This window comes from Canis lupus, chromosome 16 (genome assembly GCF_048164855.1).
Source record: "Canis lupus baileyi chromosome 16, mCanLup2.hap1, whole genome shotgun sequence".
Taxonomy (NCBI): domain Eukaryota; kingdom Metazoa; phylum Chordata; class Mammalia; order Carnivora; family Canidae; genus Canis; species Canis lupus.
In genome coordinates this window covers 50,436,885-50,905,292 of record NC_132853.1, presented here as the reverse complement: position 1 = coordinate 50,905,292, position 468,408 = coordinate 50,436,885, and the positions used below count along the sequence as shown (strand labels likewise).

The 468,408-nt window shown below is 39.7% G+C and overlaps 8 protein-coding genes, 3 long non-coding RNA genes and 2 pseudogenes across 38 annotated transcripts in view; 8 read left to right on the top strand and 5 right to left on the bottom strand.

The window, feature by feature from the left end:
• Positions 1–27,088: 27,088 nt before the first annotated feature.
• CDC27 (cell division cycle 27) lies at positions 27,089–97,538 on the bottom strand. Of its 13 annotated transcripts, none has more exons than XR_012009196.1 (19): positions 97,352–97,537; positions 80,378–80,453; positions 70,492–70,639; positions 68,807–68,932; positions 65,246–65,343; positions 64,349–64,503; positions 64,037–64,248; positions 62,957–63,071; positions 59,724–59,857; positions 52,281–52,380; positions 51,078–51,285; positions 50,705–50,877; positions 47,826–47,978; positions 45,854–46,062; positions 43,040–43,157; positions 38,362–38,490; positions 32,959–33,033; positions 31,985–32,160; positions 27,089–30,142 (listed from the first exon to the last, which is right to left on the bottom strand). XR_012009196.1 is itself a non-coding variant. In XM_072781270.1 (19 exons), the coding sequence occupies exons 1-18, from the start codon at positions 97,376–97,378 to the stop codon at positions 32,003–32,005; spliced, it is 2,331 nt and encodes a 776-aa protein (XP_072637371.1). In that variant the 5' UTR covers positions 97,379–97,538; the 3' UTR covers positions 27,089–30,142; positions 31,961–32,002. The 13 variants fall into 13 exon arrangements, 12 of the variants coding, with proteins under 12 accessions (XP_072637371.1, XP_072637365.1, XP_072637373.1 ...); XM_072781270.1 differs by having other exon boundaries at positions 31,961–32,077; positions 97,352–97,538; XM_072781264.1 differs by having other exon boundaries at positions 31,985–32,141; positions 50,705–50,874.
• Positions 97,539–97,699: 161 nt separating this feature from the next.
• Positions 97,700–125,013, top strand: MYL4 (myosin light chain 4). Of its 4 annotated transcripts, none has more exons than XM_072781278.1 (8): positions 97,700–97,851; positions 113,526–113,676; positions 116,539–116,566; positions 121,623–121,772; positions 123,060–123,233; positions 123,715–123,792; positions 124,346–124,390; positions 124,844–125,013. In XM_072781278.1, the coding sequence occupies exons 2-7, from the start codon at positions 113,560–113,562 to the stop codon at positions 124,372–124,374; spliced, it is 576 nt and encodes a 191-aa protein (XP_072637379.1). In that variant the 5' UTR covers positions 97,700–97,851; positions 113,526–113,559; the 3' UTR covers positions 124,375–124,390; positions 124,844–125,013. The 4 variants fall into 4 exon arrangements, with proteins under 4 accessions (XP_072637379.1, XP_072637378.1, XP_072637381.1 ...); XM_072781277.1 differs by lacking the exon at positions 97,700–97,851 and adding an exon at positions 110,447–110,462; XM_072781280.1 differs by lacking the exon at positions 97,700–97,851 and adding an exon at positions 112,828–112,863.
• Positions 123,478–129,182, bottom strand: LOC140607024 (uncharacterized). Of its 2 annotated transcripts, none has more exons than XR_012009197.1 (4): positions 129,049–129,182; positions 127,601–127,921; positions 126,048–126,595; positions 123,478–124,156 (listed from the first exon to the last, which is right to left on the bottom strand). It is a non-coding gene; the product is annotated as an uncharacterized lncRNA (long non-coding RNA). The 2 variants fall into 2 exon arrangements; XR_012009198.1 differs by having other exon boundaries at positions 123,480–124,156; positions 126,048–126,352.
• A 14,196-nt stretch (positions 129,183–143,378) lies between these two features.
• On the top strand, positions 143,379–208,300 carry ITGB3 (integrin subunit beta 3). Of its 4 annotated transcripts, none has more exons than XM_072781333.1 (15): positions 143,379–143,862; positions 159,715–159,800; positions 167,491–167,686; positions 169,061–169,313; positions 170,627–170,789; positions 171,424–171,585; positions 173,469–173,564; positions 173,985–174,074; positions 174,789–174,928; positions 176,290–176,714; positions 181,290–181,512; positions 182,424–182,524; positions 184,604–184,723; positions 185,788–185,853; positions 207,638–208,300. In XM_072781333.1, the coding sequence occupies exons 1-15, from the start codon at positions 143,388–143,390 to the stop codon at positions 207,655–207,657; spliced, it is 2,616 nt and encodes an 871-aa protein (XP_072637434.1). In that variant the 5' UTR covers positions 143,379–143,387; the 3' UTR covers positions 207,658–208,300. The 4 variants fall into 4 exon arrangements, with proteins under 4 accessions (XP_072637434.1, XP_072637433.1, XP_072637436.1 ...); XM_072781332.1 differs by lacking the exons at positions 185,788–185,853; positions 207,638–208,300 and adding exons at positions 190,182–190,348; positions 192,258–195,239; XM_072781335.1 differs by lacking the exon at positions 207,638–208,300 and adding an exon at positions 190,182–190,277.
• LOC140607049 (uncharacterized) lies at positions 194,266–202,117 on the bottom strand. Its single transcript, XR_012009209.1, has 3 exons — positions 201,961–202,117; positions 196,980–197,154; positions 194,266–196,337 (listed from the first exon to the last, which is right to left on the bottom strand). It is a non-coding gene; the product is annotated as an uncharacterized lncRNA (long non-coding RNA).
• A 3,699-nt stretch (positions 208,301–211,999) lies between the features above and the next one.
• Positions 212,000–282,977, top strand: EFCAB13 (EF-hand calcium binding domain 13). Its single transcript, XM_072782145.1, is given in 28 exon segments — positions 212,000–212,466; positions 219,380–219,425; positions 219,427–219,495; positions 221,955–222,082; positions 222,854–222,936; positions 224,844–224,987; positions 235,208–235,230; positions 235,232–235,343; positions 241,035–241,106; positions 242,831–242,832; positions 244,145–244,637; positions 246,878–246,967; positions 246,970–247,011; positions 248,358–248,429; positions 254,982–255,081; positions 255,360–255,403; positions 259,246–259,320; positions 261,809–261,909; positions 261,912–261,957; positions 264,353–264,399; positions 267,695–267,740; positions 267,807–267,950; positions 268,709–268,780; positions 271,870–272,019; positions 273,615–273,665; positions 278,574–278,717; positions 280,905–280,976; positions 281,532–282,977. Coding segments are annotated over 28 exon segments (2,793 nt in total). The 5' UTR covers positions 212,000–212,236; the 3' UTR covers positions 281,627–282,977.
• Positions 282,978–284,166: 1,189 nt separating this feature from the next.
• Positions 284,167–419,077, top strand: LOC140607042 (uncharacterized). 4 transcript variants are annotated; one of them, XM_072781354.1, is made up of 21 exons: positions 284,167–284,304; positions 296,495–296,620; positions 298,765–298,836; positions 308,880–308,933; positions 361,354–361,458; positions 362,081–362,139; positions 362,895–362,999; positions 365,481–365,543; positions 368,823–368,927; positions 373,168–373,271; positions 379,422–379,526; positions 380,034–380,087; positions 394,032–394,085; positions 399,794–399,898; positions 413,834–413,887; positions 414,849–414,902; positions 415,744–415,848; positions 416,378–416,431; positions 417,804–417,858; positions 417,940–418,082; positions 418,186–419,077. In XM_072781354.1, exons 10-21 carry the CDS (start codon positions 373,211–373,213, stop codon positions 418,323–418,325), a joined length of 984 nt encoding a protein of 327 aa, XP_072637455.1. In that variant the 5' UTR covers positions 284,167–284,304; positions 296,495–296,620; positions 298,765–298,836; positions 308,880–308,933; positions 361,354–361,458; positions 362,081–362,139; positions 362,895–362,999; positions 365,481–365,543; positions 368,823–368,927; positions 373,168–373,210; the 3' UTR covers positions 418,326–419,077. The 4 variants fall into 4 exon arrangements, with proteins under 4 accessions (XP_072637455.1, XP_072637458.1, XP_072637459.1 ...); XM_072781356.1 differs by lacking the exon at positions 284,167–284,304 and adding an exon at positions 286,813–286,943 and having other exon boundaries at positions 296,477–296,620; XM_072781357.1 differs by lacking the exon at positions 394,032–394,085.
• LOC140607380 (uncharacterized) lies at positions 313,183–317,581 on the bottom strand (annotated as a pseudogene).
• Positions 318,239–319,664, top strand: LOC140607020 (annexin A2). Its single transcript, XM_072781262.1, has one exon. It carries the CDS (start codon positions 318,297–318,299, stop codon positions 319,314–319,316), a length of 1,020 nt encoding a protein of 339 aa, XP_072637363.1. The 5' UTR covers positions 318,239–318,296; the 3' UTR covers positions 319,317–319,664.
• Positions 417,961–421,586, bottom strand: LOC140607048 (uncharacterized). The gene is made up of 2 exons (XR_012009208.1): positions 421,264–421,586; positions 417,961–420,311 (listed from the first exon to the last, which is right to left on the bottom strand). It is a non-coding gene; the product is annotated as an uncharacterized lncRNA (long non-coding RNA).
• A 111-nt stretch (positions 421,587–421,697) lies between these two features.
• Positions 421,698–426,690, top strand: LOC140607047 (lysozyme-like protein 6). Its single transcript, XM_072781366.1, has 4 exons — positions 421,698–421,806; positions 423,564–423,707; positions 424,617–424,684; positions 426,340–426,690. Exons 1-4 carry the CDS (start codon positions 421,719–421,721, stop codon positions 426,430–426,432), a joined length of 393 nt encoding a protein of 130 aa, XP_072637467.1. The 5' UTR covers positions 421,698–421,718; the 3' UTR covers positions 426,433–426,690.
• Positions 426,691–436,013: 9,323 nt separating this feature from the next.
• On the top strand, positions 436,014–440,012 carry LOC140607045 (GTP:AMP phosphotransferase AK3, mitochondrial pseudogene; annotated as a pseudogene).
• A 1,425-nt stretch (positions 440,013–441,437) lies between these two features.
• The window catches only part of LOC140607037 (uncharacterized), a 44,738-nt gene continuing 17,767 nt past the window's right edge, over positions 441,438–468,408 (top strand). For 4 of the 6 annotated variants that reach the window (XM_072781325.1, XM_072781323.1, XM_072781329.1 and 1 more), the window contains exons 1-7: positions 441,438–447,010; positions 449,780–449,851; positions 453,236–453,307; positions 457,914–457,985; positions 458,683–458,763; positions 465,707–465,778; positions 466,366–466,440. In XM_072781325.1, the coding sequence (XP_072637426.1) occupies positions 441,453–447,010; positions 449,780–449,851; positions 453,236–453,307; positions 457,914–457,985; positions 458,683–458,763; positions 465,707–465,778; positions 466,366–466,440 (6,002 nt within the window). In that variant the 5' untranslated portion in view covers positions 441,438–441,452. The remainder of the gene's footprint in view (positions 447,011–449,779; positions 449,852–453,235; positions 453,308–457,913; positions 457,986–458,682; positions 458,764–465,706; positions 465,779–466,365; positions 466,441–468,408) is intronic. The other 2 variants (XM_072781326.1, XM_072781327.1) reach the window with 2 other exon arrangements.

Genomic DNA, 468,408 nt, shown 5'->3' with positions numbered 1-468,408 from the left:
GCAGAATTTTAAGTGTGAGAATTACTGTACAAGATTATTCATAGCAGCATTATTCCTCAATGCCCCAAACTGGAAACATCTCAAATGTCTACAGAGGATAAAATGGGGGCCCCTGGGTGGTTCAGTTGGTGGAGCATCTGACTTTTGCTCAGGTCATGATCTCAGGGTCCTGGGATTAAGCCCCATGAGGGGCTCTCTGCTCAGTGGGGAGTCTGCTTCTCCCTCTCCCTTTGCCCCTCCCATTTGTGCGTGCTCTCCCTCTCCTCTCTCTCAGATAAATAAATAAAATATTTCTAAAAGCATAAAATGGTTAAAATGTGGTATATATGTACAATGAAAATTAATAAACTTTGGTTATATTCAACACCAATAATGAATTCTTACAAAGGTAATAATTGAACACACACAAAAGCAAGATACAAAATCTATATATAGTTTGATTCCATGTATATAAAGTTCAAAAACAGGGAAAACTAAACTATATTGTTGAGGGATGCATACGTAGGTGGTAAAATTCTAAGGTAAAGGAAGTGAATACAATAAAAGTCAGGATAGCCAGTAGGGGGCAGACAGAGTTTTGTTTGATTGGGAGTAGGGGTTGTTCTCAGGAGCTGGCAACTTTCTAGTTTTTGATAGGTACACAAGTGTTTGCTCTATACCTATTTGTTCAAATGTACCAAAAAAGTTTTATATATTCTTCTGTGTGTATGTTACATTTCACAATGAAAATATTTTTTTAAAACAGCATCTCTTTAGAAAAATGGACAAAAGGATGACAACTTTCACAAAGAAGAAAGTAGTCAAGGCTCTTAAACTAAAGATGCCCAACTTCTCTAAAAGACATGCATTTAAAGCTCATGATTTTCATCTAACAGGTCACGAAGATAAACAACATTTGCTAACACATTGTGTTGGCAGTGGAGGAAGAAATATCTATTTTCATATATCACTAGAGAAAATATAGGTTGTTCCAATATTTATGCAGGACAATTAGGCAATAGCCATCAAAATTATAAATGCAAATACCATTTAATTCAGCAATCCTATCTCTAGATATGTATTCACTTATTCCCCAAATAGTTATTGAGTACCTGCTATATAACAGGCACTATTTTATGCTCTAGAATTTAACCTACTGATATATTCTCTGAAAAGTCTGGAAACATGAGACTGTTTATTTCATTCTTATCATGGAGTGGTTTATGATGAAGAAGGCTTAAATCTCAACCTGAGAACATACTTATATCAGAGCAAATTATATAAAATGAAAACAGTGTAACAAATATTTTCCTTATTTTCAAAATTTTAAATAATCTGTATAAACATGGTTATCAGTTTGTTTTTAATTATTTATAATAACAAAAGATGAGGAAAATAAAAGTTAAGGGCACATCATTATAGAACTGGTTAAATAACTTATGAATTGAATCCTGCTCTGTCACCATGGCAGGCTTCATTGGCATGTCACCTGTGCAAGCACAAAAGGTCCCACACTCAGAATGACCACCCCCCCAACACACACACACACATACACACACACATACACACACACACACACACACTCTGCTGCTGCCATTTTGAAACTCTTAACAATTTTACTTTTGAACTTGGGTTTCGTCTGTGAAGTATGATGGGGCAATGAAGCAAATGCACGAGCAGAGGAGATAGGCACAATTAAGTGTCATGATTCCTTGCCATCCCATTCACAAATAGCATTGGTGATGCCCCACGAACACAGAATTCTGGCGGGCCCATGATGCATAGGAGCTCGACAAAACTCAGTGAGTGCAACATAAGTGTGTTATGGGGCACCTGGGTGGCTCAGTTGGTTAAGCGTCTGCCTTTAGTCCAAGTCATGATCCCAGGATCCTGGAATGGAGCCCCATATCAGGGATCCTTGCTCTGCAGCGGGGGACTTATCTTCTTCTCCCTCTGCAGCTCACCCTGCTGGTGCCCTCTGTCTATCAAATAAATAAATAAAATCTTGAAAAAAAGATAAGCGTGTTACATGTATGACTGAATAAGCCCTGAGAAGCCATGCTTTCCATTTAAACTAGAACGTGCTCCAAAGCCAGAATGAAGACATAGTCTAAGAAACATAGAAGACAAAGGACCCATATCATACCTTTTTTTACTGGTGTTACTGATATTACTTCTCTGTATGAGCCCATTGCTCATGCTAAAAATGATGATGCAGAAGGAAAAGGCAGACAAGTCAACCCCAAGTTCTTTACCCTTTAGTCCTTCCTTCCTCTTCAGTAAGTGGAAAGCAAGGTATTGGTAGAATGTGTGTGCATCAAGAAGAGAAATCAAAACATTTGAGTTAATTTTTCCAGAGTCCCCACTGTCCTGATAAGAACAAAATACATGTGCAAATACAAGCTACAAATTATATAACTTCTATGGTTCAACATAGAAGCTAAATGTCTTTTAAAATGGCATTGTACAATATAAAGATGGATGGTAAAATTCACACTAATGATTTAAATTTTTAATTGTTCCTTACTTACATGACATTGCAGATGAAAAACACCATGACAAGTGAAGACAGAGACCATGAAAGAAAAGACTTTATACATTTTAGTACCTTTAATGGTATCTCTTTTCTGCTTTTTGAATAAAGGGGTTCACATTTTTATTTTGCACTGAGTTCCTCAAATTAGATAGCTGGTCCTGTCCATTGCTTACGAATTTTGTGACATTGGGCAAGTTATTTAAATGCTAGGAGTCGGGCAGCCGGGGTGGCTCAGAGGTTTAGCGCCGGCTTCAGCCCAGGTCATGGTCCTGGAGACCCGGGATTGAGTCCCACGTCGGGCTCCCTGCATAGAGCCTGCTTCTCCCTCTGCCTGTGTCTCTGCCTCTCTCTCTCTCTGTATCTCTCATGAATAAATAAATGAAATTTTTTAAAAAGATGCTAGGAGTCTCAGGTATCATCTCTGCAAAATGGGATTTAATAATCATACCTATTTTACAGTATTGCTGAGAAGATTAAATATGCTGATTAAAGACGTTTAGAATAGTGTTTGGATACTACCTATTAAATGTTATCATTATTGCTATGGTTCTATTAACAAATATACAATGGAATAGTATCCAGCCATTAAAAAAAAAAAAAAAGAAGTCCTACCTACATGTCCTGCTAGAGAGTTACCTCTGAAATATGTTAAGTGAGAAAAAAAAAAGTATCAAACAATGTCTATGACATGATTCCATTTGCCGAAGGAGGGAGAGGAAAAAATGTCTCTACATATATACCTGTATATTCTTAAAACATGTTCCTGGAGGGATACACAATTAAATAGCACTGGTTGCTTCCAAAGAGAGGAAAACAAGCTGCTGGAAGATGAGGTAAGAGGAGAATTTTTCTCTCTTTAAGCTTATGAACCATGCCAAAGTGTCACTCATTCAAAACAAAATAAATTAAGTTAAACATTCTAAATGTCTTCTCTATTTTATTTTGCACAATGCACTGCCAGTGGCAGAAATATTTCTTAAAAATTTAAAAGGAATACACATAGGTACCTAATGTGGCATTCCAAAGTAAGAACAGGAGTTTAAATTCTAAACTACAGTATCTAAAGTAAATTTGGGCTTTTCATTCTTTTTTTTTTTTTTTTTTTAAGTTTCCATACACAGAAAGCTGTATGGTACTTTACAGAGCAACAAGAGAAAAATCTTTGTGAATAGGCAGAGCTGGCAAGGTTAAGGAGCCGGTGCTAATCCCAGATGAGTTTGTTTGGCACTGGATTGGGGTACCTAACCCCTGCTGGGTTCTGTGCTGGAGAAGCTGCAGCGAGCGGAAAAACCAAATTCCGTCCTGATCAAGTAATTACACCACTCTGTATTGAGAATTAGAGTGCTGGAGGTTCCGGGACCCATGGGTGCTTTTTTAGGGAGGCAAGCAAATTCTGTCCCCAAGTTTTATTACCCTACCAATTGCCTCTGGATCTTTTTTTTTTTTTTTTTTTTTTTTTAGGATTTTATTTATTCGTTTGACAGCGAGAGACACAAGCAGGGGGAGCTGGCAGGCAGAAGGAGAGGAAAAAGCAGGCTCCCCGCTGAGCAAGGAGCCTGCCGTGAAGCTTGGGCTGGATCCCAGGACCCGAAGATCATGACCCGAGCTGAAAGCAGACACTTAACAGACTGAGCCATCCAGGTACCCCGCCTCTAGATCTTAGTACATAATAATAATGGCTTGTGGTTTTTAGTCAAAGATGACACACCTGAACCATTATCAAAAAGATCTGTTCCTTAACTTTGTTGAATCCATTCACCTGCCTCTGTGGGGCTCACTGGGGTCAATTAGTCTGTGAACCTCAGGAGTAGGGGTGTGATTCAGGGCCATGTAACTCCTCAATCACAGTAAGTTCCAAAGCAGTGGTTTTACTGTGTAGGATCTGAGTCAATTTTTTAAAGTAATGTCTACACCCAACATGGAGCTCAGACCTACAACCCTGAGATCAAGAGACAAATGATCCACCGACTGAGCCAGCCAGGCACCCCTGAGGCAAATATTTAATGACTGCATGTGTCAGTTTCCTCAACACTGATATCTTGCTCCTAGGGCAGTTGTGGAGATTAACACAGGTCAAGTCTTGCACATAGTAGGTGTTCAATGTAGGCTGACTGATGCTGGTGTTGTTCAGGTCTTAGGACTCTGGCTGTCCGAACTAAAATATGAGAGATAAGATTCCGAGTTGCACACACTGGCCCTATGCCATTCATTTGTATTCATTTTCCTTTATATCACTTATGGTCATTTCCTTTTATTCCTCCTGTCATCAATCTAGTTAAGAGATCATTCGGCAATGATATTCAGTAGGGCTGGAATAAAATGCAAGTAGATTTAGTATATATCGACTCCTTTTATTCTTGAGTAATAGCATGGGTCACTGGGTTCTCCCTCATGAATCCCAGGAGCTGACTGCTGCCTGCTTTTAGCAATTAGACTTCTGTCCATCTCAACCTCAATAATCCTCACAAATATCGTTACTGAGCACCTGCTATGTGTCAGGCCCTGCCGAGGCCCTGCCATGCAATGGGAAGACAATGCCTTCAAAGTTTACACAAAGATGGGGAAGACGAGACTAGGCGAAGCCAGTAGAATGGGATAAGGGCTGAGATAAAGAGAACTGTGGGCCAGAGGAAGGGAAGAACTGGGGGAAGCATATGCAAAGCCCAGAGGATGAGAGACAGCAACTGCTTTCTGGAAATTGAGTGCTCAGTATGGCAGAAGCATCACATTCAAGAAAAGGAAACCACTTGAAGACATTAAGTTGGATGAGTGGTTCTCAAACTTGAATGTGCAGAAAAGCACCTTGTTCAAACAGCCTCCTGGGCTTCATCCCTACAGATTCTGATTTAGTAGGTTGGAGCGAGGGCTGTCCTCTGAGAAGCAGTGATCTAAATAAGAAGGGTAGGGGCAGCCTGCAGAGAGCTTGAGTATTAGGCACAGAGGGGTGTGCTTTCCCCCTCAGTCAGGGAGGGCGGGGGGGTCCCTGAGGAGGTCAAGCCTGTAGGACACTTGGTCGCAGTTACCTTCTAGGAAAATCACTCTGCACATAACGTTGAAAGAAAGCAAGACCGGGGTCAGGGAGAGGAGTTGGGGGCTGCTGCAGAACACTCGGCGGAGAAATCACAAGAACCTGAAACAAGACATTGTCCTCGGTTATCCCTTGACCTGGGTAGCAGCGGCTCATACATTTGTCCTTAAATGTTTTTGATGAATGTCACTTAGGGAGCAGCCTCCACTTCGGGAAAATTCTGAGTTAGGGGAAGTAAGCCCTTCGAGCCAGTCCTTCCTGGAGACACAAGACAGGTGAAAACCCAGAAACCACAGTTTTTTTAGAGGAAGGTCCATTCTGCTCCCTCCGGCACTGGAGCCCTGCAGAGGAACGCAGGCCGCGCCCTCTAGGCAGCAGCACTGAGCCCCGCAGCAGAATAGGAGACCACGAAATTCTCTTACCAAGATCCAGATGTTTCTTTCCTCCCTCCTTTCCGTAAAGATTTATTGATTTATTTTTTTAAGGTTTTATTTATTTATTCATGAGAGACACACAGAGAGAGGCAGAGACCCAGGCAGAGGGAGAAGCAGACTCCACGCAGGGAGCCCGATGTGGGACTCGATCCCGAGTCTCCAGGATCACACCCTGGGCGGAAGGCAGATGCTCTACCGCGGGCCACCCAGGCGTCCCTAATCGATTTACAGACAGAGAGAGCGCAGGTGCACGCCTGAGCTGGGGGAGGGAGGAGGGAAAGAACCTCCTGCGGACTGCGCTGAGCACGGAAACGGCCTCCCTCCCAGCAGCTCCATCCCACCACCCTGAAATCCTGACCTGAGCTGCGATCAGGAGTTGGAAGCTCAACGGCTGGCCTGGCCAGAGCCACCCAGGCGCCACCAGATGTTTCTTTCCCTTGACTGAGCCACTGGCCCGGCTGATTCGTCTTCAGTTCCAGGAAAGTGGATTCTGATCATTTTTTGCTTGTATTCACTGCTTTGGTCGAGGGACAGACTTTTGGGGTTTCCTACTCTGCCATTTGTACCAGGGTCCTCGATCATGTTTTGTAGTTTCCAGGGTACAAGTCTAGCACTTCTTTGGCTAGATTTTTTTTTTTTTAAGATTTTATTTATTTATTCACGAGAGATGGGGGTGGGGGGGAGAGAGCGAGAGAGAGCGAGAGAGGCAGAGACACAGGCAGAGGGAGAAGCAGGTTCCATGCAGGGAGCCGGATATGGGACTCGATCCCAGGACTCCAGGATCACGCCCTGGGCCTAAGGCAAGTGCTAAACCGCTGAGCCAGCCAGGGATCTCCGACTAGATTTATTTTTATCACTCACTGTTGTTGTCGTTGTTTGTTGCTATTTTAAGATAAATTGTTTTCTGCATTTCGTTTCCAGATTTTCTCATTGTTTGAGTGTGTAGAAATACACTTGATATTTATGTATTGATCCTACTACCTCACTAAACTCATCTGTTAGTTCCAACAGCTTTGGGATTTTTTTTTTTTCCTCAAAGAGAAGGCATGAGCAGGGGGAGGGAAAGAAGGAGAGGGAGAAGTAGACTCCCCACTGACTGCAGAGCCCAACTCAAGGCTGGATCCCAGGACACTGAGATCATGACTGTAGTGGAAGTCAAAAGCCCACCCGACTGAACCACCCAGGAGCCCTAGCATTGGGATTTCAACGTACATGATCATGTTGCCTGCAAATAAAAATAATTTGACTTCTTTCTCCACCTTGTATACGTTTTCTTTCTCTCTCATGCTGATGACCCTGACAGAAGCTGCACTACAACGTTGAATAGAAGCGGCGAGAGGGGGTAGCTTCATGTTGTTCCTGGTCTTGGGAGAAAAACTTTTGGTCTTTCACCTTAAGTATGCTGTCCATTGTGGGGTTTTCATAGATACCCTTTACTGAATGGAGGAAATTTCCTTCTAGCCCAAATCCATTGAGTGTATTTGCTTTTATTTTGTGCATTTAAAATGGTATTTGAAGAAGGGATTCAAAAGCCCTGTGAGATTGTCAAAATACTCCATGGCACAATTATCTTTGAGGGCCTCTGCTCTATGGCAATACCTTCTGGGGTTGAGTGGTGGCTATAGGCCAGGCCTGAGCTTCTCTAGTTTGTCACAGTCTCTACCATTCCCTATAATATCTTCAATACTCAGGTACTATGGACTGAATTGTGTCCCTTCAAAATTTGTATGTTGAAGCCCCTAACCCCCAATGTGACTGTATTTGAAAACAGAAGCTTTTTAGAAATAATTAAGGTTAAATGAGATCAGAGAAAGCTAAGGTCCTGATCTGATACGATTAGTGTTTTGATGAGGAAAGACAAGAGGGATCACTCTCTCTCCTGCCATGTGAGGACCCAATAGGAAGATGGCCATGTACAATCCCAAAAGAGAATCCTCACCAGAAAGCAAACCCTGCCCGAATCTTGATCTTGGATTTTCCAGGCTCCAGACCTGAGAGAAAATTAATTTCTGTCATGTAAGCCACCTAGTCTATGGTACTTTGTTATGGCAGTGGAGCTGACTAAGCCTTGGGTCTGCATCACTCAATATTTGGCGACATTCTAGTTTGTGACCACGCTCCTGGTATAAGTGATCGTGAAGCCAGGACTAATTAGGAAGGAAGAAAATCAAGATGGGTTTTCTTTTTGTTTTTTTTTGTTTTGTTTTGTTTTGTTTTGTTTTTAAGACTAATAGGAAGATGGAAGAACTAACTGAGGAAATCAGAGTAAGGAAGTAAGAAAGCTGGGAGAATGAAGGTTATGGGACAAAGAATTGAAGCCTGGGAACCAGAGTTTGATAGATGGAGCAGGTCCATGGGCAGGGAAGCCCTCTTGCATGATCATGGCTGGAAGTGCTATCAATTTGAAGATTATTAAGAGTTGAAGAGGCTGAGGGAAGATGAAGCAGGGAGGTTAATCCTAGCCAGGGTGATGGAAAGAAAGATACGAAGGTGCCCAATCATAAACTAGGGACCCAAACAGTAAAGTACCTTGAAGCCGTGGCTGGGAGGTTGGTGGATGAAGGAGTCAGGGTAGAGAACAGGGTCTCATAGCTAGATGACATGAGCCTCAAAAGGAAGAGACTGTACATGAGGGTGGAGGAGCAAAGACACTGGGCAGCTGTGAGGAGCTTACAGGAATCCTGCCCTCCTTTCTACAGGATTCTTTCCATGCACACAAACCACATAATCAAATAAGCTTCTTATTCTCTAGAGACAATGTCCCTTAAGGCAAAGACCATTCCTTGTTTTGCTCTTTTGTGTGTGTTTATACACATTTGCTGATCACAAAGTCCTAACCTAACTGTATGTTTCATCATTTCTTTTGTTGTTCTTTAATTTTCACAGAAGGGGAATGATACGAAGCAGGGAATAAAATGTGGCTTCTTAGCATTGTGACAATCAAATATCCCATTTTTTAAAACAGTCTATATGTTAGGTATCCAGTGCCTTGTTAAAAGCATGTATTATGGAATATATCCTGAAGATTCAGTTTGCATATATGTTATTTTTTTAAATAATATCTTTGGAGTGATCTACTAGGAGAGGCTACTATGTTTTTGAGATTTTGATTAGAAACTGGAGTTCACAAAGATCAATCTTTTATGTCTCCTTCATTCTAAAATTTCTATCACTGTTCATTCAGGGGCTAAGGGAGAGCCTAGGTCAATCTGAGAAACAGGAAAGCTTTTAGTATATTATGATTTTTTTCCTCCAGGATAAGAATTGTCTTAAAAAGAAACATCTATTTAAAATATAATACATATACAGAAAAGTGTTATATGTACAGATGAGCAAATATTGATAAAGCAAATACCTGTCTAACCAAAATCAATCAGTATTAGCACCATGAAAGGCTGTTGGATTGTCTTCTGGGTCACAATACTCTGCCTACTCCTGTAATTACTATTCTCTGACTTCTGTAATAAATATTTTTCTTGCTTTTTTTTTTTAATAGGTTCCACATCCAGCATGGAGCGCAACATGGGGCTTGAACTCACGACCCTGGGATCAAAAGACCTGAGTTGAAATCGAGTTGGACTCTTAACTCTTAACCACTCAGATGCCCCTTTTTCTTGCTTTTGAAAGACTTGTGTCAATATGTATGTACCCCTAAACATAGTTTAGTTTTTGTCTTATAATAGATTTCTAATGTATGATTTTAATATTTTATCTTGAAATACCAGAAAGTTGAAAATAATACAAAGATTTCCTATCTATTTTTTAAAGATTTATTTATTTATTTGAGAGGCAAGGGGAAGGGCAGAGGATGAGGGAGAGAGAGAATCTGCAAGCAGACTAGACTCTGTGCTGAGCATACAGTCCTATCTGGGGTTCAATCCCAGGACCATGAGATCACGACCTGAACTGAAATTTAATTGACTGAGCCACTCAGGTGCCCCATCCCATCTATTTTTATTAAGGTCCCTCGAATGTTAACATTTTACAAAGCTTGCTTCATAATTTTCTCTCTGTGCACACAGACACACCTAAAGATCTTTTTTCAGAACTATTCAAGAATAAATTGCAGACATAATGCTCCTTTACTCCTAAATACTTTTTCTAAATACTAAAAAACCCTAAATATTATTTTCTAAAGATAAGTCTGTTGTCTCGTATGATACTACCATTATCTAAATCAAGAAAATAACATCGACACTATTATTTAGTCTTTAGACCCTATTAAAATTTTGCTAATTGTCTTTATAGGAAAAGAACATTAGGGCAGCCTGGGTGGCTCAGTGGTTTAGTGTTGCCTTCAGCCCAGGGTGTGATTCTGGGGGCCCGAGATCGAGTCCCGCGTTGGGCTCCCTGCATGGAGACTGCCTCTCCCTCCGCCTGTTTCTCTGTCTCTCTTTCTCTCATGAATAGATAAATAAAATCTTTAAAAAATATGTATTAAAAAATTCTGGCCCAGGATCTGATCCAGTATCATGCATGGCATTTACTTGTCCCTTTAGTTTCCTTTAATCTGGAATGCTTTTTTAGTCCATCTTGGTCTTTCATAACTTTGATACTTTTGAAGATTACAGGTTTTTTATTATGTACAATGTCCCTCAATATGAATTTGTCTTGGGGCACCCGGCTGGATCACTTGGAATAGCATGCAACTCTTGATTTCAGGGCTAGGAGTTTGAGCCCCATGTTGGGTATAGAGATTACTTAAAACCAAAATCTTTTTTAAAACTGAGTTTGGGGCAGCCTGTGTGGCTCAGCGATTTAGCGCTGCCTTCAGCCCAGGGCGTAATCCTGGGGACCCGGGATCGAGTCCCACGTCGGGCTCCCTGCATGGAGCCTGCTTCTCCCTCGGCCTGTGTCTCTGCCTCTCTCCCCTGGTGTCTCTCATGAATAAATAAATAAAATCTTTAAAAAATAATAAAAAAATAAAAATGAGTTTGTCCCCTATTTCCTCATAATTGTCCCATTACAGAGATGAATTTTGATCATGTGGTTGAGGCAGTATTTGCCAAGATTCTCCACTATAAAAATATCCTTAAAAATATTAATTTAGGGGCACCTGGGTGGCTCAGTGTTGAACAACTGCCTTTAGCTCAGGTTGTGATCCCAGTCTGGGGATTGAGTCCCATATCGGGCTCCCTGCAGAGAGCCTGCCTCTCTCTCTGCCAATCTCTCTGTTGTCTCTCATGAATAAATAAATAAAATCGTAAAAATAAATAAATGAATAATATTAATTTAGGGGTGCCTGGGTGGCTCAGTTGGTTAAGTGTCTGTCCGCCTTTGGCCCAGGTCATGATCTCAGGGTGGTGAGGTACTTCAAGACTATGTGTACATTCAGTTTCTCAATCAATCTGCCTTTTAGTTTTAGTATTCATTGATCATTCTGGCTGCAAACAACTATTACTATGGTGGCTCCCAAATAGTGATGTATGTCATTTTCTTTTCTTTTTTTTTTTAAGATTTAATTTATTTATTTAGGAGAGAGAGAGAGCACGAGTGAGCAGGAAGAGAGGGAGAAGCACACTTCCCATCAAGTGGGGAGCCCAACATGGGGCTTGATCCCAGGATCCCGAGACTGAGAACTGAGCCAAAGGCAACTGCCCAACTGAGCCACCCAGGTGCACCTGTATTCTTTTTTGAATTCTTTTTAAAAAATTGCTTTTAATTTAGGTATAGCTGACACATAATTGTTGAAATATTACATTAGTTTCAGGTGTACAACATGGTGATTCAACAAGTTTATACATTATGCTGTGCTCACTACAAGTGTAGCAACCACCTGTTACTATTCGAGGCTATGACAGTATCATTGACTATATTCCTTATGTTGTGCCTTTCTTCCCTGTGACTTATTCATTTCTTACCTGGAAACCTGTATTTTGCACTCCTCTTCACCCATTTTGCCCATCCCCCTGCCTCCTGTATTATTTCGTTTCTTACTTTTCTTGTTTATAAGATTCATCTTTTTGTGCATAATTCTAGTTTATATCATTCTAATGTTTGAATTATACCACCATTTATTTATCACTTTATTGTCGATGAACATTTAGGGTGTTTATACCTTCAGTCAATTAAAAAAATTCTGTAATGGATATTTTATACATAGAACACAACTGCTTAGGGATCCCTGGGTGGCGCAGCGGTTTGGCGCCTGCCTTTGGCCCAGGGCGCGATCCTGGAGACCCGGGATCGAATCCCACATCGGGCTCCCGGTGCATGGAGCCTGCTTCTCCCTCTGCCTATGTCTCTGCCTCTCTCTCTCTCTCTCTCTCTCTCTCTCTCTCTCTGTGACTATCATAAATAAATAAAAATTAAAAAAAAAAAAGAACACAACTGCTTAGGGCTGAACTGTTAAGTATGGGAGGCTCTAGCTACATGTATCTATTGAGCATTTCGAATGTGGTTGGTCCAAACTGAAATGTGCTTTAAGTGTAAAATACACACTACACTTCAAAGACTTAATATGAAAAAAGTAAAATATTTCATTAATATTTAAATTGATTCTATGTTCCTTTAATATTTTGGATACATTGGGTTAAATAAAACATATAAAACTTCTTTGTTGAGAAGAAAGAGAATTGCTTCATTGAAGGTCACTTTTCCTTCTTGGGACACCTGCATCCAGTGGCCGCTCAACATGGTGGGCAGGGGATAGATATGAAGGCTTGTCTCCTTGCCCCAATTCAGGACAACTCTAAAGGCCCACCCAGTATGACAGTTATAAAGATTTTTAAAGTATGCCTTATTTCTGCCCCCTAAAAATGAACTCGTTTTGAGTTTTTTCCACCTCGCTTTGTCAAAGTATAAACATGGTTTTCTTAAAAAATGTCATAAGTGTAATTATGTAAAACTTGTTTTTGAATATATTTTTGAGAAAAGTTTCTAAAAGGTGGAGAATATGTTTTTACTTGGAAATTGAGTAAACAAGATGTTTGTATTTGTTAGAACGCTTATGGAATTACTCGGAAGGATCTATGGGAAGACTCCTGGCTACTGAAGCTCCACAGCTCCCCTAGTGAATGTTTCGTATAAATGTCTGACCTCAAGGGAGTCTGTAGTGAGCAGAACATCAGTCTCCCATTACCTCTCATGGAAGGTGTCAAATTGAATTGACAGATCAGATTGTTAGGTAGCTTCGATCTCCTTGTGCAGATTGGAGGAAGAAAATTATTTTTTTTAAAAAAAGATTTTATTTATTTACTCATGAAAGATACAGAGAGAGTGGCAGAGACACAGGCAGAGGGAGAAGCAGGCTCTATGCAGGGAGCTCAATGGAGGACTCGATCCCAGGACCTGGGATCACGCCCCGAGCCAAAGGCAGATGCTCACCACTGAGCAACCCATGTGACCCAGGAGGAAGAAAATTCGGCTCACAGAGGCTTCCATATTGGCTGGGAGTCTGCAGAAGCTGAGGTAGAGAAGGAAGTTTCCTCAGGTGAGATTACATATCTCTTTCACCCATGTGCTAACTTTCTCCCTGCTTAACTCATTGAAGGGAAAGAATGGAAATACTGCACTGAACAAATGTGAGGTCTTCAAGAACTTCTCTCATATTGCCTACGCTTTGACGTCCTGAATCTAAGGGTCCTGGATTCAACCTTGAGTTAATGCTCCTAGAAAATCCAGCTTCGGAACTGCCCAGAGTCAGCTGAGTCCTTCATCAAGACTTTACCATAGCTCTTCTCCCTTTGTTCAGTCTTGCTTCCTTTGCTTCTCTTCCATGGGTGTTGATCTCAAGAGCATTCTCTCTCTCTCTCTCTTTTTTTTAAAGACTATTTATTTATTCATGAGAGAGAGAGAGAGAGAGAAAGAGAGAGAATCAGAGACACAGGCAGAGGGAGAAGCAGGCTCCATGCAGGGAGCCCGACGTGGGACTCGATTCCAGGTCTCCAGGATCAGGCCCTGGGCTGAAGGCGGCGCTAAACCACTGAGCCACCCGGGCTGCCCCCCCCCCAGAGCATTCTCTAATTTAAAAAACTGCACCAAAATAAGGGTACAAATGAAGGATATGGAAGGTATTGGATTCAGGAAACAAGAGAACCATCACAAAGGAAGAGCAAAGGGAATCTCTAGGAGGATGGTAAAGGGAGATCTAATGGTGACAGCTACTGACAAACAGAATGTAACCAGTCCAGACAGAAGCAGCTCTGAAAGGTACTATAAGAAGTCGAAACTGATGGAATAACTGATAGAGTCAAACATTTTGAGAGGAGATTTAGACAAATGGTAGAGTTTGGAGTTGAATTAATGATAAATATTTAAAAGCTTAAGGGGTACCTGGGTGGTTCAGTCTATCTATTAAGCTGCCTTCGGCTCAGGTCATGATCCTGGGGTCCTGGGATCGAATCCTGAGGGAGCCTCTAGCTCCCTGCTCAGCGGGGAATCTGCTTCTCCCTCTCCCTCTGCCTGCCGCTTCCCCTGCCTGTGTTCTTTCCTCTCTCTCTCTCTCTTTCCCTCTCTCTGTCAAATAAATAATTTTTTTTAATCTTAAAAAAATTTTTTTAATGAGAAATGAGGCAAACAATTCTAGGGAAAACACACAATTTTTTTTTAAGGTTTTATTTATTTATTCATGACAGACACAGGCAGAGGGAGAAGCAGGCTCCATGCAGGGAGCCCGAAGTGGGACTCGATCCTGGGTCTCCAGAATCAAGTCCCGGGCTGAAGGCGGCGCTAAACCGCCGAGCCACCTGGGCTGCCCCTGAGCCACCTGGGCTGCCCCGAAAACACACAATTGTACAGGGAAGGAAATCATAGGTTGTCATATGGCAATTTTTAAAAAAATATTTTATTTATTTATTCATGAAGGACACAGAGGAGAGAGACAGAGGCAGAGGAAGAAGCAGGCTCCATGCAGGGAGCCCCACGTGGGACTTGATCCCGGGTCTCCAGGATCATGCCCTGGGCCGAAGGCAGATGTTAAAGCGCTGAGCCACCCAGGGATTCCCCATATGGCAATTTTTGAACAGCGTTTAAAAAGTTATGAAATTCTAAACTGTGAATATTATTCTAACCACAATTACAACTATATTGAAGGGAGAATGGGAAACTTGTGTGTTCAGGGAGAAATAAGGGAGGAAACAGAAATCTTTATTTTCCTTCATATGCAGTCCACAGATAACTCCCAACACTGTAAAATCAGATGTTGTCATTGGAGAATCAAGATAAATATTAAGAGAAACTGGCAAAAGTGGTGAAAGTGATTCCCTTTGAGGAAGAGACTGCTCTTTTTTTGCAATTTTGAATTTTCTCACTAAGTAAAAATATATTTTTTAAAAAGAAAACATAAATTTGGGCACCTGTGTGGCTCAGTCGGGTGAGCATCTTCTTGGGCTTGCGTCATGATCTCTGGGGAGGCGGGGGTTCCTGGGATGGGCCCTGACACGTCAGACTTCCTGATGAGTAGAGTCTGTTTCTCCCTCTCCCTACGCCCCTCTCCACTGCTGCTTGGGCTCTCTCCCTCTCTAAATAAATAAATAAAACTAAAAAAAAGAAAAAAGAAAACATAACTTGCTTTAGGAAGGTTTATTGCAAATATATAGGATAGTTCAACATGTAGCAATGTTATTTACCACAGACTAAAGAACAAAAAAAACATGATTTAACCCCCCCATTCTTTTTAAAATTTTTATTTATTTATTCATGAGAGACATACGAGAGAGAGAGAGGCAGAGACACAGGCAGAGGGAGAAGCAGGTTCCATGCAGGGATCCCGGTGTGGGACTCGATTCCGGGACCCCAGGATCATGCCCTGAGCTGAAGGCAGACGCTCAACCACAGAGCCACCCAGGTGTCCCTAAAACACCCCTTTTATCTGGAAATAATTTCAAGCTTCAAAAAGTTGCAAAAATACAAATAGTACAGGGGCTCTGGCTGGCCCTGTTGGTAGAGCATGTGTTTCTTGATCTCAGGGTGGGTGAGTTCAAGCCCCATGTTGGGCATGGAGCCTACTTAAAAATAAAGAAAAAAATATCTGGTACACATATATATAGTACAAAAAACATTCTTGGGCAGCTCAGGTGGCGCAACGGTTTAGCGCCGCCTGCAGCCTAGGGCGTGATCCTGGAGACCCAAGATTCAGTCCCACATCGGGCTCCCTGCATGGGGCCTGCTTCTCCCTCTGCCTGTGCCTCTGCCTCTCTCTCTGTCTCTATGAATAAAAAAAAAAAAATTATTTACCCAGATTCACCTATTGCTACTATATACTTATTTGCTCTCCTTTTCTCTTTCTCTGCACACACACACATACTTCCATATACGTGTCTATAGATTTAATTATATCTACCTATATACATAATTATATATATGTGTCTATGTATAGTATATTCCTTTTTCCGAGACTTTCATGGGTAAATTATAAATATCATGGCCCTTTAACACTTAAATACTTAAGTGTGTATTTCTTAAAAATAGGGATATTCTCTTACATAACAACAGTTCATAAATTTATAATACTTTATTATACTATACATATTCTGTTTTTAAAGTTTTATTTATTGAAGTAATCTCTACATCCAACATGGGGGTCAAACTCATGACCCTGAGATCAAGAGTTGCAGTCTTCCGACTGAGCCAGCCAGGCACCCTTACCATACATATTCTAAATTTGTCATTTGAGGGCAGCCTGGGTGGCTCAGAAGTTTATCGCCACCTTCAGTCCAGGGCCTGATCCTGGAAACCCGGGATTGAGTCCCACATGGAGCTCCCTGCATGGAGCCTACTTCTCCCTCTGCCTGTGTCTCTCCCTCTCATGAATAAATAAAATCTTTTAAAAAAATAAATAAATTTGTCATTTGATCTCATGATGTTCTTTAGAGTATTTTTTTCCCTCCAGGACAGGGTCTAGTCTAGGGTCAGTTATTGCATTTAGTTGGCATATGTCTTTTTTTTTTTTTTTTTTTAGTACCATTGACTATATTTTCTATCCTGTACCTTTTATCCTTGTGACCTATTCATTCCATGACAAGTGTGGACTTCCCACTTCTCTTCACCTGTTTTGTCCATTGCCCAGTCCGCCTCCCCTCTGGCAACCCCCAATCTGTTGTTCTCTGTATTTATGGACCTGTTTCTGCAGGTGTCGTGTCTTTAATCTCTTTTAATTTGAAACATTTCCACAGACATCTTTTATGACATGAACATTCTTTTTTTTAAAAAAAGATTTTTTTCAATTTATTTATTCGTGAAAGACATACACCCAGAGAGAGGGAGAGACACAGGGAGAGGGAGAAGCAGGCTCCACGCAGGGAGCCTGATGTGGGACTCAATCCCAGGACTCCAGGATCGTACCCTGGACCAAAGGCAAGCACTAAACTGCTGAGCCACCCAGAGATCCCTGACATTAACATTCTCGAAGAATATCTTTCCTTACCCCTGGTGCTTTATTCTGTTTTTTTTTGTTTGTTTGTTTGTTTTGTTTTGTTTTTGTTGCTGTTTTGTTTTGTAATCAACAACACAAAAAACAGCAGGTGTTGGCAAGGATGTGGAGAAAAGGAATCCTCCTTGCACTTTTGGTGGGAATGAAAACTAGTGCAGCCACTCTGGAAAACAGTATAGAATTCTTAAAAAAAAAAAAACGTTTTGCTTTTTAAAATAATATATTCTTGGGGCACCTGGGTGGCTCGGATAGTTAAGCGTCTGCCTTCGGCTCAGATCATGATCTTGGGGTCCTGGGATTAAGCCCCCCTCCCCTTCAGGCTCCCTGCTCAGTAGGAAGTCTGCTTCTCCCTCTCCCTTTGCTCCTCCTGGCCCTACCTCCACTTGTTCTCTCTCTCTCAAATAAATAAATAAAATCTTTTTTAAAAGTAGTATTTTCTTTATTTTGTATTTGTCCAAGGTTTCCTTTGTTTAAATTAAGATCATGCATTCTCTGCTGGAATACTGTATAGATGACATGGTGTCTCTTTCAGGATATTGTACCTGGAAGCACACATTATCTAGCTGTCCTTCATTGGATGTAATTTTTAGTATCCAGTTGAGGAACTATCCAATTTCTCCACTGCTGATTCTTCTTTCTCCTTTACAATGAATAAACCGTGTGGGGGAAACAATTTAAAACCATGCAAATATAGTGTTTGTCATCAAAATTCCTCTCTAACTTTATCACCCATTGATGATTCTTGCCTCATTCAATCATTAATGTCATTGTTACAGGATGAGTCTAGCACTCCCTCTACATTTACCAGGCAGCCTTTGGCTGTGGGGATGACACTACCACTAGAGGGTCTGGAAGGCAAGGCATTGAGCTGCAAGGATTATCCTCAAACTTTAATGTCTAAGGAAATTTGCCCCATTAGGTTTGGACTTGCTTGGGACCATTCATTCTTTTCTTTTTTTCCTATTTCTTCCTCTTGGAGTGAGTAGGTCTATCCTATGCTTGTCTTATTGCATTTTGGAAGCACATAACTTGTATGGTTTCATAGGTTCATAATTGGAGAGGAATTTGCTTCAGGATGAATTGTACCCTCCATATCTGATTAATTAATTAATTTATTTATTTAAAGATTTTATCTATTTACTCATGAGAGACAGAGAGAGAGAGAGGCAGAGACACAGGCAGAGAGAGAAGCAGGCCCCATGCCTGGAGCCCAACCAGGATCACGCCCCGGGCAGAAGGTGGCGCCAAACCACCGAGCTGCCACTCCATATCTGATTTAGGTAATATTTAATGAGACTTTGAATTTTAGACTTTTGAGTTGATATGGGAACAAGATAAGACTTTTGAGCTGTTAGGATGGATTTCATGTATTTTGCATATCAGCAGGGCATGTCTTTGGGAGGCCAGAGGAAAGATGTAATGGATTGAATGAATACGTCCTTCCCAAATTTATATGTTTTAGGAGATGGGGCCCTGGGAGGCAATTAGACCAGGAGAGTGGAGCCCTCATGAATGGGATTAGTGCCATTATAAAAGAGGTCACAGTGAGCTCCCTTACTCCTTTAGCCATGTGGGGATATAGCCAGATGACCATTGTCTCTGAACCAAGACACAAACCCTCATCAGAAACTGAATCTCCTGGCACTTTGATCTTGAACTTTATAGCCTCCAGAACTGTGAGAAGTCGTTTGAGCCATTTGGTCTATGGTGTTTCTATTATAGTAGCCTGAATACCCTCCTTTTCTTCTCTCCTTCACTTTTTCTTCCTTCTTTCTTCCCTTCCTTCCTTCCTTCCTCCCTCCCTCCCTCCCTCCCTCCCTCCCTCCCTCCCTCCCTCCCTCCCTCCCTTCCTTCCTTCCTTCCTTCCTTCCTTCCTTCCTTCCTTCCTTCCTTCGATTTATTTATCTATTTGGGTGCCTGGGTGGCTCAATTGGTTGAGTGTCCAACTCTTGTTTTCAGGAAAGATCATGATCTCAGGCTTGTGGGATTGAGCCTCAGATTGGGCTCTGTGCTCAGTGGGGTGCCCGTTTGAGATTCTTTCCCTCCCTTGCTCATGCTCTCTCTTTCTCAAATCAATCAATCTTAAAGAAAAAAAAAAGGTAAAAAAGAGATTCATTTATTTGAGAAAAATCACCCATGTGTGCACATAAGAGCAGTGGGAGGGGCAGAGGCAGAGGGATAGAGAATGAGAATCTCAAGCAGACTCTGCACTGTGCATGGAACCCAATGGTGGGGCTTGATCCCATGACCCTCAGATCATGACCTGAGCAGAAACCAAGAGTCGATTGCTTGACCAAATGAGCCATCCAAACGCCCTATATTTTCTTTCTTCCTCCCTCCTTCTTACCCTCCCTCCCTTCCTTTCCTCTTTCTTCTTTCTTTCTTTCTTTCTTTCTTTCTTTCTTTCTTTCTTTCTTTCTTTCTTTCTTTCTTTTCTTTCTTTCTTTCTTTCTTCTTTCTTCTTTCTTTCTTCTTTCTTTCTTTCTTTCTTTCTTTCTTTCTTTCTTTCTTCTTTCTTTCTTTCCTTTCTTTCTTTCTTCTTTATTTCTTCTTTCTTTTTCTTTCTTAATTATTAATATGGGCTCATGAATTCTTATTTTTCTCCAATGGCTTATAATTCATTATTATACTAATCTGGGAATTCTTATTTTTCTCCAATGGCTTATAATTCATTATTATACTAATCAGGTTTGGCCAGTGGGACCCCCTTCAGGTTGACTCCTGCATCCTTTTGATACAACTCCATCTTTTTTTTTTTTGTTTTATTTATTTTTTTTAGCTATTTCTTAATTTCTGGCAGAGCAAGCAAGATGTATACTTTCCTGTCCTAATCCTAGAATCAGCCATTTCTCTGAGCCCTGGTTCTTTTAGTGGGAAAAAGTATGAGACCAAGATTGGGGCACTAAGTGTGCTCATTGCTATTGGGATGTCTTTGCTTCTTGGAGCTTTCAGAGGAGAGAGTTGAAAATATACATGCATACCTACAAACACACATATAATACATAAATACATGTATACATAATGTGTATATATGCATATACACAGATATACACATATTTTAGAAATCATGAGCTCAAGGGACACCAGGGTAGTTCAGCGGTTAAGCCTCTGCCTTCGGCTCAGGGCGTGATCCTGGGGTCGTGGGATCTAGTCGCACGTCAGGCTCCCTGCATAGAGCTTGCTTCTCCCTCTGCCTATGTCTCTGCCTCTCTGTCTCTGTGTCTTTCATGAATAAATAAATAAAATCTTTAAAAAATCATGAGTTTAAAATAATTTCTTTCTTTTTTTTAAAGATTTACTTATTTGAGAGAGAGAGAGAGAGAGCACAGCAGGGGGAGCAGCAGAGGGAGAAGCAGACTCCCCACTGAGAGGTAACCCAACTCAGGGCTTGATCCCAGGACCCTGGGGTCATGACCCAAGCTGAAGGCAGATGCTTAACCAACTGAGCTACCCAGGCGTACCTCAAAACAGCTTCTATTCCAATTAATCCCCATAGGGTTGTTTCTTGCTTTTTTCCTCTCTGTATTTACACGTATCTTCTTCTGCAGCAAGAACACTGATCCCTAGTGATGTCAAGTGTTTATTTGTTCTACCCCAGAACATATTTAAAATAGCTTCCCAATCGCTTCCTCTGAACTACTAAACCACACCTACTAAAGAATTCATAATTTGTTTGTACTTTTACCCCATATTCCTGCCCTAACACACATCCTTCTCTGCCCAAGACTGAGGGTCTAAGTCAAATACTGTGTTCATAAGTTACTTTAATTCTTCTAGGTCCTTCTCTCTACTCCCCTTCCCAAAATGGTCATGGTATTCATTTGCAATATAGTTAGGTTCATTTATTTGTTTTATTTCAATTTTATTTCCCCCATTCCATTCTTGTTTTTTTTTGAATGTATTACTAATTAATATGCTCTCAAAAGTAAAAATATTTCAAAAAAATATATCAGAGCGGTGTCATTCTCTTTGAATCCCTTCTGCTACATTCCTCCTCACCCTTTATTGGTAATAACCACCTTCACTATTTTCTGGTGTGTCCTTCCAACTGTTTTCTTTTGTGAAGATAAGCAGATAGATGTATATTTTTATTTCCCCTTTTTTTCTTACATAAAAGTAACACAATCTTTTGCACTTTACTTTTCACTTATTAACATCTGGAAATCCTTCCATAACAGTTCATAGAGATCTTCCTCGTTTTTTTAAAAAAAAATCCTTTTAGTGCAATTAAACTAGATCTTTGTATTCATCTCTGATGATGTAGTAAGTTTATGGTTATAAAGCAGTTAAAAGAAAAAAAAAATAAAGCAGTTAAAAGGAGACTCCAAATGGCTCTGTTACATAGTTGCCTATGAAAATTCAAAAGCAGAGTGACGAACAAAGGTCTATGTACTGTCTACTCAAATACATGGCAGCATTGCTATAGGTGACCTCATTTTCCTGAACAGTGACCAGCTTCTTGGTAAAGTTTCAAACAAAACAAAGCAGTCTTCTCTCAATTTATGTGGCAGTTGCATTCCTGGAAAATTTGGTCACTGTGAAAACTCTGCAAGCTGCTGCTGCGACTTAGGGAGAGAGCCAGAAAGGCAGCTTACTCCATTATCCTTTACAGCTACATAGTATTCCACTGTGTGTGTATCGCAGTTTATCCAACTCATCTTCTATGCTTGGGCATGTAGATAGTTCCCAATATTTTGCAATTACAAAGAATTCTGTGATAAATAAAATTATACATATGTATTTTCATTCTTTTGAGGTGCATCTTCAAAGTAAATTCCTAGAAGTGGGATCGCTGGGTTGAAGAGTAGAAGCATATGAAGTTTTGTTCTATACTGCCAATTTCTTCTTCATGAGGGTTGTATCATTTTTTCCCGGTTACCAATGTAGGAGAGTACCTATCTTCCCACAGCTTTGCCAACTGAGTTTATATTCAAGTTCTGGATTTTGCCCATCTGTTGGGTGAGAAATTATATCTTTGTGTAGCTTTTAAATGGTTTTTGAGTATAGTTGATATACACAAGATTACATTATTTTCGGGTGTACAGCATAGTGACTTGACATCTCAGTGTAGTCATTCTTTTGTTTGTTTGTTTTAAAGTAAATTCTATGCTCAGCACGGGGCTTGAACTCACAACCTTGAGACTGAGTCTCATAGTTCTACCAACTGAGCCAACTAGGTGCCTCTCAATGTAGTTTTAATTTGCATTTCTCTTATTATTGAAGGTGAACAACGTTACATGGTTAAGAGTCATTTTAAAATCTTTCTGGAAATTGTTCAAGTCCTCTCTCAAAATTAAAATTTTAAAAATTATATTAGGAGTATTAGTCTTTTATGTGTGACATATTGGGCAAATATTTTTTCCCAGTTTGTCATTTGTATTTCTTGTCATGCAAAAAGTTTTAGCGTATTCACATTCACCATTTTTTGTTCATTTCTGTGTTTTTTTGTTTGTTTTTTTCTGATATAGGGTGGCTTTTCACTTTCTCAGATGCTTTTAAAAAGATATATCTTCAGGGGATCCCTGGGTGGCTCAGCGGTTTAGCGCCTGCCTTTAGCCCAGGGCGCGATCCTGGAGTCCCTGGATCGAGTCACACGTCCAGCTCCCGGCGTGGAGCCTGCTTCTCCCTCCTCCTGTGTCTCTGCCTCTCTCTCTCTCTCTATCATAAATAAATCTTTAAAAAAAAAAAGATATATCTTCTTTAGCTTTGTTGTTTGGGGAGACTTTTCACCAGCAGAAAGGCTTTAACTGACATTTTCTGAATTTTTGCAGGATGATGGCTGTTCTCTATTCCAAACAATTTCATGGACAGAATTGTTAGTTTCAGAGCCCTTATGTGTCAGTTTCACTCTTTCACGCAGCTTAAGGATTTTGCTGGCAGGGTGGGAAGGTTGATGTGCTTTGTTTCTTTTCTGTTCCTCTTACATTTCTCCTTTCTCTTTATCTGTTACCGATTTTCTCCCAGAAACAGCTTCTCTGAGGCTGCCACTCCTGGCCCTACACATTTTCAAATCATTTCCTAAACTCAAGACTGTGACCTAATGAATGCCAAATTGTCTTCAGTATTTTTTAATTTATTTTTTTTAAAGATTTTATTTATTTATTCATGAGAGACACAGAGAAGCAGAGACAGAGGCAGAGGGAGAAGCAGGCTCCATGCAGGGAGCCCGACGTGGGATTCAATCCCAGGTCCCCGGGATCACGCCCTGGGCCGAAGGCAGACGCTCAACCACTGAGTCACCCAGGTGCCCAGTATTTTGTTCCATTTTCCCCCGTAGATTCTGTCCATGCTTCCTGAGTCCACTCCTCTCTTCTGTTCTGTCCCATGGAGTCATTTAACCACTTTCCTCACTTTCTATACCCACAGGCGTATGGTGGTAGCAGGATCCCTACTGGATTTTTTCCCCCGCTTACAGGTGATTTGAAGTTAGTCTTGTAATGAAGTAACGAAGGCACAAACCCCATGTAGTTTTTGCTCTATTCGATTTGATAGTTTTGGCAGAGTCGGGGCAGATTTGTAATCAGGCTCCTCCCATTGTTTTCCAGCCCCCAACCACTCAACATGCTGAATAGATGGTGGGATCCCTGGGTGGCGCAGCGGTTTGGCGCCTGCCTTTGGCCCAGGGCACCGTCCTGGAGACCCCGGATCGAATCCCACATCGGGTTCCCAGTGCATGGAGCCTGCTTCTCCCTCTGCCTGTGTCTCTGCGCCTCTCTCTGTGACTATCATAAATAAATAAAAATTAAAAAAAAAAAAACATGCTGAACAGATGGGTACATTTCAGGAGGTATCCATAAGAACCATTGAGAACTAGCAACAGCAAGGTATCTTCATTGAGTATCTGTGTTTATGAATGGTAGTTGAAATGAGAGTTGAGTGTTAGGGTTGGCAGTGAGATTAGCAAAGGGGACATATTGCATAATAGTGGCTTGTCGATTTTATCGAGTTGAAAGTTTGAGAAAATTAAGCATTCTCTTTAAGATTGGGAGCCAGACAGTGAGTGCTTGCTATTATCATTACTACTGCTTAATATCATATTGGTGATTCTGGCCATAGCAGTTAAAAAGGAAAAAAGAAATGAGTATGTTATCAAAGGATTAAAGAGGAATAGACATCAGTATTTGAAGATAGTATAATCTTAAATAGAAACCCTACAAACTCTTAGGTTAGAAAGTTCACTAAATTAAATACCAAGATCAATTGCCAAAAGGCAGTGAATCCTTTACAGCAGTGTGGCAGGGGCTCTTGGCTATTGAACCAATAGCCATTCCCCTTCTTCGTTGATGAAATCTGTTTCTTTCTGTGCAAACCCAGAGATAAATCATGATTTATCTAAACCAGTCATAGCAAATGCATTCCGTTTTGCCAGATTCTAAATTTACCAGCATCCCCCTGCAGCTGGAGATGATTCTATGACCCAATCCTGGCCAATGATGTGGAGGAAAAGCCTGTCAAGTTGTTCCCAGGAGTTTCCACTTTTTGCAGATGTTCTGGTTTCTTTAAGCTTTAGTTTCCTCTTGTATCAAGCAGATAAAACATGCCTTACCCTTTAAGACTGTAAAGATGAATGAGAGGATTCTCATATCAAAGTGATCCATAAATGTGAAATAAAAAGCAAGTAAATGCTAGTGTTATTCAAGATATTCAAAAGATTATGGGCACAGATGTAGCCCTGATATAAATGCTAGAAACTGGCAGTAAGTTTAAGGAGTGCCATTATATACAAGGAAATCCCTTTACCTAATCAAGTCTTATTGTTAAAAAACTAAGAACTGATGAATTTTTCTTCTGTAGTACCCTGTCCAGTGATTTAACTCACAAAATATTGAGAAGAATCTAGCACCACAGAGAACATGTTCTTTGGGTGACTTGCAGATGGTTATGTCAATACAGCTGTTAAGTTCTAGATCAGGGGTTGCAAAATGTGAAATGTCAGATCATATGCACAGTATAATCTATACTACATGTATATATATTTAAAAATGTACACACAAATATACAGATAGTAAAATTGATGCTTCGTAGGCCATATAGTTTCTGTGCAACTATTCAACTGTCTGTCCCTGAAGTGAGAAAGCAGCCATGGACATGTAAACAAATGGGCATGGCTGTCGCAGTAAAATGAAACAAGCAATGGGCCAATTTGGCCATATGCCATAGGCTGTCCTGGAGTCAAAGTTTACTGCTCTACGGTGAACTTGTCTCATGGGATCATGTCTTGGAATAAGCCTAATCAATATTCCATAACATCATTTCCACTGTCTATTTATTTGTACAGTGCAACCAAAGCTCTTGCATGGTGATTTAAAACATTTGATCTTCAGTCCTTTGAGTCCTCTGATTTTCTTTGTATTGATCAGAAAAAGGTTTAAGTGAATTGTTTAAGGTCACAGACTTCCTGAAGGACAAAATCTATATTTCCTAGGAATCAGTTTAGTGCTTTTTCAAAGCACAAGATTAGAAACCTTAATTCTACTTCATTATTCTTCTTTACTTCTACTGTTACTCCTTTTCTTACTCAAATTCCTGTGAAGCATTATGCATTTTCAAGTACTTAACTTTATCCTCAAATATAGCTTTTAGCCTCAGATTGAAAATTCTATTTTGAGGGTATTGAATATAAACTATGCATATGACAGATTTGAATCTATGATTGATACTCAAGTTTGCTCTGTAAATCCCCAGTTTTATGATACTCTATAGCAGATAATTAAAAAATGCTAGAGAGGATACCTAACAGTCAACATGAGACATGATTTGAAACTTCCGGAGGAAGTGCAAAACTGAATTAAAAAAATTGAACATACACTAATGCCCAAGTGTCTAGCTCTATCATCTAATAGCTGAAGCCATTTTCTCTTCTGTAAAACGGAGTGACGTCTACCTTATAGGGTTGAAGACTGGAAATACTATGTACAATCAAGTAACTACTTATGGCAAAATTTCATTAAATGTGGCTATTTAACAAAGTTTGCACTTATAGGGAAAACTTATACTAAATCATTAATTAGCAGCTAAACAAGCCAAAGACTGCTGGTTTCTGTCTACACTTCTAGTTATCCCTGTCCAGCTGACAGTAAATGGCAGGTCCTAAATTATGAAGCCAGTCATTCCCACTGATCTGCCCAACTAATCCCACTTCACGTGTTTTCTCTATTGCTATCCCTTCAAGTCTGAACAAAACCATTCAGCTCCCCATATTTTTTATCCAAGAACAAAACCATTCAGCTCCCCATACTTCAACAAGATAACTAGACCAGAGTAAAATTTAGTTTCTATATTCTATTTCTCAGACTTTTCTTTCTTGACTTTTTATTTTTTTATTTTTTTTTTCTTTCTTGACTTTTAAAATAGATTCTAATTGGAACAGAACAGCTTTGTGGCCCTTTTAAATACATTTCAGAAATCATATGATTAAAGAATAAGCAGGTGACTTGCAAAGTAAGCAGCTGCTGGCAAGGGGCTTTTGTAGTTTGAAAAAAATATATATTCTAAAAATTACATTTTTGTCACAATATTTATTTTGAAATTCTAAATAATACTAAAAAAGGATGGGAGTTTTTAAAAAATGTATATATATATATGAATTAGAAGAGGGTGTAAGTTTACAAAAAAAAGAGAAACACTGCCTTAGACTTTTGTGAAATGTAAAACTGTTAATTTTTCACTATTTTGCTGTGCCTTACTATAAAAATACAGATGGCACAGCTGTTATATAGCTTCAACAACTTGATTATAAATTGCTTTCAAAAGTAATTTATTTGGATTTTCCGTATCCTTTAATGAATTGCAAATATATTAACAGAAAAGGCTTTCTCCCCCCGCCTCCGCCCCGGGCTGTACAATTTCTGAAATAAGTCAGGAAAAGCAAAAAAAGACACAAAATTACATTGTTTCAATGCAAATAGAACACACACATCACACCCACACTTGCATTTTCCCGGGTTTTCACAAAGAAAACGGGTCACCATATTTCTCAGTGAAGACCCCATACTATACTCTGGCTAATCAGAGACTTCCAAACTTTTTTCTTCAAAAAGAGCATTTTTAATAGACTAAATACTGGTTATCACTGAGTTTTTGTTTAAGGTACAACAGCAGCATGGTTCAAATGTAACTTGCAGTTCTTGGAAAAAAACAAAAATTTTAAAATAATGAAATACAGAAATAGTAGGGACCACCTTTCGTTATTTTGAGTACCATTGTTCACTTGAAAAAATATTTCCAACCTTCTAAAATTCCAGAGTTAAGAACCATTTCCAAGGGGGAAAATTATCCAATGCCACAACATAACTTCTGAGCAAAAGTGTGTGTGTGTACACATATATGTATGTGTGTGAAAAGCTTAAAGAGACTAAAAAGGATGTTAAAGTTCTTAGTATTTTAAATTTCCTTCAAAGTAACTACTGAAATTTCAAACATTTTTATGTCCTTTTCTGGTTGTTTGATCCTCATTCCAGGCAAAGAAAAAGAAAAAGAAAAAAGAAAAAAAAGCAAGCAAGCAAGCCAGAAACAGTTACTAGGTGGGAATAAGGCTTCAGATACCTAAAGGTTTTGAAAATAGGTGTGAGGAAAATGAAATCAGGCTGAGCTTTGGGCTGAGTGTCCCATAGCCAGCCATTGCCATGGTGTGCCTTCCAAAGCTATCCTTGTATCCTTGGTCTCAAAGTTAGTACCAGAAAGGCTCTCACCTGTGGCACAGGACATAAATTCCCACTACAAAAATATAATCACACATCAGCAAATTACATTCTGAGCTTAGCTTTCTCCAGGCTTTGTAACAGAGCTCAGGTTGAAGCTGTCTATGAAATCCCATATTTGATACTGTTATATAGCTGGCTTATGATTTGCCAATTAAAAAAATAAAAGAATATAAAATTAAATATTACAGGACTAATGAATAAAATGGAATATTTGTTAGAATCCAAGTGCTAGCCTTTGGGAATTTTTAATGATATTCATTTATTCCCAGCCTTTTCTTTTTCTTATAAATTATTTCTTTAAGCAGCACATATTACAGAGATTTAGGTAGGAAATTTTGTTAAATACCTTTCTGGCACCCAATACCTAATCTAAGATTCTGATGTGAATTAATTTATAATGGTATCTAATCCACATTCAAATGGGCAGATTAACAGAAACGATAGAAAGTTACTGAGTCTATAGGTTACAATTTTGTTCACATCTTCTGTAATCCACCTTATTTTCACAACTTGACTAACAAGTACAGGTAACCAGTAGATAAATTTGTCCTTCATCAAATAATCCAAAATAATAACCATAGGCCTGTCATTCATAAGAAACTATAATTTGTTATAATCTGACATTGGCACTTAAAAAAATGTTAACAACTAAAGTTTCTCTAAAAATTTCAATACATTACAATAAAGGAGATACACAATTTAAGACTTTAAATCTGTTATTGTGAAATTCCAATAATTCCCATTTTATTATGCATAATTAGATCTTTAAAATTGTGGCCATTCCCCAAAAACACCAACCTGTACTATGACAAATTCAGGAGAGAATTCATCTCCTTCATAAGAATGGGTTTTTTGTTTTTTTTGCATCTAAAAATTTCTAATATCCTAAACCCAATCACTCCTGGTAAACGTTTTGGTGACTCACACTACTGAAAATAATTTGAAGCAGAGAGCTGAAAAGAATGGAAATGACCTCAACCAGAGGTAACTACACATTCTTGCACCCTGCTTCAACACTTAGAAAAGTCAAAGGGATACTTTCTTGAACAAATATAGATTCAAGGTTATGGTACAATTCTGATTGTATTAAGGCTTTCGCTATCATGATCTCTTAAAGTCTCTCCACTTTAGTGTTCTCATTTTGATTCTTATGATGAACTTAGATGTTTATTAAGGGCCTTGTTTTGGCTTTTCAGTGGGCAAACACTCTATCATCTCTGAATGTTTAAAGGTGATCCCACAGAGCTCAAAGAGAAGAGGCAATATGGTAAAGGGACAACTTTAAAGTTTGCAATACCGAGACAATGATCAACACTTTGAAGCAAGATGAATAAATTAAAATTCTTGGTTAGACATTAAAGCATTCTTGCCAAGAATAAGTGTACACTGTATGGTGGGATATTTGATTCCTACACAGGAGTCCCAATGTGCCCATTACATTTGTTTATGGGAGACACTGCAAGTTTAAGGTAATTTACATTCCTTGGCAATCAAGTTACTCTGTTATAGGCAATGTCTTTTATTGTTCCATCTGGCACTTGCTAACACCATTCTTGAAGAACCTAGAAATGAAGGTCAGTCACTCTGTTAATCGGGAACAGAACCAAATAAAAACAAAGTTTTGGAAAAACGACCAAGAAATTCTGGTTCATCACTATTTTCCATATCTAATGGTTCCTTCAAGATAAAACATAACTCTTCCTTCCATGATAGCTTTCCAACAAAGGGAGATTAAAGGAAAAAAAAAAAAAAAAAGAAAAGAAAGTTCCCCATCCTACCCCCCTAAATTGTCATTCATACTGGTGAAAGAGCCAGTCTTGTTAGCAGCTAAATATTGCACTGCCTTTCATTCTGTGTACAGTCAGGGTCCAATGAAAGTGGCACACTCATGGTATAAGTGATGGATGATGACACTGCCGGCTCAAGAGTGAAGACTCAGTATATGGAGGGACAAGAAACATGTCAGCACTAGTCACACATCCAGTTGCAAAAGTCTGATTTCCAGAAGTTAAAATTCATCACTTTCAGCTGCATGAAGTTGTGTGTCGTCTGCATCTGTCATGCTGCTCTCCTGGGATTCATCTGTTCCCACTTTAAAAATAAAAGAAAAGTCTACAGTAAGGTGTCTGATAAATATTTCTTGTTGGTTCATGAAAACATATAAGGAAAACTATTCTGTGCAGAGAGAGGAGATCTTAAATCAAGGCCCTTAAAAATCTTGATATCCTTCAATAAAATGCAATTCAGGCTCCTTATTTTACAGCATGTCTGAGAAGATTAGTTTATTGCATTTAACCTTTAAGAGTTTTAACTTTTAAAGCTGCCTCTCCCTAGTGAATTCCTTATTCCTAACCCAGGAATTAAAACTAGTTCAAGACATTAAAAAAAAAGACTGACATACCCTATAACTGTTGACTCCACTTTAGCAATATAATAGTTCCTGCTAGTCCACAGAAATATAATCTTCAGTTTATTTTTTTAAATATTTATTTATTTATTCATAGAGATACATACAGAGAGAGAGAGAGAGAGAGAGAGAGGCAGAGACACAGAGAGAGGGAGAAGCAGGCTCCATGCAGGGAGCCTGACATGGGACTCGATCCAGGGTCTCCAGGATCATACCACAGGCTGCAGGCGGCGCTAAACCGCTGCGCCACCGGGGCCGCCCTAATCTTCAGTTTAAAAAGGGATATTGGGATTATAGGAGCTATGATTTTTTTTTTTTTTTTTTTTTTTAGGAGCTATGATTTTAATTTTAAGCCTTTCACCAAGTTTTCTGGAACAAAGGCATCATCAGAAGTTTCTTAATTCTCTTATTAGGAGCACCTGGGTGGTATAGTCAATTGAATGACAGACTCTTGGTTTTGGTTCAGATTGTGATCTCAGGGTCATAAGTGATCTCAGGGTCATAAGACAGAGCCCCGGTTGGGCTCTATGCTAGGTGTGGAGTCTGCCTAAGATTCTCTCTCCCTCTGCCCCTTGCTCTCTAAAAATAAATAAATCTTTAAAAAATATATTATGTTAGGACTTAGTTCTCACTATTTATTTTAAGAAATACATTCAAGTTAGAGGCGCCTGGGTGGCTCAGTCAGCTGAGCATTTGACTCTTGGTTTCAGCTCAGGTCATGATCTTATGGTTCCTGGGATCAAGCCCCATGTAGGGCTCCACACACCTCAGGGAGGCTCCTTCAAGATTCTCTCCCTCTGCCCCTCCCCTAAGTTATGGGCATTCTAATTTTTAAAAATCTTAATAAAAAAAGATATACAGTCAATTTAGATATAGAGTATTTACTACTGCCTTAAACTACTTTTTTGTTCCCTCCTCTTTTCTTGACCCTTCAGTTTATACATATTAGCCATATTTTTGGATTTTGAATTTGCCAGAGCTTTACAGAATTTGAATAGTAACTACTGCAGATCTATCAATACTTTAAAATGTGCACACATCATTCATTCACTTAGCACTTACAATGTCACATCCATCATCCCTCCCATCCCACCCTGCATTCTTATGAAGCAGTAAAGCAGACATTAGTTATATATTTTAACTTAAATTGAGGTCCAGGTAAAAACCTGCAACTGATTTGTCAAAGTCACATAGCAAATTATATCCAAAATGGAGACTAGTTACCGTTTATATATTGTTATATAATTGTTTATAACAATTATATATTGTTAATATATAATTTAATTTCTCTAAAATTCCATTTGGTAGTAAGAATACACCATCGTTAGAAAAAGAAAATTAAAATGCAGCCCACAAATCCTTATGCAAAAGGTAGATTTCTGAATATTCAATAATGGAGAAAATTTCCATGTTTATTCTGTATCATAAAGAAATATCTGTTCCCCTTTGCCTAACTCTGAGGTGATGTTTTATTAGCTCTCTGGTTAAATACACATACAAACCTGATTCTTACGGATGATACTCACTGATCTGTTCTTCTTGGGTTATTGGCTCCTCATCATCTGGAAGGTAGCGCTTATCAATTGCCTCTTTAATCTGGTTATTGGCTCCTTTAGGATCTAAATCCATAGCCCAAGAGAAATTCATCAGGGCGAGGTGCGTTTGACCTAACTTCTTGTAAACCTAAAAATAAACAGCAGCACTACATTTTTCATTAAGTTGTGAGCTTCAATTAAAAAATTCTAAACATTAATAATTTAAGTAGGCTTCTGATTTACATGCTGTAAACCCATTCTGATGATGAGTAGGGCATTTTCATTCTATAGAAAAACTCAGACTACCTTCTGAGTTCCTTTTAATATATTCAGATATTTTCAGAATTCCTTGCCTCTGTCTCTCTGATAGTGAGCATCCAATAAATCATACTCTGATTGGATCAACGACAATTGAAAGAAATGGACTATAAGCTGCCTGATTAGCATTTATATACACTGATTTTAAAGGCTGTTATATCAACTCTCAACCCCCGTCCACTGTTCTCAGCTACCCTAACCAGTTGGCACCTAGGGGCCAAGTCTGTAAAGTCCTGACTTGTCTGGCCTTGGAAATCTTGGAAGCCAGTTCTTCTAATTAAGATAACACAGAGCCACTAATTTTCTTTTGAGGGATGCCTACAAATTTTATTGATAATTGGAAACTAAGTGGTTTCAAAGATGTAGTCTCAGTTATGAATTCATGACTGCCATAGGCTGCAAGTGCTAATACACTTCCAAAACCATAGTATGTTTAGGATTATGGGGTGTGTGTTCTTGCTCTTTTATCAGGGTATCTTCTTCTTAAATGTTTTAACTAAATCCATTCTTTATTCCCAGAGCATTTAGTCTGGAGCTCTAGTTGAATTTGCTCAATAGATGTCGCACAATATGTTTTTATATTTCTTCTTCAGAAGTTAATATTCATTATGAAAGTCACAGTTTAGGACCATGGCCCCAATCTTTACCTTTCCTATTAAGAAGTAAACGAGGGATTCTTTGGGAACAATTTGTTTCAATTCTTCAAGTTCTTGTAAAGCAGACTGAAAAAAGCAAAGAAAAACAGAGTAGCAAAATTTTACAAAGTTCTAACTAAGCAAGTGTTATTTGATTTCCCGAATCATCTTAACTAAAGTTTACTACGTCTTAACCAATGCACTTCCTTATTGCGTTAATCCTGTAGATTAAGATAAAATGCATGAAAATACTTATGACAACAAACAAGAAATGGCAGGAATTCACCAGAGTACACTGAGAACACACACTTGTGGGTGACAATGCTTGCTTTGGTCACTACTGTATTTAAAATAACAAAGTGCTTTGAAAACTAAGTTGCAGAACAAAACAGTTCTAAAGTTTTGTTAATAAACCTCCCTGATGTAAGCCCTAAGCTTTGAATACCACCTGCCATTTTAACTAATGATTTAGAGTCTAAAATTTAAACCTCTGAATTAAATCAAAACTGTCTAGAAATCTTTTGACCATTGCTAACAGGTTGGGGAAATTGAGAGAAAAGATAGAGAAATAGATTTATATTTAAAAGGACATTATGATCGAAAATAAAACTGGCTCCCCAAATGAGATATTGTCCACTTTTCACCCAGCAAATGGACAAAAATAAAAATAGCTCGATGTTACATTAAGTTACCATAAGTGAATCAGATATTCCCACCACCGAAGGTGGAATTGTAAAGTGATATAATCTGTTTGTGAGAACAATTTAGCATTATCTATTAAGTTAAAAACTGCATGTAACCATTGATTCAGCAATTCCGCCGCTAGGCATTTGTCCCAGGGATATATTCAAAAAAGTTCACTAAATCATCTTTATAAGAATATTCAACCCAACATGTTTCTGCAAATCAATAGATGCAATCAAGTTGTGTCTAATCAAAGCCTAACTAAATAAATTATGGTCCATCCTCTATGGAATACTAGGTCTGTAGGCGCTCAACTGTATGTTTGGGGAAAAAAAAAAAAAAAAAGCAAAAGCAAGATGTAAAAGAGTGTGTGCAATAATACTATTTCTTTTGTAACAAAACATATATACCACACATATACAAATAGTTATGTGGGTATTCCCATAAGTATTTTATAAATACATTTATGTGAGCATATATAAATTTTTTTTTCTGGCAGAAATCAATAAATATATGCCTCACGTATACAACTTACTTTTGGGCAGGGGATGATTGAAGTAAAGGGGGAGGAAGGATGTTTTATCTTTTCCTTGGTAGCTTTCTCTATTTTTTGAATTTTCTAACATAAATATCATGCTTTATTTTTCTATAATGTTCACAGAGGTTATCTACTTTTCTTCTCTATATCTCTTTGTAGTAAAACAAAACTCAATGTAAAGTTTTTGAAAAAAGATAATTATCAAATATTTATCCACAAGTGTTAAAGTGAAAAAAACGCAAATTATAGAATAGCATGTGCAGCTGTATTGGTTTCCTATTCTGTCATAAAAAATTACCACAATTTTGATGGCTTGAAACAGACAAATTTTTTTTATCTTATAGTCTATGCATCAGAAGTCCAATATGAGTTTCACTGGACTAAAATCAAAGTGTTTTCCTTTCTGGAGGGTATCTGTTTCCCTGCCTTTCTTGGCATCTAGAGGATGCCCACATTTTTTGGCTTGTAGACTCCTTCCTCCATCTTGGAAGGCAACAAAGGTGGGTTGAGTCCTTCTCATGCTGGTTCTGACTAAAGCTGGGAAAGACCCCCCACTTTTAAGATTCATGTGATTAGACTGGGCCTACCTGAATAATGTAGGGCACTCTCCCCAACTCAAGGTCTATATCCTTAATGACATCTGCAAAGTGTCTTCTGTGTAAGGTAACATATTCATAAGTACTCAGGATTAGGGCATGAACATCTCTGAGGGGTCATTACCCTGCCTACCACAACAGTGTAGCCTACTTTGTTAGATACAATTAAAAATATATAAATAATGAGAAAAAGAGCTAGAGAAGTATGTTTTGAGTTGTTAACAATGCTCCTCCCTGGAGGGTCCCCTTATGCGGCACATTCAACTTTGTATTTTTTTTTATACTTTCATATTATTTGACTATTTCGTAACAAGCCTATTACTTTCACAAAAAACACCCACAAAGATATAATGAATAAAGCAGTGATCAAAGACTGTGGGCTAGTAAAGGTACCAGAGGATTGTAGCATTTAGGTAACAGAAAGGGATTTATTCATTGATTGGTATAAGACTAGTTTTATTTCTCTAAGAAGGGTTCTCTAAAGAATAAGGAACAAATCTTATTACACAGTCCTAAAAAAAGTTTAATACATTCCCACTGACCCTCCTTTGACCTAAGGTCAAATGTAATTTCTTGGCTTTTGAAAATTTTTTATTGGCATTATCTAAAATAACAGATTTACAAAAAATCTTTTTTGTGAGAAGTAGTGTGAAAGCAGCTGGGTAGTAGGTTCCATGGATTCATTATCACAGTATAATGACGTCTGAAATTTTCTATAATAAAAAAGAAGAGTAAAGGCAAGCACACACACACACACACACACACACACACACACAGTTTCTTGGATAGTGCATTTGTTTAAAATGCTGTGTTTTTACACAAATATGTAGGGGGCTCTGGTGCATGCTTAACACTTCATCATCTTCCTAATTGCTGGCAACCTAAGAGAAATAAATTCAAACCACTGCTGGGCTGAATGGGTCTGAGAATCACATCTGCTTGTCTGGGAATGGAAGATTTATAAATAATTCTACAAGGTAGACTGTACTCTTTTCCTTCCATACTATTAAGTATTGTAAAATATACATGGAATAAAGAATCAAGATAAAAGATCAGTGGTCCTGGATATTATTTACTTACGATCACTGTTAACAACTGTCACATATTACTGACAGGGACTGATGAAGACTGTATCACAATGAAGAAGCCCAAAACTAATTTTAACACTGCCAAGAAGCAATTTTCACACTTGTTGAGCTCCAGATCTCTTTACACTCTTAAAGCTTATTAAGGAACCCAAAGAGTTTTTGTTAATGTGGGTCATAGCTATCAATTCTTACCATAAAAAAACAAAAAAAACAAAACAAAAAAAAAAACCTTACCATATCAGAAATTAAAACTTGAAGTTTTAAAAAATTTATCCGTTAATCTAAGAAAAACAATAAACCCATTACATGTTAACATAGATAATATCTTTTTAATGAAAAATAGCCTTTTCAGAACAATAAGTCAGTAAGAATAGTGGCATTGCTTAGCATTTTTGCAAATCTCTGGTTAAAAGAAAACAGCTGGACTCTCTTATCTGCTTCTACATTCAATCTGTTATATCATGTAGCTTTTGGAAAATTCCACTGTACACTGAGAGAATAAGAGTGAGAGAATAAGAGTGAAAGAATAAGAGAATAAGAGTGAAAAAGGAAAATAACATCTAGATATTATGAAAATAGTTTTGACCTTGTGGACTCCTTGAAAGGATTTTTGGGGACTCTCAGAAGTTACCAGACCATTCTTTGAGAACCATTGCTTTAATCGGGACAAGCACCCCAATCCTTCTCTGCTCACCACACAGAGTTCAGAACTGATAGGTTTTCTTTCAATGACTTCCTGTTGTAATTGTTATAACAATTCATGCATCTTTCATACCTCTCCACCCTAATAATCTAATTAAAAGACTCATCGAGAAACAGTTTCTACCATAATATCAGAATTTTCATTTTTGCCTTAAAAAGACTTAAGACTTATGTGATATCAGTGCAGCACATTAAATAGGGTGATATTTAGCAATGCTTTTGCCACGGAGAGGTTGTCATTACTTGCTTTTGATTTTTCAAGCCAAGATATTTCAGAAGTAACCAGTAACTTTTCCTCATGCCCCTTTTTTATTTTAATAGAGGTATTTTGAATATACCCATGCATCAAAGTAGGCCTTATTATTTATTTAGCCAAACCTTAAGCTGGTACTCAAAAATGGCTGTGACCATTATAGCTTCAATGGTCGGTCAGATTAGAATTTGGGCTTCTTGAACCAAGTACAGGGCTGATTTATATGGCATACCTGATAGGCAAGTTGGTATTAAAATGGCTCTAAAAATAATAAATTGAATAAAATGCTTCAACTGAAGAATCTGACCACAAATCTAAAGACATACAATGAAGCAAAAACACGAAAACAAATGATGAAGCAAAAACATGAATACAAGTGATAAATTACAATGATAGTACCTTAAAGAACAAGTTAAAAGTTTAAAAGTGTTTATTAGATTTAAAAGTAGCTTTTACAGAAGAACAAAAACAGCAGGACTAGACATCCACTTCTTGATAAGGAAAAACAGAGTAAGATTAGGGGAATTACTGAATAAATGACAAAGAATAAATTAGATGGTTGATCCCTTATAAATCTTTATTAGGCTGGAAATATTAGGAGTTTATCATTGGTTTTGTATTTTTCAATTTCACCAAATGTCAATGTGTACTGGAAGAACCGACTTCTAGGGAGTCTACTGAAATGGATTATTTGGCCCAACATTTTCTGTGCACTTAAATTTTGGAGTTTTCTTATTTGGTAAGTTTTTACTCTTTTTAGAACAGCCTAAATTTATTATAAAAGAAACCTGAACTTTAAATGAAAACTTTGGATTCATGGTTTATGACTGAGTAAATGACAAAAATCCCATGTTACTTTATGCTTTTTTTCTTTCTCAATTTTCCTTATCTTCTTTCCTCAATTTTTTTTCATGCTACAGCTCCACAATTTGGAAAACAGAGTGATAGGTAAAGAGAGAAACACATCAGATGAGACCAAGTATCCTTGTTATAAGCTTTCATAATTCACTATACTTTTCCTTTATGTACTCCATATGGATTATTTTTGTGATTATTTGATTAACGTTTGTTGCTCCTCTAGAAGAGTACTAGATGGGAAGTTCTTCAAAGGCAGGAAATGTGATTGCTTTGCTTGCCACTATATTCTTAGTCCCTGATATGTAATAGTACTTGGTAAATATCTGAATAATGCACACACATTCACTTGCCATCCATTCAGATATTTTGATCCCAAGAGGATGGTTTAGGTCTTAGCTTTAAGAGAAATCCCTGATGGAAAAACTGCCTTTTATATACAGAGTCTTTATGCAGGATAACACATATTCCTTTTTTTTTTTTTTTGATAACACATATTCCTAAATACCCACACACTCCTCTTACCTGTCAGTATTTCATAAAGAAATAAAATCACAAAAGAAAATTTCTTACTGTATAACTTCTAAAAATGGGAAAAATGAACTATCAGAGATGAAAAAATATAACTTTTGGTCTATTAAAAGAAGGGGCAAAACTTAAACAATAAAATGTCAAAACCCATTAAAATATATATCTTACCTTATATTTTTCATTTGCAAATAAAACTGAGGCTCTGTGAAATTTGCATAGAGGGTTCTTGGGATCAATAACAATGGCTTTGTTTAGGGTATCCAAAGCCTTCTCTGATTTTTTCAGTGCATGCTGAACCTATAAGAAATAAAGATCATATTAATATTTCCTTTAGATATTTATGAAGAAAGGTGAGAACCAAATACTGTGACTCAAAACCAACATAAATAACACTATTATCTGGCTGGCTCAATTAGTAGAGGGTGCAGTGCAACTCTTGATCCTGGGGTCATGAGTTCAAGCCCCATGTTGGGCATACAGATTACTTAAAAAAAAAAGAAAGATAATAAAATGACTAAAGTTGTATGGTCTAAGTGGGTTTTCCACAGAGTTAAGTGGACTTAATACTTGATTACTGGACTATTAATAGATTATCTCTAAAATCTCTTCCAATAAAAAAATAAATAAATAAAATAAAATCTCTCCCAATTCTAGTTCACCTGCTTCACTTTTGAGATAAGAAAATTACAAGCCCAGAATGTGAAATACCTTGCTTTGAGATCAGAAGCTAGGTCCTGTGGCACCCAATCTACCATTATGTATTCATAATGATAGCTTTATCTTTATTTTTAAGATTTTATTTATTTATTCATGAAAGACCGAGAGAGGCAGAGACATAGGCAGAGGGGAAGCAGCCTCCCTGCAGGAAGCCAAATGTGGAACTCTATCCTAGGACCCTTGGATCATGACCTGAGCCAAAGGCAGATGCTCAACCACTGAGCCACCCAGGTGCCCCTGATTATTTTATCTTTAGAGCAGATATTTAGTACCTTTAAGTCTAAAAGACAAGAAAAACCATGGTTTTTCCCCTCACAAGAAAATCTGTACTATTTAGGTAGATAATACATTTCACTATGTTTATTATGGTCCTCTAAATATTAGGCTTTTCAAAACTATATTCAAAGGAACACTACAGGATTTGCCTCTAAAGCCTTACCAAGTCCTATTTCACTCAAAACAATTAGATTTCTACTTGTTTTAGGAATTTATTTTAAAAATAATCCTTCTGTTTTATATATTTGAAAACCATTGATCTGTATATAGGGAAGTAAATATTTTAAATAACTTAAAAAAAACCCACATAACCCCAAGCATCACTATTCATTTATGTGTCTAGCTAATGCCATGCTGTGTTCCTCCTCAAACTGTATGTTAAAAAGAAAGTATAGTGCATGGATGGGGCTGTGGAACTTGAACAAATACCACTCACTACAACACAAATGTGAGTAGGTACTGCCAAAATCTAGTTCCTAAATTCATCTATATGACAATCTTTGCAGAAGGTTATTACTACATGTGGCCAAATATTCTGCCCACTGGATTGAAATCCTAAACATTAGTTCTCTAACAGAGAAAAATATATTCTATTACTTGAAAAGTTCTTTAAATGAACCACACAACATTTTAACAATCTGTTCCATAATCACTTTAGAAGAAAGCCTACTTTAAAAGATGTCCAACTTCACTAAAAGGTATCAAGAGGTACTTGTTTGATTTGCTTAAGTGATGCAGAAAAAATTTTTGTTGATATATTTTGCATAGTACCTAACCATAAAAAGTTACCATGGCAACTTGAAAAAGTTATAAAGAACTACAATTCTTCTCCCAAAATGCATTGAAATTCCCAACTCACATAATCTCCTCACATTGTATGCCCATTCTCACAAAAGCCAAGCTTGCTGAGAAGAAGTGAAGGTGAGGGGGGAGAGGGAGGAGACTGGTAAGAGGCAAGAACAAGAACTTCCAGTACCATAAAATGTGATTTCAAAAAGCAAACATACTTTTTCTCCTACTGAAGTATGACTAATTATCTAACACTTAAAATAAACATAAAAACAGTGATCCAGGGATCCCTGGGTGGCGCAGCGGTTTGGCGCCTGCCTTTGGCCTGGGGCACGATCCTGGAGACCCGGGATCGAATCCCACGTCGGGCTCCCGGTGCCTGGAGCCTGCTTCTCCCTCTGCCTATGTCTCTGCCTCTCTCTCTCTCTCTGTGACTATCATAAATAAATAAAAATTAAAAAAAAAATTTAAAAAACAGTGATCCAAAAACTGACTCAATGGAATAATTAGAAAAATCATCTTAACAGCATGCATGGATTTGAATCATTTTTAATATCCTAGAAATATTCTACAAATCTTAAAATTAAAAACATTAAGTTTCTGCTCTAATTTTTAAAAGATGGCTTTTCATGACAATATTCATTATATTGACAGGTACATGTCAAGACTAGTATCCCCCCTCTCTTCGTGATTTTTATTTTGACCTTTTCTTGAAAAAAAAAAAAAGAAGGTAAAAGTCAGACTCCTTTAGGGCTTTGAAGTGTGTATTCTTTTTCTCTCTCTCCAAAAAAAAAAAAAAAAAAAAAGTGTGTGTGTGTAATGCCTGGGTGGCTCATCTGGTTAAGCATCTGCCTTTGGCTCAGATCATGATCCCAGAGTCCTGGGATGGAGCCCTGCATTCTTGGGTTCCCTGCTCATTGGGGAGTCTACTTCTCCCTCTTCCTCTGTCTCTCCCTATCCATTCATGCTCTCTCACTCTCAAGTAAATAAATAAAATCTTAAAAAAAGAAAAGAAAATGAGAGTGCAGTGAACATAATGTTAATCCTACAGTCAGGATGCAGTTGCTCCTTCCCAATCCACCATGTAACTACACCTTTCCATCAAGTGTCACCTGATGAGCCAAAACCTGGTATTTTTCGCCACATGCTATTCTATCTGCAGCACCAAAATAATCAGTAATGGAAGTTTTTTTTTATTTGAGAGAGAGAGAGAACACGCACAAGCGGGGGGAGGGGCAGAGAGAGAGGGAGAAACAGGCTCCCCACGGAGCAGGGAGACCAATTCGGGGCTAGATCCCAGGACACTGGGTTCATGACCTGAGCAGAAAGCAGACGTTTAACTGATTGAGCCACCCAGGCGCCCCAATGGAGTTTTTTAGATGACAGAGTTGCAACTCTTGATCTGCTACATTATGTAAAATCTGTGTTAAGTTCATCAAATTGGTAATCTTCTTTGTCTTCATCATTTTTCTAGTTATTTCACTGAGTTGGTTTTTGTGATTAGTGGTTCTCAGATCAAACAGATCATGCAGACAGACGATACAAGTATTTGGGGAATTTTGTCTCTTTTATTGCCAAAATGTTGGAAAAAATTTATTTCAATACCTTTCAGATTTCAAAAGTGCGGTATATATATAAAGCCTACTAAAAGACTAAAATACTGAAATTTTCCTTCAAGCAAAGTGTAAAAAGTATATTGAACCTGTAAATTGCTCGTGGCTAGACTTCATTGTCATCTTAATATATTCTCACAGGTACATATATACACACATGTGTATATACATGTGTGTGATTATGCAATCTATACTGTACAGATCATGGAACTGGGAGGCTTTGGAGTATATCCCCGTACTTTTTTAAAAAAAGATTTTATTTATTTATTTGACAGAGAGAGAGAGCACAAGCAGAGGGATCAGCAGAGAGAGGAAGAGGGAGGAGCAGGCTCCCCGCTGAGCAGGGAGCCCGACGTAGGGCTTGATCCCAGGACCCCAGGATCTATGACCTGAGCAGAAGGCAGACGCAGATGCCTAACCAACTGAAACACCCAGGCGTCCCTATCCGCCATACTTCTTTCTTCAGGAATAGTTGCAGTGTTTATACACCAGCATTTCTTCTCAGGCTTTTATTGGGTGCTGTTGCTTGTTATATATGAAGAGAAATGTGTCAAACAAGTTTAGAGTTTAGTGTGTTCTGAAGAAGGGTGTGAACAACAGTGTTCATGCACTCTGAGAATGCTTTCCACTTTCCAGCCTGGTAATTCAACTGTTCAGTATCTAAAAGCAAGTCAAATAATATGAACATTATCTCCTACTAGAAGCAATGTTTTTAAGTTTTCATGGCACATTATGATTATAAATGTCTCTCCATCTCATCAATAAGTCTATGGGAGTCCCAGGAAGATCCCTGAAATGTCTGGAGTAACTGTAACTATTAGTCACATTGAATAAGTGTAGTATGAACAAAATATTTTGTTGCACAGAGTTAACAAACAGTATATTCCCTGACAAAACTACTATTGTTTTATTACAACATTACCTCTTGTTTTTATAAAATGTATCAAGGTTTAAATTGATAACTTTATTTTACATGTAAAAAAACCAGTTTCTTTAAAAAGGAAAATGGTGATCCACACTGCCCTTTAAGAATTTCAATTAGTGCTGACATACCTGTATTACTCAGTGACTAAAACATAGGGAACCATTTGCCTTGAAATATTAATTACTGAATTTATGAGCCAAATACTAACATGGAAAAAAGTGTGTTCAAAACATGAAGTATCTCATGTGAGTCTTACAACAACCCTATGAGGTAGGCAAGGTGGTATTACTTGTCATTTATAAAAAAGAAGCTCAGAGAAATGGACTTGCCCAAGGAATAAGGGTACTCCAGTGATTTCTCTTTATGTAAAGGCAAAAGGTGGTATTTTTGGCTAAAAAATAATCCACGATATTGTTCCAAGAATATAAACAAACAAAAAGCCCTAATTTTCACCACAGCAATCGAGTCAATAACAAATGTATTTCAAAAGGGAGATTCACTGAAAAATATTTGGAAAGCTACTTACTACTCCAATGTGGCAAAGTAAAACTGAACTTTGAGGGTTGATATCAAGTGCTTTCTGGAAATGCATTTCTGCAAGGCTGAATTTTTCTTGTTTGTAATAAATCATTCCTAAACCATACCTGGAAATAGAAAATAAAGTATAATTTTAGGGATATAAACGTTTGGCTGCTAATTAGTTCAACTAATAAAAGGGTAGGTTATGGAATCTGGCATTTTAATAAACTAAAGAGAAACACTGGTGGTGTCAGAGAAGGCAAAAACTATCAATCATGATAAAAAAAATCGTCAAAGCATTTTAGACAAATCACTTTTATAAGTAAAAACAATATATCCAAATCAATCAATCAATCAATCAAACAGAACTTCAACAAAGGGGAAAAAGAAACTGTATCCTTAAATCCATCATTACAGTATAGATTTAGCAGCTCATCTTTACTTAGAGTGGCTAATTACGTGTGTGTCAATCACATTGTTAAATTCTTTATGTGAATTATCTCATTTAATCCTAGAAGGAAACAAGGAGATAGGTACTATTACCACTCATATTTCAAATAAGGAAACTGAGTTAAAAGTTAAATAAGTTGCCCGCAGTTATATAGCTAATAAGGATTCTGATCAGATCCTTCCTTTATGATTCTAAACCCTATATTCTTTTTTTTTTTTTTTTTAAGATTTTATTTATTTATTCATTCATGAGACACAGAGAGAGAGGCAGAGCCACAGACAGAGGGAGAAGCAGGCTCCATGCAGGGAGCTCGACGTGGGACTTGATCCCGGGTCTCCAGGATCATGCCCTGGGCTGAAGGCGGTGCTAAACCGCTGAGCCACTCGGGCTGCCCCAACCCTATATTCTTAACAATGCTATTTCCATATTCTTGGTGCAAATGGATGTATGTCATTATAATTACATATAATACGCATAGTGTCATATTCTGCTTCTCCTCTCCTCACCTACTGATCAAAAACATACTCCCATGTACTTAAAAATTATAAAATTTAAAGGCTATGTAACATCATATTAAGTTAATATACAGGTATTTCTTCTGAGTTTTCAAAACATCAAATGAATATAAAGTGACTGACTGGGATCCCTGGGTGGCGCAGCGGTTTGGCGCCTGCCTTTGGCCCAGGGCGCGATCCTGGAGACCCGGGATCGAATCCCACGTCGGGCTCCCGGTGCATGGAGCCTGCTTCTCTCTCTCTCTGCCTGTGTCTCTGCCTCTCTCTCTCTCTGTAACTATCATAAATAAATAAAAAAAATAAAAAATAAAAAAATAAAAAAAAAAAAATAAAGTGACTGACTTACATTAAGGAGACTTCTCTTGGCTATGACTAGATAATGATAATGAGGAATAAGCACCATATAAATGAATAAGAAAGCACAATACATCTTCTTATATTTGGGATGAAGAAATGGTATGAAAAGCTCTATGTTCATAATGGTGATGATGGAATAACAAAAGAAAGGCAATTTATTCTGGAGTTGGAATAATAAATTTACTTAATATTTAGTCAAATACTTAAAGTTACCTAAATACTGCAATTTAAATCTTTCCTGAAAAAGCTCACCATTCTATTTCTTTTTTTCTAATTGAAACAATTATTTTTATAACAATTTTTGATATGGTAAGGTTTTAAAATAATGCAACTATTAGGGATCCCTGGGTGGCGCAGCGGTTTGTCGCCTGCCTTTGACCCAGGGAGCGATCCTGGAGAACCGGGATCGAATCCCACGTCAGGCTCCCAGTGCATGGAGCCTGCTTCTCCCTCTGCCTATGTCTCTGCCTCTCTCTCTGTGTGACTATCATAAATAAATAAAAAATAAAAAAAAAAGAAAAAAAGAATGCAACTATTACAGTATAGGAGAGACCCAAATATTTAAAAAAACAACACAGGTCCTATTAAGAACTGAGTCTTTAAAATATTAGAGTACTTTATGTGAAGAGAAGGCAGTGTAAGCAAGCTTGACTATTTAATAGGTCTACAGAAGCTAGCACTTGTCAGGCCATCTTTCAGGTAATGTAACTACTCAGAAATGAGATATAATCTTTTAAAAAACATATACACATAAAAAATATGCTTTAGTAATCTAGTGATTCAGATTTGGTGACAGAATGAAAATTCAGCTGCTATAATGATTACCTCAAGATTAAAAAAATGTCTGACATAAAAACTGTAGCAGAGTTATGATATCAGAATCATACTTCTTGATATTTAAACTATTAATTCAATCAATAAAACTACAATAAAATGTTAGTAGATACAGTGTTGAGGCAGAAATAAACTTTTAATGCCTTCTTCATTTGTTAACTATACGAGCCAGGTAACTTCCTCAATAGACATTACTTAATAAACTGGAATACTGAGTTCTAAAGAAACCTAATGAACTAGACTGGTATTTAATAAACTAGACCACTGCAAAGAGCAACAATTAGTGTAGTTCTCAATGTTTATTTTCTCTTATCCAATAGGTCCTCTAGCCCTCTCCACTTTCCTAACCATGTTCTAATCTTTATCACTGTTTCAGTGTTCTAAGAAAAAGAAACAAATCAAATAACAAAATCGATTATTTTCAAAAGTTTGGTAGGAGAAAAGGTTGAAACTTTCTGGTATTCCATCATTAGTTAACTTAGAGTTGTGTTAAAGGTATATATTGTACATAAAAAACATTTTGGTTATAACTTATCAGCCAGTATATAGTATTCTTAAGTATTAGCAACCAAATTCACGACAATAAAGAGATACCTAACAAGAAAAATTACTGAGTATCAGTCTCATCATTAAGACATTGTCTTTACACTTCATTAGCACTTACCATGCATTATAATGTCTCGGATTGACTCTGATAGCATTTCGAAAACAAGCTAATGCTTTGTCTAATTCTTCAGTTAATACAAACTCATGCCCTAATAGAGTATAGGCATAAGCATAATTTGGATCAACCTGGATAGCTCTCTGGAAGAATTTAATCGCAATATCATGTTCCCGTTGCAAACTGAAACAGTTCCCTGCAGCACACCAGGCCTTAAAAAAAAAAAGGGAAAACCAAATGTATAGTTAAAATTTTGTTTCAATTTTTCTAACAAAACCAAATTTATGACTAAAATCAAGACTCAGCTCTCACTTAGAAAAACAATAACTAGAGTTATTTTTTTTTAACTTTTTTATTTGAGAGAAAGAGCATGTGCATGAGAACATGGGGGAGGAGCAGAGGGAAATACTCTCAAGCCGATTTGGCATTGAGCCCAGAGCCCAATGGAGGGCTCAGATCTCAGGACACTGAGGATCAGGACTTGAGCCTGAGCTGAAGCCAAGAGTCACACGCTTAACTGGTTGTGGCACCCAGGTGCCTCCTGAAGTTTTAATAGATATAGTCAATCCTCATTGTCACAATTTCATATTGGTGAATTTGTCTACTTGTAAAAATTTATAATATTTGTAAAACCAAAATCTACACTTGAGACTGCTTTAGTGGTAACCTACATACAAGCTGTCCAACAGGTACAGTTTCTTTTTTTTTTTTTTTTTTTTTTACAGTTTCAATTGAGGTAAAAAAAGGTGACTCTGTGTCTCCTTGTTTCATCTGTCATAGAGATGACCAGAGGATAGAGAGTGGAGGAAGCTGTGCAGTGCAGTGCAAGAAGCTCTGGCTCTGGGGCCAATCAGAAAGAGACTAAATCCTATATCTGGCACCTGTTGTAGGGTGGCTTCAGACAAATCACCTCAACACTTCTAAATTTCATATTCTCTTTTATAAAATAAGGATAATAAAATCTATTGGGATGGGTTGTTTTTAGGATTTAAGATTACAATCTGAGGTGTGTGTGTGTGTGTGTATATTTCCCCTAGGAGCAATGATCCAGTCTTTGCTGATTCAATGTTCACAGAAACTACTGAACATAATAACTACCAAGACTAACAAGAATTTACTATTTTTAATTCTAAGCTCAAATATGTGAAAAAAGTATCACTATTCTTGAGATGCAATTAAATACAATTCTTATAGGACTGGAGTATGTAAACGAATTGTGCCTATGTCTTTTTTTTTTTTTTTAATAAATCTTTATTTATTTGAGAGACAGGGAGCATGAGCAGGCAGGGTTGAGGTGAGGGGAGAAGCAGAAGGAGACTCCCCGCTGAACAGGGAGCCTGACTCAAGGGCTCGATCCCAGGACCTGGAGATCATAACCTGAGTCAAAGGCAGACGCTTAACTCACTAAGCCACGTAGGCACCCTGAATTGTGCCTATGTCTTAAAATGACAATAAAAACCACTATTTTATTTTAATTTAAAATTAGCACTTTTTCCAATCTACGTATTTTCTGCTTAATGAACACGATTCCTGCTGACAATGGCAATTTAGAAAAAGATTTATTTATTTATTTCAGTGAGAGAGCGCAAGTGCAGAGGGGAGAGGAAGAGGGAGAGAAAAACCCAAGTAGACTCAGCACTGAGCATGGAGCCCAACACTGGGCTTGATCTCATGACCCTGAGATCAGACTTAGGCTGAAACTAAGTTGGATGCTGAACTGACTGCACCACTCAGACACCCCAACAGCAATTTTAATACAGCCAAATCTTGATTAATCTTAAATAAAACATATGTTTGTGAATCTGCACCACATATTCTAGGACTTTGTCTTCTCTGAGTTCCTCTCTGCCTGTAGAGAAGGGTGCAAAAGTAAGTGTCTATGACGCTAAACGGTGTTTGAATTATTTGCTTCATCCTCACTTGGCAAGGGTAGTCAGAAGACAACTACATAAGCAAAGTGTTTCAGTTATCATACCTCTGGTGAATTTTTATCCATGTCTGTTAAGTCTTTTGAAAGAACTGAAAGAGCAACATCTTTTTGAAGATGCCAAAGTGTTGTAGAGTAGATCTCCATGCCTTCAACTCTATAATTCTCAATCCTTCTAACCTCTGAGAATATTCTTTCAGCCTAAAATAAAAAAAAAAAACAAAAACAAAAACTAGTTAATGGGAAAGTAATTTGATAAAATTTATGTATACAGGGAGAGCACTGGGCACTGTTCTCATAGGACCTAAATGCTGCCTTGTTTTACAGTGTTTACGTGAATTAGTAATAACACTAATTCCACAGTAGGTCAAACAATATTCCACAGTAGGTCAAATACTGATATAATCATATTCATATTTAGTTTAAGTATATGCAAGTTATGGTAAGAATGTAAACTGTGAAAAGAAAACCTGCATCTCCACCAAAACGACAGGAGAAATCTATACAAAGTTATAATTCATAAACAAGTCAATTATTTTATTCTAAAAAAACATATTTCCAAGTTTTAATAATGGCTTACAAAATAACTCAGGAAAAGTGAGAGAATAATGATTTCTATAACACAAAACCACTTTTGCATGGGCTTTTATTAAGAGGTTGAGTTAAAAACTTAAGGGGGAAAAAGAGGTTCTGTTGACCACCAATGCTATGACATGTGGAGCACTGAGCACACCCACCAATGTCATACCTGCTGGGAACTGTAGTCCCAATCTAGTAATTCCCTTTTCCTTTACAACACTAACCTGACTTTAGGTTCCCTCTTCAGCTACTTTTTTTCCTCCCCACATTCAAAGCTCCCAGAGTGGTTTCTCTCATCTTGAAGTTTGAGGCTTTGATTTATATAAAACCAATTTAGCAGTTCTCTAGTTTATTCATTCAAAAAAAAATTCTGAAAGTTTAGTTGAGAATAAAAAATATTTGGGGTGATCTTAATGAAATGAAGATGACAGAAAATAAAGAAATAGCATTTATAAAACTAAGAACTCCAAGAAATGGCCATATACTATCCTTAGCTTAATGATTTGTAACTTCCCTAAGTCCCTTAAAAGTTATATAGATAAGTTTTTCTTTTTTTTTTTTTTTAAGATTTATTTATTCATAAGAGACAGAGAGAGAGAGAGAGAGAGATTGAGAGAGAGAGAGAGAGGAGAGAGAAGACAGAGACACAGGTAGAGGAGATACATGGAAAAGCAGGCTCCATGCAGGGAGCCTGATGTGGGACTCCATCCTGGGACTCCAGGATCATGCCCTGGGCTGAAGGCAGGTGCCAAACCGCTGAGCCACCCAGGCATCCCTATGTAAGTTTTTCAAACAGACATTGGTTATATGAAGACAGACTTGACCAAGTCAAATACAGGTTTTGGAAATATTTTGGTTTCAATTTTTTCAGGATCTATAGTGTCCTCTGAAAAGTGATTGTGGCATAGACAAAAAGAAAAAAGGGGGAAAAAAAACCCCTCATGAAATTAAGTTGAAACAAAGGCTTCTGTTTAGTTAGTAACTGGGTCACTGTTCTATAATTAGAGGGAAACAATTAAAATTATGTATTTTAAAGTACCTCTGAAACATGAATAAGGCTATCTGTCTACAGCAATACTTCTTTCTTTTCCATACAAAAGTACATGAGTTAATATCTTCTGTATCTATTCTCTACCTGGAAGAACACTTCATTCTCAGATCTGCATGGCTCATGGAGGAAGGAGTCACCTCCTTTCTCTGAGCATGTTTTTTTAATATATAGCACCACATATTTATTATTGTCCTGCAATTCTCTTACCATGCTTCATTTTTTTCTTCCTATGACTTATTGCTACCTGTCCTTATACATTTATTGGCTTACAATCTCTTACTAGAATGCAAGCTCTAGAAAGCCAAGCAATTATTTGTCTAGCTGTATTACAGAGTCTAGAAGAGAATATTAATCTATAATATGCACTGAATAAATGAAAGTAAATAGGGAAATACTTAGGGGTGAAGTGGGTACAAAATTTAAATTAAAAATCAGAATTTTCTTTTCTTCTTTCCTGGTAAACAAGTAACTTAAGCAACAAACATAATTAAAAGGATAAAAGCCTTGCGAAGGACATTATGTCCTTGATTATATACAGTTTTCTTTATGGCACTTTTCAAATTTATAAAACATATTAAATGCCAGAAATTCATCCCAGTAGGAACTCTGCATATAGTAGAAAAAAATTTTGATTATAAATATCTATTACATGGTAATATATCTTTGGATCCAACTGAGCAGGGTACAAATGTCTGTATAAGAATATACGAATGTGGGTGCCTGGATGGCTCAGTTGGTTAAGCGTCCAACTCTTGATTTTTGGCTCAAGTCATGATCTCAGGGTTTTGAGATAGAGCCCTTGTAAGGCTCTGCACTCACATGGAATCTGCTTCAGATTCTTTCTCCCTCTCCCTCTGCCTCTCCCCTGACTTGAGCTCTAAAATAAATAAAATCTTAAAACCAAACATAACAAAACATATAGATGACTTGGATTCTCTAAAATAAGCAATTCCCTCAAATTTGAATTACCCCTTAACACAAGAAAAAATTGTCTATTTATAAATTAAAATGCTCAGAAAATATACATAAAGACATTACATAATAAATATTGGCCTTTTATTTTTTTTGTCTCGTTTTGTTAAATTTAAGCAGGCTGCACACCCAGTGTGGAACCCAATGCAGGACTTGAATGCATGACCCTGAGATCAAGACCCAAGCTAAAATCAAGAGTTGGATGCTTACCTGACTGAGCCACCCAGGTACCCCTAAATATTTACCTTTTAAATCTGTCTCGAGCATAGGCATTTTAATTAAATTCTCTCTAAAAAAGGCATGTATAATAGTTTTCTATACTTACTTGCATGTACTCTGAAAGTTCAAAATAGGCCCTTCCAATTTGGCACAGTACCCAACCAGTATTGTAGTGGTGAGAAGGTAGGTGGCTCAAGATATTTATAGCTTCTTTGCAGTTGTAAGAACACAAAGCTAAATAACCTTTCCCCATTTCACGAAGAAGGCTCATCAAACCTTCTAGGAGAAAACAATATAGTAAACAAAGGAGAAAAACACAATAAAACAGTTTGATTTTTTTAGAAAGGCTAACTACAAAATAATTTATTAAAAATTCCAATATCTATCTAGAAAAAACTGGAATGTACTTTAATGAACATAAAAAAACTTAAAGTGAATAAAATAAAATACAAAGAAGATATTAAGCATTTAAAACAGACCTGCTGCTGCTTTCTGTAGATTAAATGCCTGGATCTGAGGTGTGATTGTGGAGATTTTCCCTTCTGAAATGATGGAAGAGTCCAATTTGGTAATTTCCAGGCTATCATTTATGTTAGGTTGAGTTATTCCTCCTTTATTAGTTTTACTTTTAGTTTTTCTGTTTGGGATTTTAGGTGGAAACTTCATTTTTAACTTTTTGCTATTCTCCTGTAAAAAAGAGAAAAATTCCACATTTGTTAAACTCATGTATTTTAGACTTCCCAGTCCTTTCTCAAGTATCAGACACAAAATAAATATATAGTCTTGACTGGGCTATATTTTTCTCACAAAAAAATTACAGAAACAAAATTTTCAAAATCATTTAATTTTAAATGCAAAATAAATTGTATTCACGAATTAGTGTGTAATATAAATCAGCATTATGTGTTCGTTGCTCTTTTCTCAAAGTGTATCACTTTCATTTATTATTTAAAATAAGAAAATAAATGGATGTAATACTACCTAGTTGTCTCAGAGCATTGTAACTGGTAAGTCATAAAACTGTTGATTTGTTGATGTCAAAATTAAAAATTATCCATAATATTTGTCAATGGACCAAGAAAATTTACCAAGGGCATAATGAGGCCCTCCAACTGTACAAAGAAATATGCAAAGAAAACACAGAAAACTTCTATTTATCCTCCCTCTAATTTTCCCAGTGATACTATCTGATATAACCACAGGACATCAACAAATCCATGACCCTGGAATCAGTTCAGTACTGTCAACTAAATTAAGATCTTATTTGGATTTCATCAGTTTTGACATGTACTTATTTTTTGGTGTGACAGATCTATGAAATTTTATCACTTGTATGATTCGCATAATCAACCATTACAATAAGGATACAGGACTGTTCGACCACTACACAAAGAAACTCCTTTGTGCTATGCTCTAATAGTCACATCTTCCCCCCACAGTCTTAACTCCTAATAGCCACTAATTTGTTTCCCATCATAATAATTTTGTCTTTTGAACAATGTTTTATAATATTTATTTAAAAAGGACATTATTAAAGGACGGAGAAAATCTACAAATGTTATAGACAGCTTTACAAATTAAAAAAAATTAAAATAGTCTCTGTGTTTGAGATAAAGTCATCAATGAACAGAAATTTAAGAAGGCTAAGCATTAAGTATATATAACAGAAATCTTTAAATTACCTTGGTTGTAGAGCTGTCACTAGTAAAAAGTCGTGAACTTCTTCGAGGCAGTGCGTTTGGGGGAGATGTGATAGTGGGGCTCAATACCTGAGGTGTTGTACTAAAAAAAAAAAAAAGATAAAAGTGGACTTAAAAAAAAAAAACAGTTTATGACCATTACTTGTTTCAATTCAGATACATTTTAAAAAATGCATTCATCATGTTTGTACTCTAAAGTTCTTGAGTTTGGTTGGTCTATTTGTCATCCCTCTATGAAAACTCAGGATTTAAAAGTTATCTGTTACCATAAAATGATAAAAATTATAACATGGATATTCACTCTATATGAAATTGCTAATTTGAACTTAAAACAATCCACATAAAAATTCTGGATCAATAAATGATAAACATGTCTATAAACTAATACTCTCTAGCTCTCATTTGCAACCATAGCGAGTTAGAGAAAGATAGTTGGATACAGACAGTCTAAGTGTGGGATATTTGGCAACAAATAAATACCATTAAAACAATGGATACTTGGGAAATTATTTCCCTATAAATTCAAACAACCACATCAAGGTTTATTCTGTTTAGAAAAAAGGAATCTAATAACTGCCTGGGTATATTTTCTTTCTTTCTTTTTTTTTTCCTTTAAAGGGCAAACCCTAAGATATAAGGATTTCATTTAATTCTTAGAAAGTAAGCAAACTTAAAACATCAAGTTATCTGAGAGTGGGTAAGTCTATCGACTAAATGGTTTACAGTTTATGGGAAATTCCACTAGTTAACCTGAATTTGAGTCAAAGAGACTTCTGAGAATAAGAGACATTGACCAGTGAGTACAGAAAATCCAGGCTGTCCTTAACTCTCTCAAAAGACAGAATCTCAATGTAGAGATTACAGCCAGTGAGGTCATTTAGGGTAATGAATTAATTTTACGATACATCTAAAATTTTTGTTTTATTTTTTAAAAGATTTATTTATTTTAGAGAGACAGAGAGAGAGAGCAGGGGGAAAGGCAGAGGGAAGGAGGGTCTTAATTAAGCAGACTCTGCTCTCAGTGCAGAGCCTGATGTGGGACTTGATCTTATGACCCTGAGATCATGACCTGAACCAAAACCAAGTCAGATGCTTAACGAACTGTGCCACCCAGGTGCCCTGATACATTTTTTTTTTAATTAAGATTTCTTTTTAGAGCAGATTAGAGTTCATAGCAAAATTGAGGGGAAGGTACAGAGAGATCTGCCTTATACCCCTGCCCACCCCCCCCACACGCACAGCCTCCCTCATTATCAACATGCCCCATCAGAGTAGGATATTTGTTATAGGTGAGGAACCTACACTTACATATTGTAAAGTCCACAGTTTATGATAGAGTTCACCCTTGGTTTTGCTCATTCTATAGGTATATTGATCTTTTCATTGTTTCCACAGTTTTGTCCAGAAGCCGATTCATTTTTAAAAGCACAGTATCCTTTATTTGAACAACTATGTCATTTATATCATAAATGTGAAGTATATGTTATCAATAATATTACCTAATTATAGAAAAGAGTTTGCCTGAGAAGGGAGAGGTAATAATTTCATCCATGGAGTAGTTTATAGAGAGGACAGACCTGAGAAAAATTCTGAGATTTCTTAAAAGCCAAGAAAAGTTGCATAAGTGTAATATGACTCTTGTGGGGGTAGAAGCAAAAATAATAAGATGATTCTGGGACTAGGAGGATGAAGAAGAGAAACTCTTCCTATATTATAATTTTTGTTATGGTTCTATTAGTTTCAAAGGGCAATTTGACACAAGAAAAAATGTCCCAAGTCTGACAGCCATTAGGAAAATAAAGCAGGATTCTGAGTGAGTTTGAAACATTGGTCAAAGCACATGAAATATATTCATCTCTTTATAACTTGCATCTGTTTAACTAGGAGTTTGAGAATGAGAGGAATGTGCTCTAGAATCAGACTGTTGAGGTTTGAAATCAAGTTCTATCACTTATTACCTATGGGATTATGTGCCAGTTATATTAAACACTTTTTAAGAAAGTTTTCATAGGGGCACTTGGATGGCTTGGTCAGTTTAGTGTCTGCCTTTGGCTCAGGTTGTGATCTTGGGGTCCTGGGATGGAGCCCCACATTGGGCTCCCTGATCAGCAGGGAGTCTGCTTCTGCTTCTACCTCTGCCTCTCCCTTTCTGCCCCTGCTCATGCTTGCTCTCTGTTTCTCAAATAAATAAAATCTTTAAAAAAAATTAAAAGTTTTGTAAATAGTATCATTTCATGGCTTTGTAATAAAATATGATACTAGTTATAAGAAGATGCCTTGGAAAGAATATGAAAATGATTTCTAGAGGTTAATATATGTAGAGAAAATGATGACATACAAACTTTTTGGGAAGATTTAGCTAAGAGAACTACACTATTCTAATCATTGCTAAAAAAACAACTTTCCAAAAACAAGAACAGAATTCCATTGCCAATTATAATGGAGTAAAATGGACCAGATTTATTATCTCATCTTAAACAAATATCACACCGAAAAAAAATATATGAAACAATGCTTTTTAGACATTGGACAGCAAACATATATGCTGAGGAGAATTCTGAAGCCACAGTGTGTTCAGGTCTCACTTTTTACGTTCCGTTGGGTATGACAAGAGTTGAAACACAAATAGAACTTGTGGACTTCCTGCGTGGAGAGGAAAATGATGAGACTTCCAGGAAGTGAAGGCAGCTAGAAGATGCAGGTCAGAGTACTAAAAAGGGGAGAGTTACAAAGAAGGAAAGCTTCAAAGATTTACAAGAAGTTTTCCTAGAATCTTTAGTTGAAACTGAGTAGTGCAACTGTTTGAGTGTGTTATAATAAAGTTTTCATCTGGTCTCTGTCCTAAATTCTTGAGAAGCAGCTTCTAAAAGCTTAGAATTAAAAAAAAAAAAAAAAGCTTAGAATTTCTCAAGTGATAGTGTCTTTGTTCTTCATGGTGGGCCCCAGAGACCATGCTTGAGATTATGCTAATCAAACGACCTATAGTGGGACCTCAGATAGTTTCAGGATACTGGGCTGGCCATGTTGGAAAGATCAACCACTGATTAGAGGGTTGAAGCTCTGAGGTAGGTGTTAACAGCCTGACCTTCTCCAGAAGGGGAGGGTGGCTGGAGTTTGAGTTAAATCACATGGCCAGTGACATCTGTCATGCCTATGTAATGTAACTCCAATAAAAACTTTTGACTACCAAAACTCAGTTGAGCTTCCTGGTTGGTGAACACACTGATGTGCTAGTGAGGTGACACATCTCACCCAGGGAAAGGACACAGAAACTGTGTTCAGGACCTCCCAGACCTCATCCCAAGAGTCTCATTTGTCTGGTCCTGATTGGTATCCTCTATAATAAAACTATGTATAGAACTTTCCTAGATTCTGTGAATTTTTCTAGCATATTAAACCTGAGGGGGTAGCAAGAACCCTCAAACTCGTAGCTAGTTGGTCAGAAGTGAAGGCGGCCCAGAGAACTCCTAAATAGGCAGCTGACAAGTCAACAATTTTGATAAGTCTTCCTGGGACTATGATCTTAGCCTGCAGAGTCTATGCTAAGTCTGGGTAATTAGTACCAGTACTTATTACTGTATTACAGTGAAGAAAACTATCTGAATCTAGAGAAGAATTACTGGAAAGGAGCTGGCCAAGCTCACCCTGGGCTGGGAATAGCTCATATTTTCAATAGCCAAAATGAAGAAACGTCATACTCAACAGTTCACTGAGTAGAGTTCTCAAAAGATACTGCCTCAATAGTGCGACAAAATTAGTCGACTTAAGGCTATGCTTCTCCTACCTAACAAAACTTAAAAATCAAGAACTGGAAGGAATATATTGTTACAAGTGACTTAACTGCCTCCAAGATGAAACAGAAATACTTAGAAAATAGTCCAGTCTATTGTTTACTCAACAATGTAAAATTTCCAATAACTGGCATCAAAAGAGAAAAATACTAGGCCTATAGAGAAACTGGCAAATATAACCTATAATGAACAGGAAAAAAAAAACCCATAAAAAAAAACAGACCCAGAAATAACACAGTAAGACAGTAGACAAAATCATTAAGAGTTATTATATTTACATATATTTTTTAATTTTATTTATTTATTCATGAGAGACATGGAGAGAGAGGCAGAGACACAGGCAGAGGGAGAAGCTGGTTCGCTGTGGGGAGCCCAATATGGGACTCGATCCCAGGACCCCAGGATCACGCCCTGAGCCAAAGGCAGATGCTCAACAACTGAGCCACCCAGGTGCCCCCATTAGGAGTTATTATAGATATACTCCATATGCTCAAAAAGATAGAAGAAAGAATGAGCATGTTAAAGGAGAGAACCAAATCAAACCTCTAGAGATGAAAAATAGAACATCTGAGGGTAAAAATATCTATATATTTATATCCTGGGTAGGGTTAATAGCAGATTAGATACTGCAAAAGAAAAGATTAATTAATGTGAACATATAACCATAAACACTATCCAAAATGAAACAAAGGAAAAAGACTGAAAACAAAAATGAACACGGCTGATCTATGGGAGACAATCTCATGGTCTAATATACACGTATGTGGTGTCCCAAAGGAAAGAGGACATGACTAGCAAAAATACTTGAAGGAATTAGAAAAAATGAGCTAAATTTGATAAAAATATGAACTCACAGATCCAAGAAGCTCAACCAATCTGTAGTCTAAGGAAAAGGAAGACTAAATAAGAGCACATCATGATCAAAGAACTCAAAATCCAAGGTAAAAAGACAATTGTAAAACTGTCGGAAAAGAGATGGGTTACATACTGAGGAACAAAAATGAGAATGACAGACTTGTCAGAAACAATACAAGCTAAAGATAGCAGAACATCTTTTTTTTTTTTTTTTTAAGATTTTATTTATTTATTCATGAGAGACAGAGAGAGAGAGAGAGAGAGAGAGAGAGAGAGAGAGCCAGAGACACAGGCAGAGGGAGAAGCAGGCTCCATGCAAGGAGCCTGACGCGGGACTCGATCCCCGGCCTCCAGGATCAGGTCCTGGGCTGAAGGCGGCGCTAAACCGCTGAGCCACCGGGGTGCCCAAGACAGCAGAACATCTTTAAAGAAAAAACTACACACAAGAATTCTATATCCAGTGAAAATATTTCAAAAACAAAACCAAAGGTGAAATAAAAATCTCTTAGACATACAAAAAGTTGAAAAAATTCATCACCAGCAGACTTCAACTAGAAGAAATTTTAAGTCTTTCAAGATGAAGGAAAGAGGACACCAAATTGAAATATGAACCTATAGAAAGAAAGAGCACCAGAAATACTAAATATGTGGGTACATTTCTTTTTCCTATTAAAAAAACCCCCAAAACTCTCTATAAGATAACTATTTAAGGGAAAAGCTGTAACAATGCACTATGGGGTTTACACACATAGAAGTAAAATATATGGCAACAGCAGCATAAAGATGGGGAAAAGAGCATGAAAGTATACTGTTACAAGGTTTTATACTACATAATGATATGGTACATTACTTGAAGGCAGATTTGGTAAGTTAAAATGTATACTATAAACACTAAAAAATCCTCTAAAAAGACAAAATAGGGCAGCCCCGGTGGCTCAGCGGTTTAGCGCCGCCTTCAGCCCAGGGCATGATCTTGGAGACCCAGGATCAAGTCCCACGTCGGACTCCCTGCATGGAGCCTGCTTCTCCCTCTGCCTGTGTCTCTGCCTCTCTCTCTCTCTCTGTGTCTGTCATGAATAAATAAATAAAAATCTTAAAAAAAAAAAAAGACAAAATAAAGAGTAAAATTGTTAATAAGGTGATATTATGGTTGAACTGTGTTTCCCCAAAAAATATATTGAAGCCCTAACCCCCAGTACCTCTGAATGTGACTTCTTTGGATGCAGGGTCTTTGTAGATGTAATCAGGTTAAGATGAGGTCATTTAGGGTGAGCTCTGATTCAGTATGACTGGTGTCCTTATAAGAAGAGGGAAATTTGGATATAGAGACACACGGGGAAAGGGAAGATGGCCATGTGAAGACAGAGGCAGATACTGAGATATGCTCCCACAAACTAAGGAACGCCTGGGGCTACCAGAAACTAGAAGAGACAAGGAAGGATCTTCCCTTGGAGGCTTCAGAGGGAGTATGACTCTGTCAACACCTTGATTTTGGATTATACCTTTTTTTTTTTCTTAAGATTTTATTTATTTATTTGAGAGAGAGAGCTAGAGAGTACAAGCAGGGGGAGGGGAGTAGCAGAGGGAGAAGCAGTTCCCCACTGAGCAGGGAGCCCGATGTGGAGCTTGAACTCAGGACCCTGGGATCATGACCTAAATTGAAGACAGACTGAACCACCCAGGCACCCCTGGATTATAGTTTCTACAATTTTAAGTGAATAAACTTATGTTGTTTTAAGCCATTCAGTTTGCAGCACTTTGTTATGGCAGCTGTAGAAAACTAAGATAGGCAATAAAGGAGATAAAATGGAATCAGTAATAATATTAAAAACCCACAAAATTATCACTAAAGTTAATACATTTCTTTAGCTTTAAGTGAAACATATAATTCTGTATTTTATGTTTATATATATTCTTTAAGATTAGTATTTACTCAGCCTGTATGATGTTTTTCTGTAGGAGGCCTCAGGCTCCTCCTCATAACTGAGCCCTAGACAATCCTGGTCACCTGTCTGTGAGCTGGCACTCTTTTGAGACTTACCACCCTGGCATTTCAGAAATATTGAGACCTTTTAGATAGTCAAAGTATATATATGTGTGTGTCTATTTTAAGGGTTATGGTACACGTTCACTATTTTAGGAGACAGAGTTGTATCATTCTTTTCATACGTTAGCTATGGTTTGTTTTTGAGAGGTTGAACAGGAAAAGGAAACCCTATTTAACACCATTTCTGTGTGTCACTGGATTCATTATTTAAAGATTTATCAGAAGATTAATCTTATGATCTGTGTACAGAAGTGCATAATAGGGGAAGGGGAGAATGAAACCTAACTGTACTTGACTAATGAAAGTCATGTAAGGAGAAGAAAATTATTTTGGTGGAGTGTTCAGAATATCTAGTTTAAATAAATTCATGAGTCAATTAGAGTAAAATAAAAAGACATTTTGGTTACCTTTGTCTTGACTTGTATTAAAATACTCAACTAAAAATTACACTATTCTTTTCAGTAAGCTTGAAATTTCTTTAAGATTTTATTTTTAAGTAATCTCTGCACCCAACGTGGGACTCGAATTTACAACCCCAAGGTCAAGAGTCACACACACGCTCTATCAACTGAACCAGCCAGGTAGGTGCCCCTAGAAATTTCTAATTTGACATATTCAAAATTTATAATAGTCATTCTAGAATTCTTGCAAGAGTCAAAACCTGCCCAAAGTGAGTAATGTTTTATAGCAAGAAAAGCCAACAACATAAAATAATGAAACCATAATAAATACCTTGTTTGTGGGCCAGAACTTTGTGTTTGTGCAACAAGAATTGGAGTTACCTCTCGACTATTTCCACTCTGTGAGAAGACAGATTTTGTTCCAGTTTGGCCGATTCTGGCAACAGACTGTAAAACACAAAAAGTCTAAGGTTTGTGAATTATAAATTGCACTGAAAATGGTAAAAGACACCATGATGCTGCTATCTACTTTTCCTAATTCAAGATTTCATAATATATACTGTCATCTGAAAACACAAATTGTCATTATTATTTTTTTAAAGATTTTATTTATTTATGAGAGACACACAGAGAGAGAGAGAGAAAGAGAGAGAGAGGCAGAGACATAGGCAGAGGGAGAAGCTGGCTCCCTGTGGGAAGCCTGATGTGGGACTCAATCCTAGGACCCTGAGATCACGCCCTGAGCCAAAGGCAGATGCTCAACCACTGAGTCACCCAGGCACTCAATTATTGTCATTATTAATGTCAATTAATATATTAGGGTTAACATCAAGCTATTTCCTCATTTTAACCTCAGTATTTTTATCTTTATACTATCCTTTCATTTTTCACTTTAGTTTTTAAGGAAAAACTCAAACTTCCTGAAAAATTCCTAAAAAGCCAATTATTACACATTTTCCAGGGAGGCTAAGTGTTACAAGAATTTGTTGTTGTTGTTGTTAACAAGAATTTTAAGACAGCTGCTACTCTTAAGATTTATGATCTCAGGGCAGCCTGGGTGGCTCAGTGGTTTAGCACCTGCCTTCGGCCCAGCACGTGATCCTGGGGTCTTGGGATCGAGTCCCATGTCGGGCTCCCAGCGTGGAGCCTGCTTCTCCCTCTGCCTGTGTCTCTGCCTCTTTCTATCTCTCTCTCTGTCTCTTGTGGATAAACAAATAAAATCTAAAAAAAAAAAAAAAAAAAAAAAGATTTATGATCTCAGATTTATGATCTAATATAAAAAAATAATACACTAAGATTTTATATCCCTTCTTTGACACTTAGCAAGGATATTCTATAGTAGTTCAGAGGAATAAAATTAAAAAAATTACCTGATCATTTCTCACATCCTAAGCATATTGCTCCTAGAATGAACACTTCTTTCTAGTGCGTTGAATTTTTCATTAATTGGTCTCTGTTCACTTGGAGGAGAAAAAAGACTTTCCTGCCCCTCTGTCTTTTCTTTTCCTTTTTTTTTTTTTTTTTTTTAAGATTTTATTTATTTATTCATGAGAGATACAGAGAGAGAGCAGGGAGCCCAACATGGGACTCAATCCCGGGTCTCCTGGATCAGGCCCTGGGCTGAAGGCAGCACTAAACCACTAAGCCACCTGGGCTGCCCCTCTCTGTCTTTTTGTTTTCCCCCTCTGTCTTTTCTAATTTATCACCTGACTTCTATTCATTTTCATCACTTGGCTTGTTTATTTTTTAAAAAGATTTTATTTACTTGACACAGAGAGAAAGAGCACAAGCAAGGAGAGCAGCAGGCAGAGGGAGAGGGAAATGCAGGCTTCTTGCTGAGCAGGGAGCCCCATGTAGGGCAGGATCCCAGAACCCTGAGATCATAACCTGAGCCAAAGGCAGATGCTTAACCAACTGAGCTACCCAGGCGCCTCCTCTTGGCTTCTTTATAAAATAATCTGTGACTGTTACACAAATGGATATTTTTAATTTTTTTACTACCAGATAATTTTCTTCAAAATTATTCTCCAAAATCTATTTACTTTGATAGCCACTGTACATAATTCTCAAAATTTATATAATAACTTATAATAACTAAGTTTCTCACCAGATATGAAAGCCTTATTTTAGTCTTTCCTGTATTCAACGTCACTGATCATGCCCTCCTTTTTGAAACTGTGTATAACTTCCAAAATAGCATGGTATCTTGATTATTTGTCCTATCACTTCATTTGCAGGCCCTTTTTCCTTCCACTGTTTTAAATTAAATATGCTTTGTGTTCCTCCACTATTCTCTTTTCCTAAGAGAGGCTGCCTATTTCAACAGCTTTAATTATTATTTCTATCACCTATTTCTATCATATTCTTTCCTCAACGACTAACTATCCACTAATTATTTTCATCTAATTTAACACTACCTCAAAATTAAACTTTATAATCCTTCCTCCTCTTCATCTCCCAAATTGGGACCTGTATATTCACCTAAGGGACAATTCTGGCCCTTTCTTACTTAACAAAGATCTATGTACTGTACACAATATTCAGTTTGATATTTTTAATTGATACTACATGCAGACTACAAGTACAACTTTCCTGTGAATGTCTTGTACTAGGGTAAGAAGAGAACAGGGACAGAAGAGGATGAGACAGCAAGTGGCTTGAAATCACCTACCGATCACTGACTAACTTGTCCTTGATTGCTATGGCTTGCATGGTTTTGGCCCACTTCACCTACCACACTAATTACTATCCTACTATGTCTTCTTATAATTGTAATAAACCAATTTCAACAATTATACTTTCCATAGCTGCTCTTAAAAATGAGATTTAAGATAATTCACACATTAAGTACTTTGCAGCCCTTTTTTACTAGTCTTGGAGTTTCTATTATTACTATTATTTCTATTAAGGAGCTATTACAGAAACAAAAGTTCACAGATGCTAAGGAATTTTTGGAGTCAAAAAACCAAGAACATATATCTAGGAGGGTAAAGGCTTTATGTCAGTCATATACTAGTATGACTTATTTCGCTTCCATTTCTTAAACATCTATTAAGGATGGCAAAAGGCATTTTACAATACATAACCTAATTTCTCACAGAAACCCTGTACCACAGACCTGTTTCAAACAAATGGCACTTTGACCTCTAATGCCATGGACCTATATAAAAGAACAGTACTTAAAAAGTCTCAAAACTTGTTTTTCTTAATAATGGCAGGTATAATTTCTGTTATTTATATTCAAAGTGATAGAAACCATTTTAATTCTGTTTAAAAAAGGGGGGGGATCAAAAGTAAAAATCTGAGTGTTTATTTCGCTACATGCTGAAATAAAGTATACTTGTGAGTTACAATCTTACATGGCCAAAGAGCAACCAGCTTTGTGTCTCCTACTACAACTGGCAGCTTGTGACAATGATGATCTTCTTTTACATTTAGATCAACAACTCTAAGGTGACAATCCTTATATAAAGTCAGACTCTCTCTGAAATTGCTTTTAACAGGTTGGAATTTTAAATGAATTTCTTTCATCAACATCAAAATTGTATTTCACATGGAAAATACCTTTTTTGAAGGGGCTCCAGTAGATGGCACGTCAATTACAGAAGATGTATTAGTGTAGTTTTGTAAATAGGATCCATCTCCAGGACTTGGGGTTTCTAATGGCAAAATCCCAAAACTGAGAAGAGGTTGAAATCAAGGTGTCAAAAAGTCATCAAGGCATATATAAAGCAGCAGTATACTTAAATTAGAAGGTCTAAAAGGAAGAGAATGGCAAATCAGTCTTGGGGGCAGTGAGGATCTGAGGGGCAGATTTAAAATAAGCTGTGAATGTAGACTACTCCACCCACCATAACTAAATTAAAAAGAAAAAAAAATCAAACAAGGAACTAAATTGAGCAACAACTACTGATCTCAGGAGATTTATTGGAAATAAAGAAGAATGGCTTTGTAAAAGCAAAGATCCAAATGATCAAATTATTTCAAATTCTTGGGATTTATACACTGTTACAGACAGTCTCTAGAGACTACTGAATCCATTTGTGGATTCAGTGAGTTGTTGTAATCTCATGGTCATGGTATTTTAGTTAACTCTCTGGCCCCAGGATCCAATTCATAGCATTTATTCTAGCACAGAATTTTTTATTATGACATTTTTGGGTATGTATCCTCTGGGCTGGGTTCCTGTATTTATACATGCATATACTTCTAATAATTTTGACAAAATATTTCCTATTGATAGGTGTCAATTCTTCTGTGGTTTGGAAAACAGCACTTTAACAGTAACCACTGCTGTCACTGATTATATCATAAGCATTCCAACATTTCAAAGGTTCACTGCTATTCACTGATGCACAGCCAAAAAAGATAGTATCTTTTAACACACAGACTAGCTGAAGAAGACATATTGAGGAGTTTTACATTTTTCTCCAATATTTAGTATTAAATTTTTTATCACAGGTGGTGTATTTCTTTTACTTCATTTTCTGAAAACAGAATAGGTCCATTATTGACTTACTAAATGCTTCTATTTTCATGACGATTTATAAGTTGCTGTTCATATTAATTGATTTCTAATCATATGAATTATTACAGATCATTTAATATTATAGCACACTTTAAAGTATTTTTTGTTTGTCTTACCTTGGGGTTAATGGGCTAAGAGCAGCTGGTCCTCCTAATAAGCTTCGACCAGTTTTTGGTTTATTTTGAACCTGTTTAGATAATATGGAAGTTCCTGTTCCAAGAGGGACAGTATCTGGTGAAATTACAGCTGAATCAATGTAAGACACTGAGGAATCTGTATTCAAGGAGTACTTTGAATTGGACGATTCTAAATTCAGTCTGTTTAATTCCTGAAACAGAAAATTTCTACCATGTCATTTATGATACATTATTTAGTTTATTCTTTTCTGTTTTTCATAATAGTTGAATACTAGTATATGATACACTTACAATTGTGTCTTGAGGTGTTTCTGTAAGAACGGTCTCAGGCTGTCTGTGAGATAAACTATGATTAGATACTAGTGTTGTACATGAGCTGGGCAGACAGTTGCTAAAGTTCTGTAAAGATGTTAATTTAAATGTTTGGTCAGGATCTGGCTTTTCACCTGTGAAGCAGAAAAAAAAATATGCCTCTGAGGATATGAGGATTAATATTTTTTTTCAGATATGCATAAATCAGTGAAAATAAGGCCTTATAAAGTTTTAAAGTTCTCCTTTCTCAGCTAATCAAATTTACCTCCTAAAAGCCCATCTATCAATTTATTATAAAAATTTACCCCTCAGATAAAGCTATAAATTTAGAAATTAAACTGAACTATAATAACACTAATTTTTAATATAACAATTCATAAGAAAATGCAGATTTCTGTGTTTGTTTTAAAGCAGAAAGCAACCAGATCTCACCTGACTCAAGGTAAGGAGTGATGGTCAAGAATTGAAACCCAACAGACATTATAGTTTTAAGCACTTCCATGTACATATAACACAATGTTTTAAAATTATCCTTTTTGCATCCTAGAGCACATATACTAGGATACTCTTTCCCCATACTCTCCAGGTCTTATTTACCTAACAGTTTCTGCTCTGGGCAATCTATTATTTTCTTTCCTTACCTAAAAAGCTATTTTGGCTAGTGTTATACTCACAATTAAACTCATTCTAGAGGACACAAGGTCACATCATTTCTTAAACATGATTCTATTATCTTATTTCTTGTTCTCAATTTTAACAGCCTTTAGCTCTGAAAAATATTTTTCTTATGAATAATTTTATCACTCTCCAAAAATTAAGGAGGAGGAAAAAAGAATAAGTAGGGGAACCCTCCCCTAGCCACCTCTATAAACCTACCTATTTCACATAATGATTCAAAGGGGGACCAGAGGAAAGGATTTAAACTAAGGCTCTTTTGGTAACATTCTGATCCTTTGGCAAGCCGATCTGTCTTGCTGTAAAGACAAACAAATAGATTAGACAAGCTACACAACCCAAAACACTATGAAGAAATTTTTGATACAAAAATTAAGGTAACTCTTATATATGTATTTGTACAAACATATTTAAATTCTGAGAGTACTCTTCTTGATGCTTCCCTAAATTACCAGGTTCCCCTTCTTACCATTCTTCTATCTCTATTATTTAGGGCAGTTCAAATGAAAAGTCTGGTGAAAGCAAGCAGAACATGAATTGAATGAAATACTAGCCTAATAAACTGTTACTGCCTTCTTCAGGCAGAATTAAAATAGCTTTTGGTTTCCTGTCAGATGCTAGAATTACTGAAGGAGAGGTGGATAATACCCAAATATTTCAGCCTTATTCTTAATTTTTAATGTAATATCCCAGTGGTAATTTTGGAAGTAACTTAAATGCTTTAAACATAGCATATCTAAATGATCAGATTTTCTAATGAAGTAGAAAATGGCAAATGGCAAAATCCCAAAACTGAGAAGAGGTTGAAATCAAGGTGTCGCTTTTTTTTAGGTTTTATTTTTTTAAGTAATCTCTACTCTCAGTGTGGGGCTCAAACTTACAATTCTGAGATCAAGAGTAGCTCTTAATGAAAAAAGTTTCCCAAAGAATTGGGGTGAAAAAATTATTAAGATGGTACTGGTACCATCTAAGAACAAGACTTACTACTGGTTGTATCCTAAACATAGAAGTATTATGAGAAAAAAAAAAAGTCTCATGAGCTACTATAGACAAAAAGACCAGTAAAGAGACAAAAAGATATTCTAATAAGCTATAGCTACAAAACCACAACAGGTATGTATCTAGATTACTGGGTGCAGTTTTGGTCATAAAACAGGCACATGACAGCTGAAATGAAAAGCCATGTTTTTGGAGCAGAGTTTTCCCCCACTGGATATATAACCCTTTAATATTTATGATGAATTAAAGGGACCCTTCCTTTATTCTTTCAAAGAGAGGAGGGAAAAAAAACCCTCATGGTTAGGGCCTGATTCAACTGTATCTTCAAAACTTGTTAATAATCTTGTTTAAAAATAATTAGTAATACATATATTTTTAAACACTTTTTTGGCTTTATTAACCTTTATTTGAAATAATTTTAGACTCATATACAAGTTGCAAAAATAGAATTCCCAGGTACCCTACATCCAGCTCCCTCAATGACAAAAATCTGACATAACCACAGCACAGTTATCAAAACTGGGAAATTGACAATAGCATAATAACTGTAAACTAAACCACAGACTTTATTTGGATTTCAGCAGTTCTTACATGCACTCATTTGTTTATGAAAAGTTTTGTGAAATTTTATTGTGTAATCACCATCACAATCAGGATACAGAACTGTTCCAACAGCCCAGAGAAACTCCACAGCTGCCTCTGCACAGCCACACTTGCCTCAATTCTACTCTCTGATCTGACAACCACTAATCTGTCTCTATCATAATCCTATCATATCTATGTTTTATGATAAATTTTGTTGCTCCGCATCATCAGCACTTGGTATTGTCCAGTTATTTTAGCCATTCAAACAGGAGTGCAGTAGTTTCTAACAGTGTTTTTTACTTGTCTTTCCTTGAGAGCTAATGATTTGGTGTATCTTCTCATGTGCTTACTTACCATCCATATATCCTCTTTGGTAAAATGTTCACTCAAATATCTCACCCATATTCTAATTAATTTCCTAATTTCTAAATTTCTTATTATTGGGAATTCAAGAGACAAATCTGTTTCTACCAAGTCTTCCCTACTTAACATTTTACCCCTCCCTTCTTAATCAGGTAGAACTGATTATTCCCTCCTTCGGACAAAATACTGCTCAAATTTTAATCACAGCATTTTTATTGTGATGATAAAAACTTACAAACTTTTGTTTATTGCTTCTCCCCTATTATAAATCTCTGAGGGCAGGGACTGTGAGTTAATTATCTTTATATTCCCAGTGCCAAGTACTGTGTCTAGCCATAAATGGAGGATGGACCTCAAAATTTCTTGAATAAATGACAAGAATAATCATAGTCGCAGGAACTAAAATTCATTACTCCAAGTCCTTTTATTTATTTTATTTATTTATTTTTTAAAAGCCATGAGCCAAGGACCGAGCACAGCTTTTTTATTTTTTATTTTTTAAATTTTTATTTATTTATGATAGTCACACACAGAGAGAGAGAGGCAGAGACACAGGCAGAGGGAGAAGCAGGCTCCATGCACCGGGAGCCTGACGTGGGATTTGATCCTGGGTCTCCAGGATCACGCCCTGGGCCAAAGGCAGGCACTAAACCGCTGCGCCACCCAGGGATCCCCCTCCAAGTCCTTTTATTAAGATAAATGAAGACATTGATATTATATCTTTACTTACTCCTGTTCTCAAAAGAGTGGTGTCATCTGAAAATGAGGCCCAAAATTCAGCCAAAGAATTTATTCTGTTCAAAAAGGCATTTTCAAGGTTTTTAAAAAACTATTCAAACTAGCCTCACTTTTATCTTAAATAGACAAGCAATTCTCAACCATTTCTCCTATAATATGTAACAGGTGACATTTATACATGCAATACACTCCCATGGGTAGTTTGAACATTTCCTGTTACCTAACTATATCTCTACCCTCTACTCCCCAACTCAAACAGTATTTCAGAATAGAAATCATTGTGAACAATATTATAGTGATGACTTTGAATTCATTCTCACTTGCTTTCAAAAGACTAAATTTAAATAAATGTAAAGAAACTTTAAATACATTTAAAATTCTTTGCAAATTGCTATTATTTCAACTACCATTATAGGAAATTTCTTATGACATGCCTCAAAATTAGGATGGCAAACCAGATGGGAATTGCTATTTTATTTATTACTAAAACTTGCGTTCAGTCTTTGTTCTAAGGAGATGTAATATTTAATATAAAAGAGAAAACTTTACTCATTTCTTCTTTTTCCTCAGTGGATCACATGAAAATATTCTCCTCACCCAAGGTAAACCCATATGTACATTCAATTATTAGGTAGTGCTGCTGTAGCTACTATCATTAAGGCAAAGTGGATAGTCAAAAATGGGATCAACATCTCTACTACTTTATAGGTTTTTTTTTTTTTTTAAGATTTTACTTATTTATTCATGAGACACACACAGAGAGAGAGAGAGAGAGAGAGAGAGAGAGAGAGGCAGAAACATAGGCAGAAGGAGAAGCAGGCTCCATGCAGGGAGCCTGATGTGGGACTCGATCCTGGGACTCCAGGATCACGCCCTGGGCCGAAGGCAGGTGCCCAACTGCTGAGCTACCCAGGCAGCCTTACTACTTTATAGTTTTAACAAGGTCAAAGAACTAAAAGACTGGTGTACTCTTCAGCCAAGTGCTGTTTGATAAACATGGATAATATAAGTTTTTTTAAACCACAAAGACCTAGTACTAGAAACAATCTTCAGGTAATTTGATTCGTTCTTACTTACCAATATACATGTCCCAACAACGAAAGAGTAAAGCAAGCTGAATCACCAAACTCAGTAACAATATCATCATGGCTTTTCTGCTTATTAAACACTCCACCAGATAAGATCTGTTCCCCTTCTGCAAGCCTTTAAAACACAAATTTACAGATTAACAAATGTCAGTATAAAAAGTACTGTGTGTAAAGACATTCTTTATTATCAATGTACTTCCTAATATGGAAACAGATAAAGTAAAAAGTCCATGGCACCTTTAGAACAGCAACAACTATGTATTTAGAATAATTTGGAGACTGGAAATTTATGATCTTAAAATTCCAGTCTTGCCTTTAAAAACAGAACCAGATAAATTTAGTCTCTGTATGTACAAATGTAGTCTGAGCAACATACACGTATTACTCATATCCAAAGAAATGGAAGGCCATTATACAGGGGGAAAATGTGGATGGTTCTTCATTAACAGATGTGGTGGTCCTTTTTAGTTCTATAATTTCTTGAAATAGGAATTGGCAAGCAAATTAAACAAGACTAACAGATTTTAACTAAAAACTGCATACTTAATGGTCTCATTTTTAGGTTTATATTTGTCAATTATGTTTTCTTGATATAGAAAATCACAAGTGTTACCCAAGGCAAAAAAAAAAAAAAGACCTGACTTCTCTATATGTTTTTAGCATATCAGAGTTTGTAATGGTTTCTGTTCTAAAGTTTTTTTCAAACATCATGTGGAAAACCCTCATGTAAGTTTACACAGCATATCCTAAACACAAAAGGTGATATCTACAGTTCTTTTACTGTCAGTGGGACTTTTAAAAAACCATGACTACTTGTGAATAGGTAAGAATGTCTAAGGTTAAGAACTGACTTAAGAAACTAGCTAATTAAATAAAATTTTTAAGAATTTAACATTAGAACCTTTGGAGTAAAAATAATTCAGTAACAAATGTTTCAGAAATTTTATAAATATTTTAGCTAGCTTTAACTTAAAAAGTCATCAATTAGACAATAGACAAATACAATAGTTATTATTAGTCTGGGAAGACCTCATTAGGCTTATTTGTGTCCTCTCACTATAAAACTACAAACTAAATTCACTTACAGCCTTTTACAATTATTCCATCTCTTTCAGCACAGAAGAGTTTAATATAAGATAACTACCTACATCTATAGCTGCCTCCAGATTCAGAATAGGGACAGCTGACTTGATTTAACAGTAATGTTCAAAGTAAGTGTTCTCTTGAATCTGCCCCCTTGCTTCAAAGGGATAGGAGTAGTGGTTCCCAAATAGAATGATCTTGAAAGGCAAATAATTATACAGCTACTTAGACACAACGAAGTGTTAATCTCAGGTGAACAGGTAAAGAGGTTTTCAGGCTTATTCCATTTGAAAGCAAAGAAAGGAAATAATACTTCAGATAATTCTGGAAAATGCTAGTAATCAGTTATAACTTAAGTTTCTTCAGAGTTAAATTCTAATATTTATTACCATAACAATGAAATCGCTCCATAACAAAAATGATAATGCCATAGGCAACAGTATAAACATTTTAAGTTATTGAAACAGACAAATCTCTACTACCAAATAAGAGGGGAGAAAGGGAGTCAGAGTTTAATCTATCAAAAGGATTTTATCCAAAATTCTACAGTGTAAGTAAACAAAATTAGATAGAAAAGATTTAAAAACTTACTTGCTGAGATCAACACAACATTTTGCAAGCAGGTATTTACACTGCGGTGTAGTACAACTGTGTCCTTTCAAGAGTCTATATGCTTTATATGCCTTTCCTGAGCGGTAATAACAGGTTGCCAATAAAAACAAGGCTTCCTCTGAGTGTACTAAGAGCACATATGAAAAAAAATGGCTATTATTCAGTATGTTGAAAGGTAATCACTGTTTATCTGGTAATAAACAAGTTTAGCAACAAAAAATTAGTCATGTTATTTAATATAAAACAATCATTTATTAATCCAAATTTGAATTGAGAAATACTTTACTGATAGAAATCTTAGCTCCCCAAGTTCTGATTACCTTCTTACAAATAACCAAGGAAATAATACAATGAAGACAGTCATTGTATTTTCTATAAATCCTTAAGAAAAGCATGTGCTTCTGCACACACCTACACACCCACACCTACCTTTAAATAGAATACTACTAAACTGTCTTTCTTTTTGCTAATATTTTTCTAATAGACTCTTTGAGAGAAAAGAAGTTAAATTTCATGAGAGGAAAACTCAGGATTATAAAGCTAATTACCAATCTGAAATTATTTTCTAAATTAAAAAAGGACCAGATTTTTAAAAACACACACTTATTTCTAACACCAAATATACACTAAATTATATTCAAGATAATTTAAGACAAAAGAAAAATTCTAAATTGTGAATACCCACAACACTTAAACACTCAATTGACAAACTTAACACTTCTACAGTGACAATTATTACACTGGCCTGCAATGGCAAGAGCAGAATTATTCAATTTGTTCCCTAGGCTTCATTTAGGAAATTAATGAAATGTGGCATTTCCCCCCCTTATTTACTGTCTCCCAAACTGACCATCACCTCACTTCTATCATTGCAAGCTCCCAACCAATCTAGGTAAGAATCCTTAGAGGAAACAACAAAGGAGAAAGAAAGAAGACAAATCACAAATCTGTGCTTCTAAAAATGGGTTATATGATAATCTCAGTTGGGTTGAGGAATGTTCTAAACCAGTGGTTCTAAAGTGTGGTCCCTCTACTAGCATCAGCATGACTTGGGAGCTTGTTAGAAACAGAAACTCTTAGCTTCATGTTAGAGACACTAAGTCAATAATTCTGGGAATGGGTACTACCAATCTGTGTTGTAACAAACCCTTCAGGCAATTCTGATGCACACTGAAGTTTGAGAATCACTACTCTAGCGGACAAGATAAACTTGTCACATTTTCTTAAAAAGTTGACTTCACTCAAAGTTCAGGATAAAAAAAGGTAATTTGAAAGTTTACTCTTACAAAGGTTCTTTTGGGTCATATATACATGCAAGCAAAAACTAACAAAACCTTTCTTCTCTGGTCTTTTTCATGAAACCCTAGTACAAAAGAAATATGCAATGAATGATATGTAGTAAATGATAAGAAAATCTGGCAACATGTTAATGGAATGTACATAGTAGTAGGGCATCAGAAGCAAAAAAAAAATGAACAGGAAGCTCTATTGCAGTGAGAACAAATTCTTAATTTCACTGAACTCTAAGTGCTAATTCACATAAAATAGAAAGTGTGATTTCTTCTTGATTTTGCAAAGGCCTGGTTTGACTTATAAGTTTTTTTAAAATATTTTATTCATTTATTCATGAGAGACACACAGAGAGTCAGAGACATAGGCAGAGGGAGACTTGATGTGGGACTTGATCCCAGGACCCCAGGATCATGACCCAAGCCAAAGGCAGATGCTCAAGCACCGAGCCACCCAGGTGCCCCTCACTTATGAGTTTTTAAAAACTACTGATTACGCCAACAAAAATGGCTCCCCAAAACTAGTTTTACTTTTAACAATGCTTTATCAAATGTTTTATCAAATATTTTGCTTATAAATATTTGATTATGTTTAGGTCCATTTTCTTTTTTTTTTTTTAAGATTTTATTTATTCATGAGAGACATAGAGAGGCAGAGACATAGGCAGGAGGAGAAGCAGGCTCCCTATGGGGAGCCCAGTGCAGGACTCGATCCCAGGACCCCAGGATCACAACCTGAGCCGAAGGTAGACGCTCAACCACTGAGCCACCCCAGGCATCCCCGTTTAGGTCTATTTTCACTGCAGAAAAATTCCATATAACATAAAGATACCAAATATTCTGTCTGTGATTTTAGTGCCATACTGTAATTACCTTTTTGAAGTGTAATAACTTAAAATCTACCAGTTCAGATGGGAATATGGATTGGAAGTTTAAGCACACCTTAAGGTTAATGAAAGTGTAAGATATTGAAGTAAATCCAGAACCACTTGAAGGGCTATGAAAGACTTGGAGAGACCTGGGTGGTTTTTGAGGCTCCTCAGAAATAACTCAACAGTCCAAAACACTGAACCAGTTGTAGTGTGTTATAATAAAGCTAAAAAGCATACACTATTAACAAAGAGATTTCATCTGAACAGTAACTCCATTGATTGACAGTGGCTGCCTCAGGTGCTAAATTAAAAAAACTTCTAAGGCTGATCATGGCTTAGCTAGTTAAGTGTGCAGAGATCAAAGTAACAGGATGACCTAGAAATAGTTATAGATGTCTGCATGACATTTATTTACCATCCTTCACTTAGAGCCTTAAATTGAAATATGTGATTGGGAATTATATGGTCCATAATATATTTTATAACCAGAAATAAAGTCAACATGGACTCCACAGTCACTCTTGATGTAATACTGAGAAATCAATCATGTACTAGTTAAATTATGGTACATCCATATGATGGAACACTCTCGAGTTGTCAAAAGAAGAAAAAAAGTCACAGAAAGATTTCCAGAATGCATTGTTAAGTGAAAAAAGCAAAAACAAAAAAGAAGTTGTAGAACAGTACTGAAGCTCCTCTTCTTACAGATTAGGCTTCAAAAATTGAAAGGTCATTTTATAGAAGTCCAAAATAATTAAGGGGGTTTAGGCTTGCATCCTCCAGATACATTTCCATCAAATAGGAAGGTGAATTAGTCCCTCAGTGCTTTCAAAGCAGAGAAGACACCTCTTCTTCATGTTGACTTACAATGTAAATGAGCAGCCTTTTCCAAAACGGACTAGTTTTGGCAAGACTTAAAAGTCTGATGAATGAGGATTCTCTAGTCTTGATAAACTCTACAATTACTATACAGAACTGCTTAGAGGTTAGAGTACTCTGCTGTTGTCTTGTCATGAACTCTGACGTCGTGAGTATTCAAAGGGCATAGAATCTATGAAATCATCTATGATTTGTGACACACTTTTCACCTTAATTTTTTTTTTAAGATTTCACTTATTTATTTGAGAGAGAGAGCGCATGCGCACGAGAGCACACAAGCTGAGCAAGAGGCAGAGAGAGAAGCAGACTCCCTGCTGACCAAGAGGCCCGATGCAGGGCTACATACATCCCAGGATCCTGGGATCATGACCTGAGCTGAAGGCAGAGGCTTAACCAACTGAGCCACCCAGATGCCCCACTTTTCATCTTGATTATCTTTTTTAAGTTCTTAAATCAAGGATAGGCAGTACAACACATGTGTTAGAACTATGGACTCTAGACTGCTTGGGCTCAGATTCCAGCACCACCACTTATTAGCTTCATAACTTATGGCAAGTTAGTTTCTTAGTCTCTCAAGTTTTTCATCTGTAAAATAAGGACATAAGAGATACTGATTTTCTAAGGGTGCTACTAGGATTCAATGAATTAACATAAAGAGTACTGAGGATAGTACTTGACCCATAGTAAGAGCTGTATGTGCTATTATCAAATTATCTTCGGGTTTCTCCTTAATTGACAATACCTGAGTAGTCATTTGATAGTAATGTGGGTTATACGTACACGGCACTGAGCTACAAGCTCAAATACTTCCATTTCATCACTAACGTTTCTTTTGCTGAAGGATTTCAATTGTCTGGGTGCTGTGCTTTTCAGATGCCACATGATGCATTCCATCCTTTAGAGTCATTTCTATTGTTAAATACCTCATTTACATGTACAACATGAGTATTTTAATATTATTCCCACTTTTTTTCTCTGCAGTTGTTTACACCCTAAATTTCAGTACTAACTCGTTTTATATTTGTTGTATATGACAGGATTAATAACGGTTTAAAATACCTTGAGGCCAGGCATAGAGTAAATAGGTAAGAGGGGTGAAGGAAGGCTTAGAAAGGCTTTTAGTGTTGAAGCGGGGAAAGTGGGCATTTGTAAGGAGAAAGCAGATGGCCAGATTGTACAGGGCTTTGCAAGCTGTCTAAAGATTTAGGGATACATCCTTATAGCAATCAGATAGCTCTGAAGCATTTTAAGAAAGAAAGTAAGGAGAATGGGTTGATTTGGGAAGTGGAAAGAAGAGGCAGGGAAGGATAGATATGGGAAGACCAATTAGGAAGCTTTTCTAGTAAGAGATGTCTTAGATTAGTGTAGGAATGTTATGAATCCAACTTTGTATGCATTGAGGTTGGTGTGTGTGATGTTTGTATGAAACAGCTAAATTAATGCAATGAAACAGTTGAGTCTCAAGTTAAAAAATGTTTGTTGGGAAGACTTGAGTCTTAATCACTAACACATTATAAAAATGAAGACTATCACAATTAAGTAGGATCATCTTTTTCACTGGCAAGCATTTAACTATGCTGGTAAAGGTTAGCTAAGCCAATGGGCCAGATATCCTTTTGGAGGCTCCCCCTCTCCCAATATAACAAGCTGACAGAATTTTTAGACTAGATATATGTATTAAATTCTCCAATAATGACCTAAAAATGAAACCACATCATTAGCAGCATTCTGGATATTTCCACTTAATAATGACCTTAACATAAATTGGTAAATAATTTTTTATTAAATGTTGCCATTTGTAGTCACATATTTCTGTGAGTTTGGGCTCTCAATATCACAGCTAAGACAGAGAAGAGAAACAGATGCTGAACCTTTTACTCTGGTTCACTTCTCTTCAACTAAGCCCAATTTACTGAAATCAACATACCCAGTGCAATTTCTACATCTGGCCCATTAATCATTAAGACAGGTAGAGAACTATTTTATGATAACATAAAATGTATTTATACTTAAACATTTTGTAGTGTAGGATACAAAATCTACATTGAGAGAGAGAATACTAGATTTCAAGCAACTGTGAGCTTTGCACAAGGACCCTCAAGATAACTTAGGGAACACATGTTGACACAATTTCTTCAGCTACTTTTTTCCCTGCTTTTCACCAGTTACATAAAATTGCCAACCCCATATGTTCTCATAAATAGCAATTTTTCATCTTTTCCCAGAGGTCCTAGGCATATCCTTATAAGATAAAATGCACACAAACTTACATCTGGTTAGTTTTCTAAACAAAAATAAATCATCTCGCTCCAAGGACCTATCATATTAATTGTATTAATGTATTCTTTGCCCATATAGTCTAAGGCTGTTTCTGTTTGTTCCTAACCACCCATTTCTATTTATTCCCAACAGCTAAATATATATATATTACAATTAAAAACCTTAAAAAATTTTAGAGGTACTATATGCTATCTATTAGTGCAAGGGGAAAAGCTGAATCTATATTCTGTCCAGCAGTTAATCAATTAGCAATGGAGAAAAACCTAGGTCAAGGAGATCAGGTATTGGGAGTGGGAAGGAAAAATAGGTGCTTACAATGGCAGAAGGGGATATGAAGGGAAATGATAAGATTAGGACAGTTTTTCCAAACAGCAAGTCTCAATTCACTGTGGATTGTGAAATCAATTTAGTGGATATCAACCTGCATTAAAACAACAACAACATCAACAAACACTCAAATAGAAAATATCAGAGTGCATCATATACAAGTTAAAAAAAAAAATCTGACAAGCCACTGTATTAGAATATGCTAGCGGAGAGGAACTTGTAAAAGACTTCCTACGTGCCAGAAACTACAGCTGATTACTATAGTTAGTGCTGAAAACTATCTTGTTAAATAGATATTCTTCTTCCTAATTTAAAGATGAGGAACATTAGGCTCAGAATAACTTCTTACCTAAGAGCAAATGAACATGTGAGTTGACAGTCTCTCTTAGACCATTTTGTCTACACCACAGTCTAGGTAGGCTAACTATGCAACTCTTAGGAGAGAGACAGGAACTAGTGAAATTGAGAAATTATTTCAAGAATTTGGCTTTCAGAGGGTCCTGTCCATCTACTTCTTTAGCCTCATGCTGTATTGAGTGTCTTTTCTTAAAACATAGGAGCTACCACTAGTGGCATGGGAGGCCACTGAGCAAAAGGGCAAACAGGTTATATCTAATATACCAACTCTGATCAATTATTATTGTCAGCCAGCAACTGTGTCAACAAGAATTCCAAGGCTGGTTCAATGGGACTAAGTAGTATGATAGATTAGTGATGTCTATCATAAATCAGAATGACATGTATTTGCTGCCCTTTGTAATGAAAAAGATTTACCACTTACTGCCTGTGAACATTGGTCTCAGTTTCTTCATTTCTAAAATGGCAATAGCAATGTCTATAGTACTGAAAACTAAATAATTAATATTAAGTATGTAGAATACCTAGTACATAGTAAGAAACCAATAAATGGTAGAAGTTATGCTTGTCATTGTTATATTATTATAGTATCTGCTCCTGTTGCACTTAAATTCTAAAATCTTCCCTCACAGAAATTAGAGTTAAACAGTGATTAGGTTCTACAGTTACCTTCGAATAATGAGGGGGTTAGGGGCACCTATCCTGCAGTTAAAAATCTATAATTTTGACTCCCCAAAATTTCACTTCTGAAAGCCTACTGTTGACCACAAGGCTTACTAATAACACAAACAGTAGATTAACACATATTCTGTATGTTAATGTGTTCTATACTGTTATATACTGTATTCTTACAATGAAGTAAGCTAAAGATAAGAAAATGCCATGAAATAAAAACATAAGGGGGGCGGGGAGCACCTGGGTGGCCCAGTCAGTTAAGCACCTGACTCTTGAATTCAGCTCAGGTCATGATCTCAAGGTTGTGTGGTCGAGTCCCATGGTGAGCTCTGCACTGGGTATGGAGCCTGCTTTAGATTCTCTCTTTCCCTCTCCTCCCTCTGTTCCTCCCTGCCCCCTACCCTCTCTTGAAGAAAAAAGTCACAAGGAAGAGAAAATACATTTACAGTACTGTATTGAAAAAAATGTGCATACAAATAGCCCCACTCAGTTCGAATCCATGTTGTTCAAAGGTCAACTGTTTGAGAGAAACTGAACTTACTGAGCAACTTTCTAAGTGTCAAGTGCTGTATCAAAAACAGGCAGAAAGTGGACTGAACAGCTTTATGCAGATTCATCTGGAATCCTGCCCCAATTCTATGGGAAAAATCGAATCGTCTTAATTTGAAACCACTAATTCACAATCTTTTGGAGTCTAACTATAATAAACCAGAAACTGCCAATCCTTTAATAAACACATTCAAAAAAGAAAGTATAAAACAGCAAAAACATGAAGGTTGCATAGCTATCAATGAAAATCTATGTAAGTAGATTATGCATGATAAACCTTGATTTTATATAATCGAGCAGAATAGGGTAATCTATTGCATTATTTTCTTTCTAAGCCTGTCTTCTAAATCTTCTCATTGGGACCTCAGACTCCTGTTTCACAGATCTTCCTTACTTTTGTCTCTGAACTCTCATTCTCCCTTGAAGGACCTGACAGCACTCTCAAAGGTATGCTATTGCCCTCATATCCACTTACATCAGAGTTAAAGTAAGGCTTCCTCCTTGCTTTGCATCTCCTTTTTTTTTTTTTTTTTTTTTTAAAGATTTTATTTATTTATTTGAGAGAGAGTGAGCAGGAGTGGGGGATAGGGGGGCAGAAGCAGAGGGAGAGGGAGAAGCAGATTCCCTGATGAGTAGGGAGCCCAACAGGGGGCTCAATCCCAGGGCCCTGGAATCATGACCCTAGCCCAAGGCAGATACTTAACCAACTGAGCCACCCAGGCACCTCTCCTCTTTACATCTCAAAACTATTTCCAAGCATTACTCATTGTCATTTGTGAAATTCCCTACTCCTGGGTTCATACCTTTTCCTCATAACTCTCAGCTACTAAATTCAGGACATTCTGCTTCATTAATGAAAGAATTTTGCAACTGGTTGGTTCATGGTCTTCCGCTCCCATGTTATTCCCATATATCTTTCAATTCAACCTCATCTAGACCTCTGGCACTTCTCTATCTCTTACTTACCAATCACCTTCTGTGTTAACTTTACTATATGTTTACATTCCTGGTCCCACATCTTGTCTATATTGTTCTTAACCCTTGTCCTTTCTTGTGACATATGCTTGGTAAACCCCTAATACCTACCTTCTTATGCTTGCAGTTAGATTACTAAGCACTTACTACAAGAGCAAAATCATACAATTAACCATAAAGGTTACACTAGCAATTCATACAAGAACACGCAAAACATGAAAATAAAGCTCATCTATAACTACAAAAACTTTTCTTTCCAAGTAATTCAATGGAAAGGTCACAAAAAGTAGAAAAATTGAATTAAACAAACACCTGAGTAAAAAGAAGGCAGCACTGTTTCTGATTGGAAAGGCTATCTATAGTAAGATGTAAATAATTAATTTAGAGAATTATATGGCTATAGGTCAGCACTGATCAAAATCTCTGTAAAATTTCAAAGCAGTAATAAAATACACATAGAAAAATGAAGGATAAGAAAACATAAAGACTTCTTATCAAAAAGAATGAATTGGAAAGAAAAAAATGATGGAAGATAGGCCTTATGAAATATTAAAATACAATATAAAGTATTAACTAAAAATGGTATGATATCGGGTTAAAAATAGAAAATTAATGGAAGAGAGGAGAAATTCTGGAGACAGAACAAAACATTTTTAAAAATATAAAACCAAGTAAAATACCACATGGGGAAGGAAAAAAGCATTAAATAAATAATACTATCATAAATTTAAAACATTTTTAAACCACTAATAACCATATATTTATTGTAGTTGTACAAAGATGATAAATGACAAAGCTAATGAGTTCAACTACATAAACACTTTAAATATTGAAATAATAAAAACCAACAGAATTAAGATTAAACAGCAACAATCTGGGGCAAAGATACAATAAAGATACAGCTCAGAGAAATAGGAATAAATTTAAAACAAACACTTGAGAAAATACCTAGAATCCCTCTTAGTAATAAAAATGCAAGACAAAACATCTCATAATTCTCAATTAAGCATAAGTACATTAAATTGATCAAAACTGATACTGATAGGATTAAGAAGGAAGTCTTATGCTGTTGGTAACACCCCAAATTATTATACTTCTCTCTGCTAAGTAACATGCCCAAGGTATACAACTGCATTTAAATGACAGAATTAAGGGTTTATACCAAGACTATAGACTAAATTCATGCTCTTAGCCACAGAATATAGACTCTTCTAACAAAAAACCTGGAAAAAATATCTAAAGATTGGAAAATGACTAAGCAAGCCAAAGTGTAAAACCTGAAACAACTCTATAGTTAGTAAAAGTAGCATATAAGGGGACGCCTGGGTGGCTCAGCGGTTTGGCGCCTGTCTTCGACCCAGGGCATGATCCTAGAGTCCCGGGATCAAGTCCCACATCGGGCTTCCTGCATGGAGCCTGCGTCTCTCCCTCTCTCTCTCTCTGTTTCTCTCATGAATAAAAAAATAAAATCTTTAAAAAAAAAAAAAAAAGTAGCATATAAGGGAAGTAACAGATACAGGAAAAAGTTTTTATGAATTAGTGTCCATCATAAAGGAAAAACAAAAGTGATCCCCAGAATCTTGTTATATATGTCATAAGAAATGATAGAATTCCATATATTTTATTCATTTATGGTTCTATAGAAATGAAGAGATTACAAACCTTCTGCATACAGTCGTTCTGCAAGGAAAACTGCATCTCGGTAAGCATAGTGGTTTAGTGCTTGCCATATAGCAGCCTGAAAGTAGAGGAAAAAGAACATAAATACACAAACATAGAGTTTCAAATTAACTCCGAGCAGAGATTTGCATATAGTAAACAAATCAACAACCCTAGTGTGAGTAATAAAACCTCAGTGCCCATCATGCAAACTCCATAGTTTGCTACACAAGACTCTTCACAGTCTGGCTCCAAACATAACTAAATTTATTCACTCACACCTCCATGGACCGTTCGGCCTCTGTGCCTTGTACTTCCTTTTCCCCCATAGAGTAATGTAGGCTCCCTCACCTACCTCCTTTTAGAAACTGCTTATCTCTAAAGACCCAGCTTGATAAACATCTACTTCATGAAGGTTTCCTGGCTGATTCCTAGCCATTTTTTGGTAAGCATATCTCTTCCAGTTGAGCACTCATATTTTGTTATAGTTACTTGTTTATAGGTCTTCCCACTCCACTAAACTATACTACTCTAAACTTATAACAGTGGTTTAAATAATTTTTCACGATATACATGAAATGTATGTCATCCTCCACAAAAATGTCCCCATCTGTCAGCTGTAATGCTACCCTATTCTCATCCACACAAGGAAGCATATTAGGAGTAGAGATGAGTAGAGCTATTATAGGAATAACCTTTAATCTATGTGAATATATTTTTCTATTATTTTTATTTTAAAAAGGATTTTATTTTGGGAGAGAGAGAATATCAAGCAGACACCATGCTGAGTGTGGAGCCTGATGGGGGGCTATTTAATGACCTTGAGTTTCGACCCATAACCTGGGTCGAAATCAAGAGCTGGATGCTTAACCAACTGAGCTACCCAGGCACACCATATTTTTCCTTTTAGAGTTAAGAAACATATCTATAAAGTATTTATCAGGTAGAAGAGCATTTTAAGTAATTATAAATAAAAACATTTAGACCCATGTGCTCACTATCCAGCTCAAGAAATAATATATTACCTATATATTTGAAGCCCCTTCCCTACGTGCTCATCAGTCACAAAACCTCTTTCTGAAACCACCATCCTGAATTTTGTTAATCTTTAGGTTTTCCTCACAATTTTTATGGATTTATATGTTCATCTTTAAGCAATGCAACGTTTAGTTTTCCCGGTTTTTGAATTTTAAATAAATATAATCATATTTAAATATTCTACTATGATTTGCTTTTATAACCCAATATTGTATTTTAAAAACTCATTCTCAATCTGTGCAGTTGAAGTTCATTCATTTTGATTGCTGAATAAATATATTTCCATTGTATAAATACACTAAAATGTATTTTATCTATTTAAAGCATGTGAACATTGGGTTATTTCTGGTTGTATCTCCTTGCTACCCAGTTATAATAGTGCTGCAAAGAACATTCTTGTATTTGTCTCTTGGGGTTATCTGTTTAAGATCTCTCCAAATTAGGATATATATGTAAGAATGAAATTACGGGGTTGTTGAGTTCATGTTCATACACATGTACATCTTTACTAGGTTATGCAAATCATTTTCAAATTGTTGTTTAATTTATACTCCTACCAAAAATGTATGAGTTCCCATTATTCCATATCCTTATCTACATTACGTACTGTCAAAAATTTAAGTGTATTTATTTATTTATTTTTAGTAATCTCTATACCCAGTGTAGGGCTGGAACTCATGACCCTGGGATCAAGAGTTGCATGCTCTACGGACTGAGCCAATCAGGTACCCCCAAATTTTTAATTTTTACTAGTCTGATAGATGTAAAATGCTTATCTAGTGCCTTTAATTAGCACTTCTCTGAGTATTACAATGAGGCTGTGTTCATTTGTAATTTATTTCATGTTTATTGGTCTTCTGGCAAATGCCTCCTTATGTGTCCTACATTTTTTTGTTAGGTGACTTCTCTTTTCTTACTATTTCACCCAGCATTTTTAGCAGCACTAAACCAGACAGGTTTCTTTTAAGTTTCAGTGTGCCATGTAACACTAATTTTTAGTGTATCATATACATTATGTATATGTATATTGTGTTTACATATGTTTACGTTTCGCCTAGCATTTTTAGGAGCACTAAACCACCGGAGTTTCTTCTAACTTCTCCAGGTTTAACTTTAGTCTATCGCAAGATATAAAAGTCACCAATAAATTTAAAATTTTTTCATAAACTTGCATATTAAGATATCTTACAACTGATTGTGATACAACAGCATTTTTTATTTCTAGCATAAATACCAGCTCATAATTCATTGAATAATTTAATAGTTACAATAAAACCAGTAAGATGGGATTACCTAATGAAGACCACTAGCTAGCACCATAAGAGTAAAGCTAGACTACATTATAACAAGTAATTCATATGCCATGGATATAGTAAAAGCTCAAATATTTGAATGAAAAAGCAAATGTTTAGTAACATTTCTATGAGTATTATTAATTATAATTTTTTATATTAAAAGTCCTAGTAGTAGTTGATGACTTACTTAGCCCACAGGTCTATTTTTCTATTTCCTCAAGAAAAAAATTGATAATGAATTTCATTTGGGATTTCTAGAGCCTCTCGTTTAAGCTTTTTGTCTATACAGTCTAAATTTTTTAAGGTCTCAGAGATGTTTTTTTTTTTAATTTTTAATTTTTAATTTTTATTTATTTATGATAGTCACACACACAGAGAGAGAGAGGCAGAGACATAGGCAGAGGGAGAAGCAGGCTCCATGCACCGGGAGCCCGACGTGGGATTCGATCCCAGGTCTCCAGGATCACGCCCTGGGCCAAAGGCAGGCACCAAACCGCTGCGCCACCCAGGGATCCCTAAGGTCTCAGAGATGTTCTAATCTGACCATTTCTAGCCAGACACAAGGGAAAGGAAGAGGGCAGGAATTTAAATTTAATTTTGAATGAACTATACTAATCCAGACAACTATACTAATCCAGACAGCATTTTTTCCCTCTAATGTTAGTGTTCTTAATCTGGTCCTTTCCTACTACTTTAAGAATTGTCTAAAACTGCTATTCAAAATATGGTCCTTGGAGCAGCAACACTAGTATTTTCTGGTAGTTTTCTGGGAGTATGGAATCTCAGACCCCACCCCAGACCTACTAAATCAGAATCAGCATTTTAACAAGATCCCCAGGTGATTTATATGCATACTAAAGTTTGAAAAGGACTGATCTATAAAAGACTTACTCTGATTAAAAACAACTACTCAACAGAGTCCCCAAAGCCAAAGAGGTTGTCTCATCTAATGTCCATTTCAAGATGTTATGAATACAATAATTTCTAATCCTTCAGGCCATATCCCTTAGCTTTAAAAGAAAGGCTTGAATTATTCAAATTCCAAAGTCTCCTGTTTGTTACATCTTTATGATCTTCCTTGGCCCTAAGCCATTTCTTATACTTAATAAAATATCCTACATATTAATAGAAATGAATCACAAATACTATCTCCCTTCACAATCCACCCAAGTTAGTTGGGCTCTAAAGAAAATTTCCTTTGGTCTAAAATGTACATTTTGCTCTCCTCCACTATTTTCAGAAGTAGCTGGCATAACCTATAGGATGATTCCAACAGCATACATAAAATATGACTTACCTGCTTTTAAATAAGGCAAATCCTAGAATTTCCAGATACTTATAAACTTCATAATAAAGATAATTTGCTATCCCAAAGCCTGATTGTTCCCAACACCCCTACTCCTAATTTCCAGAAGATAAAGGGGTTCATACAATTGTAATTTTACCATACTTCAGTTCTCTGCTAGTTGCCATATATGCTTATTTCTGCCATATATGCTTATTTACTTCCACATGATTTAATCTCACAATGCCCCTCAATAGAAAGGAATACTGAAATATACTATGCTAAAAAAAACCTCATCAGTCATTGGAAGGTCTTCTATTACTTGGGAAGTAAAATAGATGGGAAGACAAAAAAGAGAAGGCCATAAATACCAATAGGACTGGTATTTAACATCCTAAGATGGACTGTTAGATCACTATAGGATTTTTCCCCAATTAGAACTGCTTAAATAAGAAAGGTACCAAAGACAAGCTGTGCTGAAACAGCGAGAATCCCCAATAAACTGTTCCATTTTGCTGCTAATAATTCTTCCACATACCATTAACTGAGGATGAGGCTCCTACTCCTCACCACTTCTTGACTTTTTTTTTTAAGATTCATTTATTTATTTGAGAGAGCACGAGTGAGAGGGGCAGAGGGAGAGGGAGAGAGAATCTCAAGTGGACTGTGCTGAACACAGAGCCTGACATGGAGGTGGATTTCATGACCTGAGATCATGACTTGAGCCAAAACCAAGAGCTGGACACTTAACCAATTGTGCCACTGAGGCACTCCTCCTTGACTTTATTTCCAATAACATTTGCCTGTGGTGGATATTTAGCTATTTAGAGTACAAAGGCATATTATTACTGTGTGAGGAAATTGTTTTACCGATTGCAGCATGACTGACCATGAATGAAAACCAGTGTGTGGGGGGTGGTGTTATCTTTTTTTTTTTTAAAGATTTTATTTATTTATTCATGAGAGACAGAGAGAGAGAGAGAGAGAGAGAGAGGCAGAGACACAGGCAGAGGGAGAAGCAGGCTCCATGCAGGGAGCCCGACGTGGGACTTGATCTCGGGTCTCCAGGATCAGGCCCTGGGCTGAAGGCGGCACTAAAGCACTGAGCCACCTGGGCTGCCCGGTGGTATCTTTTTTAACTTTTGTGAACTGAAGAGTTCTAGTAATCATTCATTCAATAAATATTTACCGAGTGTCTACTATGTGCCAGCCCTTTCTAGACTACAGTAATTAACAAATAGCTTCTGTTCTCATGAAGTACCTTTCAGTGTTACTCCTGTCTAGATCAGAAGTATCAAGTATCATTGCTTGACATTGCTCTACCTCAAATCCACTACATTACAATCCCTGGAAGCTGGGGCTGAGTTTAGATATCTTTATTTTTAAACCTTTTCACTGGTAAGCATTCAGAGCTCAGAATCATTCTTTTACTCTTCTAGACAAGTAGTTTTCCTTCCTTTTACAGGATACTCTTTTGCAAAAACTTGTAGAAGCTCTGGACCTCTTTTCCAGAAAAAAAAAAAAAAAACAACATGTGTATGTATGTATGTGTGTGTGTTTGTGTGTGTGTTTGTGTGTGTGTGTATGTAAAAATCTGGGGAGGTGGGTACGGTATATAGGGTAACTGGGTGATGGGCATTAAGGAGCGCACATGATATGATGAGCACTGGGTGTTATACTCTAAGTTAGCAAATTGAATTTAAATAAAAAAGAAAGGGATCCCTGGGTGGCGCAGCGGTTTAGCGCCTGCCTCTGGCCCAGGGCGTGATCCTGGAGACCCGGGATCGAATCCCACGTCAGGCTCCCGGTGCATGGAGCCTGCTTCTCCCTCTGCCTATGTCTCTGCCTCTCTCTCTCTCTCTCTCTCTCTGTGACTATCATAAATAAATAATAAAAAAAAAATTAAAAAAAATAAATAAAGAAAGAAAGAAAAAGAAAAATCTGTGTACAGTGTTAGGGATTCACGAATATCCTGGTTCATTAAGTATCACTGGTCTAGCTGATGGGAGACAGGATTAAAGCTTGATACATAACAGGTTTCAATAAATATTTATAGAATTGAATTTAGATACTTGAAAGAAAGGAGAAGAGACAAGTTCCTGACCTAGAAAGGTACTTTCTCTTTTGCACATAGGAAACTACAGTACTAGGGCCTAGAGGAACACTGCTGCTGCCAGGATAAGGAGAGGTGCCCTTTGTTTGAAACTCAAAAACATTTTTTACCACATAAGATCAGCGATGCTGGATTAAGAACATGAAATAATGAATGTATTGGTAAATCAATTTGGGTACATTATGGATTTAAATGGTTCAAAAGAGCTGGTTAGTGTCTAACAGTCACTTACAAAACTGCACCTAAAGAACAGTAGAGGGCGCCTCCTTTGGCTCAGGTCATGATTCCAGGTCCTGGGATGGAGCCCCACATCAGGCTCCCTGCTCAGCCGGGAGTTGGCTTCACCCTTGCCTGCTGCTCTCCATGTTTGTGCTCTCGCTCTCTCTCTCTCAGATAAATAAAATCTTAAAAAACAAACCAAAAAAAAAAAAAAAAAAAAGAATGGTATCTAGAATCCATCCTCCCTTTTCTACTCCCATTCCATAATAATCTCTTTAAACTCATAGAGTCAGGGAGCCTGGGTTGCTCAGTTGGTCCAGCCTCTTGTCGGCACCTTGCTCAGCAGGGGGTCTGCATCTCCCTCTGCCACTTCCCCTGCTTGTGCTATCTCGTTCTCTCAAATAAATAATTTTTTTAAAAAAAACTCCCAAAATAAATAAACTCTTAGCTTCCTGCTCTTCCTACCTATTAGCTGTAAGGTAATCTACCCTATCCCAGAATTACATTCCTTAAACATAAATATCATCACTGCTAAACAGAAGATGACAGTTGAAAGATGTGGGTTCAAATCCATGTTCCATGACTTACTAGTTCTGTGTCTTGGGCAAGTAACAATGTCTCAAGTCCTACTCTCTTCATTTAAAACATAAGAGTCCAGTAAAGTACATAATGGTTCTTATCACATACCTAATAATTACTCAATAAATTTTAGCTGTGCCATCATTATAATCATCATGTCTTCCTCCCTGATCAAAGCCTTCTAATGATTCCTCTTGGATAGCTCCACAGAGTTTAGAAAATATCTACACAATAAAGCACAAACTCCTTAGTAAACTATTCAAATCCCATCTCCACTTTTCAGCTGTTTTCACAACTCACCAAAGCTGCCCATGGTCTAGAACCAGTCCCTAAACATTCACTGTATTTTCATACTGCAGAGACTTTGCCTATTTGGGTTATACTTTGTCTTTAACTTCTATCTCCTGAAATTTTAGTTATCCTTTCTTCAAAATTCACCTTACATGTTCCTCTGTCTTTCCATGAAGCCTTTACTGATCTATCCCTTGCAATATTAATTACTCTGTCCTTTGAGGTCCTAGACAACTTTGTTTATACTTTTAAAAAATATCAGGCTGTGAAGGTCTGGGTGGCTCAGGTAAGCATCCAACTCTTGATTTTGGCTCAGGTCATGATCTCAATGCCGTGAGATCGAGCCCTACACTGAGCATGGAGCCTGCTTAAGATTCTTTCTCCCTCTCCTTGCCACCCCTGCCCCTGGCTCATGAGCACATGTCCTCTCTCTTTCAAAAAAAAAAAAAGAAAGAAAGAAAGAAATATCAGGCTGTTCATTAGATTTGGTTATATTACTAAGTTGCAACTTCTTGAGGAAAAAAAGCCAGATTCTATTTTTCTCTATAATTCCCTGGTTATACTACTTAACTAGTTATTTCTCTAGTTTTCCTAGATAACTGCCTTTAAATATAGTGCATGCTCCATAAATGTTTGTAGAATGAGTATTTGTTTTGGAGCCCTGAATCCATTTTCCACTTACTGAAATATAAATTTTTAGAAACCCAATCTGGAGATAAAACAAAAGGTAATGGGACACCTGGGTGGCTCAGGAGTTGAGCATCTGCCTTTGGCTGGGGGCATGATCCCCGGGGTCTCTGAAGGGAACCTGCTTCTCCCTCTGCCTATGTCTCTTCCTCTCTCTGTGTGTCTCTCATGAAAAAACAAAAACAAAAACAAAAAAAACACATAAGGTAAGACATTCTTAATATAATCAACTTTTACTAATATGAATAAAAGGTAACATTAATGTTGACAATATAAAATAGTACAAAATAACATCTAGCTGTTTCTTCCTTGACAGAAATAAGCTAAACATTAAAAAGCAAAGAAGCAAGAATCTGGTAAGGAGATACCAGTTAGTCTGACAAAGGGGTTGAAATAAATTAGGTTTCAGGGCAACAAAATTTCTTAATTATGTGACCTATTAATACCTGGAAGATATTCAGATTTTTCTGGTTAATAGCAACCTAGATCATGTTGCATACTTCCAAGTATACCATCAGATCATTTGCCTTATCATCTTTCTCAATATGCCTACCCCTTCTGGAGCATATTCTTTATCCATTCAGTAAACATTTAATGAACATCTATTTTGTTTGCTATATGATCCTGATGACAGTAAAAACATAAAAAACAAAACCCTGATAAAAAACACGGGGTTCCTCGGTGGTTCAGTCCATTAAGCATCCAACTCTTGATTTCATCTCAGGTCATGATCTCAGGGTCATGAGATGGAGCCCCTGTATCAGGCCAGGTGCTCAGCTGGGAGTCTGCTTGAGATTCTCTCCCTCTCCCACTCACCCCACCCCACACTCACTTGCTCACTCGCATACTCTCTCCCTCATAATCTTTAAAAATGAACGTGAGAGAATCAAGGTTTTCAGGGGAGCTGTACAAGGCCAATATATTGGATTTTCAAATTATGAACAAGCCAGGTATTATGCCATAGGCATCTATTTGGTCACTGTCATTGTGGCCACTGTGCTTTTAAGTTTATTTATTTAAGCAATCTCTACACCCAACATGGGTTTCAAACTCTCAGCCCTGAAATCAAGAGTCACATGCTCTACTGACTGAGCCAGCCAGGTACCCCTGTGCTTTTGTTTTTTTAATCAAACAATTGGAAAGATGAACTTTAGAACAAAAAATACATGGTGCTGGCAAGGAGTAAATGTAACTAGGTTGTAAATATACTAGAGAATCTCTGCTATCTGGCCTATATCTCCTCTGTACTATGACACAGAAAAGACATAGATAAAAGGTAACGTGATAAACAATGTTTTCCTTAGAGAACTTCAACATTTGCACTGAGAATAACGTGAAAGTCATTCAGAAAACAAAAGACTAATGGATATTCAAAATTTAATTTGACTCAACAATTTCTTGAATGTTTAATATAATCTCCAACTCCAACTCACAGCAAACGAACCCTAAACCTCATCCTAACCCTCTGACACTAATCCGATGACAAAGAGGTTCAGTTTTAATCATCAGTAAAATAAGATAAAAACACTACCTTTGAGATAAACCCAGCAAAGTACTTGGCTGAATTCTAAACCCCTGTAAGAACGTTATCTGTCCCTCTGCTGTTCTACCAGACATACATGACCTAGGGTTCTGGAACCACTCATAGAAGTATCTTTCAAAAGAATATTCATTTAAATTAGGCATCTATAATAATAATGAAAGGAAGAAAATAAATATTTACTTTCTAAGGCAGACCATTTTTTCCCCTGGATTAATTTGTGTCTTATTCGTCATCACTGAATTCTTTTCCACATTATGATCCATTCTCTCCCTCTGAGCTTTCCACAAATTGGATCTGATTATATTATTCCTTTGCTTGAGATCTTTCACTGTCTTCTCATTGTCCTTAACAATAAAAATCCAAAACACCAAACCAGGGCGGATGGTATATAGTCCATGCTTATCTCTCCAATTCACTTTGTATCATATTCTCTTATGCTCTCTGTGTTAGCACAATGACCTTCTTTCAACTCCTCAAACCTGCTATGTTACCTTTCTGCCACAGGTCCTTTAAACAAACACATAGTCACTTTACCTGGCACATTCCTCTCTTCCTCCAAATTATGCAAATTTGATTCATTCTTTGGACTTTTTTCTCAGGGAACACTTTTTTCGGGACATCTGATGAGGCCAGGTATCCTTATTATACACTCCAAAAGCATCAAGTACCTTTCCTTTGTAATACTTCTCACTGATGTAATTTTACTTTTATTCAGGAGACTATTTGAGTAATGTCTTCCTCACTATAATATAAACTCCAGAAAGGTAGGAACTACATCTGGTTTTGTTCATTTATTAGATTCCCAGCGTCTATTATGTACTTTTATAGCAAGTGCTTAACCAATGTAAACTGAATGAATAAAAATTGATCTTTGATTTCTGCCAGTTCTCCTACTCTTAGCATCTTAGGTTAGTCTTAAGTTTCTCTTTATTCTCATGCAATTCACCCTTGAACAACATGGGTTTGAACTACACAGGTTCACTTATATGTGGATCTTTTTCAATAAATACAGTACACTACCATAAAGGCATCTTCTCTTCCTTATGACTTTCTTAATAACGCTTTCTTTACTTTAGCTTACTTTATTATAAGAATGCAGTATATAATACATAATGTGTTAATCAACTGTTATTGGCAAAGCTTCTGGGCAAGAGCAGACTATTAAGAGTTAACTTTTTGAGGAGGCAAAAGTTATACTCAGATTTTCAACTACATGAGGGTCAGTGCCTCTAACTCCTGCATTGTTCAAGGGTCAACTCAAAGTCCAACGGTTAAGGATCTCTGCAAATCTCTATTGAAAGAACTCTGTAATATATAGAATTATTCTTTTGTAATGCAAATAACTACCACCTAATTACTCCTTTCTAAAATAATGGGGATTTCCTAAGAACCTACTTGTTAAATTTTGTTGTAAATGAAAGAATATAGTGAGTAGAAAGAATATACCCAGGATTTAATTTTGTAGGCATGTGTGCTAATTTGTGGGCCAGCACTTCCAAGAGTGTGATTTGGAGGGAATTATTTAACTTTTCTTTGCCTCAATTTTCTCATCTAGAGCTCTATTTCTTGGACTTGCATGGTTTAAATGACATGATACATAGATACTGCTCCTAGCAAATAGTAGACACTTAAAATCATCTTTTCCTGTCTCCCAATATAAACAAATTCAAAAAATCTAGTTTCCATTACTGTAACATCTCCCAGCATATCTGCCACAATTGTTTATTTTGTTAACATATAAGCTAAAAGCTCAAATGATTCACGAGCTAACTACAATTGATTACCAGAAAAACTTGACATATATACAATTGCCATAAAATCCTAGAACTTTTGAAATGTTTTCCTTTTTAAAATTAAAGAAATGAAGGAGAAAAAGTATCATGATAAAAGGTTCTAGTCATTTCTGATATAAAAATCAAGCTTCGCTCAGAAGAATATCATTCCTTTATTACCAATTCTTAAGAGGGTCAGAAAGCGATAGTAAAGGCAGTCAACTCAAACTCTACCTATGGCGTCCACTACTACTCTGCTCAGGCACCTCTAGGTTCCTCAGTGATGGTGTCTCTGGGAGGAAGGGAAATGGACTATTTTCTAAGGCACTACAGATTGGTAGCTTATGAAGAGCAGGGCTAAGATCAGCCTCTTGGCTAGTTATCTACTTCTGCTCAACTCCTGCCCCTAAAAGCATATCATTCAGTGCACCACCTCAGGAGTTCTACAAATTAAAGCCAGATGGATAAAATGCTACCAAAAGTCATGAAGACAAACAGCAACATTGCCCCAATTCTCAAAAAAAGAAAAAAAAGTTTAAAAGAGAATTCCTATTGATTAAATGAATGGGTTAGCCCTAGGTTGCAATAATTTAGAAGATGACAACATAAAATGAAATAGGGGCACGTGGGTGGCTCAGCTGTTTAAGCATCTGCCTTTGGCTCAGGTTTTATGATCCTGGGGTCCTGGGATCAGGCCCTGTGTCAGGCTGCCTGCTCAGCCAGTAGTCTGCTTCTCCGTCTTCCTCTGCTCCTCCCCTGTTTGTGCTCTCTCTCTCTCTCAAGTAAATAAAAATATTTAAAACAACAACAAAATGAAATGAAATGGCAAAGTTCCTTCTTCGCTCTTCTTAAACATGTAGTATTATTTAAAATGTAAACAAACCTCTGTAAATTGTACAACTAATTCACACTTAAATGTGACCATATAAATTATTTTGTTTTATTCTTGTTTTTGTCAAAAGAAAATAGCTGCCCTTTCTTTGGACCATAAGAGAAACGGGTAATAAAAGCTTCAGACAATATAAGAAGGTATAAGGAAAAAAATATCACTGTGGAATTTTCCTGTTATACGTTACAATCTAATTTCTAGAATTCTAATTTAGTTTAGGTCTCCATTCGTGGCTCTCTGTCTGGGTGATTTTGCCCCCCCAAGGGATATTTAGCAATGTCTGTGGGGTACTGTTTTTGGTAGTCACAAATGGAGGCACTAGTCGGTAGAGGCCAGGGATGTTGCACAACACTCTACAATACATAGGATAGAGTTCCCCCCAACAAAAAATTAGCTTGTCCCCAAATATCAACAGTGCCAAGAATAAGAAACCCTGGTATACATTACCATGTAACTAGGTTATTTTACTCATCTGTATGTCTCCCTAACTCTTATCTTGTCCCTCCTTCCCAATAGCACCAGATTAATTTTCCCAAAGCAGTGCTTTCATTACATATTCTTCTGTTCAAAACTTCGAATGGCTATTTATTACTAATACCTTAAACCACTCAACCTGGATATTAAGTCCCACATAATCTGATTCTACCTGACTAGCAAAACGTTCTCTCTTCTTACTCTCAATTCCCATTCTAACCAAGGCTATGATATTTTATCATTTTTTACTGTTGCTGTTCCTAAACATCATTCTCAAATTTGGGCTTTTGCTCATACTATTCCATACCAAAAACATTCTTTCTCTTCTTTACCACTTCAAACCCTTCCCATCTTCTAAAACTTTCCATCAAGAAACACTTCCCATTTTTCTAGTCTACAAGGATCTTCTTCCTAAATTTCTGTATTAGTATCTGTACAACCAAATACATACTGACTTGTAACATTATCCAATTGTTCCTATTAAACATTCTTATCTTCCCAACAAGATTAGATAGACCCCTCAAAAGATCAGAGATTATGTCTCCACGTTTTACTGGTTGATTCACAAATATCTCTAACTCATTTTGTTGAAAACAGATTGTCCTTCAGATTTGTCCTCCTCTCAAAAGAGGACATTTATTGAATGGCACCACCAAAATGAAATCCAGGCAGCTGTTCTTGATCCCCACCCTCTCCCATTCAATCAATTTCCGTCTCCTATGTTCTACCTCCAAAACATCTCTTGAATATCAACCTCTTTCCTACTCTACTACTACCACTTCAGTCCAGGTTACTTTCCTCTTAAGACTAAACTCTTTTTACTCATGCCTCCTTTCTCTCATTGCATTTCACATATAGTAGCCAAGAGATCTAACATCTACTTCAGATCAAGTCAGTCCTCTTCTGAAAATCCTTTAGTGACTCCCCAAACACTGAGAATGAAAACTGAACTTCTTATAATGGCCTCCCATTAATACGCAACTCCAGCCACACTGGCCACCTTTCAATTATTTCAATGCCAAGTTCTGCTATGTCTTAGGGACTTTGCACATGCTGTTTTCTTGTAATGTTCTCAAAATTACTGTTTCCTTCTCAACCTTCAGATCTCAGCTTCAATATTATTTGCTCAAAAAGGACTTTCCTGATACCATTTTTAGAGAAGATTTTAGAATGTCTTTTATATTCTTCTGTGGTTGGTACATAGTAGGTGCATAACATTCTTCCCAATTTGATTTTTTCATTGAGACTGCTTCTTTTTGCTGTTTTACAGTACCTCTTTTGGCAGTTCGATTGCAAACATGACACCTGGGCCCAGGTCAAGTCCCTCCTAATAGGTCTCTCTCCTAACAACCTATTTATAGTGCCCTTATCATAGTTTGTAATTATTAATTTGTGACTATTGTCTAGTGCTTTCTCTCTTTATAGACCATAAACATAAAAAGGGCTATATCAGGACACTAGCCCGTAAAGGACTTAAATGATTATCTATTTGCAATGACCTTCTCCTTCACCCTCATTCCCCAAAGTTCATTCTCTCAGTTCAGGTACTACATAGCACTGTCTTCAAGACATTATGTTGTACCTAAATAGAAGATAATCTCCTGTTTTCCAAAAGAAAATTTCATAAACAAATGTGTTCAGCTAACCAGTTTTTTGAATGAAGATCAAATTGTCAAATGCCTATTGATTTATCAATTTAATTACACGTGCATATTTTAAAAGCCACAAAATATATTTAGAAATTTCACTCTTTTTCTATTTTCATTGAATAGAACAATTTTACTGAAACTGTTCACATCTATCTTTGATATCAACAAAGCCATTTTTTTGGTCATCTAACACAATTTTCCTAAATATAACACTTCAAGTCTAAGTTATTTGAAATATGGTACCCTTTGAATCCATGTTAGAATGCTGTCACTGTAGGGGTACCTAGGTCGCATAGTCATCAGGTGTCCAATGCTTGGTTTCAGGTCAGGTTGTGATCTGAGTCATGTCTCAGGGTCATGGGATCAAGCCCCACCTCACCCCCATAGCCCCATGTCCGGCTCCAAACTGTGTGTGGAACCTGCTTGGGATTTTCTCTCCCTCTCCCTCTGCTCTCCCCCCTCTCTCAAATAAATAAATAAATCTAAAAAAAAAAAAAAAAAAAAAAAGATGCTGTCCCTGTATATCTTATTCCAAATCAAAAGTATTCCTTCGTTATCTAAATGATCTCTAAAATAGTATTATGTGTATAGTACCCACTTATTATACTGATTAAGGCAATTTTTACAAGCCTTGTTTACTACTTCATCTGACACTTCTGTGAAGTTCTACCCCCAGGAATAATTGATAAGTCCATTAATGTCTTTTTTTTTTTTACATCAATTTCATCAGGTGAGTTTTATAAATATCCAAATTAACACTAATTGAAGTCATTTAGGCTAGTGTCTTCCCCAAACAATTATATTAAAAATAATTGACAGAATTTCTGCCTCCTAATAGAAGAGATGTATGTAAAGACTCCTATATAAAGTAATGCTTTTCTATGAGAGACAATTTGGAGAAGGAGCTAATATTTAAGCTTATGTGGTTTATGAGATTGGCTATTCCACAGTAAAACTTTAAAGAAAAAAAACTGCAGAAAACAGTTGCTTATCTTTCCTCTCAACTTTTTCCTATGCCTAGTAATATCATGATTCCTTCAACAATTTTCCAACTTACTCTTCCTTTACAAGTACAATTACTTAGCATAGTTTTAAAAAACCACATAAACAGTATCTGTCCTATTTTTATTTTCTCCCTAATTCTTCCCATTTTCAGCCCTATCCCCAATCCGTCGATCTTTATCATCATAGCTAAAATGGCTTTTTTCTCCCACTGCTCCAGATCCTTTCTTGAGTGGATTCTTTTACTATAAATTACAACCAAAATTCTCACGTAGTCATATTGTAGTCATAGTCCCCAAATCTAATGGACAAAGGTAGTGGGGGGTGAGGGTGGGGACGACAAAATTGACTTTCAAGCCCTTGAAAATCCTGAAGTGCCTTACCACTAAGAGTACTTTAAGGAAAAAAGAGTAAACTTGATGGGTGGTACATCGAGGAAAAGAGTAAACCTGATGGGTACATTGAGGAAAGGAAAAGAGTAAACCTGATGGGTACATGGAGGAAAGGAAAAGAGTAAACCTGATGGGTACATGGAGGAATAGGCTACATATTTCTTTTCTTCTCCATGTTTTTATACAAGTTGAAATTGTCATTAAATAGTGGTTATAGGCTAACAATGAAACTAGTTTATCATTTGAGAAGACTTCTGGGGCCAGAGAAGGCAAATGTATCATTAGTTAAGACAAAATTACAAGAATATGAAACAGAAATTAAACAACTTGAGTGATCTGCTTATCCATTTAAGAAGGTACAGATAACTTCTAATCCCACATTAGGCCTCAAAAAAATAATCTTAAAAGAGACTTCACCAGTAACATGAATTTCGATGGCAAGAAATAGCTCTGGAAGCATTGATACAACTTACAAACATAAATTTCCTGAGAGAGAATCCCACATTATATTAGTTCAAATACCAAGAGCGACTATATGTGAAGAGCTGTATGTAAAGAAGAAGCCAACTGGGAGAAATTTCTATTTCATCCTGTGAAAGAAAAATTAAGGAAATACGGAAGTGGTAATCTATTTAGAATATTTATCATTTGACATCACAGGCCTATTAAGGGTAATATGAAGTGATTTCTAAAATCGATTTGCCTTGTAACTTCAAAATAAAGAAAGCCCATAACTCAATGACAGCAGTTGGTAGAGGTCAACTCTTCTATTCAAACCAAAGATCCTATGGTGAGTGGAAAGTCTCCCAGACCTGGTCCATCAGGAAGGGACAAAAGATTCAGTTTCTTGAGATGGCGGGGGGGGGGGATGACTTGGCACTGCATCACACTTCAAATCCAATAGGGTTTCTCCCATGCCAACAGAGCACTGTGCGTCAAAGCATACCCTGGTGTCGTAAGCACAGTGAAATGGATGTAAAAACCCTGCTCGGTCTTTCATTTTCCAAACGCCTTATCAACATGCACAACAAAACATTCCTGATCCCCATCACAGGTCACGGGGGAAACCCCCAGATTGGCCGTTGCCACCCCTTCCCCCCACCCCCAGAGGTGCTTGCCCCTCAGCACTGGGCCTTGGAGTTCTCTTCCCAGATCATTGTCCAAGGGGGGTGTAGGGGGGGTGGAATCCACTGAGCAAGAAACGCACAACGTGGGCTAGGACGTCTGTTGCCAAAACAGAAATGGATTAAAAATACCGATCCTATAGTCCCTCCACCCTCTCCCAGAGCACAAAAACAAAACCAAACAGCCCCTCCGCCAATTTGCCCCACCATTACGAAGGTGGCACAACCTCTGATCAGATGTGCTTCCCAATCATCCTTTGGGCGAGGGAGCACCTGGGGCGAGTCTCCGCCGCCCCCCCTCCCACCCCTCTCCTCGTCTCTCACTCGGGTCGGGGCCAGGCCCCGGCACTGACAGGAGGGGCTGGCCGGACGACGGACCGGCGGGGGAAGGAGACATTATCGCCGAACCGCGCTCACACCGCGGGGGGAAGCAACGCAGGACCTGAGCTAACACGGCTCGGGCTGCGGCCGAGGCCTCGGAGCCGACGAGCAGGCAGGCAGGACCCGGCAGCAGGGGAGGCGGGAGAAGCAGCCGGGCCTAGGCCGCACCAGGCCGCGGAGTGGCCATACGCGGCTTCCCGGCCGAGGCTGCGAGCCAAGCCTCAGCGAGCGACGTTATCATTACCTGGACGGGTTCCTGCAGCACCGTCATCCTTGAGGCTCAGGCCCACTTTCTGCAGTGCCTCAGGCCCCCCCCGTAGCGGCTCCGGCCCGGCCAGCCCCGGCTCATTTAAACTCACCAGCGACCGTTACCGGGGGATGGGGGAGGCCGAGCGATTGCCGAGTACCTCCGAGCGGGACACGGAAATGCCCGAAGTGGAGAGATCCGCGCGGGAGCCAGACGGAAAAGCCCGAAGGAGGCCGGAAATGCCCGAGGCCGATCGGCGGAGGAGGGGACCGTTGCCGGAAATTACCGAGAATGCCCGGATATTACCGACTCCGATCCAGAGCGCAGTTTTCTCCTCTCGGCCACGCCTTCACTCACGCACGCCACGCCCAGTCGGCCCCCCGAGGTTGGGCCACGCCCAATCGGCGACCCTGGGCGTGGCTTGCTGAAGCGGGCCGGGTGCGTTACGTGCCCCGACTACGGTCTCCGCTCGCCGCTCCCGCTCTCCGGATCAATTGGTGTGTGGTAGATTAAGCAGGAGGGTAAAGCACGAGAGTTTGGGGCTGACTTTAATCAAGAAGTGTTTTTTTGAGTTTAGTTCGTTCCTCATTCCAGAAGTACCTATATAGCACGGCTCAAAGAGAAATAGGAAATTTGGAAGGATTGCCGCCCGTCAAAGACTTGGTTTGGACCAGGGCTGTCCACACCGAAGACGTCACTACGATGTTACGTGATGCCCGTGATGAGTGACGTCAAAATTAAGAGGAGAGGGAACTAAATTGGGATTAAGATGAGGAAAGTTTCAGGGAAGGGAAAAGGGAGACAAACTGGATTCTGAAGGATGGGTAGAATTAGAAGAAAAGACTGGTAAGGGAAGGGACGCAGAAGTGAGATCAGTCCGGTTAGAGTTAAGGCATTAGCTGGAAATAATTACTTAGGTGACCAGATGATGGAAAATCTCAGAAGGCTGGCAGAATTTTTTTTTCCTGATAAGGAAAAATTTCCTGATAATTTTTTTTTTTTCCTGTGGCATATTGGGAAATCCAGAGGCTTGATTCTAAATTTTACCTCTGGCACTAAGTTTTAAGTCCCGAGGCAAGTCACATCTCTGAACATCTATTTCCTTAGTCTGAAAAAAAAAATGACTAAAAGAATTAAATGCATGGATGTATGTTGGTGTGTCTAACACACATAAGAGGCTCTCTCAGATTTCCTTCCCATTCCCCTTACCCACCCCCACCCCGCCGAAATGTGTGAGCCAGGGAACTATTACAATTTTGGGGTTTTTTGGTAGATGATGAAAACACGTTTAGAAAGTTAATTGTCCAATCAAGACATCTCAGTTGCTAGGTGAGGAACTCATGGTATATCCTGTTATGTAGGAATTTCCCTTTCTGGGTCTCTCGTTTTATGCAGATGAAATCAGGTTAAAATGGATTACTTCCCTTAGGTGATGTTGAACGAAGGGTTGGCTTGTTTTTGTTTTTGCTTTGTTTTGCTTTGTTTTGTTTTGCTTTTGTTTTGTTTTTGTTGTGTTTTGCTTTTTTTTTTTTTTTTAATACTAGCTAAGAGAGCTATATCTTTCACCACCAGCCATCTCTATTAACTGCTTCTGTATTCTGGGCCCTGTAAAGGGTAAGTGCCAAGGTGATTTTCTGCCCTGTGCCTTATTTTTTTTTTTTTAGCAAGATTATGAGTCTTCTAAATTGTCCAACTCGGTAGTCATTAGCTGTTTAACATTCAGTTAAGTCAAGAGAATTAAAAATGATTTTTTTGTCTTGTGTTGTTTTGGTGGGCAGCAAAGCAAAGTTTATTGAGCAATAGTGCAAAGCTCCCAAAGAGGGAGGGGACCTGAGAGGGTTGCCCTAAAAATGAAATTTTTCAGGTGCCCTTGCCACATTCCAAGGATCCAGTAGACATTTGTGGCTAGTGAGTCCCATACTGGGTAGCATAGATACAGAATATTACTGTTATTGGCTTGACTGGGGCTGGAGATCCAAAATGGCTTTGCCCACATGTTTGGGGCCTTGGTGCAAGCTGTTGGCTAAGCCCCTCATTTCTCTAATGTATCTCCACCTGACTTCTGCCTCACTGTTGGCCTCTCATCAGTCAGTAATCTAGCCCCATTCCTGGCTTTGTGGCTGGCAACTGAGAAGGTAAAAAAGGAAGCTGTGAGGCCCCCTAAGACCTAGGTCTGTAAGTCAAACCCCACCACTTCTCATTGATTAAAGCAAGACACCGGCCAACATGGATTCAAGGGAAGGAGAAATAGACTCCACCTCTAGAAGGGAGGAGTAGCAAAGTGACACTGCAGAAGGCTTGTGCCACCTGAGGAATTGATTGCTGGACCTCTTTGGAAACAATCTACCAGATATGAGATGAGAGAAGCTAGAAGCTAGTAGTAGTGATGGAAAGAAAGAGATGGATAAGAGAGATCACCCTTAAAATTTGATGCTTTGAACTGAACACAGAACTCTACATTTATTCTAATTAATGAAGGGAATGTTGAGACTGTTGCTTTATCTGGATGACTTCTATTAAAGTAGACTAAAAATTAAGTTGTATTTGCATTTTAAACTGTCACATGACATTGTTCATGCTAAGCTTGTGGTCATTTTACACACACAGCTCTTTGTCACACAACATGCTGCTAACCCAAGTCTTATGCAATGAATTCTTGTAAACTTGAATGTAGGAACTTACAATACAGCATACATAATGATGATATTTTTTGTTTGAAAATGTGTATCATTTTCAGCATTTAAAGAGTCCATGATGCTTGGCATTCTGATGCTGAAGCTTAGAATTTGCTTAGAGTACCCCTGTTTTTTCTCCCCCCAAAAGGCATCTCTTTTCTAACTGTTCTTCACTGGTCTAATACATCTGTTGTGGTTTTCTGCTTATCCATAGCAAGGCCACATTGTTTGAAGTTGTGCTTTGATGGAATCTTTTAAAGCATTTTTCTTCCTTCTGTGTTCCTGATTGACCTACTTAAACTTGACATCCAGCAACCACTTGAGCATCCTGCTGTCATTCATTATCCACATATGTTTAGCTGGTGAGCAGATCTGGGTTACAATAAGCATTATTTCAAACATGGTGAATTTCCTCTTTTCCTTTAGCCTGCCTCTTGGTCTGTTTCATGTTCAATCAGATTCGGAGGCCGGCTTTCAGGGAACTATTGAAGAACGAGACTTGGCATTATTGCCAAGATGCAGGTCCTACTAAGGCATAGCCCCCAGCAAGTTTTCTCTTCTGAAATCCTTCAGTCCCTTTTGTCTGTACCCTTCCTTTGTCCCTGTTGCTGCTGCTTCTCTTATCCTCCTTCTATTACTTGACCTTGCGGCTTTTACTCCCATGTTTCCTCCTCCCTCTTGGTCAAATTATCCCCTTCCTTTGGCATCTCTGATCACACAGTCTTGTGGTTTTCCTCATACTGCTCTATTTTTTATCAGTTTCCTTTGTACCCCCCTAACATTAGAATGCTTCAGGGGCCTATTCTAGGCCTTCTTTTCACCCTGTGCTTTCTCCCTTTGAAAACCCATCCATCCTCTTGGTCTCCACTATCATCTAAAATTGTTCCAGGGGGGTGTGAGTGGCTCAGTCGGTTAAGCATCCAACTCTTGATTTCACCTCAGGTCATGATCTCAGGGTTGTGAGATCCAGTCCTGCACTGGGCTCTGAACTGGACTTGAAGCCTGCTTAAGATTCTCTCTCTCTTTCTCCCTCAGCTCCTATTCCATCTCCCTTTCTCTCTCTCTCTCAAAAAAATAAAATAAAATAATAATAAATAAAATAAAATAAATCAAACCTCCCAAAATGTAAAATTGTTCCAAAATCTCTATCTCTAGCCAGACTGCTTCTTAGAACTCCAGACCTGAATGCCTAGCTATCAACTGGATATCTCACAGATGCTTGTTCAGAATGGCATCCTCAGCCCTCATACTTGAAGTATTTCCTACCCCAGTTTATGGTACTGCCACGCACCCTCTTCATTGCCCAAACCTGAAACCAACCACTCTCTCTTTGACCCTAATATCTATTTGCAAAAGCCCTACTAATTTTACCCTGGATATACCTTTCATGTCTCTTCCTGTCCTAGACTTACATACCTTAAAACCAAGTCTGATTATGTCCCTCCCAAACCTTCCTACCCAACTCAAGATTTCCCATTGCTCTCAGGGTATCACTCAAACCTGTTCACTTCTCTCTCTCTCTGTCTCTCTCTCTCTCTCTCTTTTTTTTTTTTTTTTTTTTTTAGAGAGGATGAGTGAACATACAGGAGGTAGGAGCAGAGGAAGGAGAGAGAATCTTAAGCAAGCTACAATCTAGCACGGAGCCCCACGCCAGTGAAAGTATAACCCGAGCTGAAATCAAGAGACGCTTAACTGAGTGAGCCACCAGGCGCCCCTAACTTCTCTTATAGGGCCCTCCAAGGTCTAGTCCCTGCCTCCTTATCCAGCCTTGTCTCACCTCCCTGTTAGACTCTACATTCCCAAGAAGGGACCAGAATATGTTACTTTGGCATGAGGATTATTTTGATCTGAAAGCAACTGGAAGCAGCAAACACAGAAAGAGCTCTTTGCTTTTCCACTATCAGCCTGATAGCAGGACATAAATTTCCCTCTGTGATGGTGCTTTCTCTTCTTTCTCCTGTACCAGGAGGAAGAAAACAACCATTATCACTAGAGACAAGGAGTTGACACTGATTTGGGTCTGCACAAACAGACCTTACTGAAATAACCGTTACCTTCCATTAGTTTCCCTAGATGTTTACCTTTCCACAGCTTACCACCCCAGAAGCCCAAACCTTTTCCCCACTCTGTTTTGCCACTTCTCCACAAATTTATTGCTGTTTGCTAAAATGGTAGGTAAGCCCCAAATTCTAACCACTTTTTGTTGTTAAAATTTTGTTAATCTGTCTTTTGTCAGTGTAATTTGCAAGGCCCATGATATAAACCTAAGAGAGTAGAGGGCAGGTCACACGAGGCATATAGCAAGAAAATGGCCATCTGCAAGCCAGGAAGACAATAATCACCAGAAACCAAATTTCTAGCATCTTGATCATGGACTTCTACCTTCCAACTGTGAGAAAATACATTTCTGTTGTTTAATACATCCAGTCTGGGGTAATTTTGTTTTAGCTTCCTGAGCAGACTAATAAAATCAAGATTATTTATGTGGTATTCTTCCTAAGGGAAGATAGAAGATATCTTATATATAGATATCTTATATTTCTCTATATTGTTCTTTGAAGATTTTTTCTTTTTTCATGATAGACATAGAGAGAGAGAGAGGCAGAGACACAGGCAGAGGTAGAAGCAGGCTGACATGGGAGCGTGACGTGGGACTTGATCCCAGGTCTCCAGGATCAGGCCCTGGGCTGAAGGCGGCACTAAACTGCTGAGCCACCCGGGGCTGCCCCCATATTTAGTATATTCTTTAAAAATATTGACTGATTAAAGTGGAAACCTTTACACATATTACTTCTTCCTGAAATACTTAATCTTACTTACTTATTCTTTAGCTAAGTTCAACTCATCCTTCAGGCCTCAGCCTTGGTATTATGTCCTCAGAATATTCCCTGTCCCCTAACCAAAATTGTTAGCTCCACCCAGGATTCTCTCACATCTTTGTTTTCTTTTCCTTCATAGTATGTATGGTAATTTTAATTGTATTTGTTTATAATATAAATTCCATGAAGGCAGGGACTTTGGCTTACCCTGATGTCCCCATTATCTGGAATTGTGTCCTATACAAATATAAAGTTATTAAAATATTATATCTGATGATTAAAAGAAATGACCACTCAGTATTATTTCTTATTGGTCATAACTTGACACTCTTTTGACTCTCTCTTTCTGGACTCAGAGAACATGCTGGTTTTGTACATAAGTCCCTAACAGATTTCATATCAAAGCAGTCTGAAGTGTTGACGCTAATCAGAAATACATCCTGGTTGAGGTAAACTCTGAGATGGGCTACGTGGTCTATGGCAGGGAGGGGTAGGGAGACTTGAAAAGCACAGGGAAGAAGAGAAACTGTAAACAAATTATCTTGCCTGGAGTGGAGCCTGTGTATGCTTGGTTGAAATGGCGATGTACCAGACAGTTGATAAGCTTTGGGTTCCAAACTGATGACTTTAGGTTGATAAAATAGACCTAGGGAGCTGCTGGTGGTGATTGAGCAGGGGGAGTGACTTCATAAGAACGGAATTTGAGAAAGATTATGCTAACAGCTGAGGATTATGTGAATTGGTGGAGAGAGAGAGAGAGAGAGAGAGAGAGAGAGAGAGAGAGAGAGGAGTGAGTAGGAGCCAGGAGTGCAGCAAAGAGGCTGCTAAGGGAGCAACTCTAAATTTCCATTATTCCTGGAGCCTAGCTGGTTGTGATATGGGATCGTTGAGCCCAATGGTCAAGACAGAATTCTTGAGACTTTTTATGGTGCAAAAAGGTGTTTTACTATGGCACAGGGACGGGACCTATGTGCAGAAAGAGCTGCATCGTGATTGTGAGGAGTGACTGATCATGTAGGGTTTTCTATCCTATGGCAATGAAGATGATGCTAGGGCTCCAGGAAATTGAGTCTACAGGTTCCTGAAGGTCTATTATTAAGATTGTCTTTTTCTTAAAATCATGAAGACACTTAAAAACTATAGTGGAGTTTCATGTTCTACATGACTGTGATCTTTATCAACTGACCATTTCTTTTTCCCCTGCCTTTGTTCTTAGGCAGTCACTACTGCCCGAGGAATGTTATATATATATATATATATCCCACTTTGGGATGGGGGGTTGCAGTGTGTCAGCTTGTGTTTTGCCCTCACCTTGCCCTCTCATCAGTTGAGTCTGAAAAAAAGGTGCAAAATGAAAATCTTTCCAAGTTTCTCATTTACAGTGAGAGATATTCTCCAATTCCTTCTCTTTTGGGCATTCAGATTCCAACCAGAGGCTGCTTATTGAATGCAGACAGACCAAAAGAGTCAATTGAATGATCTTGTAGGCTATTACCTCCTTTTCCTCAGAAAGGACCTATATGCCTGGCTGCTAGATAAGAAATATTACTATGTGGAGAGGACATTCACCAAATAGTAGGTTCTCTGCTATTTCTCTCCCTTTTAGGTTCTAGGCAAACTTTCATTTTTCTCTGAATAAATTGCACAGCAATGAGTTAAATACAAACTTGGTTATGTTCCCAATTCTTGGGATGCCTGGGTGACTCAGTCGGTTAAGCATCTGCCTTCAGCTCAGGTCATAGTCTTGGGGTTCTGTGATTGAGCCCCATGTGGGGGCTCTCTGCTCAGTGGGGGGGCCTGCTTCTTCCTCTCCTCCCTGCTTGTGCTCTCTGTTGCTATCTTGGTCTCTCTCTCTCTCAAATAAATAAATAAAATCTTAAAAAAAAGAGATTTTTCAGGTAGAACTAAATGCATTCTATTTTAGAATACCTTATAAAACTTTTGTGAGTGTACTTATCATTACATTAAAATTGTTTATATACCTGTGTCCTCCATACCAGATAGGAAGCTCCTTGGATGGCCTTTATTAATTTTAGTAAAAGTATGTGCATACTGTAGGTATAATAAATATTAGTTGAATGGATGAATCAATGAATGAATGAGAGTAATCTGGATAAAGGAGCAGGGTGAGTCACAGAACTTTGGTATGATAAGTACAGCAGAGGGACGCCTGAGTGGCTCAGTCTGTTAAGTCTCTACCTTCAGCTCAGGTCCGTATCCCAGGGTTCTGGGATGGAGCCTTGTATCAGGTTCCCTGCTCAGCGAAGAATCTGGTTGTCCCTCTCCCTCTGCTCCTTCCCCCTTGCTTCTTTCTCTCTCTCACTTGTACTGTCTCTCTCTTGAGTAAATAAATAAAATCTTAAGGAAAAAAAAAAAGTATAGCAGAGAAGGCCCAGAGACAAGAGCACTAGATCTAGCCACAGAGAAGTCACTGGTGGAGTGCTAGGAAGGAAGTCAGATTTGAGAAGTAAAAGAAGAAGTTGGTGGAAATGGAAACCAAGAAAAGAGAATCATTTTTAGCATTAAAAGCATGTCCTCAAATGCTGAAAAAAAGTGCTTGCTAAGGGGTTAAGTCTCTTTTTCCTTAGTGAGAGCCACCCGTGGTGTGGGTGACAGGGCCAGCTGTCATTGATGCTTTCTTATTTCCTTGCCCCCTTGGGGTCCAGGACTCTCCATGAGGGAATCCCATCAGCTCCACCAGCTCCTATTATTGCCTTAGAGTGGCATCTTGGGTTCTAGTCTCAGGTCTGCCATGACTCATAGTGTGTGACCTTGGGCAAGTCACCCCCTTCTGTCTGTGCCTCTAAAGTCCCTTGCAGCTGACAGGATGTCTGGTGGAATGCAGTTCGGATGACTGGTGAGGATTCTGACTTGCTCTCTGTTGCTTTTCAACTATAAATCACTTTGCCAGACACCAGCTGTCCTGCCCTCTGCTTTAGATTCTTAGGCGGACTCCAACCCACCTGTTTTTGGGGCCCTCCCAATGTCTTCTTCCCACGGTTCAGTTCACAGATACATCACTAGGCTGCACTGCCTTGATCACAGCACAGAAATGAGCTTCAACCATTTAGACAGACTACTGAGTGATTGCACCAAACGTGTAGCATTCTCTACCTATGTTAAATAGCTGAGGAAATGAAGTTGGATGGGATGATTTAAAGTGCTCTGAGGACCTGTGCTATCATGGCCCATAAATTTTTGTTTTAAACCCTCCATTCCTTCTTGGCCTTTACCTTTGCTGCTCTGAGTTTTCAGGGTCACTAAGACTTCAGGTTTTCATTGCTTTTTTCCTTCTTCCTTGGTCATAAAGAGTCTTAGCTACAGGGGATTGGGTTAATCATTCTCCTTGAGTTATATAGCCTTCTTTCATCACTAGTCCATATAAGGCCCCTTGTTTAATTAGTTATTTATTCCTTTTTTATCTCATTGCTCCATCCCATCCAAACAATAGTCATAATAAGCAACCCTCAGAAATTTTTAATGTGTATTTTTTGTTTGTATGTGTTCTTGAATAATGGGTAATGCTTCTAGTATGTGGGTACTTAATACAATTTAATAATGTCTTATTCTCTCAGTATAGCCAAAATGTTATTTCAACATGTAAACAATATAATAATTATTGATGAGATAATATATTACATTTTTGTACTAAGTTTTCAAAACCTTTCATTGTGTATTTTATCTCAATTTGGATGCTAAATTTTCATCACAAATACTTGATCTGTATTTAGATTTTATAATTGCATGGTTGAAAAAGTAGATTTACTACCTAAGTTGTTCCAAGCATACTTTAAAATTTTCCAGTAACTGAACCAAGTACCAAAAAAATCATTTTCCTTTAATATTTGCACCCAAATAGTCAAAATTGCTCTATTTTAAAGGAACTATATCAGTATCAAAATTATGTCTAAGTCAAATAAATTCACTAACTCTTGTGTCAACTCAGTATTACTAACGTGAAATTCGAGGAGCTACTGCAAAAATTGAAAAGCAACTCTAAATTCATTAATATCAACAAAACATTTAAACTGTTCTTGTCATTTTTGCAGCCAGTTTATATAATGCTGTTGATTAAAATCTGCATATTTGTGTTAGAGAAATGTGTATTAATTTGTATTGTGAGAGGCTTCAATTTTAGCATAAGTTCCTGTACCTACATTGCTAAGTTGCAAATAAGTGTTTTCTTGGAGCTTCAGTTTTAGCTCATTCATGTGCAGTATGCTATCAGTGAGATTATGTGCAGGTATTTTAAATTTATAGAAATGTATTTGTGGTTTGTATTTTATTCAGCTTCTTACTCATCACTATCTTCTTCTGGGTGTATATCTAATCTTTTCCTTCTAACTGGTATGTACTCTTTCATGGCATTGTTTCAGTACTGGAGACTCACACTGTTTCCACCTCCTGCCACCACATGGCATGCTGCGGCAGAGAATCACCTTCCTCATGTCTTTTCTGAACTTGAGCGAGATTTCTTTTAGATGTATACTCAGCTTGATTGCCCATCTAAACCACAAAGCACTTCTACTTCTATCTCCCATATTTCTTAGCTTTTCTATTTATTTGCATTTCTTTCTTTCCTTCTTTTTTAAAGATTTTATTAATTTATTTGACAGAGAGAAAGAGAGAGACAGCACAAGCAGGGGGAGCAGCAGAGGCAGAGAGAGAGAATCAGGTTCCCTGCTGAGCAGGGAACTCAATGTGGGTCTCAATCCCAGGACCCTGGGATCATGACCTGAGCCTAAAACAGATGCTTAGCCAACTAAGCCACCAGGCATCCCGCGATATTCTTTCTTTTGCCTTTCAATACCCTAATATGTTTCCCAACTGTGTCCATCATGCTACTTTTCAAATCTGTTATAATTATTCTATTTTAATTATTAATTTTTTATACCTAGCATATTGCTTGTTTTATGAAAGTTTTTTTTTCTTATTTCAATGATTATACTTTTCATATCTGAAATTTCTGTTTGGTTCTTCTTTATGTCTTCTTGTTCTGTATCATATTGGTCATATTTCCTTTTATCTCTTTTAGCATGTTTACTAAGTTCCTTTTAAAATCTTGGCCTGTTATCATTTTTCTACTTAAAGTGCCATCTTTAATCAAGTGGGCTGTGTCCTTTTGGATTAGGTGCTCCTCATCTGTCTTGTTATTTTGCCTAAAGGCACATCGGTTGCTGATCCAACAGTGCATGCCAGCACCACTGAGCTCAAGGGGTAAGGGTTGGAGGTGAATGAGCCCTAGTACTGAGAATAGTTCTACCACCCGCCAGAACGAAGCAGCCTTGGTAGGGGGAGATACATTTAGATTGAAATTTACCTGCCCTGAGAGTTTAGGGAACTCTCAGGGCAGGTAAGAGAGAAGAGAGAACACAATTGTCCAAAGTTCAGTTGTCCCCTACCTGTTCTTTACTAGCTCTTCACAAGCATGGTGCATCTTCAGTGCCCTGATGTTACCCTAGCCATCACAGGTTTGAGTCACACAGTTGATGGGGCATTGCTGTATGTTTGAAGCCAGTAGTGGAGGAAAAGAGACCCTAGAGCTCCTTTTTTTTTTTTTTTTTGGTCATTCCACAGCCTGCCTGGCCACATCTCTCCCCAAACCAAAGCCACCCCTCTAACACACACATGCACAGACACACATGCATACCCACCCACACATACACACCCCAGTTCTAAACAGGGATCCCCTTCATCCAAGGGATTTCTCACAGTGAGAAATTTATCTTTATTTCTTGTATTTTCTCTATATAATTCTTCCACTGTTGATCTTGGGAGAGGGAGCAGAAGCCACACTATTTCAATCAGGACCCAGGCTTGGGTATTTTGATTACTTGCTCTGTCCTGGACACGGTGTTAACACCATATTAACTCATATAATCCTCGTGACCAATCTATAAAGTTGTATTAGCGGCCCCATATTACAGATAGGAAAACTGAGACATAAAGAAGTTAACTTGTGGGATAACTGGGTGGTTCAGTTGTTTAAGTTGCAGACTCGATTTCATCTCAGGTCAAGATCTCAGGGTCATGAGATGGAGGCTCTGAGCTCAGTGAGGAGTCTGCTTGAGATTCTTTCCCTCTGCACCACCCAAACCCAGCTCACATTGCATGCATACTCATGCTCTTTTTCTCTCTCAAATCAATAAAATCTTTTTAAAAAAATTTTTTTAAAGATTTTATTTATTTATTCATAGAGACAGAGAGAGAGAGAGAGGCAGAGACACAGACAGAGGGAGAAGCAGGCTCTATGCAGGGGAGTTGTGATGTGATCTCTAGGATCACACCCTGGGCTGCAGGCAGCGCTAAACCGCTGCGCAACTGGGGCTGCCCAAATCAATAAAATCTTAAAAAAGAAAAAAGTTAACGAGTTTGCCTAATCCCCTGAGTCCAGACTCTAACCTGGGCAGTCCAGCTCCTGAGTGGGCTTTCCTACCCCTGCCTTGCAGCAGAGCCCAATTTACCCAGTGCCCTCTATGGGGACAGATTAGTGTTGGCCAGGGCATTGCTCCATGATGTCTAGCTTATGAGATGTTGGCCAGAAGAGAGGAGGGAGGGTGACAAGGACAAGGCATTAAGAGCCAGGCCTCCTGTCAGCAGCATTTGATCCCAGGCAGGAGACTCTGATGGATCTCTTTCAGGACAGGACACAGGGCATGTGTGGTTAGAGAGGAAGGGGGAAGAACAAGTGAGTGTATGTAAGCTCAGCCCAGTTGAGGGCTGATGTCAGTTCTCTAAGCTAAGTGTCTGTCTCCGAGTTTGACATGGGGTGTAAATGGGTTGGTGTGAAATTCTGTCCGGAGTTTTCCATCTACCAAGTTTGAAGTCCTTCCAGTGGGAGCATCTGAATGGGCATTAGAGGCCTCTCAGGGGCACTTGGCAGGCTGCCAATACCTACTTCTAATTTGCCTCTACAGTCTCTGCTTTCTTTCTCTTTCTTTCCTTTGCTCTACTTGGTCAGCATGTATTGGAGGGGGAAGCTATGCTGTAGGCCTGGTGCAGGATACTCTAGACAGACAAGAAGGGAAAAGCCAGTGACCATGAAGTAGAATGAGGGCCGCAAAAGTGACACCTCTGGCTCCAGTTACTGAGCTCTTCTGAACTGTGGGCATCATGAGTTGTGGTAATAATAACAAGGCCAGGGGCGGGTATCTTGACGCTTGATGCATAGCTCTTTCTGGAAAACCACACTCTCCTCCAGTTGCTTCTGAAGTGCCAGACACTCTTTTAGCTGGTGTTGCTTAAAGAGCATCAGAAACTGATTTGAGGAGTGTCTCCTCCCACGCTGGGGCGCCTGTGGCCTAAAGTTTCAGGCAGGCTGGCTCCTCATCTGAGTGTGGCTGACAGGCAGGCTGCTTGGCCCCAGGGACCTGCAACATGCTTTCTGAGCCACAAATATGTCACACCATGGGTACCAGTGGCCGCCCTCCTCCAACCCCCATTTCTCTCCACCTCTTCCTCATTCCTAAACCCACACCTCATAATCCCAGTAGCCACTGCCACCTTACCTGTGCTGCTCCTCCCCCACAGGCCCTCTCTCCTGGAGTTCCTTCCAAGAAGTCTGAGAAACCCAGACACACGTCTAGCTTCATCTAGGAAAACAAATGAACAGCTGTGAGTGTTTCCATTGTGCCAGGGGTGGCTTGTGGTGCTTTGCTCATGTTGTTTCATACAGATCTCACAACAACTTGAGAAGGAAATGTTTACTGCTGAAGGTCCTTAGGGTACTGGACCGGAGATTAGGAAATGGCAAATCTAGCATTCAGCCCTATGTTCGTCTATCTCTAAGGCCCTCATCCTTTCATGTCTACAGTTGCTCAGCTAGCCTCATTCAGTCTTCCCAGCTCTCTAACCTCATAGCTCTGTCCCCAAGCAGACTGAATATTTTGCTCCTCATTACAAAAAGAAAGAAAAAGGAAAAAAGAAAAAGATAAATGAAATGAAAGGAAACCCCTGACTTTCTGTCTTTTGAGGATCAACTTCTTACTAGAATGGTTAGAATAACTTGTTTCTTGACTGGAAAGGATATATGAAAGCATCTCATTCAGTGGTTATTTTTACTCTTAAACCATGGAATCATTTCTTTGACAATGATCGTGGGACCCCCATGTAGAAAACACACAGGAGTGGTGCTGATTGAAATGGCAGGGGGAGCTCCAAACCTGGCCTCTCTGCATCCCTTACAGCCGGAAGCAATTTAAGGGAGGCTTGGGTCTTGGGTGTCTGTTTGAAACTGTTTGAAAGCTCCTGATTATCTCTCATTTTAGAGATAAGCAAGCTCAGGCCCAGAGAAGGGGAGTGGCTGGCAAAGTCAGGTCTAGTGCCTGGATCTTCCAGCTTCTGGCTTGCAGCTTTTCCACCAAACTCCACAGCACACCTAGTCTGGGAAGAGGTTGCAGTGGGAGGAGAGAAGGGGAGAGGCTGGGCTTCTCTTTCCTCCTTTCTCACCTCCCACAACCTGAGCTCCCAACGTCTGGGGAGTGAGGAAGTCAGGGAAGGGTCAGACAGGGAAAGTGCAAGAGTGCAAGCAGAGGCCCCTGGAAGCAGATGATAGGAACTCAGAAGGAAGACAGAAGGTGAAGCCCAGGAGGGGTGAGGTGAGGTGAAAGAGTGAACAGCTGCTATCCCAGCCAGGACCAGTACTGACGTGGGTTTGGGTCTTGTTCTTGTATCACCTTGGGCAAGTCCTGGCTCCTTTTCCTGCCTCAGTTTCCTTTGAAGGCTTCTCCGCTTACCAGTGGTGAGGGCACATCTAGGTTTGTAAGAGCAGCAGGGTGGGGTCAGAGCTCCACACACCACACGGGGAGCCAGAATTAGCTGGCTTGGCTCTATGAGTGGCTGAATTTCTCTGGGCAGCTTAAAAGTCTGGCGTTAGGCGTTAGGTTCCTCACAAAAGCAGGTAGGATGAGACCAACTCCAAGGGCCCTTTGGCTGGGAAAGGTCTGGAAAAATGGAGCCTAGGGAATGAGTGGGTGTGAGCCCCCAGGCACCTGGAACTGCACGCAGACTTAGGAGCTAGCAGGGACCAGGTGGTATGTAGTCTAGTAATCCTGTTTATAGGTAAGAAGACCAGGCCTAGAGAGGCAGAGGTAACTTTTTGGCTTTTCTTGACTTGAGTTTTCATCCTCTGAACTGGAGAGTCTTAAAGTTCAGCTCAAAGCAATTCTGTGTGGTGGGTAAGCTTTTTGGTGGTGGTTTTCTGAACATTGTATAGCCTTTAAGTGTTTGTTTGTTTTTTTTTTTAAAACAGTACATGCTAGTTCTAAAAATTTCCATTAATGCAGGAAGTGAAAAAAGTACAAAATTCTGAACTGCTGTCATCTCCCTTCCTCACCGCCCCCAGGTCCCAGGGGTGTGTCTCCCTAACACTTTAGCGTGTATACGTCCTGGCCTTTCAGATGAACACACAGACATATGTGCACACCCCCCACCATAAATCCCATAAATGGGATTATTATTTTTTAAGACTTTATTTATTTATTCATGAAAGAGACAGAGGGAGAAGCAGGCACCCTGCAGAGGGCCTGATGTAGGACTTGATCCTAGGACCCTGGGATCAAGCCCTGAGCCAAAGGCAGATGCTCAACCACTGAGCCACCCAGGTGCCCCCATAAATGGGATTATGATCTCAATGATATAAGCATACACTTTAGAATCAGATACACCTGGGTCCTGATCCAGCTCATAGCTACTTAGCTGAGTGACCTTGTTACCTGACCACTTTTAGTTTCAATCTCCCTAAGTGTAAAATGGGAATAGTATCTAGTTTGTAGGATTGGGGTGAAGAGGTAATGAGATTTTATACAATAGCATTGAACAGTGCCTGGTACACAGTAAGCACTTCACAGACACACACACACAGACCCGCACACCTGCACATGCACACCTAGTGTCCAGAGTTAAAGGGATAGTGACAAGGAGACCCAAGTTGACCTCCAGTCACCTTGACTTTTAGCCACACCCCTCTGCCTCTCAGGACTCCCTGAATGAATGATGGAGGTGGCTGGTGGTGAGGGTAAGCCCGGGGATTTGAGGTCTGTGGAGTTCCTGGGATGCCTGCTCTGGAGGATGGAGGGCTTTAGCCTGTAAATAGGGAGGGTGAGGGGCAGGGGGTGGGGAGGGGGGGCGGGAATGGGGAGGGTTGGCCGACCAGCTGTTGCTTCAGGGCTCCAGGCCTAGAGCTGAGCCTCAGGGCAGAGCTGAGGCCCCAGAGTGGCTCTCAGCTTAAAGGAGCCGGCTTAAAAGGAATGTGCAGTGGGCTGCCTCTGCTCTGGAGGGGCTAAAAAAAGCCTTACCCTCCCCTGGGCTTTGTGTGAAGGTTATCAACTGCTCCAGTCAGCTCATCTCTCTGGCTGGACTCTGGTGTTTTTGGAGGGTCTGTCTTCCTGGCCCCTCTGGGCTTCCACCAATTGGCAGGAAGGGTCAGCCTGTCCCAGAGGTGGAGGCCGGGAGGAGTGTGAGGTGTGGAGGGAGGGGAGGCTCGTGGCCCCAAACCTGGTGACAATACACAGTTGTCAGCTGTACCCTGCTGGTGTTTCTTCCTTTTATAGTCAGGGCGGTTGCTCTTGCTCTCACCCAGCCCCTCTGTGGGGGCTCCTGCCCAGGATAAAAGGGGAGGGAGGCAGCCCAGTCTCCTGTCTCCTCTCCTAGGCGCCACATCTCTTGATTCTGTCCTAGCTCCCACCTCCACCGGAGATCCCAGCAAGACAACATGCCTCCCAAGAAGCCCGAGCCTAAGAAGGAAGCAGCCAAGGCTGCCCCAGCCCCTGCCCCTGCCCCAGCTCCTGAACCCCCCAAGGAACCTGCCTTTGATCCCAAGAGTGTAAAGGTGAGTGAGCCTTAACCATTGGAATGGAGGTGGGGATGACCTTTGGGATCCTGTCTGTCTTGGACCTTAGAGATCTATTTCCTGGAGGCTGGACCAGGATGGGGACTGTGGTGCCTATGCCCTGCATCATGGGGCACGGGATGGTGGAGCTGGCATTGGGGCTGGTGAGGGGGATTTGGGATCTAGGCCTTGCCCCTCAGGGATGGGTTTCTGCTCTGAGGAAGCCCTGCTCTGTCAGAGTCAGGAATGGCAGGGAGGTATTACCAACCGACTATTCAGCCTTAAATTTTAATGCACTGTGGGAGCCATCATAGCAAAGAAAAAGAGACTGACCCTTTCCTCAGAGGTGGTACCTCATCTTTCTGGAGAAAAGACACGTACCAATAATGGCCAATGTACCTTGGAACGAGTTATATAAATGGCAAGGGAGGAGAGAGTCTGGGAAAGGCTTTGTTCACCAAGACCCTTGCAGTAGGAGGGTGGTGGGGGCAGAGAGGAGCCTGCTTCCCTCTCTCCTCCCCAGCCGAGGTGGTTCCCTCCTTCTGTGGCCTCAGCCTAGGCTCCTGTCTGGAGTCTGCAGGGGACTGGCCCATCTTAGGACGAGGCCCACCCTCTAACCCGGTGAGGGAGGGGGGCCTGCTTCCCTCTCTGCCCACCCTGCTCCCCTCACCCTGGAAGGTTCCTCTCCCTGCAGCTGGCGTGGGCCCTGCCTGCTGACTCAGTCACTTCAGGCCTCCCAGCTATCTGGCCCAGCTGCTGAAGGAATGGAACTGGGAGGGGCCGGGCTGGGGAAGGAGGGGTCAGAGGCCTCTGGAGAGTGAAGCAGTTCTAAGCCTTGGCACCAGAATGTGAGAGGTCAAGTGCTTCTGGTATGAAGAGCTATTAATAACAGGTTGGGAGTGGTGGGCCCCTGGGGATACCCATGAGGGCAGGGCCAGGGGTGGTGAGGAATCAAATCAAAATAAGGGCTCAGGACCGGGTGCTACGACAAGAAGATAGGGAAACTGACCCTCCCTAGTCTCTCAGGATTCCTCCTGGTGCCCACATCCCCTGCAGCTGTGCCAAGGGCCCTGGGGTTGATCTGTGGTAATTCGTACAAGGGTGAGGGGTCAAGCATAACTGGTTTGGCCAAGAGATGGAAGTAGTTGCACGTCCCTGGGTTTGGTTGTGGTACACATGGAGGTGATAGTGTAAGACCTTGAAAGTACGTGGGTCATACATTACTCCCACTACGGGCAGAGCCTAGTGAGAAAAGCTGACTCTCCCCCATACTCCTCAGGATGCTTTTATTTCTGATTTGTTCTGATAATGGGCTACTCCTATGGGATAGCCTGCCCCCCCCCCCCTGGCATCCTGGTGACAGCTACCTCGTGGTATCATATCAGAGCCTTCTCTTTGACCCATTGCCTCTCCATCCATCCACCACCCCCACCCCCTGATTCTCTCCTCCCCACTGCAGTCCTCTTTCCCATGCCTGGATCTTCCAAACCTGACCATAGTTGAAATTGCTTTAAAGTGGAAAAAAAAAATGTAGGTATCCTTCATTATTGTGCTTATTTGGTTCCTTTGCTTTGAAGTCTGTGCTCAAAAACTAGAACAAAAGTAAACTTAACCCCAATATGTATGGTTATGACCATAGATTCTGATTTTATGTTTTTACACTAATTTCTCTTACACATTTACTCCTGGGACTTAGCACTTCACAAAGCAAAGCAACTGCACCTTTTCCTCAGAGTTCATGCAAAGCATCCTTTACCCTAGTCCAGGGGCATTTATACCTTGCTGACCAACCCTCCTGAGGCAAAGCCCATTCCATTCCTGGTCACAGCTAGTTTCCTGCCCAACCCAGTGTAACCCCTCCTCCCCTCTCCTAGCTTATTCCAGCCACCCCCAGAGGTCCTCATTAACAGGGGTCTGCCTGGGAGGCACAGCACAAGCAGCAGAGTTAGGACTAGAAATGGTGGTCCATGAAGGAGATGTGCCAGCAGTGGTTACCACCACCCCTGGAGAGGGGATTGGGTGGGGAGGGTGGTGGCAGATAAGGATGGTGAAGTAACACGCAAAATCCTAAATGATGATGATGACTCATGCTTGTTCATTGTCATTCATTTTCAGAGCCTCCCACCTGATTGTTCTTTACTCACCATTGAATTATTATGCATTGTGTGAGTGTATCCAAATTTATTACTTTGCTCAACAAATATTTTTTGAGTGTCTACCCTGTGCCAGGCATTTCTGTGAACAGTAACAAAAAATCCCTGACCTAGGAGAGCCCTGGCATCAGGGGGCCTGGGCACACCTGGAGGCAGGACTGTAGAATAGTTCAGGAATGCAGAGGACCCACCCAAGCTAGGCTTGCTGTCCCAGTGCCTAAGAGGAGGGGTGGGGTTGGAAGGGGCCAGAGAAGGAAAGGTGGGATTGCAGGACGTGGATGGTCATCATCAAGTAGGACAGAGAGGCCAAGGGTGAGGAGTGGTGGCTGCCCAAAGGGAGAGGATGTATGATTGTGGGTGGATTGTGGAGTAGGGTTGAAAGTGAGGGCAGTTTATGGTCAGCTAGGGTGAGCAATTTATATTTGACCTGAAGAAATCACCACAGAGAGTCAGCATATCTTCTAGAGTTATCTGGAACATTTCTTTCTCTCTTTCTCTTTCATTTTGAGCCATCACTTCATTTGCAGTATTGAGGGAGCACTCGTGGCTGCATTATTTGATATTGTAGTTCATTCATCTGGGGCTCTGCCCTGAGTCTCCGCCCCTCACTGGTGGCCTGAGGGAGTTGCCCCCTGACTGTGGTGGAAGCCACTTCTGCTTCCCTCCAGGAGCCTTCGGCAGTCTCATTCCTGTGTTTCCCTCCCCACAGATAGACTTCACTGCTGACCAGATCGAAGGTGAGTACTGACAACCCCACCTTCCCTAGCATGCCTGCTGTTGTACTTTCCAGGAGGAGGAGGACTGAGAGGAGTGGTTGCTATCTCCAGGTTAATAGTAATCACCGTTCTCATCATTACTAACTTGTATTTGCCAAAGGTTTTCTGTTTGCTTCTTTTCATCTAACCTATGTTATCACATAAGCGCTTTATGTGGATTAACTCAATTCTCACCACACCCCCAGGAGGTAGGGACTATTACCACCCCCACTGACTGATAAAACTGAGGCACAGGTTCAGTAGTTTGCCCAATCTCATGCAGGCAGTTGTTAGTAGAGCAGAACTCTAACTCAGGAAGTCCGATTGCAGACGTGAATTCTCAACTATCCTGCCAGACTGCCTGAGACATAATAGATGCACAACAAAAATGTCTTTTTCTTCCCTCTACCCACAAAATCTACTATTCAAGATATCTAGAACACTCATTTCTGTTCCTGTTATTGGAAAGCCCTCTTTAGGTCACTGGCATCCTCTCCTCTCATCCTATAGCTCACTGAGATGCTCACCTGCTAATGGCGGCAGGGCCAGTGGTGACTTGGGGGTGCCTAGTCCACCTGTGATCCCCATCACCAACCCTTCTCCATCTTGGATGGAGACAGTTTGTTTTCTCAATGTTCTAGGAAGTGCTATTAAGTGGGCTTCAAGACAAGCCTCCAATCTCCAACTCCCCAACCTGATTGTTACCCTCCTCCTGTGGGAGTCTGCTGTTTTGAGGATGGAATGTTTCATCATGTGGAATCTGCTTCATAGCTGGGGCTTATTGCCACTGCAACTTATCCCTCTGTTTTCCTCACTAAATGCTTCTAGGACACGAAGTCATTGGAGTTAGAAGGGACCTTGAAAGGTCATCTGATCCACCCCCTTGATTTTAAGCACATACTATATTTTAAAAAGTAAACTAATAGCTGCACGTGGTAAAACAAAAACAAAAATTCATATACTACTTAAAGGTAAATAATGAAAAATAAAAATATTTTCCTCTTGCTTTCCTGTCATGTTGATTCCTGTCCCAAAGGTAACTACTGTTAATAAGCCTCTGTGTCCTTCAAGAAAAATTTATAGTGACTTACCGATATGTATGTATAAAATTTACACAAATTGAGTTGTGTGATATATACTATCCTGCATCTTTTATTTAATACATATTTGGTTTTACTAATGTATATTATTTAATAATAAACCTATTATACCTTGGTATCTTTTTATAGTTAACAATTCTGCTTCATTTTTTTCAAGAATTACATAGAGTCTCATACACAGATGTACCTTTTAATTGAATCAGGCTAATTGGGATGGAGCTTTAGATTGTTGCCGGTGGGGAGTTATCAGCATGCTTCCCCCAGGGGAACTTCCTAGGAGTGGGTCAAAGGATACATACAGGGGATCCCTGGGTGGCTCAGTGGTTTAGTGCTTGCCTTTGGCCCAGGGTGTGATCCTGGAGACCTGGGATCGAGTCCCGCATCAGGCTCCCTGCATGGAGCCTGCTTCTCTCTCTCTCTCTCCCTCTCTGTGTCTCATGAATAAATAAGTAAAATCTTAAAAAAAAAAAAAAAAGATACATACATTTTAAACTATAAGAGTTCTTGTGAAATTGCCTTCCCATAAAGTGATGCCAATTTACCCACAAATAGGACATTAGAACTAGCAGATGTATTTTGAAACTAGTAAATTGAATCTGACTCTGCTTTTGCAATACCCCATGGACATTCACTTTTAGTCAATAGTTTGGTGTGCTACAAAATACTTAAAATTAATTTAAATGCATCTTAGTTAAATATATACTTGTGCATAGATATAAGCATGGGGGTACCCATGAGGATTTGAGAGAATCAACTAACAATAAAAAATTTTCATTTCCCAAATGAGAGTCACCGTCAAAGCTAACTGGAACAGCTGGTTGCCTCTTTGGTCCAGGAAGATTTTCAGGGCTATGGTCTAACTCCTTTCAGTCTGTCATCCCTCCGACCTTGAAGACATTGTCCCTTATTTTGGATCGGAATTGTTTCTGTTTGAATTTTACTCCTGCTATCTCTTTATTTGCTCTTTGATGAAGCTGAAGATGGCTTTCTTGTATTATGCTAAAAAGAGTATTTGGACTCAGGAGATATTCATTCATTCATTCATGAGAGAGAGAGGCAGAGACACAGGCAGAGGGAGAAGCAGGCTCCCTATGGGGTAGCCCAACATGGGATTCAATCCCAGGATCCTGGGATCATGACCTGAGCCAAAGGCAGACGTTCAACCACTGAGCCACCGAGGCAACTCTGGAATTAGGAGATTTTAGTGTTGGCCCTAATTCTGCCACTATTAGCCATGAGACTTTGGGCAAGGTCACTTTTTTGAACCTTAATTTTCTTATCTGAAAAGTAAGAATATTTGGTTCTTTTCAACTCAGAAAGTCTGTGACTCTATTCGGCATCCTTCAGATATCCTCCGTTCATTTGAAGATAGTTATCAAATCCTGTCTTTATATTCTCCTGGCGGTATGGCCCCATTTTATTATAATGCTTTTTTTTTTCTTGTAGAAAACTAACTTCTAACTCTTGGTCCCTTTCCAGATTTCCATATTCTTTTTCTTTTTTTTAAAGATTATTTATTTGAGAGAGGGCATTTGAGGTGGATGGCAAGAAGAAAAGGGAGAGAAGCAGACTCCCCAGTGAGCACAGAGCCACGAGGCAGGGCTTGATCTCATGACACTGAGATCATGACATAAATGGACAACAAGAATTGGATGCTCAACCAACTGAGCCATCCAGGCGCCCAGATTTCCATATTCTTATAGGAAGGGATTACCACCTTTACTCATTGCTCTAGCAAGCACCCAACTCCTACAGACTATCAAGAAAAGGTTTCTTCTGGGCCCATGAACATCACCTCATCACCTCTCATACACCCCAAGATCATACTGGCTTTGTCTTCTATGTAGTAGCAACCCTAAACTTCAGTGTTTTGGCTTATGTGTATATATACCAGGGTTTGCAGCGGGCTGGGGTGTTAACAGATACAGCAGGTCCTTTCCTTCTCCTCCTTCTTCCTCACTATTTTCTTGGAGTCCTGAATAGTTGGTCAGAAGTCACATGTGCATTGGCCTACAAATGAAGACAATAATACCCATAGCATAGAGTTTTTGAAAGATTAATTAGCTCAGAACTTGGTCCATTGTCAGTGATCAGATCATAAGTCATTGTTCTTTTACTCCCCCACCCTGTCGTGTTCCACCTCCTTATTTTTTTACATTTATTTATTTTTTGTTCCACCTCCTTATTAAGTATCATTATATTCTTTTTTCGTGAGGACTTTTATTAAATCTGACCTCAGTCTTCTGAATGAACTGGGAGATCAAAAACTCTGAGTTCAGGTTCAACTAACATATTTATTGAGTACTGAATTTGTGCCAGAAGCCGTGCTAATCGCTTTAAAAGTTAAAAAAAAAAAAATTTAGATCCTTCTAACAAAACGGTGAGGTAGGTGTTATTTCCTTTTGACAGAGGAGGAAACTAAGGTCAGTGAGGTTAAGTGACCTGGCCAGAATCACATAGTTAAGTGGTAAAATTAAGATTAAACCATTAAGAAAAGACTAGCAGCATTGTTTGAGCATTTACTATATGCAGGACATTTTGTTAAGATTTGTAACCTACGTTATTGTATATAACATGAGTGTAATTTAAGAATGCTCTGAGGTAGGTGCCATTTATAAAGGAGAAGAGGTTTATAGAGGTTAAATATTTATTTGCCCAACGTCACGCAGCTAATAAGCAATGGCAATGGAATTTGAACTTCATTATTCAGTAATTGAAAGACATGTGGTTTTGTATCTTTTAAATTCTTACAAAGTCTAATAAAGACTTGCAAATAAATGTCTTGGGCGGGGGGACTGCTTTGATATGTGGAATGGTTTATAAATAATCCGTGGGTAGCCTCTAAGGAATAAACGTTTCTAGAGTATTTGATGAGGATTAAAAGGAGCTTTTTTCCTAAGTGGTTCATACATATTGTTAATCTGCCCAGTAAACCATTTCTTTGCCATTCCCAGTCCAAATTATCCACAGTAATGAACTGGTTGTATCCAAATTAATGAGGAATTGAGGTTCTTTGCAAAGGGCCAGGAGTGCCTTAATTTGGTCTTGCTCCTTGGACAGCACCCTGATACCTTCGGGAGTCTAGTCCCTAGAGCTCTGGGCTGGCTCCAGAGCCAGGGAATACAGTAATAACCACCCTTTGTTGTTTCCCTTACCATGTGCTAGACAGCAGGCTTGGCACACTTGATAATCCAGCCTTCTCCCCTCCGGTAACCCACTCAGGTGGACATTGCATCCCTGCTTAGAGCTAAAAAAAAAAAAAAAAAAGGAGGGTCCACGGAGTTGAATAGTTTGCTCAAGGCCACATGCAGGTCAGCGGTGAAGCTGGGGTGGTCTTCATCATGTCAGTTGGCCTGGCCTGGAACAGGCAGCCCTGTTAGCCAACTTTTGAACAGGTCTTATCACTTTGCAAAGTGCCCCCACATGCTACCATCTCCTTTGATTCTCACGGTAACTGGGAAGGGAGGCGAGGGTGAAGCCTTATTCCTTGGTTTGCACAAGGAAACTGAGTCCTAGCTGGTCTTATTCTAAGCTACTCAGCAGAGCCAAGTTGAGAACCCAGGAATCCTGACTTCTGAGCCAGCAGTAGTTTCACTTCCCTCCCAGTTTTGATAGTCAGGCACCACCCCTATAGCAGGGCAGGGTGGGGGGATTTGAGGGGGCAGCAGGGGAGATATTCAGATTACACGACAATAATTGGTAGAAGAGCTCCCAGGCCCAGCGCCGGAGCAGGTCATGGAGGCTCCAGAATGCTCTTTGGTTGTCAAAAGACGGCATGGGGGGCTTCCAGGGAGGGGCTGGCCTGGTGGCCAAGGGCAAATACCAAAACGTTTTATTGACCACATTGACCTGCTCTTCAGGCAGGGTGGAGGCTGATCAGCTCCCAGTCACTGTCTTTGCTTGGCCCAGGAGGCCGCAGTCAGGTCTTCTTTCTGCAGAGTTCAAAGAGGCTTTCTCATTGTTTGACCGGACACCGACTGGAGAGATGAAGATCACCTATGGGCAGTGTGGAGACGTACTGCGGGCACTGGGCCAGAACCCCACCAATGCCGAGGTGCTGCGTGTCCTGGGCAAGCCCAAGCCTGAAGGTCAGCATGGGCCTCGTGGCTCAGCCTCCTGGTGTCTGCCCTGAGGCCCCTGGGGCTCTTCCTCTTCCCCTGCTTTAGCCCTTCAAGACCAGACCCCATCCCCAGCTTACCCCTTCTCTCCTTGCTAGAATTATTTGGAAGTCTCTGACAGTTGGCTCTTGAAGAACGTGGCCAGGCCTTGCTCTTGTTTTCCCTGTGAGGTTGAAGCCCCAGTTGAGCAGGAGCGACATTCTGTTGCTTCAGTGTCTTCCTCTGACATCCTGGGTTGTAGGGATGTGAGGTGGGGATCTGCCCACACCCCCACGCCCAGTATCTCAGTTGACGTGTTAGCACACTGAAGTGCCCTGTGACCACTATGACTTGTATCATGAATACTTTGTTTCTAAGGATGGTTAGAGCACTGAAGATCACAAATTATTTGTTCAAGTTTAAAGCAGACTCAAGATGAGCTCTGTAATGTTGCCTCTTTCATTCATCTGCATTTGGCAGGTTTTGGTAAGTTTCAAAAGTGGTGCAAGGGAACGTGTCCCATTTGTGAATGTCATCTGTCACATGTGGTAGTACATTAACAGCTGCTCTAACACACATGTCCTTCTGAGAGAGGTAGGCAGGGATAGGCAGACAGGGCAGGAGCCCCCTGGCCAGGGGAGGCCATCTCTTGAGGCTTCCTGGGCCCCCATATTGATCTCCTGCCCTTTCCTTGATTCTGGCCCCTTCTCCAGTATGGGGTGAAGGACGTGGGCAGGAGAGGGCCCGAGGACCAGCAGGCCTTCTTAGAGGTAAAGGATGTCTGAGCACTTCCATTTTTTGGAGATTCTTGTGTTGTTATATAAGAAAGAATTTCCAACATTTGTGGTTTTTAAAAATTAAACCTTTTTAACATACTATAATATGGGAAAAGTGGGCTTGTCACAAAAGAATTGCAAATTTATAACAATTATTGATTCATTGTTGCTCCAAGCAATGTGGTCTAGTCCGGAGACCCAGAAGAGGAATTATGCCAAATTCTTTTTGTAGTCCTATCAGTTTACCTCTGTGACATGTGTGTTACATGGTGCATGTGGGGCCCGATTCTGTGATCCTTTGGGCCCCTCCAGGCCTGCTGCTGCCACCCCAGCTCCCCCACGTCACCCACCACCTGGAGCTTAGGGGTCCAGGTGGAGTCCTGATGGTTTTTCCCCTCTGCCCTGGTCCTGGTCTGGCAGAGCTGGGGTGAGGCCTCTTGCTGACCCCCTGTTCCCCTTGAGCTTCTGCTCATATCACATTCTTTTTCCTTCCTACCTAAAGAGATGAATGCCAAGATGCTGGACTTTGAGACGTTCCTGCCAATCTTGCAGCACATCTCCCGCAACAAGGAACAGGGCACCTATGAGGACTTTGTGGAGGGGCTGCGTGTGTTTGACAAGGAGAGTAATGGGACAGTTATGGGTGCTGAGCTTCGCCATGTCCTTGCCACCCTGGGTATGCAGGCTGGTGGTGCCCAGGGGGGAGGAATGGAGAGATGGGAAGTGCCCGGGTGGCATACATAGGGGGTAGATGGGAGTCTCTGCATCCTGAGGATCACATCCTGATCCAGGCTATGTCTCTCCAGGCTCTGCAGGAACAACCTTCCCTAACTGGGTTTGCTCAGTTGGGCTTGGAAGGAGATGAGAGCAGGTTGGCAGAGCAAGGCTAAGGCCTGAGATGTGGGACCCAGAGCTTCCATCTTTGTCATTGCCTCAATCACTGGGGCCCTGGTTTGCTTGCCTAGTGCTGGCTGTAGGGTGGAGGGAGAGGCCTTGGGGAGTAGGAAAGATCTAAGACCCTTGGCTCCCTCTTTAAAACTTGGATATCCACTTCTCAGATTCGGGGAGCCTTGGGCCCTGAGACTCAAGGGGGTGTTTGGGTTGGGCCTGTCTCTCCTTTGCCATCTATAATTCAGAGCCTACTGTTCCCACCCCAGGAGAGAAGATGACTGAGGCCGAAGTGGAGCAGCTGTTGGCCGGGCAAGAGGATGCCAATGGCTGTATCAATTACGAAGGTATCGGGTCATGCCTCACTTCCTGGGACACCCAGGGATGGTGGGAACAGTTTGGGCTGGGCGGGTCTGCAGAACAGAACAGAAATATCCAGGGGCTAGAGGCTGTGTGCACCAGATGGGCGGTGGTGAGCTCCCGATGGATGTTCTTTTCCATCCCTGGAGTGGACAGGATAGTGTAATAGAAGGAGCATGGGTTTTGGAGATAGCTCTGTGATAGACTGGCTGTGTGATCTGAATCGAGTCACTGACCTTCTCTGAGCCTCAGTTTTCTCATCTGAGCAATGGGGCAATGCTGGCACCTTTCTCAAGGTTGAGGGGATTAGCAGAGACAACGTAGCTCCTTTTGTCTATGTCTGAGGGTCAGCTGAGAAGACACAGAGCAGAGGTTAGGAGAGTCCTCCAGCTTTTCCTTATCAACTCCAAATAAGAGAGAGAATCATAGTCTGGAGAAAGGGTGGTGGGAAGGTTGGAAGTCAGGCAACATGAGGGAGGGGAAGAGGTCTCAGGGGCCGAGAGGAGCCAAGTGCAATGACTGATTTGTCTCCCTTCCCAGCCTTTGTCAAACACATCATGTCTGGGTGAAGCAGACTCGTCCAGGGTGAGTGCAGCCTCTCCCTCCTCCCTTCTGGGGTCTGCCAGGGGCTCCCAAACCCCACCACCTGCCCTAGAGCTTTTCTGTCCCAACCTGACCCTGTTAGGGGGCTATCAGAGGAGGTCGTGGTGGGAGAGCAGCCTGGCCTGCCCACCATTCTCTGCACCCTCTGTGCTCCTGCCTCCTGGCCTCAATCCCTTCCAGCCCAGCCTGGCGCTCGCCGGCTCTTTGCACCCTGCCTTGACCTTCTCAGTTCCCCCTGACAGCCTCTCCAGTAGGTCTCTCAGCCTGGGGCCTCCTGTTCAGGCCCCTGCCTGTGCGAAAGCCAGGTCCTGGGTAGAAGAATGGCCTGTGTCCTTGACTCTTCCCATTTACTCCCTTCCCTGAGCTTAAGGCCATCCTGATTAGGGTGTGTGGTTTGTGATAAGGGGCTGGGATCCATCTAGCACTTTCTTTCAGGTGCCTGGCCCTTGGCCTCAGCCTTTCTGGGGCAAGTGAAGCAAGAAGCCCAGAATAACTGAGCTGGAGCTAAGGTTCTGGACTCATTGCATGCAGCCCTGAGGGCATCCCAGGCCCATAGCCCTCCCTGTAAATAAACAGTCCTGGCAAGGTTCTGGGCCAAATTCTGAGTCCAGCCTGTCTTTGAATTGTTTTTTAAATCTAATTAATTGAGGTGTGTGTGCATGCATGTGTGTGTGTGTGTATGTGTGTGTGTGTTTGAGATATGAGGCTTCACACATATTCCTTGGAGAAATGAGTAGTATCTGGGAGCTAGGTGACAAGGCTGAAGCCCAGGGATCCAGAAATATTAAGGTTGGATGAGCAGAAAGCTCAAGGGGGTGGGGTGGGTGGGGCTGCATGTTTAAGGAGCTGAAATCCAGAGTTTAGTTTCCTTCCAAGGCTCACTCACCACCTGATCTCACCTCCAGGTGGTGAACAGGAAGAGGGGTGTAGGAGCCCTGGGGCTGCCAAGGATGCCTCAAATGATCCTTCATTTTTATAAAAACTATAGCAAAATACATATAAAATGTCCATCTTAACAATTTTTAGTGTACAGTCTATAGCATTGAGTACATTCACATTGTTGTAAAAGCCAACCTCCAGAACCTTTCATCTTACAAAACTAAATTCTATATCCATTAGATACTAACTCCCCACTACCTCTCCCCTCAGCCCCTGGCAACCATCATTCTCCTTCTGTCTTTATGAATCCGACTCCTGTAGGTATCTCATAAAAGTGGAACCATGTAATATTTGGCTTTTTGCATCTGGCTTATTTCACTTAGCATAACGTCCTCCAGGTTCACCCATGTTGTAGCCTGTGTCAAAATTTCCTTGTTTTCTTAATGATGGATAGTATTCCGCTGTCTGTATGTACTACATTTTGTTTATGGTCCTTGTTGCTTGCTGTGAGCCCTTCAGGTGCCTCTTTCCCTGGATATAAAACCCTTGGTTTCTGATTCACCTGCTCAAACCCTGGGCTCCATACTCAGGACTCCAAATCAGCGCCTTAGAAAGTGTCAGGGTCAGGGAGCACAGACCTCGGATGGCAGGGGAGCAGGGAGAGGCAAGCGGGGAAAGGAGAGAGATGAGAAAACCAGGATTGGGAAGAAGGCGATAGAAATGTGGTGAGTTAAAGACACCCATGAGTAGAAACACTTACATCAGAGTTCAGGGGCCCAGTCACCACTATATTGGGATCCCGAGATCCCTGAGAGCTCTCCAGGGTGGATTAGATTCTCCTTCTCATAGCTTCCCTGTTGCCCCATTGGGGCAACCAGCCGCAGAATTTTGTGGAACATCTATAAATCCAGCCATTGTTGAGGCTCCGTAGGAAGCTTGTTGCAGGAAGCTGAGAACCACCAACCTAAATTCACCCTTCTCAGAATTTAGTCTGGCTGCGAAGATGAGACCAAGGTCCATGGGTAGCCTTTCTTCTTTGAAGAGAGCTCCAACTTTGTGAGTAAGCTGGTTGAATCATAAAACCAGAGATCTTTATGTAGTTATGAAAGGGGTCATTGACTCTAGTGGTTTTCAAATTGTTTTAGCTCCAAAGACTTTTGCTCAACCTAAATTCTATGGGGGAAGCCAATATGCAAAGCTGAAGGGAACAGAGCTCTGGCTGAGGCGGTGGGCTGGATTCCAGCTTCTTGAGAGTCTCTAACTTGTGCTTCTTGGAGCACAACCAGAAGACCACTGCTGGAGCCAGACCTAATTGTAAAAATAAAGAGACGGATTCTTAGAAGTGAAGTGACCTATCCAAGGTCACAGCTAATGGAACCCCAGAATCCCATCTTTTCCCCATGGTCAACATACCAATGTGCCTTTGAAATTTTTTCCAAGTTAGGCTCTTGGGAGTCTGACTGCTCTTTTTTGACCTTACTTATTTCCCCTTTTCAAAATCATCCTTTCCAACTTTAAATCCAATATTCTTCTTCAGTGTCGAGGCCTCATCAAGCTTCCCTCTTCCCCACCTTTCTTCACAAAGTGTTTGCTGTCCGCTCTACACATTTGTGAGGAATTGGGGTTAAGGCCTCCAACAATCAAAACACTGCAAGTGTGGGACACCTGAGTGGCTCAGTGGTTGAGCATCTGTCTTTGGCTCAGGGTGTGATCTTGGGGTCCTGGGATCAAGTCCCTACCAGGCTCTCCACAGGGAGGCTGTTTCTCCCTCAGCCTATGTCTCTGCCTCTCTCTGTGTCTCTCATGAATAAATAAGTAAAATCTCTAAAAACAAAAAACAAAAAAACCCCCAAAGAACCAAAAAACTGCAAGTGTTTTCCCTACCAAAGCAGCTTACGGTCCAGTTAAGCAAGGATGTAAGCCTCCAAGGACTAACCAGAGAATGATTGCCAAGTAGCCTCACAGCAGCAGCACCGCTTTATCTTTGTAACTCACAAAGTATGAGCTCCCAGGGACCTGCAAGAAGAGGAACTAGGAGATGAGGTGTGACAAGGAAGATTTTCCCTGGGAGATGGGCTTTAAGTGAGACGTCACAGGGAAAGATCCCCCAAGGCTGGTGCTCAGGCCAAAGGAAAGGACTGTCATGCACGGAGATGACCACCTCATTCAATAGACCCTTACCCAGTGCCTGCTGTGTGTGAGGCCCTGGCTTGGCCCTTGGGGACAGCCACGGTCCCTGTCCTCATGAAGCTTACAATCTAGTGGGCAGATAGGCATTACATAGTTGTAATCACGTGATAGATAACAGCCAACCTTTTCTGAAACCAGTATCAGTTATGGTCCTATGTGGCTGTGACTTATGAAGACCGAAAACAGTGGCTCAAAAGAAACACAAGTGCATTTTTCTCCTCCTATTGAAGTTCAGAGGTTGGCAGTGTCATTCTGCACAAAGTGCTCAGGACCCCAGGCTCCTTTTATCTGGTGGCATTGTGGTGTATGACCTCTTTTCATGGTCTAAGATGGTGGCGCAGGCTCAGCCACCACTTCTATTGAAGGAATGGTTCTGGAAGCGTCTCCTACTTGGTAAGCCTCCTCAGGAAGCAGCAGGACCTCTGTGGTATTGGGCTTGTTCATCTGAAGACAGAAGAAAAAGAAACTCTGATCCTCTTAACTTCTTCAGCCTCTTCAACCTCCCTCCTGCCTGGCCCCTCAGTCAGGCCCAGTACTTGCCCCTCCTGGGAAGAAGTATGGGTAAAAGGTAACCTATTTCCGAGTTTTTCTTGGACTGGACTGACTTCCAATATTTCAAACCATGACTCAAGCCATGTGTCAGTCTGTTCTAGTTGATAGGACAAAATGTCATAGACTGGGTGACCTAAACAATTGACATTTATTTCTCACAGTTCTGGAGGCTGGAAGTCTGAGATTAGGGTGCCAGCATGATTGGGTTCTGATGAGAGCTCCCTTCCTATCTTCCTGCTGTGCCCTCACAGAGGAGAAAAAGTGGGGAGAGAAGGAGAGGGAGAGAGAGGCTGATCCCATTACGAGGGCTCCACAAACATGACTTTTCCAAAACATAATTGTCAAGGGCCCCTCCTCCAAATGCCTTTACATATTAGGGGTGGGAGGCTGGGGCTTCAACATATGAATCTGGGGGTGGGAGTGGGGGGACACAATTCAGTCTCTTAGCAGACTGTATAATTTATAGGAATAGGGTTGAGCCCACTGAGGACCCTTCCACCACCCTGAGGGGTAGCTGATTGTGGACCTGAGAGGGTGGCACCTCAGTAGGTCAAATGAGGGTTGAGAGGAAGGGGTGCCCCAGATCCTGAGCAAATGAAAGAGGATTCCAATCTGAAGCTGGCAATGGTACCGTCCTGATGGGGTGATGGCAAGTGAAGGACATGGGACAGCTGTCTTGCAGAAGGAAGATGCCTGAATATGCCCACCAGCCAGGCTTCCTATCTCCCAGAGATTGGAACAGCAAATACAGATCCTGGTGCAGCTTCCATACCACCCCAAGACCTGTGGCCAGCTGCTACAGAGGAAGCTTCCTGCTCCAGGTCAGAGAGGATGAGGAGCCTCACTGAAAACTTCCACCATTAGGATGCCTGGGTGACTCAATGGTTGAGCGGCTGCCTTCAGCTGAAGGCATGGTCCTGGGGTCCTGGGATCAAGTCTCTATGTCCCTGCCTCTCTCTCTCTCTGTGACTCTCATGATTACATAAATAAAACATCTTTAAAAAGAAAAAAGTTCCCACCATCAGAGAAGATGAACCAAGGCCAGGAACAGGGAGGAGATTTGGGGAAGTTCCTGCTTGCACTCTCCCGGCTCTGCCCCTTCCCTGCCTCCCATCTAATGGTCAGTGCGTGTGTCCTGGCTCCTGATTACCTGAGCAAGCTGGGAGAGGAAATGGGTAAGGCAGTCACTAGAGCTAAGGTGACTATGACATGGGGTCTGCTGACATCACAGGCAAATTTCAGAGAGATGATAATAACGAGCATTACCAACTTAGTGAACACCTACTCTGGGCCAGGCGCCATGCTAAGCATTTCACGTCACATTTTCTCATAGCAGCCAGGAAATGAGAGTTGACATCCCCATTTAAGGTTTTTAAAACATGACATAGAAACAATACCAACAACAAACTTGATTCTTACTTCTTTTAGTTTCCCCCACCTCCAGCAGAAGGCTGTAGCCTGGTACGATATTAATATTCCTGGAACGCCGTTTTCATCAAATTGCTTCCTCAATTAGAACTTTAAAAGCCTCCCTAAAAGCTACTGGCCATTTCCAAACCTTTCTGTGGGTTTCTAAGGCCTTCCTTTATCTGGCCCTACTGTCCTAAGACTCACAGTAGCCGGCTGCCCTCTTTCCCCTCTGTTAGCTCCCTTACTCTTCCTCCTCCTCCTCCTTTTCTGCCCCCCCCCCCCGTGACCTCTGATCCACCTTATTCCTCCCTCCTGATGTGTGTTCTTTCTGCCCAAGTGGTTCCCCTGCTTCAAGACCCAAGTCAGGTTGCCTTCTCCCCCTGCCCCCCAGCTTTCTCCTCGGCCGGAGGTCTCTGTGCTAGTTACCGATGGCCACAGTTTAGTGTCCTTAAATAGTTGCCAAATTGGAACCTAAGATATCAGAGCTAGAGGAGAGCCTGGAGACTTCTAGTGGAGTGTAGTCACCTGGGAGCAGCACTGGGGCACAGGGCTGTCACGCGTTCGGTTGGCATCCTCTAAAACCTCTTGGTGGGGCTATAAGCGAGACCGCGCGGCGGAGGTCGCTGGCGGTGCAATGTCCGCCTGCCACCGCTAGATGGCAGGATTGCAGCGGCCTGCCCCGCCGCTCGGCCGGGCGTGGGACGGCACCGCGGGTCGCCAGAGGAAGAGGGATGCCCAGCGCGGGCTGGAAGGACCCTTCAGAAGGCACTTAGTCCCTCTCTATGCCAGCAGGAAAGCGGAGGTTTTAGTCACTTTCAAAGACTCATAACTCGTAGCGTGCTTCAGTAAGCCCACAAGGTTTTGCAACTGAGGGGTCAAGGAGAGGATACTGTTCTGGCCCCCTGCGGTCAGCTCCTAAGTCACATCTGCGCTCAGCTTCAGCCCCACAGGTTGCAAAATGAAGAGGATGATTAGCTCATTCTTAATCCCCTCTGGCTCTCTGCTACTGCTCATTTAGAGCTCGAAGAATCTCTTGCTATATTCAGCTTTTGTCCATTTGCTCTTTGTTCACCGCTAGTGTGCATAAACATTTAGAATCCTTGGTGGTAGAAAGCATTCAGTCAATGGAGTGCACGGTAGTAGGTGCTTTGGGAGATTAAACAAAAATCAAAATTACTATAGTCTCCCACTCCGTGAGTTTACACTCCACTGGAGGACAAACGATCTACATGCGAAAAAGGTAAACCACATCAAAAAAAAAGTTGGGGGGCACTTGGGTGGCTCAGTGGATGAGCGTCCACTTTTGGTTCAGGTAGTGATCCTGGGGTTCTGAGATCGAGTCCTGCCTCAGGCTCCCTGCATGGAGCCTGCTTCTCCCTCTGCCTATGTCTCTGCCTCTCTCTCTTTCTCTCTCTGTGACTATCATAAATAAATAAAAATTAAAAAAAAAAATTGCCAGCACAAAGGACTGTGCCTTTTTTGTTCTTCTTGCTCAGAACATAAACAGCATATTTTCATTAATCCTAACATTAAAAAATTTCACTTCCTTTCAGACTTATGCCTTCTTGGCCTTTGTCTCACAGCCCCATGCCACAACTTTGCATTGTTTCCAATCAGCCCTCTGCTCCTTCTACTTTATGGATAAGAACCCCACAGAGAACTTGCTTTCCTCAGCTCTCTCAGCCTCTTTGGAGCCCCTTCCCCCTGTTTCCTTAGTTGTTTGCAATTTGCTGTTGAACACCATCCCTTCCTCTGGCAATAGGAACAGAGATTCTGATCCATAAAGACTCCTGTGGGCACATTCATGCTCTTTTTTCCCAGAAGAAGATTTGTACTTTTCATCATATTGTCAAAGGGGTCAGAGACCCAAAAAAGGTTAAGAACCGCTGTTTCAGAGCCTTTGTGGGATTCTGTTTATCTTTCTCCTGAATGTTTTGACACTGCATCTGGTGTGGCCACAGTTCCTTCCGGGCTTCCATGACCTCTAAGATAGCTCATCCTCTTTTTTCTTAGGACTCTCTTCACTTCTGCCTCTCTCCCAGACATCCCTGAGTCACACTTAGGTTTAGAGAGGCAATACCATCTATTCTTCCTCTGCAACCCCAGTGAGCTGAATAAATGTTCCTGCCAAGTGAGAACTGCATAGGCATGCCACCCACCCCACCACCTAGCTGGAGCTCATTGAATTTCTGCAGTCATTTCTCCCTTCCTTTATCACAGGGTCCATTGTCAAATGGAGATGAATCCAAGCTCATAAATTTTTGGTCATCCCCAAGAGAGTGTGTGCATTTTCTACAAAAACTTAGTCATTTTGCATTTATGTAAATCTTCCCTGGTGCATCTGGCAACCAAGGGTAACAGTCTGTGTAGGGACAGGGAGTTGGGGGTGTCGTGTCTCAGTTTTCTCTGTGGCACAGGAGACTCTGGTCCCAGCCCATGAGGACTGCAACAATGCATCTGGCTGTGCTGCTTTCAGGGCTCCCTCAGCCTCCCAGCACAATGACCACCTGGGCCCTCCCCCTTCTCCCATTCCTTCTCCACCCATGCTCAGCTCTTCACTCAGCTCTTCTCTACCCAACATGTTGTGGAGAAGCCAGGGTCAAACATCCAGTGTTAAAAGCGTGGTTACCAGTTGGAATGTGAAGAGTTTCACAAACATTTGCTTAAAGCATTTTATTGCTGGTACTGCAACTTTCCATTTGACTTAGAATTTTGTTTTCGCTTTAGTTTGCCAGGGCCTCGTTTCTTATAATGGCAGCTGGCATTTGGCCAGGCCTTTAGGGTTTCTGAAATGGAAGAGAAACTGGTCCTTGCCCTTGAGGAATATCAAGCCTGATAGGTAAGCTAAGACGTCTGTTGTGCACAAATACAAAAATATCAAGCAGAAGACAAAGGCTTATAAGATAGATACTAGCAAGGAAGTGAGGGAATTGTTTTTTTTTTTTTTTTGCTTTAATTTAATTTAATTTTTAAAAAATTTTATTTAAATTCAATTAATTACCATATAATGTATTATAGATTTCAGAGGTAGAGGTCAGTTATTCATCAGTCTTATACTCAGTGCTTATATTCAGTCTTATATCATGTGCCCTCCTTAATTTCCATCACCCAGTTACCCCATCCCCACACCTCCCTCCCCTCCAGCAACCCTCAGTTTGTTTCCTATGATTAAGAGTCTCCTATGGTTTGTCTATCTGATTTTGTCTTGTTTTATATTTTCCTCTCATCCTCTATGATCCTTTGTTTTGTTTCTTAAATTCCACATGAGTGAGATCATATGATAACTGTCTTTCCCTGGCTTATTTCACTTAGCACAATACCATCTAGTTCCATCATTACAAATGGCAAGATTTCATATTTTTGATGGCTGACTAGTATTCCATTGTGCATGTATACATATATACACGGTATACATATATACCATACCTTCTTTATCCATTCATCTGCTGTTGGACATCTGGGCTCTTTCCATAGTTTGGCTATTGTCAACACTGCAGCTATGAACATTGGGGTGCAGGTGCCCTTTTGGATCACATCATTTGTATCTTTGAGGGTAAATACCCAGTAGTGTCATTGCTAGGTCTTAGGATAGCTCTATTTTCAACTTCTTGACCTCCATACTGTTTTCCAGAGTGGCTGCACCAGCTTGAATTCCCATCAGTATTGTAAGAGGGTTCTCCTTCTCTGCATCCTCATCAATATCTGTTGTTTCCTGACTTATTAATTATTGGTGTGAGGTGGTATCTCATCGTGGTTTTGATTTATATTTCCCTGATGCCGAGGGATGTTGAACATTTTTTTGTGTGTCTGTAGGCCATTTGTATGTCTTCTTTGGAGAAATGTCTGTCCGTGTAGAAGTGAGGGAACTTGAAAGGGAGAAGCAGGCTGATTTCTACCTAAGAGGTCAGAGAAGTCTCTTTGGAGGAGGAGGAGCTGTCATGGAAACCGTAGCGGCTGGGGGTGATTTTGATCTACACTCACAGCAGTGGTAGAGCAGTGGTTAGAATACTGTTTCAGGGTCACAGTGGGTCTACGCTCTGGAGCTGTGTGGCCTCTGGCAAGTTTCTCAACCTCTCTGAGCCTCAATTTCTCAATCTACAAAATGGAGATAATAGTAGTATTGATAATAGTATTACTGTTTGATTATTAGGAGATGAATTAATGAATACATGTAAAGCTTTTAAAACAGTGTCTATCACATAGTAAGGACTCAATAACTATTAGCTTTGTAGGGGAGAAGGATAATCTCAGCAGAAGGAAGAGCTCTAGCAAAAGAAGGAAAATGAAAGAACTTTAAAAAAATTTTAATTCCAGTATAGTTAATATACGGTGTTATATTAGTTTCAGATGTACAATAGAGTGATGCAACACTTCCATACATCAACCAGTGTTCATCACAGCAAATTCACTCAAGAACTCTTATTCTTTTGGGAAACCATCAAATAATAGAAATTCCTGACAAACAAATGGAGAGAGAAATACTGTTTATTGTAAAAGCAACTGCCTTTACTACATATCCTAATGCTCTTCTGTGCTTCACATATAATGTTCATTTACTCTTTCTAGCACTCTTCCTGGGACAGTTGTGATTATTCTCACTCTATAAACAAGGAAACTGAGGCTGGCAGAGACTAAGTCTCATGAGGGCACTTAGTGAGCAAACAGAAGCTTCAGGAATCAGACCCATATCCACTTGCTGCCTAAGTCTGGGTTGAGTTTCCAGCTATAGCACCCTTGCCTTCCTTGGATGCCTCCGCCCCCACTCCTGAGTCTCACACCCCATGGCATATATACAAACCTGCCAGCGGGTTAAAACAAACAAACCAGCATGCAACAAAATCCAACATACCAAGGTGATTTGTAGTAAAGAAGGGACCAGAGACCCATACCAGGGAGCAGACCTTGGGGGGAGTGGGGTATGTTACTGGAGGGTCCAACTGGGAAAGTGGAATGAGGAGATGCCTTCCTGGTGACCCTGTCCTTCTGGTCCTTTCTTTGTGGCATCTGGGGCATCTGCTTGAGATGAGTCTTGAGGGTTACTGGGGGAGATATGGAACACAAGGAGAGTATTCCAGGGTTGGTGGGGTGCGGAGAGGCAGTGAGTCACTTGTGTGATAAGATTTGCTGCTTCAGTGGATAGGTTACTAAATGTCTTTTTCCTGAACATTTGGACTTGGACTTTTTGGGAGTGGTCTTAATACATAATCACTGTGACATTTTTAAAAAAGATTTTATTTATTTATTCATGACAGACGGGGGCGGGGGGGGCGGCAGAGATACAGGCAGGGGGAGAAGCAGGCTCCAGGCAGGGAGTTCTACGTGGGACTCCATCCCGGTTCCCCAGGATCACACCTCAGGCTGAAGGTGGCACTAAACCTCTGGGCCACCGTGGCTGCCCATCACTCTGACATTTTTAAATTACTTTTTATCCTATCTTAATAAAAAATACAATTAAAAATTGCACAGTTAAATTAAGACTGGAACTTATGTCTTATAACCCATGTAGCTTATTTCATGTACCTTTGGCAATTTTATTGTGTGCACCTCTTCCATTTTCTGCCATGCTACAATTAGTTTTTGAGAGACTTTGAGAATTCTGTCCCCTTGCCTCAAAGGGCACCCATGGTCCCCTACCAGAGTGTCCCAAATGTCTATCAATTACCTTTTTGGGGGCAGGCATTGAAGGCTCCTGGGTATGGCTTGTTAATTGAATATTTGGGCTCCAAAAGTCAGAATGGCAGCTCTTGGAGCTGAGGACTATGGTTTGTCAGTGAGTAACCTTAGGCAAGTGACTGTCCCTTTCCATACCTCAGTATCCTCATCTGAAAAATGAGGATTAGAAAAGATACTTATCTCATAAAGGGGTTCTGTGAGGAGTTTACAAGGTCATATGTATGAAGCACTTAACATAATGGCTGTCACATAATAGGCCCTCAATGGGTGTTAGCTATGAGGTTGTCACCACTCTGTCATCTTCACTTATCCAATGGATTACCCAGTAAGAACTCTGAGGCAATAGGAAACACATTTCATTTTGTGATCTGGGCAAAGGAAAGCTCCAGAAAAACAGGGCATTCATTCAGTAGGATGGTCCCAGGTGAAGGTTTTACCACATACAAAATCCTCGGCACATTTAGAGGATGGGGCTGGGATCCCTGGGTGGTGCAGCGGTTTAGTGCCTGCCTTTGGCCTGGGGTGCGATCCTGGAGACCCGGGATCGAATCCCACTTTGGGCTCCCGGTGCATGGAGCCTGCTTCTCCCTCTGCCTCTCTCTCTCTCTCTCTGTGACTATCATAAATAAATAAAAATTTTTAAAAAATTAAAAAAAAAAAAAAGAGGATGGGGCTGAGGGTGCAAATTCCCAGGGAAGGACCAATGAAACAGGATCAGGAGGACAGGTGATGGCAGTTGGGAGAAACTAGCTAGGGATGGGGAGATTCAGCCAGTGGAGTGCTCACAGGTGTGAGCCCCTGAGGGAGGAAAATGTGGCGAGGAGGGTGAGGGGAAAGGGGGTCATAGAGGTCTTGGAGCTCTCCTGCCAGGGGTCCTTGTGTGAGTGAAGGAGGAATGGGCTCTCCTCTTCTACACCTTCCTTAGACCTCCTGGCTTCCAGGACAGGGCTGAGGACTGCAGGTCTTCCTGGACTGGAAACAGCCAGAGCCACAGGGAAGTGAGCCATACTGCTGATCACACTCCCAGCTCACAGTCATCCCACTCTTTGTCATCCTTTCAGGGAAAGGCTGAATCCCAGGGGCCCTCTGGCCCAGACCTTGGTCTAGTGCCCAGGTTTTTCCTGTGTGGCTGCCGTATCTCAGAAGTCAGCTGGGCATGGCTGAGAACTTCTTATGATAGTCAAGACAGGAAGTGGTCAGGATCTGGAAATAGAGCAGCCTAAGGGGGTGGGAGGGTAGGGAAAAGGCTTTTTTTTTTTTTTTTTCAGGGGAGGTGGGAGTCGGGGTGGGGGGAAAGGCCTTGTGTGCCTTCTTGGACCATAATTCCCTTGCATAGACTTCCTGAATGTGATCTGAACTGCAGGGACCCTATGGATAACTTTATCTTTGTGGACTTCCTAATTTTATTTCAGAAATGGGCAATGTGAGAATGATTTATTCCAATAGGAGTCTCTCCTGTTAACATATCAATGCCCACTTGAAACATTTGGGGGTGACTGCCTTCCTATACCCACACTTCTAGTAAGGGAGACAATGGGTTGTAGAATAAGATCAACCTGTTTTTCCTTCTAGCTTTCCCACTCACTACCTGGGTGCTCTTCAGCTAATTCCTCCATCTCTCTGAGCCTCCCTTTTTTTCACTGGTAAAATCAGGTTTTCCATGCCTATCTCGTGCTGACTAAAGTATGAAAAATTCTTAGCACAATATTTTGCATAGAATAACCACAAAATAAATGACAGCTAAAATAATAACAATAATAATACCTGCTTCTTTATCTAAGTCTTAGTTTCTGCCTCTGATAAAGGAGTTATTATGAGGATTAAGGAAGATGATCCATATTTGTAAAGAAGGAGGTATATAGAAGGGAAGGGTATATATGTTATATACCACACATTGTATATATATTGCAAAGGTCCACCGTGGATGGAAACATGGTAGGGGACCTACCCCAGGAGCTGTCAGGGGATGGTTAGTTTGACCAGCAAGGGCCCCTCCCAAACCCTATAATGTCCTCTCATCTCACTTCGGCCAGCATTGCTCAGGGGTCTAGTGATAGGCAGCAATAAAGGAGCCATGGGTATCTTGACTTGTAGGCAGAATCTGGGGATTGACTGGGGATTCAACAGAGGTGAGTTGATTCTAAGGTAGAAAAACAAGCTCACATCTACTGGATACTTACTACATGCTAGTGACTGCTAAATGACTTACATTAATTTTTTCCCATCTAACCCTCATTTTACAGATGGAGAAATTGAGGCTTAGGGAAGTTAAGTAAGTTGCCCAAGGTTACCAACAAATAATGAAGCCAGGATTCTAATCCTGACTGCTCTACTATTGAGAGTTTGATCCTTACATGACTCTCTCTCTCAAGAAGGTGAGCAAGGAGAGCATTGAGAGGACTAAGAAATGTGTCTGGAGCCCAGCCACGAGCTTGCACCCACTGGAGCAGAGCCCCAGTGAGGCTGACTGGGGATTTAGAAAGATACCAAAGCAGGAATCTGGGGCCCAAAGCTAAGCAGCAGCTCTGTTACTGGATTAAGGCATTACCCTGGCTTCAGGGGTAGATGGGGAAAGGGCCTGGACTGGTCTGAGATGGAGCGTAAGCAGCTATATGATGCCTTCTGTTGGCATAGAGCTTGAATCCAGTATTGGTTAAGGTGGCACCTGGTGTGCTGAGCTGGGATGGAAAGTCCTTGAGCTCTCACTTTTTTTTTTTTTTTTTTTCTCAGCAGAGACAGTTCTGGCTCATGTGAGGATGCACTCCAAGACAGAAATTGATCTTCTTGGGCCAGCTGGCCTTGAGCCCTGGGAGGCAGGCCTGGTGTTCTTTGCCACTGCATCCTGAGAGGCACCTGGAACATAGTATGCACTTGACTTGTGCTAGTGAATGAATATAAAATACCAAGGCTGAGCTCTTCTCTCCCCAACTTACCTTGATAAAAGCTAGGAGTACTTTCTCAGATAGCTCCCCCAGAGCCTAGAAATTGTAAGCTATACCAGTTTTAGACACTGTGGACTCTGAAAAGCCCATTTTTCCTCAAGTCAAAGGAACAGCTCTGCCAGATGTGTAGGAGGAGAAGATTCTGAGCCAATATGCTACTCCACACTTAGTCTCCTTAACTAGAAGAATGGATTTGCATCAAGGGATCTACAGTCTCTCCATAAATAGTAACAATAACAACAATATATTTTTCCTCTGTGCTTTTCAGATTCCAAAGGTCTTTCATATCCATGGTCTCATAGAACCTCATAACCAGGCATATTTTGGGAGAGGGTAGAGTGGGATTGGCAGTGAAGCAAAGGGCAGGGAACAGATAGTTATTTTTTGCAGATACGGGAAATGAGTACAGAGAGAATTTGGAGTTTTTCAAAATCAAGTAATTAGTAACATATAGGACAAAGGCCTGAATCCAAAGACCTTCTGATCCTTAGCACAAAGGAGAATTAAGCATGACTCTTACAGCATGAGGTACAGGAAATGGCCACAAACCTGGTTCCTCCAATTTATAGTGGTGACAATGAGGAACAGAATAGGAGTAGGGCCTCCCCAGGGGAGCAGATAATGGAAGAGCGCATGGGGAAATGATCCCAATTTAGGTGTCAGCCTGGCCATGGTCAGACAAGAGGCCAGATAGCATGATTTTTGCCTCTTCAATGGGTCTTGGAGAAAATCTACATGTTATGCATTGAATAGCCCTCCCCTCTATCCTGGGGAGCATGGCACTTGGGAAAATTACAGAATAGACACTCAGTGTTCATGTTTGCTTGGTTACTATTTTATAAAACTTATTTAAGAAATTCATTAGTAGTTAAAATTAGTTGCTAAGCAAGTAAAAGAAAAAACAGAAGAGATTCTTTTATTTACTGAGGGCCTATGGGGGATGCAAAGATAACAGAGTACAGTCCCTGCTTTCAAGGATCTCATTGTTCAGTAGTGGTGGAAAAGATGAGGATAAAGAAACTCATAATTCAGAAGTTCTGCTTCTTACTAAGACAGAGTGGTATGGGATTTCCTCTCCCACATTAAACCATAAATGTAGACAAAATATTTGAGGAGCTGCTTTTAGGACCTGAACATAGTAGGCAACAGAACCAAAATCATTGAGGGAAGGGAAATACATGAGGTGAGCCTTATGTCTGCCCTGATTTCTGCTTGGGGGGACTTTCTGGATTGCACTGCAAAGAAGTGGAGTCTAAGAAATACATGGTGATCTCAGCAAGCCCAAGAGCATGGCTTGAAGTTGAAGGCTGCTGAGGGAGCTGTAATTTGTGGGGAAGGCTGTTAAAGCAGAAAGAGCTGCCCAGAGAGGTGCCCCTAGAAGTCTGCATGGGGGTTCCCTGGGTCTTTGGATGAGGGATGAGTTGCACAGGCACATGGTAAGAGTCCATAAGCCTTAGTGGAGAGCAGCTGGGAGCCAAGCAGAACACTACAAGTTGCACATGCTTAGAGATGTTAGAGTTTGAGTTCAACTGGAATGCAGAACCTCACTGAACAACTTGGGTACTTAGATGATCCAGGAAGTCCACATACCCTAGGAGTAAGGACCATGTTCTAGAGGTGCCTGGGTAGCTCAGTTGGTTAAGCATCTGACTTCTGCTCAGATCATGATCTCAGGGCCCTGGGATCAAGCCCTGTGAGGGGCTCTGTGCTCAGTGGGGAGTCTGCTTGACCCTCTCCCTTTGCCCCTCCTCCTATTCATTCTCTCTCAAATAAATAAATAAAATCTTTTTTTTTTTTTTGAAAGATGGGAGACACAGAGAAAGAAGCAGAGATGTAGGCAGAGGGAGAAGCAGACTCCCTATGGGGAGCCTGATGTGGGACTTGATCCCAGGACTCCAGGATCATGACCTGAGCCAAAGGCAAGACGGTCAACCACTGAGCCACCAAGGTGTCCCAATAAATAAAGTCTTCAAAAACTAGTACCTCAGTGGTCTGTGAGATAATATCTAAATACTTATAATAATAACTTATATAATACTTAAAATATATATAAATGTGTATATACTATATATACTTACGTATACACTGTATATTCTTATATGTACTATATATACTTATATAATACTTATAGTAACTTGTATAATTATAGGTATTTAGATAATATCTAAAATATGTGTGATTGGAGTTTCAGAAGGTAAAGTGAGAGAGAATGGGCAGAAAAATATTTGAAGAAATAATGGCTTAAAAATCTCTATATTTTGTGAAAAATAGGCCCCTTATATATTCAAGACACTCATCAAACCTAGGCGGGATAAATACCAAGAGAACAACACCTCTTTACCTTACAGTCAAGCTGGTAAAAAAAACAAAAAAACAAAGATAAAGGGAAAACTTAAAAGCAGGTAGAGACAAATCTGAGACAGTTTGAGCAACTGAAAATGGTTGCTTTATAATTGATGGAATAAAATAAATATCCATGAATACTGCTATAAATAGATAATTGAAGTTTTAAAATGAGAGAGAAAGGGCAGCTTTTCTTTATTGTGGAACACCAACTAGTAGTGGCAGAAGAAAGAAAGGAAGGTAGAAATCACTATTGATCAAACACCATGTAACTGACTGCAGTTAAGAACCATTAATAGATGCTAAAATTAGTGAAAGTCTGAAGAAAAACAGGATATTTATATAGAAGTGAAGTGTCTTTCATAAAATATTTATTAATTACAAAGAGAAAAATAGTAACTTTATAGTGAAGAAGTCTAATTGACACCACCTTTCCATGTGACCAAGGTCCTGGGATGGAGTTCCATATTGGGCTCCCTGCAGGGAGTCTCCCTCTCCTCTTGCTCCTGCCCCCTGCTCATGTCCTCTCTCTCTCTTTCAAATAAATAAATAAAACCTTAAAAAAATAGAATCGTTCAATATGATCATGAGAAAACCTCAGGCAAACCCAAACTGGGGGACATACAAAATAACTGGCCTAATAATTGACACAAAAGTGTCAAGGTGAGGAGAAAAATAGACTGAAAAGTGTCACAGATTGAAGATGACTAATGAGGGATCCCTGGGTGGCGCAGCGGTTTGGCGCCTGCCTTTGGCCCAGGGCGCGATCCTGGAGACCCGGGATCGAATCCCACGTCGGGCTCCCGGTGCATGGAGCCTGCTTCTCCCTCTGCCTATGTCTCTGCCTCTCTCTCTCTCTCTCTGTGTGACTATCATAAATAATAAATAAAAATTAAAAAAAATAAGAAGATGACTAATGAGACATGATGACAACACAATATGGCATCCTCGGAGGAACCACTCAATTCTATGCCAGAAACCAGTTTTACCCTATATGCTAACTAGAATTTAAATAAAAAATTGAAATAATAAAACCAAACAAAAAGCCAACTAGAATTTAAATAAAAACTTGAAATAAAAAAAAAGTAAAAGAAAATCACTTGCCAAAAAAAAAAAAAAAGGCAGTACAAGATCCTTGATTGGCTCCTGGACTGGTAAGAGGACACTAATGGTAAGATTGGCAAAAATCCAAATATTGTATCTAGATTAGTTAATAATATTGTATCAATATTAGTTTCCTGTGTCTGATAATTATGATTTGGTAATATAAGATGTTAACATTAGGGGAAACTGGGTGAAGGATAAAAGAGAAGTCTTTAAAAGAATATTCTGCAACTTCTCTGTAAGTATAAACGATTTTTTTATTTATACATATAAAGCAAACATACAGGGCAGCCCCCGTGGCGCAGCGGTTTAGTTCCGCCTTCAGCCTAACGTGTGATCCTGGAGACCTGGGATCGGGTCCCACGTCCGGCTCCCTGCATGGAGCCTGCTTCTCCCTCTGCCTGTGTCTCTGCCTCTCTCTCTCTCTCTCTCTGTGACTATCATAAAAAAAAATAAATAAATAACATACAAGTAAACAACAAAACCAGAGGGAAAAGACAAGGGAACAAGGGAACAAGAGTGTAAACAATGGCTGACTTCTCATCAGAAACAGTGGAGGCCAGAAAGTTGGAATGACATCTTTCAAGTCCAAGAAGAGCCACCTCCCACCTCCCAGAAATCTATATCTAAGGAATATTACAAACAAGGGGGAAACGAAAGTTGCGCATATTTGTCGACAGGGGACCTTAGCTGCAAGGTTTAATAATGGAAGCTCTTTAAGGTGAAAGGGCTGGGGACGTGGACAGCAGGTTTATTGAGTCAGTACTGGTGTCAGCAGAGCGAGGCTGAGGAAACACCTAGGTGACCAGGAGCTGGGTTATTAATTGTGAGAATTAAGCAAATACATAAACATCTAGGCAGAGATGTGACCATGCGTGTGATCTGGATTTTGTGCCAGGGCAACGACAATACTGTTGACATGGCTTCTGATCCACCCTTCCCCAGCCAGGGGAGGTATGTGGAGCTGGAGTCTCAAAACTGGGGTCAGGAAGCCAATCTACCCTTTGTGCGTTGGCTCCTCCTCTGTCCCCTTGCAACTTGCTAGCAACACTTCTGCTACTGGGTGCTGCTCTTTTGGTGTATCTAGTGTTAGGTGGGTTTGAGGAAGAAGTGCCCACCTCTGCAGAGGGTGGGGCTGGAGGAATGGGCTGCCAGACAAGATTACACGGAGGAGATTCCATCTGGGGTGTTTTGAAAGATATGTGTAATTTTCCAGGTGGAAAATTCAGGAAAATCAGTCAGACAGAAAACATGGAGTGTTTGGGAATGTGAAGCATCTCCCTGGGCAAGGGTGGGAGATGAGGCTGCAAAACCGAGTGAGGGCCAGTTTTCAGGCATCCTGGGTGTCTCAAGAGAAGGCTCAGGGAAGCCCAAGGGCAGCTTTAAAGCTGTTTAAAGCCCAGGAGCTGGAGAGACTTCCATGCGCCTTGATGCATCAGGTCTTGTTTTTAGGGTCATTTGCGCCACCCATCGCTTCAAGGGTACCAGCCCCAACCACTGGCGGTCTCCCGCTCACATCGCTGGTTTTTGCCTCTTTGAGCCGCCTGAGGTTTCTGGTCTGGAGAAGACCCAGAGACCCAGAGGAAGGACGGGACGATCGGCGGACTGGGAAGGAGACCTCTGAGGAAGACAGGACAAAGCTGTAAAGCCAGTGACTTCGCGTTTGGAGGCAGTAGGTTGAAACTACTATCAACTACTAGGTGCGAGCATTTGCAGACAGAGGCCCTTTATGGACATCACCGCTTACACAAGCTTCAGAGGTCTCAAGAGGCTTTCCGGAAAACCAAACTATCCCAAGGGGGAAAAAAATCAGGAATAATAAAGGACTGAACCAGTGCTTGGCACCAGAGTAAGCATTCACACGGTTTGTCAAACAAACAAATCAAATGTGCATGAATCAGACTCAAGGTCCAGAGGGAAAGTGCCGAGAAGTGCAGGTGAAAGAGAAAGCCGTGCGGGTGTCTCGGGGAAGCGGGACTGGCTCAGGAGCGGGGCCGCAGGCTCCCCGCTTTCCTAAGCGCACCCCGGGGGACCCCGGGGGCAGGATGCGGGCGGATCCCGGCGGATCCCGGCGGATCCCGGCGGGCGGAGGCGAGGCGGGGAAGGGGCTGCGCTGGCCCACCGCCCCGTGCCCGGCGCAGGGTCGGGGAAGCGGCGGGGCAGGAAGCGCGAGTCGGGGCCCGCCCCGTGACGTCCCGCCCGCCGCGTCCCCTCCCCCTCCCGCTGCGGGAAAAGTGGCCGCGGGCGCCGCCGCTCGCTGTGGCGGGTCGGGCGCGGCGGCGGCGGCGGGCGAGATGCGGGCGCGGCCGCTCTGGGCCGCGGTGCTGCTGCTGGGGGCGCTGGCGGGCACCGGCGTCGGAGGTGAGTGGGGCTCCCGCGCGGCGGGGACGCGGCTCCCCGCAGCTCCCGCGCCGCGCATCCTGCGGCCGAGGTGGCGGCCCGGGAGCCTGGCGTCGGGGGCTGCCCCGAGAGCGCGGGGCCAGGCCGGCGTCGCCGGGGCCCGCAGCCGGGGAGCTCCCCGCCCCGCGGTGCCGGCTGGAGGGCCGCCTCGGGCGGGTGCTCCCGGACCCCGGAGCCCTTGGCCGAGCCAGGCGCCTGCCCGGGCGTGGGGGCGCCGGTCCCGGGCTCGCGCCTCGCAGGTGGTCTGGGGCTTGCGGAGGCGGGCGGGCGCCGTGGGCACCGTGGGCACCGCCAGCCGCGGCTTCCCGGGCTGTCCCCGCGCGCGGCCGGGGGATGTGGCCGCAGCTGCTCGCGTGCGACCGTGGGCGCGCGCGGGGTGCCAGCTCCTCGACGTTACCAGCCCTTTGCATTGTACTTTCTCCCAAGTTTTTCTTTTCTTAGTCTTTTTCCTTGGTGGCTCCCCTGGGGAGCGGTTCGCAGGAGGGTGAGGGCTCTGACTCCGGCAGTGTCCCCCGGTGGCAGCGGTGCCCTTACATCTGAAAAACCTCCCGTGTGTGCGAGGAGCCACACGAAGGGTCCCAGGAACTGGCTTGGATCCCTGGCTTTGTCTCTCCTGCTGCTGCACACACTATGCCGAGGCAGTTGGCATTCAGCCTCCTTGGTGCCGGGGAGGGGCAGAGGAGATTACAGCCCCGGGATGCTGCCCCTGGTCCTTCCGGAGCCCCGGTGACCTTCCCAGAGAGAGCTCTGGCTCCCGTTCCTCGGGGGCGTTCCTCTGCAGAGGGTGCACAACTCTACCTATATACACTTTTAATGAAAAAGAGTAGTACTCATTGTAAGGCAATTTAAATCCTGCAGAAGGTATTAAAAAATTAAGATTTGCTGATAAATCCATATCAAAGGTAGCTATTAAGAAATACTTTGACGACTGCCTTCAAGATCTTGTGTGTATGTGTGTAAGAAATTATACAGGACAAGGCAACAATATCTTTTAAAAATCGCTTTATTCAGTATGACTGACATACAAAAAACTGTGTGTATTTAATGTATATGATTTGATGAATTTGGAGATACATATATACCCATGAAGCCATCACCACAATCTATGAATGATGTCTTGGTGGAGGAGTTACAGATAATATATGGGGGGCTAAGTTGTTTTTGCTGAAGCTTCCCATGTGATAGATGCTCAATCAGGTCAGCGATGTCTTCATCCTATAGTCAGCAGCTTGATGACACAGTACTGAAATACAAAGCTCCAGCATTGTGCCCTAAGGAGGTGTTAGAGACTCAGTTCAGATGCTATCTGATGTGGATGGGGCAGTGGAGCGGTCTCCTCCAAATGCCTGCTTCTGTGAACTCAAAACAATTGTTGCTTTCTTTTCACATCTACAGCTTTCTGAATGATTTGAGTCTAATCATTGTATTTTCTTATAGACTTAGAAGAAAGTAAAGTAACATAAGATAGAGCCTTGCATTATGGATTTCAATATTAGTGAGGATGAAGAATGTACTTGTTATTTTGGTGTATCTCTCCCCCACCTCTCACTTGTAGTATTTTTGCTGCTCTGGATACAGAGTTGTGATGATCCATATAGGGTTCCACTGCATTAAAAAAAAAAAAAAAAAAGGATTCCACTGCATTGACATACCTTAGTTTGCAGTATCCTTTGGGAGATCTGTTCACAGATTCATCATTATGATTGGGATGATTCCAGCTGTCGTGATGGGTTATACTGAGCTAGCCCTGGATGAGAAGCAGGTTGGAATAGTATTTAAGAGCATGGGCTTTAGAGTTAGACCTCCAGAGTAAGAAAGCCCCCATAAGAGCGGTTTTGATTATATTTGGATCCTACTCAGGGTTGGGGGCTGGGTTGCAGATGTTGTCAGATTCCTGGGGGAGCAGGTGGTAGGATGAGAGTAGAAGAGGGTTGTTGGTACACAGAGTGTTGAAAGGACACAGAAAGAGCTGGGTGGTGGCACAGAGAGGCTGTCCCAGAATAGGAGAGTCTGGTATGGGTGGAAGAGAGGTTGTTTGAGAGTAGAGTTTTGGAATTTGTATACAAAGATGATCTTTTGGCTTCACCCAAGAGGTATTGGGTTTTGTGGCTTTCACATATATAAGCCTGTATTCTAACTTGATACCTAAGGGGTAACAAGTTTTATTTGCTGTCACCATCTAAACTGATTAGTTCTGAGCTGAAGTGCTAATTTCTTCTGAGTTTATATCCTGGAAACTCTGAATGAAGCCCTCTGCCTGGAGAGACATGGCAGGAAGGCTTGTTGGCTGGGGAAGGGGACAGTTATGGTTTAAGCCAGCCAGATGTGGGTTTAATTCTTGATTTTGTCTCTAATTGGTTGTGTGACCTTAGGCAAGTTACTTAATCTCTTGAAACCTCAGTTTCCTCATCTGTAAAGTATTCAATGATTGTGCTACTTAAATGAGATAAAGGCACAAAAAAGCATTCGATAAATGGCATTTATTTTTGCCATTATTCTTGGTATCTACATATAGTGGAGATGAGCTATTACTGCTTAGTGCATGAATGCAACTCAGGCTCCCAGAATGAGACTGATGGGGTCCCTTTTCCCACACCTATATGGCATTCCCCCATTGGTGTTTTGGTATATCTCAGCCACTCTGACCCAACAAGAACCCACAGAAGAGACCAAGGATGAAGAGGCTCATACATTTGCTTTATCCACTAGAAAATCTGAAGTTCTGTCTGAGGAAAGAGGAAAGTAAAAGACGTTCACAAGATTTCAGGTTCTATGAGGAGAAGAACATGTCTATTTTGTTCGGTGTGCTAGGCCCAGTGCCTTGCTACACTGACAGCCAATGGGAACGCTTTGAGAGGGCATCTAGAGGTGATGTGCCTCATTGTAAGAAACTCAATATTTGAATATCTGCATTCATTCACAGAGGATCCTCAAGGGTTTCATCTGAGCATTCTGGGGGAATTTTAGAATATAGCTGAGACCATGAATTCTTTGGGTATTTGGATCTCTGTGCTATGGTGCCTTAGACCTCTGTTTTCAGGGGACCCTCTATGGATTGTCTGCTTTTTTCTTCCTTTCCTGGGAGAAGACATACAGGGGAGAAGCATTCTCCTTTAACCTGCCTCTAAACTGTGCGTGGTAGAGGTCTCCTGGGGACAGCAGTATCAGATGGGGCCAGGAGGCAATAGTGAGGAGGGGGAGAATGCATATGACTCTGGAGTTTCCTAATAGAAACTCCCCACCCCACTCAGGATCTCTGGTTATCATCCCCTTCCAGCCCTACCAATCCTTCTTGCCTCTGTTGGCAGAAATAGCCAGGAAGCATGCCCACAGGAACCACAACTCATGAATCAGCAGACAGATAATTAACTGGGGGAGTGACAGAGCAGCTTCAGGGATAAACCACTTGGCCTGCCCCAGCTCCCTCTGCTGCCCACAGAGCTGGCCTGCTGCTTCACCCCATTGCCTTCCCTCCTTCCCTGAGCCCTGACCCTTCTGGAATGGAACGATCATTGTGCCTGAAGGAACTCAGGTCCTGAGTGGCAATGCAGATAGGAGCGGGAAAGTGACACTGCCTGTCTCCCTGTGTAGACTGAAGACATTTATTTAAATGTGAAACTAACAACAACAAAAAAATCTGCCTTTTTTCCCCATGTGCACAGTATCTCCAGGAACACTCTTTAAAATTAGGTTTATTGAGGCGTAATTAGCATGGAATGAAATCCATCCTTATTAGGTGTACAGTTTTTTGAATTTTGACACATTTAGTCAAGTAGCCATCACCACAATCAAGATACAGAATATTTCCATCATCTCAAAAGTTTCCCTTAAGCTCCTCTGCTGTCAGTATCCTATCCCCACCTTGAGTTCCCGGCAGCCTCTGATCTGTTTCCTGTCCCTACAATTCTACCTTTTGTGGAATGTCATATAAAAGAAGTCATAGGACATGTAGTCTTTTAAGTCTGGCTTCTTTCACATAGCATGACACATTTGAGATTCACCCCTGTTGTGTATGTATCTGGTAGCTAAGGCTACTCCATCTTCCTCAGGTGCTGAGACAGTTACCCTGAAAGCAGGTGGACTATGTCAGTTAAACCCAGATGCAACTTTCAATTTCTAAATTTTCTAATTGGATGAATGCATTTGGGCCATGTTATAAGCCATTAGACTTCCCAAATGCTAAGTAGTGATATCTTCAGGATATTGGGGAGGATTTTGCAGCAACCAGCACTTTTATTATTGGTCTGGAAAGCAGTGCATATTTTGTGGCCAAATACGGTATGTCACAATCCTTAGAGCCAGAAGCTGTTAAGTAAACCTGGGGCTATTCTATCTTTAAAAAAATTTGGTAGCATCTCTGAAAATACAAGTCTTCCTTCTGGTTTTCAGTCATGTTGCCACAAAAAGACTAGTCTCACTCTTGCCAGCATTTCTTAGTTCAGTTGGCAAAGACGTTCCAACATTCAAGGAGAGAATGAGGTGAACTTTTTTAAGACAGTCAAAAGCTGGAGAATAAAATGGCTAGTTCCCCCCCTTTTTTTCTGGTTACCCTTTAATTTTATTCTCCCATAATGTCCATTTTTTAAAATCAGATGGTGTGTTCAATTTAGATTTTCCTCCTTGTATATATATAATAATCGTCATGTGTGTCTGTATTCCTTTACCTAAACTTGTTATTGTTTTTGTTTTGTTTTTAACTTACAAAACCTACTTCCTTTCATGCAGAGAAAAAAACAGACCTCAGGTGTGAAAAGAGCTATGGGTCGGGAACTGAGAAATCTATTTTTGATTCCCACCTGTGCAGGCTTTTTCATCAGCTTGCTGGGTAACTTTGCACAAGCCATCTTCCCATTGGGCCTCAGGCACTAGGTGTCTCAGGGGCTGCAAAGTGGAAGGAGATGGAGGGGGAGTCTTTTTGGTTTGCACCTGCACATCCGTACCTTCAGGTGGAGAAGTTTTTCCTTTAACTAATTCATAACATGGAACTCCATGTAAAGATTTCTTTGGGGGTGGAGGGTGAGGAAAGGGAGGTCTTCAGCTAAAAACAGGCTCAAAAAACTTCTCAACCGAAGAATGCTCCAGAAATTTAGCAAAAGGCACATCCAGTAGCCACTTTAAAAGTCCCTGTAGCCAACCTTAATCTCTTTGCTAAATAGGATTCTTGGATAGAGAAACCTGGGCCAATGAGATCCACCCATGGTTCCAAACCCTTGTTTTAGTGACAGCACGAGATAAACTCCTCTAGGTTAAACCTCTGCTGCCTTTGCTGGGGGCGGCCAGGCTTGACCACCTCTTTGAGATGGAGGGTAACATGGTGTCTCTGTTCTGGAACTTCTATAGGTTGAGAACAGATTGTCTCTCTCCTGGGAGGTTCCTGAAGGGAGTGGGCCAATGTTTATTTTGGAGTTCCCACCGAACTGCAGATTGAAAGAGTATCTATAGGGTTTTGATGCCACAGGTGCTCCATGTTATAAGAAGCCAGGCATGCTCTGGGGAGTCTACAGTTATTTATGTATGTATGTATGTATGTATGTTAATTGATTTAAAGGTTTTATTTATTTATTTGAGAGACAGAGAGCACAAGCAGGAGGAGCTGCAGAGGAAAAGGGAGAAAGAGAAGCAGCCTCCCTGCTGAGCAGGGAACCTAATGCAGGACTCCATCCCAGCACCCTGGGGTTATGACCTGAGCCAAAGGCAGATGCTTAACTGGCTGAGCCAGCCAGGCACCCCTGGGGAGTCTGCACTTAGATGAATGCCAGTGTAAAAAGTGAGAGAGGACAGAGAACATTTAAAATCAGCTTTAATTTCCTTTTAGCTTATAAATGTAATTCAGCCTGTTGTATTAAAAAAAAAAAAAAAGCCAAGCAGTGTAGAAACAGAATAATGCAGAAAGCGCCAAGTCCCTTGTAGTTTTGTCCTTAGAGATAACTGCTGTTAAGTTACTCGAGTTTTTTTTCCCTATGTATATGTCACCATAAACAGTTACTTATCCTTACTGTTATTTCTCAAGTAGGATCACCCACAATAGGATCAATGTCACTCAATAATATATCTTAAGCATATCTTTATGTGAGTTTATATCTTTCCGTTATTTATCGTAAGAATTCTAGCCAGCAGGCATACTGTCAAATGGATGTAGCAGAATTTTCTTTTTTTTTTTAAAACTTTTATTATTTTTTTTTAATTTTTATTTATTTATGATAGTCACACAGAGAGAGAGAGAGAGGCAGAGACACAGGCAGAGGGAGAAGCAGGCTCCATGCACCGGGAGCCCGACGTGGGATTCGATCCCGGGTCTCCAGGATCACGCCCTGGGCCAAAGGCAGGCGCCAAACCGCTGCGCCACCCAGGGATCCCGGATGTAGCAGAATTTTCTTAACTGGTTCCCTGTTGGCAGACGGTGGGATCATTCCCAATTATTTGCTACTACAGATAAAGCTGCGGGGGATGGCCTTGCTCATTGTTGGCACCTTTGTTCAAGTGTTTTTACAGGCTCAATTTCTTGAACTAAAGCTTCTAGGTCAAAGGAAGTGAATATTTTACACTTAAATTTTAATAGGTTTTGCCAAATTGTCTTCTGGAATGGTGGGAGCAGTTTGCCTTCCTACTAGGATGGGGACGACAAAGACTTGCAGCAGCACCGTTACCTGCTGTCCATACCCACCAGACATGAACTGGAGGAGGAGAAGTAGCAGAACTAGAGTGCTGGATGCCAAGGAGGTCACCAACAGGGCACTGCTGGGCTGAGCCTCAAACAGAGCTTGGTACGGGCTTGCTTTTTCTCTCTACTGAGTGAGTCAGATGGGAGGTGGGGCTAGTGCTGATAAAATTTTCCAGAGCTTGAGATGCATTTGCATCAAATCTCCACTAAGCTATTAGGAAGAAATGGACATTTGTGCATTGTGTGAGGGGTCTTGGCCTCTGCGATGCTGGACCTCCTAGAGCGTTAGTCACCGGTGATGGTTTCTGGCTGGAATATATACTTCCAGGGCTGGCAGCACTTCTAATCCAACACTACTTTACAGAGAAGCAAAAAGGAGAGGCCCTGAGAGTCAAAATGACTTGCCCAAGATCATACAGCTAGTTTTGGGGCGTTGGTAGAGTCTAGCCCAGGGAGCTCTTGTCTCCTGGCCTGTGATTTCTTCAGCATATCCTATTAGAGGCAGAAGGCGCAGTGAATCTGATCCTGAGGCGGGGCTGTGGTGGGGATGTAGATGGGCATTCCTAATGCAGGAAGGAGTTAGAGTGAAGGTACACAGGAAGGAATCTAACACATTTACTGAGCATGCACTGCAGGTAGATAAAATTATCTCATTTAATCTTAGTACTGCATGAAGTATGTCCATATTTGGGAGCATGGGGAAAAGGAAGCAATGATTTGGGGTCTCCCATACTTGGCTGATGTGGCTGCATTAGGCCTGTTAAATACTAGGGAGCAATTATGAGTCCTTGAATAAAGAATGAAAGAGTCATTGGACCTTAGAGCCCCAGGGAGATGAAAGGACCTGGCCAAGGTTACACAGCCAGCGGATGGCAAAAGTGCCTTTGGATCTGAAGTCTCTTGCCTATGGCTCTGCATGTCTTCCCCATCATGTCCACTGTTACACAATAATAATGTTCATTGTTTTACCACTGCTGCCCTATGATGTTGCTCAGGGACTGAATGTTAATTTTATATGACGACCATATGGAAGATAGGACTCTGAGGATGGGCTTTCTGCAGTGTTCTGCACATGGCTCCCTAATTAACCCGGTTGGAGATGCTAACCAGGCATGATCCTGCTTCACTTACAAGGGCAGGACCTACTGGCTGAAGAGTCAGTGAAAGGGTATGGCCAGTGGTCAAAACATCTGAGCTTTGTCCAAGGGGATCCACTTGTTAGGGGGCAAAATCCGTCCTGTCTTTCTGCCATGCCCCACATGCCATCCATCAGTAAGGCCCTGGAACATATCTAGGTCTGACCACACTGTTAACCCTGCTACTCTCCCAATCCAAATCCCTGCCATCTGTAGCCTGGATTATTGTAATAGCTTCCTAATTGGTCTCTTTCCATCTTGTTTCCCTAATGTCTGCCTTCCTTTGAGTGGCCAGGATGATATTTTCTATGCTCACCTCTGCTCAGACTCCTCTAGGGGCTTTCCATCACATAGAGAATGAAAGCCACATTCCCTACCGTGGTTATAGCTTCCTAGCATTCTGCTCCCTGACTGCTTCTCTTGCTGCTTCTCTGCCTCTTTCCTCCTCTCTCTCTCTTCCTGCTATTGCTTTAACAGACTGAGGTCCATCTAGCACTTGTCATGGATTCTTTCTAGAATGCTCAGCCCCTAGATTTTCCCAAGACACACTCCTTCATATCATTTTGGAATGTCAACTCAGAGAGGCCTTTCTTTTTCATTTTTTCCTCTTTTTTTAAAAAAAATTTTTTTAAAAATTTGAGTACAGGTGATACATGTCACATTAGTTTCATGTGTACTACATAGTGATTCAGCATCTCTATACATTATGCTACGTTTACAAGTGTATCCATGGCCTGTCACCATGCAGCGCTTTTACAATATCATCGACTATACTTCCTATGCTGTACCTTTTATTCCTATGACTTATTCATTGCATAACTGGAAGCCTGTATCTCCCACTCCCCTTCACGCATTTTGCCCATCCACTTACCCCCCTTCCCTCTGGCAAACATCAGTTTGTTCTCTGTATTTATAGGTCTCTTTCTGCTTTTTATTTGTTCATTAATTTGTTTTGTATTTTTAGAGCCCATATATGAGTGCAATCATATGGTATTTGTTTTTCTTAGCCTAACTTACTTCACTTAGCATAATACTCTCTGGGTCCGTCCATGTTGTCATAAAAAATGGCAAGATCTCGTCCTTCCTTATGGCTGTGCAATATTCCAGTGAGTGTGCGCGTGTGTATTACATCTTTATCCACTGATCTATTGATGGACGCTTAGGATGCTTCCATATCTTGGCTATTGTAAATAACACTGCAATAAGCATACAGGTGCATATATCTTTTTTGAATTAGTGTTTTTGTTTTGTTTGAGTAAATAGTAGTAGAATTATTGGGTCATATGGTGTTTCTATTTTTAATTTTTTTGGGAACCCTCTTACTGTTTTCCACAGTGGCTGCACCAATTAACATCAACACCAACACACAGGAGGGTTCCTTTTCCTCCACATCCTGCCCAATAACTATTATTCTTTGTCTTTTTAATTTTAGCCATTCTGAAAGGTGTGAGATGATATTTCATTGTGGTTTTGATTTGCATTTCCCTCATAATGAGGGAAATTGTGATGTTGAGTATCTTTTCCTGTGTCTGATGGCCATATGTATGTCTTCTTTGGAAAAATGTCTATTCAGGTCCAGAGAGGCCTTTTTTTTATTTTAAAGATTTTATTTATTTATTCATGAGAGAGAAAGAGAGAGAGAGAGAGAGAAAGAGGCAGAGACACAGGCAGAGAGAGAAGTGGGCTCCACGCAGGGAGCCCGACATGGAACTCAATCCCAGGTCTCAGCATAGGGCCCTGGGCTGAAGGTGGCGCTAAACCGCTGAGCCACCAGGGCTGCCCCCAGAGAGGCTTTTCTTGACTACTTTCTTTATAAGGGACTACTTCCTCTCATTGATGCTATTCTTCTATGGTTTCCTTTTTTTTTTTTTTTTTTTTTTTTAATTTGAGAGAGAGAACAGATACAGAGGGAGAGGGAGATACAGACACCCTGCTGAGTAGAGATCCCAATGCAGGACTCAATCCCAGGACCCTGCAATCATAACCCCAGCCAAAGGCAGATGCTTAACTGACTGAGACACCCAGACCGCCCACTCTGTTTGTTTTTTTAAAAAAAACATTTGCCTGTGTTTGAAATTATATTTTGTTGTGTATGTTTTTGTTTCTATTTTCTCACTATAATTTAAGCTCCGTATGAGTAGGGGGCTTGTTTTGTTCAACAATGTCTTCAGTGCCTAGGAGAGTGCCAGGCACAGTAGGTGCTCAATGAATATTGGTTGAATAAATGAATGACGGAATGCCAACATCACTGATGTATGTTAGTAGAAAAGTATAAAGCCAAAGTACCCACTTTCCCATTATCTACAGATGGATTAACCATGGCAGTTTTCATTCCAGGATGGCTTTTTCTCTATTATGCAAAGTATTTCAGGGCAGTGTTCCTCAAAATGGTGTCATATATGCTATGGAAATGCAAGTCCATTTTGTATTAGCTTCCTAGGGCTGCAACCACTGTGTGGCTTACGGCAATGGTAATTTATTTTCTCTGAAGGCTAGAAATCTGAAGTCAAGGTGTCAGAAGGACCATGCTTTCTCTGAGGCTGTGGGTAGAATCTTCCTGTGCTACTTCCTATCTCCTAGTGGAGGTCTGGTACCCTGGCATTCTTTGCCTTCCAGTTGGGTTACTCTGATCTCTGCCTTTGTCATCACATGACATTTTCTCTGTGTCTGTTTTCACATGGTATTTTCCCCTTACAAGGACATCAGTCATATTGGGTTAGGGCCTCCCCTAATGACTTTATCTTGATCATATATGCAAAGACCTTTATTTCCAAATAAGGTGATAGTCATCAGTACTAAGGGTGAGGACTTTAGTGTATCTTTTTTGGGGGCACAGAATTCAATCCATAATGCATTTTAATATTGGTAGAGGCAAATTATACACAAATGTCTTCTGATGTTACATATCATGAACTTAAAACAACTTAAAAAAATCTTTGAAATTAGGATGCATTCTATATCCATGATCTTAGATATGGTGAAATGTGGTAGTTTGGATTGCTTGCCATTTTGAGTAATGCTTACTGGAGCTTTATACTTAGAGGTATGTATTAGCTTGGACACCACTTTTCCCGTCTGTTTCCCCTTCTTTAGATTACTGAGCTGTTCTACATGTGATGAAAGAACAAAAATAAAATAAATTTTCTCAGCAGCTTGCTCTGGAGAAACCAGTTGTGAATCCATATGGCAGTTAGCATGAGATGTTTTGTTCTTGGATGACTCACTCAGCCAGGTGACTGCAATGGAGGCTCAGGCATTGCCTGAGTCACCCAGTATCCCCATGGGCCTAACTGGGAAGTGACCAGCCAAAGGTCAGTGGCAGGGCTGGGGACCTAGGCCAGAACTCCTCTCTGGCAGATAGTAAGATAGTCCATAGCATATGCAGCATGGATCATCCTTTCTCCCCACTAAACACCTCTCCATTAACCCCACTTAACCCTCTCCTGAAGTTCCCCGGCCTGCTCCTGCAGTCTAACATCCTGTCTCATTGGACAGCATGTCCTCAAAATAGCTCTCATTGACGCATTATGACTTCCACTTGTTCCAACTCTCTTCCTTGTTCCCCTTTTTTTCTCCATTTTTTTCCCCATCCTTTGTCTCTCTTCTGGTTCTGTGAATTAGGCTGATGTGCCAAACCACAGCCTTTCCTTCTACTGCTTTCCAGGCAACTGTGTTGGCGGTCTTGTCTTTTTGAATTGGTCTCCTCTTCTTGGTCAGCCCTCCCAGATTGGATTTTTTTTTCTAAGATTTTATTTATTTTTCATGAGAGAGACAGAGAGAGGCAGAGACATAGGCAGAGGGAGAAGCAGGCTCCCTACTGGGAGCGCAATGTGGGACTCAATCCCAGGACCCTGGGATAATGACCTGAGCCAAAGGGAGACACTCCACCACTGAGCCCCCCAGGTGCCCCCAGATTGGATTTTTGAACACTAATATTCCTGACTCCATTTAGAAGTGAGATCTGACAACTGATCATTTTATTCTAGTCTAGCGCTTCCTGGCTTCACTGCCCCATTCAGGGCATGCTCAACTGTATGTATTATGTCCTGACAATGTAGTGAGTTCTGAGAAAAAAGAAAAAAGTAAAACATTCACCTGCCTTAAACAGCTTGGGACTCAGGATAAAAACAGGGAGGACAAAACCAATAGCATCTAGAGCAGCAGCTGCCTACAGTGAGTGAGCCCTTCCTGTATACTAGCCTGTGGTGCTCAGAGTTTGACAGGGATTGATTCATTGAATCCTTACAGCCACCCATGAGAACAAGGGACAATCCACCTTGTTTCCTGGCTTTAGCTAAACTGTCAGAGGAAATGGGTGTTGGGGGTTGCTAATTCTTTTCAATGATAAAGTTCTGAAGGGGATCGCCACTTCTCTAGCAGGGCTGAGTCTGGGCCTTTGAGACTGAGCAGGAACAGAGCCTTATAAATGACTGGAAAAGGAGGCCCAAACTCCTTCCACATGTTCAGGAGGGAGGGGTGGCCTCAGAGCCCCAGCTCATTGAATTGGCATGGCCCAGGCACAGAGACTTCTGATGAGTCAGTCACTTTTAGCCACTGCAATCCAGGGAACCTGCCCTTGGTGGCAGGTCTTGGTGGGGGGTATATTGTTGGGGGATCATTGGTTCTCACGAAATCAACCTGTGATTCACTGACAGAGGCGGTAAAGGGAACTGGCTGACATGACTCCCCAGGCATGACTTCCTAAGGAACAAATCCCAGCAGCTTGTCTCATCCTCTGGGGTCGGGGGCCGCCCATTCACTGGGAGGGGGCCTGCTGTTATTTATTTACCATCTGGCAAGGCTTTCTATTCTGGCTACAAGTCAAGGACTCATAGACAAATAAATGCTAATTTGAGAATGAATGGATGGAAAAATGGACAGGCTGGGAAAAAAGTTGGCAAAAATAATTTGATGTGCCCATACTTCCCATGATCCTCTCTTCTCACTCTTCCCCAAGGTTTCCTCATGCTTCTGCTCCCTCCCCACCCTAGTGAAAATCGAACTACCCCCTGGATGCCAATTCCCATGGAAACCTCAAGGAGAGAGGCAGAGACCTAAAATAGTTCAGGCTATGCTCCTCTCAGAGCTCTTCCAGTAAGGCAGTAAGAGGGGCTGTGCTCACATCTGGCTGGGAAAAGAGCCACTGTGAGCTGAGACGTGGCCAGGCAGCCCTTGCCGAGGGAGGCCTCTTGGTCGCATCGTGTGATCTGAACCATGAGGCCTTCTGAAGCCCAGAGCTCTGGGAAGACCAGCTACGTTTCTTCCATTATAGATAGACAGGGTGTGGCTGAAGGTTGCCCCAGCTCAGAGGTGGCCTTGGAACCTTAGGGCCAGGCCAGGAACCACTGCCATAATTCCTACTTCACAGACCTCGTGCTTGATGGGTAAGGGGCAGTCACATCAGAGGCTCGGGCCCAGGGATTATTCTTGGGCTGGTAGCAGCACCCCATTTACAGAACCGTGGAGTTGGGAAGGGCCTTTGAAGTTAGAGTCAAGCTCTGAGGAAGTCTGGGGCTTCCAGGATTCCACAGAAAATTCTCGTGTTTTTAGGAAAACAATGAAAATTTAAATTGTCAGAGGAACTGTTTCAACCAATTTGCATGTTCTATATCGGAATTCCTTGCATAATTTGGAGCTCAGTTGTTTAAAAAACAAAACAAAACAGATCTAGTCCAATACTTCTCTCCGTTTGCTCCAGTATACATTTATGGAGCATTTGCTTTGAGCAAGGCCTGGGGCTGGGCTGGGCAGGGCAGACCTTGAGGGGCTTAAAATCTATTGGATGGCAGTGTTGTTAAGACAGATGAGTAATTGTAATATGTTAAGGATAGTCTGTGAAGAAACAGGCTGAGAGGAGTTAAATGACTGCCTAAGGCCACCTTAGTAGTGGTGACTCAGATCTGCGGTCTATACCCTTCTGATGGATCTCTCTGCCCTCCAGTGAGACCCTAGAGGAGATGGATATCGTTAAAATGTAATGTTTAAAGAGTTTAAAGTATGTTTACCATACAAACATAACATGAATATGTGTCAAAAATTTTATTCAACTAAATTAATGAGGGAAGCAGTAAGTTATTAAGATTAGTTTCCAAGAAAATTCAGGGAAGGGAGGGGCGCCTGGCTGGTTCAGTCAGTAGAGTGTGTGACTCTTGATTTTGGGGTTTGAAGTTCAAACTCCACATTGGGTGGAGAGATTATTTTTAAAAATCTTTAGAAAACTCAGGGAAGGGAAATTTATAGTTGGTCAGTCAGAGGAATGTTTAAATCAATTATCTGACAGTTTCGAAATTAGTTAATGTTCTACAAGGCAATAAACCCTAACCTTCAGAGGGTTACCTTTGATACCAGACAGATTATTTGCAGTGCTGTTGGAGAAGAATCATATATACTGTTCTCATCAAGAATTATTTCCGTTGTAACTGGTTTTCTACAAGTTAACCTCTATCCTTATGGAGTTTTAAAATATCCTAATCACTAGAAGTCAAACAAAGGTATATTCCCCAAGAAAATCAGGTAATCCCTAGGTATGGTGGGTCTACTTGTCAACACCCTGCATTGAAAGGACATCCAGTATTTCCTTGCCTATTTCCAAATCTCGGATAATTTTTTTTGACAATACTGTGTTGTGTGTGTGTGTGTGTGTGTGTGTGCGCACATTTTCTGGGTATGTTTTGTCTGGATGTTGGAAGGGAGTTTAGTCACACTATAATAAAATGGACTGAGACATTCAGCTTGATGAGAGGTTTTAGGGGCACTGGAAAAACACCCCACCGATCAGGTTGATTTCCCTAAAAATGGCTTTGCTGGTCTTCCCAGATGCGGGCAAGGGACCACTTTAGAAAATTGGATGGAGGACCTGGGTCACAGAGGGGAATGTATCTTCCTCAGGCTGAGAGACCTTTATATTTGAAAAGACCCTCCTGGGGGCATTGCGGAAAGCAGAGGTTTACCTGGCTAAGCCCAAGAAGGCTGAGCTAGGGGAAGCAGGGAGGGGGAGAACTTCTAAGTAAACGCCTGAAGTTTGCTTCTTGGCTAGGCTTCCCTGGTTTATTTTGGTCCTTCTGCTTGTCTCTGCTTTTCCCTCTAGCTTTTTCTCTGTCTTTTGACAGTGTGAAGACTGTTCACATTTGAATGACATTTTGTAGGGCACCACATGCTTCTCTTTTACCTCACTGAATACTTTGCACAAATCCTGTGAGATAGATATTACCATTTCATAAAGGTTAGCTGAGTTGCTCAAAGTCATGACATGGCTAGTAAAAAAGAGCACTCAGGATTCAAATATCTTCCAGGACTTCCAACTCTGATCCATGTTACACCCTCCAGTTTATCTCACTAAGCCTTTTCTGACATTTCTGGAGCTTTCCCTGGACCAGTCTACACCTTGACCCAAAGATATACGTATTGGGATGCTTGAGAAGGTTTTGGAAGCTTTGCTTTGTCCTGGCAGGCCAGTGGAACGTTCCCATGGCCATCCGCACTCCCGCCCCCCACCATACATAGGCTATGTGTTAATGTTAGCGCATCAGGGCTTTGGATTCCAGAGTAGGGGCTGTGAATCGATCACTAGAATAATTGGAGAGAGGGCACATTACATTGCCCTGGGCCTCAGATTTAGCTATGCACCATGTAGGTGTCAAACCAGGTATTAATTAAAGCCTCTCCATCAGTTATGATCTGATAGTTTGGCCCAGGTTTCAGTCTTGATCCAGCACTTGTCATCACTGGGGCCTCATCAATGCGGGTGGTGATGCATTTCCTCCGACCTTTCTCTCTTTTTTTTTTTTTTTAAATTTTATTTATTTATTCATGAGAGACACACAGAGAGAGCGACCTTTCTCATTCTTTCCTCCTTACTGCACAGCCTGTGGTTGGTGAATGTCTATGGTATGGTCAGACCTGCTGTGTGCATCTGAGAGCTATAAATCTGGGTGACTGGGGAAGTTGGAAAGGTTGTAGGAGGTCAGCTACACTGTCAGGCCAGGTTGGGTGCTAATGCCTTTGTCTCTGTTGCAGTGTCCAACATCTGTACCACACGAGGTGTCCACTCCTGCCAGCAATGTCTAGCTGTGAGTCCTGTGTGTGCCTGGTGCTCAGATGAGGTAAGGAGAAGACATGTGACCGTAGTTCTTCCCCAGGCTTGGCTGCTTTCATGCAGGAATGGATCCAGAGGGGCATCTCCTCCCTGCTAAATACACAAGCCCCTTGTCCCTCCAGAGCAAAGCCAGGGTGAAGCCTTCCTATTGATGGAAGTCGAAGTGAGCTGTCATGGGGTTGTTGCCTGGAGTGCCACCCGTATTGGGCTGTGTGACACTTACTTAGTGTGAACCAGTTTGGTTAGATCCCTGGTCTCACTGTAGCCATTGTCCCTCTTTACCACACTTTGCTTGCTTTTTGTTGAGGGTAGAGCACCCCCAGGGTGTCAGGTATCAGAGAGGCAGAAGAAGGTTGTTGGTATAGAAGGGATGCTGGCTTACAAACATCTCAGAGTTTTAAAAAGGCAAATGAAAGAGAAATCTTGCACTTCCATGGGGGATGGGTGCTGTTCTGTCAGAGGATCTTTTCTCTTGTGAAGTCCAGACCCCCAAAGCCTTTACCTTTTCCTCTCTCTTTCTCTTATTTTCTTCCTTCCTTCCCTCCCTTAGGTGTCAATGAGACAAGGTGCTGGGCCAATTTGGTGAGGATAGGAGGGTGACAGGAAAGGTTTAGCTGTGTCTAGGCAGAGGGTTTGTTGTGTCTGGGGCCCTAGGGAATGAGTGTGTCTGAGGGAATTGCTGTGTTTGTGGCTGGGACAGGAATTTGGAGCTATGAGGGCTGGGGGTGGTGAGTGTAGCTGGAGTGATTCCAGTGATTACAGAGTCTGAGGCTGAGTCATTGGTCTGCCCTCCTCCCCCAGGTGGTTACCTGAACTTCCAGCCACCTGAGGCCACCTCTCTGTCATAAAAGCATGTCTCTGCCCTCTGCAGTTTTATGACTGCTCAACTACTCAACTGCTTGAATCAGGCCTCCTCATTCTCTTTGCTTCTCTTCCCAATCTGCTGAGTTTCCTAAAAAGGCAACCTTCCTGGTTGGCTGGTGGGGTGTGAGGAGGGGGGGAGGGAGTGGGAGCTGGGAGGCTGTGTTTACCCCTAGACAGGAGGATTGCCAGAGCTGCAGAGGCCAGCCCAACACACTGCTTTGCCTCTGTACAGTTCAGCACGGGAACTCCTTCCAGAGGCAGCTGCCCAACATCTGGGCCACATTGACTTCATTTAGCAAATGAAACATTCCCTGGGGCTGGGAGTGAGGGGTGGGGAGGGGGTGGGTGAATCCATCCCTTCCACCCCCACAGGTTCTCCACCCCTCTGGGCTGAGCTGGCCACTCAAGTGTGATGTGGCCTCCTCCCTTCTCATTTGCCGTATCTTCCTTCCCTTGGTTGCCATCATAATATTATTAAGCTGCTTTTGTAAGGAAGTTGGAATTCTGCAACTACATCCTGGAAGAAGGGAGAGCTTCTTGGATTCAATGGCCTGAAGCTGGCTAGAGCAGATGGGTTAGCCAGGGGAGAAGCCCTAGTGCCACTCAGAGGATGCTCCCCATTCCTTTTCTCTCCTTTTCCACCCAAAGTGAACAGAAAGTGCAGGCAAATGTGACTAAGAGGAGTCTGGGGAAAAAGAAAACTTATACTTGGAGTGTCTGTCCCCCCTTTTGATCTGCGTAGGGACAAGCCCTGTAGCTGAGGTATGCTGAGGCCTAACCAGACAGAGCCCATAGGTCATGTGACCAGATTTTGGAGAGTCAAGTGCAGAATATTTGTAGATGACTATAGTGAATGGTGTCCCCTGGGGCAGACCAGGGGAGGACATGGGGAGAAGGTGCAGGGTAGGATCAAAGCATAAGTTAGGGATGGTGGTAGTGGTGGGGGAGTCAGAGAGGAAATGAGTGCATCATGAACCAAAAAATACTGATGAGTGGAAGTAGAAGGTCCAATAATATATTCTCTGGAAGAATGGAATATAAACAGGAAAGTGGGTGAAGCCAAGCGTTTAGTGAATGACTACAACTATCTCTGGGAAAGGAGGAGGAGGGGAAGAGAGATAGCAGAGGAGCCCAGTGTGAGGCAAAGTGTGTCAGCCAGCCTCCTCCAGGGAGGAGTGGGAGATGGGAATCCCAGGCTCTAACCTGAACTTGACTGCTGGTGTTTTTTTTTTTTTTTTCCCTGAGGATTTCCCCTGCACAGGCCAAGTTTAACCACTGAAAGTGTCTTGGCTATTGACTTACAAAACCAGAAGTGAACCCTCCGGGCCATTTTGTATGTGACTTGTTGAATAATTGACCCTAGAGGGCCCTCTACTTCTGCCTCCCTTACCTTGGCAGTTGCAGGCAGGGTTGGCAGTGCCTGGAAAAACAACTGGTTGGGCTCAGCTTTCCCGTGGTCCTAGAGGACAGCAGCTCTGGGTGTGTATAGCAAGTGCTTGGCTGGGTCATAGGAAAACATAGCCAAAGTGGATGAGTGCAGAGTTTGGGGCCATCTGCATAGGGTGTGTTCTTGGGGGTGTTGCATACTGATATGGGTGGGAGTGGTGTGCTGCCTCTTGGCTGTGAATATCACCAAGAGGCCAAGATCACACAGAGATTCAACTTATGGTCTCAGCTTCACTGGTGCCATGTTGGAATCTAGAACCTTTCAAACTTGCTTGGTTGTAGGAGTCACTTGGGATTGTTTGTTCAATATAAAGGTTCCCAGGTCAGATCATGGACCTTTTGCATTGGAATGGGTTGTTACGATAGCAGGTTTGGCAAACCTTACTGATCAAAGGGGCTGATCTGGGATCATGGTAGGCAGAGGTGGAGTTAAGGCAGCCAGATAAAATATAGGATGTCCGGTTAAATTTGAATTAAACAACAAATAGTTTTTAATATAAGTATGTCTCAAATATTTGCTAAATTTGGCAATTCTAAGATGGAGGGAAATACTAGGAATTCTTACATAGTCCTGAGTACACATCAGAAGGTGGACCAGCTCACACTCAGCCTGACAGCCAAGGATGAATAAAGAAGAATGAGTTTGGGTCTAGCCAAATAGACTCTAGTAGGAGTACATATTTTCTTCTCTGCATCTGTAGGGAACACGTATGGGGCCATTATTTAATTCCTTTTTAGTCACAGCATAATTTTGTTCTTACTTGTCTGCAGCTTGTCTTTCTAATTTTTTTCAACATCCAGAGTTTAAATATTCATCTTGAGAGTTTTGCTCAACTTGTTGTAAAAATAAAAGTATAATATTAAAAGTGCTCCCCCCAAACAGTGGGGTATGGATACCAACAGCTAGCTATAAATCAAAGTGCTTTTCTTTTCCTCTGCTTCTCTATATGCTCAAGTGATTTCTTGTTCTCACTGAAACAATCAAGAAAACAACGTTAATTTATTTCAGTTGGAGGCATTTGGTAGTTCTCTGGGAGAAAAAATAAGTAGCAGGGCCTATTGTCCCTTGTCTTCCAAGAAAAGAGTATACAATAATAGTAGTAATTTTAATGGTAATAGTAGAAAAAGCCACCTTCTATCTGTATTTATCAGATAAATGCAATGATATGATATATGCCATCATATCATATGACATCATATCATATCATATCAAAAGGATTTGAATATGTTTGACTTATATTGAGATTTTTCATATTTTGAAAGCATTTCATGTTCAGTCTTATTTGATCCCCTGCCAAAGTCTGTGAGATAGGTAGGTAGGATAATGACAGTTTTTCATGCTTTATTTTCCCAATTTCCAAAATGGGATGAATGGAGAATGGGATTAATAGTGTGCATCATCCTCCCAGGAGAGGGAGAGGGTTCAGCTCACGCCACGCGTGGGCTGGAACCTCCCACCTCTGTGCTCAGGATCCTCCCCTGGGTCTTGGTTATTTCTGCCCTTTTGTGTCACATCCGGTTTCACTGGGAACTAGAACTTTAACATTCCTCCTCCCTCCTTCCAGTTATTTCTCTGAGTAACCTAGAGACATTCCTCTACTTTCCCAGTCTGGGTTAGTAAGAAAGGGAATGTTGCCCAAGTGTGTTGAGGTCACCACTTTTGTATCCTTCTGGGACAGGAGGCTCTCAGGGAGAGCATGGTGAAGAGCAGGCCTGTTGTCTTCCTGACCTCTGATGTCAGCGACCACAGAGGGAGGGAGGGAAACAGTTTTTGTTTCTCAGTGTTTATATTTCTAAGGAAATTCATAACAAACCATAAGGACAGTCAGCAGGGCTTAGCACTTCAGACCTTCTTGTAATAAGCACTGTTGCGTTGGAAAAAACAGGGAGTCAGAAAACCCCCTCAAGAACATTCTCTCCCTTCTTGGATGCAGCTTAAAGATACACAGTGGCCTCCATACTGCTCTCATTTCATTTCCCAGTCTCCCCTTCCCCCAGTCCTTCGGCATCTGCGTGAGTCCTGGAAAGGATCAGCTCCTCCTTGCATCTGGGTCTATCCAGTCATCGCCTTTTTGGGAAGATTTTCTCTGTGGGGTTTTGTGGGCAGCTGGAATCAGAGATAAGGTGGGAGTGCTCTGAACAGGAGACTGCTTCCTCAGGGAGAAGAATTGGGAGAGCCTGCAGGGGCAGCAAGAAGAGTTTGGGCACTAGAACTCCAAATGCTCCCAAGTTCTCCCCTCTGCCATCCTGTCCTATGCCAGGCTGGGAGCAGGGAGGGCATTTTTGACTCTTTCGGAGACTTGGAGGATCCATGATGCCTCTGCTGGAATCTTTGGAACCAAGAAGTTTAAGGTTTAGGCACTGTTTCCCATTCCCATTTATCCAAATCACACTTGTGAGGCTGAGTGGGAAAGAAGGAAGCTGCTGGCTTCCAATTTTTTTTCTACTTCATGCCTGGGCCAAGGTAGTCTTCATGCTGTTTATCTTAGTCTATTCAGGCTGCTATAACAAAAATACCATAGCCCTGGTGGCTTGAGAACAAACATATTTTGTACAGTTCTGGAGGCTGAGAAGTCCAAGATGAAGGTTTCAGCAAATTTTGTGTTGTAGTGGCTGTCTTTTTGCTGTGACACAACAGAAGGGGCCAGGGGACTCTCTGAGACCTCTTTTTTAAGGGCACAAATCCCATCATGAGGGCTCTACCTCAAGACCTAATCACCTCCCAATGCCCTACCTCTTAATACTTTGGGGGTTAGGGTTTAACATATGAATCCTGGGGGGATACAGACATTCAGTCTACATCCCTGCTGATGTTCACACTCCCATCCACCTGGGGAAGCCTTTCAGCCTATCAGACAAGCCTGGGCATGAGAGGGAGAGAGACTTTAAGCATCAGGAGGGGCTTTAGGCTATGGAGTTCTGATTTGTTGAGTATGGATGGTTACTTGTGGCCAAATTCCTCCCCTTGAAATAAGGCTACCAGCCACCTGCAGGGGCCAAGGAGGCAGAATGTTACCTCTCCTTCCCACACCTTCCACATCCCCTTCATACTTTCTGTTCCCTACTAGGGCATTCTCAGGTGTGGTCTTTCTGGGACCATTGCTTGCATACTTCTACTTCTCTGCCTCGATTCTCACTCTATATGGCATTGAACACAAACTCTCCTTTTATGAGGATCATGTCAGTCAGACAATCTAGGAAGCACCTCACTTCTGCCGTTCTTAGCTCTGGAACTTTGGGCAGGTGGCTGACTTCTCCAAGCCTTAGATTTCTTTCTTGGAAGATTGGCTTCCTCATTTGTGAATTCCTCAAGCCCCAGGTTTATCACTTGTGAAATAATAATAATAATAATAATAATAATTATTATTATTATTATTCCAGCCTGAGAGAGCTGTACACAGGAGGGTTCCACATGCGGAGGAATCCACATTAAGTGCGTATTGCCATGCCTGACATGTGTTGAGTTCTCAATATGTTAATGCCAGTTTTCTGGGATAATGGTATGGGTTGTTTGGCTGACTTCTGGAGACAGTTGTGAGAAGGAATAGGTAGTGATAGAGGTGAGGATTGAGGGCCCAAAGTTCTAAATATTGTGATACAGGCCCAGGGAAGAGTTTTCCAGCTTTCTAGCCGGTCCTCCCCACCCCAGACTTGCAAGGAAGGAGCCCTCATAGACTGACACTCACACAGTGCTGGCTAACTGTGTTAGCTGGGCACAGAGCAGGAAGGGACCGAAATTGCCATGTCACCTACCCCCTTATCCAGCAGGTGAGAACACCAGGGCTCAGAGGGGTGCAATGAGTAGTCTGAGGGCACAGGGCCAGCTAGTGGTAGAGCCAGGATTGAACCTGATTCCTGATTTCTTTCCGTTGCAGCACACCCTCCACTCAGTACTCAGGTATAGACACACAGCGATTCAGAGAGCCAAGGGATACACACCAGGGTGTTTGGAAGGGTACTCAGTTTACCTTTTGTCCAGGGTGAGAGAGGAAGTTTAAAGTGAAGTGATAGGATAGGCTCTCGTCAGTGGCTGGCATCATGGGATCTGCCCAAGCTTGTGGAGTTTATTCATAACTCACTTATCCAGGAGCTATTTATAGAGCATCTCATAACAACAGCTAATATTTATTGAGCACTTATTCCATGGCAGGCACTATACTGTGGATTTTATATGCATTGTCTTGGGGTGCCTGGGTGGCCCAGTCAGGTGAACGGCCAATTCTTGATTTTGGCTCAGGTCATGATCTCAGGATCATGGGATCGAGACCTGCATTAGGCTCTGTGCTGAGCTTAGAGTCTGCTTGAGATTCTCTCTCTTGCCATCTCCTTCTGCCCCTTCTCCCTCCCCCCCTCTCTCTCTTTCAAATAATAAATAAATCTTTATAAGCATTGTCTTATTTAGTCCTGCATAACATCCCTGTAAGTGTGGTCTTTTATTATCTTCTTGTTATAGCTGGAGAAGCGAGGCATGGAGAGCTTCGGTGACTTACCCAAGGAACCAGCTAGCAAGAGACAATGCTGAGATGTAGTCTCTGTCAGTCTACTCCAGTCTTAGCCCCAGCTCTGCTGCCTCCCCATCCTTGTTCCCCCTACGACCTTTGTGGTGACTCCTGGGTTGGGTGCTGGGAAAAGAGGGAATAGCCCCTGCCCTCTGGGATCTCACACCCTAGCCAGTGTCTTGACATAGTGGCTTCCAAACTGTTTGACCCTGACCTAGAGAAAGAAATGCATTGCATATTGTCATTTATTTTATCCAACTCCCCATATATAAACATTTCATAAAACAGTATTTAGTTTTACTATGTATGTATATATGTTGATACTTTCTATTCTATTCAGTTGAATTTTATTGAATAAATTGGAGGCTGAGTCCCCTACATTGATTTTTGGGATCCAGGTGTGGGTCACATTTCAGTTTGAAAACTGCTGGCCTTTTTTTTTTTAAGATTTTATTTTTATTTATTCATGAGAGACACAGAGAGAGGGGCAGAGCCATAGGCAGAAGGAGAAGCAGGCTCCTTGCAGGGAGCCTGATGCAGGACTCGATCCCAGGATCCTGGGATCATGACCTGAACTGAAGGCAGAGGCTCAACCACTGAGCCACCCAGGTGTCCCTGAAAACCACTGGTCTAACAGGCATTTTACAATTCTAGCCCTCTTCCTAGCTACCAATCTGTGAATAGGTACTCACCTAACCTTTCTGGTACCTCAGTTTCCCCCTTCTGTATGATGAGCTATCTTAGGAGGGACCACCCAAATTCATTTTTGCTGGTTTAGCTCCAGAGGGCTGGGTGAGCTCTAGGCTGTTGGGAGTTGGCCTAGCCTATGGGAGACAGAGAGCCACATAGCACCAATCACAGGCTTCACCTTGGGCTCCTGTCTTACAGGCCCTGCCTCTGGGATCTCCCCGCTGTAACCTGAAGGAAAATCTGCTGAAGGATAACTGTGCCCTGGAATCCATTGAGTTCCCCATCAGTGAGGTCCGCATCCTGGAGGCCAGGCCCCTTAGCAACAAGGGCTCTGGAGACAGCTCCCAGATTACTCAAGTCAGCCCTCAGAGGATTGCGCTGCGGCTCCGGCCAGGTAGGTTGAGGGCTCTTTTCAGGGAGAGACCCTGGACAGATGGGCACAGGACATTTCACAATGGAAATGGGGTGGGAAAAGAAGGATATTGAGGGCAGTGTTGGGCTGGAAAATGCAGGATAATGGAAGGTATTGGAACCTGTGGTCAGAAGATCTGAGTTTGAATTTTGACTCTCCCGTAGATTAGCTCTTTGACCTTGGGCAAGTTACTTAAATCTTCTAACAGAGAAGGAACTTGACAAAATGCTTATTTCTTCTTTTCCCTAATGCCTGTTTTACCTGACAACCTTGTGTTGAGGCTCAAATGAGAAGATGAGAAGGCAATTTATAATTGTTAAGCCCCCTTTCCAGGTGAGATTAGATGAGGGGCACAGGGACAGAGAATATAGGGGCAGGAGACCTACAGGGAAGGAAAGATTAGGCTATGAGACAGGCTTTTCTTTTTTTTTTTTTTTTTTTTTTTTTTTTTTTTTTTTTTTGAGACAGGCTTTTCGAAGCATTGATTTAGACTTTCCAATTATATTCAGAAGATTTGGGGGATCCCTGGGTGGCTCAGTGGTTTAGCACCTGCCTCCGGTCCAGGGCATGATCCTGGAGTCCCGGGATCAAGTCCCACATTGGGCTCCCTGCATGGAGCCTGCTTTTTTCTCTGCTTGTGTCTCTGCCTGTGCCTCTCCCTGTGTCTCTGCCCGTCCCCCTCTCCCCCTCCCTCTCTCTCTCTCCCTCCCTCTCTCTCTCTCTCTTGCATGCGCGTGCTCTCTCTCACTCTCTGATGAATAAATAAATAAAATCTTTAAAAAAAAAAGATTTAACCAAGTACCTTCTTTTTTTTTAATATTTTATTTATTTATTCATGAGAGACACACAGAGAGAGGGGCAGAGACACAGGCAGAGGGAGAAGTAGGCTCCATGCAGGGAGCCTGATGTGGGACTCGATCCTGGGTCTCCAGGATCACGCCCTGGGCTGAAGGCAGCACTAAACCACTGAGCCACCCGGGCTGCCCGCCAAGTACCTTCTTTGTGCAAGGCATCTGTTGGGTGCTATGGGATTCAGAGAAGGGCAGGACATAGTTCCTGTCTTTTACAGAGTCTGAAGTGTAGTGACAGCCAAAACCTCTGTGACCCTTGGGACCCAGAGGGTTAGGCAGGGGGGCATTTGGAAAGGGTAGAGAATTTTAGAATGGGGGAAAAAAAGAGGTTAATCATAAGAGGATCAAGAGATTGGAAGAAGAAAAGAATTGCAAGGGAAGAGGAGAAGGGACCAGGGCTTTCAAGTTTGATTTGATCAAGAAGTTACTTAATTTCAAGTGTGTCCAAATCCACTTATGAAATCTTGGAGAAAAGGAGAAAAACTAACATCCTCTTGCCTTTCAGATGATTCAAAGAATTTCTCCATCCAAGTTCGGCAAGTAGAGGATTACCCTGTGGACATCTACTACTTGATGGACCTGTCTTATTCCATGAAGGATGATCTGTCGAGCATCCAGAACCTAGGCACCAAGCTGGCCTCCCAGATGCACAAGCTCACCAGTAACTTGCGGATTGGCTTCGGGGCTTTTGTGGACAAGCCTGTGTCTCCATACATGTACATCTCCCCACCAGAGGCCCTCAAAAACCCCTGCTATGAGTAAGTACCTCCCTGTGGAAGCCAGGGCAGCATTCCTCCCCTTTGTCTCAGGCAGGTCCAAGTCCTGCTTCCTGTTTCTGGCTCTAGGATTGCTTTATTGCTGGCCAGATCATATCTCCTTTCTACCTTGGTCTTCCTGTCTGGCAAGTGAGCTGGCCTATTAATGTGGAGTGATGTGTCAATAGAATCCAAGGCTGTTTGGAGGGTAGTAACTGCCAAAACCTCTATGACCCTTGGGACCCAGAGTATTAGACAGATGGGCATTTAGAATCCACAGGGTAGACAATTTCCAGAAAGAAAACTAATCACCTTCTTGGTTTTGGTCACAAATAAGCAGGACACCAGAGAGAATGGGAGGAAAATGAGATAAAAAGTTGAGAGAAATTTATGGATAAGTAAATAGAGGAATTATGATTTCAGAAGAATTGATTCCATTGTCCTCCTCCTCATCAGGAGTATTAACTCATAGTCCTACAGAGTTAAAGTGCAAGGGATTAGGTCCTAGTGGAGTATAAATAGAGTAGAAATGATATTTATTGAACCTTCTGATAAATCCAAAGGTTGATGTGTGTCTCTGTTCACACTTTGGCTTACAGCTGAATGGCTTATTTATTTAATTGGTGGAGAGTTTAAAAATCCATGGAGTGTACTAATTTAAAATGATGGTTACTGAGCCTGACAACATATGAATTTACTTTTTAGTTTTTGAATTTATATGATGTACCCTTTTAGCCTATCTGGGTTGTAAGTTTCACCAGCAAAGATGTCAGCCATCGATTAAACAAGCCACTGGGCTGAGGACAGAAATGCTCTTGTCGAGCACAGATCTGTCAATGTGTCAATAGTTCATGGACATTAAGTTATTGATGAACTTTTGCTTTATCATTGTGTTAATGTTACTTCAGAGAAATGTTAAGCCTAAAGTGATAGCATAGTGAGCCATAGCCTCACTCTAATAGAAGTGCTTTACATGAATTAACTCATTTAAGCCTCACAACAACTCTTAGGAGATATAACCTATCATGTCTTCATTTTTATAGAGAAGCTTGTCCCATGATGAAGTGCTGGGACCTGAACCCAGGCAGTCTGGTTCCACAGCTCACTGTCTTATCTTCCACCCTCGCTAGAAGGGAAAGCCATTGTGATGGCTCGGGCGATGTGAGGGGTTTGGAGTCTGAACGGTCTGGGTAATTGTGGTTGTAGAGAATTGGCCTGGGCATTGTGCTCTCTCTGTCTCCCCTTCTCTCACTCTCACTTCCCATACAGCCTTTCCCATCAGGGTGTCTGCTTAAATTATCCCCCTCCATCCCCAGTATGAAGACCACCTGTTTGCCTATGTTTGGCTACAAACATGTGCTGACGCTAACTGACCAGGTGACCCGCTTCAATGAGGAAGTGAAAAAGCAGAGTGTGTCACGGAACCGAGATGCCCCAGAGGGCGGCTTTGATGCTATCATGCAGGCTACAGTCTGTGATGTGAGTTTGGAGGGCATTGAACGTCTGGTGTGGTTGTCATATATTAAAATGGGGGAAGGAAATGGTTCAGCTGTGGGAATTAGTGTGAAAAAGAGATAGGAAGTAAGCCGAGTTTTGTATGGTGTGAGCAGTAAGTTTCTCCTGAGAGGCAGTCTTTGTTTGTGTCACTCCCTGGCCAGAGCTGACATGTTTTGAACCTCATTGACCCCAGATGTTTTCTGGGTAGAGTATCTTCTTGCCTTCTCTGGAAGTGTATCAGAGTCAAGCCTGGTTGACTTAACCTTAGCAAAGTGGACAGATGTTCAGATGGGATTTCTGTAGCCCAGCTCAGTTCCACCTGTGCTGGTGGGTTTCTAGACAGGCTACATGATTATTGTGGAAAAGCTATATTTAGAGTTGAAGTATGTGTCTTTCAACTGCTTGAACTAATCAGCTGAGGCTCCTTTCCTAAGAGAACAGAAACCCTTGAATTGGAAAAGCTCCAGATTGTGTTCTAAGGACTGGGACTGAAGCCTTTCTTCAAGATGACTTATTCAGCTCTTCAGCGTGGAAGTCCTTGGGTCTTTGTCTTGTACCAATGACATGGCTAAAGTTGCCTTCTCTCTTTTGCTTATTTATTTATTTTTTAAAACAGGAGAAGATTGGCTGGAGGAATGATGCATCCCACTTGCTGGTATTTACCACTGATGCCAAGACCCATATAGCGCTGGATGGAAGGCTGGCAGGCATTGTCCAACCTAACGATGGGCAGTGTCACATTGGCAGTGACAACCATTATTCTGCCTCCACTACCATGGTGAGATTCTTGGTACCGCCTGTGGTCCCCATTTACTATGGCCAGGGCTACGCTTACCCAGGCAGAGTTTCTGTGTGAGTATGAAGATGGCAGCTCTTTCCCTGTGCAGGGTGCAGGGCTTGTGTCAGCCTTTCCTCTCACTGCTCCCCCCACCCCCTGTACCAACTGGACACTTTCATCCAGGGGACAGACTGCACAGCCATTATAAGTAGTCCTGGCTGTGGTTGCTCCTGCCACCACTGTCTCCACTGCCTCCAGCACCAGCAGCAGTATCATGGCCTCCAGAATTGACCCAAAAGACTTTTGCAGGTCTAGTTGGAAAGCAGGCCTTCCTGTGTACTGTGTACAGATTAGCCTCTTCTTAGAATGCCATGTTCACTTGTGGTTATTGGAAGAAGATAGGGGATAAAGAGACAAAGATCATCAAAAGAGTGGATATCTGTTCCTGTGGGGAAAGATTGAAGGGGTCCAAGTCACTTAGCTTGAAAGAAAGTTTAACTGATATATGAGAAGACTTCTTATAAGTTGTTTTCTATGGCCTTTGAGGGTCAATTAAGAGGAATGGAGTTATTACTGTAAGCCATAAAGAAATGTAAGACCCTCAGAATACTGATACTCTGGGTATCTGGGGGGTAGGTATGAACTCTTCATCTCTTAAAGACAATACAACAAAACAGCTTGTCTAGGTGGCTTAACGGTATACCTGTGTAAAGGCAGGAGTCCGAGCTGGATGATCTCATGAGCTCCCTGCAAGGTCTAGGATCCCAGGGACATGTTCACAATTCACCAGCATCCCTGTTATGGCTTGAGTTCCTTGGTGTCAGCCATGTCTAAGTTGGGCACTGCAAGGCATTGGGCGAGTCAGTTATCCCTGACACCTAATCTAGTGCCTTGCCTAGTGCTTCCCTCAGGGGCTGAGGGAGATAAAGGGACTATCTAAGATACCCTTTTTGGTTTAGTTGAGGAGATGTGCTACTAGTAAAGAAGGTGATTAGTGCTAAATAGTGCAGTCAATAAAGGCTTTGGGGAATCCAAAGGAGGAGAGCTCATCAGAACTGGGATGGTCAGGAAAGGCCTCCTATAGAAGGCAGGACCTAGGCTGGGTCTAAGGAAGGAGGAGGATTACCAAAAAGAAGGCCACTCCATGGGGGAGAAAGAGTATGCTAGCTCAGTGGTAAATGGAAGGGGAAGAGATGTGGATGCTGATTGGAAAGGAAGGCTGAGACCACCACAGGGTGGTGTGCCACTAGGATGCACACACTGGGCCAAGGCATTTATCAGTAGCTACAAAATGAAGAAACTTCAAAATGAGGCCTGACACGTATGGGAGAGCAAGGGATAGGAAGACTCCAAGTTCTGCTTTGCAGCCCCCTCCTTCCTTCCTGCTCCTCGCCCATCCCTCTCTCCTCTGAGCCCCAACATCACTTTGTGATGCCACTCTTTGGATCTTCACTTTGTTTTGTAGTTGTATGTACCTGTCTTCAGTACCAGCCTATGAACTCCTTGGCAGCAGAGACTATGATATATTTGTCATTCAATAAGTGTTTGTTAAATGAGTTAATAGAAAACAAAATGAGGCCTGACAGTACCTGGCTCATGGAAGCTGCTCCTTGGTATGAATGCATTGAAGTCTAGTGGGAAGAAAGAGATGCTTGGTTTTGATACCACCAACCTCTGCCTCTTCATCTATCCCTGGAGTTCACAATTGGGTTTGTGTTGCTACTTACTCCCTTGCCTCATATTGATCATGGGGTAGAAAGGTTCAAGCACCACGACCGTCTGGGCCACAGCCCAAATCAGCTGAGTCCTAAGGCTTAGAATTCAGGGATGTATGTGAACAGAGGTGAATTCTTAACCAAACTCCATGTTCTCTCTTTTTACAGGATTATCCCTCTCTGGGACTGATGACAGAGAAGCTCTCCCAGAAAAACATCAATTTGATCTTTGCAGTAACGGAAAATGTGGTCAATCTCTACCAGGTAACTACATCTTCAGGGCTTCCTGGAGTGGGGCCCGTGATGGGTGGACCTGTGTCAGGAAACCAGTGCACACAAGCATTGGCCAGTGTCCCCAACCAGGAGAGCCTCTCCTCCAACCTCTTCCCAGGAGCTAATGAGTTCTTTTTATAGTCTCTCCTCCAGCCTTGAACCTAGCAGGATGGGTGTGTTGGTGTTTGCAGAGCCAGAGGGGAATCATTTAGTGGGGGATGTGAGAGGTTCTTTATAATTTTATACTCAAGGCTGAAAAACTGCTAGATTTATTACTGGCAGTGACAGGTAAAATATCCCATCATTCCCTCCATCTTCGCTTCAAGACCCTTCAAGGTCTCATTTGGGAGGGCTTTTGGAGATGACTATCTTCATTCAGTCAGCCTTGCCCATCTTTGTCTTCCTTCCTAGAACTACAGTGAGCTCATCCCAGGGACCACAGTGGGGATTCTGTCTACGGATTCCAGCAATGTCCTTCAGCTCATTGTTGATGCTTATGGAGTAAGTGTCCTGCCTGGGGATGGGCCTGCTAAGAATCCACCTCACTTGGCATTACCCAGCAGGGCTAGATTTGGGAGTCCTGGATGTTAATCCACCATGCAGCCTTCACTGCCTTCCTCTTATTCTTCTAGACACTGGCAGATGGCCAGCACCAGGAGGAATGCAGCTTTCAGAGAGAGAAATGGCTCATAAAGGAATGCCAGGGAGTATTAGAAGCAATGGGTGAAGAGCTTAGAGAAGGTGGGAAGGAAAAAGAGGCTGGAGATGGTGATGAGGAAGGAGCAAATTGGAGGAAGGATAGGGTGAGGAATAGGGCTCCAACATGAGAGAGTAGAGGGGGGCTGAACCATGGGGAAGGTGAGTTTGGTTAAAAATTAGAAAAAAATGCTACTCTCCAAGGTGAGCAGGACTAGCACTCCCTTTTTGCACGTCCATGAGGCTTGCAGGAGGGCGTAGATGGTTTAGATTCTACTCAGACTCACCCATGCACCAGTCCCCACTGGAGAGAGAGAGGAGCAGGTCTTGGGCAAGAAATATAGTAAGAAACAGGCTCCTGGGGATGCTCTCCTCTGGCGGCTTCTAGGTGAACCTCAGCATCTGGCCCTGCCAGTGTGAATCCAGGGCCACCTGATAGATTTTGCTTGGAATGGAATTGGTTCCTATCCCCTTCCTCTCAGCTCATCTCCTTACCTTCTTCTGCCTGTTTCTGCTTAGAAAATCCGCTCTAAAGTGGAGCTGGAAGTGCGTGACCTCCCTGAGGAGTTGTCTCTATCGTTCAACGCCACCTGTCTCAACAATGAGGTCATCCCGGGCCTCAAGTCTTGTGTCGGCCTCAAGATTGGAGACACGGTGAGGTGGGCTGAGCTGAGCAGGGCATGAAGCTGCACCTCTTGCCCCAGCCTATACCCCGCCCCCCCAGCATCTGGGATCACCCCTCCCCTTCTTTCCCTACAACTTCTTCCTGAAGGTCATAACAAGTTAGATATAATGGAGCTGCCAACCTTTTCCTCCAAGGCTCCTGTTGTCTAAACTTCTCTGTTATGTAAACTTCACCATCAGGATTTTAAAAAAACTTGCATTTAAGTTACCTCTGTTTGTGTATGCCTAGTTGATTGCAAATGCAGATATCTCTTACCTTAAGCCCCTAACCAAGGTAACACCTTTCTTTCCTCTACAATGTAAAGTGACAGTGTTATCTATACGTATTTATTGAGCACTGACTTTGTGCCAGGCATCATTCTAGATGCTGAAGATTCACCAGCAAATGGAACCGTCAAAAATACCAAACACCCACTGTCATAGACTTTCAGAATGCAAATGTACATTTTGCTCCTCCAGTCCCTCTATGGTCTCTATGGCTTTCTTTCCTTAGTGGTTGCTTCTCCTCTGCTTCTGCCTAAAGGGGAGGGGTTGGTGAAGAGGGAAAGAAGCAGAAGGGGGGTAGCTATATCCATATCATCTGTATATCTGTCTCTATCCATCTGTCTGTATATCTATCTATATTCTAGAACATGTACATATACCCCATCTAAGAAATATTGGCCAGAAAGGTGTACGATTGCTCCAGTGATGAAATGTCATATGGAAATTAAACAGATCCTGACCCTGTGGTTGGTGACTGTGTGGTGTCGTGTGGTGCAAAATAGTGCTGTGTATGTCTTACTACAAAGACATATGACATTGTGTCATCAGTCCAGCTAGCTTAGTTGGCCAGAGCAGAATGTTTATAAGATCACAGGTTCTGTTCTGCTTGAGCTGGCTTATTTTGTGTGTGGAATTAAGAAAACCCTAGCCTCTCTTATGACTGTAAATCATATCTGTGCACCCAGATATAACTGGACAACTGTCCCAGGCTCTTTTTTAAAAATTTTTATTTATTTATTCATGAGAGACACACAGAGAGAGAGGCAGAGACACAGGCAGTGGGAGAGGCAGGCTCCATGCAGGGAGCCTGACGTGGGACTCGATTCTGGGTCTCCAGGATCAGGCCCTGGGCTGAAGGTGGCTCTAAACCACTGAGCCACCCGGACTGCCCTGTCCCCAGGCTCTTCTTTTTGCTTTGCAGACCTGGGTAGTGGGGAAACTGAGGAACTCCAGATTTCTGGGGGTTGGACATTCCCTGGACAGGACAGGGCACAGCTTCTCTCCGCTGGGGCCAGAGTGTAAACAGGGTCCACCCATGTCTGAATGTGATCTTCCTTTCCTCCCAGGTGAGCTTCAGCATTGAGGCCAAAGTGCGAGGCTGCCCCCAGGAGAAGGAGAAGTCCTTCACCATCAAGCCTGTGGGCTTCAAAGACAGCCTCACCATCCAGGTCACCTTTGACTGTGACTGTGCCTGCCAGGCCCAGGCTGAGCCTTCCAGTCACCGCTGCAACAATGGCAATGGGACCTTTGAGTGTGGGGTGTGCCTCTGTGGGCCTGGCTGGCTGGGGTCCCAGTGTGAATGCTCGGAAGAGGACTATCATCCCTCCCAGCAGGACGAGTGCAGCCCCCGGGAGGGCCAGCCCGCCTGCAGCCAGCGGGGCGAGTGCCTGTGTGGCCAATGTGTCTGCCATAGCAGTGACTTTGGCAAGATCACGGGCAAGTACTGCGAGTGTGATGACTTCTCCTGTGTCCGCTACAAGGGGGAGATGTGCTCAGGTGAGTACAACTGCCTGCCCTCCTATCCCTGGACGCATTCTCGCTCACACATTGGCAGTCTGGAAACTTTAGGCCAGGGCTTAGGTAGGCACAGGAAGGCCCGGCAGACAGAGCCGAGTGGATGGTGTTCCACTCCCACGATGGAAAACAGAAGGAGGCTCTCTTTAATTCCTCTCAGCTCCCTGAGTCCTTGTTCCTGGGGCACACACAGAAGTGGAAGTGAGCTTCTGCTCCAGGGGACTTCTCTCCTAGAATAGCATGGGGAGGAGTGGGGAAGCTTGAAGGTGAAGACAGCTTTTTTTTTTCTTTTCTTTCGTCTGCCCTTTTGGTAATACTTTAAGTCATTGATTCCTAATCGTTTGAAGGATATGGACCAATCCCTTTTTTTTTAGGTAAAAAAAAAAAATCACTGACTGATAGTAATTAGATTTTTAGTAGTTACAGATTTCAAAATTTCATGCTATCAGAATATATAGTAAAATTAGTAATAATTATTTTACATGAATTTGTCTTTTCATCATAAGACTTGGAAAATAGTAAAAAAGGAAGACAATGGAACACATTTAGTGAGGCAATATGCTTGGAACAAAGGCTGGAAAATTATATATGTATTATATGTTGGCACTATTTTGTTATCATTATTGGCAGTGCTATTGCTTTTTGGATTCTAGGCCTGTGCTGTCAAATATAGTAGCCACGTGTGGCTATTTACACTTAAATTAAGCAAATTGAATTATAACTTAAGTAAAATTTAAACATTTAAATTCAATGAAAAATGAAAGATTCAGTTCCCCTTTTGCTCAGGAACTATTTGTGGCCAGTGGCTGGTGCGCTGGACAGCACATAAATTGGAAATCATTGCCATTGAGAGGTCCAGCCTACAGATGGAGGACTATGATTTTGAGTCCTACCTCAGGATACTGAGTTTTTGTCCTTCTCATTACAAAATTCAGTAAGATCTTGAGGACCATGGAAAATCTCAAGCTGGTTTTTTCTTGCCCCAAAGACCATTTCTAGGATACTTCCCCAGCTAGAAGAAGTCAAACTGACATGAGTGTAGTCTTTATCTGCAGACATGCTGACAGTACTCTCAGAGGCAAATAGGCAGTTCTGAGTAGTTCTTGGGGCACTGGGGATAGGTTTTTGCTGGGTTATGATCACTGAGGCTTGATCCCTCTTGTGACAGAGAGATTGAAGACATTTGCAAATTGGTTGGGATTGGTTTATGGGTATATTTTGTAGCCAATCAACAGAGATTATAATTGGCTTTCATGGTGATCAGATCTATGACTCAGATTGACTTCCTTTGCATTCTGAATGCAAAGGAAGCTTGATTAGAGGGGCACCTGGGTGGCTTGGTTGGTTAAGCGTCTGTCTTCTGCTCAGGTCATGATCCTGGAGTCCTGGGATGGAGCCCCTGCATGGGGTTCCCTGCACAGTGGGGAGTCTGCTTCTCCCCCTGCCACTCCCTCTCCCCCTCCCTCTGCTCATGTGTGCTCTCTCTCTCTCAAATAAATAAATAAAATCTTAAAAAAGAAAGCTTGATTAGAAAGGTAAATCTGTCATTCTAAAGCAAGGATGGCTAAGTAACATAAGAATGGCTTATTTTTAAAATTTATTAAAAGATTTTATTTATTCATGAGAGACATAGAGAGGGAGGCAGAGACATAGGCAGAGGAAGAAGGCAGCTCCATGTGGGGGGCCCAGTGTGGGACTCATCCGATCCCAGGACCATGGGATAATGACCAGAGCCGAAGGCAGACATTCAACCACAGCCACGCAGGTTCCCCGCTTATTTTTATCATCTGCCACATTATTTCCTTTACTCATGCCAACAAAATTTGAGAGAGAGCTTGCAGAGAAATAACATCAGGGAGATGAGGGGAGAGAGAATGAGAGAATGAGAGCAGGTACAGACACGCACACACATACAAACAGCAGTTTGAATTAGGGGCTGAGGCAGGAATTTCAGCTCATTTTAATATTTAATAGTACTTACATCATATTCAAAGCACCAAAGGGAATGAGTAAGTTTGATGTGGGAGACCATGTGGAGAAGCTTGGGACTCAGGGGGAGAGGGTGGTCCTAGGAGAGGCCTACAGACAGCCCCTTGGGGGCACCAGGGACAGAGGGAGGTCTACTATTCCTTTGCCTCATGGTTCCTGGTCTGGTGTGATGTAGGGTGGGAGGGATCCTATCCAGCAGATCCTTCTGCTGCTGGCTGCACTGAAGCCATAAAACAAAGCTGCCTGGGTCAGCAGCCTGCTTCCTGCCTCCTACTGGTGCAAGAACAGCTCGTCCTCAGTGTGTGCTCCAGCTTAACTCATGAGGGAACCCCAGCCAGCCGCAGTCGTCTCTGAGAGGCCTTCCTTACCCTACTCTGAGAGTAGTTATGTGCTTCCTGGTTTCAGGTCTGGATCCTGTGGTGCCACCATCATACTCTCCAGTAACAGATACTCAGGAACACACACTTATTGAGCACCTGTTCTGTGCCAGGCACTTGGTCCCTATGGGTGAACAGGGGTCATGTGTGATTCCTGACCTGTCAGCTTGTAGACTGGTTCACCATTGTCTCTTCCCAGAGCAGCTGGCCTGTGGTCTGTTTTATGCTGCAAGCTGGCTCAGGAGGGTGGCACGCTATGACTTAGCTATTTCCCCAGCTCTGGCCTTCCTCCTCCCCGCCCCTTCCCCCCCTCCCCACTGGGGCATGGTCTTTGTGGTTACATGTTCTCAGCACTCCTGCCCCAAACATCAGGGAGTGCATCCTTGTCCTTAAGGGACTCTCATTCCTGCCACATCCATGAGCATAGATTGACTAGGTACCCTGAGCCACCCCTGAGTTCTGTGCTGTAGTGTTGTGGGATAGAGAGACACAAGTAAGACAGTTTTGCCCTTAATTAACTTACCTAAAGATAATTCACAACATGAGGCAGAACCTGCCAAATCTTGGAAGTGAGATGTCCTTGGGGAATAGTCCTAGGAGTTCTGGGAGTTCTAGGAGTCCACTGGAGAGAGACTCATTGTAGACAGAGGAAGCCTGGGTGGCTTCATGGAGGAAGTAGAGGATGTCAAACAGAGGGCTGTCTCATAAAGGTGAAGAGTGGAGCTAAGCGTCAGCCCAGAGGGTCAAGCTGCATAGGGAGAGTAGTTGCATTCCCTGGGACCTGAAATGCCTGCTCCTGCCTTTCCCCTCCCCTTCCCTAAGCTCTACCCCTCCCCTGCTGCCTTCTTTTCTATTTCCTTCCTCTCTCTTACACTTTCTTTTCATTCCTTGCTCCCTCCTCTGACTTTCCTGTGAACCCAGGCTCAGCCACCCTTTTGCTGGAGGGGTGCCAGTCCTGTGACATTACCACACTGTGGCTTCCTTTCAAGGGCTGACCCTCCCGGGGCTTGGGATCCGCCTGCTGACTCTAGCCTGCCACTTGACTCCCAGCCTTACCCACTGGCTTGCCTGGCACATCATCTTCTCAAAGATTACTTTGTTTGGCCCCACAGAGGAAACACTATGGGACAGGGGTTTCTGAGGAGGCTGAGGCCTCTCAGTGTTGCCAATCCTCTGTGGGGTTGCCTTTCCCTGTCCAGGACCTATGGTTAAAAGCTGGTTGTAGTGGACACTGGGGGGCCCCGCTCTCCTGGCTATCACTGGGGAGCAGAAGGTGCCAGCTAGTGGCTGATTGAGCCTGCCTATGCACCTCTCTCTCTCCTCCACCATCTTGGGGCCCATTGGCTCACACAAGTGGCGTGGTTTTCAGACCAATTGAAGTTACTTCCGCCTTGCTCCCTGCCTTTCCTCTGATTAACAATCAGATTTTTATTATTCATCCACTTCTTCCTGATTCAGAATCCTTGAGAATGAGTCACCTTTTCTTCCAAGTTTGGGAGCCGAGTTTTCAAGCCTTGTTAAATGCTTAGGGGGAATGTAGCACTGGATGTAACACCTGCATTTAACCAACCTAACCCCCACCCCAGCCCTCTCTCTCCCATTCCTACACTCATGCAGTAGAGTGAATAGGTCTTCCCTTCTAGGGCTGATGGCTCTTGGCAATGATCATGCAGCATGGGGTACATGCTGGTGAATGTGTGTATGTTTTCCAGGATTTGAGGAGATTAACTCCATGGAAATAGAGACCTTGTGTGTCTTGTTCACTGCCGAATCTCCAGTGCCCCAGCATGAACTCAATAAATATTTGTTGAGTAAAGGAATATATAAGTAAACAAACATTGATTGCATGCCTACTCTGTTTCAGATGTTATGCTAATCACTACTGATGACAAATTGATATGGGTCCTCTCCCGTTGGGGAGGTCATGATCTAGAAAGAGAAACAGATAGGGAAACAAACGGGCTGACTGTAAGGGTTAAAATAAAGGTACACGCAAGTGCCAGGAGAACACATGACAGTTGATTTGGCCTGGGGATGATGGAAGGAAAGTGTAGAAGGTGGTGAACCACTTGGTGTGGTGCTAACGAGTGGTGGCAGGAGGACAGAAGAGGAAGGTAGAGCAGGGAGCAGGCTGAGCCACGGGGTGGGGACCCTCACCTGCCCCCTGCCCCCTTGGGCTGTGTGCTTCCAGGCCATGGCCAGTGCAGCTGTGGGGACTGCCTGTGTGACTCCGACTGGACCGGCTACTACTGCAACTGTACCACGCGCACTGACACGTGCATGTCCAGCAACGGGCTGCTGTGCGGCGGTCGGGGCAAGTGTGAGTGTGGCAGCTGCGTGTGCATCCAACCTGGCTCCTACGGGGACACCTGCGAGAAGTGCCCCACCTGCCCTGACGCCTGCACCTTTAAGAAGTGAGTGGGCAGAGAAGTGAATAGGAGAGAGCTGGGTGCTGGAAAGAGGGAGAGGGTACCTCAGGCTGGAATCTACCCCAAGCCCCCCAATCCCTCCAGGGCCTGTCTCTTACTCACCAAAGCTTTAGGAAGAGGAAGCTGCTGGGGAGGAGTCTAGCTTTCCTCTTTGCACTGAAAAGTTTGGGCAAAGTTGGAGGGAGAGCCTACCCTGCAGGGGCCAGGGTAGTTCCCATGGGACTGTAGTTGGAGAAACAGTTCCCTGGGCTGCCATTCCTGAATCCCTGAGTTGGGAGGAAGGCTAAACCAGGGAGCTTCTGGAGAATGTTCCACTGCTAATGTACTGATGCTGGGGGAGATGTGGGCTGGAGTTATGAAGGACGCTGTGAGATGGGAGAAGGTCACCAGCACAAACTGCACTCATCTGGGGGTCAAGGATGCTCTGCCATTTCTCTTGCTACTTTAAACAGGGCTGGACTCATGGGTGCACAGTCTGTGCATTTGTACAGTGCTCTGTGCTTAGAAGGGGCCTACACTTGGTATACTGCTCTGCTGGTACTGTCTTATAATTCTTAGTAATTTTTGAACAAGGGACCTAACATTTCCTTTTGCACTGGGCCCCCAGACTATGTGACTGGTTCTGCCTTTAAGGCTTCCCAAACTGGTGTAGGCTTCATTTCCTTTCATACTCTCTTGAATGGGAAATGAAGAAGTTTAATGAGGGTGCTGAGGTCCTCTGTCTGCCAGGCCTCTCACTCTGAACTCCAGAGTTGACCCTCTGGGCTCCCAGGATTGTTTTACAGGTGTTTATTTTCTGCGGCGGAGCAGCTTTTTGGTGTGTGGTGGTCAGAGCCAGACAGACTGTGTAGGCTTGCTTCTCCCTTGTCTTACTCTTGGTGTCCTCTCTCTTTTAGGGAGTGTGTGGAGTGTAAGAAATTTGACCGAGGAACTCTCCATGATGATAATACCTGCAACCGTTACTGTCGTGATGAGATTGAGTCTGTGAAGGAGCTTAGTAAGTTCAACATGTCTTAGAGTTGCACACACACACACACACACAGCTTCTAGAGTTTTTCAATTAATCCCAGCATCTGTCCAACACTCATCAGTAACATGGAAGAGTAATTCCCACCTCAGAGGCATGTTGTGCAGACCTGATGCACACTAGGCACTTCATAAAAGCTGGCTTCCCTGAATCCTCTTGCACCTCTACTAATTTGTTTCATGGTCCCTCCCCATTCTGCTTCCCAGCACCCACAGATGCAGCAAGATCCTACAAATAGCTTTTTTTTCCCCCTACAAATAACTTTTAAATAACTGATTTCAGGCAACCCTAACTTTACCTCCCCAAGAAAGAGAAGACAGTGCATTCTATTTGACAGATGGAGAAACTGAGGCACAGAGTGACAGTCGTCCTTTTAGTAAGCTAGTAAGCATTTACTAAGTTTACTTAACTAAGAGTGTTAAATGATACCCAGGTATGCAGCTTTGCTGGTTTGGAGGGAAACCTTCACCCTTATGGATTTATAGCTAAAATAATTACGCTGGGGCCCTTCTTGGAATAAGACAGATAAAAATACAGTGGGGAGCAAGACTCTTGCTTGCAGTTATTCTGATTTGCACTTTACCTTGACTTAAAAGGAGATAATCTTTCCCGCTGTCAGCAAATCTGATAAGATTTCTGGGTCAGCTAGGCATTGGCTGGTTTCATGGAGATAGATGGTAATCTCTCCTGAGATAGCCATCTCCTATGAAGGCAGAAAACATGTTTTTTAGTGACAGCCACAGTAAGACACAGCCAGCTTCTGGCTGTGGGTGTTACAGAAAATGGTCAGATCTCTGAACCCTTTGGCTAATATCAGAAGTGGGGCTGGGAGTGGGGGTAAGGATTTGGGGATTGAATTTGAAGAGACAGCCTTTTCTCTGGAGGAGATTGGGTATATGCTATGATTAGTTTAGGGGGCAGAGACTGCTGAGAGAGATGTGAGATGTTTTTATTACCTAGACTAGTTGTATATCACGGGTTAGCTTTTACCCCCTCCCCCATGCCATGATAATAATCAAAATGAATGCTTGTTTATGGATTGTATAACTTATACAAGTTATGAAGGTGTCCTTTCATAATACAATCTTACCCTTTCCTCAACCACCTAGTAAAGTAGAACTGTAGTATTGTTGTTACCTTCATTTTGCAGATGAGGAAATGCAATCTCAGGAAAGTTACACAACTTGCCCGAACAAGTTAAGCTTAGAACTAAATCTGGAAATCCTTACCCTTTCTGTTGTTTTCTTATACCACTGGTTTTCTGAAGGCTTGTGGAGTTCAAGTCTGTAGGATGTGCTCTGAGACTCATGTTTGCATTCTGCTCTGTCAGGTACTTGTGATGTGACCTTGGGACATTTGCTTAACCTCATCTTGTGTCAGTTTTACTCATCTGGCTTCATCACTGTAGGGCATAGTACAGCTGATGGAGGGGTACCTATAGTTTCCCTGTCAGGATAAGAGGTTTTAGAATCAGAAGGGGTGAAGCCTACAAAATGTGATGGGAGGCAGAGAAGAGGGGGTGGCTCTAGAGGGGAACATTGGATCAGAAGTAACAATTGAAGAAATATAAATGCTGAGTCAACAAACTATTAAGAATTGTTGGACAAGCAGAGAGAGGAAAGAGAGGGAAGAGATCACCCACTGTGTGTTAGGTACTGTTTACTTTAAGCCACTTAGTTCTCTACCAACCTTGTGAGGTAGAGTATCATTTTCTTTTTTTAGATGAAGAAGGAGATAGCTGATGAGGTCAAGTTACTTTTCCAGCATTACACAGCCAGCAGGTGGTAGAGCTTTGAATCAGACCATGTAACATGTTATGTCCTTTTTGAAGGAAGGAATAAGAACCTAAAAGTGTCTGGGAGGAACAAAATACAGAAGTGAGGGTCATCTAGAGGCAATTTCCAGGCTATCTCAAATCTAGGCATCTTGCCTAATGTTATACATAGTGTTTATATACTTTCTCAGAAGTTTCATGACTGGGGTTTGGGAATGATTCCATCTTCCAGGAATTGACTCGCTTTTCATTCTCCCATCTTTTCCCTTCCTTAGAGGATACTGGCAAGGATGCAGTGAATTGTACATACAAGAATGAGGATGACTGTGTTGTCAGATTTCAGTACTATGAAGACTCCAGTGGAAAGTCCATTCTCTATGTGGTAGAAGAGCCAGGTAAGTGAACCCTGAGGGCCATGTTAGGCAGTAGTTTCCTCCTATTCCTCTACTTATACAACAGCTAGGTTAAAACTGACCTTACAAGTGATAAGTTAGGGCCTGTCATCTGGGTATGGATAATATTTAAATACAAATGTTAGTGACAAAGTGACTTTGCTAATTGAGATAGAAAAATAAGAAGGTGGGTAAGGAAAAGAAGATAGAGGGGCACCTGGGTCATTCAGTTGTTTAAGTGTCCGACTTGATTTTGGCTCAGGTCATGATCTCAGGGTCGTGGGATTGAGCCCCACATCAGACTATGCACTTAGCATGGAGTCTGTTTGAAATTCTCTCCCTCTGCCCCTCCACCCGCTCATGCTCTCTAAATAAATAAATAAATAAATAAATAAATAAATAAATAAATAAATAAAAATTTTTTAAAAAGGAAGGTAGATATAGATCCCATGAAGGGACAAAATGTATCATGGCATTTTTTGAGGTGGCAGTGTTAAGAAGTAAGGAATTTAAAGTCTAGGGCTTTTCAGCATCTGCTCTGTTAAAAGTTAGGTGGTTGCCAAGAGCAACCAGCCTGCAGCTTCAGAGGAAGGCCTCATGTTGACCTTACCAGGTTGACCATGAGACATGGTACTGGATTTGAGGCACCAAGCTAACGTGCCCTGAACACTGAAAAGATAGGCCTCTGGAAGCAGGAGGAGCTCATCTATCATACACAGACCAACTGCAGGTTTGTCACCATCTAATACAATAAATTTGCTTGCTTCCCCTTACTACCTCTGTCACCTTCCTTTCTCTTAAATAACAGACTAAGCTATGAATCATTAGAAAATATATTCGAGTACTTATTATATATCAGGCAGTGGACTAGGTTCTGGAAATGTAACAATAAATAAAGCAGATGTGGCACTCACAGGTCAGGGGAAAGGAGCACATAAATTGATTATGACACCTGCTGAGGGGCAAGGGCTATGGTATGGCAGAGGGTAGATAAGAACTTATGGAAGTGAAGGATCAGTGTCTGAAGGCAGAGACTAAATCAGTTGATTGCTTGACATTCTTAACAGCTGTAGGAATTTCTTCAAATCTTCCTTCAGACCAGTGTCCAGCAAACTCTTTCTGCCAAGGACCATGTAAGTATATTAGGCTTTGTGGGCCATGTGGTCTCTGCCATGACTACTCTGCCATTGTACCTGGAAAGCAGCAATACATTTAATGCATGAGCCTAAGTATATTTACAAAAACAGGTAGTAAGCCACATTTGGCTCCCAGACCATAGTTGGCTGGCCCCTGCCTTAGGAAAATGGGTCTCAAACTTTTGTATTGTTGTTAAAATCCAAAGTCCTGGGACACCTGGGTGGCCTAGTGGTTGAGCACCTGCCTTTTTAGCTCAGATCGTGATCCTGGAGTCCTAGGATCAAGTCCCACATCTGGTTCCCTGTGGGGGTTCCCTGCTTTTCCCTCTGCCTATGTCTCTGCCTCTCTTTCTGTGTCTCTCATAAATAAATAAATAAAATATTAAAAAAAAAATCCAGAGTCCTGAGCCCTGTCCTACTTCCATGAGCTTCTATGTTCTTGGTTAGTGCTCCTGGCAGATGTGATACACCCAATATTTGAGTGCTTCTGTTTTGGACACATCATTTCCCCTAGTGAGCCTTTTCAGACTGCCTCCAGCATCCATTTTGCTGATTTGGTTGGGTGCTCCTATTTGCTTCTCAAAGCAGCTATGCTTCCCTTAGAAGGGCCTTCATCAGACCATTAAATTGCATCTTTAGTCACCCATCTCCCTCAGTAAATCACAAGTTCCTGGAACACAGGAACTGTCTTTCTTATCTATTGTTATATCCATATTTGGCTCAGTCATCTACAGAGAAGATATTTAACGGTTTTTGAATGAATTAATAGGACTTATTATTTCTAGGAGACAGGCAGACTTGTATACATCTTGATATCTGCTGGGAGAATTTTGGCTGCTTGGAGAAGGAAAGGGGTGAGAGTGGGAAGAAACTCTGCCTCATCTATGTCAGCCAGGGTGTTGCTGGCCTCATGGGTAGAGAAGAGCATGGTGCCCCCCTCTGTGATATTGTTCACCAGCCTTTCCCAGGGCTCTCACCCTTTAGAAGGGAGAAGGAAGGTAAAGAAAGGGAATGGCCTTAGCTTTATTTACTGATGCAAGGTGAAGTTGATATGGGAAGGGGAGAGGGAAGAGTCTGGATATGTATCTGTGGGGGAGCAGATGTGGATTACTTGGCCATGACTCCTCACACTTTCCCATCCACCTCTGTTAACATATTTCATGGATTTTTCCATACCCACCCTATCTGCACCTTTGTCCTTTCTCATTTCAGAAGGGTGGTAGGTTCTTGTTTTGGGGTTTAACATCACTTTATCTCTTTCCTTTATGTTTTATTTTTATTTTTTTTAAAGATTCTATTTATTTGTTGACAAGAAACACACACACACACACACACACACACACACAGAGAGAATGGCAGAGATGCAGGCAGAGAGATAAGCAGGCTCCATGCAGGGAGCCTGATGTGGGACTCAATCCTGCATCTCCAGGATCACGCCCTGGGCCAAAGGCAGATGCTCAACCACTGAGCCACACAGGAATCCCACTTTATCTCTTTTCTACAATAATCCTTGCTGGTACTTCTGCTATATCACTTACCAAAATCTTTTGACCTGATGTTCTTAGACTGGAGTCCATTACTGGGAGTTGTGGGGAACAAAGATAGTGATAACCTGAGCTGGTACAAGTAACCCCTGGTGGGGTGGTAACTTTTCTGATATAGTTCCTTTTCTCCACATTAGGAGATGGGATCCCAGACCTACATTTCCTTTCTTGTTGCCCTGGAATTCCAAGTTCTGCCTCCCCTCTCACCCACTACCTCCTACCATTTTCAGGGGTTCTGGCTTCAAGCAGAATGTAGTACTTCATATCCTGGAGTATAGAAGGAGATTATTCTCATTCTCTTCCATAACTCATGATCATGCCCATGCAGATGCTCTCCCTGAAGGGCTGGGCCACTTCAGGGCAATAGAGCACTGGCAAAGGGCTTGGCATTGGCTGGGTGGTGTTCGACCTCCATGGAGTGGGATCCCCTGAGGTGAGCCCTCTCACTTCCAGATAGGGTTGCCTGGTAAATACAGTATATCCTATGCAATATTTAGTACATATTTAGGCTAAAAAGTCATTCATTGCTTATCTGAAGTTCACATTTAACTGGATTCCTTATACTTTTGTCAAATCTGCTCGTTCTACCCAGCCTTTCTTGACCTCAGGTCCCTCACCATGGGTCCTCATCACTGTGGCTAGGAGAGCTCTCTAAAGACCACCTGATCTTGTCTTCTGCTTCTAGGAAGCCTGCCATCCACCCCTTTCAGGACAAATGCTTAAAAGATGTTTTTCCCCCGAAGACCTCTTGACATTCTACCTGTCCTGCCCATACTGATATGCAGAATTAAAGAGATTTCACTTTGAGGTTTGAGGGTCAGCCCTATCTTCTAGAGAATTCTTAATTATTTTTCACAGAACTGAGGCCCTTCACTCTTGGGAACTCAGACACTGAGACCTCAGCCTCTCTCCAGATGCCCCTTTAATTATAGACAGGTTATAATTTGGTGGCTTGGGAAATAGCCAGCTTGGGTTTGTGTTGGTGGTTGTTTTTAGATTGTGTGTGGTGAGCACAGTATACATGTTTAGAGAAGAAGGTGGGAGACAGTGTGGAAAGTGGGTGTGACCACCTCTCCAGACCCATCCATATTCACATATCCAAACACCTAATTACATAACACCTGAGAAGTCACTGGAGTGAGGTCACCCATCACACACCCGTGGTTAATGGGAAACAGAGCTCTGCGGAGCATACTCAGCTTGGCCCTCAGAGGGGTGACGCACCTCTGTCTGTTTTGGTTGTTGGCGGGGGTTGAAAAGAAAGTCAGCTCTCAATAGGTTTAGGATTTTAGATGATGAAATATTTTGCAAAGGAGCCCAAAATATTGTCTTGGTTGGCAGGCCTCCTAATCTCTAAGTGTGCTAATAAGGTCAATAGGTTCCCCGCCCTCAGGGATGTGCATATCTGAGTCAAGGTAACAAACACAAATACCTCCAGGAACTAAGCAAATAAATTAGTGAAAACTGTCGGATTTAGCAAGAACAGTAATAATAGTAATAACAGTAATAACAGTAGCTGAAATTTATTGAGCACTGAGTCTCTGCCAGCAGTGTTCTAAATTCTTTAAATATATTTAACTTAATTATTTTTCTAAGTTTTGGAGATCAGTGCTATTACTTTCTATATTTTAAACATGGAGAAATAGGAAACAGACACCCAGAAAGGTTAAATAACAAAACAAAGCAAGTGGTAAGCCAAGATTCAAACCCAGGCAGTTTATCTCCAGAGCCCAAGGTAGCATGGCCTCAATGACAAGTTACATGTTGCTTCTGTTTAGTGGAGAAAGAGAATGATGAGCTCTGGCCAACCAGAAAATGTATCCCATCTAAAGGGGACAGCTGCTCCTCACATCTAATCAGGGCTGCCCTGTGGGTTCCATGTTTCCAGACCTTTTGCTTTATTTTTTATATTTTGATTTTTTTTTAATTTATTTTTTATTGGTGTTCAATTTACTAACATACAGAATAAACCCCAGTGCCCGTCACCCATTCACTCCCACCCCCCGCCCTTCTCCCCTTCTACCACCCCTAGTTCGTTTCCCAGAGTTAGGAGTCTTTACGTTCTGTCTCCCTTTCTGATATTTCCCACACATTTCTTCTCCCTTCCCTTATATTCCCTTTCACTATTATTTATATTCCCCAAATGAATGAGATCATATAATGTTTGTCCTTGATTATTGTTTTTTAAAGCAAAGAAGAAGAATCTGAAATTTTAGGGGGAGAATCTCCTGATTATTCATGTTGCCAACAAAATCAAATTTTTTATTTTTTAATTTTCTTTGATATTTTATTTATTTATTTATGAGAGAGAGAGAGAGAGAGAGAGGCAGAGACACAGGCAGAGGGAGAAGCAGGGTCCATGCAGGGAGCCCGATGCAGGACTTGATCCCGGGTCTCCAGGATCATGCTCTGGGCTGAAGGTGGCGCTAAACCGCTGAGCCACCTGGGCTGCCCAAAATCAAATTTTTAAAATTAAGTTTTCATGTTAATTCCAGTGTAGTTAACATAAAATCAGATTTTTAATAAACACTTGCATAGGTTGGGTTCTGCCATAGGTGACCTGCTTATGACCTCTGATATAAACCACTCAGGAGAGACTATTGCTGTCTTAAAGATTGACACTCCTTCCTTTAAAAAATTAGTTGATGCATTTTATAAGTCTTGTTTCCTTCAGAGAATCTTCTAATAATTTCTTAGTTTGTCGAGAAGTGCTATTCACAGCCAGTTCAAGTGACTTCTGCTGCATTCATAACATCTCTGCTCTATGCTTTCCTCTCACAGAGTGTCCCAAGGGTCCTGACATCCTGGTGGTCCTGCTTTCAGTGATGGGGGCCATTTTGCTCATTGGCCTTGCTACTCTGCTCATCTGGAAGCTCCTCATCACCATCCATGATCGGAAGGAGTTTGCTAAATTTGAGGAAGAGCGAGCCAGAGCAAAATGGGACACAGTAAGAGGCTGGGCTGGGCATTTTCTTCAGTCATTGGTTTGAGAGCCTCAAGTAGAAACAGTACATGTGTAGGGTAGCCAGGCTCAGCTAGCCCATAATTTTCCGGTTAGCCTCTGTTCTGGAAATTGGGAGATGGTCCCATTGTCCTTATTATTCCTGGAAACCACCCAATTCCCTCTCTACCCCATAGTGACCACAGGCCACATTGGTGAGTACTGACGGAACATACATAGGGCCCAGCTCTGCTCTGGACACTGATGCAATGAAATGCAGTGACTTATTCTCCAATTGAGGAAGACAGGACAAACTTGTGAATCCTACATTGAGAACATATAATGTATTATATACCGATGAAGTCCAAAGCATTAAATACAAACAGGAAAAAAAAAAAGCTAGCTAACTTTTGCTGAGGATTCACTTCTTCCATCCCTATAACAGCCCAGGATAGGAGGCAGTGTTATTATTCCCATTTTATAGATAAGGAAATTGAGCACAGAAAGTTTAAACAGCTTGCCCTATTGTGGGAGGGAATTAAGTTATGATAGGAATTATTTTTTGGGCCAGCCTCTTAATAAATATTCTCCCTACAGTTTATTCTGATAGAATTAAATGAAAGAAGCATCTACGGAGAACTTTCTGTATACTTAATTTTTCTCTGTTCTCCTTTGGCTCATCTTCCACATTTTAACTTTTTCCTGGGCCTTCCAAATGGCTTTTGACTCCATCAATGTCCAGGGGGAGGCTGAAAGTTTGTTCCCATTTGATAGTGACTTCAGGCCTTTGTACCCAAGAGCCTCAAGAAACTTGAGATGTTTCTGTTAGTGCAGTGTAGAAATCTGGAACCTCTGAGGAATATGAGAATATGTTGTATTTCTTGAAATGACTCCTAAAAGCTACCAGATCTTATGGGATTTGTCACTTTTTGTTAGAAAATAATTTGGGGGGATCCCTGGGTGGCGCAGCGGTTTGTCGCCTGCCTTTGGCTCAGGGCGCGATCCTGGAGACCCGGGATCGAATCCCACGTCAGGCTCCCGGTGCGTGGAGCCTGCTTCTCCCTCTGCCTGTGTCTCTGCCCCCCCCCCCCCTCTCTCTCTCTCTCTCTGTGACTATCATAAATAAATTTAAAAAAAATTAAAAAAAAAGAAAATAATTTGGGTCGTGGTGCCTGAGTGGTGCAGTTGGTTTGACATGTGACTCTTGGTTTCAACTCAGGTCATGATCTCAGGGTTGTAAGATAAGACAGCCCTTGTGTCAGGCTCTGTGCTTAACACAGAGTCTGTTTTAGAGTCTCTCCCTCTTCCCTCCCCCCAAATAAATGAATAAATATTAAAAGAAAAGAATTTGGGAAACCCAGTGAGGGTTTATTTTTAACTGCCAATGTGACAATATGTGGATAGTGCATGGAGGGATGAGATGAGAAAATTTAATTTTAAATTCAAATTAAATTAAAATTTTAACAAATTAAATTATTCTGGGTAAACCCTGTCTTCTCAATTTCAAATATCAGCTATCAGCTGCTACATTTCCGATCTCTGCCCACATCCCCAGCACTGTCAAACCAAAAAATGGGGAGAAGAGCAAAAGAGAGAGTTCAGGAGAGAGGCAAGAGATCAATAATGGTGAAAAGAGATCCTGAAATGTTTGGTGATCATCAAAAAGTAATGGGCTGGATTCAACCTCTTAGACATAGCCCCAGAATGGCATTCCCCCTTCTCTCTGCTTTTCTTTCCTATCCCCTCCCATCTTCAGAGTGAATATGGGGGTACAATGAACATTAAGTGGTTCGTCAGTGGTATATCCCACTCAGAGAAGGGTGTCTTGTGTAAACTTTTCAGATGAAATGTAACCCTTGGAGGGTAGGGAAGAGTCAAGGAATTTGCTGTAAGACACTTCTCTGCTCTTTCCACAGGCCAACAACCCACTGTATAAAGAGGCCACATCCACTTTTACCAACATCACCTACCGGGGCACTTAACACCAAGGAGCCATCCTCAGATCACTATCAGTCTGTCCCAGAATTGTGGACATCTCTGCTGTCATGTTTACAGGGAACAGTATCTGTGGGGCGGGATTGGGGGCTGGTTGTGGGGTGGGTTGGAGGAATGGCAGCATGCGGAGGTGTGGCTCTGTGTGTGTGTGTGTGTGTGTCTGTGTGAGTGTGTTGCGTGTGGGGGAATGTGTAATTTAAAGTTTGTGGTGTGTCCCAGGTCAGCGGAACTCCTCAGCCTTTATCCACAGAATGCCTCCTTCAGGGATCTTTCCTGCTTAACCTGAGGGTGACATAGCTGAGCAGGTGTTCATTACCTCAGTGAGAAGCCAGCTCTCCTTTCCAGGCCATTTTTTCTGAAGAGAAGGGCAGGGCTGAGTCTCTCATTCCAGAGGAAGCGGCCTTGATTCTACTTTGAGTTTATGGTTCTCAGGCCTGACTCTCAGTGGCTCTGATAGCAACTGCTGGGCTTGGCAGTCTTGTGTCAGCTAGGCCTTTATCTCCTTTCCCTTCCCTCAGGCTGAAGGAGAAATCAGAGGCAAGCTGAACCATCAGAGTTGCCTGTGCCTTTTGCCATCACCTCAATCCAGTATGGTTCCCTCATAAAGGGAGTCCTTGCTAGCAATTGTGTTGGGAGTGAGGATGGTAGGGCTACTCAGGGGTCGTGCATGGCCTGGATGAATGTGCCAGGGTCCCCAGTTCATAATCATAACCCTTAAGATTTGTCTCATTGGCAGCTCCACCCTAGAAGTTCGTTTAGAAGTGCGTCACCCTTAGACCAGCATCACTTCTTTACCTTCCACTTCCACACTCTCACTGCTGTAAACATACTGGGAATTTCTTTCATGACCAAATGCTTTTCCTCCCAGGGTGAGTGCTACGATTAGAGCCCGAGGTCTGGCCCCACTCTTCAGGCCCTCCCCGCCTTGTCCAAGGCACCTCCACACACCCAACCTGGTGCTAACGTGTGCTACATTCATCCATGCGGCTGATTACATTTATCTACCTCTTGGCTGTCTTGTGAATGAATAGTTCCCATGGGTCTCTGAGTCTGATGGGAATAAGTGCCACATTTGGAATGATGGACCAGTTGTATCAGCATGTGTGGCCTATTCTCTTATGGGCTGGGCAACCTCATTTTAACTCAGTCTTTAATTTGGGAGGCTGTGACTGCAATTTTATTTTATTTTTTCATTGGGTCACCTGAAACCATGATGAGGCTTGTTTAATCTAAAGGAATATGTATATAAACACACTCGCATATACTTGTAATTTTATTTGATGGTGAGGAGGGTGAATATTAAAAAAAAAACAAAACCTACACAGACTTGGACTGGATACAAACCCTCCCACTTGGCATCATTCATAGCAAGTTGCTGCTCAGTTGCTAGGTCTGTAAGGGCTCTCTCATTCTGGAAGCCTTTGGGGATGGACCCATGGGCATGTTGGGCTCTTTCTAAGGAGATGGAATACAGGCTGTTCTTTTTTCCTAGCCATAACAGTTGCTCCGTTGGTGTTTACCTTAGTCTAACATTAACAACTATCTTCACTGCCATTCATCAAGAAAAAGGGAAGGACCTATACACAGTGGTCTGATGATCAGAGAAATCTAAGCCCTAGCCTCAGTGTTGCAGCTAAGGAATTTTTAACTTCGATTAAGGCAAGTCTCCCTGGGGCTCAATTTTCTAGTTTGAAAAATGGTAGGCTTGGACCAGCCACTCTAGAAGGTCTCTTACAGTATTGATATTCTAAGATGCTGGGACTTCCTGAGACATCAAACGTACAGTCAAGATTCTGTGAGATGTTGTTACTATTTGTTGTTATAGTTGGGAGATCTGAGAGACCTGGCTTTGACAAGCGCAGATATCATTCCATATCACCTTTCCCAATGAAAGAGCCTCATTCTATCCTCTCTTAGAACACCTTCCCCAACATTTTTTTTTATTTTCATTGATGTTTTTTTAATAATAAATTTATTTTTTATTGGTGTTCAATTTGCCAACATATAGAAAAACACCCAGTGCCCTTCCTCAACATTTGTTAGCAGTTACATCTCCTGATGTAGCACTCAAGCTCCACTTAGTTTATTATTTCCTAGTTCACTTTGCACACATTTGCATCCATGCATATGGAAGAGGCATCCGTAAGAAGTAGCTGAAATATATATTCTGTATTCATGTGTTAACATTGAGAATAAGCCTTGGAATTAGAAATGGGGCAAATGACTGAGCCTTGTCTCACCCATGGATTACCCTTTAGTGAAGGGGATGGAAGTGCAGTAGAGGGATGGTAGTACAGTAGAGGGTTGGGTCCAAGAAGTTTCAAACCTAACTATATCCTTTGGCTACTGAGACAAGAGTCTATTAGAGTAGTAGTTGGACATTTTATTTAGATAAGATGGTTTATATGAAGAAACTATATCAAAAGAGGAAGAACATATATTTATAAGATTAAAATAATCAGTAGGACTCTTGTCTGAGCTTCTGGAACGAGGCTTCTAGGTTTTAAAAGACCAATACTCTTTGTCTGTATATGGGGAGAACCTGTTCACGAGATAGCAAAGAAAAGTCAGTTTTGGCATCACATGGGGTGAACATCTAAATAGTATTTTGGCATCAGCACAGCCCCAAAAGGTTATTATTCATGCTCAGCTCCTCTGGAAATAATTTATGTTCAATCTCAGGGTCTGTGGACAGTAATGGGAAGCTCTGAACGTTCCTTACAAGTTGTCCCATAAGGAGTCAGTTCTTTACCTCTCAGATATTCTTAGACCATCCATGACTTCAAGATACTTTTCTTTGTTAAGTATTCCTGGTTGAAATGACTTAAGTGCCTTCCTGACTTCCCAGCCACCCCTCTGTTTGAGTTGTGCAACAGTGAATTAAATGTGTTTTCCAAAACGAATTGACCTAAGCCTGCCCAGTTCTTCCTGTGTTGTTCTTTCTGTTTTCTTTGGGTGAAAAGAGTAAGTGTCGTTGCCTCAAAAATGATTATTTTAGAACAAGCATGTTTCCAAATGTAACCAAATGATGACTGCTACAGGAACTGAAGTTTGCTCAGAGCCCAGAGTTTTTCTTAGACTTTAAACATTTTCAAAATAAATAGGTTATTACAGTTTCTAAGAGTTAGAGTTGTTTTGCTTTTTAATTGGGGATATTTTTTGGAACTTGTGTGATCTCAATAGAACAGACTGTCAATTCAGCCTAGGTTTTGTTTGCGGGAGGCATACATCGGTACAGTAAAGGCTTAAGGGAAGATGATTTACACTCAACTTTTATATAAGGAATTGGGTCTCAGACCGTAGGTCTCAAGGACCAGCAGCCTCTGTATCATCTGGGAAGTTGTTAGTAATATAAATGCACAGGCCACACCCCAGAACTACTAACCCAGAAAATCTGGGAGTGGGGCTCAGTGTTCTCTCTCAGTAAGCCCTCCCAGTGATTCTGTTGCATACATAAGGAGTCACATACCCATACTTCTGGCTTAATAAGTTTTCAGTAAGTCAGTTCAGTTATTAAAAGATCATGAACATAGCTTGATAGATTAAGAAAACCAAGTATCTACCCACATAACATGAAGATTTACTTTTGACCCATTTTCCAGGTTAAGTGATCAAAGGCTTCTTGGGATCACGCACAGCCACAAATTCCCATGAAAAACTAAAAGAAGTAATAGATCAAAATCAGAGGAATAAAAAAAAAAAACAAAACAACCAACAGGATCCTTGGCAGGCATCTAAGAAGACTTTTATTCACAGGGGATGGGATCAATATCTTCATTTTTAGTGTTATCATTCTATAGGATAAGACTTTAGAATTTGTAACTTTGGGCCACCTGGGTGGCTCAGTGGTTGAGTGGCTGTCTTTGGCTCAGGTTGTGATCCTAGGGTCCTGGGATCAAGTCCCGCATAAGGCTCCTTGCAGGAAGCTTGTTTCTCCCTTTGCCTGTGTTTCTGCCTCTCTTTGCCTCTCTCTGTGTCTCTCATGAATAAACAGGTAAAATCTTAAAAAAAAAAAAAGAATTTTTAACTTGACTTTGCTATTTAAAATGTATTGAGCATCAACAGTACAGGATTGAAGTACACTCAAAATCTTTGCCTTTGAATCTTGCATTCCTTATGTAACATACATTTTAAAAAACACATTACATGACATCATAAAAAAGATTATGTGAACATACACTGAGTCCTTTTATGGTGAAATTTTGTAAGACTCACTATATTTACATTATGATAACTGATGACTAAATGTCTGGATGAAAATGGAGGACTTTCTGTGAAAATGAAATGAAAAGCTACATGTCAAATCACATTGGTAATCCCCCAACTCTTGACCTCTGCAGTCTGAATTACTACTACTATAGTAGTAGCCATTCTAATGACCATTGGGACAAATTATAAGCAGATTGTCTTGGAATTATAGGGCACTCCTTTTTCACATTGATGTAAGGAAACAATAATATGCGCTTTTCAAGGAAGCCATTTAATACTTATTGAAAAATAACTTCTATTTGGTTTTGTAATTTATTTCTGGAAATGCATTTCTAATTTTTTGTAGTTTGACTAAATTATACAAGGAGGTAGTTTTAAATGCTTGTGGTTGGGGTTAACTATATTGTTAAATAAAATTTTAAAAGTCCACTTACCATCACTCCTAACATTTACTTAGCATGTGAGAAGAAAATTGTCAGGAACATGATTGTGTTCCTTACAACTGCTGTCATAGTGAGGTCTCTCCAATCTCTTGCAGAGAGGAAACATTTTCCATCAGCTGTGTATCTTCTGACAGTACATCAAAGAATGCTCACAGAATATAAGTATCTAGAAATTAACATATAGGAAGTTTAAGAGTCTTTAGGCAAAAATCTCCATAGTAAATTATTCTTTATCAGTACCCCTGAAACGAACTTTGTAAGAAAAAAATTTCACCATTCATTGTGTTTTATATAACGTATTAGTTGGTTTTTCCTGTGACTCATACACAATTGGCATGATTCTTTGGAGAGATTAGAGTGTTGGGTGTGTAAACATCATTCGGTGGCCAATGAAAATACCTCATTAAGAAAAAGGAAAAACGTTGATGGACATATGCTAGACTTTGCTTTTCCCAACCTTTATAATCACCCATTGTGACAGAGGTTGCTAATTGTGCCCCCATATCTGTTTTCACTTCTCACATATTATTAGAACTTCTAATTTTCAGTTAGACATATGGCTGCCCAGAATAAAGACTGTTTCTCAGCTTCTCTTGCAGCTAGGTGTGCCATGTCTATCTCATAGACAGTGAGATGTAAATGGAAGAGGTGCATACGACTTCCAGTAAGTGCCACTAAAGGGAAGGAGCATGCCTTTCTTCTCCCTTTCCTTTTTCAGGAAGGATGGAATGTAAAGATAATAGCTAGAATTTAAGCAGACGTTATGGATCAAGATGTGACCTAAGGAATTGTAGTAGTTTTTTTTTTTTTTTTTTTTTGCTACATAACAAAGTATCCGACAGTTTAGCAGCTTAAAACAATAAACACCATCTCACAGTTTCTGTGGCATGTCATCTGGCTTCTCCCCAAGTGAGTAATCCAACAGACAGCAAGGAGGAAGCTGTAATGTCTTTTATGACTTAATTTTAAGTTTAATAAATTATAATTTTTATTATATATTTATTTATTATTTTAAAAAGATTTTATTTATTTATTCAGAGAGAGAGAGAGAGAGAGAGAGGCAGAGTCACAGGCAGAGGGAGAAGCAGGCTCCATGCAGGGAGCCCGACGTGGGACTCGATCCTGGGTCTCCAGGATCACACCCCGGGCTACAGGCCGCTCTAAACTGCTGTGCCACCAGGGCTTCCCTATAACTTAATTTTTAAAAAAGATATATTTGTTTGAGAGAGATCAGGGGAGAGGGGCAGGAGAAAGGGGTAAAGAGAGTCTTAAGCAGACTCCAGGCAGAGGGCAGAACCCAATATGGAGCTTGATCTCATGACCCTGAGATCATAACCTAAGCTGAAACCAAGAGGCAGGCATTTAACCAACTACACCACCCAGGCACCCCTATGACTTAATTTTTGTTTTGTTTTAAAGATTTATTTGAGAGAGAGAAAGAGAGAGTATGAGCAGAGGGAAGAGCAGAAGGAGACAGAGAATCTCAAACAGACTTCCCACTGAGCATGGGAGCCAGATACAGGGCTTGGTCTCAGAGCTCTGAGATCATGACCTGATCTGAAATTGACAGTTGGACACCCAGCCGGCTGAGCCACCCAGGTGCCCCATGACTTAGTTTTGTAAATTATCACAATCCTGAAGTGTCATATCATCACTTGTGCCATACTCTATTCATTATAAGTAGCTCACTACATCTAGCCCATATTCCACATTCAAGAAGAGTGGACTAGATGCCACTTCTTGAAGAGATGAGCATTGTGGTAGATAGAATCATTGCCCAAGGTATCCATGTTCTGGTCCCTAGAACTAGTGAATATGTTACCTTGCATGGAATAAAGGATTTTGTTGATATAATTAAGAATAGAAACAGGGGAATTTAATAGATTATTTGGGTAGTCTTAATATCAGAAGAGTTTTTATAAGAGGAAGGTAAGAGGGTCAGAATGAGAGTAGGAAATGTAATGATGGGAACAGGTCGGAGTGAGGTGGCCATGAGTAAAGGAATGCAGATAGCCCCTAGAAGCTGGGAAAAGTAAGAATACATTTTCCTTTAGAGTCTTCAGGAATGCAGCCTTTATTTTTAGCTCTGCAAGACCAATTTTGGACTTCAGACCTCCAGAAATGTAAGATAGTAAATTGTTTAAGCCACTAAGCTTGTGATAATTTGTTATAGTGATAGGAATAAACTAATACACGAAAGAATTTGTGGACATATTTTAAAACTGCCACAGTCCACCCTCTGGTCACAAATTATAGTCCTCCCACATGCAAAATGCACTCATCTCTCCCAAGGCCCCAGAGTTGTATGCCATTCTAGCATTCATTCAAAGTTCAGTCTTGTCCACTACATTAGGTCCTGGGGCAGATGAAACTTTTTGGATATAGATCCTTTTTTTTTTTTTTTTTTTTTTTAGTTCCTTATATTCATCCATGTGAATATGTACCTCTCTATTTGAAGCCCTACAGAAAAAAAAGCTATATGCTTCCTTCCTACAACAACCAATGTAAAAGATAAGGTAACTGCTACAGACACTCCCATTCTAACAAGCAGAAAACAGGAGGTTCGCAGAAGCCCCCAGTCCATAGCAATTCTTAAATTCACTGGGTATAGATTCACAGTTCCATATTCAAGCCCTGGGAATAATTCTCCACGGATTTTCATTCTACTCTCTAGGCTCTTGGTTTTACCCTGTAAGTCATCTTTTTCCCATTAAAGGTAGTGTATGTTGTAAATGGTTTTCTCAACCTGCTGCCTGCTAATAGAATTGAGGGTCCAAAGGCCTTTTTCCTTTTTGTACTCTGACTCAGCCCAAGCTGGCAGTGTTTCTTTTTTTTTTTTTTAAGATTTATTTATTTATTTATGATAGACATAGAGAGAGAAAGAGAGGCAGAGACACAGGAGAAGGGAGAAGCAGGCTCCATGCCGGGAGCCCGACGTGGGACTCGATCCCTGGACTCCAGGATCGCGCCCTGGGCCAAAGGCAGGCGCTAAACCGCTGAGCCACCCAGGGATCCCCGCTGGCAGTGTTTCTGATAATACAGTAGTCTTTTTTAAAAAAAATTGTGAATCTCCTGTGAATCTTTTTGAGTTTTAGACCATGAGATAAAAGCCTTATCGATAAATATCTGTGAGCTAAATCTTTTTGTACCTTCTGCAAAAGTCTTAAGATTCTTAGAGGTCATATTATTTGAATGAGACTATCCAAGACTCATAACCTTTTCTTTTTTTAAGATTTATTTATTCATGAGAGAGAGAGAGAGAGAGAGAGAGGCAGAGACATAGGCTGAGGGAAAAGCAGGCTCCCCACAGGGAGCCCAAGGGGGGACTTGATCTGGATTCTGGGATCACGCCCTGAGCTGAAGGCAGATGCTCAACCTCTGAGCCACCCAGGCGTCCCCCAAGAGTCATAACCTTAAAATCTTTACAGAGGCTTTTGCCTGATTAAAGGGTACTTGCACTACCCCACTTAAGCCGTCGCTGCAATGAAAGGCAGTGGAGCAATAAGATAGAAGACAGTGCCTACAACTATGGTAAACAATTATCTGCTCCCCTGAGTGACTATCTCTGAACCTCCTGAATGTGAGAAATAAAATTCTATCTTGCTTAGGCCACCATTTTTAGGAATTTTCTGTTACTGGTAAAAGAATCTAATCCTAATTAATACACTCTTGGTGCTATTTTAGTGGGGAGGTGGTCTGTGAAACTAATACAGAAACTAACTCAGCAGATTCAGTACTAAAAACTACAAATGTTCAAGATTTGTGAAGCATCCACAACCTTTTGATCAACACACAGACTGAAACCATTTATAATCCTTACACATTAGAAGTTTATGCTTTATGAATAGGTGGAAAATGGGCTGAGTTCATCAATAGAGGTGACTAAACAGTGGAAGGGGGGAAAGTGAGGAAGTAGGGAGTGGTGGGTGGGGTGTTGACAGAAAAGACATGGTCTCAGAACTCAGATTCTTTACAGACTGTTTAGGGAGATAAATCAGATACATGTTAAAAGTACTAGAGAATACCTACAGAGCAAGATTTAAGATGCAAACAGGCATAGTATATATACAAACAGGCACAGTAGATCTCTGGAGGAATTAACTATTTTAGCATTTATTGAGCACACTACCTATACATTTTTGAATTATCACAATCCTGAATGAGAAAATTGATGCTTAAAGAGCCTAAGTAGTTTGCTCCACTGCATACAGTAAGTAGGATAATGACTGAATAATTGTATTCGAATAGATCTTTTTTTAAACGATTTTATTTATTTATTCATGAAAGACAGAGAGGCAGAGACATAGGCTCCCTATGGGGAGCCTGATGTGGGGCTTGCTCCCAGCTCCCTGGGATCATGACCTGAGCTGAAGGCAGACGCTCAACCACTGAGCCACCCAGGTGCCCTGAATATATCTGTCTCTGAAGCCCACGCTGTTCACCACGATGTTACCAACATAGGGCTCAGGCTGGATCAATTAATGTTAATAAATTTATCTACACATAAAGAAAACATACCTTAAATCGTGGGCTTTTGGGGGAAAATATTTGCAAAATGCTCCTTGATAGAACATTTGCAACTTTAGCAAACCTTAAAAATGATTAATTTCACTGAATTGGACTCATAAATTTTAGTGACCTCATAATCAGGGCAATTCATGAAAAATCGCTTTGAGTCTATTACCAATATCATCTGGGCTCTAGGATGCACACACACACACAAGAAGTTGATTTTCAAAGAAAAACAAAGTAAAAAAACAAGTCTCTTCCCAAAGGAAGCGTTTTGCCTCCGAAAGGCAGCCTGGAACTCATTTCAGCCAAGTAGCGGAATAAGTGGCTTTCTGCTGCTGTGCGTTATGCAGGAGCAGAGACCGCGAAGGACCGAATGTTTTAGAAGGGAGGGCGGGAAGTACTCCGAGGATGGATAGAAGATAACACTGAGAAGTAGTGAGACTGGGGTCAGACGGCTCACCAGAGAACCAGGAGAGCCTTAGGAAGCACCGGGAGTGCCGGATGGAGGGCGAAATCGAGGTGCCGTGGCGGTGGGGGGCGAGGGGAGGAAAGCCCGCACGGAACAGCCCCGCCACTCGCGCCACTCGCGTCTGGGCCGCCGAGCCCGGCTGGGGGAAGTCACAGGCCCTTGTGAGGTGGGGTGGAGCGGCGGGGCCGCAGCGCAGTCCAGTCGGCGCGGAGGCGGCGGCGAGCTGAGCCGCTCCCCGCGGCCCCGGACCCCTGCGCGGCGGCTGGAGAGCCAGCCAGGGTTCCGCACGCATCCAGCCCCGGGGCTCGGTGGGCGGAGCGTCGGCCCCAGTCAGGTGACCTGGGGGCGGGGCCTCGCCGCGCGGGAACTCGGGAAGGCGGCAGAGCCAGAGCGCCGTGCTGCGCGAGGTGCTGTGGGGCTTGAGGCGACGACCTACCTATCCGGGCGGTTTAGGGCACCCGGCCGTGAGGCGCGAGGCGGGTACACCCCCGGGAGCCCAGGAGGTCCACGGTGTGAGCCTCAGGGGACAGAGGTAGGGAGGCAAAGACTTGCTGTGAGAGGAGAAGAGGAGGCTGAGGGAAGAGTGCAGCACGGTGCGAGAGAGCACGTGGAACCGTCACGGAGATGGAGGAAGGTTCCAGAAGGGGCAGTGAGGTGATTGGGCCCAACAGTAAAGGGGCGGAGGGGTGACGGGGTTGGGTCGGACAGTGCCTCGGGAATGGTGTTGGTTCTAGAAGGGTGGAGGGCATCCCTGCGCCTTCAGCATCCGCTGACACCTGTGTTAGAGCAGTTGTCGTCTGGTGGGTAGTTTCCCTTGTTTACGTGTCCGCTGACTTTCTCCCGGAGAAGTCGAAACAAGCAGGGCCTCTTGGAATGCTGCACAGCATTCCTTGCGTGAAGTGGAAGTTCACTCAGTATTTGTTAAAGGTGGCAATTAGGGGCGATGCAGGTGCCCAGAAGAGGTGTCTGCAGGTGCTTTCACAGCCGTTTGCAGTCAGCGCAGCAAGGGAAGGGTGAGTGAGTGGGGGGGGGGGGGCGGGTTGTGAGGGAAGCCGGATGGAAGACTGGGAAGAGCGGAAAATACTGTGGTGGAGGGATGTCACCCTTCCCCCCTGGGAAGGAAGCAGTTGGGTATGTGGAGGTGGTGGTAACTCCCCAAGTGAGAAACTGCAGGGGTGAAAGCACAAGATAAACCACAGCGCACTAAAAACAAAATAAAGCTAGATTCTCCGTTTTTCTGCCTAGTGGTGCCTCTTGGTTTACTAAGAAGCCATGAATTTAGTGAAAGCTATCCCTGGAATTGGGAGTCAGGGACCAGAATTTTGCTATTTCGTGTATGCTGTGTGGGCAAATCACAATCTTTCTCTGTGTAAGTTTCCTTATATATAATTAGGGGATTAGAACAGAAAGATTTCTAAAATCATTCTAGTTCTGTTACGGCTCCTATGATTTCTTGTAACAATAGACAAGGAATCTCCCCAACTTTATTTATTTTAAAATTTATATATTTAAGTTCCAATATAGTTAACATATAGTGTTAGTTACAGGTATACAATATAGTGATTCAACAGTTCTATACATTACTCAGTGCTCATTACTATAATCCCCATCTTATGTCACCATTTGCCCCAGCCATCCTCCCCCTGGTAACCATTATTTTGTTCTCTATAGTTAAGAGTCTCTTTTTTGTTATGTCTCTTTTTTTTTTGCTGTGGTTCTTTGCTTTCTTTCTTTAATTCCACAGATGTGTGACATCATGTGGTATTTGTCTTTCTCTGAGTGACTTATTTACTTAGCATTATACTCTAGATCTGTCCATGTTGCAAATGGCAAGATTTCATTCTTTTTTTTTTAATGCCTGAGCAATATTCAATTGTATATACATATACCTTTTTATCCATTTATCTATTGATGGACACTTGGGCCACTTCCATAATTTGCTATTGTAAATGATGCTACATAGGGGTGCATGTATCTTTTTCAATTAGTGTTTTTGTGTTCTTTGGCTAAATATCCAGTAGTGCAATACTGGATCATAGGGTACTTCTACTTTTAACTTTTTAAGGAATCTGCATACTGTTTCCCACAGTAGCTGCACCATATGTGTCCACACCAACAGTGCACAAGGATTCCTTTTTGTCCATATCCTTGCCAACACTTGTTTCTTGTGTTTTGAATTTAGCCATTCTGACAGATGTCAGCTATCTCATTGTGATTTTGATTTGCATTTCCCTTATGATTAGTGATGTTGAGCATCTTTTCATGTGTCTTTTGGCCATCTGTATGTCTTCCTCCCCTATATATATCTTATAATATGTCTATTAAGTTATAAAATATATACTTAAATTATAAAATACTGAAAATTTTATACTCTGCCAAGGATTGGAAAACCCTCCAGTAATAATGATAGCTTTATCTATATAAAGACTGAATCAGTTTGATACTTTAAAAAATACTTGTCATGTGTCAGAGGGTTTTGAATTTCTTTACTTCTTTTTTATAGTTTTTGATAAATCAGAGAGTGACGACCAAGATGTAAGGGAAAATGAGAAAGGACAGTGTGTATTTGGGAGTGTGGGGGGCAGAACACAAGTATAGATGGTGGTGGATGTCTTCTCTCTCACTCTCCTAGTACCACTGGGACAAGAGCAGGGAGGAGATGACTTCTTGATTCTCATATGTGCTTCCAGACTTTTTTTCATCCCATTTGCAAAATGCTCAGTTTTGCATCTCACATTATCGGATTATCCTACCCACTATCATTCCCTATTACTTCAGTCAAATTTCAGCCCCTGGCTTTCTGCTGCTCTAACTCTACCTCTGTTGTAATGCTTGTGACTTTAGCATTCATACAGATGATCCTTCCTGTGCTCTGTTCTCTCAGTTCCTGTCCTCCTACAATCATTTAATCTGTCCTCAGTCACTTGTTCCCTATTTCTTATTCTCAATCTTGTATTACCAATAATTCCAACTCTGTTATCTTAATACAGTAGTCCTTTACCTCTTATTCTCGTTAGCACCCCCTTATTTCAATTTCCATGGTTTCACTTACCTGTGGTCAACTATGGTTCAGGAGATGATCTTCCTGACCTATATCAGAAGATCAGTAGTAGCATAACGCTATGTTACAATGCTTACCTCATTCACCTCACTTCATCTCATCACATATGCCTTTAATCATCTCACATTATCACAAGAAGGATAAGTACAGTACAATAAGATATTTTAGAGAGACCACATTCACATAACTTTTTTACAATATATTGTAATCTATTTTATTATTACTTATTGTCAATCTCTTACTGTGCCTAATTTATAAACTAAACTTTATCATAGGGATGTGTGTAGAGGTAAAACAATATATACTGGATTTGCCACTCTGTAGTTTCAGGCTTCCACTGGGGGGGTCTCAGGGTGGATCCCCCAAGGATAAGGGAGGGGAGAGTACTGTATGTTCCACTCTCCCTCCATCACAGTCCTATCTTCAGGCTCACTCTGGGCTCTAATAATCCTTGGATCCCACCAGGATCTTCAGTCTATCTTTTTTGGGTTTTTATTTTGAATGTCATTCACCCTCTCTTGTACTTATTTCCCATCCACCTACTCAGTTTGTTTCATGGTCAATAATTAAAACCACTCCTTTGGGGGTGCCTGGGTGGCTCAGTCGGTGAAGCATTGGCTTTTGGCTAAAGTCATGATCCCAGGGTCCTGGGATCGAGCCCTGAGTCAGGCCCTTTGCTCAGTGGGGAGTCTGCTTCTCCCTCTGCCTCCCCCCCTGCTTGTGCTCTCTTTCTCCCAAATAAATAAAATCTTAAAAAAAAATCCACTCCTTTGTATTCCCCGGTTCCCTTTCACATTTTCCGTTCGTTTTACTTTCTTGGCTAAATTGTAATCCTAGATTAAATCTAGATCTCTGCTTCAGTGCCAGAATTTCTGAATTGAACATAGCAAGAGAAAAAAAAAACACAACTATACTTACTGGTTTTACTTTAAATTCATGTAAATTCATGATCACTTCCTCAAGGGGCCCTGATGCTGCTCAGCAACTATATCAGGTACCCATGGGCTATTAGTTTTTCCATTTTCCTAGAGGACTGTTTTGTAACAGTATCTCTGTCCTCAAACCTCTAGTATGTCTTCTCATATCCTTATTCTTAGTTGATTATGTTGCTTCCTTTTCTACTAAGAAAACTAAAGCACTTAGGGATGCCTTGCTGGCTCAGTTGATATAACATGTGACTCTTGATCGCAGGGTCTTGAGTACAAGACCCATGTTGGGTGTAGAGCCTATTTAAATTAAAAAAAAATTAAAAAATATATATGTATTAGAAAACTAATCAGAGGATTTCCACAAGCTTCCACAACCACATCTACTCTTTATGTAATTAAGAAATTAGCATGCTACCCGAATGGCTTCTCTTAGGATTATTGGTGTCCTCCATGTTGGAAAACCTAATCAGTCATTTAGTACTCATCTTACTTGACCTAATGGCAGCACTTGTCCCAGTCGATTACCCATTCTTCTTTTTTTTTTTTTTAATAAAGATTTTATTCATTTATTCATGAGAGACACACACACACAGAGAGAGAGAGAGAGAGAGAGGGGCGGAGACACAGGCAGAAGGAGAAGCTGGCTCCATGCAGGGAGCCCGATGCGGGACTCGATCCCGGGACTCCAGGATCAGGCCTTGGGCTGAAGGCGGCGCTAAACCGCTGAGCCACCCGGGCTGCCCTCATTCTTCTTTTGAAGTACTTTTTCTCACTTGGGTTTTAGGAATCTAGACTCACCTGATTTTCCTCCTTTTACAACTATAGTGATTGTTTCAGAAAGGACTTTACATCATGTTATCTCTAAGCTCAAAACACTCCAGTGGGTTCCCATCTCAGCACACAAGCTAGGGGCCCTCTATATCCGCTTGCCTCCCTTGACTCCTCTGCTCCCCTTGTCTCCTTTCCCTTTGCCTTCTCTGCTTTAGCTTTTTGGGCCTTCCCACTCTTGCTTGAACAATGAAGCTCCTTCTTACTTCTGAGCCTTTGTACTTGGTTTTCTCTGGCTGACATGCTTTCTCCTAAGATATTCATTGGCTTTCCACTTTAATTCCTTCAGGTCTGTACTCAAAAGTCTCCCTTTCAGTAGAATCTTCCTTGGCTCCCCTGTCTATTCCCTGCATCTTTTCCCCAACACCATACTTCATATTCTTCTCCCCTACTTTACATTTTTTTTAGTATTTATCACAGAAAACATACTACATGTTTTACCTACTTATCTAGGTCTACATCTCTCTTCTGAGATGGATTCATTTTATTTTTGATGTGTTTTGAATTCCAAGAATGTTGGACATACCCCATTCAACAGTAATTAGTATAACATACCCCATTCAACAGTAATTAGTATAACATTTCAGAAATAAATGATTTTAAAGTACTATCTCTAATAGAATATTCATATTTGCAGTTAAACTTGACAGTATGAAAATGACACTGATAATTATAACTAACAATATGATATAACTAGCAATGTAATAAATAGCACATCCAATGTGACTCAGATATGAGTACAAAAACATTGTGAAAATGTGGGGAATTTCTAAAATTGGTTGGTATGTGATGTGGAAGTCTGGTTTAAAACAGGCTTTTTTTGCAGTAGTTTTTTTTTTTTTTTTGACAGGCAGTATTAAAGGGTGCTGAAGACCATGAGCGCTTGAGTTAGGCTGCTGAAGTTCAAATTCTGAGTCCACTATTTGTTGGCTATGTAATCTTGTGGAACTTGATCTAAATCTTTATTTTCCTCATCTGTAAAATAAAGGTAATGATAATTCTTTAAAAGATGTTTGTGAGGAATAAATGAAATAATTTATGTCAAAGTGTTTATTATAACGTCTGGTACACGGTAAGCATTTAATAACATCAATGATTGCTGCCATGTTAGTAGTTCTGCTTCTCTGGGTTTATTTGAATAAATAAATATAACTGGATTTTTCTGCTTTTTATGTCATTTGAGTTTGGATTTCTCTACTTCTTATACTAAAAGGTAAAGTTAAGGGACTAGATGATCTCCTGTGAATTACAATCTACTAACTGCTTTTTTCCCCCCAGCTTTCACACACATATCTGGGTTGGGGAATACCTATTTGGTTTATGCTGTGTTACAAGGATAACCTTAGGTAGGTAAATATAAGTAAGTCTCTTAAACAGTCATATGATTTTTTTCTTTTTTCTTTTTTTTGGACAGGAAATCCTTTTGTGCTATTGCTCATTCATACTTGTTCATCAAGGCTTTTGAGTCCCAAAGGGCAAAATTTACCTCTAAACTGAAAAATGGAAGCTAAGGTACTTTTATTCTGCCAGATATTTCCTCAAAGCAGTTTCTAAAGACTCCTTCCTCTTCTTTTTTAAAAAAATTAGTTTACACTAAGAATTAGTTTACATTAGCTCATATCCATAATCAGTAAGCAGATTCATAGAGCAATATAGTTACAAGATCTTGCTTAACAACTAAGGTGACTTTTGAGGTCTTTTTATGGGTATATACTGAAATATCTCATCCCAGCAACCTGTGTAGTATCAAGAGATCTGTGGTATATGATGAAATTTATTTTGGGGGGGATACGAACTGGGATAATTTTTCAGGAGAATAAAGGATTTAAACCTACATGAGAGATTGTAGATTTCATAGTTGATGATGTGGAAATCTAGCTAGAAAGTAATATGTAAGATTCAGGGAATGTTCTTATCCATTGGCTAGTATTGTGTCAAACAAAAACAAACCTGGACTTAGTAAGGAGAGACTTTATTAAAAAAGATTATTGCGAGGGAGAAAATGGACTATTTATTGAAATAGCAGGACAGGGGCTATTGTAATAGGGAGAAGGCTGTGACCAGAAGATCTGCAAGCATCTCAAGGGCTAGGCAGAAGGGCTATCTATCTATCTATCTATCTATCTATCTATCTATCTATCTATCTATCATCTATCTTATCTATCTATCTATCTATCATCTATCTATCTATTATATACAGAAGTCAACAATGGCATGAGCAGATAAATAGATCAGAGAGTGTTTTAGGGTCCTGGAAGAAGGAGAGAAGCTTAACCAAAGCTTGGTGAATAAGCATTTTGTTCTGATTGATCAGTGAGGTTAAAACAGTTTGGCTAATCATTCATGAAACAAAGAAAGGGAATTTTGATCTTGTTATAAGTAAACAAGGAGGGCATCTGTGAGTTTTATCTAAAGTATATGGGGGGTGGTTCTTTGCAGCAAGCCCTGTTCCAGAATACAAAAGGGTGAGGGGGATTCCTTTAATCTTTATTGTTTTCTGGAAGCACGGGGCTCAGGTAAAACTCAATATTGTCAACTGAGAGTTCTAACCCTTCAAATTTATGCTTTTAATGGATTTGGTGCCACCAGGTAAGATGTATCTATAGTATAATCCAAAAAAACCCACACCAATTTCAAGGCTTTTTGCTAAGTGCTTTGATGTGTGATATATATATTAACATGTTCCATATTCTTATACTTAATACTTTGTTGATTGTGCCCTCATAAACTGATGTTGAAGGTGAATTCTTAAAAATTAAAATAAATTAATGATATTAATATAGCATACCAGTTTGTCTTACTTTAGCTATATAATTTATACTTCATACATCTCTAACCATGGAGTTTCAGAGATTGTTTCCTGTTCTGTATCCTAAAGTGTCTGTCCACTATTTAACTGCTTCTCTTCATCTGGTATTTGATAAACAGGTTTTTGTGCCTCTCTATATTTTTAGATCTTCCTCTTATCTTCCTAGTTTCTATTTTGAGTCATTTTTCTCAATGTCTCTAAGAAATTTTTCATCATTCCTAATAAATATCTCATTAAGGCAGCAAATCAGATCGCTTTTTTGAAGCAAGTTGTTAAAGATGTGCCTCTGTTGTAAGACAAATGTATGCAGATCCTAAAAGTCCTTAAATTCGTTCCCTTAATTTCCATTGTATGCAGAAATAGAGGTTCTCTAAACTCCCTTAGTGATCTGCTTTATAAATTGTGTAATTGTGTAATTTGTTCAGGGATTAAAAATTAATATACCTTTGATCAACTAGATGCATTCCAGTTGCTTTAAGCAAACAGCCTAATTTCGAAAGAATATATTTCTAACTTCATTCCTCTTTTTCTAAACATGTTCATTGCTCCTAGGCTTTAGTTCCTTTTTGTTGTGTGTGTGTGTGTCTATTTAGAAGTAATATAGCTGCTGCTTTTTTTCTTTCAAAGAGAAACTTTATATTTTAGAGCAGTTTTAGAGTCACAGCAAAATTACATTCCCTGCCCCTATACCTGTGTAGCCTCCTTCACTATCAACACCCTGCACCACAGTGGTACATTTGTTACTATCAATGAACCTACACTGGCATATCACTGTAACCCAAAGTCCATAGTTTACATTGGGATTGACTCAGTGTTGTACATACTATGAATTTGGACAAATGCATAGTGACATGTTGCCCTTATTATATAGAATAGTTGCACTGCCCTGCATATCTTCTGTGCTCTGCTTATTCATCTCACCCCTCTCCCCTGCCCAATCACCACAGTCAACCACTGATTTTCTTAGTCTCCATGGTTTTGCCTTTTCAGAATGTCATATAGTTGGAATCATATGACAGCTTTTGCAAAAGAGCTTCTTTCACTTAGTAATATGCATTTAAGACAACTCCACGTCTTTTAATGTCTCAATACCTCATGTCTTTTAAAAAATATTTTATTTATTCATGAGAGACAGAGAGAGAGAGAGAGAGAGAGAGATGCAGAGATATAGGCAGAGGGAGAAGCAGGCTCCCCTGGGGACCCCAGTGTGGGGCTCAACCCCAGGACCCCCGGATCATGACCTGAGTTGAAGGCAGATGCTCAACCCCTAAGCCACCCAGGCATCCCTCAATAGCCCATTTCTTTTTAGTGCCAAGTAGTGTTCCATTTTCTGGATATACCACACTTCATTTATCCATTCATCTACTGAAGGACATTTTTTTCCAAGTTTTGGCAACTATTAATAAAGCTGCTGTTAACATCAATGTGCAGGTTTTTGTGTGCATATAGGTTTTCAACTCCTTTAGGTAAATACCAATAAGTGCAATTGTTGCAACATATGGTAAGAGTATGTTTAGTTTTGTGAGAGACTACCAAACTGTCTAAGTGGCCATGCCATTTTGCACTTCCACCAGCAATGGATGAGAGTTCCTCTTGATCCACATCCTTGCCAGCATTTGGTTTTGTCAGTATTTTGGATTTGGGCTATTCTAATAGATGTGTAGCGGTATCTTGATGTTTTAATTTGCAATTTCCTAATGACCTGAGCAATCTTTTCATGTGCTTCTTTGCTGTCTGTACATCTTCTTTGGTAAGGTGTCTATTAAGATATTTTGCCCAATGAGGGGGGCACTTGGCGGGATGAGCACTGGGTGTTATGTTATATGTTGGCAAATTGAACTCCAATAAAAAAAAAAAAGATCTTTTGCCTATTTTTTTTTTTTTGAGAGAGAACATGCACACGTGGGGGAGGGGCAGAGGGAGACACAGAGAGAGAATCCCAAGCTGGCTCCATGCTGGGCACAGAGCCCTTTGTGGGGCTCAACCTCACAACCCCAAGTTCATGACCTGAGCTGAAACCAAGAGTCGGGCACTTAACTGATTGAACCACCCAGACACCTTGATCTTTTGCCGTTTTTTAAAAAAGATTTTATTTATTCCTGAGAGATGCAGAGAGAGACATAGGTAGAGGGAGAATCAGACTCCTCGCAGGGAGCCTGATGTGGGACTCAATCCCGGGACCTGGGATCACGCCCACTGAGCCCACCCAAGTGTCCCTCTTTTGCCCATTTTTAAGTTGGGCTGTGTTTTTTCTTATTATTAAGAATTGTATATTTTTTGAATATACAAAAAAATTCAGCCCCTTATCAGATATGACTTTTGTAAATATTTACTCTCTGTGGCTCATCCTCTCATCCTCTTGAGAGTGTCTTTCACAGAACAGTTTTTAGTGTAATGAAATAAGCTTAAGATGCCTTAAGAACCAGATTCAACAGCTGTTAGATACGTTCATGAATATTGGGCATTTTATAGCTGCATAATGCACTGAAGATAGTTGGTGGTGTTTAGAATATGTACCTAATCTGTACCAATGCACTAATAATTAAATCCTTCGATAAAATTCTGTTTGGTAGCATCATTTTAGAGAAAATGCTGATCAACAATGAATGATTTGACCTAGAATGTCAAAATTTAATTTATATGTGCAAAGAGAACATAGTTGACTCTGCCTCTTGGTTGCTTCACAGGCAGAAAAACAATATGAATTTATCAGATCATGGCTGTAATTCTTTTGTAACCAACTTGACATCAAGACATATGAACAACAAGAAAGACATCAAGTTTTCTAAAACAACACAGAAGAGAATTTCACATGAAAATAGGGGTTTGAGACTAGAATCCAAAAAAATATAAGTCAAACTTTGAACTTAGTTGAATTATACTTCCGCAAGTTTGAGAAAACCAAAAATGTAGCTCATAAGTTCTCATAATGTACTAAATATAGAGGATCATGCTTTTTTGTGGCCATTTCTTCAGAGTGTAGTTTTGATTTCTAGATAGCCATTCTTTCCATTTTTTTCTCACTTCTCTCACAACCAAATAGAAGCCTATAAACCATCATAGACTTCTAGTTATAGGAGGGCAATTATCCATATGTCAGTAAGCTTGTCTTTTTTTGACAAAATAATAAATTTAAGTGTACAATGTGATGACAAATATATGTTTACATAGTGAAATGATTACCATCTTTTACTCATTTCACATATTTATCTTATTTACTTTTGGTGAGAACACTGAAGTTCTACTCTCTTAGTAAATTTCAATTTTACAATACAGTATTATCAACTATAGTCATCATGTTCCATATTAGACTCACAGACCTTATTATTTATCTTTTAACTGAAGGTCTGTACCCTTTTATTAGCCTCTCCCTATGCTTATTTCCCCTGCCTGCAGCCCCTGGAAATCACCATTCTATTCTCTGTTTCTATGAATTTGGCTTTCTTTAGATTCCACATATAAGTGAGATCATCCAGTATTTGCCTTTGTCTATTTGACTTATTTTATTTCACATAGTGCTCTCACGGTACATCCATGTTGTCACAAATGGCAGGATTTCATTCTTTCTTGTGACTAAATAGTATTCCTGTGTGTGTGTGTGTGTGTGTGTGTGTGTGTGTGTGAGAGAGAGAGAGAGAGAGAGAGAGACAGATTGAGATCACATCCTTAACCATTTATCTGTTGATAGACATTTAGATTGTTTCCATATCTTGGCTATTATAATGCTGCAGTGAACACAGAAGTGAAGATATTTCTTTGAGATCCTGTTTTCATTGCCTTTGAATATATATACCCAGAAGTGGAATTGCTGGATCATATGGTAGTTACATTTTAATTTTTTGAGGAAACTCCAAAGTTTTCCGTAGTTGCTACACCAATTTATGTTCCCACCAGCAGTGCACAAGAACTTCCTTTTCTCCACATTCTTGCCAATACTCGTTTCTTCTTGAAAATAGCCATTCTAACAGCTGTGAGGTGATATCTCATTGTGGTTTTGATTTGCATTTCCTTGATGATGAGGGATGTTGAGCACCTTTTTCATGTATCTGTTGGCCATTTGTATATCTTTTTTGGAAAAGTGTCTATTCAAGTCCTTTTTAAATTGGATTTTTTTTAAATAAAGATTTTATTTATTCATGAGAGACACAGAGACAGAGGCAGAGACATAGGCAGAAGGAGAAATAAGCACCCTGCAAGGAGCCTGATGTGGGACTCGATCCCAGGACTCTTGGATCACACCCTGAGCCAAAAAGCAGACTCTCAACCATGGAGCCAGCGCCCCAGTTGGATTATTTGTTTATTTCCTATTAAGTTGCATGAGTTCCTTGTATACTTTGACTATCAATTTGTCAGATATATGGTTTTGCAAATATTTTCTCCCATTCCGTAGTTTATGTTTTCATTTTGCTGATGGTTTCCTTTGCTGTGCAGAAACTTTTCAGTTTGATGTAGTCCCACTTGTTCATTTTTGCTTTTGTTGACTTTGCTTTTGGTATCAAATCTGAAAAGTTACTGTCAACACCAATGTCAAAGAGCTTATTGCTTATGTTCTAGAAGTGTTACTCTTTTTTTCTTAAGATTGCTTTGGCTCTTTGAGGTCTTCTGTGGTTCTATACAAAGTTTAGGAATATTTGTTCTATTTCTGTGAAAAATGCCACTGGAATTTGGATAGGAATTGCATTGTATCCATAGATCACTTTGGATAGTACGGTATTTAAACAATATTAATTCTTCTAATCCACAAATAAAGAATGTCTGGCCATTTATCTTCAGTTTTTTTAAAAAATTAATGTTTTATGGTTTTCAGAGTTAAAACTGAAAACTCCTTGGTTAAATCTACTCCTAATTGTTTTATTTTTTTAGCTTTTATTTATTTATTTGAAAAAGAGAGAGAATATGAGCACAAGTAGTGGGCAGAGGCAGAGGAAGAAAGGGAGAGAGAAGCAGACTTCCTGCTGAGCAGGAAGCCTGATGTGGGGCTTGATCTCAGGACCCTGAGATCATGACCTGAGCCAAAGGAAGATGCTTAACTGACTGAGCCACCCAGGCACCCCTGTATTTTATTTTTTGATGCTATTGTAAATAGGATTGTTTTCTTAATTTCTCTTTCTGATGGTTGGTTGGTTGTTAGTTTGTAGAAATTTCTGCAACTGATTTTTGTATATTGATTTTGTATCCTGCAACTTTACTGAATTTATTTATTAGTTCTACAGTTTTTTGGTAGACTCTTTAGGGTTTTCTATATTGTGTAAAAGATCATGCCATCTGGAAACAGTTTAACTTCTTTCTTTCCAACTTGAATGCCGTATATTTCTTTTTCTTGCCTAAGTGATCTGGCTAGGATTTCTAGTACTATGTTGAACAAAAGTGGTGAGAGTGGACACCCTTCTCTTATTTCCTGATTGTAGAGGGAAAGCTTTCGGTTTTTGACTATTTAGTATGATGTTAGCTCTGGGCTTATCATATATGGCCTTTATTATATTGATGTATGTTCCTTCTTCCTCCTCTTGGAGGCAGCATATATTTGGGTCTTTTTTTTCTTTTAATCTGTTCAGTCACTCTGTGTCTTTTGTTTGGAGAATTTAGTCCATTTACATTGAAGGTAATTATTGATAGATATGGACTTATTGCCATTTTGTTGACTATTTTCTGGGTTTGTTTGTTCTTTCTTCCTCTTGCTTTCTCCCTTTGTCATGTGATGATTTTTTTTTTTTGTAGTGATATGCTTAATTTTTTTTTTTTATTTTTAAGAAATCTCTACACCCACCCAATGTGGGGCTTGCACTTACAACCCTGAGATCAAAAGTCGTTTACTCTGCCAACTGAGCCAGCCAGGTGCCCTTCTAATGATATTCTTTGATTCCTTTCTTTTTATCTTTTGAGTATTTACTGTATGTTTTTTTGTCTGTGTGATTACCATAAGGCTTATATAAAACACCTTATAGCTATAAGTCTATTTTAAGTGATATCAACGTAACTTCAAAGGTATATAAAAGTTCAACATGTTTATACCTCCTCATTTTGGATATCAAAATTTACATTTTTTTTTTTTATGAGAGTCACACACAGAGAGAGAGAGAGGCAGAGACACAGGCAGAGGGAGAAGCAGGCTCCATGCACCGGGAGCCCGACATGGGACTCGATCCCGGGTCTCCAGGATCGTGCCCTGGGCCAAAGGCAGGCGCCAAACCGCTGCACCACCCAGGGATCCCCCAAAATTTACATATTTTTATATTGTGTATCTATTGACAGATTATTGTGGCTATGGTTATTTTTAATACCTTGGCCTTTTAACCTTTATATGAGAGTTTTATGTCTTTTACCTACACCATTACAATGTTAGAGTATTTTGAATTTAAGTATATATTTACATCTACCAGTAAGATTTGTTTTCATGTTACTAATTAGTATTCTTTCATTTTGCTTGAAGAACTCCCTTTAACACTTCTTATAAGGCCAATCTAATGTGATGAACTCCTTTCACCTTTTTTTGTCTGTAAAACTCTTTGTCCTTCCATTCTGAAGGACAGCTTTACAGGATAAGGTATTTTGGTTGGCAGTTTTTCCCCCCCACAGCACTGTGAATTTATCATACCACTTTCTTCTGGCCTGCAGGTTTCTGCTGACAAATCTGCTGATAGTGTCATGGGGGTACTCACTAGTCCTTTGTGTTAGATGATGAAAGGCAAGATAGTTATTTCTAGAACACCACAATAAAACTTGTCACTCAGAAAAGAATGGGAGGTGGTAGAAGTGTTCCTTTATTTTCTTTTATTAGCATTGTATATAATAGGTTAATACCTGAGGGCACAATGCCCTAGAGGAATAGGATACAGAATAAATGTTTTTACTTATTCATTATTTATAGTAAGTCATCCAAATTCTATAAAATATTTGAAGCAACTCATAACTAAAATACACTTATACTTTAGGAAAATGAGAAAAGATTTAAAAAATCATGTAGTATTGTGGAAGTCATAATTATTTCAGAAATATGAAGATCCTTTCAATGGAGATATATGGAGAGAGGATGGGGGATGTAAAGTAGCAGTAGACCGTAGATTATGACTCATCTGTGTGTTATGAAATCAACTTAGGAGGTCACTACTGGTATTTTGTTTAAAAAGAAATTAGAATAATGTTGAAAACATTAGTCTTTTTTTCACATAATAAGTATTGTGAAATTATTTCAGTTCTTTGTCTCTTTGTATATGTGTACTATATCTTGTAGAAATGTATTTTGTATTCTGGGTCATAATCAAAATAGTTAAAGTCATTACCTTTGTGAGTGGAGAACTACAGAGGAGATGAATCATAGGGCAAATTCATGGGGGTGGGATAGTGGCGAAGGGCAATGTAAGGTCACTCTCAGGGTAGGAATTCAGGGGATTGAATATAAAGGGATAGAGAGTCAAAAGGGCAAGCTACCTGTAAAGGAAGGGGAGTGCTGTGTATGATAAAAATTACCTTTATATCACAATTTTGTTTAGAGCCAAGTTTATCTAAAGCTGTTATATATTCAATCCATTCATTGTCCTATGTATGACCTAAATAGCCCTTGGATAGCAAGGCTGCTAAAGAGTCTTTAGTTTTGCTTTGTAAGGATTAATAAATTATTTCTTGTAAAAGACTGAGTTATAGACCAATTGATGTGGGTTCTGGGTAGGAATGAGACTGTGGTTGTTTGCATAGTAATTCTCAAATTTGTCTGCACATTAGAATCTACCCCATCACTTTTTTTTTTTAAACCCATCCACCTATCCACCTCCTTTCTGGTAGCCATCAGTTTGTTCTCTGTAGTTAGGAGTCTGTTTCTAGGTTTTGTTCTTTTTTCCCCACTATAATTTTTTGTTTCACATATGAGTGTGAAATCATATGGTATTTGCCTTTTCTGACTGGTTTCACTGGCATAATACTCTATAACCACATTCATGTTGTTGCAAATGGCAAGATTTCATTATTTTTTATGGCTGAGTAATATTCTATTGCATATATATAATATATATATTATATATATATATATATATATATTTATACCACATCTCCTTTACCCATTCATCAGTCAGTGGACATCTGGGCTCTTTCCATAATTTGGCTATTGTAGATAATGCCACTATAAACACCTGGCTATTTTTAAAAAATTACAAGTATCAGCCCGTTTCCCAAAATAACTAAGTCATAGAGTTGGGAATGGGACACAGATGTTAGTATTTTCAAAGCTCCTAGGTGATTCCAGAGGGCAGACAAGTTTGAGTCTTGCCAAGCTCAGAATTATTCCTAGTCTACAGAGTCCCAGAAGCACAAAGTAATTTTAAGGTTGTCCTTGAGTTTTAGGTCTACCTTTGATTACTTGAAGCAAAGTGTTCAATTTCTAAGGGATTTTCTCTTTCAAATTTAATTCAGGCTTATTGTACTCATTTCATTGTTGTATAGTTTAATGGGATGTTTGCATGACAAAAGTTCTTGACAGTCCAATAAGAAGAAGGAAAAGAAGCAGAAACAAGAAAAAAAATCAAGTAATAAGGAAGCAGGATAATTACTGAAAAGCATTCCAGCTTCTAGTGCCCAGATTTTAGTCTGAATGATCATTTATTAAAGGGAACCATTTCTTTGGAAAAATAACTGATTGCAGGTCTGGGAAAGGAAATGTACAGATGAGCCTGGAGCATCTGGTGCTACAGAAATAAGGAAACTAACAAAGACTCCTACCAGGGATGCATCAACAGGACTCAAGAGCCTACTTGAAGAGGATCCCATCATACATGAAATAATTAGGGCATCAATAAGGATAATAATTACAAGGAAGTAAGATGAATTTAATGTGTGTAAATCCAGGTGTACAAAATGATACAAAATTATTTTGTCAAGTGAGCCAAATCATTGTTATGAAAAGTGGTAAATAAAGGGAAAGAATAATTATCCTGCCTTTCTGTATGAACTATACCACTGGGTAATCAAATAGTACCCAAGAGGAAGTTTCTCTTTATAAAAATATTCTAGTAATGAGTGAAGAAGGAATGATAGATTTATATATAAAGAGTTTATAGTCCCTGATGATTTGCTGAGTCTAGTTATTATGTATAAGTATAGCAGGTAATAACACAATTAGAGAACTACTTATGCATAACACGCCTCCCAATGGAAAGTACTAACATTTATATAGTGGTTTTGCCAAAAAACAAAAAAACGTTAATCCAATCAAGTCTTTACAATTCTACAACCATGGTGATATAATTAGCAAAATCCAGAGTGGAAAATATCTAAGACAAATCATCTGGGGATGATGATGATGATGATGATTATAAAAGACGTGGAAGAAGAACCTATAGATAAAAGATGATCTAAAAGACACATCAACAAACTGTAATGGGGACCCTACTGATTCCTGATGCAAAGTGTTAAAAAATTTTGACGTTTATGAAACATTGGAAATTTGAACACTGTTTGATAATATTAAGAAATTATTGTTAATTTTCTGAGAGTCATAATCATGTTTTAAATGTTTTTAAAAAGAAAAAACATCTTGTAGAAATTCATGTTTAAATCTTTACACATGAAATAATCCGATCTTGGAATTTGCTTCAAAGTAATAAGAAATGGGAGTAAGGATAGGGATATGGATGAAATAGGATTGCCCATTATTGAAGCTGGGTGATGGGTACATGGGAAAACCATCACATTACTCTGTTTACTTTTGTTTATGTTTGAAAATTTCTACAAATAAAAGATTTAAATAAGAAAAAAAGCAATTCAGGTATTATTTCAATTTTCTGTGCAATTTAGGTATGAAACGTCAATATTCTTCTGTGGTGAAGAAAAATCCTCTGATTTTTTCAGGAGAAAAAAAGGTCAGGAGAAAGAAAAATTTACAAGTACAATTGCATACTAAAAGAACTGAGGTAAATAATGATCTGAAAATATATATTTTACTTTTTAGTGTTGTTTTTAGCTTTCAAACATTCCATCACAATTTAGTCTTTTATTTCTTTTTAAAAATTTTATTTAAATTCAATTAATTATCATATAGTGTACTATTAGTTTCAGAGGTGGAGTTCAGTGAGTGATTCATCAGTCTTAAATAACACCCAGTGCTCATTACATCGAGTGCCCTCCTTAATGCCCATCACCCAGTTACCCCATCCCCTCACCCTTCTCCCCTCCAGCAGCCCTCAGTTTGTTTCCTATGATTTAGAGTTTCTTATGGTTTGTCTCCTTCTCTGGATTTGTCTTATTTTTCCCTCCCTTACCCTATGTTCCTGTTTTGTTTCCTGATTTCCACATGTGAGTGAGATCATATGATAATTTTCTTTAATTTACTTACTTTTCTTCACATAATATCCTTTAGTTCCATCTACATTGTTGTGAATGGCAAGATTTCATTTTTTTGTTAGCTGAGTAACATTCCATTGTGTATGTGTGTGTGTATCTATATATTCCCCTGCTCCTCCTCTCCCTTTTCCTCCTTTTCTTCCTCTTCTTTTTTTTTAATATAACAAGCAACCCTTTCAGAAGAATATGACATTTCCCCCTTCTTTCTCTATTACACCTTTATTTGTATTACCGTGCCCTCTGTTAATACTTCTCCTGTTGTAACAATGGCTCTAGGGGTTCCTTGGCTGTGGCAACATAACTTCATTCTTGGCCACCATCTTGCTCTGTTTATGGTCTTCTCCCTTGTGTTTGTATCTCAGGTCTCCTTCTACTTCTATAAGCTGTCATTGAGATCTCATCTTGAGATCCTTGACTTTGTTCCATATGCAAAGATCTTTTATCCAAATAAAGTCATATTTACAGGTTCTGAGGATTAGGATATGGGCATATCTTTTGTGGGGCTGCCATTCAACCTACTATATTCAATATATGATGTATTTAGATACACTCTCTATTTTGTGTGGGCAATTTCTCCCAACTGTTTTCTAGATTTTCTTTTTCCAGCTGAATCTAATCTGCAGTTTAATCTATCTATTGAGTTTTAATTTTAGTGCTTATATTTTTTACTTACAGAAATTTTATTTGGTTCTTCTCATAATATCCCTCCTTTTGTGTTCTTTGCTCATGTTCCATAGTTGTTTCTAGATATCCGATAAACCTAATATAAAATCCTTGAGGGATCCAAATCTTCTGTTTATTGCTTTGTCTGATTCTCACTCATTAAGTTATATCTAAATCTGTGGGAATCTCATGATGAGTCTAGATTTAGAGTACCCTTTTACAAGAGAATTTGAATTCGCTTCTGCCCTGCACTTCAGAGGTGTTACAAACATGGGACCACTTTTTAAAAAAATATTTTATTTATTCATGAGAGACACACAGAGAGAGGTAGAGAGATATAGGCAGAGGGAGAAGCAGGCTGGAAGCAGGGAGCCTGTTGTGGGACTTGATCCCAAGACTTGGTATCACACCCACAGCCAAAGGCAGACATTCAACCACTGATCCACCCAGGCATCCCAAACATGGGATCACTTTAAATGAATTTTTTGGTTTCTCTTTTCCTATCCCATATATTTAGTGTAGATTTGAATTCTATGCTCATATGTGGCTAGACCTATAGTTAAAACTAATCAAGAGAAGTATTTTTCTTCTCTCCTTTTTTTTACAGCCTGGAGCTGAGACAAAGATAAATTTTACTTTGCATACTTCTTTTGGGAGATAAATTGTTTTGATTTGTTGTTGTATTTTTTTTTTCCCTAGGCTACTTTTGGTGGTAACATTGCCTTTTTAAACTTTTGCTCTATGTGAGATCTCAGGACCAATTCTTACTGATCTTCTATGGTCTTTTTGTAGGGTCTTCTTTCTACATCCTACATGGTCTTTAAAAGACAAGGCTCTAGATTCCATGTAAAATTGAAGATACCTAATATTACAGTTCTCATTTTCTAAAGTGATGCTTTCTATCTACTTGCCACTTTTGAATCATGTTTATACATACATGTTAAGTGGATCATTTTCTCAATCATAAGAATAAAGCATAGCTACCTGTGTTATTTGAATAACATTTTTGGTTCTTTACATTATTTTGCTCATATAGCCAAAGCCTATATATAGCCTAGAATCTGGTGGTCTTGTCTTCACTATAACATAGATTTTCCCTGCTTTGTAAAATCCATTATTATAAATTGACACAATATTAATTAGAAGATGATTTAGTTGCATACTTAGAAAAATGTGGCTTTGCAAAAAAAATTAGTTTATTTCAAATTTTAGTATATATAAACTAATTTCATTACAAAAAGCAATTTTGTATCAGTAAGGAACCTAGATATGATATGATGAGCCTATCTTTTGAGAGGTTTATTGTCCAATAATGCTGGTTTATTAATGTGATCTCAGCTACCAACATTCTTGTATTTGGCTCTAGTTTGCCTCTTCCTCAGTGAAGATGTCAAAGAAGATGACTAGGAAAGAAAACTGTTTATTCAAGTTGCCGAATCAGTACAGCATTCACAAGACTTTATCACCCCTTTGTACATCTTCCTCAGTTATTGGGTATTTAAATAATTGTATTTTTTTCCCTAATTGTTGCATTCAGATTTGAGGTTTTTCTTTTTGGAATCATCTATCCTTTCCACATAAAGTGTGCAAAATAGTTTGTGCAAACTAAAAGTATGCTCTTAGGAAGGTAGTGTAGAGCTGAGCCCAGTGTATACGGAAATGAAAGACTTAGAATTGAGTCCTAATTAACCTCATATGCTATCTTAGGCTCTTGTACAATTCACTTTATATCCCTGGGCCTGTCTCCACATCTGTACAAGAATCTTATACTAGATGGACTCTTGAGATTTCTTTTAACCCTAACCCTAAATCTATGATTTCAGTTATTTATATGTTATAGGATTAGATAAATCATCTTTTCAAAATGTTTTTACTGGCAGATTGTGGAATCTGGGATATTTGTTATTCAAAGATATTCTTGTTTTTCCTTATTATGATAACTTTCTGAAAATTTGCTGTGACTTGAATTAAGAGTAGTAAAAATTGGACCACAACCAAAGGATGGTGGGTCATGGGCACGACATACTGACTAGGGTAAATTCTGCTCCCTAGAACACCTAAAAGAAGCAAGGTGGGAATTCTGGGATGAAGAATGTGTGATTCACTATCACTTGGACAGTTCTTTAAGAAAGGTTTTTACGGAGTAAGAGACTGGAGAATCTCAAGCCATTACTAGGTTTGCTAATACTTTAGTGGAAAAATGGCATTGTGTATGGTTTTGATTTGTCTTTGTGCTGCTTTCTAATGTGGCTATTTCTTTGACAGGAAAAAGGAAATGATTTCTAGCCTCTACAAGATATTATATAATGAAGTACCTCAAGGACACTTATACTCACAAGAATTAAGTGGTAATAATAGGTTCTAGAATTTCTTGAATAAATTTCCTGATTGTGTGCTTTTTTAGGAATTGTTTCAGTGGTTAGTGTCTCTTTACTCCTAATGGCATATGATATCAACTAATATTACATGATATGACAAATGCTATAGCCTGTGAGCAAGCATAAGTAAACTAAGTATTCATGAATATCTTCTGTTGTATTGATGAGATAGGCAAAATATAACATATGTGCTTATTCTAGTTCAATTTTTTGGAAAAATGTCTGATATTATATCTAATGAATACATTAGTAAGCACTGGAGTCACTGATTTTACTGGGATTTAGTTCTTGGTATCTTAATATTAAGAATCATAGTACTCTTCACTTCTTGACACTGAGCTCTCCCATATCTTGGGCTTCTCCTCTATATTTAAGGGAATCATTTGGCATAGTTTTCCTCTTACCTTAACTCTGGTCATCATATTAGGCATTTTTAAAAAGTAATCTGTAGGGGAGCTTGTGTGGCTCAGTAGGTTAAGTGTCTGCCTTTGGTTCAGGCCATGATGGCATCAAGCCCCACAATGAGCCCTGCATCGGGTTCCCTGGTCCACAGGGAACCTGCTTCTCCCTCTTCCTCTCCCTGCCACTCCTCCTGCTTGTGCTCTCTCTCAAATAAATAAATAAATATTTTAAAAAATAAAAATAATCTCTATGCCCAACATGGGGCTCAAAATCATAACCCCAAGATCAGTAATTGCATGCTCTACTAACGAGCTAGCCAGATGCCCCTATATCCGGTATCTTTTATACCCCAGTTTTTTTGCAATATAATTAAGATGTAGCACTATATAAATTTAAGATGTGCAGCATAATGACTTGACTTGCATATACTATGAAGTGATTTCCACAATAAGCTTAATTAATATCCATCATTTCATGTAAATACAGGAAAAAAAGGAAAACATTTTTCCTGGTGAGGAAAACTCTTAGGATTGTAAACAATATCTATGGCCTTCTGTATTGTCTCATTGTCAATTTAAAATATATATTTATTTTAGAGGGGGGAGCAGTGTGAACAGGAGGAGGGAGGGTTAAAGAGAGAAGAGAGAGGCAGAGAGAGAATCTCAAGCAGACTCCCTGTTGAGTGTGGAGCCAATGAGGGGCTTGATCTCACAATCCTGAGATCATGACTTGAGCCAAAACCAAGAGTTTGACTCTTAACTTACTGGGCCACCCAGGGGCCCCAGGCCTATGTCAATTTTATACTCCGTTTTTCAAAGAAGCTTCTTGAAAGAGTTGTTTTCCTTAATTATTTATTTACTTTCCATCTCACTGAAACCTTATTTCCATTTCCAATATTCTATTAAAACTCCTATTATTAAAGTCATTATTATCAATATTTTAGTCTTTCTCTGGATTTACTGCTGTTATCTAGCACCTTTGTTTTTGAAAACTAAGTGTAGTATCCACTGAACTAAATTCAGTCCAGACATTTTTTGAGGATCTATCCTGAATTAGACATTGACACTAAAGAACAAAATATCTTGCCCTCTAGAAATTGACAGTTTAGTGAGAGATACTAACATGCAAACAGTCACAATATACCAAGAGCTTTGACTGAGATACATACCAAGTGATAGGTGAGCACAGAAGGATTCAACATTCCCAGGGAAAGTTATGGAAGCCTTTACCATGTGAATTTTGCATGATTTTTTTCACAGTTCGAGAGTTCTTTAGGAAACTTAAAGACTTGGAGGCCATTCACTTTAGACATACCTACATAAGTCATGAGATTGATTTTAAAGCAGAGAATTAGAATAGAAAGATTTATTCCTCTTTCTTCTTTTAGTGATTATTGTTTTTCCTTGAGAGAGGGTGTAGGGGAAATAAGATAATTATTATTTGCATTAACTAACTGCTTAGGTGTGTGTGTTTAGCACTTGAGAAGGCCCGTAAAATTTTCAGTAAAATTCAGAGTGGTAAGATTTATGTGAATGATCTACCAACAATCCATCACACCTTCAAGATTTTTATAAGTGATTTGGAAATGCAAAAGGCACTAAAGACTATTGATATTGATGGTAAGTTTTATGTTTGCATTATTAGTTTAAGGTCTGAAAACATAGATGTTAAGTTATATTTTGGTCAGGTTAATTACAAATCATAGGAAAGCTAAGCTTTATAATGCACTATAAAACTTTTTTGCACATTTATGATAATGATAATAAAAAATTGGGCTCAGGTACCTAATAGGATTGTTAATTAATAGATTGGATTATGACATACTTTCATCAGCATTTGGCATTTTTAGACTTTAATTTTTGCTAATTGTATGGGATAGGGATGACATAGGGAAAATTTCTTAAGGCAAAAATGTTAAGTATTAAAGAACAGATTAATATATTTAATTATATTAAAATTAAGACTTTAATTTATCAAAAGACACCTTGAAATAAAAAGATAAGTTACTAACTTTAAAATATCTGCAATTCACAGAATTGGCTAAGGATTAGTTTATAGAATGTGTAAAGAACTCATACAAATCAGTAAAAACAATGGACTAGAAAAGTGGGTAAGACACATGGACAAGTGTTTCACATAAAAGACAATGTGTATAGCCAATAATCATGTAAAAATATATTCTGTCATCATTAGTCAAGGAAATGCAAATCAAAATCCTAATAACTTCAATTAAAAACATCTAGAAAAGGAATTATTCTTTTGTAGTCAGTGTTCAGTACTTTAATCAAAGAAGTAGATAATAAAGAACTAATTACATTTACAGACCATTCCAAGCTTGTTAGGAGGAGAGACAAGTTTAGAATAAAAATGGTAGAGATAGGGATCTCTGGGTGGCGCAGCGATTTGGCGCCTGCCTTTGGCCCAGGGCGCGATCCTGGAGACCCAGGATCAAAGCCCACGTCGGGCTCCCGGTGCATGGAGCCTGCTTCTCCCTCTGCCTATGTCTCTGTCTCTCTCTGTCTCTCTCTCTCTCTCTCTCTCTCTCTCTGTGTGACTATCATAAATAAATAAAAATTTAAAAAATGGTAGAGATAAGTTGAAGGGGTGGTCAGAAATAAAATAAATTCAGTACACATAAATGCAAACTAATACTTCAAGGTTGAAAGTATCAAGCTGCTCAAATATAAGATGTGGATTTATTATTATAAAAGATTTGTAGGTGGAAAATCCTAGGAGAGGATGTTACCACCAATAGAATGTTACTAAGCAATCTAATAGTATTGAATTTGATGAAGTTTTGGAATATAGGTGAGGTTTGGTGGGGTGAGGTCCAGAATTAACTACCAAGAAAGACTTCTTGAGATGTCTTTGGTGCAAAATGGTGGTTTTATTAAAGCACGGGGACAGGACCCATGGGCAGGAAGAGCTGCTGCCCCCCACCTGTGAGGCATGGCTGATTATACCCCTGGAAGTTGAGAGAGGTACTCTCTAAGGAATTTTGGAAGCAAGGTTTCCAGGACCTTGAGGGGACTAGCTTATTGTTGGGAAAAGGTCACTTATTATTGTCTAATAAAACCTTAGTCATGAGACCCTTCAGATGTATATCGGTGGGCCATGTACTTGGGGAGTAAAAGCCAACATGTACCTTGGGGGTTTAGAAATAAAGGAAATTTCTAAAGGAAATTTTATATGTTAAAGTGGACTTACAGGATCCTGGGGGTCGGACTAAGACTGCCTTTTGCCCTTAGCAAAGTATTAACATCGAGGCAGTTGAGTCTGTAGAGGAATGTCCCTTTGCCTGTTTCAAGGACTTGTCAATGTGCTGCCTTGGGCTCATGCCTTGTCCTTAGCTAGCCCTGTGTTCCTGCATCAAATTGACAAGTTGCAATAGTGTGCATGTATCCATCTGTCCATCTGTCCAAGTCACCACAACATTTTTTGAGTGTCTACTGTAGTCAGCTTTCAGAGGGTATAAAAATAAAATAATAAATATAAACCAAACTTTTAGAAAGGCTAAGAATCAGCTCTATTTTTTCTGACATGTTTATCTATGTTAATTGTCTTGACTTAATTTTTTGGAGATTTATATTAAGATAATTATTCAAAGTGGAAATAATTTATTCTCTGAAAGTACAGGAGAAAATAAAAATACAGAAGAAAATAAAAATTATGTGTATTCTCTCCACTTAGAGCTGAATTTTGGCATTTTTATATATATTTCTCTAGGATTTTTCTAGAGTGTGTGTGTGTGTGTGTGTGTGTGTGTGTGGTATATACACATGCCAGGAACACATGATTTTAAAAAATATACATGGACTCACATGCATACAGTTTTGTTACCTTTTCCTATTAACATTATATGTTAGTCAACTTTCCATATAATAAATAAGCACAGATCCATTTAAATGGCTGTGATTTATTCTGTGGGCCAAATAAAAAAACAAAAAAATTGTTTTGAAAAATAACCTATATAACAAATAATCTATATAAATATGAGTTCTTTCTAATATATTTGTGCTTATAAGTAATGTTTTCTCTTTAGCTCATCAGACAAAAGATAGCTAAAATTGAAATTGCTAGGTGAAAGAATGAAAATTTTAAGGTTTTTAAGTAATTATTATTAGAAATTCAAAGCAATAAAACTGTAGAACTTTAGATATTCAAGACTTTATTTATTTTTTAAAGATTTTATTTATTTATTCATGAGAGACACAGAGTCAGAGAGAGAGGCAGAGACACAGGCAGAGGGAGAAGCAGGCTCCATGTAGGGAGCCCGATACGGGACTTGATCCCAGGTCTCCAGGATCAGGGCCCTGGGCTGAAGGCGGCGCTAAACCACTGAGCCACCCAGGCTGCCCTTGTTTATCAATTTTTGCACATTTGTGTAAATATTTTTATAGGATAGATTTCTAGAAATGAAGCAGCTGGGTCATAGGATATGTGTATATCCATAGGAAAATGGTTATGTCAAATTATGTCATTGTTCAGCTCTACTGGATATAATTGACAAAATTGTGTATTTTTAAGGTGTACAACATGATGATTTGATATACATGTTAATTGTGAAATGAATACCACAATCAAATAAATAACACACCCATCACCTCACATAGTTACTTGTGTGTGTGTGTGTGTGTGATGAGAACACTAATCTCTTAAGATCTTTCTTAGCAAATTTCAAATATACAATATAGTATATTATTAACTATATTCACCATGGTGTATATTAGATTCCCAGAACTTGTTCATCTTATACCTAAAGTTTGTATCCTTTGACAAACATCTGCCCATTTCTTCTGTCTCCCAAAATATACTATATAGGTGTGTGTGTGTGTGTGTGTGTGTATACATAGACACATAGTTATATAGATATCACATTTTCTTTATCTGTTCATATGTTGGTGAGCACTTATGCTGTTTCTATTTCATGGCTATTGTGAATAATGCTGCAATGAATATGGAGAGCACATATCTCTTTGAGATAGTGCTTCTGTTTCCTTGGAGATATATATAGAAGTGAGCTTGCTGGATAATATGGTAGGTCTGTTTTAAAAATTTTTATAAAACTTTGTAGTTTTCATAATTAACTATACCAATGAATTTTTAAATTATCTACATGTTTTATAGTTTTATTGAGGTATAATCAACATATAAAGTATATAATTTGAATATTTTGACGTATGTATATACTTGTGAAAATTCAGTACTTCTTATACCCACCCCTTTGCAAATCCTCATTCTCTCTCCACAAGCCCCCTCAGCACACCTTAAGCAAATATTAATCTGCTTTCTGTCATTACAGACTAGTTTTCATTTCCTATAATTTTATGTAAATGGAATCATGTAGTAAGTACTCATTTTTTTAGTCTGATTTCTTTCATTCAGCTTAATTGTGTTGATATTAATCTATGCTTTTGTGCATATGACTTTATTTCTTTTTTTGCTAAGTGGCATTTTCTTATGGTTATAACCATAATTTGTTTATCCATTCACTAATAATGGACATTTGGGTTGTTTCCAGTTTTTGGCTATTACTAATAAAGCTGCTGTAATCATTCATTTGTATGTCTTTGTGTGATGATATGCTTTCATTTATCTTGGGTAAATGCCTGGTGGTAGAATGATTGGGTCATATGGTAGATATATATTTAAACTTTTTAGAAACTGCTAAACTGCTTGCAAAGCAGCTAAATAATTTTACATTGCCTTGAGCAATATATGAGAGTTCCAGCTGCTTGTCATTCTTGCCAATCCTGGAATGGGTGAGCCTTTAAAAACTAGTCATTCTAATAGGTGTATTATCTCACTGTGGTTTTAATTTGCATTTCCTGAATGAGCAAATGATTTTGAATATATTTTCTTATGCTTATTTGTTATCTGTATATTTTCTGGCCATTAAAATGTGTTTGCATTATTATTATTGCATTTTGAAAGTATATAGTCTGAATACAAGTCCTTTACTGGATATGTGATTAGTGACTATTTTCTTCTAGTGTTTGGCTTGTCTTTCAAAAAGCATAAATTCATACTTCTATAGAAGTCTAACCTACCATTATTTCTTGTATGGATTGTGCTTTTGATGTTTTGTCTAAAAACTTTTTGTTTAACCCTAGATCACATGGAAGTCAGAAAACAAATCAAAGTAGTTAATTGAAATTTGTACAGATGTTTCATTGTCTTTTGAAGGAAAGAAGAAACCACTCTCAAGTTATTATACTGAAAAAGAAGTTTTGAGGCAGACAACTTGACAAACTTTCCAATATTAGAGAGAAAGTATTTCTGTGGCTTAGAAATGAGAACAACTAAGCCTTGTCAAATTCTCTGAAGGTAGAATCCTGCAGACCACTGGAAGCCCTGAAATGTTCTTTTATAGGTTATTTAATTCAGCTGACATTTGAAATGTGTGTTTATAATAATTTTCTTCTGAACATAGATAAACCCTTTCAAAGTTAGCCAAATTTACTAAATGATGAGGGAAATGACTTCATAGTTAATTTAACTTGAAAAATCCTGAAAAATTCAGATGTTCCTTGACACAGATCTATGCTTATCTAGAAAATAGGATTTAAGAACCTGATTCTGTGTTTTGTCACACTTTGTAAATCTGGATTTTTAGCTCTAGTTGCTATTAGAGATGACCTATGCATTATCATGCAAAAAAAAGTCATAATTTTAACTTCTCATTCAAGCCAATCAAAAATTTCTTACTGAAAATTTCATTAGTACTATTTAGATTTCTTGTTTTTCTTCTTTTAAGAAATAGGCATTACTTTTTACCTGAGAAATGAGATGGTTTTGGGGGGATAAGGATTGGTTTAATATTGTGCAATATTTTGTGCATTTGATTTAATGCATTTTGTTTATATGTGTATGTAATTTGAGCGGGAGAGGAGAGGAAAGGAAAGGAGGAGAGAGGGAGATGGAACAATGTGAGGCAAAACTTTCATTACAATCTCAGTTGGATCCATAATCTCCCCTAAAACCCTTGGTATAGAGGGCTTTTCCCTAAAACCCTTGGTATAGAGGACTTTTCTAGAACTCAATGAAATCAATCCTATTCTTTTAAGATAAAACCGTTGTGTATGTAAAATTGACATGTTGCAAGATTTTTTTGGAATCTAATTACAAATATAAAAATTAGAGCTTTGAGCAAAGAGCACTGCAGTAACTTTAATTTTATATCATTATTATTATTAATGAAAACTAGTATATAATTACAATATGTAAATTTTTTTCTGCTGAGTTTTCTTTTACATTCTATATTTAATGTTAATGCTGACTACCCTTATGTATGTATCAACTATGTTATTCCAATATCAGTTAACTCTATTCACATTTTTAGCATTTTTATCTTATGTTCTTAGTGAGTTTGCTGATGGAGTTTTTTTCCCCTTCTGTTCCTCAACCATTATTATAGTTAATGGAATGCTGGACTTTTCGGATTTCTTTAAGGCTGTGAATGATGTTTGTTACTTAGTCTCTCAGGATCCAGGTTAAAAAAAATGATTCTTCAAAATTATAGAGAAGAATGATTTTGATTGTAACTGATTTTAAGGTGGGGTGGTTATATTTTTCCTGAATCTTTTAAGTACTTTTCCCCCCAGTAGTCTAGGTTGAGAAAGATTACACGCGTTATTTCATAAAAGGTACTAAAAACCTGGATCACTTCCATTATATCCTAATTTTCTTTCTCTAATCTCAACCTTTTTCTGCACACAACTGCTAAATTAATTTTCTTAATGTAATTTTTATCATGTCATTCTCCTCAAAAATTTAGATGCTCTTCCTTTGAACGAACAAATGTACTCCAAAGTCTTATGCTTGACGTCCTCACCTTGTCATAATTTTGCTTGCCATTCCTCCTTTCTCCGTAGAATCCTTTCCAAGCAAAAACCCGTGCTCCAGTTAATCAAAAATCCCTATACGTGTCAACTTCATTCTTTTTCCATACGTTTGTTCATGTATTTTTCTTTTTTTTTTCCCCTTTGAGGTCTCCTGTTTTCTTCTATATGTTAACAGTACTCTCCTTACTGCTTCTGTTTCTCCCTAAAATTTCATATACTGATGGATCACCTAACAACTTTTAGTTTACACTAGATATAAATTGCAAAGAAAGTGATTGGAAGAATTATTCATCTTAGTGATAGAAACAGTGCTTCTAAAAGTCTGAGATCTCTAGTGTTCATGACCTAATTTGAATAGTTTCTTGGTTTAAAACAAAACAAAAACCAATTCCCTGGTTTTTCCATTAGGCAAGATCAAGTTCCTATAATCAGTCCTTGGGATTATATATTTTTGTAGTCAACCAGACTGTATTTTCTTAGAATCAAGGATATATGAATATGATAGTCTTCATATACCTGGATAAGCAAACAAGAGACAAGAAAAACTCTTTAATGTGTATATATTCATTAATGTAATAAATGTTATTAAATGACCTACCATATACAGCACTTTACAATATAGATATGATGCTTGGCTTGTTTTTCCTTTGTTAACTCCTTATTTCCTACTTAGCATTTTTATTAACTCCTATAGCATTGGGTTTCTCCTGGTTCCTTTGTCTACTTGGTTTTCACCTTACAGCCTTTTCTTGACCATAGATTTATATGTGTGTTTGGGTTCCTAAGTGCTGCCTACTTTTCGTGCCACAATTTAGCTTCCATGTATTCCTTTGTTTTTCAAGTCCCAATTTCCTATTTTAAACTTATTTTTGTTTATTTAAAGGTTCTGCTGCCAACCAAGAAGTCCCAAGTTTCTTCTTTACTTCCTAAAATGATATGCCTAATTCTTGAATATGTTATTTTTATAAAATACCCAAGCAATATATGAGTATAAAAATGTAAAAGACCCTTTTTAATCCTTCCTAGGTTATTAGTTCAATGTTGACTTTAGAATCTTTTTTATGCAATTATGAACATATATATGTATGTATACATACATATATATTTTATAAGACAAAATGAGTTATCAATTACTTGGCAGAGGAGAATAAGAGGGCCTAAATCTTATAGAGGCAAGTAAAAAGATCAAGCATACATTTAGGAATCAAGACACTAAGAAAATTTTTTAAAATAGAATTATCTTCTACTTTAAGAGAAAGGGATCATGCTATATATATATATATATATATACACATTATATATATTGTCTAGCATGATTTTTTTTTAAACTGAATATTGTGTCTTGAAAGGTTTTTCATGCCAGTAGATATGAGTCAATGTATTACTTTTTAATAGCTGCATGGTATCTGAAAAATGTATATACACTATAATGTGTTTAATAAATCCTTTATTATTGAATATTTAATTGGTTCTAATTATCTTAGCATTATAAACAATTTCACAGTAAATATAACTTTTCTTATATATTTTATATATATACATACATACTTTTGTGTTATATGTATGCCTGTATTTTTATGATGCCTTTGTAAGGTATAATTAGTTGTCAATTATTAGGTAGAAGAGAACCAGAGAGATTCTATGTGTGCATTGGGGCATGCTTTCAAAACTCAGATAGTTTTCAACTCTTCTTTAGCTTTCACTTCCTGCTCCTGTGTATCCGCAGGGTAAACTAGAGGTGAGAGTTCAGGAACTGCTGAGGCTTTCCTGGGTATGGCCTTATCTATGTGTGTGGCCATCCAGATGCTCAAGAATATGTTAGAATTCAAAGCCCTCTATGGACATCTCATTTCTCAGATTTTCCTTTTAAGCTTGTTTGCTAGCCTATTGTTTGCTGTTTTTATTGATTTGGAAATAGACCCATGACATCTTTTTGAGTGGAAAGACAGTGGACTTAATATGTACTGTTTCATTTGGGTGAAATATTCACAATCATTGATGTGCATAAAGAGAGATAGAAAGATACATGAGTAGGATGTTAATCAAAATGCATCATTTTTTTCATACTCTTAGATGGGAAATTTGTTGTTGCTTTTATCTTTATTCTCGATGAACAGTTGTGGGTTTGACTTTATAAAATTAGTAGGTCATTGTAGAAACAGCAATAGCATCGAAGAGCAAGGACTTCAGAATATGACTTTTTTGTTGTTTTTTGTTTCAAGTTTTACTTAAATTCTAGTTAGTTAACATACAGTATAATATTGGTTTTAGGAGTAGAATTTAGTGATTCATCATTTACATATAACACTCAGTGCTTGCTTCAGTTGCTACTCACCGCTTGAAGCAGTCATAATGTTAACTAATTGCCTCTGATTGTTTTTGATGAGTACTCCTGGGGAAAAGATTCTGCATTGGGCAAGCTTTGAGTCAAGTCAAATAAGGACAGCTTTACAAGTAGGGTCTTCCAGGGAACCACCAGTTCTTAAGGCATGGGACCTTGAAGAAGTTCCAACCTCATTCTTCTGTATTGGCTGTCAGGCTGCTGTTTTTCATTATTGTAGGCTCTTAGTTTTCAGTTTCTGGGAAGCTGGGATGGTGAGATGGGAATATGGCAAGTTAAAATGCCACAAAGTTTACTATTACTGAGATTCCAGCATTTTTCTTGAAAAAACACTCCTTGGATTGCTGTAAGCCTTTGATTTATATCCAGAATTTTGAAAACAATTGATTCTGACAATTTTTGCCAGTGTTCTCATTACTTTTATGGAGGCAAGGATTCTCAGAGGTACTTCCTCTGCCACTTTTGCCCACTTGATCAATAATTACTAATTGAATGAATGAATAATGAATGCCCAGTTCTTCCTCCCTGACTGTGCAAATCAATACCTTTTGGATCATTATGCTTCTTATATCCTGCATTCCAAGAAAATGTGGTCTGACTATAAAATTATTTGCTTTCTAGAATTGCTTGTGGGAATTATGTTTCCTTATCAAATTAAGAGATGCGGTGGTCTGAGGAGCACTTAAATTTAGCACTAGGACCAGATATCAATCTGTTTAGATTTTAAGAAAGACATTTGTTTAGGGAAAATTCTCTCATTAATATGAATATTTTCTTTTAACTATGTTCTTTCCAATTCATTTTTGATACTAAGGACTGTTAGCATAAGAAAATGAAGTTTAAAAAAAAAGAAAATGAAGTTTCTATGGAGAAATAGAAGACCTTTTATAGTGGTTAACCTGTTGTTAAACTTTTTGTAATATGGTAAAAAACCTAAAGAGAAATTTTGCATCTACTCCATTCTTCTCTCTTTTATACTATTTTTTCTAAATTACATTTTTAAGCAATTAATGATACCCTCAAATTTTGTATTAAGCAGCCTTGCTCTTACGGATTATACCACTGGTGGTAAGAAATTATTTTAGTTAAAAGTTTTACCTAAGAGATTAATATAGTATAATGAGAGAACCCATACCTTTTATTTATTTTTTAAAAGATTATTTATTTATTTATTTGTTCATGAGAGACACACACACAGAGAGAGAGAGAGAGAGAGAGAGAGGCAGAGACATAGGCAGAGGGAGAAGCAGGCTTCACACAGGGAGCCTAATGTGGCACTCAGTCCTGGGACTCCAGGATCATGCCCTGGGCCGAAGACGGGTGCTAAACCACTGAGCCACCCAGGCATCCCAAACCCATACCTTTTAGTACAATGCCCATAGCTTTTAGCACAATGCGTGGCATATGAATAGCATTCAATAAACACCAGTTATTATTGCTAATATTATATCAGTAGGGGTAATAGAAAAAATTACATTTTATACTAGGAATGTGCTGAGAATTGGGCAAATGCCTATTTATAGGTAAATTTTTAGAAAATTCTATGCCTTTGTAAAGTTATTTTCCATTGGTGGGTTATTGACACAAAATCAGCTCCTCCAAGAAAAGCTATTCATTCTCATGGTAAAATAACTTCTTTGTTGTATTTTTGCAGCATTCCAGAATGCCCTGAAGATTTTTCTGTAGGATAAAAAGTGGTCGAGTTGCAATTGATGAACTGGCTGCTGTTTTGAATAGCCCTGTAATCCCTGAAACTTTTCAGGAAGTGATAAAACATGCTAGTATAGACAGTGAGTTATTTGAATTCGTGTGTGTGTGTGTATGTGTGTGTGTATAGTGTGTGTGTATCTATATCTATATCTTGGATATCAGTTTCTGATTGATCCTTTATTTCTCCTCCTTTTTCTTCTTGATACTTGCCTTTTGCCATCATCACTGCTTACTGATGTCTGTGGTAAGAGATAGTCTAGGAAAATTAGATGAGAAATTTCTAAAATTGTTATATTTGGTATGTTTGGTAAAAATCTAAGAGAAAAATGGATTTATTTTCTTTTCAAACTTAACCTCTTTTCCAAAAATCACTTTCTTATCTGTGTAGAGATGGTTTCTGTAGTGTCAAGGGCATTGGCTTTACAAGTTAGGAGACCTATATTTTTTGAATTTTAAATTTTATCAGATAGCTTTGATTACACAATGCTTCTTATACTTTTCAGTTATTCTCCACAAAATGTAGATTTCGTTTAAACATTATAAATATATTTAACAGATGTTTTGTATTACATGTTTACATGTCACCAGAGGGTGTCTGATAATAATAGACTGATAAATGATTGATTCATTGGTTATCCATTCATTTAATGAGTCAGATAGTCATTTAATATCTATTGTGCTTGGAACTGTGCTAAGTAATACACAGATGAATAGAACACACTTGTTTTTCCAAAGGAGCTCACATTCTAGTGTGGAAAGAATTAAATAAAATGAAAATTATAATGTGTAGCAAATACTATTATAGAATGTAGATAGGCTGCAAATGTATCCTGGAAACACCATGGAAAGATTACTAGAAGTTGTGAGTCTGAGCTAAATCTTGAAGGATCAGTAGGGGTTAGTTGGTTGAAGGTGGTATGAAGAGTAAAAATATTTGAGACTGAGGGAGTAGTTTGTATAAATATGGCAGAAAAATAATCAGACATGACATATTTTTCATTGGGCTTCCACTGTTTTTTGTCATTTGTTAGTGGTAGCTTTTTAGTAGGCCTTTGGTTGCTAAAATGTGCTGTGAATATAGAACCAAACTGCATGGATTTTTTTTTTTTTTTTTAAGAGTGAGAGGAGAGAGAAGGGCAGAGAGAGAATCTTATACTGGCTCCACAACCAGCACAGAGCCCAATGCTGGGGGTCAGTCTCACAACCCTGAAATCAAGACCTGAGCTGAAATCAAGAGTTGATTGCTTAACCAACTGAGCTACCCAGGTATTCCAGGCTGTATGGTTTTACTAGGTAGTCATTTATGGTTCTGTGTGAGTAGACAGAAGTGGGGGAATGTTCTGAGACATGAGATGTCCATAAAACAGGGACTTTAAAGATTAATCTAAGCTATATTATTAAATAGCCTTTACGGCATGTTCTACCAGAAGCAGAGAAATCATATATGAGATCACTGTAGCACTTTTTTTTTTTTTTTTTTTTTGACAGGGAAACAGGGAATTCCAGTCTGGAATTCTAGGCCTTCTATTTTATTTGGGGAGCTAAACTGAAGGGTTATGCTAATTTCATAGGATTGCTGTAGGAATTAAATATAAACATTTATTATTGTGAATAGTGTCATTTATTATCTAGAATAGTGTCAAGAAATGTGAAGCAGAAACCTGAGAATTATCCTTGACAACTCTGTTGTCATAATGCAATCATTATGAATTGCTATTATTTAAAATTCCTAGATGTCTCTTAAATTTATTTTCCAATATTCCTACTTTAGTCCAAGTTACCATAATCTTTCCTTAGGACCATCAGTGTTCCTCCTAACAAGTCCACCCATATCTGGTCTTTCCTCCTTTACACTGTAGCCAGAATAATCTTTTGAAAACACACATCTCATCATGTTACCTCTGTGCATAAAAATCTAATACTTCTTGGGATAAAGAACCCTTTAACATTCCATTCAGGGCTTTGCAATAGCTGTCCTTTACCATAGGTCTCCAGCTTTTTTGCAGACCACATTTTATTTTGGTTACTGTGCCTTCATGGATATTCAGTAGTATACCAATGCCTCCTCTTGCCATAGCCTTTGCATATGTTCTTTTCTTTCCCTGGAACATTCTGCTCCTACTAGTTAGTTCCTACTTATACTTTAGATTTAAACTTAACTCTATAGGGAAGTTTCTATGACTTCTCTTAACTAGGTCAAATTCTCGTATTATATACTCTCACAGCACTAGCTATAGTTGCAATTTTTATTTCTTACTGTTTTCTTTTTTCCTTTTTTTCCTCTTATTGTTTTATTAAGATTTGTATCTCAAATAAAACTAAGCAGATATCATGTCTACTTTTGCTCATATTGTATCCTTAGTACCTACTAGTGCTTATGGTACATATTAACTACTCAACAAATATATGTTGAATGAGTTAATAACTCTCACCCTTTACTCCATCTCCTCTAACCAGGGAGAACAAGATATCTTCATTTTGTCATTTTTATAAGCTGGTTGTGACTTAAGGTAAAATTCCTCATAGGGAACGTCCTTGTTCTTTTGGCTAGGAAAATCATTTTAATAGGTTTGTTTGATTATGGGAGTTAAAACCTGTTGGGAGACACCTAGTTTGAGCAGAAAGGTAAAGGGAAGGTGAAAGTACAAGGTAAGGTGAAGTACTCTATATAAGCAAACAACAGGAACTTAGAATACAACAGTGGTGGCTAACTGGTAGCTGGAGAAAGAAGACTGAGGGAAGCTAAGAGTGGATGGGGGTCCTGCAATCAGTAAAGAGCGGCTACAGAACTCTAGGACAATAGTATGTAGTTGCTTGCTGTGCTATAAAGAACTCCCTTGGGCAGCCCAGGTGGCTTGGTGGTTTAGCGGCGCCTTCAGCCCAGGGTGTGATCCTGGAGACCCAGGATCGAGTCCCACATCAGGCTCCCTGCATGGAGCCTGCTTCTCCCTCTGCTTGTGTCTCTGCCTCTCTCTCTTTCTCTCTGTGTGTCTCTCATGAATAAATAAATAAAATCTTTAAGAAAAAAGAAAAGAACTCCCTTACTCCCATTAATCGCAAGTTACCTAGTAAAAGTTGGCCTTGTGTTAGTAGTGTTGATAGGTAGATTTAAAGGAAAAAGGTCTGGGGATCACTGGATGGCTCAGCGGTTTAGTGCCTGCCTTGGGCCTAGGGCATGATCCTGGAGCCCCTGCATGGAGCCTGCTTCTCCCTCTGCCTGTGTCTCTGCCTATCTCTCTCTCTGTCTCTCATGAATAAATAAATAAAATCTTTTTTTTTTTTTTTAAAGAAAAAGATCTGTAGGTTCTGTGCTAGGTAGGCTTGGGGTGGAGAGAATATAGCAGAGAGAGATTGAATGTGGTAATATGAGTGAGATCAAGAGTCCAGGGGAATAGAAAAAACAAAAATCAACCACAAGAGTATAAAACACTCAGGAATTCTCAAATTTTGATGGGAGTGTTGATTTATGTTCCTGTAGTGTATGGTTTGGGTTCTGAACTATTTTATTTAAATATTAAAGGAAAGGACAACCCCAGAATGCCAAAAGTTTTGGATTACCCAGGTAAGAGACGTGGATTCTTCTATGACAGAATTTTGAAGTAAGGAGTGATATAACTCGGTTATCCCTAGTAGAAGGCATAGCACTCTCTTATAGGTTTTAACAACTTGTTTTGTATTTGGTTTGTGTTTTTTTGGCATAATAATGATACATGGAGAGTATGTTCATCTTTATGAGTATTCATAAAGAAGAGGAAAGAATTATGCCATTGGAATTTGCAAGAAGTCCAACAAGTATTTCCTTTATTAAGATATGGCAGGAGGAATATGGAAAATAACTTGATGACAGTTGTGGGAGTATCAGATAGTTTTGGTTTCTGAAGTGGGATATTGGTACAGTAGTTTTTTCTCTCATGGTGATTAGTGATCTGATCATTGAACTGAGTGAAAAGTAGTGACTAGCATAATTTTTGATAGAGTGGTTTTTGATATTGTGGAGCTATTGTAAAGATTACAGAAATGTAGTATTAATAGTCACTCAACACCTTCAAAGTGGTGTTGCCTTGAATATGACTTTGATGATTCGGATAATTTTTCCACACTAGGTATTTATATTTTTCAGGTTGAATTTCCTCCAGAAGTACCATATATGAGTGGGAGGCTGTTTTGAACTTCCCTTACAAAATAAATGGTGCCTATAACTATACTGATTGCCTCACTCTCAACCAGGAATTATTCATTAAGGTTTTGATAAGCCACATAGGGGCCAAAATAGTAATTTCAGATTTTGTAATGTTTATTTGGCTACAGGTTCTATTTAAATAGAAAATATTTGTTTGGCACATTTGTGATAAGTATCTATGATTGCGTAGAAGCAAGGAGTAAATTTTGAGCAAGAGCTAGTGAATCTATAAATAGTTGGCAACCGCATTCTCACTGGTTGATGCTGGACCTCTTTCCAGAGAAGGGAGTCTTCTAAGTGGAGAGCAGACATAAACAAGTTATGGCCTTCCCCACTGGATTAATTTATGTATGGTCCAACAGAATATTTTTCACTGATCAAGAGTTTGAGGGCTGAAACCTTGAATTATTTTAGGACTTAAGCTATGATCTAAGAACTTGAGACATGGAATCAATAAGTGCCAGGAGTTCACTGGAGAGACTAAGTGGGGTGTTAGGACCATAATCGAAGAGAATTAGGTTAAATATTGAGGAAATAAAAAACAGAATGTAAGAAGCAGTTCCTAATCAGAAGACAACTTGACATCAATTGGTCTAGCACTTCTTTGAATGCTAGACAGGTCAAATACTTAACCTTGCTTTGCAGTAATTGAAAAACCTGCACCTGACATAGTTTGCCAATTTTCAAGACTCAGAATGAATCAAACTTAACACTAAAACTATATTATATATAATTCTTCTTTGACTCAGAAGGCAAACTTATAAACTTGCATCTTTTATTTTCAGGGTCTTCACTCATGCATATAATAGAACAGTTGATTTCTTATGCATAGACTAAAGAATAAACCTAGTATTTTTATAAGTAGATAAGTCAACTCCTGGTCTTTTTCACTTTGCATGTCAAGGAAAGTCAAATATTTGGAGGCAAGAAGTAGTGGGAAAAGCATTTTCTGCCTCTGTTTACAATTGGGAATGATGTTATTTAAGGTTACTGCCTCTGAACCCATCCTCCGTCCTGCCCTGTCCAAGAAGGAAAATGGTCTTAGATGCAAGGGCAAGAATGATAGAAGTTACCATTATGAGAGTGCTGGGCACATATAAAGTGCTAAGTCAGTGGTTTTCTGCTGTCCACAAGGTAGACATTGCATTATTCTTCAGTCTATTTTACTCATTCAAAAATAATTTCTAAGTGTTGGGAAGTGGATATTTTGCTAGGCATTGGTGAAACAAATGACACATCCTCTGCTCTTGAAGAGCTCATGATCTAGTGAGGAAATTCCACCTATGGAAAACTCTCCAGAAACTATTTATTAAATATTATCCTGATTTTACCTAGCTTTGGGGCTTAAAATGTGACTTAATTTCTTTTGATGGAAAACTCTTTTATTAAGGAGAAAAGAAAATAATGGTCTTAGTCTTATGTTTCAGTGTGTACTGAGTTATTAACTCACAATTCCAGATATTATTCAAAACCTGTAATAGCTGGCCCTCCACTCATCCTTCCAAACATTTTTGTGTTGTTTTTATATTATAATAGGATGAAAGTAATTTTTGTGTTCAAAAAAGAAATACAAAATTTGAACTTATTACAGGTAACCACAGGGCGGATATTAGAGATATTGTATTTACTTTGGATGAACTACAGCACCAGTATGAGGATTTTTGTAAGTGAGCTCTTGATGCTAAACAAATTTTGTTTATAAATAAATTGTCTTTAAATTAAGCCCTAATTTATAGGTTCTCTAGAATCATTGCTCTAACTCTCAAATTAGGGAAATAAAAAGGTTAATACTCTAAATATACCTAATTAAAATTGGTTATACAACTATCTTATGATTTTTTACTTTTATCTTTCCCTTAATATTTTGCAACACAAAGTAAACTTCAAAACAAAGTAGTAAACTGAAAAAAGATAATATTTGCAATTTGTGGGTCATTCTGACATCCTGACATTGACAGTTAAAAAAAAATTTCTTTTTAAGATTTTATTTATTTATTCATGAGAGACACAGAGAGAGAGAGGTAGAGACACAGGCAGAGGGAGAGACACAGAGAGAGAGAGAGGTAGAGACACAGGCAGAGGGAGAAGCTCCATGCAGGGAGGCCGACGTGGGACTCAATCCCAGGTCTCCAGGATCAGGCTCTGGGCTGAAGGCAGCGCTAAACCACCTAGCCACCCGGGCTGCCCAACAGTTAAAAAATTTTTAGTACATTCTTCACTATCATTCATGATTTAGTTCAGTTTTTCTTCATTAAGTATGTTTTTTAAATCTCTTCCTATTGCACATCATGACATTCCTTATTCTTTAAATCTCTTCCTATTGCACATCATGACATTCCTTATTCTTTCCAGATATCCTTTCATCAAGATTATTTATGTATATAATTTTACTACAAATAAAGCACTCTCTCACCTGATCCTTTCCTCAGCTTCTCCAAAAAACAAACATTTTAAATGTTTTAATGATTACTTGATAGTTGCTTAGTGACTGTAAATAACATATTTGTATTGTTACTTGTTGATTTTTAAAATTTGGGGTAGATGTAGTGAAGTTCCTAAAATGAAAAATAGGAATTTAGCTCTGTTTCATCTTCCCTGTCCCCACCACAACCACTTACTCTTCATATACTTACCCATGCTGCCAATATAGTTATATGGTAATTTGATTAAGTTTTAATTCAATGTTTATGCTAAAATGTTTATGTAAACACTACTCATAGCTGAGCCATTTAGTAGGTATCTTGTGATTACTTTCCCTTTTTTAAAAAAAAAGATTTTATTTATTTATTCATAGAGACAGAGAGGCAGACACAGGCAGAGGAAGAAGCAGGCATCACACAGAGAGCCTGCCGTGGGACTTGATCCAGGTTCTCCAGGATCACACCCTGGGCTGCAGGCGGCACTAAACTGCTGCACCACCGGGGCTGCCCTACTTTCCCTTTTTTGTGCAAACCTTTCCCTCTTTGAATTAATAATAGTCTTATTTATTTGCTTGATTTTAAATATTGTATTTATTTATTTGTTTATTTAAAGAGGGAGATGAGGGAGAAGGGCAGAGGAAAAGGGGGAGAGAATTCTAAGCAGGCTCCATACCCAGCATGGAGTATAAAGTGGGGCTCGATTTTATGACCCTGAGATCATGACCTGAGCCAAAATCAACCTGCTTCTAAGGCAGCATTCTTTGGATGAGTTTACTGGATGCCCCATGTATTATGAGATCTTTCCGCTCTGGCTAATGGGATCATAAATCATTCTCAATTATCAGTGAGCTATAGGAATTGTTCTACCTACAATTTCCTGGTAATTTTTTCCATGTCCTTGAGTAGTATCTTCTCATGTATGTGCAAATTAATACTCAAAGAGTTAATGGTAATCTCCAGAACTCAGCAGTTCTCTCTTTTTTGGCACTCTACTCCCACATTTTAGACTCTGGCCTTATTGGTCTCTTATCTCTGTTTCCTCTACTCATTCAAACCAGCGGGCTCTATTCAGGTTTTACTTTTCCTATGCTACAGTTAGAAACTCCTTCTAAAAAAAAGAAAAAGAAAAAGAAACTCCTTCTAGACAGTAAGCTGATACAGCTGTAGGATTCCCAGCTGGTTTGTTTCTCTTTTTTAAAGGATTACTTAGTCCTATGCTGCTTATTGTCCAATGCCTGAAAATGATTTTTTTCACATAACTTATCCAATTTTTTAGTTATTTAAGGTTTGAGGATAAAGTTGTTCCCTATCACATTGTCTTAGTCCAAAGCAGAAGTGTCAAAGATTTTATCTTATTTTTTTACCCATTCACTCGCCTGTTTCTTTTTGATAGATCTTAGAGATGATTTCTAAACTTTTTACTCTTAAAACTAATACAATGTTATATGTCAACTTAAAAAAAAGAATTAATTTCAGAAAAGCATTTCCAGACATTTAGAATCCAAATATTTTCCTTTACTTGTTCATTCTAACACAAACTAAACTAAGAAACTTTCTATTTTCTCTAAGTGAAATGACTTCATAGTCAAGATTTTACTGCTACTCTATTGAAGTTTCTTGTTTTTCTTTGATTTTATAACATCTTGATCTCATAGGGTTGTTTTGAGGATCAAATATTATAACACTTGAAATACTTTTAAATGTGTTATTCAAATATAACGTACTATTCAGAGCCATCAAGCGGACTTTATAATTGAAGCTCCAGTGGGACATTGTATTAATATTTTTCTAAAGATTTTATTTTATATATAAAGCTATTTTTCCCTCACAACTACTAAGTATCTTTAGAAGAGTAAATATTTGTACTCTGATTTAAAGATAAAAATTTCCCCACTACAACTTCCTTGTAGTTTGGTATGCTCATAACTAAGGGATTTGTAGCTGTATTGACATATCAGCCTATTATCTTTCAAAATTGGCAAAGAGTGGGGAATGAGAACTATGTGCTTTAGGAACCTATCGCTTTGATTTAGTGTAATTTTAGGATGGAAGAATTTAAATATATCAAACCAGAAGATTATATTTAACCTAGTCAATATATTATTGTTCATTTTTGGTTTTCATTTCTGTTTTTTTTTTACATGTTAACTTTGTTTTATTTATTTAAGCAATTGATAATTTCTTGAATAGTTTTCATGAGAACTTAGTTAATATTTTTAAAAAACTATTTCAAATTGTACAGGTAAATTAAACAATTAAATATGTTTCTCTTGCTTAGCAGTTACGGAATGGTCAAGCCCTGGACAAATCTACTTCTAACAGAAAGTTATCAAATATATCAGAATGCTATCTACAATATAGGAAGAAAAACATTTTATCTTCCAGACCATTTGAACCATCATTATTCCCAAAGTTAAGTAGAAAACACCTCCAATACCATAAAATTGTAGAGGATAATGATTACCTTGAATTTAGAAGATCAAAAAATCCTTTGCAAATAAAAAAATTCCTAAGTGAGGTTGATAGCAGCAATATAGGATTCCAGGAACTATATTCAAAGGATGGCATAAGCTTTAAGAAAAGTTCAGAGAAGATTGAAATTCATGACTCAAAGTCTATACCACATAACTTGAAGAGTATTACAAGCCTCAAAAAGTCTCTGGATAAAAGTGATACATTTAGTATCCCCAAACTTCAGAAGCCAACTGTGAGAAGGCATTCCAGCCCCCTAAAACAGGTTTCATCAAAGGAAAAAACTGCAATGAATGCTCTGGGTTAGTATCATGTATGTAAGTCAAAATCTAGGTCCTTGAATTCTTGAATCATCAGAGAAACATACTGAATCAATCAGTTATTAGATAATTGTATGCATTTCAATTGTCAGTACTTTTGAGTAACCATGACTTCTGGTCTGTAGGCCAACGCATATAAACTGTGGTTTTGGTGATTGTGCCTTTCCAGATGCTCCCTTTTTCAGATGCCTAACTTTGACCAAGAAGCTGATTCAGTGATTAATTGGACTCACTCAAGTTCAAGAAAAGAGAGGACCTGTAGTCTTTTGGAAATGCTTATTTTACAGTTTATTTAACCAAGTATGTAAGAAGTCTATGTGAAATTTTTGCTCAGATTCCATAACTTAAATATATGCTATCCATATCCAGTATAATATAATAATACTTCAGATATTATTTCTTATGGATGTGGGAATATCAAGAGAAAATTAATATTATATATCTCAGCTCATCAGGGCTTTATGGTCTTCTTCAAAGATGAGCAATAGTTCCCAATCAATATGTGTTTTCTTCCTTCTGTGGTACCTCTATTACAGAAATAGTACGTATGGAACTTAAATTCTCCTTCCTTTAGTCCTTGACTGAAGTTAAGTTTATTTTCTTTAAAGAAACTAGTGACCTTTTTATTGCATTTCATATTACATGGATTGTTAAATTAGTGCTTAGCGAAATATTAGTGATTCTTATACAATAATGCATATTACAATAACTCATTTGAAAAAGTGTGTTCTATTAAGGAGGCACAATCAGATTTTCATTCTGATTCCTTTACTAATGCACTACTATTACTCTGTGCCTTATTCCTATTTCTGAGTTTTTTATATTCCAGGAAGAATTAGAACCCTCGTTAAAGGAATAATGGAAGAACAGGCATTTAGCCAGTGAGTAGAAGATTGTGGAATAAAATGGTTATCTATCTTCCTGGTGTCACTAAAATCAAATCACCTACCATTGCCATACTTAATGTTCCATATGTAGAGAAGTATGAAATAGTTTATCTGGTATAACTTCTCAAAATAAATTGATGGTAATTGAGCATCTATGAAATATGACTGTCACTTGATTTACATTTTTAAAACATTTTTAGCTTTTCATTTTAAAATAGCTTTAAAATCATAATAATTATACAAAGGTAAAGACATCCCTATATATTTTTCATCTAGTTTTCCCAGGTGTTAAGATCTGATATAATCACAGTAAATGTACAAAACCAATAAATTTATGGTGATATAATATTTACTATTCTGAAACCATATTCAATTTTTTTCATTTGGTCCATAAATGTCCTTTTTCTGGTTCAAGGTTTCATCCAGGATCATACATTACATTGAGTTGTCATGTGTCCTTAATCTCCTCCAATCTGGGATGATTTCATGACCATGACACTTTTGAAGAGTATTGACTAGTTATTTTGTATAATGTCCCTCATTTGTAGTTTTCCTTGTATTCTTCATGAATAAGTTCAGGTTATGCATTTTTGGCTGGAATACCACTGAAGTGATATTATGTCCATCTTAGTGTGTGATATTACAGGGATCATCATAGCCATGTGTATCTGCTAAAATTTTATGATTTGGGGACACCTGGGTGGCTCAGTGGTTGAATATCTGCCTTCGGTTCAGAGCGTGATCCTAGAGTTTCAGGATCGAGTCCCTTATTGGGCTCCTGCATGGAGCCAGCTTCTCCTCCCTCTGCCTATGTCTCTGCCTCTCTCTCTGTCTTTCATGAATAAATAGATAGAATCTTTAAATAAATAAAATCTTATGATTTTGAAGATTGTGAACTGAAAGCACGATAGACTAAAGTGATGAGAAGGGGAAGAACTCTCATTTTTTATTTATAATTCTAGAATTTGAACACCTTGATATTTTGATGTCCTGAGCCCATTCATTATGTTCTAATCAGAACCAAGCAGTATTGGCTGGGCCACTTGAACAGGCTGTTCCTCCAAACAAATAGTTTATAAATGTTTATAGAATGTTGGCTAATTCAATTTAAATTTTAAAAAAACAACCTTCAAGATTGTTTTCTGTTTGAGAGCTATAAGGGAAGTATTTAGGTATAATGTAAGCTACAACAGAAATATGAAAAAAGTCCTATGAGATGATAATAAGTAGATAAAACTTTCTTTCTGATTACTACATAAAGATTTTGGATACTAATCATTGCTTAAGACACATAAATTCTGTTTCTGAGTAGTCCTCTACATTTTGTATATTTAGAAAACATCTACAAAGCTATCAATAAACTCCAACAAAATTACATTGCTGCAGAAGAACTTCAATCCATTTTGCCTTTGATAGGAATTACTTTATCAAAGAGTTCAAGAAGATTGTGACAGACACTACTCAAAATGGTGAGACTGATAATGCCAAACTTTTTGAGAAAATTAGATACTTTTATGGGATAGTATTAAATGATTGAGTAAGTTCTCTCAACTAGGATAAGAACAGAATGGGCTATATTAAAGAAGATTCTAAAAGAACAGGTATAAAGATAGAAAGTAGTAGTAGTAGTAGAAGAAGAAGGAGGTTGGAGGAAGAGGAGGAGAAGAAGAAAGGAGGAGAAGAAGGAGAAGAAAAAAGAAAGAAGAAGAGGAGGAGGAAGAGGAAGAGGAAAGTAGTTCCTGGAAAGTCTGATCTAATGTGTTGGTTTGGAGGAGCTAGGCCTTTTGTACCTCAGAATTGTTTATGTAAGACTCCATGATTATCCCTAGCTAAGGGAAGCCTGATCCAATTATAGGGAGGTTCAGGCAGTAAGACCACAATATTCAAGGGGTACAGGGATCTCTAAGCAATTAGCCTAAGGACCCAAGAAGAAAGAATTGGAGATTCCAAAATGGAAGAGTGCTACAGCTAGGAATTTAGGGCTAGGGATACTTAAACAAAAGGCAAGCAGTTAGTATCTAGATGTTAAATGGCATATCTCAGTTACCAGCCTAAATTTAAGGCAGAGTTTAAGTTTTTACACTTGATCTTAGCCAAAGGCTGAGAAGCGATTGAGAGTTTAAGTTTTTAGGAAAGGCTTTGTATTAGAGAGTTGTTTTATCATTTAGTAAGAATTGTCCACAGCAGAAGTTCAGTTGAGGAGAGGTCAGAGGCAACATTTTGGGAAGAGACAGACTTGGGAATATGTTAGAAATGAATTTTTAGAACCTGGGCAAAATGTCCTAGCTAAGGCAAATAGAAAAGATTTGACTTTTTAAAAATCTAAGGAATAGGTGCTGTTACAATTATTGAGCCCTTTCTGTCACTAATGGACTAGCATGATCACTGATGGAATGTTTGTATCTAAAAATAGGTAGTTATTTGGATCAGCTGGATACTAGGGGTAGAGAGGAGGGACACTTGGGTCTCTAAAGGATTGGTTAGTATTGTCAAGGGAGCTTGATGCACCTTGTGCATATTGACTGAATTTTCATGATGGTGTAAAATAGACTCAAATTTCTCATGGTCCGTCTATATGGGCACTTTTCTTTTTTTTTCTATATCAAGTACCTAACGCAGTCCATTGCACTTTATAATAGATATTTAAAAGTTGTTGAGTAATTGTTGAAATGAGCTGACCTAATTAAGAAAGACTCATCTAGGGAGACAAGATATGAAGTTTCAATAGGATGATGATGAAATAAAAGAGAAGTAATTCTTTCCTAGTTGTATTAAAATATGAATTTACCTTTTATGCCAAAACACAACTTTACAGAAAGTGGAATGGTGAAGTTAGATGACTTTATGAGTGCTCTCTCTGTGGAGCAAAGTCTTCCTAAATGTGATGGTAGGTAGGAAGTTTATTTTAAAATGATTTGAATTGGGATCCCTGGGTGGCGCAGTGGTTTGGCGCCTGCCTTTGGCCCAGGGTGCGATCCTGGAGACCCAGGATCGAATCCCCCATTGGGCTCCCAGTGCATGGAGCCTGCTTCTCCCTCTGCCTGTGTCTCTGCCTCTCTCTTTCTCTCTCTCTCTGTGTGACTATCATAAATTAAAAAAAAAATTCAAATCATTTTATTTTTATTTATTTATTTTTTTCTTATGATAGTCACAGAGAGAGAGAGAGAGAGAGGCAGAGACACAGGCAGAGGGAGAAGCAGGCTCCATGCACTGGGAGCCCGATGTGGGATTCGATCCTGGGTGTCCAGGATCGCGCCCTGGGCCAAAGGCAGGCGCCAAACCACTGCGCCACCCAGGGATCCCATTTTAAAATGATTTGGAGGAAAGAAGCAGTTAGGTTGAAAAGAAGTTCAACTGAACTAAGCTTGCTTTTCAGATAGATACTTAATAGTCCTGAAATCTTCAGGCAAGCCATTTGCCAGTTTTTTAAAAACTTACTCTATCAAGGTAATAATAGCTAACTTGTTTACCTCACAGAGTTGTTATGTGGATTTTAAACATTATAATGTACTACATAAATGTACAGTAATAGTAAGATTATGAGGAGATCAAATAGGTAATGATTCCATCATAGCAATTTATTGGGGATTTGATTTAATTTTTATAAGGAACATGTTTGAATGAAACACTGTTTTGATTTACCTTTGTTTTAGAGTGCTTCTAAAAACGATTCTATTGAGGTGTAATTATACACATATAATTCACGCGTGCAATTTTTATGAAATTTATAGTCATGCAACCATCACCACAATTAAGTCTTTAAAATTTTTTGCTTGCAATGATTTTATTTTTTTATACAAATAATTAAATATTTTTCAGCAAGATTAAAAGAAATGAAAGATAAGGCTTGTTGTTTTTATTTCCTTTTATTTATTCCTATGCTAAAAAGAAAGATAAGCTTTTTGTCTCTTCCCAAAAGATTTCTCAGATAAGGAAAAATTAATCCAAAGGAAGAGATTTTCTCTTATACCTGGATGAAGAGTCTCATTTTTTAAAAAAGATTTTATTTATTCATGAGAGACAGAGAGAGAGAGGCAGAGACATAGACAGAGGGAGAAGCAGGCTCTCTGTGGGGAGCCTGATGTGGGACTCATCCCAGGACCCCTGGATCATGACCTGAGTGGAAGGCAGATGCTCAACCACTGAACCACCCAGGTGTCCCAAGAGTCTCATATTTAAAGGTAAATTATCATTTGTCGGGGATCCCTGGGTGGCGCAGCGGTTTGGCGCCTGCTTTTGGCCCAGGGCGCGATCCTGGAGACGCGGGATCGAATCCCACATCGGGCTCCCGGTGCTTGGAGCCTGCTTCTGTCTCTGCCTCTCTCTCTCTCTCTCTCTCTCTCTCTGTGACTATCATAAATAAATAAATAAATAAATAAATAAATAAATAAATAAATAAATAAATAAATATTTTAAAAAATTATCATTTGTCATTTCTGATGAATGCAAGTGCTTAAGTGTCTGGATTTCTTTTTTTTTTTTTTTTTTTTTGATAGTCACAGAGAGAGACAGAGAGAGGCAGAGACACAGGCAGAGGGAGAAGCAGGCTCCATGCAGGGAGCCGGATGTGGGACTCGATCCCAGGTCTCCAGGATCGCGCCCTGGGCCAACGGCAGGCGCCAAACCATTGCGCCACCCAGGGATCCCCAGCGTCTGGATTTCTTAAAGGCACTATTATCAAATCAATTTCTTGAATGCTTCACCATACAATAATTTATTCACCAACTTAGTCATTGTTTCATTGCTGTTTTGTGAGTTAATATCTTGGTCACAGCTAATTTCCTCCAACCATTTCCCCATTATATCATTTTTAAAATTTATTTTTAATCGTGGTATTTAACACATAACATAAAAAATTGCCATCTTAACCATTTGTAAGTTACAGTTCAATAATGTTAAGTATATTCACATTGTTGTACAGCCAATCTCCAGAACTTCTTCATCTTGCAAAACTGAAACTATACCCATTAAACTACACCTACCCATCTTTGTCCCTCTATCTTCTGGCAGCCATCATTCTACTTTCTGTTTCTGTGAATTTTGCCCACTCCAGATATTTAAGTGGAATCACACAGTATTTGTCTTTTCATGAATGGCTTATTTCATTTATCATAATACCCTCAAGATTCATCTGTGTTGTAGCATATGTCAGAATTTCCTTCCCTTTTCATGCTAATATTCCATTGCATGCGTATACCATATTTTATTTGTTCATTCATTCATTAATATACACTTATGTTACTTCAACCTCTTGGCAGTTGTGATTAGTGCTACTGTGAATGTGGGTATGCAAATATCTCTTTGAGCTGCTGCCTTCAGTTCTTTGGAAATTGGACCAGAAGTGGACATAGTCCATTTTTTATAATATTTCCACCATTCCTAAAATTATCTCTTGGCCATTTGCAGTTAAATCTTTACCTACATCCCAGACAACTACTTACTGACTTTTTTTTAAAGATTTTATTTTTTTATTTGAGAGAGAGAGTATGGGTATGGGTGAACAGTAGGGGAGAGGCAAAGGGACAGGGAGAAGCAGACTCCCTGACTCAGGGTTCAAATCCAGAACCCTGAGATCATGACCTGAGCCAAAGGCAGATGCTTAACCAACTGAGCCATGTAGGTGCCTTACTTGTCTCCTTTCTATCTGTATAAATTTGCCTCTCTTTTTAATACATTTAATATAAACAAAATCATATAACATGTGGTCTTTTGTGCCTGATTTCCTTCACTTTTTTTTTTTGAGGCTAATTCATGTTGTATGTATCAGTGGTTCATTCCTTTTTATTACTAAGTAAATCCAAATTATATTTTATGGATATACTTTATTGATGGTTCACCAGTTCATGGACATTTCTTATTTGCCATTTGGGACTAGTATGAATATTGCTGAAATTAAACATACCAGAAATATGTTTGTATTTCTCTTGGATAGATTCCTAGGAGAATAATTGCTAGTATGTGTGGTAAATTCATGTTTTGCTTTTAATAAAATTGGCAAACTGTTTTCCAGAGTTTATGGTCAGCAATGTATGAAAATTCTAGTTTCTTCATATCCTTATCAACACTTGATATTATCTTTTTGTTTATAGCCATTATAATAAATACATAGTGGAATTTCACTATGGTTTTATTTTACATTGCCCTAATGACTAATAATGTCAAGTATATTTGTACATGCTTACTAGCCATTCATATATCTTTGGTGAAATATATATTCAACTCTTTTGCCCATTTTTAGAATTCCATTTTGATTTATTTGTAGTGTTTCAGAGTATATCTTAAAGTGTACACTTAAAAAGTGAAGCTTTTTAAGTTGTTGCTCCAGGTATTACATTATATAAGCATAATTTACCACGGTCTACTGATGCCATCATTTTACGAGTTCAAGTGAAATACAGAAGCCTTATTTCCTTTTACATTCCTCCCCCATTTGTGATATAACTGTCTTAAATATTTTCTCTACATATATTTAAAACCACATTGGGCAGTATTATAATTTTTGTTTCTACCATTTAACTTGATTAAAAAAATTCAAGAGAACAAAACACACTATATTTACCCATATTTTGGCTTACCATTTTTTTTCTTCCTTCCTAACATTCAAGAGTTCTTTCTTTTATCCTTTCCTTTCTGTTAGAACTTTAGCCATTCATAGGTTTACTGGCAGCAAATTATCTTAGTTTTCTTTCATCTGAGAACATCCTGATTTCCTTTTCATTCCTGAAGAATATTTTTTCTGAGTATGGGATCTTAGGTTGGTAGTACTTTCCTTTCAGTACTTGAAAAGTATTGTGCCACTTTATTATGGCTTCTATGGTTTCTGATATAAATCCTTTAATTCAAATTGATTTCTTTCCCTACAGTGTTTTTCCTTGGACCCTTTCAAGATTTTTTCTTTGTTTTTAGAAGTTTAACTTTAATTATGATGTGTCTTGATATGGATTTCTTTAGATTTTAGTCACGTGTTTAAGGTTTACTTTTTTTTTCTTTTGGATTTGTAGGTTAGTCTCTTGCTAAAAATCTAAAAATTTGGGAAATGTTTAAACATTATTTCTTTGAGCACCTCTTTAACCATGGTTTCTTTCTCTTCTTCTGGAACGCAAATGTTAGGTTTAGGTTCTTTTTTTTTTTTTTTAAGATTTTTAAACATTTATTTGACGGAGAGCAAACAGGAGCGGGGGGGTGGGGCGGGTAGATAGGGACAGAGGGAGAAGGACAAGCAGACTTCCCACAGAGTAGGGAGCCCCATGTGAGGGTCCCAGGACCCTCAGATCACAACCTGAGCCAAAGTCAGATGCTTAGCTAACTGAGCCACCCAGGTGCCCCATTAGATTGTTCTTATATGCCTACAGGTCCCTGAAACTGTTCATTTTATTATCAGTTTTCTCAGTGTTGTTCGCTGGGTGATTTCTATTGCTGTCTTTCAGTTCATTGATTCTTTCTCTTTTCCCTTCAGCTGGTGAGTCCAACCACTAAGCTTTTCATTTCAGTCATTGTATTTTTTAATTGTGAAATTTCCATTTGGACTTTCTGTGTTGGTGTCTGTGCAATAGACAAAGCACCTCCTGGTCTTCACATACTGTCCTTGTACACCAATCAGCCCAGCCAGATATTCTCTGGGCCTCTACCAACTTTTTCCTTCCCCAGAGGCCAGGAGTGGCAAGACGGATGCTGGTTCTTGAAAAGCTGATGTGCTAGATGGATGGATAAACTCTTTCCCTCTCCAGGGGGAAACTAAAAGCTAGGATTTTTGTCTACTCTGTGCTGAGCGGACAGGAGGATCACTTGCATCTACCAGCTCAACACACCACCTTTTTTTCTACCTAATCAGCTAGCTGTGCTAGACCCATCAGGGTTCCGAGATTGGCAAGATAGAAGCCAGTCTTCTGGGGAGGCCTTTTGGAAAAGTTGTATTGCTGGATGTATGAACCATTACTGGATGGATGAAGCTGGGAGCATTTTTGGATCATATGGTGCTGCGCTGGAGGCAGGCTCTCCAGCTTTTGCGGGAGGTTGTTCCAAATCTTCCTACCAGCTTCAGTGCCTCTGGTTTTGCCTTCTCCTGGGGTCTAAGAGCCTTTTAGTTAAGTTTCTGATTTCTCACAAAGGGAATTTATTTTTTTTATTAAAAAATATTTACATTCAGTTTGCCAACATATAGTATAACCCCCGTATTCATCCCATCAAGTGCCCTCTTTAGTGACAAAGGGAATTTATTTTTTATTTTCTACTAAATCAGTGTATTTGAGGGAAGAAGGGTCCGAGGCTTCTTGTTCAACGATCTTGCTGATGTCACTCGTCATCTGTTTACTTTTAAGTGAGAATTTCTTTCACCTAAAAATTCATTTCACAAGATAGGAACATGTATCTTGTTGTATGTATTTATATATAAGAATCATCTTTTAAATAATCATCTAATTCAGACATCATTTTGATTGTTATTTCTTTGTTTAGCAATCCATAATGATTTTCAGTGACTCCTAATGTTAACTCCTGATAATGGCTTTAATGCCTTCCACTGCCCAGCTTCCTCATTTTACCTATCCTAATCACCTATTAGAAAACGTCTACTTAAGTTTAATTTGTTCCAAAGTTTATCACACATGCACACATATCTATCAACCTCCTTAATAATTCTATATATTTGCAAGTTATTTTAAGAAAGCTTTGACTGCAGTAAAAAATTATCTGTTTAAATTCAATGGATGGAATACTGCCCAGATTTGTGAAACACATAGTCCAAGATATTAAAAAGACATGTAGGATAGTTATTTCCAAGTAATTATATATACAGAAGATAAACTAGGATAAATTTACCAAAGACTGAGCCATGTATTGCTACAAAACCTTTCCCCCTTATGTCATATGAGATTGAAGATTTTCTACTCCTGTCTCTGCTACTGAGAAACAGATTACTAGGAAATTTTAAGTTATTAGAGAATTAAATGGGGGAAATTGTATAATATTTTTATTCCTATGCATTTAAATTGTAATTAAATTGGCACTTCCTTAGATACAGAGACTGTAGTAAAGGAGAATATATTTTTGGCTCTGATTTTTTACCTTATTAGTTTTTAGTATTATTAAAGATCCTGGTAATTCTTTTTTTGCATAACATTCCTGAAGCTCTTTTATATGTTTGTTAACTTAGTGTTAGAACTAAAATTCATCTTACTATTGGTGTTTTCTTTTTTGACTGATATTTATTTTTTTAAAGATTTTATTTATTCATGAGAGACAGAGAGAGAGAGGTAGAGACCCAGGCAGAGGAATTATTAAATATATTATCCCTCCCTCCATACAGGGAGCCCGATTCGGGACTCGATCCCAGGACTCCAGAATCACGCCCTGGGCCAAAGGCAAGCGCTAAACTGCTGAGCCACCTGGGATCCCTCTTGACTGATATTTAATACTTGTTAGCATACTGCTTTATTTTTAGTGTTCACTGATGTCATTAAAGCCGTTGATGAAAGTAAAGATGAAAATATGAATTATGAGGATCTGAATACTTGTCTTCAGCATTTTGGAGTTTACCTTTCTTTTTTTTAATAATTTATTTTTTATTGGTGTTCAATTTGCCAACATACAGAATAACACCCAGTGCTCATCCCGTCAAGTGTCCCCCTCAGTGCCCGTCACCCATTCACCCCCACCCCCCGCCCTCCTCCCCTTCCACCACCCCTAGTTCGTTTCCCAGCGTTAGGAGTCTTCATGTTCTGTCTCCCTTTCTGATATTTCCTACCCATTTCTTCTCCCTTCCCTTCTGTTCCCTTTCACTATTATTTATATTCCCTAAATGAATGACCTTTCTAAGAAAGAAGAAAGAATTTAAGAAGATTTTAGAATTGACTGAAGCTAATGGTAAGTGATACGTTTTCAGGAAAACTGAGTTGACACATATGAAAGAGGATCACTTTGCTATTTTTTCTCCTCAAGATAATAACTTCATTATTTTTATTAGAAAAAAGTCCATTAAAATTAAATCAATATGGAAAAATACTCAAAGTACAACAAAATCCACAAAATCCCATTAACCAGAAATAACCAGTATTAACTGCCTTTTCAGACATTTTTTTTCCTATAGGCAAAAATGCAAACAAAAAGAAAGTTCTGTGATTTTGCTTTCTGACAAGATAGAAGTCAGGACAAAAGCATTACATGAGACAAAGTACTGTTTATTATTTCAAAGCCCACAATTCATAATGAAGGTACTAGTTTTGAGTATCTACACTCTTGTAACTTAGCAACAACTTTTCTAAAGGGAATGGGTGGTAGTGATGTAGACAAGTGGGTGGGATTATAGGTAATCTAAGATAGGCCATGAATTGATAATATTTGCAGCTACAAGGAGAGTACATGAGCTTTTATTACAAAAGCTTTTTGTGTATACCTTTTATTTTGTGTATATTTAGTTTTCCATAATAAGTAAAAAAAAAAAAAAAGGAAAAAAGAAATAGAAACAAATATAAGACATGTAAGACCTATGTAGAGGAAATGATAAGACTTTGTTAAGACAGTATAGAATACCTACATGGGAATATATCCCATATTCATGAATTCAGAGCCCAAGACTGTCAATTCTCCTAATTAATTTATCCAAAGCAATTCTATTAAAACCTTAACTTTTTTGATGAGTTAATTCTAATATTTGTATGTATGAACAAAGGCCAAGAATAGTTAAAACACTCTTGAGGAAGAAAAACATGTGGTATTGGAGGGAACTTGCTCTCCTGGATGTGAAGACTCATTATAAAACTATAGTAAATAAAACAGTGTAAGAATGGCACAGGTTATAGAGAAATTGACTGATAGGACAGGATCAGAAACTTCCAAATATATCCACACACAAAAATGGAAACATATGTAATGAGATGGCAGATCACAGAGGGGAGAAAACACCATTTGATAAATGGTGCTGCAATAATTAATTACTCAAACGCAAAAAATGGAATCAGATCCCTATCTATTAAAAAAAAGATCCCTATCTATTTATCATATTCAGTAATAATTTCTAGATGTGAACAGTAAAAGTTTTAGAAGAAAAGAGATGAAAAATTTTCTAAGGAAGGATTATTATTTTTATGTGTTATTTAAATTCAATTAGTCAACATATAGAACATCATTAGTTTCAGATGTTGAGTTCAGTGATTCATCAGTTGTGTATAACTCCCATTGCTCATCACATCACATGCCCTCCTTAATGCCCATCACCCAGTTACCCCTGCCCACTACCTCCCCTCCAGCAACCCTCAGTTTCTTTCTCATAGTTAAGAGTCTCTCATGGTTTGTCTCCTTCTGATTTCTTCCCATTCTGTTTTTCCCTCCCTGTCCCTAGGATCCTCTGCACTGTTTCTTATATTCCTCATATGAGTGAAACCATATAATTGTCTTCCTCTGATTGACTTATTTTGCTCAGTATAATACTCTCCAGTTCCATCCATGTCAATGTAAATGGTAAGATTTCATCTTTTCTGATGGCTGAGTAATATTCCATTTGTGTGTGTGTATGTATGTGTGTATCTATACACACCATATCTTTATCCATTCATCCATCAATAGACAGCTCTTTCCATAGTTTGGCTGTTATCAACATTGCTGCTATAAACATTGGGGTGTACATCCCCCTTTGGATCACTACATTTGTATCCTTGGGGTTAATACCTAGTAGTGTAATTGCTGAGTCATATAGGGTAACTCTACTTTTAGCTTCTTGAAGAGGAACCTCCATACTGTTTTCCAGAGTGGCTGTACCAGCTTGCATTCCCACTCACAATGTAAGAGGGTTTTCCTTTCTTCACACCCTTGCCAACAACATTTGTTGTTTCCTGACTTGTTAATTTTAGAGGAAGGTTTATTTTTAAGATACGAAATCAACCAGAAAAGAAAAGTTGATAAATTTGACTACAATTAAAAACTTTTCTTTATTAAAAGATAATACAAACAGAATGAAAATACAAGTCACAAATGGAGTGAAGATTATTTGGAACACTCATAATAGCAAAATATCATTGTGGAGAATATATAGGGAACCCCTAAAGTTAACAACCCAATACAAAAATGGCTAAATTACAAGAACAGCCATTGCTAGATGAAGGAACATAAGTTACTAATAATCATATGAAAAGACTCTCAACATCATTAATAATCAGGGAAAAGTAAAATTTAGGTCACAATGAAATATCTTTTTATACCCAGTAGATTGGCTAAAGTTAAATCTATTAATTTAATTGTTGGTAAATACAGCAAAAATGGTAAAGGAACTTTGAAAAACATTATGTAGTATTTTGTAAGGTTTTCATACATTGTGACTTAGAAAATTCATGTTTAGCTATAGATCTCAGAAAATCTCTTGCACACAGGTACAAGAGACATGTTTAAAAATGTTCATGGCAGCACTGAACTTAATAGCTAAAAAAAAAAAAAAAAAAAAAAAACCAACATAATTGGTGATAGAATGTATAAAGAGGTTGTGATATATACCTTTGGTGCATAACGAAATACTAATAGTGTATATGTTAATGAAAGCAAACTATAGTAATATACTATAGATCATTCTTAGAAATATAATATTGAATGAAAAAAGCAAGTCTCAGATTGTTATAAAGGAATATTTTGTTTATCCTGTTTAAAATGACATGTAGAAAAGCAAGAGATTTTAAAAGTTTAACCATGTTTCTCTGTAGAGAAACAGGAGAATGGAATGTTTTAGAAAAGCACAGAAGCAGATACAGTGGTATTAATAATGTTCTTGGATGGTGGGTTCAGTGGTGAGCTGAAATGTATGTGTATCAAATAGATATTATCAAAAATTAGGGAATCTATTGCTTTAGAAAGTTGTATGTTCCTGTTAGTGAATATAAATCTTCATTAACTCTAACATTCCCCCAGAATTTTTTAAAATCTCATTTTTTAAAGTCTCCAAATATTTGGTTAAGAGTACAAAATGAAAAAAAAAAGAATACAAAATGATTTGGTAGTCCTTAAAGTAAACTTTTCAAAGATATTTAATCTTGGGAATAGGACAATAGGCTTTTATAGATTAGAATTAGAATTTTTTTGTGTGTGTGGGATAAGCAAAGGAGTAGAGTTCTCAAAACCTTGTTATATTTATATAAAACCTTTATATGTGGCCCTGGAAAATTCTTAAAAATTTTTTATCCATCCTAATATTGGGATATTATATATAATTAAGGAAAGACATTTTCTAAGTAAAAATGACTATTAAAGTGTTTAATAGTTTCAGTAGTATACTGGAATAGAGATAGCAATATGAATGGTAGCCTGATGTAAAAGAAATCAGAAGTCAAGATAGCTCACTTCTAATCTCTGATCTCATATTTCCTTTTATGACCTTGGAAAAAAAATCATGATGTCATGTATAAGTATTTTTTTAAATATGGAAAATAACATGCTAATTTTTGACCTACATACCTTAGTGAGTTGTTGCAAGGCCAAGATAAAGTAATGTAAGTTAAAATTAGAAATGTACACTTGTGACTAGAAGTATTTTGATTAATTTTCCTGGCAATTTTCAGTGTTTTTTTTTCTCCCTGTAAGGTGAATTGCTTTTTCCTCATATACTTGTATATTTTTAGTGGTATTAGTTAATCTCCCTAAATAGAGAATTTATTTTACATAATTCAGTATTTGTCTTAATAATTTAATACTTGAAGATACTGAAGAAAATGTTCTTTTCCCTTTAGAAACAAAAAAAGTGAATTTTAAAGAATTCATTGATACAGTGATGACCAATACGGAATGCTTCTCTGAAAAACTATGTAAGAACATTATATTTTGTGCATTTTTTTTAATTTTTTTTTATTATTATTTATTTATGATAGGCACACAGAGAGAGAGAGAGGCAGAGACACAGGCAGAGGGAGAAGCAGGCTCCATGCACCGGGAGCCCGACGTGGGATTCGATCCTGGATCTCCAGGATCGCGCCCTGGGCCAAAGGCAGGCGCTAAACCGCTGCGCCACCCAGGGATCCCATATTTTGTGCATTTAATATATCAAATAGTATGACAGATTTTAGAAGACTATAATATACCAAAAGAGGTAGTCACTCTACAGGTCATCAGGCAAATAAATGCCTGGCTTACTGCTAATATGGTTGGCCTTAATTTTCTCCATTAATGATCCCTATATCTATAACACCTTCCACGTGCAAATGAATTGAAAACTATCATAATCTTACTGTTTATCCTCATGCTAGAGAGAGTTAGAACCATGTATATAAAATGCATTTTGGGACGATTTAAAATGTCTTCCCAATTTGGGGAAGTGATGCCATCTAGTGACTATAGCTGAGTGCTAATATGCAGATTTTCTACTTTCAGCTGTTTGTAATCTTCCAATTCAGTAACTTTATTGAGCCATTGTTACGTACCAGCTTAATGCTAAGCTGTGAGTGTGTTATGTTAAGCTGTGAGTGTGTTAAGCTGAGAAAGACACTCTTGCCACTCATTAACTCACCTGTAAAGAAATATAAGATCACATATGTATTTTTTAAATGGAATAAAGTTAATACTTTAAAAATTGGGGTTAGTGGCACCTGGGTGTGTGGCACGCTCTCACCTGGGGTGCACTTCCTCTATTAGTGATGTCGGGAACCTGGGGGCTCTACTCTGCCCCTCCTGAGTTCCCAGCAAGCGCCTTTCCATCCGTGAAGATTGTTAAAGTTCCTGCTTCTCCCGGACTGGGCTTTCCTGTCCTGGAGGCTCTCCCCACCCGGCCTTAGCCCGGCTCCTCACGGGGGAGGTGGCGGGGGGTGGGGGCGGCCGGAGGGCCCTCCCCCACTGGATGCTTATTTATTTTTTTTATTTATTTCCGTCTTCCTACCTTGATAGAAGTGCGAATTCTTCTCACTGTAGCATTCCAGCTGTTCTCTCTTTAAATCTCAGGCCGAATTCGTAGGTTTTCAGAATGATTTGAAAGTTATCTAGGTAAGTTGGTGGGGACAGGTGACTTGGGGATCCTACTCTTCCGCCATCTTACCCCCTCCCTCTTCTCTCAGTTTTTAATACCGCTATCCACCCAATTGCTCAGTTCTCAAACGTAGGAGTTCTTGATGGCTCCAGCCTCTCATTTAATTCATCACTAAATACTCTGAGACTTGGGGCATCTGGCTAGATCAGTTGGTATAGCATGTGATTCGATCTCTGGGTTATAGGTTTGAGCCCCACCTTGGATGTGGAGATTACTTAAAAATGAAATCTTAAAAAAGTTAATATATTCTCAGGTTCATTCTCAAAACACATCCTTTATTTGTCCACTTCTCATTAGCTTCATCACTATTACCCTTGTTGAAGCTACTGTCCTCTTTTTCTCTGAACTGCTACAGTAACTTCCTAGATGCCTGATCTTCCAGAGAATCCATTCTCAATACAGCAGCAGAGTGATCTTTTACACATTTATAATGAGATAATTTCACCCCACACACACATTAAACTTCCATTAAAGTCTGCTGGAATTAAAAAAAAAAAAAAAAAAACACAAAAACTTCATCCCATGGTCTGCAGTGATAGATTGAAAAGAAAATAAGATCCAGGGAAGAATTTTGGGGGAAGATGTAGAACAAAAGCTATTTTTTTAAACCTTTATTTATTTTTTTTAAGACTTTGTTTATTCATGACACACACACACACACACACACACACACACACACAGAGGCAGAGACACAGGCAGAGGGAGAAGCAGGCTCCATGCGGGGAGCCCAACGTGGGATTGATCCTGGGTCTCCAGGATCAGGCCCTGGGTTGAAGGTGGCACTAAATCGCTGAGCCACCCAGGCTGCCCTAACAAAAGCTATTTAATTCATGGTTTTATCAATTGGGTTTATTTATGAATTCAGACATGTTTAAATTATAAGGCAATGCAAATTACTCTTTATATGGTTATTCAGGGGTGGGATCACTATAAATTCTTAGAATATCTCAGAATCCTCAGACACACTAATTTTGATATTAAATATTTTATTGTGTTTTGATACATGAAAATTGGCAAGGATGCCTGGGTGGCTCAGTCAGTAGAGCATGGGACTCCTGATCTTGGGATTGTCGGTTTGAGCCCCACATTAGGCATAGGAATTATATAAAAATAAAAGCTTAAAAAAAAAGAAAGAAAATTGGCAATCATTTATGCTGTATTTTTTATTATTCTTAACCATAAAAACCTTGATTCCTGACTAGTCGAGATAATAAGCCTACTGTATTAACTTCTTGGACAAGCATGTTGTTAAAACTTGTGTGTTATCTACCCTTTAGTGTTGCCTGCTATCATTGAAAACCTCCACAAGCTCAGCAAAGAGAAGATGAATGCATCTCACCTGTGGAACACTCTGTCTAGGATGAATAGTAACTTGAAAAAAAAAAAAAAGAATTCATAGATGCACTGAAATTAGCAATAATTGATGGTAAGTATTCCAAATACTAAAATTAAAAGATATACAAGAATATGTTCTGTCTTCTATCAATCTTTATTTTTCCTTGTATCTTCTATTTGGTGATATGCCAATATACACATTTAGGAAAAATAAAGCTCAAATTGTCCTATAGAAAAAATGTTAATATCTAATTTATTATTACTCTAAATTAATCAAATATGCATTCACTACTTTCAAGTTGTGTAACATGTTACTGGAAAATGAGCACAGTGAACACAGAAGGGATTGTTAGGAAATGTTAAGTGATCTATTACAGTTTTTTTATTAACACTACTTAATTAGGATATCCATATGGTTTTGTTGAAATAAGCTTTTACTTAATTTGCAAGAAAAACACATCTGATGGTGGCTACCACTTCTACTTAGTTAGCAAGTAAAAAAGGAATCAAAACAAAAAATAAGTTCACAAAAGTACTGCAAAACAAAGATCATAGACTAGAATTTTTAAAATAAGATTATCATTTACTGCTAATGTTCTGCAGGCAGGAGAAAGGGTAGTATACAAGCACAGGTGAACATTTCTACTCCCTCATGAAGTTACAAATGTATTACTGTAACTCTTGTATGTATAATGTTTATGCCAAACTAGGCTAGTAACACAAGCATGTGTCTGGGGTCTTAGTCAAAGAACTGTCTTTCCCTCTGAGGATTACTTACCCCTTTTTCTCCATTAAGCTGCTGCTTAAGTGCTGCTGGTAATTTTGGACTTTAGATGTGTTGATTGTTTTGTTTATTGAGATATTTGAGATGAAGAGCGATGGTCAAAATAGAGGAGTACTTACTACTCGATAATAGAGATAGATTTAACCCCCCCTTTATTGCAAAACTTCAGTTTCTTTTGATAGAGTGAGTGGAACTTGAAGGCAATACGTAGCCAGAAAAAGTATTAGATAACATTTATTTTAATCAGACCAATAAGGTATTATTTTATGAATTATTAAAGTAACTTGGCTATATGTAAAATTACTTATTTTGATAATAAAAACCCCATATACTGTATCCTATTCATTATTATATACTTATAAAGGAAAAACACAGTGTATAAAATGTAGATTTTTCTACCATTTAAATCCAAATATACGCATGATTTTGAAAACTTTGTAAACCCCATCTGTCATATCATTTCTTCTTTTAACATTGGACCTTCAGTACAAAGTGATTTAATTCTTATTTTAATGCAGTGGTTTGCAAAGTTTTGAACCTTGTTATTTTTGGTTTTGTATTTAAGTTGGCGCTGTTAAAGCAGTAGAATCCTTTTCTTCTAAATGAAATCTTACAGAGTACCTCAATATATAAATCATAAAGGTTGAGTTTCACTGACTAATCTATAAAAGTTGAGTAAGTGAACTGCTTACATGGTTCAGCAGAGACTTAGAAACAAAGAAAAACTTAAAAATGACTGACCTAGGATATTCTTTTTTGATCATGGTGTGTTAAAAAGGGAAAAAAAAGCTGATTTAGATTCCCTCTACTTAGTGAGATTGAAAAATTATTTATTGGTTATTGATGGTATGACATATCGACTCATTAATATTTTAAAGTATATTTAAACTTTTTTAAAAGTATTTTTATGATGGTTACAAAAAGGCATTGAAAACTAGAAATGGTATTTATCATTGGGCAAATTTAGAAATGCTTCCCAAATACCTCACTTTATTTATAGCGCCCTGTTCTATCCTATGATCATAAACTACAGTGATTCTAAATCCTTGGTCTGAGGTTCCCTGTCTCTGACTGGGAAAACAAAGTTAACTTCTGTCTTCTGTGTTTGTCACTTTGACTTTGTAATCTAGTATCTGCATGTTCTTGTGTAAGAAATGGGTATAAACATGTGTTAGAAATTATAGGGCCATCTGGCATTGGAAAAATCTTAAAGTTAATCTGGTACAGTATTTTTATCTTCAAATATTTAAAAGGTTAAACTAAAACTGAAGTTTGTTAGTGTTATCTCTAGGAATATGGATTATGGATTGCACAGTCTCTTGATTGATGGAGATTGAAAACTCAGCCTTTCTCCTGTAATCTGAAGGTTTATTCTTTCTATAAAATTAATCTTTTGGCTAGTCAACAATATGAAAAGGAAATATGATTCTTATGAGTACATCAAATGACTTACATTTTTATAGATTGCTTCATTGGATCCTGACTTTTGCTTAGTGAGACTGATCTATTAAAAATATTTTTCTTGGGGCAGCCCCGGTGGTGCAGCGGTTTAGCGCCGCCTGCAGCCCAGGGTGTGATCCTGGATACCCTGGATCGAGTCCCACGTCGGGCACTCTGCATGGAGCCTGCTTCTCCCTCTGCCTGTGTCTCTGCCTCTCTCTCTTTCTCTGTTCTCTTTAAAAGGAAAATATTTTTCTTGCAGAGAATGATGAAATACAAGTAGAAGAATTTGGAAAAGTAGTAAAGGACGTGTGATGCCTCCAGGTTAAAAGGTAAATACTAGATTACTTGTGACTGTTAAATTTACTTTTATTGAATGGGTGTCTTTTGTTTTTTAGTGTTTCTAGTTCTGCTAATTTCTGGTTAAAGTGTTGACATTGATCTGTTTTAATTTTTTTTTAAGATTTTATTTATTTATTTATGAGAGACACAGAGAGAGAGAGGCAGAGATGCAGGCAGAGGGAGAAGCAGGCTCCATGTAGGGAGCCCGATGCGGGACTCTATCCTGGGTCTCCAGGATCACACCCCAGGCTGCAGGCGGCGCTAAACCGCTGCGCCACTGGGGCTGCCCAACATTGATCTGTTTTAAAGCAAAATTTGGTTTTGATTAAAAGTTGGCAACTTCCATGATGAAAGAAAAAGGCTTTTTTTCTGGAATGGGGTTTGTGTAAAGCTATTTTAAATCCCTTTTTTTGTTTCCTGACTTTGTGTAAAGTCAGCTACTGGCTTTAAAATTTTTCAGATATGAATATTTCCTATATCATTTTAAGCCTCAGACTTAGGATTCTACCCAGTATATAGGCTTCTGTATTATAAAGTTTCTCAGAAATCTTCTACTACTTCCTTTAGTAGACATTCCTCATGTTTCTTTCTTTGGTTTTTGTTAAAATACAAGAGTGGTCATGTACATTTTGGTAGCATAGGTATTTTCTACTCCTTGACTTCCATTTTTGCTTAAAAGTTAAAAACAGAACTAAAACCAATGAAGATGATGTTCATGGAGTCTGTGTACCTTTTTGTTTGGAAAATAAGTTTAAAACTTTGTACCACTGCTAATTTATTTGAATAACCCACTCAAATGATTATTCGATCAATAAGCATTTACCAAGAAAAGAGTAACAACATAGGTATATTTTTAGGGAAACAGATGCTGAATCATTTCTGGATATGAAGAAGTAGGCAAATACTTTTCAGATTTTCAATAACCACTCTGCCCTGGCATATGAAGTTTCTGACATTATTGTTTCTGTTTTAGGTTAGGAAAAGTATTTAATAATTCCCTGTTGACATATAAATGTGTTACTTGGGTCACATAATATAGTTAGCACCAACATAGTATAGTTAATTAGGTTAGCTGTGCTCTAGGAAACAATGCATAGAAGTAGAAAAGAACACGGGCTATGGAGTTTGTAGTTTGTTGACTTACCACAACAAGAGAGAGATGGTAATCTCTCTAGGCCATCCTGGCTTCCTCATCTTTAAAACAAGGAAGCTGATAAAATCATATTTCTGATAGAGTTGTCAGACTCAGCTACAAAAACACATGTAAAGCACACAACCTAATTATTAGGCACATATTATATACTTGGTAAATGGTAGTTAATTTTGAGATCAGAATGCAGAGCTCAGAAAGAGACTGGTATTTAGGACAGGTAACTTTTTATGAGGAGGAAGAAAAAAAATTTTGAAATGAAGCTTGAAATGAATTGAGAAAAGAGAACAGATAGAGATTAGGTACCTGAATCTGGGAGATGGTCACAATGATTAGGGGGATGGCACCTGTCAGCTAGTACACTATAAGGCCAATAACTACAGGGAAGAGTTAGGAAGTACCACAGTAGAAGAAAAGTATTAATGCAGCAGGCCTTAAGCTTCTCTCTTTAGAAAAGACTGCTTGCAGGGCACCTGTGTGGCTCAGTGGTTGAGCATCTGCCTTTGGCCCAGGTTGCGATCCCAGGGTCCTGGGATTGAGTCCTACATCGCGCTCTCTGCATGGAATCTGCTTCTCCCTCTGCCTATGTTCCTGGCTCTCTCTGTGTTTTGTGAGTAAAGAAATAAAATATTTAGAAAGAAAAGAAAAGAAAGAAAAGCCTGCTTGCGAGGTTGTCTGGCATACTAGAACTTGGTTTTCAAAATGTTCCCTTCATTACTAATGGAGAAGGCTAGTCTACTGTGCCTTGACTGTTGGTGAACTTGGAGGGTCCTAGAAAGTAGACATATTGTGAATAAAGTTCTATGCTTTCCTTCGACATACACACATAATTTTAAGGGATTATGGTCAGGTATATGATCTTGTAGTTTAAGATTTGGGGGGGGCAGGAAATTTTAGTTAATGATAATCAAGGATGACCAATGGTATGGATGAATTTGGAAAGGAAGTAGAAGCTTTTTGGAGTTAAAAGGTCAAGGTCATCCTTATCATCATTAAATGATAATGGGAAATGGGGTTGAGGGAGGATTATGAACAAGATACCAAGATCCTCAGAGATGGTGAAAATGTGATCAGAAAGTAATAGATGATGGTGTCAGGAGGGTGGTGTAGGTGAATGACAGTCCTGAACTGCAGAGGGGAGGGATAAGGTTTGATTGAAGTTGAAACTAAAATAGCCTGACAGCAGCAGCAGAAATTTAGAAGTGTTTCTCTACTTCTTAGTCTTATGTGGAGCATAAGAGGATGAGCAGTCTCTACTCAAGATGGTTTATGCAAGGAAACTGTATTTTAAAGGAAACCAAGTTGTAGTTAAAACAAAGAAGCAGAGCTGATACAGGTTTTTAGGTGCTAGCAAAGCTCAAATTGCCATTTGCAGTTGCCTCCCTATGATGTTAGGAGGATAGAAAGCAAGGCAGGATCAAAGGTACTAAAAAGCTGTGATTTCTATTTATAGCTAATTCCTGATGGTTTTAGTAATAATAGTAGTAGTAACTTTATTGCTATTAATATGACATTTATTAAGTGCTTGCCATAAATCTAATATTGTTTTAAATGTTTTTCATACATCATCACATTTAATCTCCACTTCAACCTTGTGAGGTAGATAGTATTATCTCATTTTAGATATATGACTTCTGAATTTTATAAAGGAGGTAAGTAATAATTTGTTCAAGGTCACACAGTTCCAGGTGACAAATCCTGGAGCCAGGATATGAATGCAAGTCTGTCTGACTTAACACTGCCTCCTTTGTAAGAGCTGGAAATAAAGTAAAATTCCAGATGCCAGGGTACAACTGGATCTTGGTAGAATTGAAAAAAAAAAAAAAGATTAAGGAGTCCTTGTGATATTCATGTTTCATATTTTACATTTCTCATGATTCTGAAATTTATTTTACTTTGATACAGATAATTTTGTTTGCTACCATTAGAGCTTCCTGGTCAAATAGCTACTTTGTGTAATTGCAGTGAAAAATTCAGTATATGGATCGTTTTGGTTGTGCCAATTTTATATTGGCCACCAAAGAAACATGACAGACTAAGGGTATTGTGTTGCTGGACTAGTATTCCCTGAGGGCTGGGTTCTTCCCTGGTATTTCTTATTCTTCAATTCAGGATGCGATAAGAACTCTCAGACTGCCACTGACAAAAGTCTTTAGTGGTAGCTACTGTTGTTTTTTAAATCAGAGGTTAGTTCAATTACCAAATAACTTTTTTCTATTTCTAGAGTTACAGGACATTACCTTAGCTCTTGATTTGCTTGAAGGTGACATGATACCTAGGAAGAACTTAGAGAGCTTTCTAGGAAATATTGGGATTAAGTCACCTGAAAAGGAGGTAGAGAAAATTCTTCAATCAAATTTTGTTTCTGGTAAGCATTTAAATATTACTATCAGTTTTTTTGTTTTGGGTAGGAGTACCTATAAAGAAAGTGTGCAAGGTCTTTGTTCAAATAAATGTGGTTTCTTCTTTGAGCAAATATCTACAGATATTTGCTTGTATTACTGTAAACATCTTGAAAAGGAGCCTTTCCTCCTTTATATCCTCTTTTGCAGTTATGAGAATGCTTTTAATAAGAAGGTTGAAATTTTGCGGGGAGTGGGCTTCTGGGTATCAGTTCCTGAGATAGGTCTTGATTTAGTGACTAATGAATAATTTGGAAATTCCAGTTCTTTGAATAGTAAACCGAGCTTTGCCACTTTGTGCCAAGTGGTTATTGGACTTATAATCTTCTTGGTATTTTGGCTCCCTTACAGGTAGAATAAGAACTAGTATATCTACAATCTTGTAAGGTGAATCGCAAGGCATAATGGGTGAAAATGAATCCAAAGTATCTTGCACATAAAGAATTTAAGAAATTATATTCTGGGGATGCCCGGGTGGTGCAGCGGTTGAGTGTCTGCCTTTGCCTCAGGGCATGATCCCAGAGTCCCGGGATCGAGTTCCGCATCAGGCTTCCTGCATGGAGCCTGCTTCTGCCTCTGCCCCTCTCTCTCTGTCTCTCTCATTAATAAATAAATAAAATCTTAAAAAAAAAAAAAGAAATTGTATTCTGATTTTGATTTTCATACTAGCTTTGTAATATGACCTTGTCCATGACCTTGTCTATCACTTTTCTCTTTCTTCCAGATGACAACATGGTAAATGTTAAAGACTGTATAAAGACTTTGAAGAACACCCAGGAATTTTCCAACTTTATTGGTAAGAGTTTTATGGTAAAACTTTTGAACTACCACAGCACATTCAGATCTCATTCAGAGGTCACCTAGTCAAACACTTGGTGCTTAAATCTTTGTAATAATTGTGTCAAATGTTTGTTTCATCTATATTTGAACATTTTGACTTGTTGGCTCAGTGTTCAGCACCAAGTTTGCTTTAGATTCTTTTCCTCTCCCTGGCCTTCTCTGGGCCTCTACAGAGTGCACATGTGCACTCTCCAAATAAATAAATAAAATCTTTTTTAAAATGTTTACTTCAATGGAAAAAATTGGGAAAATCACAAAGTTGTAATGTTTTCCAAAATCTAAATAAGAAAACTTTATTTTGTAATAATGGCAATTTTTAAACTTTTATTAAAAAAAATTAGTGACCATGGACCCCTGGGTAACTCAGCGGTTGAGCTTCTGCCTTTGGCTCAGGACGTGATCCCAGGTCTGGGGATTGAGTCCCACATCGAGCTCCCTGCAAGGAGCCTACTTTTCTCTCTGCCTGTGTCTCTGTCTCGGTCTCTGTCTCTGTCTCTCTCATGAATGAATAAATAAGTCTTTTAAAAAAATTTAGTGACCAGATATGTAAGAAATATAAAGCGTAAGGCTCTTGTAATGTTACCCTCTGTAAATACCCCTATTAAAGTTTGGTAAGTAACTTTATAGGCTTTTTAATTTGTATTTATGAATATTTGTATATTCTGAAATTATTAAATAGTAAACTACTATGTCCATAATATTCACAACTTGCTTTTTTTGAAGAAATAGTGTATCTTAGATACTGTTCCATGTCCCATTATGTCATATAAACTACCTCATTCTTTTTAAAGACTGCATAATATTCCATTGTGGGGGTGTACTATAATTTTATCCACAACAGTTTTGATAATATTTAGGTTATTGTCAATTTTTCATCATTCAAACATTTTGATGAGCATCCTTGTATGTATATATGTGCACAAAGTTTTCCGGGAGAATAAAATTCCTCAGAAGTCACAGTGCTAGAACAAAATATATGCAGATATAAGATGTTAACAACTACTGCTTAATTATCCTCTGAAAGGGTTGCAAAAACTTTTATCAATAATGGATATTAATTCTTAAAAATTCTTCTGTAAAAAATTATTTTAATATGTACTTTTTCTATGCTTACTAATATAATATTTTAATCATCTCTTTTTAAAGCACTACCTCTTAGATTTATATTTAGTGTTTCTATTTATAATTTAAGAATTAAGTATTTTCAGGCATATTTTGATGTTCTCCTAATATAAGAATTGTTTAAGAGAAAACTTTAAATTTTAAAGCAATTTTTTGGGCACCTAGGTGGCTCAGTGGTTGAGCATCTGCCTTTGGCTCAGGTCATGATGCTGGGGTCTTGGAATTGAGTCCTGCATCAGGCTCCCCTCAGGAAGCCTACTTCTCCATCTACCTATGTTTCTGCCTCTCTCTGTGTCTCTCATGAATCAATAAACAAATCTTTAAAAATAAATAACTACATAAAAATTATTTATTTATTTTTAAAGATTTTATTTATTGATTCATGAGAGACACAGAGAGAGAGAGGAGGGCACAGACACAGGCAGAGAGAGAAGCAGGCTCCATGCAGGAAGCCTGACATGGGACTTGATCCCGGGTCTCCAGGATCACGCCCTGGACTGAAGGTGGTGCTAAACCGCTGAGCCACTGGGGCTGCCCTAAAAATTTTTTTAAATCAATTTTAATTTCATTATTGCCCTATCTTTATTGTTTATTTTTAGTTTTATTTTATTGTGACCAGAGAATGAGGTCTGTAGTAGAGGATTTGATAGTTTCCATGCTCATTAGATATGGAGTTTCTTCATTATTATATGTTTATTTAAAAGCCACATTAGTGGCTTTCAGGGACAGGCTAATGGTAGTACACACTTATCCTAATATTTATCATGGAAATCCTTGTGACTTTTTGAAGCAGCCCATTTCATAATTTTGGACAGTTGTAGAACTAGTCAATTATTCCAATTATTTGGTGGAAATCCTGCATTATAATTCCATTCTTAAACCATATTTAACATTTGGACTCTTCCTCCTGTCAGTAGCCTTCCAGGGATATGAGGAGAACTCTTAGATTTTCTCTTTCACATTGAATCATCTTTTCTCTAGATTCACATTTCCTTTCAGCCCTTCCTCACATAGCCTGTTTTTTAAATTCCTTACCGATAACTAATGACTAAATCATGGAACACCATAATGTATTAAATTATACTTTTACATAAATTAGCTAATTTTAAAGTAATTTATTATACATTTCTCTTGTTGAATCCTGACAGATGATTTTTTAGATATGTGCTTTAGAAATGTAAATGATTTTTTAAAAAGATTTCATTTATTCATTCATTTATTTACTTGAGAGAGAGAGGGTACCAGTGAGAGGAGGAGCAGAGGGAGAGGAAGAGAGAATCCCAAGCAGACTCCATGCTGAGTGTAGAACCCAATGTATGTGGGGCTCAGTCCCAAGATCCTGAGATCATGACCTGAGCCAAAATCAAGAGTCAGATGCCCAACTGACTGAGTCATCCATGTGCCCCTGAAGTTTTTTTTTTTTTTTTTAATTAAGGGAGATCAGTCATAGATTTCCTAGTCTATATGTTTGATGTTATTGTGCTAAACATAATAGGCTTTGCTGATTCTCTAAATTGGGTGAAGTGAGCTTACAAAAGCAAGGGGTATAGGGAAAGAAAGTGGAAAGGGAAGGATAGGGATTTGAGAACAGTTGTGAAGAATGGAGGATTTTTTTTTTTTTTTTTTACTGAAATGGTGAACTCATCAATAGATAACTAGAGAAACTTTAGCATATTTTTTTGTTCATACAGGAATAGCCCACCCAGAATTTTAACAAAATAGTTTTAAAAATAAAGATAAGGGGCTATGGAAAACTATAGTGGAGAATGGATTGCTCTATTTATTTCAATAGCCACATATGGGTAGTGACTGCCATTTTGGATAGGCAAATGTAGAAGAGTCCATCAGTTTTATTGTTATGTTCTAAAGATTTAGATCCATGGGCTGAATTACATGTTGTATGTATATTCTCTGTGTTTGTAGCATTGAATAACATCATCAATACATTGGATTCTATGGAAGAAAGTGATCAGTCTTATAAGGACAAATATGCAGATACACTTGGAAACACCAATAGAATTTATTTCACTGATGAAATTCTTCAAGAAATACTGGATGATTCCTTTGTTGAGGGTGAATTGATTGAGCAGATAACCAGTGACTTGTAATAAGTATTTCTTCTAAAATTTTATCTAAAAGTTTAAAAATATTTTACTAAAATACTAATTAAATCTTAACACATAGTTTCTAACTAAATAATATTTAGTTAATATTCAGTTCCTAAATAATACTATAAATGTATTGAAATGTGATTTACTACAGATCAAATTTAGGAATATACTTTATTTTCTACATCCAAAGTTATTGCATTTAGTTATTATAGTATCAGATTCCTGGATGATCTCCTGGACTGTATTGTAAAGTTGGTCTCCAAGTATTTATATATGTTGTTGTATGGCTTTGAAATGTTTCTTTCAAAAAAAAAAATGTTTCTTTCTATAGTAGTTTCATTTCAAAGTTAATCCCTTTCCTTTTATGAATTTTAGAGAGGTCTTAATAGTTTTCTAGCTTTCTTTCTTTTTAGGCAAAAGACCCTTTGAAAAGTACAAGTTACTGACTCTATTTATTTTTAAATAAATAAACAATAGAAACAATGAAATGAAACAAAAAAAATGAACAATAAAAACATTGTCTATATAACACTCTATATAATATAAGTGTTGAGCTGTTATTTGCAAAGCAATTATCTGACCCATCTAGATTCTCAGTTGCGATATACCCAGATGGATTTTATCTATATTTGGAAAGCCATTTCCTATCTTTAAATTTAGTTTCAGCTAGAAAATAAGATCAGATTTACCTCTCAGGGAAAAATTGCCAGTTTAGATTGTCAAAACTGATGGGTGAGGACTGCCGGCGTCTAGTGAGTAGAAGCAAGGGATGCTGCTAACCATCCTATAGTGTATAGGACACTTCTTCCCCAAATAATTATCTGGATCCAAATGTAATTTTTCTGAGGTTGAGAAATCCTGTTTTAGAGTTATCTTATAAAATTGCCAAACCTACTATTTTGAAAGTACTTTTTAATAGGTTAGTTTTTTTTTATCTTGCTTAGAACAAGTAGAAAAAATTAAGATAAATATAATGCATCTTTATTCTAACCTTTTGTTTCAAGGTAATACCTGGACTCGTTGTGAGTTATTCTAAACTGCTCTCTAACTGTAATATGGTCCATCTATGCAAATGGACATATTTTATTTCTATCACTTGTTCCTTAAATAGATCTCTCTAGCAATTTGCATTTTTTGTAGAAAGTGTATAGAATGAAGGGTATAACTGCAACTTGTCCTTATGAAAAGCTTCAGAATTAGGTAGATAGGCAAGCAGAACTACGGAAGGATGATTCAAACTAATAATTAAACATTTTGTTGAATATATGGGCCTGGGGATTAACCTGCCCTCTTAGGAAGAAAGGAAACATTTGTGACATTAAACTCTCAGCCACATTTAAGGAGCTTTGGAGGTTGACAAATCCATGGAATTTAAGAAATAAGAGGAAGAGTAGAGAATAATATTTTGGAAGCCAGTGGAAGATTTTGAGAAGGGAATGGTCAATAATAAATGTTACTGAGAAATGAAGTATTTAATCTATCAGTTGGCTTTTTTTGAAACTGGATGAAATCAGGATGCTATTCCTTATGGCATAATCTCTTTCTCTAAATTTGCAGATTTTAGGAAAGAGACTTTGTCTTCAAATCTGAAACTACCAAAAGCAGATGGTAAGAACTTTATATGTATATAAGAAAGCATTCTCTATAAAAGAGTTATTTTTTAGGATCATTGCCAGGTGCCAGTGGATTCCTATCCATTTTTCCTACTTTAGCCAAAGTGATATTGTTTTTTTTAAAAAAGTAATCTGATTATGTTATGTCACATTATTTATAACTCTCTAAACATTTCCATTGCTGTTAGATAAAGACCAAAATCCTACGTGTCCTAGTTCTCTAGCATAATTTTCTATCATTACCCTTGCTTTCTGTACTTTCAAATATATTGGCTTTTTCATTTCCTTAGATAATCTCTTTTTCTCTTGCCACAAAGCTTTTGCATATTTTATTCCCTGACCCTCTTTGTCTGGTTAATGTTTACTCATCTTTCAGGTATGCATCAGTTTCCTCTAGGGAGCCCACCTGCTAGTCTAGGTCAGCTTCCTTTGTTATATGCTTTCATTAAATCATATCTCATTCATAGCATTTATTTCATATTATAAATACTCATTTTTTAAACAATACTAGAAATGCTCAGTATATTTTATCTTGTAAAAACAAAAATGGAGCACCTGGCTGGCTCAGTCGGTAGAGCCTGTGACTCTTGATCTTGGGGTCAGGAATTTAAGTCTCACGTTGGGTATAGAGCTTACTTAGAAAAAAATAAAGTAACACAAATATTAGCTTAAATCATCTTAATTCATTAAGACCAAAATAAAATGATTTTCATTAAAAATTTTTTATTTGAGTATGGGAGGCATGTTTTATTTGAGTATGGGAGACCGTGTTTTATTCGTTTCAGGTGTACAACAGAGTGATTCAACTTCTCTATACATTATGTTATGCTCACCACATTAGTTACACCAAATGTAACTACCATCTGTCACCATACAATGTTATTACAATAGCACGGACTATATTCCCTACATTGTGCCATGACATATTCATTGCATAACTGGAAGCCTGTATCACCCACTCCCCTTCGTCCATTTTGCCCATCCTCCTATTGTCCTTCTTTCTGGCCAAAATTAGTTTGTTCTCTGTATTTATAAATCTGATTCTGCTTTTTGTTTGTTTTGCTTTTTAGATTTGACTTACAAGTACAATCAATTTTTTTTCTCAGTCTGACCTATTTCACTTAGCATAATACTCTTTAGGTCCACCCATGTTGGCAAAATGGCAAAAATCTCAGCCTTTTTCACAGCAGTGTCATATTTCATAATATACCACATCTTTTTTCATTCACCTAGTGATGGATGCTTGAGATACTTCCATATTTTGGCTTTTGTAAATAATATTGCAATACACATAGGAGTGCATGTATCTTTTTGAATTAGTGTTTTTGTTGTCTTTGTGTAAATACCCAGTAGTGGAATTAAATGGGTCATATGGTATTTCTATTTTTAATTTTTTGAGGAAACTCCATATTGTTTCCCACAGTGGCTGTACCAATTTACTTTCCACCAACAGTGCCCAGAGGTTCCTTTTTCTACACATCCTCGCCAACACTCATTATTTCTTATGTTTTTTATTTTAGCCATTCTGACAGGTGTAGGGTGATATTTTATTGTGATTTTGGTTTGCATTTCCCTGAGATTAATGATGTTGAATATCTTTTCATGTGTCTGTTGGCCATCTGTAATGTCTTCTTCAGAAAAATGTCTATTTAGGTCCTCTGCCCATGTTAAAATCTGTGTATTTTCCAGTCATATTTTTGATTATTTGATTAATAATTCTTCTCTTACATGCCTGGAAGGGTCATTGGGCCAAGGACCATGTCTTCACTTTGCTCCAGATCCTAGCATAATCCTGGCTTTTAGCAGGCTCTTAGTAGTAGCTAATATTATAGTATTATATAATATTTACTGAACTAGGTATTGTTCCAAATCTTTTGTTATTAACTCATATAATTGTAAATATTTTTGGAATGATTGAATGACAATAAATGTTTTATCTCATTAGTCTCATCTCTCATCACTTTTACACTTGTATTTATTCTGTAGCCATACTACTTGTTAGAATTTATTTATTTTTTAGATTTTATTAATTTATGACAGCAAGCGAGAGGATCCTGGGATCATGACCTGAGCTGAAGGCAGATGCTTAACCAACTGAGCCACCAGTTATTATAATTTAGCCACCTAACTTATTATAATTTAAATTGGCTTTATTTGCTTTTGGTTCCATATCTTTGCATGTGCTGTTTCCTTTCGATACATTTCCTATCTGACAAACTCACATTTTCCCCCCTAAACTCAGCTCAAATGTCACTTCTCATCCCATAAGATTTTTCAGAGTTGTAGGTTAGATGAACTGTCTCAGTGCTTTCATACTAACTTGTGTGTGTTTTTCTCATAGTACCAACTATATAATGTATTATAATTTATTTTTTTTTGCAGATATGACAGATTCAGTCTCTGTTTTCAGGGTTTTATAGAAAAACTTTTTTATAGGAAACTCTGATGAGAGTGCTAACATTTTCATTGTTGGTCTTAGTAGCTATAAAATAAATATTAATAGAATGAATAAAAGTCTAAAATGGTATTATAGGGTTCTTTCCAAGTGAAGTTTGAGATCTGTTGGTATAACACAACAATTTTTCAGACTGTGGAAACACAATGACTTCATTTTGAGGTTGAGAGGGAAACAGAATGGGAAATGATATTGATGAAAAATTAAAACACCCAATAATGATCACATTTTATATTTTAAACTGGTGGGGTATCAACAGGACTACCCCATTTGGTTGTATGGGTTGTGCCTTGCACAAAGATGCCTGGTTGAGAGGGTACAAGTAGAGACTGAAATGCACTCCATATTTCACTGTGCTCTTCAGGCTTGGACCACAGTGCTAGACTGCAGCTGCCCAGAGGCAGGTGTGCCTCTTTGTAATTGAAACATACAGAGGGGTGCCCTTTGACAATCACACAAAAGCTCAATATGGACTGGTAGTGGCCCTCAGGATCAAAAGCTCTCCTCTCAAATTTTAGCCATTTTTTGTTTATTAGTTGATAGAAATCTTTAGACCTACATGTAGAAGACTTAACTATTTTTTAAAAATTTTTTATTGGAGTTCAATTTGCCAACATTTAACATAACACCCAGTACTCATCCCGCCAAGTGCTCCCCTCAGTGCCCATCACCCAGTCACCCCAACTCCCCTGCCCACCTCCCCTTCCACTACCCCTTGTTCATTTCCCAGAGTTAGGTAAAGACTTAACTATTGTTAAGTTTTTTAGTAACTAGACGGAAATGAGACCGCCAAGGCAAGCGAGGGTCCAAGAACAGATTTTATTGCAGGCACCCTCGGGCGAGGTTCCCCGACTCACGGGGGAAAGAGAGTGAGTCGAGGAAGTCGCGCCAAGACAAGGTGGTAGGGGGTTTCCATAACGTTGTAAGGCAGAACGGTTTCCTATTGGTTGGCTCATATGCAAAGGAAGGATTGCAATCCAACCAGTCAGAGTGACCCTCACTATGCAAAGGAAGGATTGCAATTCGACCAGTCAAAGGTGACTTCCTCCTCTGGGGTTTGAAGGGCATTGGGTTCGGTTGAGGAAGTCCAAAGGAGAGGTGTAAGGGTCTGCTCAAGCTGTCATCCCAAGTGGAGGTGGTGACAGGAACTTCAGCCATTTTGGCGTATCCGCCATCTTGAGTTTCCCTTCCCGCCTGGCCCCAACAACTATTATTTAAGAAAGGCTTACAGCTCATTCAGTATTTAATAGATTGATGGATTCAGATAACTCATCATACTCTCTTTGGCACATAATTTTTTGGTTTTAAATGCAGCTTGAAATAAGTGGGTTGTTATAAATAGAAAATATTTTCCTTTTTTTACAGAGATTTTAGTTAAATTATATATACTTAATTTGAGAGTTCACCTATAATGGAGTTTGAACAGGAGCATATGTGAAGATGGCGGAAGAGTAGGGTCCCCAAATCACCTGTCTCCACCAAACTACCTAGAAAACCTTCAAATTATCCTGAAAATCTATGAATTCGGCCTGAGATTTAAAGAGAGACCAGCTGGAATGCTACAGTGAGAAGAGTTCGCGCATCTATCAAGGTAGGAAGACGGGGAAAAAGAAATAAAGGAACAAAGGCCTCCAAGGGGGAGGGGCCCCGCGAGGAGCCGGGCTGAGGCCGGGGCGAGTGTCCCCAGGACAGGAGAGCCCCGTCCCGAAGACGCAGGAGCTGCACCGACCTTCCCGGGGGAAAGGGGCTCGCGGGGAGGTGGAGCAGGACCCAGGAGGGCGGGGATGCCCTCGGGCTCCCCGGGACAGTAACAGCAACTGCGCGCCCAGGAGAGTGCGCCGAGCTCCCTAAGGGCTGCAGCGCGCACGGCGGGACCCGGCGGGACACGGAGCAGCTGAAGGGGCTCGGGCGGCGGCTCCGCGGAGGGGGCTGCGCGGCCCCGGGAGCAGCTCGGAGGGGCTCGGGCAGAGGAAGAGGCTCCGTGCGGAGGGGGCTGCGCGGTTCCAGGAGCAGCTCGGGGGGGCTCGGGCGGCGGCTCCGCGGAGGTGGCTGCGCGGCCCGGGAGCGCGAATCCAACAGCGCAGGCTCCGGAGCACAGGGCGCCGGGACACAGCCCAGGATCCGGCCTCCCCCGGGACAGGCAGAGGCCGGGAGGGCCCAGGACAGCAAGGACGCTCCTGCCCCAGCTGAGCAGATCAGCGGCCCCGCCCCGGAGCCTCCAGGCCCTGCAGACGGAGTTCCTGCCGGAGCTGAATCCAGGTTTCCAGAGCTGCCCCGCCACTGGGGCTGTTCCTCCTGCGGCCTCACGGGGTAAACAACCCCCACTGAGCCCTGCACCAGGCAGGGGCACAGCAGCTCCCCCAACTGCTAACACCTGGAGTTTGAACAAACGATTTTGAACTTTTAAAAACAATAGTATTTTATATATATATTTAATTATTTTTGTAGAGATTAAAGAAGCTGCTCATATCTTGTCAAGTGTTGATAATGGCAAAATTGCTATACCTGACTTGGAGCATGCCCTGAAAAGTTTGAATGTTAATATAACTGAGGAGGCTATCAGTGAAGCCCTTAAGTTTTGCGACATCAGTGGTGAGCAGTTTTTTTGGCTTGAGATTCTTTCCATTTTTCCCTGTTGATGAGAAACAGTCTTAAAGCATATATGTGTGGATAAAATAGTAGTCACACTGGAGACTTAGGCTGATACAAATTAGAGCCAGAATAGTCTGTTAATTTAAATATTTATTGATCATATCTATCTGGTCATACTCATCTGGATATATATATGCTTATTTATATAATTCCCATTCATTTCTTATAAGCATGGGTGGAAAATACTATTATGTAATAAAACAAAGACATGACACCAGTAGCTTAATTTTGACATGCAGTCTTTCTTCAGAGGAGGTCCACCTTCAACTGTCCTTTTATAGTACTTGTCCTGTTCTGTTTTTTAACCAAAGAATATACCCAAGCGTCTCTACATTTCAAAACAATTATTTAGTTTTTGGTTGTTGTTTCCAGGTGGGCATGTATTTACCTTTGTTTTACATTTAAGTTCATGTAATATGTACTTGATCTCTTCCTTTATATAGCCATGCTTAAGCATCAAATCAGGTGGGAATACTTCTAGAAGCTGATGAGTTTCACTGGTTTTAGGGCTTTTTATTTGGGGCTTATCTTAACCATCTAGTTGTTTTTTCAATGGGAATCCCATGAGTCTTAGGATTAAGAGTACCTCCCCATCACATTTTGGTTATTTATTGCCTTTGCCAGGAAACAGATTATTATTGACCTCAGTCAATTTTTATGTTTTGATCTGGGGTTTCTCATATCATGGTATATTCTTTAGTGGTTTAGAGTAGTGTAAATTTAGACTCCCAACCCACATGAGATGCTGGAGATTTTTTACAGGAGATTTTCTTTTCCTCACTGCCTCTTAGGAATATTTAGGTCTCCTTTTTGTTTATCTGGGCCAGTGAATACAATATTTTAATCTCCCTTTCACAGGATTGAACTTCTTTAAACATCCCAGTTGTATTTGGTATCTAAATTCAAACTCTTGGGATGCTTAGGTGGCTCAGCAGTTTAGCACCTGCCTTCAGCCCAGGGCGTGATCCTGGAGTCCTGGGATTGAGTCCCGTGTTGGGCTCCCTCCATGGAGCCTGTTTCTCCTCTGCCTGCATCTCTGCCTGCATCTCTGCCTCTCTGTGTGTGTCTCTCATGAATAAATAAATAAAATCTTTAAAAAAAATAAATTCAAACTCTTCATGTATTATGGACCCAAGTTTTCTTTTGTGAATATGCATGAGCATTTAGATAAAACACCTTGCCACTATGGGATCTGATACATATCCCTAAATAGTTGTAGGCTTAGTACTCACTATTTCCTACTCTGGATTTCTGTGCTCACCTAACTTATTATTTCCTTTTCATATAACTTAGTCATGTATTTGTAGAATATTGTAGTTCATACAGCATCTCTAGGGACTTGCAGTGTGATAGTTTCTGTGCTACCCAACTTTCCATTGTGTTGTAAGTTAAAGTCTTCTTAATGTAGTTGATAGTCCTATATTTTCTGCTGTGGTTACACTATTGCATCTTACTTCAAGCGTGTGTATATGTCCTAATAGTTAACATTGTCATGTTTGACCTTATACTGCCTCAGTTCAAATACTATAGCTTTCAGTACTTTCGGCTTTTGTGACCTGGACAAGTTATTTAATTTCTCTTTGCTTTCATCTTTTAAAGATAGGCAGATCAAGCATACACATGTTATGGAATTATTTTTTTAAGGATTTTATTTATTTATTCATGAGAGACAGAGAGAGAGAGAGAGAGAGGCAGAGACACAAGCAGAGGGAGAAGCAGGCTCCATGCAGGGAGCCCAACACGGGACTCAATTCTGGGTCTCCAGGATCAGGCCCTGGACTGAAGGCGACGTTAAACCACTGAGCCACTGGGGCTGCCCTTGTTATGGAATTATTGTGAAGATTTTGGTTAATAAATGTAAAGCATTATAAAAGGATACTTATATATAAGGAACTGAAAAGTTATGTAAGTTCTTTTGAGTAAGAACTCAAAAAAGTTAGCTATTAATATCATCAGCTGTTCCATGGATGGTTCCTTAAAGTTTGAAAAATTATGTTGAAATAGTTTCAATCATTTGAGATAGAAAATAAGGTAGAATGGAATTTTAGATATCATAAATCAGTCTTTATTTTATGTACCAATTCGTGCCAAGCATATCAATCAGCATACTTGATTTTGACTTTTCAGATAATAAGGAGGTGAATTTGAAAGATTTCTTTACAAGAATTAAAGAAAGTCCACATTTCAAAGAGTGAATGGGTAAGTGAATAGTACTGGTTAAAGACAAATGACTAAAATAATGAAATATTAAAAAATTACTATCTAGAGGTCAGGTTTTTACTCTATAGCATCTATAGGTTTAAAAAGGATTTTGAGCAGCTTATAAAAGACAAAGTGAGGAAAATGGGACAAAGTTATAACGGAATGGAAAGAAATGAAATAGGGTTGATGAAGATACATAGGAAACATCTTTGCTGTTATTACAAAGTGCTAACCCAAGAGGCAGTAAGTTTTTCTTCATTCCGGGGGTTCTGGATGGATGAATTAAATCCAATCGGGAAATTGGATGAAGCATAACTACTCTCTATTGTGTCATCTCAAATTAGGCCGCTGGAGTTTTCAGGTTTCCCCAACTGGACTGCCCATTGATTTCATTTATGGAAATCTTAACTTCAGTTAATTGTCTAATTCCTTGTGGTATTAATCTCCGTATCATTCATATCATCTGCCTAAGGACATCATTTTGCCCCTGCTGTATAAAGACTATTGGTTGATCTTTGTCCCCAAAGTTCCTCTCATCATCTTTGAAATTAGGGAGACCATTTCAATACAGGCATCTTTTCCTAACCCCCATGTCTACAGAGAACACCTACCAAAGAACTCTCCACAGATGCAGACACCTCTGTTAATAATGTATTTCTAAATGCTTTTTACATTTTCTTTTCTTTTTTTGCATTTTAATCTCTCTAAAATTAGTACATCTTTGTAACTGGTGGCATTATTTATCAGATGTACATTTTACACTTGATCTTAGCCCAAAGGCTGAGATGCAATTCAGATGTACATTTGTATTGAGATATAATTCACATACCATAAAAGCATCCCTTTAAAGTATACAGTTCAGTATTTTTAGGTGTATGGATGATGATGTGCAACCATCACACTCTAGTTCTGGGACATTTTGATTGCCTCAAAAAGAAACTCTGTACCCTTTGGTAGTTATATCCACCTCTCCTCAGCCATTGACAACCACTAATCCACTTTCTGTTTGTGTTGATTTACCTATTATGAGTGTTTCATATAATTGGGATCATAGACTTTCATGGCAGATTTCTTTCATTTAGCATACTGTTTTCAGGATTAATCTGTATTAGAGCATAAATGAGTGTTTCATTCCTTTTTGTGGTGGGATAGTCTATTATATGGTTATACCACATTTTCTTTGGCCATTTATCAGTTCATAGATATTTGGGTTGTTTCCATTTTTTGACTATTATGGATAATGCTGCTATGAACATTGGTGTATATTTTTTGAGTACAAGTTTTTGTATAGATGTATATTTTCATTTCTCTTCATCCCTATTCCTGGGGATGGAATTAATGGTCACATGATAACTTTATATTCAGCCTGAGGAACTGCTGGAGTGTTTTCAAAGCAGCTGCCTCATTTTACATTCTCACCAGCAATGTACATTTTTTACATCCTTGTCAAGACTTGTTACTGTCTAAGTATAGTCTAGTCTAACAAGGATCTCACCAGGGTTTGGTTTTGCATTTTCCTGATGGTTAATGATGTTGAACATCTTTTCATGTGTTTATTGGCCATTTGTATATCTTCTTTGAAGACATGTATCCTTTGCTTGTTTTGAAATTGAGTTATTTGTCAAGTTGTAGTTTATACATTGTGGATACTACAGCTTTATCAGACACATGATTTGCAAATCTTTTCTTCCATTTTGTGGGCCTTTTTTTCTTTCTTGGTGGTGGTGTCTTTGAAGTACAAAAGTCTTTAAATTGGGTGAAATTAAATTAATATTTTATTTTGTTACTTCTTTTGAAGTCACGCCTAAAGATAATCCAAGATCATAAAAATTTATATTAATGTTCCCTTCTAAGAGTTTTATAGTTTAAGCCTTTTAACTTCAATCTTTGACTCATTTTGAGTTAATATTTGTATGTGGTGTGAGATGGGAATCAATTGTAATTCTTTTGCATGCAGATATCCAGTTATCCCAGCATCATTTGTTAACAAGATTATTCTTTCCCCATTAAATGGTTTTGGCATCCTTGTCAAAAATCAATTGATCATAAGGGTATGGATTTATTCCTAGACTCTCAATTCCATTCCATTGATTTTTATTTATTCTTATTCCAGTACCACATGGTTTTGATTACTATAGCTTTGTGGTAAAGTAATAACCTAAGCAGTAATCTTTAACCCGAGCAGGGCATCAGGATTACCTGTAAGCTTGATCCACCTGGTTCTACTTTGGGTATGATGGAGTAGCTTATCAAACCAACTCTCCTGCTGAGAATAACTAGTAAAATCTGGACTAAATTAAACAGCGTCAAGAACCACAACTGTTTGAAGGCATTAGAAAGGAACCAAAGCTGTCAGGATTTATGGGGCTTTAAGATAAATACAAAGAGCATGACTTGTAGCAGCAACAGCACCTGCTGCTGCTTTTTTTTTTTTTTTTTTTTTTTTTTTTTTTTTTGCTGCTGCTGCTTCTTATCTATTTTGTCTCTGTAACATAACTTTAAGTGAAATAATGCAAATTTTGATATAAATTTATTTGTAATGCTTCACAGTTATTTCAGGGGCCATATATGGAGTATTATGTAGCCAAAGGTATAAAGTTGATCACTTAGAGATGTCAACTTAAAAGGCATATTAGTTAAGAGCATGGGCTTTGGAACTATAGTGTCTGGACTTGAATCCTGGCCCTGCCACTCACTACTGATATATTCTTTAGTAAATCACTTAATCTCACCAATCTCAATTTCTTCATCTCAAAAATAGGGATAATAATGCCTGTCTTGGAATTATTATAAGGCTTAAATAGATGAAGCAGAAGTATTTGAAACAGTCTCTAGCACTTAGTAGGTTTTCAGTAACTGCTGGCTATTATAATACACAATGGCTTTTAAAACTATACGAGTAGTTTCATGTAAAATTCTTTTATGCTGGGGTGCCTGGTGGCTTAGTTGGTTGGGCATCTGCGTTTGGCTTCAGTCATGATCCTGGGCTGCTCAAGGGGGATCCTGCTTCTTCTCCTCCCTTTGCCCCTCCCAATTCGGGTTGTCTCATATGAGCATGCACTCTCTGTCTCTCAAATAAAATCTTAAAAAAAAATTTTATGCAGCCTAAGCTTATTAAGTGAAAGTGAATAATCTTATTTCTGCTGTTGAAACATTAGTCTTTGCTCTTTTTTTTTTTCAGCTACACAGCTACTCTTAGCTATCACCCAAATTCTCCAGAATGATCTAATTGATGTCTCTGAACTCAAGGCATTATTGATGAACAATGACTTTTGTGCAGCTAATGTTTTACTTAATGAAATATTAAGCAATGTACCTGAACGTGGTTAGTAGTTTAAATGCATTTATATTATAAAGGCCATCATCTGTCTACCAGTGGGGGTGGGAGATGTATGGATGGGATACACAGCAAATGGAAGGCAGCCTGTGGCAGTGACAGGGGGATGACTGGGGAATACCAGTGCTGCTCTGGTGTGCCAAGCCTGAGCCATATGAAACCAAACAGAGGCATAAGTCAGGGCCTAGTTTATCCCTGGAGGTGGTGGTGCTTGGGAGATGAGGTTACTTTGCAAACTGACTGGCATGGACAGTATTCGATCAGAATGCATGGAGTACAACAGAGTCTTTGAGGTCCTTTGCTGGGTGTTAACCCTTTGGAAGGTAAACTATGCTGATATCCAGGAATACCAGAGGATGTTACACATGGTGTTGGCTCAGGGAAGCAGATATTGATAAATGTACAAAATAATTTAATTATTTTAATGACTAGTATTGTTGAATATTATCTTTGCTGCATTTTCAAAACAGTTGGGAAGTAGTCTTTATTTTTCTATCCTCTGTAAGTGACTTTTTCTTCCTCAGATGTTAAGTAGAACTCTCACAGGTGAAGCCTTATGGGCCTAGAGTTTTATTTATGGGAAAGTTCTGGATTATTGATTTAATTTCTTAAATTGTATGGGATTACAAAAAAATACTATATTTTCTTATTAATTTTAGCAGGCTGTGTTTTTATAGGAATTTGTCCATTTCATATGAATTTTCAAATTTATTGGATAAAGTTGTCATTGACATCTACTTTTTAATCTTTTTTGGTATCTCCCTGATCTGCAATAATATCTTCATTTCCATTCTCAATATTAGTGATTTGGAGGTATTTTTTTTCACTCAGTCTCCATAGAATTTTTCTTTTCCTTTTTGCAAAATTGAGATATAATGGACATATAACATTGTGTAACTTTAAGGGTTATAATGCGTTGATACATATATATTGCAGTATGATTATCACCATAGTGTTAGCTAACACCTCTATCACATCACATAATTATAATTTATTTTTTCTAGTAAGAACATTTAAAGTCTAGTCTCTTAGCAACTTTTAAGTATATAATATCATATTAGGTTGGCATAGCATCACATTTCCAGAACTTACTCGTCTTCTAACTGCAAATTTGTACCTTTTAACATCTTCACAACTCACCACACCTCCTAAGTTGCTAGAAACTACCAACTACCAATGGTCACTACCATTTCTATGAGATTGGCTTTTTTAGATTTCACAAATTAGTGATAAATACAGTATTTGTCCTTGTCTGGTTTATTTCCTTTAAGCAAGCATAATGCCCTCAAGATCCATATATATATATATATATATGCTACATCTGTTTATTCACTTTTTGATGGGCATTTAGGTTGTTTCCATATCTTGGCTTTTGAGAATAATGATGCAAAATACATGGGAGTGTAGATATTTGTTAAATATCCTGTTTTCATTTCCTTTAATATATACCCATTAGGGGGATTGATGGATCATACGGTAGTTCTATTTTTAATTTTGGGGCAAACCTCCAACTGTTGTCCATAGTGGCTACATCAATTTCCATTGCCACCAACAGTGTACAAGGAATCCCTTTCTCTATATCCATGCAAACCTTTATCTCTTGTCTTCTTGATGATAGCCACTCTAATAGGTGTGAATGATATCTCATTGTGGTTTTGATTTGCATTTCCCTGATGATTAGTGATGTTGAACACCTTTTCATGTCCTGTTGGCCATTTGAATGTCTTCTTTGGAAAAATGTCTATACAGTTACTCTGCCCATTTTTTCCATTTTTTCCCCATCATTTTGTTTGTTATTGAGCTGTGTGAATTACATATTCTGGATATTAACCCTTTATCAGATATATGGTTGCAAATATTTTCTCTCATTCTGTAGGTTGCCTGTTCATTTTGCTGATTGTTTCTTTTGCTGTACAAAAGCTTTTAAGTTGGAGCTTACTTAAGGCCTACTTGTTGATTTTTGCTTTTGTTGTTTGTGCTTTTGGTGTCACATCCAAAAAAATCATTACCAAGACCATTGTCTGAAAGCTGCTTCCTTATGTTTTCTTCTAGGATTTTTACAATATCAGATCTTACATTTAAGTCTTTAACTCATTTCGAGGTAATTTTGTGTAAGATGGAGGCCTAATTTCATTTTTCTGGATATAATTATCCAGTTTCCCAACCATTTATTGAAGAGACTGTCCTTTCTCCATTGGATGTTCTTGGATCCCTTGTCAAATATTAGCTGAATACATATGGAGATTTATTTCTGGACTCTGGACATTTTTGTTCTTTTTCACTGCCTCATAGCCCATGAACATTTAATACCACAGATAAATATTTGCTGATGTACTGTGGCCACAAACCATAGTAACAGCTAAGATTTTTTCTCTTTCTCTAAGAACTAGTTTTCCTCCTTGAAAGCCTAATTGCCCTCCATGAGAATGTATGTCTTTTTAAAAAAAAATTTATTTTTTTTTAAATTTATGATAGAGTGAAAGAGAGAGAGACAGGCAGAGGGAGAAGCAGGTTCCACGCCAAGAGCCCGACGCGGAACTCGATCCCGGGACTCCAGGATTGTGCCCTGGGCCAAAGGCAGGTGCGAAACTGCTGAGCCACCCAGGGATCCCCTGTATGTCTTAAAGGTATCTAGAACTTTAATTTCTGATTATACTGCTAAATCCTGTTTTCTAGTATTTTACTTAGACTTTAACACATTTGTAAGGAGTATTGGTCTATAGCCTCTTACCCTACCCACAATGTGTTTTTTTTTGTTTGTTTTTGTTTTTTGTACTTTTGGGGCAAGTAGAAGCTACTAAAAGGTTTTATTTTTTTATTTATTTTATTTTTTAATTATAAATTTATTTTTTATTGGTGTTCAATTTGCCAACATATAGAATAACACCCAGTGCTCATCCCGTCAAGTGCCCACCTCAGTGCCCGTCACCCAGTCACCCCCACCCCCGCCCACCTCCCCTTCCACCACCCCTAGTTCATTTCTCAGACTTACGAGTCTTTCATGTTCTGTCTCCTGAAGGGTTTTATTCAGAGGCATAACTAGATTTTTTTTTAAAGACAAAGACCTCTCTTGCTGCACTGTGGAAAATAAATGTAGAGAAATGAGACTAATGACATAGATTTTTAATAATGTTGTAAAAACGTAGGTGTTAACTAGCCTTGTGATACATTCAAGAAGTATCTGGAAATAACTGAATGGAAATTGATAATCATATGCATGCAGAAGATTAAATTTTCTTATTTTTTTATTATTTTTTAATTTATTTTTTATTGGTGTTCAATTTACCAACATACAGAATAACCCCCAGTGCCCGTCACCCATTCACTCCCACCCCCCGCCCTCCTCCCCTTCTACCACCCCTAGTTCGTTTCCCAGAGTTAAGAGTCTTTATGTTCTGTCTCCCTTTCTGATATTTCCCACACATTTCTTCTCCCTTCCCTTTTATTCCCTTTAACAATTATTTATATTCCCCAAATGAATGAGAACATATAATGTTTGTCTTTCTCCGATTGACTTACTTCACTCAGCATAATACCCTCCAGTTCCATCCATGTTGAAGCAAATGGTGGGTATTTGTCATTTCTAATGGCTGAGTAATATTCCATTGTATACATAAACTACATCATCTTTATCATTCATCTTTCGATGGACACCGAGGCTCCTTCCACAGTTTGGCTATTGTGGACATTGCTGCTATAAACATCGGGGTGCGGGTGTCCCGGCGTTTAATTGCATCTGTATCTTTGGGGTAAATCCCCAACAGTGCAATTGCTGGGTCCTAGGGCAGGTCTATTTTTAACTCTTTGAGGAACCTCCACACAGTTTTCCAGAGTGGCTGCACCAGTTCACATTCCCACCAACAGTGTAAGAGGGTTCCCTTTTCTCCGCATCCTCTCCAACATTTGTTGTTTCCTGTCTTGTTAATATTCCCCATTCTCACTGGTGTGAGGTGGTATCTCATTGTGGTTTTGATTGTATTTCCCTGATGGCAAGTGATGCAGAGCATTTTCTCATGTGCATGTTGGCCATGTCTATGTCTTCCTCTGTGAGATTTCTGTTCATGTCTTTTGCCCATTTCATGATTGGATTGTTTGCTTCTTTGGTGTTGAGTTTAATAAGTTCTTTATAGATCTTGGAAACTAGCCCTTTATCTGATATGTCATTTGCAAATATCTTCTCCCATTCTGTAGGTTGTCTTTGAGTTTTGTTGACTGTATCCTTTGCTGTGCAAAAGCTTCTTATCTTGATGAAGTCCCAATAGTTCATTTTTGCTTTTGTTTCTTTTGCCTTCGTGGATGTATCTTGCAAGAAGTTACTGTGGCCGAGTTCAAAAAGGGTGTTGCCTGTGTTCTCCTCTAGGATTTTGATGGAATCTTGTCTCACATTTAGATCTTTCATCCATTTTGAGTTTATCTTTGTGTTTGGTGCAAGAGAGTGGTCTAGTTTCATTCTTCTGCATGTGAATGTCCAATTTTCCCAGCACCATTTATTGAAGAGACTGTCTTTCTTCCAATGGATAGTCTTTCCTCCTTTATCAAATATTAGTTGGCCATAAAGTTGAGGGTCCGCTTCTGGGTTCTCTATTCTGTTCCATTGATCTATATGTCTGTTTTTGTGCCAGTACCACACTGTCTTGATGAACACAGCTTTGTAGTACAACCTGAAATCTGGCATTGTGATTCCCCCAGATATGGTTTTCTTTTTTAAAATTCCCCTGGCTATTCGGGGTCTTTTCTGATTCTACACAAATCCTAAAATAATTTGTTCTAACTCTCTGAAGAAAGTCCATGGTATTTTGATAGAGATTGCATTAAACGTGTATATTGCCCTGGGTAACATTGACATTTTCACAATATTAATTCTGCCATCCATGAGCATGGAATATTTTTCCATCTCTTTGTGTCTTCCTCAATTTCTTTCAGAAGTGTTCTATAGTTTTGAGGGTATAGATCCTTTACCTCTTTGGTTAGGTTTATTCCCAGGTATCTTATGCTTTGGGGTGCAATTGTAAATGGGATTGACTCCTTAATTTCTCTTTCTTCAGTCTCATTGTTAGTGTATAGAAATGCCGCTGACTTCTGGGCATTGATTTTGTATCCTGCCATGCTGCCAAATTGCTGTATGAGTTCTAGCAATCTTGGGGTGGAGGCTTTTGGGTTTTCTATGTAGAGTATCATGTCATCAGCGAAGAGGGAGAGTTTGACTTCTTTGCCAATTTGAATGCCTTTAATGTCTTTTTGTTGTCTGATTGCTGAGGCTAGGACTTCCAGTACTATGTTGAATAGCAGTAGTGAGAGTGGACATCCCTGTCTTGTTCCTGATCTTAAGGGAAAGGCTCCCAGTGCTTCCCCATTGAGAATGATATTTGCTGTGGGCTTTTCATAGATGGCTTTTAAGATGTTGAGGAATGTTCCCTCTATCCCTACACTCTGAAGAGTTTTGATCAGAAATGGATGCTGTATTTTGTCAAATGCTTTCTCTGCATCTAATGAGAGGATCGTATGGTTCTTGGTTTTTCTCTTGCTGATATGATGAATCACATTGATTGTTTTACGGGTGTTGAACCAGCCTTGTGTCCCGGGGATAAATCCTACTTGGTCATGGTGAATAATTTTCTTAATGTACTGTTGGATCCTATTGGCCAGTATCTTGTTGAGAATTTTTGCATCCATGTTCATCAGGGATATTGGTCTGTAATTCTCCTCTTTGGTGGGGTCTTTGTCTGGTTTTGGAATTAAGGAGATGCTGGCCTCATAGAACGAATTTGGAAGTACTCCATCTGTTTCTATCTTTCCAAAGAGCTTTAGGAGAATAGGTATGCTTTCTTCTTTAAACGTGTGATAGAATTCCCCTGGGAAGCCATCTGGCTCTGGACTTTTGTGTCTTGGGAGGTTTTTGATGACTGCTTCAATTTTCTCCCTGGTTATTGGCCTGTTCAGGTTTTCTATTTCTTCCTGTTCCAGTTTTGGTAGTTTGTGGCTTTCCAGGAATGCGTCCATTTCTTCTAGATTGCCTAATTTATTGGCGTATAGCTGTTCATAATAATGTTTTTAAAATCGTTTGAATTTCCTTGGTGTTGGTAGTGATCTCTCCTTTCTCATTCATGATTTTATTAATTTGAGTCTTCTGTCTCTTCTTTTTAATAAGGCTGGCTAATGGTTTATCTATGTTATTAATTCTTTCAAAGAACCAACTCCTGGTTCTGTTGATCTGTTCCACAGTTCTTCTGGTCTCGATTTCATTGTGTTCTGCTCGAATCTTTATTAACTCTCTTCTTCTCCTGGGTGTACGATCTATTTGCTGTTTTTTCTCTAGCTCCTTTTTAAATTTTTTTTTTAATTTATGATAGTCACAGAGAGAGAGGGAGAGAAGGCAGAGACACAGGCAGAGGGAGAAGCAGGCTCCATGCACCGGGAGCCAGACGTGGGACTCGATCCCGGGTCTCCAGGATCACGCCCTGGGCCAAAGGCAGGCACCAAACCGCTGCGCCACCCAGGGATCCCTTCTCTAGCTCCTTTATGTGTAAGGTTAGCTTTTGTATTTGAGTTCTTTCCAGTTTTTGAATGGATGCTTGTATTGCGATGTATTTCCCCCTTAGGACTGCTTTTGCTGCATCCCAAAGATTTTGAATGGTTGTATCTTCATTCTCATTAGTTTCCATGAATCTTTTTAATTCTTCTCTAATTTCCTGGTTGACCCTTTCATCTTTTAGCAGGATGGTCCTTCACCTCCACGTGTTTGAGGTCCTTCCAAACTTCTTGTTGTGATTTAGTTCTAATTTCAAGGCATTATGGTCTGAGAATATGCAGGGGACGATCCCAATCTTTTGGTATCGGTTCAGACCCGATTTGTGACCCAGTATGTGGTCTATTCTGGAGAAAGTTCCATGTACACTTGAGAAGAATGTGTATTCAGTTGAGTTTGGATGTAAAGTTCTGTAGATATCTGTGAAATCCATCTGGTCCAGTGTATCATTTAAAGCTCTCGTTTCTTTGGAGATGTTGTGCTTAGAAGACCTATCGAGTATAGAAAGAGCTAGATTGAAGTCACCAAGTATAAGTGTATTATTATCTAAGTATTTCTTCACTTTGGTTATTAATTGATTTAAATATTTGGCAGCTCCCACATTCGGGGCATATATATTGAGGATTGTTAAGTCCTCTTGTTGGATAGATCCTTTAAGTATGATATAGTGTCCCTCTTCATCTCTCACTACAGTCTTTGGGGTAAATTTTAGTTTATCTGATATAAGGATGTCTACCCCTGCTTTCTTTTGAGGACCATTCGAATGGTTAAATAGTTCTCCAACCTTTTATTTTCAGGCTGTAGGTGTCCTTCTGTCTAAAATGAGTCTCTTGTAGACAGCAAATAGATGGGTCCTGCTTTTTTATCCAGTCTGAAACCCTGCGCCTTTTGATGGGGTCTTTAAGCCCGTTCACATTCAGAGTTAATATTGAGAGATATGAGTTTAGTGTCATCATGATATCTATTCAGTCCCTGTTTTTGTGGATTGTTCCATTGAACTTCTTAAAGGGGAATTTTAAGAGTCTCCCTTAAAATTTCTTGCAGAGCTGGTTTGGAGGTCACATATTCTTTCAGTTCCTGCCTGTCTTGGAAGCTCTTTATCTCTCCTTCCATTTTGAATGAGATCCTTGCTGGATAAAGTATTCTTGGTTGCATGTTCTTCTCATTTAGGACCCTGAATATATCCTGCCAGCTCTTTCTGGCCTGCCAGGTCTCTGTGGAGAGGTCTGCTGTTACCCTAATACTCCTCCCCATAAAAGTCAGGGATTTCTTGTCTCTTGCTGCTTTAAGGATCTTCTCTTTATCTTTAGAATTTGCAAGCTTCACTATTAAATGTCGAGGTGTTGAACGGTTTTTATTGATTTTAGGGGGGGATCTCTCTATTTCCTGGATCTGAATGCCTGTTTCCCTTCCCAGATTAGGAAAGTTTTCAGCTAGGATTTGTTCAATTACAAATTCTGGCCATCTGTCCCTTTCGGCCACCTCGGGAACCCCAATTAAATGTAGGTTTTTCTTCCTCAGGCTGTCGTTTATTTCCCTTAATTTATCTTCATGGTCTTTTAATTGTTTGTCTCTTTTTTCCTCAGTTTCCCTCTTTGCCATCAACTTGTCTTCTATGTCACTCACTCGTTCTTCCACCTCGTTAACTCTCGTCGTTAGGACTCTTAGTTTGGATTGCATCTCATTCAATTGATTTTTAATTTCTGCCTGATTAGCTCTAAATTCTGCAGTCATGAAGTCTCTTGAGTCCTTTATGCCTTTTTCTAGAGCCACCAGTAGCTATATAATAGTGCTTCTGAATTGGCTTTCTGACATTGAATTGTAATCCAGATTTTGTAACTCTGTGGGAGAGAGGACTGTTTCTGATTCTTTCTTTTGAGGTGAGATTTTCCTTCTAGTCATTTTGCTCAGTGTAGAGTGGCCAAAAGCGAGTTATTGGGAAAAGGAGAAAAAGAGAGGAGAGAAAGAAGGAAAGAAAAGAGAAAAAAAAAAGGAAGAAGAAAAGAAAAAGAGAAAGAAAAAGAAAGAAAGGAAAAAAAGGGTGGGGGTAGGAAACAAATAAAAAAGCAAACAAACAAAAAACAAAACAAAACAAAACAACAACAACAAAAACCACAGGGGAGTATCTTCTGATTTTGTATACTTTAAGTCCCTTGACTTCCCCTGGAACTTATCCATCTAGCTGGTCTTCTGGGGGAGGGGCCTGTTGTGCTGATTTTCAGGTGTTAGCACTTGGGGGAGCTGCTCTGCCCCCTGCCTGGTGCAGGGCTCAGTGAGGCCCCAGGAGGAACAACTGCAGTGGCAGCAGCCAGCTCTGAGCCCTGGAGTCAGCCCTCGCAGTAACTACAGAGCTCTTGGTCTGCAGGGCCTGGAGGCTCCTGGGCAGGTCCTCTGATCTGCTCAGCTCGGGTCAGGAGCGTCCTTGCTGTCCTGGGCCCTCCCGGCCTCTCCCTGTCCCGTGGGGAGGCCGGATCCTGGGCTGTGTCCCGGCGCCCTATGCTCCGGGGCCTGCGCTGTTGGATTCGCGCTCCGGCCGGGCAGCCCCATCTGCGGAGCCGCCGCCGGAGCCCCTCCGAGCTGCTCCTGGGTCCAGCCGTGCGCGCTGCAGCCCTTCAGGGAGCTCGGCGCACTCTCCCGGGGCGCAGTTCCTCTGTTACTGTCCCAGGGAGCCTGAGGGCGTCCCCGCCCTCCTGGGGTCCTTCTCCAACTCCCTGTGAGCCCCTTTCCGCCAGGGAAGATTGGTGCAGCTCCTGCTTCTCCAGACGGAGCTCTCCTGTCCTGGGGACACTCGCCCCGGCCTTAGCCCAGCTCCTCGCAGGGCCCATCCCCCTTGGATGCCTTTTGTTTCTTTATTTCTTTTTCCCATCTTCCTCCTACCTTGATAGAAGCGCGAACTCTTCTCAGTGTAGCACTCCAGCTGTTCTCTCTTTAAATCTCAGGCCGAATTCATAGATTTTCAGGATGATTTGAAGGTTTTCTAGGTAATTTGGTGGGGACAGGTGATTTGGAGACTCTACTCTTCTGCCATCTTGCCCCTCCTCTATCTAATTAGGAAGTTTTATACACTTTTAGAATATAGGAAATTCTAATCTAGTTGTCAAAAAGTAATAGACCACCTACATAAAAATATAACTCATAAATAAAATATTTAAAGATACACAGTAAAAATCTCTCTCCTATCTGGCCTCTCCCTTCAGTTCCTATTCTTTTTCTCCAGTAACTATAATAAGTAACTAGTTTCTTATATAGGTAGTATTTAGTCCATTCAAGAAAATATGAATATATTTGTGTGTGTATATATATATATATGTATATATACTTATTCTCCCTCTACCCACTTTTTGCATAAGTGGAAGTATAATGTGTACATTGTTCTATATCCTTGATTTTTTAATATAACAATATATTTTGTATATTTGTTCATATCAGAATATAAAGAGCTTTCTCATTCCTTTTTGTAGTTGTATGGAGAATTTGTGAATTTTCATTCTGATGGAGATAGTTACGTTTAACTTATTGGGATCAGTGATTCATCCAACTTGAATATTTGTCTTTTCAATTATGGCACCCAGAAATGTTTTGTGGCATCACCTGATAGATATCTTCCATGAAATATCTAACTTTTGAGTATAATTTTGAAAAACTCTAACTCCCTTTAGAAATGAGTTAATAGCCTAATGTTTTATGAACTTACCAAAACTCTTCAACTCTTATTTTCAATATAAAAAGTATCTTAGTGACAAAAGTGCATAGTTTTATTTCATAGTCTCTAAAGATATATTTTGTTTGGTTTAGTTTCAAATAATGTCATAATAGTTGGTTGCCAATAATAATACATTTGTATAGTATTTGATGTTGTACTAAGTAAGCACTTTCACATAATTTATGTCCTATCAACTATTCTTTATGACTCTCCTGTTAAGTAGGAGTCTTAGAAAGAATGAGAAAAATGAAGTTCAAAGAAATTGTGCCTTACCTAGAACCCCACAACAAGCAAATATTGTACTCCACGTGCAGATATATTTTTTATGTATTATAGCTTAACAGTTTAGCTTACAAATTAATTTTATATTATAATTTACAGATTAAAATCATGACCAGCACACATACATTGAACACAAAAAATGCATGAGGTAGGCTGTGAGAATCTTAAAATTTAGATGAAAAACTAGGCCATTTATATAAAAACTAATATTCTATAAGATCAAATTAGTGATGCATATTTATTATTTTAGGAGTTCAGATGAAGATTAGATTCCTATGAAACAAAATGGAGGAAGTCTTTGAAGGAAGGGTAACATCTTGGTAGGTAGAGGGGAATCAAGAAAACACTAAGACCTAGAGATTAGAAGGGAAGAAAAGAATGGGGACATGAGAAAGATTTGAAAGACGAGGAATGAGTGATAGTTGGTAGGTCTACATTGAAGGGAGTATCAAATGTTAGCTCAAATAGGTCTTAATATATTCTTTGGGTAAGAGAGTGTCAGGTGCTGAGCTGTCTCTAAAAATTGACTTTAACAGTGTATTGGATTAAGGAGCCACTAGAAGTGGGAAGACAATTTATTCAGTCCATTCTTTTAACAAACAAGGGGCACTGTGCTGGTAAGCAAGATAGGTAAATACTGATCTCTGACCCCAGAGAACTCATTGAAGAAAGATTAACAGATAAATAACTACAAATTGTGCTAAATGTTAAGGAGAAAATGTGCGAGGAGGAGGTACAACATTAAGGTGTAGTAGCTTAATTTAAATAGGATAGTCAGGGAAGCATGTTCTGAGATGTGACTAAACTAGTTTTAGGCTAAAACTACAGGATGAGAAGGATTCCACTACTTGAAGAGTTGAGAGAAGAGTTTTCCAGATTGAAGGAAGAAGCTGTGAATGGTCCTAGGGTTGGAAGTAACATATATGTTATTATCTATATTAGGCCACTAGTGTTATTAAATAAGAAGACTGACATATGGGGGAAGGCACAAAAGTCTTATATTAACCTCAGTTTCCAATTATTTTAAAAAATAACCGTTCTGTTAACAAATTTATTAGCTATTACCCTATATACCAAGGTTCTCAACTCTAAGTGAAAGAGAGTCAGTATAAGACAAATTAAGTTTAATAAAGAAATGGGGAAAAGGCAGATTAAGGTGTTAGTGACTGGGAGCTGCAGAGAGATCACTGGACACATACAGAAAGGACATAGGAAACATGAGAAGTAAAGATAGATGGATAGAAGGAGACACATATCAAGGTTTAACTTCTATGAGTCTGCTTTATAACTGATCTGTTTTATATGTATGAAATGAGAATTAGATACATATGAACCTTGAGAGAGTATTTAAGGTGAGTGCTATATCATCTTTTAAAATTGCTAGAGGGATCCCTGGGTGGCGCAGCGGTTTGGCGCCTGCCTTTGGCCCGGGGCGCGATCCTGGAGACCCGGGATCGAATCCCACGTCAGGCTCCCGGTGCATGGAGCCTGCTTCTCCCTCTGCCTGTGTCTCTGCCTCTCTCTCTCTCTCTCTGTGACTATCATAAAAAAAATTAAAATTGCTAGATATCTATACTAATATTTTGAATTATGACTTAAACTAATTATTTAGCATTTGTATCTAAACTGAAAATATTTTCTTCTGATAGAGGTTAATGAACTTGCAGATGCCTTAAACAAAGTCACCAATGAGAAAGTTGATGTTGATGATGTAAAATCTATGCTGAAAGGCCTGGGAATATATTTCCCAAAGGAAGAATTACAGGAGGTGCTTACATCCATTCCTCTTGATAGTAAGTATTCCTTTTCTGAGTCATTTATTACATACCAAACTTGTATTTACTTTCACTAATAAATCCACAGAGCTGATCAATTAGGAATCAAATGTAATGAATTCAGTAACATTAGGTATTTTCTATTAGGCTTGGATGAGAATTTGTTTGGGGTTATTCTCATATTGAATTATCCTAGGGAAGTTTTGTATTCCTCTTTTTCCCATTCTTTGCCTCTTGAGGCTTGAATTATATGTTCTTATTGGACAGGAGCTATGAAACTCTCTCATGTCTATGAAGCACATGGCCAGGCCTTGGTGTGGTGATAGCACACTACCAGTTTTGTTTCCCCATGGTGCTAAAAGGGGTACACTGGTATTTTTGGAATCTTGCCAATGAGATATTTAGCAGGATGATGTTAAAATGGGGTTTTATCATAAGAAGATTAACTATTAAAACTTATAGGAAAATACTGAAGCATACAGGCTTCTTCCATATTATGTAATAGGTATTCCCATTACTCTACTATCTTACCCATGAAACATTGAATGTACTCTGGTTTTGATGTGAAGTTAACTGACTTCTCCAAATGTGAGATATCTATGATATCTGTGGAACTTCTGGGTCTCCTTGAAGTTTAGGCTAAATGAACCTTGGTTAGTAAATTTACAACTGTTTTGGATCCCCTGGGTCTCCTTGGAGTCACCCATGTTCTTGAGATTAATTTCCTCTAAGTTTTAGGCTGAATTTAGGTAGCTACAAAAATTAAATTATTGCCAGAGCCAAGATGTTTAGGATGTAACAAAAATGTTATGTTTTCCAATTGACAAAATATTTTGTCCTTAAACTTTGGTTTTTTAAATGGGCCTATAAAACTTTCCTAGATATGTGGTTTATAAACAAATCTCTTGCAGGGTTAATATTAATGATATGATAGGGTTTATCATACATAGTACAACATTTAGAATTTCTTTCTTACTTGAACAATTCATGCATGATGCTTTCTGAAATCAATGTTACCTTTCTTTGGTATTGATATAGCAGTGCCAGTCTTTCCAATATTTGGGGGACATTTTTGTGTATATATGTTGGATACATCCAAGTATCCAATGAATAAAAAAATTAAGAATAGCAACATCAAACAATGGCTTGTTATCTATTTTTTGGCAAGAGAATTACTTGTATGATTAGTTATCATAGCTTTGATGGAATTCCCAGCCTCAGATATGCCAGAGATGAAGATAAGCAAATGTCCTGAGATTTCTTTTTATGTAATCATTCTTCAGTCTTTAATTAAATATTTGCAATGATTTGTGTAGCCTAGTGGCTACATTCTGCCTATAAAATCAGATAGCCTAGACTTTTGGCTTCATGTTTAGTAACTGTATGCTTAGACTGACTAGACTCTCTAAGGCTGGGTTTCCTCATCTGTTAAAAAGGGGAAATATTAGTAACAACCTCACAGAATTTTTGTGGTATTAAATGAAATGGTATATATAGAGCACTTACCATAGTGCCCAGGAAGCTCAGACTGAATGCTTAATAAGTGGTAGAAGTAGCAGTAGTACTACAACTAGTAGTTATTATTATTACTATTATTATCCAGGACCCATTATTGATATTTGAGTGGCTTTTTTAAAAAAAACTTCGTACGTTGTATATTTTTTTAAATATAGAAGAAGAAGGCCCCCTGAAAGCTCTGGCTGCCATTAGAAAAAATGTGGTCACTCCTGATGATCTAGGCTCCATCCTGAAAAATATAGGAGTTCCATTACCTCAAGATGCACTTCAAAGATCAGTGCAGAATGTGGCTCTCATGGGTGAGTAATATTTCTAGATATCCTTTATCTTAGCTGACATGCATCTGTTTGAACTTTTCAAGAATCCTTAAGAGGTCTATCTGCTTCATGGATTATCCAAGCCTCTTTTCTACCTACTACCCAGTTGAATCCTACTCATTTTCAGTAGCATCATACAAAGGAAGATCTATAGGAGATTAGTGTATGTGTCTGAAAGATATGCATGAGTCTGTCTTTCTGATTAAATATGTATGTCTATATTTCAAGGCCAAATCTATAAACTGTTTTTCAGTATGGCAATTATGCTATGGTTGCCCATCTCTGATCATATTCCCTGTTCATTGACATGCATTTTTTTTCTTTCAGAGGATGGAAAAGTAAATTTAGAAGAATTTATTGGCAATTTAATCAATCCAGGATCTTCACCTCTACCTGAAAGTAAGAATTTTCAGTTGAATATAGATAATAAGCGGGTTGTGGATCTCTTGGGAAAATCCCAGCTAGGGTTTTGAGGTGTTCTTTTAAAAAAATTTTTTTTATTGGAGTTCAGTTTGCCAACATATAACACCCCATGCTCATCCTGCCAAGTGCCCCCCTCAGTGTCCCCCTCAGTGCCAATCACCCCACCCACCTCCCTTTCTTGAGGTGTTCTTAAACTGATTTAACACTGGCTTAGTTTTCTAATGTCTTTATTCTATACATGTCAAATGTGTAGGACAACTAAGAGAACATACTCTTTAGAGAGTACTAGTTACCTCTTTTGCCTAGTCTGAGACCAGAATCTTGACTGCAGTTATCTTTTCAGTAAGGGCCTTATGAAGAAAAGAATATTATTAGTTAAAATGACTAAAACAGCACTTGGCATTAGGTTGTTTACAAGTTACTCTTCTTTAACTTAAGTGTAATTGCATGAGACATTTTAACATGATAATTAGTGGTTCCTGGTACTGATTTATAATAATTCTTTATCAAGAAACTAGTGAAAACCTTTGTTACTATTAGGAGAATTTTTGTTCAGGTTTGTTATTTTTCTTTTATTTGAATATTGTTTTCTTTGGCTATTTCTTTGTATTAGCTCTGTGGGTTTTTTAAAAATTTCTCTTTATACACTAATTCAAAGTTTAAATTTAGCACAATGTTTGTCAGTTATAACGTTAAGAACCCTTTCCCTCTTTTGGTTTGCCTGGTGTTTCCATAATCTTAGGCCTCTGAGTTCCCTGGTAGGCTGCACTTTCTTGCCCCTCTGGTGCTGAAAAAGGAAGGAACGATTTATAGTTTGCACATTTAAGTGAGAAGAAGACTTCTGACACCAAGCCAAAATTATACACACATTCAAATCACTTTATACTGTCCATTTTTAAGCATGCTTATTGGTTGCAGAAGCTCAAGGTTTACTTCTTCAACCATCTCCACCTACTTTTGGATAGGCACACACGTGTAGCTTTGACAAGCCAAAAATATTTATGAAGAGATGTTTTGTAGAAATGCCTTTTTTGAGGCAACTTTCTAATATATCTCAGCTGTTTTTGAGAACTGGTGCCAAAAACAGCCATAACAAAAGTGTCACTGTATCTCCTGAAAGCATTGCCCATTATGCTATTTAGTGATGAATATGAAAAATGTCTTGAAATTTAATATATAAAAAAACCTTTCTCTCTCCCAAAGACCAGTGTGCTTCTTTGTGTAGACAGTAACCTGAGTTCCCCATTATGCCTTAGCTTCCAAAAAGTTCAGATCTAAATTTAATATTTAATCATTATAACTATTGGCTTTGTTTGTTATTTACTACCTTTTTCTTGTGTGTTTTAAAATTTTTTCTATTTCTATTTTAGTGTATTAATTTGCATTGAATAATTCTTTAAACTATTTTGGGAAGTCATTCTTTATGAAGCAGTGTATCAAAAACTGGTATCCGTGAATGCTGGCCCATGGGATATCTATGAATATGTCATAAAAAAGAGTCCTGTGACTAAATATGAAAAACACTAGAGTATAAAACAAATTTCCCTGCAACCAGACTATTAAGAGACTTTATACATTTAAGAGTTTGATAGAGGGATCCCTGGGTGGCTCAGTAGTTTAGCACCTGCCTTTGGCCCAGGGTCCCACGTCGGGCTCCCTGCATGGAGCCTGCTTATCCCTCTGCCTGTGTCTCTGCCTCTCTCTCTCTCTCTCTCTCTTTTTCTGTGTCTCATGAATAAATAAATAAAATATTAAAAAAAAGAGTTTGATAGAGTTGATATACAGCAGACCCTGAATCTACCAGATCACAGAATTCTTTCATTGTTGTTATTTTGTTTTGATAATTTTAGAAATGATACCCAACAATCCAGAATTACACTAATAGGTATTTACCCAAAGGCTACAAAAGTACTAGTTTGAAGGGGGTACTTGTGCCCCAATGTTTATAGGAGCATTATTAACAATAGCCAAACAATAGAAAGAGGCCAAATGTCCATTGACTGATATATGCATAAAGAAGATGTGGTATATACATATAAAATGGACTATTACTCAGCCATCAAAAAGAATGAAATCTTGCCATTTGCAGTGATATGGATGCAGCTAGAGTGTATTGTGCTAAGCAAAATAAGTCAGTCAGAGAAAGACAAATACCATATGATTTCACTTATATGTAGAAGTTAAGAAACAAACTAGATGAACATAGTGGGAGATTAAGAGGGGGAGGCAAACCATAAAACAGACTCTTCATGATAGAGAACAAACTGAGGGTTGATGGAAAGAGGTGAGTAAAATGGGTAAAATGGGTACTTTTACCCATTTACCATGGGTAAAATGATAATACAGATTAAAAAGGGTACTTGTAATGAGCACTGGGTGTTGTATATAAGTGATGAATCTCTATATTCCATACCTGAAACCAATATTATATGTTAACTAACTAGAATTTAAGTAAAAACTTGAAAAAATTATGGAATATTTCAAACACACAGAAATTATAGGAAATAATAGATTTAACAACATTTAATAGTTTCCTATATTTGCTTTGGACCTTTAACTTTTTGATTTTTAAAGAAATAAAAATATTCTGTTATAGTGGAAGCCCCCATTACTATTCTCAATTCTGTTACCTTTACTTCCTCATTCATTTCCCAAGGCTAACCTCAAGTTGTACAGAACCCTTTGTAGTTCACATACTAGTTTTTCCTGTGTTCTTCAGAAGACAGTTTGGAAGCATGGTTTTGAAGAATAAAATGGAAAAATTGTTTGATGCCAATATGATAAAATTGAATCTATTTATTTGAATTACCCTTGTACTCTGTGGCTCTGTTAAATTTTCTTATTAGCCCTGGTATTTTGGTAGATTCCTTAAGATTTTCATGTAAATAATTATGTAATCTGCAGATAGACATGATTTTACTTCTTTCTTCCCATTCTCTATGCCTTTTATTTCTTTCTCTTGTTCTTGACTTATTTTATTGGCTAGCACCTCCAGTATAATGTTGACTAGAAGTGTTGAGAATGGGCATCTTGCCTTATGATGACAATAAGGGGTGTGAGGAAAGAGTGATGGGGGAACCACAGCTAGGACCAGACAATGTTCCCTAGGCAAGCGGAGCTTGGGAGAGGAGGCCTGACACTGACAGGGAAATGGATGTGAAGGAAACAGCACTGAATGAATCCTTGACAATAGAATTATACAGAAAAGCTGGCTGCTCTTGTACCTGACTCCCTAGTTTGCAGAAGACTGGGAAGAGAGGTTAAGTAGTCCTCACCTGGACTTTATAGATTAGGACGGGTGGTTCAGGCATTCCAAATAGAAATACTGGTGTGTCCGGGTATGGAAATGGTGTTGTAGGGCTCAGAAAAGAAAATGAAGGAGCAGCTTCGGCCAGGTAGGTTACTATAGTTGAGACAAACCAGAGGTTACCATCATTATGATAATATGTCTGCTCCTATCCTCATTTATTTTTAAATCTTCATGCTGGCATTCACTCAATGACCTCCCTTTTCACTTGGCATTTTATCTTGCCTTCTGTACTGGCTGTGGAACCTCCGCTTGACTGTCAGGCACATTGGGACTTTTGGCTTCTGTCTCTAACCTCTTTTCCTTTTACTGGGTCACAGGAGATCTTTTGCTATTTGATCTATTTTGGAGCTGTGGAAAATGTGGTGGCTGTGACACACTCTTCTGCTGAAGATGGCAGTGCTCCCATTTCTTTATTTTTTATTTTTTTTATTGGAGCTCAATTTGACAAAATATACCATAACATCCAGTGTTATGCTCATCCCATCAAGTGCCTCCCTCAGTGCCCATCACCCAGTCACCCCCACCCCCTGCCCACCTCCCTTTCCACCACCCCTTGTTCTTTTCCCAGAGTTAGAGTCTCTCATGTTCTGTCCCCTCACTGATACTTTCCACTCATTTTCTCTCCTTTCCCCTTTATTCCCTTTGACTATTTTTTATATTCCCCAAATGAATGAGACCATATAATGTTTGTCCTTCTCCGATTGACTTATTTCACTCAGCATAATACCCTCCATGTCCATCCATGTCGAGCAAATGGTATTTGTCATCTCTAAAGGCTGAGTAATATTCCATTGTATACATAGACCACATCTTCTTTATCCATTCATCTTTCGATGGACACCGAGGCTCCTTCCGCAGTTTGGCTATCGTGGACATTGCTGCTATAAAAATTGGGGTGCAGGTGTCCCGGCGTTTCACTGACTCTGTATCTTTGGGGGTAAATCCCCAGCAATGCAATTGCTGGGTCATAGGGCAGATCTATATTTAACTCTTTGAGGAACCTCCACACAGTTTTCCAGAGTGGCTGTAACAGTTCACATTCCCACCAACAGTGCAAGAGGGTTCCCCTTTCTCCGCATCCTCTCCAACATTTCTTGTTTCCTGCCTTGTTAATTTTCCCCATTCTCACTGGTGTGAGGTGGTATCTCATTGTGGTTTTGATTTGTATTTCCCTGATGGCCAGTGATGCAGAGCATTTTCTCATGTGCTTGTTGGCCATGTCTATGTTTTCCTCTGTAAGATCTCTGTTCATGTCTTTTGCCCATTTCATGATTGGATTGTTGGTTTCTTTGCTGTTGAGTTTAATAAGTTCTTTATAGATCTTGGAAACTAGCCCTTTATCTGATACGTCATTGGCAAATATCTTCTCCCATTCTGTAGGTTGTCTTTTAGCTTTGTTGACTGTTTCTTTTGCTGTGCAAAAGCTTCTTATCTTGATGAAGTCCCAATAGTTCATTCTTGCTTTTGTTTCTCTTGTCTTCATGGATGCATCTTACAAGAAGTTCCTGTAGCCAAGTTCAAAAAGGGTGTTGCCTGTGTTCTCCTCTAGGATTTTGATGGATTCTTGTCTCACATTAGGATCTTTCATCCATTCTGAGTTTATCTTTGTGTATGGTGTAAGAGAATGATCTAGTTTCATTCTTCTGCATGTGACTGTCCAATTTTTCCCAGCACCATTTATTGAAGAGACTGTCCTTTTTCCAGTAGATAGTCTTTCCTTCTTTGTCGAATATTAGTTGACCATAAAGTTGAGGGCCCATTTCTGAATTCTCTATTCTGTTCCATTGATCTATGTGTCTGTTTTTGTGCCAGTACCGCACTGTCTTGATGACCACAGCTTTGTAGTACAACCTGAAATCTGGCATTGTGATGCCCCTAGCTCTGGTTTTCTTTTTTAATATTCCCCTGGCTATTCGGGGTCTTTTCTGATTCCACACAAATCTTAAGATGATTTGTTACAACTCTCTGAAGAAAGCCCATGGTATTTTGATAGGGACTGCATTAAATGTGTAAATTGCCCTGGGAAGCACTGACGTTTTCACAATATTAATTCTTCCAATCCATGAGCATGGAATATTTTTCCATCTCTTTGTGTCTTCCTCAGTTTCTTTCAGAAGTGTTCTGTAGTTTTTAGGGTATAGATCCTTCACCTCTTTGGTTAGGTTTATTCTCAGGTACCTTATGCATTTGGGTGCAATTGTAAATGGAATTGATTCCTTAATTTCTCTTTCTTCAGTTTCATTGTTAGTGTATAAAATGCCACTGACTTCTGGGCATTGATTTTGTATCCTGCCATGCTGCCAAATTGCTGTATGAGTTCTAGCAATCTTGGGGTGGAGTCCTTGGGTTTTCTATGTAGAGTATCATGTCATCTGCAAAGAGGGAGAGTTTGACTTCTTCTTTGCCAATTTGAATGCCTTTAATGTCTTTTTGTTGCCTGATTGCTGAGGCTAGGACTTTTAGTACTATGTTGAATAGCAGTGGTGAGAGTGAAATCCCTGTCGTGTTCCTGATCTTAGTGGAAAGGCTCCCAGTGCTTCCCCATTGAGAATGATATTTTCTGTGGGCTTTTCGTAGATGGCTTTTAAGATGCTGAGGAATGTTTTCTCTATCCCTAAACTCTGAAGAGTTTGGATCAGGAATGGATGCTGTATTTTGTCAAATGCTTTCTCTGCATCTATTGAGAGGATTATATAGTTCTTGTTTTTTCTCTTGCTGATATGATCAATCACATTGATTGCTTTACGGGTGTTGAACCAGCCTTGCATCACAGGGATAAATCCCACTTGGTCATGGTGAATAATCTTCTTTAAGTATTTTTGGATCCTATTGGCTAGTATCTTGTTGAGAATTTTTGCATCCATGTTCATCAGGGATATTGGTCTGTAATTCTCCTTTTTGGTGGGGTCTTTGTCTGGTTTTGGTATTAAAGTGAAGCTGGCCTCACAGAACAAATTTGGAAGTATTCCATCTCTTTCTATCTATCTGAGCAGCTTTAGTAGAATAGGTATGGTTTCTTCTTTAAACGTTTGATAGAATTCCCCTGGGAAGCCATCTGGCCCTGGACTTTTGTGTCTTGGGAGGTTTTTGATGACTGCTTCAATTTCCTCCCTGGTTATTGGCCTGTTCAGGTTTTCTATTTCTTCCTGTTCCAGTTTTGGTAGTTTGTGGCTTTCCAGGAATGCATTCATTTCTTCTATAGATTGCCTGATTTGTTGGCGTACAGCTGCTCATAATAAGTTTTTAAGATCGTTTGTATTTCCTTGGTATTGGTGGTGATCTCTCCTTTCTCATTCATGATTTTATTAATTTGAGTCTTTTCTCTCCTTTTTAATAAGGCTGGCTAATGGTTTATCTATCTTATTAATTCTTTCAAAGAGCCAACTCCTGGTTTTGTTCATCTGTTCCACAGTTCTTCTGGTCTCTATTTCATTGAGTTCTGCTCGAATCTTTATTAACTCTCTTCTTCTGCTGGATGTAGGATCTATTTGCTGTTTTTTCTCCAGCTCCTTTAAGTGCAAGGTTAGCTTTTGTATTTGCATTCTTTCCAGTTTGGGGATGTATGCCTGTATTGCGATGCATTTCCCCCTCAGAACTGCTTTTGCTGTATCCCAAAGATTTTGCCTTTATACTGCGTTTAATAAGCTTATCCCAAGATGTTACATATTCTATGACTTTTTTTTAGGTTTCTTTTTTTTGTATTGGTGTTTAATTTGCCAACATATAGAATAACACCCAGTGCTCATCCCATCAAGTGCCCCCCTCAGTGCCCGTCACCCAGTCACACCCACCCCCACTTACCTCCCTTTCCACCACCCCTTGTTCTTTTCCCAGAATTAGGAGTCTCTCATGTTCTGTGAGAGTACCCCAAAGATTTTGAATGGTTGTATCTTCATTCTCATTAGTTTCCATGAATCTTTTTAATTCTTCCCTAATTTCCTGGTTGACCCTTTCATCTTTTAGCAGAATGGTCCTTAGCCTCCACGTGTTTGAAATCCTTCCAAACTTCTTCTTGTTATTTAGTTTTAATTTCAAAGCATTATGGTCTAAAAATATGCAGGGGATGATCCCAATCTTTTAGTATCGGTTCAGAACCGATTTGTGACCCAGTATGTGGTCTATTCTGGAGAAAGTTCCATGTGCACTTGAGAAGAATGTGTATTCAGCTGCGTTTGGATGTAAAGTTCTGTAAATATCTGTGAAATCCATCTGGTCCAGTGTATCATTTAAAGCTCTTGTTTCTTTGGAGATGTGCTTAGAAGATCTGTCAATTGTAGAAAGTGCTACATTCAAGTCACCAAGTATAAGTGTATTATTATCTAAGTATGTCTTAACTTTGGTTATTGATTGATATACTTGGCAGCTCCCACATTCGGGGCATAAATATTTATGATTGTTAGGTCCTCTTGTTGGATAAATCCTTTAAGTATGATATAGTGTCCCTCTTCATCTCTTACTACAGTCTTTGGGATAAACTTTAGTTTATCTGATATGAGGATGGCTACCCCTGCTTTCTTTTGAGGACCATTCGAATGGTAAATGGTCCTCCAACCTTTCATTTTCAGGCTGTGGGTATCCTTCTGTCTAAAATGAGTCTCTTGTAGACAGCAAATAGATGGGTCCTGCTTTTTTATCCAGTCTGAAACCCTGTGCCTTTTGATGGGGTCATTAAGCCCATTCACGTTCAGGGTTACTATTGAAAGATATGAATTTAGTGTCATCATGATACCTATTCAGTCCCTGTTTTTGTGGATTGTTCCCTTGGACCTCCTCTTTCTATTACAGAGTCCCCCCTTAGTATTTCTTGCAGAGCTGGCTTGGTAGTCACATATTCTTTCAGTTTCTGCCTATCTTGGAGCTCTTTATCTCTCCTTCTATTCTGAATGAGAGGCTTGCCGGATAAAGTATTCTTGGCTGCAGGTTCTTCTCATTTAGGACCCTGAATATATCCTGCCAGCCCCTTCTGGCCTGCCAGGTCTCTGTGGAGAGGTCTGCTGTTAATCTAATATTTCTCTCCATAAAATTAGAGATTTCTTGTCTCTTGCTGCTTTAAGGATCTTCTCTTTATCTTTGGAATTTGCAAGTTTCACTATTAAAGATTGAGGTGTTGAGAAGTTTTTATTGATTTTAGGGGGAGATCTCTCTATCTCCTGGATCTGAATGCCTGTTTCCCTTCCCAGGCTAGAAAAATTCTCAGCTATGATTTGTTCAAATACATATTCTTGACTTCTGTCCCTTTTGACACCCTGGGGAACCCCAATTAAATGTAGATTTTTCCTTCTGAGGCTGTCATGATCTTTTGTTTTTCTCTTTTTTCCTCAGTTTCCCTCCTTGCCATCAACTTGTCTTCTACGTCATTCACTGTTCTTCTACCTCGTCAACTCTTGTCATTAGAACCTCTAGTTTGGATTGCATCTCATTTAATTGATTTTTTAAAAAGATTATTTTATTTATTTATTCAGAGAGAGAGAGAGAGAGAGGCAGAGACACAGGCAGAGGGAAAAGTAGGCTCCATGCTGAGAGCCTGACATGGGACTCGATCCCTGGTCTCCAGGATCACACCCTGGGCTGCAGGCGGCTCTAAACCGCTGCGCCACTGGGGCTGCCCTCATTTAATTGATTTTTAATTTCTGCCTGATTAGATCTAAATTCTGTAGTCAGGACGTCTCTTGAATCCTTTACACTTTTTTCTAGAGTGACCAGTAGCTTTATAATTATACTTCTGAATTGGCTTTCTGACATTGAATTGTAATCCAAATTTTGTAACTCTATGGGAGAGAGGACTGTTTCTGATTCCTTCTTTTGAGGTGAGTTTCTCCTTCTAGTCATTTTGCTCAGTGCAGAGTGGCCAAAAACAAGTTGTACTTGATAGAAGCGTGAACTCTTCTCACTGTAGCATTCCAGGCTGTTCTCTCTTTAAATCTAAGACCGAATTCATAGGTTTTCAGGGTGATTTGAAAGTTATCTGGGTAATTTGGTGGGGACAGGTGACTTGGGGATCCTACTCTTCCGCCATCTTGCCCCCTCCCTCTTCAGTGCTCCCATTTCTTCTCTACTTTCCTCTGACTGTATTTTCTCAGCACAGGCTGCATGTCATGCTGCCTTCCAGGGCTCCTAAAATACTATCAAGCACAGACCCTGTTTTTCTTGGTTGGTTTGCACAATTTTAAGAGGCAGCTCATTAAAATGGATTGCTTAAAAGTTTTGTTAGGTCTCAAGGAAAGAAAAGATGCCTTATCACCATCTCCTTACATGAGCAGAATGAATGTTTTTTTTTAAGATTTTATTTTTAAGCAATCTCTCTGCCCAGTGCGGAGCTCAAACCTGCAACCCCAAGATCCAGAATCACATGTTCTACCAACCCAGCCCCCCAGGCACCCTGAATGTGTCTTCTTTTCATCACCTTCTAAAAGGGAACTCATTGTGAGTTTTGAAAGATACTAAAAACTTGAATTCTGATTTTTTTTGTTCATTATTTATTTCAAACTGCCTTATTTTGTAGGTCATTATGATTCATTATGTCTCTGAAACAGGAATCTTCATTGACTAATAGCTTTCTTTTTTCCTATTCCTTATATTTATTTGGAATTAAGTTGGATCATATTTAGATCAATACATACAACTTCCTTAAATTGCTATAATTACATTAATAGTTTTATAAAATTCACTATAAGTATTTAGCTTTGTGACCTAGTTTCTTATTTTACAGCTGATAAAGACATGAATGAGAAGAATGGGATAAAAGATGGGAGGTCATCTGCTGGTGAGTGAAAAATTTGTTAATGAACTAATTCATTCATTTATTTAACAGATATTTACTAAATAAGTGATACTATGTTAAGTGCTAGAGATTTAATTAAGTATATAAACTTTTTAAACTTGCAGCAGTGGGATGCCTGGGTGGCTCAGCAGTTGAGTGTCTGCCTTCGGATCGGGGTATAATCCTGGGGTTCGGGATTGAGTCTCGCATTGGGCTCCCTGTGAGGAGCCTGCTTATTTCTTTGCCTATGTCTCTGCCTCTCTCTCTCTGTTTCTCATGAATAAATAAAATCTTTAAAATAATAAAATAAACTTTCAGTAGTATCTGTGGCAAATTCTTTTTTGTATATTTTGCATATTTTGCCACTTTTTGAAAAGTAATGTACGTTAGATTGTTTCCAATGAATTTAGTTAATAAAAACTAAACCCAAAATTCAATTTTCATTTATTAGTTAAAGACAACTATTTTTTTTTTTTTTTTTTTTTTTTTTTTTTTTTTTTTTTTTAAGACAACTATTTATATATCTGCCCTAAGGAGAACTTCTTGAAGAAAACATAGGTAAATAATATTGTGATCTTAGGGTAGAAAAGGATTTTCTTTTTTCTAAATTTACCATAAGACCCAGCAATCCCCCTGATGGGTGTTTTTCCAGGATAAATGAATATATATGTTCACAAAAATATTTGTGAATGAACATTCATAGCAGCTTTATTCCTAATGACTACAAATTGGAAACAATCCTAATATCCATCAACCCATGCAGGGATAAGTTGTAGTGATTGTTCTTTTTTTTTTAATATTTATTTATTTATTTACTTATTTATGATAGACATAGAGAGAGAGAGAGAGAGAGAGAGAGAGAGGCAGAAACACAGGAGGAGGGAGAAGCAGGGTCCATGCCAGGAGCCCGACGTGGGACTCGATCCCGGGTCTCCAGGATCGCCAAAGGCAGGCGCCAAACCGCTGCGCCACCCAGGGATCCCCCATAGTGATTGTTCTTAAGGTTGCATTTGATTAAAGTGGGAAAAGAAATATGTAGGCAAGAAACAGAAGTGAAAATTTGACTTGGGAGTTAGGAGTATCATATTAGGGAAGGTGCTTTCTGAAGTGTAAGGATGCTTATGGTCAGTTTTAAGAATATTAATGCAAGTGATTGGCTGCTTTTATTTATTTTTTTTTTTTTTTATTTTTTTTGATTGGCTGCTTTTAAATTCTACCCCAGCAGCATGGTTGATTTGGTAGAATGGAGCAAGTGTTGATTTAGGAATCTGACAGCTACAGTTTTCTCTCCTACTAGCTTTGTGACTTTAGGCACGTATCTTTACTTTTCTGAGGCTGTTTCTTTGTTTTTCTTTAAAAAATGATAATAACAAAAGTTTGAGTTATGGTATGAAAGCACCCATCACACTACATGGTTTAGTAGACAATCATTAAATTCAGTTTTCTTTCCTTCCCTGACTGAAACAGAACAGGTTAGAGAGGTCAGGAGATCAAATCAAAATGATGGGTTTGGAGGAGAAAACTTTTAAATCTTTAAGTTTCCGTTCTAATGCTGTAAGTAGAGTTTAACATCTTAGTACTTTAAAAGAACATTGTACCATTTGCAGAGTACTCATTTTTAAATTTTTTATGATGTGGAGATGGAGGAGAGACATAGACATCTATCATGGGAAGTTGTTGATTTCTGATGCTCTATTTCACAATGAGTAAGTTCATATTCTGTTTGTGAATCTCATTGTGATCTCTGTAATTTGTATCCCATTTTCCAGCTGATGGGAAAGTTCAATCTAATAAACTAATGAATAAAGCAAAAGCTATCATAGGTGAGAAGTTAATGTAAAACTGAGATACTCATGTTTTCAAAACATATTTATGCAACTATTAAAGTTTTTTTATTATTGAAGTTTGTTTGGCATAAATGTTATATTAGTTTTCAGGCATACAACAGTGTTTCAAAAATTATATACATTACAAAATGCTCACCACAATAAATATAGTTACCATCTGTCACCATACAGTGTTATTATGATATTATTGGCTATATTGCCTATGCTGTACTTTTCATCTCTGTGACTTATTTAGAACTAGAAGTTTGTCCCTCTTAATCCCATTCACCTGTTTCATGCATCCTCCCACTCTTCTTTCCTTTGGCAACCAACCGTTTCCTTTTTGTATTTATGAGTTTGTTTCTGTTTTCTGTATGTTTGTTTATATGTTTTTTAGATTCCACATAAAAGTGAAATCATCTGGTATTTATTTCTCTGTCTCACTTGTTTCACTTAGCATGATACCCGGAATATCCATCCATGTTGTAGCAAATGGCAAGATTTCATTCATTCATTCTTTTTTGTAGCTGAATAATATATTCCAGTGTGTGTGCATGTGTGTGTGTGTCTGTCTTCTGTGCATCTATCTTCATTCATTTATCATAGACACTTAGTTTTCTTCTATGTCTAAGCTATTGTAAATACTGCTGCAATAAACATAGAGGTTTGCAATAGTATTTTGAATTATGTAATCATTGCCTTGTAACTCCTGCCAATTTAACTACTAAAAAAAAACTTTTCTAATGAACAACTTTGACTTTGAATTTCAGTATCTTTGAAATAACACTATATTGCTATTTCTTGACAGAAGTGTTCCTTTCTATAGAGGTTTTAGCAATGATGTGCTCATTTTTGCCACACTTCAGAAATCTGAAACCTGAATTTCATAATAAAAATAGTAATAACTACTATTTAATGGGGACTTTCTCTGTACCAGGCATTGCGTTAAGCACTTTATGTAATTTATTAATTTATTAATATTATATCTATGATATAGGTACTATTATAGTCATCATTTTGTAGATGGGGAACCAGAGGCCAGAGGGTAAATACTAGGATAAAATGTATGTATTCCTCAGATTTCACTTATATTGAATAATATTTCTTTTTTTTCCAAATACACGAGGGTTTATTTACAAGCTTGAGCTTAGGTCCAAGTATACCCGACACAGCGGAGCAGGGACTTGGACCCCGAGGTGGGTTCCAGCTTAGTTTTATGGGCTGGTCTAGGGGACCTCCAGAAGGGGTGGAGGAATTTCTCAAGTTCTGTTTACATTCTGATATGGGGCTTTCAAGAGCATTGAGCTTTGTTCTCATTCTAATATGGGGCTTTCCAGGGTTAACCTATAAGCTGTATTTTTTCCTGTAACTGAGGTAATGTAAATTTCAGCTCTTATCCAAAAGGGCCTGAGATGGCTGTACTTGTGCTAACGCTGAACTTAAGGTGGAATGGCCTTAATTTTCTCGGCCTTGACATTTCCCCCTCTCAGAGGAACCTAAGGAAGGACCCTATCATGGGTCCAGGTTGCTCTCAGAGTGAGCCAGGGGGAATGATTAAACCAGGATTCAAACCAACCTTGTTGCTGTTCTCGCTCCTGTTTACATCCCAGTGAAGAAGCAACATCCTGTGTTTAAGGCAGCACATAACCCATCCCACCCCACCCCCCTGCCTTTGTTGTAAGAAGACTGAGTCTAATCTATTTTGAAGGACAACCTCAGCCTAGGGAGTCTTGGAGGTGAGAAATAAGTGAGAACGGCACAGTCTTAGCTTTAGGGGATTGTCCTTGTCTGGTTGGCTTTTCCATTCTGGAACAAAGCCCTTGAGAATGGCGTGTGGAGTGTGGATCAGCTGGCCAGACGTGGGTGTAGTGGACCCAGGGAGTAATCCCGTTGACTTTGAGAGCAGTGGGAGTGGTCAGGATCACAACGTAGGGTCCCCTCCAGCAAGGTTGAAGTGTCTGGTGTTGGTATCTCCAGATATACACCCAGTCACCCGGCTGGTATCGATGGGGGCCAGGGGTGGCCCAGTCTCATAGGCCCTCAGCTTAGGCCACACCTGTTCATGGGTTCGTTGTAACATTTGGAGGGAGAAAAGGAGTTGGTGATCATCAAACTCATAAGCACCTCAGGTTTTAAATTGGGGATAATAGGTGGAGGAATACCGAACATGATTTCGTAGGGGGTAAGTCCCATCTTATAGGTGAGTTCCTCACCCTATACAGGGCAAAGGGGAGGAGAGTCACCCAGTCCTCGCCAGTCTCCAGGGCTAATTTAGTTAAGGTCTCCTTTAATGTTCTGTTCATCCTCTCTACCTGTCCTGAGCTTTGAGGCCTATATGCACAATGTAATTTCCAATCTACCCCAAGTACTAGTGCCACTCCCCGTGTTACCTTAGAGATGAATCCTGGGCTGTTGTCTGATCCAATCTTAACAGGATTTCTTGGTCACAGTCTGTGCTGTTTCACGTTTGGTGGGAAAAGCCTCTGTCCATCCTGAAAAAGTTATCTACAAATACTAGTAAATAGTAAATACCTGTATCTGTATTTTCCAGGTTTTACCTCAGTGAAGTCCACTTCCCAGTAGGCTCCTGGGTAGTCCCCTCAGAGCCGGGTGCCTGGGTTAGATCCATGGGCGGTGGCATTAGTTAACTGGCATGTGTGGCAGCTTGCCACAATCTGCTCGATTTTTGCTCAAGAGTATTTAATAGTGATCTTTGTGTATCGTATGAGGTCTTCCATCTTCATTGTTCCCATATGAATACTCCAGTGCATTTTGGATAGGACTCGCCGTCCTAGTTCCTCTGGCAGGATGATGCTGGAGTCTGCAGCCCTCCACCAGCCACGCAAGCACTGGGTCATAGGCAAGTGTTTGATCCAGTGTAAATCAGCATCAGTATAGTTGGGGGTGTTCGGCAGGGTCGGTGCCCCCGGATCGGGTAGCGTGGTTGCTAAGACCTGGGTCACCGAAAGGGCTGCCTCCTTTGCTTTCAAATCGGCTAGCTGGTTTCTCCTGGCTACTGGTGTGTCTGCCTTTTGGTGTCCCGGACAATGGATGATAGCTAATGCCTTGGGCAGCCAGAGGGCCCTCAGGAGTTCAAGGATCCCTGTTTTGTTTTTAATAGTCTTTCCCTCTGCTGTCAGAAGCCCTCTCTCTCTGTAAAGGGCTCCGTGGATGTGAGCGGTGGCAAAGGCGTACCTGCTGTCGGTGTAAATGTTTATTCATTTACCTTCTCCCATGGTCAGTGCCTTGGCCAGTGTGATCACTTCTGCCAATGGCTCTGCCCAGATTGTCTCCGTTTCCTTGGTTACGGCGGCCCCCGCATATCTGACTCCTTCTCAGACAAAACTGCTGCCGTCCATGTACCAGGTGGCGTCTGCGTTTGGCAGTGGCTAGTCCTGGAGATCAGCTCTGATTCTGTGCACCTGTGCCAAAATTTCTTGACAGTCATGTAGAGGGGGGGGGGTCCCAGTCTGGATTAGGGAGTAGCATTGCCAGATTCAGGGTTGTTGGTGGCTTAAATAAAATTCTGAAGGGGTTTAGCAGTAGGCTCTGATAATGGGTCAGATGGGCATTGTTGATACAGTGGTCTGGGGGCGTTTGAGTACCCCTTCAATAGCATGTGGGATGGTAACATGCAGTTCTTGCCCCATGGCCAGCTTGCCTGTGTCCTTAACCATAGTGGCCACCGCGACAATAATTTTTAAGTATGGGGGCCATCCAGCAGCCACCGTGTCCAGCTTTTTGGAGATATAGGCTATGGGTCTCTTCCTGGGACCTATGTACTGGACAAGGACCCCTTTTGCCACCCTGTCTTTCTCGTCCACATACAGGTAGAAGGGCTTGGCTAGGTCAGGCAACCCGAGAGCCGGGGCAGACAGCAAGGCCTGTTTAAGGTCATTAAAAGCTCTGTTCATGGCCCCTGTCCATTCAAAATTTTGCTGGTGCCTGGTGGCCTCATAGAGGGGTCTGGCCATCTCGGCAAAACCCAGAATCCATAATCGACAGAGAACCCTGCTGACCCCAGGAATTCACATACCTGGCGGATGGTTTGCGGCTGTGGGATCTTTAAGATGGTTTCCTTCTGTGCAGCCATTAACCATCTTTGTCCATCCTTTAATTTGTACCCAAGGTAGCTCACCTGTGCTCTGCAGATCTGGGATTTTTTAGCTGAGGCCCGGTATCCTAGAGCTGCTATTGTCTGGAGCAAGTCCCTGGTGCCTTGCAGTCATGTGTCCTGGTCCCCTCCGCCACCAACAGGATATCATCTACATATTGTAATAAGGTCAAATGAGGGTGCTTGGAATGGAACTCACCGAAGTCTTTGTGTAAGGCCTCATTGAAGATGGTCAGTGAATTTTTGAATCCTTGTGGTAGTTGAGTCCATTGATGTCTTTCTCAGGGCCCGTCCATTCAAAGGCGAAGAGGTCTTGGCTCTTGAGTGCTAAAGGCAGGCTGAAAAAGGCGCCTTTTAAATCTAATACCGTATACCAAGTTTTGTCTGGAGGCAGAGTGGAGAGGAGGGTGTATGGGTTTGGGACTGTAGGGTGCATATCCTCTACTCACCGCCAGTTGACTTCCCTTAAGTCCTAGACTGGCCTGTAATCGTTAGAGTGCGGTTTCTGAACCAGCAGCAAGGGAGTGTGTTCCATGCCGATTGGCAAGGCCTTAATATGTCCGAGTCCAGTAGTTGCTGTATGTGGGGTGTGATTCCCGTACATGCTACGAGAGGCATAGGGTATTGACAGACCCTGACAGGGTCTGCCCCTGGCTTTAGTTCTATGTATATGGCCGGTCAGTGCCAGGCCAGCCCAATTCCCCGTTTCTGCCCACACTTGGGGAAATTCCCACAGCCAGCGGTCAATGTCAGTCATTGGGGCTGATGGTGTTTGGTGGAGACGATATTCGTCTTCTAAACTCAGGACAAGCACTTGAACAGGGTGCCCCTCCTTGTTTAGGATTTTTGCTCCTTCAGGGTGGAAGCAAATTTGTGTCCCCATCTTGGTGAGCAAATCCCAACCTAACAATGGGTAGGAACACTCAGGGATGACCATGAAGGAATGGGATACCCGGCCCATGCCGAGATCCTCAGTTCTTCAGGTAGTCCATGAGTACTGTTTGGTGCCCGTGGCCCCTTATACCCATGAAGTCTTGTTTGCCAATTTCCCTTGGGGTTGTAATAAAACCAAATGTTGTGCCCTAGTGTCCACTAGGAATTCAACAGGTTGCCCCTCCACTCTAAGAGTTACCCTGGGCTCGGGGAGGGGTGCCGAACCCTAACTCCCCTAATTGTCCAGGTTCTCCATTTCCAAGATCTTGGCAGGGGCCTAAGATCTTTTCTTAGGGCAGTCTTTCACCCAGTGGCCCTTTTCTTTGCAAAAAGCACATTGGTTTTTGTTCACCTTAGGGCACTCCCGACGGGGACCAGGACCATCCTCCTTACCTGTCCCTGAAGCCAGCTTCTTGAGGTGTCTCCGTCTTTCCTGTGGGTCATCCATGGTTGTAGCTAGCAGGATCTTGGCCAGGTTTTGGGTCTGCTGCTCACTTAGTTTGGTTTATTGTTCTTCCGGACTTCCTCTATTATTATAGGCTCTTTGTGCTACTATTACTGACTGCTCTTCTCTCCTAGTCTCTCTACTCTTTGCAATTTCTTTTTAATGTCTGGAGTGGCCTGGTTAACAAAAGCCATGATAATTGCAGCCTTTGTTTCTGGGGCTTCTGGGTTCATAGGGGTGCACTGCCTAAAAGCCTCCACGATTCTAAGAAGGCTGCTGGACTCTCATCCTTACCCTGTCTTATATCATAGACCTTGGCCAGATTGGTAGGCTTGCACGGCAGCCTTGAGACCTGCCATTAGAGTCTGGCGGTAGACCCGGAGTCTCTCCTTACCTTCAGCCAAGTTGTAGTCCCAGGTGGGGCAGGATAAGGGGAAGGCAGCATTTATGAGGTCTGGGTTTTGAGTCAGCTGTCTTCTCCCAGGACAGACTTCCAGGCTTCCACCTGAATTCGTTCTCTCTCTTCGGTGGTGAGGAGAACCTGCAAGAGCTGTTGGCAGTCATCCCAAGTAGGCTGGTGGGTAAAGAGAACAGTATCTAAAAGCCCCATTAGATCTCTCGCATTATCAGAGAACTTTGCAATATAACATTAGCTGTCCGTCAGTCTCATCTTGGGGGGGGGGGGCATGGCAGGGAGAGGAAGGGTGGTGGAGTCGGCCACCCCGCATTTGGAGGTGGGGCCACCAGGTGGGTCCCTACACGTGTCCCCACTGCTGACCCGTGCACAGGGACTCCCTCATCAGGGAGGGGTGGCGCCCCTTCTGCAGCCCCCAGTGCCTCCAATGGAGGGGTGGAAGGGGGAGGGGGTGCCCAGTAGGTCAGCGGGAGGATCTGGTTCTCCGGGGAGGAATCCTGGAAGACCGGATAAAGGGGTTGGGTCGTAGAGTCGGTCTCCTTCTCGGCTTTCCGCAGGGCTAGAATCTTGGTAGGTCCTGCTTTGGGGGGGTAAAAATGGTTTTATCCAAGGAGGGGGATTCTCGATCATGTCCTGCCAGATCAGGATGTAGGGCACCTGGTCAGAGTGGCCGTCTGGTTCGTCCCCGAAGATCACGGCCTTAACCACTTCTCCATCTTCAGGAAGAGCATGGAAGTCAATTTCGCTTCCATTCTAGTGGTTTCTGGCACTGCCTTGCTTCTGGAACAAGAAATCTATCCTTGCTGTAAGTTCCAGATCGAAAGTATCATCTGTGAACCTCAAGAGCAGGCTGGACTTGTCCACGCTACTCTCACGGATGATGAGGATCTTCAGGGTAGTCAGCACGTCCTCGTCCATCCTGACCCTCCTCCACTCTGAGCCCAGCTAGCCACACGGTCGGGTTCTCAACCGTCCTCCAGGGAGCAGTGCCCGAGCATGGCAGCGCTGCGCATCGGCCACTTTCCTTGCTCCCGGCGCTGTTTAGGTTGCGCAAGCCCGGGTCTCCCCAATTCCGCCTTCTAGTCTTATAATTCAAGAGAAAATAACAATGCTGTTAGTGGAATCATTAGTGCTACTGATACATAATATAATTTCAAAGAACAGTTACAAAACTACAAACTTTGTTGATTTAACCTGGATTTCTAAGAGCATTGCCAGAACGTGACTCCATTTTAGTCTGTGTAACTAATTGGAGATGTCTCATATCTTTGTTCTCATCTGCAGTTGAATTAAAATGATAATATATAAGCATGAGTGGCATTTTTCTTATGTTGAAACTGGTGATGTCTTAAACATATTTCTGGGTTCTTTTCCCAACTTCAGAAGAAAGAAAATTATCAACTTTCAAAATATTTGGGGGGAGTATGGCAATTAAACACACAGATAAGTAAAATGTTTACTGACAACTTTGCCAGTGGATCAAAAGCATTTCCTTTCAAAGTTTTGTCTTGAGAATTTTGTGTCATAATTTCTAGATCTATACATATCTGGTAAAATATGTTGAGAAAAATGTTAGCGGCTCTGCACCCGGGGACGCTCGCGGCTCTCGGCGCCCGGCCCAGCTTCCTTCAAAATGTCTACTGTTCACGAAATTCTCTGCAAGCTCAGCTTGGAGGGTGATCATTCCACACCCCCGAGTGCATACGGGTCGGTCAAAGCATACACTAATTTTGATGCTGAGCGTGATGCTCTGAACATTGAAACGGCCATCAAGACCAAAGGTGTGGATGAGGTCACCATTGTCAACATTTTGACCAACCGCAGCAATGAACAGAGACAGGACATTGCCTTTGCCTACCAGAGAAGGACTAAAAAGGAACTTGCATCAGCATTGAAGTCAGCCTTGTCCGGCCACCTGGAGACCGTGATTTTGGGCCTATTGAAAACACCTGCTCAGTATGACGCTTCTGAACTGAAAGCCTCCATGAAGGGGCTGGGGACTGATGAGGACTCCCTCATTGAGATCATCTGCTCAAGGACCAACCAAGAACTTCAGGAAATTAACAGAGTCTACAAGGAAATGTACAAGACCGATCTGGAGAAGGACATCATTTCTGACACATCTGGTGACTTCCGCAAGCTGATGGTTGCCCTTGCAAAGGGTAGAAGAGCAGAGGATGGGTCTGTCATCGATTATGAACTGATTGACCAAGATGCCCGGGATCTCTATGATGCTGGAGTGAAGAGGAAAGGAACTGATGTGCCCAAGTGGATCAGCATCATGACCGAGAGGAGTGTGTGTCACCTCCAGAAAGTATTTGAAAGGTACAAGAGCTACAGCCCTTATGACATGCTGGAGAGCATCAAGAAGGAGGTCAAAGGAGACCTGGAAAATGCTTTCCTGAACCTGGTCCAGTGCATTCAGAACAAGCCCCTGTATTTTGCTGACCGACTGTACGACTCCATGAAGGGCAAGGGGACTCGTGATAAAGTCCTGATTAGAATCATGGTCTCTCGCAGTGAAGTGGACATGTTGAAAATTAGGTCTGAATTCAAGAGAAAGTATGGCAAGTCCCTGTACTACTACATCCAGCAAGACACCAAGGGCGACTACCAGAAAGCGCTGCTGTACCTGTGTGGTGGGGATGACTGAAGCCCACCACGGCATGAGCGTCTAGGAAAGGTGCCCCTTTGTTTGCAGCTAACAGTTCTAGAAAATAGCTTGTGACTAACAGTCCCCTTATGCCCATCCCTGCGAGGATGGTGTTAGCATAGCCCCCTCCCCATCCTTATTTTAGTTACCTAAGCATTGCCTGCCTCTCATGTCTAGTCTCTCCTTTTAGCCAAAGAAATGAACATTCCAAGGAGTTGGAAGTGAAATCTATGATGTGAAACACTTTGCCTCTTGTGTACTGTGTCATAAACAGATGAATAAACTGAATTTTTACATTATAAAAAAAAAAAAAAAAAAAAAAAAAAAAAAAAAAAAAAAAAAGAAAAATGTTAGCTTAGATATGACTATCTTGGAAGAGGAAACTATTTTGTGATTTAGTTTTTAGAATGTGGATACTAGAGAATCATTCATTTGGGTTTTGCCATCAGGACTAAGCAGATTCTAAAGGTATTCTGGAATCACTGATAGACCTGAAGTCTAAATATAGAAAAGACAAATGATGTGAGAGGAACAGAAACAGAAAGTAGGAAAGTTGTCAGAAAGAAAAAAAATATTAAATAGGTGTATGTATGTAGCAGAATCAAATTTGGTATTATTTATTTCTTTCTAACTAATTTCCCTCTCAATCACCATCCTATTCTGGCTGTGAGTGGGATATAATATGTTGAAAAGTGAGAGGACAGGACTTAAGTTGGCCAATTAAATTTCATCTAATTTCAGAGACTTCTCTCCAGGGTTAGGTTTATGGTAACTCTGGGATTGGCCTATAAACTGCAGGATACCAAGCACATCCCCTTCACTGTCCCTAACCCTAACTCTAGATTTGAGAAAGAAAAAAAAGGATGATGTGTATATATGCATGCATATGCAGTGGACTATTATTCAGCCGTAAAGAAGAGTAGAATCGCCATTTGCAATGACATGGATGGAGTTAGAGAGTACTAAGCGAAATAAGCTGGTCAAGGAAAGAAAAATACCACACAATTTCTCTCATGTGGAATTTAAGAAACAAAATGAGAAAAGAGAGGAAAAGAAAGAGGCAAACTGGGAAAGGGACTCTTTTTTTAAATTATTTTTATTGGAGTTCAATTTGCCAACATTTAGCATAACACCCAGTGCTCATCCTGCCAAGTGCCCCCCTCAGTGTCCATTACCCAGTCATCCTAACCCCCCGCCCACCTCCCTTTCCACTGCCCCTTGTTCTTTTCCTACAGTTAGGTGTCTCTCATGTTTTGTCATCCTCACTGATATTTTCACTCCTTTTTTCTCGGGAAACTGACTCTTAATTACAGAGAACCGATGATTACCAGAGGGAAGGTGGGTGGGGAATGGATAAAACAGGTGATGGGGATTAAGGAGTGCACCTGTTGTGATAAGCACCAGGTGTTGTATGGAAGTGTTGAACCACTATCTTGTAGACCTGAAACTAATATTACACTATATGTTAACTGGAATTTAAGTAAAAACTTAAAAAAATAAAGTTAACCTAGTTTATTCTGGTTTAAAATTAAAAGTTTCTTTTTGGTTGATCCAGTTTATTTTGGGAACTTCTCAGTTTTTCATGCCTTTCCCTTATTTTCCCTGAGAAAAGTATCCCAGTGTCAGGGAAAGCTTGGTGTCCTGCTGATAGAGAAGGGTGGCCAGACCTTATGTTGTCCTCTGGATTCTTGATAGCCTCTTTACCAGTGTTTCACATGTCAAGAATCCTGAGCATTCTGGTGACCTCTCCTGCTGAAGTTCACTACTTGAATAATTTGTGGTCTGCTGTTGTTTGTTTATTTTTTATTTTTATTTTTTAACAAAGTCAAGGATCTATGGTCCTTCCCTCACTAATTTGGCTGGGTAAGCCTTAGCACTCACTGCTCGTGAGGTCCGTTGAGTCTCAGTCAAGTATTCTACTAGTCCCTAGACTGTACTTTCTACCCCGTAGCCTCTGCTAGAGATCACCTTTCCCTTTGACTTGGTGTCCCATGGCAGATCCATTGACTCCATCTCTGAGAAACCTTCCACGTTTCTTACCGGGAGTACATGAGAATAACTGAATATCTTTCATATCATACCAAGCCAAAGGGGCAACAGGGTAGCCTGTTGCCAGCCCTTCCTCTACCTATAGACACCATACCACAATATCTATTCTGGTGACAATGCCATGTTGTCTGGAAACTCTGTGAGGTGCTAACATGTCAGAGATCCAAATAGGAAACATGACAAACGGTCTCCTTGATTACCACCCTTACCTGCTTACCACCAAAATATCTAGAATTTTTCTTCTATCCTGCCTTTTCTCAGAGTTTGACTTGGAAAGGGCAATTGAGAGTAGAGATGAGTGCAGTTCCAGTAGGCAGCAGGAACACTTAAACAGAGAGAGACAGAGACACAGAGATCTTTATTTCTATTTCTCTTCCTGGTTGCATTTTCTTAGAACATAAAGTAGAATTTTCCCCTCTTCTATCCAAACAGGATGTGGGAAGGAGAAGGAAAGGAGAAAAAAAAAGAAGGAAAGGAATAGGAAAGGAACAACCCTATGTCATTTTTTTGGCCCCTCAACCATCTGGTTGACAGTAAAATGAAATGTTAAATGTTCAGATTTGTTTTGTAAAAAGTAGCTTTAGAAAATTAAAAAAAACCCTCTGATTATTTATCTATGGCTGAATAGGAAAAGATTTATGGAAGAAAGGAAATATGAAAAAGAAAAATACATTAATACAATTTAAAATGTCATAGCTCCAGTCTCTTCAATAAATGGTTCTGGGAAAATTGGACAGCCACATGCAGAAGAATGAAATTAGACCATTCTCTTACACCATACACAAAGATAAACTCAAAATGGATGAAAGATCTAAATGTGAGACAAGATTCCATCAAAATCCTAGAGGAGAACACAGGCAACACCCTTTTTGAACTTGGCCACAGTAACTTCTTGCAAGATACATCCACGAAGGCAAAAGAAACAAAAGCAAAAATGAATTACTGGGACTTCATCAAGATAAAAAGCTACTGCACAGCAAAAGAAACAGTCAACAAAGCTAAAAGACAACCTACAGAATGGGAGAATATATTTGCAAATGACCTATCAGATAAAGGGCTAGTATCCAAGATCTATAAAGAACTTATTAAACTCCACAGCAAATAAACAAACAATCCAATCATGAACAGAAATTTCACAGAGGAAGACATAGACATGGCCAACAAACACATGAGAAAATGCTCCGCATCACTGGCCATCAGGGAAATACAAATCAAAACCACAATGAGATACCACCTCACTCCAGTGAGAATGGGGCAAATTAACAAGGCAGGAAACAACAAATGTTGGAGAGGATGTGGAGAAAGGGGAACCCTCTTGCACTGTTGGCGGGAAATATTAAAAATGATTAATTGGACCTCATCAAGTTTAATAACTTCTTTTTATGAAAGACAGTTAAGAAAATAAAAGACAAGACACACATTGGGAGAATATATTGGCATAATGTATGTGACCAAGGACTGATATCCAGAATACAAGAACAACTCAATCATAAGAAGATACCCAGTGAAAGGGGCAAAAGATTTGAGTGGACATTTCACAAAAGAAGAAATATACCTGGCCAATGACCATACAAAAGGAGGCTGAACATTATTAGTTATAAGAGAAATGCAATTTAAATCATTAGGAGACACTGCTATCCATCCCTTAGAGTAGCAAAATTTAAAAAGATCGACAAGACCAAGTTTTAGCAAAATATGGAGCAATTATACCTCATACAATTGCTAGAGGGTATTCTAACCACCATGGAGATCAGTATGGCCATTTCTTGAAAAGCTGAACATAAATTTACCATAAGACCCAGCAGTTCCCCTGATGGGTATTTTTCCAAGGTCAATAAATATATATGTTCACAAAAATATTTGTGTGTGAATATTCATAGCAGCTACAAATTGGAAACAATCCTAATGTCCTTCAACCCATGCAGGGATAAACAAAGCATAGTTATTGTTCTTAAGGTTGCATTTCATTAAAGTGGGAAAAGAAATATGTAGGCAAAAAACAGAAGTGAAGATTTGATTAAGAGGTTAGGAGTATCATACTAGGGAAGGTTCTTTCTGAGGTGTAAGGATGCTCATGGTCGGTTTTAAAAATATTAATGCAAATGATTGTGCTGCTTTTAATTCTACAGCAGCCTGGTTGATTTGGTGGAATTGAGCAAGTGTTGATTTAGGAATCTGACAGCTACAGTTTTCTATCCTACTAGCTTTGTGACTTTAGACAAGAATCTTTACTTTTCTGAGGCTGTTTCTTTGTTTTTCTTTAAAAAGTGAAAATAGTAACAGAAGTTTGAGATATAGTATATGGAAGCACCCATCACACTATATGCTTAGTAGACACTTATTAAATTCAGTTTTCTTTCCTTCCCTGACTAAAAGAGAGCAGGTTAGAGAGGTCAGGAGGTCAAATCAAAATGATGGTTTGGAGGAGAAAACTTTTAAATCTTTAGGTTTCTGTTCTGCTGTATAGTTTAACATCTTAATACTTTATTTTTTATATGTATTTTTTGTATACTTTTATTGGAGTTCGATTTGCCAACATAGCATAGCACCCAGTGCTCATCCCATCAAGTGCCACCCTCAGTACCCGACACCCGGTTACCCCATCCCCCCATCCACCTCCCCTTCCACTACCTATTGTTCATTTCCTAGAGTTAGGAGTCTCTCATGTTCTGTCTCCCTCTCTGATATTTCCCACTCATTTTCTCTCCTTTCCCCTATAAACCCCTTCATTATTTTTTATATTCCCTGAATGAATGAGACCATATAATGTTTGTCCTTCTCCGATTGACTTATTTCACTCAACATAATACCCTCCAGTTCTATCCATGTCGAAGCAAATGGTGGGTATTTGTCATTTCTAATGGCAGAGTAATATTCCATTATATATATAGACCACATCTTCTTTATCCATTAATCTTTTGATGGACACCAAGGCTCTTTTCATAGTTTGGCTATTGTGGACATTGCTGCTATAAACATTGGGGTGCAGGGGTCCTGCCATTGCACTGCATCTGTATCTTTGGGGTAAATCCCCAGCAGTGCAATTGCTGGCTCATAGGCTAAGCTCTATTTTTAACTCTTTGAGGAACCTCCACACAGTTTTCCAGAGTGGCTGCACCAGTTCACATTCCCACCAACAGTGCAAGGAGGTTCCCTTTTCTCCACATCCTCTCCAACATTTGTTGTTTCCTATCTTGTTACTTTTCCCCCTTCTCACTGGTGTGAGGTGGTATCTCATTGTGGTTTTGATTTGTATCTCCCTGATGGCAAGTGATGCAGAGCATTTTCTCATGTGCTTGTTGGCCATGTGTATGTCTTTTTTGGGAAAATTTCTGTTCATGTCTTCTGCCCATTTCATGATTGGATAATTTGTTTTTTGGGTGTTGAGTTTAAGAAGTTCTTTTTTTTTTAATTTATTTTTTATTGGTGTTCAATTTACTAACATACAGAATAACCCCCAGTGCCCATCACCCATTCACTCCCACCCCCGCCCTCCTCCCCTTCTACCACCCCTATTCGTTTCCCAGAGTTAGCAGTCTTTACGTTCTGTCTCCCTTTCTGATATTTCCCACACATTTCTTCTCCCTTCCCTTATATTCCCTTTCACTATTATTTATATTCCCCAAATGAATGAGAACATAATAATGTTTGTCCTTCTCCGACTGACTGACTTCACTCAGCATAATACCCTCCAGTTCCATCCACGTCGAAGCAAATGGGTATTTGTCATTTCTAATAGCTCAGTAATATTCCATTGTATACATAAACCACATCTTCTTTATCCATTCATCTTTCGATGGACACCGAGGCTCCTTCCACAGTTTGGCTATCGTGGCCATTGCTGCTATAAACATCGGGGTGCAGGTGTCCCGGCGTTTCATTGCATTTGTATCTTTGGGGTAAATCCCCAACAGTGCAATTGCTGGGTTGTAGGGCAGGTCTATTTTTAACTGTTTGAGGAACCTCCACACAGTTTTCCAGAGTGGCTGCACCAGTTCACATTCCCACCAACAGTGCATGAGGGTTCCCTTTTCTCCGCATCCTCTCCAACATTTGTTGTTTCCTGCCTTGTTAATTTTCCCCATTCTCACTGGTGTGAGGTGGTATCTCATTGTGGTTTTGATTTGTATTTCCCTGATGGCAAGTGATGCAGAGCATTTTCTCATGTGCATGTTGGCCATGTCTATGTCTTCCTCTGTGAGATTTCTCTTCATGTCTTTTGCCCATTTCATGATTGGATTGTTTGTTTCTTTGGTGTTGAGTTTAATAAGTTCTTTACAGATCTTGGAAACTAGCCCTTTATCTGATATGTCATTTGCAAATATCTTCTCCCATTCTGTAGGTTGTCTTTGAGTTTTGTTGACTGTATCCTTTGCTGTGCAAAAGCTTCTTATCTTGATGAAGTCCCAATAGTTCATTTTTGCTTTTGTTTCTTTTGCCTTCGTGGATGTATCTTGCAAGAAGTTACTATGGCCGAGTTCAAAAAGGGTGTTGCCTGTGTTCTTCTCTAGGATTTTGATGGAATCTTGTCTCACATTTAGATCTTTCATCCATTTTGAGTTTATCTTTGTGTATGGTGTAAGAGAATGGTCTAGTGTCATTCTTCTGCATGTGGATCTGACTTTTCTTTGACACAGAGTTTCTTACTCCTTTATTCTATGTAAGTAAATTAATAATCACTTCAGTGATTAGCTTGAGATAATTTTTTTAAAAATGTAGAGATTCTGTATATTTTTAAATCAATATTTAAAGACATTAACATGAAAGGATATTACAAAGATAGAATTAACTCAGAAATTTGGGATACTATAGGATCTCAGATTTATTTTTCTTTATTAGACAAAAAACAACTAAGTCATTGCATTTGCATAGAATATTTTTTGTCTAATTGTAGATGACAATATTTAAATAGAAGCTTCATATTATTTTTCTTCTTTATTTTCTTCTAAAAGTATACAGCAGGCCATTATACATTTTTTAAAAAATTTGTTGAGATATAATTTGGGCACTGAGGGGAGCACTTGATGGGATGAGCACTGGGTGTTATGCTATATGTTGGCAAACTGAACTCCAATAAAAAAAAAACTATACAAAAAAGAGATATAATTCACATACCAAATAATTCACTCATTTAAAGTATATAAATGCACATTTTTGAGATATGCACAGAATCCTGCAACTATCACCATGATCTAATTTTAGAACATTTTCATCATCCCGAAAAGAAACCTCATTAGGAAAAAAAGAAATCTCATACTATAGTTTGTAACTCTCACCTACTGCCCCAACCTCAATCCAAGGCAATCACTAATTTATGTATCAGGGGAAATGTCAGGAACTATTAAGGGTCAATATATTATATGAGGAGATAGTTTCTGAAATCCAAACAGAAATATTAATATGCAGTAATACAGATCTGCCTATCCTGGACATTTCATATAAATGGAATAATATAATATGTGGCCTTTTGTGACTTGCTTCTCTCACTTAGCATAATATTTTCATTGATCCACTACATTTCGGCCCTTATTCACCTTTAGTTATATTTCAGAGTTTGTTTCTAATTCATTAAGGGGGATGCCTGAGAATATGGCCTTTAGATCATGGAATCTCAAATAGGGAATGGGACATTATACAGCGTCATAAAAAGGCAAACTTCTATATATCGTAGCCTGAATGTTTGAAGAGCCCTGACTGGGAAAGTGAATGAGTGCTATTATATGGCTATGGAATGTTAATAATCTCAAGTTAATAATCTCCCACGTTTTCTCTTTTATTTTTGTATTTTTCTGCAATAATATCCTTCCGGAGTGTTTTTCATGCTATTTTACACCCAAATACTTGTCTTTTCCATCACTTTTTATAGTCCAAATAATAGGACTTATCTATGTTTTCAGTGTTTCTTTGGATCCAAAATTTATTCGTTTTTTTTTTTAATTTATTTTTTATTGGTGTTCAATTTACTAACATACAGAATAACACCCAGTGCCCGTCACCCATTCACTCCCACCCCCCGCCCTCCTCCCCTTCCACCACCCCTAGTTCGTTTCCCAGAGTTAGCAGTCTTTACGTTCTGTCTCCCTTTCTGACACTTCCCACACATTTCTTCTCCCTTCCCTTATATTCCCTTTCACTATTATTTATATTCCCCAAATGAATGAGAACATATAATGTTTGTCCTTCTCCGACTGACTGACTTCACTCAGCATAATACCCTCCAGTTCCATCCACGTTGAAGCAAATGGTGGGTATTTGTCATTTCTAATAGCTGAGTAATATTCCATTGTATACATAAACCACATCTTCTTTATCCATTCATCTTTCGTTGGACACCGAGGCTCCTTCCACAGTTTGGCTATCGTGGCCATTGCTGCTATAAACATCGGGGTGCAGGTGTCCCGGCGTTTCATTGCATTTGTATCTTTGGGGTAAATCCCCAATAGTGCAATTGCTGGGTCCTAGGGCAGGTCTATTTTTAACTCTTTGAGGAACCTCCACACAGTTTTCCAGAGTGGCTGCACCAGTTCACATTCCCACCAACAGTGCAAGAGGGTTCCCTTTTCTCCGCATCCTCTCCAACATTTGTTGTTTCCTGCCTTGTTAATTTTCCCCATTCTCACTGGTGTGAGGTGGTATCTCATTGTAGTTTTGATTTGTATTTCCCTGATGGCAAGTGATGCAGAGCATTTTCCCATGTGCATGTTGGCCATGTCTATGTCTTCCTCTGTGAGATTTCTGTTCATGTCTTTTGTCCATTTCATGATTGAATTGTTTGTTTCTTTGGTGTTGAGTTTAATAAGTTCTTTATAGATCTTGGATACTAGCCCTTTATCTGATACGTCATTTGCAAATATCTTCTCCCATTCTGTAGGTTGTCTTTGAGTTTTGTTGACTGTATCCTTTGCTGTGCAAAAGCTTCTTATCTTGATGAAGTCCCAATAGTTCATTTTTGCTTTTGTTTCTTTTGCCTTCGTGGATGTATCTTGCAAGAAGTCACTATGGCCGAGTTCAAAAAGGGTGTTGCCTGTGTTCTTCTCTAGGATTTTGATGGAATCTTGTCTCACATTTAGATCTTTCATCCATTTTGAGTTTATCTTTGTGTATGGTGAAAGAGAGTGGTCTAGTTTCATTCTTCTGCATGTGGATGTCCAATTTTCCCAGCACCATTTATTGAAGAGACTGTCTTTCTTCCAATGGATAGTCTTTCCTCCTTTATCGAATATTAGTTGCCCATAAAGTTCAGGGTCCACTTCTGGATTCTCTATTCTGTTCCACTGATCTATGTGTCTGTTTTTATGCCAGTACCACACTGTCTTGATGACCACAGCTTTGTAGTACAACCTGAAATCTGGCATTGTGATGCCCCCAGATATGGTTTTCTTTTTTAAAATTCCCCTGGCTATTCGGGGTCTTTTCTGATTCCACACAAATCTTAAAATAATTTGTTCTAACTCTCTGAAGAAAGTCCATGGTATTTTGATAGGGATTGCATTAAACGTGTATATTGCCCTGGGTAACATTGACATTTTCACAATATTAATTCTGCCAATCCATGAGCATGGAATATTTTTCCATCTCTTTGTGTCTTCCTCAATTTCTTTCAGAAGTGTTCTATAGTTTTGAGGGTATAGATCCTTTACATCTTTGGTTAGGTTTATTCCTAGGTATCTTATGCTTTTGGGTGCAATTGTAAATGGGATGGACTCCTTAATTTCTCTTTCTTCAGTCTCATTGTTAGTGTATAGAAATGCCACTGACTTCTGGGCATTGATTTTGCATCCTGCCACGCTACCGAATTGCTGTATGAGTTCTAGCAATCTTGGGGTGGAGACTTTTGGGTTTTCTATGTAGAGTATCATGTCATCGGCGAAGAGGGAGAGTTTGACTTCTTCTTTGCCAATTTGAATGCCTTTAATGTCTTTTTGTTGTCTGATTGCTGAGGCTAGGACTTCCAGTACTATGTTGAACAGCAGTGGTGAGAGTGGACATCCCTGTCTTGTTCCTGATCTTAGGGGAAAGGCTCCCAGTGCTTCCCCATTGAGAATGATATTTGCTGTGGGCTTTTCATAGATGGCTTTTAAGATGTCGAGGAATGTTCCCTCTATCCCTACACTCTGAAGAGTTTTGATCAGGAATGGATGCTGTATTTTGTCAAATGCTTTCTCTGAATCCAATGAGAGGATCATATGGTTCTTGGTTTTTCTCTTGCTGATATGATGAATCACATTGATTGTTTTACGGGTGTTGAACCAGCCTTGTGTCCCAGGGATAAGTCCTACTTGGTCAGGGTGAATAATTTTCTTAATGTACTGTTGGATCCTATTGGCCAGTATCTTGTTGAGAATTTTTGCATCCATGTTCATCAGGGATATTGGTCTGTAATTCTCCTTTTTGGTGGGGTCTTTGTCTGGTTTTGGAATTAAGGTGATGCTGGCTTCATAGAACGAATTTGGAAGTACTCCATCTGTTTCTATCTTTCCAAACAGCTTTAGGAGAATAGGTATGGTTTCTTCTTTAAACGTTTGATAAAATTCCCCTGGGAAGCCATCTGGCCCTGGACTCTTGTGTCTTGGGAGGTTTTTGATGACTGCTTCAATTTCCTCCCTGGTTGTTGGCCTGTTCAGGTTTTCTATTTCTTCCTGTTCCAGTTTTGGTAGTTTGTGGCTTTCCAGGAATGCGTCCATTTCTTCTAGATTGCCTAATTTATTGGCGTATAGCTGTTCATAATATGTTTTTAAAATCGTTTGTATTTCCTTGGTGTTGGTAGTGATCTCTCCTTTCTCATTCATGATTTTATTAATTTGAGTCCTCTCTCTCTTCTTTTTAATAAGGCTGGCTAATGGTTTATCTATCTTATTAATTCTTTCAAAGAACCAACTCCAGGTTCTGTTGATCTGTTCCACAGTTCTTCTGGTCTTGATTTCGTTGAGTTCTGCTCGAATCTTTATTAACTCCCTTCTTCTCTTGGGTGTAGGATCTATTTGCTGTTTTTTCTCTAGCTCCTTTATGTGTAAGGTTAGCTTTTGTATTTGAGTTCTTTCCAGTTTTTGAATGGATGCTTGTATTGCGATGTATTTCCCCCTTAGGACTGCTTTTGCTGCATCCCAAAGATTTTGAACAGTTGTATCTTCATTCTCATTAGTTTCCATGAATCTTTTTAATTCTTCCTTAATTTCCTGGTTGACCCTTTTATCTTTTAGCAGGATGGTCCTTAACCTCCACATGTTTGAGGTCCTTCCAAACTTCTTGTTGTGATTTAGTTCTAATTTCAAGGCATTATGGTCCGAGAATATGCAGGGGACAATCCCAATCTTTTGGTATCGGTTCAGACCCGATTTGTGACCCAATATGTGGTCTATTCTGGAGAAAGTTCCATGTGCGCTTGAGAAGAATGTGTATTCAGTTGAGTTTGGATGTAAAGTTCTGTAGATATCTGTGAAATCCATCTGGTCCAGTGTATCATTTAAAGCTCTCGTTTCTTTGGAGATGTTGTGCTTAGAAGACCTATCGAGTATAGAAAGAGCTAGATTGAAGTCACCAAGTATAAGTGTATTATTATCTAAGTATTTCTTCACTTTGGTTAATAATTGATTGATATATTTGGCAGCTCCCACATTCGGGGCATATATATTGAGGATTGTTAAGTCCTCTTGTTGAATAGATCCTTTAAGTATGATATAGTGTCCCTCTTCATCTCTCACTACAGTCTTTGGGGTAAATTTTAGTTTATCTGATATAAGGATGGCTACCCCTGCTTTCTTTTGAGGACCATTCGAATGGTAAATGGTTCTCCAACCTTTTATTTTCAGGCTGTAGGTGTTCTTCTGTCTAAAATGAGTCTCTTGTAGACAGCAAATAGATGGGTCCTGCTTTTTTATCCAGTCTGAAACCCTGCGCCTTTTGATGGGGTCATTAAGCCCGTTCACGTTCAGAGTTACTATTTAGAGATATGAGTTTAGTGTCATCATGATATCTATTCAGTCTTTGTTTTTGTGGACTGTTCCACTGAACTTCTTCTTAAAGGGGAATTTTAAGAGTCCCCCTTAAAATTTCTTGCAGAGCTGGTTGGAGGTCACATATTCTTTCAGTTGCTGCCTGTCTTGGAAGCTCTTTATCTCTCCTTCCATTTTGAATGAGAGCCTTGCTGGATAAAGTATTCTTGGTTGCATGTTCTTGTCATTTAGGACCCTGAATATATCCTGCCAGCCCTTTCTGGCCTGCCAGGTCTCTGTGGAGAGGTCTGCTGTTACCCTAATACTCCTCCCCATAAAAGTCAGGGATTTCTTGTCTCTTGCTGCTTTAAGGATCTTCTCCTTATCTTTGGAATTTGCAAGCTTCACAATTAAATGTCGAGGTGTTGAACGGTTTTTATTGATTTTAGGGGGGGATCCCTCTATTTCCTGGATCTGAATGCCTGTTTCCCTTCCCAGATTAGGAAAGTTTTCAGCTAGAATTTGTTCAAATACATATTCTGGCCCTCTGTCCCTTTCGGCGCCCTCGGGAACCCCAATTAAACGTAGGTTTTTCTTCCTCAGGTTGTCGTTTATTTCCCTTAATCTATCCTCAAGGTCTTTTAATTGTCTGTCTCTTTTTTTCTCAGTTTCCCTCTTTGCTATCAACTTGTCTTCTATGTCACTCACTCGTTCTTCCACCTCGTTAACCCTCGTCGTTAGGACTTCTAGTTTGGATTGCATGTCATTCAATTGATTTTTAATTTCTGCCTGATTAGCTCTAAATTCTGCAGTCATGAAGTCTCTTGAGTCCTTTATGCTTTTTTCTAGAGCCACCAGTAGCTGTATAATAGTGCTTCTGAATTGGCTTTCTGACATTGAATTGTAATCCAGATTTTGTAACTCTGTGGGAGAGAGGACTGTTTCTGATTCTTTCTTTTGAGGTGAGGTTTTCCTTCTAGTCATTTTGCTCAGTGCAGAGTGGCCAAAAGCAAGTTGTATTGGGAAAAAGAGAAAAAGAGAGGAAAGAAAGAAGGAAAGAAAAGAGAAAGAGAAAAAAAAGGGGAAGAAAAAAAGAACGAAAAAAAAAAGAAGAAAAAGAAAGGAGAAAAAAAGGGGGTGGGGGAAGGAAACAAAAAGCAAAACAAAACAAAAACAAAAACAAAACAAAAAAAAGAACCACCGGGGAGTATCTTCTGATTCTGTGTACTTTAAGTCCCTTGGCTTCTCCTGGAAGTTGTCCGTCTAGCTGGTGTTCTGGGGGAGGGGCCTGTTGTGCTGATTTTCAGGTGTTAGCAGTTGGGGGAGCTGCTGTGCCCCTGCCTGGTGCAGGGCTCAGTGGGGGTTGTTTACCCCGTGAGGCCGCAGGAGGAACAGCCCCAGTGGCGGGGCAGCTCTGGAAACCTGGATTCAGCTCCGGAGCTCTCCGTCTGCAGGGCCTGGAGGCTCTGGGGCGGGGCCGCTGATCTGCTCAGCTCGGGGCAGGAGCGTCCTCGCTGTCCTGGGCCCTCCCGGCCTCTGCCTGTCCCGGGGGAGGCGGGATCCTGGGCTGTGTCCCGGCGCCCTGTGCTCCGGAGCCTGCGCTGGTGGATTCGCGCTCCTGCCCCGCAGCCCCCTCCGCGGAGCTGCCGCCCGAGCCCCTCCGAGCTGCTCCTGGAACCGCGCAGGCCCCTCCGCACGGAGCCTCTTCCTCTGCCCGAGCCCACCGAGCTGCTCCTGCCCCGCAGCCCCCTCCGCGGAGCCGCCGCCCGAGCCCTCCGAGCTGCTCCGGGTCCCCCCGTGCGCGCTGCAGCCCTTAGGGAGCTCGGCGCACTCTCCTGGGCGCGCAGTTGCTGTTACTGTCCCGGGGAGCCTGAGGGCATCCCCGCCCTCCTGGGTCCTGCTCCACCTCCCTGCGAGCCCCTTTCCCCCCGGGAAGGTCGGTGCAGCTCCTGCTCCTCCGGGATGGGGCTCTCCTGTCCTGGGGACACTCGCCCCGGCCTCAGCCCGGCTCCTCGCGGGGCCCCTCCCCCTTGGAGGCCTTTGTTCCTTTATTTCTTTTTCCCCGTCTTCCTACCTTGATAGATGCGCGAACTCTTCTCACTGTAGCATTCCAGCTGGTCTCTCTTTAAATCTCAGGCCGAATTCATAGATTTTCAGGATAATTTGAAGGTTTTCTAGGTAGTTTGGTCTAGACAGGTGATTTGGAGACCCTGCTCTTCCGCCATCTTGCTCCTCCCCCCCCTGGATCCAAAATTTAAAAGGTTCATGATACATGTTAATAAAATGACAAGAAAGAATATTGCCTTATTTTCTTTCTGAGCTCATTTCTAAATTTTTAATTTTTTTTTTACTGGCAAGTAAAGTTTTTCAGAGGCAAGTTTATAGAAGCTCACACCTCCACGTCGAAGCAAATGGTGGGTATTTGTCGTTTCTAATGGCTTGAGTTATACTCCATTGTATACATATACCACATCTTTATCCATTCATCTTTCGATGGACACCGAGGCTCCTTCCACAGTTTGGCTATTGTGGACATTGCTGCTATAAACATTGGGGTGCAGGGGTCCCGGCGTTTCATTGCATCTGTATCTTTGGGGTAAATCCCCAGCAGTGCAATTGTTGTGTTGTAGGGCAGATCTATATTTAACTCTTTGAGGAACCGCCACACAGTTTTCCAGAGTGGCTGCACCAGTTCACATTCCCACCAACAGTGCAAGAGGGTTCCCCTTTCTCCACATCCTCTCCAACATTTGTTTCCTGTCGTATTAATTTTCCCCATTCTCACTGGTGTGAGGTGGTATCTCATTGTGGTTTTGACTTGTATTTCGCTGATGGCAAGTGATGTGGAGCATTTTCTCATGTGCTTGTTGGCCATGTCTATGTCTTCCTCTGTGGGATTTCTGTTCATGTCTTTTGTCCATTTCATGATTGGATTGTTGGTTTCTTTGCTGTTGAGTTTAAGAAGTTCTTTATAGATCTTGGATACTAGCCCTTTATCTGATAGGTCATTTGCAAATATCTTCTCCCATTCTGTAGGTTGTCTTTTAGTTTTGTTGACTGTTTCTTTTGCTGTGCAAAAGCTTCTTATCTTGATGAAGTCCCAATAGTTCATTTTTGCTTTTGTTTCTTTTGCCTTCATGGATGTATCTTGCAAGAAGGTGCTGTGGCCAAGTTCTAAAAGGGTGTTGCCTGTGTTTTCCTCTAGGATTTTGATGGAATCTTGTCTCACATTTAGATCCATTTTGAGTTTATCTTTGTGTATGGTGCAAGAGAGTGGTCTAGTTCATTCTTCTGCATGTGGATGTCTAATTTTCCCAGCACCGTTTATTGAAGAGACTGTCTTTTTTCCAGTGGATAGTCTTTCCTCCTTTGTCGAATATTAGTTGACCATAAAGTTGAGGGTCCACTTCTGGATTCTCTATTCCGTTCCATTGATCTATGTGTCTGATGGTATTATGCTGAGTGAAATAAGTCAATCGGAGAAGGACAAACATTATATGGTCTCATTCACTTGGAGAATATAAAAAATAGTGAAAGGGAATAAAGGGGAAAGGAGAAAAAATGAGTGGGAAATATCAGAAAGGGAGACAGAACATGAGAGACTCCTAACTCTTGGAAATGAACTAGGGGTGGTGGAAGGGGAGTTGGGCAGGGGGTGGGGTGACTGGGTGACGGGCACTGAGGGGGGGGCATTTCATGAGATGAGCACTTGGTGTTATTCTATATGTTGGCAAATTGAACACCAATAAAAAATAAATTTATAAAAAAATAGAGGAGAAAGTGCAGATGAGAATTTATTTTGAATTTTTAATTCTTATTTTAAAGTTTCACAAGTTTGAAACTGAGTGGGGAAAAATTAGAGAGGAAGACAAACCATGAGAGACTCCTAACTCTGGGAAACAAAGAAAAGGTTGCGGAAGGGGAACGGGGAAGGGGTGACTGTGAGATGGGCACTAAGGAGGGCACATGATGGGATGAGCACTGGGTAATATACTTTATGTTAGCAAATTGAATTTAAATTTAAAAAAAATTAATAAGAATAAAGTTTCACAAATTTGCACAAAAAAAATAAGCTCACACCTCAAGTTATAATTAGTAGTATAAAAATGTATATGCTTACTCACCATCAACAGGTAGGTTCTTTAACAAATGGTTACTTTCCATTCCTGTGAGTTTAATTCCCATGTTTTGCAAAGCAGTGTCTAATTCAGCGATATCAACAATTCCTCCTTGGGAGAAGAGACTATAAGCAAAGTTGAATAACCTTACAATGTGACAAAAGCTATGAATTACTGTGTTGCAGATTTTGGTTTCACCTTAAAGAATAAGGCTGAGTGTCTATTCAGTTGTATGCAAACTGTCAGTAATAAAGGTGGAATTAGAATTTCCTCCATTGAGTTTTTTTTTGGGAATCAATTTATATAATTAGCTTTTAAAGGTTGCAGCATAACTTAAGACTACTTACAGAAAGAAAAAATAAGATTCATATACTAGGGGTGGTGGAAGGGGAGGAGCCCGGGGGTTGGGGGTGAATGGGTGATGGGCACTGAAGGGGGCACTTGACGGGATGAGCACTGGGTGTTATTCTGTATGTTGGTAAATTGAACACCAATAAAAAATAAATTTATTATTAAAAAAACAAAACAAAACCAAAAGATTCATATACTGCTGCCAGTATGAAAGTATTATTTTTGTTTTCTGAACAGAAGTTCACATGGTTCTCTCCTCTGAATACATTTTCCAAAAAATGTCTAATAATTTCTCTCATTTTTTGTCAGATTATAAAATATTACATGGATACAAATTTTTATGATGACACCACTGACATTTGTGTCTCTCACCCAGCTTCATTGATAAATAGAATAGATACAACAAAAATATCTTCTAAGTCCCTTCCTCACCTCCCTTCTTTTCCCACCTTTCCCAGGGTGACTTATTGACTTATACAATTCCCACACGTTTTACTGCATATATTAAATGGTTTGGCAGAACTTTAAAGTTTATATAAGTCATATCACAACGTGGGTTTCCTTTTTGCTACAAACATTCTCATTGCATTCTTCTTTGTTTTTTATATTTGTTTATGTTGAACCATGGAACACTGTTTCATTCATGTATTTATTTAGAGTGCACATGAACAGGGGTGGGGGAGGGGCAGAGGGAGAGAAAGAATCTTAAGCAGGCTCCAAGCCCAGCATGAAACTAGTTACAGGGCTCCATCTCATGACCCTGAGATCATGAACTGAGCCAAAACGAAGAGTTGGATGCTTAACCGACTGAGCCACTCAGTCACCCTTCATTCATTTTAAATACTATTTATTATTCTTCTGTAGTTATGCTACCATATACTGATCTATTCTCCTATGGATAACATTTAGGTTGTACTCAATTTTTTGCCATTACAAAAAACACACATTCTTGTGAATGTCTCTTTGTTGACAAGAGTGAGAATCTGAGTTATAAGTTCAGGAGTAGAATAGCTGGAGTGGAATACATACATTTTTAATTTCTTGAGATTTTATCCAGGTGCTTTTGAAAATGTTGCACCAATTAATATTAATACTAGTAGCGCACAAGAGTTTCCATTGCTTCATATCATTGTCAGGACTTAGTGTGGCTTGACTGCTACAATTTTGGTGAACTTGAGATCTGTGAATTAGTATTTTACTGTTGTTTTAACTTAGATTTCCATGATTATGTGTGAAATGAAGTACTTTTTATAAGTGATTGACCCCTCAGAGATCTCCTCTTTTGTCAAATGTCTAATCTTAACACTAGTTGTTCGCCTTGTTCTTATGGATTTTGGTCTTTCTAATGAGTATGTAGTAGTATCTCATTGTGGTTTAATTTGTTTTTCTCGAATGACAAATGATGTAGAGCATCTTTTCATATGCTTATTTGCCAACTGTACATCTTCTTTGATGAGATTGCTATTCAGCCATAAAAAAGAATAAAATCTTGCCATTTGCAAACGACATGGATAGAGCTAGAGAATATAATGTTAAGTGAAATCTGTCAGAGAAAAATCTTTGGCCTTTTCTTAAATCAAGTGTGTTCAGCCATGTCCAGTCTACTAATAAGTCCACCAAAGGCATTTTTCATTTCTTTTAGGGTGTTTCTGGTGGCTAGCATTTTTTTTAAATTTTTTTTTTATTTATTTATGATAGGCACACAGTGAGAGAGAGAGAGAGGCAGAGACACAGGCAGAGAGAGAAGCAGGCTCCATGCACTGGGAGCCTGACGTGGGATTCGATCCCGGGTCTCCAGGATCGCGCCCTGGGCCAAAGGCAGGCACTAAACCGCTGCGCCACCCAGGGATCCCCTGGTGGCTAGCATTTCTTTGTGGTTCTTCTTAGGATTTCTACTTCTCTACTTATATTGTGTATCTGTTCTTGTATGCTATCTACTTTACCCATTAGCGCCTTTAGCATAGTAATCACAATTTTTTGAATTCCTCACCTTATAATTCCAACACCCCTGCCAAATTTGAAACTGGTTCTAATGCATGCTCTCTCTTCCAATTGTGTTTCTTGGCTTTTACAATGCTTGTGATTTTTTTATTGACAGCTTGGCATAATGTACTGGGTAAAAATAACTACTATAAAGAGGCCTTTAGAAATCTGGTGGTAAAGGGTATGGGGAAGGGAAGTGTACTATAATCCTACGATTAAGTCTCAATCTTTTTGTGAGCCTTCATGTCTGGACTGTGAACGTCATGTGTGCTGTGGCTAGAATATGCTGAAGCTGGGTATTTTCCTTCCCTTGGTCAGTTAAGCTCTGATAAAAGCCTACAAAAGTGTGTGCCTACCTTCTCTGTGACACGGTTCCCTTGGAGTTTCTGACTTGTCCACACTGAGTCTCTAGCAATTCATCAATTACAGTTTAGGTTCTCTTGCCCTACCACTGGTTCCCAGAGAGGTTTCTGCTCACTAAGTTGTGGTTTGCATGTCTTTCCCTCCAATTTGGGTGCCACAGTTTCCCTGTGATCTCAAGTCTCACACAGATCCAAGAAGAATTACTGATTTTTACATTTGTTTGGCTTTTTGCTTACTGTTAGGACAGTGTAGCTTACTTATTTCATCTAAGTTACCAAACTTATTGACATGTATTTATTCATCCTATATCCTTATTACCCTGTTAAAACCAGGTACCTCCCCTTTTACTTTTTAAATATATACAGTAAAATGTGAATAATACATTTACCATTTCAATTATTTTTCTGTGTACAGTTCAATGGCACTAAGTATACTCATTTTGTTTTGTAACTATCACCACTATCTATGCCCAGAACTTTTTATCTTCCCAAATCAAAAGTCCTGACTCATTAAATAATACTCTCTATTCCTCCCTAAATCCAGCTTCTGTCTCTATGGATTTAACTACTCTAGGTATCTTACATATATGGAACCATACACTATTTGTCTTTTAGTGATTGGCTTGTTTCACTTAGCAAAATGTTTTCTAGGCTTGCTCATGTCTTAGCATGTGTCAAAATCTTCTATTTTAAGGTTAATGAACACATTGATTGATTCCGTCTCTTGGCTATTTGAATAGTGCTGGATATACAGTTTTGGATATATACAATAGTGTGAATATTTGTGTCCCTTCCAAATTCATATTATGAAAACCTAATGCCCAAATTGATGGTATTAAGAGGTGGGTCCTCTAGGAGGTGATTAGGTCATGAGGGTAGAGCCCTGATGAATGAAATTAGTTTTTATAGAAGATGTCCCGAAGAGGTCTCTTGTCCTTTTCCCCTGGTTAGGATACAATGAGAAGTCCGCAACCTGGAAGAGGGCCCTCACGACCATTTTGGCACCCTGATCTTGGACTTCCAGCTCCCGGAACTGTGAGACATGAATTTCTGTTTATAAACCATCTAGTCTCTGGAAGTTTGTTAGAGCAGCCTGAATGAACTAAGACATATACCTAGAAGTGGAATTGCTGAATCAGAAATTTTATTTTTAGTTTTTGAGGAACCACCATATTGGTTTTCATAGTTGCTGTGCCATTTCACATGCCCACCATCAGTGCACACGGCTTCCAACTTCTCCACATTCTCACCAACACTTGTTATATTCTGTTCCATTTTTTAAAGTAGCTATCCTATGGGATGTGCCTATCACCCACTTATCTTTTCCCCCCCCAGATGAGTAGTTTTTAAGTATAGGATATATAAATTAGAAAGGAATGGAAGGACTGAGCAATATCTAATGTTCATGAGGCATTAGATATACATGAAGAACCTGTTCACTAAATATATCAGAAGACCTAAACATTTATGATATTCTAAAAATTGCTTGAGATATTAAGAGAAGCACTAAATATTCAAGATATGATACATATTCATGAGACTCATTATTCAAATGGCTTTAATTTGGCAACCTATTGGTGACACCCGTTTAAGGTGTTATGTGTCCTCTGCTCAAGGAACATGAAACCTATGGCTCTTCAATGGCCTTAATGGCAAGCTGCACCTATTAGCTGGAGGTACTTGTCCCTGTGTCTTTCTGAAAGAGCAAGTCTGTATCATTGGCTAGAGCACTTTCCATCTGTGAGCCCATCTGCTTGAACCTCAACTCTGGTCCTTGTCACCACATCATCAGTATGGAAAACTGCTACTGAACAGATAGACACAAAACTTACTTTGTGCATTATGTACCTTAAATTCAGGTACTGTGGTACTTCCATCCACCTTACCCTAAATTTGTTAATTTATTATATTATTTCCCTCTCACTACTTGCTGTGTGTTCTTAAATGATTTAATAAACTGTGGGATTCAAATATTTTAACTGGGTCCATGAGCCTTTCTGTTCTGTGAACTCTGGGCTAGCTTGTCTGGTAGTATACTTTGAGGCTACAATTGCAGAAAGTTTCCCTTCATGATACCCAGATTATGCATATTAAAATATTGTTTAGGGGATGTCTGGATGGCTCAGCAGTTGAGCATCTGTCTTTGGCTCAGGGCATGATCCCGGAGTCCTGGAATCGAGTCCCGCATCGGGCTTCCTGCATGGAACCTGCTTCTCCCTCTGCCTATGTCTCTGTCCCTCTCTCTCATGAATAAATAAATAAAATCTTTTTTAAAAGTACTGTTTGGAATAAATCCTAGAGAATCAAGAATTTTCTATCAAGGCATTGCACTAAAGTATATAGTGTAAATAATCTGAAGTTAAAATTGCATATAGTTTATCGTGTAAACAAGGACTACTCAGAGTAAAAGACAGTGTTAAAAATAGTTAGTATTAACCTACCTCAGTGGTAAGCCATACATGTCTAGAGAAAATTAGGATATAATAGCACTCTAAAGTTAAACTCTAAGCTAGGAGTCAGCAAACTTTTCTATAACAGTTAGTAAATAATAGAAAGTATTTTAGGCTTTGTAAGACATATGATCTCTGTCACAACTACTCAGCTCCATCATTGTACTGTAAAAGCAGCCATAAATAATACATAAACTAATGAGTGTAGATGTGTTCTGATGAAACTGTTTAAAGAACAGAAGCAGATTTGGCCCAAGGGTCAGAGTTTGCCCTAATACATATTCAGTTGGGAAATACTTCCCCCCCCCCAAAATGGTAAAATGGCAGAGTAAAAAAGGCAGTGATATGACAGTTGGAAGAGCATTAAAATACAATTTAATGTAAGTATTATTATAAGTTGGGGTGCCTGGGCGGTTCAGTCAGTTAAGTGTCCACCTTTGGCTCAGGTCATAATCCCAGGGTCTAGGATCAAGCCCCATATCATAGGGCTCTCTGATCAGTGGGGAGCCTGCCTCTCCCTCTCCCTTTGCGTGCCACTTCCCCTGCTTGTGTTCTCTCTCTCTCTGTCAAATAAATAAATAAATAAATAAATAAATAAATAAATAAATAAAATAAAATAAAATCTTTAAAAAACCAATTTAGGATTTTAGATTTGCAGTAACTATTCACTAACCTGTAACATCAGTCGCTGCATCCATCAATGTGCTGAGTTCAACCTTCCCATTAGCTACAAGGAAAGCCGAACTAAGGTAATAATGCCAAAGAGTCATATATAAAACAGACAAAAAATGGGTAAGTTGGGAAATAAGAGATCAAAGTTCATTAGCTCCATGGCTTTATCTGACTCAACTTTAAGGATATAAACCCTACATATTAAGAATAAACTACACATTAGGTAGGGGAGAGTCTTTGTTTCTTGGACAAAATGGACTTTTGAATGTACCTCTCAAATTTGAAGGCTACTCTCTCTCTATCTTACTGGCAGGTTGAAAGGTCCCAATGACTTATTTGGCTATGTAGCAACTTCTCAGCTTTGGTTCAGCCACATCTGTCAGACTACTTTGTGGGGACCACCTTTCTTATCTTCCTACCTTTTCCTCACTTATCTATCTCTAGTTGTTTTGTCTATCACAACTATCTTGGAATTTCTGATCACATAAATTGGTGATCTGTTTCTTCTATTAACATTATACGTACTTGTTTATAAAAATAGGTATGTGGGCAGCCCGTGTGGCTCAGCGGTTTAACGCTGCCTTCAGCCCAGGGTGTGGTCTTGGAGACCGGGAATCGAGTCCCACGTCAGGCTCCCTGCACGGAATGGAGCCTGCTTCTCCCTCTGCCTGTGTCTGTACCCCCCCCCCCTTCTCTCTCTCTCTCACTGACTCTCATGAATAAATAAATTAAATCTTTTAAAAAATAGGTATGTATTTCTCTATAACCCTAAAAGAAGGGTAGATATTTCGGATAGTTCCCAAACTGAAAGAACTTGTGGTAAAATAATAATTAGTTACAAAGGGGACTCAACAGTTCACTCAAAGCTAATAGGTTAGCAGAAATTCTACGTCATAAATAGAATGTACAAGCTTACTCTCCCATGTCCTAAAGCTTCATAAAGTCTTTATATAAACTATTAATTATTTTAAGAAAGTAATAAGTCATAAAAAGGCAATCAACTGAAGAGAAATACTATGCCTTATTGGGAATAAACTGGAATTAGGATGGTTCTGAGGGGGAATTTTAAGAGAACGCAGTTTGCACCTGTATATTCAGTATGAACAGGTATCCTCTTGGATACCACTGAAATTGGCAAGGATGTTGCTGGTCATTTCAAAAATGAGTATATTTTCTGCCAACCCTTTCTTTGGAAAGCAGAATGCTGCATGAGTGATGACTAGGAAATAGTCTTTCTGCTTTGATAACATTTATACTAATGATTTGGAGCCCTCTGGTTATGTACTGCTCAACTGAAATGTTAGAGGTCTAGAATATCTTTGAGATTCTTCTTGAAGACTTTCTATCACTTTGCATTACTTGTATTTTCACTCTTTTTCATTTATTTTGTTTAGTCTCTCTGATTATTCCCTTACTCCATTCATTCTTCAATATTTATTGCCCCTAAATATAAAATGATGTAGACATGGTTTCTGCCTGTGAGACCAATCACAGTTTATAAACAAGAGTGATACAAAGACACTTATTTTTTACACAATATGGTAAGTATATAATAATATCTGTCTGTATACGACGAATTTTAAACTAAGAGGAAGGGTTGGTATGGGTCATGGAATAAAATAAAGTGACTTCCATGGGTCAGGGAAGTTCTGGAAAAGATAAACTTTGAGATTAGTATTATAGGCAAGACCTGCCTGATGAAATATGCCTAAGTGTTTCTGTTCTAAAAATTAGGAGTATGTAGAAAAAGGACAATTGGATGTCAAATTAGATGCTATGGTATAAGCATTAGATAATAAAGAAGATCTGTATATTCATTGGTTAAAGAACATTTTATGGAGTTATCTACCAAATTTCTGGCACCATCTGAGGCACTAAAAAAATTAAAATGTGGTTAATAATAAATTTAACATAGTCTCTGCTTTAGAACAACTCAGTCTCTGGGGTGAAAAGGACAAATAAACTTACTATAAATAGAGTAGTTGGGTTGAGGTGAAGCAGACAATAAAATTAGGAGATCCTTCTGCTAAAATCCATCCACTTATAGCTACTGCTTTGCAACAGGCTGGGGAAAATCCCATATAAAAACCTTGAACCATGCCTATATCCAATACTATGGTTTAGACACTTCAGTTTTGAAGGTCATTGTGGAGATAGGAAATAACACAAGATAAAGCTAAAAGGAAAGTAAGGGTCAGATCATAGATCTATGAAATAGTAGTTCTAACTGGTAGGACTTGGTATCTGATGAGATGTGGTACTAAAAAAAGATGGAGCGAAAAATGATGCCAATTTTTAAACTTGTTTTACTCAGAAACATGATGGTGCCACCAGCTGAGAAAGGGAATGTATAATTAGGAGACAGTTTTGGGTAGATATTTTTGAAAATATTGAATTGAGATATAAAGATCTGAGGCTTTGCTGAGCAAGAATGAATTTGGTAGGTAGAATCCAACAGGAATCAGAATTTGGTTTTACCCAAACCATGTTTGGGGAAGAATTTGGGCTGCACATAAACACCTAGAAATTTTCAGGATATAATGACAGTCAGAAATATGAATGTGGATAATACTACCCACTGAAAATTGTAAAAGTTAAAATGATTAACGGTCTTATGATACGACTATTTGAGGGATACTAATAGGGCAATTAGTCATTTTTTTTTCTTTCTTCCTTTCTATTCCTTAACTTAAATGTTCATTTCGCTCCTGTAAATTCATTACTGGTTATAAGAGTTCTGTGTGTGATGTTTATAATCCAAAAGAAAAGAGGTTAATGATATGGGGCTTACAGAAACAAAGGACAGAATTTGTACTCGCATTAAGATTGGTTTCTTTAAGCTTTTGCAAAAATAATATTTTGATACCATGCAGAACTAATTGCAGACACTCTTGTGTACAAGTGCACAAACTCTCCTCTAACATACAGTAATACTTGAAACACTAGCCAGTAAGTGGCAGATTTTCTGTTACACTTTCATGTTTCTTTTGTGTAAGCTTGAATTCCCAGATTTTCCAGGACAGTGTCCAAGTTTTTCATCTTAAAGTTTCCTCCTTAGGAACCATACAGGAAAGAAACATGAAAAAAATGAGTTTAAAATATTAAAAATACAACTTTGCATGTGAATTATTACCTGAATATTTGTATATGTATATAATACTTTACCATTACTATAATAAAGACAATGGAAGAAATGGACTTATGTGATTATTACTTTTCTGTATGACTCCCATTTAAGATATCTAAAAGCATTAAATAATCATTAGAAAAATCAGAATTAGTAATTCTTCCTTTAAACCTTGAGTGGAAGTAAATAGTCATGAAGGGATAGGGTACAGGGTTTGATTATAACCAATATTAGAATAGGAATGAGCTTTGATGCTAGCTAGGGACCTAATTAATTAAATAGTTAATTAATTAACAGAGGGAAACTCATAAGGTAACTTTAAAAAAATTAAGTTTTTAAGCTTAAATTCAATTAATTAATATATTAGTTTCAGATGCAAGTTAGTGATTCATCAGTCTTATATAATATCCAGTGCTCATTACATCACATGCCCTCTTTAATGTTCACCAGTTACCCCATCCCCCCACTCTTCTCCCCTCCAGCGACCCTCAGTTTGTTTCCTATGATTAGGAGTCTCTTACGGTTTGTGTCCCTCTCTAATTTCATCTTCTTTTATTTTTTCCCCTCTACCCCTATGATCCTCTGTCTTGTTTCTTAAATTCCATATTATCATATGATAATTGTCTTTCTTTGATTGACTTATTTATTTTTTTTAATTTATTTTTTATTGGTGTTCAACATACCAACATACAGAATAACCCCCAGTGCCCATCACCCATTCACTCCCACCCCCGCCCTCCTCCCCTTCTACCACCCCTAGTTCGTTTCCCAGAGTTAGCAGTCTTTACGTTCTGTCTCCCTTTCTGATATTTCCCACACATTTCTTCTCCCTTCCCTTATATTCCCTTTCACTATTATTTATATTCCCCAAATGAATGAGAACATATAATGTTTGTACTTCTCCGACTGACTGACTTCACTCAGCATAATACCCTCCAGTTCCATCCACGTTGAAGCAATTGGTGGGTATTTGTCATTTCTAATGGCTGAGTAATATTCCATTGTATACATAAACCACATCTTCTTTATCCATTCATCTTTCGTTGGACACCGAGGCTCCTTCCACAGTTTGGCTATCGTGGCCATTGCTGCTAGAAACATCGGGGTGCAGGTGTCCCGGCATTTCATTGCATTTGTATCTTTGGGGTAAATCCCCAACAGTGCAATTGCTGGGTCCTAGGGCAGGTCTATTTTTAACTGTTTGAGGAACCTCCACACAGTTTTCCAGAGTGGCTGCACCAGTTCACATTCCCACCAACAGTGCAAGAGGGTTCCCCTTTCTCCGCATCCTCTCCAACATTTGTTGTTTCCTGCCTTGTTAATTTGCCCCATTCACTGGTGTGAGGTGGTATCTCATTGTGGTTTTGATTTGTATTTCCCTGATGGCAAATGATGAAGAGCATTTTCTCGTATGCATGTTGGCCATGTCTATGTCTTCCTCTGTGAGATTTCTCTTCATGTCATTTGCCCATTTCATGATTGGATTGTTGGTTTCTTTGGTGTTGAGTTTAATAAGTTCTTTATAGATCTTGGAAACTAGCCCTTTATCTGATATGTCATTTGCAAATATCTTCTCCCATTCTGTAGGTTGTCTTTGAGTTTTGTTGACTGTATCCTTTGCTGTGCAAAAGCTTCTTATCTTGATGAAGTCCCAATAGTTCATTTTTGCTTTTGTTTCTTTTGCCTTCGTGGATGTATCTTGCAAGACGTTACTGTGGCCGAGTTCAAAAAGGGTGTTGCCTGTGTTCTTCTCTAGGATTTTGATGGAATCTTGTCTCACATTTAGATCTTTCATCCATTTTGAGTTTATCTTTGTGTATGGTGCAAGAGAGTGGTCTAGTTCATTATTCTGCATGTGGATGTCCAATTTTCCCAGCACCATTTATTGAAGAGACTGTTTTTCTTCCAATGGATAGTCTTTCCTCCTTTATCGAATATTAGTTGACCATAAAGTTCAGGGTCCACTTCTGGGTACTCTATTCTGTTCCATTGATCTATGTGACTGTTTTTGTGCCAGTACCACACTGTCTTGATGACCACAGCTTTGTAGTACAACCTGAAATCTGGCATTGTGATGCCCCCAGATATGGATTTCTTTTTTAAAATTCCCCTGGCTATTTGGGGTCTTTTCTGATTCCACACAAATCTTAATATAATTTGTTCTAACTCTCTGAAGAAAGTCCATGGTATTTTGATAGGGATTGCATTAAACGTGTATATTGCCCTGGGTAACATTGACATTTTCACAATATTAATTCTGCCAATCCATGAGCATGGAATATTTTTCCATCTCTTTGTGTCTTCCTCAATTTCTTTCAGAAGTGTTCTATAGTTTTGAGGGTATAGATCCTTTACATCTTTGGTTAGGTTTATTCCTAGGTATCTTATGCTTTTGGGTGCAATTGTAAATGGGATGGACTCCTTAATTTCTCTTTCTTCAGTCTCATTGTTAGTGTATAGAAATGCCACTGACTTCTGGGCATTGATTTTGTATCCTGCCATGCTACCGAATTGCTGTATGAGTTCTAGCAATCTTGGGGTGGAGACTTTTGGGTTTTCTATGTAGAGTATCATGTCATCGGCAAAGAGGGAGAGTTTGACTTCTTCTTTTCCATTTTGAATGCCTTTAATGTCTTTTTGTTGTCTGATTGACTTCCAGTACTATGTTGAATAGCAGTGGTGAGAGTGGACATCCCTGTCTTGTTCCTGATCTTAGGGGAAAGGCTCCCAGTGCTTCCCCATTGAGAATGATATTTGCTGTGGGCTTTTCATAGATGGCTTTTAAGATGTTGAGGAATGTTCCCTCTATCCCTACACTCTGAAGAGTTTTGATCAGAAATGGATGCTGTATTTTGTCAAATGCTTTCTCTGCATCTAATGAGAGGATCGTATCGTTCTTGGTTTTTCTCTTGCTGATATGATGAATCACATTGATTGTTTTACGAGTGTTGAACCAGCCTTGTGTCCCGGGGATAAATCCTACTTGGTCATGGTGAATAATTTTCTTAATGTATTGTTGGATCCTATTGGCAAGTATCTTGTTGAGAATTTTTGCATCCATGTTCATCAGGGATATTGGTCTGTAATTCTCCTTTTTGGTGGGGTCTTTGTCTGGTTTTGGAATTAAGGTGATGTTGGCCTCATAGAACGAATTTGGAAGTACTCCATCTGTTTCTATCTTTCCAAACAGCTTTAGGAGAATAGGTATGCTTTCTTCTTTAAACGTTTGATAAAATTCCCCTGGGAAGCCATCTGGCCCTGGACTCTTGTGCCTTGGGAGGTTTTTGATGACTGCTTCAATTTCCTCCCTGGTTGTTGGCCTGTTCAGGTTTTCTATTTCTTCCTGTTCCAGTTTTGGTAGTTTGTGGCTTTCCAGGAATGCGTCCATTTCTTCTAGATTGCCTAATTTATTGGCGTATAGCTGTTCATAATATGTTTTTAAAATCGTTTGTATTTCCTTGGTGTTGGTAGTGGTCTCTCCTTTCTCATTCATGATTTTATTAATTTGAGTCTTCTCTCTCTTCTTTTTAATAAGGCTGGCTAATGGTTTACCTATCTTATTAATTCTTTCAAAGAACCAACTCCTGGTTCTGTTGATCTGTTCCACAGTTCTTCTGGTCTCGATTTCGTTGAGTTCTGCTCGAATCTTTATTAACTCCCTTCTTCTCCTGGGTGTAGGATCTATTTGCTGTTTTTTCTCTAGCTCCTTTATGTGTAAGGTTAGCTTTTGTATTTGAGTTCTTTCCAGTTTTTGAATGGATGCCTTGTATTGCGATGTATTTCCCCCTTAGGACTGCTTTTGCTGCATCCCAAAGATTTTGAACGGTTGTATCTTCATTCTCATTAGTTTCCATGAATCTTTTTAATTCTTCCTTAATTTCCTGGTTGGCCCTTTCATCTTTTAGCAGGATGGTCCTTCACCTCCACGTGTTTGAGGTCCTTCCAAACTTCTTGTTGTGATTTAGTTCTAATTCCAAGGCATTATGGTCTGAGAATATGCAGGGGACGATCCCAATCTTTTGGTATCAGTTCAGACCCGATTTGTGACCCAATATGTGGTTTATTCTGGAGAAAGTTCCATGTGCACTTGAGAAGAATGTGTATTCAGTTGAGTTTGGATGTAAAGTTCTGTAGATATCTGTGAAATCCATCTGGTCCAGTGTATCATTTAAAGCTCTCGTTTCTTTGGAGATGTTGTGCTTAGAAGACTTATCGAGTATAGAAAGAGCTAGATTGAAGTCACCAAGTATAAGTGTATTACTATTGGGATCCCTGCGTAGCACAGTGGTTTGGCGCCTGCCTTTGGCCCAGGGCGCGATCCTGGAGACCCGGGATTGAATCCCACGTCGGGCTCCCGGTGCATGGAGCCTGCTTCTCCCTCTGCCTGTGTCTCTGCCTCTCTCTCTCTCTCTGTGTGACTATCATAAATAAATAAAAATTAAAAAAAAATAAGTGTATTACTATCTAAGTATTTCTTCACTTTGGTTAATAATTGATTTATATATTTGGCAGCTCCCACATTCGGGGCATATATATTGAGGATTGTTAAGTCCTCTTGTTGAATAGATCCTTTAAGTATGATATAGTGTCCCTCTTCATCTCTCACTACAGTCTTCGGGGTAAATTTTAGTTTATCTGATATGAGGATGGCTACCCCTGCTTTCTTTTGAGGACCATTCGAATGGTTAAATTGTTCTCCAACCTTTTATTTTCAGGCTGTAGGTATCCTTCTTTGTAAAATGAGTCTCTTGTAGACAGCAAATAAATGGGTCCTGCTTTTTTATCCAGTCTGAAACCCTGCGCCTTTTGATGGGGTCATTAAGCCCATTCACATTCAGAGTTACTATTGAGAGATATGAGTTTAGTGTCATCATGATATCTATTCAGTCCTTGTTTTTGTGGAATGTTCCACTGAACTTCTTCTTAAAGGGGAATTTTAAGAGTCCCCCTTAAAATTTCTTGCAGAGCTGGTTTGGAGGTCACATATTCTTTTAGTTGCTGCCTGTCTTGGAAGCTCTTTATCTCTCCTTCCATTTTGAATGAGAACCTTGCTGGATAAAGTATTCTTGGTTGCATGTTCTTCTCGTTTAGGACCCTGAATATATCCTGCCAGCCCTTTCTGGCCTGCCAGGTCTCTGTGGAGAGGTCTGCTGTTACCCTAATACTCCTCCCCATAAAAGTCAGGGATTTCTTGTCTCTTGCTGCTTTAAGGATCTTCTCTTTATCTTTGGAATTTGCAAGCTTCACTATTAAATGTCAAGGTGTTGAACGGTTTTTATTGATTTTAGGGGGGTATCTCTCTATTTCCTGGATCTGAATGCCTGTTTCCCTTCCCAGATTAGGAAAGTTTTCAGCTAAGATTTGTTCAAATACATATTCTGGCCCTCTGGCCCTTTCGGCGCCCTCGGGAACACCAATTAAACTTGAGTTTTTCTTCCTCAGGCTGTCATTTATTTCCCTTAATCTATCTTCATGGTCTTTTAATTGTTTGTCTCTTTTTTCCTCAGTTTCCCTCTTTGCTATCAACTTGTCTTCTATGTCACTCACTCGTTCTTCCACCTCGTTAACCCTCGTTGTTAGAACTTCTAGTTTGGATTGCATGTCATTCAATTGATTTTTAATTTCTACCTGATTAGCTCTAAATTCTGCAGTCATGAAGTCTCTTGAGTCCTTTATGCTTTTTTCTAGAGCCACCAGTAGCTGTATAATAGTGCTTCTGAATTGGCTTTCTGACATTGAATTGTAATCCAGATTTTGTATCTCTGTGGGAGAGAGGACTGTTTCTGATTCTTTCTTTTGAGGTGAGGTTTTCCTTCTAGTCATTTTGCTCAGTGCAGAGTGGCCAAAAGCAAGTTGTATTGGGAAAAGGAGAAAAAGAGAGGAGAGAAAGAAGGAAAGAAAAGAGAAAGAGAAAAACAAGGAAGAAAAAAAACGAAAAAAAAAAAGAAAAAGAGAAAGAAAAAGAAAGGAGAAAAAAGGGGGGTAGGGGAAGGAAACAAATCAAAAAGCAAAACAAAACAACACAACAACAACAACAACAACAACAAAAAAGGAACCACGGGGGAGTATCTTCTGATTCTGTGTACTTTAAGTCCCTTGGCTTCCCCTGGAACTGGTCCGTCTAGCTGATCTTCTGGGGGAGGGGCCTGTTGTGCTGATTTTCAGGTGTTAGCAGTTGGGGGAGATGCTGTGCCCCTGCCTGGTGCAGGGCTCAGTGGGGGTTGTTTACCCCGTGAGGCCGCAGGAGGAACAGCCCCAGTGGCGGGGCCAGCTCTGGAAACCTGGATTCAGCTCCGGCAGGAACTCCGTCTGCAGGGCCTGGAGGCTCCGGGGCGGGGCCGCTGATCTGCTCAGCTGGGGCAGGAGCTTCCTTGCTGTCCCGGCCCTCCCGGCCTCTGCCTGTCCCGGGGGAGGCCGGATCCTGGGCTGTGTCCCGGCGCTCTGTGCTCCGGAGCCTGCGCTGTTGGATTCGCGCTCCCGGGCCGCGCAACCCCCTCCGCGGAGCCGCCGCCCGAGCCCCTCCGAGCTGCTCCTGGAACCGCGCAGCCCCCTCCGCACGGAGCCTCTTCCTCTGCCCGAGCCCCTCCGAGCTGCTCCAGGTCCCGCAGGGTCCCGCCGTGCGCGCTGCAGCCCTTAGGGAGCTCGGCGCACTCTCCCGGGGCGCAGGTGTCTATTAGTGTCCCCGGGAGCCCGAGGGCATCCCCGCCCTCCTGGGTCCTGCTCCAACTCCCTGCGAGCCCCTTTCCCCCCGGGAAGGTCGGTGCAGCTCCTGCTCCTCCGGGATGGGGCTCTCCTGTCCTGGGGACACTCGCCCCGGCCTCGGCCCGGCTCCTCGCGGGGCCCCTCCCCCTTGGAGGCCTTTTGTTTATTTCTTTTTCCCCGTCTTCCTACCTTGGTAGAAGCGCGAACTCTTCTCACTGTAGCATTCCAGGTGTTCTCTCTTTAATTCTCAGGCCGAATTCATAGATTTTCAGGATGAATGGAAGGTTTTCTAGGTAATTTGGTGGAGACAGGTGATTTGGGGACCCTGCTCTTCCGCCATCTTGCTCCTCCCTCTCCGAGTTTAAGAAGTTCTTTATAGATCTTGGATACTAGCCCTTTATCTGATAGGTCATTTGCAAATATCTTCTCCCATTCTCTAGGTTGTCTTTTAGTTTTGTTGACTGTTTCTTTTGCTGTGCAGAAGCTTTTTATCTTGATGAAGTCCCATTCAAAAAAGTTCATTTTTGCTTCTGTTTCCTTTGCCTTCATAGATGTATCTTGCAAGAAGTTGCTGTGGCCAAGTTCAAAAAGGGTGTTGCCTGTGTTCTCCTCTAGGATTTTGATGGATTCTTGTCTCACATTTAGATCTTTCATCCATTCTGAGTAGTATCTTTGTGTATGGTGCTAAGAGAATGGTCTAGTTTCATTCTTCTGCGTGTGGCTGTCCAATTTCCCAGAACCATTTATTGAAGAGACTGTCCTTTTTCCAGTGGATGGTCTTTCCTGCTTTGTTGAATATTAGTTGCCCACAGAGTTGAGGGCCCATTTCTGGATTCTCTATTCTGTTCTATTTATCTATATGTCAGTTTTTTTGCCAGTACCACACTGTCTTGATGATCACAGCTTTGTAATACAGCTTGAAATCCAGCATTGTGATGCCCCTGGCTCTGATTTTCTTCTTCAGTATTCTCCTGGCTATTCGGGGTCATTTCTGATTCCACACAAATTTAAGATTATTTGTTCCAACTCTCTGAAGAAAGTCCATGGTATTTTGATAGGTATTGCATTAAATGTGTAAATTGCCTGGGTAGCATTGACATTTTCACAATGTTAATTCTTCCAATCCATGAGCGTGGAATATTTTTCCATCTCTTTGTGTCTTCCTCAGTTTCTTTCAGAAGTGTTCTGTAGTTTTTAGGGTATAGATTTTTACCTCTTTGGTTAGGTTTATTCCTAGGTATCTTATGCTTTTGGGTGCAATTGTAAATGGGATTGACTCCTTAATTTCTCTTTCTTCAGTCTCATTGTTAGTGTATAGAAATGCCACTGATTTCTGGGCATTGATTTTGGATCCTGCCACACTGCCGAATTGCTGTATGAGTTCTAGCAATGTTGGGGTGGAGTCTTTTGGGTTTTCTATGTACAGTATCATGTCATCTGCGAAGAGGGAGAGTTTGACTACTTCTTTGCCAATTTGACATCTTAATACTTTAAAAGAGCATTGTACCATTTGTATTGTACTCATTTTTTCATGTTTTATGATGTGGAGAGGGAGGATAGAAAGAATACAGTTGTAGTAACAATCATGGGAGACTTGGTTTTTATGCTCTGGTTCACAACAAATACATTCATACTGTTCGTGAACTTCATTGTGATCTCTATAATTTGTACTTCGTTTTACAGCTGATGGAAAAGTTGAACCTCATAAACTAATGAATAAAGCGAAACCTGTCCTACTGAGATACAGGGCAGCCCCAGTGGCTCAGTGGCTTAGGCCGCCTTTAGCCCAGGGTGTGAAACTGGAGACCCGGAATCAGGTCCCTCATCAGGCTCCCTGCATGTCTGTCTGTCTCTGCCTCTTTCTCTGTCTCTCGTGAATAAATAAATAAAATTTTTTTAAAAAACAAAGATTTAAAAAAGACTGAGATACACATGATTTCAAAACATTTGTTTACAACTGTGTTCTTCATGATTTTTTTATATTGAAGAATGGTTGACATAAATATTTTATTAGTTTCAGGCATTCTGCAGTGACCCAGTAATTATATACATTACAAAATGCTCACCACCATAGTAAGTGTAGGTACCCTCTGTCACCATACAACATTATTATAATATTGTTGACTATATTCACTCTCCTGTAATTGTCATTTGTGACTTGTTTTAGAACTATAAGTTTGTACCTCTTAATCCCATTCACCTATTTCATGCATCCTCCCACTCCTCTTACCTCTGGCAGCCGTTTGCTTTCTGTATTTATGAGTCTGTTTCTATTTTTTGTATGATTATTCATTTGTTTTTCTTTTTAGATTCCACATATAGGTGAAATCATATGGTACTTGTTTCTCTAACTTATTTCACTTAGCATAATACCCTCTAGATCTATGTTGTCACAAATGGCAAGATCTCATTCTTTTTTGTGTCTAGCTATAGTTCAGTGTGCGTTTGTGTGTGTGTGTGTGTGTCTTCATTCATTTATCAATAGACAGTTTTCTTCTGTATTTCGGCTTTTGTAAATAATACTGCAGTAAACATAGAGGTTTGCAATACTATTTTGAATTATGTAAGCATTGCCTTGTGACTCCTGCCACTTTAACAACTAATAGAAATATCTTTTCTAATGAACAATTTTGACTTTGAATTCCGCCAGTATTTTTGAAAAAAAAAATATACTATTTCTTGACAGAAGTGTTCCCTTTTAAAATATATTTTTATTGTAGTTTGATTTGCCAACATATAGTATAACACCCAGTGCTCATCCTGTCAAGTGCCCCTCTCAGTGTCTGTCACCCAGTCACCACATCCCCTCCCCCACCTCCCCTTCCACTACCCCTTGTTCGTTTCTCAGAGTTAGGAGTCTCTCATGTTTTATCACCCTCTCTGATTTTTCCCACTCATTTTCTCTCCTTTCCCCTATAATCCCTTTCACTATTTTTTATATTTCCCATATGAGTAAAACCATATAATGTTTGTCCTTCTTCGATTGACTTACTTCACTCAGCATAATACCTTCCAGTTCCTTTCTGCAGAGGTTTTACCAATGGTGCGCTTCTCTTTGCCACACTTCAGAAAAAAGAAGTCTGAATTTCATAATAAAAATAAGAATAAGTACCATTTAGTGGGCTCTTTCTCTGTACCCAGCACTGAGTTAAGTGCTTTACATAATTTATTAACAGTATATTTATGGTACTATTACAGTCTTCATTTTATAGATGAGGAACCAGAGGCTTAGAGGGTAAATATTAGGATAGAATATATGTATTTTTTCTTCAGATTTCACTTTTATATTTATAGACAATTAGTCTTATAATTCAAGAGAAAATAACAATCTGTTAATGGAATCATTAGTGCTACTAATACATAATGTAATTTCAAAGAATAGTTACAAAACTACAAGCTTTGTTTATCTGACCTAGACTTGTAAGCCAGAACATGACTTCATTTTAGTCTGCGTAATTAACTGGAGATGTCTCAAATCTTCTCGTATTAGAATGATAATATATAAGCATGGGTGGTATTTTTCTTATGTTGAAACTGCTAAATGTCTTAAATGTCTTTCTGAGTTCTTTTCCTAACTTTTAAGGAGAAAGAAAACCTATTCCAGCAACTGTTCAATATAGTTATTTCTATCTCATCTTTTCTTTTTTCACTTCCATTTGCATGATAAATGTTTTTCTATCCCTTCACTTTCAATCTGCATGCGTTTTTAGATCTGAAATGAGTTTCTTGTACATAGCATATAGGTGGTTCTTGCTTTCTTATTCATTTCATCACCCAATGTCTTTTTTTTTTTAAGATTTCATTTATTTATTCATGAAAAACACAGAGAGAGAGGCAGAGACATAGGCAGAGGGGGAAGCAGGCTCCCTGTAGGGAGCCCGACACAGGACTCAGTCCCAGCACCCCGGGATCACAACCTGAGCCAAAGGCAGACGCTCAACCACTGAGCTACCCAGGAGCTCCAAGGACGATATCTTTATCATCAGACAGCTGTGACCACTGCTTAACTATCCCCTCACCCAGAGGGCAAGTTCAGCTGCCCCCAGATGCTTCCACTTGTTGTTATCAGGCCATGAAGTATCTGGATGTACCAGGGGATGGCAATTCATGGAGAGGACAAGGAAACAAATTCAGTGTCCAAGGCGGTTTGTTAATGAAATCAGAGGGAAGGTTAGTTTAGGGGTCAGCAAGGAGCTAAGAGCCATAGGGAAATGGGGTCAGCAGAGAGGCATCCCACACCAGGGGCTAGGGATAGCTCAAACCCCATCATTTGTGTAGGGACCTCCCCAGTCTGGAGAACTGGGTCCGGCTCTTCTTAGAGTCCTCCATCACAGAGAAGACCCCAATTGTCCTGGCATGATTCAACAAGGAGCTGGAACCTTGGGTCATGCAGCCCTGAATGTCCAATGCAGAATATATCCCACCTTCCCAGAGAGTAATGTAACCACTATAACAGTGAGTGGTGCCACTGGGGCATGTAACTTTTTCTGGGTTTTCTGGGCAGGATCCAAAGATCTGCAGACAGACGGGACACTGCAAATCTCCCGGGGCAGGGGCAGCTGAACGAGGGAGAGAGTTCAACAAGACACTGGTACTGCTGGCCCTGTTGCATCTACGTCGATGAGCAGAAGTGTTTCCTGACACACCTCCCCAATGTTACAAAGCTCGTAGTTATTTGGGGTCCACTTGATGGGTGTCTGAGACAGATGTTGATGGCTGTGCAACATGATGTCTTTTGATTAGAGCCTTTCGTCCATTTACATTCTGTGTAATTATGGATAGGTATGCACTTATGACCATTTATGGTGCTTGTTTTATGATAGATTTTTGTAGTTCTTTGTTCCTTTCTTCACTTGCTCTCTTCCCTGGTGGTTTGATGGCTTTCCTGAGTGATATGCTTGAACATCTTTCTCTTTGTTTTTTGCATTTCTATTACAGGTTTTTGATTTGTGGTTACCGTTACATTTATATATAACATCTTTTGCATTTAGCAGTCTATACTAGGTTGCTGGTTGCTTAAGTTTGAACCCATTCTAAAGTGCTATATTTTTACATTCCCACATTATATATATATATAAAGATATATATATATATCTTTTATATATTTTTATATATATAAAGATATATAAAATATCTTTCTATACATTCTTTTATTTTGTGAATCCCTTGACTGATTGTACTGACTTTGTACTTTAACCTCCATACTGGCTTTATAAGTGATTAATCCGCTACTTTTGTTATGTTTGTATGCACCTGTGAATTTTTGTATGCACCTGTGAAACGTTTTCCTTTCCTAATATTTTTACTCTTGATTATGGGCTTTCCTTTCCAAATAATTTCTTTAACAGTTCTTGTAAGGCTTGTTTAGTGGTGAGGAACCTCTTTAACATTTGTCTAGGAAACTATGCTTTCTTTTTATTTCTGAATGATATTTGCTGGATAGAGTAGTCTTTGTTGCAGGGTTTTTGTTTTTGTTTTTTTCTTTCAGCACTCTGAATATATCATACCACTTTCTTCCGGCCTGTAAAGTTTCTGCTGAAAAATCAGTTGTTAGCCTTATGGAGTTTCCCTTACATATAACTGTTTTCTCTTGCTTCTTTTAAAGTTCTCTCCTTAGGGAAGCCTGGGTGGCTCAGTGATTTAGTGCCCCCGTCAGCCCAGGGCATGATCCTGGAGACCTAGGATCAAGTCCCACACCGGGCTCTCTTCATGGAGCCTGCTTCTCCCTCTGCCTATGTCTCTGCCTCTCTCTCTCTCCCTCTCCGTGTCTCTCATTAATAAATAAATAAAATCTTTAAAAATAAATAAATAAAGTTCTCTCCTTACTACTATATTTGGCCATTTTTATTATATATCTTGGTGCACACTTCCTTGAATTGATTTTGTTGAGAACACACTGTGTCTTCTGAATCTGGATTTGTTTCCTTCCCTAAATTAGGAATTTTCAACTATTATATCTTCTAATAAATTTTCTGTACGCTTTTCTCTTTTCTCCTTCTGTGATCCCTGTAATGATAGTGTTATTATGCTTGATGTGTCACTGAGTTCCCTTAACCTCTTCTCGCTTTTTGTTTTTATTTTTTCTTTCTCCTGTTCAAATTATTTGCTTTCCATTATTCTCTTTCAGCTTGCTGATCTGTTCTTCTGCTTCTGCTAGTCTACTATTTATTCACTCTAGTGTTTTTAATTTCAATTAATGAGTTCTTCATCTGGTTCTTTTTTATGTTTTCTATATCTATATTCTTGTGAAGTTCTTACTGTGATCCACTGATGGTAAAATGTCAAAATTAAGACTTCCTGGTTTTCAAAGCCAAATGTTATGGGGATTTGTCTCCACAGTGCAGGTCCTCCATATCTTGCATGCCTGGCATGAGGTCTGTTGCTCTCCTTTCTCTGTGCTTGGGGTGTCCCTCTCATTTGTGGTTAGTCTTTCTGGGAGTTGGTTCCAAACACATCCCCACCTTTCTTTTTTTTTAAGATTTTTTTTATTCATTTATTCATGACAGACAGAGAGAGGGAGAGAGGCAGAGACACAGATGGAGGGAGAAGCAGGCTCCATGCAGGCAGCCCAGTGCAGGACTCTCCCAAGACCCCAGGACCACACCCCAGGCTGAAGGCGGGCACTAAACTGCTGAGCCACCCAGGGGACCCCCACACATCCCCACCTTTCTAAAAAATTTTTTTTCAATATAGCCTCTTCTCTTCAATTAACTGTGAAAGGTCTGTGTGGCCAGTCTTCAGGTCATTTTCTGGGTTAGTTACACTAATGTATATGTATATAGGTGTATCTGTGGGACAAAGTGAGCTTAGGATCCTCCTACTTCACCACCTACCCTGAAAATTCATATTGAAATTTTTATTTATTGTCTTTATCTATAGTTTTTTATGTATTCTGGATACAAGTCCATTGCAGGTTTTATAAATTGTAAATATCTCACTGTATATTTTGCCTTTTCAGTTGTATTTTATCTTCTTTTTTGACAGGGAAAAGCATTTTTATTTTTATTTTTTTAAAGATTTTATTTATTTATTCATGAGAGACACAGAGAGAGGTAGAGACACAAGCAGAAAGAGAAGCAGGCTCCATGCAGGGAGCCTGATGTGGGACTTGATTCCAGGACTCCAGGATCATGTCCTGGGCTGAAAGCAGGCACTAAACCACTGAGCCACCCAGGGATCCCCCAGGAAAAACATTTTTAAGTTACATACTCAATCCGTTTGGTGTATTTCAAAAGGTACAATACTTTTCTTCATTTATCAGTGAAAGAAGTTAGGAATTAACTTCAAAAAAAAATCAGCAAATGGCAAACAAATTTCCTTGAAAGTCACAGTCTAGTCACATATATGCATTCTAGAAAAGAGGAGGGGCAGAACAGGTTTCACCCACTTTCATGAGATTCATCAAGTACTTGACCACTCAAGAATGGAGAGAAAGGCAACTTTCAACATATGTTATTGAGGCATTTACTATATTCCTTCCTAAGAGCACCAGATGGGGAACAAGCATTCTAAAATAGATCTAGGAAATGGAATGTGGAATCAATCCACCCTTCTCCCATAAGGGCAATCCAATGAACTTTAAAAACATGATTAAGTAAAAACAACCTCCCACACACTCTCCCTTTCCTCCACAAAAGAAAAAAAAAAAAAAAACCTAGATGTTCCAGCTTATTCTCCAGTGTAGATGGAGCCTGGGAGTAGCTGCAACAACCCAAATTAGTCTGTTACAGAGTCATCACAAGCATGCCTTGCTGTTAAACAAAATTTTTGAAATGACAAAACAAAAACTAGTACTAATCACTTTTCTGACAATACACAATTATTCAGATTAACTAGTATCAAGAGGGGGAAGGGGACCATACTCATGGACCTTATCTCAAACAAGTGCATGTGGGCAGGTGCAGGGCATTTGTCATTATTGCAAAAGCATTTTAATTTTTCACCTTTAGTTTGATTTAACATTGCTTTTAGTATGATGCTGATACCAGCTGTGCAGAAGGGCTCTGGAGAGACAGTCATAGCAGCGTACACCTGTAGTTCCTTGGTTCTGGAGGCTCCAGGCAGTCAGTGTAGCCTTGTCAAATACATTCTTTAGGCCTTTCTGTGTGAGAGCAGAACACTGCACAAACCTGACCACCTTCAGGTCATGGGCCAGCTTTTCAACAGTCTTTGTAGTAACAGACTTGTTTGTTCTTGGCAAGTTTCTCAGTCATAGAGGAGTCATCTCTGAGATCAATTTGAATTCCAACCAGCACAAAAAGAGTCTTTGGACAGTGGTGAGCTATCTCAGGTCAGGTACCCATTTTTCCTTCATGTTTTTCAAATGAGGATGGAGAGACCACTGAAAAACAGACTAGATATACATCTGGTTTTGGACAGCTCAGTGGTCATACTCTGTCATAATCCTCTTGCCTGCAGTATCAGAAAGTCCATGAGTATGGCTCTTCACCAGTCAGAACTGTGACTGCATAGATGTCAAAAACAGCACAGGGGTGCGTGGGTGATTCAGTCAAACATTTGCCTTTGGCTCCGATCATGATCTCAGGGTCCTGGGATTGAGCCCCTCTTTGGGCTCCCTGCTCAGTGGAAAGTCTGCTTCTCCCTTTCCCTCTGTCCCTCCCCCATACTTATGTATTTGCATGTTCTTTCCCATGCATTCTCTTGGATAAATAAATAAAATCTTTTTAAAAAAAAAGTTGGTGCCTATTCAGATGGAAATTTGTTTATTGTGTAGAATATCAGAAGACACATTTTACCAATGGCACCATCACCCACAACACCACACTTTAATTATCTGTATTGCTGAAAGAATTTTATATCCACTTTAAATATTTCAAACTTGATGATGACCTCAGCTTCTCTGCCAGGGTGTTGGTGCAGGGTCTCATGTTGTGTTTTATCTTCTGATGAACAAAGTTTCTCTTTCACATGTAGTCGAATTAGTCAATCTTTTCTTTTATAATTAGAGTGTTTGGGGGCCTGTTTAAGAAATACTGGCATATATTAAGGTCATGAAAACATCTCTTATTTTATCTTCTGGGAGTTTTATTATTTTCCTTTTACATTTAGATCTATAATCCATTCAGAATTGACTTTTCTATATGATATGGGATAAGGTTCACTATTTTTTTTCTAAATGGATATTCAGCACCATTTATTAACAAGGTGATCCTTTCCCTCCTTTAATGTAAGGCTAACTTTTTAATAAATCAAAGACCATAAATGTGTTGCTATATCTGAACTTTTTATTCTTTTTGGTTTTTTTCTTTTTTGATCTATTTAGTGGTCCTTGCATCAGTACACTTCTGTTTAACCTAGCTTTAATGTCTTGATATTGGGGCCCCTGGGTGGCTCATTTGACTAAGCAATTAAGTGTCTGCCTTTGGCTCTGGTCATGATCCCAGGGTCCTGGGCTGGAGCTCCACATCAGGTTTCCTGCTCAGCAGGGAGTCTACTTCTCCCTCTACTTCTCCCTCTACCTCTGCCCCTCCCCCTGCTCATGCTCACTGGAGCGCTCTCTCTCTCTCTCTCTCTCAAATAAATAAATAAAAATCTTTAAAAAAATATGTCTTGGTATCTAGGGTATAAATCCTCCAAATTTGTTTTACTTCCTTAAACCTGTTTCTTGGTGCTATTCTTGGTGATGTCCTTTTTGTCATGAGAAATATCTGTTATTTGTACTTTCTCTCTTTTTTCCTTTGTCAGTCTTAGTGCAGGCATTTAGCACTTTCATTAATTTTATTTGAAGTCTGTTTTTCATTTCAGTAAATTCTGCTTTTGTCTTTATTTTTTTTTCTTCTCCTCTTGGATTTAATTTACTGTTCTTTTCTAACTTCTTGTGATAGAACTTTGGGTTGTTGATCTTTTCATCTTTTCTACTATATGTGTTTAAGAGTGTAAATTTCCCTCTGGGCACATCTTTACAAGTTTTAATATGTAATAATTGTTATTCAATTCAAAATGTATTCTAACTTCCAGTGTAGTTTATTGACACATGATTTTTATTTAGAGAGGGATTCTTTAATTTCCAAACTTACGGGATTTTCCTAGTATCTCTTGCTATTGATTTCTAGCTTAATTTCATATCCTATATTTAAGTTATTTGTGAAATATTACTTTATAACCATCATTATGGGAGCATCTCTTTTACCAATGTTTAAGAAATACTATTGTCTGTATCTGCAATTGACTGCTTGTTGTTTAGCAGATGTTATTATGCGTTACTTTTCTTTAATAATTTGAAATTATGGTATTTTAAAAAATATGTTTCTCTACTTCTTTTATTTTGAAGGGGGAGAAGGTGACCTCAGTGAGCTGGATATTGTCCTGCAAAAAATGGGGATAGAGGCCTCCCCTACAGACCACTTGGAGCTAGAGAAGTTACATCCAATTAATGGTGGGCATTTCAAATATCAGAATAGTCTTCAAGAGAGTTATTCAGCATTGTAAGTGTCAGGTAGAATCTTCAGGGATTTAGGATTATATCCTTAGATTTTTTTATTATCCAATACTCCAAGTTTATTATATATCATTTTTAAGTTAGAATTTTAAAAGATCCATAACTTTAAAGATGATTATTTTTAATATATAGGAATGCATAAATTGCCATTTAAAAACATGTAAATCAAGAGGCTCATAAATCATAATTCTTGTCATCTGGAATAAGAAATATTAATAGTTATTTTTCATTTGTTGAAAGACCTTTGGTTAGGCCCTCTAGGAAACAGGAGGAGGATAAGGAGAGATGCAGATCTACACTAGTAGAGGGAAAAAAATGGTGGACTTAAAAAATACAACATATAGAAGTGTTTTGCTTTGGCATGGTAGATGCTAAAGAGTTGATAGATTTACCATATCTATTAAGAATTTTGTTTATATTTTCTGTTATTTCTAGAAGTTATTAGGTAAATTTTTGGAGAAAATTATTATATGCTCTATATTTCTGAACTTGGATATTTGCTATTGTTTTAGCATGTCTATTTACTTTGTCTATGACCTAAATTATGTGTTTCTTCCAGCTACAGCTAGTCGAAAATATATAAGAATAGATTGCTGACTTGTGCAGAAGATATAAAAGGTGAGTGAGATGCAAATTGAGAAGTCAGATTGAGACTCTTGGGTTTTGCTCTTTTTTGCTTATTAAATATTGCTTCCTGCCATTCTCATATATATTTCCATAATTAGTTTGAATGCATATGTATGTTCATATTGATGAAATAAGTTTCTGGTTTATTTTAATTTTTTCTAAAGATGGTATTTATTTGGGGGAGAGAGAGAGAGAGACTATGAGTGGGGGTGGGGAGGAAGGGCAGAGGGAGAAGGAGACTCCTTGTTACGCAGGGAGCCTGATGCAAGGCTTGATCCCAGGACCCTGAGCCAAAGGGAGACACTTCACTGACTGAGCTGCTCCTCTGCTTTATTTTTAAAAGATGTTCTAAATATTAAGATTTACCTCAACTTAGGATATGGACATAATAAAATTTAGGCCTAGTTATAAAAATTTAAGATAGTATATCTTGAAATACAGTGAACAAACTGAATTTGACTTGTAAGATATTTATATTAAAAACTGTTTGGTCTGCTGTTTTGCTGCTAAAATTGACTTGAGTGGTTTCTCAGCACTATTTGATGTATTGTGTTATGCAAGCTTATCTTCACAATTGGATCTTTTGACTAGAAATGAATAGATTAATTTTAGTCCATTAATGACTCTCTTTAAAACTTAAATGTCCTTGGCCTCTTTTTATGATGAAATTAATAACCAGCATATATAGGAATTAATATTATATTTTAACATTTATTTTAATTTCTTCATGTCTTCCTTTTTTATAGGGTTGCAGGTTGATGACCATGACCTTCACTCTATTCTTGAAAACATGGCAATCAAACCTACAGTTGAGGAGCTTAATGATCTTACTCCCAATCTACCAGTTGATGGTAAGTGATTTAGATATGTGCCTTCGTGAAAATTTGGGTTTTGAGGCTGATATATTTTATAGGATTTATGTATCTTGAAATAAGAATGATTTTTTTCTCAATAGATTAATCTACAGTTGGTACTTTTTCACTATTTATGCAGCAAATATTTAATGAGCACTATATATCAAGTGTTGTGCTAAGTGCTACAGGTACAATGGTGAGTAAAAATAAGCATAGTCCTTGACCTAAAGAGCTTAATGTCTAGTATTTCACAATTCTTAGTATTCTAGTTAAAGCTGAGAATGTTGGTTTCATAGGAATAAGGATTACAGGGTTTCAGCCAATATGTATGACATTTTTCCTAGTTATATATATGCACAGATTACCATATCCTTGGGCCAGATTTCATGATTCAAGGTCAGAATTATAGGTATTAAAGAAAATATTAAAAAAAAAAAAGAAAATATTCATTAGGATTGAAGTCGATGGGCAGCCTGGGTGGCTCAGCGGTTTAGCGCCGCCTTCAGTCCAGGGTGTGATCCTGGAGACCAGGGATCGAGTCCCACATCGGGCTCCCTGCATGGAGCCTGCTTCTCCCTCTGCCTGTGTCTCTGCTTCTCTCTCTCTCTCTCTCTCTCTCTCTCTGTCTCATGAATAAATAAACAAAATCTTTAAAAAAAAAAAAAAAGGATTGAAGTTGATGAATCACAAAGTGATCCCCACTTTAAATAAACTAAAATAGAATATTTAGCTAGACACAATCCAGTGAGATCAAGCAATATCACCTAGAAACATTTTACTGAATACTGCTTACATGTAAATTTTTTTCTTTTTTTTTAAATTTATTTATTCATGAGAGACACACACAGGGAGGCAAAGACATAAGCAGAGGGAGAAGCAGGGTCCCTGTGGAAGCCTGATGTGGGACTCCATCCAGGACTCTGGGATCACGACCTGAGCCAAAGGCAGACTCTCAACCACTGAGCCACCAGACATCCCTAAATATGTTTTTTCCTATGATTCAAATGCTAGTTAGTCATATCTTTGCCATAAGTTTCATACCCTTCTAATAGAGTGAGGGTTTTTTTCCAAAAGATATTTTTTATTAAATAATTCCTTAATTTTCCAGTACTATTGTGTACCAATGAATAATGTAGTTAGTTTTTTATTTGCTTCTTTTCTTTTTTTAATTTATTTATTTATTTATTTATTTATTTATTTATTTATTTATTTATGATAGTCACAGAGAGAGAGAGAGGCAGAGACATAGGCAGAGGGATAAGCAGGCTCCATGCACCGGGAGCCCGACGTGGGATTCGATCCCGGGTCTCCAGGATCGTGCCCTGAGCCAAAGGGCAGGCGCCAAACTGCTGCGCCACCCAGGGATCCCTATTTGCTTATTTTCTTTATGCTTTTAAGATTCACTGGGATATCAGGAAAAAAACAGTTAGGTGGAGCTATCAAAAATTGCCAGACAAAGTAATTTTTAGCTTCAGAAACTCACTTGGGGATGTCAGAAAAAAGGCAGAGTAAGACCCACCAAAAAAATCCTCTCCTCCATAAAAAGCAATTAGAAAATTGGCAAATTATCAAAATTAACATTTTCAGGCCTGAAAATTAACCAAAGTTTTGCTGCAATCTGGGGACCATTTATTTTAAAAAGACTGAATCTCTGTGAGAATAGTGAGCTTTGTGACATTTTAATTTGCCCTATTCCCATCCTCTGACAGCTCCATAATAGTTTTGAAAAGTAACATTATTTATTTGCAGGGAGAACTAGTAGCCTGGAAACCACTGGAGGGAACAGTGGGGGGAGTGGAGCGGTTTCAAAGTCTTAATTCCTAAGAACTGGCATTAATTGGTCTGTTCGGTGGTTCCTTGGAGTGAGATTTTCTCTCTGTCTCCTTTTATTATGAATTAATGAATGAATAGAGAATTAATGAGTCTGGGAAGATGAATCAAGAGATAAACTGAAATAAGAAGAAAAGAATAAGAAAAAAATCACATGGAGTAACAAAGAACTAGTAGCCATTGATGCAGTGGTAAAGTAATAATTAGTCATCAGCCATTCTGAAATGGACACAGTGATTAAAAAGAACAGAAAGTACATTATTAGTAAAAGACATGAGATCAGAATTATGGTCTTGTCTTTTTTTACTCTTGGTACTTTCATGAGTTCTGTATCCCTGCCAGAACAGAGTTTCCAGAGAAAACATGGACAGCATGAATTGTCCTATAGAGTTTATGAACTAGTGTGGCACCACAAAATGTTTTTCCTAGACTCTCAGAGTTCATTTTGCTAATTCAGACTGAATCCTAGTACGCCCGAAATTAAGAATTGAAAATGTACTCAAATAAAATAGTGGGAATACTAGATTCTCCCTGGAGTTTTTTCACAGCATAGGAACTTTATGTTTTTACTCTAAAGCTCTTTTTCTGGATTCCAACTAAGTCCTTTTTTTTTTTTTTTTTTTTTTTTTTTTTTTTTTTTTTTTACAGCTAATGGGAAGTTTGGTGTCAGTATCTTAACAGATGGAATGGATGGAGTAAAAGCTATCACAGGTAACACCTTAGAGTCATTATTGATTATATTCCCTATACTATGCTTTTTATCCCTGTGACTTATTTTCTTTATAACTGGAAGCTTGTGCCTCTTAATCTTCTTCACCTGTTTCACCTATCCTCCACCCACCTCTACTCAGGCAACCACCAGTTCTCTATATTTATGAGTTTGTTATTTGCTTTGTTTTTTTACATTCCATATGTAAGCAAAATATAGCATTTGTATTTCTCTGTCTCACTTTTCCCCTTAGCATAATACCATCTGTGTTGTCATTAATGACAAGATTTTGTTAATTTTTATGGCTGAGTAGTATTCCAGTGTGTGTGTGTGTGTGTGTGTGTGTGTGTATTCATTCATTATCTTCTTTATCCATTCATCTACCAATGGACATTTAGGTGCTTCCATTTCTTGGCTATTATAAGTAATGCTACAATAATCATAGTGGCACTTATATCTTTTCAAGTTAGTGTTTTCTTATTTTTTCTCATAAATACCCAGAAGTGGAATTACTAGATCAAATGGTACTTCTATTTTTAGTTTTTGGAGGAACTTCCCTACATTTCCCAGAGTGGCTGCATCAATTTACATTTCCACCAGTAGTACACAAGAGCTCCCTTTTCTCCTCATCTACACCAACACTTACTATTTCTTATCTTTTTTTAATCTAGCCATTCTGATTGGCATGAAGTGATAACTCATTTTGGCTTTGATTTGCATTTCCCTGATAATGAGAGATGCTGAGCATCTTTTCATGTGTCTGTTGGCCATCTGTATGTCTTTTTTTTGAAAAGTATCTATTCAAGTCCTCTGCCCATTTTTAAATCAGACTATTTGTTTGGCCTGGTTTTTGTTTGTATATTTGTTTTTTTTTGTTTTTTTTTTTAATTTATTTTTTATTGGTGTTCAATTTACTAACATACAGAATAACCCCCAGTGCCCGTCACCCATTCACTCCCACCCCCCGCCCTCCTCCCCTTCCACCACCCCTAGTTCGTTTCCCAGAGTTAGCAGTCTTTACGTTCTGTCTCCCTTTCTGACACTTCCCACACATTTCTTCTCCCTTCCCTTATATTCCCTTTCACTATTATTTATATTCCCCAAATGAATGAGAACATATAATGTTTGTCCTTCTCCGACTGACTTACTTCACTCAGCATAATACCCTCCAGTTCCATCCACGTTGAAGCAAATGGTGGGTATTTGTCATTTCTAATAGCTGAGTAATATTCCATTGTATACATAAACCACATCTTCTTTATCCATTCATCTTTCGTTGGACACCGAGGCTCCTTCCACAGTTTGGCTATCGTGGCCATTGCTGCTATAAACATCGGGGTGCAGGTGTCCTGGCATTTCATTGCATTTGTATCTTTGGGGTAAATCCCCAACAGTGCAATTGCTGGGTCATAGGGCAGGTATATTTTTAATTGTTTGTATATTTGTTTTGGTGTTCGGTTGAATGAGTTCTTTATATATTTTGGATTTTAACCCCTTATTAGATACATAATTTACAAGTATCTTCTCCCATTCATTAGGTTGTCTTCACGTCTTGTTGATGGTCTCCTTTGCTGTGCAATGAAGGTCTTTAAAGATGAAAAAAGACATAAAATATTAAATTTTGATACTTGCCACCTTTCAAATATTTTGATAGCACATTTATGCTTCTTTTAATCCATCTGTACTTTTGCAGACAGTCTACATTATATCTTGGAGGACAGAGTTCCATAATTTATTGAAATTTTATAATTTATGGCAAAGAAGAAAATAAGGCTAGCCTGAAGAGTGATTAATAAACAAAAAATTAATAATGTTTAAGGAAATTTACTCAGAAAAAGAAAACTTTCTCTGGGTATCGTCAACAAAAACACACTTATTAAGGGAAGGGGGGGAAACTGAGTGGTGAAAAATTAGAGAAGAGAGGAAGACAAACCTTAGAGACTCCTAACTCTGGGAAACAAACAAAGGGTTGCAGAAGAGGAGGTGGGTGAGGGGATGGGGTAACTGGGTGATGATAATTAAGTTCACATGATGAGATGAGCACTGAGTGTTATACTACATATAATAAATTCAATTGGCAAATTGAATTTAAATAAAATTTTTTAAAAATCACACTTATTAGGTGAAAGTATGAAATTTGTTATCCCCACTACTATACTTCACTGAGGAGTTCATTGATTTCCTTTAAAGCTTTCTGCTATATGGACTGATCAAGGAAAGAGATTTTATTCTAACTCTGTTATTGAATATCTCTTAAATATTCAAAGAATTTATTTAGCTGTAGTCTTTGTACTAAAACTTATAATTGTATTATATAGGATTTAATAGTTTAGGTCACATTTAAGAGTCACTAAATTTTGGTCTTCTTCCTCTCGATTTCCTAAGGAGGTAGGGATGATTAATAATCAAAAAATTGTACAATCTTCTGGAAAACAGGTTGAATTTCACAGAAAAGGAATTTAAAAATCTGAGCCTGAACATGCAAATTAACACTGAGCATTTAACACAACATTGAGCCACTCGGGAAGTCTTGGGTTTATGAAGTGATGGAAAGAATCTCTAAAGCTACTAATTTGGCACAAAGAAGACATTTTAAAAACCCACAGAAGAACACATCTCTAAATAGAAATAAATGCCATCCTAAAACCTTATGTTAAATTTATTATATCAGCAACTGTTTTCACTGTGAATCATAAGCAATGCTGAGGTTTCTAAAGTCCACAAAAAGTCAGAGAAGAGTCAGGGAAAAGAAAACGGAGGACAGGGAGAGTGGAAATAAAATGAGAAAATCTTAAATTAAGAAATCAAATAAAGGTCTACACAGCAAACATTGAAGTGAAGGATTAGCAATTGCTCAGCAGAAATGATCTGGAAGTTTAGACAAATGAGAATGACTACTTGTTCTTATTTGGAACAATGTGATCTGTGGTCCAACAGCTCTGGGTGCTAAATTATACCTTAGGCACATTTTGCTCTCAGGTTGTCATAAGATAAGGTAAAAGGAAATAGGTTCCAGTTTATCCATCCTATTAAACTTTTCTGAATAATTAGAAAAGTCAAATGAGTCTTGATAGTCCTTTTTTAAATGTTAAATGATATATGTTGACAAATTGAATTTAAATTTTTTAAAAATGTTAAATGATAATACAAAGATAGGAGTTATATTTTCTCTATTTTTATAGCATTAGCACAGGCTAATTAATAATACACAGGCAAATGCATTTTTAATATTTTGGAAACATTCAATTTTTCTCATTTTCTATCCCTATTGCTTTCCTAAGGAGGAAAGGTTAATGTGAGTAATTCGGACAGCGTTCTGGGAGAAATGAGAATTAAGCTCCCAGAAAAGGAACAGGAAAAACTAACAGAAAACCTGCTACTTAATGGTGAGTATTTGAGAAATGACTGTACCTTCAAAGGGAGTTTGTGCTTGTGAACTTGCATCTGAGAATTTCTAAAACTAGTGACATTGGTACTCAGAAGATATTTTGTAGATCTTCAGGAAGAATTAATTCCTAATGTAAAAATAAGTCCTATTTTTTCATTTTTATAAATCCCAGGGAGCAGAATGAAGCTCTGTCTTCAATTCATTGTTTCATTTAACACTCTCTCTAGAAAAACTTCTTTTCCTCCCATGTCCCTATATTCTAAGAATGTACAGATTAATATCTTCAGATCAGTTTTCTCATTCAAATATTGAATTTTGTATTTGAATTTCTATAGGACATTTCTATGACCATCCCTCAGACATCATAGACTTTGTCTGAAACTGAGTTCATAGTTTTCATTGTGGTATTTGACCGAAGTAGCCACATGGGGCTTTTAGAAATAGGTTGAGGGCATATTTGGTTGTCACAAATGGCTGTCACCAAGTGATTGTAAGGGTGGGCATTGTTAGCATTAAATTCCTTGAGTGTCAGGGATACTAAGTGCCTTGCAATTCATATGACTTTTCAACATGATGAAGAATTGTTCCTGAAGAAGGTGCCAATGGCATTTCCAGTAGTTGAGAAATTCTGGCTCTTGTTTTCATACTCTTTCACAATTTTGGTAGCATCATTATTATCCTAGTAATATAAGCTAAAATCCTGAGAGGCAACATTTTACTCACCTTGCACTGACTTAACTAGTTGTATTACGAACGAGTACCACTCTTCCCTTCTTAAAAATGAGAGCTTCTTTTGGCAGAGACCATGCCTGATCCTTCAGTGTGCATCTTTATCCCTCCCAACAGAGTATCTTTTACATATTAAGCACATAATAAATAATTAATGAATAGAATAAATGAAAGGAGTTTCTATACCAAATGAGAAGTAAACTGGTAATTTAGGGTAGACTATTGATAGATGTCTTGAATATTTGCTGACTTTTGTACTTAATCAAAAGCTTTATACTAATCTTTTACCAATTGTTAGTACCAGATGCTCTCATAGTTATCCCACACACAATCATCTTCTGACATTATAGGAAGTACTATTACCTTGTTTGCATTTAGGAACCCATGTTCTCAGGCAAGTTTGTAATCCACTGCTGTCTATTCAATTCTCAGTGACATGGTAGGAAGACAGTTTCATATACAATGCAGAGATACAGACCAAAACTTGTTTTCTTACTTGCTTCTAATTTCCTCTTTGCCATCTCCCCATTTTAGCCCCATGTCCTTCTAGTCTGAGTCATTGGATCTGCCTTTTTGGGTTATAATTTACTTTTTGGGGACTAATCACAATATCATTATGGTTAATAGAGTTATCAAAGGACTTGATGAGTGTCCAAATCACCGCAGAAAGAAACCCCATACCCTATAACTCCCACCCTTTTATTCTTCCCACCACGCTGTAAGTCCCAGGCAGCCACTAATCTATTTTCTGTCTCTATAGATTTGGCTGTTTTGGACATTTCATATAAATGGGATAGTATGTGGTCTTTGTGACTAGCTTATTTCACTTACTATATAGTTTTCAGGTTCATCCATATTGTAGCATGTATCAGTATTCCATTCTTTTTTATTTTCAATTTATTTATTGTTGTAAAATATACATAACATAAAATTTACTGTCTTAACCATTTTTAAGTGTATGGTTCAGTGGTATTAAATACATTCACATTTTTATGCGACCATGCCACCCCTACCACCACCCACCTCCAGAATTCTTTTCTTTAAAAAAAAAAAGGGTTTTATTTATTTATTCATGAGAGACACACAGAGAAAGGCAGACATAAGCAGAGGAAAAGGCAGGCTCCCCATAGGAAGCCTGATATGAAACTCCATCCCAGGAGTTACTTCATAAGTAATACTATGTACTTCACATTCCATTCCATCAGGAAATACAGATCTCATTTACCTTTTTGAAATGGCTCTATAGTTGTCCAAAATCGTTTACTTAAAAGTTTGTCACCACTCCCTTCATTTTGAGATGCCATCCTAATTATATATTTGATTTCTATATGCATTTGTCTATTTTGGGAATTTACATTCTGTTCTGTTGGTTTGCTTATTCATGTTCCAAATTGCTTTGAATATATTAATAGCTTTATAATCTTTTAATATTGATAGATCTAACACCTCACTCCCCAGCCCTCATACACACACACACACACACACACACACACACACACACGGCTCCTCATGCCCACCCCCCTACCTTGGCTCTGGCTATTCTTTATGGAAACATATTTTTTGTATGATTTTTAATAGTAAGGTATTTGGTTTTTCTTTTTTTCCCCCATCTTCCATTTGCTGTGTTAAGTATTTCCTAATGAGAAGAAGTTTGATTTTTTAAGGTTTAGAAACCACTTAGGATATCAGAGGACTTATCACATGTACATGTTTCTTATCTTGCCAAGTTAAAAATTCCAATATAATGAAGAAATATGAAGGCATATAGTACACTATTATTTATTGTTTTCTTTGGTACAGCAATATTGACCATCCTTTCCAATTTAAATTTAACATCAAAATATTCCACATTCACTATAGATTTGCATTATTCTGAGTCAAGATTAGACCATGTGGTGATGTATTCATTTGGCTCTAGCTTGGGCCTCCAGGGGTGCAGATGATGTCATACGTGCCTCAGTAGTTGTGCATAACAAGAGTGCCCCATAGACATCCTGAGTCACCCACTAAGAAGCTCAGGAAAGAAAGACAGCACCTCTGTTTGGCACTAAGTCAATGGTTGCCCCAAGGACTTGCCTGTAACTGTAGATTCACTAGTGGGTGGAAGATGAATTCCATATGGCTCAGGGTCCCCTTCATGTTCCTGTACAGATGACCATTTCCTTCCTCCCTCCTTCCTCATCATTCCCTCTTCTTTTCATTTGTTTTTTTTTTTTCTTTTTCAGCTAAAGTAGGTCATTTTGTATTGTTTCCCGTTTCTTGCAGGTATTTTGTAGCTTGTTTTCCATTGCTTTAAACATAGTAACCATTATAGTTTTATGATTTGTGCCCGATAATTTCTAAATCTGAAGTTTTTGTAAGCATGTTGCTACTGCCTATTATTTATGCTTATTCTCTCTTAGGTAACTTGTTTTATTCTGCATTTGATTCTTTTGACTGTGAGAGATTTTCCTTGGGTAATTATTGAAAGAACCCTTTGAGGCTAAGGATGGAAGTACATTCCTAGGGAATACTTGCTTCTGCTGGGCATTTGGACAGAATCACCCACACTCTATGAGGCAAACCATTACAGTTCAAATCCAGATGGAGCAAATATCATTTGAGCAAAAACAGTAACAATGTTCTGCTCACTTCTCTAGGTTCTTGCTTTCCATTAGATTTTGCAGTAGTAATTCCTTACTCTCTTACCAGCTTTTCAATACTTTTGAGGACATGCTTTGTTTTTAAAGATTTTATTTATTATTTGAGAGAGACAGAGATAGTACCAGAGAGTACAAGCAGGGAGGAGAAGCAGCAGCAGGCTCCCCACTGAGTAGAGAGTCCAATGTGGGGTTTGATCCCAGAACCCTGGGATCATGACCCGAGCCAAAGGCAGACACTTTGACTGAGCCACTCAGGTGCCCCAATGCTTTTTACATTTTATCAAAGATTTCAGTTTTTAGCAGAAAGATTGGTCTGAATAACATAGGCCTCCACATAAATGGAAACAGAATGTGAGTACAGATTTTTGTCTGAAGTTAAGGTGTCGGGCAGCTCCAGTGGCCCAGTTGGTTTAGCGCTGCCTTTGGCCCGGGGTGTGATCCTGGAGACCTGGGGTCGAGTCCGGCGTTGGGCTCCCTGCATAGAGCCTGCTTCTCTCTCTCTCTGCCTGTGTCTCTACTTCTCTCTCTCTCTCTCTCTGTCTCTCATGAATAAATAAATAAAATCTTTTTTAAAAAAATTTTAAAAATAAAGTTAAGGTGTCTAAAAGTTCAGAAAAAAAAAAAAAACCTAATTGTTAACCATATTTTGATTTTACCTTTGGTGTAAATGATTTAAAAATTTCCCAATCACCTAGAAGATTTCTATTCTAATTCTAACAGTCTTATTGACCCCTTTAATATTTATGAATGGACTTTATTGAATCTTGGTGTTTCTCATGAGGCAAATAATCAGAATGCACCATAAATAATATCAATGGTCACATTTTGGAGTTAATAAGTTTTTCCTATATTCTTTTTTTCCCACAGAAGAGATTATTGATGTCAATAAAGTGGTACTCCTTTGCAAAATATGGGGATGAACTTTTCAGAAAAGGAAATTAATGATCTGATACATGATCTACCAGTTGATGGTGAGTATTTAAGATATATTTGAATTGGTTAGTATGGGCTTCTATAAAAGAATCTCTGAAAACTCTGGCATTAAGAAGATGGAAATATTAAAGGTGACTCAGACTACATGTAAACATGTTTTGCTCCTTGATATTTTCAGCAACTTTATTTCTGCCTGGAATATGGCCAGTGCCACTATTAGACCTGGACAGAATTAGAGGAAGACAGTGCTGTGGGGGGAAGAGAATGAGATGCATAAAATAGAAGAAACTTTAACACAGGAAAAATTTTTTAAAAATTATAGAACATAGCCCAAAGTGGGAAATTATTTTATTTTATTTTTTTACTAAGCTCTAGGCCTTGAGCCCACCACCCCAAGATCAGGAATCACATCCTCTATCAACTGCATCAGCTCTTAGCAGGAAGTTATTAAAATAGCATTTCTGTCCCTACCATCTTCAAGAACATTTAAAAAGACAGAATAAAGGAGGAATGTGAAGTGTAGGACTTATTTCCTACAGCAAATGAACAAGACCATGTCTTCCAGATATCCCAGAAGGGAAAAGGATCACTCAGGCCTGAATGTGTGGAATGCCTGAAGGCCCAGCAGCACCACTTGAGCTTCTGCTTAAATCCACACATTCCTGAGCCAGACTCCATGATCCAAGGACTGTCCCAAAGTTCTAATATCCTTTGATGGGCTAAAGGTAGTCTAACATTGAATAAATTTTAGTAAATTCTGAATGGGGGCTAAAAGAATTCTCAAAGTAAATAAGCAAAAGTTCAATATTAGTCTGAGAACATTATAGTAGAGCTAAGAAGTAACTGTCTGGAACATTACTTAACCATCTTATAACCTTAGAGGAATCAATACTTGCTTATCCTATTGAGGCACATTTAATTCCATCATTATGTAAGGTAGACACTATTCCCTCAAATATATTTTTGTTAATTTATTTAATTTACTCTAATTTTTACCACTTAGTGTACCAGAAAGAATATGTAAGTGGTCTTCATTGTCTTATTTTCTTTACTTGCAATGAAATAAGAAAAACAGGAAAAGTGAGATTAAATGTGGAACCCCCAGGTTTCATAACAGAATACTATTCTTTGTCTTTCTGAGGTTATGGAATTTTAAAAACATTGCTAAAATAAGTAGAATGATGTGGGAAATATAGCCATTATTTGGGACTATCTTCTAGTATTGCCATTGATTTCTGTTTCTCATTTTTAAATAATAATTTAAAATCAAGACAATGACAAACACTGTTAGATTAAAAAAAAAGTATACATGAAATACCATGGACATGTTGAATGATTCATCCTTCTTTTTAAAAATCAGAGTTAGAATTTTTAAATTACTGCTTATTGGTGATCTGTCATCTGGGGAGTTACCATCAGGATTGAGCTTAAAATGTTTTCTGAAAGATTAAGTCTCAAGCATAGATCCCCAGTTATAATCCTGAGGACAAATAGACCTTGAACTTCCCATTTAGGTAAAAGCTTTCCTCATAATATGTCTGTCAGGATGGAGATGTGAATTTACTGGAGAAGGCAAGGTTAGTTGAAATGTGACCCAAGGAAGCATATACTCAAATAATGAGTTTTACACCCACTAGGTGTTATCATCTTTGTTTCTGAAAATTTCCAGCAGCCCCATAAAACTGATGGATATTTTCATGCTTTGCTAACTTAGCTAGCTGATTTTCTAGTTAGTTAGAAATAACTTTTGGGAGCACCTGGGTGGCTCAGTGGTTGAGCATCTGCCTTTGGCTCAGGTCATGATCCCAGGGTCCTGTAACTGAGTCCCACATAAAGCTCCTTGCAGGGAGCCTGCTTCTTCCTCTGCCCATGTCTCTGCTTCTCTCTGTGTCTCTCATGAATAAATAAATAAAATCTTAAAAAAAAAGAAAAGAAAAGAAAAGAAAAGAAACAATTTTTGGAATGTCCTGCCTCAACAGATCCAGAAGAAAAAGAACAAAGATTCTATTTGGCCTAGATTTAACAATCATATGAATAATGTTTTTTTTCCCGTTCTCTGTTCTAATACTTGTTATATGTGTACCTATAAGTGTTACATGACTTCGTTAAGTCACTACATACTTATAATTCTTCGGTAAGTATTTGTTATCTAGACCTTCATTTGTAAATTTTTCATGATATAGGGGTTTGTGTATATTACATTCTGTATTTTATCACTTAAAATTTGACAAAAAATCAGGTATTTTTCAACTTACCAAGAGTGACAATTTTTTAGGTTGGTTCTCTTTCTTCACAAAATTTGTATCCCCAAAATCATCTATTTGTGACATAATTTTTGTACTTTAATATGTTTCTATGTTAAGTCTCTTTAAATATTAATTTTTATAAAATTCAGTTGAATACAATACAAATTATGTAAATAATTAGAGTTGGGAAGTTAACCTCAAAATGAATATTTTGTTCAAGTAAATCATAAATCATGTAACTCAAGAGTGAACTGATCTGCCTAGGTTAGTGAACATGAAAGCAAAATAGTAATTAGAACCTCAGTAGAGAAAAATATACTTTCAAAAAATCCCAATTAAAACAGTGGTGAATAGGGATGCCTGGGGGCCTCAGTCAGTTAAACATCTGCCTTCAGCTCAGGTCATGATCTCAGGGTCCTGGGAACCAGCTCCATATTGGGCTCCTTGCTCAGTACAGAGTCTGTCTCTGCTGCTCCCTCTCCACTTGCCCCTCCCCCTCACTCATCCTCTTTCTCTCAAATAAATAAATTCTTAAAAATAAAATAATAGATGGAGCGGTAAGGTGGTGGAAGAATAGTAGGGGTCCTCAACTCACCTGGTCCCACAGACTTACCTAGATAACTTTAAAAACATCTTGAACACCTACGAATCTGACCTGAGATTTAAAGAGAGGACATCTGGAAAGCTACCGAGAGTAAAGTTTTGGTTCTAACAAGGTAGGAAGGCTAAATAAACAAACAAACAAACAAACAAATAAATAAATAGTGGGGGAGGGGAATCGCGAGTAGCTGGGCTAAAGCGCCGCGATGAAAGCCTCCAGGACAGGGAAGCCCAGACCTCGAGAAACCGGAACTTTAAAATCTGCGTGGTTGTTTTCTCTAATGGAAAAAGTGCTCAGCAGGGAAAGGGGCAGAATCACAGGAGGGGAGTGAAGCCTCAAGATTCCTGTAGTCACTATAAAAGGAGGGACGCCTGGGGAAAAGCTCACTGCAAACCGCAGTCTGATACAGGTAAAGGGCTGGAGCGCCGCAGCCCTCCGGAGCATTTGGGAGAAGCCCGGGGATTAGGCGGGCCATCTCCAGACCGTGGTGGCTGTGCTTCATTCCCTGGAACAGCCAGGAGCGTGGATCCAGCATCACCGGGCCCCGGATCCCAGGCCGCCCAAGTGGATGCTGGAGATTCTGCATTCCCCCTGGGACTGGCAGAAGCAGGGAGAGCACAGGACAGCAAGAACTCTCCTGTTGCTGGGTACCCACAAGCTGTGCAGATTAGTGCACCCGCGCCAGCCTCCAGGAGCATCTAGGCCAGTGCAGACTGGGAGACTGCAGTTAGTTACTCACGGGGCTACACTCCAGAGCTGGAAATCTGGCCACCACCATTGTTGTTTTCCCTCTTTGTTTTACCTTGTGCCTGGGAGAGGTGGGGCTGCCAGGGAACAAAGGCCTCACAGGATAAACAGGTCACAGTGAGCCTGACACCTGGGCAGGGCATCTCCTTGAGAATCAGCTTAGCAGACCCCTCCCCCAGAAGACCAGCTGGAAAAACAAGAGAAGAGCAAGTTTACTGACCAAGCAGTGCTGGAAAGCTCCAAGTCCGAGAGAAAATCGAGGGAAAATAGTACATAGAAATAGAGGGTCCCCCCCTTTTTTTTCTTTTTCCATTACGACTGGTTTTTATATCATACTAAATATATTAGTCTTATATTTTTTCCCTTTTCCCACCTTAACTACAATATTTTACAGTTCTCATTTTTAAGTTGTTTCCTTTTTGACTTTGATATTTCTACAATTACATGTCTTAAATATATTTTTCACTTCTGGATTCCCTTCAACATGTTCAGTTTAATTTTGGTAGATATATGAGATATGGGTTTTTGTTTTTTGTTTTTTCTGCCTTGTTTTGTTTTACAATGGTGAAAGTTAATACTTTCTAAAATACGACCAACATACACCCAGAACCAAGTGGAATACCGTGCTGGTTTATTCTGTGAGATTATATTCTCTCTTCCTTCCCATTCTGCCCCCATCTTTTATCTTGTTTATGTTTTGGTGGTCAATGTTGGGGCTTTATAAAAGTATTGCTGGTTTATATAAATTTGGGATTGTGCATCTTCTAACAGACAGAACAAAATACACTCAGAACCAAGAGGATCTCCATCTAGGACCCCTCAGGTAGACTACATTCTCTCCCACTACCACTTCACCACCATCCCCCAGCCCTCCCCTTCTTTTCTCTTTTTCCTCTTTACTTTTTTTCTTTTTCATTTTTCTTCTTCTTTGTAGTTTTGGGCCTTTTTACTACTTTGTTTTAAAGTTTGTTTTTCACTTTAGTGGTCCTTTTGTTTTATTTTGTTCTTTTTCTTTTATTTTCTGGTCTCTGACCTCTTCAGAATCAGTAAAATAGGGTGTATTTTACTTATATCATGGTTGATATGTTTGACTCAACCCATCCATATAGCCACTCTGCAATGGACAAAGTGACTAGAAGGAAGAATCCACCACAAAAGAAAAAAATGGAAACAGTACCCTCTGCCATAGAGTTACAGAATTTGGACTTCAATACAATGTCAGAAAGTCAATTCAGAAGTACAAGTATACAGCTACTGATGGCACTGGAAACAAGTATAAAGGACTCTAGAGACTTTGTCACTGCAGAATTGAGATCTAATCAGGCCAAAATTAAAAATAGATTACATGAGATGCAATCCAAACTGGTTGTACTAATTGCTAGGATTAATGAGGTGGAAGAGAGTGAGTGACAAGACAAGTTGATGGTAAGGAAGAAAGCTGAGGAAAAAAGAGAAAACCAATTAAGAAGCCATGAAAAAAAGGCTTAGGGAAATAAATGATAGCCTGAGAAGGAAGAATTTATGTATGATTGGGATTCCAGAAGAGGCTGAGAGGGAGAGAGGATCACAAAGTATATTTGAACAAATCATAGCTGAGAACTTCCCTAATATGGAGAAGGAAACAGGCATTCAGATCCAAGGATAGAGAAGACCCCACCAAAAAAAAAAAATCAATAAAAACTGCTCAACACTTTGACCTTTAATAGTGAAACTTGCAAATTCCATGGACAAATAGAAAAGTCTTAAAGCAGTGCAAGACAAGAGATTCTTAACTTATATGAGGAGAAATATCATATTAGCAGCACACCTCTCCACAGAGACCTGGCAGGCCAGAAAGGGCTGGCATGAAATATTCAGGGTACTAAATGAGAAGAAGATGCAGCCAAGGATACCTTATCCAGCAAGGCTCTCATTCAGAATAGGAGAGATAAAGAGTTTCCAAGATAGGCAGAAACTGAAAGAATATGTGACCACCAAACCAGCTCTGTGAGAAATATTAATGGGGACCCTGTAAAAGAAAGAGGAAGCCCAAAGAAACAATCCACAAATACAGGGACTGAATAGGTATTACAATGACACTAAATTCATATCTTTCAATAGTTACTCTGAATGTGAATGGGCTAAATGATCCCATCAAAAGAGTACATTTATCATGATGAGCAATGAGTAATGTATAAAGCTGTTGGATCATTATACTGTACATTGTACAATTATCTACAATTGTATTATAAAACTGATATCTAATTATTGTCATCATGAAGAGAAAATCATGTTATTCAAACCACAAGGTAATAAATATAATAAATGACAGCTGAATATATAAAATGTCCATCTGTTATCATAATTTGCGATTGTAAAACAAATCTGTTCTCTACAGGACAGACTTGTTCCCAGAAATAAGAGACATTTCTTTTGTAAATATTAAGGGATTATGTTCTATTTTGTAAGTTCCTCACAATTCTATGTAGTTAGTTATGTTTCATTTTCCCCTTATATCTCCTCAAATAGGGGGAGATACATTATAGCAAGAATGAATTTTTCACCATTTCATGTAATGATTATTCTCAGGCATTAATGTTCTTGTATTTTCAAAGGAAAAAATGTTCATGTCAGTGACCTGAAGAAAGTTCTGGGAAGCCTGAGGATCGAGCTCACAGATGAGGAACTGAAAAAACTACAGGAAAATCTGCCAATTGATGGTGAGCTACATAGAAGCCAAAAAGACTTTCTAGGGAACTTGGTTTTGTGGCTTGTGTGAACAATTAAAAATTTTTACCTGTTCAGGCCCTTCTGGAAATTACTGAAAATGATTAGGAAAAGATGTTGTCATTTAGATTTAGTCTGCAGTTTATCAACCGCTATGCCATCAGAATGTCAGATAATTCATCAGCCTAAATCCTAATTAAAAACAGAAGAAAACTACAAGGACTAGTAAGAGAAGTTAAAGGGGAAGTCAAAAGAAGAAGGAAGATAAGTGATTGTTTTAACAAAAGAGTGTTTCCCTCAGCCATCAATCTCTTCCTAGTTGCCAAAAAATGCATGTATTTGTCACAGTTTTCCTTTCTGTAATCTCTTTTTAAATTTAATAATGAGACAGAACACATTCTTCACTCAATTATAAATAGTTGTCTCACTGCAGTTATAAAATAAGTAAGTGAATGTTCATACCATTTCCCTTCTGATATGAATTGTTCTTTTTCCTATAGCTGCTGGAAATGTATCTCAGAATAAAATGTTGGATGATGTGAAATCCATTAAGGGTAAGTTAAAAGCCTGACAAGAAAGGCAGGAATATCTGAAATCTTCAAGATTCACATTTATCATTTAGATTACAAATCCTGTCTAGCTTCCTATGTACAGATTACTTAGTTACTTTCATCATCATAATATTTTATACTGTAATGTCTCAATATATCTTTCTAGGGAATCCATACTCATGGAAAAATCTAATCATGCATAGCAAATTGTAAAGAAAAGGATTACCAAATTTTCAAGGAGTTGTGTAAGGAGAGCTTTTTATGTAGGAAGATGGTAGTCAGATCCATAGAAACAAAAAGTAGATTAGTGGCTGCCAGGAGCTGGTTAGAAAGGGAAGTAGGGAGGGACTACTTCATATGTCTGGGCTCCCCTTTGGGGATGATGAAGATGTTTTGAAACTAGAAGTGATATTTGTACAACACCATGAATATGTACTAAATGCCCCTGAAGTGTTTACTTTAAAATGATTAATTTTATGTGAATTTCACCAAAAAAAGGTGCTAAGATTCTACTTGTTTTTAAAGTTATCTTATGATTGAGAGAGCCGAAAAGTAACATAGATCAGAAGGGAACAGAGAGAATATACAGAAACAGTGACTTTATAGGGAGTACAATGGCACTAAATTCATATTTTTCAGTAATTACTCTGATCACAAATCAAGTCTCAACTGGTACCAAAAGATTGGGCTCAATACCTGCATATATTCAGACTATAGTGGTTTGAAACCTGAACTCAATCACAAGAGGAAATTTGGAAAGAACTCACATACTGGGAGGCTAAAGAGCTCCCACTAAAGAATGAATGGGTCAACCAGGAAATTAAAGAGTTTTTCTTTTTTTAATTCATGGAAACAAATGAGGATGAAAACACAAACTGCTCAAAACCTTTGGGATGCAGCAAAGGTAGTCCTAAGAGGGAAGTATATAGCAATACAAGCCTCTCTCAAGAAACAAGAAGGGCCTCAAAAGCACAAGCCCACCTTACACCTAAAGGAGCTGGAGAAAGAACAACAAATAAAGCCTAAATCCAGTAGGGGAAGAGAATTAATAAAGATTAGAGCAAAAATCAATGAAGTAGAAACAAACAAAAAAAAATAGTAGAACAGATCAATGAAACTAAGAGCTGGTTCTTTGAAAGAATTAACAAGATTGATAAACCCCTGGCCAAATTTATCAAAAAGAAAAGAGAAAGGACCCAAATACGTAAATTATGAATGAATGAGGAAAGATCACAACCAATACTAAGGAAATACAAGCAATTATAAGAATATATTATAAGCAACTATATGCCAACAAATTAGATAATCTGGAAGAAGTGGATGCATTCCTAGAGATGTATAAACTACCAAAACTGAAACAGGAAGAAATAGAAAACCTGAACAGACCCATAGCCAGCAAGGAAATTGAAGCAGTAATCAAAATCTCCCAGCAAACAAGAGTCCAGGGCCAAATGGCTTTCCAGGGGAATTCTGAAGCTGTTTCAGAAAGTGGTAAGGGAAGGAAAAGTTCCAAACCCATTCTATGAGTCCAGCATTACCTTGATCCCAAAACCAAAGACTCCACCAAAAAGAAATACAGACCAATATCCCTGATGAACATGGAGGCAAAAATTCTCACCAATATACTAGCCAATAGGATCCAACAGTACATTAAAAGGATTATTCATCACAATCAAGTAGGATTTATTCCTGGCTGTAAGAGTGGTTCAACATCCACAAATCAATCAATGTGATACACTACATTAATGAAAGAAGGGGCAAGAACCTCTCAATAAATGCAGAAAAAACATTTAAAAAGTATAGCATCCTTTATTGATTAAAATTCTTCATAGTGTAGGGACAGAGGGAACATAACTTAATATCTTAAAAGCCATATACAAAAAGCCCACAGCGAATATCATCCTCAATGGGGGAAAAACTGAGAGCTTTTCCCCTAAGGTCAGGAACACAGCAGGGATGTCCACTATCACCATTGTTGTTCAACATAGTACTAGAAATCCTAGCCTCAACAGTCAGACAACAAAAAGAAACAAAAGGCATCTGAATTGACAAACTCACTCTTTGCGGATAACATGATACTCTATATGGAAAACCCAAAAGACTCCATCTCAAAATCCCTAGAACTCATACAGGAATTCAACAAAGTGACAGAATATAAAATCAATGCACAGAAATCAGTTGGATTTCTATACACTAACAATGGAACAGAAGAGAAATTAAGAAGTCAATGTCATTTTCAATTGCACCAAAAACCATAAGATACCTAGGAATAAACCTTACCAAAGTTTTCTGTACTCAGAAAGCTATAGAACACTCATGAAATAAATTGAGAAAGACACAAAGAAATGGAAAAATGTCCCATGCTTATGGATTGGAGGAACAAATATTGTTAAAATGTCTATGCTACCTGGAGCAATCTATATATCCAATCCAATCCCTATCAAAATACCATCAACTTTTTTCACAGAGCTGTAACAAATCATCCTAAAATGTGTATGGAGCCAGAAAAGAGCCTTCATAGCCAAAGGAATGTTGAAAAAGAAAACCAAAACTGGTGGCATCACAATCCCAGACTTCAAGATCTATTGCAAAGCTATAATCATCAAAACAGTATGTATGGTACTGGCACAAAACAGACACATCGATCAATGGAACAGAATAGAGAACCCAGAAACGGACCCTCAACTCTATAGTCAACTCATATTTTACAGAGCAGAAAAGGATATCCAACTGAAAAAAAAAAAAGACAGTCTCTTCAACAAATAGTGTTGGGAAAACTGGACAGCCACATGCAGAAGAATGAAACTGGACCATTTCCTCACATCATACACAAAAATAGACTCAAAATGGATGAAAGATCTAAATGTGAGACATGAATGCATTAAAATCCTAGAGGAAACACAGGTAGCAACCTCTGTTACCTCAGCCACAGCAATTTCTTGCTAAACATTGGCTCCAAAGGCAAGGGAAACAATGGCAAAAATGAACTATTGGGACTTCATCAAAATAAAAATCTTTTGCACAGCAAAGGAAATAGTCAACAAAACCAAAAGGCAACCAACAGAATGGGAGAAGATATTTGTAAATGTCTTATCAGATAAAGAGCTATTATCCAAAATGTACAAAGAACTTATCAAACTCAACACCCAAAGAACAAATAATTCAATAAAAAAAATGGGGAGACATGAACAGACATTTCTCCAAAGAAGACATACAAATGGCCAACAGACACATGAAAAAAATGTTCAACATGACTCAGCATTAGGGAAATATAAACCAAAACCACAGTGAGATACCAACTCACACCAGTCAGAATGGCTAAAATGAACAACTCAGGAAACAACAGATGTTGGAGAGGTTGCGGAAAAAGGAGAACCCTCTTACACTGTTGGTGGGAATGCAAGCTGGTGCAGCCACTCTGGAAAACAGTATGGAAGTTCCTCAAAAAGTTGAAAATAGAGCTACTCTATGACCCAACAATTGCACTACTAGGGATTTACTGCAATATAGTGATCCAAAGGGGCATCTGTACCCCCGGTGTTTATAGCAGCAATGTCCACAATAGCCAAACTATGGAAAGAGCCTATATGTCCATCAACAGATGAATGATTAAAGAAGATATGATGTGTATGTGAGTGTGTATGTATATATAATGGAATATTACTCAGCCATCAAAAAAACCCCAAAATCTTGCCATTTGAAATGACATGGATGGAACTAGAGGTATTATGCTAAGCAAAATAAGTCAATCAAAAATAAGTCAATTAGAGGAGGGGCAAGATGGCGGAAGAGTAGGGTCCCCAAATCACCTGTCTCCACCAAATTACTAGAAAACCTTCAAATTAAAAAAAAAAAAAAAGAAAGAAAAAAGAAAACCTTCAAATTATCCTGAAAATCTATGAATTCGGCCTGAGAATTAAAGAGAGAACACCTGGAATGCTACAGTGAGAAGAGTTTGCGCTTCTATCAAGGTAGGAAGACGGGAAAAAAGAAATAAAGAAACAAAGGCCTCCAAGGGGGAGGGGCCCCGCGAGGAGCCGGGCTGAGGCCGGGGCGAGTGTCCCCAGGACAGGAGAGCCCCATCCCGGAGGAGCAGGAGCTGCACCAACCTTCCCGGGGGGAAAGGGGCTCCCGGGGAGTTGGAGCAGGACCCAGAAGGGCGCGGATGCCCTCGGGCTCCCTGGGACAGTAACAGAGCAACTGGGCTCGGGGAGAGTGCGCCGAGCTCCCTAAGGGCTGCAGCGCGCACCGCGGGACCCGGCGGAACCCGGAGCAGCTCGGAGGGGCTCGGGCAGAGGAAGAGGCTCCTTGCAGACGGGGCTGCGTGGTTACAGGAGCAGCTGGGGGAGGGGGGGGGGGGCTCGGGCGGCGGCTCCGCGGAGGGGGCTGCGCTGCCGGGAGCGAATCCAACAGCGCAGGCCCGGGAGCACAGGGCGCCGGGACACAGCCCAGGATCCGGCCTCCCCCAGGGACAGGCAGAGGCCGGGAGGGCCCAGGACAGCAAGGACGCTCCTGCCCCGAGCTGAGCAGATCAGCGGCCCACCCCGGAGCCTCCAGGCCCTGCAGACGGAGTTCCTGCTGGAGCTGAATCCAGGTTTCCAGAGCTGCCCCGCCACTGGGGCTGTTGCTCCTGGGGCCTCACGGGATAAACAACCCCCCACTGAGCCCTGCACCAGGCAGGGGCACAGCATCTCCCCCAACTGCTAACACCTGAAAATCAGCACAACAGGCCCCTCCCCCAGAAGATCAGCTAGACGGACCAGTTCCAGGGGAAGCCAAGGGACTTAAAGTACACAGAATCAGAAGATACTCCCCCGTGGTTCCTTTTTTGTTGTTGTTGTTGTTGTTGTTGTGTTGTTTTGTTTTGCTTTTTGATTTGTTTCCTTCCCCTACCCCCCTTTTTTCTCCTTTCTTTTTCTTTCTCTTTTTCTTTTTTTTTTTCGTTTTTTTTCTTCCTTGTTTTTCTCTTTCTCTTTTCTTTCCTTCTTTCTCTCCTCTCTTTTTCTCCTTTTCCCAATACAACTTGCTTTTGGCCACTCTGCACTGAGCAAAATGACTAGAAGGAAAACCTCACCTCAAAAGAAAGAATCAGAAACAGTCCTCTCTCCCACAGAGATACAAAATCTGGATTACAATTCAATGTCAGAAAGCCAATTCAGAAGCACTATTATACAGCTACTGGTGGCTCTAGAAAAAAGCATAAAGGACTCAAGAGACTTCATGACTGCAGAATTTAGAGCTAATCAGGTAGAAATTAAAAATCAATTGAATGACATGCAATCCAAACTAGAAGTTCTAACAACGAGGGTTAACGAGGTGGAAGAACGAGTGAGTGACATAGAAGACAAGTTGATAGCAAAGAGGGAAACTGAGGAAAAAAGAGACAAACAATTAAAAGACCATGAAGATAGATTAAGGGAAATAAATGACAGCCTGAGGAAGAAAAACTCAAGTTTAATTGGTGTTCCCGAGGGCGCCGAAAGGGCCAGAGGGCCAGAATATGTATTTGAACAAATCTTAGCTGAAAACTTTCCTAATCTGGGAAGGGAAACAGGCATTCAGATCCAGGAAATAGAGAGATACCCCCCTAAAATCAATAAAAACCGTTCAACACCTTGACATTTAATAGTGAAGCTTGCAAATTCCAAAGATAAAGAGAAGATCCTTAAAGCAGCAAGAGACAAGAAATCCCTGACTTTTATGGGGAGGAGTATTAGGGTAACAGCAGACCTCTCCACAGAGACCTGGCAGGCCAGAAAGGGCTGGCAGGATATATTCAGGGTCCTAAACGAGAAGAACATGCAACCAAGAATACTTTATCCAGCAAGGTTCTCATTCAAAATGGAAGGAGAGATAAAGAGCTTCCAAGACAGGCAGCAACTAAAAGAATATGTGACCTCCAAACCAGCTCTGCAAGAAATTTTAAGGGGGACTCTTAAAATTCCCCTTTAAGAAGAAGTTCAGTGGAACATTCCACAAAAACAAGGACTGAATAGATATCATGATGACACTAAACTCATATCTCTCAATAGTAACTCTGAATGTGAATGGGCTTAATGACCCCATCAAAAGGCGCAGGGTTTCAGACTGGATAAAAAAGCAGGACCCATTTATTTGCTGTCTACAAGAGACTCATTTTACAAAGAAGGATACCTACAGCCTGAAAATAAAAGGTTGGAGAACAATTTAACCATTCGAATGGTCCTCAAAAGAAAGCAGGGGTAGCCATCCTCATATCAGATAAACTAAAATTTACCCCGAAGACTGTAGTGAGAGATGAAGAGGGACACTATATCATACTTAAAGGATCTATTCAACAAGAGGACTTAACAATCCTCAATATATATGCCCCGAATGTGGGAGCTGCCAAATATATAAATCAATTATTAACCAAAGTGAAGAAATACTTAGATAGTAATACACTTATTTTTTTTTAATTTTTATTTATTTATGATAGTCACACAGAGAGAGAGAGAGAGGCAGAGACACAGGCAGAGGGAGAAGCAGGCTCCATGCACCGGGAGCCCGACGTGGGATTCAATCCCGGGTCTCCAGGATCGCGCCCTGGGCCAAAGGCAGGCGCCAAACCACTGTGCTACGCAGGGATCCCAATAGTAATACACTTATACTTGGTGACTTCAATCTAGCTCTTTCTATACTCGATAAGTCTTCTAAGCACAACATCTCCAAAGAAACGAGAGCTTTAAATGATACACTGGACCAGATGGATTTCACAGATATCTACAGAACTTTACATCCAAACTCAACTGAATACACATTCTTCTCAAGTGCACATGGAACTTTCTCCAGAATAAACCACATATTGGGTCACAAATCGGGTCTGAACTGATACCAAAAGATTGGGATCGTCCCCTGCATATTCTCAGACCATAATGCCTTGGAATTAGAACTAAATCACAACAAGAAGTTTGGAAGGACCTCAAACACGTGGAGGTGAAGGACCATCCTGCTAAAAGATGAAAGGGCCAACCAGGAAATTAAGGAAGAATTAAAAAGATTCATGGAAACTAATGAGAATGAAGATACAACCGTTCAAAATCTTTGGGATGCAGCAAAAGCAGTCCTAAGGGGGAAATACATCGCAATACAAGGCATCCATTCAAAAACTGGAAAGAACTCAAATACAAAAGCTAACCTTACACATAAAGGAGCTAGAGAAAAAACAGCAAATAGATCCTACACCCAGGAGAAGAAGGGAGTTAATAAAGATTCGAGCAGAACTCAACGAAATCGAGACCAGAAGAACTGTGGAACAGATCAACAGAACCAGGAGTTGGTTCTTTGAAAGAATTAATAAGATAGGTAAACCATTAGCCAGCCTTATTAAAAAGAAGAGAGAGAAGACTCAAATTAATAAAATCATGAATGAGAAAGGAGAGACCACTACCAACACCAAGGAAATACAAACGATTTTAAAAACATATTATGAACAGCTATACGCCAATAAATTAGGCAATCTAGAAGAAATGGACGCATTCCTGGAAAGCCACAAACTACCAAAACTGGAACAGGAAGAAATAGAAAACCTGAACAGGCCAACAACCAGGGAGGAAATTGAAGCAGTCATCAAAAACCTCCCAAGGCACAAGAGTCCAGGGCCAGATGGCTTCCCAGGGGAATTTTATCAAACGTTTAAAGAAGAAAGCATACCTATTCTCCTAAAGCTGTTTGGAAAGATAGAAACAGATGGAGTACTTCCAAATTCGTTCTATGAGGCCAACATCACCTTAATTCCAAAACCAGACAAAGACCCCACCAAAAAGGAGAATTACAGACCAATATCCCTGATGAACATGGATGCAAAAATTCTCAACAAGATACTTGCCAATAGGATCCAACAATACATTAAGAAAATTATTCACCATGACCAAGTAGGATTTATCCCCGGGACACAAGGCTGGTTCAACACTCGTAAAACAATCAATGTGATTCATCATATCAGCAAGAGAAAAACCAAGAACGATACGATCCTCTCATTAGATGCAGAGAAAGCATTTGACAAAATACAGCATCCATTTCTGATCAAAACTCTTCAGAGTGTAGGGATAGAGGGAACATTCCTCAACATCTTAAAAGCCATCTATGAAAAGCCCACAGCAAATATCATTCTCAATGGGGAAGCACTGGGAGCCTTTCCCCTAAGATCAGGAACAAGACAGGGATGTCCACTCTCACCACTGCTATTCAACATAGTACTGGAAGTCAATCAGACAACAAAAAGACATTAAAGGCATTCAAAATGGAAAAGAAGAAGTCAAACTCTCCCTCTTTGCCGATGACATGATACTCTACATAGAAAACCCAAAAGTCTCCACCCCAAGATTGCTAGAACTCATACAGCAATTCGGTAGCATGGCAGGATACAAAATCAATGCCCAGAAGTCAGTGGCATTTCTATACACTAACAATGAGACTGAAGAAAGAGAAATTAAGGAGTCCATCCCATTTACAATTGCACCCAAAAGCATAAGATACCTAGGAATAAACCTAACCAAAGATGTAAAGGATCTATACCCTCAAAACTATAGAACACTTCTGAAAGAAATTGAGGAAGACACAAAGAGATGGAAAAATATTCCATGCTCATGGATTGGCAGAATTAATATTGTGAAAATGTCAATGTTACCCAGGGCAATATACACGTTTAATGCAATCCCTATCAAAATACCATGGACTTTCTTCAGAGAGTTAGAACAAATTATATTAAGATTTGTGTGGAATCAGAAAAGACCCCAAATAGCCAGGGGAATTTTAAAAAAGAAATCCATATCTGGGGGCATCACAATGCCAGATTTCAGGTTGTACTACAAAGCTGTGGTCATCAAGACAGTGTGGTACTGGCACAAAAACAGTCACATAGATCAATGGAACAGAATAGAGTACCCAGAAGTGGACCCTGAACTTTATGGTCAACTAATATTCGATAAAGGAGGAAAGACTATCCATTGGAAGAAAAACAGTCTCTTCAATAAATGGTGCTGGGAAAATTGGACATCCACATGCAGAATAATGAACTAGACCACTCTCTTGCACCATACACAAAGATAAACTCAAAATGGATGAAAGATCTAAATGTGAGACAAGATTCCATCAAAATCCTAGAGAAGAACACAGGCAACACCCTTTTTGAACTCGGCCACAGTAACGTCTTGCAAGATACATCCACGAAGGCAAAAGAAACAAAAGCAAAAATGAACTATTGGGACTTCATCAAGATAAGAAGCTTTTGCACAGCAAAGGATACAGTCAACAAAACTCAAAGACAACCTACAGAATGGGAGAAGATATTTGCAAATGACATATCAGATAAAGGGCTAGTTTCCAAGATCTATAAAGAACTTATTAAACTCAACACCAAAGAAACCAACAATCCAATCATGAAATGGGCAAATGACATGAAGAGAAATCTCACAGAGGAAGACATAGACATGGCCAACATGCATACGAGAAAATGCTCTTCATCATTTGCCATCAGGGAAATACAAATCAAAACCACAATGAGATACCACCTCACACCAGTGAATGGGGCAAATTAACAAGGCAGGAAACAACAAATGTTGGAGAGGATGCGGAGAAAGGGGAACCCTCTTGCACTGTTGGTGGGAATGTGAACTGGTGCAGCCACTCTGGAAAACTGTGTGGAGGTTCCTCAAACAGTTAAAAATAGACCTGCCCTAGGACCCAGCAATTGCACTGTTGGGGATTTACCCCAAAGATACAAATGCAATGAAATGCCGGGACACCTGCACCCCGATGTTTCTAGCAGCAATGGCCACGATAGCCAAACTGTGGAAGGAGCCTCGGTGTCCAACGAAAGATGAATGGATAAAGAAGATGTGGTTTATGTATACAATGGAATATTACTCAGCCATTAGAAATGACAAATACCCACCAATTGCTTCAACGTGGATGGAACTGGAGGGTATTATGCTGAGTGAAGTCAGTCAGTCGGAGAAGTACAAACATTATATGTTCTCATTCATTTGGGGAATATAAATAATAGTGAAAGGGAATATAAGGGAAGGGAGAAGAAATGTGTGGGAAATATCAGAAAGGGAGACAGAACGTAAAGACTGCTAACTCTGGGAAACGAACTAGGGGTGGTAGAAGGGGAGGAGGGCGGGGGTGGGAGTGAATGGGTGATGGGCACTGGGGGTTATTCTGTATGTTGGTATGTTGAACACCAATAAAAAATAAATTAAAAAAAATAAATAAGTCAATCAAAGAAAGACAATTATCATATGATAATATGGAATTTAAGAAACAAGACAGAGGATCATAGGGGTAGAGGGGAAAAAATAAAAGAAGATGAAATTAGAGAGGGACACAAACCGTAAGAGACTCCTAATCATAGGAAACAAACTGAGGGTCGCTGGAGGGGAGAAGAGTGGGGGGATGGGGTAACTGGTGAACATTAAAGAGGGCATGTGATGTAATGAGCACTGGATATTATATAAGACTGATGAATCACTAACTTGCATCTGAAACTAATATATTAATTAATTGAATTTAAGCTTAAAAACTTAATTTTTTTAAAGTTACCTTATGAGTTTCCCTCTGTTAATTAATTAACTATTTAATTAATTAGGTCCCTAGCTAGCATCAAAGCTCATTCCTATTCTAATATTGGTTATAATCAAACCCTGTACCCTATCCCTTCATGACTATTTACTTCCACTCAAGGTTTAAAGGAAGAATTACTAATTCTGATTTTTCTAATGATTATTTAATGCTTTTAGATATCTTAAATGGGAGTCATACAGAAAAGTAATAATCACATAAGTCCATTTCTTCCATTGTCTTTATTATAGTAATGGTAAAGTATTATATACATATACAAATATTCAGGTAATAATTCACATGCAAAGTTGTATTTTTAATATTTTAAACTCATTTTTTTCATGTTTCTTTCCTGTATGGTTCCTAAGGAGGAAACTTTAAGATGAAAAACTTGGACACTGTCCTGGAAAATCTGGGAATTCAAGCTTACACAAAAGAAACATGAAAGTGTAACAGAAAATCTGCCACTTACTGGCTAGTGTTTCAAGTATTACTGTATGTTAGAGGAGAGTTTGTGCACTTGTACACAAGAGTGTCTGCAATTAGTTCTGCATGGTATCAAAATATTATTTTTGCAAAAGCTTAAAGAAACCAATCTTAATGCGAGTACAAATTCTGTCCTTTGTTTCTGTAAGCCCCATATCATTAACCTCTTTTCTTTTGGATTATAAACATCACACACAGAACTCTTATAACCAGTAATGAATTTACAGGAGCGAAATGAACATTTAAGTTAAGGAATAGAAAGGAAGAAAGAAAAAAAAATGACTAATTGCCCTATTAGTATCCCTCAAATAGTCGTATCATAAGACCGTTAATCATTTTAACTTTTACAATTTTCAGTGGGTAGTATTATCCACATTCATATTTCTGACTGTCATTATATCCTGAAAATTTCTAGGTGTTTATGTGCAGCCCAAATTCTTCCCCAAACATGGTTTGGGTAAAACCAAATTCTGATTCCTGTTGGATTCTACCTACCAAATTCATTCTTGCTCAGCAAAGCCTCAGATCTTTATATCTCAATTCAATATTTTCAAAAATATCTACCCAAAACTGTCTCCTAATTATACATTCCCTTTCTCAGCTGGTGGCACCATCATGTTTCTGAGTAAAACAAGTTTAAAAATTGGCATCATTTTTCGCTCCATCTTTTTTTAGTACCACATCTCATCAGATACCAAGTCCTACCAGTTAGAACTACTATTTCATAGATCTATGATCTGACCCTTACTTTCCTTTTAGCTTTATCTTGTGTTATTTCCTATCTCCACAATGACCTTCAAAACTGAAGTGTCTAAACCATAGTATTGGATATAGGCATGGTTCAAGGTTTTTATATGGGATTTTCCCCAGCCTGTTGCAAAGCAGTAGCTATAAGTGGATGGATTTTAGCAGAAGGATCTCCTAATTTTATTGTCTGCTTCACCTCAACCCAACTACTCTATTTATAGTAAGTTTATTTGTCCTTTTCACCCCAGAGACTGAGTTGTTCTAAAGCAGAGACTATGTTAAATTTATTATTAACCACATTTTAATTTTTTTAGTGCCTCAGATGGTGCCAGAAATTTGGTAGATAACTCCATAAAATGTTCTTTAACCAATGAATATACAGATCTTCTTTATTATCTAATGCTTATACCATAGCATCTAATTTGACATCCAATTGTCCTTTTTCTACATACTCCTAATTTTTAGAACAGAAACACTTAGGCATATTTCATCAGGCAGGTCTTGCCTATAATACTAATCTCAAAGTTTATCTTTTCCAGAACTTCCCTGACCCATGGAAGTCACTTTATTTTATTCCATGACCCATACCAACCCTTCCTCTTAGTTTAAAATTCGTCGTATACAGACAGATATTATTATATACTTACCATATTGTGTAAAAAATAAGTGTCTTTGTATCACTCTTGTTTATAAACTGTGATTGGTCTCACAGGCAGAAACCATGTCTACATCATTTTATATTTAGGGGCAATAAATATTGAAGAATGAATGGAGTAAGGGAATAATCAGAGAGACTAAACAAAATAAATGAAAAAGAGTGAAAATACAAGTAATGCAAAGTGATAGAAAGTCTTCAAGAAGAATCTCAAAGATATTCTAGACCTCTAACATTTCAGTTGAGCAGTACATAACCAGAGGGCTCCAAATCATTAGTATAAATGTTATCAAAGCAGAAAGACTATTTCCTAGTCATCACTCATGCAGCATTCTGCTTTCCAAAGAAAGGGTTGGCAGAAAATATACTCATTTTTGAAATGACCAGCAACATCCTTGCCAATTTCAGTGGTATCCAAGAGGATACCTGTTCATACTGAATATACAGGTGCAAACTGCGTTCTCTTAAAATTCCCCCTCAGAACCATCCTAATTCCAGTTTATTCCCAATAAGGCATAGTATTTCTCTTCAGTTGATTGCCTTTTTATGACTTATTACTTTCTTAAAATAATTAATAGTTTATATAAAGACTTTATGAAGCTTTAGGACATGGGAGAGTAAGCTTGTACATTCTATTTATGACGTAGAATTTCTGCTAACCTATTAGCTTTGAGTGAACTGTTGAGTCCCCTTTGTAACTAATTATTATTTTACCACAAGTTCTTTCAGTTTGGGAACTATCCGAAATATCTACCCTTCTTTTAGGGTTATAGAGAAATACATACCTATTTTTTAAAAGATTTAATTTATTTATTCATGAGAGTCAGTGAGAGAGAGAGAGAAGGGGGGGGGGGTACAGACACAGGCAGAGGGAGAAGCAGGCTCCATTCCGTGCAGGGAGCCTGACGTGGGACTCGATTCCCGGTCTCCAAGACCACACCCTGGGCTGAAGGCAGCGTTAAACCGCTGAGCCACACGGGCTGCCCACATACCTATTTTTATAAACAAGTACGTATAATGTTAATAGAAGAAACAGATCACCAATTTATGTGATCAGAAATTCCAAGATAGTTGTGATAGACAAAACAACTAGAGATAGATAAGTGAGGAAAAGGTAGGAAGATAAGAAAGGTGGTCCCCACAAAGTAGTCTGACAGATGTGGCTGAACCAAAGCTGAGAAGTTGCTACATAGCCAAATAAGTCATTGGGACCTTTCAACCTGCCAGTAAGATAGAGAGAGAGTAGCCTTCAAATTTGAGAGGTACATTCAAAAGTCCATTTTGTCCAAGAAACAAAGACTCTCCCCTACCTAATGTGTAGTTTATTCTTAATATGTAGGGTTTATATCCTTAAAGTTGAGTCAGATAAAGCCATGGAGCTAATGAACTTTGATCTCTTATTTCCCAACTTACCCATTTTTTGTCTGTTTTATATATGACTCTTTGGCATTATTACCTTAGTTCGGCTTTCCTTGTAGCTAATGGGAAGGTTGAACTCAGCACATTGATGGATGCAGCGACTGATGTTACAGGTTAGTGAATAGTTACTGCAAATCTAAAATCCTAAATTGGTTTTTTAAAGATTTTATTTTATTTTATTTATTTATTTATTTATTTATTTATTTATTTATTTATTTGACAGAGAGAGAGAGAACACAAGCAGGGGAAGTGGCACGCAAAGGGAGAGGGAGAGGCAGGCTCCCCACTGATCAGAGAGCCCTATGATATGGGGCTTGATCCTAGACCCTGGGATTATGACCTGAGCCAAAGGTGGACACTTAACTGACTGAACCGCCCAGGCACCCCAACTTATAATAATACTTACATTAAATTGTATTTTAATGCTCTTCCAACTGTCATATCACTGCCTTTTTTACTCTGCCATTTTACCATTTTGGGGGGGGGGAAGTATTTCCCAACTGAATATGTATTAGGGCAAACTCTGACCCTTGGGCCAAATCTGCTTCTGTTCTTTAAACAGTTTCATCAGAACACATCTACACTCATTAGTTTATGTATTATTTATGGCTGCTTTTACAGTACAATGATGGAGCTGAGTAGTTGTGACAGAGATCATATGTCTTACAAAGCCTAAAATACTTTCTATTATTTACTAACTGTTATAGAAAAGTTTGCTGACTCCTAGCTTAGAGTTTAACTTTAGAGTGCTATTATATCCTAATTTTCTCTAGACATGTATGGCTTACCACTGAGGTAGGTTAATACTAACTATTTTTAACACTGTCTTTTACTCTGAGTAGTCCTTGTTTACACGATAAACTATATGCAATTTTAACTTCAGATTATTTACACTATATACTTTAGTGCAATGCCTTGATAGAAAATTCTTGATTCTCTAGGATTTATTCCAAACAGTACTTTTAAAAAAGATTTTATTTATTTATTCATGAGAGAGAGGGACAGAGACATAGGCAGAGGGAGAAGCAGGTTCCATGCAGGAAGCCCGATGCGGGACTCGATTCCAGGACTCCGGGATCATGCCCTGAGCCAAAGACAGATGCTCAACTGCTGAGCCATCCAGACATCCCCTAAACAATATTTTAATATGCATAATCTGGGTATCATGAAGGGAAACTTTCTGCAATTGTAGCCTCAAAGTATACTACCAGACAAGCTAGCCCAGAGTTCACAGAACAGAAAGGCTCATGGACCCAGTTAAAATATTTGAATCCCACAGTTTATTAAATCATTTAAGAACACACAGCAAGTAGTGAGAGGGAAATAATATAATAAATTAACAAATTTAGGGTAAGGTGGATGGAAGTACCACAGTACCTGAATTTAAGGTACATAATGCACAAAGTAAGTTTTGTGTCTATCTGTTCAGTAGCAGTTTTCCATACTGATGATGTGGTGACAAGGACCAGAGTTGAGGTTCAAGCAGATGGGCTCACAGATGGAAAGTGCTCTAGCCAATGATACAGACTTGCTCTTTCAGAAAGACACAGGGACAAGTACCTCCAGCTAATAGGTGCAGCTTGCCATTAAGGCCATTGAAGAGCCATAGGTTTCATGTTCCTTGAGCAGAGGACACATAACACCTTAAACGGGTGTCACCAATAGGTTGCCAAATTAAAGCCATTTGAATAATGAGTCTCATGAATATGTATCATATCTTGAATATTTAGTGCTTCTCTTAATATCTCAAGCAATTTTTAGAATATCATAAATGTTTAGGTCTTCTGATATATTTAGTGAACAGGTTCTTCATGTATATCTAATGCCTCATGAACATTAGATATTGCTCAGTCCTTCCATTCCTTTCTAATTTATATATCCTATACTTAAAAACTACTCATCTGGGGGGGGAAAAGATAAGTGGGTGATAGGCACATCCCATAGGATAGCTACTTTAAAAAATGGAACAGAATATAACAAGTGTTGGTGAGAATGTGGAGAAGTTGGAAGCCGTGTGCACTGATGGTGGGCATGTGAAATGGCACAGCAACTATGAAAACCAATATGGTGGTTCCTCAAAAACTAAAAATAAAATTTCTGATTCAGCAATTCCACTTCTAGGTATATGTCTTAGTTCATTCAGGCTGCTCTAACAAACTTCCAGAGACTAGATGGTTTATAAACAGAAATTCATGTCTCACAGTTCCGGGAGCTGGAAGTCCAAGATCAGGGTGCCAAAATGGTCGTGAGGGCCCTCTTCCAGGTTGCGGACTTCTCATTGTATCCTAACCAGGGGAAAAGGACAAGAGACCTCTTCGGGACATCTTCTATAAAAACTAATTTCATTCATCAGGGCTCTACCCTCATGACCTAATCACCTCCTAGAGGACCCACCTCTTAATACCATCAATTTGGGCATTAGGTTTTCATAATATGAATTTGGAAGGGACACAAATATTCACACTATTGTATATATCCAAAACTGTATATCCAGCACTATTCAAATAGCCAAGAGACGGAATCAATCAATGTGTTCATTAACCTTAAAATAGAAGATTTTGACACATGCTAAGACATGAGCAAGCCTAGAAAACATTTTGCTAAGTGAAACAAGCCAATCACTAAAAGACAAATAGTGTATGGTTCCATATATGTAAGATACCTAGAGTAGTTAAATCCATAGAGACAGAAGCTGGATTTAGGGAGGAATAGAGAGTATTATTTAATGAGTCAGGACTTTTGATTTGGGAAGATAAAAAGTTCTGGGCATAGATAGTGGTGATAGTTACAAAACAAAATGAGTATACTTAGTGCCATTGAACTGTACACAGAAAAATAATTGAAATGGTAAATGTATTATTCACATTTTACTGTATATATTTAAAAAGTAAAAGGGGAGGTACCTGGTTTTAACAGGGTAATAAGGATATAGGATGAATAAATACATGTCAATAAGTTTGGTAACTTAGATGAAATAAGTAAGCTACACTGTCCTAACAGTAAGCAAAAAGCCAAACAAATGTAAAAATCAGTAATTCTTCTTGGATCTGTGTGAGACTTGAGATCACAGGGAAACTGTGGCACCCAAATTGGAGGGAAAGACATGCAAACCACAACTTAGTGAGCAGAAACCTCTCTGGGAACCAGTGGTAGGGCAAGAGAACCTAAACTGTAATTGATGAATTGCTAGAGACTCAGTGTGGACAAGTCAGAAACTCCAAGGGAACCGTGTCACAGAGAAGGTAGGCACACACTTTTGTAGGCTTTTATCAGAGCTTAACTGACCAAGGGAAGGAAAATACCCAGCTTCAGCATATTCTAGCCACAGCACACATGACGTTCACAGTCCAGACATGAAGGCTCACAAAAAGATTGAGACTTAATCGTAGGATTATAGTACACTTCCCTTCCCCATACCCTTTACCACCAGATTTCTAAAGGCCTCTTTATAGTAGTTATTTTTACCCAGTACATTATGCCAAGCTGTCAATAAAAAAATCACAAGCATTGTAAAAGCCAAGAAACACAATTGGAAGAGAGAGCATGCATTAGAACCAGTTTCAAATTTGGCAGGGGTGTTGGAATTATAAGGTGAGGAATTCAAAAAATTGTGATTACTATGCTAAAGGCGCTAATGGGTAAAGTAGATAGCATACAAGAACAGATACACAATATAAGTAGAGAAGTAGAAATCCTAAGAAGAACCACAAAGAAATGCTAGCCACCAGGGGATCCCTGGGTGGCGCAGCGGTTTAGTGCCTGCCTTTGGCCCAGGGCGCGATCCTGGAGACCCGGGATCGAATCCCACGTCAGGCTCCCAGTGCATGGAGCCTGCTTCTCTCTCTGCCTGTGTCTCTGCCTCTCTCTCTCTCTCACTGTGTGCCTATCATAAATAAATAAAAAAAAAATTTAAAAAAAATGCTAGCCACCAGAAACACCCTAAAAGAAATGAAAAATGCCTTTGGTGGACTTATTAGTAGACTGGACATGGCTGAACACACTTGATTTAAGAAAAGGCCAAAGATTTTTCTCTGACAGATTTCACTTAACATTATATTCTCTAGCTCTATCCATGTCGTTTGCAAATGGCAAGATTTTATTCTTTTTTATGGCTGAATAGCAATCTCATCAAAGAAGATGTACAGTTGGCAAATAAGCATATGAAAAGATGCTCTACATCATTTGTCATTCGAGAAAAACAAATTAAACCACAATGAGATACTACTACATACTCATTAGAAAGACCAAAATCCATAAGAACAAGGCGAACAACTAGTGTTAAGATTAGACATTTGACAAAAGAGGAGATCTCTGAGGGGTCAATCACTTATAAAAAGTACTTCATTTCACACATAATCATGGAAATCTAAGTTAAAACAACAGTAAAATACTAATTCACAGATCTCAAGTTCACCAAAATTGTAGCAGTCAAGCCACACTAAGTCCTGACAATGATATGAAGCAATGGAAACTCTTGTGCGCTACTAGTATTAATATTAATTGGTGCAACATTTTCAAAAGCACCTGGATAAAATCTCAAGAAATTAAAAATGTATGTATTCCACTCCAGCTATTCTACTCCTGAACTTATAACTCAGATTCTCACTCTTGTCAACAAAGAGACATTCACAAGAATGTGTGTTTTTTGTAATGGCAAAAAATTGAGTACAACCTAAATGTTATCCATAGGAGAATAGATCAGTATATGGTAGCATAACTACAGAAGAATAATAAATAGTATTTAAAATGAATGAAGGGTGACTGAGTGGCTCAGTCGGTTAAGCATCCAACTCTTCGTTTTGGCTCAGTTCATGATCTCAGGGTCATGAGATGGAGCCCTGTAACTAGTTTCATGCTGGGCTTGGAGCCTGCTTAAGATTCTTTCTCTCCCTCTGCCCCTCCCCCACCCCTGTTCATGTGCACTCTAAATAAATACATGAATGAAACAGTGTTCCATGGTTCAACATAAACAAATATAAAAAACAAAGAAGAATGCAATGAGAATGTTTGTAGCAAAAAGGAAACCCACGTTGTGATATGACTTATATAAACTTTAAAGTTCTGCCAAACCATTTAATATATGCAGTAAAACGTGTGGGAATTGTATAAGTCAATAAGTCACCCTGGGAAAGGTGGGAAAAGAAGGGAGGTGAGGAAGGGACTTAGAAGATATTTTTGTTGTATCTATTCTATTTATCAATGAAGCTGGGTGAGAGACACAAATGTCAGTGGTGTCATCATAAAAATTTGTATCCATGTAATATTTTATAATCTGACAAAAAATGAGAGAAATTATTAGACATTTTTTGGAAAATGTATTCAGAGGAGAGAACCATGTGAACTTCTGTTCAGAAAACAAAAATAATACTTTCATACTGGCAGCAGTATATGAATCTTTTGGTTTTGTTTTGTTTTTTTAATAATAAATTTATTTTTTATTGGTGTTCAATTTACCAACATACAGAATAACACCCAGTGCTCATCCCGTCAAGTGCCCCCTTCAGTGCCCATCACCCATTCACCCCCAACCCCCGGGCTCCTCCCCTTCCACCACCCCTAGTATATGAATCTTATTTTTTCTTTCTGTAAGTAGTCTTAAGTTATGCTGCAACCTTTAAAAGCTAATTATATAAATTGATTCCCAAAAAAAAACTCAATGGAGGAAATTCTAATTCCACCTTTATTACTGACAGTTTGCATACAACTGAATAGACACTCAGCCTTATTCTTTAAGGTGAAACCAAAATCTGCAACACAGTAATTCATAGCTTTTGTCACATTGTAAGGTTATTCAACTTTGCTTATAGTCTCTTCTCCCAAGGAGGAATTGTTGATATCGCTGAATTAGACACTGCTTTGCAAAACATGGGAATTAAACTCACAGGAATGGAAAGTAACCATTTGTTAAAGAACCTACCTGTTGATGGTGAGTAAGCATATACATTTTTATACTACTAATTATAACTTGAGGTGTGAGCTTATTTTTTTTGTGCAAATTTGTGAAACTTTATTCTTATTAATTTTTTTTAAATTTAAATTCAATTTGCTAACATAAAGTATATTACCCAGTGCTCATCCCATCATGTGCCCTCCTTAGTGCCCATCTCACAGTCACCCCTTCCCCGTTCCCCTTCCGCAACCTTTTCTTTGTTTCCCAGAGTTAGGAGTCTCTCATGGTTTGTCTTCCTCTCTAATTTTTCCCCACTCAGTTTCAAACTTGTGAAACTTTAAAATAAGAATTAAAAATTCAAAATAAATTCTCATCTGCACTTTCTCCTCTATTTTTTTATAAATTTATTTTTTATTGGTGTTCAATTTGCCAACATATAGAATAACACCAAGTGCTCATCTCATGAAATGCCCCCCCCTCAGTGCCCGTCACCCAGTCACCCCACCCCCTGCCCAACTCCCCTTCCACCACCCCTAGTTCATTTCCAAGAGTTAGGAGTCTCTCATGTTCTGTCTCCCTTTCTGATATTTCCCACTCATTTTTTCTCCTTTCCCCTTTATTCCCTTTCACTATTTTTTATATTCTCCAAGTGAATGAGACCATATAATGTTTGTCCTTCTCCGATTGACTTATTTCACTCAGCATAATACCATCAGACACATAGATCAATGGAACGGAATAGAGAATCCAGAAGTGGACCCTCAACTTTATGGTCAACTAATATTCGACAAAGGAGGAAAGACTATCCACTGGAAAAAAGACAGTCTCTTCAATAAACGGTGCTGGGAAAATTAGACATCCACATGCAGAAGAATGAACTAGACCACTCTCTTGCACCATACACAAAGATAAACTCAAAATGGATCTAAATGTGAGACAAGATTCCATCAAAATCCTAGAGGAAAACACAGGCAACACCCTTTTAGAACTTGGCCACAGCACCTTCTTGCAAGATACATCCATGAAGGCAAAAGAAACAAAAGCAAAAATGAACTATTGGGACTTCATCAAGATAAGAAGCTTTTGCACAGCAAAAGAAACAGTCAACAAAACTAAAAGACAACCTACAGAATGGGAGAAGATATTTGCAAATGACCTATCAGATAAAGGGCTAGTATCCAAGATCTATAAAGAACTTCTTAAACTCAACAGCAAAGAAACCAACAATCCAATCATGAAATGGACAAAAGACATGAACAGAAATCCCACAGAGGAAGACATAGACATGGCCAACAAGCACATGAGAAAATGCTCCACATCACTTGCCATCAGCGAAATACAAGTCAAAACCACAATGAGATACCACCTCACACCAGTGAGAATGGGGAAAATTAATACGACAGGAAACAAATGTTGGAGAGGATGTGGAGAAAGGGGAACCCTCTTGCACTGTTGGTGGGAATGTGAACTGGTGCAGCCACTCTGGAAAACTGTGTGGCGGTTCCTCAAAGAGTTAAATATAGATCTGCCCTACAACACAACAATTGCACTGCTGGGGATTTACCCCAAAGATACAGATGCAATGAAACGCCGGGACCCCTGCACCCCAATGTTTATAGCAGCAATGTCCACAATAGCCAAACTGTGGAAGGAGCCTCGGTGTCCATCGAAAGATGAATGGATAAAGATGTGGTATATGTATACAATGGAGTATAACTCAAGCCATTAGAAACGACAAATACCCACCATTTGCTTCGACGTGGAGGTGTGAGCTTCTATAAACTTGCCTCTGAAAAACTTTACTTGCCAGTAAAAAAAAAATTAAAAATTTAGAAATGAGCTCAGAAAGAAAATAAGGCAATATTCTTTCTTGTCATTTTATTAACATGTATCATGAACCTTTTAAATTTTGGATCCAGGGGGGGGAGGAGCAAGATGGCGGAAGAGCAGGGTCTCCAAATCACCTGTCTAGACCAAACTACCTAGAAAACCTTCAAATTATCCTGAAAATCTATGAATTCGGCCTGAGATTTAAAGAGAGACCAGCTGGAATGCTACAGTGAGAAGAGTTCGCGCATCTATCAAGGTAGGAAGACGGGGAAAAAGAAATAAAGGAACAAAGGCCTCCAAGGGGGAGGGGCCCCGCGAGGAGCCGGGCTGAGGCCGGGGCGAGTGTCCCCAGGACAGGAGAGCCCCATCCCGGAGGAGCAGGAGCTGCACCGACCTTCCCGGGGGGAAAGGGGCTCGCAGGGAGGTGGAGCAGGACCCAGGAGGGCGGGGATGCCCTCAGGCTCCCCGGGACAGTAACAGCAACTGCGCGCCCAGGAGAGTGCGCCGAGCTCCCTAAGGGCTGCAGCGCGCACGGGGGGACCCGGAGCAGCTCGGAGGGCTCGGGCGGCGGCTCCGCGGAGGGGGCTGCGGGGCAGGAGCAGCTCGGTGGGCTCGGGCAGAGGAAGAGGCTCCGTGCGGAGGGGCCTGCGCGGTTCCAGGAGCAGCTCGGAGGGGCTCGGGCGGCAGCTCCGCGGAGGGGGCTGCGGGGCAGGAGCGCGAATCCACCAGCGCAGGCTCCGGAGCACAGGGCGCCGGGACACAGCCCAGGATCCCGCCTCCCCCGGGACAGGCAGAGGCCGGGAGGGCCCAGGACAGCGAGGACGCTCCTGCCCCGAGCTGAGCAGATCAGCGGCCCCGCCCCAGAGCCTCCAGGCCCTGCAGACGGAGAGCTCCGGAGCTGAATCCAGGTTTCCAGAGCTGCCCCGCCACTGGGGCTGTTCCTCCTGCGGCCTCACGGGGTAAACAACCCCCACTGAGCCCTGCACCAGGCAGGGGCACAGCAGCTCCCCCAACTGCTAACACCTGAAAATCAGCACAACAGGCCCCTCCCCCAGAACACCAGCTAGACGGACAACTTCCAGGAGAAGCCAAGGGACTTAAAGTACACAGAATCAGAAGATACTCCCCGGTGGTTCTTTTTTTTGTTTTGTTTTTGTTTTTGTTTTGTTTTGCTTTTTGTTTCCTTCCCCCACCCCCTTTTTTTCTCCTTTCTTTTTCTTCTTTTTTTTTTCGTTCTTTTTTTCTTCCCCTTTTTTTTCTCTTTCTCTTTTCTTTCCTTCTTTCTTTCCTCTCTTTTTCTCTTTTTCCCAATACAACTTGCTTTTGGCCACTCTGCACTGAGCAAAATGACTAGAAGGAAAACCTCACCTCAAAAGAAAGAATCAGAAACAGTCCTCTCTCCCACAGAGTTACAAAATCTGGATTACAATTCAATGTCAGAAAGCCAATTCAGAAGCACTATTATACAGCTACTGGTGGCTCTAGAAAAAAGCATAAAGGACTCAAGAGACTTCATGACTGCAGAATTTAGAGCTAATCAGGCAGAAATTAAAAATCAATTGAATGACATGCAATCCAAACTAGAAGTCCTAACGACGAGGGTTAACGAGGTGGAAGAACGAGTGAGTGACATAGAAGACAAGTTGATAGCAAAGAGGGAAACTGAGAAAAAAAGAGACAGACAATTAAAAGACCTTGAGGATAGATTAAGGGAAATAAACGACAACCTGAGGAAGAAAAACCTACGTTTAATTGGGGTTCCCGAGGGCGCCGAAAGGGACAGAGGGCCAGAATATGTATTTGAACAAATTCTAGCTGAAAACTTTCCTAATCTGGGAAGGGAAACAGGCATTCAGATCCAGGAAATAGAGGGATCCCCCCCTAAAATCAATAAAAACCGTTCAACACCTCGACATTTAATTGTGAAGCTTGCAAATTCCAAAGATAAGGAGAAGATCCTTAAAGCAGCAAGAGACAAGAAATCCCTGACTTTTATGGGGAGGAGTATTAGGGTAACAGCAGACCTCTCCACAGAGACCTGGCAGGCCAGAAAGGGCTGGCAGGATATATTCAGGGTCCTAAATGACAAGAACATGCAACCAAGAATACTTTATCCAGCAAGGCTCTCATTCAAAATGGAAGGAGAGATAAAGAGCTTCCAAGACAGGCAGCAACTGAAAGAATATGTGACCTCCAACCAGCTCTGCAAGAAATTTTAAGGGGGACTCTTAAAATTCCCCTTTAAGAAGAAGTTCAGTGGAACAGTCCACAAAAACAAAGACTGAATAGATATCATGATGACACTAAACTCATATCTCTAAATAGTAACTCTGAACGTGAACGGGCTTAATGACCCCATCAAAAGGCGCAGGGTTTCAGACTGGATAAAAAAGCAGGACCCATCTATTTGCTGTCTACAAGAGACTCATTTTAGACAGAAGAACACCTACAGCCTGAAAATAAAAGGTTGGAGAACCATTTACCATTCGAATGGTCCTCAAAAGAAAGCAGGGGTAGCCATCCTTATATCAGATAAACTAAAATTTACCCCAAAGACTGTAGTGAGAGATGAAGAGGGACACTATATCATACTTAAAGGATCTATTCAACAAGAGGACTTAACAATCCTCAATATATATGCCCCGAATGTGGGAGCTGCCAAATATATCAATCAATTATTAACCAAAGTGAAGAAATACTTAGATAATAATACACTTATACTTGGTGACTTCAATCTAGCTCTTTCTATACTCGATAGGTCTTCTAAGCACAACATCTCCAAAGAAACGAGAGCTTTAAATGATACACTGGACCAGATGGATTTCACAGATATCTACAGAACTTTACATCCAAACTCAACTGAATACACATTCTTCTCAAGCGCACATGGAACTTTCTCCAGAATAGACCACATATTGGGTCACAAATCGGGTCTGAACCGATACCAAAAGATTGGGATTGTCCCCTGCATATTCTCGGACCATAATGCCTTGAAATTAGAACTAAATCACAACAAGAAGTTTGGAAGGACCTCAAACATGTGGAGGTTAAGGACCATCCTGCTAAAAGATAAAAGGGTCAACCAGGAAATTAAGGAAGAATTAAAAAGATTCATGGAAACTAATGAGAATGAAGATACAACTGTTCAAAATCTTTGGGATGCAGCAAAAGCAGTCCTAAGGGGGAAATACATCGCAATACAAGCATCCATTCAAAAACTGGAAAGAACTCAAATACAAAAGCTAACCTTACACATAAAGGAGCTAGAGAAAAAACAGCAAATAGATCCTACACCCAAGAGAAGAAGGGAGTTAATAAAGATTCGAGCAGAACTCAACGAAATCAAGACCAGAAGAACTGTGGAACAGATCAACAGAACCTGGAGTTGGTTCTTTGAAAGAATTAATAAGATAGATAAACCATTAGCCAGCCTTATTAAAAAGAAGAGAGAGAGGACTCAAATTAATAAAATCATGAATGAGAAAGGAGAGATCACTACCAACACCAAGGAAATACAAACGATTTTAAAAACATATTATGAACAGCTATACGCCAATAAATTAGGCAATCTAGAAGAAATGGACGCATTCCTGGAAAGCCACAAACTACCAAAACTGGAACAGGAAGAAATAGAAAACCTGAACAGGCCAACAACCAGGGAGGAAATTGAAGCAGTCATCAAAAACCTCCCAAGACACAAGAGTCCAGGGCCAGATGGCTTCCCAGGGGAATTTTATCAAACGTTTAAAGAAGAAACCATACCTATTCTCCTAAAGCTGTTTGGAAAGATAGAAACAGATGGAGTACTTCCAAATTCGTTCTATGAAGCCAGCATCACCTTAATTCCAAAACCAGACAAAGACCCCACCAAAAAGGAGAATTACAGACCAATATCCCTGATGAACATGGATGCAAAAATTCTCAACAAGATACTGGCCAATAGGATCCAACAGTACATTAAGAAAATTATTCACCCTGACCAAGTAGGACTTATCCCTGGGACACAAGGCTGGTTCAACACCCGTAAAACAATCAATGTGATTCATCATATCAGCAAGAGAAAAACCAAGAACCATATGATCCTCTCATTGGATTCAGAGAAAGCATTTGACAAAATACAGCATCCATTCCTGATCAAAACTCTTCAGAGTGTAGGGATAGAGGGAACATTCCTCGACATCTTAAAAGCCATCTATGAAAAGCCCACAGCAAATATCATTCTCAATGGGGAAGCACTGGGAGCCTTTCCCCTAAGATCAGGAACAAGACAGGGATGTCCACTCTCACCACTGCTGTTCAACATAGTACTGGAAGTCCTAGCCTCAGCAATCAGACAACAAAAAGACATTAAAGGCATTCAAATTGGCAAAGAAGAAGTCAAACTCTCCCTCTTCGCCGATGACATGATACTCTACATAGAAAACCCAAAAGTCTCCACCCCAAGATTGCTAGAACTCATACAGCAATTCGGTAGCGTGGCAGGATGCAAAATCAATGCCCAGAAGTCAGTGGCATTTCTATACACTAACAATGAGACTGAAGAAAGAGAAATTAAGGAGTCCATCCCATTTACAATTGCACCCAAAAGCATAAGATACCTAGGAATAAACCTAACCAAAGATGTAAAGGATCTATACCCTCAAAACTATAGAACACTTCTGAAAGAAATTGAGGAAGACACAAAGAGATGGAAAAATATTCCATGCTCATGGATTGGCAGAATTAATATTGTGAAAATGTCAATGTTACCCAGGGCAATATACACGTTTAATGCAATCCCTATCAAAATACCATGGACTTTCTTCAGAGAGTTAGAACAAATTATTTTAAGATTTGTGTGGAATCAGAAAAGACCCCGAATAGCCAGGGGAATTTTAAAAAAGAAAACCATATCTGGGGGCATCACAATGCCAGATTTCAGGTTGTACTACAAAGCTGTGGTCATCAAGACAGTGTGGTACTGGCATAAAAACAGACACATAGATCAGTGGAACAGAATAGAGAATCCAGAAGTGGACCCTGAACTTTATGGGCAACTAATATTCGATAAAGGAGGAAAGACTATCCATTGGAAGAAAGACAGTCTCTTCAATAAATGGTGCTGGGAAAATTGGACATCCACATGCAGAAGAATGAAACTAGACCACTCTCTTTCACCATACACAAAGATAAACTCAAAATGGATGAAAGATCTAAATGTGAGACAAGATTCCATCAAAATCCTAGAGAAGAACACAGGCAACACCCTTTTTGAACTCGGCCATAGTGACTTCTTGCAAGATACATCCACGAAGGCAAAAGAAACAAAAGCAAAAATGAACTATTGGGACTTCATCAAGATAAGAAGCTTTTGCACAGCAAAGGATACAGTCAACAAAACTCAAAGACAACCTACAGAATGGGAGAAGATATTTGCAAATGACGTATCAGATAAAGGGCTAGTATCCAAGATCTATAAAGAACTTATTAAACTCAACACCAAAGAAACAAACAATTCAATCATGAAATGGACAAAAGACATGAACAGAAATCTCACAGAGGAAGACATAGACATGGCCAACATGCACATGGGAAAATGCTCTGCATCACTTGCCATCAGGGAAATACAAATCAAAACTACAATGAGATACCACCTCACACCAGTGAGAATGGGGAAAATTAACAAGGCAGGAAACAACAAATGTTGGAGAGGATGCGGAGAAAAGGGAACCCTCTTGCACTGTTGGTGGGAATGTGAACTGGTGCAGCCACTCTGGAAAACTGTGTGGAGGTTCCTCAAAGAGTTAAAAATAGACCTGCCCTAGGACCCAGCAATTGCACTATTGGGGATTTACCCCAAAGATACAAATGCAATGAAACGCCGGGACACCTGCACCCCGATGTTTATAGCAGCAATGGCCACGATAGCCAAACTGTGGAAGGAGCCTCGGTGTCCAACGAAAGATGAATGGATAAAGAAGATGTGGTTTATGTATACAATGGAATATTACTCAGCTATTAGAAATGACAAATACCCACCATTTGCTTCAACGTGGATGGAACTGGAGGGTATTATGCTGAGTGAAGTCAGTCAGTCGGAGAAGGACAAACATTATATGTTCTCATTCATTTGGGGAATATAAATAATAGTGAAAGGGAATATAAGGGAAGGGAGAAGAAATGTGTGGGAAGTGTCAGAAAGGGAGACAGAACGTAAAGACTGCTAACTCTGGGAAACGAACTAGGGGTGGTGGAAGGGGAGGAGGGCGGGGGGTGGGAGTGAATGGGTGACGGGCACTGGGTGTTATTCTGTATGTTAGTAAATTGAACACCAATAAAAAATAAATTAAAAAAAAAAACGAATAAATTTTGGATCCAAAGAAACACTGAAAACATAGATAAGTCCTATTATTTGGACTATAAAAAGTGATGGAAAAGACAAGTATTTGGGTGTAAAATAGCATGAAAAACACTCCGGAAGGATATTATTGCAGAAAAATACAAAAATAAAAGAGAAAACGTGGGAGATTATTAACTTGAGATTATTAACATTCCATAGCCATATAATAGCACTCATTCACTTTCCCAGTCAGGGCTCTTCAAACATTCAGGCTACGATATATAGAAGTTTGCCTTTTTATGACGCTGTATAATGTCCCATTCCCTATTTGAGATTCCATGATCTAAAGGCCATATTCTCAGGCATCCCCCTTAATGAATTAGAAACAAACTCTGAAATATAACTAAAGGTGAATAAGGGCCGAAATGTAGTGGATCAATGAAAATATTATGCTAAGTGAGAGAAGCAAGTCACAAAAGGCCACATATTATATTATTCCATTTATATGAAATGTCCAGGATAGGCAGATCTGTATTACTGCATATTAATATTTCTGTTTGGATTTCAGAAACTATCTCCTCATATAATATATTGACCCTTAATAGTTCCTGACATTTCCCCTGATACATAAATTAGTGATTGCCTTGGATTGAGGTTGGGGCAGTAGGTGAGAGTTACAAACTATAGTATGAGATTTCTTTTTTTCCTAATGAGGTTTCTTTTCGGGATGATGAAAATGTTCTAAAATTAGATCATGGTGATAGTTGCAGGATTCTGTGCATATCTCAAAAATGTGCATTTATATACTTTAAATGAGTGAATTATTTGGTATGTGAATTATATCTCTTTTTTGTATAGTTTTTTTTTTATTGGAGTTCAGTTTGCCAACATATAGCATAACACCCAGTGCTCATCCCATCAAGTGCTCCCCTCAGTGCCCAAATTATATCTCAACAAATTTTTTAAAAAATGTATAATGGCCTGCTGTATACTTTTAGAAGAAAATAAAGAAGAAAAATAATATGAAGCTTCTATTTAAATATTGTCATCTACAATTAGACAAAAAATATTCTATGCAAATGCAATGACTTAGTTGTTTTTTGTCTAATAAAGAAAAATAAATCTGAGATCCTATAGTATCCCAAATTTCTGAGTTAATTCTATCTTTGTAATATCCTTTCATGTTAATGTCTTTAAATATTGATTTAAAAATATACAGAATCTCTACATTTTTAAAAAAATTATCTCAAGCTAATCACTGAAGTGATTATTAATTTACTTACATAGAATAAAGGAGTAAGAAACTCTGTGTCAAAGAAAAGTCAGATCCACATGCAGAAGAATGACACTAGACCATTCTCTTACACCATACACAAAGATAAACTCAAAATGGATGAAAGATCTAAATGTGAGACAAGATTCCATCAAAATCCTAGAGGAGAACACAGGCAACACCCTTTTTGAACTTGGCCACAGCAACTTCTTGCAAGATACATCCATGAAGGCAAGAGAAACAAAAGCAAAAATGAATTATTGGGACTTCATCAAGATAAAAAACTTCTGCACAGCAAAAGAAACAGTCAACAAAACTAAAAGACAACCTACAGAATGGGAGAAAATATTTTCAAATGACCTATCAGATAAAGGGCTAGTATCCAAGATCTATAAAGAACTTCTTAAACTCAACAGCAAAGAAACCAACAATCCATTCATGAAATGGGCAAAAGACATGAACAGAAATCCCACAGAGAAAGACATGGACATGGCCAACAAGCACATGAGGAAATGCTCCGCATACCTTGCCATCAGGGAAATAGAAATCAAAACCACAATGAGATACCACCTCACACCCGTGAGAATGGGGAAAATTAACACGACAGGAAACAAATGTTGGAGAGGATGTGGAGAAAGGGGAACCCTCTTGCACTGTTGGTGGGAATGTGAACTGGTGCAACCACTCTGGAAAACTGTGTGGCGGTTCCTCAAAGAGTTAAATATAGATCTGCCCTACAACACAACAATTGCACTGCTGGGGATTTACCCCAAAGATACAGATGCAATGAAACGCCGGGACCCCTGCACCCCAATGTTTATAGCAGCAATGTCCACAATAGCCAAACTGTGGAAGGAGCCTCGGTGTCCATCGAAAGATGAATGGATAAAGATGTGGTATATGTATACAATGGAGTATAACTCAAGCCATTAGAAACGACAAATACCCACCATTTGCTTTGACATGGATGGACATGGAGAGTATTATGCTGAGTGAAATAAGTCAATTGGAAAAGGACAAACATTATATGGTCTCATTCATTTGGGGAATATAAAAATTAGTGAGGGGGAATAAAGGGAAAGGAGAGAAAATGAATGAAAATATCAGAGAGGGTGACAAAACATGAGAGACCCCTAATTCTGGGAAATGAACAAGGGGTAGTGGAAGTGGGGGAGGTGGGCGGGGGTTGGGGTGATTGGGTGATGGGCTGAAGGGGGCACTTGGCAGGATGAGCACTGGGTGTTATGCTATATGTTGGCAAATTGAACTCCAATAAAAAAATAAAAATAAAAAAAAGAAAAGTCAGGTTATTAGCTTATTAGCTCATTACACAGTATTAGCTTATTACACAGGAAGATCAATTGTAACAGCTAAATGCAAATATTGATATGTAACACACAAATTGTAAATCCTGTTCCTTATGCTTGGTGTAAACAGTAGAGTTTTCAAATGCATAGGAGTCATGAAGCTGACTCTATGGAATATGGTGAATAATTTTATATCTCATCCTTAACTGCCAGAGGTTTAATTTGCTACAGTTCAATGAATCAAAGCTCTAGTAATATTTTAGAACTTCTGGCTCATGGTAGGGATGAATATAGGATAAAATATTAGAGTATACATATATTGCTTTATTTTTTAATTTCATATTGCTAATGAGTGTCAGTGTTATATCTGTGTTTGACTTACATGTGTTTCTTAACAGATAATGGAAAGGTTAAATGAAAAAGTTAATGGATGCATTGAAAGCTTTTTCTAGTGAGTGGCAAGTTACTGTAAAATTGTACTATTTTATTTTTAAAATGATAGGGGGAAAAAAAACAAAAAAAATAAAATGATAGGGGGAAAAAGAACAGAGAGGCAAACCAAAAAACAGACTCTTTTTTAAAAAGATTTTATTTATTTATTCATGAGAAACACAGAGAAGGAGAGAGAGAGAGAGAGAGACAGAGAGAGGCAGAGACACAAGCAGAGGGAGAAGCAGGCTCCACACAGGGAGCCGGATGTGGGACTCGATCCTGGGACTCCAGGATCACGCCCTGAGCCAAAGGCAGACGCTAAACTGCTGAGCCACCCAGGGATCCCCCCAAAACAGACTCTTAACTATAGAGAACACATTGATGGGGGCTAAGGAGTGCACTTATTGTGATGAGCCTCGGGTGTTACATGAAAGTGTTGAATCACTATATTTTTCACGAGTCTAATATTACACTACATGTTAACTGACTGAAATTAAAATAAAAAGATAAAAAAGTACCATTTAAAAAATATCTTTTCAGGGGATCCCTGGGTGGCTCAGCGGTTTAGCGCCTGCATTTGACCCGGGGCATAATCCTGGAGTCCCGGTATCGAGTCCCGTATCCGGCTCCTGGCATGGAGCCTGCTTCTCCCCCTGCCTGTGTTTCTGCCCTTCTCTCTCTCTCTCTATGTCTATCAAGAATAAATAAATAAATAAAATCTTTAAAAATATTAAAAAATATATATTTTTTCAACTTATCCAAACTGTTACATTTTGTCTTTATACTATGTTTCATCAAATACTTACTTTCAGAGTCCTATACTGCATTTATTTAAACAACTTAAATTTTTTTAAAGATTTATTCATTTTATTTATCCATGATAGACATAGAGAGAGAGAGAGAGAGAGAGAGGCAGAGACACAGGAGGAGGGAGAAGCAGGCTCCATGCCGGGAGCCCGACGCGGGACTCGATCCCGGAACTCCAGGATCGCACCATGGACCAAAGGTGGGCGCTAAACTGCTGAGCCACCCAGGGATCCCAACAACTTAAATTCTTTTTTTTTTTTTAATTTTTATTTATTTATGATAGTTACAGAGAGAGAGAGAGGTAGAGACACAGGCAGAGGGAGAAGCAGGCTCCATGCACCGGGAGCCCGATGTGGGATTCGATCCCGGGTCTCCAGGATCGCGCCCTGGGCCAAAGGCAGGCGCCAAACCGCTGCGCCACCCAGGGATCCCCAACAACTTAAATTCTTAACACACAATTAAAATTCTGTATTTTGGTAAGAAATTTGACAGAATTTTTTTTTAATAAGACAATAATATCATTTACCTCACCAATATTCAGATAACCCCATACCTTGACAGGCATATATAGAGAAAAATCATATAATTTATAATCTTCCCACAATTCTGAGTTCCCCTGCCAGAATTATTGATTCCATTATTCAAATTTGCTAGCCAATCTCAAAGGCAAACTTATCCTCTGCTGCATTAGATGTACACAAATCCATTGCTAAGAGTATTCTCTTTTTTTAAAGATTTCACTTATTTATTTATTGTTTTGTTTTTATTGAAGTTCGATTTGCCAACATACAGTAATACCCAGTGCTCATCCCATCAAATGCCCTCCTCACCCAGTTACTCCAACCCCCCCGACAAACACTGCTTCCATAATCCTTTGTTCATTTCCCAGAGTTAGGAGTCTCTCATGGTTTCTCTCCCTCTCTAATTTTTCCTACTCAGTTCCCATCCTTTCTCTTATAAGAAATAGTGAAAGGGATTATATATTTATTTTAGAGAAAGAGAGAGATGGAGTACAGGTAGTGTGGAGGGATGGGGGAGAGGGAAAAGCAGACTCCCTGCTGAGCAGGAAGCCATATGCAGGGTTCAATCCCAGGACTCCAAGATCATGACCTGAGCTGAAGGCAGATGCTTAACCAACTGAGTCCCCCAGGCACCCTGAGAGTGTTCCTTTTATGACATTAAGGACCTGTATTTTGTTTGTGGTTTCCCGGTAATTCTATGTAGTTGTATGTGTCTCATTTTGCCCATTCATTACTTCCAAGTTGAAGGTGATCATTTTTTCAAGCACTGATGTTCCTGTCTTTTGAAAGGAAAAAAGATTGATGTCAGTGATCTGCTGAAAATTCTGGGAAACATGGGGATCGAGCTCAGTGAGAAAGAATTTGTGAAGCTGCAACAAACAGTGCCAATCAACAGTGAGCCATATGAGTGCCAGAGTAGCTTTTCTGGGGAGCTGGGTTTTGGGGGTCATTGTAAGCATTTCTAGAATATTGCCTCTTTATTTCTTCTATAAGGTACTGAAATGATTAGAAAAAAAGATAAGTTCACTGACATATAGATTCAATCTAGGAGTCACCAAGTTTATCAACTGAGAATTTTGCCATCAGAGTTGATGCAGATCATAATATTGCTACCCATTCCTGTTCCTGAGCAGCCTAAAGGAAAGGAAGGGAAGAAAAAGAAGGAAACTGAGGGCAGTGAGAGATTAGGAAAAAGAAAAAAAGAGAGAAGGAACATAAAGATGTAGTGATTTTTTTTTCTGATGGGAGTCTTCCCATCAGTCTTCTTGGTTGCTGAACACTATATACATTTTTGTCACCAAGACTATTTTCTTTTTCCCAAAATAATTTTTACTTGATGGAAAGATGGAACAGATTTCCTAAGGAAAGAGTAAAAGACTTTCTTTCTAGAATTACCCAAGTTTTCCAGTAGCTCTGTAACTGTCCATGTTCTCTTCCTTCGGATATAAATTGTGCTTTTTCTGTTTTTTTTTTTTTTAATAGCTGCTGGAAAAGTGTATCAGAACACATTGTTGGATGGTGTGAAGTCTATAAAAGGTATTTAAGAACCATGATTAGCAGAAAAGTCTGCTAAATGTCAACACAAATATCAACACAAAAATTTTTACTACCAGATTTTGAATCATGTTTACATTTTTATTGAGATTTTTTTATTTTATTACATTCACCACACAGTACTTTTACATAATCGCCCATGTTACAGCATTGCAAGGAATCCATTGTCTCTTGAATGGATTTGAAATCTAATTTATACAACAAACTAGAGAATATCATAGGCCGTTTTTTCCTGGAAATTTGCCCAACGATGATACAAAGGATTTTGGAGTGATCTTTAGTATAATTTTATTACATGAATTAAGTTATTTTCTATAAAATGTTCTTTCCCAAAGACCAGTTAGCAACAACAGTAGCAACAACAATTTTAGAAAAGAAGCATAGTATATTGACCAAGAAGCTTTTTTACTTTCTCTTCCTATCAGTCCTTAGAAAAAGAGACAAGAAGGAAAAGTAGGAAGGGGAAGAAAAAAGGTTACAGGTTTTGCTGACAGTCGTCTCCTGCAGGTGGTAGTCAGCCATCTGACATCCCAGACCCTTGGAATAATGGCAGCCACCAACATTCCTTGAAGAATTTTGTGGTGAATGTGTTGTCCATGACACTCTTCCCTCTGAGAGCAAATGAATCACTTTTATCATCTTTTAATCATTAATACATTTTTGTGTATTGTAATAGCAAAACACTGATGATCTGAAACTTGAACTATCACTCTCATCTGATGCCTTGACTTTGTTTTGGGGACAGACATGCATAGTATTCTGTCTGTATTCACCATGGGGACAATCCTACCATTGGTATTCTTTTGGCCCCTTTAACAGATGAGTATTACTTAATATTGCAAATAATAACTTTATTTTTTGTCTCACAGTCTATCTCTTTTTTTATTTTATATATTTTTTTATTTTTTTATTTTTATCATCCTGTTTTTTTTTCTTCTTACAGCATATGGGAGAATTATAATGAAAACGTTGTTTGATGGATTGAAAGCTTCTGCAGGTCAGTAGGAAATTATATAAAACCAAGATCCTCAGGCTTTATGTAGTAGTTTAGTTTTAAATATTTTCTACTATTTTATTACTGATTTGTAAATATTAGCTTTCAACCTTTTCTAATAATATTTGCTGCTCATGTCCCATAATTTGCCTTTTTATATAGTAACCAAATCTATAACTTACCAACAACTTCTAAACTTTCTGGAGTTTTTAGACTAACAATATTTATTAATTAACACTAGATTCCCAAATCAGGATATATCAAGCAACAAGATAAAGCTTTTTTATTGTCAGTATTAGAGCAAATAACATTTTATTTTTTTATTTATTTTTTAAAAGATGTTTTATTTATTTATTCATGAGAGACACAGAGAGAGAGAGATGCATAGACACAGGCAGAGGGAGAAGCAGGCTCCATGCAGGGAGCCCGACGTGGGACTTGATCCCAGGTCTCCAGGATCACACTCCGGGCTGCAGGCGGTGCTAAACTGCTGCGCCACCGGGGCTGCCCAAGAGCAAATAACATTTTAGAAAAAAATTTTTAAATGCATAATACTCTGGTAAGGTGTGTAAATGAATTGATGTTGATAACCAGATAGTTATTCAGATAAAATTTATTCTCTTCTACTTTCACTCCTTGTCCAGTTAGGAAATCATACTTTTCAGTATCTTTATCTTTAAATTTGATATATGATCCTTCTTAATTCTGTATAGATATAGATGTATATATCTTATTGTATCTTTGAACTTCCACAAATTAAGAAGAAACATGTGTAATATCATTAAATTATTTGAAATAATTATTCTATAAAATTATTGAATGATCACATTTCATATTTTCAAAGGACGAAAGATTAATGTGCAATATCTGCCAGATTTTGTGAGCAATATATGTATTGAGCTACCAGATAAAGAACAAAAGAGACTGCTAAACAAACTTCCAGTTGATGGTGAGCCATAAAGATACCTTAATTGCCATCTAGAATACTTAGCTTTATGGTATGATGGGAGAAGTTTTTAAAAGTTTTTTAAAGTTCTCTTTTAGCTTTAAGAATACATTTATTTAAAGTAATTAGAAAAGGTATGTCTTAAGTTATATGGATACCCTCCTGTTCATTTTAATCCAGGCCATCAGGGGCAAAATAAATTTAATGTCATGACCTCTAGCCAAGGACAAAACCACAGGAAAGAATATGAAGAAATGTGATCTGGAGAGATTTTTTAGAAGAATTAGAGATCAAAGAAGAAAGAAATATCAGTGTAGAGAGTCTGTTAACAGTTCTGTCAGCTGTTTAGAATCGCATAATTCTCCCTTGAAAGTTCTCACATAGTCTCCTTTTTTTATATTTTTACTAGAGGATGAAATAACATATTTAATCAGTAAATGAAAACTCTCCCTGAAATTATGGAATGTATGTATCATTTTTCTGACCATGTATATGACATTTTATCTGATATAGAGTGTGCTTTGCATTGTAGCTTCTGGGAAGATCTTTCAAGATAGATTGTTGGATGGTCTAAAGTCTTTCAAAGGTGAGTTAATGAGCAATTTGAGAGTTAACATTTTGATTTATTTCATTAGAGTTTTAACCAAGCCACCGTATTAGGAACTGATTTTTAAATGTAGTTTCTTTATTTTAACTGTGTTATTTTATGATAGAAAAATTTTTTAATCTTTATAAGTCCCACATTTTCTTTTATTTTTCAAAACTTAATCTTGAAAGCATACATTGAATTCTAGATAGATACAACAAAACATGAAGAGGATGATAGGTAGTCTGAGAATTAGTTAAACAAGCAAAAAAACCAAATATATTTTTTTAAAAACCTTATTTATTCATGAGAGACACAGAGAGAGAGGCAGAGACATAAGCAGAGGAGGAAGCAGGCTCCCTGTGAGGAGCCCGATGTGGGACTCAATCCCAGGACCCCAGGATCATGACCTGAGCCAAAGGCAGACAATCACTGAACCATCCAGGCACCCCAACTTCAGAAAATTTTTAACTGAAGTCCTCTCTGGTACTGTGCCAGGTAGTTTAAAAGATAATTATATATATATATTTACTAATACAAGTAGGTTTCTGCCTTAAAATATTCACCAGAAATATCTGTGTTCATAAACTATTTTCACAACGTGGGATTAAGCAGGGTTAAGGTAATTGTCCTCTCATGGAGCCTAATGTGGAGTCGATCCCCAGACCGGGACCACGCACGCCCTGAGCCAAAGGCATTACTAAACTGCTGAGCCACCTGGGCGTGCCAACATAAGCAGTTTCTAAGACAAACGTAGTATACATTCTGATTTTTTCTATATTGTTTGTATTCAAAAATAATATTTTGTGTTTTAGTGCTGGCTGTGACCTTCCTCACTCACTCATTAGCCACAGCCTGCAGTGAGAAAGTCAGTGAGTTAGGTAACTTTGTTGCTTGGACTCGTGCATTTATTTGGTGTGAATCAACTTGTAGGATACAGCAGCTAGGAAAATAGAAACACCTCTCTCTCCTCCCCAGCGAATGATGCCTATGAGACAAAGTCCAAAGGGGACCAAAGTAAACTGCTTCTGGAGAGAGTAAGGTGCTTCTGTGTTATAGTTGCACAGTTTGTTCACTGCACGAGGGTACTTGGCCAAGGGCCCAGGTGAGCAGGATGAAAATCTTGCCTATACTCAATGCCAAGCCACATACAAAGGCCTCCCCAGAGAAATTGTGGGGCCATTATAGACAGACATGGGAAAATTCTGGAAGTGTAGCATGCATGGGATTGTTTTCAGGATCCCAGGTCTGTCATGATTTTGCTTCCTGTGATTATGGACTGAGATGTCCTAATAGGACCAGAGATACACATTAAGAGAGGCATGGGAAATGGCGTGAATCACTAATTGTCTGCATATGTGTTTCCTCCAAGGCTCTTCTTTAAGTCTCTGCTGCATAAGAGATGTTCAATCCAACGGGAGAGTCAGGTAAATCTGAGGAAGATAAAGTCCCATGGCTGGAGAGAGCAGGGGAAATGCAGAACTAACTATGTCCTTTCTGTTTTCTAGGAGGGTTTTTTCTGGAGAAGGCGGCCACTGTGGCTTTGGGACATGTACAGACCTCTCAATGCCACACGGAAGAAAAACATGGCACAGAAGCTACACGACAGGGATTCTTCTGATGAGGATGAGATTTTCAACAAGGAACCAGGGTACCTGATTGGGGACAATTTATACTTCTTTTCTAAAATGAGTTAATTATGAAAAGTTTAATTGTTCCTTTACAGAGTTAAAGGCATTCTTCTTTTTTTGCAGAGAGAAAGGTGATGCGCCAGCAGAGAAGCCTCAGGCTACAAATTCAGCTGCTGAAGACCTGGGTGAGGAGAGCGACAGTGAACTCCGAACTCCGCATGTCATCATCCTCAAGTGACCTTGTCCTGCCTCAGGCTGTCTAAAGTTTATTTTCTTTTTATTTTTATTAAAAAATTTATTTTTTTATTGGTGTTCAATTTGTCAACATATAGAATAAAACCCAGGGCTCATCCCATCAAGTGCCCCCGTCAGTGCCCGTCACCCAGTCACCCCCACAGCCTGCCCACCTCCCCTTCTACCGCCCCTAGTTCGTTTCCCAGAGTTAGGAGTTTCTTATGTTCTGTCTCCCTTTCTGATACTTCCCACTCATTTTTTTCTCCTTTCCCCTTTATTCCCTTTCACTATTATTTATATTCCCCAAATGAATGAGACCATATAATGTTTGTCCTTCTCCGACTGACTTACTTCACTCAGCATAATACCCTCCAGTTCCATCCACGTTGAAGCAAATGGTGGGTATTTGTCGTTTCTAATGGCTGAGTAATATTCCATTGTATACATAGACCACATCTTCTTTATCCATTCATCTTTTGATGGACACCGAGGCTCCTTCCACACTTTGGCTATTGTGGACATTGCTGCTAGAAACATCGGGGTGCAGGCGTCCCGGCGTTTCATTGCATCTGTATCTTTGGGGTAAATCCCCAGCAGTGCAATTGCTGGATCATAGGGCAGATCTATTTTTAACTCTTTGAGGATCCTCCACACAGTTTTCCAGAGTGGCTGAACTAGTTCACATTCCCACCATAAAGTTTATTTTCTGATATTGGCTTCTCAGCATTGCTTGTAAAATACTTATTTTTCTCATATTAAAAATGTATAAATTAATAATCAATTCTAGCCATGTGGTAAGAAATTAAAATGGAAATAAACAGGTATATACAGGTAACAGGGGCCATGGGAGAAAGGAACAGGCCTGAAGCTAGAATCCCTCGTGGGAGTCTGTACTTCCACAAGAGGCAGTGGATGCAATGATGAAAAGGATATCTACCCCTCATTTCCCCAATAAAATCAGTGTCTGAAGACCGGAAAACATATCTCCAGGTGTACAGACTATTAAATCAATTGGCAGTTTATTCTGGTGCTCTCTCCCCTGGTTCACCAAATACAAGTTATTCACAGCATGCTTGACCTGCCCATAGAAGATCATCTGTTTCTGGCCCCTCCTTTCAGATTTTTAGCGTTACCAGAATATTTGGATCACTGAGCCTAGCTCCACAGTAGGGCTAAGGCCTCTTTTTCTTCCCAAGCGCTCAAACTCATGCACAAAATATGTGCCCCGTCTTGGCAAAGGGGGTTCTTCATTCTTACAAGCTATAGATAATTCACATTGGGGTATTTTGTTTCTTTTCCTTAAAAAAAAAAAATCCCAACCCTTGGATAGCTAGCAGGGAGGGGCTGGAAGGCTAGGGTAAAGAAAAATGTGTGAGGGTGGTAATTACCCAAGACTGCCCTCCTCATGCCTTTATTTCAGAAAATATATTGGTGGTGCCACTTACCCATTCTCATGGACCACCCTACTGGCCTCTCCTGACTCCACTGAGGGTCAGATGTGTGCTACCAGGCTCTCTCCCAAAGCCACCCACCACCAAACCTACTACTGCCTTCCTCAACCAACACAGATAATGAAGTGCAATCTGTGGAAGAAGCACAACTCCCTCCACTTCTGGGATGCCAGGGTGGCTCAGATGGTTAAGCATCCATCCCTTGGTATCAGCTCTGGTCATAATGTCTTACAAGGAATGGATGCTCACCACTGTGGGGCTAGCAGTGGTGAATGTCAGGTTACTTTACCACAGCTACTTTCCATACATTCAAAGCTGCTGCTGCCACTCAAAAGGCAGTACACTTCGGGAACCCACTGCTGAAGTCACTGCAGCACTCCATGGTCCCAAGCCTTGACTGGCAACATGCAGTCCCAATATGTAGCCTGCACATCTGCTGCTGCAGAGGAGGAAAGAATGGTTTCCACCTCCTTTTCACCTCCTAGATTTCACACAGGTACATTTTGTTGGCAGAACTCTGCTGTCAAGGGAATCTGTGAAATGTGGTTTGTGGGCTTCTAGCACCTGCAAAGAAAGGGATAGAAGTGGGTAGCAAGAGCCAACCAATACTATCTAACAAATGGGTGGGTGTTAAAGTCTTTCTAAAAGGAAGGTGTTGTCTACATGGAGTAGTAACATGGTGGAGAGCTAGCTAAGTCAGAAACACAAAAGGTGTCATTTTAGCTGGGCAGCAGGTTAAGGTACCAGATACTGGATACCAATCACATGCAGTCATCCCCAGAGGTGACTGGAGAAGCACTTGGAGTTGATTCTTAGGTTGGCCTCCAGAATGTTCTCACTGGAATGAAAGCTGCATGGACTAATGGCAGTGAGGTATCTGAGAAAACATAGCCCCCATTCAAAAGGGCTGCCAGAGGAAACGGTGCCCATAGGGAAACAGAGTTTCTAAAAATGTGGCCTTATGGGGATCCCTGGGTGGCTCAGAGGTTGAGCGACTGCCTTCAGCCAAGGGTGTGATCCTGGAGTCCGGGGATTGAGTCCCACATCGGGCTTCCTGCATGAAGCCTGCTTCTCCCTCTGCCTGTGCTCTGCCTCTCTCTCTCTCTCACATGAATAAATAAATAAAATCTTTTTTTAAAAAATGTGGCCTTTGGACCTCTAAACTCAAACATCCTTGGGATGCTTATATAAAGGCTGATCCTGAAAAATAAGCAAATTAAATTTAAAAACTGATCCTGAACATCTTCCCTGTCATAAAAAAACAAACCAGGCACTACTTAAAGTTGTCCAGAAGATTTCCATAGTAATAGAATATTGCAGTGGCTCAGGGTAGAGGGTTCATCGTGAACGGAACTCAACTGGGGTAAGTACAGAGGTGACTGAGTATTGCACAGGGAGATTGAGGGACTAGGGAAGGGAATGAGTAGGGGCTCCATAGTCAGAAGTGAAAGATTACAAAAGGCAGGAAGGGGGTTAGCCCATATGGAAACTTCTGGACTTGCTAACTGGCACCTACCAAAGCTAGACTCCTACTCTCTCACAGAAGCTGGGAAACAGGGGCCCTATCTTCAGGTGGTGGCTGGAATAAGCAGCAAATTCTTTAGACAGCCTTGAGTTTCACGGGCAGGCACTTTAAGGGGGACTGGGGTCTTACTAGGGCAGTGGTCAGGAGCTGCTGAAAACTCTGTTGGCCTTTGTTCAAGGCTTCCCAGGCTTCAGGAACGTTGGCCCCGCCCCGCGGCTCCTCCCGCCCCGCCATTGGCTCCGCGGGCCGGGGGCGGGGCCGAGCTCCCAGCCCCCGGGATGGAGTCAGGGCCTCGAGCGCACTTTCCGGGTGTCGGTGGCGGAGAGGCCGGAGCGTCGGGTCGGAGGCTGAGAGGCTGCAGCGGCCAGGAGCGACCCCGCCCCCTCCCCGCTCGCTCTGGTGAGTCCGGGGTCAGGGGGAGGAGGGGGGAGGGGGGCGGGGTCGAGATGCGAACGGGCGGCGGGCGCGTTCCGTGGTCCCGACCCCTGGTCGCCTTTGCGCTGTCCTGCTTCAGAACCCTTTGCCTTCCCCGTTGTAAGCCCGCGCCCTACCCCCTCGGAGCCGAGCCTTCAGCCCGCACAGCCCCTGCTGACCGCCCCCTCCATCTTCTCCCGACGGGGACCCGAGCCCAGCACGTACCCCCACCCCCTCGCCCCTGGCGTCGCGTAAATGCAGCCACACTCTTGACCCCCTGGGAGTCCAGTTCCAACCCCGAGCGCAGACACATCCCTCCTCCGCCCTCTGAGGCATCACATCCTCACCCCTCAACCCCTGTGGCAATCCCGGTGCTCCACGCCAACCTCCCCTGAGCCCCACCGCTATGGCTTTCCCCTTTTCTGACCCAGCTTTCTTATCCCAGTCCCGGAAGGTCTGCTCAGCCCTAACACCCACCTCCACCCACCCTTATTCAATGCCTGCCATCCAAGCGGATGCCCTGTTGAGCTCACCCCCTTCTTGATAGCTCTGATCTCTGCCCTATCCCAAGTCTTCGATGCATCTTCTTGTCCACACCGACTCAAGCCCTCACTTCCCAGCCCACCACATGCTTTCTTTCCACCTGCAGCCATCCTGAGAACACTTCATCTTTGCTAAACTGCCCCCGACTCTTGCCGCCCCAGTTCCTACCACCCCAACCCAATCTTCTTAAAATGAGGCCTCCATGCCCCCATCTCTTCCTCTCAGCTCTGTGCCCATTCTTCCCTTAATGCGGTCCCCATCTGATCTGAAAACTTAGTGCAGTCTCTTGCCAGCCCCACCTGCTGCCCCCCAACAGCCAATCCAGGTGCTTTTTCAGAGCCGGGTAGTTACTGAGTAGCTCCATTGGTACAGGGCCTCAGATGGTAAGTAAGTGTGGAGGAGTAGAGATCTATGTCCCGTGGTTCAAGAGGTTTTCCTGAATGTCTGCTCTCCTGCACCTGTCCTCAAGGATTGTGTTTCTAGCATTCATATTATGTTACTTGTGTTGGCTGCTGCAATGGTACCTTATCATCCAAATACCTGGAAGGTGAGGGATGGCTACTCATTCAGCCTGGGACACTGGAAGCTTATCACTGCCTTTTGGACTGTAATCTGTAGAAACCCAGGGGGTTGCACTATGTGGGGTTGGCTGTGGTCACAGACCCATGCCCATGAAGGTTTTCCTGGCATTTAGAGACGACCCTCACCCGGAGCTCCTCCCAGCCAGAGCTGATTGCAGGTTAGTCCCAGTACTGAACACAGGGAACACAGTACTAGACGTGATGTTACATGTCGGGAAGAGTGTAGGTGAGTGGATCCTGGGGAAGCTGATGGCTAGGTGGGTTTGGAGGCTTTTGAATTGCTTCCTCTTTTTGTAGGTGCTGGATCGTTAAGTTTTGACCATTTTGATTGCCCTTGAACTGAGAGAGCCAAGTTCCCCCAGAGTATCTAGACATTCAGGAGGCACCCAGGCCCATTTGTTAACATTTATAATTTATAATTTCCTGGGCTTTTTGGATACACATCCCCTCTAAGTTCTGGTACCAGGCCCAAAGGGATTGGCTGTTTGACAGTAATTGTAAAGGGCCCCAAAGAGACCCATTGTCTTTGCTTGCCATTTATAGTCTCACTTCTTTGAAAATTGAATGCCTGTCTACCTTCAATATCCCTCCGTAAAAGTGCCTATCCTCTTGTCTTTCTTCCGCTTCCTGATCTCCCTCTCTCCATCTCCCTCCTCCTTCAGCTCAATAACCCTAAAAACAAACAAACAAAAAAAAACACTCTTTTAAAAACATAAAACCCTCTTCTAAAAACCCTCTTCTCCCTGTTTGAAGGGCTATGTCTGGCTTTTGTGGAAAGCAGATTCAACATATCGAAGGGAAATGAAAACGCAGACGGCAGCTTCCAGATCAACAGCCATTACTGGTGCAATGATGACAGGAGTCACTCAGAAAACATTTGCCACGAGGACTGTCAAGGTCTGGCCAGGGCTCCAGGGTGGGGAAGCTCTACTCACAAGACTTCTATTCCTATGCAAGGCCTGGGAATGTCCCCAGAGGGACTGCCCATGGAGTCCAGGAATGTTTTTGCTGAGCAGAGGACTTGACAAGTGGCTGTAGTGCCCATCCACTTAGCATATTCTTTGGTGTACGGGTTCTAGAAAAGCTCTGCATAGTTAATAGCAGAGCAGGAGCAACAGCAGCAGCCAACATTTCTTGAGAGTGTGTTATATACTAACCATTTTACCTGCAGAGCCCATTTTACCCAGTGTTTCATGTGATGGAAACTATTATGCCCACTTTTCAGATGAGCAAACTGAGACTCATAGAACCAGTGCCGAATTCCAGGCTGGTGGCCCTGAAGGCTCCACTCTAACCATCAAGTAAAAACTTTGGCCAATGTCTGATTAAAGGCCAAGTGCAAACTGCCCACCTCAGAGCCGCTCCAGGAGGCTCCATAGGTCCATGACTTGGACCTTCTCTCCTCTTTCATACTCTGATTCATATCCCGAGACTCTTCATCTGAAGAGCCTCCCTGATCAGGCAAGATATACCTTGGTCTCTATGCTGCCTGTTTTGACATCTCCTTTCCCTAGAAACCCTCAAACGTGGCATGAACTACCATCTACCCTGACTAGGAAGTATGGGGGTAAACAGTTGTCCTGTGCCTCCTGCCAGAACCCAGGCCACTCCCTATCCCCATTGTGGGGATGTCTAAATAGGCCTCTGGGAGGGAGGCTTTGCCTAATCTGGAAATACTCAGCCCCTGGGGGGTACATGCCAGCGCAGGGACAAGCCAAGGAGAGAGAGCTTGCCTCAGTCTTAGTCCTCTGTTCTCACAGGTGTGCTCGCTCTCTCTCTCTCTCTCTCTCTCTCTCTCCCTTCCAGATGTACTGAGCCTCAATCTTCTCTCAGCCATCAGCTGTGCAAAAAAAAGATTGTCTCTGGAGCAGGGGGTATGAAGAACTGGTGAGGAGAACACTGTGGGACTAAGTTAGCAGCCAGAGCACTGGGAAGGTTGTAGTGACAGAGAAAGGCACAGTAGGCAAGGACTAGACCCCTTTATAGCCTAGAAAAATGTGGGAGAGTGGCAGGGCTTGGAACTCTGACTTACAATACCCAGGATCTGGGTCTTTCTCTGATGTACTAAAATTATTTTAGAGGGGGCGTCTGGATGGCTCAGTCAGTTGAGCGTCCAACTCTTGATTTCCACTCAAGTCATGATCTCACAGTCATGATTCAAGCCCCATGTCAGGCTCCACACCAGCACAGAGTCTGCTTGGGATTTCCCCCTCTCCCTCTGGCCCTCACCCCGTTAGGGTGCTCGCTCTCTCTCTCTCTGTCTCTAAATAAATAAATAAATAAATAAATAAATAAATAAATAAATAAATAAATATTTGGGTGCCTGGGTGGCTCAGTGGTTGATCATCTGCCTTCAGCTCAGGTGGTGATCCCCCAGGGCCTGGGATCGAATCCCACATCAGGGAGCCTGCTTCTCCCTCTGCCCATGTTTCTGTCTCTCTCTGTGTGTCTCACATGAATAAATAAAATCTTTTAAAAAAAATAGATCTTTAAAAAATAAATAAATAAAACTCTTTTGGATGCAGTAACAAAGTAACTCAAGTGAGTTGAGGGAGCTGTATCCTGAGGGCACAAGGTGTCTCACTGAGCTTACACAGGTGCGGCTAGACCTCAGAAGGTAATGGAAGCAGAGCTGGAAAGTGTCAGCCAGCTTTTCCTGGCAAGTTTCTGCCTCCTGGTGCATTTGCTTCACTACTTTCTTGGTAGAGAGCAGCATTCTCTGCTCCACATTCCACAGCACAGACTCTGGCTGCCCCAAGTGGATGGGCTAATGTCCTGAGCAGCAACAGAGACTGCCTAGGCTTAGTCCCTGTCCAAGTGCCTGGGATAAAGAACCTGATTGGTTCAGTTTGGATGCAGATCCCTGCTTGGTTCCATCAGCTGGAGGCCTGGGAGCAATTGAGCTATACCTTCATGGTTGCCACAGGGTCCCCTCTCGCTAATTGGCAGCAACATTTTCTGTAAATGTAAATGCCCCTGTCAGCATTTGTCCACGACGGTGGACATTAGGATGTTTACTTTACTTTTCTGAGCTTCAAACCAGATATACACAGAATACAACTGGCTGTATATACAACTGGCCAGTTGACTACAACTGGCCTCCAGGCGTCTGTGAGGATGGAGGGAGTTAAGTGCCTTGCCTACTCTAGAAACACCACGCACAAGGGACACTGATGGCTATGAGGGCTGACCTGTTCTGGAGGAAGAGTCAATGGTTGCACCTGAGATTGATTATTTATTTATTTACCTTTTAATTTATTTAGTATCTTTCATCCTTCTACAATGGTGCTCTCCTACTTCAGAGGAAGAGAAGGATTTGAAAATGTGGAAGCATATCGGGTGGGGGAAGTAGAGGACAAAGACCACAGATAGGGGAAATTTAAGGGAAGAATCAGAGGGCCAGGGGGGACAAAGCAGAGAGCTAGGAATGAAGGGGATTCTGAGCACTGCTCTAAGATCTGGGTCATGTAGGTGCAGAAGGAGCTTACTGAGTGGTAAAAACAAGAACCAATCTGTTTTCTTTCCACAGGGTAGCATGGAGGTTGCACTGTGCAGGCCGGCCACTCTCCTACTGGATGACAGGATGTTTCTCGGGATGAGACAGGACACAGGGCTGCCGTAGAGTCATTCCAGAGCTCCTCTTCTCACTCAGGAATTCATTTCTCCTTCCTCTTGCCTCTGCTTCAGGTTATTTTCTTTCCTTCCCATTTACCAATAAACCTGACCATAGCCCCCAGGAATAAATGGTTTTCTCGGGCTTCCTCCTTGTACCTGTCTGGGCCCAGGCCTCTGGTTCTGACTCTCATTTGCAAACCAAGAGGACCACAATGAAGAAGTTGTTATATTTGGATAATTATTAAAGCATTCCTTGTGCAAAGAATGTGTTGATTTGTTCATTTTTAATTGTAGATATATTCCAGTACCTAATCTAAGAGTGTGGCAGGCACTAGAAGAAGGAAAATAAACCACAACTATTGTTCTTGAGGTGTTTATAAGCTACCCAGAGAAGCGGAGACATACTCAACCAATGGGTATAATAATTGAGTGGATACATACAATGAATACAATGGATAATGAGATGGGTAATAAAATCTACAATTTTTGGTTTAAAACAGTATCAGGATCCCGGTTATTCCTCCAAAGCCAACTACTTTCAGAGTAAAAGAAGATTCCGAAGAAGATAATGGTTGGGGCTAAGGGTCTTGTATATTGAGGTGGAGAAAGTAGTGCTGGCTGGGGTCAAGAGATGGTGCCAGGTGCCAATGATTTGGGGGTGCTTTCAGAGAATGGGCTAAAATCTAGATGTTTAAGAAAATAAAGGCATCTCTATTTGGGATCTGAAGGTGCTAATGCGGAGTAAAACGTGCATAAGGACAATGCAAAGACAGAAAAGGGGCAGTTGGAGGAATGTCCTGCGCATAGCTAACAACACTGTTTGATTAAACTGTCCCACTTGGGCCACTGATATCCCTACTTCTGGGCCTTCACTTGGATTTCACAGACCAGTAAAACATCAACAAAGTTGGAAAAAAATTCCAACTTTTTATTTTAAAGCTCAGGTAAAAGCACTCATTAAAACTATCCTCTATCAGCAACTCTTCATAAAACATTTTTTAGCATGAAAAATGAAGGTCATATTTTTAGGATAATAAAATGGGATAGATTTTGTTTTATATATATATATATATATATATATATAGAGAGAGAGAGAGAGAGAGAGAGAGAGAGAGAGAGAGGCAGAGAGACAGGCAGAGGGAGAAACAGGCTCCCTGCAAGGAGCCTGATGTGGGACTCAATCGTGCACCCCAGGATCACACCCTGAGCGGAAGGCAGATGCTCAACCATTGAGCCACCCAGGTGTGCCTCCTGAAAGCATTAAGCCAAAGTATTCTATCTTTAGAGATCATTTCCCACACGGAGTTGAGAAATCTCAAAAAATGTTTAAAGATTTTATTGATTCATGAGAAACACACAGAGAGAGGCAGAGACGTAGGCAGAGGGAGAAGGGGTCTCCCCCAGGGGAGCCCGAGGTGGGACGGATCCTGGCATCCCGGGATCACGCCCTAGCCCTCGCGGAAGGAAACCCCCAACCACTGAGCCAGCCAGGCGACCGGAGAAATGCACATGTTTAAAGGTCAGTAGGTAACTACTAACTGCTTGGGACTCTACATCTTCTCTGGCAGTGCCGCTGACGCCAGTTGCTATAAAGATGACCGTACGCTGGGATCCTGGAAGCTCACCCTTTGGACTCTACCCTAAAAATTCACTCGAAGAGAAGAAGGAAGCTCTAGGACTCTGGCGCGGTGGGGCTGCGGGAGGGGAAGTAGAGTTAGAGACCCGCGCAGAGTGGGGGGCCAGGGCGGGCGGGGCGGGGCGGGGCTCTCCCCACTCCCGCCGAGCCGGCCCCGCCCCCGGCCCCGCCTCTCTTGAAGCAGCGCGGGGGCACCTTGCGAGCAGTGACGCGAGGGTGGCGGAGTCGGTGTCTTTTGCGGTTCCCACCGAGAGGGATAAAACCTTGCTGGTGTGGGAGCTAAGTCCGGACCCTCGGCCGAGGCCTTGCCCGGGAGCCGAGCCAGGATGGAGGGGGCAGGGAGAAGGCCGCCCCCTCGGTGACCGGGTGACCGGGAGCCCTGGAGACTGGCCTTACCCCTCAGCGCTTTGTAGTCTCCGCTGAGAGGCACCCTGGTTCTAGAGGGGACCTCGGCGGCCGCTCAGCCCCAAGAGACTTTTGAGGGGCAGCGCTCCACAGCCAGCGCCTGTTGCCTTCTAATGCTTTTCGAATCTTAGGGTTCCAGAGGAAAACCTGTTCGCGAAGTGACAAGTGCTTGGGTTGCCTGTGCAGAGGGTTTAGGGAATATAAGGGAACGGGCAGTTTTGGTTTCTGGGCGTGAAATTTCATGTACGTATTTGGTGCGGGACCAGCCCGCAGCGCTCTCTGGTCACAGCATTCTCCCAGTTCGGCCTCCTGTATTCGGTAGGAGTCTTCCCAAACGCGGCAGTGGCCCGCCCTGGTTTCTGTGCCATCATCAAGTTTTATTCAGCAAGGGATGCTCACAGAGCACAAAGGGCGTGTCACGAGAAGCATCTGTTTCAGAATTCTCCACTGAAGGTGGGTCAAGTAGGAAATTCCTAACTCCGCTGGCACAAAGTGCCGAATTCTGTGACAACAGACTAGCATTCATAGAGCTCTCCTGATTTACAGAATGCTTTCGGGTGCATTGCTACATCGATCCTCTGGTTTCCTTGGGTGGCTGTGTCGTTTTTGTGTTTTTCTTTTACTTGTTTTCCTTTTCCTTTTTTTACACGAAGTAACTCGAACTCAGGATAGTTAAGTGGCTTACTTAGGGTTCATGACAAAAACTGGAAGCGAGAGATCAACCCCCAATTGATGTTAAATCCGGTGTCGGGGATCCCCGGGTGGCTCAGCGGTTTAGCGCCTGCCTTCAGCCCAGGGCGTGATCCTGGAGCCCCACATCGGGCTCCCTGCATGGAGCCCACTTCTCCCTCTGCTTGTGTCTCTGTTTTTCTCTCTTTCTCTCTCATGAATAAGGAAATAAAACCGTTAAAAAAATGAATCCCGTGTCATTTTATGCTGCCTCTTATTTTAGGAAATCTTCACAAGAAGAGTGTTGCTTATATTTACTATTATGTGAATTTATTTATTTTTTTAATTTCACCTATTCATTTGAAAGAGAATGAGACCATGAGAGGGAGAAGCAGACTCTCTGCTGAGGAGGGAGCCTGATGCAGGCAGGACTTGATCCCAAGAACCTGGGATCACAACCTGAGCCGAAGGCAGGTGCCCAACCATCTGAGCCATCCAGGCACCCTCTTTATTTATTTAACACAGAACCTTGGGTTATTACTCCTGCTTTCCAAAATTGTTAGCCAGTTTACTTATGTGTTCTTTAATACTTTGGCAACTACACATAGTTCCTGGTTGGGCTTTTTGTTGTTGTTTTTTGCCTTTTATAAATACAGAAAAAAAAATAATGTCTTAAACCAAATAAATCAAGGAAAGGTCTAAGGCACCTGAGAACGTTTTTCAGTAGCATGAAGAAAATTGGTTGGCAAGCTTATCCAAGGTGACAGCTATCTCTCCTACTCGGAGGCTCAGGGCCCTTCTGAAGCTTCCTTGTTGTCCAGAACAGCTCCACTATGCCTCACTATTAGCCTCCCCTGCAGCACCCAACATTTAAAAGTTTGTCTTCATTTCTCCTTCCCAGCAGGCAGCTTCAGCTAGAGAAAGTAATTTCATTTTCTTATCACTCATTCTTTCATTCATTCGCTCAATCAACAACAGAATGTACTTGGTTCTAGGAATGAGAAAAGAATAAGATATGTTTCCTTCAAGCACTAAAGGAGCTTATAAACTAGTGATAGAGAAGGATGGAGGAACAAACAGTGAAGAATTAATAGAGCAGCCCTGGTGGCTTAGTGGTTTAGCGCCGCCCACGTGAAGCTCCCTGCATGGAGCCTGCTTCTCTCTCTGTCTCTCTCTGGTGTCTCTGTCTCTCTCTGTTTCTCTAATAAATAAATAAATAAATAATCTTTTTTAAAAATAAGAATTAATAGTGCTGGGACACCTAGATGGCTCAGTGGTTGTGCTCAGGGCGTGATCCTGTGGTTGTGGGATCCAGTGCTGCATCTGGCTCCCCAAGGGAGCCTGCTTCTCCCTCTGCTTATGTCTCTACCTTTCTCTGTGTGTCTCTCATGAATAAATAAATCTTTAAAAAATTTAAAAAAGAAAAAAAAATTTAAAAAAGAACAATAGTGCTATGACTTTATTTGCAATATTTAAATATTTATGAATATTTAATATACTACATCCTGCCTAAAGTTGACATAGGCATTTAAGACTAAACTAGTGGATGTAAGAAATTCACCACAGAATGTAAGTCATTTAGAGTTAACACTGGAGGCATTGGCCTTCTCAAAGGAGCTATTTAATGCAAATAACCTCTAATTGTTTCGTTGCTTATAAAATTTATAGAAGTATGTATATTCCTTGTTCTAACAGGTTAGTAACTTGGGGAGAAGAGTGTTGTAGATTAAGGTCCTTTGTCCGTGTTAGGTCCATCTTGTCTGCTCTTCAGGTTGTGTTCTCAGACAGGAGCTACAGGATGGGACAACAAAAACAATTTACTTCCTTTGCTCACCTACAACCCTGTCATTTGCTTCTGGAGGGCTTCCTTGCTTTCATCATCACTCTCACCACTAGAGGTGAAGGAAATCTTCCAATTAATCAGAGGCCCTAGAAATGATGCAGAACAGTACTGTAGCTTAACAATGATAAATAACATTCATTTAGGGCTTACTATGAGCTCATTGCTTACAATGTTGTTCCCTATTTAATCTTCACAATCAGTTCATGAAATAGGTATTGATAACTCTCGGGTGTATCCAAAACTAGCCTATGTGGCAGGTTGTGATATTTTTCGGTCTCTCTCTCATGTCTTTAGGTTCATCTTGGCACCAAACATAAAGCGGTTCAACATCAGGCCCTTGCCCTAAATAGCTCCCAATGCCAAGAATTGGCAAATTATTATTTTGGTTTCAATGGATGGTCAAAAAGGATCATCAAGGCAAACTTTATAGATTTTCTTTGACTAATCAGACTCACTTCAACATCGAAATTTTGGACATTAGAGAAGAGAGAACTGGAAGTGGGGAGATGTGAGTCCTCTAAGTGGAAGGACCTCAACATTGGCCTGCCACCTAAAATTAATAATACTCTCAATGATTTGGGTGGTGATGTCCATAATTTTCACCAATATTTGTAGGGTGTAGAATAAAAAACAATTGTCTATATCTATAGTTCATTTGCAAGTCTTACTTGATTTTGAAGCTATAGGATACTTCAACTGTTAGCTAGGTTTGCTGGAGTTTAGTTTTTATTTCTAATAAGAAAACATCTTGAGATCCTAGGAAGGACCTTTAATTGAAAATCCCAACAGCTTCAGGATCTTTCTGACCTTGAAGAAAGGGAAAATGAAGATACCACGGAACCCCTTCAGAAGCAGAGCCTGCAACTCTTCTGTGCTTTAGAGGTGGTGTTGCCATCCTATGAGTGTAAGAATCTTGGAGTTGGCATGGTCCAGGAGCCTTTGGATAAGCTGCAGGAAGGTTTGTTTACAGTGGAGGTAGAAGTGGAGGTAGAGTGGAGTGGAGGTAGAATCTTTCTAAAACTCATCTTTTCAGATATATCATCAAGTCTTTCCCCTTGCTGGGAAAGCCCTGGGTGGAGTTTTTCTGCCCTACAATACAGGGTTTTTGTTTTGTTTTGTTTTGTTTTGTTTTGTTTTTGTTTTTGTTTTATCATAGGCAATACTTGAAAGAACTTTTAGCTTTAAAATTCAAAAGCTGACTTTCTGCCAAGAAGTTTAGGAAGAGGGAAGTAATATTTTTCCTATTTTTGGTTAAGAATTTGCCTTGTGCTAAAATTGTCCTAGTCCTTCAAATTCAGATCTCTTGTAGCCTTCAATTATGCCAGCAAAATTATCAACTAAAGATTTAAATAAACTCTTGTGTAAATGTTCAGTCCTTTGCCTCCTATAAAAGGGCTGCTGTGCAAAGAAACAAATATAGATTCCTAGAAAAGGTATTCCGATTGATACTGTTTTTTTTCCCAGAGTTCATAGCACTTAAGCTCTGGGTTGTTTGTTTGTTTTTGAAGATTTTATTTATTTATTCATGAGACACACACACACACACACAGAGGGCAGAGACATAGGCAGAGGGAGAAGCAGGCTTCATGCAAGGAGCTCAATGTGGGAGTAGATCCCGGGGACCCCAGGATTACGCCCTGGGCTGAAGGCAGACACTCAACCCCTGAGCCACCCAGGTGTCCCTAGCTTTAGGGTTTTAAGGCAGGGACAGGGCTGTTAGCAAATAGGCTCCTGTGGGTGATGCGTAGGAAGAGACCAGGTCATGTGCACTAACACCAAATGTTTCTTACTGTGTGATTCCAGCCCTTGATGCACAGGAGAGTAGGTAGGGTCTGTAGAAGTAGAGTTTCAACTTGTCCATTTGAAATCTGTGATGTGAGATTTGTGCCACCTTTTTGGCTTGCATCTCCCTTCTGGTACTTCAGGAACTTATGGGAGAGACCAGGGCAGTAAGAATGTGCCCTTCCAGGATACACCTACAGCAGAGCCATTCCACCAAACTCTTGTGTTATGCCTGCCCTTAGTTGCCAGGATAATGATCTAAGAATCATGGATGCACTTTCCTTTTAAACATACATCAATAAAAATCAGTTATTATTCAGCTAGAATTTTTAAGTTCATTTGTTTTGTTTGGATTTAGGGCCATTATCATTTCTGATGAAAAGGAAAACAACCCAGAAGCTTCCTATAAAGAAGGCTATGTCTGATGCATTCCAGAAACTGTTGGTTGCAGTTTTAGGTAAGACTTGCTTCATTGTTCTTTTTTTTTTTTGTCCTTAAGGTACTTCATGTTCCTTGAGCAAATAAACTCATTTTGAAAAGTTAGTTGGATGAAAACACTTCATATTCTTTTACTCACCAAATGCTTCCAAAGCGGCAGTCTCAAATTTGTTCTTTGTTGTATGTGTGAGACAAATGACAGCAAATATTTTTGTCCCCAGTGTATAGATATACAGTGACTTGCCTCCACATAGGAAGTGTTTGACCCAATCTTCTTTCTTGATTGCTTGCCCATAACACAAAGTAGTGATATAGTGATTAGAAGCTTTGGGTATCTGTTGTCCATGTCTGTCTCTAGATTTCTTATGCAATTTTAGGTTTTAGAGTCAAATTTGTAGGTATTTATTCTCTCTAGGCTGCTATTTCTTTATCTGCAAAGTAAGGTAATTCAACTTACATCATGGGGGATATTGTAAGAGTAAACGAGATGACGAATATAAAAAGGTTAGAACTATCCCTGGAACATGGTAAGCAGACAAAACATGTCAACTTCTTATCATTGTTGTTTTCCTCTTGGAGAATTTATTAGATTATGTTTCTTGAATCAGTTCGGTTTCAGTTTTTGTTTCTGGCACTGACATATTGAGTAAATATGATTCTGATGTAATGATCAACTATGTTTTTGTGAACCTTGAAAGTGGTCATCCTATTGAATAGTGTTGATTGTATTCCCTATTGAGTTCTACAGTGCTGTGAATGTTACAGGCTGTGCTCAAATGAAATTTTATTTTTTTAATATTATTTTATTTATTTTCTTAGGGAGGCAGGGGAGGCATAGAGGGAGAGGAAGAGAGAGCTAATCTTAAGCAGGCTCCAAGTCCAGCATGGACTCCAATGTGGGGCTTAGTCTCACAACCCTGAGATCATGACCTGAGCCAAAATCAAGAATCAGAGACTCAACAGACTAAGCTACCCAGGAGCTCCATTTTTTTGTGTTTTTTTTTTTTTTTTTTTTTTTTTTTTTGCCAATTTTATAATTAGTAGAGAGTCCCCAAATAGTTGCTCCCCTGCTTCAGAGTCTTGAGTGTTAAAGACTAAGAAATCCGGGCAGCCCTGGTGGTTTGCGGTTTGGCGCCACCTTCTGCCCAGAGCCTGATCCTGGAGACCTGAGATCCAGTCCCAGGTCGGGCTCCCTGAATGGCGCCTGCTTCTCCCTCTACCTGTGTCGCTGCCTCTCTCTCTCTCTCTCTCTCTCTATCTCTCATGAGTGAATAAATAAAATCTTTAAAAAAAAACCTAAGAAATCTTAGCTAAGTATTAGAAGCTTTGTTTGTTTGTAAGAGTTGACCCTGTCCCTGGATTGGTCACAGGTTTCCAGCTTGGGCAGCTCTTCCAGTGTAGATTGACTTCTGTGGTCATCAGATGGAATCTCCATTAGCTGTCAACTCTGACAACCTTTAAGAACCAAACTAAACGTCTGGGTTGTTGGCCTCGCCCTAATATGCCAACACTCGCCCTAATATGCTGTGGTATCCATATACACATTCAAAACTCCTTCGGCTAAAAAGTCTGGTAGCTCTAGTTTGCCTTAAGGGAAATTTTATTGCCTATAAGGTACATAGGCCTGTTTCTGCCAATAAAGTGTTCAGATGCATGCCCGCCCTCTCCCCAAAGTATTGTATATTGTATCTGCAAGGAGAGGAAAACTGGACTCCAGCTGGATTGAAAGCAGCAGGGAAGGGATCATCTCAAAAGGCTTCCAGAATAGAAGAATGGTGGTTGCCAGGGGCTGGGCTGTGGGTGGGATGGGGAGTTATTGTGGAATGGATACAGAGTCTCAGTTTGGGCACATGAAAAGAAAAATGTTCTGGAAATGGTTGCACAACAATGTGAATGTACTTAATGCCACTGAACTATACCCTTAAAAATAGTTATTACGAGAGACAGGGTCACAGATTTAGAAAGATACTTAATCCAGCCTCAAGATTGGTGTTGAATTAGGTAACATCTAGAAATCTCTTGAAGGGATCCCTGGGTGGCACAGCGGTTTGGCGCCTGCCTTTGGCCCAGGGCGCGATCCTGGGGATCCGGGGTCGGGCTCCCGGTGCATGGGGCCTGCTTCTCCCTCTGCCTGTGTCTCTGCCTCTCTCTCTCTCACTGTGTGCCTATCATAAATAAATAAAAAAATTTTTTAAAAATAAATCTCTTGAAGATACGTACATTTATGTCTGTATCTGCATATCTATCTGTATCTTTGTAGGTAGATAGATTATAGGTAAATAGAGACATGTTTTGGTGGGGGGGAAGATATGCTTTGGGGAGGGGATCTGGACAAACTGCTTTTAAATGTATTCTGGAAAAAAAATCTAAGGATATACAGGAATCTTTAGTAAAAAAAAAAAGGGGGGGTAATGAGACAGAATAGAGATATCAGATATTAAAGCATACTGTGCAGCATAATGATTTTTTAAGTGTGATTGGTTTATCAGTAAATGAGATGGATTTGTGGGTGGCTAGATGCGTCCAACATTGGACCTTTGATTTTGGCTTAGGTCATGATCTCAGGGTCCTAGATCCAGCCCTGAATGCGGGTTCCACACCTAGCAGGGAATCTGCTCTGGATTCTCTCCCTCTCCTTCTGCCCCTCCCCCTACCAGTGCCCTCACATACATTCTCTCTCTCTCTCTCTCTCTCTCTCTCTCTCTCTCTCTCTCTCTCTCTCAAATCTTTTTAAAAACTGAGATAGAGACTTCCGGGAGCGCCCGGGCGCCGCGCCCGCCCCCTGCGCGCAGCGCTGTCCGCCCGCCGCCCCGCACGGCGCAGCCCCGCGAGCGCGCAGCCAGGCCGGAGCCCCCGCGCCCCGGCTCCCGGCGGCCATGGGGGCGTCCGCGCGGCTGCTGCGCGCCGTGATCATGGGGGCGCCGGGCTCCGGCAAGGGCACCGTGTCGTCGCGCATCACCAAGCACTTCGCGCTGAAGCACCTCTCCAGCGGGGACCTGCTCCGGGACAACATGCTTCGGGGCACAGAAATTGGTGTGTTAGCCAAGACTTTCATTGACCAAGGGAAGCTCATCCCGGATGGTGTCATGACTCGGCTGGCCCTTCATGAGCTGAAAAACCTCACCCAATATAGCTGGCTATTGGATGGTTTTCCAAGGACACTTCCACAGGCAGAAGCCCTGGACGGAGCTTATCAGATAGACACAGTGATTAATCTGAACGTGCCCTTTGAAGTCATTAAGCAGCGTCTCACCGCGCGCTGGATTCATCCGGCCAGCGGCCGAGTCTACAACATCGAATTCAACCCTCCCAAAGCCGTGGGCATTGATGACCTGACAGGGGAGCCTCTCATTCAGCGGGATGATGACAAGCCAGAGACGGTTGTCAAGAGACTCAAGGCTTATGAAGTCCAAACACAGCCGGTCCTGGAATATTACCGGAAAAAGGGAGTATTGGAAACCTTCTCTGGAACAGAAACCAACAAGATCTGGCCCCATGTGTATGCTTTCCTACAAACAAAAGTTCCACAAATAAACCAGAAAGCATCGGTTACTCCATGAGGCAAAGTGTACATCACCAGTAAGATGAGCAGAGACTCCTCACCTGTGCATTTAGAAGCTCCGTGTTCTGAGACTGGCATGTATGAATTCTTTGAAAATTATATTAGTTTCACTTCTACTGATTTCATTCTGGAAATTAAGAATGGGCCAAATGAGTCCGATACTAAGATTCATCTTTTTGTCTACCCAGGGTATCTTCTATGGGTATGTAATTTAAAAACATCAGATGTCCTAATTAAAAGAGCAATTGGTAGTAATATTAACTTTTGTTCAGAAGACTTAAGTGGTTGATAAAAAATTTTCTTATTCTTTGGAGAAGCTAAAAACATTTCCATGTCACTCGGTAAAGTAGCTCATCAGAGAAATGTGTTGTAGACTGATGCCAAAACCCAGCATCGTTAGCACTGTGGTACATGGTTTTGTGAAACACTATCAAATTCTAGAAAACAAGCAACCAGATATGCAGATTAGTTTCAGGATGCAAATTCACTGTTGCCTTTACAGTAAGAAACTTAAAAACTTAACCGTATATACTGTATTTATTATGTCATAAACAAACTTTCAGTTTATTCAGAATTTTCAGTCTGCTATAAAATTGTGTTAAATTAGCATATAGGAAAATATTACTTTCCTGTGACAGGTTTTGAGAACATGTGTATTGAAAAAAATGATTTATTAGAAATTGACATTGGAAGTTCTTACAAAAGCAGTGAGGTTGAATTATCAACAGAAAATGTAATTAGTCTTGTGTTTTCAGATTATTGCTCAGGTTAGAAGTATAAGTATGTGCTTTAGGATCTACTTGCCAGTTTCTCTTTTTGATCACTATGTAAAATCTGCTGTGATGAGTGACAAAATACAAGAAGAAAAGCAAACCCATGGCCCTACATAAAAGCAAGCATACTGGGTCCTCAGGAAGTAGAAATAGATCAGCTATGCCTGGGGAGAATTTCCCTGACATGCTTAACAATCATAATTAGTAAACAATCAATTAGTAAACTAATCAAATTAGTAGCAATTAAAAGGATTTACATGAGAGGTTAAAAAGGACCAGGAAGGTAACTGAGTTTGTTGAAGGACTTTATTCCTAGTGAAAGCAGCGGGCAGCTGCTGGCTTTCCCTGCCACCGTCAGCAGGGCAAGAACTCCACCTGTGTGTGTAGCCTGAGTAAGTAGCCCTTTAAAAGCGAAGAGAATTTGATTTCTTCGTAGGGCAACAAGGATGCGTGCTTATGTCCTGTGGCCTGGCAGGAAGAGTGGGGCGATGAGAGGTGGATGAAAAAATCAGCTACATCTTCAGTGGGATATTTACTCTTACTTGGTGCTAAATCAGATGCAACGAGTCCTGGTACAACCTGTTATGAACTGCCTTTGAACACCGGCCTGTTATCCCAGGCACTCAAAATATAAATGCCAGCAAGTGGTTCTTCGTGTATTTTTGTGGGAAAAAACTTTTCTTTTGATTTTTAAAAATTCAATGTTGATCTTTCAGAATGGACCAAGGCTTTTTTTAAAAAGGATTGCAGGACACATTTAATTCTTTACAAAACTTTCTGTAATGCCTTATTTGAATGTATTATGTGCTTTCTAAAACTGTGGTGAACTACTAAGCTTATGAATATTACTGGCTTTCCTGGCATACATGACTCTTAATGTACTACAATAAAATTAAATTCTAGAACAAAAAAAAAAAAAAAACTGAGATAGAGGGATCCCTGGGTGGCGCAGCGGTTTGGCGCCTGCCTTTGGCCCGGGGCGCGATCCTGGAGACCTGGGATCGAATCCCACGTCGGGCTCCCGGCGCATGGAGCCTGCTTCTCCCTCTGCCTGTGTCTCTGTCTCTCTCTCTCTCTGTGTGTGTGACTATCATAAATAAATAAAAATTAAAAAAAAAACACTGAGATAGAGGAGTGCCTTGGTGGCTCAGTGAGTTAAGTGTCTGCCTTTAGTTCAGGTCATGATCCCAGGGTCCTGGGATCAAGCCCCACAGTCAGACTCCCTTGTTCAGTGGGGAGTCTGCTTTTATCTCTCCCTCTACCCCTCCCCCTGCTTATGTGCTCACACTCTCTCTCTCAAATAAAGTCTTTAAAAAAATAGTTATGATAAAAACAGAAGTGTGAGATGAGAAAACTTCTAGGAAAATGCTTTATTTTCTGCTTTTAAATTTCAAAAGAATATCTAATGATGGGTTCTATTATTGTATACAGCAATCTCATTTTTATTTTTTTTATTGGAGTTCAGTTTGCCAACATATAGCATAACACCCAGTACAGCACATTTTAGAACAAGAAAAACTCTGAATTGATCCTCGTTAACTTTATTACAGAAAGTGGTAAAATAGCTGTGGAATACAGACAGTGTGAAGAGATTACAGATGCCAGAACCCAAGAGGAGCTACATGATTTAATTCAAGCACCTGGTTATTAAAGCTCAAGGGTTCCACAGCTATACTATACTATACTATAACCATAATTTAAAGCAACTGACAGGATTTGGAAGACTATAGTTAGCTCTGTCATCTTTTGGGAAATGTGAAACTCTGAAACTGCTTTTGAGTGCAGGGAATTTCTGGGGCTTTTCTTGAAGTCTTGGCCCTTGGCTCTGACCCCTTATTTGAAATTTGGAGAGCCAATTGCATCAGAGTGCTCCTATAGTTGTGGACATAGAAGAGGACACAGCCTTTTAGCGCTCCCCTCAAACAGAATCTCAGGGACTTGGGAACAGAGTAACTATGGCCTTAAGTGAGATGATGCTACAGCATTTGAAAACCTTTATGTGCATTGGGACACCTGAGTGACTCAGTGGTTGAGCATCTGCCTTGGGTTTGGGGCCTGATCCCAGGGTCCTGAGATGGAGTCCCACATCAGGCTCCCCTCAGGGCTCTGTGTGGCTCTCATGAATAAATAAAATATTTTTTTTAATTGTCTTTCAAATAAGGTATATTACCCAGATATCAGTATCACATAGACATCTTGTATGAAATATTTTGTTGAAGAACTTTTCTGTAACCCTAACCCTGAATTAGGGATTAAGTTGACAAAGTAATTTCTAAAATAAAATGCCAATGTTCTATATATTGAATGTTAAAAAAAAATAAATAATAGGAGCAAAGAATGTGTTTCATGTCATTAAGAACTTAATTTGGGGCTAGAATTCTGATTATTTAACTAACTCCGAAGTTGCAACATTTGTTTTGAAGGGAAGAGAGTAGAGAATGAAAAGATGGTTACTTTCTGAAAAAGCATTTGAAGTTTTGTCTGTGCAAAAATTCTTCTAATTCAATTTAAATCAAGCCAGTCAAGGAAATTTCAGACTTATCCAAGTTTACACTTTAAGAAGTCTAGCTTCCTGTGAAATGTGAGAGAAAGAGATTCAGTATTGATGCTATAGATTTCAGAAACCTGACTCTAACAACAGATCCATTCCTAAATAAGACCAGTTATGGAATTAGTTCCATTTAAAAACCATAGTATGTGCTAGACACTGGGAATAGGATAAAATCCGTTCTCTCCAACAGCCCTGGCGGCGCAGCGGGTTAGTGCGGCCTGCAGCCCAGGGTGTGATCCTGGAGACCCGGATCGAGTTCCGCGTCGGGCTCCCTGCATGGAGCCTGCTTCTTCCTCAGCCTGTGTCTCTGCCTCTGTCTCTCTGAATAAATAAATCCTTGAAAGCAAAGCAAAACAAAAACCTACGTTCTCCAGAGCTTGTGCCAGCCCATAAACACGGACTAAAATGAAAGAGATTATAGAAAGGACAGTGAAGGAAGTAAACGGGGCGCTAGTTACAGTATTTCCAGAAAGTTTAACATGCTGACCTCAACATTTTAAGTGCCTTCTCCATGCGTGCACACAGGGTAGACCTCAAGGTTACTTGTTCTAGATTGACAGGTGTGTTGAGTGTAGGTGGGACGCGGAAGTTTTCCATCCTAATGTAAACGGAGGGCTAGTCCCTTGGTTTCAGACTCTCACTCCCAGAATGAATTGCTCACCTCTCCCCTCCCCCATGCCCCCAAGCCCCTCCCACAGGAGTTTGGAGCCATCGCTGATTCAGTGGTAGGTAGCCTCCTCCTAACACAGTAGTGAATTAAAACTCAGACATGCGTATTGAGAACTTAGAGGAGTCTAGGGCCATACCACCCTGAACGCGCCCGATCTCGTCTGATCTCGGAAGCTAAGCAGGGTCGGGCCTGGTTAGTACTCGGATGGGAGAACTTAGAGGAAATGGCAACATTCAGAGTAACCGTGAAGTGTGCTCCCCTCCCCACTGTCCCTGTGCTTATTCTTCAGGTCAGCCTCTTTTCTTAGAAGCAGTACAGCCAGGGGGAGGAGGAATGTGTCTCGGATTTAAGCTTTGAAGAGGACAAGTTCGATCCGCCAGAAGTGGACTAGCATTTTGAATCTCCCGGGACGCCAGGTCTTCTGCTTCCTGGGGAAACTGCTCCACACCCCGACCCTACACCTCAGAGCGGCTGGAGTCTGGGTCCTTGCAGACTCCAGCAGCCCAAATCCTTCCCTGTAGCTCGGCGGGAGGTAGTGGTGGCCTTTGCAGGGGAAGGGAGGCTTGGCCTGGGGATTCTGGGGAAGAGGCTTGAACCAGGGGCTTCGGAGCCCAGCCGCACCCCAGCTGTGCCAAGCTCACAAAGGTGGTAAATAAAGGGTGGGACGCAGGCGGGGGAGGGGCGCGCAGTTGCTAACAATGGGGGCGTCACCGGGCTCCCTGAACATTTCGGTTTCTCTGGCGAGACCGAGCGCCCCACTGGCTTGGGTCTCTGCTCCGCAGAGTATCATGTCCAGGCTTTGCCTCTCCCTTTTTTTTATTTTTACCTGGCAACCGTCGTGGTTGTTGGGCCAGGCAGCTCCGCTTCCCGCGTGGGCCCGTCGGACCTCCGGCCCTCGGAGATCCCCGGAACCCCCGGAACCCCCGGAACCCTGGTCTTCGCACTCTTCTGAACTCCTGCATGAATCGCTCCAGGCACTTACCCACCCCGCAGAGGCGGGGGGGGGCTTTAATAACTTGAGGTCCTCTGCTCCAGCCCAGATATCGGCCCCGCCTAAGCAGTTGACTGAGACTTTGGTTCCATTCCTGGACACGGATTCAAATGGTGAGCTGCCCCCAGAGACAGATCAGTATCTGAATGACAAGCCAACCCTGCACGAAAGGCTCTTACAAGTGGTTCCAGCGTTGGGTGATGAGAATCAGGCCATAGTTCTACCTCCTCCACTCAAAAGTAAGATGAAAACTGGAGATGAGCCAGAAGATCACCAGTCATTGGAAATACTTGCTCCACCTCTGGACAGTCAGGGTTTAAACCAAAGAAAGTTTTTTGTTTCATCCCCAAACCTGGACAAAGATCTAGTTCAGCATCGAAGGCTTGCCAAAGTTGTTATTGGAACTCCAAACCAATTTGCAAATAAAGAGCTCCTAGAACAACTGCAGGACGATTATTCAGATTCTGGTATGGATATCATATACCCTGAGGAAAACCGACCAATGGATTTCCCAGGGGGACCAGATCAACCCCCAGAGCTCCCTGAGGAGCTTGAAATTTCTTCACTCCTGCAGGAGACCCCTGCAGGACCTCTCCAGTCCACTGTAGAGGAACCTGAACCTTTTGTGCCTGGAGTGGAGGCCCAGGCCAAGCATCCAGAGTCCCCTGAAGAGACAGAAACACCTCCACTTCTTCAGGACGCTCTATCTCAGCCTCCAGAGATCCTTAAGGAAGCTGGAAATTCTGTAAGCCCACAGGAGGCCCCAGCTGAACCTTCAAGTACCCCTGAAGTCCAACAGGAAGCCTCAGCTCAACCTACAGAGGCACCTGAGGAAGTAGAACCTTGGACCCCTCAGGAGGCCCCAGCTCAGCCACCAGAGGAGAAGGTACCACCTCAGGAGGTAAATGTGCCATCTCTGAGTCAGAATGAAGCTCAGCGGCCAAAATTACACAATGTCACTGTTAAACCTGTAGATTTGGCACTTACTGTAACTGTGACTCAGCCTCCACAGCACCCCAAGAAGGCTGAGCCTGCAATCCTGCAAGAACAACCAGCTCAGCCACCAGAGCTGTCTTTGGGGGAGGTGGAACCTATTCCAACCCAGCAGGAGCACCCAGCTCAACCTCTAGAGCATCATGAGGTGAAAGTTGCACCTCCAGGTCACCATCAGGTTCAACAGTTAAACCTGCCCAATATCACTGTTAAACTTGCAGGCGTGCAGGTTACTGTAACACCAGAACCCACTACAGAGGTGGGACCTTTGCCAGTTCAACGTGAGTCTGTCACTCAGCCCTCTGTGCCCCTTAATGTGGAACCTTTTGCAACCCAGCATGAAGCCCCAACTCTGCCTCCACAGTCCCCTGAGGAGAATGAACATTTGCCATTTCAACAGGAGACTCCAACTGAGTCCCCAGAATCTCCCACACAGGAGAAACCTCCAACACAGCAGGAGACCCCTGTTCAGACCGCTGGAGAGGTTAAACCTTCCACAACCCAGCAGGACACCCTGGCTCAGGATTCACAGGCTCCTGAGGAGGGTGAATCACCTTCAACCCAGGAGGAGGCCCTGGCTCAACTTCCAGGGACTCAGGAAGAGAAGGAACCTTCTCCACCCCAGCAGGAGGCCCCTGCTGAGCTTCCACAAATCCCTGAGGAGGGTGAACCTTCCTCAATACAGGAGGAGAGCCAGGATCATCATGCACAGACTCCTGAGAAAGCTAAACCTTCTTCAACCCAGCAGGAGGCCCCAACCCAGTATCCACAGGCCTCTGAGGAGGGAGAACCATCTCCAGCTCAGGAAGAGGCTCCCACTCAATTTCCACAAATTCATGTGAAGAGTGGGTTTCCAGAACAACATCCAGCCCCTGCTGAAAATGTTGAACCTTATCCAGATCAGCAGGGAGTACCAACACAGACTGGAGATCTTCCTGAAGAAACTGAACTTTCTCCAAGCCAGCAGTGGAGCTCATCTCTGCCTCAGATGCCTGTCGTAGGTGTAGAACCTTCTCCAGTCCAGCCTGAGCACCAGGCTCAGCCTCCAGAGTCCTCTACAGATATTGTAGCTCAGCCTCCAGTACATCATGAGGTGACATCCTCACGTCTAGGTCCTGGTGAAGCTCAGCATCCAATGTTGCCCAATATCACAGCAAAACCTGTAGATCTGGAGGTTTTCATAACTCCAGTGCCCACTAAGTTTGAACATGCTCCAGGGCAGCAGGAGGCCTCTGCTCAAGCTCCAGTTCCCCCTGAGCAGGTTGAATTTTCTCCAGCCCAGTCCGAGCTTCTTTTCGAGTCTCCAGAGACCCTTGAAGATGAATTTCCTCCAGGCCAACAAGAACTCATAGTAAAGACTCCAGACCCTCCTAAGGAGATGGAACCTACTTCAGCCCAACAGGAGGCCCCAGCTGAGCCATCAGAGCCCCATAAGGAGATTGAACCATCTTCAAATGAGTACACAGTCTCAGCTCATTCTCCAGGGCCCACTGAAGACGTCAAGCCTCCAACCCAACCAGAGGTTCCAGCTCAGCCTCCTGTTCCCCAGCAGGTCCCAGCTATATCTCCTGAGCCCCGACAGGAGGTAGAGCCTTCTGCCACACAACAGGAATCCCCAGCCCAGTCTTTAGAACTTGCTGACAAAGTGGAACCTCTTCCAGTCTCTCAAAAGACCCCTTCTCAGCTTCTACAGTTTCCTGAGAAGGTGGAATCCTCTCCAGTCCTGCAAGAAGCTCCATCTCTACCTCTAGAGCCCCTTAAGGAGGTAGAACTTTCTCCAGCCCAACAGGTGGCACAGACTCAGCCTTCAGAGCTCCCTGAGAAGCTAGAGTCATTTCCAATTCTGCAGCAGGCTTCAACTCAGTCTCCAGAGCCCCATCAAGAGTCAGAACCTTCTCCAGCTCAGCCTCCAGAGCCATCTAAGGAGGTTGAACCACAACTTCCAGTCCATAACGAGATGACAGTTCCACCTCAAGGACAAGATCAAGCTCAGCGTTCAAGCTTGCCCAGTGTCACTGCTAAACCTGTTGACTTGGAGTTTACTGTACCTCCAGAGCCTTCTACAACCCTGCAGCAGACTCTAGCTCCTCCAGAGGATCCAGAGGTGACACTTCCACATCCAGAACATGTTGAGGCTCAGAGTCCAAATTTGTCTGAAGTCACAGTTCAACCTTTAGATCTGGAGCTTACCATAACACCAGAACCCATTACAGAGGTTGAAACTTCAACGATGCAAGAGACTCCAGGTCCTCCTTTAGAGCCACCTGACGAGTCTGTAATGCAGCCTCCCATGTATCGGGAGGTGACAGTTCCAACTCCAGGTCAGGATCAAGCTCGGCATCTATTGTTACCCAATGTAACGGTTCAGCCTTTGGACTTGGAGCTTACCCTAACTCCAGAACCCACCACAAAAGTTGAACATTCTACAACCGTGAGTAAAACTACTGTTCCTCCAAAGGACATGGAAGTGACATTTGCACATCAAGAGCAGGTTCAAGCTCAGCATCCAATCTTGACTGAAGTCACAGTTCAGCCTTTGGACCTGGGGCTTACCATAACTTCAGAATTCACTAAGGAGATTGAACTTCCTCAACCTATGCAGGAGACTCCAATCCAGCTTCCAGAGCCACCTAAGGAGGTTACTGTAGCTCAATCTCCAGTATATCAGGAGGAGACCATTCCAACACCAGGTTGGGATCAAATTCAGCATCCATCATCACCCAGTGTAACAGTTCAACCTTTGGACCTGGAGCTTACTGTAAGTCCAGAACCCACTACAGAAGTTGAACATTCTACAGCCCTGAAAAAGACTATAGCTCCTCCAAAAGACGTGGAGGTGACATTTGCACATCTCGAGCAGGTTCTGTCTCGCCGTCCAAACTTGACTAAGGTCACAGTTCAACCTTTGGACCTGGAACTTACCATAACTCCAGCATCCACTACAGAGATTGAACCTTCTCCAACCATGCCTCTAGAGCTGCCTAAGGAACTTGTAGCTCAACCTTCCATATATCAAGAGGCAGCAGTTCCAACGTCAGCTCAGGATCAAGCTCAGCACCTGTGGTCACCAAATGTGACAACACAACCTTTGGCCCTAGAGCTTACCATAAGTCCAAAACCCACTACAGAGGTTGAACAGTCTACAACTCTGCATCAGACTACAGCTCCTCCAAAGGACCTTGAGGTGACATTTCCACCATCAGAGCAGGTTCAGGTTCAGCATTCAACCTTAAATAAAGTCAAAGTTAAACCTTTGGACTTGGGGCTTACCATAACTCCAGAACCTACTACAGAGACCAAACCTTCTCCAACCATGCAAGAGACCCCAACTCAGCCTCCAGAGCCACCTAAGGAGGTTGTAGTTCAATATCCATTCCATCAGGAGGGGACAGTTCCAACCCTAGGTCAGGATCAGGCTCCGTATCCAACTTTACCCAGTGTCACAGTTCATCCTGTGGACATGGGACTTACCATAACTTCAGAACCTACTACCCAGGTTGAAGGTTCTACAACCACCAAGACTACAACTCCCCCTCCAAAGGACCTTGAGATGACGCTTGCGCATCTCGAGCAGATTCAGAGGCAACATCCAAACCTGACTGAAGTCACTGTTCCACCTATGGACCTGGAAATTACTGTAACTGCAGGATCCAATATGGAAGTTGAACCTTCTCCAGCCAGGCAAGAGACCCCAACTCAGCCTCCAGAGCCACCTAAGGAGGTTAAAGTTCAATATCCATTTCATCAGGAAGTGATGAGTCCAACTCCAAGTAAGGGTGAAGTCCAGCATCCAGAATCACCCAGCATCACATTTCATAATGGGGGCTTGGGGCTTACCATTACTCCAGAACCTATTACAGAGGCTAAACATTCTGCAACCACGAAGAAGACTACAGCTCCTTCTCCAGCGGACCTTGAGGTGACACTTGCACATCGAGAGCGTGTTCAGAGTCAACAGCCAAACCTGACTAAAGTCACTGTTCCACCTATGGACTTGGAAATTACTGTAAGTCACCAACCAGAGTCATCTGAGTCGGTTCTCCCCCCAACGACTCAGCCCTCAGTGGTGCATTTTGCAAAATACTTCCCAGAAAAGGCATATACAACTTTCACTGAGCAGCCAGAACAGAGTGTTACCACAAATGTCAACATATGTGAGCTCTGTACCTGCAAAGATGAGACGCTATCGTGTACTGGTTTCAGCCCAAAGCAGAGGCTCCGCAGAGTGCCTGTGCCAGAGCCCAACACGGACAACAACACCTTCACCATCTTGTAAGAATTGCCTTTTCTCATTTGTTCCCTGCCTCCTGCTTGACACAGCAGCCTTTCTTTGAGGTCTTCCTGGGCCTTCGTCATCTCCCCAACCATGTTGACTGACTCTCTCTTTTTACCTTTTCTTTGACAACTGTCCTTATCTTCATTTTCCTGTTTGCTGTGGTTCCCACGTCTGCACTCGTTTACTTGTAATTGTCCTTATTCTTTATCCAGTTTTTTTAGCCCCATGATTTAATCGCTTAACCTCTACTCTCCCATCTTTATAGCAACATGTCCCTCTTTCCATCTCCTTGGTGATATACAAAAAAGTGGTTAAGAGTAGAGATTCCGGAATTAGACTGCCTGGGTTTGAATTGAGTTCTGTCACTTATTAGCTTTTGATTCAATTTCCTTATCTATAAAATGGGGTAATAGTTACTACCTTGTGGGATTATTGTGAGATTTGGTGAGTTAATACATATAAAACACGTTTTCAGTGCCTCACATATATGTGAGTGTTAGCTATTATTTGATTCCTCAGCTATGTTTAGAACTCATCTTTGTCCCTTGGTTTTCTATATACAGCACCCATTTTATGCCCCGCCCAGGACTCAGTACTGTGGCAGCCATGCAAGTATGGCATTGTCTTTAGAATATGAAATAATAGGTGGGAAGAAAGGAAATAGGCATAGAAAGACAGGTGACCTATAATTAAGTACAGACTATAGGTTCTGTAAGTCACCAGAATCTGTAATCAATGGAGTGTAGGGGTCAGAGAAAGCTGCATGGATAAGCTAAAACTTCAGCTGAGATTTAGAGTGGCTATGATTTGTTAAATACAGCAAGAATAGGGAGTATAGTCTAAGCAAAGGCACAGCTGCGAGAATGATCAGGAATTAAGAATTAGCTTAGAAAAAAAAAAGAATTAGCTTAGGAGGGCAGCCCCAGTGGCTCAGCGATTTATTTAACGCTGCGTTCAGCCCAAGGCGTGATCCTGGAGACTCGGGATTAAGTCCCACATCGGCTCCCTCCATGGAGCCTGCTTCTCCCTCTGCCTGTGTCTCTGCCTTTCTCTCTGTGTGTCTGTCATGAATAAATAAATAAAATCTGGAAAAAAAAAGCATTAGCTTAGGAAGCAGTGAAAGATACGGTTATGAATACCCTTGACTATCAGCTAGAAGGGTTTGAAAGTTATGCTGAGATATAGAGAGCCATTGAAAGTTTTCCAGAAAGACATATGTATCACTAAAACAAGAGGATTGTTTTCTATTCCCTATGTAGAGAGATCTAAAGAGGAAAGCTTGATCCGGGGAAACCAGAAAGAATGGTCTAGCAAAAGCTGGGAGTAAAGTGACAAGGGGCCAGAACAGAATGGCTGTGATAGGAGTAGAAAGAAAATCCTGAAAGCATCACAGAGGAAGAAGCAACAAGACTGCGTAACTGCTGAGGGGAGTAGTGGGCAGGGTGCATCCAGAAAAGAGAAAAATCAACTATAACTCTCAGAAATTTCTGTCCCGGATGAGCAGGTGGAAATACAGCAGTTGGGAAGGACAGCCAGTTGGAGGGAGATAAATTCAGGTTTAGGCATCTTTTATCAGGGAACATAAAGCAACCAGAAGGCATTTTGGTTGACTGGAAATGGCCACTAGGCAGATGATGGGCAGATGGCTATCTGTTTTGCCTTATTTCTGACTCCCCTGAAAAAAATGTGTATATAAACGGAATAGGGGGGGGATTCCTGGGTGGCTCAGCGGTTTGGTGCCTGCCTTCGTCCCGGGGCGTGATCCTGGAGTCCAGAGATCGAGTCCTGCGTCGGGCTCCCTGCGTGGAGCCTGCTTCTCCCTCTGCCTGTGTCTCTGCCGCTTCCTCTCTCTCTCTCTCTCTCTCTCTCTCTGGTCTCTCATGAATAAATAACACCTTAACAAATGAATAGGTAAGTTGTTGCTGAGGGAAGAAGATAAGTTAAAGGTAAGATTCAGTCATATACAGAATTAGTGATTAAAACTGAACTCAGGCATTTCATAGCTTTTTTGAAATACTTGCAATTCATGGATACATTCTCATTTTTTTTAATGTCACAAGCATATAGGATAAAATGTGAAAATCCCACCCAACCCCCCCTACCACCCATAAGATAACTCCTGTTACCATTTTGGTGTCTGTCCTTCCCATCACTTTCCTTTGCAATTTTCCCCTAATCAGGTAATACTTTTTGTTCCTTGCTCAGTAATTTGTTGCTTTTCCCTATGTAACATGTCTAAGAAATCTCTCCATATTAGTTCCTCTCATTTCTAACTTCTCCTAACAGCTGGACAGATTTCAAAAGAAGTCACTGGGCCAAAGCTTTGGTGTTCCTGGCATAGGATTTCTTTACCTTTGTTTCCTGGCATAGGATTTCTTTACCTTTGTTTTCTTTACCTTTGTTTGATACTTTTTTTTTGCCATTTTTCGGTTCAATTATTTTCTCATTGATTTACAGAAAGAACCATTTTAGACACATAGAGGTGATTTGGAGAAAAATACCATATTCATAAAGTAATTAACTGGCATTATCTATCCAAGAAATTAGACAAATAGGAAGTTCCGGTTCTAAGGAGATGGCTTGTTTACACCAATGGCCCCACATTTCTTTATTAATTGTGCAAACTGGGATGCTGATAGCTATGGATATTAAGAAGCTGGTATTTTCTGCATTTGCATATTCCCCCAAGGTTGCCTATGATTCTTTACTTATTCTGTTCATTCTTTTCCTAACTAGTCAAGGATCTGAACTGTGTTTCTTCACAGAAATTTCCAAGGAAACGCTATTTCTTACATTGAGGAGAATACATGGAAGCCATACCGTTGGACTGAGAAATTGTGAGTATATTTTCTCCGAATACGAATACAAAACACTGCATCCTGAGATCCTTCTTAGTCAAAAATTTTGAAGTCAGTATCTTGGAGGAAAGGTATTTCCCCCTCCATATCCCAAATCAACCTCTATTGATGGCAATTCTATGTTTATCTTGAAAATTGAATTTGACAGGCTCTCTTTAAAATTTAGAGTCAATCTAAACTTATTTTCCATTATATAGGAATACATGATTATATCCTCAATATATAAAAATGAAAGAATAGATAAAGTGAACATCTTCTTTGTGTTCTGATCCCCTACCACTGAGATAGCCACTATCTGGATTTAGTATATATCCTTCCAGATCTTTTTCCATGCATTTGTCTACATACATATTTATAGACAACAAAATAGGTTTGTTGTGGGATTTTCTTACCTTGTTTTTGTTTTTGTTTTTATATAAATGATAACTTCCTACAACTTGATTCTTTTGCTTATGCTTATGCTTATAAATGAATCTTTTGATTCTTTTATCTTATGTCTTAGATTTCTTTTCTTTTAGTGTATAGATAGGGGGTTACCCCATTCATGTATATGCCTGTGTAATATATTCCAAAGTATGAATGTATATAGTAATTCTCATATTGATGAATGTTTAGACTGTGTCCCATTTTCTTGTCACATGCGCTGCTGTAGTGAACTGCCTCAACCATGCATCTTTGTGTATGTGGGCAGGTATTTCTGTAGAATAGATATCTAGAAATGGAATTGTTTGAATAAAGACTATGTAGATGTAAAATTTTAATGGCCCTCAAAAAAGTTGTGCCAACTTATACTCCAACCCATAGACCATGACAGCATTCACATCCTCATACCACCCACTACTGGATATTCTCCATTTCTTGGCTGGTCTGATGCGTGAATAAAAGGGGTCCCATGTGAATTTGAAGTTTTCTGATTACTTGTAAATTTAAATACCTATGTTTACTGAACATTTGTATTTCTTGAGTGAATTTTCTGTCCTTTGCCAATTTTCTGTTATCTTTTATAAAAATTGATCTGTAGAAAAAAGTCAATGTAGACACAAGTGTTTTTAGAAAAAAAAATATTACAATCAAAGCAATCAACTGGTGTTTTTATGAGAGTTTGGTGTCATATCATTAGTGCAACTTGAGCAGAGAAGTCATAAATGACTCCTGAATTAACAATAAAAGACAGTAATCATAGCAATCTAAAAATAGGGATTATGATCCCTCTAAAGTAGATTTCGCCCCTTAGTCTGATATCTTATTGGTAAGGGAGAAATGCTAGAACTAGGCATTTGTTTTTTATTTTGTGAATTTCTTAAATACTATGTGTAGTTTATATTTCTCCATGATAGTGTCTGACTGGGATATTTTATTTCCCAAACTTATAAGAAAACTGAAAATAATTGTCGCAGAAATAAATAACGTTAATTTTCTTTAGGGAATGGAGGGGGATGGGTGGGCTGTGGACAAGGGTAGTAGAAAAACTTTGCGTTGTGTACTATATACCTTTGGAATTTTGGGCCATGTGAATATATTACATATTTTTAAAAAATGAATTGAAATTAAAAAATTAATTTTTAAAAAGCATGTGTTTGGGAATTTATATACTAGAACACGAATGTGGTAAGTCCTGCAGATGTCTGGTTCAGCTTGAAGGTTATACCTTGTAAGCAGAGGTTCCTAACTATGGATCACTGCTCTCCTGGGGCAGGATTTTAACCTGTTTTTCTATATATCTATTGGATGATATCTGCCAACAGTAGAATGAATAAAGTGTGGAATAGTCATAAAATGGAACACTATTTGTTTGAACCATAAAGCCACATAAGTAATCTCAAATTTTCTGATAGCCACTTAAAAATTAAAAGTAAAAAGAGAGAGATGACATAAATGTTAATATATTTTGTTTAGCTCTTATAGCCAAAATATTATTTCGACATATAATTATTATACCCATTATTAGTAAGATAGTCTATGTTTTATACTGTCTTCAAAATATCCAATATCATTTCTATCATGTAATCAGTATAAAAATTATTGAGAGTTTGTGTTCTTTTTATGTTCTTTTTTCCATAGTAACTCTTTGAAATCTCAATTTGATTGCTAGTCTTTTATCAAGAATACTTGTTCTGTATTTAGATTTCATAAAAATTACAGTTGAAAAAGTAATATCACATACCTACATTGTTGCAAACATATTTAAACATTTTCTAATAACTGTTGAGTATCAGTTTTTTCATTTGTATTTTAAAGTAAAAAAAATTAATTAAATAAAAACTTCAGCTCCTCAGTCACACTAGCCACTCCCAAGTATTCAGTAGCCACATGTAGCTAGACATGCAATAAATACTAGGTATTGAAATGAACCAACCTCAGCTACATGCAACAATATAATGAATTTATAAGATAATATTGAGTGAAAGAAGCAACATAGAAAATAATACCTGTGATTCCATTTATATAAAGTTCAAGAAGCGACAAAACTAAATTATGTTGTTTATGGCTGACATATGATAGGTAAAACTACATTTAAAAAAGCAAGGAAATTTGAGGTCCCTGGGTGGTTCAGTCAGTTAAGTGTCCAACTCTTGACTGGGCTCAGGTCATGATCTCAGGGTCATGGGATAGGGCTCCACACTCAGCCAGGAGTCTGCTGGAGATTCTTTCTCTCCCTCTGCCCCTCTCCCAGCAATTAATCTTTTTAAAAAATTAAAAAAGGCAAAGAAATTATTAAAGTCAGGATAATGGTTACTTCTGGGGAATCAGAGAGAGGGTTGTGATTGGAAGGGGCACACTGAAGCCTTCTGGGATGCTGGCAGGGGTTTTTCTTGATACAAGTGGTGTTTCATGGGTATTTGCTTTATAATTATTAAACTGAATATTTATGTTATGTACACTTGATGTGCATTTTTTTAGTTCTCAAAAAAAAATTTTTTTTTTGGTTGGGGAAAAAACAAATGACTTTACCTATAGTGCTGTATGGGGCTTCCAACATAGAATTTAGAAAAAGAGAGGAGGAAGTGTCAGTTCTGCCAGTATTGTTGTCATCTAAACCAGGGTTCTAGCAGAGACTTTGTGATCCAGAGAGTAGACATTAATATGCATTTTGGTTCAAATAGTGGATGGCTGTGTGTGTGTGTGTGTGTGTGTGTGTGTGTGTGAGAGAGAGAGAGAGAGAGAGAGAGAGAGGAATAAAGAAAAAAAAAAGGATTTGAGTGGAAACAGCGCAGAGCTCAGTACTCCTAAATTAAAGAAGAATTAGTATATTTAGGTGGCACCATTACACAGGTTTCCCTCCCAAATGGGAGTTAGTCCTGTGTAGTGAATAGTTGTAGTTGTTTTGCATTTTGATGCAGAAATAACCTTTTCATTTTTCAGAATTCTCAGTGAAAATTATTTGACTGAATTACATAAGGACTCATTTGAAGGCCTGCTATCCCTACAGTATTTGTAAGTTAATTAATCACTTATTATGAGTTTTTAGTTATATTATCTGTAAAATAAATATGGGGTTCAAATTAGATAATCACTATAATTTCTTCTAACAATAAATTTCCATCTCTAGCATTAAATATCTCATATGCATTTTCAGTTTTTTAATTCTATAGACAAGATAAAGATAGAAAAAGACCCTTCAGTTATAGAGCAAAAGGGGTAATTAGGTCTGAGCAATTATGGATGCACATATGAACCTGTCTTGTAAGTGTTCATATACCGTGTGCTTACATTTATACTTAATTTATGGCTCATGGATCAAATCATGCTCAGGTCTGTCTTTATACAGCCTGAGTTAAGAATGATTTTTACGTTCTTAAAGGGCTGTAAAAGAGAAAAGAAGAGAAAGAGAAGAATATATGACAGAGACCATATATGGCCTGCAAAGCCCAAAATGTTTACTATCTGGCCTTTACAGAAAAGGTTTGAAAAAGTTGGTTTAGTAAAATGAGAGGAATTAAAATTAACCTCAAATTGTCACCTACAGGACACGAAAATATAGAACACTTACATTATTTTGAATGCCATTAACCCAGAATGTTTTTAATATTTAATCTAAATTAAACATTTAAATATTAAATATTTAAGCAGGTTAATTATGTAAGCAGTATTATCAAGTACCTATTAAGTTACCAAGAGAGCAGATTAAGGATTTCAGTGGGAATTCTAGCACCAGTATTAAAAATAGATGTTTAAAATGATGGTTAAGGGGTACCTGGCTGGCTCAGTTGATAGAGCAAGTGACTTCGGATCTTGAGGTTGTGGGTTTGAAACCCACATTGGGTATAGAGATTACTTAAGGAAATAAAATCTTTAAAGTAAAATAAAATGATGGTTAAGTATTATGGTTAGAAATGTTTACATTAAGCAAACATATCAGAAATGCCCCTAATTTAACTAATTATAAAATAAAATCTCTCCAGCCTCATTGTCAAGGAGGAAATGCTTCTTTAGTATTTCTAGGTATACATACAGAGATACCATGTTCTTTGCTATAAAGGTTCAATTTTTATCTTTGTCTGTGGCATCCAGAGCTGTGTAAGTCATTAATCCCTATTAATGATGCTCTTGAGCAAATAGAGTCTTCTTGCAAATGTAGAAGGTTTAAGGATAGTGGGTAAAAAAGAGCAAGAGCATGATTAAACACTAAGAATAGTCCTTTAAGTTATCAAACCTTCCAAGTCTTAGGGGACAGCCACTCTTGTATTGGTTTTCTTGGCTACTTCTGTGATCTGGACTCTAAACTTTACAAACACCGTTTGTAGAAAATCAAATGAGATAAACTGCTCAAAGGATTAGGCACTTCATTACTACTACTATGAAATACTTTGTAAGCCAATTATTTTATGTTAGCTGAAGTGTTCTCATTCATTTAAAAAAAAAAAAAAAAGGTCAATCAAAAGCTAATATGACAGGCACTATGCCCAGTATCATAGGCACTCAGATGATTAAGACAGGCTTCCTACCCCTATAGGAACTCATGATCTCACAAGGAAAATAGACAGAAGCTCAAACCATAATGCACTAAGCACTAAGTGGATGACAAAGTGCTGAAGAGGTGCAGAAGAGGGAGCCATAAAGTCATAAAACTACATTTCTTTTTACACAGTCATTTTGTTTCTGCTATTCACTACCCAGCTCTTTATATTTATTTTTTAAATATTTGAGTTTGTTTTATGTCCATGTGTCAATTTTATTTTTTTAATAATAAATTTATTTCTTATTGGTGATCGATTTGCCAACATACAGAATAACACCCAGTGCTCATCCCATCAAGTGCCCCCCTCAGTGCCTGTCACCCATTGACCCCCAACCCCCGCCCTCCTCCCCTTGCACCACCCCTAATTCGTTTCCCATAGTTAGGAGTCTTTATGTTCTGTCTCCCTTTCTGATATTTCCTACCCATTTCTTCTCCCTTCCCTTCTCTTCCCTTTCACTATTATTTATATTCCCCAAATGAATGAGAACATATAATGTTTGTCTTTCTCCGATTGGCTTATTTCACTCAGCATAATACCCTCCAGTTCCATCCACGTTGAAGCAAATGGTGGGTATTTGTCATTTCTAATGGCTGAGTAATATTCCATTGTATACATAAACCACATCGTCTTTATCCATTCATCTTTCGATGGACACCGAGGCTCCTTCCACAGTTTGGCTATTGTGGACATTGCTGCTAGAAACATCGGGGTGCAGGTGTCCCGGCCTTTCATTGCATCTGTATCATTGGGGTAAATCCCCAACAGTGCAATTGCTGGGTTGTAGGGCAGGTTTATTTTTAACTATTTGAGGAACCTCCACACAGTTTTCCAGAGTGGCTACACCATTTCACATTCCCACCAACAGTGTAAGAGAGTTCCCTTTTCTCTGCATCCTCTCCAACATTTGTGGATTCCTGCCTTGTTACTTTTCCCCATCCTCCCTGGTGTGAGGTGGTATCTCATTGTGGTTTTGATTTGTATTTCCCTGATGGCAAGTGATGCAGGGCATTTTCTCATGTGCGTGTTGGCCATGTCTATGTCTTCCTCTGTGAGATTTCTGTTCATGTCTTTTGCCCATTTCATGATTGGATTGTTTGTTTCTTTGGTGCAAATGACGTATCAGATAAAGGGCTAGTTTTCCAGGATCTATAAAGAACTTATTAAACTCAACACGAAAGAAACATGTGTCAGTTTTAAACATGGTAGACAATGCAGATGAACACAACTAGTCCATACTTTCAAGCATTTTATGCTCAGAGGAAAAAGGATGCAAAAATAACTATATTAAAAATAAATTGGAATGCCTGGCTGGCTGAGTTGGTAGAGCATGTGGCTCTTGATCTCAGGGTCATGATTTCAAGCCCCTGGTTGGGTGTGAAGCCTACTTTAAATGTTTTTTTCAAAAGAAGAAGAAGAAATGGATATGGGCAACGAGAGGTATAAATTGGTTTTGGAATACAGATGAGGAAGAAAAGACTTCACATTGGATCAGGGAAGCTATTAGAGCAATGCTGTTTCAACAGGACCTTGAAGAGCTATTGGGTATCATCAGAAAGACATTGTAGGGCGAATAAGCTTACAAAGGAGACTGGGAGAAAGGCAAAATACAGGAAAAATATCTTGAGTACCTGTAGAGTAGGAGATTAGAGCTAGTCTTCTAGGATTTTGAAGGCCGTGGATTAACATGCCACGCTACTGGATTATCACAGCAGTGCTCCAGGACAAGCTTTAAACTGCAATAGAAAAATAAATAAATAAATAATCTGCAACAGAGTCACTTGGAGGGCTTGTCAGAAAATAAGCTCCACCTCCACAGTTACTGATTCCTTCAGTCTATAGAGTAAGGCTGAGAATTTGCATCTTGAGTAAGTGCCCAAGTGATGCTGGCATTCGAGAACCACTTGTGGAGAATTACTCTGGTGACTGTGTGCAGGATGGATTAGAAAGGGAGAGACTAGAGATGGCAATGCCAGTCTGAAGAGTAGGTGGAAAATAAGGGACTAAGCTGGAATCAATGGAAGTCTGAGGGTCAACTATTATCAAGAATGGGTGTTTTCAAATAAAAATCCAGTACTATGTGGTGTTTTTTGTTGTCTCACCACTTGCAACTGAAGCAGTTAATAAATTCATGGAATATTAAGGCAAATGTACAACCAAAAATGAATTTCTATTAACATGATGATATGATTCTGAGTTAGTTCAAATTTATGTATTGATTAGAGGGGTAACTTCCTTTCAATTTAAATGAAAGGATATCTTTTATTTTTTCTGGTATTGAATTGGCCTAGAAAAATAGAACTAAACCAAAAAGGTGTTCCAAAATGAGAATATCCCTTTTAATATTAGAAATTATAATTATAGGGGTGCCCGGTTGGTGCAGTTGGCTGAGCATCTGACTCTTGGTTTTGGCTCAGGTCACAATCTCTGGATCCTGAAATGGAGCCCCCTGTTGGGCTCTGCACTCAGTGAGGAGTCTGCTTGGGATTCTCTCTCCCTCTTCCTCTGCTCCTCCCACTTGTGCATGTGCATGCACACACACTCTCTAATAAATAAATATTTTTTAAAAAGAAATTATAGGGGCAGCCCGAGTGGCTCACCGGTTAAGCGCCACCTTCTGCCCAGGGTGTGATCCTGGAGACCTTGGATCCAGTCCCATGTCAGGCTCCCTGTATGGAGCCTGCTTCTCCCTCTGCCTGTGTCTCTGCCTTTCATTCTCTCTGTGTGTCTATATGAATAAATAAATAAAATCTTTTACAAAATAAAGAAAGAAATTCTATGTGGAGGTCAAAACTTTGAGCTCATAATCTAGAAATTGATGAGGCCTCAAATGTCCTCTAATTAATTCTTCTGCTCTCAGGAAAGATTACTTCCAGAATCTATCAAGAGCTGTAGTTACTTCTTTCATTTATGAAAGTGAGACTCTTTTAAGAGAGATGAGGAGAGTTAGGGGCTCTGGAAGGTTCAAATAACAAGTCCTTAAGTTCAGAGTTTAGGCAAAAGCTGCTTATTCAATACTATCAGCCTACTAGTTAGGTATCTAATAGCTAATTGAGGCAATATTTTCCTTTTACTTTTCCTAGAGATTTATCCTGCAATAAGATACAATCTATTGAAAGACGGACATTTGAACCACTACCTTTTTTGAAGTTTATGTAAGTTACAAATACAAATTTCATTATATTTGGGATTTTTGTTAAACTTAATTGTAAACCTCTTTGCTACAATCATTTTGAAATATGATTGTAATTTTATTAGTAGAAAGCTACTAAAATTATGTAGCGAATCTTTTTTGTCTGTAGCAAAGATTAGTGTAAGAATTATTATACAGATCAGACTGAATCATTCTAGAGAAGTGGTTCTCAACTAGGGTGATTTTGCACCCAGGTGACATTTGAAGTGTCTGGAGACATTTTTGGTTGTCAGACTGTAGATATGCTACTGGCATCTAGTGGGCAGAGGCCAGAGATGGCGCTAAACACCCTATAATGCACAGGACAGCCCCTCTTAAAAAAGAGGATCCAACCATAAATGTCAATAGTGCTGATGTGAAATATTTTTCTAGAGAAATAAAGATTACCTAACACAAGTATTTATTGAGCATTTACAGATTTGTATCTAATGCAACACATGTAGAAACATGAAAATATAAATCTTTCATGCAAATTTTTTAAATTTAAATTTCTAAAAAAATTTTAAAAGGCATATCTTCCATAGCGAGATAGTTTCAGGATATGGAGAGGGTATTGAGATTATGTTTCATCCTATATAAATTGGAATCACTGCCAAAGGATAAATGTTCTGAAAGAATACCTTTTTTCCTTCTTCTTTTGCTTGTGTCTTTTTTTGTAGAAATGTTAGTTGCAATGTACTGACAGAAGTGAGCTTTGGAACATTTCAGGCCTGGCATGGAATGCAGTTTTTACATAAGCTGTAAGTGAAATAGAAAATAAACACATGTAAAAAATAAACAGACAAACAATATGTAAAAACATCATACATTTATTGGTTCAGTGGATGTTAAGCCCAGTATGAACTCTGAAAAGTATGTCTTAAAATCCATTCTTTTTTTTTTTTTTCAAATGAGGAAACTAAGGTACAAAGAGGCCAAGAGGCTTGTCTATCTCATAAATGGCACTCTCAGCTTTCCCTGTACTCAGCTTTGGTATGGGCAATAAAAGGCCCCAAGCAAATAACACCCAAGTCAACACTATCCTGGGAATCCATGACAATGATGCTTCTCCAATAGGGGCATGGTCCTTCAAATTCCACCTCTGAATTTAACTTTGATTCCTGCTAATGGGCAAAGTTCCTAACTGCTTCAATGCATGCAAAATAAAGCTTCAAAGAACTAAGTGTAGGGGAATTCTCCAGGGAGCAAAAGTGTGGGTGCTTCCTCAGCCATCAGCTTCTTTTAAATGGTAAAGCAGAAAGAACTGCTGAGAACCTGCCACAGGGCACTTCTCTCACCAGTTACCCAGAACATTATTTTTCAAAAAATGTATACCTCTGAGTAAATCATCTGGGGGCCATAAGAACCTTTGAGGTATGGTAAAAGATATTGTTTGTGTTAAGTTGTGTGAAAAATGTTCATGAAATACATTGCTGTAGCATAATTCCATGTGGCTATTTCCTGACTCTTCTTCAATAAGAAGTGTGTTATTCCCTTTCGGCTGGAAAATTCTGTGATTTCCTGGTGATATAAACAAATCATAGTGGGGGATGTTCAATGGCCTGAGGGGGATTTTAGACTCAAGGTGAAGATCTTCCTCTAAACGTGACTTTGGAAAAGATTATCTTACCTGTCTTGTAGTTCAGAAATATTATTTCACACAGTTTATTTTAGGATAGATGAAGGTGTTGAGGGTGTGTCTGGAGCTAGAGGGACAGTTCCTGCAGATGCCTATCTGTTGAAGGCTCCTCTCTCCTCCCATTAATTTGCTGATGCCTAACTTGGAAAAAGACTACAGAGGGTCAGTTTTTTGCTTGCGAACACCCCGGAGAAAAGGCTCATTGGGTTTCTGCACCAGGAGGTTTTGGTGCATCAATATACTGTCTTAAACTCACCATCTTTATTTCTAAGCATGTTATCACACCAAGAGTCTCTTAGAAGAATCTGAATTTCCAAAAAAGAAAGAAAAGAAAGAAAGAAAGAAAGAAAGAAAGAAAAAAAGAAAAGAAAGAAAGAAAGAAAGAAAGGAAAGGAAAGAATCTGACTTTCATTATAGTTATATGGGCAACACAAGAAAGAATATGGGGGAATCAGTTGATAAAAATCAATGAATTCATTGAAAAACATTCACTGAGTGCCATGTCCAATACATGTCAACACTGTACTAAGTACTGGGGGTACAAAGAATAAGACAGGGACTGTCCCCAAGAAACTTTCATACTGGAAGGAGAAAGATGTTGACAGGAAAACACACGGGAGCCGTGCGGGCATCCATGCAGCAGGGTAACAAGGTAGGGGGTTGACAAAGTAGGGAACAAACAGGTTGTGGGATAGAAAAGACTCTTAATGGATGAAGCAACAGCTTGTTTGTGTTGAGTTTCTGTGTGCATCTTAAATAACAGAAAAAGGTAATTAAAGAACCAGAGCTAGCCAGTATTGATAATAAATTAATACTCATGTCATGGGACTTGAATACAGCTTCGAAAACTAATTCACAGTTCCTTCTGAAAGATTATCACGATACAGTAAGTGTGTACTGGGGGTTAGGCTCCTTTTTTGTTTGAGGTCAAATTTTTCTAATAGACAAAGCTAGTCTGCTTTAGGAAATCTCTGCCATAGTGAAATATAAACTTCATTGCATTTCTTTCCAAAGGCAAGTTGCCAAGGGAAGATGCCACCCTTTGAATTAGTCATGTTACCTGTGTGACATGTTACCAAGGTGTTTATAAGTTGAAACAATATTTTCTCTGGCATTAAAGAAGTCTGTAAAATGTATAGGCCCTAGCTGAGGTGGATTTATTTTGAACTGACCAAAGCTTTAACTTCAGGGCTCCTCACTTCCATAGGCCCCTTCAAAGGTCTTGAGAGGAGTCCTAGCAATTTTTATATTCATAATGTTGCATGTTTTTATTAGACAGGATTTCCCAAAGTAGATGAGGTTCAGGCCCCACAAGACCTTGATTGACCCTGGGTTTCAGGTAATTATAACTCAGTAAGCTTCTTGAATGAAGCCTCTAAGTTATTGATAAATACTGACTGAACAAGTTAGCAGTGTGGTAAAGTCTATTTTGAATCTGAAATCCACCTCAAAGACATGCCAAGAGCTTATTAATGAGGTACCACCTTTGGAGGTTTTTGTTTTCTTTGGCTTTAATAAGGAGAAGGGAGAAGCAGGCTCCATGCACCGGGAGCCCGATGTGGGATTCGATCCCGGATCTCCATGATCACGCCCTGGGCCAAAGGCAGGCACTAAACCGCTGCTCCACCCAGGGATCCCCAGTTCTTTATTTTTAATTGAGATATAATCCACATAATAGACTATGCAACATTGTAAAGTATACAGTCCAGTGGTATACTTCGATAGACCACAGCCACCCTAATTCCAGGACAGTTTCATCACCCTCCAAAATAAATACCGTACCCATCAGCTGTGACCACCCCCTTCTTCCCTCCTCCCAGGCAACAACTAATTCCCCTTCTGTATCCTAGATTTGCCTCTTCTGGACATTTCATACAAATGAGTGTCTAGCTTCTTTCACATAACTGTTAGCTTCAAAGTTTTTCCATGTTGTAGCATATATACCAGCACTTCATTCTTTTTGAAGGCTGTATAATATTCCCTTACATAGACACATCACCTTTTGTTCATCTGTTCCTCAGTTATTGGACTTTTCAGTTGTTTCCACTTCTGACTATTATTAATAATGCTGCTATGAGTATTCACATACGTGGTTTTGTGTGGACATATGTTTTTAATTCTCTTGGGTACATACCTAGGAGTGGAATTGCTGAGTCACGTAGTAACTCTATGTCTAACCCTTTTGAGGAACTGCCAAACTGTGTTCCACACGTAACTATGCCATTTTATGTTCTCACCAATGTATGAAGATTCCACTTTCCCCATAATCTTGCTACCGCTTATCATTCTCCATCTGATTATAGCCATCTTAGTGAGTATAAAGTAGTATCTTATTATAGCTTTGATTTGTATTTCCCTAATGACTTAAGACATTGAACATCTTTTCATGTGCTTATTGGCCATTTGTGTATTTTCTTTGGAGAAATGTCTCTCTGAATCCTTTGCCCATTTAAAAGTTCAATTATTAGTCTTTTTATTGAGTTGTAAGAGTTCTTTATGTGTTCTGGATATTCTGGATACTAGACTTTTATCAGACATATGATTTGCAAATATTTTCTCCCATTCTGTGAGTGGTCTTTTACTTTCTTGATAATGTCCTTTGAAGCACAAAAATCTGTTTAATTTTTTATAAAGTCCAATTTGTCTATTTTTCCTTTTATTATTTGTGCTTTTGGTGGCATGTCTAAGAAACTCTTGCCTAATCCAAGGTCATAAAGATTTCTAAGAGTTTTTATAGCTTGAGCACTTCCATTTAGGTTAATCCATTTTGAGTTAATTTTTATATATAGAATGAAGTGTAGGAATCCTTATTTTGTATATGAATATATAGTTGTCCCAGCTCCATTCGAAAAGACTAGTCTTCCCACTTTGAATTGCTTTGGCACTCTTGTTGAAAATCAGCCAACTATAAATGTGAGGATTTATTCCTGGACTGTCAGTTCTGTTCCATTGGTTTATATGTCTATCCTTTTTTTTAAAATCTTCAGCCTCAGTTTATTCACTTTTAATTTACAGAACATCAGAGATTTACATTGTTTTCCAGTGTTAGCATTTTTATTTTTATTTTTTTAAATAATAAATTTACTTTTTATTGGTGTTCAATTTGCCAACATACAGAATAACACCCAGTGCTCATCCCGTCAAGTGCTCCACTCAGTGCCCATCACCCATTCACCCCCACCCCCCGCCCTCCTCCCCTTCCACCACCCCTAGTTTGTTTCCCAGAGTTAGGAGTCTTCATGTTCTGTCTCCCTTTCTGATATTTCCTACCCATTTCTTCTCCCTTCCCTTCTATTCCCTTTCACTATTATTTATATTCCCCAAATGAATGACACCATATAATGTTTGTCCTTCTCTGATTATATATGTCTATCTTTATGCCAGTGCCACACTACGATTACTGTAGCTTTGAATTGGGTTTTGAAAGCAGAGCATGTGAATCTTCCCACTTTTTTGTTCTTTATCTAGATTTTTCTTGGCTATTCTGGGTCCCTTGAATTGATATAAGAATTTTAGAATTAGCCTGGAAACAAGTCAGCTGTGATCTTGATAAGGGTTGTGCTGAAGCCATAGTTCAATTTGGGGCATAGTGCCATTTTAACAATATTTTCTTCTGGTCCATGACCATGGCATTTTTTCCATTTATTTCAATCTTCTTTAATTTCAACAATGTTTTGTAGCTTTCAGTGTATGGATCTTATACTTTTTGGTTACATTTTTTCCTAAGTATTTTATTCTTTTTAATATTGTTATACATGGAAATTTTTTCTTAATATCATTTTGGATTACTCATTGCTAATACATAGAAATACATCTAACTTTTATATATTGATCTTGTTTCCTGCAACCTTGCTGAACCCATTTGTTAGTGCTAAGGTTTTTTTCTACATTCCTAGGAATATGTCTTGTGGTCTTCTAGTTTCTCAGGAATATGTTGGAGCATTTCAAACTCTCTGTGGATATCTCATTTCTCAGCTTTTTCTTTTAAACTTTTAGATTAGGGTTTTTGTTGTTGTTGTTGTTGTTTTTTGTTTTTTTGTTTTTTTTGTCCCAACTGTTATCCATTGCCTTACACAGCTGCCAGTTTAAAACATTTACCTGTAAGTGTTTTTAAAAATGCTCCTGGGGATATCTAGGTGACTAAGCGGTTGGGTGTCTGCCTTCCTCTCTAGGCATGATCCTGGAGTTCTGGGATCCAGTCTCACATCCAGCTCCCCATAGGGAGCCCACTTCTCCCTCTGCCTATGTCTCTGCCTCTCTCTGTCTCCCTTTGCCTGTGTCTCTGCCTCTCTCTCTCTGTCTGTGTGTCTTTCTCATGAATAAATAAATAAATAATGATATTTTTAAAATGCCCCTTGAGAAGAAGAGGCTTCTAGCATTGTGCAGTTCTCAGTGAGGTCAAGGACAAGGTTCTCAATTGAGGTCTTCCAGGAAACTCACTAGACAGGTAAAACAATGACAGTTCTTTGGGAAGGAGGCTTTAAGGAACTCCAGCTCCATTTTGCTCCCCTGGGATGTGGGCTATTTTTCAAGGCTACCATCAGGATACAGAGCAGAGGTCTAGAACTAGTTAAAACAACAGATCTCACTGTTCTTATAGAAATTAATACATTTTCCCTTAATAAATGCTCTCTGGGTTGCTGTAGACCCATTGGTTAAATTTTCCAAAATGATTAAAACATTGATTCTATGTTTGCCAGTGTTTGTCATTGTCGTTGCTTTTATGGAGGGATGAAGTTTCAAATGTCCTCACTTTCCCGTTTTCACTGATTCGCCTATAACATGGTTTAAAATACCTAAAGTCTCAATGACCATCAGCTAATTAAATACTTCATCATGGGAGTCGATTAGAGAAAAGGAATAAAAATAGAAAATGTAATTCTCAGAGGAGCTCTCCCAGGTGGAGAGATGAAGTTCAACATGAATACAGTTTCTATATTTAGCGCTCTCAAAGTTTATGGTAACAGCTGTTTTATAAACCCCCTTTTCTTCATGTGAGTTACACACAGGCTTTGGAGTCAGAACTCAGTTCAAATTCCAGCTCTGCTTCTGACTGGCTTGACAAACTCGGACAAATTATGTAACCTCTCTGTACCTCAGTTTCCTCATTTGTAAAATGAGGTGATGATAGTATCTATCACATAAGGTTATTATAAGGATTAAATGTGAAATGCTGATCACAGATGCCTTACAGCCCAATAATAGTATTGGTTATGAAGATTATCTATCTAATACTTGGTAAAAGTATAGTTAATGATTCTTGAGTAGAGTCAACCTCAAGGCAGATTGTCTTTTCTTTTCTTCCTATTTCTTTTACCTTTTTTCATTTTAAAGAGTTGGGAAGAAGGTCTGTTCAGCATTTTGGAATAAAAGCTTGTGTCAAAAAGATGACAAGATGTCCTTTATTCAACAAACATTAAATAGTCAATAACAAGCACTATACTATGTCAGGCACAGGGACAACATGACAATAAAGTATGGTCCCTGCCCTCCAGGAGCCGAGAATCCAGGAGATTGATAAGGAAACAGGTGATACATGCCATGACAAAGGCTGTAATGCAAGAATACACACAGGCTATGTGGTGGGAATATAGCTTTCACCGGCTGCTCATAGATTTAGCCCTTCTTGTTTGGCTCCAAAACTGAAGAATTGGTTACCATTTTGTCTTTAACTGGGTGGTTTAAACTGTAGGATTTTTAAACTTTCTAGAGATAAAAGAAAAGCACTTTGAATTATGGAGGACACTAGAAATAGTATTTCCTACAGAAATTACTTCCTACTGGTATAGTCACTTCTGAGGTTTTCAACCTGAAATGTTCTTTGGCATATTTTTTCTTTGCCATCCACTTAAAAAATTTTTTTTCTCTTTCTCTTCCTGCTTTATCATTCAGAGACCTGGGTAGTGCCCAAAGGAAGAATGTTTTACAGATTCTAAGGGTGATTTTATAGGCAAAGGCAGAAAATGATTGCTTTTAAACTTCAAGTTCCATACCAAAAAAAAGAACATAAATTTTCATCTAGTTACTTAAAATGCAGATAATTTTAATTCCATTGCATTTTTCAGAATTCTCAGTCATAACCCTCTGACAACTGTTGAAGATTCATATCTTTTTAAATTGCCAGCATTAAAATATTTGTAAGTATTACAACAATCTCATGGCTCATGAGATGATTTCTGCTCTTTTTTACTTTTGTCAAAGATTAAATCTTTTGCATTTTGAATAAAAAGTCATAATTTAAATTTTAGCTGGGTTATTGCAATAAGAATTATTGGCAAAGAAAGAATGTATATGGACAAGACAGCCTGTAGTAGAAGAGAGCAGTATTGAAGAACACATAGAGATATGGAACATGCAGGTGTATAGCGAAATATTTACCACATATGTAGAAATATCATTTATCTCAAAAAGCAAACTGGAATAAGGTATACCTTATTTAAAACAAAAGACTAATCAAGAAAGGTGGATGCAACTGAGAATGAGTAGAAAAAGGGTAAAAGGAGATTGTACTGTTTAGCACCAAGGTGATTATGTTCGTGATGCACATAAATTTTAATTTCTTCAATAAGAATGCTCTGAAATTATCTTCCATAGCAAGTAAACTCTTGAGCTAGCTTGACAGAGAAGCCAGAATTTAAATAATCACATACTATTAAGTACCTTTTTGTACTTGGTGTGAAATTTTAGTCTTTGGTATCATGCATGTTTGGGCGTTCTCTTTCAGAGACATGGGAACAACACAGGTGTCACTTTCAACAATTGAGAGCATTCTCATGATGACCCTTGAATTGGAAAAACTGTAAGTTGATTTTTCTTATGTTTATTATCACTTCGTTGTGTATTTAGGTTTGTTTTATTTATAAGTCAGCTTTATTGAGGCATAATTTTCAGTTAATATGTACTCTTTTTAAGTATGCAGTTTTTAATGAGCTTTGGTAAATATATAGTTGTGTAACCACCACCACGTTTGAGATACAGAACATTTCTGTTTGTAGTTAATCCCCTGTTGCCACTATCAGCCCCTGACAGCCATCAACCTCATTTTTGTCCCTATAGTATTTTTTCCACCATGTCTTTTTTTTTTTTTTTTAAGATTTTATTTATTTATTCATGAGAGACAAAGAGAGAGAGAGTGAGAGGTCAGAGGGAGAAACAGGCTCCATACAAGGATTCTGAGCTGGGACTTGATCACGGGACTCCGGGATCACTCCCTGAGTCAAAGGCAGACGCTCAACTGCTGAGCCACCCAGGCGCCCCTCTACCGTGTCTTATGAATGAAATCATACAGTATGCAGTCTTGTGTGATTGGCTCCTTTGACTCAGCATAATCCTTTTGAGATTCATCCATGTGATTGCATCAACCCGTAATTCACTCCTTTTTATTACTGAGTAGTGTTACAGTTGTGTGGATATATCAGTTTGTTTATGCATTCATCACTTAATGGATATTTGAGTTGTTCTGATTTTCCTTTTGGCTATGATGAATAAAGCTGCTAAAAGCAGTCACGTGCAGGCCTTTGTGTGAGCATATGCTTTCATTCTGGGGGAGGTGAAATACTTAATGGTAGGATTACTACATCATGTGCTAAGTGTATATTTAACTTTTTAAGAAAATGCTTCCTAGGGGTGCCTGGGGGGTTAGTCAGTTAAGTGTCCAACTGTTGATTGTTGATTTTGGCTTAGGTCATAATCTCAGGGTTGTGAGATCAAGCCCCCAGTGGGGCTCCATGCTGAACGTGGAGCATGCTTAAGATTCTTTCTCTCCCTTTCTCTCTGCCCCTCCTCCCCACCCCACTCATACACATGTGCTTGCTGTCTCTCTCTCAAAAAAAAAAAACAAAAACAAAAACAAAAAACCTGCTTACCTCTTTTCTAAAGTGAATGTAGGGCAGCCCCCGTGGCTCAGCAGTTTAGCGCCACCTTCCGACCAGGGCGTGATCCTGGAGACCCAGGATCTAGTCCCATGTCGGGTTCCCTGCATGGAGCCAGCTTCTCCCTCTACCTGTTTCTCTGCCTCTCTCTCCCTCCCTCAGTGTCTCTCATAATAAATGAATAAAAGCTTTAAAAAAAATAAAGTGGATGTACCATTTTGCATTCCAAGCGGCAGTGTATGACATCTTTATATTTCAGTTAAAAATTTTTTTCAAACTTTGTATCTTTTTTTTTTTAATTTTATTTATGATAGTCACAGAGAGAGAGAGAGAGAGGCAGAGACATAGGCAGAGGGAGAAGCAGGCTCCATGCACCGGGAGCCCGACGTGGGATTCGATCCCGGGTCTCCAGGATCGCGCCCTGGGCCAAAGGCAGGCGCTAAACCGCTGCGCCACCCAGGGATCCCTAGACTTTGTATCTTTAATTTGCATTTCTCTAATAGCTCATGATGTTGAGTGTCTATTCATGTACCAATATCTTTTTAAATGATGTGTCTATTGAAATCTCTTTTCCTTTTATTTTTTTCTTAAAGATTTATTTATCTCAGACAGAGAGAGAGAGAGACCAAATGTGGTGGGGGGTGGGGGGTATAGGCAGTCAGAGAGGGAGAGAGAGAATCTCAAGATTCCTCACCAAGCTTGGAGCCTGATTTGGGGCTCAATCCCACAACCCTGAGACCATAACCTGAACCAAAATCAAGAGTCAGACACGCAGCCAACTGAGCCACCCTGGTGCCTCCAAATCCATCATTCAGTTGGATACATACTATTGAGTTTTAAGAGTATATTATATATTCTGGAAAAAGTCTTTTCTCTCAGGTGTTTAGCAAATTTCT

Excerpts from the sequence above, each read along its gene's own strand:
- CDC27 (XM_072781263.1), bottom strand. The coding sequence starts at position 97,378 with ATGACGGTGCTGCAGGAACCCGTCCAG. Across the intron at positions 51,286-52,280 it reads GTGACAGCTCTACAACCAAG|GAGAATAGCAAAAAGTTAAA; the intron begins GTAATTTAAAGA and ends TCTTTTTTACAG. Across the intron at positions 30,143-31,984 it reads AACCCAAGAAGAACAGATCA|TGGGAACAGATGAATCCCAG; the intron begins GTGAGTATCATC and ends TTATTTTTAAAG.
- LOC140607047 (XM_072781366.1), top strand. The coding sequence starts at position 421,719 with ATGCGAACGGGCGGCGGGCGCGTTCCGTGGTCCCGACCCCTGGTCGCC. Across the intron at positions 423,708-424,616 it reads TTGCCACGAGGACTGTCAAG|ATGTACTGAGCCTCAATCTT; the intron begins GTCTGGCCAGGG and ends TCTCCCTTCCAG. Across the intron at positions 424,685-426,339 it reads GATTGTCTCTGGAGCAGGGG|GGTAGCATGGAGGTTGCACT; the intron begins GTATGAAGAACT and ends TTCTTTCCACAG.
- LOC140607020 (XM_072781262.1), top strand. The coding sequence starts at position 318,297 with ATGTCTACTGTTCACGAAATTCTCTGCAAGCTCAGCTTGGAGGGTGAT.
- ITGB3 (XM_072781332.1), top strand. The coding sequence starts at position 143,388 with ATGTGCATGAATCAGACTCAAGGTCCAGAGGGAAAGTGCCGAGAAGTG. Across the intron at positions 173,565-173,984 it reads ATGTGGTCAATCTCTACCAG|AACTACAGTGAGCTCATCCC; the intron begins GTAACTACATCT and ends CTTCCTTCCTAG. Across the intron at positions 181,513-182,423 it reads GACGCCTGCACCTTTAAGAA|GGAGTGTGTGGAGTGTAAGA; the intron begins GTGAGTGGGCAG and ends TCTCTCTTTTAG.
- LOC140607042 (XM_072781354.1), top strand. The coding sequence starts at position 373,211 with ATGGGGATGAACTTTTCAGAAAAGGAAATTAATGATCTGATACATGAT. Across the intron at positions 413,888-414,848 it reads TGGTGTGAAGTCTATAAAAG|CATATGGGAGAATTATAATG; the intron begins GTATTTAAGAAC and ends TTCTTCTTACAG. Across the intron at positions 417,859-417,939 it reads CAATCCAACGGGAGAGTCAG|GAGGGTTTTTTCTGGAGAAG; the intron begins GTAAATCTGAGG and ends TCTGTTTTCTAG.
- MYL4 (XM_072781278.1), top strand. The coding sequence starts at position 113,560 with ATGCCTCCCAAGAAGCCCGAGCCTAAGAAGGAAGCAGCCAAGGCTGCC. Across the intron at positions 116,567-121,622 it reads CACTGCTGACCAGATCGAAG|AGTTCAAAGAGGCTTTCTCA; the intron begins GTGAGTACTGAC and ends TTCTTTCTGCAG. Across the intron at positions 123,234-123,714 it reads CCATGTCCTTGCCACCCTGG|GAGAGAAGATGACTGAGGCC; the intron begins GTATGCAGGCTG and ends TTCCCACCCCAG.